Raw genomic sequence first — 550516 nt, 5'->3', positions numbered from 1 at the left:
TTATTTTTTAAAGATTTAATTTTTGGGGGGGCGCCTGGGTGGCTCAGTCGGTTAAGCGTCTGACTTCGGCTCAGGTCATGATCTCACGGTTTGTGCATTGGAACCCCACGTCAGGCTCTGTGCTGACAGCTCAGAGCTTGGAGCCTGCTTCAGATTCTGTGCCCCCCGCTTCCCTTCTCTCTGCCCCTCCCCGGCTCACGTTCTGTCTCTCTCTTAAAAATAAACTTAGGGGTGCCTGGGTGGCGCAGTCGGTTAAACGTCCGACTTCAGCCAGGTCACGATCTCGCGGTCCGTGAGTTCGAGCCCCGTGTCAGGCTCTGGGCTGATGGCTCGGAGCCTGGAGCCTGTTTCCGATTCTGTGTCTCCCTCTCTCTCTGCCCCTCCCCTGTTCATGCTCTGTCTCTCTCTGTCCCAACAATAAAAAAAAAAAAAAAAAAAAAAGTTGAAAAAAAATAAACTTAAAAAAAAAAAAGATTTAATTTTTTTAATTTTTATTTATTTTTGAGAGAGAGACAGAGACAGAGTGCGAGCACAGGAGGGGCAGAGAGAGAGGGAGACACAGAATCTAAAGCAGGCTCCAGGCTCCGAGCTGTCAGCACAGGGCCCGACACAGAGCTCAAACCCACAAACTGAGAGATCATGGCCTGAGCCAAAGTCAGAGGCTTAACCGACTGAGCCACCCAGGTGCCCTTATTTTTAAGTAATGTCTGCACCCAATGTGAGGCTCAAACTCATCACCCTGAGATCAAGAGCTGCACGGTCCACCAACTGAGCCATCCAGGCACCCCAATAATTACTAATTTTAGATTCTGACACAACAGTAATGAAAGTGAAACTCTACAAGGTAACCTCCAAGAAAAGTGAGAAAAGGATCTTCTAGACAAGTGGAGGGTTGCATTAATTTTAAACAACTCAAAGGATAGAAAGAAAAGACAGAGGTACATCAGTTTATGATTATGAAAAAATAAAGTTAGAAATTAATCCAACCCATAAAATTTAAATTTGAAGTAGAATGACTTTTTATTTTAAAAAGTCTCTTGTTAGACTTGTATAGATAGGGGCAGCCAGGATTTAATTGCTAAAGAAGCCTCACAGGATTCCAAATGACTGAACCCCAACTGCAGTTTGTTGCAAGGAAAAGAATACAATATAGCAAAAACATTTAAGTAAGAGTATCTATTCCAAGCAAGGCCTGCCTCACAGAAAAAGCTAGAGAAGTCAGATGTAGATCCAGTGGTGTTCCCTCTGTAAGTAGCTCTGCATTACTTTACTCTCAGTTCAGGAGCCACTAGTGTAGACAGAACACCTGGAAACCAGGGAACTCAAAATGAAGTTTATACATTTCTGGTCCTGGAGGCATGTTCCCTCTGTATAATCAGCCTCAGCACTGGAGAGCCTCAGGCACTCACAGACCCCAGGTGAAAACATATTAGTAAACAATATCAATAAACTTGTGTGAACTGCCCCCATACTCGCCTTGAATTTATAAGTACAAAGCAATACCAACCATCAGTACGTGGCATGCTTTGACCATGAGTCAGTGTTGTGTACTGTTTTCAGCAAAACCGCTCAGGCTAGTTCCAGACCAGCTGGACTGAACTCAGTCTACCCTCTAACCATTGGCCTTTTCATGACCAAGACAATCATTAAAAAAAAACCCACATTATTTCAAGTTCCTTTTTTTTTTTTTTTTTTTTCAGAGCATGGTAGTTTTTATTTCTCCTTCTGATCATATTCTGTGTTTATTTTTTTCTTTTTTCAATATATGAAATTTATTGTCAAATTGGTTTCCATACAACACCCAGTGCTCATCCCAAAAGGTGCCCTCCTCAATACCCATCACCCACCCCCCATCAACCCTCAGTTTGTTCTCAGTTTTTAAGAGTCTCTTATGCTTTGGCTCTCTCCCACTCTAACCCTTTTTTTTTTTTTTTCCTTCCCCTCCCCCATGGGTTGCTGTTAAGTTTCTCAGGATCCACATAAGAGTGAAAACATATGGTATCTGTCTTTCTCTGTATGGCTTATTTCACTTAGCATCACACTCTCCAGTTTCCCTTTTTTTAAAGTAGGCTTCACACCCAGGGTGGGGCATGAACCCACAGCCCCCCAGATCAAGGCCTCAGCCGGGAGCAGGAGTGGGTGCCCAACTGACTAAGCCTACCCAGGCACCCCTCAAGATACTTTATTTTTTTTTTCAACGTTTTTTTAATTTATTTTTGGGACAGAGAGAGACAGAGCATGAACGGGGGAGGGGCAGAGAGAGAGAGGGAGACACAGAATCGGAAACAGGCTCCAGGCTCCGAGCCATCAGCCCAGAGCCTGACGCGGGGCTCGAACTCACGGACCGCGAGATCGTGACCTGGCTGAAGTCCGACGCTTAACCGACTGCGCCACCCAGGCGCCCCAAGATACTTTATTTTTAAAACAGGTCACAGCACTAAGCTTTCGGCCCATTCTGCCGACGCACAAGCTACAAATGCTTGCTCAGCAGCTGAGGGGCATTCTTTAGTGAAGTGAATAAAAATCCATATAAAACAAATATTCAAATAGTTTCCATAGGAACACAGATAAGTGACCCCTCTCCTAGTCTTCCGTATTGTTGCATCCGTGCCAACCCTACTCAGAAAGACATTTCTTTTTTTTTTTTTTTTTAATTTTTTTTTCAACGTTTTTTATTTATTTTTGGGACAGAGAGAGACAGAGCATGAACGGGGGAGGGGCAGAGAGAGAGGGAGACACAGAATCGGAAGCAGGCTCCAGGCTCCGAGCCATCAGCCCAGAGCCTGACGCGGGGCTCGAACTCACGGACCGCGAGATCGTGACCTGGCTGAAGTCGGACGCTTAACCGACTGCGCCACCCAGGCGCCCCAGTAGGTGGATATTTAAAATACTTGCTGTGTTTCAATCTTGTCCAGGTACTTTTCTTCAACGCTCAATGGGTGGGATTTGCTTAATTTGTGTGGAGTGGGATTCTTTTCAAGTTGAATCCTGTGTCATCCTCACCTTAACGTGACTCTGGTCATACGAGAGACTTTCCTTATGTCCTGGTTTGAACAGATGTTCCATCTCACACAGTTCCTGCCCTAAATCTGGAATTGGCAATTTTTAAATAGACACTAATCTTTTAGTGAGGAACTGCATTTGGAGAACATAGCTTAAGTAACTGGGTTGCTAATTACTCAGGAAAGATTACTCTACTCATCTGTAGATCTGTTTAATGAGAAGAGATAGAATATACAAACATGGTTTGAATCCAATATCGGGCCACTTAATGTTTACTCTTCCAAACAAATTTAAAATTACATAATTTTTACCTAAATTACTTTCCTTTTATTTTCCCTCTTTGATCAAAGCATCAGTTCTTTCTTAAATAATATGCTTACTTAGTAATATAAATATGAATATCAATATTCTATTAAAATATGATTATGAGGGGCACCTGGATGGCTCAATCAGTTGAGTGTCTGACTTCGGCTCAGGTCATGATCTCATCGTTCATGAGTTCAAGCCCCACATAGGGCATGCTGTTGTCAGCTCAGAGCCTGCTTTGGATCCTTTGTCCCCCTCTCTCTCTGCACCCCCCCCCCCCACCAAAGTAAATAAATAAACTTAAAAAAATTGTTTTTAATGTTTATTTATTTTTGAGAGAGAAAGACAGAGCATGAGCGGGGGAGGGGCAGAGAGAAGGGAGACACAGAATCTGAAGCAGCTCCAGGCTCTGAGCTGTCAGCACAGAGCCCGAGGCGGGGCTTGAACTCACTAACTGTGAGATCATGACCTGAGCCAAAGCTGGTCGCTTAATGGACTGAGCCATCCAGGCGCCCCCAATAAACTTTTTTTAAAGTGTACTTTTTAATGTACTTGAAGTATTAATATTTTGTTCAGATGGATTATAAATTTATTACACGGTCTGCTTTATGTATCTTGTCTCACATTTGTCATTGAATTTGATTGTTTCAATTTCATTTTGATATAATATGTAAAAGTATTTGTATTCGTCCAAAAGTCAAACCTATAACTAAATTCAGTCATGTCTAGTTTTTTTTTTTTTTTTCAACGTTTTTTATTTATTTTTGGGACAGAGAGAGACAGAGCATGAACGGGGGAGGGGCAGAGAGAGAGGGAGACACAGAATCGGAAACAGGCTCCAGGCTCCGAGCCATCAGCCCAGAGCCCGACGCGGGGCTCGAACTCACGGACCGCGAGATCGTGACCTGGCCGAAGTCGGACGCTTAACCGACTGCGCCACCCAGGCGCCCCCAGTCATGTCTAGTTTTGATTTATGTCCCTTCATACTATTTCATCTCTGCCCCTCTATATCATCATTCTTATGTTTCTAATTCATTCTTTAAGTTTTAATGCAGTTGTATAAATAATGTGTATATACTTATTTATATTCTTATTCCTTCACAGTCATCAAAATAATTGTAGAATACTAAAAACCCTCTAACTCACCTGCCCTTTTTCCCTTACAAATATGTCCTGCAGGTAACTTCAGACATGGTGGAAATAATCTTCCTTTGATTTACGGCTCTAAGGAAATATATTGTATGAATGGTTCATTTATTCAAACAGCCTCCTTTATAGGGACATTTAAATTGATTCTACTATAAACCTTAACCACCATACCCATAAGCACATATTCTTAAAATCCATTTAAAGTAAGAAAATGTATTACTGAAAGAGGGGAAATATGTGTGTTACCTAGTAAAACAGTAGATATAGCTGAGCAGAAACATGTTTGTTGTTGTTGTTGTTGTTATTGTTTTATCTTTATCCATTCATTTCTGTCTTAAATTAAAATCAGTATCTTCTGGATATGAAGGTACTGGACATGCCAACTTGGAGATGGGAATTATCTTCCTCAGACTGGAGCTGGGATGCTGGGAAGTTCTGCCCTCCTTTGCCTTTATAACTTCACTTTGCTCACTGGATACAAGTTGAGACCACAGCTCAGACTGTCGACCAACTAGTCTTAGCCAACAAGACTAAGAGCCAAAGACTGACTCTTTTCTCCAGAAGGATCTCACAGACAACGGCAGCTTTTGGATTGAAATATTTCCTGGATGATGCTGGATGTAAACCTGTGTTCTATTTACAGAGTGTCCAGAGGGGTTTCCCTCAGAACGACCCGCCTTCTGAGTGGCTTTTATTGTCTTTCCTCCATTTTGACTTTAATTGTGAATCCAAAGCAGCGGCTGGTGGACACCTCTGTGCCGACAGCTTTGTGTTTCCCAGCATCCAGCCCCTTTGTGCTCATTAGCAGTGACACCCATGTCTCTGTGTTCTTCTTTGACTTCTGCACCAAAAATTTTTTCCCTAATCCAGTTAAACTCTTCTGACTTCTGCAAGTGGATCAATTATATCTATATCTATATCTATATCTATATCTATATCTATATCTATATCTATCTATATAATTAGGTGATTATCAGGTACAAAGTATTCTTCTAGAATCAATGATATAATGGTGAACAAGAACAACTTGTTAACTAAGCAAAGCAAGCCTCAGGTTTATGCACAAAGTATGACAACTTGTAGGAATGCATAGGAATGCATAGGCACACAGAGGGGTGTATCCACGTGCAAACAGAATTCTAAAAGGATACCATCCTGCAAACATTGCGTTTCTCCAGGAGGTAGAATTATCATCGACTTTCCACTTTTATTTTATAAATGTACATACAGTAGTGCTCCTTAATAAACAATAGTTAATTTTTTATTTTATGCATTAATAATGTAAATGTGTATTGGGGGAAATGTGCATGTATAAAAGTTTTACGTTTTGTAGATAAAAGTGTTTCTCATTGAGTTGGGCACAAGCACTGACTAACAGGAAGAAGGGACCAAGGACCAGAGGCCCAGAGCCCACTAGGATAACCGGCTTCAGAGCTGCCCAGTACCCTTCCTCTATTTTCTCTGTCCTGGTCCTGTGTGTCTTTTTGTTTTTTGTCCCTGACCCAAGCCAGTGACGCTCACAAAAATGACCTTCCCATCTCAGGCTGCAGGCATGTAAAGAGCAGTAAGATAATGTTTCCTCGCTTCCAGCTACCAGCGATGATCACTAGAGTTGCCTTCATAGAGTCTGAAATAACGTGGAAACACTTCAGGGATCGGTAGCCCTGACCTTAAAGTGCAGTTAACACTCCCAGGAATTGGCCTGCCACTGTTAAGAAGAAATGAAGTCGCTCCTCGACCTTAGAAGTATAGGGGGGTGTCACTTCCCAGAGGCCTCGCGACGCCGCTGGACCCCTTCTCCGAGACTTTCTGGGGCTCGGCAACCCCTGCCGTTGGGACTACATCACCCTGAAAACTCTGCTTTGAACGGCAGGGGCAATAACCCAATGAAAGTGCAGAAAAGGGACACTTCCGGCAGGGCGTAGCGCCTTGAGGCGGGGCTTCCGCCTTTTCCGGGGCGGTCGTTTTAGCGGTTCTGGGGTCTCCGGGCTCGGTCGGAAGGTGCGGAACACCGGCTTGGGACCCAGGCGACCGACACAGGAGGCACGAGAGGAGGCTTCGTCCCCGCTGTACGGAGGCTGGTCTGGGGTCGGGGACTTCGCTGCCCGCGAGCCCGGCCTGGACACTGCGGAGCCCGCGACCGTCCGGGTCGCTCAGCTGTCATCTCTTCACTTCGCCCACAGAGTCCGATGGCGGCGGCCGCGCGCAGGGACCCGGCTGAGGTAAACGCGCGGCCCCCGGACCCTCCCCGCCCCCCCCCCCCCCCCCAACCCAGACCCTCCAGACCCGAGCGCGGGGCTCCTGCTCGCGTCCCTGCGGCCCGGGTCCCCGTGTCCGGGCGGGGGAGGCGCTCGCGGGCGGGGGCCCCGTGTCTGAGCGCCGGCGTGACGGGGTGCGGGAGCGGGCTGCCGGGGAAGGGCTGCAGGGGTTTGAACGGAAACACCCGGAAACCTGGGGTCCATCCTGCTGCCGCAGGAGACGGTTCGGGTTGAGCCGCACCTGCAGTGGCGGGCTGTGGGGTTGAAGCTCCTTTCCTAGAGCCCCGAGAGCAATGGAGAATCGCGAGGAAAAGAGAGACGTGGGTTCGAGATGTTCTCCAACGTCTGCTCGGTAGAACGGGTTGTAGGGGGCGAGGAGGGCACTGAGGCAGAGGGAGGTCTTTTTCCGAGGACACGCAGCCGGCGAGAGGCAGCCCAGAAGCCGACCAGTCAGCCCGGGATAGAAAGCCCCCCCCCCCCCCCCGGAAAATCGCCAGGGTTCCGTCCCTCAAAGACTCCCCTCTTCCCACAGGTTTCCGTGGTTGCAGAAGTGCTTTGGGAGCCTCCACAGGTAAGTGCAGGTGTATCAGTCCCTCACTGGCCCTGCCGCACATTTGGTCCAGATCTGTGGCGTCCTGTGACTCTTCACCTGCCGTTCCCCCAGCCCTTGGGTTGGGGACCCTGAAGAATTCTAGCTCAGGGTGGCGCCTAGGCCGGGGTTTATATGGTGGGATTCCCACACGGGCCCATCCAAGGAAAGAGATGCGGAAGCTCATTAGGAAACAGGTGTCAGGATGTGGAACTGCTTGGGGGTGAGGCTCCGGGAATTAGGCTCCTCCTTTCTTTCTGGTGAGAGCCAAGCGTGGCAGGCCGCCAGTCGAGCTTGGAATGACTGCCTGCGAAGTTAGACATCTATCTGGAGGAGATGGAAGGTCTGGCATCCAATCTAGGTCTTAACACACTCCAGGGGCGCCTGGGTGGCTCGGTCGGTTGAGCGTCCGACTTCCGCTCAGGTCACGATCTCGCGGTCTGTGAGTTCGAGCCCCGCGTCGGGCTCTGTGTTGACGGCTCAGAGCCTGGAGCCTGTTTCAGATTCTGTGTCTCCCTCTCTCTCCGAACCTCCCCCATTCATACTCTGTCTCTCTCTGTCTCAAAAATAAATAAACGTTAAAAAAAAATTAAAAACAAAAAAACAAAAAAACACTCCAGCTGGTTACAGAGTGGGGCGCAGAGTGAACACAGCGATTAGTGGGAGTATAAGGAAGAAGCAGACAGCAGTGATCCCAGAGTCTGGTATCTCGTCTCATTGTGGATCTTGGGAGGAGGGTGAACATGGGATAAATGTGTGGGGATGGGGATTACGGGTCTTCAGGAGCGAGGCCGTTTGTGGTTCATCTGTCTCTATCTTGGCAGGGAAGTGTTACTTTTGAGGACGTGGCCCTATATTTCTCCTGGGAGGAGTGGGATCTCCTGGATGAGGATCAGAGATGCCTGTACCACGATGTGATGCTGGAGAACTTTGCGCTCACATCCTCACTAGGTAAGGCCCTCACGCCCACCCCTGTGCCGTAGGCGGGGCCCTGCCTTTCTCCCTTCCAAGCGCAGCTTGGTCTCGCATCTGAACGATGGGTACTGGGCCTTCCCGATTCCCTGGCTGGGTGCTGTGGTTACTAGAGCTGGACTGAGTGCATACCCATTTCTCTTCCTTTATTGCCCCAATACCTGCTGCTTTAAACCCTCACAGGGAAGGATTCAGGATCAGTAGTTTTTTTTTTTTTGTTTTGTTTTTGTTTTTTTTAATTTTTTTAACGTTTATTTATTTTTGAGACAGAGAGAGACAGAGCATGAACGGGGGAGGGGCAGAGAGAGAGGGAGACACAGAATCTGAAACAGGCTCCAGGCTCTGAGCTGTCCGCACAGAGCCCGACGCGGGGCTCAAACTCACGGACCACGAGATCGTGACCTGAGCTGAAGTCGGACGCTTAACCGACTGAGCCACCCAGGCGCCCCTGGGATCAGTAGTTTTGACGGTAGCCTCATGGATCTTCCCCACTGAATGGTCTAGAATGGTCTAGAATGGTCTTGGCCTCCTTGTGGAAAATCGGTTGACCATATGTGCAAGAGTTTATTTCTGGAGTGTTTATTCCATTGGACTGTATTTGTCTCTATGCCAGTATCACACTGTTTTGACTACTGTAGCTTTGCAGTAAAATTTTAATTAAGAAGTATGACTGTCAGCTTTAGTCTTTTTTAAGATTGTTTTGGCTGTTTGGTGTCCTTGAGATTTTTTTTTCTTTTTTGTTTATTTTGAAAAGTTTTTATTTATTTATTTGAGAGAGAGAGAGTTAGGGTGTGAATGGGGGAGGGGCAGAGAGAGGGGGAGAGAGAATCCCAAGTAAGCTCCGTGCTGTCAGCACAGAGTCCCATGCCGGGCTCAAAGTCACAAACCGTGAGATCATGACCTGAGCTGAAATCAAGAGTCAGAAACTTAACTGAGCCACCCAGGCATCGCTCCATGTGAATTTTTCCATTACTACAAAAAAAATTGGAATTTTGATAGGGATTGCATTGACTCTGTAGATGGTTTTGAGTAGTATTTGACATCTTAACAGTATTAAATCTTTAATCCATAAATATGGATGTATTCCCATTTATTAATATTTTCTTTAATTTCTTTTACCAGTGTTTTGTACTTTATTGTGTTCAAATTTTTTACTTCCTTGGTTTAGTTAATTTCTAAGTATGTTATTCTTTTGATACTATTATAAGTGGAATTGTTTTCTTAGTATCCTTTTTAGATTGTTTGTTAGTGTATAGAAATACAGCTGAATTTTTTTATGTTCTATTTGTGTCCTGTTGTTTTGTTGAATTCATTTATTCTGAACATTTTTTAAACCTTTAGGCCTAGTTTTCTGTGTATAATGTATTCATAAGCAAAGATAATTTTACTTCTTCCTTTCCTTTGGGATGACTCTCCTCTTTTTTTCCCCCTTCTGTCTATAACTTCCAATATCATTTTGTATAATTTTCTTCTTCCTGATCTTGGAGGAAAAGCGTTCACCATATTAGCCATGGGTTTTAATCTTTTGCTTTTATTATGGTAAGGTAGTTTTCTTCTGTTCTTAGTTTGCTGACTGTTTGCATCGTCAAAGGGTGTTAAAATTTTGATAGATGCTTTTTGTGCATCAGTTGAGATGATCATATAATTTTTTCCTCATTCTGTAATAGGTTGTATTTTAATGATTAATTTTCGTATGTTGAACCATCCTTGCATTCTAGAAATAAGTCCCTGTAGGTTGTGGTGTATAATCCTTTACTGTGGCTGCTGAATTCAGTTTGCTAGTATTTTGTTAATGATTTTTTTTGCATTGATGAATCAATTATATTGGTCTGTAGTTTCCTTGTAGTGACTTTGTCTGTTTTTGATAAAGATAGGTGTTATTTCTTTATTAAGTGGTTGGTAGAACTCACCAGTGAAGCCATCAAGTCCAGGACTTTTCTTTGTCAGGAGGTTTTTGCTTAGTGATTCAGTCTCCTTACTAGTACTCTTTTATAATCTATTTTATTCCTGTTGAACTGGTAATAATGTCCCCATGATAATTTTTTATTTTACTATTTTCAGTCTTCCTTTTTTTCTTTCTTTTTTGCCATTCTAGGGTAAAGTTTGTCAACTTTTAAAGATTTTATTTATTTAGTTAGTTATTTTTTTTAAGTTCATTTTATTTATTTTGAGAGAGAGAGTGGGGGAGGGGTGGAGAGCGAGGGAGAGAAAAGGTCCCAAGCAGGTTTCTTGTTGTCAGTACACAGCCCAATTCGGGGCTTGATCTCATGAACTATGAGATCAGGACCTGAGCCAAAATCAAGAGTCAGATGCTTAACCAACTGACCCACCCAGGCGCCCCTTAGATTTTATTTTTGAGTAATCTCTAAACCCAGCATGGAGCTCAAACTCACAACCCTGAGGTCAGGAGTCACTTGCTCCACCTGAGCCAGCCACGTGCCCCATTTGTCAATTTTGATAGCTTTGAAAGAACCAGCTTTCAGTTTTGTCAATTTTTTTTTCTTTCGTGTGTTTCTTATCTCTATTTATCTCAGCTCTAATCTTTATTATTTCTTTTTTTTTCTGCTAGCATTGGGTTTCTTTGCTCTTTTTGTAGATCTTTAAGTTGTAAAGTTAGGCTGTTGATTTGAGATCTTTTTTTTTTTTAAGTGTATTTTTTTGAGAGAGAGAGCATGTGAGCTAGTGGGGGAGGGGCAGAGAGAGATGGAGCGAGAGAGACAGAGTCAGAAGCAGGCTCCAGGCTCCGAGTTGTCAGCACAGAACCTGACACAGGGCTTGAACCCACAAGCTGTGAGATCACGACCTGAGCCAAAGTGGGACGCTTAACCAACTGAGCCACCCAGGTGCCCCTTTCTGCTTTTTTAATATAAGTGTTTGTAGCTATAAATTTCCCTCTTAGTGCTGCTTTTGCTGCTTCACATAATTTTTGCTAATACTGTGTTTCCATTTTCATTTGTCTCTGCATATTTTCTGATTTCCCTTGTGATTCTTCTTTGACCCATTGGTTGTTTAAAAATGATTTAATTTCCATAGGCTAGTGAATTTTCCAGTTTTACTTCAGTTTTTGATTTCTAACTTTATCCCATTGTGGTTGAAAAGATGCTTTGTGTGATTTCTGTCTTTTTAAATCCAATGACACTTAATTTGCAGCTGAGCATATGGTTGATCCTGCAAAATGCCCCCTGTGCAGTTGAGAAGAATGTATATTCTATCGCTCTTGGGTAGTGCATTCTGTATATTCTGCTAGATCTAGTTGGTTTATGGTGTTGTTCACGTCCTCTATCTCCTTACTTCTGTGTGTTTATTCTATATTGTCGAGAGTGGGCATTAATGTCTCCAACTATTATTTTAGAACTATTTCTCTTGTCAAGTGTCAGTTTTTGCTTCATAGGTTTTGATGGTCTGTAATGTAACAGAGATCTTTATTTGGTCATAGGTACATAAATGTTTATAATTGTTACATATTTGTGTTTTATTTTCTTTAAAAAATTTTTTTAAATGTTTACTTACTTTTGAGAGAGAGAGAGAAAGAGACAGAGGTGTGAGCGGGGGAGGGGCAGAGAGAGGGAGACAGAATCCGGAGCAGGCTTCGTGCTCTGTGCTGCATCTCAGCAGGCAGCGCTCTGTGCTGACACGTGGCTCGAACTCACAGACCGTGAGATCATGACCTGAGCCGAAGTCAGACGCTTAACCAACTGAACCACCCAGGAGCCCCTATTATATTTTCTTACGTATTGAATCTTTTATTAATACAGTGTCTTTCTTTGTCTTATAACCATTTTCGATGTAAAGTCTCTATTTCTGGTATTGGTATAGCCGCCCCTACTGTCTTTGGATTACTGTTCACATGGAATATGTTTTTCCAAGGTTTCACTTTCAACTTTTATTCATGTCTTTGGGTATAAAGTGGGTGTCTTACGAGCAGCATATAGTTGGATCGTGTTCTTATCCATTCTACCAATTTTGTCTTTTGTTTGCAGAGTGTAATCTATTTAGATTTATAGTAATTACTGATGAGGAGGGACCTCTGTCATTCTGCTGTTTGTTTTCTGTATGCCTTATAGCTTTTTTGTCCCTCATTTCCTGCATTACTCTCTTTTCTGTTCAGATGATTTTTTTGTAGTGAAATATTTTAAGTTGGGTGTTTTGTGTGTGTGTGTGTACTTTCTGGATCTCTCTCTCTCTCTCTCTCTTTTAGTTAACCATGGGATTATATCTAATGTGCTAAAATTATAACACAGAGTATGAATTTATGTCAGCTTAGCTTCAATCATATTTTTTAAAATTCTTCTTCTATACAGATTTGTCCCTGGTAGTTGTTGATGTCACAGAATTACATCTTCATATGTTGTATGTCCAAAAATTTAGAGCAGTAATTATTATGTATGGATTAATCTCTTAAATGTCAAGTTACAACACAATTAGCTTTTGTAATTGTCTGTATTTAATTTAACAGAGATCTTGATTTGGTCAGATGGCTTTGAGTTACCATCTAGTGTCCTTTCATTTCAACCTGAAGGACCACCTCTAGCATTTCTTGCAGGACACATCTAGTAGTAAAGAACTCCCTTGGATTTTATGTATCTGCAAGGTCTCAATTACTGTGTCATTTTTGGAGGATGTTTTGCTGGTTATAGAATTCTGGTTGACCATTTTTTTTATTTCAACACTTGAATATAGCAACCCACTGCCTCTGGCCTCAGTGGATTCTGATTAGAAATTTGATCATCTTGTTGGCGATCCCTTGTATGTGATAATCACTTCTATATTGCTGCTTTTAAGATTCTCTCTTTGCCTTTGGCTTTTGACACTTTGTTTATAATGAGCCAAGTGTGAGCCTTAGAGTTTATCCTGGTCGGAGTTCACTGAGCCTCTCAGATGTTAATATTTGTCTCTTCCGTCAGATTTGGGAAGTTTTCAGGGATTATTTCTTCAAATAACCTCTGTGTCCTTTCGTTTCTCTCTTTTTCTTCTAGACTAATGCATTGCATATATTGGTCTAGTGATGGCATCCCACAGGTTCTTTTGTTCTGTTCACTCCTGGTCGATGCTTTTTCTTTCTTTTCCTCAGATTCACTATCTTCAGGTTCACTGATTGTTTCTTCTGCCTACTCAGAGCTGCTTTTGTATCCCTCTAGTGACTTCTTTCATTCAGTTATTCTACTTTTAAGTCCCAGAATATCTTTTTGATTGTTTTTTATGTTCCCTATCTCTATTAATATTTCTCTTTTGGTCATGCAACATTTTCTTGACTTTGTCCACATTTTTTTTTTTTTTTTTTTTTTTTAGCTCTTTGAGCATCTTTTAGACAGTTGTTTTGAAGTCTTTGTCTAATTGCGGCACCTGGGTGGCTCAGTCGGTTAAGCATCCGACTTTGGCTCAGGTCATGATCTTGTGGTTCGTGGGCTCAAGCTCTGTGTCAGGCGCTGTGCTGACAGTTCAGAGCCTGGAGCCTGCTTTGGATTCTGTGTCTCCATCTTTCTCTGCCTTTCCCCTGCTTGTGTGTGCTTGCGCGCGCGCTCTCTCTCTCTCTCTCTCTGTCAAAAGTAAATAATAAAAACATCAAAAAAAATTAAAGTCTTTGTCTAATAAGTACACAATGTGGTCTTTCTCAAGGACAATTTCTCTTGAATTTTTTTTCCCTTAGAATGTGCTAAACTTTCCTGTTGCTTTGTATGTCATGTGATTTGTTATTGTTGTTAAAAACTGGACATTTGGAGGTTGCTTTTTGTTTGTTTAATGGTTGTGGGGTGTCTGTGCTGGAGATCAGTCTGAGGTATAAACTTAAGGTCTTCTCTGTTTTTTTCTGAGACTGTGCCTTTCCCTGGGCATGTATGATGATTTTCTGTATTCCCCCATATATGTGATTGATTTTGAACATCCTAGTCCATGAATTTTTGCTTCCCAAAAGGGGAATAAGAGAAACATGATGAAGGGAGGGGAGTAGAGGGGATAGATGTCTGTCCTTTAAATCCCCTGTAAAATCATTTTAGCCAGTGAGGGAGAGGCTTTGCAACAATGGCTGCCCATCTGTCGTCGCACCTCCAGTCATTAGAAGCAGTTTGGGCACAGATCTGTGGTGCCTGGAGGAAGGGGTCCCTGTTGCCCACCCTGGCTCTAGCAAGCTGCTGCAGAATATGTGTATGGCTGCCTGCTCTGGGGCTCAGAGCTGGAGGAGTTGGGAGGTGGATAACCTATACAATGCTCAGAGCTGAGATTGAGCAATTAAAGCAACTTAGCGTATTGTAAGCCTTCAGTAGACTCTAGAGTTGCAATATAGTTATATCAGATTGATTCTGTCAGTGCCTTTGTGGTCCAGTGAAGAGACAGGTTCCTGGTGCTTGTTGTCCCACCATCTTCCCCCTAGCTGGGCCTGCAGGTACTGTTTGTAGTATCTTTCCTGTGACCGGCTGTGTGCCGAGTTGTTCCAGGCCAGTATTGGCCACTGACCCGTCCTGTCTTTCCCTTAGGATTTGGATCCTCCAGGTCTCTTGCTGGGCTCGTCCAGGTCTCTTACTCAGCTGGGGCTGGGGGAGGAGTCCTCTGTGCTTCCCAGGATGGACATAGCTCCAGTCTCCATGAGATGGGCCCAGAGAGGGCCTGACTCAGTTGAATGACAGCTGGGGGAGAGTGTGATATCAGAGCTGTGTTCAGATGACACCAGGAACCTATCGTATGTGACTTGTGTTTTGGGGCCACAACTCACTTCCATCTCACCATCTCCATTCTTGACCTTCGCTGATGTCAGTTTTAAAAATGTTTTATTTATTTTTGAGAGCGAGAGAGACAGAGTGCGAGTGGGGGAGGGACAGAGAGAGAGGGAGACACAGAATCCAAAGCAGACTCCAGGGTCCCAGCTGTCAGCACAGAGCCCGACGCGGGGCTCGAACTCACGGACCGTGAGATCATGACCTGAACTGAAGTCAGACTGACTGAGCCACCCAGGAGCCCCTGCTGATGTCATTTTTATTCTTTCTTCAGTCCTGGGCTAATGCCCACTTCTCTGGACCTTTTTTCTCACTCATTCTTCACACTCGTCTCTCCACAGTGCTTTCCAGCATTGTCGTATTCTACAGTATGCATATATCTTTTAATAATTCTTGAAAACCAGTTACTTTCTTACAGTCATATTTTCCTACATATGGACATAGACCTCTGCACAGCATCACGTGTCCCCAGTAGATGTAATCCAGCTAAAAGACATTGACAGTAGAACAAGTTGTAGAACGTGTTTCACCCCTGGCCCAACCCTTTCCTTATATGCTGTGCCTAGTGAGGCCCTCCCAATTCTGCGACCTTGGCATTCCAGTAGTGCAAAGCAGCTGTGTCCAAAACCTAATCCCAACTTCCTTTGCCTGAAAAGAGTTCTATATTCTGGTTCTGTAGTGTGTCAGATGTACCTTTGTGATGGGTCTTCCTCCTTCCCAGTAATGTCAACTTGTACTTCATCAGAACACTTCTGTGCTTTCAGGTTGTGGGCACGGAGTGGACGATGAGGAGGTACCTTTGGAAGAGAGCATTTCTGTAGGAGTGTCACAGATCAGGACTCTTGAGGCAGATTCACCTCCCCAGAAGGCCCAGCCCTTTGAGATGCACGGCCCGATCTTGAGAAACATTCTGCGCTTGGCTGAGCACCAGGAAACTTATCCTGGGGAAAAACCGTATACATGTGGGAAACAATTCTGTTTAGCTGCCAACCTTCAACAGTACGAGGGGCAGCACACTAGAGAGGTTCCCTTCAGAAGTTATGTGGACAGAGCCTCGTTTATAAAGAGCTGTACAGTCCATGTGTCAGAGAAGCCCTTTACCTGTGAGGAGACAGGGAAGGACTTCTTAACCAGCATGGGATTTCTCCAACAACAGGTCACTCACACTGGGGAGAAGCTGAACAACGAGTGCGGGGCTATCTTTCACAATGGAAAAAGTCGTCACCACTGTGGAGAATGCAAGAAAGCCTTCAGCTGCACAGACACACTTGCTCAGGATCAGAGAGTCCTCACTAGAGAAGGGCTTTATGAATGTGGCAAATGTGGAAAAGCCTGTACCCGAAGATGTAACCTCATCCAGCACCAGAAAGTCCACACTGGAGAAAGACCTTATGAATGCAGTGAATGTGGGAAATTCTTTACCTACTACTCCAGTTTCATTATACATCGGAGGGTTCACACCGGAGAAAGGCCCTATGAGTGCAGTGAATGTGGGAAATCCTTTAGCCAAAGCTACAGCCTCAATAGCCATAGGAAAGTTCACACTGGAGAGAAACCTTATGAGTGCAGGGAATGTGGAAAATCCTTCAGTCAAAGGTCCAACCTCATTCAACATCAGAGAGTTCACACTGGAGAAAGGCCTTATGAGTGCAGTGAATGTGGGAAGTCCTTTAGCCAAAACTTCAGTCTCATTTACCACAGGAGAGTTCACACTGGAGAAAGGCCTCATCAGTGCGGCGAATGTGGGAAATCCTTTAGCCGAAGCTCCAGCCTCATTCACCACAGAAGACTTCACACTGGAGAAAGGCCTTATGAGTGCACTAAATGTGGGAAATCCTTTAAGCAAAGTTCCAGCTTCAGTTCACATCGGAAAGTCCACACAGGAGAAAGGCCTTATGAGTGTGGGGAATGTGGAAAATCTTTTAGCCATAGCTCCAACCTCAAGAACCACTGGAGAGTTCACACTGGAGAAAGGCCTATTGAGTGCAGTGAATGTGGAAAGTCCTTTAGCTGTAAATCTAACCTTGTCAAACACCTGAGAGTCCACACTGGAGAAAGGCCTTACGAGTGTGGGGAATGCGGAAAATCCTTTAGCCAAAGCTCCAGCCTCATTCAACACCGGAGAGTTCACACTGGCAAGAGCCCTACTGAGTGCAGAGAATGTGGGAAATCCTTTAGCTCCAAATCTGACTTCATTCAACACCAGAGATTCCATACTAGAGAAAGGCCTTAGGTGTACAGGGACATGTGGTTTCCTTTTAGATAATTACACTGGAGGAGGGAAGTTGTGAAGAAGCCGTCTGGCAAATTTAAGCCTATATGTCTGAAAATTCATAGTGGGGAGATCCAAGTATGTGAGAATCTATAAGGAGCTGTGTTACACTTTCTAACCTGTCCAGGGCTTTTGCCAGATTTATGTCACTGCCGGTTTCTGTGGCAGAGTTTTGTCCTGTCTACCACTCAGCAGGTTCACACAGTGTGCATCAGTTACCACCACAGTGTGCTCAGGGAAGCTCCCCCCTTTGCTGGAGGAAATCATGATTAGTCTTAGCCCTTATAGGGTCTTCATTCTCTTCTCTTGTAGAAGTTAGGGCACGGCCCTGACCCAGTTTGGGCCCAGTGGACCCAATCTGAGTTCTGCCAGTAACTTGCCGAGAAGGACTGCATTTTCAGTGTGTTAGTTTTGTGTGACACTCACCTTGGATTTTCCTATCTTCCAAGTCACCAACCTGGGAATTCCCTGCCTCATACTGCTTTGGATTTTGCAATAATGAAGACATTATTGCTGGGGCGCCTGGGTGGCTCAGTTGGTTAAGCGTCCGACTTCGACTCAGGTCATGATCTCGCGGTTTGTGAGTTTGAGCCCCACGTCAGGCTCTGTGCTGACAGTTCAGAGCCTGGAGCCTGCTTCGGATTCTGTGTCTCCCTCTCTCTCTGCCCCTCCCCTGCTCATGCTCTGTCTCTCTTATGTCTCAAAACTAAATAAAACATTAAAAAAAAAAAAAGACACTATTGCTTAAGCCACCTTTGATCTTGGGGTTCTATGCACTGTGTGAGGTGATTTGAAAACACCTGGGCTCTGCCAGCATTAAGGAGTGAACCGCTTTCGTGGGGTTCCCAGTACTTTGTGTGCCTCAGAGATGACAGTTTGATGAAAGAATATAGCTCTCTTTCCAGCTTTGGCCTAATTTATGCTGTTGCCCAAGGTATCCTAGGAAAGACTGCAGGGCCTTGTCTTAATTTGGGGACTGGGTATCGAGATTTTTTGGTGGGCTCAGAACACTGAAGAGTCAGGAAGTTCACAGCATCCAGTGCTTCTGAGAACAACATGAATTGTTTTTCTTTTTCACGGTGGATGTCCCATAATGCTCAGTGTTGATGGAATTCTCTGCCCCAGTCCTACAAAGGAGCCATGTGCCCTGATACCCAGAATTCACTAGGCTAGTGTCATGGTAAGAATACAGGGCCCTGGGGCAACTGTAATTGGTATAGAAACACTGCAGTGGAGGGGACTGCAGCTAAGTAGGCAGGACATGCCCCTTCTAAAATTGTATCAGAATGCTCCGATGACTGTGAATCTGCAGTGTTAGTGTGCACAAATCCTCAGGACCTCCAGGTACATGCATCTTTGCAGCTGAGGTCTTTGTCAAAGAAAATCTTGGTTTTGTGGATTCCCATAGGCGTTCTGGTACGTTCACCTAAAGGCCATTTCTACGCAGATAGGAAAATAGGCATACAGAGAAAGGAGATCCCTTAATCTGTTGATGTGGCTCTGTGACTGAGCCAGCATTCTTGTTGACTCAGGTGGAATAGATTTAACTGCTCATAAACATTTGCTACCACTGAAGGCAAATCTGCTTTTCCAAGGTCATCAGGCAAGAGATAGAGTCAACATAGGGCCGCCAAACCTAATTTTATGAAAAAGTGGAAGATCTAAGGGTGGTTTTTTTTAAACTCTTTTGTAGAACTTTATTCAGGTATAGTTGACATGCAATATATTGCACCTATTTGAGGCGTACAGTTAAGTTTTGACATACGCATAAACCCACAGAACCTCATCATAATCATAATGAACGTGTCCATCACCCCTAATGTACCTCATGTTTCTGATCTGTCTTTCCCCTGTTCAGGCAACCACTGACTTCCCTTCATTTATAATAAATTAGTTTGTATTTTCTAGGATTTTCTATTATCTGAGTCATAAAATGTTTTTTTTTTCTTGTTTGATTTATGATTTGTAATTATTTTGAGATTCTTCAGTGATGCTTATATAAGTATTTCACTCTTTTTATTGCTGTGTAACATCTTTTCTATGGATATACCATTTGTTTATCCATTCATCTTTCAGGAGTCTTTTAGGTACCTCGTTTTAGCTATTGAAAATAAAACTGCTGGAACATTTGTATGTATGTATGTATTTTTCACTTCTCTTGTGTTAGTCACTCAAAGTAAAATGCCTGAGTCAAAGGGTAAGTGAATGTTTAACTTATAAAGAAACCGCCAGACTGATCTAAAATGATCGTTTGCTTTTGCATACCTACCAGGAGTGCATGAGAGTCCCAGTTCTTTCACATCCTTGCCAGTACGTGGTATCAGTCTTTTCGTTCAGTCTTTGGAATTTACCCATTTAATAAGCAAGCAGTAATTTTAATTGCATTTCCTTAAGGATTTATGATGTTGAACATTTTTCTCTTGTATTTATTTGCAATCTGTAGATCTTCTTGATAAAATGTCTGTTTGTATCTTTTGCTTGTTTTTGTTCCTTGGGTGCTTTCCTGCTGTATACAATGTAATGGCCACCCCCCCCCCCCCACACACACACTTTTTAAGTTTAATCTGCACTATTTACATATTCTCCAACATATTCTTCAATCTGGGCTTTCAATAATACAGCGTAGTCCTGGTTCGCAGTGTCTTTCAAGTTCTCTGGGGTGAGTACTCCCACTGTGGCTGATTTCAGACCGCCAGTGTGATGTCACCGAGCACAGTCGGGGAGAGTTGCTAGAGGCGCAGCATTGTTTCCGCCATCCTGAGCCAGCGGCCGCATGTAACCTGTAGAGCACTGATGATAATAAAACACAGTAAAACGATTTAGGAATCGACAAGTCTGGAAGACTTGGTTTTGTTTTTTTTTTAATTTTTTTTCAACGTTTTTTATTTATTTTTGGGACAGAGAGAGACATAGCATGAACGGGGGAGGGGCGGAGAGAGAGGGAGACACAGAATCGGAAACAGGCTCCAGGCTCCGAGCCATCAGCCCAGAGCCCGACGCGGGGCTCGAACTCACGGACCGCGAGATCGTGACCTGGCTGAAGTCGGACGCTTAACCGACTGCACCACCCAGGCGCCCCTGGAAGACTTGTTTAATAGAGGTGTCGTTGGCAACACATAAACCGCACATAGTTCAGAGTATACTTTAATGTTTTGATACATGCTTAACATCCCTAAAACCAAACATTTCATTGGAAACATAACGGAAGATGTATCATATTGACAATAGTGCAGTTAGATACTTCAGTTCAAGAAACAAAACAAAGCAGGAAAGATATTTGAAGTACAGGAAATTCTTGGAAAAAAGTCAAACTTTGAAAATGTTTTCTCACAAAGGATCAGAAAGAATGCAAATTAACAGTTGAGATGCAATTTGCCAACGGTTTATTTCAGGGTCAAAGCCTGTTTTTATTCTAAACCCTCTGGAAGTTTGTATGTTCTTGTTGACAGAAAAACTGTAAGTAATCCAATGTAATTCTCAGCTTCGGGTTCTATAAAATGATTGGAGAATTTCAACAAATTTAAAAACATTCAGAGGAAATGTTTATAGTTTAAAGTGTTACTATGCTCCCCACATTCTCGATTTCATCACCCATATTTAACTGAGGAGCAGACCTTAGCCCCTAATTTCTAAAGTTTTACAGTGCATATAAACTTAAGGTTTATTGCAGTCTCTCCCGTTTCAGTTGTCTATATTTGGTATGTTTTGTAACAAGAAGAAGTACAAGTAGCACTGATGTTTGGAGAAGATAATAGTCTGTTGTCCCCTTAACCTCCGGCACAGGGGTGGAGCTCAGGGAACAGATCTTTCTAGCTATAATCGCGGCTCTCTGCAGGCATCTGGCAGGGGTGAAATGTATTTGTGTGATGATCCTCATGTATTTGAATGAAAATCTTAAAGTAAGTTCAAAGATGAAATAAGAACGAAAGGAAGGGGGTAGACAAGAGTCAATAGGCAAAACAACAATTGAATCAACTAAATAAGAGAAAATAAACTGGTAAGGGGCCAGAAATCATTTTGAAGATCTATCAAAAAATATATTTAATATACAAATTAGATACGGTTCATTGACTTGGAGTAGGAAGTAAGCAATTTTGTTTACATCTGAGAAAGCACAGTAGATACTTAAGAGTCCTCAGGGGTGGGGGGGCAGGGTAGCTCAGTCGGCCGAGGGTCTGACTTTGGCTCAGGTCATGATCTCAGGGTTTGTGAGTTTGAGACCCACATTGGGCTCTGTGCTGTCAGCGCAGAACCTGCTTTAAATCCTCGGTCTCCCTCGCTGTCTGTCCCTTCCCCGCTCATGCTCACTAGTTCGTCCTCTCTCTCTCTCTTCAAAAATAAACGTTAAAAAGGGGCTCCTGGGTGGCTCAGTCAGTTAGGCGTCTAACTTCAGGTTGGTCATGATCTTGCAGTATGTGGGTTTGGGCCCCGCATCAGGCTCTGTGCTGACAGCCTGGAGCCCGCTTCAGATTCTCTCTCTCTGTCTCTCTCTCTCTCTGCCCCTCTCCTGCTCTCTCTCTCAAACTAAACATTAACTTTGTTTTAATTAATAAAAATAAATTCAGATATAATTCACACCAAAAAAAAAAAAAAAGCCTGTTTAAAGTATAGTTCAGGGGTGCCTGGGTGGCTCAGTTGGTTAAATGTCTGACTTCGGCTCAGGTCATGATCTCACAGTTCGTGGCTTCGAGCCCCATGTCAGGCTCTGTGCTGACAGCTCAGAGCCTGGAGCCTGTTTCAGATTCTGTGTCTCCCTCTCTCTCTGACCCTCCCCCACTCACACTCTGTCTCTCTCTGTCTCCCAAAAATGAATAAATGTTAAAAAGTAATAAATTATAAATTATAAAAGAATCCTCAAAGGTAGGGCATCTGGGTGGCTTAGTCAGTTAAACATCTGATTTGATCTCCACTCAGGTCTTGATCTCAGGGTCATGAGTTCAAGCCCTGCGTCGGACTCAGCACTGGGCATGAAGCCTACTGTAAAAAAAAAAGAATGATCAGAGGAATGGCAGCTCATGGTAGGTTACTGCTACCTTGGTCCCATCCATTAAAGCCCCTATACTCACGTAATTGAAATGAATGAAGCCATTCAGTTGTCCACTGGCAAATGTTTTGCCATTCTATATATCCTATTCAGTGTCTATTTCAACAACCTTTCAATCACATCCACCCAGAAAGGTGAATTCAACAGTTAATCACTTTCAAAGGAGCACAATACACCTTTACTCAGTTGCCCATGGGATATCTTAGAAGTTCAACCATCACACATCACCAATACTGGCAGAACTCTAATTGGACTCGGCTGTCCCCAGGCACCCATTTATAGCACTACACTGAGGACCTGCTCCTGTGAGGGAGCATACTAGACACACAGGACATGCAAATAATCATTGTTGCACTTACAGAAGTAGATGGACTGTTGCCCTCCCCCATGAAGTTCAGGGTCATGCCACCTCAGTGGAAGTCCTGGATTCATCTAGTGTGCCTAAGAGCCACTCTCTTCCTGACATAGTTACAAGGCAACTCCCAATTTTGTCAGTTTGGATCAGTCTCAAGCCAAACCTAATGAAACCTAGGAATGCCTTTGGGCATTCCTTGTTCCTCTTCTTTCATCCGTCCTTGTCGGTCTTGCCCCAGCCCTGATTGGGATGGAGGCCAGGTCAAGGCTCGAGTTTTTATTGTGACAAATGATCATCTCACCATCAAATGCCCCTCTGGCTATCTGTCAGAGTTATTTGGTACCTTGATAAATGTTGATTTGCTTAGCCTACGCCACAAGCTTTGCCAAATATTCCTGGCTATAAAGGATACTTAATTTCTAATGCCTGTGATAATCTCACTCAAAGTAGAGAGATCGTGGCTCCAGGACTTACACCCACAACAGTGTGAATAGCAGAGTGGCCGAGAAAGACTAAAACTGGACTTACCTGACAAGAAATTCCACTAAGGAATGCAGGTTCCCTCCAACCACACAGTCACCCAGTCCACACTAAGCCAACGTGGTCAGTGTGCTCTCAATGCCTTTAGTTATAGCGCTCGCACAGAACAAATGCTATTGCCCGGCCTTCTGGCTTCTCATAGTTTGGCTATACCTTCTTGGGATACATAATAGCATGTCTCTGGAACACTGCAGGCCATGAGCAGACCATCTGGCAATGCAACAGCCATCTAGCTATATTTTGGCACACTGACACCCATAGTTAAATGGCCTTTTAAACACCACTGCCATAGCCAACCACTAGTTAGCACCCTAATTTTGTTCTCATCACACTGGCAAAATTCTGTATAGCAGGACATGTCATAAGTTTCCCTCTCAACTGCCTGGCCATGTTGAAGCCTATTCAGATGATCTTAAAGAAACTTTGGCCATAGCACTATCCACAACCTATTGACCTATTTGGCTGGACACATTTCCAAATCTAAACCTCGATTGTTCTCCTGGCCTTCCCTTTAAAAACTAACTCCAAGGACGCCTGGGTGGCTCAGTTGGTTAAATGTCCAACTTGATCTTTGGCTCAAGTCATGCTCTGTGTCAGGCTCTACACTGACAGCATGGATCCTGCTTGGGATTCTCTCTCTCTCTCTCTCTCTCTCTCCCTCCCTCCCTCCCTCCCTCCCTCCCACTTGTGCTTGCTTGCTCTCTCCCTCTCTCTCAAAAATAAATAAATAAATAAATGTAAAAAAAAAAAAAGAAAAGAAAAGAAACAACTCCCAACTAGTCAGGATGATCACTATAATGTCCCGACCAAAATGCTTCCTGACAGCATAGAAATTCTTGGTTCTCAGGTCAAATGCTAAGACCAAGATTGTAGCCCCAAGGACCATTTTTCCAAATATGCCTCACTTCTGTAGGCATATTTGCTCCACCTCAGACTTCTCTTAATTTGACCTGCCCCATCACCATTTGGGGGCTAAACATCACCTTTTGACCTTCTTCCAAAAAAAAATGTTCTGGGTCTTGATTGTGGTTGTAGTTGCACGAATCTACCCATGTGATAAAACCACACAGAAACACACACACACACACACACACACACACACACACACACACACATATACATGTAAAATGATAACTCTGAAAAAGGTCTGAATGTCCAGTTCCTGGGTTTGACATAAAGATCATGTCAGATGTTACCAGGGGGAAACTAAGCAAAAGGTAGTCTGCACTGTATTTGCAACTTCTCATGAATCTATAATTATTTCAAAATAAAACATTTTAAAAAGTCATGTGTTTGTCTTGCTGAATCCCTCCCACAACTTCCCAGAATAGTCAGAATAAAATCCAAATTTCTAGTCATAGCCTACAAAACCATGTTTATCTGCCCCTTTCCCCTCATCCCTCCATCCATCACTCTCTTCCTTTACTGGCCCTACTGGCCTTCCCCTGATTCCACCACCAAGCCAAGCTCTCACTAGCCTCAGGGTCATGTACATGCTTTTCTCTTTGCCAAGAATTTTTCCTCATCTTTGCACCTGGATGGGATCTTTACTGGGCTCCATAATATCATCTGTTATTTAGTGTCTGCTTCCCTTTCTGTTCTGTACAGTTTAGTGCCCATTTTTCCACTTTTACAGACATGAATCCTGAAGCCTGGGGACAGTGGACATGACCAAGGTCAGCCGGTTGGTAATGGGCACAGCTTAGATGATTTAGAGTCTTGGTCTGTCCTGAGTCAAGCACTTAGCTACTTGCCCACCTTACCCCTCTTCACATGTGAACTGGAAGGAGATAAGAGGATAAAGAGCCAAATTGACTGAAGAATCAATCTCCTTTTCCCACCTGTCCTGTCCCAGACCCTGCCCCGTCTGCTTCACTTTAAATGAGCTTCACCATTTCCTGGTAAGGAAATTCTGGCCTTTCTTTGAAGTTCCTACCAGCCTCCATACATCTGCCCTCCGGTCACATTGTTGGTTCCCCCAACAATGGTCACCTGTGCATCCTTCTTCTTGTCCCTTGACTTACCCCTGTGTGTATCTTCCTGCCTCATCCCTGAACTTTACCTGCCACCTCCTGTCACATGCCTCAGAGTCCAGTAATTTCAGGATCTCATGTCCATGCCTGACTGAGGCCGCTGAAGCTGCCACCCATGCATCTCCTGCTGGGTCATCACATAGATTTCCCCTCTTTGGGGACTACAGGAAAACCTTGGATTGCAAGTAACTTGTCCTGCAAATGTTCCACAAGATGAGCCAACATGTCTAAGAAATTCTAACTTGATAAACAAGTGATGTCTTGCAATACGAGTACTCCATGACACTGAACATTACCTGATCACAACTGCACTGATGGTTCTTGAAATTCGCTTTGACATTTGGGTGCTTTGGATTACAAGCGTGTTTCCAGAACGAATTATGCTCGGAAACCAAGCATACTGTACTTGTATCTAGATCTTGATACTCTACGTTCATTTTCTTTATGTATTCGATAATGATGTTTAGTGGCATTATGTGTTAGTCACAGTTTCAGAAACATGAAGCAGAAGAATATCCTTGCCTACAGGCGGGTCACGACCTCAGCTCTTTTATGCTTCCTGCTGCATTCTTGGATCCTTTGTCTTTCAGATGTCATCTTCAGTCTGTCATCTGACTCACCAATTCTTTCAATATCTCATTCTCCTATTTATTCTACCCAGTCCTATCTTTATAAACATTTTCCATGACTGATATTTTCCCAATTTTTGTTAGCATATCTTCTTCCTGTGGCCTTTGTCTTTCCTCATCTCCTTGATTATTTTACCTTCTTATTTGAATTTCTTTGTACTTCTCTTCCATCACTGTTTTCCAGATGTCATATGTCGTTGACTACGATCTTTGTGATTTTTGTGATTTTTCCATATCTAATTACTTTTCCCAGGATGTGTGCATTGCCCTGTCTCACGTGTGTCTGGAGGAAAGGCCAAGGTCCGTGTGCTGATGCAGGGAGTACGAAACAAGGGGAGGGGGGCAGGGAAGGGAGCCCAGCTCCCGCTACACTAGGCAACCAGGAGTTTGCATCTCAGCCCGGCCAGGGTGGAGGCGTCATCCAAACTGTCATCCCAAAGGTTGGGGGAATGAGAGAGGATGGACAACAGCGCAGGGACAGCTGGCCAGCCTGACTGACGGCTCCTTAAATCCTCTTGCCTGGTATCAGTGCCTATTCCAGCACCACAGAGGGAAGCTGGTACAGGAAGGTAATGGCTATCCCGAGGCCATGAAGGTGGGAAAGGAAACCACTTTTGTTTCTTTTTTTTTTTTTTAATGTTTATTTTTGAGAGAGAGAGAGCAGGGGAGGGGCAGAGAGAGAGAGGGAGAGAGAGAATCCCAAGCAGGCTCCATGCTGTCAGCGCAGAGCCCAATGTGGGGCTTGAACCCATGAATCGTGAGATCATGATCTGAGCTGAAGTCAGATGCTTAACTGACTGAGCCCCCCAGGAGCCCCTAAAGACACCTTATTTCATATATATTGTTGATTTCATTAACCCAGGCACCCCAAAAACACTTTTCTTTAACTTGTCATCCCTGCATCTCTGTGCTTGATCTCCCCATGTTGTGGAACAGGACTCTGAAAGTTGCTGTTCTCTGTGCTTCCCTCTAACTTCTCATTTCTCTACCTCAATTTGGGGGGGAGGGCAGCAGCCCTTGCAAGGTCCCTACCTCTCCTGGCCCCTGAGGCTGTCTTGACGTTTCTGCTCTATAAACCCTTCTGTGGTTCATTTGACTCTGTCCCCCCTGCGGCTGCCGGGTCAGTTTAGCTCACACCCTCTCTCACCTGGAATATTCATTTCAAACAGATGCATAATTAATGAGAACTTACAAGTGTCCAGCTGTACATAAACCACTCAGGATGCAGTGCAGGAAAAAAAAAAATTCTGTCTGTGAGTTGGTTCAATTCCAGAGTGACAGGTAAGAAGACAAGTGGGAAGAGTATAGTTTGTCTGCTGGAGATCGTTGCTATGGAGAAAACTGAAGCAGAGGGTGACCAAAGACCTCCTGGTGGGAGGGGTCCCGAGACGCGAGGAAACGTGTCCAGCGCAGCCTAGGAGAGAAGAGCAGAGAGCTGTGGGTCCCTCCCCCAAGGGGCAGAGGGAGGGGACAATGAAAGACCCACCGTGGGAGTGAGGCCACCAGGTCCTGGAACTGTGGGGGCCTGTGAGGCTTCGGCAGAGCAAGCAAAGGGGCAGACAGGCCACTGGAGCCAGAGCGACAGGGTCTCCAGGCCACTGTCAGGACGCCGGTCACACTGTGTCCGTGACCCTCAGAATGCGGTCTGAGGGTGCCGCCGTCCTCCACACTGGCTCCTGTCTTGGGCTCCTGTCTACGCAGAGAGTAAGTGTATAAACTCAGGGCGAGGTGACACACGTTTTCTGTCTGTTGAATCTGATGACGTAAAAGCCCCTGTATTTCGTGTGCCTTTGTTTTCGTGTTGGTTTCGCATCTCTGTTAATTCATTTCTCTTGCATTTTGTGAAACGGTGGGTCTGTGACATGTTGGGGCGTAGGGAGGTCTTTTACCTTCACCAAGGGCGGCCTGCACCCTGGCAGATTGATTCTGGAAGCCATCGGGGAGCTTCAGCAGAGGGGGGACGTGGTCAGGTGGTTATAGAGGGTCCCCGGAACGGCTGCTTTGAGGAGAGAAAACTGGCAGGTGGAGAGGAGGCCAGACAGGAGCCGATCCCCGCCAGTGAGGTGTGATGGGGGCTGTGCAGCAGTCGAAGTGGTTTGACTCCGGAAATGACTTGAAAGTGGAGGACAGACGGACGATGTTTGGACTGCCTGACAGGTACCTTCCGTCAAAAATCCATTCCATCTGCTTCCCCGAGTCTCTCTCATCTTGTACGGGGTGGTCGCTTCCTCTACAAAGAGTTGGGACACAGAAGAGCCCAGTTTCCCAAAATCTATTGCTGCCACTCTCCCCTCCCCCTGCCCCCCAGTGGGTACACGGTGGCCTTCCCAGCCACATTTCAAACCAGGGGCCTGTCACTATTGTTAACTCCGCCCTCCCTGATGGTGAGTCTCAGCCATGCTGTGCTTTCTCGACATAAAATAAGAACCCAGCTCCCTTCCCGCTAAAATAATGTTTGTTTCAGTCCCTGAGGTCTTTTTGCTGAACTAGGAACGTCTCCTCTGGGGTCCTGGGGCACCCTCCAACTCACTGCCTGGGATTGACACAGGACGAGAGAACATTAACCTTGTTCTCTGCCACACTTGCAATCCACAAATCTAGACAATTAGCATCAGCAACTTTGTGTGAGACTCGCTTAAGACAAAACTTGGCGGGAATTTATGTGAGACTAACGTTAATCTTTGCATCCCCCACTCAGTGTGTGTTGTTACATTTCACTGCAGAAATACTAGGATTTGATTGTGGCTGGTTGTCCCAGCCCCAGGGGCGTAACCTAATAACGTATCAGAGAGCTGGAGCTGGGGCGGGATTCCATCGGCAGGCAGATTGTATCCAATCACATCTGTAAATGCATCCCTGACCCCAGACCCTATAAGAGGGAGGAGCCTCCGGAAGGCCCGTCAGATGAGCCCTGTGCAGAGTGCGAGTCACACCGCAGCTCGGCGTTTAGCCCCGGCTCGCCCGGTTTCAAGTTCAGTCTTCCTGAGGTGAGTTTTCAGAACAGAAGGAAATTTTCTGATTTTGTGTGTGTGTGTGCACTTATGTGTACGTAGGCATAGCTCGGGGGGTGGAGGGAACATTCCTAGGTGCAAAGTTATGGGGGTCCCTCAAGTGTGAGGGATGGTCTATTGTTTCAACAGTTCTGTGTAAAAACCTGGGTGGATTGGGGCGCCTGGGTGGCTCAGTCGGTTGGGCATGCGACTTCGGCTCAGGTCATGATCTTGTGGTTGACTGAGTTCGAGCCCCTTGTCCGGCTCTGTGCTGACAGCTCAGAGTCTGGAGCTTCTTCGGATTCTGTCTGTCTGTCTGTCTGTATCTCTCTCTCTGCCCCTCCCCCACTCGTGCTCTGTCTCTCTCGCTCTCAAAAATAAACAATAAAAAAAAAAAACCCTGGGTAGATTGCAGGAGACTTCTCCTGGGAAAGTCTTTTTTTTTTTTTTTTAAGTTTATTTATTTTTGAGAGAGAGAGAGGAAAAGCTCAAGCATGAGGGGGGGAAGGGCAGAGAGAGAGAGAGAGAGAGAGACACTGGGAGAGAGAGAATCCCAAGTAGGCTCCATGCTGTCAGTGCAGAGCCTCCTGAGGGGCTCGAACCCACAAATCTTGAGATCATGACCTGCACCAAAATCGAGAGCTGGATGCTTAACTGATGGAGAGCCACCCAGGCGCCCCTCGTGGGGAAGTCTTTTTGTGTGGCTCTGTTACCTTGTTAATTTTATGTTTCTTGGTAATTTACTTTTATTACGTCTTGTGAACGTGTTGGCTCACGGCAGATTGGGATGAATAGGTTGGAGCTGAAATTTAAAGGATGGGTGTCATAGGGTGCCTGGGTGGCTCAGTCAGTTAAGTGGCCACCTCTTGATCTCCGCTCAGGTCTTGATCTCAGGGTCACGAGTCTGAGCCCTGAGTTGGGCTCCGCACTGGGCGTGGCACCTACTTAAAAAAAAAGTAAAGGGTGGGTACTAGGTATTTAGCAGACTTTTACTGAGTGCTTATCATATGCCAGCAAATGCTCTATTATGTATTAACTCTTTTAGCTCCCATGGCAAGTCTGGGTGCTGGGTATTATCAGAGATCAGAGTCCTCATGACACAGACAAGAACCTGATGGCTAATATGTCTGGGGTCACACAGCTTGTAAATGCCCGATTCCAGATTAAGAACCCTGGCAGGATGAGCACCTGGGTGGCTCAGTCAGTTAAGCATCTGACTTCAGCTCAGGTCATGATCTCCCGGTTTGTGAATTGAAGCCCCTCTGTGCTGACAGCTCAGAGCCTGGAGCCTGCTCCGGATTCTGTGTTTCCCTCCCTGTCTGCCCCTCCCCACCGCTCATGCTCTGTCTCTCTCTCTCAAAAACAAAGAAAACATTAAGAAAAAAAAAAAAAAAGACCCCTGGAAGGCTGGAGTTTGTTTTGTTTTGAGATATAATTGATGTATAACATTATGTTAGTTTCAGGTGTACAACATGTGATTCGATATTTGCATACACTGCAAAATGATCACCACAATAAGTCTTGTTAACATCCATCCCCTTCCATAGTGTCATTTTTTTTCTCTTATGATGAGAACTTTTAACATGGCAGTCGGGGTTTTAACTCCAAAGTCTTAGCCATAGTAGTGTTCCACAGCTGTGTCTGTGCAGGATTGAGGGCATGTCTACAAGTGTGAGCGTGTGGTCCGTGTGCGCCTGGGATAATCCGGAAATGAAACTTGTGGGGAGGCCCAGAAGAAGAAGGGGGCATGGATTCTACAGGGAAAAAAAAGAGGGAGGGAGGCCAGTGTACCTGGGTACAGAGAACCAGCCACCACACCTAAGGTGGGGCCGGAGGGTGAGATGGCCCAGGCAAGGCCTCCTGAGACCGGGAAGGACTTGGTACTTTTCTTGAATGCAACAGGTAGGCATAGAAGGAGTCAGGTGGAGTGTGACCTGAGCATATGGGCATTTAATAAAAGTTGACTAGAAGCTTTGTGATAAACGGATTAAGAAAAGACAAGAATGTATTCACTGTTCTATGGGGTTTTCCCCAGAATCCTCCTGGCCTCATTAACTGACAGGATCAGGGTGGCTAGTCTGATTAGAGCTTGACACAAAAGCACAAAATGGCATCAACGAACAGAAATTAATCAGGTCTTTGTGTGCCCACATACCAACCCTACCACTCATTTTCTGAATTTGTGGTGTGAAATTTGCTGTTTTAAAAAAATACAAATTTGGAGGGGTGCCTGGGTGGCTCAGTCGGTTAAGCGTCCGACTTCGCTCAGGTCATGATCTCACGGTCTGTGAGTTCGAGCCCCGAGTCGGGCTCTGTGCTGACAGCTCAGAGCCTGGAGCCTGTTTCAGATTCTGTGTCTCCCTCTCTGTCTGACCCTCCCCCGTTCATGCTCTGTCTCTCTCTGTCTCAAAAATAAATAAACATTAAAAAAAATTTTTTTTAAAATAAAAAAATACAAATTTGGGGGGGGGGGGCCGCCTGGTGGCTAAGCGTCCGACTGGTCGGACTGGTTGCCTGGTCGGTTAAGCGTCCGACTTCCTTTCCGGTGATGATCTCAAGGTTTTGTGAGATTGAGCTCTGAGCTGGCAGCACAGAGCCTGCTTGGGATTTTCTCTCTCTGCCCCTCTCTCTGCCCCTCCTTCACCTGCACTGTCTCTGTCTCTCTCAAAATAAATAAGTAAACTTTTTAAAAACTATAAAAATACAAGTCTTTGAAATTTTAACCATCCATAAAATGGGAGGACACAAAAATAGAGCAACAATATGGACGTAGAATTAAATCTTTCATTCATTCAGCATCCCAATGGTGTGGCTACAGTTACCCAGATAATGTGATTTGTAGCCAGAAATCAATATGGAGAAATGCAAACTCAATTTCATCTCTGCTGGATCCTACCCTTGGGTGGAAGAGAACAGGAATCAGAAATAGATCAACATAAAATTGTAGCTCTGAGAAAAGCAGCGAAGGAAGGAATGTTTTTCATAAGGAAGGGGAATCATTGATAGGGAAAAAAACCAGTAAGAGAAAGTTTCCTAAGGAATGTATCTTTGGACTGACACAGAGGGGATACCTGGAGGGAAGGAGGTGGAGAAGGTGGGTGAGTGGGTTGTGCAAATGTCTGTGTCTGATGTAAGAGGAGTTTCCAACACAGGATGAGATCATTTGTATGGATTCCTATCTCTTCTATTTCATTCGCTTTATTCTCAACTTTTTCTAATATTTTGTTATTTATTCTGAGAGAGAGAGAGAACAGGCAGAGGAGGAGCAGAGAGAGAGGGAGAGGGAGAATCCCAAGCAGGCTCTGTGCTGTCAGTGTAGAGCCCGAGGAGGGATCGATCCCACAAACCGTGAGATCATGACCTGAGCTGAAATCAGGTCGGATGCTTAACTGACTGAGCCGTCCAGGTGCCCCTAAAATTGAACATTTTTATTGAAGTGTAATGCACATACAGAAAAATGAAAAAGTGGAAGTAGATAGCTTGGGGGATTTTTACAGAGAAACTCTCCTGCATAAACGACCTCCAAGATCAAGAGGTGGAGGGGCACCTGCCTGGTTCAGTCGGTAGAATGTGTGACCCTAATTTCAGGGTCATGAGTTCAAGCCCCAAGTAGGGTTTGGAGCCTACTTAAAAAAAAAAAACAAAACAAAACCAGACCAAGAGGTGGAATACTGCCAGCGGAAACTGCGAGTAGAACATCTCACAATTCTGTTTAGTTCTGGGGTGGGGTCCTCCTATGCAGCCCTCCATGTGTGTACCTATCCCAGTATCTACTGTGGTTCCCCAAAGTAACCAACATCTTAAATAATATTGATAGTATTATGCTTTTTTTGTTGTTGTTTTTAGTTTATTTATTTATTTTAGAGAGAGAGAGAGAGAGAGTGAGTGAGCAGGGAAGATGCAGACAAAGAAGGAGAAAGAGAAAGAATCCCAAGCAGGGTCCGGACTCCAAGTGCAGAGCCAGACACCGGGTTTGAACTCACAAACCGTGAGATCATGACCTGAGCCCAAGCTGGATGCTTAAACCGACTGAGCCAACCAGGCGCCCTTTGTGGTTTTTTTTTTTTTTTTAATGTTTATTTATTTTTGAGAGAGTGAGAGAGAGGCAGAGTGCAACCAGGAGAGGAGCAGTGAGAGAGGGAGACACAGAATCCAAAGCAGGCTCCAGGCTCTGAGGGGTCGGCACACAGCCTGATGCGGTGCTTGAACCCACAAACTGTGAGATCGTGACCTGAGCCGAAATTGGCAGCTTAACCCACTGAGCCACCCAGGGCACCAATTGTTTTGTTTTGTTTTGTTTTGTTTTTTAAAGTAAACTCTACACTCAATGTGGGGCTTGAACTCATGACCCTGAGATCAAGGGCTTCATACTCTACTGACTGAGCCAGCTAGGCACCCCTTGTATGCTTTTGAAATAACATAAATGGGAATAAACAAAATGAATTTTTTCGTTTCTGCATTATTTCATTCAACATTATGGTTGTGGTTATTCTGTTGCATTCATTTACATCGCTATCAAATATAACTCTGTGATTTAATGATAATCTATCCTCTTTAATGTTGGACATTTAGATTGTTTACAACATGGGAATATTGTGAATTATGATGACATAAACACTCTCATTTATGTCTTTGATGCACACGAGTAGATTTTGCTGTTGAATATATGCCCTGGAGTAATACTGGTGAGCTATATCATGGAGAATACATAAATGCACATTTTGTAGATACCAGTCAAAACATGTCCACAGTGAGTACTCACCAGTAGAGATGGAGACTTCTAGGCATTCCTGTCCATGCTGACAGAATGATTTTTCTCATTCTGGCAGATATTTCTTAGAGTGTTATTGTAGTTTTTTTTTTTTTTTAAGTTTATTTGTTTTTGAGAGACAGCATGTGTGTGAGGTGGGGAGGGGCAGAGGGAGAGGAAGAGAGAGAATCCCAAGCTTTCCTGCTGAGTTCTTACTGTATTGTATTAAAAATATTTTTTTACTACAGGTTCTTAAATATATTCTTCCAGGTGGTCTTCTAGAAGCTTTATTTTACATTTCAGAGATTTAAAAAACTCATCTAGAACTAATTTTTGTAAATGGGGTAGGACGGGGGTCAGGATTAATTTTCCCCTTTCTGAATATTCAGTTGACCTAACACCATTTATTGAAGAAAAAAAAGGCTTTCCTCTCTGCACATGCATTTCAGTGTCGTGTTGTATAGAAAGCAAGTGACAGTATAGATATCGATCATATCAGGATAACATGCTGTTCTGTTTCCTTATCTATCTTTGTGCCATGATCATGGTCTTAATGAATATAATCTCATAATCAGTTTTGTTTTGTGGTTATGTAGATCCTGAAATATTATTCTTCTTCAGAATTGTCTGGGCTATTTTTAGCCTGTTTATGTCTAATTTTAGAATCAGCTGTCAATTTTCTCACACATACACACAAACACAAGCCACTTGCTGGATTTCCAATGGTATAGCATTGAGTTCACAGAGAAACTTGGGGATCATTGATGTTTCCCAACTGGAATTGGGTCTTGCCATCCGTGAACATAGTTGTCCTTTATGCCTATTATATTTATTGATATTGTGTATTTCTGTAGAGGACTTGTACATTTTCACTGGAGTTTTTCTTAGATATTTCATGTTTAATGGTAATATATATCATTGAGGTTTTTTTTTTTGTTTTAAGCTGCTTGTGTTATTATACAATCCAATCGATTTTGGTAAATTGGTCTTGTATCAGACATTTTGCAAAAATTCATTTTGCAAAAATTGTCTAAGATTTGTAGAATATTTGATCCTTTGTTGGAAACAAAATCAGGAAATGTATAAATAATGATATTTGATACATTTTCTTGCCTTTTTTACCGGTAAAAGAGTATTCCAATGTTGCATAGAGTTGAAAGTGGCCCTCCACCTCTCAATTTCAAGGAAAAAACTTTTAAGGATAATTTTTGCTGTGTTTTGTAGAACTTTATGATATCAGGGATGTTCTCTTCCTTCCTAGCTTACTAAATGTATTTTTTGGTAATGAGCACTGACTTTTATGAGGCACTTTTAAAGTACCCAAGAAGATGATTATATTGTATTTTCCTAAATTCTCTTCATGTGGTAAGTTACATCAATATTTTTTTAGTTTAACCCAACTTTTCGTTTAGAAAGTTAACCCCACTTGTTTTGTGATCTATTATTCTCTTTATATGTCACTGAATTTGATTTACAAACTTTGTTTTCCGTGAGATATCCTGATCTGTAGTGTAGTTTTCTTTAATGCACTTGTAAAATTTTGTTATCAGGGAGCTGCTGAACTTATTAACTAAAAGGGAAGTGTTCTCACTTTTTTATGCTCTGGGAGAGTCTGTGTAGGATTAGACTTCTTTCTCTCTTAAATGTCTAGTAAAATTCATCCATAAACTCCTCTGAAACTGAATTTTTTTTTAATTATGGCGGTGCTGAAATTAATTATATACCTCTTCTATTTCTAGCTGGCACTCTTCGAGTATCTACCAGTTGGTGAAACTGATCTTCAGATAAACAAGTCAGTACGAATTGAATATCCAAAGTTGAATCTCTCTGAGAATTCTTGTTAAGAATGGCTTTAGATCTCAGAATTTCATGTCAGGGAGAACCATCTAGGAATGTCCCTGGGTCAGAAAACCTAGAGCATAAGCCCAGCCAAGGACCAGCCATTCAGGGGGAAGAGATCTATGAGTTCCCCAGCACTCAGCTCAGTTTATTTCAAAACAGTAATAACTCATGCGCAAGGGAGGAGCTGCAAAATCTCTACAACTTATTTCACTCATGGCTGCAGCCAGAAAAACACAGCAAGGATGAAATTATTTCTCGTTTGGTCCTGGAACAGTTTATGATCAATGGCCACTGCAGTGACAGGTCCGTGTTGAAAGAGAAATGGAATACAAGTGGCAGAAACATGGAGAAATTCATGGAAAATCTAACTGACGATGGCATGAAACCACCTGGATTAGTGAGTAAAGGGTTTTGACTCCTGGGGTGAGGGGCAGAGGTGTGTAAGGATTAAGTACAACCTGTTGGAGTTGCCTGGAAGTAGAGACAGGAGAGTCATTGTAGACCCACTTACTAGTTCTCACCAAAGAGACGCTTTACCATTGCTAAGAAAGCAAAAGTGAAAGCAGATGTTTTATAGGCATCTAGTCAGGAGGACATATAAGAGCCACTGTCTAAATTGATTAGAGCCAGTGAGATGGTAGGAAGGCTCACTAAGAAGTTGACGATAGAGCAGAAACCTCAAGAATGGGGAAAAGTACCTTAACACAAGCTTGCTCTCCCCTCAGAAAGCCTTAGTATTAGGCTTGTCTCATTGGGAAAGGCACAGTAGCAAGAAATTACCATGAAATTTAAGGCCGGCAGAGATAAGAGCAGAGCAGTGGGTGTGGCAGCACACAGTAGAGGGATCCTGGGAAACTTGATGAGTGCAGGTCTTCCATGAGATCTATTTCCCCACAGTAATCAGGCTTTGTTTATAGGTCCACGTCCACATGCAGGGACAGGAAGCCCTCTTTTCTGAGAATATGCCCTTAAGAGAAGTCATTGTTCATTTCACCAAACAGTTGTCAGCAGGAACCCCAACAGGAGAGAACATGGGGACACGGTCCTGTACTCCCCAGGATACTTCCCTGACAATGGGACGAGGTGAGTGGGGCAGGCCAAGGTACCGGAGGGATATTCTATGTGGACTTCCTCCTGGCTACAACTTCACTGAGTCACATTTTTCCCCTCACAGGAGATGAAAATAAAGAAAATGGTGGCAACATTGACCAAGTAAATGACGGTATTACTAGTCAAGGCAATGAAATCCCTTCCCTGCTCATTATCCAGGAAGAGGGCTGTCCTAGGCCTGAAGACGACAGTGTTTCTTTGAAGAATCCAGTCAGCTCTGGAAGAACAGGTCTAGCTATCTCCGGGTCCCAGGAGGGGTGCCCAAAAGGACCCCCTTATCAAGATATCCTTATGGAGGTGGGACCAGGGTTTCTCTCTCAGCCAGTCAAGGTCACCCCTGAGCCTGTTCCTACCCACCAGAATGAGGGAATCTCCACATGTGAGGGACTCCAAGAAAGATCCCATGAAGCCCCCAAACCATATAGATGTGAAAAGTGTCCCAAGATCTTTAGGTATTTCTCTCAGCTAAAAGCCCATCAGAGAAGACACAATAATGAGAGGACATTTATTTGTGCTGAGTGTAACAAAGGCTTCTTCCAAGCATCAGACCTACACGTGCACCAGATGACTCACGCAAGAGAGAAGCCTTTCACGTGCAGCACGTGTGAAAAGTCCTTCAGCCACAAAACCAACCTCCAGGCTCATGAGAGAATCCACACGGGAGAGAAGCCCTACGCGTGTTCCCTTTGCCGGAGAAGCTACCGCCAGTCATCTACCTACCACCGCCACCTGAGGACTCACCAGAAAATGGCCTTCAAAAGTGCTCCTTCCACACCAGAAGCTTCCTCAGCTGCAGCCCCAATGTAATGTACACAAATGTATATGCAAGTATGTATATTTCCATCGTACTTCTCTGTTTGGAAGATAATTCCTAATTTCCTGATCGTATTCTCCATTTCCTGTCTTACTCCATTAAAATATAACTTTAAGGAGGTCAGGGAATTTGTTTGTTCACTGAAGTATTTCTGGTACCTAGAAAAATGGCTGCCACATTTCAAATGACCAATAAGTAATCTGTTGAATTAATTAATAAAGGTGTAATGTTGGTGTTTATTCCTTAAAATCCAGGAACGTCCAGCCCTATGACACAAACGGCAGTTCCCAGAGGTCATGTGAGGCTTTCCTTCTGCTCCCCTGTCCTCTGTCCACACCCTTCACCTTCAGTGGGCCGCACGTACCTAAAAAGGTGGAGAGCAGAGGCAGAAACTCAGAAATCGAACTGAGGCTTTGAAAGGGAAACTTTATGTTCAAATGATAGATTCCTTTAATTCACTGGGAACATTAACAGCTAAGCTGACCTGATATGATTGGTGATGGAAGGTTGCCGAATGCTCTTTTATTGACAAATCATTACCAAAAAAGTCAACTACTTTACATTCCTTTCTTCCAGAGATGGAAGGTATGGGGGGGATGGGGAGTCTGTTTGCGGAACTAGTTTGAAAGGGCAGTTTGGGGAGAAGAAAAGATTCCGGGCACAGCTGAGGCAAAAGCACATTTACTGGTTATTTGAAATACACTCGTGAGCCGGTTTCGACCAGGTATTGGGGCTCCATCGCACTGAGAAACCAGAAGGTACATGTAGAAAGGGCTTGAATCATGGAAGGGGGTACTCTGTGGGGTAAACTGTGACATTTCTCTCGGTGCATCTATAGCACAGAAAGCTACGCGGCCACAGATAGTGGTCCGCTGTGTGGGAAGCCCATTCACCCATCCTCTTTCCCGGGCTGTCTCCATGGGTTTGCTATTGTCAATATTCTTGCACATACCTCTTGGTGCAAGGGAAAGCTTTTGTTCGGGAAGACCTCTGTGAGGCGGGTTATGAAATAATACAAAATGTATGTGCTGGGGGGTGCCTGGGTTACGTGGCCAACTCTTGATTTCAGCTCATGGTCTCACAGTTCGTAAAATCAAGCCCACTGTCAGGTTCTGTGCTGACAGCGTGGGGCCTGCTCGGGATTCTCTCTCTTTTCCCTTCCCTCTCTGCCCCTCTCCCACTCGGGCGTACATGTTCTCTCTCTCTCTCTCAAAATAAATAAACATTAAAAAAAGAAGAACCTATGTTTAAAAAAAAGAATATTGAAAATATATATGTTTGTCTCTGCCCCCCAGTTCCTGGCACAGAGCTCCTAAAACCCTTGTTATTTATTTTTTGTCTTTAATTTTTAAAATGTTTCCATTTATTTTTGAGAGAGAGAACGTGCACATGAGAAGGGGGGAGGGGAAGAGAGAGGGGGGCAGAGGGTCTGAAGCAGGGTCTACACTGACAGCAGAGAGGCCAATGAGGGGTTCGAACTCATGAACCATGAGATCGTGACCTGAGCCCAAGTTGGATGCTTAACCGACCGAGTCACCCAGGTGCCCCATCCTTGTAATTTCTTAAGTGATGACACCACTAGAAGCACCTTTTGTTCTCATATTTGGTCTTTGACCCTGGTTCCTGATACAGAACCCCTAAATCCTGTGGAATTTCCTTGGTGATAGGAGTGTCTTTCAGTGATGCAACTCCTGAGTAGCTTCAGGATGGGGCGTGGTCACCAAAAGACCAAGCCATGTGTAGAAGCTTGGAACTTTCTACCCCATCCTCCAGACGTGGAGAGGGGCTAGAGATTGAGTTAATGATCAATCGTGCCACACAAAGTTTGGGGAACTTGGTGAACAGCCACGTGCCAGGAAGCTGGTGCACCCCCAAGTCCATGGGGACGGGACCTCCTGTGCTGGGGACCCTTCTAGATCTCGCCACAGCCTGGCAGCTTACAGATGCACCAGTACTCACAGAGACTCAAGAGACAGGCATGTCCTAGGGACGCCCAAACAACATACAGGACTGCACGGTCCCCCAGGACCGAGTGTGATGAGGGGGATGGGTGTGAAGAGAGTCTGGCTTCGAGAAAACAACCCATCCCATCTCTGCGGATGTGACGATGCACTGGTGGAAGAACAGAAAGTTGGGTGCACACCTTGGTACAGCCCGAAGTCCCACACAGGCGTGAAGACTCACAGGTGGTCAGGGAGAAACCAGCTGGGGCCTAGAAGTCTTTACACAGAAATGCTTGCCCCCAGGGCCGAGAAGCCTCACTCCAGCTGGGACAGGAAGGTGGGAGAGTTGCGGGCTTTACAGGAGGGGTGGGAACTTTCTAGCGGGTCAGCAGTCATCGTTTGGACTATTTGCAATTTACTAACAATGGTGAGGAGGAGCTATCAGGGCTAAGGTCTCCAGCAAGAGCTACGGGCAGGGAGGTATGAAGGCGGCTCTCAGTCCTTCAAGGCCTCACAACCTCCACAATACTGACAATGATAACCGGGTGACAGCTCATATGGGGGCACAGAGTGGAAGTGTCACCCAGAAGCCATATTTAGGCTTTCTCCCTCCGAGGGGAGAAATCGTTACTGATGGTGGTGAGGGGGCAAGATGGCCCGCGGGGACACCGATGACCTGGAAAGCCTCAGGTGGAAAGCGTCTCGAGCAGGCTCTGCTCCGCCAGCACAGGGCCTGACCAGGGCTGGAACTCGCAACACGTGACATCACGACCTGAGCTGAAATCAAGGGTGTAATGCTTAACCGACGGAGCTGCCCAGGAACCCTCTCTGTGCTTTTAATTGTGGGTCCAGCTTTGTTTCTACCATTGCTGTGTCCAAGGACCCCAGTCTGGCAACATCATAATGTGCTCTCGGAATCAAATGAACTTCCATAATTTCCATACCACATCTGCCGATTTCTCTCTTTATTTCAATTCATTCTATGATTTCATTTCCAACTTGGTCCTCCAATTTCCCTTTCCCCTTCCTTTATTTTGCTTCACTCTTCTAGTCTATTACATATCTCATTCCACTCATGATTTCTTCAATGTCTCATTTCAACCTTAAGTGGGTTTATAAAATGTTAGACAAATTCATTCGTGTATAGCTTTGAGGTTTTGATCTGTTACATAACAAAATTCAACTGAGTAAGTTTTAAAGATGTTACTGGCTTTATTCAATGATTCATGAGTCAGGCAGGATCCCATCCAGTAAACAGAAAGGAGCTCCAAGGAGCTGTACAAACTGGAAGACTTTTATAGGCAGAAGGGATAGGACAAGGAAGTTACTAACAAAAAGTAGATTGTTTCAGGCAAGGTGACCTTCCTTTGGGGGACAGTAGAGCTCTATCAGGCAGATTACCTCACTAGTGCCGACCAGGTAATTCCAGATTGACCATCTTAAGATTCCACACCTGGGAGAGGTTGAAGCCAAAATTGAGTTAGGTATTAAGTGTTAGTTTGATGACACGGGCTTAGGACAAGTGACTCTATTTGGGGCTCCTTGTCTCTTTTCTTAACAGTTCCCTCTGGTATACTCACCCACCCCTCCCTTCAACCTTCCAACCCAAGGGAATGGACACTTCTAAATTCGTAAGGATCCACAAGACACATTTCACCCTCAGTTATAAATTTATAAATATTTGTAAATATTCAGTAAAATTGGGGCTCCTGGCTGGCTCAGTCAGTTAAGACTACAACTCTTGATCTCGGCTCAGGTCATGATCTCACAGTTCTCAGGATGGAGCCCTGAGTGGGGCTCTGCACTGAAAGCACAGAGCCTGCTTGAGATTCTCTCCCTCTCTCTCTCTGCCCCTCCCCTGCTTGCTCTCTCTCTCTCTCCTTCTCTCAAAATAAAGAAATAAACTTTAAAAAACATCAACTCTTTAAAAAAAATATTCAGTGAAATATCCATTGATTTGCCTTTATCTAACCTGTTTGCTGGATTGATTATTGGTTCCATTTGTTTTAAAAATCTTACTAGTCAATATGCACGGTATATGGAAGGTCATTGCTAGTGGGATATGTTCTGCCATATTTACAATTCTGTTCCCATGGTTACTTATCAAAAGACACAGTCTCTTTATTTTGGTTATTTATTACATATAATATACTGAAAATAATTGAAATATAAGTTCAAGAAACCCCTAGTGCTTTGTTTCAATTATTTCTAAATTTAATATCCTGGAAAAACATGTTTAAAATGTTACCGAATCTGGGGTGCCTGGGTGGCTCAGTCGGTTGAGTGTCCAACGTCGGCTCAGGTCATGATCTCGCGGTCCGTGAGTTCGAACCCCGCGTCAGGCTCTGTGCTGACAGCTCAGAGCCTGGAGCCTGTTTCAGATTCTGTGTCTCCCTCTTTCTCTGACCCTCCCCCGTTCATGCTCTGTCTCTCTCTGTCTCAAAAATAAATAAACGTTAAAAAAAAATTTTAAAAAAAGGAAAAAAAATAAAACATACAATGTTATTTTAACTCTAGTTAGCATTTCTTAGACATTTTTCATGTGTTTATCATTATTTTTCCTCTAAGCATTACCATTCACAGGGCACACCTGGATGGCTTGGTCGGTTTGATGAGGGACCATAAGGCAAGCTGAAGGCCAAGTGCAAGCTAGCACAACCCCACCCCCACTCGCAGGTGGGATATGTGTGACATTCCTCAGGCCCTCCTGGCTGCCCAAGAAGAAAGGAAAGAACACAAAACAAACACTTAAACCGATAGAGTCTTCATCAGTTTACAAATCTCTCATCAATGGCCTAATCTCTAGGAACTCCCTACTGTCTTAATGATAATGCTTTGCTAGAGGGGAAAACAATCTTAGCTTGACAATAGCTGGGCTTCCCCCAATCTGTAAATCCTCTTTATCATATGGAAATACCTTTAAGAAACTCCCTCTTGGCTTTACCTCCCCCAACTCCACAGTATATAAGCACTCTGCACAGTCCCAGTGCAGCTCTTCTGGCCCACGGGTCCTGTCCCCGTGTTTTAATAAAATCACCTTTTTGCACCAAGGACGTTTTCAAGAATTCTTTCTTGGCCATCGGCTCTGAGCCCCACCATCACCCCCAAACCCCATCAGGTTGAGCCTCTGACTTTTTTTTTTAAGTTTGTTTCTTTATTGGGGGGGGGGGGGGAGGAAGGGACAGAGAGAGAGAGAGAGAGAATCCCAATCAGGCTCCACTCAGTGCACAGCCTGATACTGGGCTCAATCCCACAACTTTAAGATCACCACCTGAGCTACTATCAAGAGTCAGACACTTAACTGACTGAGCCACCCAGGCACCCCAAGCCTCTGACTCTTGATTTCAGCTCAGGTCATTCGTTATTCCTAGGATTGTGGGATCCAGCCCTGAGTTGGGCTCTATGCTGGGCGTGGAGACTGCTTAAGATTCTCTCTCTTCCTCTACCCCTCTCCCCTGCTCACACTCTTGCTCACTCTCTCTCTCTCAAAAAAAAAAAAAAGAAAAGAAAAAAGATTTACCATCCACATACATTGCCAGTCTTATTTGGTGTTTTACCAATGTGATTAGTTACAGCTCTGAGATAACACAGTCTGTTATGACCTCTCACACATACATTTTATTTATTTATTTTGACAGAGAGTGAGAGAGAGAGAGACCGAGAGAGAGAGAGAGAGAGAGAGAGAAAGAGAGAGAGAGCATGAGCAGGGCAGGGGCAGAGAGAGAGGGAGAGAGAATCCCAAGCAGGTTCCACACTGTCAGCGCAAGGAACCCAACAAGTGGCTCTATCTCACAAGCAGTGAGATAATGACCTTGGCAGAAATCAAGAGTGGGATGTGTAATGACTGAGCTACCCAGGTGATCTCACACATAATTTTTTTTACATTTTTATTTTTAATTTGTTTTTGTTATGTTTTGTTATATTCCACTTTTAAGCATATTTTTACTTTTATGGATTTGAATATGCCAATTATTATTATGTCTTCCTATTCACACTTAGAAAAATTTTAATGTTTATTTTTGAGAGAGAGAGAAAGACTATGAGCAGGGAGGGGCAGAGAGAGAGGGAGACACAGAATCCGAAGCAGGCTCCAGGCTGGGCTGTCAGCACAGAGCCCAACTCAGGCCCAAACTCATGAGCCTTGAGATCATGACCTGAGCCAAAGTTGGAAGCTTAACTGACTGAGTCACCCAGGTGCCCCTATTCCTATTCACACTTACTGATGATTTGTCCAGTTCAAGATTATAAAAACCTACTATAATACATTTATATTGGAGATTTGTTTTTCCTCACATTTGAATCATTATTTACTAGTTCTAAGAGCTAAAAATGTTTCTACTTTATATTAAGCTCTAAGATGGGAGCTGAAATTTTCCTTTAATGTTTTCAGTGAGATCTCCAAATATTGTCATACTCTTATGAAAAAAAATTTTCCCCAACTAATTAATAACTGATATCAGTTCCTGATGTGATATCTGATATCTGATATCAATTCCTAGTGCCCCTCCATTTCTTTTTAAAACTTTTTTTTAAGTTATTTATTTATTTAGTTGAGAGAGAGAGAGAGAGAGCGAGCAGTGGGAGACTAAGGAGGGGCACAGAAGATCTGAAGCAGGTTCTGTGCTGACAGCACTGAGACTGTTACAGGGCTGGAACCCAGGAACCATGAGATCATGACCTGAGATGAAGCCAAATGCTTAACCGACTGAGCCACCCAGATGCCCCCCTCTATTTCTTAATTGTATTGAAATTTAACCCATGGTCTAATAGGTATATAAAAGGGAATATATATTTTTCTAAAGTTCTGATAGTTCCTCCAAACCTCCTCTATACTCAGTCTCAACATCTCAGCCAAGAGCAAATCCATCCTTCTGGCTGCTTGGGACAAAATTTTTGAGTCATCCCATCTCCTGTTGTATTGTGACCCAATGAGGATGCTCTTTGAGAGTGAGCTGGAAAGGAGAGTGAGGAAGAAGAAACCAGTCTCTATCCTTTTGTAGGACCTGGGTTGGATTCTGCTCAGGCTGTGCCACCTGTTCTGGTTGGCCCCTCTGACCACTAGTTCCTGTGGCTGCAGTGGCACTGATACATCAGGGCAGGCAAGTGGAGGGTTTCCAGGGCCATCTTCCACTAGACCCCCAACCCTACCGTCATGTATTTAATGTCCTAATATAGAGGAGGGTTTTTCCTGGAAACTTCATCTTCCTCTAACCATTATGTTAAGTCTGAGGGCCCTGGAGGGTCTCTCCCAACCTAAAGTCCTGAATCCAGGCCAGAGATCATATGCTAAGTTCCCAGTGAGGAGTCCAATGGGACACAGTGTGGAAGTATGAAGTGCAGTTTCTCCCAATCCCACTGTCCCTGTGTCATCTGCATGGAGGGAACCGCAGAGAAGCGCACAGCTGCAGAGATCAGAGACCTCAGTGTGCAATCCACCTGAGCCCTTCACCAGGGCTGTGACCTGAAGCAGGTCCCCTCACTGCCCTTGCTGTCTATTTTATTGGGAATGCTAGCAATCTCCCTCCCTGGGTGTCATATTGTAAACTAGGAGAGTTCTCGGGCCCTAAAACCTCATGCACCAGCTGGTGCCGGGCTCTTGACTTCCTGGCAAGAAAGAATTCAAGGGTGAGTCAGAGTAAACAACAGAAAAAGTTTTATTGCAAGGTGAAAAGTACCACCTCAAGGACGAGGGAGAGCATGTGCAGTCAGGAGGACCGGAGTCCCGCCGGGTGTATATGGGGCTCTGATTCTGAAAGGTGGTTATAATTTGGGCACTAAATATTCAAGTGAGGTTCTGGGAATATGCGTGGATTTCCAAAAACTCTACGTATCATTGCACGTACTCTAAGGTAACAATTATGCGCAGGCACAGCCTGATTTCAATGTGACTAGGTCTTTGTACACAGGCGAGCCAGGGCTGGTGCGGCAACTTCACTTAGTCAAAAGCAGTTGGATTTGAAATTGCACCAAACCAGTACATGACAATCCATTTCTCTGGTTAAGGCAATTAGTTAATTTTGGAAAGTGCATCCATTAAACTGTTTGGCCATGATAATTGCAGAAATGAGGTGTCCTTTTGGATGTAAATACCCAAGAGGCCCTGTGTTTTCTCTCATTGTGGCGCTAATCACTGTCAAGATTTGAATGTTTTATTCATTTGTTGTCCACATGGCCCCTCCTGAACTTTATTCCAGATTCACTGCATTATCCCCTCCTCTTAGAGCCCTTTCTGGGTTGCCCAATCTAAAGTTGCCCCAAATCCTAGTGTCTTCCCTCTGCTTTTTGTTTTCAGGGTCCCTAGGGCTCTTTGACATTCTCTTCACCATTTATGTAGTTCTTTTGTGGAGCTCTGACTCCGCCAGTGGAACTAGAGGTCCTCTTCCCATCACTCCACAAAATCACTCAACATGGAATTATTTTGAACTAAGGCAATTAAGAAGCAGCAAAAACGAGAGGGGGGCCTGGATGGCTCACTTGGGCTTCTGACTCTTGATTTCAGCTCTGGTCATGATCTCGTGGTTCATGAGATTGAGCCCTGAGCCCCCTGTGGGGATCTGCGCTGACATCGAGTGCAGTGCAACTGGAGGAGAGCCACGGGTATCTGAACTCTGATTTAACTGTTGGTAATAAGGTTGAAGCAAGGAACATGGAGGGAGGCCTTCATAATAGGACTCAAGGCTGCCTCTGTCAGTGGGGACCATAATAGTCTGTGATCCTCTTTCAAACTGCCAAGCATTTTCTGGGCCACATATGCTGAGTAACAAGTAGAGAGGCCAAGAAGATGACTATGGTAATGGGTAGGATGGGGCTGTAGTGTGGCAGCACAGTTGTGAGACATGTGGCAAAAAGAGTGATGTGCACATGGAGAGGGAGTGTGGAACGCATGACCCCAGGGCCTTCATAAGAGTAAGACTGAGCCATGTATGGTACTGTCTCGTAAAAGTGATCTGAGCAACTTCATGGTCATGGGTTGTTGTGGCCATGCATGGCAGGTCAAGAGCTTAGGGGCTGTCTGCTCACGTGCCTATTGTTCAGGGGTAATACAACGAACAATGGGACCATTATGAGACAGTGAATTGAAATAGGATAATGTTTATTAGCTTCCACTGGTCATGCACACATCTTTCACCTGAAAGACTCCATGGAACAACTTGTTTATTTTCCTTGTAGCCCTCGAAACATCAGCAACCATGTATTAGGCTCCGGGAGCAGGCTGAGCTTCCCTGGGTGTGAAAATTGTGTCCAGACACTTAGGTGATCAGCGGCAGAGAGCCCTATGCAGATATACGATTACATTCTCTCAAAGGAGAAGAGAAGCCGACCAGAATATGCCTTTTCCCTTAGCCCCTCCAAGCAGAGATGTTGGTGGCTCTTTCCCTAAGAGGCCCTTTGATCCGCGGCCTCGGAATTGTGGAGACTACTTTACCCAGAAAGCCCAGAGCCTAAGCGGCAGCGTCGCTCTCCAATGAGAGCTTCAATACAGGAGACTTCCCGTGTAGCCGGTTCGGCGGGGCGGGACTTCCGGCTGTCGCTGAGGGCGGCCATGTTGGCGCTCTTAGTTTAGCTCACCTGGTGACGGGTTCCGGAGTTCCGCTTCCACAGTGACATAACGGGACCAAGAAGGTGCGAGAGGAGGCGCCAACCCTGCTGAACCGCTAGGGGTTGGGGTCGCCACGTCTCCCGAGCTACCCCGACCCGAGAGGGACAGGGACCGCCCGCCCGGGTGACCACAGCCCACCCACAGAGTCCTATGGCGGTGGCCGCGCCCAGGGACCTGGCTGAGGTAACCGCGCGGCCCCAAGGGCCCTCCCCGCCTTCCCCCACCCAGACCCTCGAGGCCCGAACGCGGGGCGCCTGCTCGCATCCCTGCGGCCCAGGTCCGGTGTCCGGGCCGGGAAGGCGCTCGCGGGCGGGGGCCCCGGGTCTCAGCGCCGGCGTGACGGGGTGCGGGAGGGGGCTGCAGGGGAGGGACACGTGGTGAGGGGCGATGCAGAGCACTGAGGCACGGAGGCTGAACTGCCAGCCGAGTCGAGTCGTAGTCTTCAGGGCCGGCAAGAGTTCGGGGAGCCTCGATCCCTGGAACCCGCCGTGGCCTCCCGCGTCCAAGACTGGACACGCCCCCATTTCCCGGGGCTGCAGGGGCGTTTATGGAACCGACACGAACAGGTGGGTGGGGTCGCAGTCCTCATTGGCCCCGACCCCCACCCCCTTGTCCTGGATTGTTGTGTCCCCTGGACTCTTAGGTGCCATTCCGCAAGTTTGGGGTCTGGAGACCCTGGAGAAACCCCCGGCCCGTGCCAGGAGTTACATGAAGGTGTTTCGGTTTGTGGCACCCAGTGTGGGGACGGTTGTCCCAGGACCTGGTAGCGAGGTGTGCACACGCTGGAGTTAACACCCAGCCGGAACTATTCAGGAAACGAACGGTCCCTTTGTTTCGGTTGGGAACAAGGAGCAGGGGCACAGGAGTCAGGACCGGAACGACTGCCTGAGAAGTTGGGTGCCTCTTGTGGTGGGAATGGGAAGCCTGGATGTGAGCAGGGACGTGACATTACCAAGGGCCTCATGGGATCCACCCCGCTATAGCATGAAGTGTAGACTGCGAGTTCAGGGAGGAGGCTACTGTCATAGTCTCGGTGAGGGTTATTGGACCAGGGCCCTGGCTTACAGGTCGTTGGAGTCAGGATGTGTGTTTTAAGTGACAACTCTATTTTCTAATGTTTCACCCTGTCACGGGGTGAAACAAGGATTCAGGGATACTTCCAGGGTTTTGTTCACATGGACATGGGGATGAAGCTGTCAATGGAGATGAGGAAGTTGGTAGTTTGATGTGTGGGCAGGAGATGTTTTGGGAGCACTGAGTGGACGCATTAAGTAGGCAGCCAACACACAGCACCGGAAATCTGGGGGGCGGGGGGTTCAGAAGGGAGACCTCTAAAAATATCGTGGCTGCTGTGTGGGCCCAGGCGAGTGAGCTGGGGGTCACATCTGCAAGGAGCAGTCTTCTGGTTATGCAGGTAAAGCGATTATGGTGCCAGGAAGAAGGGGGGAGAAAGGGAGTTCGGGCTCGATACTTGGGTGATGGTGTGACTTGAGAGATGAGGGATGTAATGGCCATGAAGGGAGAGTGTGTGGGGACAGGATGCGCGGGCAGGTGGCCACGGTTTCTGGCAGAAGAGTAGACGCGAGAGGGATGCAGAGGCTGAGGAGTGACAAGAGCAAGAGGACGACAGTCAGGCCTGAGCCTGTGGAGCTTCTCCACTCTGCGAACTCTGCCAGGATGTGTGAGGACTTTGGTGCAGCTGTGGCGAGGGGGAGTGTTTGTTCATGCTGGAGGGTAAGGTCGCCTGTGACCTGCTGACCTGGTCACCTGTGACGGACACTAGGTCCTGCCGGTCTGAGGCAGGGTGGCCTGCCCAGAAGGATCTTGGGGCTGCCACCACTAGTGGAAACCACGGCAGGTCTAGAGTGGCGTTGATCCTGTTTGTCTCTACCGAGCACACTCTGGAAGCTGGTGCTCCCTGTGGTGTGAGGCCTAGAGCGAAGACCCCTGTGATGCCCTATCTCTGTGTGTGCTGAAAGGAGGAGGGACTCACTTGGCCTGAGTGGAAGTTCTCCTCCTCCCTCTTCTGCTGCCAGTGAGGTTTCCGGGCCACACAGCCTTCTCCTCGAAGGTGCGTGTGCTGCTTAGCCCTTCGTGTGGGTTTCAGTTCCCTGCCAGCCCGTGGAGTGACTCAGACGGGCCGATAACGTCCTCTGACAGTGCAGGAGACACCCCACCCTCTCTATCCAATGAAGCCTGCATCCTCTGGCTCCTGGTTGTTCGCTCTTTTTTCTTTTTTTAAATTTTTTTAACGTTTTTTATTTATTTTTGAGACAGGGAGGGAAAGAGCATGAACAGGGGAGGGTCAGAGAGAGGGAGACACAGAACCTGAAACAGGCTCCAGACTCTGAGCTGTCAGCACAGAGCCCGACACGGGGCTCGAACTCAGGGACCGCGAGATCATGACCTGAGCCGAAGTCGGCCGCTCACCTGACTGAGCCACCCAGGCGCCCCATGTTCACTCTTTCAGAACACAACAACCACGCTCTGGGCCCGTCTGGGTGCAGTGTCCTCCTCTCCCAGGCGGTGAATACCTGTGGGTAATAAAGTGCTGTCCGTCTCCTCTGTACGGGGTCGGGTGTCGTGTGTTTAGTCATCCCACTGCCCTAAGATGGGATGCCCGCCCTCACCAGTGGGGTGAAGTGGAAGTGATTACAATACAAGTCACATATGGGGAGCCGTAGACCTTTCTACAGCGTGGGACAGTGAGGCGGTGTTGACCATAGGCATGTGGTTGTGAGATCCAGTTTCCAGGATTGTGTGTAGTTAGGGAGGGAATGTGCCTGATGGCCTGGGGACCTGGTATTGAGACTTATGTGACCGTGGCCACCACAGAAGAATAGCTTGGTATGAGTGGGTGGATCCTCTGTGCCAGGTCCACAACTTGGATAGTACTTGTCCACGAGCCTCTTGTGTCGGCAGAACCCTGTGATCAGTGGGCCCATGAGTGGGGGAAGAGCGCCTTGGCTCCCAGCACTGGGGCCTGGTTTCTCCTCTGAGTTGGGAGAATGGGGGAGGATGGGCATGGATTAGGGGTGGGTGGGGGAAGGGATTGTGGATCTTGGGAAAGGGGCTTTTTGTGGTTTCATCTGTCCCCATCATGCCAGGGCAGGGTGACCTTTGAAGACGTGGCCGTGTACTTCTCCGGGGAGGAATGGGGTCTCCTGGACGAGGCTCAGAGATGTCTGTACCAGGATGTGATGCTGGAGACCTTGGCACATATAACCTCCTTGGGTAAGACCCTCAAACCCACCCCTGTGCCCTGGGCTAGTCTCTGCCCTCCCCATGTCCCCAGCAGCAGTCTGTCTTTACTTTGGGACCACGAGCACTGCTTCCATCCCCAGTTCCCTGGGTGGGTGCTGTAGTAGGTAAGGCTGGGGTCTGCGCACTGCCCTCCTTCCTGGAGTGGGACCGGCTTTCCTGCTGACGTGCAGGGAAGAGGGTGGAGTCTTGCGGTGGACCTAACGGACACCAGCTTCACTACCCTCTTCCTGCCTGGGTGACTTCGTCCACGTGCAAGGCATCTGCATGCTCCAGGTCAGCTGCCTTCTCTAGCTGACGCTTCGCCGTGCCTGCCTGTGCCCGCAATTGCTTTCTCCGCCAGAGTTACTGCTTCCACGGACCATGGGCTGTTCTCACGAGACCCCCTTCCAGAGTTGTCCGGGGACTCTTTAGTTCTCTTTCCCATAGGCTGTCATGCGCTGGGCTGTTCTAGGCTGCTGGTGGCCACTCATCTGTCCGCTCCTTCTCCTTAGTACCTGTATCACGAAGGTGCCATATCCTTGCTCGTGGTGGGAGTGGGGCTGGATCGGGGAGCCTGTGGTGGTTCACAGGAGGTCTGGTGACCCACCCACAGGATGGCTCAGAGGCAGCCAGGCCCTGCAGAGTGGCACCTGCAGGAAGACGACTTCAGTGTTGGGTTCAGATGCCCCCAAAGCCTATTCTCTTTGACTAGTACTTTGAAGCCAGTGGCCGTACTTCATATCTGTCCTTCCTTGCCCTTTTATGGCGCTTTGCCGAATGTCATCCCTGTTACTTGTCAGTTCTACTCTAACTTCCAGCCCGGGGTGAGCGTCACAGCTCTGGGCTCCATATGGCACCGGTTTTTCTCACCACTCCACCTGCAGCACTCTGCACAGTGGCCGCTGTGTATTCTGTCATGAGGTGTGGCCGTGTTCTTAAGCCGTCCCTCAACACCACCTGCCCTGTCACAGTCCTGTTTCCTTGAGCCTTGACACACCCTTCTGCACGGCATTGGTGTCATCACGATAAGTTCCTTTGGAAAGTTGTTTGCAGAGGACTGAATTGTAGACCTTTTGGCTCCTCTCTGTCCCGCCACATGCTTGGCCTTCATCTCAGAAGGCCTCTCTCATTCAGTGTTCTTTGTACCCCACTACTGCTGAGCAGCCCCATCCTCAACCTCAGCCGACTCTGTGGTCCCGCAGACAGGCCCGTGCATGGGTTCCCGGGTTTGTTGGCCACACATTTGTAGCTCGTGTACTAGCCTCCCTCCCGTCAAAGTCAGCCCGCGCTTCACCAGCATTTCCTGCTTTCAGGCTGCTGGCACGGAGCAGGGGACGAGGAGGCACCCGAGCAGAGCGTTTCTGTACAAGGAGTGTCACGGGGCAGGACTTCCAAGGCGGCTGTGTCCTCCCAGAAGGCCCCCCCTCGTGAGGTGTGTGTCCCGGACTTGAGGGAACTTTTACATTCGACCGAGCACCACGCGACACCTGGTGGACAGAAAGTGCACAAGATGGGGGCGTGTGACACACAGGTGTATTTCGACACAGACCTGGGGCACCAGCAGCAGCGCACTGGAGAGAAATGCTTCGGGAGCAACAGGGGCGGAGCCTCTTCTCGGAAGGACTACACATTCTGTGTGTCCGGGAAGCCCTTTTCCTGTGGCGAGGTTGTGAGGGACTTGTTGGCGAGCTCGAGATTCCTCCAGGATCGGGCCACACACACCAGGGAGAAGTCAGACAGGAGAGCTGAGTGCGGGGCGGCCTCTCACGGAAGGAGAACTCCGTGCACCTCGGGAGAGGGCGCCAAGGACCTCACTTGCAGACACACCCTTGTTCGTCACCAGAGACACCTCAGCAGAGACAGATGCTTCATGTGCAGCGAATGTGGGAAATCTTTTAGCAAAAGCTACAGCCTCAGTGACCACTGGAGAGTGCACACTGGGGAAAAGCCTTATGAGTGTGGGCAATGTGGGAAGTCCTTTAGGCAAAGCTCCAGCCTCATTCAACACCGGAGGGTTCACACTGGAGCAAGGCCTCACGAGTGTGACGAATGTGGGAAATTATTTAGCAACAAGTCCAACCTCATTAAACATCGGAGAATTCACACCGGAGAACGGCCGTACGAGTGCAGCGAGTGCGGGAAGTCCTTCAGCGAGAGCTCTGCGCTCCTTCAACACCGGAGTGTGCACACTGGAGAGAGGCCTTATGAGTGCAGCGAATGCGGGAAGTTCTTTACCTACCACTCCAGCCTCATAAAACACCAGAGAGTTCACTCAGGATCAAGGCCCTACGAGTGCAGCGAATGCGGAAAATCCTTTACTCAGAATTCCAGCCTCATCGAACACCGAAGAGTCCACAGCGGAGAAAGGCCTTATAAGTGCAGCGAATGTGAGAAATCCTTTAGCCAGAGCTCTGCGCTTCTTCAACATCGGAGAGTTCACACTGGAGAGAGGCCTTATGAGTGCAGCGAATGTGGGAAATTCTTTACTTACAGTTCCAGTCTCCTAAAACACCAGAGAGTACACACTGGATCGAGGCCTTACGAGTGCGCTGAATGTGGAAAATCCTTTACTCAGAACTCCAGCCTCATTAAACACAGGAGAGTTCACACTGGAGAAAGGCCTTATGAGTGCAGCGAATGTGGGAAGTCCTTTAGCCATAGCTCCAGCCTCATTAAGCACCGGAAAGTGCACACCGGGTAAGGGCTTGAGGAGTACGGTGAATTTGGGAAACGTTTACCCGTGTCTTCCATTTCCGTGACTGTTCAAATATTCACACCAGAAAAAAGGCTTTATGAGTTTTGAAGGTGGGAGATATTTACGTCCGTGTCCAAGCTCCTAAAACACCACAGTGTCCCTTCAGATGAAGGCCCGGGTTGTGGCCGATGGGAGAAGGGGCTGACTGAAGTCTAGCCTCGGTGCACTCCAGAGAACTCACACTGAAGAAGGGCCTTAGAAATGCCGTGACTGTGAGAAAGCCTTCAGCCAAAGGACTTAGCTCATCGGAGATGACAAATTTCAAATGGGAGACCTACCTGAAATGTGCAGGTATACAGCATTTAGGTGTTCAGTGTGACAGCGCTGGAGGAGAGCCTTTCGGAAGGTGCCATTTGCCTGGGTTGAACCTCATACATCTAAACATCCACAGAAACCCCAGGGATGTGGCAGCTGCAGTGCACTTTGTTAACCTGCCCAGGGCCATGCTCCAGTGTCAGGGCAGGTCCCAGATGACCATGAACAGCCCGAGTACTTGCTCCTTGCCCAGTGTCAGGGCAGGTCCCAGATGACCATGAACAGCCCCAGTATTGCTCCTTCCCCACTTTTCCTCTCTGAGGAGGTAGGGCATGGATCTCACCCAGTTTTGGCCTAGAGGACTGTTGGTGCATTGAAAAGGTGGACTGCATGTCTCAGGGCTGTTATTGTCCTCGTGACTCTAGAGATGGAAATCCCAGCCTCCCAAGTCACCAACCCAGCAGTCACCCTCCCATTGCTCTTGTTTGTACCATAATAAAGGTCTTACTGTTTAAGTCACTGTTAATCGTGGGGATTCCATTCACTGTGTGCGTGTAGGAAGTTAACTGTGTTTGTTAGCATGAGCATGTGAACAGATTCGTGTGCCTTAGAAGGGACAGTGTGACGGCAGAAGATAGCTCTCCAGTCAGAGTTTAGTTTGTATGGCTGCTTGAAGACTTTCAGGGAAGGCTGAAGGCTCTGTGATCCTAATTTATAGTTGGATGCCAGGATATTTTGTAGGGTCAGAGTTTCAATCCGAAGAGTGGCAGTTGTTGGCTGTTAGGACAACGTGCAGGGCTTCTAAGCAACATAAAGTTGTTGTCTTGTTCACGAGGGATATTGATGGTATAGTGAGTGCCCGGTGCTCTTGAAGGAAATCTATTCCCCAGGCCTGGCAGCACAGCCACAGGCCTTGATGTCCTGAATTCTGCAGGTAGCATCACTGGTTTTAAGACTATAAGGGCCATGGGCATGATCACTGTGACGCAAATTGGATTAAGAGAGAGTGCAGGAGACCAACAAACTGGAGTGATCCTCTCTGAAAAGGGCATCCACAGTATTTAGGCACTGTGACCTTGAAGGTTGAGCAGGTACAGAAAATCTCAGGACCTCCAGAAGGGTCTGTCTTGTGTAGCTGAGGGCCTGTCAGAAAAAATAATCTCAAGGTTTTGTGGATTCCTGTGTCCCCTCTGGGCTGTTCACCAAAGTCTGTTATAGATGACAGCAAAATGAGGACAGAGACAGGAGAGAGCTCTTAGTTCAACAGTGAGGCCTTTTTGACCCAGCCAGTGTCTTTGTTGAATGACACGGAAACACCTTCATTGCTCACCTAATTTTCCTGCCGCTGACACCTATGTCTTCTGATGAGGACACACATGGTGGAGTCAGTATGGTGGCCCAACTTGATATCTGAAGTGTAGGCAATCCAGACTTTTTTTTTCTTTTCTTTCCTCTGCTTATTTTATTTTTTTAATTTTATTTTTATTTTTAAAAACTTACATCCAAATTAGTTAGCACATAGTGCAACAATGATTTCAGGAGTAGATTCCTTAGTGCCCCTTACCCATCTAGCCCATCCCCCCTCCCACAACCTCTCCAGCAACCCTCAGTTTGTTCTCCATATTTAGGAGTCTCTTCTGTTTTGCCCCCTCCCTGTTTTTATATTATTTTTGTTTCCTTTCCCTTATGTTCATGTGTTTTGTCTCTAAAAGTTCTCATATGAGTGAACTCATATGATTTTTGTCTTTCTCTGACTAATTTCGCTAAGCATCATACCCTCCGGTTCCATCCATGTAGTTGCAAATGGCAAGACTTCATTCTTTTTGATCGCCGAGTAATAATCCATTGTATATAGACACCACATCTTCTTTATCCATTCATCCATCGATGGACATTGGGGCTCTTTCCATACTTTGGCTATTGTTGATAGTGATGCTATAAACCATGGGTGTATGTGCCCCTTCGAAACAGCACACCTGTATCCCGTGGATAAATGCCTAGTAGGGCAATTGCTGGGTCGTAGGGTAGTTCTATTTTTATTTTTTTGAGGAACCTCCATACTGTTTTCCAGAGTGGCTGCACCCGTTTGCATTCCCACCAGCAGTGCAAAAGAGATCCTCTCTCTCTGCATCCTCCCCAACATCTGTTGTTGCCTGAGTTGTTAATGTTAGCCATTCTGACAGGTGTAAGGTGGTATCTCATGGTGGTTTTGCTTTGTATTTCCCTGATGATGAGTGATGTTGAGCATTTTTTCATGTGTCGGTTGGCCATCTGGATGTCTTCCTTGGAGAAGTGTCTATTCATGTCTTTTGCCCATTTCTTCACTGGATTACTTGTTTTTTGGGTGTTGAGTTTGATAAGTTCTTTGTAGATTTTGGATACTAACCCTTTATCTGATATGTCATTTCCAAATATCTTCTCCCGTTCTGTCAGTTGCCTTTCAGTTTTGCTGACTGTTTCCTTCACTGTGCAGAAGCTTTTTATTTTCATGAGGTCCCAGTAGTTCATGGCAATCCAGGCTTTTAATGTGAACCTTATTTTTAAAGCTTCAGTAAGGTGCAAATGACATGCAGTTTCCATCATTAAATTATGCAGTTTGATGTTTTGACATTCATGTAATCCATGAAGCCATCGATCATGACCATAAACCTTCCCACACCCCCATATTTATTTGTGTTCCCTGATAATCCATCCTCGAGGCAGCCATTGACTTGTCATTATCATAGATGAGTTTGCATTTTCTAGAATTTGTATGATTGAAGTCTTAAAGTCTTTAGTCCATTTCCTTGGGTGCCCTCACGTGGCACTTATTTTGGAATTCATCAGTGGTGCCTGTACGAGCAGTTCATTTTTATATCGCTGAGAAGAGTGTCCTGTCGATACGACGCTATTTACTTATTTATTCCTGTTAATGGATATTTGTTTCCAGGTTCAGCTGCTGCAAGTAAAAATGCTGCAGAAATTGGATACAGTTCTTCATACTGACAGGGTCCTCTCTGTTGTGTTAATCCTGGAGTCAGAGTGCGGGTGAATGTAGGGCCTCTAAGGGACCCCAGATTGTCATCTAAAATGATTCTTCCTCTTGTATTCCCACTAGCAGTGGATGAGAGTTCCATTTCTCTGGTATCTCTGCTAGGAGTGGGTACGGTTAGTCTTTTTAAATGTGAACCCAGTTGGTACACGTGTAGCAGTATCTCACCGTGGTATAGGTGGGTTTCCCTCATGTTGCATGATGTTGAGCAAAGCTCTTGGAGTCAAAATACAAAATACGGGTGGAGGCTGGGCATGGAGTCAAGAAGCCTCATTTACACTGTAGCAAATTCGAATAGACAAAAGGCCGAGCTCTTTATCAAGTGAACAATAAAAGCTAACAAATGGTCAGTGGTACATATAGGTTAGAAGCCTTGCAGATTTACCTAATACTTGCCTAAGGCTAAATTTTCCATCCTCATTGGAACCAATCTGCATTAAATAAGGAGCACAACTGACAAACCCCAGCACTTAAAATGATATATCATACGTTCAAGTATTTTGATTGTGTGTAATAAAGTTTTTGGAGTCATACAAGAGCATTTCCATCTTAGAAACACATTCTGAAGGGATTAGGTGAGTAACGACATCACGTCTGGGATCAAATTTAAACTCCTAAGTGGATGGGGGTAGATGAGTGAAGAATGACCATAAAATGATAGCCTTCTCCGTTTGGGGAATATACTTGGAAATGCCATTATAATGGGTAGAATATGTCATGTTATGAGTAATATCATATGGTGAGGAGGATAAACTCAAAAGGACAGAAGGAAGCTTTTAATACCGTAAGCATGAAAAGGACAAAACATACGTTCTAGATATGAGCAGTTGAGGACAGTTATGCCTGAATTAAATTGTTTAAAAGATATTTAAAACGTAAAACTTTGTCTTTTTAAGTAGCCACTATTAATGTGTGTGTTATTCCATTTTATTTGATGTAGTAGACAAATCCTACAAAGATTGAGATAGCCCTTTGTAGCTTTAAAGTAGAAACAATTAGTATTACCACAGAAAGGGGAATGCAAAAAAGCCTTACAAAACACAAGGCCCACTTCCTTCCTTTGGAGATAATTAAATTAGGGCCCAAGAAGCGGAAGTGACTTGCAGGATGGGAAGTAAAATCCAGGGCTACTAACTCTCACTTCAATGTTTTGTTTCATGTTACTTGTTTTTGTTTTTGTTTTTAATTTAAAAACTTTAGGGACACCTGGGTGGCTCAGTCAGTTAACTGTCTGACTCTTGATTTCGGCTCCAGTCATGACCTCACTGTCGTGAGACTGAGCCTTGCGTCCGGCTCCGTGCTCGGGGTGGAGCCTGCTTAAGATTCTCTCCCTCTGTCCCTCTCCCCTGCTCACGTGCTCTTTCTCTTAAAATAAGTAAATGCAAACGCATACCTGTATTTTTGCTGGTGCCTGGCTGGCTCAGTTGGAAGAGCACGTGACTAGGTTTCAGGTTCCTGAATTTGAGCCTCACACTGAGTGTAGAGATTACTTAAAAACATGACTAACTTCAAAAAAAGCTTTAATTTATTTAGAGCGCTTCTAGGTTTATAGGAAAATTAGGAGCAGGGTAGGCATCTCCCGCATATCCCCTGCCCCCACACATGCAGTGCCTTTCCTCCTCCATTATCAAGGTCCCCCACCAGAGTGATACATTTGTTATCTTTGATTATCATTATCACCCAGAGTCCATGGTGCATATGAGGGTTCACTCTTGGTGTGTACATTAGAGTCCGAACAACTCATAATATATAACACAGTATCACGTAGAATATTTTCACTGCGCTAAAAATTCTCTGCTTCCATCTATCCATCCCTCTCTTGCTCACGCATTGCCCAGGAACCACTGATCCTTTTTTCTCTCAATAATTTTGCCCTTTTCAGAATGCCTTATAGCTGGAATCCTACAGTATGAATCCTCTTTAATTATTTTTAATGTTTTTTCAAATTTATTTTTGAGAGAGAGAGAGAGAGAGAGAGAGAGCACATGCGTGAACAGGGGAGGGGCAGAGAGAGAGAGACAGTGAGACACCGAATCTGAAGCAGGCTCCAGGCTCCGAGCTGTCAGCACAGAGCCTCACAGTGGGGCTTGAACCCACGAACTGTGAGATCATGACCTGAGCTGAAATCAGACTCTCAATCAACTCAGCCACCCAGGCGCCCCCCAGTATGAAGCCTCTTCAGATGTCTGTTTTCACTTACGCACTTAATATGCTCTTTAAGATCCCTCCATGTCTTTTCATGGCATGATAGTTCATTGCTTTTCAGAACTAGATAATATCCTTGTCTGCACATATCGATGTGATCCATTCACCCACTAAGGAGACATCTTGGTTGCTTCCAAGTTTTAGCAGTTTTGAATAAGATGCTAGGAACCATTACTGGCAGATATTTGAGTGGCCCTGTTTTCTTTCTTTTTTTTTTTAAATTTTCTTTAATGTTTATTTATTTTTGAGACAGAGAGAGACAGAGCATGAACGGGGGAGGGGCAGAGAGGGAGGGAGACACAGAATCCGAAGCAGCTCCAGGCTCTGAGCTGTCAGCACAGAGCCCCAGGCGGGGCCCGAACTCACAGACTGCGAGATCATGACCTGAGCCGAAGTCGGAAGCTCAACCGACTGAGCCACCCAGGCGCCCCGAGTGGTCCTGTTCTCAACTCCACTGGGTAAATACGAAGGAGCACAGTTGCCAGGTTGTATGGTAAGAGTAACTTTAGTTCTGAAAGAAACCGCCCAAGCGTCTTGCAAAGTGGCTGTGCTGTTGTCACCAGCAAGCAATGAGAGTTCACGCTGTCCCCCATCCTCACCGGCATGTGCTGTCTTCAGCATTCCCGTTCCTCACTCTAACAGGTGTGTGGTGGCATCCCGGTGAGGATTTTTGCATCTGTCTTCATGAGAGACTGGGTCTATAGTTTTCTTCGTTGTCACGGCTTTGTTTGGTTTGGGTACTGGGGCAATGCTAGCCTCTTAGGAGTTGGGGCTTATTCCCTCTGCTTCTCCCTCTGAAGAGATTGTAGAGAATTGGTACAATTTCTTCTTTAAATACTGAGGAGAGAGCATCAGTGAAGCCATTTTAGGGTGCTACGTTCTGTTTTGGAAAGCATTCCAAAAAGAGACTGGTTCAGTTTCAAGACTGAAGCCAATTTGGATTCAATTGAAATTCTTGGTTCAGTTTCTTCTGTCCTGTATCTCTTTGTTCTATTATTCCTGGAACTGGTAATTGACAGCTTCTGTGGTTGTCCTACAGCTGTGTCATCTGTTTCTCTTCCAAGCTTTTCTGTTTGTTTTTTCCCAGTTTTAGAGGTTTTTCTGGGATATCTTCAAATCAGATTCTTTGCTTAGCTACGTGTAGTCTACTGATAAGCCCACCAGAGCATTCTTCATTTTTTTGATCTCTAGTATTTGTTTTTTGGGGTGGTGGTGGGAGGGTTGTTTGTTTGGAATTTCCATCTCAGTTTACATAACCCGTCTGTTCTTGCATGCTGTCTAATTTATCCAGTACAGCCCTTAGCATCTTAATCACAATTGTTTTAAATTCCTAACCTCCTGGGGAGCCTGGGTGGCTCAGTCGGTTAAGTGTCCAACTTCGGCTCAGGTCATGATCTCGTGGTTTGTGAGTTTGGGTCCCTCGTCGGGCTCTGTGCTGACAGCTCAGAGCCTGGAGCCTGCTACGGATTCTGTGTGTCCCTCTCTCTCTGCCCCTCCCCTGCTCATGCTCTGTCTCTCTCTGTCTCAACAACAACAACAACAACAACAACATTATTCCTAGTCTCCCACTTCCACATCCCTGTCTAGTGTGAGCCTGGTTCGAAGGCTTGCTTGGTCTCTGCAGACTTTTACATTCATCACGCCTTGTGATATTGTCTTGAGGTCTATGTGTGAAGTACTCTGTGAATGGGACTGGTGTAGACAGGAACGGCGTTAGTGTGGGGAGAAGGAGACTGTTACGTCGTCTGTGATTAGGGGTCTGTTTGGTTTTGTCTTGTTTTATGACTGGAACAGTGTTATGATTTGTTTGGCACAGAAATTTCCTCTTTAACCTTTGAGTTCCTTATGAGTGGATCTTCACAGTTTCTGAGATTAAGAGGTTTTGTTTGTAGGTTAAAGATTTATTTTATTATTTAAAAAAAATTTTTAATGTTTATTTATTTTTGAGAAACAGAGACACAGCATGAGCATGGAACGAGCAGAGAGAGCGTAGAAGCAGTCTCCAGGCTCTGAGCTGTCAGCCCAGAGCCTGACGTGGGGGTCGAACTCACAAGCCATGAGATACTGACCTGAGCCGAAGTCAGAGGCTTAACAACTGAGCCACCCAAGTGCCCCAAAGATTTATTTTCTTTTATGGAATGAATTTACTGACATAAAATAGAGGTCTCAAGTGAGTTTGTGCTTCTGCACTGTGCCTTGTCAGTGTCCCCCCACACCTTGGTTGGGACAGGGTGGATCGAGTGGCCTGGAGGTAGGTATATTTCCCTTCCCTCTGTTCACCTAGGCTCTGGTAAATCCTGAGCAACTTAGGCTCTGCTCAAATAGTGTGCATATTGGTTTGGTATGATTTAGAGCCATTCGTTGATGACGAAAATGAATCTGCCTTTAGAAGTAATGTGTTTTGACAAAAGAATGAGGTTACTTGCATCAAGACCTCATCAACTCATCTGTTCTCACCAATAATAACTCAGTAGCCCAGATGCTGAGGGTTCCTGCCGGGACTTTGCAATAAAAACATAGGAAGGAGCAAATATGGCTAAGGGCCATTTAGACCAAAACTCCTGAGAGTTGGTGAAGACCATCCCAGAGTGCTGGGTTGGGCAAGGCTAACTGCTCATCTGAATAGCTCTCCAAAGACCTTAGGGCATTAGCTCCTGCCATAGTAAAGGCCACTCTTTTACAGCAGTGGGGAAGACCACAGTGGCCCTGGAAGGAGATCCACTAGCCCATCAACACTGGCATCATCGTTCCCTAGCAACATGTTCTAGGAACAGGGGACTTCCCTTTGCTCTGGCGGCTGGACATCAGCTATGGGTTTGCCGTCTCTCCATAGTACTAACTCAGAACAAGTTTGCCTCCACTACACGTGGACGTTACTCCTTTCATCTCCTTCTGCCTGCTACAATAGTGTGATTAATTGACTATTGATTTCGATATGTTATTTTCTTCCTTGGCTTATTAAGAGATTACCTCGTATGTCACTAGCTTGTGAAATTCCCACCGTGAACCTCTGTTAAATAAAGACAAATTCAGTCTCAGAGCATTAATTTGCCTCAAATCAAAACAAACAGTTTTTTCTGCAAGCAGACTTTGCAGAGAACCATGCTTTGGCATATTTGAAAATGGTTTCTTTGGGGGAATCTGGCTGGCTTCGTCAGTAGAGCACGTGGCTCTCGATCTCAGGCTCATGAGCTCAAGCCCCACCTGGGACACAGGGCTTACTTAAAAAAGCAAACAAACAAACAAACAAACAAACAAACAAACAAACAGGTAGCATTCAAAGAAAAAGAAGAGGAAAATGGTTTCTTTTCCTTTCTGCTGTTGGAGCACAGGATCTTCTCCTGTCGCAGATCACAGAACATCACGGGATACTCACTGCGAGAATCAGGTAGAACTCTACAAGTGTGTGGGAGCTCTCCACAGGGCTGGGTTCCCCAGGAAGTTTTCTCTCTCAGGCTCGTTTCCACTGAGACTCCAGCAATTGGGCAAGTACATTTCAGTCTCCCTACCCCTGCACGGGCTCCCACTGATTCCACATGTGCATTTCTGCTTCAGTATATCGTGATCTCTGTATCTGCTGGTCTCAACCGGGGCACAGCAGTTTTCCCTGTGATCGCAGTTATTTTTGGAATCGAAGAAGAGTTTGTTGGTTTGTTCAGCTTTTTCCTTGTTAGGGTGGAGAGGCGACTTCCAGTTTCTTACACGCTAGGCCAAATCCACAAGTACCCTGTTACCCTTTTGATTTCTTCCTTCTGAAAAGATAAAATTACCGACACAATGGTACTGCTATGGGTTTGAATCCTTGTGTTCCCCCAAATTTCATATGCTGAAATCCTACATCACAGAAAGGTGATGGTCTTAGGGGGTGAGGCTTTGGGGAGGTGCTTAAGTCATGAGGGTGGAGCCCTCCTGAATGGGATCAGTGCTCTATGGGAGGCTGCAGAGAGACCCATGGCCCCTTCCACCATGTTGAGGACGCAGAGAACGTCAGCACCCCAAGGAGAGCCCTGGCCCCACCATGCTGGCACCGTGGTCTCCAACATCCAGTCTCCAAGACTGTGAGAATTAATTATGTTGTGTATAAGCTACCCCGTCTGTGAAAATTTCTTACAGCAGTCTGAACAGACCAAGCCACATTTTATCATTTCTTCTGGCGATATGCAACCATACACCAAACAGGAAAACACTGTGTAATGAAGCAAAATGAAGCTTCCCCAGTCTTCCACCATTACTTATCATTTCATAGCCATTTTTGTATGATCTGTCCTCACACATACCGGTACGTTACTTAGACATTACACTTAATGCAGAAGAACTCATGGAGGATATATTTTCAACAGGTTCATAGTCCCAATAGCCATCAGACAACACATTTTTTAAATCTGGCAAATATGTTCTTGGGGCGCCTGGGTGGGTCAGTCAGTTAAGCGTCTGACTTTGGCTCAGGTCATGATCTCACAGTTCATGAGTTCAAGCCCCACATCAAGCTCTGTGCTGACAGGTCAGAGCCAGAGCCTGCTTCGGATTCTGTGTGTGTGTGTGTGTCTCTCTCCCTGCCCCTCTCCCGCTCACACTCTGTCTCTCTCTTTGTCTCTCTCAAAAATAAATAAAACATTTTTAAAAATCTGACATATTCCTAATGCTCAATTTCCTCAATTGCATCACAAATGTTGTTTCTTAAGCCATGTTTATTGCAGCTAGGACCCAGAACGTATCCTGATGCCCTACAGTTGCTCTCTCAAAAGTTATGTTAACCCACAGGTCCCAGTTGCCTTCTTATTAATTGTTGAAGTTGCCGAGGGGTTTGTTCATTAGAGTTTGCCATCTCCTGGGTGCAGCCTAGTGAGTCTCTGACGCTGTCCAACCGGTCACACTGGCCCATAATCCTGCACACTAGATAGTGGTGACACGGGTGATGAGGCTTTTCTCCTGCAGGCATGTGTGATGGTGACTGGTGGGGACATACAACAATCTTCCCCGCCTACAGATCCACTCCGCACTCGTATTTGGTATGTGTATTCATCAACACTGCCAAGGAATTAATTCTGTCTCTATCTAGCTGAAGATTTTACCAGATCCCACAGGACTGTGCCTTTCAGATGCCAGTCTCAAATCCAGGTTGTCACCTGTGCTTCACAGTGACTGGCTGTAAATGAGCAGATCCCCTGACCCCTCCTCTTGCTGGATTGTCTTGCCAGGGTGGCTCACAGAACTCAGGGAAATATGTTTAGAGGCAGATGAAGTACATAGGGGGACCCAGAACGTATCCCGATGTCCTATAGTCGCTCTAGGGGGACTCATAGGGGAGGTACAGTAGGGTCCCCAGTGCAGGAGCTTTTGTCCTCATGGAACTGAGGTGTGCCCCCCTCCAGGCATGTTTACAGACCTGGAGGCTCCTCACGTCTCCTTTTCAAGAATTTTTACAGACCTCTATATCTAAAAGGATATATAGATCTTTTTTATCCTCCAGCACACTCTCCTGGAGATTGGTGGGTGGGGCTCCAAGTTCTAACCCTCTAATTCTCGTTTCTGATGACCATTCCCCATCCTGACTGTATTTAGGGCCCCCACCCCAACACAAGTATTTAGCATAAGTTAAGGGGTGCTCACAAGGGGGCTCCGTTATGAATGACACAAGATACTTCTATTACTAAGGAGATAACAAGTGTTGTAGGAGCTCTGTGCTAGGAACAGTGCGCAGGGAACCAAGACCAAATAGATTTCTTCATATACCACATTACTGAATAAGTATTAAACTGGAATGTGATGTGCACCACAAGAAATCAGCTTAAGAATTGCAAAGACATGTAGAAAAAATCTTACTCTGTTATAGCGACAAGCAGACAGAACCCCTCTGATCATTGCATATTGTCATCACATGCATGTTTTCAAGATAAACAGTTCTGGTCCTTAAGTAAGGGCACTTGACAGCATCATTTGGCCCATAGTTTATCCCAACTTTGCCTTTGTAGTTTGAGTGACCGTGTGTGTTAGTTTGTTGAGTTTATGCAGAGGAAAAACAAACTTTGTTTTATCTGTATGACAAGAAGTAGTTTTTGAAATGTAACAAGGCACCCACCAAGGTTGGGGTCCTCTTTTTCCCGGGAACTGAGAGATAGGCCAAATATCTCCCTTGATGTCTGTATTTCAAAATGACAGCTCTCAAGATCTTTCCATTTTTTTTTTTTAAGTAGGCTCCATGCCCAAGGTGGGGCCCTAACTCATGACCCCAAGATTAAGAGTTGCACGCTCTACTGACTGAGCCAGCCAGGAGCTCCAAGATCTTTCCATTTTAAAGAAATGGCTCCCACATGCTGAGGAAAGACAATCCTGGGGCTTTCTGTGTGTTCATTCCTTCATTCATTAATTTTTAACGGATTCTCAGAAATTCAAATCCCAAATAAAGTGTTTTGACTGACTAATCTAGTTTATTTGGTTTATTTGGTTTATAAGCATTGTCAAACAACTAATGATAAACCTCTTTAGATAATATTATGTGGGTAATATAACTGTAAGTGTTCAAGGAAATTATAGGCAATTCCTAAAGTTTTAATGTCTTGGTACATTGTCATCACCTGATGTTCAAATTGTTAAAATGCTGTGTGTCACAAAAATAATCAAAATTTCTTAACTACGTTATACCTGAGCTCTCATCAGGTCTTTAGCCATGTCCATTTTTGCCTCGTGTCATTTACAGTTATTGTCTGACGCTCTTGCAAAATATGTTTCAGCTTCAAGGAGATTCAGGAAAAGGACTTTTGAGAAATACAGGTTTCTGGTAACCTTAAGATCATCAGACTAAACTATGAACTTCCAGAACTAATGAAAAAGCTACATTTAAAAAGAACAAAAAGTAACAGCATGGAACTTAATCAATTAAGGAAAATGATGATCTTTTTTAATGACTCTTGCTCAAAGCATTGCTGGTTCTCTAATGTTTGCTTTCCCAGATTTAAGGAAACTTTTTCTCTTAAGAGATCCACAACTTACAGAAATTTGTAATCAAATTAACATATTTATCTTTTCCTCCCTACCTGTAACCCTCCAGAATTCAGAAGCTCTCAGTGAGTATTCTTTCTTTTATGGCAATTATAAATTATTTGCGCTGTTCTTGCAACAAGACACCATTGGAAAGATTGGTTATATTACCAAGGCTTGGACTGGAATGTCAAAGCCTTGACTGGAATGTCAGTTTTTTAAGCTATTGTTTTTAAGTCATCTCTACAACCAGCGTGGGGTTCGCACTCATAACCCTGAGATCAAGACTGGTGTGCTCTACTGACTGAACCAGCCAGGTGCTCCGGGAATGTCATCTTTAAGAGAGACACACATAGACTCAAGTATGACCAGACAACTTTAAGAAACTCAGATTGGCCTTGTGGAGCCAATGAAGTCTCTTGGGAATGTTGGCCTGATATCTTGCTTATAGAATTCCTAACAGCCTTACCAGATGAGTAAAGAATGCCACTTCCTGGCAGATGCAGGGACCTCAAGAAATTTGGGTGACCTCAAGAAGAGAGGAATTCACCCAAATCTACAGGTATTGCAGGTGAATCTGATGGCAAATATTTGGCTTGGTTCTTGGCTTTAGAAAGGCTATTAAAGTTCCAATCTAAAATTCTTTACAAAAAGTTCCAGCAAAACAGATTTAAAAGAAGGAAGGAAGGGGAGCGCCTGGGTGGTTCAGTGGGTTGAGTATCTGACTCTTGATTTCGGCTCAGGTCATGATCTCACAGTTCGTGGGCTCGAGCCCCACATCAGGCTCTCTGCTGTTAGCTCAGAGCCCACTTCAGATCCTCTGTCCCCCTCTGTATCCTCCCCTCCCCTGCTCCTGCACTCTCTTTCTCAAAAATAAACATTTTTTAAAAACGAAAGAAAAAATTAAATTATATACTGTTTCCAATGATGCACAAACTAAAGCATTAATCAAATTTGAGAGTAGTATGATGAAAAAAAGAACTGGCAGCCAAAGTGCAAGTGGGTCACCAGCCAGACATTCCTTTCCAGGCACTGCAGGCTGTTTGATGGTCCAGTTAGTAACCCAAGGACAATTACTCCTTGGTGTGCTCCTCTGTGAAACACTGAATCAGTCACCACTCTCCCCACACTGTTCCATTATACCCACAGGGTTTTAATTTATAGAGGTGATGGGATGGTGACACACATAGGTTAATGCCTCTGTAAGAAGTTATTATAATTCTCAAGAGCAGGAGGGGCCCTTGAGTGGCTCAGTCGATTAAGCGTACGGCTGTTGATCTCAGCTCATGTCATTATCTCAGGGTCATGAGTTCAAGCCCCACATTGGGCTCCGCGATGGGCCTGAAGCCTACTTGAAAAAGAAATTCTCAAGAGCAGGAACATGCCATGCCACACATGGCCACATGGGGTAGCAACAGTGTTGGTCAAAAGGAACAAAGGCGTGAAGACAGAACATGGGCGCAAACCTCTCATTTGGTTTCCATGCAAAAGGCAAGGCAGGATAGGGTGAATCACTTAGGATTGGCTAGTTTGAATAATTCTATCAGGCTTTGGGGCACAGGGGTAGTCCCTAATTGTCTGTTACCTGGCCTTGCATTGATACAGAGCAAGGGAAGTATTGGTGTGATGTTTGAGAGTTAAATAAAGGAAGTGGTTGGGGCTATGACTTCGGACTGGTTGGTTTGCATATGAAAGGCATGCTCTCAAACAGGTTGTTTCATATCTCTAGGAATTAGCTATCCACAGGAGAGGCAGTCTCTTCCAAGTGTGTAGGGCTCTTAAGTTGTTGACATTATAAAACACAGAAAATAAAAAGAACATGATTAATATAGATGTAGATGTACATCTTCCACATGATCTATCCAGTCCTATCCCTAAGCCTTTCAATTTTGTCTTGTATATCATGCCAGACTAACTCAGGCATCTCAGCCTCCTTAACTATAGGCTACCACTGAATCCAAGCCAGTCAATCCAACAAGTAGGATATTAGAGTCACCTCCAGCTGCAGGAGGTAGCACACTAAATCCAGAATCTCTAGTAACTGCACCATATCAATGACTTTGGTCCAATCTGTTCATATATTCCACCCCCCTTGGTCAAATATTCCTAGAACCCATACCCACACTTGATCCCCAGGTTTCTGATAGTGTATACTAGCAAAATATCACAATCCATCTTGGTCCATTATTTCCTCTTATTTCCCTGGATCATGCTCAGTTGATACTAGTTTTAGGTTGTTGTGGTGAGTCTTGTAGAGATTTGGCATTCCTTTATAGGCATCTGCCCAGGTGATATTAACAGAGGAAGGCTAGTCTCTTCACACACTTGGTAAAAGAGACTCAGATTGACTTAGGGTTCCAAATTGTCAGTTTCTTTGCATCCAACCAGATGGCCCCGTTCCTAGAGTCAGAATCCCACTTTATCAATCAATGACCTAACTTTCACATGAGAAACATTGTGAGACTGTGTATTCAAAAGTCATTGTAATTCAGCAAGCCCTTAATTTAATACTTTGATTTTCAGCAATAGGAATGCTGCAGCTACAGAAATCGGGGCTTCTTTTCAGGCTACCCTAAAATTTTTCTCTTTCTCATATTGGGAATTGAGTTGAGAGATAATGGTCTTGAGCTTACCATTTTCTCTTTGTAAGCAATAACATGAACTTGAATCCTTCCCAGACCATAGTCTTTGTAGTTACGATCACTGCCTTAATACTCATTGCAACACCCACTTGATCTCAAGGCATGTGCTGCAAGGCATGTGCTGCCTCTTCGTCATAATCAACACTAGGTAATGGATTCATGATGATGTCACTGCACACCACGGGTCATTAGCATCCCATTTCCTACTGGCTAGGTGTTCAGCACTTCATTCAAGACCAAGGGCTTGGCCAAACCAACTCCCAAATTGCATCCTCATGGGTTTATCTACTAGGGCTACTGACAGAACCAATTCATTAATAGTTAGGATTCAATCAAGGGAAATAACCTCCACATTAATTTGAATAGGGAAAATTTAATAAAAGGATTATTAACCAAGACATTGGAGTATTGAGGAATTGCTAGGAAAAGTAAAGACAACCCTAAAAACACTGGAATAATTCAAAATAAAAATGCTCAACATCACTCATCATCAGGGAAATACAAATCAAAACCACAATTAGATACGACCTCACAGCTGTCAGAATGGCTAACATTAACAACACAGGTAATGAGAGATGCTGGTGAGGATGCAGAGAAAGAAGAACCTTTTTTTTTTTTAATGTTTATTTATTTTTGAGAGAGAGCGAGCTGGGGAGGGGCAGAGAGAAAGGGAGACACAATCTGAAGCAGGCTCCAGGCTCTGAGCCATCAGCACAGAGCCCGAGGCAGGGCCCGAACTCATGAACTGCGAGATCATGACCTGAGCCAAAGTTGAGTGCTTAACCGACTAAGCTGCCCAGGCGCCCCAAAGAGGAACCCTTTTGCATTGCTTGTGAGAATTCAAACTGGTGCAGTCACTCTGGAAAACAGTATGGAACTTCCTCAAATAATTAAAAATAGAACTACCCTACATCCCAGTAATTGCACTACTAGGTATTTACCCAAAGGATACAGGAATGCTGTTTCAAAGGTGCACATGCACCCCAATGTTTATGGTAGCACTATCAACAATAGCCAAAGTATGGAAAGAGCCCAAATGTCCATTGACAGATGAATGGATAAAGAAGATGTAGTGTATATACACAATGGAGTATTACTCAGCAATCAAAAAGAATGAAATTTTGCCATTTGCAAAATGTGGATGGAACTAGAGTGTATTATGCAAAACGAAATTAGTCAGAGAAAGACAAATATCATATGACTTATATGTGGAATTTAAGATACAAAACAAATGAACAGAAGGGAAAGGAAGCAAAAATATATATAAAAAACAGGGAGGGGAACAAAATATAAGAGACTCTTAAATATAGACAACAAACTGAGGGTTGCTGGAGGGATTGTGGGTGGAGGGATGGGCTAAATGGCCAAGGGGCATTAAGGAAGACACTTGTTCGGATGAGCACTGGGTGTTGTATGTAGGAGATGAATCATTGGATTCTACTCCTAAAATCATTATTGCACCATATGCTAACTAACTTGGATGCAAATTTAAAAAATGCAACACAGAATGGTAGAAAAAGTTTGTGAATATCTAACCTGAAGGACTATACACAAAAGAAATCATAGAAATCAATTAGAAAAAAAGACAAAAAATAAAATAGGCAACATATTTGAACAAAATATTCATTAAAGAACATATATCAATGGTCATTAAGCCTAGAAAAGTTATGCAACTCTAGTCATTATGAAATTATAATTTAAAACTACAATGAGAAAGACTACAGTCCACCAAGACAAAACTGATTAAAAAGAATCATGATGCCAAGATTGGGTTCAGCTTAACTCTTTTTTTTTTTTTTTTAAATCAGATCCTTCCTTTGCATACGCACTCTGAGAATGCTATAACAACTGTCACATAACAAAACAGAATTTAATAAGTTACACTCCCTTTGAGATAGATGTCAGAGTAGTAAAGGATTTGACTATATCTTAAGAAATAAAGAAATACTAAATGGATAAACACTGTTGCTTTGTGATTTGGACACAATCACTGAAAATGCAGGCAGGAAAGATGTTCTCCGTGGGAACCAGTTGCAGAAATAACTCCTTGTCCCTTACTTCCAGGGCGGCCTAAACATCACTGTTTCTTTCTAAGTCATGGCCCTGACTATAGATACATAGTTACAAAATCGACTAATCCTTCTGACTACATGCGTTTGAATAGCAAGAAAATGTTTATTACATTGTTGCTAAGAGTGGATGCATTTTGAGTCTGAAAGAGACTGTGTATATTTAAATCTGTAGCATTTGAGAATAATTGAAAGGTTGAGATCAGGTCAGGATCTCAGGGTTGGTGGGTTGAAACCTCTTCTCAGGCTCTGCCCTCACAGTGCAGAGCCTCCTTGGGATTCTCTCTTTCCCTCTCTCTGCCCCTCTTCTGCTCTCTCTCAAAAGAAACAAACAACAAAACAAAACAAAAATTTAAAGGAATAAGCAGCTTCCGTTCCCTGAAGGCTAAAGTCCTCTTATTTCTGAGACACTCGTGGTATCGGGAAAACTTTACTGGCGGAGGTCAAGAACTAGACACTCTAGCTGAGGAAACTCCATTACCCAAACGGCAATACGCATAAGAGTTGCGGAGTTGACCCAATGAAAGCCCAGAACAGGTGCATTTCCGTGCGACGCATCAGATTAGGGCGGGACTTCCGGCGTCTGCCTCTTGGCGGTCATTTTGGCTTCCTTCGAGTCTGTTCATTCAGAGGCTCCGGAGAACTGGGTCGGCGCCCCGTAAGGCAAGGTAGACGTTCTCCCGGCTGCAGAGACGCGGCTCTGAGCCTCGGAGGCGGCGGCCTCGGGGTGACCCGCAACGGCCTGGGATCGAGATCTCCGCGCCCCACAGCTGCGCTCCGCCTACAGAGTCCGATGGCGGCGGCCGCGCGTAGGGACCCGGCTGAGGTAAACGCGCGACCCCCGGGCCCTCTCCGCCCTCCCCCACCCAGACCTTCCAGGCCCGAGCGCGGGGCGCCTGGTCGCGTCCCAGCGGCCCAGGTCCCGCTGTCCGGGCCGGGAGGCTCTCGCGGGCGGGGACCCCGTGTCTGAGCGCCGGCGTGACGGGGTGCGGGAGCGGGCTGAAGGGGAGGGGTCGCTCGGTTGCAGAGACTTAGAGGTGCGGCGGGGCCGGGAGCACTGGGGAAGCCCAGGCTCTGTTTTGTGTCTACAGGCAACAGAGTGTGAGGCGAAGGCCTTAGGAGTTGTACCTTCTTTCTCGGGACGCTGGGAGCCACGAAGAGTTGGGGACAATAGAGGGACGGTGTCCGAGATCGGGTTCTAACAGGTTTCCTGCAGCTGCTCACAGGAGGGACAGACGGGAAGAGGGGTGATGATAGGAGCAGGAAAGTTGAGTTCTGTAAAGATCGCCTAAGTGGCGACAGTGCACTGAGAGCAGGAGCCCAGAAGTAGCGCGCTCGTCATGTCTCCGGATCCTGCGCTGGGCTAAGGTACTTGGCCACCTGAGCCCGTGGATCCTGGCTTAGGGGTGCTGGGTTGTGGAGCTTATTCTAGGGCGTCCCTAGACCCCACCCCCGCACGTGCTTTGGGATAATGGTGTGCTGTGACTCTTCTGCCAGTGCTCCAGTCGCCGGGTCTGGGAACTTGGAGGAGACATCAAGCGCACGCTGGGTCCTAACTCCAGGCCCAGAGTTACAGAGTGGTTCCTATTTTTGGCAGCCACTGCAGTGAGATATGGAAGGGGTCCCAGGCATAGGTACTAGGACGTGCAAAGGCTTGGAGAGTTCGGGAACCTGCGGGTAACCTTTGTTTCTCATGGGAGCTGGGAGGAGTCAGGTCTGGACACCCAGGTGTCCGGTGCTGTGGGAGGGGTTGGAGCAGTGAAGGCAGGTGATCTCCCTGCGGCTGCAGCATGGAGAGGAGTGCAGTTGTGATGGTGGTGCTGGGAAGGTAAGGGAGGAGGCTACTGCAGTAGTCTGGGCCGGTGTGATGGTAGCCAGAGCAGGGTGGTGGCTGTGGAGGTGGGAGAAGTGGCTGGATTCTGTGTCAGTGTTTGAGGTGTGGCTGCCTGGGTTTTCTAATTTTGAGGTACGGACAGAGAGGGAGGGCTCAGAGGTGACGAAGTTTTGGCTTTGGCAGCTGGGAGAATGGAAGCTCCATCAGCTGAGATGGGGAAGCTAGTAAGAGTAAGTTTCATTGGGGACATCAGAAGATTTCTTTTCGGTCTGTTAAGGGTACGAGATGTTTCAGGACAGGTCAGGATGTAGGCTTCTCCAAAAGGTGGTGGAGAGTGCGGACCAGGGAGGAGCTGTAGGTTACTTAATAGGAGGAATCCTGGGGCACCTGGGTGACTCAGTCGGTTAAGCACCTGACTTAGGCTCAGGTCATGATCTCACGGTTCACGAGTTCCAGCCCCACGTCAGGCTCTGTGCTGATGGCTCAGAGCCTGGAGCCTGCTTCGCATTCTGTGTCTCCCTCTCTCTCTGCCCCTCCCCCCACAGCGCTCTGTCTCTGTCTCTCTCTCAAAAATAAATTTAAAAATCATTAAAAAAAAATATGAGGATTCCTGGTCAGGATGACAGTGGTAATAGTGGCCCAGGAAGAAGAGGGTAGGCCTGAGGACCAGGTTTCCTGCCTGGCTCACTGGTTGTGGGATGTGGGTGCCACAACACAGATCCGGGAGAGAAGCGATCATAGAGAGGGCAGGGGAGACTGCATGGTTTGGGATGTGGCCAGGGACTCCAGGGGAAAAGTGGACATGAGACAGACGTGGAGGCATAGGAGTAATTCAAACAAGGTGACGTTGAGATGGGGGCTGGTGCTTATTCACGTCTGCAGACTCACCAGGATTTCGTTGTGTCTGGTGGGGGCTTAGGTGTTCAGGTGAGGCTGGTGTATTTGCTTAGGAGCACAAGTGGTCATTTATGAGACTCACTGGGCAGCTGAGTCTTGAACGCAGGTTAGACGGAGAGAAGAAACATGTGACTGGAGAGGGGACATAAAGCGCATGCAGGACAAGTGGGGGAGAGCCATGGGTATCTGAAATCTGCTTTCATTTTTAGGTAGTGGGGTTGGAGCAAGGAACAGGGAGGGAGGCCTTCACAGTAGGACTCAAGGCTGTGTCTGTCAGTGGGGACCATCAGAGTCTGGGGTAGTATTTGATCCTGTTTGAAACTGGGCCACATATGCTGAGTGACAAGTAGAGGCCAAGGAGATGACTATAGTGATGGGTAGGAGTTGTGGGAGTGCCGTTGTGAGAGGTGTGCCAAGAGTGACGTGCACATGGAGAGGGAGTGTGGACGCATGACCCCAGGGCCTGGAATTGAGGTCGTAAGGATGAAGGATAATGCCACAATTTTTCTGTCTTGGAGGGATGATCCAGAGGACTTCAGCGGTATTGCCTGATAAGACCAGAGTCACAGCATTCACACCCTCCTTGTATAGCCAACTTCTCTCCCTAACCTGTGTTCATTTGACACCAACTACTTTGACAAGAGGCAAGATGGCTACCATGCCAGGTCCACAGTTCAGATATCCTCTCTCTGCCCATCTGCCTGTTGTCGTGAGAAGACATAGTATCAGTGGGAGCGTGAGGAGAGGCCTGATATTTCCTCTGAGGCGTGGAGTAGAGTGAGCCAAGGATGGATGTGGAGGGCGGGGGGCATGACGAACTTGGACTCCTAGGAGAGATGTTGATCATTGAGTGAACTGTCCACATTATGACAGGATGTGAACTTTGAGGATGTGGCCATTGACTTCTCCCAGGAGGAATGGGGGCTCCTTGACGAGACTCAGAGACTCCTGTACTGCGACGTGATGCTGGAGACCTTTGCACTTGTAGCATCTCTGGGTAAGACTGTTACATTGCTCCTGGTGTTCTGAGGTGATGTCGTGCCTCCCCCTCCCCCCCCACCCCTCGAGTTAGCTCAGTCTTTCCCACAGCTGGATCATGGGATCTGATTTCCACACTTTCTTGTTAATGTGTGTGGTGGGTGCCAGCGCTGAGCTGTGTATAGTGACCAGAGCAATGGACTCCCTAATCATCCCTCACACCTGTTGCCTCAGAAAGTGCAGAGGAGGGTCTGGGAGTCTGGAGTCTTGCAGTCAACTTAATGGATCCCACCTTGCTTGTCCTGTCCCTGGCAGGTGACTGTTTCCAGATCCATGGCCTCCAGTTTTGCCCCCTTTCTCTAGCTAAGAGTTCTGTGTGACTGCCTGTGCCAGGTCATGGCCGTAACATGAACCATGGGCTATTCTTGGTTACATGAACCATGGGCTAAGAGCCTCCTTGAGCTGTATTTTGTAGTATTTTTCTCCTGAATATTACTGCATGACAAGTTGCCTGGGGCCAGTGGTGGCCACTCACCGTGCGTCTTTCATTAAGACTTGCATCATTCAGGTTCTAAGGAGTTACACAGTGGAGAGGGCAGGAAAAACACTGCTTGTTTCACAGGGTGGACATGGCAAGATGGTCTCACAAGAGGCCTGGCCCCGGTGTATGGCAACCGGGGGTGGGCATGACCTCAGGGCTGTGTTCAGATCATACCAGGAACCTGCCATGTGTTCAATGGTATTTTGGTGCAAGTACCACTAGCCACATATTGTTTCTACCTTTTCTTCTACATACTTAACACTTTGCTGACTTGTCATTTCATCTGAGACTTCTGGCTCCTGGCTCCTTCCACCTTTGTGGCCTCCATGGGCCACCAGTTCCTCTGCACTGCTCCCTCTACAATATTCTCCAACATTGACCTGCACATGGTGTCATGAGGTGTGCACATATCCTTACATAGTCCTTGAACCAGCTGCTTAGTTCCAGTTGAGTTTTGGGGGGGACAGGACACAACCAGCCTTCCCACACAGCATGCCCACGTCCCCAGCAGACAAGGTCCTACTGAAGGAGGAGTGAGGAGGCAGGAATTTCTCCTCCATGTGGTGCACCCTATGCTTCTGTGCTTTGTCTGTTGAGGTTTCTTCTGTTCAGGTTTCTTCAGAGGCCCAGTACTGTCAAGCCGCCCCTACCTCAGCCTGCCTCCAGCTCCCTTGTTCTCACAGCAATTTCATGGACCCAACTTGTGTCTGGTACACCTTGGTAATGGAGCTCTCTCCTCTCACCAAGTCAGCATCTCGTCAGCACCTCTGTGCTTTCAGGTTGTCGGCATGGGACGGAAGATGAAGGGGCCCCTTCTGAGCAGACTGTGTCTGTAGGAGAGTCCCAGTTCAGGGCTTCTCAGGCAGGTCCATCCACCCAGAAGATCCACCCCTGTGAGATGTGTATCCCAGCCTCGAAGGATATCTTGCACCATGCTGAGCCCCAAGCAAGATGTCCTTGCCAGAAGCCATGCTTGGGTGGCACGTGTGTGAGATGTTTCTCTTTCCATGCAGACCTTCACCAGCAACACAGGCATGGCAGTGGGGAGAAGCCCTGGAAAAGGGATGTGGACAGAGCCTCGTGTTTGAAGAGCTGCAACATCTTTGTGTCAGGACAGCCTTTCACCTGTAGGAAGGTTGGCGAGGACTTCCCAGCCACCTCGGGACTTCTGCAGCACCAGACCACTCCCAACAGTGAGGAGCCACACAGGGGCAACCAGAGTGGGCAGGCCTTTCACAGTGGAAAAAGTCACTACAGCTGTTGTGAATGTGAAAAGGCTGTCCGCCACAACCATGCACTGGATCAGCATCAGAGTGTCTGCTCTGGAGAAGGGCTGTATGAGTGTGGCAGATGTGGGAAAACCTTCAGCTGCAACTACAGATTGGTGCGGCACCAACAAATTGACAGTGGACAAAGGCCATATGAGTGTGGTGAATGTGGGAAATGCTTTAGCCAGACTTCTGACCTCATTAAAGACTGGAGAATTCACAGTGGTACAAAGCCTTATGGATGCAGAGAATGTGGACAACTAATTACCCATAGCTTCAGTCTCAGAAAACACTGGAGAATTCACACTGGAGAAAGGACTTATGAATGCAGTGAATGTGGAAAAGTCTTTATCCACAAATCCAAACTCATTCACCACCAGAGACTACACACTAGAGGAATACATTATGGGTGTGGTGAATGTGGGAAATCGTTTAGTTACAAATCCAACTTCATCGAGCACCATAGAGTTCACACTAGAGAAAGGCCTTATAAATGCAGCGAATGTGGGAAATCCTTTAGACAAAGCTCTAGCCTTTTCCGACACCAGAGAGTTCACACTGGAGAAAAGCCATATAATTGCAGCAAATGCGGGAAATCCTTTAGACAAATCTTTAACCTCATTCGGCATGGGAGAGTTCACACTAGAGAAATGCCTTATGAGTGTAGTGACTGTGGGAAATCTTTTAGCTGCAAATCTGAACTCATTCAACATCAGAGAATTCACAGTGGAGAAAGACCTTATGAGTGCAGTGAATGTGGGAAGTCCTTTAGACAGTTTTCTAACCTCATTCGCCACCGGAGTGTTCATACTGGAGAAAGGCCTTATGGGTGCAGTGTTTGTGGGAAATACTTTAGCCGCAAATTTATCCTTATTCAACATCAGAGAGTTCACACTGGAGAAAGACCTTATGAGTGCAGTGAATGTGGAAAATCCTTTACCCGCAAATCTGACCTCATTCAACATCAGAGGATTCATACTGGCACAAGACCTTACGAGTGCAATGAATGTGAGAAATCTTTTAGGCAACGCTCTGGTCTTATTCAACACCGGAGAGTTCATTCTGGAGAAAAGCCATATGAGTGTGGGGAATGTGGGAAATCCTTTAGCCAAAGTGCAAGCCTTATTCAGCACCAGAGAGTTCACACTGGAGAGAAGCCTTATGTGTGTATCGATTGTGGGAAAACCTTTAGCCAAAGCTCTAGCCTCATTCAACACCAGAGAGGTCACACTGGTGAAAGGCCTTATGAGTGCAATGAATGTAGGAAACCCTTTACCCACAAATCTGACCTCATTCAACATCAGAGAGTTCACACTGGAGAAAGGCCTTATGAATGCAATGAATGTGGGAAATCATTTAGCCGCAAATCTAACCTCCTTAGACACCGGAGAGTGCATACTGGAGAAAACCCTTAATTGTGCTGGTTATGTTTTATTTCTTCATTCAGTGTACAACACTAAAGGAGACTGTGTGTGAGAGACATTTTCCTGAATTTAAACATCTTTTATCTCAACATAAACTTTGTGAGATTCCTCCTAAGTCTGAGGTACATGCAAGACTTTAGGAGGATGCATTGTACGGTTTCACCTGTCCAGCGCTACTGCCGTATTTATGTCACCGCCAGCTTCTGTGGCCGAGGGCATTCACCTCTACTACCTGGCCCATCTGCACAATGTAGGTCAGTCATCACCCAGAGTACGCAGAGAAGCTAGCCTCTTCTGTTTTCCCATTTGCCTGAGGAAACTGTGAATAGCCTGAGCGCTTAGGGAGAGCCTCATTCCTTTCTCTCTGACTTTAAGGAGCAGACCTGACCCAGTTTTGGTCCAGAGGACCCATCCTCACCTTGCTAAGAAGGACCTATTTCTTTTCAGGAACGCTGTTCTCACATTATGCTTGTGATGAATTCTTCCCGGTTCTAATTCACCAGCATGGGAACTGCTTGCTACACATTGGGTTGGTTTATGTTCTTTTGGTCAAGGTCTTTGTTTCTGCACCTTTGATTTTGGTGGTTGTATTCACTGTGTGAGGTGATTTGAAAGCAGAATTGTGATCTATCAGCAGGTAGAGACCAGCAAATTTTGTGGGGATCCCATACTTCCTGTGTTTCAGGAAGGACGGTATGATGGTGGAAAATAGCAGTTGTCCAATATTGGTCTAGTTTGCATTGGTGCCCAGTGCTTTGAAAGAAAGACTGCAGGACTTTGTGGTGCTTAGCAACTTGGTGCCGAGATTTGGGGGGAGGTCAGGGGTCACCCGAAAGAGGAGACCTTTGTGGTAACAACCTCCCTGTGCTTCTTTGAACAACATAAATTATATTCTCTTGTTTGCTGTATATATCACATAATTCCCACCAATATTCAGGGGACTTCTTCCCCAGGTCCTGCAAAGGAGCCATGTGCCACGATGTACAAAATTTCAGTGTCATTTGCTGTAAGACTAGAAATACAGGTGGAACTGTAATTGGAACAAAAACATGGATTCATAGGGCATAAAGGAGACTGCAGTAAATTAGATGGAATGTGCCTTACCTAAAAGTTCATTTCTAAACATTCTAGAACTGTGACTTATATGATTGATGTGTACAGAAATTCTCAGGACCTCCATAACTATTTCTTGTAGCCAAGGTCATTGATGAACTAAATATTCTAAAGGTTTTGTGGATTCTCATAGCCTCTCTGGGCTGTTCAACAGGTCATTGCTCTAGAGTCAGGAAAACAAGGATAGAGAGAAGGCTGAGCCTACTGTCCAAGGATGTGTCTTTCGTGACCCAGCCATCATTCTTGTAGATTCAGGTGGGAGCAGTCTTCATGCTGCCAATATTTGCTACCACTGAGGGAAGGCTGCCCCTCCCCGGGCATGAGGGTACAGATGGTGGAGTCCATATAGGGTTGCCAACCTAATTTCCTAAAAAAGGATATCTGGGCTTGTATTTTGGACCACTTCTTAAAGCTCTGTTAAGGTATAATCTGTATAGTTGACACTCAAAAAAATACACTTATCTAATGTTATCAATTTGGTAAACTCTGACATATGTATAAAGTAATGAAACCATATTACTCATGAAAATGCACATATTTGTCATGATATATTTACTTTGTGCTCATATAGTGTCTCTCCCTGCCTTATCCAGCCTTCCAGGCAACCATCAATTCTCTTTCCTTTACATTAGGTTAGTTTGTATTTTCTATAATTTAAATAGGCATTATTAAGTATATGCATATTTTTTGTACTAGTTTCCTTCATTCTGCATACTTATTGAAATTCAACAATGATGCTTATTTTTATTGCTGAGTAGCGTTCTGTTCTATGAATAATGACTTTATCCATTTATCTGTTCTGGACAGATAGGTGATTTCTGGGCGTGGGGTGTTTACAAAAAACGCTGCTATGAATATTTACATTCAGTTCTTTATGTGGATATATGTTTTATTTCTCTTGTTATAACTCTTGTTATAGTAACTAAAACTGTTACCATGTAGGTGAACGCTTCGTGTTTTAAGAAATGTGAAACCGTGTTCTATAATGGTTACTCTCTTTTGCCTTCCCGCCAGTAGTACATGAGAATTCTAGTTCTCTGGGAACCTTGACACTAGATGTGGTCTATCTTTTTAAATTTTAGCCCTTGAGATAAGTGTGTAGCCATAAGCCACGTTGGTTTTAATTCCATTTCCCAAAGTATTTCATGATGTTGAACATTTGTCATGCATTCTTTTTATCATCAGTTTATCTTCTTATCATCTGTTTATCTTCTTTGGTAAAATGTGTGCTTGTAACCTCTCAGCCTATTTTCTTTTTATGTACTTGTGTATTTATTACATGGAACAATTGGTTTTGAATACCAGATTTTTCTCCCTCAACTTTTTGTCCTCATAATTGAAAAGCCACATGCACTAGACTTATACGTTTAATCTGCATTAATACATCTCTGCTTTCTTAACTCAGTGACACATTAAATCAAGCCTAGGTTTTAGTCTTTGGCAATCCCTGGCATAGACACTCCCCTCATGGTAAATGCAAATCGCCAAAGTGGTGTCACTGAACATGGAGTTGGTAAGATATTCCTAGTAACCTCTCATTATATTCTGTTCCCAAAGTACTGATACAGTACCCACTAATCTCTTCAGGAACATAGGTAATAAAACAATAAGAATGACTAGTAAGTGGCAAGTTTTAAACACATGTTTTGCAAAAAGTTTAAGTATGATTAACTTAAACTGCGCATATTTTAAATGTACATTTTGATATTTTCATACGTACTTACATCCCATTGTAAATGGCTGTTTACAATATGTCCATGGATAAGACTGTTAAGTCCCATTAAACCTGTCACAATCCTCCATCATTATTTATCATTTTCATGCTCGTTCTTCTATTTATCCCCATGCATACTAGTGGGTTATTTTACTTGTAATCCTAACAAGTCAGTGCATAACCTCTTAAGAATTTCCCAAATCTAAGGACTCTCATGACTCTGATAACTTGAATACACAAAACATATTTTTGAATATATATGTTAATGCTGAATTTTATTAATTGAGTTAGTTATTGAAGGCAGTTTGAACGCAGTTAGGATATTATGGCTTTTATTACATGTGTTTTTTTAAGTCTATTCACTTAACCTCTTTTATTTTGTTTGCTGAAAAATTAGTCACGGTGTTAATATTTTTATATAGTTTAATATTACTTCTATAATTAAAAATCATGAGTTGCCCTTGAATAATCCAGATCTGTACAGTACAGACATGTACATAAACTATACTTCTTGATGCTTAACACAATTAGACTTCTCTAACTTCCATCTGTCAAAACATTGTTTCAAAGTTATTTCTTCAGCAGTTTACAAATTCACATGTCTCTGTTTTTTTTTTTGTTTTTTTTTTTCAACGTTTTTTATTTATTTTTGGGACAGAGAGAGAGACAGAGCATGAACGGGGGAGGGGCAGAGAGAGAGGGAGACACAGAATCGGAAACAGGCTCCAGGCTCCGAGCCATCAGCCCAGAGCCTGACGCGGGGCTCGAACTCACGGACCGCGAGATCGTGACCTGGCTGAAGTCGGACGCTTAACCGACTGCGCCACCCAGGCGCCCCACTGTTTTTAAAAATTTTAAACTTTTCTAATAGGAAGTTGAAATCTGCAAATCAAAAGCCTGTCTTCCCTTGTCAGTGTGTACATATATCAGATCATCACTTTAAATATAATTTTATTTGCCAGTTGTACTTCTATACAGGTAAAAAAAAATAAAAGATTGAAATCATGCAAAAAGCCTTATCTGAACTAACATTGAGAAATAGAGCAATGGAAGAGGATCTTTTAATTCATCACATGGAACAAAAATACAGAATATGTTTATTAATTTTTCTCTGAAGACAACACACTTTGTGTTTGGAGACATAAAAGATTATTGTGAGTTTCTATATTCCTTTAGAATATAAGGGTCAGATATTGCTGCCAGGGACCATCAGGGACACACTAATCTTACCAGCTCTTTTAACTATAGTCCAACCCTTTTGGCCTTAATTTGAAGTGTAGCCATTGTCTTTTCATAATTTTCATGACCATCAAAGAAAGTGGGCTGTTCATCTTGATGGGTTAAACTATTGCCAGTGTTATAATACAGCCTTTTGGATTTCCTGCTAACTCAGCTTCACCAATGAATACATTCACTGAAGTTATGCCAGTTCCTACTGGAATCCCAGTCACAAAATACAGAATGTCACTACATTAAAAAAGTGCATGTTGTAGGGACACCTGGGTGACTCAGTCGGCTAAGCCTCTGACTTCAGCTCAGGTCATGATCTCCTGGTTCATGAGTTCGAGCCCTGTGCCAGGCTCTGTGCTGACAGCTTGGAGCCTGGAGCCTGTTTCGGATTCTGTGTCTCCCTCTCTCTCTGCCCCTCCCCCACTCGCACTCTGTCTCTGTCCTCTCAAAAGTAAATAAACATTAAAAAAAAAAGAAAGATAAGGGGCACTTGGGTGACTCGGTTAAGCGTCCAACTTTGGCCCAGGTCATGATCTCACAGTTCATGGGGTCAAGCCCCGTGTCAGGCTCTGTGCTGACAGCTCAGAGCCTCGAGCATGCTTTAGATTCTGTGTCTCCCTCTCTCTCTGCCCCTCCCCTGCTCGTTCTCTGTCACTCTCTGTCTCTCAAAAATAAATAAACGTTAAAAAATTGAAAAATCTATCCCAAATACATCGTAGCTTTGGCATAATTTTAAAAAATAGTTTATCTAGTACAGGGCCGGCCTGTAAGCATACATCTATACAAATTATTACAAAATGTAAATTAATATAACTGCTGGAAGGTTGACTGGGTGAATATGATAAAGTACACCCAGTGGAAGACCAGGTCTCAAAGCTCAAGGAAACATTCCTTGAGAATATATTTTTATGTCTGGAATGAATACTGTGCAGTGACTTACTAAGTATAGAGTGATGGGAAGAATATTCCAAAGAGAAAGTAGGTGAGAAGGGATCATGCTTGTCTAGACCTAGAAGTCAAGGCCATGGTTCAGAATCACAGTTTAACAATTTTGGGGTTTTGTTTGTTTGTTGGTTGGTTTGTTTTTGGTAAAACAACTATAAGCATGATTCTGTTTGTCAGGGTAAAGAGCTCATCCCTTGTAAAGCATGACAAAATTAATACTTCCCTTTCTGTTACGCTATGTTAAGACAAATCATTTCTTTTATATCCTATAGAATCAGTAAGCAGACTTTTGAAATGTATTATAGTCTTCATTTCTTCTTAAGCCTTAAATTTTCCATGTTTTTATATCCTTTTCAGATCAGGTCTTTACATTTATTCCAACCATGTTTTTGCATCTCTTGGTTCAATCAAAGATGGAGAGATTGATTCTGTAGTATGTGTGTAGAGCACAAGAATGAATGATTTACAAAGTTTTCCCACATGGGATTTGAGAAGTCATTGACAATGCCACAGATTTCTTTTAATGTTTTTTTATTATTATTATTTTAAAATGTTTTATTTATTTTTGAGAGTAAGAGAGACACAGCACAAGCAGGGGAGGGGCAGAGAGAGAGGGAGACACAGAATCCGAAGTGGGCTCCAGGCTCTGAGCTGTTAGCACAGGGCTTGAACACGTGAACTGCGAGATCATGACCTGAGCTGATGTCGGCCACTTCCCAGACACCCCTATTTATTTTTTATTCTCAAGTTAGTTAACATACAGTGTAGTTTTGGCTTCAGGAGTAGAAACCAGTGATTCAACACTTACATATAACACCCAGTGCTCATCCCAGCAAGTGCCCTTCTTAATGCTCATTACCCATTTAATCCAGTCCACCCACCCCATCACCCTTCAGTTTCTTCTCTGTATTTAAGAGTTTTATGCTTTGCCTCCCTCTGTTTTTATTTTTCCTTCCCTTCCCTTATGTTCATCTGTTAAGTTTCTCAAATTCTACATGAGTGAAGTCATATGATATTTGTCTTTCTCTGATTGACTTATTTCACTTCGCATAATACCCTCCACTTCCATCCACGTTGCAAATGGCAAGATTTCTTTCTTTTTTTGTCACAGAGTAGACAAAACTGTCATCGGTTGATGGACAGTTGGGCTCTTTCCATACTTTGGCTGTTGTTGATACTGCTGCTATAAAGGATATAGTGCATGTGCCCCTTCAAATCAGCATTTTTATATCCTTTGGATAAATCCCTAGTAGCGCAGTTTCTGGGTCGTAGGGTGGTTCTGGTTTTATATTTTGAGGAACATCCACAGTTTTCAGAGTGGTTGCACTAGTTTTCATTCCAACCAACACTTCAATAGGGTTCCCCTTTCTCCTAATGTTCGTTTATTTTGCAGGGGGGTGGGGGAAACAGAGGATCTGAAGCTGGCTCCACACTGACACCTTTGGTGCTGACAGCAGCGAGCCCAGTGTCAGGCTCGGACTTATGAACTGTGAGATCATGACCTGAGCCGAAGTCAGAGGCTCAACCGACTGAGCCACCCAGGCGCCCTGACAGTGCCACAGACTTTAACAAAGCCAGGTTGAATGTCTATTTTCCAGAAGTGTATCTCCTGCACAAAAATCTATAAACTCCAGGAACACTGAGGAATTTTAGCCAGCTTAGAATTCTGCCGATGGAAGAAAAAGTAAAGAAAGGAGGTCTACAAATAGGATACTGAGGGACAGGGTTGAGAAGGATATGCCAGGGAGGAAGTTTTAAGCTTATCATAAAGTACCTAATGTCAGAGTTCAAAGGGGACCTTTCAAAACTGTTTATATACAGGACAGAAAGGAAATAAAATATTGGTTAACGAATAACCTTTCTATGCTTATTATGAACAAATATCCTAGTACAATTTAGACTCTTATGTTGCCTCCCTGAATGATTATTTAGGTACGGTATCTTTTTTAGGTAGATCCATCAGTTGCTAGAATGTCATCTATATTCTTGTGATTTCAGGTGTCTCAAATACAGATTAGATAGAAGAGGCATAATTCTCCCTGTTGAAAATGTGGAGACACTCTCCCCTTCCCTTTTCTCATAGCATCTAGCTTAGAGAACTTGTCAGAACTACATCATCCCAACAACCCATCCCTTTGAGGACCACACAGGCCTTTTACCACCCGGGCTCCCTCATACCTGCATTCCTGACTTATATTATTTAACTTCAAAAAGAACTTCCTGTCATACAAACAAGTTTGGTTTTCCTCTGGTGAAGTCAAGAAACAAACACACATGTTTACCCCAACTACAAAGGTAAAGTTAGGACAAACTATATGTAACAAATGATGCTGTCAAGTGCCCTTACGTGAAGACGAGTTCTATTTACGTTGAAAACATGTATGTAATGGGTTCTGTCTGCTTCTCCGTATGACATTGAGATTTTTTCTGCAAGTCTTTGCAAATTTCGTAGCTGATTACTCCTGGTGCACATCACATTCCAGTTTAAAGTATGAAACACATTACTCAGTAATGTGGTATATGAAGAAATTTATTTGGTCTTTCTCCATTGTGCACTGTTCCTGCCACAGAGCTCCTACAACACTTGTTATCTCCTGAGTGATAGTAATATCTTGTGTGTTGTCATAAGGAGCCCATTTTTTAGCACCCCTTAATTTATGCTAAAGACTTGTGTTGGGGTGGGGGCCCTAAATACAGTCAGGATGGGGAATGGTCATCAGAAACGAGAATTAGAGGGTTAGAACTTGCAGCCCCACCCACCAATCTCCAGGAGAGTGTGCTGGAGGATAAAAAAGATCTATATATCCTTTTAGATATAGAGGTCTGTAAAAACTCTTGAAAAGGAGACGTGAGGAGCCTCCAGGTCTGTAAACATGCCTGGAGGGGGGCACACCTCAGTTCCATGAGGACAAAAGCTCCTGCACTGGGGACCCTACTGTACCTCCCCTATGAGTCCCCCTAGAGCGACTATAGGACATCGGGATACGTTCTGGGTCCCCCTATGTACTTCATCTGCCTCTAAACATATTTCCCTGAGTTCTGTGAGCCACCCTGGCAAGACAATCCAGCAAGAGGAGGGGTCAGGGGATCTGCTCATTTACAGCCAGTCACTGTGAAGCACAGGTGACAACCTGGATTTGAGACTGGCATCTGAAAGGCACAGTCCTGTGGGATCTGGTAAAATCTTCAGCTAGATAGAGACAGAATTAATTCCTTGGCAGTGTTGATGAATACACATACCAAATACGAGTGCGGAGTGGATCTGTAGGCGGGGAAGATTGTTGTATGTCCCCACCAGTCACCATCACACATGCCTGCAGGAGAAAAGCCTCATCACCCGTGTCACCACTATCTAGTGTGCAGGATTATGGGCCAGTGTGACCGGTTGGACAGCGTCAGAGACTCACTAGGCTGCACCCAGGAGATGGCAAACTCTAATGAACAAACCCCTCGGCAACTTCAACAATTAATAAGAAGGCAACTGGGACCTGTGGGTTAACATAACTTTTGAGAGAGCAACTGTAGGGCATCAGCATACGTTCTGGGTCCTAGCTGCAATAAACATGGCTTAAGAAACAACATTTGTGATGCAATTGAGGAAATTGAGCATGAGGAATATGTCAGATTTTTTAAAATGTTTTATTTTTGAGAGAGACAGAGAGAGAGACAGAGTGTGAGCGGGGGAGGGGCAGGGAGAGAGACACACACACACACACAGAATCCGAAGCAGGCTCTGGCTCTGACCTGTCAGCACAGAGCTCAGTGTGGGGCTTGAACTCATGAACTGTGAGATCATGACCTGAGCCAAAGTCAGACGCTTAACTGACTGACCCACCCAGGCGCCCCAAGAACATATTTGCCAGATTTAAAAAATGTGTTGTCTGATGGCTATTGGGACTATGAACCTGTTGAAAATATATCCTCCATGAGTTCTTCTGCATTAAGTGTAATGTCTAAGTAACGTACCGGTATATGTGAGGACAGATCATATAAAAATGGCTATGAAATGATAAGTAATGGTGGAAGACTGGGGAAGCTTCATTTTGCTTCATTACACAGTGTTTTCCTGTTTGGTGTATGGTTGCATATCGCCAGAAGAAATGATAAAATGTGGCTTGGTCTGTTCAGACTGCTGTAAGAAATTTTCACAGACGGGGTAGCTTATACACAACATAATTAATTCTCACAGTCTTGGAGACTGGATGTTGGAGACCACGGTGCCAGCATGGTGGGGCCAGGGCTCTCCTTGGGGTGCTGACGTTCTCTGCGTCCTCAACATGGTGGAAGGGGCCATGGGTCTCTCTGCAGCCTCCCATAGAGCACTGATCCCATTCAGGAGGGCTCCACCCTCATGACTTAAGCACCTCCCCAAAGCCTCACCCCCTAAGACCATCACCTTTCTGTGATGTAGGATTTCAGCATATGAAATTTGGGGGAACACAAGGATTCAAACCCATAGCAGTACCATTGTGTCGGTAATTTTATCTTTTCAGAAGGAAGAAATCAAAAGGGTAACAGGGTACTTGTGGATTTGGCCTAGCGTGTAAGAAACTGGAAGTCGCCTCTCCACCCTAACAAGGAAAAAGCTGAACAAACCAACAAACTCTTCTTCGATTCCAAAAATAACTGCGATCACAGGGAAAACTGCTGTGCCCCGGTTGAGACCAGCAGATACAGAGATCACGATATACTGAAGCAGAAATGCACATGTGGAATCAGTGGGAGCCCGTGCAGGGGTAGGGACACTGAAATGTACTTGCCCAATTGCTGGAGTCTCAGTGGAAACGAGCCTGAGAGAGAAAACTTCCTGGGGAACCCAGCCCTGTGGAGAGCTCCCACACACTTGTAGAGTTCTACCTGATTCTCGCAGTGAGTATCCCGTGATGTTCTGTGATCTGCGACAGGAGAAGATCCTGTGCTCCAACAGCAGAAAGGAAAAGAAACCATTTTCCTCTTCTTTTTCTTTGAATGTTACCTGTTTTCTTTGTTGGTTTGTTTGTTTGCTTTTTTAAGTAAGCCCTGTGTCCCAGGTGGGGCTTGAGCTCATGAGCCTGAGATCGAGAGCCACGTGCTCTACTGACGAAGCCAGTCAGATTCCCCCAAAGAAACCATTTTCAAATATGCCAAAGCATGGTTCTCTGCAAAGTCTGCTTGCAGAAAAAACTGTTTGTTTTGATTTGAGGCAAATTAATGCTCTGAGACTGAATTTGTCTTTATTTAACAGAGGTTCACGGTGGGAATTTCACAAGCTAGTGACATACGAGGTAATCTCTTAATAAGCCAAGGAAGAAAATAACATATCGAAATCAATAGTCAATTAATCACACTATTGTAGCAGGCAGAAGGAGATGAAAGGAGTAACGTCCACGTGTAGTGGAGGCAAACTTGTTCTGAGTTAGTACTATGGAGAGACGGCAAACCCATAGCTGATGTCCAGCCGCCAGAGCAAAGGGAAGTCCCCTGTTCCTAGAACATGTTGCTAGGGAACGATGATGCCAGTGTTGATGGGCTAGTGGATCTCCTTCCAGGGCCACTGTGGTCTTCCCCACTGCTGTAAAAGAGTGGCCTTTACTATGGCAGGAGCTAATGCCCTAAGGTCTTTGGAGAGCTATTCAGATGAGCAGTTAGCCTTGCCCAACCCAGCACTCTGGGATGGTCTTCACCAACTCTCAGGAGTTTTGGTCTAAATGGCCCTTAGCCATATTTGCTCCTTCCTATGTTTTTATTGCAAAGTCCCGGCAGGAACCCTCAGCATCTGGGCTACTGAGTTATTATTGGTGAGAACAGATGAGTTGATGAGGTCTTGATGCAAGTAACCTCATTCTTTTGTCAAAACACATTACTTCTAAAGGCAGATTCATTTTCGTCATCAACGAATGGCTCTAAATCATACCAAACCAATATGCACACTATTTGAGCAGAGCCTAAGTTGCTCAGGATTTACCAGAGCCTAGGTGAACAGAGGGAAGGGAAATATACCTACCTCCAGGCCACTCGATCCACCCTGTCCCAACCAAGGTGTGGGGGGACACTGACAAGGCACAGTGCAGAAGCACAAACTCACTTGAGACCTCTATTTTATGTCAGTAAATTCATTCCATAAAAGAAAATAAATCTTTGGGGCACTTGGGTGGCTCAGTTGTTAAGCCTCTGACTTCGGCTCAGGTCAGTATCTCATGGCTTGTGAGTTCGAGCCCCACGTCAGGCTCTGGGCTGACAGCTCAGAGCCTGGAGACTGCTTCTACGCTCTCTCTGCTCGTTCCATGCTCATGCTGTGTCTCTGTTTCTCAAAAATAAATAAACATTAAAAATTTTTTTTAAATAATAAAATAAATCTTTAACCTACAAACAAAACCTCTTAATCTCAGAAACTGTGAAGATCCACTCATAAGGAACTCAAAGGTTAAAGAGGAAATTTCTGTGCCAAACAAATCATAACACTGTTCCAGTCATAAAACAAGACAAAACCAAACAGACCCCTAATCACAGACGACGTAACAGTCTCCTTCTCCCCACACTAACGCCGTTCCTGTCTACACCAGTCCCATTCACAGAGTACTTCACACATAGACCTCAAGACAATATCACAAGGCGTGATGAATGTAAAAGTCTGCAGAGACCAAGCAAGCCTTCGAACCAGGCTCACACTAGACAGGGATGTGGAAGTGGGAGACTAGGAATAATGTTGTTGTTGTTGTTGTTGTTGTTGTTGTTGAGACAGAGAGAGACAGAGCATGAGCAGGGGAGGGGCAGAGAGAGAGGGACACACAGAATCCGTAGCAGGCTCCAGGCTCTGAGCTGTCAGCACAGAGCCCGACGAGGGACCCAAACTCACAAACCACGAGATCATGACCTGAGCCGAAGTTGGACACTTAACCGACTGAGCCACCCAGGCTCCCCAGGAGGTTAGGAATTTAAAACAATTGTGATTAAGATGCTAAGGGCTGTACTGGATAAATTAGACAGCATGCAAGAACAGACGGGTTATGTAAACTGAGATGGAAATTCCAAACAAACAACCCTCCCACCACCACCCCAAAAAACAAATACTAGAGATCAAAAAAATGAAGAATGCTCTGGTGGGCTTATCAGTAGACTACACGTAGCTAAGCAAAGAATCTGATTTGAAGATATCCCAGAAAAACCTCTAAAACTGGGAAAAAACAAACAGAAAAGCTTGGAAGAGAAACAGATGACACAGCTGTAGGACAACCACAGAAGCTGTCAATTACCAGTTCCAGGAATAATAGAACAAAGAGATACAGGACAGAAGAAACTGAATCAAGAATTTCAATTGAATCCAAATTGGCTTCAGTCTTGAAACTGAACCAGTCTCTTTTTGGAATGCTTTCCAAAACAGAACGTAGCACCCTAAAATGGCTTCACTGATGCTCTCTCCTCAGTATTTAAAGAAGAAATTGTACCAATTCTCTACAATCTCTTCAGACGGAGAGGCAGAGGGAATAAGCCCCAACTCCTAAGAGGCTAGCATTGCCCCAGTACCCAAACCAAACAAAGCCGTGACAACGAAGAAAACTATAGACCCAGTCTCTCATGAAGACAGATGCAAAAATCCTCACCGGGATGCCACCACACACCTGTTAGAGTGAGGAACGGGAATGCTGAAGACAGCACATGCCGGTGAGGATGGGGGACAGCGTGAACTCTCATTGCTTGCTGGTGACAACAGCACAGCCACTTTGCAAGACGCTTGGGCGGTTTCTTTCAGAACTAAAGTTACTCTTACCATACAACCTGGCAACTGTGCTCCTTCGTATTTACCCAGTGGAGTTGAGAACAGGACCACTCGGGGCGCCTGGGTGGCTCAGTCAGTTGAGCTTCCGACTTCGGCTCAGGTCATGATCTCGCAGTCTGTGAGTTCGGGCCCCGCCTGGGGCTCTGTGCTGACAGCTCAGAGCCTGGAGCTGCTTCGGATTCTGTGTCTCCCTCCCTCTCTGCCCCTCCCCCGTTCATGCTCTGTCTCTCTCTGTCTCAAAAATAAATAAACATTAAAGAAAATTTAAAAAAAAAAAGAAAGAAAACAGGGCCACTCAAATATCTGCCAGTAATGGTTCCTAGCATCTTATTCAAAATTGCTAAAACTTGGAAGCAACCAAGATGTCTCCTTAGTGGGTGAATGGATCACATCGATATGTGCAGACAAGGATATTATCTAGTTCTGAAAAGCAATGAACTATCATGCCATGAAAAGACATGGAGGGATCTTAAAGAGCATATTAAGTGCGTAAGTGAAAACAGACATCTGAAGAGGCTTCATACTGGGGGGCGCCTGGGTGGCTGAGTTGATTGAGAGTCTGATTTCAGCTCAGGTCATGATCTCACAGTTCGTGGGTTCAAGCCCCACTGTGAGGCTCTGTGCTGACAGCTCGGAGCCTGGAGCCTGCTTCAGATTCGGTGTCTCACTGTCTCTCTCTCTCTGCCCCTCCCCTGTTCACGCATGTGCTCTCTCTCTCTCTCTCTCTCTCTCTCAAAAATAAATTTGAAAAAACATTAAAAATAATTAAAGAGGATTCATACTGTAGGATTCCAGCTATAAGGCATTCTGAAAAGGGCAAAATTATTGAGAGAAAAAAGGATCAGTGGTTCCTGGGCAATGCGTGAGCAAGAGAGGGATGGATAGATGGAAGCAGAGAATTTTTAGCGCAGTGAAAATATTCTACGTGATACTGTGTTATATATTATGAGTTGTTCGGACTCTAATGTACACACCAAGAGTGAACCCTCATATGCACCATGGACTCTGGGTGATAATGATAATCAAAGATAACAAATGTATCACTCTGGTGGGGGACCTTGATAATGGAGGAGGAAAGGCACTGCATGTGTGGGGGCAGGGGATACGCGGGAGATGCCTACCCTGCTCCTAATTTTCCTATAAACCTAGAAGCGCTCTAAATAAATTAAAGCTTTTTTTGAAGTTAGTCATGTTTTTAAGTAATCTCTACACTCAGTGTGAGGCTCAAATTCAGGAACCTGAAATCTAGTCACGTGCTCTTCCAACTGAGCCAGCCAGGCACCAGCAAAAATACAGGTATGCGTTTGCATTTACTTATTTTAAGAGAAAGAGCACGTGAGCAGGGGAGAGGGACAGAGGGAGAGAATCTTAAGCAGGCTCCACCCCGAGCACGGAGCCGGACGCAAGGCTCAGTCTCACGACAGTGAGGTCATGACTGGAGCCGAAATCAAGAGTCAGACAGTTAACTGACTGAGCCACCCAGGTGCCCCTAAAGTTTTTAAATTAAAAACAAAAACAAAAACAAGTAACATGAAACAAAACATTGAAGTGAGAGTTAGTAGCCCTGGATTTTACTTCCCATCCTGCAAGTCACTTCCGCTTCTTGGGCCCTAATTTAATTATCTGCAAAGGAAGGAAGTGGGCCTTGTGTTTTGTAAGGCTTTTTTGCATTCCCCTTTCTGTGGTAATACTAATTGTTTCTACTTTAAAGCTACAAAGGGCTATCTCAATCTTTGTAGGATTTGTCTACTACATCAAATAAAATGGAATAACACACACATTAATAGTGGCTACTTAAAAAGACAAAGTTTTACGTTTTAAATATCTTTTAAACAATTTAATTCAGGCATAACTGTCCTCAACTGCTCATATCTAGAACGTATGTTTTGTCCTTTTCATGCTTACGGTATTAAAAGCTTCCTTCTGTCCTTTTGAGTTTATCCTCCTCACCATATGATATTACTCATAACATGACATATTCTACCCATTATAATGGCATTTCCAAGTATATTCCCCAAACGGAGAAGGCTATCATTTTATGGTCATTCTTCACTCATCTACCCCCATCCACTTAGGAGTTTAAATTTGATCCCAGACGTGATGTCGTTACTCACCTAATCCCTTCAGAATGTGTTTCTAAGATGGAAATGCTCTTGTATGACTCCAAAAACTTTATTACACACAATCAAAATACTTGAACGTATGATATATCATTTTAAGTGCTGGGGTTTGTCAGTTGTGCTCCTTATTTAATGCAGATTGGTTCCAATGAGGATGGAAAATTTAGCCTTAGGCAAGTATTAGGTAAATCTGCAAGGCTTCTAACCTATATGTACCACTGACCATTTGTTAGCTTTTATTGTTCACTTGATAAAGTGCTCGGCCTTTTGTCTATTCGAATTTGCTACAGTGTAAATGAGGCTTCTTGACTCCATGCCCAGCCTCCACCCGTATTTTGTATTTTGACTCCAAGAGCTTTGCTCAACATCATGCAACATGAGGGAAACCCACCTATACCACGGTGAGATACTGCTACACGTGTACCAACTGGGTTCACATTTAAAAAGACTAACCGTACCCACTCCTAGCAGAGATACCAGAGAAATGGAACTCTCATCCACTGCTAGTGGGAATACAAGAGGAAGAATCATTTTAGATGACAATCTGGGGTCCCTTAGAGGCCCTACATTCACCCGCACTCTGACTCCAGGATTAACACAACAGAGAGGACCCTGTCAGTATGAAGAACTGTATCCAATTTCTGCAGCATTTTTACTTGCAGCAGCTGAACCTGGAAACAAATATCCATTAACAGGAATAAATAAGTAAATAGCGTCGTATCGACAGGACACTCTTCTCAGCGATATAAAAATGAACTGCTCGTACAGGCACCACTGATGAATTCCAAAATAAGTGCCACGTGAGGGCACCCAAGGAAATGGACTAAAGACTTTAAGACTTCAATCATACAAATTCTAGAAAATGCAAACTCATCTATGATAATGACAAGTCAATGGCTGCCTCGAGGATGGATTATCAGGGAACACAAATAAATATGGGGGTGTGGGAAGGTTTATGGTCATGATCGATGGCTTCATGGATTACATGAATGTCAAAACATCAAACTGCATAATTTAATGATGGAAACTGCATGTCATTTGCACCTTACTGAAGCTTTAAAAATAAGGTTCACATTAAAAGCCTGGATTGCCATGAACTACTGGGACCTCATGAAAATAAAAAGCTTCTGCACAGTGAAGGAAACAGTCAGCAAAACTGAAAGGCAACTGACAGAACGGGAGAAGATATTTGGAAATGACATATCAGATAAAGGGTTAGTATCCAAAATCTACAAAGAACTTATCAAACTCAACACCCAAAAAACAAGTAATCCAGTGAAGAAATGGGCAAAAGACATGAATAGACACTTCTCCAAGGAAGACATCCAGATGGCCAACCGACACATGAAAAAATGCTCAACATCACTCATCATCAGGGAAATACAAAGCAAAACCACCATGAGATACCACCTTACACCTGTCAGAATGGCTAACATTAACAACTCAGGCAACAACAGATGTTGGGGAGGATGCAGAGAGAGAGGATCTCTTTTGCACTGCTGGTGGGAATGCAAACGGGTGCAGCCACTCTGGAAAACAGTATGGAGGTTCCTCAAAAAAATAAAAATAGAACTACCCTACGACCCAGCAATTGCCCTACTAGGCATTTATCCACGGGATACAGGTGTGCTGTTTCGAAGGGGCACATACACCCATGGTTTATAGCATCACTATCAACAATAGCCAAAGTATGGAAAGAGCCCCAATGTCCATCGATGGATGAATGGATAAAGAAGATGTGGTGTCTATATACAATGGATTATTACTCGGCGATCAAAAAGAATGAAGTCTTGCCATTTGCAACTACATGGATGGAACCGGAGGGTATGATGCTTAGCGAAATTAGTCAGAGAAAGACAAAAATCATATGAGTTCACTCATATGAGAACTTTTAGAGACAAAACACATGAACATAAGGGAAAGGAAACAAAAATAATATAAAAACAGGGAGGGGGCAAAACAGAAGAGACTCCTAAATATGGAGAACAAACTGAGGGTTGCTGGAGAGGTTGTGGGAGGGGGGATGGGCTAGATGGGTAAGGGGCACTAAGGAATCTACTCCTGAAATCATTGTTGCACTATGTGCTAACTAATTTGGATGTAAGTTTTTAAAAATAAAAATAAAATTAAAAAAATAAAATAAGCAGAGGAAAGAAAAGAAAAAAAAAGTCTGGATTGCCTACACTTCAGATATCAAGTTGGGCCACCATACTGACTCCACCATGTGTGTCCTCATCAGAAGACATAGGTGTCAGCGGCAGGAAAATTAGGTGAGCAATGAAGGTGTTTCCGTGTCATTCAACAAAGACACTGGCTGGGTCAAAAAGGCCTCACTGTTGAACTAAGAGCTCTCTCCTGTCTCTGTCCTCATTTTGCTGCCATCTATAACAGACTTTGGTGAACAGCCCAGAGGGGACACAGGAATCCACAAAACCTTGAGATTATTTTTTCTGACAGGCCCTCAGCTACACAAGACAGACCCTTCTGGAGGTCCTGAGATTTTCTGTACCTGCTCAGCCTTCAAGGTCATAGTGCCTAAATACTGTGGATGCCCTTTTCAGAGAGGATCACTCCAGTTTGTTGGTCTCCTGCACTCTCTCTTAATCCAATTTGCGTCACAGTGATCATGCCCATGGCCCTTATAGTCTTAAAACCAGTGATGCTACCTGCAGAATTCAGGACATCAAGGCCTGTGGCTGTGCTGCCAGGCCTGGGGAATAGATTTCCTTCAAGAGCACCGGGCACTCACTATACCATCAATATCCCTCGTGAACAAGACAACAACTTTATGTTGCTTAGAAGCCCTGAAGGTTGTCCTAACGGCCAACAACTGCCACTCTTCGGATTGAAACTCTGACCCTACAAAATATCCTGGCATCCAACTATAAATTAGGATCACAGAGCCTTCAGCCTTCCCTGAAAGTCTTCAAGCAGCCATACAAACTAAACTCTGACTGGAGAGCTATCTTCTGCCGTCACACTGTCCCTTCTAAGGCACACGAATCTGTTCACATGCTCATGCTAACAAACACAGTTAACTTCCTACACGCACACAGTGAATGGAATCCCCACGATTAACAGTGACTTAAACAGTAAGACCTTTATTATGGTACAAACAAGAGCAATGGGAGGGTGACTGCTGGGTTGGTGACTTGGGAGGCTGGGATTTCCATCTCTAGAGTCACGAGGACAATAACAGCCCTGAGACATGCAGTCCACCTTTTCAATGCACCAACAGTCCTCTAGGCCAAAACTGGGTGAGATCCATGCCCTACCTCCTCAGAGAGGAAAAGTGGGGAAGGAGCAATACTGGGGCTGTTCATGGTCATCTGGGACCTGCCCTGACACTGGGCAAGGAGCAAGTACTCGGGCTGTTCATGGTCATCTGGGACCTGCCCTGACACTGGAGCATGGCCCTGGGCAGGTTAACAAAGTGCACTGCAGCTGCCACATCCCTGGGGTTTCTGTGGATGTTTAGATGTATGAGGTTCAACCCAGGCAAATGGCACCTTCCGAAAGGCTCTCCTCCAGCGCTGTCACACTGAACACCTAAATGCTGTATACCTGCACATTTCAGGTAGGTCTCCCATTTGAAATTTGTCATCTCCGATGAGCTAAGTCCTTTGGCTGAAGGCTTTCTCACAGTCACGGCATTTCTAAGGCCCTTCTTCAGTGTGAGTTCTCTGGAGTGCACCGAGGCTAGACTTCAGTCAGCCCCTTCTCCCATCGGCCACAACCCGGGCCTTCATCTGAAGGGACACTGTGGTGTTTTAGGAGCTTGGACACGGACGTAAATATCTCCCACCTTCAAAACTCATAAAGCCTTTTTTCTGGTGTGAATATTTGAACGGTCACGGAAATGGAAGACACGGGTAAACGTTTCCCAAATTCACCGTACTCCTCAAGCCCTTACCCGGTGTGCACTTTCCGGTGCTTAATGAGGCTGGAGCTATGGCTAAAGGACTTGCCACATTCGCTGCACTCATAAGGCCTTTCTCCAGTGTGAACTCTCCTGTGTTTAATGAGGCTGGAGTTCTGAGTAAAGGATTTTCCACATTCAGCGCACTCGTAAGGCCTCGATCCAGTGTGTACTCTCTGGTGTTTTAGGAGACTGGAACTGTAAGTAAAGAATTTCCCACATTCGCTGCACTCATAAGGCCTCTCTCCAGTGTGAACTCTCCGATGTTGAAGAAGCGCAGAGCTCTGGCTAAAGGATTTCTCACATTCGCTGCACTTATAAGGCCTTTCTCCGCTGTGGACTCTTCGGTGTTCGATGAGGCTGGAATTCTGAGTAAAGGATTTTCCGCATTCGCTGCACTCGTAGGGCCTTGATCCTGAGTGAACTCTCTGGTGTTTTATGAGGCTGGAGTGGTAGGTAAAGAACTTCCCGCATTCGCTGCACTCATAAGGCCTCTCTCCAGTGTGCACACTCCGGTGTTGAAGGAGCGCAGAGCTCTCGCTGAAGGACTTCCCGCACTCGCTGCACTCGTACGGCCGTTCTCCGGTGTGAATTCTCCGATGTTTAATGAGGTTGGACTTGTTGCTAAATAATTTCCCACATTCGTCACACTCGTGAGGCCTTGCTCCAGTGTGAACCCTCCGGTGTTGAATGAGGCTGGAGCTTTGCCTAAAGGACTTCCCACATTGCCCACACTCATAAGGCTTTTCCCCAGTGTGCACTCTCCAGTGGTCACTGAGGCTGTAGCTTTTGCTAAAAGATTTCCCACATTCGCTGCACATGAAGCATCTGTCTCTGCTGAGGTGTCTCTGGTGACGAACAAGGGTGTGTCTGCAAGTGAGGTCCTTGGCGCCCTCTCCCGAGGTGCACGGAGTTCTCCTTCCGTGAGAGGCCGCCCCGCACTCAGCTCTCCTGTCTGACTTCTCCCTGGTGTGTGTGGCCCGATCCTGGAGGAATCTCGAGCTCGCCAACAAGTCCCTCACAACCTCGCCACAGGAAAAGGGCTTCCCGGACACACAGAATGTGTAGTCCTTCCGAGAAGAGGCTCCGCCCCTGTTGCTCCCGAAGCATTTCTCTCCAGTGCGCTGCTGCTGGTGCCCCAGGTCTGTGTCGAAATACACCTGTGTGTCACACGCCCCCATCTTGTGCACTTTCTGTCCACCAGGTGTCGCGTGGTGCTCGGTCGAATGTAAAAGTTCCCTCAAGTCCGGGACACACACCTCACGAGGGGGGGCCTTCTGGGAGGACACAGCCGCCTTGGAAGTCCTGCCCCGTGACACTCCTTGTACAGAAACGCTCTGCTCGGGTGCCTCCTCGTCCCCTGCTCCGTGCCAGCAGCCTGAAAGCAGGAAATGCTGGTGAAGCGCGGGCTGACTTTGACGGGAGGGAGGCTAGTACACGAGCTACAAATGTGTGGCCAACAAACCCGGGAACCCATGCACGGGCCTGTCTGCGGGACCACAGAGTCGGCTGAGGTTGAGGATGGGGCTGCTCAGCAGTAGTGGGGTACAAAGAACACTGAATGAGAGAGGCCTTCTGAGATGAAGGCCAAGCATGTGGCGGGACAGAGAGGAGCCAAAAGGTCTACAATTCAGTCCTCTGCAAACAACTTTCCAAAGGAACTTATCGTGATGACACCAATGCCGTGCAGAAGGGTGTGTCAAGGCTCAAGGAAACAGGACTGTGACAGGGCAGGTGGTGTTGAGGGACGGCTTAAGAACACGGCCACACCTCATGACAGAATACACAGCGGCCACTGTGCAGAGTGCTGCAGGTGGAGTGGTGAGAAAAACCGGTGCCATATGGAGCCCAGAGCTGTGACGCTCACCCCGGGCTGGAAGTTAGAGTAGAACTGACAAGTAACAGGGATGACATTCGGCAAAGCGCCATAAAAGGGCAAGGAAGGACAGATATGAAGTACGGCCACTGGCTTCAAAGTACTAGTCAAAGAGAATAGGCTTTGGGGGCATCTGAACCCAACACTGAAGTCGTCTTCCTGCAGATGCCACTCTGCAGGGCCTGGCTGCCTCTGAGCCATCCTGTGGGTGGGTCACCGGACCTCCTGTGAACCACCACAGGCTCCCCGATCCAGCCCCACTCCCACCACGAGCAAGGATATGGCACCTTCGTGATACAGGTACTAAGGAGAAGGAGCGGACAGATGAGTGGCCACCAGCAGCCTAGAACAGCCCAGCGCATGACAGCCTATGGGAAAGAGAACTAAAGAGTCCCCGGACAACTCTGGAAGGGGGTCTCGTGAGAACAGCCCATGGTCCGTGGAAGCAGTAACTCTGGCGGAGAAAGCAATTGCGGGCACAGGCAGGCACGGCGAAGCATCAGCTAGAGAAGGCAGCTGACCTGGAGCATGCAGATGCCTTGCACGTGGACGAAGTCACCCAGGCAGGAAGAGGGTAGTGAAGCTGGTGTCCGTTAGGTCCACCGCAAGACTCCACCCTCTTCCCTGCACGTCAGCAGGAAAGCCGGTCCCACTCCAGGAAGGAGGGCAGTGCGCAGACCCCAGCCTTACCTACTACAGCACCCACCCATGGAACTGGGGATGGAAGCAGTGCTCGTGGTCCCAAAGTAAAGACAGACTGCTGCTGGGGACATGGGGAGGGCAGAGACTAGCCCAGGGCACAGGGGTGGGTTTGAGGGTCTTACCCAAGGAGGTTATATGTGCCAAGGTCTCCAGCATCACATCCTGGTACAGACATCTCTGAGCCTCGTCCAGGAGACCCCATTCCTCCCCGGAGAAGTACACGGCCACGTCTTCAAAGGTCACCCTGCCCTGGCATGATGGGGACAGATGAAACCACAAAAAGCCCCTTTCCCAAGATCCACAATCCCTTCCCCCACCCACCCCTAATCCATGCCCATCCTCCCCCATTCTCCCAACTCAGAGGAGAAACCAGGCCCCAGTGCTGGGAGCCAAGGCGCTCTTCCCCCACTCATGGGCCCACTGATCACAGGGTTCTGCCGACACAAGAGGCTCGTGGACAAGTACTATCCAAGTTGTGGACCTGGCACAGAGGATCCACCCACTCATACCAAGCTATTCTTCTGTGGTGGCCACGGTCACATAAGTCTCAATACCAGGTCCCCAGGCCATCAGGCACATTCCCTCCCTAACTACACACAATCCTGGAAACTGGATCTCACAACCACATGCCTATGGTCAACACCGCCTCACTGTCCCACGCTGTAGAAAGGTCTACGGCTCCCCATATGTGACTTGTATTGTAATCACTTCCACTTCACCCCACTGGTGAGGGCGGGCGTCCCATCTTAGGGCAGTGGGATGACTAAACACACGACACCCGACCCCGTACAGAGGAGACGGACAGCACTTTATTACCCACAGGTATTCACCGCCTGGGAGAGGAGGACACTGCACCCAGACGGGCCCAGAGCGTGGTTGTTGTGTTCTGAAAGAGTGAACATGGGGCGCCTGGGTGGCTCAGTCAGGTGAGCGGCCGACTTCGGCTCAGGTCATGATCTCGCGGTCCCTGAGTTCGAGCCCCACGTCGGGCTCTGTGCTGACAGCTCAGAGTCTGGAGCCTGTTTCAGGTTCTGTGTCTCCCTCTCTCTGACCCTCCCCTGTTCATGCTCTTTCCCTCCCTGTCTCAAAAATAAATAAAAAACGTTAAAAAAATTTAAAAAAAGAAAAAAGAGTGAACAACCAGGAGCCAGAGGATGCAGGCTTCATTGGATAGAGAGGGTGGGGTGTCTCCTGCACTGTCAGAGGACGTTATCGGCCCGTCTGAGTCACTCCACGGGCTGGCAGGGAACTGAAACCCACACGAAGGGCTAAGCAGCACACGCACCTTCGAGGAGAAGGCTGTGTGGCCCGGAAACCTCACTGGCAGCAGAAGAGGGAGGAGGAGAACTTCCACTCAGGCCAAGTGAGTCCCTCCTCCTTTCAGCACACACAGAGATAGGGCATCACAGGGGTCTTCGCTCTAGGCCTCACACCACAGGGAGCACCAGCTTCCAGAGTGTGCTCGGTAGAGACAAACAGGATCCAACGCCACTCTAGACCTGCCGTGGTTTCCACTAGTGGTGGCAGCCCCAAGATCCTTCTGGGCAGGCCACCCTGCCTCAGACCGGCAGGACCTAGTGTCCGTCACAGGTGACCAGGTCAGCAGGTCACAGGCAACCTTACCCTCCAGCGTGAACGAACACTCCCCCCTCGCCACAGCTGCACCAAAGTCCTCACACATCCTGGCAGAGTTCGCAGAGTGGAGAAGCTCCACAGGCTCAGGCCTGACTGTCGTCCTCTTGCTCTTGTCACTCCTCAGCCTCTGCATCCCTCTCGCGTCTACTCTTCTGCCAGAAACCGTGGCCACCTGCCCGCGCATCCTGTCCCCACACACTCTCCCTTCATGGCCATTACATCCCTCATCTCTCAAGTCACACCATCACCCAAGTATCGAGCCCGAACTCCCTTTCTCCCCCCTTCTTCCTGGCACCATAATCGCTTTACCTGCATAACCAGAAGACTGCTCCTTGCAGATGTGACCCCCAGCTCACTCGCCTGGGCCCACACAGCAGCCACGATATTTTTAGAGGTCTCCCTTCTGAACCCCCCGCCCCCCAGATTTCCGGTGCTGTGTGTTGGCTGCCTACTTAATGCGTCCACTCAGTGCTCCCAAAACATCTCCTGCCCACACATCAAACTACCAACTTCCTCATCTCCATTGACAGCTTCATCCCCATGTCCATGTGAACAAAACCCTGGAAGTATCCCTGAATCCTTGTTTCACCCCGTGACAGGGTGAAACATTAGAAAATAGAGTTGTCACTTAAAACACACATCCTGACTCCAACGACCTGTAAGCCAGGGCCCTGGTCCAATAACCCTCACCGAGACTATGACAGTAGCCTCCTCCCTGAACTCGCAGTCTACACTTCATGCTATAGCGGGGTGGATCCCATGAGGCCCTTGGTAATGTCACGTCCCTGCTCACATCCAGGCTTCCCATTCCCACCACAAGAGGCACCCAACTTCTCAGGCAGTCGTTCCGGTCCTGACTCCTGTGCCCCTGCTCCTTGTTCCCAACCGAAACAAAGGGACCGTTCGTTTCCTGAATAGTTCCGGCTGGGTGTTAACTCCAGCGTGTGCACACCTCGCTACCAGGTCCTGGGACAACCGTCCCCACACTGGGTGCCACAAACCGAAACACCTTCATGTAACTCCTGGCACGGGCCGGGGGTTTCTCCAGGGTCTCCAGACCCCAAACTTGCGGAATGGCACCTAAGAGTCCAGGGGACACAACAATCCAGGACAAGGGGGTGGGGGTCGGGGCCAATGAGGACTGCGACCCCACCCACCTGTTCGTGTCGGTTCCATAAACGCCCCTGCAGCCCCGGGAAATGGGGACGTGTCCAGTCTTGGACGCGGGAGGCCACGGCGGGTTCCAGGGATCAAGGCTTCCCGAACTCTTGCCGGCCCTGAAGACTACGACTCGACTCGGCTGGCAGTTCAGCCTCCGTGCCTCAGTGCTCTGCATCGCCCCTCACCACGTGTCCCTCCCCTGCAGCCCCCTCCCGCACCCCGTCACGCCGGCGCTGAGACCCGGGGCCCCCGCCCGCGAGCGCCTTCCCGGCCCGGACACCGGACCTGGGCCGCAGGGACGCGAGCAGGCGCCCCGCGTTCGGGCCTCGAGGGTCTGGGTGGGGGAAGGCGGGGAGGGCCCTTGGGGCCGCGTGGTTACCTCAGCCGGGTCCCTGGGCGGGGCCACCGCCATCGGACTCTGTGGGTGGGCGGTGGTCACCCGGGCGGGCGGTCCCTGTCCCTCTCGGGTCGGGGCAGCCCAGGAGATGTGGGGACCCCGACCCCTAACGGTTCAGCAGGCTTGGCGCCTCCCCTCGCACGTTCTTGGTCCGGTTATGTCACTGTGGAAGCGGAACTCCGGAACCTGTTACCAGGTGAGCAAAACTAAGAGCGCCAACATGGCCCCTCTCAGGAGACAGTCGCCACGTGCCGCCCCTTGGTATTGTCTACACGGAAGTCTCTCCTCTAGCTCTCACTAGAGGACGACGCAGCACCTCGGCTCAGGGCTTTCTGGATCAAGTGGTCTCCACAATTCCGTTGCGGCGGACAGGGGCCTCTTGCAGTAAGGAGCCAAGGTCTGCTTGGAGGGGCGAAGGAAAAAGGCACACACGGGCAGGCTTCCCTCCCGTTTGACAGAATGTAACCATGTACGAGTGCATGGCTCTCTGCCGCTGATCACCCAAGTGCTTGGAGACTTATTTCAGACCAGAAAAGGGCAGCATGCTCCCTGAGGCTGAGAATATTGTCGGTGATGCTTCCAAAGGCTACAAAGCAAAGAAACACATCGTTCTATTGAGTGTTTTAGACACAAAATGTGTCCACGCCTAGTGGAAGGTAATAAACAGTATCTTATTTCAGTTCAATTGTGTGCAATCCAGAGCATTAAGTTCCCTTGGTCAAGAGAGAAAATACTCCAGATTGTGCCACATTAGTAAAGATAAGAGGAAGGATGTTGAGCCGCCAGAATCCCAAGTACACAGATGTGACTGTCTCTCCTTGCATAGTATTTAATTAGGACACTGTACACTTTTTTTGGACTAGATCCAGGCCTTGGCAGGAACGAGAATCCTTTTCAGTTGGTTTGGCAAGAATCTCCCCTCCTGAATATCTGATCACCATTGATACCTGATTAAATTTCCTCGATCCTCGGCATCACACAGGTGATCTCTCATTATAGTGACCTGCTTTCAGCTAGTATCTTTTAGGTCAGTTTAGGAGGAATTTCCCTAATCTAGTGATTTTTTTTTTAATGTTTATTTTATTTTTGAGATGGAGAGAGACAGAGCATGATTGGGGGAGGGTCAGAGACAGAGGGAGACACAGAATCTGAACAGGCTCCAGGCTCTGAGCTGTCAGCACAGAGCCCAATGCGGGGCTCGAACTCACGGACCACGAGATCATGACCTGAGCCAAAGTCAGGCGCTTAATCGACTGAGCCACCAAGGCGCCCCTTAATCTAGTGATTTTCTATCACTCACCCTCCCACACACACCTGAACTGTGCTCTTTGGCATAAATACCAACTTTTAAAAAAATGTGAAGTTGAGTCCAATCTCTCTTGCCTTTACTGCAAATTCCCATTGTCCCTACACCTGTGGGAATTGTCCTGACTGAAAGTTTGTATTACTGTTTCAACAAGTGTCTGAATAATTCTTCTTTAACAGATCTGTGTATTCCCAAGAAAACATCTCTCCTGCCTGTAGAATCAACTGTTCTGTCCCATTCACTGAGAAACACTTTTATCCACTTCATAGGTCTTATTTGATATCCTGAATACATTCACTTCCTTTTAGGAGTCTAGCATCAATCTCAAACAGAGATCCATGAGAGAAAATGCTACTTTGATTTGGTCAGTGGCTGCGGTATTCCAAGCTGGAGCCTGTATGCAAAGCTTGTATGCAATATCTACCTGAAGATACTGGGAGTATCTTAAATCCATGATTTCACTGCTGAAAAGTGTTATCATATCTTTTGTGATGCGAGGACTGTTTTGATTGAAGAATTGATATGATCTCAGGAGAACATTTATAAAATTCAAATTACAAAGAGCTATTATTAATGTGTGTGTAGTGACTCAACAGGGGTGGCAGAAAAAGCCCTGTTGAAACATCCGTTGAAGGTCAGAAAAGGTAATGTCTCAGAGAAATTTTAGCAGTGATGTCTCAAAACCGAACAAATCAAGCTGAGCATGGGACCAGAATGGCCACTCTGAAATTTTGTCTCCAAAATACAAATCTCCACTCTTGAAAAATTTGAGCAGTACCAAGCATGGAAAAAGTTAAAGGGGGGCATTTAGAGTAACCAGAACTGTACCAAATATACAGGGAAATTGAGATGTCATGTTTATTCCCTTGTCTCCTTCATGATCTGTGAACAAATATTTGGTTTTAGGCACTTATTTTAGTTTCATGGGAGATATTACGTCGTAAGATACATAAAGACCCTTGCAGTCACGGGAGCCATGTTGTATTCAAGAAAGAAAGACCAGGAACAAAACGAGTAACTTTGGAAATAGGTACTACGTTAGAATGTAGAATGTAATATTACTCAGCCCAGTGAGGGAGGCTTCCTTAATAAGAAGGGAAAACACTTGGAATTGTGAGGGATGAACTGTATGGATATGTTTGCGATAAGTTCTAGGCAGAATAAGCAGTTGTTGGATAATTCAGTCAGTGCAGTCTTCGTAGATCTCAGCAGTGGAGGGCCTGGGACTCATGCCCAGCTGGCCATTCCTTTACTTGGCTCACTACAGACACACTCAGGTGTGTGGGTGAGAAATCTTGTCTCTCCCTCTCCGAACCTGCAAATCTCCATCGTGGTGGACTGGGGCATGGAACCAGTCAATGCCACTTTTCCTAGACCTCTGGTTTTCAGAGTTTGATCCCTGGACTTCACCCACAGTGTCACCTACGATCTCGTTTGAAATGCACATTCCGAATCCTGAACCCACATCTACTGAATCAGGCACACTGTGGATCAGGCTCAAGAATGTGTGTGTGTGTGTGTGTGTGTGTGTGTGTGTGTGTGTTGATGGTTTTTTTTTTAAGTTTATTTATTTATTTTGTGAGAAATAGCAAAAGCAGAAGTGGGGAGAATAGAGAGGGGGAGAGAGAGAGAATCCCAAGCAGCTGGGCTTGAACTCACGAAACCATGAGATCATGACCTGAGCGGAAACCAAGAGTTGGATGCTTTACCGACTGAGGCACCCAGGTGCCCTAGGAATGTGTGTTTTAACAAGCTTCCAAGTGATTCTGATACATATTGAAGACATTTCCACCATTCTGCTGTGTGTTCTGCCAGAATATGTACCTACATTTCTCCTCATTAACAGACATTCTGTCTACATCTGTAGGCCTTTTAAACTGAAGTTGGTGGGGTGCCTGGATGGCTCAGTCGGTAAAGCATCTGACTTTGGCACAGGCCATGATCTCATGGTTCATGAATTCAAACCCCACATCGGGCTCTGCGCTGACAGTGCAAAGAGCCTGCTTTGGATCCTCTGTGTCCCTCTCTCTGCCCCTCCCCCAGTCACGCACAGTCTCTCTCTGTCTTTCTCAAAATAAGTAAACATTACAAAAACTTTAAAAAAAGAAACTGAAGTTGGCAAAAACAAAGAGAAAAAAAAAACAAAAAAACGGATATGTACATATTTGTTTTCCTAATACAAGAAAGTATAAAATATTTTCTATCTTTTATTGAAGGAGCCCTATACCATATATAATTATAAAGTAGTATGTCAAAAGTCTCAGATAATTAAATCTTCCGGAGCAAAAAATGTTTGAAGTATAGTATCCTTTTAGAATGGCTTGTGCACATGGATTCCTCTGTGTATGTCTGTATGTTAAAATATGTACAAGGTGCTTTCCTTAGTAAAAATAAAGTCATGTTTTGTGATAGATCAGTACTTTGTTGTCTCCCTTAACAGTGTATCTTGGAGTGGGGCGCCTGGGTTGCTTAGTCGGTGAAGGGTCCGACTTCGGCTCAGGTCATGATCTCACAGTCTGTGAATTTGAGTCCCGTGTCTGGCTCTGTGCTGACAGCTCAGAGCCTGGAGCCTGCTTTGGATTCTGTGTCTCCCTCTCTCTCTGCCCTTCACTTGCTCATGGTCTGTCTCTCTCAAAAATAAATAAACATTGAAAAAATAATTGCTTTTAGGGTGCCTGGGTGGCTTAGTCGGTTGAGTGTCTGACTTCAGCTCAGGTCATGATCTCACCCTCTGTGAGTTGGAGCCCTGTGTCGGGCTCTGTGCTGACAGCTCAGAGCCTGGAGCCCACTTCACATTCTGTGTGTCTCCCCCTCTCTCTGCCCCTCCCCTGCTCATGCTCAGTCTCTCTCTGTCTCAAAAATAATAAAAACATTTAAAAAGTTTAAAAAAAATAATCGCTAAAAAACAAAACAAAACAAAACAAAACAAAGTATCTTGGACAACCTAAAGCTACTTCAGGCTTTTATCCCTGATACCTCCTAAAGGCCACACTTAGTAGACCTAAAGCTGCCTCTTAAAAAACTGGTTGCCTTTCATTGTCTGCACACTCCGTGGCTGGCCAGCTGCACTGGAGGAGCTGGGCCTACCTACTGATTGCCCCTCGGTCCTTCCAAAGTCCCTCCTCAAAGGCCATGGAAAACTTTGTGCAGGTGCTTAGGGTCATTCCTTGTTGCTAGAGAAGTGGGATTTGTGAGAATAGCTCTGGCTCACAGAGACATGTGGCTTGGGGAAATCAAAGATGTAAGGGCAGAGGTCAGGAAACTGATTCCTAGGGGCCACCTGGTTACCCGTGGTATGGAGCAGCAGCTGTGTTCTGCTCAATAACTAAGGGTAAAAGCCACCAGTGGAATTGACAAATGGATCCAACTCTAGGGGTGCCTGGGTGGCTCAGTCACTTAAGCGTCCAACTTTGGCTCAGGTCATGATCTCATAGTTTGTGAGTTCGAGCTCCACGTCGGGCTCTGTGCTGACGGCTCAGAGCCTGAAGGCTGATTCGGGTTCTGTGTCTCCCTCTCTCTGCACAGAGACTTGTGCTCTATCTCTGTCTCTCAAAAATATATAAATGTTTAAAAAAAAAGGATCCAACTCTTGGAAACTTGGTTTTGTAGATCTATAAAAAAGTGGAAACAAATTAAAAAAAATAAAAATATGCAATCCCTTGTTTATTGCTATGTGTAATAGCTAAAATGTAATTAAAAGAGAGGGCTCTGGCAGAGGGAAAGCATGGAACATGAGGTTGCACATCCTTCCATCTTCCTTTCAGGGCACTACCCAAAGCTACACATGGATGTGGAGCCCAGAGAGCAGAGGGTGGAGAAAACAGAGATCTAGGCTGAAGGATATGAAGGCAACAGGAAATCCTGCTGCTTAGACCTTAGGGGAGGGGATCTCCCTGGACAAGGCTGATCTATCACCTCAGTCTGGGCTCTTTAGGTCCCCCTCACCCCAGAAGCAGAGAGCATCACTCTTTCCCAGCAAAGGTCAGGTGCAGACAGGGTGATACGATCCACTGAATCCCATGTTCCTCTTCCAGAGGCTGAGTCCTCACTTCTCACTCTGGAGTCTAACTCCCAACCTTTGCCACCTGGACAATGACCCTGCATGTAGGGGGACAATCTTGGTTGAAGTCAGCAACCATCTTTCTGATGAAAGAAGGAATGGTGTAGCTCATATTGTCCCCATGCACAGCTGGACTGGCCATGGAACACATAGATGCAGGCCCAAGACATAGGAATGTCTGCTTACCATTCAAAGGAACACAAGGGGATGCAACCACACTAGCTTATGCACGTACAAGTAGTTAGTTCAGGCAAGTACGAGCAGCTGATCAGCACTATCCTAAACACGTAATCACCTGATGTACCTGATGAAATCTGTAACGTAAGAAATGAATCCATTTTCTAGATTTTAAATCTCATGAGATAGAACAGGCCTCCGTGGGACCAGATGAAAGGGCACCGGAAGTAAGTAACCTCTCTTAACATGACTTCGTGGACTTTCAATCGATAGCATCCACCTTTTCCAGAGATCCCTTGCCCCATTAGGAAGTGCAGGACTTTGAGCAGTAGCTTCCTGTGTTTCTGGGCGCTGCCACACCAATAAATAGCCCATCTTTCTTCACTTTGAAAGCTGGGTGTTAGTCCTCTCTGGCTTGCTGTGCATCTGGCAGACGAACCCTCCCGTGGTTCAGCTACACCCTCTTAGGGACAGGAGGCAGCCAGCATGATGTGGCCCTTGCTTCTGCCTTCTGGACTCTGAGGAGGGCGCCAAGACCCCACAGCACCCCAACCACAGGGATCTGGAACCTAAGTCTGTGTCAGTGTCACCAGCCTCCTGGCCTTAATGCCCGGGACCAGTTCTCAGTACAGGGGACTCCTGAGAGTGGCTGGGTGGACAAGGGACTACCCTAGAAGTCTCTACAGTTTTCTGTGGGCGTGGAGGAAGGGCACTGGGGGCACACAGGAGAGATCTGTAGGCTGGGCCAGCCAGTCAGCCATGGAGCAGGAGGACAATGAAGTGCACAGCAATCTTTAAAAAGAATCAGGTTTACAGGGCACCTGGGTGGCTCAGGTGGTTAAGTGTCTGACTTCAGCTTAGGGCATGACCTCACAGTTTGTGAGTTTGAGCCCCGAGTCGGGCTCTGTGCTGACAGCTGAGAGCCTGGGGTCTGCTTCGGGTTCTGTGTCTCCCTCTCTCTCTGCCCCTCACCCACTCTGTTTGTGTGTGTGTGTGTGTGTGTGTGTGTGTGTGTGTCAAAAATAAAGAAACATTAAAAAAAAGAATCAGGCTTAGGTCTAGTAAATGTGGAAATAAGAAGCAGTGGGTGTCAAATGAGGAAGTGGCTTTAGGTTGTCCAAGATATTTAGTTAAGTGAGAAAAGCATAGTGCAAATGTGTATACAAAATATGTTTTTAGGAGGGTGTAGCTCAGGGGTAGAGCATTTGACTGTAAAATATATTTTTAGTTTTACCACAACAAACACCTTTTATAGAAACCACTTTGAATCCACGGATGCCAACAGAATTACACACATATGAGCAGACACAATTCTAAAAGGATAACACTATACAGTAAGCCTCAGCTTCTCTGTTCATTTTTACAATTCTGTCTACTCTGTCTACATTGTTTCTTTCCTGCACTGATAATGTACAATGTTTTCAAGAATGAAGAAAGAGTTCATTTTGGAGAACCATCAGAGTGACCATTCTGGTTATGTTTTCAACCTAATTATTCCTGTTCTCAGACACAAATGCTGAATCTTCCCTAAGGTCTTGGGGCGCCTGAGTGGCTCAGTCGGGTAAGCATCTGACTCTTGATTTTTGCTCAGGTCATGATCCCACAGTCGTGAGATGGATCTCCACATTGGGCTCCACACTGGGCATGGAGCCCGCTTGGAATTCTCGTGTGCGCTCTCTCTCTCCTCTGCCCCACTCACGCGCATGCTCTCTCTCTCTAATTAAAAAAAACAAACAAACACTTCTCCGAGGGCTTAACTTTTTCCCCATCCACTGATGTTTCACCAGAGTTCTGTCTGCCACCACCCCTAATTACTACATAGTCATTGGTTAAAAACTTTTTGTAATTTGCATTTTGCAGCTATGATTCTGAGATAATACCAAATCCCCATACAGAACAATCTCTGCAAGAGAAATGATAATCACTTCCCAACAACGAGGTGAAATCATGGTTTTAAGTACCCAGGTACCTCATGGTGGAGAACAGCCTTTGCCTACATGCTCCATCTTTGAGCACTGCAGCCACTGTCCCCTCCCAAAATAACATTTATTACATTGTCCTCTTTTGAAGATGTTAGATTCCTAAAAGGAACTGGGTTTATGCCAGGATATGAAGATATTAAATGGATAAAAGTATTGTTCAATGAATTGGACACAAAAAAATTAATGATCAGACTAGGGAGGTGTTTTCTATGGATGCATTAAAAACAAAAAACCAAACCAAATCAAACCAAAACAAAACAAAACAAAAAACTCTTATTTCAGGGCGCCTGGGTGGCTGATTCCGTTGAGCAACAGTCTCTTGATTTTGGCTTAGGTCATGACCTCATGGTTGTTCAGTGGATCCTGTGTGGGACTCCCTGCTGAGTGTGGAGCCTGCTTAAGGTTCTCTCTCTCTCTCTCTCTCTCTCTCTCTCTGCACCTCCCCTGCTCACTCCCGCTCAAGCTCTCTCTCTCTCTCTCTCTCTCTCTCTCTCAAAACAAAAAAAAAATCTCTTACTTCACAGTGGCCTCACATCCATCCTGTGTCTTCTCTGTCATTGCCCTATACGGAACATTTTTACCTTGTCCATGACCAAACATACAGATTGACAAAACTGTCTGTAATGGTTCCGGGTGTAAGTATTTGACTTGTAGGACGATAAGGTTTACTAGGTTCTGCTTCCAGCGACGTATTTTGTATCTAACTGACTCTAGGGAATATTATGTGCATTTGGATCTGTAGCCTTTGGGAACATATGAAATATCGTTTTTAGTTTTGGGACCATGCTGAGCATCAGGGAATCTGAAATAACGTCTCCAAACACTTGAGTGATCAGTTGCAGACGTCACTCTCCAGAAATCTGGGTATGGACCCTTTAAGAAGAAGCGGAGCCCCTCTGGCCTGGGATGTAAGCCCCCGATTTCCTGAGCCCTCGAAGGGGAGCGGCCTTTCCTCTGGGAGGTCCATAGGAGTGTTTTAATCCTGGCGCTGGGTGCCTGTGAACTACATTACCCAGAAGAGCGCGCGTCGATGGACGGCAACTCTGACCAATGAAGACAGAAAAGAGAGTCGTTTCTCGGTGTGCGCCTAACGTCGGGGCGGGACTTCTGGTTTCATCCCCCTGGCGGTATTTTTGCCTCTTTTCATTAGTCTTCACCCGCTAATGTTCGGGACCGAGGCGACTAACTGACAAAGCCCGAGGAGAAGCGGTGTCCCCGCCTCGCAGACGGCTCCACGAGTCGGCGACGCCGCCTGGGCTACCCCGTTCCGGGGTCGAGATAAGGACCGCGGGCCCGGGTGTCCGTTCTCCCAGGGGGTCCGATGGCGGCGGCCGCGCGCAGGGACCCGACTGAGGTAAACGCGCGGCCCCAAGGGCCCTCCCCGCCCTCCCCCCCCCCCCCCCAAGACCCTCGAGGCCCGAGCGCGGGGCGTCTGCTCGCGTCCCTGCGGCCCAGGTCCCGGTGTCCAGGCCGGGGAGGCGCTCGCGGGTGGGGACCCCGTATCTGAGCGCCGGCATGACGGGGTGCGGGAGCGGGCTGCAGAGGAGGGGTGGGATGGTGCAGGGCTGCAGGGGGGCCTCAAGGGGGTGGAATCGGGGATGTGGGGTCCGCCTTCTGCTCTCTGGGAACAGAGGGTGTGCGGCGGGGTCACGGGGGTACTGGCGGTCTGGAGGGTTGTCCCTTCATGTGAGGATTCTAGACGCCAAGGAGAGTTCTGGCCAAAGGAGGGACACAATCTCCGTTTGGGATCTAAAAGTTTCCCAAAGGCGGTTCAAAGGAAGAGCGGGCCAGACGGGAGTGATGAGGACATTGAGGCATCGGGAGGTTGGATCTTAGTTCAGGCGACACAGCTGGCAAGAGGGGACACAGCATTGAGGCACAGACGTTAGACAGCCAGCATGAAGTCAGTCGCCTCCAGGGCCAGGGTGTACGGGAGGTGTGAGCCCGTCGAACCCAGCCGTGGATTCTATTTTTCTATATTTCTATTTCCTCTATTTCCAGCCTCTCTGCACAGTTTCCCGTTGCGGCAGAAGCGCTGTGGACCTTACGCAGGTCATTGGGGGGTATTTCAGCCCTTCGCTGGCCCTGACCCCCCACCTCCATATTCTCTGGATGTGGTGTCCTGGGGCTCTCAAGTGTCATTCCCCCCAGGCTTGGGTCTGGGGGCCCTGGGGAAACCCCCAGCAGAGGATCCTAAGTCCTTGTTGGCCTTTATGTAGAAGCGTTTCCATCTGTGGCAACTGACCTAAACAGGTGTGGAGAGTTCTGCCAGGAACCGGTTCTAAGATATGCAGGTGCTTAGGGGTCTAACCGGCTGAGGGTGTTCAGAAAACCACAGCTGTCCTTCTATGTGGGAACAGGAGCAGGGGGACAGGAGTCACGGCTGGAACAACGGAGAAGTTGGGTGTATATTCTGGAGGTGATGAGGAGGTGTGAATCAGAGGCAGAAAGCGATCTTTTCTTTTTTTTTTTTTTTTTAATAAAGTGGATGTTTATTTATTTTTTTTATAATTTTTTTTAATGTTTATTTATTTTTGAGACAGAGGGAGACAGAGCATGAACGGGGGAGGGGCAGAGAGAGAGGGAGACACAGAATCTGAAGCAGGCTCCGGGCTCTGAGCCATCAGCCCAGAGCCCGACGCGGGGCTCGAACTCACGGACCGCGAGATCGTGACCTGAGCTGAAGTCGGACGCTTAACCGACTGAGCCACCCAGGCGCCCCAGAAAGCGATCTTAATAAGGCCTTCCCAGACTCCATCTGGCTGCAGAGTGGAGAGCAGACTGTGGGACCGAAGCAGCAGGAGGGAAGATGGGGCTGCAGGATATGCCAACGTCCAGGCGAAGGTTAACGGACCAGGGTTGTGGCTTAGGAAAAGTGGTTGGACTCTGGATGCATGTTTGAAAAGGGGCAACTGAATTCTCTAATGAGGGAGAAGGAGTGAAATACAGGACTCGGGGATGACCCCAGTGTTTTAGGCCTTAGCAGCTGTAGGAGTGGAAGGTCCATGGTCTAACACGAAGAATGCAGCAGAAGTAATATTCGCTGCGGGGAGGGGAGTATCAGGAAGTATTTGATTTAGGTATGTTGAGAGTCTGGGGTGTTTCAGAGCCCACCGAATGGATGCGTGATGTGGGCAGATGTGCGCATAGGTCTAAAAATCAGGGGAAGGGTTCAGGATGGAGGCATCCAAAATGAGGTGGGTACAGGTGTGTGAGCCATGGTCACGTTTTTTTTTTTTTTTTTTTTTTAATGTTTATTTATTTTTGAGACAGAGAGAGACAGAGCATGAACGGGGGAAGGTCAGAGAGAGGGAGACACAGAATCTGAAACAGGCTCCAGGCTCTGAGCTGTCAGCACAGAGCCTGACGCGGGGCTCGAACTCATGGACCGTGAGATCATGACCTGAGCCGAAGTCGGCTGCTTAACCGACTGAGCCACCCAGGCGCCCCCATGGTCACGTTTAAGGGGAGTGATCTTTGGTCGACCTGGGTGGGTCAGTCGGTTGAGCGTCCAACTCTTGATTTCAGCTCAGGTCATGGTCTCAGGGTCGTGGGATCGAGCCCCCTGTTGGGCTCTGTGCTGGGTGTGGAGCCTGCTTAGGGTTTTCTCTCTCTCTCTGCCCCTGCCCCCCTCGTGCACATGCACGCATATGCCCCCCCCCCCTCAAAAAATAAGAAATAAAAGGACGGGTAATCTTCAGGTTATGACTGTAAAGCTGCTTGGGGACCAGGTAGAGGAGGGTGGGGGCCATGGGTGAGTCTCTTGCTTGGGTACCTGGGCGATAGGTTAAGGCTTCACAAACACAAATGAGGCAGGTAAGTGGTCCTGAGAGCAGGACATGCCGGGGACAGATAGTCTGGCAGGTGGCTAAGGCTTCCAAGGCAATGGTGGACATGAGGTGGATGCAGAGACAAGGGATAGATAAGCGAGGCAAGATGTCACGCAGACTAGAGCAGGTGTTCATTCACCACTCTGTGCACTCACCAGGATTTGGTGAGGACTTTGTTGGGGCCTGGGGTGCTTCATTCAGCCCGGAGGATAAGGTCAAGGGCAAATGTGGTCATTTGTGAGAGTCAGTAAGGTGGGCCACTGATGGAGCTGGGCTTTGGATGAGGGTTAGGCGGACCCAGGAAGGTTGTGGTTGCTTTGGGGACAGGAAGTGCAGCACCTAGTGGAATAGGGCTGCGGGTATCTGAGATCCCCAAGTCTGAGGCCAGGAACAGACCCAAGCAGTGAAGCCGTCATAGGAGGATGAGGGCCTGTGACTTTGTGCGAGTCCTGGGAAGTCAATAGCAGTATTCAGTCCTGTCTGAGTTTGCAGAGCATCCCGTGGATGCTGTCGTCGGTTGTGGTGCAAGGCCTGAATCTAGGATCCGATACTGTGTGTGCACCCATGTCCGGGAACCATGGGGACCTCATACGGCCAGCGTGCTGCTTCCCCTCCCCACTCTGCTCCCACAAGTAAGATCTCCCAACCAAACAGCGTTTTTATCGAGGGATCAGGAGCCGTTCCTGTGTAGCCCTCTAGTTGGTTTCAGTTCCCTACCTGCCCGTGGAGTCACAAATCAGTCAGTGACCTCTTCCCACAGGAGACAGGGGCCCCTCTTTCTACTGCTGTAACAAAGCTTGGATCTCACAACCACTGGCTGTTGGCTGTTTCCCAGAGTGCAGCCCCCGTGTGGCCCTGTGTCGCGTGTGGCGTCCCCCTCTCCCAGAGTGTGACTGTATATGGTTAGAAAACTGTAGATGTCATCTCTCCGGTGGTAGGCGCCCTGTGTTTGCCATCCCCATAACCCTAGCACACAACCCCACTCTCACCAGTGGGGTGAGGAAGAGGTGGTGGAGATACCGTAATACACAGCAGTGAGGCCAAAGAGATGCCTAAGGTGTGTGGGGCAGCAAGCTGGTCGTGGCCGTGTCTGGGAATGTGAGGGATGTGCAGCCTCGAGAGTGATGTGTACTTGCAGAGCGTGTATGCCTGGTGCCCCAGGGCCCTGGTATTGAGAATTACATGATTTGTCCGTATCAGGGGACTGCTTAGCAGAAATGAGTGAATGCTTCTGGGCCAGACCCTTGTTTGCTACTTTTTTATCCTCATCTGCTCATCGCCGGTGCCTGTAATCTCTGGGCCTGTGAGGAGACAGTGGCATCAGCGGTGCTGGGGCCTGGCTTCTCTTCTGTGTTGGACGCTCGGGAGGAAGATGGGTGAGGGGTAGATGTGTAGGGGATGGATTGCCATCTTGGGGGGAGAGGCTGTTCATGGTTTCATCTGTCTCCATCTTGCCAGGGCACTGTGACCTTTGAGGATGTGGCCGTGTACTTCTCCGGGGAGGAATGGGGTCTCCTTGAGGAGGCTCAGAGACGCCTGTACCAGGATGTGATGCTGGAGAACTTGGCACTTGTAACCTCCCTGGGTAAGGTCTGCACACCCACCTCTGCCCTGAGCTAGCCTCTCCCTTTCCCTTTTTCCCCCAAGGGCAGGTCTGCCCTCTCATCAGGACCATGACCGCCGCTTCCTTCCCCACTTTCTTGAGTAGGCAGTGTGGTTGGCTGGGCTGAGGTATGTGCACTGCCTGCTCCTTGAGCAGCCCCAACACCTGCTACTGCTAAGCCTCTCAGGGAAAGAACCAGGGTCAGGAGTGTTCCAGTCACTTGGCTTGCCCTCTCCCTGCCAGGTGACTTTTCTAGTTACAAAGCACCTGAGAATCCCAGGTTCTGCTTTTTTCTTCTGGCTAACATTTCCTCATTCCTGCTTGGGCCAGAGGTTGCCATCACTGACCTCATCACTGTTACGTAGACCACGGTCTGTTCTTGCAGGACCCTCCTTGGAGGTTCTCTTTATGATACTTAACTTTTCTTTCCCTTGTGCTGCTGTGCACTGAGCTGTGCTTGGTCAGTGCTGGCTGCTCACCTCCTGTCTTCCCCTCAGTACTTGCATCATCCAGGTGCCACATAGTTGCCCATCTTAGGGGCGGGGGAAGGGTGGGAGAGCCTGCTGTGGTTCACAGAAGAGATATGAACCCAACTAAAGCAGGATGGGCTCAGAGGGAGCCTGGCTCTGAACAGTGACACACCTGGGAAAGGGCAGGACCCCAGGGCTGTGTACATGTCATACCAGAAACTTATTCCGTGGGACTGGTCTTTCGTTGGTAATGACAGTGGCACCCACACTTCATATGTGCCTTTCCTTCCCCATTCTTCACACTGAGGTGACTGGTCAACTGCTACTCAGCACTATACTCTTGCTTCCCACCCTAGGTTCATCTGTACCTCTCTGGACTCCTCATATTGACCGGTTTTGTCACTGCTCTATTTGGGGTGCTCTCCATATCGGTTCCTGTGTACCGTGTCCTGAGGTGCACATAGATTCTTCAACAGCCCTTGCATACCAGCTTCTCTTTCACTGTTGAATTTTCCTGGGCCTGAACACACCCTTTTGCCCAGCAGACTAGGTCCTGTTGAAAGTTATTTGCAGACCCTGCCTGTCCTCAGTGTTGTTTATTTCACCTCATGAGGCCCCCCCACCCCCATTTTGTGATCATAAGTGGCCCGGTACTGCTAAGCGGCCTCATCCTCAGCCTGAACTTGAACCTCTTGTCCTATAAGCAATCTCACGGACTCGTGTCTGGGTTTGTTAGACACACACATGTGTGGGGCTGCCCACCCACAAAAGTCACTGTGCGCTTCACCAGCATTTCCTGCTTTCAGGTTGTCAGCACGGAGCAGAGAATGAAGAGGCACCTTCTGAGCAGAGCGTTTCTGTAGAAGGAGTGTCCCATGTCAGGACTCCCAAGGCAGGTCTTTCTCCCCAGAAGGCCAGCCCCTGTGAGGTGTGTGCTCCAGTCTTGAAAGACAGTTTCCAGTTGGCTGAGCACCAGGAAACCCGGTTCGATGAGAAATTGTACACTGGTGGGACACATGGGAAAAGAGTCTATTTCAGCGGAAACCTTCAGCAGCAGCAGAAGGAGCACACTGGAGATCAGCCCTTCAGAAGCAGCGCGAGTGGAGCTTCGGTGGCAAAGAGCTGCAGACGGCATGTGTCAGGGAAGCCCTTCATCTGTGGGGAGACTGAGAAGGACTTCCTGGTCAGCTCGGGATTCCTCCAGCAACAGGCCACACACACTGGGGAGAAGTCAAACAATGGAACTGAGTGTGGGGCAGCCTTCCACAAGGGAAAAACTCAACACCACTGGGAAGACTGCACAGAAGCTCTCAGCAACCAACACACATTTGTTCATCACCAGAGAGTCCTCCCCGGGGAAAGATGTTACATGTGCAGTGAGTGTGGGAAATCTTTTAGCCATAACTCTAGCCTCATTAAACACCAGAGAGTTCACACTGGAGAAAGGCCTTATGCGTGTGGGGAATGTGGGAAATCCTTTAGCCAAAGCTCCAACCTCTTTCAACATCGGAGAGTTCACACTGGAGAAAGACCCTATGAGTGCAGTGAATGTGGGAAATCTTTTAGCCAAAGTTACAGCCTGAATAACCATCGGAAAGTTCATACCGGAGAAAGGCCTTTTGAGTGTGGAGAATGTGGCAAATCATTTAGTCAAAGATCCAACCTCATTCAGCATCGGAGAATTCACACTGGAGAAAAGCCTTATGAGTGCAGTGAATGTGGGAAGTCCTTTAATCAAAGCTCTGCACTCCTGCAACACCATACTGTTCACACTGGAGAAAGACCCTATGAGTGCAGTGAATGTGGGAAATCCTTTACCTACAGTTCCAGTCTCTTAAAACACCAGAAAGTCCACACTGGATCAAAGCCTTATGAGTGTAGTGAATGTAGGAAATCTTTTAGCCAGAATTGCAGCCTTGTTCTACATCTGAGAGTTCACACTGGAGAAAGGCCTTATGAGTGCAGCAAATGTGGGAAATCTTTTAGCCAAAGCTCTGCGCTCCTTAAACACCAGAGAGTTCACACTGGAGAAAGGCCATATGAGTGCCGTGAATGTGGGAAGTCCTTTAGGCGAAGCTCCAACTTCAGTGACCATCGAAGGGTTCACACTGGAGAAAGGCCATATAAGTGCAACCAGTGTGAGAAATCCTTTAGTAAAAGCTCTGGCCTCACTCGACACCAGAGAGTTCATACTGGATTGGGCCTTATGAGTGTCTTGAATGAGAAAGCCATTAGCCAAAGGCCTTACCTCATTGATTACCACAAAGTGCACATGGCAAAAACAACTTAGTTGTGTAGCAAATGTGTTTCCTTGTTCAGTGTAACAGCACTCAAGGCAATCTCTTTTGAGGGTGCCATCTGCCTGTTGAGCCTCATGCATCCAGACATCAGAATAAATGGCAGGTGTGTGGGAGCTGCATTGCATGTTTCAGCGTAGGTCCGTGTCAGGTTTTTATTACTGTTGATTCTGTAGCAGCAGCCATTCACCTCTGCCACATGGCAGGTGCCACACGTGTATCATTTCTCCATCTTGACATGTTCAGAGAAGTAAACCTTCCTGTTTTCCCATTTGTGGTAAATATGTGAGAAGCCAAAGTACTCATTCCTTTCTGTCTGATGACCCAGTTGTGGTCCAGAGGACTCCATCTGACTTTCCAAGTCACCTTTTTAGGGATGTTGTTGGTCTGGGGACTCTTGTGGAATTTTTAGCCTCCAAGTCACCAACCCAGGAACAGCCTGCCTCCGTCATTCTGGTTTGTGCTATAACAAAGGCCTTATTGTTTGAGTCGCCTTTATCTTGAGGGTTAGACTCACTCTTATGGGGTGGTTTCAGAACAGTGGAATGTTTGTGCACTTCAGGGGGATGGGATGATGGTAGTCCTCTCTCTAGTTTGGTCCTTGTTTGCATTGCTGCCCAAGGCCTGTAAGGAAATTATGTCAGGTTTTGTGGCTGAATTGTAGCCTAGATACAGGACATTTTGTGGTGTTGGAGCTCACCCTGAAGAGGGGGCAGTTGTGACAACCTCTGGTACTTCTTGGAACCACATAAAATTGTTCTCTGCTTTGCAGGGGATACTGTATCGTGCTCAGCACTGGTGCAGGAATTCTGTACCCAGGTCCTGCAAACGAGTGATGTACCCTGATGTCCAGAATTCTGTGTGGTAGTGTCACTGGCTGAAAGACTATGGGGAAATTATCATTGTATACAAACAGTGGGTAAATAGAAGAGTGCAAGAGACTGCAACATCTGGTTGGAATGAGCCTCTTTTAAAAGGGCACCTGCCATTGTTCCAGGGGCGCCTGGGTGGCTCAGTCAGTTAAGCGTCTGACTCTTGATTTCGGCTCAGGTCATGATTTCATGGTTCATGAGATTGAGCCCCGTGTCAGGCTGTGTGCTGACAGCAGGGAGCCTGCTTGGGATTCTCTCTCTCTCTTTCTCTCAAAAACAAAAACAAAAAGATGAAAAAATAAAAGGGTGCCTGCCATCATTCCAGTTGGTAAGGCTGTGAAGGATGAACAGGAACAGAAATTCTCAGATCCTCCCCGGGTAGGAGCACCTGGGTGGCTCAGTCAGTTAAGCGTCCAACTCTTGGTTTCTGCTTAGGTCATGATCTCGTGGTTCGTGGGTTCAAGCTCCGCACTGGGCTCTGTGTTGCTGGTGCAGAGCCTGTTTGAGATTCTCTCTCCTCTCTCTCTCTCTGCCCTTCTGTGCCCTCTCAAAATAGATAAACTTAAAAAAAAAAAATTCTCAGATCCTCCTGAACTATGAGTCTTGTGTAGCTGAGGGCCTTGTCAGAAAATAATCTAATGGTTTTACAGATTCCTGTAGTTTGTCTGCATTGTTCACCTTAAGGCCATTGCTGCACAGGAGGGAAAACAAGAATAGAAAGAAGGAAGATCTTAGTCCAGCATTGTGGGCTTTGGTACCCAGCCTGCATTCCTGATCACTCAGGTGGAAATGGCTTTCATTGCTCACTTATATATGTTGCCACTGAGGCAAGGTGCTGATCCCAAGGCATTACAAGGGATATGATGGGGTCAATATAGGTTGGCCAAATTTTATTTTTGGAAAACAGAAAGAAATTTTTTTATTATACTGTTAATGCCTTTTAGGTATGGTTAATAAACAATTGTCCATATTTAAAGTGTACCATTTGGTAAGTTTTGATATTCATATAAACCCATGAAACCATCATCACAATCATAACATTGTACATATGCATCACCCCATATTCATTCATGTCCTTTAATTATCTCTCTCTCTCCTCCAGGCAAACATTGGTTTTTACTTTCTTTTACAATAGATTCATTTGTATTTTCTGTATTTTATGTGATTGAGAATAAAATGTTTAAATTTTTTCCTCTGGGTGTCCTCATTTGGTATATTTATTTTGAGATTTGTCAGTGGGTCTGTGTAATTAGTTTTTTCTTTTAAGGGTCAAGAAATGTAATGTTCAGTGGACAAACCACTATTTCTTTATTCATTCATCTGTTTTAGATATTTGAGTTGTTTCCAGTTTTTGGCTTTATCGGTTGTTATAGACATTTGTTTGATTCTTACAGTTATGATTCTTTATACAGTATGTTTCATTTCTCTTGTGATAACACCTCAGAATGCAATGTGTGAGTTACAGGGTTGTGATTTTGGGGCTGTTAAATGTGGTCATTCTCAGGAGAACTCCTAAGTGTTAGCTCCCGATGAAAAGATGTGTTAGTTATGGGCTGAATTGTATGCTCCAAAGTTCATGTTGAAGTCCTAACTTCCAGTACCTCAGAATGTCATTGTATTTGGAAATAGGTCTTTTAAAAAGTAAAATAAAGGCAATACGTGGACACTAATTCAGTGTGATGGTGTCATTAAGACTGGTGTAATTAGTACACAGGGGGAATACCATGTGAAGACACGGAGAAAATGCCACCTCTAAGCTAAGGAGAGAGGTCTCAGGAGAAATCAGTGCTGCTGACACCTTGATCTCAGATATCTAGCCTCCAGATTTGTGAAAAAATAACATTTCTATTGTTTGAGCCACTCAGTCTGAAGTAATGTGTTATGGAGGCTTTAGAAAAGTCTTATGGGGTCCATCAGCATCTCAGAAGGAAAGGGTCTGCAGGTCTTTGCCCTAAGGACAGAGGGAGGAGGTGGGTTAGGATCCTTAGAGTAGTTGGAACCAGAGGGAGGGGTGTGCTTGGGTTGGAGCTAGGCCAGGAAGCAAGGAGGGTGCCGGGGGCCAGACTTCCTGAGACGCTGTGCCATGGGCTGCGAATTCCTCCATCCCCACCTTTCACTGGAGGTCATAAAGAGAAACTTTCTGTCCAGCCTCCCCCTAGGTTCAGTTTCCAGCCAGGTAAAATGGGGACAGTGAGCAGACCTGCCTCAGGGGCTATTTGAGGATGTAGAGAACTCCTGGCCTAGGGAAGGGGATCAGATGGAGAATCTTTTAGAGTGATGACTGTCCTAAGGGGTGGGGAGCAGAGGCAACAGTGCCTTTGGAGAGAGGGGCAGCAGACCACTGCGGGAGAAAGTTGGGCAATTTATAACTGAGGGGCCTTGCAGGGGCTGAGGTTGAGGTGAAGGAGTAGGCGAGGTTCCCACCTGGCTCTCCTTGAAGCTCTGATCCCTACTAGATGGTCCTAAGCCACTGGGGACAAATAGGGACATGCAAACATCACCGTGGGGTCCTAGATAAGTGGTAGCCACACCTGAAGGGCCCTTTGAACACCTTCAAGTGGATTTTAGTCAGCTTCTGCCCTCTGTGGGACTTGAATATGTTTTAGTTATTCTGTCTATTTGCAGCGTGGGTTAAAGCATTTCTTTGCTGAAAAGCGGATAGATTTTGTTTCCAACCCTGGGTTATCCCAATGTTTACATCTACATCAGATGATCATGTCACACACTTTACAGGAACCATTATAAAAGAACTCTGTAAGGCATCAACCCTGACTCAGAAACAACAGTCTTTATCACTCACAATCTGGAAAAGTTAAAGGACCACTAGCATTGTTAACGTCAGCAAAACTTTCAGAACCTTTGAGCTCCCTTGCCAAAGGTATTCCCTGTAGCCCTTATGGCCATGTAGTCCGCTCACTCACTTATCTCCCTATGAATTACTAACTAGAAGACCCATATGTCTAGGGATTTCACTTCCATCACTGGTTGCCGCTCTGCTATTTGCAGACACGGCAAAATATTACCAGGGACTCAGGTACTATATCCAGTCTTATCACCAACTCATTAAGGCCACCATCTGAAGATATGTTTTAAACAGCTTTTTCATGATCTTCAACTAATAGATTCTATCTGTTGGAATAGACCTCAGAGAGTAACAGTTCTTGAATCTCATTGGAAGGAACCTATCAGGTGCTGTTAGCAACAAATACAGCAATTAGGGGTGATTGGATGGCTCAGTCCATTAAGCATCTGACTCTTGGTTCCAGTTCATGATCTTACAGTTTGTGGGTTCAAGCCCCGGGTCGGGCTCCATGCTGACAGCATAGTGCCTGCTTGGGATTCTCTCTCCCTCTCTTTCTGCCCTTCCCATACACACACACATGCACGTTCTCTCTCTTTCTCTCTCAAATAAATAAACTTAAAAAAAAAAGTAGAGCAGTGAAACTCCAGGGAGTCACTCTGGTTTAGGTTTCACAACTAAAGAAGAAATCCAGAATTCCACACAATTGGAAGGCTACTACAATCTGCGACCTCAAACAGGATTTTAAGCTGATCTTCAGAAGCAGACAGGTGACCCAAGACCTTCAGAACAAATAAATGACATCTTCCACTCAAGACCTCAGAGCAAGATATCTGCCAAATTCCTGTTTTGTTTTTTTAATCTGCTTGCCTATAATTGTTCCACTTCTCATTTTCTACAGACCCTTGTTGTCACCACCATTAATGGCCCTTTTACTCATTTCTTCCTTCCTATTATAAGCATTAGGCCAGAACATACTCATTCTAACACCGATAATAGATTATCCCTAAAAGTAGCTACTGTCCTCAGTTTTACTGCTGGATTTGGCATTCATCACCATCCCACCATGATAAAACCGCTGGGCCATGATGAAGTCTTACCTTTTTAGACTGTAAGGCTTTACAACTCCTCTGCCTGCCTTTGAGAATATGCCAAAATGTGAGTGGTGTCTGACAACCTTGTTGCAGCAAGATCTGAATAGACGACCTTTGAGTATTCTCATTTGGCTGGTCTTCATCTATTTCCACAGCTCTTAGGATGTCTTCTTTAAACTGCTGTGTTTTAAATTGATTTGAAATAATTTTGTGTGATTTTACAAGGATTTATTAGTTCTAGTGTTAAGTTTACTTGTTGCATTTCATTTCCCATCTTAGGTTATTGACATTACAGCAATTGATGGATTTGCCTAAGAAGATACCCATATCTAAACATCTCTCAGGGAAGCAAGTTCCAATCTAAATCACTTTAGAGCCTCTCCATATCAAGTATAGAAAGAGGGTCATTGGTAAATCAGAACTGTACTTCCTTTTTGTCCTGCAAATAAACAGTGTTGCAGGGTCCCCTTAAGAACTCTGGCATTGGGTAATTTATGATAAGCTTAAAACTTCCTCACTGGTGAATCCTTCTTAACCCTGTCCCTCCTTGCCCTATTTTTAGCCCTTCTTTCCTTTCTTTTCCTTCCCTCCACAGTATTCTGAGTTGGCTGAAATGCCTTTATATCCCTGGAGTTTGTAACTTCCTTGTAGAGGAGAGACGTTTCTGGAAAATGGACATTCGACCTGGTTGTGTTGAAATCTGTGGCATTGGCAAAGACTTCCCAAATCCCAGATGGGAAAAGAAAAGTTTCTAAGTCATTTATTCTTCTCCTGTGTAAACATTCTCCAGGAATCAGACTATCTTTTGATTGAGCCAAGAGATGCAAAAACTGGTTGGAAAGAGTCCAGTAGACCTGAGTTAAAAATATTTCAAGATTAATGAAATTTTATTGTTTAAAAAACAAAAGAACTGAAAATGTTTTGAAACCTTTACAAAGGATACTTGATAATGTAAGAGAAAATTATTGTGCAAATGTAGCATAAAGGAAAGATAAATATTAATCTTCTAATGTTTTGAAAATGGTTGGCTCTTTATATTACTAAACATAACCATGCTCAAAGCAGTTTTTAAAAAAAAATTGCTAAATTGTGATTTTGAATAATGACCTTGACCCCTAGGTTACCAAATAAGAAACAGGAGACCCTCAGAGCCTTTGTATAATATCAAGTGATTTTATACATTGGTTAATGTATGTAGATGTTTACAAATTATATATTTTTAAAAGTTCAGGGGCGCCTGGGTGGCTCAGTCAGTTAAGCGACCAACTTCGGCTCAGGTCATGATCTCACAGTTCCTAAGTTTGAGCCCTGCGTCGGGCTCTGTGCTGACAGCTCAGAGTCTGGAGTCTGCTTTCAATTCTGGGTCTCCCCCTCTCTCTGCACCTCCCCTGCTCGTGCTCTGTCTCTCTCTGTCTCTCAAAAAATAAATAAATGTTAAAAAAAATTTTTTTAAAGTTCATATATCCATATCAATTTGACTTTTTGAATCAATTAAACTGATTTAAAATTTTTATTTTTAGAAAAGGAACTACATGGGGCGCCTAGATGGCTCAGTCAGTTAAGCATCCGACTTTGGCTTGGGTCATGATCTCACGGTTCATGAATTCAAGCCCCCCATTGGGCTCTGTGCTGACAATGGAGCTTGCTTGGGGTTCTCTCTCTCATTCTCTCTGCTTCTCCCCCATGTTCTCTCTCTTTAAAAATAAATAAACTTAAAAAAAAAAAAGAAAAGGAACTACATCTTTTCACTGATTTTTACCAGGTAAAAAGTGTCACTGTATTGCAATCTATAATAAGATAAAGTTTAATTCCTAATGATTGCAAATATATAAATTACATCCACTGGGTTTAGGAGTCAATAAGTTATCATTCTCACAAAGTATTCTATCCTTCCAGTTCAGTGTCTGCAGATGAAGTATACTTCATTCTGTTCAGGCTTTTCTGTTTCCTGAATGGAAAACATTTCCTCACATGGATTCCCAGGACCATTCCTGGTCAGACACTCCTGGAATACTCTTCCCAACACTCTACACTTAGTAAATCACTGCATAATAATCATTCCAGTCATAAAAATATATCCTCAAGGAATGTTTCCTTGAGCGCTCAGACTAAGTCAAGTACACTGGTTGTACTTTATCATATTCACCTAGTTGACATTCCAGCATTCATAGTAATTTAAATTTTGTATTGATGTATGCGTATAGACTATGTACTAGCTAAACTATCTTTTTTGTTTGTTTTATTTTTTTTTAATTTACATCCAAATTAGTTAGCATATAGTGCTATAATAATTTCAGGAGTACATTCCAGTGATTCATCCCCTATGTATAATACTCAGTGCTCATCCCAACAAGTGTCCTCCCTAAGGCCCTTACCCATTTAGCCAATCCCCCACTGAAAACCCCTCCAGCAACCCTCACTTTGTTCTCTGTATTTAAGAGTCTCTTATGTTTTGTTCCCCTCCCTGTTTTCATATTATTTTTGCTTCGCTTCCCTTATGTTCATCTGTTTTGTATCTTAAATTCCTCATATGACTGAAGTCATATGACATTGTCTTTCTCTAATTTCGTTAGCATAATACCCTCTAGTTCCATCCATGTAGTTGCAAATGGCAAGCTTTCATTCCTTTCGATTGCCAAGTAATACTCCATTGTGTGTGTGTGTGTGTGTGTGTGTGTGTGTGTGTATATATGTGTGTGTATATATATATATATATATATATATATATATATATACCACATCTTCTTTATCCATTCATCCATTGATGGACATTTGGGCTCTTTCCATACTTTGGCTATTGTTGATAGTGATGCTATAAACCATGGGGTGTATGTGCCCCTTCCAAACAGCACACCTGTATCCCGTGGATAAATGCCTAGTACAGCAATTGCTGGGTCATAGGGTAGTTCTATTTTTAGTTTTTTGAGGAACCTCCATACTGTTTTCCAGAGTGGCTGCACCCGTTTGCATTCCCACCAGCAGCGCAAAAGAGATCCTCTCTCTCTGCATCCTCCCCAACATCTGTCGTTGCCTGAGTTGTTAATGTTAGCCATTCTGACAGGTGTGAGGTGATATCTCACTGTGGTTTTGATTTGTATTTCCCTGATGATGAGTAATGTTGAGCATTTTTTCATGTGTCGGTTGGCCATATGGATGTCTTCTTTGGAGAAGTGTCTATTCATGTCTTTAGCCCATTTCGTCACTGGATTACTTGGTTTTTGGGTGTTGAGTTTGATAAATTCTTTATAGATTTTGGATACTAACCCTTTACCTGATACGCCATTTGTAAATATCTTCTCCCATTCTATTGGTTGCCTTTTAGTTTTGCTGATTGTTTCCTTCACTGTGCAGACGCTTTTTGTCTTGATGAGGTCCTAATAGTTAATTTTTGCTTTTGTTTCCCTTGTCTCAGGAAATGTGTTGAGTAAGAAGTTGCTGCAGCCGAGGTCATTGAGGTTGTTGCCTGTTTTCTCCTCTAGGATTTTGATGGCTTCCTGTCTTCCATTTAGGTCTTTCATCCATTTTGAGTTTATTTTTGTGTATGGTGTAAGAAAGTGGTCCAGGTTCATTCTTCTGCATGTCGCTGTCCAGTTTTCCCAGCACCACTTGCTGAAGGGACTGTCTTTATTCCACTGGATATTCTTTCCTGTTTTGTCAAAGATGAGTTGGCCATATGTCTGTGGGTCCATTTCTGGGTTCTCTATTCTGTTCCACTGATCTGAGTGTCTGTTCTTGTGCCAGTACCATACCATCTTGATGATTACAGCTTTGTAGTATAGCTTGAAGTCCAGGTCTGTGATGCCTCCTGCTTTGGTTTTCTTTTTCAAGATTGCTTTGGCTATTTGGGGTCATTTCTGGTTTTATACAAATTTTCAGATTATTTGTTCTAGCTCTGTAAAGAATGCTGGTGTTATTTTGATAGGGAGTGCATTGAATATGTAGAATGCTTTGGGTAGTATCGGCATTTTAACAATATTTGTTCTTCCCATCCATGAGGATGGGATATTTTTCCATTTTTTTGTGTCTTCTTCAATTTCTTTCATAAGTTTCTGTAGTTTTCAGTATATAGATTTTTCACCTCTTTGGTTAGGTTCACTCCTAGGTATTTTATGGTTTTTGGTGCAATTGTAAATGCGATCAATTCCTTGATTTCTTTTTCTGTTGCTTCATTACTGGTGTATAGGAATGCAACTGATTTCTGTGCATTGACTTGATATCCTGTGACTTTGCTGAGTTCATGGATCAGTTCTAGGAGTTGTTTGGGATGAATGTTTTGGGTTTTCCATGTAAAGTATCATGTTGTCTGCAAAGAGTCAAAGTTTGCCTTTCAACTTGACAATTTGGATGCCTTTTATTCCCTTGTGTTCTCTGATTGCTGAAGCTAGGACTTCCAATACTATGTTAAACAACAGTGGTGAGAGTGGACATCCCTGTCGTCTTCCTGAACTAGGAGGAAAGCTCTCAGTTTTTCCCCCTTGAGGATGATATGAGCGGTGGGTCTTTCATATATGGCTTTTATCATCTTGAGATACGATCCTTCTATGCCTACTTTCTTGAGGGCTTTTAATCAAAAACGATGCTGAAATGATTTCTCTCATCTATTGAGAGGATCTTGTGATTCTTTTCCTTTCTTTTATTGATGTGATGTATCACATTGATTATTTTATGGATATTGAACCAACCCTGCATCCTGGGTATAAATCCCACTTGGTCGTGGTGAATAATTCTTTTAATGTATTGTTGGATTCGGTTGGCTAGTATCTTGTTGAGGATTTTTACATCCATGTTCATCAGGGAAATTGGTCTGTAGTTCTCTTTTTCAGTGGGGTCTTTGTCTAGTTTTGGAATCAAGGTTAGGCTGGCCTCATAGAATGAGTTTGGAAGTTTTCCTTCCATTTCTATTTTTTGGAAAAGCTTCAAAACATAGGTGTTAGATCTTCTTTAAATGTTTGGTAGAATTCCCCCAGAAAGCCATCCAACCCTGGATTCTTGTTTCTTGGGAGATTTTTTCATTACTAATTTGATTTCTTTACTGGTTATGGATCTGTTCAAATTTTCTATGTCTTATTGTTTCAGTTCTGGTAGTTTATATGTTTCTAGGAATTTGTCCATTTCTTCCAGATTGCCCAATTTATTGGCATGTAATTGCTCATAATATTCTCTTATTATTGTTTGTATTTCTGCAGTGTTGGTTGTGATCTCTCCACTTTCATTCTTGATTTTATTTATTTGGGTCCTTTCCTTCTTCTTTTTGATCAAACTGGCTAAGGGGGTTATCAATTTTGTTAATTCTTTCAAAGAACCAGCTCCTGGTTTCATTGATATGTCATACCGTTCTTGTTTTTGTTTGTTTGTTTGCTTGCTTGCTTGCTTGCTTATTTTAGATCGCATTGATTTCTGCTCTAATCTTTATTATTTCCTGTCTTCTGCTGGTTTGGGTTTTATTTGCTGTTTTTTTCCAGTTCTTTAAGATGTAAGGTTGGGTTGTGTATCTGAGATCTTTTTTCTTTGTTTAGGAAGGCCTGGATTGCTATATACTTCTGTCTTATGACTGCCTTTGCTGTGTCCCAGAGGTTTGGGGCTGTGGTGTTATCATTTTCATTAGCTTCCATGGACTTTTTAATTTCCTCTTTAGCTCTTGGTTAGCCCATTCATTTTCTAATAGGATGTTCTTTAGTCTCCAAGTATTTGTTATCTTTGCAAAGTTTTTCTTCTGGTTAATTCTGAGTTTCATAGCATTGTGGTCTGAAAACGTGCACGGTATGATCTCATTCTTTTTGTACTTGTTGAGGGCCACTCACTCAATTTGTGTCCCACTATGTGATCTGTTCTGGAGAATGTTCCATATGCATTGAGAAGAAAGTGTATTCTGCTGCTTTAGGATGAAATGTTCTGAATGTATCTATTAAGTCCATCCAGTCCAGTGTGTCACTCAAGGCCATTGTTTCCTTGTCGATTTTCTGTTTAGATGATCTGTCTATTGCTGTAAGTGGGGTGGTGAAGTCCCCCACTATCATGATATTATTGTCAATGAGTTTCTGTATGTTTGTGATTAATTGATTTATATATTTGGGTGTTTACACGTTTGGAGCATAAATGTTTACAGTTGTTAGATCCTTTTGGTGGATAGACCCCTTAAGTGTGATATAATGCCATTCTTCATCTCTTGTTACAATCTATATTTTAACATCTAGATTGTCTGATATGTCTACTCCAGCTTTCTTTGATGACTATTAGCATGATAGATGGTCCTCCATCCCCTTACTTTCAATCTGAAGGTGTCTTTAGGTCTAAAATAGGTCTCTTGTAAACAGCATATAGCTGGGTCTTGTTTTCTTGTCCATTCTGTTATGCTGTGTCTTTTTATTAGAGTGTTTAGTCCATTAACACATATAGTGAGTACTGAAAGATAAGAATTTATTGCCATTATGGTCCTTGTAGAGTTGGAGTTTCTGGTGGTGTTTTCTGGTCCTTTCTAGTCTTTGTTGCTTTCAGTCTTTTAATTTTTTTTCTTTTCTCCCCTCTGAGAGTTCCCCTTAACATTTCTTGCAGGGCTGGTTTAGTGGTCATGAACTCCTTTAGTTTTTGTTTGGGAAAATTTTAATCTCTCCTATTTTGAATAACAGCCTTGCTGGATAAAGAATTCTTGACTGCATATTTTTCCAATTCAACACATTTAATATATCCTGCCACTCCCTTTCTGGCCTGCCAAGTGTCTGTGGGTATGTCTGCTCTGAACCTGATCTGTCTTCCCTTGTAGTTTAAGGACTTTTTTTTCCCTTGCTGCTTTCATGATTCTTTCCTTGCCTGAGTATTTTGTGAATTTGGCTATGATATGCCTTGTTGGTGGTTGGGTTTTGTTGAATCTAATGGGAGTTGTCTGTGCTTCCTGGATTTTGATGTCTGTGTCTTTCCCCAGGTTAGGAAAGTTTTCTGCTATGATTTGCTCACATAAACCTTCTACCCCTTTTTCTCTCTTTTCATCTTCTGGGACCCCTATGATTCAGATGTTACTCCTTTTTTAATGAGTCACCGAGTTCTCTAATTCTTATATTGTGCTCTTTTGCCTCTTTTTTCTGCTTCATTATTCTCCATAATTTGTCCTCTATGTCACTGATTGACTGCCCTGCTTCATCGATCAAGCCGCCATGCCATTATAGTATTTTTAATTTTATCCTGAGTAGATTTTACTTCTCATATATCCACAGAGAGGGATTCTATGCTTTTTTCAACCCCAGCTAGTAGTCTTATTATCATGATTCTAAATTCTGGTTCAGACACCTTGCATGTATCTGTTTTGATTAAGTCCATGGCTGTGATTTCTTCCTGTTGTTTCTTTTGGGGTGAATTCCATCATTTCATCATTTTGAAGGAAGATAAAGAATTTTTTAAAAATGAAAGTTAAAAACAAAACACACAAAAAATCAAATAAAGGATACTAGCTCCCAGGTGTGTTTTGGTCTGGTTGTTGAAGGGAGCTTGATAGAGTAGAGAAAAAAGGGAAAGAAAAGAAAAGGGGGGAAAAGAGGAAAAAAAGGAAAAGATTTGAAAATTTTTAAAAATGAATACAATAAAAACAATAAAATGTAATTATGAAACTAAAATAGAATTTAAAACATTTACAAAAAAGTTTAAAAATATAGTAGGAAAAATTATGTCTTTTTTAAATAAAAACAGACGATGAAAATAAAATTTTTCTCTTTATGTATTCAAGAATAAGAAAAGGAAAAGAAAAAAATTAAATAGAGATGGACCAGTGAGCAGACTGAAATACCATTGAAATTACATCGATTTCTCTTAGAAGTCAAACTGTGAAGCACTTTATAGTCCGTAAACTAAGCAAGCAGAGAGACTCGTGTTCTTGAAGAGCTTGGTTGGCCCAATTGGGTGGGGCTGAGTGTAACAGCTTCATTCTCCCCACTAGATGGCGCTGCTTAGCTGATTTTTGTGGCGGACGTAGGCGTGTGCGTGCGCGCGCCCGCGCGCATGCCCGGGAGGGGCAAAAATGGCGTCACCCAGATTCCCAGTCTCTAGTATCAGAAGTCTGTGCTTTCGCCTCCTGGCAATTAAGTACTCCTTTGTCTCCGGCATCCGTCAGCTGCCCACTTTTACGTTGTCGGTGACCAAGCCATCAGGCTGCCAGGCGGTACTTCCCTCCTGAGTTTTATCTCAGATGCAGCTTTTTCCCGACCCCTCACTTCTGAGGGACTGTGGCTTTGACCCGCTCAAACCTTCTGGGGGAGCGTCTCACCGAGCAATGGCCAGTGCCGGCCACACCCAAGAACATTCGGGGGACCGTGCCACTGCCAATGCCCAGAGACTGTGGCCTGGTGGCAGGCCGCCCCAGAAAAAAGTTCCCGTGCTTGTGTAGCAGCAACGTTTCAGGGATTATAGGAATTTACAACACACATCTGGCACCAGGCTTCATTTACCCTTAACGGCCTTGTTGCAGCACCAGCAAACGTGGCTGTTCTCCCAGGTCTGCAGGCACCTTTGCCTGTGGGGAGTGCTTCTAGCAGGGGAAACGTCTTCCATGTGGCCCGAGGACCCTCCCTGGATCTCACTCTGCTCCTGGGGATTCACCCTTCCCACCAGAACACGCCAGGTAACGAGCTGATGAGTTTCACTCTGCGCTCCCTTGTTTATAGCATCTTAATGGAATTTAAGCCCTCTCCTTTCTCCTTTTTTGCTTCAGTCCCTTCCAGTCCCTTTCTCCTTTCTCTCTTTTTTTTTTTTTTCAGTCCACTCTTTCTCTTTCCCTCCACCTGCTTTTTAGGGGGGGGAGTGCTTTTCCTGTACTCCCCCCCCCCCCCCCCCCCCCCCCCCCCCCCCGTCTCTGTCCTCTCTCCACAAAAATAGCTCCCTACCCTCTGTGGCTTCTCTCTCCCCCAGTTCACCTCTCCACACCACATACCTGTCGAATTCAAGTTGTGCAAGTTGTGTTAATCCTCACATCAGTTTTGTAGGTGTGCAATATGGTTTGGTGTGGATCTAGTTGCGTTTCGGGGAGGAGAGATGCAAAAACAAGTTCCACACTGCTCCGCCATCTTGGCCCACTCGTGTTGCACTTTCATACTTGGTTAAGATTTAAACTATCATTTTAAAAATTAATATAGGGATGCCATGCTGGCTCAGTCAGTGGAGCATGTGACTCTTGATATCAGGGTTGTGAGTTCGAGCCCCATATTGGGTGTATAAATTACTTAAAATAAATGAAGAAAATGTTTAAAAAATTTTTAATGTATTTATTTTATTTATTTTTAATTTATCTACTAATATACATCCGAGTTAGTTAGCATATAGTACAACAATGATTTCAGGAGTAGATTCCTTAATGCCCCTTACCCACTTAGCCCATTCCCCCTCCCGCAACCCTCTGTTTGTTCTCTATATTTAAGACTCTCTTATGTTTTGTCCCCCTCCCTTTTTTTTTATATTATTTTTGCTTCGCTTCCCTTATGTTCACCTGTTTTGTATCTTAAACTCCTCATGTGAGTGAAATCATATGATATTAGTCTTTCTCTGACTAATTTAGCTTAGCATAATACCTCCACCTCCATCCACGTGGTTGCAAATGGCAAGATTTCATCCTTTTTGATTGCCGAGTAATACTCCATTGTATATATATACTACATCTTCTTTATTCACTCATCTATCGATGGATGTATGGGTTCTTTCCATACTTTGGCTATTGTTGATAGTGCTGCTATAAACATGGGGGTGTATGTGCCCCTTTGAAACAGCACACTTGTATCCTGTGGATAAATATCTAGTAGTGCAATTGCTGGGTTGTAGAGTAGTTCTATTTTTAATTTTTTGAGGAACCTCCATACTGTTTTGCAGAGTGGCTGCACCCGTTTGCATTCTCACCAGCAGTGCAAATGAGATCCTTTTTCTCCGCATCCTCACCAACATCTGTTGTTGCCTGAGTTGTTAATGTTAGCCATTCTTACAGGTGTAAGGTGGTATCTCATTGTGGTTTTGATTTGTATTTCCTGGATGATGAGTGATGTCGAGCATTTTTCATGTGTCTGTTGACTATCTGGATGTCTTCTTTGGAGAAGTGTCTATTCATGTCTTTTGCTCATTTATTCACTGGATTATTTGTTTTTGGGGTGTTGAGTTTGATAAGTTCTTTATAGATTTTGGAGATTAACCCTTTATCTGATATGTCATTTGCAAGTATCTTCTCCCACTCTGTCTGTTGCCCTTTAGTTTTGCTGATTGTTTTCTTTGCTGTGCAGAAAATTTTATCTTGATGAGGTCCCAATAGTTGATTTTTGCTTTTGTTTCCCTTGCCTCCAGAGATGTGTTGAGTAAGAAATTGCTGTGGCCAAGATCAAAGAGGTTGTTGCCTGTTTTCTCCTCTAGGATTTTGATGGCTTCCTGTCTTATGTTTAGGTCTTTCATTGATTTTGAGGGGTGTGTGTGTGTGTGTGTGTGTGTGTGTATGGTATAAGAAAACGGTCCGTGTTCATTTTTCTGCATGTCACTGTCCAGTTTTCCCAGCACCATTTGCTGAAGAGACTGTCTTTATTCTATTGGATATTCTTTTCTGCTTTGTCAAAGATGAGTTGGCCATCCAATTGTGGGTCCAATTCTGGGTTCTCTATTCTGTTCCGTTGATCTGTCTTTTTTTATGCCTGTACCATACTGTCTTGATGATCATAGCTTTGTACTACAGCTTGAAGTTCCAGATTGTGATGCCTCCTGCTTTGGTTTTCTTTTTCAAGATTACTTTGGCTATTTGGGGTCTTTTGTAATTCCATACAAATTTTAGGATTGTTCCTTTTAGCTCTGTGAAGAATGCTGGTGTTATTTTGATAGGGATTGCTAAAAAATTGTTTTCATTAATCCGGGGCTCAGATGCCACCAATTATAAAAGAGACCATTATTTTATAGGAAACTCAGAAAGAAAATTGCTGTGATGAGGTGTCTTCATGATAGTTTTACTGATGCAGGAATCAGCTACAGTCTAACGTTACTTTCAGATTGCTTACTTTTTTAAGGACTTGACACTTTCTCCCTTTGTAATGTGTCTCACATGGAGCAAAGGACTGAGTCAAAACTCAGCCACAAGTGCAAGATGCTATTTGGTATATGATGCAGCCCAATTTCTGAGTTGTTAGACTATGTGTGTGTCCTAAGATCATTGCAATGTATGTCAACCCCTGGAAAGACTGGGGCCCCTGGTCAGTCAAATGTATTGCACCGTTGAATTACCTAGAAGTCCCTGTATATATATAAGTTTCTCAAGATCCACATATGAGTGAAAACATAGGAGGTCTGTCTTCCTCTGCCTGGCTTATTTCACTTTGCATAATACCCTCTAGTTCCATCCACATTGCTGCAAATGGCATGATTGCACTCTTTCTCATTGCTAAGTAGTATTCCATTGTATGTATAAACCACATCTTCTTTATCCACTCATCAGTTGATGGATATTTAGGCTCTTTCCATAATTTGGCTATTGTTGAAAGCACTGCTGTAAACATTGGGGTACATATGCCCCTATGCATCAGCATTCTTATATCCCTTGGGTAAACTCCTACTAGTGGTATTGTTGTGTCATAGGGTAGTTCTATTTTTAATTTTTTGAGGAACCTCCACACTGTTTTCCAGAGCGGCTGCACCAGTTTGCATTCCCACCAACAGTGCAAGAGGGTTCCCGTTTCTCCACATCCTCGCCAGCACCTATAGTCTCCTGATTTGTTTCTTTTAGCCACTCTGACTGGTGTGAGGTGGTATCTCAGTGTGGCTTTAATTTGTATTTCCCTGATGATGAGTGACATTGAGCATCGTTTCATGTGTCTGTTGGCCATCTGGATGCCTTCTTTGGAAAAGTGTCTGTTCATGTCTGTTGCCCATTTATTCACTGGATTATTTGTTTTTTGGGTGTGGAGTTTGGTGAGTTCTTTATAGATTTTCGATATTAGCCCTTTATCCAATATGTCATTTGCAAATATCTTTTCCCATTCCATTGGCTGCCTTTTAGTTTTATTGATTGTTTCCTTTGCAGTGCAGAAGCTTTTTATCCTGATGAGGTCCCAGTAGTTCATTTTTGCTTTTAATTCCCTTGCCTTTGGAGATGTGTCAAGTAAGAAATTGCTGCAGCCAAGGTCAAAGAAGTTTCTTCTCCTGCTTTCTCCTCTAGGGTTTTGATGGTTTCCTGTCTCACATTCAGGTCTTTCATCCATTTTCAATTTATTTTTGTGTATGGTGTAAGCAAGTGGTCTAGTTTCATTCTGCACGTTGCTGTCCAGTTCTCCCAGCACCATTTATTAAAGAGACTGTTTTTTTTCCCATTGGATACTCTTTCCTGCTTTGTCAAAGATTAGTTGGCCATACATTGGTGGGTCCAATTCTGGGTTCCCTATTCTATCCCATTGATCTATGTGTCTGTTTTTGTGCCAATACCATACTGTCTTGATGATTACACTTTTGTAGTAGAGGCTAAAGTCTGGGATTGTGATGACTCCTGCTTTGGTTTGCTTCTTCAATATTACTTTGGCTATTCATGGTCTTTTGTGGTTCCATACACATTTTAGAATTGTTTGTTACAGCTTTGAGAAGAATGCCAGTGTAATTTTGATTGGGATTGCATTGAATGTGTAGATTGCTTTGGGTAGTATTGACATTTTAACAATGTTTATTCTTCCAATCCATGAGCATGGATTGCTTTTCCATTTCTTTGTGTCTTCTTCAATTTCCTTCATAAGCTTTCTATAGTTTTCAGCATACGGATCTTTTACATCTTTGGTTAGGTTTATTCCTAGGTATTTTATGGTTCTTGGTGCAACTGTAAATGGGATCAGTTCTTGATTTCTCTTTCTGTTGCTTCATTATTGGTGTATAAAAATGCACCTGATTTCTGTATGTTGATATTGTACTCTGGAACTTTGTTAAATTCATGTGTCAGTTGTAGCAGTCTTTTGGTGGAGTCTGTTGGGTTTTCCATGTAGAGTATCATGTCGTCTGGGAAAAGTGAAAGTTTGACTTCTTCTTTGCCCATTTTGATGCCTTTTATTATATTTTGTTGTCCCATTGCTGATGCTAGGACTTCCAACACTATGTTAAACAACAGTGGTGGGAGTGAACATCCCTGTGGTGTTCCTGATCCCAGGGGGGAAAGCTCTCAGTTTTTCCCCATTGAGGATGATATTAGCTGTGGGCTATTTTCATAAATGGATTTTATGATATTTAACTATGTTCCTTCTAAGATGATGTTTAAGTATCTTCCTTCCCAACTTTCTTGACGGTTTTTATTAAGAAAGGATGCTGTATTTTGTCAAATGCTTTTTCTGCATCTGTTGACAGGATACTATGGTTCTTATCCTTTCTTTTATTAATGTGATGTATCACAATGATTTGCAAATATTGAACCAGCGCTGAAGCCCAGGAATGAATCCCACTTGATTATAATGAATAATTCTTTTTATATGCTGTTGAATTCAATTTGCTAGTATCTTGTTGAGAATTTTTTCATCCATGTTCATCAGGGATATTGGCCTGTAGTTCTTTTTTTGCTGGGTCTCTGTCTGGTTGGGAATCAAAGTAATGCTGGCTTCATAGAATGAGTCCGGAAGTTTTCCTTCCATTTCTATTTTTTGGAACAGCTTGAGAAGGATAGGTATTAACTCTGCTTTAAATGTCTGGTAGAATTCCCCAGGGAAGCCATCTGGTCCAGGACTCTTATTTGTTGGGAGATTTTTGATAACTGATTCAATTTCTTCACTAGTTTTGGGTCTGTGCAAATTTTCTATTTCTTCTTGTTTGAGTTTTGGTAGTGTGTGAGTGTTTAAGAATTTGTCCATTTCTTCTAGATTGTCCAATTTGTTGGCATATAATTTTTCATAGTATTCCCTGATATTTGCTTGTATTTCTGAGGGATTGGTTGTAATGAATCCATTTTCATTCATGATTTTATCTATTTGGGTCCTCTCTTTTCTTTTCGAGATGCCTGACTAGAGGTTTATCCATTTTGCTTATTTTTTAAAAACAACAACTCTTAGTTTCATTGATCTGTTCCACTGTTTGTTTGTTTGTTTTTTGGATTCTGTATTGTTTATTTCTGCTCTAATCTTTATTATTTCTCTTCTTCTGCTGGGTTTGGGGTGTCTTTGCTGTTCTGCTTCTTTTTCCTTTGCTGTTCTGCTTCTATTTCCTAATCTTCTGTTAGAGTTTGTATTTGGTATTTTTCTTGTTTCTTGAGATAGGCCTGGATTGCAATATATTTTCCTCTTAGGACTGCCTTCACTGTATCCCAAAGGGTTTGGATTGTTGTGTTTTCATTTTCATTTGTTTCCATATATTTTTTAATTTCTTTTTTAATTGTCTAGTTGACTCATTCATTCTTTAGTAGGATGTTCTTTAACCTCCATGCATTTGGAGGTTTTCCAAACTTTTTCCTGTGGTTGATTTTAAGTTTCATAGCATTGTGATCTGAAAGTGTACATGGTATGATCTCAACTCTTTTATATTTATTGAGGGCTATTTTGTGACCAAGTATGTGATCTATTTTAGAGAATTTTCCATGTGCACTCGAGAAGAAAGTATATTCTGCTGCTTTAGGGTGAAAAGTTCTAAATAAAATCTGTCAAGTCCATCTGGTCCAATGTATCATTCAGGGCTATTGTTTCTTTACTGATTCTGTGTCTAGATGATCTGTCCATTGTTGTAAGTGGAGTATTAAAGTCCCCTGCAGTTACCACATTCTTACCAATAAGAATGCTTATGTTTGTGATTAATTGTTTTATATATTTGGGTGCTTCCAAATTTGGTGCATAGACATTTATAACTGTTAGCTCTTCCTGATGGATCGACCCCGTAATTATTATATAATGCCCTTCTTCATCTCTTGTTACAACCTTTAATTTAAAGTCTAGTTTGTCTGATATAAGTGTGGCTACTCCAGCTTTCTTTTGACTTCCAGTAGCATGATAGATAGTTCTCCATCCCGTCACTGTCAATCTGAAGGTGTCCTCAGGTGTAAAATGGTTCTCTTGTAGACACCAAATAGATTGGTCTTGTTTTGTTTTTATATCCATTCTGATACCCTATGTCTTTTGATTGGAGCATTTAGTCCATTTACATTCAGTGTTATTATTGAAAAATATGGGTTTAGAGTCATTGTGTTATCTCAGATGTCATGCTTGTAGTGGTGTCTCTGGTATTTGTGGTCCTTGCAACATTTCATTCACAGAATCCCCCTTAGGATCTCTTGTAGGGCTGGTTTAGTGGTGATGAATTCCTTCAGTTTTTGTTTGTTTGGAAAAACCTTTATTTCTCCTTCTACTGTGAATGATAGGCTTGATACATAAAGGATTCTTGGCTGCATATTTTTTTCTGTTCATCACATTGAAGATTTTCTGCCATTCCTCTGGCCTGCCAAGTTTCAGTAGATAGGTCTGCTACTACCCTTATGTGTCTACCTTTGTATATTAAGGCCCATTTATCCCTAGAAGCTGTCACAGTTCTCTCTTTATCCTTGTCTTTTGCCAGTTTCACTATGATATGTCGTGCAGAAGATCAATTCAAGTTATGTCTGAAGGGAGTTCTCTGTGTTTCTTGGATTTCAGTGTCTGTTTCCTTCCCCAGATTGAGGAAGTTTTCAGCTATGATTTGTTCAAGTACACGTTCAGCCCCTTTCTCTCTCTTCTTCTTCTTCTTCTAGAACTCCTACAATACGGATATTGTTCTGTTTCATTGAATCACTTAGTTCTCTAATTCTCCTCTCATGATCCAGAATGTTTTTGTCTCTCTTTTTCTCAGCTTCCTCATTTTCCATAATTTTATCTTCTAATTCATCTATTCTCCCCTCTGCCTCTTCAATCTGTGCTGTGGCTGCCTCCATTTTATTTTGCACCTCATTTATAGGGTTTTAAAATTCATCATTACTATTTTTAGTTCCTTGATCTCTGCAGCAATAGACTCTCTGCTGTCTTCTATGCTTTTTTCAAGTCCAGTGATTAATCTTATGACTATTATTCTAAATTCTTGTTCAGTTAGGGGCACCTGGGTGGCTCAGTCGGTTGGGCGTCCAACTTCGGCTCAGGTCATGATCTCACGGTCCGTGGGTTCGAGCCCCGCGTGGGGCTCTGTGCTGACAGCTCAGAGCCTGAGCCTGCTTTGGATTCTGTGTCTCCCTCTCTCTGACCCCCCCCCCCCATTCATGCTCTGTCTCTATCTCAGAAATAAACATTAAATTCTTGTTCAGTTATATTGCTTATATCTGTTTTGATCAATTCTTTAGCTGTCATTTCTTCCTGGAATTTCTTTTGAGGAGAATTCTTCTGTTTCATCATTTTGGCTAGTTTTCTGTCCTTTATGTGTTTTAAAAGCTTGTTATGTGTCCTGCACCTGCGAACACTGCTATATGAAAGAGGGGCCGTACACTGTCCAGGGCCTGGCCCTTCAGGAGGTGTTTTTTGGAGAGTGTTATTTGCTCTCTGTTGTTGTGATTTTGGTTATTTTATTTCCCTACTCATAGTGATGTTTTGGACCCTCCACCAGGTGTGCTTTCCTTTGTTCCTTGAAGTAGCCTGGGAAAGGAAAACAAACAAACAGAAAACAAAAACACGCAAACACACAAACAAAAAAAGAAAAAAGAAACAAACTAAAAGCAAAAAACCAGAAACATCAGCTACAAGTAAAGAACCAGCTAGAAGCAGTGCTGATGAAGCTGGTGTATGCTGAGCATACAAAGAGAGAAATGACAGGGGCGGGGGGAAAAGAAAAAAATAAATACTGACCAGGCAGAGAGACTAAATGACTTAATCCAGAGAGAGAGAAAGGAAAATAAAGAAGGAGGCAGGGAAAAAGAAAATAAGATAAAGTCGCCCAGACAGAGAAACTATATGGCTTGATTATTCCGGAAAGAGAGAAAGGAATGTGAAGGAGGAGGTGTAGAACATGTATGAAGAGAATGGATTAAATATGTCTGTTTAAACAAACCAATAAACAGAGTAAACAGAGTTGAGTTGAAAAGAGATAAGGAGGAGAAATGGGGGGAGAATATATCTACATAGCAAGAATTGCCCTAGAATTAATCCAGGCAATGCAGCAGCGCTGGTCAAGCGGAGGGGTCTGCCTGGTTCCACAGAGTCTATTCTGCTCCAGTAGATACACATTGACCCGGTGCGGAGGGGTGTGGTTTGGTGTATGTGGGTCCCGAGTCTGTGGGCCCTGCGGACCCATCCCTGAGGCCCTGCCTTGGTGGTGGTGGGGACAAAAATGGCGACCCCCCCAGTCTCTCCTCCACGGACCGGTGTCCCAAATCACTCCGTCTGAGCCCTCCTCACTGTGCCACAGGCACAGATGAGGAGGTCTGTCTCACTCCACCGACTCCCATGCCCCGGTGCTTGGCCGGGATTCAGACTCCCACTCCGGGCACCCTGGTACCAGGGGAGTGCAGTTCCACACGCCCAATATGTGGTCCAGCTGGTTTTGTCCTATCTTGCAGCACCCCAGGAAGGGGAGCGCTTTGCCTGCAGACTGAGCCCCTGACCTAGCCACCAAGCCCAGGGCTGGCTCCCCTCCTCTCCAGGTGTGCGATCCGGCAAGCCGGCCCCGGTCCAGAGAAAGCCCTGCAGTTAGAGATTGGGTCCTTTTTCATCCCAGTCGGAGGTTTTCCTCTTGTCCAGACACAGTCCTGTGCTTCCCCAGCTGCTCTTTCTCTTTCCTTTGTCTCTCCGCAGAACGGGATCCCTCATCTTATCTCTCCCAGTTCGCAGTCACGCACCTATGGCCCGTCAGGTTGTCTCGGTGTATCCCTGGTAGCTGAGTCGCCTCTTTTCCTCCCAGACTTTTGGGGTTCAAAGTCCTTTGGCTTCAACGCTTCTGTGTTTAAGAGACGTGGGAAGTTCGGATTCCCCTTCTTCTCTGCCATGTTCTGTGTCTTATACTGAGCATCTGACTCTTGATCTCAGCCTGGGTCTTGATCTCAGAGTCGTGGCTTCAGGCCCTGCACTGGGCTCTGTGCTGGGCATGAAGCCTACTGAAAAAAACACAAACCCACATACCAAAGAGGCATCTTTTTGGGGTGTCGTGTTCTGGTTTCCTTCAGAGGAGTCCAGGTAAGTGGCCTACTTATCATTGTTCCACAAGACACTCTCATCTCTGGCTCCTGACAACCAGAAGGTTCTCCCTTCGTTCCTACTTTTCCTGACGGCCTCCACGGCACCGTTTGCTGGCACAGGCTCCACTTCCTGGGTGTTAAACTTTGAAGCGCACCCTTTGCACAACCCAGGGCCCTTCAGAGTCCGCCATTGTTAATGATTTTTTAAACCAACCTCTGTGTGATCTAGTCCACTTGTAAGACGTTAATCGTGAACTCTATAAACACTAGACTTCATCTCCATCCAGATTTGGATATACAACCACCTAGTTGGTTTTCTGAATCGGATGTCTCATAGTACATCATACTAAAAATGGTTTGGCCATAAAATCTTGACCTTCTTCCTTCCTTGCGTTGGCTGTGACCACAGACTTCCCACGTGAATGGATTTTATCATAATTTACCTACTGCCCCTGTTCCAAACTCGGGAAGCGTTTCCTTATCCTGTATCACCCCGCACAATAGACAGTCCGTTGTCCAGTCATGGCCATTTTCTCCCTTGATACGTGTATCCACACACTTATTTCCATTTCTGTAACCACTCTCCCCACTGTTTGTTTAACCACGTGTTCCTTGAAGGACATCGTTGTTGATTCCAGTTCAGGGTTATGATGACCAGAGCTGCTAACAAGATTCATGTCCAGGATTTTCTCCGAACATGTGTCATCGGGCCCAGAGAGGGGTCCTCCTGTCCACTCTTGGGTTTGATGCCTCACTTCCTACAAGGACTTATAGGACTCTACAAAAGCTGACTTCCTGGAAGTCGAACTGGTACATGGCCCAGGGCCCCCCACCATAAAATCACATTGTTAGCCTTAACTACCCAAGGGCTTAGAGGTTTCCTAAGAGGAGTGAGATCAGACCTTTCTTTGGAATACGTAGGTTCTGAGTATTCTAGACCTGCTCAGTCAACCCTTCACTGTACAACGTGTTTTCATTTGTCTGGGACAGAAGCCCAGGTTGAGGTTCTGGGTTGTAAGTTATTTACAAGTTTGTCGTTTTTGTTTTTGTCGCGTGTTCAAAACTGCCACTTTCCAGAGCAGGCGTGCCATTTTACATCACTAGCGATGCATGAATGGCCGTTTCTCCAAGAGCCCGCAAGCATTTGGATGCTGATCCCCACCGTATCCTGATACCTGCTGGGATTTACTTGCGTTCCCAGGAAACAGCTCACAGCTTTTCATGTGCTTACTTGCCATCCAGCGGCGTCTCTCCCCCTCCGTGAAACGTTCTGCGTGTTTTGTCTCTTTCGCTTTTGGGTGTTTTTGTGTATTGGAGGTAACATTTGTTGCATTTTGAGAGCTCTTTACACATTCCTCTTGGATGTTTGGCCTTTGTCCTTTGTGGTTTTGTCTCTTTGGCGGTGTTTTATGGGGGGTGGGGAAGGGCGGGGGAGCGCCTTTTCCCGGCAGCACAGTTGCATTCCAGTTGTTCCTGCCCGGCCTTTCCGCGTTGCACCGTGCTCTCCGAGCAGCCCTGCCGGTCCCTGCGCGCACTTTCCAAGCACGCCAGACCGAGCAGCCCCGCCTGCTGCCGGAGCCAGTTCTGCCACACGGGTGTCGGCCCAGCCCCCACCCCCTCCCCCCGCTGTCGGTGTCCCAGGTGCAGGCATCCTGCCCGCGCTGCAGACCAGGGGCCGCGGGCGTGGGCGGTTGTGGGGGCGGACCCTCAACGGGGACAGGGTCGTCAAAGGCCGGTGGGTGTTCTGGGTTCTTGGGGTGTCTCCTCCTGGCGGCCAATTTGCAGCCAAGATGTCCCAGACCCCTCCCCGCACCCAAGGTCCCTTGCTGCTCCTGCCGTGGGTGCCCACCCCGTCATGCTGTCAACCTGGGGCCGCGCTCACCAGCCCCCTGTGGCTCCCTCCGTGTCCAAGCTGCGGCTCCACAGCAGTGGTGTGTGCGGGCAAAGGTGTGTCCCGGGCTGACACCAGAACCTCGGTCAGGTCCCGTCTAACCTGACCTGTGGCCCTGCTCTTCCAGGAGCAATTGCTGTGATGATGGGGACCCCAGGGGTTGGGAAATCTAGGTACAGTTCCGGAAAGGGAGCCTGAGAAAGGGCTACCACGTCCAGGGAAGGCAGCAGGCACCCAAAGCACCTGCTGGGGCCACAGACCATGGTGAGAAGTGATACAGGATGCTCCCCGGGGCCCTGGCCTCAGAACGAGTCCACTCCAAGTCCTTAGCGCGGACCCACTGGAGGGTGAATCTGGTGCCAGCAGCCGTGGGAACCCCAGGTCCGGGAGAGGGTATTGTTGATAAGTTGGCTCTTGGGAGCAGGTCGTCACTTGGCCCTGGGGGTGGCTGCTGCTGCTGCCCTCAACAGTTGAGTGTCCTTACTGGCCTGGAAGCAGTTACTTTGAAATTGGATACCACGGCTGGGTATTCATGAGCTGTGGGACCATGGCTCTATGTGGTTCGTTTGCTGGTTCTTTATTTAAGTAGGCTTCACGTCCACCCGACCCTCAGATCAAGACCTGAGTGTGAGGATCCAGTGGGTCGCTTAAGTAACTGAGCCCCCAGGCTCCCCCGTGTGGTTCTTTTCTGGACTTGAGGCCATGACTCGGGAGGGATGGATTGGGGCCCTCCTCCTCTGCGGGCGGAGGTGGGCTTCTTGGACGCGTGCAGGTCAGCGGTTTGAGGAGCTGGTGCCCTCTGTGCTAGGTCTACCGCTCGCTACCCCCTGACCACGCGGGGGAAGCTGCGTACATGGAGTCTGCGGCTGGGAGGCGCGCGGCCACTCAGCTGGAGTTGGGACCAGAGCAGTGCCGGGAGCGGAACCTGCAGGGTCATCGGTGAGGGCGGCGGCAGCTCCGAGCGAGCGCTGGGTCGTCCCCGAGGTCACCGTGTGAGGGGGTGCTCGGTGCCCTACCCACCGCCTGTGGCGTCCCCCTCCCACCACGCGTGTCACGGGTCCCACCTTTGCTTCCGCGCGGAGCTACCTTCAACCTCGTGGTGCAGGGTCTTTGGCCCTGTGCCCAGATCCCGCCCCCGAGGCTCTTCCCCCCCACACCCCACCCCGGCCCGGCCCCGAGCCTTGTGTCTGGCTTCCCACCCCGAGCCCTGTGTGCCCTCGGTGGTGAGGGGAGCAGGTGCGGAGAGGGACTGGGGGTCGGACCCCAGAAGCTCTGGCATGGTTCGGAGTGGGAGGCCCAGGCAGCTCGTACTGGCGTGGAGACTTAAAGGCCCTTGGGGATCCCCTGTCCACCTCGGGTTGCGGTGCCCGCGGACAGTCGGGAGGCCCCGTCCTCTGCCGAACTGTCCCCCAGGTCAGGGGTGACGCCACTGAGCACACGGACACTGCGTTCTGCGGGGGGGTGGGGGTGGGGGAGGGGTGCTTCCGAGCTCGGGCTCCCGGTTAAGCCTTCTGACCTCTGGGGTCTGATCTCGGCGGGGGCCCTCTCTGGGGACGGGCTTGGGGCCTTTCCGCCCGGGGTGGGGCGGGGGGGGGGGGGGCTGCCAATGAAACTCCCGCGGCTGTTAGGGTGCAGCGGAGGGTGGAATGAGTCGCAGGCCACGTTGATCGTGGACCCTTAGAACGTACTCCCGCCCCGGGCTGCACCCCCTCTACTCCCGGCCCTGCTGGAGAGCTATGTCCGTGGCCGAGTCGTGCGTGGGCCTGAGCCTGGGTATGTGTGTCCTGCGCCCGCGGTGGTGGCGCGGCAGGGTCCGCTGGCCATGGGGACCCCTGGCGCACGTGTCGGGGCGGATGGGCGGGAGGCCGGAGTCCTGCTCCACACCGTGTATGGTGCCGTCCTCTTTCCCCCGCAGGAACTCCCAAGTCCGGCCGGCTCGTGACCGCCTGTGTCCCCTTCTCTCTCAGGGCATGGGGGGGTGAAGATGGGCGTAGACGGTGGCCCGGTGCTCGGATCTCCTCTGGCTCTCTGCGGCGTCTCTCCCTGCACTGCCGGCAGTTGATCACGGTGCCCCGGCCTCCCAAGGGAAGTGGTAACCCGCTGAATTTGAAGCACGAAGTCGGTCTAACGATGACAGACCAGGGAGGAGCCTGCCTCCGGGTGAGTGTGGCGGCGAGTGTGGCGTCGGGAGGCTCAGTCCCGGGGCCGCTGGGGCCTCCTAGCCAGTGGGGCCTTCCTGGTGTCAGGTCACTTGGGACGCAGAGCGCCTGGTTAGGGTCCACTTGAGGCTCAAGCCGGCGTGAGGCCGACCGCGGAAAACAGGTGCGGAAGTTGAAAAGCACTCGGGAAGGGCACCAGAGAGGACCCGAAGCGCGGCGCAGGGAAGCGGGAGAGTGCACAGCCCGCCCGGCACACCCCTCCCGCCCAGGGGCTCCGCGGTAGCCCAGGTGCGCCCCGCCCTGGTGGTGGCTGAACCACGGGCTGTCGTGCTGTTCCCCCGAGGGGCGCCCGAGGCGATTGGTGCCGCGTGGAACAGGGAAAACTCTAGAGCCGAGTTTTCGGCTGCTCTGGTTCCTGTGTTTTGGTGTTGGTGTGGCTGGCTGTGAAAAAGACTTTGCTGTGTGTAATTAATAAGGACCGATGAGAGCCAAGAAGGTTTAGCAGTAAAGGTCATCCTCGATTGGGTTAGGGTTAGATGTGCCATCTCAGTATGAATACATGAGGCAATCCCTACTTAACCAGACGTCCCCTTCCTTGGGGACAGGTTTAATAAAGCTGTTCAAGGGGTGCCTGGGTGGCTCAGTTGGTTGGGAGTCCAAGTCCTGATTTTGGCTCAGGAGCCTGTTGGGGATTCTTTCCCTCCCCTGCTCTCCATCTCTTAAAACAAACTTTTAAAAGAATAAAAATGATCTGTCCGAAAGTAAAAAGGGAAAGGGTAACGTACTGAGCGTGAACCACCCATGTTAACCCAGCACTTGGGGCCAAGACCAACTCCTTTTGTGATTTCACTTCAAAAAGAAGTATGTACACCTCCGTGGACGTAATCTTGTGGAGGGGCATTTAAGTTCCAAGTGCATATTCAGTTATGCTCAGAATTTGTTAAAAGTGGGTGTGCGCCGTGAGTCCATTCTTAACACACTGCCTAATTTATAGTTGTGATACCTCTGGCCTGGTGGTTCTTTATGATCTTGTGATGCGCTCACCCAAAAACCATTGGCGGGGGGGGGAGGTTAGAATAGGATTTGTATGACTCAGTGTGACTCGTGGTATGGCTCACAGCATAGCGGCAGGGCTCTGAGGGGGGTCTTGGGTTTGTTGGGTTTCACTTGTCACTGGTAATTTCAGGGAGAAGACGGGGTATCTGCCCACCAGAAGTGGGCGTGTGGGTCTGTGGGTCGTCAAGGTGTTTGCTGGCAGAAAGGATGCTATCGACAGCTTTTATACAGGGGTAGCAACTTAAAAAGTAAGCATTAAAGATTTTGTACCTAAGTATTACGATTGCAAGAAAGAAGGTATGCCTTATTGGTTGTTCTTGCCACTGTTGGAAACTTAAGCAAAACCGGCCTCAGAATTCGAATTGAAGGTTATAATCACACTGTGTGAACAATCCGGTGAAGACAAACAGGGGAAGAACTTGCTGCTGTGAAGGGGCTGAATTTAGGAACCAGTAACAGATCATAAGCTTCTAGTTTTGGAATCATCTCCACATTGTTCCTGAGTTGATGAATCCCATTTTGAGTGCGATTTTCCTGGTGTGAAACCAGGGAGTAAGGAAGGGAGTGAGGCAGGCAGGCAGTCTGCTGCAATGTTATTTTTCTTAGTTTTAGAAAGGCCATCATGTATACAGAAATCCCAGTGGGAAACGAAATGCTAATGCGTTTCTTGCAAGAATTCCCCGGTGTGTGTGAAATTTTTTTCTTGAACATGCTTACCAGTCTTCCATTTCATGGTTTGGGGATAAGAAAGAATTTCTCGGGGCGCCTGGGTGGCTCATTCAGTTGAGTGTCAGACTTCGGCTCTGGTCTGGATCTCACTGCTCGTGGGTTTGAGCCCTGTTTTGGGCTCTGTGTTGTCAGCTGGGAGCCTGCAGCCTACTTCGGATTCTGTCTCTCTCAAATACATATAAACGTTAAAATTTTTTTTAAGAATTTCAGGTTTTTACCTAAGACAGTAGTAGTTCTGTGGATAATCTGTTAAAGTCTACAGTATTTTTAGTGGCAACATTGCTGCATAGAGTCTCCACTGACTTTGAAATGATTTTTTCGTGGTGGTAATGGGCTGCAGGGTCAGTAATATAGCAGGAGCAAGGCAATAAACAACGAATGGGGAAGGTTCAAAGAGGTTCAGTAAAGCGTACATTTGAAGTTTTATTTGTGGTGATCAGCGAGCGCATAGGTAAGTGGGGTAAGCAAAATCATGGTACATCCATACAGAATAGCATTCAGCAATAAAAAAATGTGCTCTCTCAAAATTATTCAGCATAAAGGAAACCACAATTTAAAAAAGTAAAACATTTGACTCTAATCATGTAAAAAATACAAAATAATTTACTGTGCAGGGTAGAGGTTTAAAAAGGGCACAAAATAAAAGGAGTTATATAGATTTATTACCACCCATGGTTTTGTATACAATTTAAATATGTGCAGTTTTACAGCATGTTAATTATACCTCAATAAAGCTTTTTTTAAAAATCAAATAGAGGTCTGGGTCCCCTACATTTTTGCACAAGAGTCCGCCATCCTTCCTCATGCCTGGGGAAGGGATGCCCTGCGTCAAAGAAGAGTTTCAAGGTCATTTCTATCTGGGTCAGCAACTGGTCAGAAAAGCTACAGATCTCAGTGGGATTTTCTAATCCTATTGCCATTTTCTTGCCTATGCAGCAAATATCTGTGAGATGGACTAAAAATTAAGATTGGCACGATGGCCTCGATTTCCACAACTGTAGGAGGAACACTGGTGTGGAGTGTACAAACCGGCATGTCAGTGGACGCAAGTTTTGTTAGATGTTTATATATCCTAAGTCCTGCCATCTTCTGTTTCTGTACAATCACGGGTTTTCAACCTGGCTCCTATCGTAGTTTTACAACCAGCCAATGACACCAGAAAGTGAACTTTACACATGAAGGCACATGATTCCTTTGCAGTGCTCGGGAACAGCTTCCCCATGATAATGCTCGACATCGTGCGACAGCCCTGGGAAAGAGGAACCACTCTCGCGGGAGCCCTACAGGTGGTCAGAAGAGAAATACGATGTCCTCGTGGTGCACTGCAAGGAGGTCTAGAAGGTAAACAGTATTTTCATTTCAACCCCTTGGCACTGTCAAAACTGGGTCAGAACCCGAATGAGGAAGAAGGGACTTGCTGTGTTACATGCCCCCCCACCCATCACTGACAGTGGTTGAGAAAGGACCTCTGCCCTGAATGAGGAACCTGGCAGGGCAGAGTAAGAATATGCAGGGCTCCTGGAAGCTTCCCCACAAACCTAGGAGTTTTGGGGGATCTCCCCAGTGTGGACGTTCACACGTGTGTGACGTTCAATTGCCAAGAGCTGGCTCCCTCACAAGGTCTCTAGTTCTATGAAATACCATATTCTGGGCAGGACCTTCTGGGGCCCAACAAGGCTGGACGTTTAGATAAAGGCTTTCCACCGACACCTGCTGCACATATGTAACATATATGTAGCTTACGAGCCATTTCCCCACAGTTGTTGAGCTCATGAGGTTATCTGGTGTGAAGTTTTCGGTGCTGAATGATGTGAGAGCTTTGGCTGAAGGATTTCCCACATTCCCCACACTCGTAAGGCTTTTCTCCTGTGTGGACTCTCCGGTGCTGAATGAGGTTGGACTTTTGGCTAAAGGATTTCTCACACTCATTGCACTTATAAGGTCTGGCTCCAGTGTGAATTCTCTGGTGTTGATTGAGAGTGGACCTGTGGCTGAAGGATTTCCCACATTCACCACACTCATAAGGCCTTTCTCCGGTGTGAATGCGCAGGTGCTGAACAAGTTTGCATTTGTAGCTGAAGGATTTTGCACATTCGTTGCATTTATAAGGCCTTGCTCCACTGTGAATTTTCTGGTGTTGAATGAGGTTGGAGCTTTGGCTGAAGGAATTCCCACACTCGCCACACTTGTAAGGCTTCTCTCTCGTGTGAACTCTCTGGTGTTTAATGAGGGTAGAGCTGTAGCTGAAGGCTTTCCCGCATTCGCCACACGCGTAGGGTCTCACTCTGGTGTGAATTTGCAGGTGCTGCACAAGCCTGAATTTGAAGCTGAAGGCTTTTCCACATTCGCTGCACTTGTAAGGCCTTGCGCCAGTGTGAATTCTGTGGTGTTGAATGAGGTTGTAGCTTTGGCTGAAGGATCTCCCACATTCGTTGCACTCGTAAGACCTTGTTGCTGGGTAAGCTCTCTGGCAATTACTCAGGATGGAGCTTTGGTTAAAAGGTTTTGCACAGTTCTCCCAGGCATGGGAACTTTCTCTAGGGTCAAGCTGCTGAGGCTGGAAAAGTTTATTATAGTCACAGCTGAATGATTTCCCATAGTCGCTGCATGTGTGCGGACTTTTTCCGCCCTGAAAGGACTCCCCGTGCTCGAAGCTGCTGTGTGGTTTTGCCCCTTTGAGAGTGGCCTGATGCTGGAGGAGACTCAGTATGGCCAGGAAGTCCTTCCCTATCTCCCCGCAGGGGAAGGGCTTCCCTGACACGTGCAACTTGTAGCTTGTCACAAGCTCCATGTCCCACCTGAATGGCTTCTCTTCGTTGTGCTTCTGGTGCTGGTGAAGGCTTGTGCTGAACCACAACTGCTTCCCGCATGCCTCACAGGTGTAGGATTTCTGGCCCGGATGTGGTCCTTGGTCCTCTGCCAGGTACAGAATATCTCTCCCAACCAAGACACACTTCTCGCAGGGATGAGCTTTCCACACGGGTGGACCTGGATCTGTAGCCTTGCCCAGTGACATTCGTGGCACAGAAAGTGCCTCCTCGTCCTCCATTCCGTACCAGCAACCTGAAAGCCCAGAGACGCTGGTGTGAAGTGCATGCTATCTTTGGTGGAAGGGGAGGGCTCAACACAAATGTCTGTCGGGCACACCAAAGAACGAGTCCACCGGATGTGTTTTCAAGATGAGGGTGCTGGGGCCGGGTTGGTAAAAGGGCTGCAGTCCTGGAACTCTAATGTCACAAGACTGGGGGGGGGGGGGGGGGTGGGCAGCAGCACAGGAAGAAGCAGGTTCTCCAATGCACCCCTGCCACTGGCCTGCAGCTGGGAGTGCTGTGTGGGAGTTTATGTCCAGGCACCAGAACATCTGGTTGCAACTGACTAGATGGTATTCAAAGACTAAGGACGCGTAACCTAACATTGGGAACAGGAGAGAAGAAAGGTTGATGTATGGAAGACGGAAACAGCAAGGGACAAAACCTGAGGAAGGGGGAAGGAAAGACAGAAATGACGTGTGCGACCACTGGCATAAATACACCGGTGGGCCATCCTGCTAAGACCCTGGACTCTTCTAAACTCCGGGTGAGTGAAGCGGGACTTGGATGACACAAATCCCTGAGGCAAGGACAGGCAGGGACTAGCAATGCCCCAGAGCAATTCTGCACACGACCAAAAACTGGCAACAAAAATAATACTGTGTGTACAAACAGTCCCTGGTCCTCCAAGCAACTGCTGCCAGAGACCAGAAGAAACGTGAGCTAGAAGGAGGGGAAAAACCTAGGCAGGGGCCACGGATGTGGACAACAGTGCTGGACGCTGATGTTGCGGGCTCAGCAAGAGGGCAGTTGCTGAGCCCGGCCCTGGTGATGGCAGTCCCTACAATCTCTACAACCCAAATGTGAGGGGCAGGATACCACAGAGCGGGGGTGAGGGTCTTACCCAGTGAGATCACAAGTGCAAAGTTCTCCAGCATCACATCGTGGTACAGGCATCTCTGAGTCTCATCAAGGAGACCCCACTCCTCCCAGGAGAAGTACACGACCACGTCTTCAAAGGTCACAGTATCCTGCCGTAATGGGAGAGAGATGAAACTACAGTTCCCTCTCCACAGGACCCACACATCTATCCCATACTCTCCTCTCAGTCGGGCGGCCTGCGAGGGGGATGATACCAAGCCCTGCTGCCAGTAAATCACTATGTCCAACCCTCTACAAGAACAAGGACGATGTGGGCAGACAGACATAATCTTAAGCTCGGGTGGGCATGGCCTCTCCAGCCCCCAACCAGGCAATATCCCTGAAATCCTCCACAGTGTACCGTCCAGGTACAACCAAAGATAGACTCCACCCTCCCACCTAAGTCCCTGATACTGAAGGCCTGGGGGGGGGGGGGAGGGGGGGGTCCCTCAGTTCACACACCTCTTTTACCCTGTAAGTGCCTCTCCCTAGTACTGAGCCCACAGCATCAAGAGTGCTTGGCAAGATGGACCCCACTTTCCAGGGCAACCTCAAATCCACTATGAAGACCTGCCTTTCATTGTATGTGTTCCAATTTCCTCTTCTTTCAAGGATACTACTAATCATATTGGATTTAGAGCCTCACTTTATAAGGTCTTTAAAGACCCTATATCCAAATACTGGGAATTAATGATCTTTGCCCCTGAGCTCACCCACCAGGCTCCATGAGAGCTTGCCACAAATAAGCAGCAGCCTGCTCATGTCCACTCTTCCACTGAAAGTCTTCTGTCCCTGACCCGTGTTTGAGAGGCCACTTGCTCCAAGAAACAGGTTCGAACTCAGTGCCCAAATTCCTGGCCTCTTAATAATGTTATCGCCATAATCAGAATTTCCCTTCCTAAATGCAACACAAAGCGCCACCTACACATCTAATGTTGAACCACCTCAAATTTTTTGACTTTATATCCAGCTGCCCACTTCGTGCCTGCACTCAAAGCTTTCTGAGACAAAGAGACAGGGGTGGCCCCTAGGGCTTTATTCTAACTCACTCTCCACAGTAGAAAATCAGATTGGTTCTACCTGAAGAAGGAAGTTAAAATCCAACAACTCCCCTTACCTCCATGGCCACAATTTACATCTACGTAGCCTCCCCGCTAACCTTCCCGGTATGTTTTCTGCAGCTACGAAGCATGGGTAAGAGAAGATCCAGACCATCAGAACAAAAGAACATTTGCATTTCTCTGAATACTCACCGCTCCGCCAAACGGGTAGCTGTGCCCCAGGACAACCTCATCTTACCGACCGCCAGAATGGAGAAGGCCTCCCCCCACATAACCTCTAGTTTAATGTCTCTCCAGGGTCCTGAACACCCTCCTCTTACTTCGATAGGTTCTAAAAGGGCTTCATCTGTAGAGGGTGGGGCTCAACGAGATCTGGTCTCCACTGCTCCTCTGACCCCCCACTCCCACCCCTGGCCTGTAAGTCTAGGCATGACTCTGCCTCATATTCTGCTTACTGCACGCACAAAACTCACACCTCGGTTTGGAGCTTGCAAGCGGGTGCTCAGACACGTGGCCCCCGCCCACGAGCGCCTCCCTGTCTGGGACCCCGGGGTCTGGACCGCAGGGAAGCCAGCGGGTGCCCTGAGCTCAGGCCCAGCGGCTGTGCATTTACCTGAGCTGAGTCCCTGGGCGCGGCCGCCGCCATCGGACTCTGTGGGCAGAGCAGGGCTGGGAGCGGTCCGGCGTCTCAGACCCTCCTCTGAGCAGTGGGGACACCTCCTCTCGGGCCGCTGCAGTCTTCACCTCGTCTCGACCCAGCACTCTGGAGCCTCTGACCAGGAAATGGATTCGAGAGCTGCCAAAATGACTGCCACCAGGACCCCGCAAGTTCCACCCTGAGGAGTTGGCACACGTGGAAACGCCCGTCTCCTGGACCTTCATTGGCTCCACGCTGACGTCGCTTGGTGCAGGGTCCTCTGGGCAGTGTGGTTCTCACAGCTCCGTGGGCCTCTGCAAAGGGCACCGCACATCAGAACCTCCTGGGGCACGGGTGAAGCAGCTTCGCTCCTCAACAGGCCAGGCCAGGCCAGGTTCCTGGGGAGTTGCCGGCAACTGCTCACCTAAAGGGTTAGCAACAATGATGCTGCTTCAGACTTCATGAAGTCCATGTGCTCCCAGAGGCGACAAGTTCTATCCCAGATGCCCCCAAGGTTACAGATCCAAATGCACACAGCATTCCATTGTCACTCACACAGTGTGTGGGACCTCATCTGCCATGGTTTTGTTTTCTCAAGGGTCACCGCCCAGTCAGTGCTTTTTTCCGACACCCGAAGGCCATGGATTCTGGTATTTGGTCCAGTTTTACAGCCACTTACAGAGGAGTATGACAGAGACCATTATAGCCTCACACACTTGGAAATGAAAGGGATTCCAAGGCTTTCCAAGCCCAATTCTCCGTGCAGAACTTTCTCCACACTCTGCAAATGTTATTAGGGTTCTCAAGAGATGTGGGTTATAAAACAGAAGGCTCCAAAGCGAATTCTATGTCACGTTAGAGATTTGACCGACACCGGTTGTGCTCACTAGCTCCTACAGCTTTACGTAGCACCTACCGTAAGAGGATTACCTATGCAAGGACTGAGAAGAGAGAACAGAAAGACAGGAGCACCGTGCACGAGTACTCACTTCTGTAGAGGTAGTTCTCAGTTACTCCGTGTGTCTGAGAAAGCAGCAAATAAAACTGTATATTTTATCTATGTAGGGGGCTTAAACAGATGAAAATATAGACTCATTAAGGATATTTTGATGTATATACTCCTGAATCGAGTTGGCAAAGAACATGATTTGTGATTTGATAGTTACATTTTTTTAATGTTTCTTGATTTTTGAGACACAGAGACAGAACGTGAATGGGGGAGGGGCAGAGACAGAGGGAGACAGAATCCGAAGCAGTTCCAGGCTCTGAGGTGTCAGCACAGAGCCTGATGCAGGGCTCGAACTCACAAACCAGGAGATCATGACCTGAGCCGAAGTCGGACACTTAACCAACTGAGTCACCCAGGTGCCCCATGATTTGCTACTTAAAGGATATGGTATGAAAGGCTGAGAGAAACCTGTTGTGTGTTGATGCTAAGAGTTTCTCACAGTTCCGGGGGGGCGGGGGACAAACAGTACATGCACCAAGAATAATCTTTTTGGACATTCAATTAGAAAACATCCTAAACCTCATGACTCTCTTGTGAAATACTTAACAGGTTTGGGATTTGCAGGTAATGAGGCCCTATTCAAAGGGCCACCTAGAATTTATAAATACTGTGGTATTTGTTCTGACTGCTCTACCCTCAGGCTTCCTTATTGAGACACAATATTGAAACTATTCCAATTAATAATCCTACAATAGCTTCTAGATGAAAAGAAGAGCTGTAAGTCTCTCTCATTGAAATCATAAGCTAGAAATGATTAAGATTAGTAAGGAAGGTACGTTGAAAGCCGAGACAGGCCAAAAACTATCCCCGTAGCCAAGTTATGAATGCAAAAAACCCACAAAGTCTTTAAAGGAAATTAAAAGTGCTATTCCAGGGGCGCCTGGGTGGCTCAGCCGGTTAAGCATCCAACTTCAACTCAAGTCATGATCTCGTGGTTTGTGAGTTCGAGCCCTGCATCAGACTCTGCGCTGACAGTGCAGAGCCTGCTTTGGATCCTCTATCTCCCTCTCTCTCAAAAATAAGCACTTAAAAAAAAAAGTGCTACTCCAGCGAACACACAAATGATAAGAACACACGACAGCCTTACTACGGATACAGAGAAAGTTTCAGTGCTCTGGACAGAAGCTCAAAGCAGTCACAACATTCCCTTAAGACAAAGCCTAATCCAGAGCAAGGCCCTAACTCTCTCCCTTCTATGAAGGCCAGGGGAGGTGAGGAAGCTGCTGAACACAAGTTTGAAGTTAGCAGAGGTTGGCTCGTGACACCGAAGGAAAGAAGCCGTCTCCTAACCGCAAAGGACCAGGTGGGGCAGCAGGTGCTGACGCAGAAGCTGCAGCAAGTGCTCCGGTAGCCCTAGCGGAGATCGGAGATCGTTCGTGAAGGTGGTGACACTGAACCACGGATTTTCCAAATGCAGACCGAGCAGCCTTCGACTGCAAGATGGCCATCTAGCACTTTCATAGCTGGAAAAGTCAAGCTTGGTAGGGCCAAGGGTCACGTATCATTCTGAAAAGCCCAGGGCCCTTAGGAATTCTACTCTGCCCGTGCTATAAATAGAACAGCAAAGTCTGGATGACAGCACATCTGTTTATAATATGGCTTACTAAATAATTTTTTAAAAAATATTTATTTACTTTGGGGAGAGCGCAAGTGGGGGAGGGGCAGAGAGAGGGACAGAGGATCTAAAGAGGCAGGCCTCTGCACTGACAGTCTGACAGCGGTGAGCCTGATGTGGGGCTCAAACTCACAAACGGCGAGATTTTGACCTGAGCCGAAGTCGGACGCTCACTGACGGAGCCACCCAAGTGCTCCTGGTTTACTGAATATTTTAAGCCCATTGCTGAGACACAGTGCTCAGAAAAAAAGATCTCTTTCAAAATATCACTGCTCAGTGACAAAGCATCCTGATGGAGATGTATGATGAGACTAATGTCTCATGCCTGCTAACACGACATCCATTCTGTTGCCTGTGGATCAAGGAGTAATTTTGACTTTCAAGTCTTAAGAAGATGATTTGTAAGGCCAGAAAAGTAAACTGAAATCCTTCTGGAATTCCATTTAGCTGCCATTCATCGGTAGCAGGAGTTTGGAAGAAGTCACTGCAGATGTGCTGGCAATGGCAAGAGAACTAGAATTAGAAGTAGACGAGATGCGGGACGCCTGGGTGGCTCAGTCAGTTAAGCGTCCGACTTCGGCTCAGGTCATGATCTCGCTGCGCGTGAGTTCAAGCCCCGCATCGGGCTCTGTGCTGACCGCTCAGAGCCTGGAGCCTGTTTCAGATTCTGTGTCTCCCTCTCTCTCTGACCCTCCCCCATTCATGCCCTGTCTCTCTCTGTCTCAAAAATAAATAAAAGAAAAAAAAAAAAAAAAAGAAGTAGACAAGATGTGACCAAATTGCTGCAAGGGACAAGCTCACAGTAAAACCGGAAGTGGATGACCAGAGAACTGGTTGCTTGAGGGGGAACCTACTCTGGGGAGAGGCCTGAAGACTAGAGAAATCCAGTTGGTGGATAAGATGCTATCAAACCGCATCGTGTGCTTTGGCGAAATTGTGACAGGAAGATCCACTGATATGGCAACTTCACTGCCTTATTTTAATAAACTGCCATAGCCACCCCCACGTTCAGGGTCATAAACAAAAAGATTATGACTCACTAACAGCTCAGATGAGGGTTAATGTTTTTTTTTTTAGAAGACAGCATTTCTCAAGGTATGTATACTGTTTTTAAGACACAATGCTATTATATACTGTAAAGACAACGGTTATGTATGTACTAGGAAACCAACGACTCATCTGACTTGATTTATTGCAGTGGTCTGGAACCAAATTTGTACCCAAAGTGTTTCTGTTGATGGCCTAAAATAAGCTACTTTGGCGTAAGAATCAACATAGGCAGAAAGAAGCCTTCCTGAGCATCCATCTGATAAAAGCAGAAACTTTTTAGAAATGAGTAGTGTTCTCAATCCACCCTCCCTCAGAAGAAAGTTGGAACTGAGCTCAAACTACACAAACCAACCTCTAGCTTTCTCACATTTTTACCTTCTTCTGCTAAGAACATAAAGGGAAACAGGTCCCTACACAAGACATGTGACCTTTTCTGCATCATTCATAGCATTAGATTAAAAGACTATTTAGTCAATTTAGAGATTTATACTCCTCAAGGTCCACATGCACTGTCCATACCTTCACACAAAACATTTTTCACCCAATGTTTACAAAATAAACATTTTGGGCGTTAGCTTAAAATTCAGATCAGCATTGGATTCCTACCGTTAAACTCTCAAAATCTGAAAAAGACATACATTTACATTTTCATGAAATTCTGTCTTTGGATAATTGCTCATACAACAGCTTCTTTTGTATCCTACAATGCCTATTCAACACTGAAAGCAAAATTCCCAGCAGCTCAAATGACAGTTTATATTCTGGAAGGAACTTAGAGCCCAGAGCCTGTATTTGGAAAAAGATGTTTTCCTTGCCCTCAAGCAGAACTGAGAAACAAGTTGTCACTGCTAATGAGCACAATGGGAGGAAATGCTGAGAAGCATGCAGACACAAGAGAAGAGAGGTGTTTGTGAGTCCGGGTTACCCAAAAGGAAAAAAACACAAGTAAATGAGTAAAAAGAGTCAAACATACCAGGATCAGGATGGTGCATATGGCTCTGGCTTCACAGGAAGAGGGTCCACTGCTGAGAAGGTACTGAACCCACTGCTTGGACCTGTAAAGAACAAAGACAATGTGGAGTCAAAAGCCCAGACCACGAAGCTCAAACACATTACATTAATATCACAGATGCTGACTAAATTTCCTATGCCTCCCAAGCCTTCCAATCTGCAATATCCCAGGAAAAATGTATACATTCCCACCCCCGCCCCCCACTCCTGTTTCTGTTCAACAAACTGGCACTCTCACGGGAATGTCAATATTAAGTTATAAAATTATAGAGAAAACTGCAAGGAATTTCCAAAGATATCAACTCTAGTCTGAATGAGGAAGACAATATTTAAGTTAAAAGAAACTACTTTATCAACCAATTTAGAGAGTGTGCTAGAGGCTGATTTAATTGAATGAGAAGACTCTAGTCACAAAGAAGGAACACTGGGTCGTTATACCAGAAAATTTCTTTGCTCACATAACAAGTTGTTTCAATTTAGTAATAATCATAAGACCAAGTCTTTCATAATTACAAAGCTATTTTATGTACATTGTTTTTTAATGACAAAGATGAGAATCACAGAATCAACCTAACATCTATCAACTGGGAATTGAATAAATCCTCATGGAGCATTAGGTAGTTGTGGATGTGATCGGTAACTTTCCCACTGCTGAAACTTCAATTCATAATCTTCTATTAAGTAAAGCACAAGAGGGGGATGTGTGCATGTTTGTGTTTGAATATTTGTGGTTGGGTAGGGCATGGAAAAGGGACAAGTAAGGGGTGTTTCTGGGTGCTCCTAACACTGATCAAACTGTGATTCATAAACGATTTGATTATTCTGACACTCAGTAGTGCATCTGCATACCTGTATCAGGGCCCCAGAATGTTCTCCAAGTCACTCACAAGGTTCTCCTAATAGCCTGAAGCTAACCGGACACTTTTGTGTACGCTTTCAGACCTTATCCTAGGTTATCCTACCAGCAGTCAGCTAAGTAATAAATGCATTTGTTTTATCCTTCTTCATCACAAAGAATAACCAGGATTCTTAAAATAGCAAAACATGCTCACAGTGCTTTCTAATATATCTAGAATTCCCTAACAGAATAGGATACCCAGTTTAATGTGAATTTCAGATGAGTAATGAATAACTTTATAAGGTCTATTGCATGGGACATACTTATAGTAAAAAATATATATATTATTTATTTTCTAAATCTGGCAACCCTAGGTATACTGATAATGCACAATTTCAACTGGGTATCATTTTAACATGTGAAAGTGGCCTTTTGACTTTTTTGTTGCTGCTTAAACAATACAAACATTGAATTACAGTTCTGGAAGTCAGAAGTCCACAATGGGTCTCCACTGGAGTCAGCAAGGCTGCCTTCCTTTCTGGAGGCGCTAGGAAAGAATTTATTCTTTCGCCTTTTCCAGTTTCAGAGGCCACCCACAGACCTGGGCTCATGGCCCCTTTTCATCTCAAAGCCAGAAACGGCCAGCTGAGTCTTTCTCACCCTGCATCACTTGAACTTTTTCCATTTTCTGCCTATCGTTTCCCCATGTAAGAACGCTTACAATCATACTGGGCAGGCTCAGGTAATCCAGCATAATCTCCCCATTTCTAGGTCAGTGGATTAGTACTCTTAATTCTACCTACTACCTTAACTCTCCTTTGCTGTGTAATCCGACATTAAGACATAGACATTTAAGGGACACCTGGGTGGCTCAGTCAATTAAGTATCTAACTCTTGGTTTCGGCTCAGGTCACGATCTCCGGTTTGTGAGATCGAGGCCCGAGTCGGGCTCCACGTGCTGACAGTACAGAGCCTGCTTGGGATTCTCTCTCTGCCCTTCCCCAACTTGTGCACGTGCGCTTTCTCTCTCTCTCTCAAAATAATAAATAAATAAACCTAAAAAAGACAAGGACATTTAAGTGGGGCAGTTTTCTGCCTATCCCATTGGCTTAAAAACGACTTTAATTCCCAAAATCCAGCACAAACTTCCCTCTCATTAGGAACATTGGGTTATATGGTTTTAGGAGTATCTGGTGCTGGATCCCCCTCAAGCCCTAATGGTATGATAGTGACTCCAACAACTCCATCTTTTTAGGGGGGTTTCTGCTTTATCCTTAACTGCATACTGATACCACTGGGCAGAGGAAGAGAAAGAAGAAACAAATGCAGTCTCCTCTCTTCTTCAGGATGTGATGCTGGTAGCTACAGTTTCTTCTCCTTATTGCTTTCATTCCAACCATTCTCCTCAGATACATTCTTTATTTTGCTAGAAGCAAAAGTATTTTTTATTTATCTGTATTTTCGTGGCTTTATTGAATTATAATAACTGAACACAGTTAAAGTGTACAATGTGGTGAGTTTTGACGTAGACCTACCCACTGAAACCATCACCACAATCAAGACAGGAAACATATTCATCACCATCCAAAATTTTCTTACAACGCTTTCCACTACATCTCTCCCCCATTCAACCACCATTCTCAGGAAACAACTGATCTGCCTGTGTTATAATGGATTAGTTTGCATTTTCAAGAATCTTAAACGGAACCATGCTGTGTGTTCACTTTGTCTGAATTTTTCCACTCAGGATAGTTATTTAGAGATTCATCCACGTTACTACATATAGCCACATTTCATTCCTGTTATGTAGTGGGTATGTGCCCCCAAATTCATAGGCTGAACCCCCAAACCCAATGTAGTAGAATTAGAAGGTGGAGTACGGACAGGTAATTATGTTAGATAAGGTCATCTGGCTGGGACTCTCATCAAGAGATTAGTGATACCACGTAAGAGACAACAGAGGAAGATGGCAGAGCAGCATGGCTCACCTCCTCCCACAAATGCAACAAGGCAACAACTAAGTATAACACAACTCACTCTGAAAATGACTTTAAGGCCAGCAGAACACTTATTCCACGGCTCAAGACAAAAAGCCAAATCGAGAAGGGTAGGAGGAGCAGATATATGGTCCATAACCAAACCCCAAGCATGGCAAGCCACAAGCAGGAGGGATACCACAGGCACAGAGGTCCTCTCTGAGGAATGAGAGGATCGATCCCCACATCGGGCACCCCTGTCCTGGGGACCTGTACCAGGAAGATGAGCCCCACAAAGTCTGACTTTGAAAATGAGCAGAGCTTAACTCTGGTTAATGGGAGAGCCAGAAGGCTATATAGGAAACTGAGATTCTGTTCTTAAAGGGCCAGCATACCATAACACTCAGGCTGAAACCCAGGACAAAAGGCAGAAGTTTGAAAAATAACTGTATTACATGTGAAGATTTACTAATTTTAGAGCATATGCCAGAGGAGCAAGGATCTGTAGAAGCCTTTTTAAGGAAGAGAAGTGCTGGCAGGAGCCATTTTTCTTGCCCTCCTTCAGCCTAGCTGACTGGATGCTTGCGGGAGTCAGTTCGGACCGTCTGTCAGTGCTACCTTGCTAGACCCTCCCCCCTTCCTGGCATCCCCCTGCAAACCCACTCGACCTAAGCTACTCACCCCAGCAGGTACCCGTCCAAAGCAGCTCCTGCCCTGCCTCAGCCGGCAGGCAGCCCCAGACAGGCACCTCTCCAAAGCAACTCCTGTCCTGCCCCAGGGAGGAGAGATCGGCCCCCTCACCAGCATCCTAGCAGCAGCTACAGCTTGGCCTCTCAGCCAGCCACACCAGGGACCAGCCCTGCCCACCAGTATGCTTGTAGTAGTCACGGCTGGTCACTGCACACAGATGGGCTGAGGGCCAGCCCCACCCACTAGCATGCCCACAGCAGTCCTGGCCCAGTTACAAAAGAGCTCATAAAGCACACACAGGGGACACATCCTGCAGCAACTGGTCCTGGTGACTGGGGGACTGGGCTACTGGGCCCCACAGGATGCCTTCTACATAAAAGGTCATTCTTTTCAAGACCAGAACCCCCGTAGCTGATCTACTAATACATACAGATGAGACCGGACGCATTCAGGGTGGTATGGCTGTACACTCTACCTGATACATACAAACAAACACAAGGAGTCAGACAAAATGTGAAAAGAGGAGGAGTATGTTTCAAATATGAAACACAACAAAACCTTGGGACAAGAACTAAACGAAACAATCTACCTGATAAAGAGTTCAAAGTAACGGTCATAAAGATGCTCACTGGTCTTGGCGGAAGAGTGGATGAATTCGGTGAGACCTTCAATAAAGAGATATAAAAAAGAACTAGAGCTGAAAAATACAATAACTGAAATGAAAACTATACTAGAGGGAATTCACAAATTAGAAGATGCAGAAGAATGGATCAGTGAGCCAGAAGATATGGCAGTGGAAATACAGCAGTGCAAAGCACTCAAGCTGAACAGCAAAAAGAAAAACGTATTTTTAAAAACTGGGACAGGTTAAGGGACCTCTGGGACAACCTCAACTATACCAACATTTGCACTGTAGGAGTCTCCGAAGAAGAGAGAAAATGGTGTAAACTTCCCTAACCTGGGGAAAGGAAACTGATGACCAATCCCAGGAAACACAGAGAGCCCCAAACAAGATGAACCCAAGCAGGTCCACACCAAAACACATAACAGTTAAAGTAGAAACAAAATCTAAAGAGATGATCTTAAAAGCAGCAAAAGCAAAGCTAACAGTTACCTACATACAATGGAGACTCCATAAGGCTATCAGCTGAATTTTCTGCAGAAACATTTCTGGCCAGAAGGGAGTGGCATGTGGCATGATATATTCAAGGTACTGAAAGGAAAAAAACCTACAACCCAAGAACTTTACCAAGCAAGGTTATCATTCAGAATTGAAGAAGAGATAAAACTTTTCCAGACAAACAAAAGTTAAAGTTCATCACCACTAATCTGGCCTTACAAGCAATGGTAAAGGGAATTCTTTAAGCAGAAAAGAGAAAAACATAACTAGAAGAAAATTATGAAAGGAAAAGTTTTACTGGTAAGACAAGTATATAATAAAAGTAGTGGATCAATGACTTATAAAGCTAGTATGAAGGCTAAACAGCAAAAGTAGTAAAATTTTGGTTTTATTAATTTTCTTTTACAAAAATTGGTTAAGCAATATATACAAAAAGATATAAAATATGACATCATGTACATAAAACTTCGTGGGGGGAGAGAGTAATAAATGTAGTGCTTTTAGAATTTACATGACCACCAACTTAAAAACTTGTAATACTAAAGAAAGCCAACAAATCACAAGAGCACAAAAGAAAAAAAACAACAAAATGCAGTAAGTACATACCTACCAATAATTACTTTAAATGTAAATGGACTAAGTGCTCCAATCAAAAGATGTAGGGTGACTGAATGGATAAAAAAAAACCAAGACCTATCTATACACTGCCTACAACAGACTCACTTCAGATCTAAAGACATACACACTGAAAACAGAGGAATGAAAAAACATATTCCATGCATACTGAAGTGAAAAGCTGGGGTAGCAATACTTATAATAATAAAGTAGACTTTAAGACATGGACTGTTAAAGACAAAAGTCATGCATAACTATAAAGCAATTAATCCAACAAGAGAATAGAATAACTGTAAATATCTATGAAACCAACATAGGAGCACCTACAAATATAAAGCAAATATTGGCAGCCATAAAGGGAGAAACTAACAATACAGTAATAGAAGGGGACTTCAGGGCTCCTGGGTGGCTCAGTCGGTTGAGTGTCTTGACTTAGGCTCAGGTCATGATCCCGCGGTCTGTGAGTTCAAGCCCCATGATGGGCTCTGGGCTGACAGCCCAGAGCCTGGAGCCTGCTTTGGATTGTGTCTCCCTCTCTCTCTGACCCTCCCCAGCTTGTGCTCTGTTTCTTTCTGTCTCTCAAATATAAATAAATGTTTAATTTTTTTTTTCTTCTTAAAAAAGGGGCTTCAATGCTCCACTTACATCAATGGACAGATCATCCAGAGAGAAAATCAATAAGACACATTAGACACGTAGACTTAACAGATATACACAGAACATCATTTCCAAACAATACATTCTTTTCAAATGCATCTGGAACATTTTCCAGGATAGATTACATGTTAGGCCACAGAACAAGTCTCAATAAATTTAAGATTGAAATCATATCAAGTGTCTTTTCCAACTACAACAGTACGAAACTAGAAATCAATTACAAGAAAAGAAAATGGAAAACACAAACACGTGGAGGCTAAACAACATGCTACTAAACAACCAATAGGTCAAAGAAATTAAAAAACAGCTGGAGACATATAAAAATGGAAATGCAACAGTTCAAAATCTTTGGGATGAAGCAAAAGCTGTTCTAAGAGGGAAGTTTATAGCAATACAGACCTACCAAGAAACAAAAAAAATCTCAAACAATCTAACCTTATACTTAAAGTAACCAGAAGAACAAACAAGGTCGAAAGTTAGTAGAATGAAAAAAAAAAAAAAAAATCTGAGTAGAAAGAAATGGAGACTGAAAAACAATAGAAAAGATCAGGGACACTAAGAGACAGTTCTTTGAAAAGATAAAAGAGATAAACCTTTAGACAGACTCATAAAGGAAAAGAGAGAGGACTCAAAATCAGAAATCAAAGAGGAGTTACAACTAACACCATAGAAATATAAAGGATTAATTATATGCCAACAAATTGGACAACATAGAAGAAATGGATAAATTCTTAAAATACATATATATAATCTTCCAAGACTGGATCACAAAGAAATAAAAAATTTGAACAGACTGTTTACTAGTAACAAAACTAAATCAGTAATCAAAAACCTCACCACAAACAAAAGTCCAGGACCAGATGGCTTCACAGGTGAATTCTACCAAATATTTCGTTTAGGGTTAATACCTATCCTTTTCACACTACTCCAAAAATAGAAAAAGGAATGCTTCCAAACTCATCCTCAAAGCTAGCATATACCTTGATACAAAACCAAAGACACCACAAAAAATGAAAACTACAGACCAATATCCCTGATGAACACAGATACAAAAATCCTCAACAAATTAGGAAACTGAATTCAACATATGAAAAAGGTCATTCACCACAACAAGTGGGATTTATTTCAGGAATGTAAGGATGGTTCAATATCTGCAAATCAATCAACATGATACAATATATTAACAAAATGGAAAGAATTATATAATCATCTCAATATATGCAGAAACAGCATTTGACAAAATTTAACATCCGTTCATAATAAAAACTCTCAACAAAGTGGGTTTAGAGGGAAAATTCCTCAACACGATAAAGGCCATATATGAAAAAACTCACAGCTAACATCATACCCAATGGTGAAGAGCTGAAAGCTTTCCTCACCATCTACTCTCACCACCTTCATTCAATTCAGACAATAAAAAGAACTAAACAGCATCCAAGTTGGAAGAAAAATGTAAAACTCACTATTTGCAGGTGATATGCTATATACAGAAAACCCTAAAGACTCCAACTAATAAATGAATTCAGTCAATCTGCAGGATATAAAATTAATATGCAGAAATCTGTTGTGTTTCTACACACTAATAAAAACCCAGCAGAAAGAGTAATTAGGAAAACAATTCCATTTATAATTGCATCAAAAAGTGTAAAGTACCTAGGAATAAATGTAGATAAGGAGGTGAAAGACTTGTTTTCTGAAAACTATAAGACACTGATGAAGACAGCACAAATAAATAAAAAGACATACCATGTATCATGTTCATGGAATGGGAGAATTAACATTGTTAAAATGTCCATACTGCCAAAAGCAATCCACGGATTCAATGCAATCCCTACCAAAATACCAATAGTATTTTTCACAAAACTAGAACAAGGAATCCAAAAATGTGTATGGAACCACAAATAGCCAAAGCAAGCTTGAGAAAGAACAACAGAGCTGGAAATATACAACGCCAGATTTCAAACCATACTACAAAGCCATAGTAATCAAAACAGTATGGTACTGGCACAAAAATGGAACAGAATAGAGCTGAGAAACCTATGCTTATATGCAGTTACTCTGTGACAAAGGAGGCTAGAATACACAATGAAGAAAAGTCTCTTCAATAAATGGTGTTGGGAAAACTGGACAGCTACATACAAAAGAACGAAATTGGACCACTTTCTTACACCATACACAAAAATAAACTCAACATGGGTGGGGGGGCACCTGGGTGGCTCATTTGGTTAAGTGTCTGACTCTTGGACTTAAGCTCAGGTCATGATCTCATGGTTCATGAGATCAAACCCCATGAGTACATGCATACACTCTCTCCCAAAATAAAACAATAAAACAGAACAAAACAAACTAAAAACTCAAAATGGATTAAAGACTTGGATGTAAGTCCTGAAACCATAAAATTAAAAGACATCAGCCTTAGCAACATTTTTCTGGATATGTTTCTTCAGGGAGACAAAAGCAAAAACAAAAGTAAAAGGGACAAAAGGGAAACAAAAGCAAAAATAAACAATTGGGACCACATCAAACTAAAAAACTTTTGCAAAGCAAAGCCATCAACAAAACAAAAAGGCAACCTACTGAATTAGAAAAAATATTTGCTAATGATACATCCAAAAAATATATGTATGTATGCATAATATATATAACATATATATTATACTCCAAATACCCCAATACTTAATATCCAAAATATATAAAGAATTCACATACCTTAACACCAAAACACCTGAAACAATTCAATTAAAAATTAGCAGAAGACCCAAATGGGCATTTTTCCAAAGAAGACATACAGATGGCCAACAGACATGAAAAGATGCTCAATGTAATCAGGGAAATGCAAATTAAATCCACAATGAGATATCACCTCACACCAGTCAAAACAGTATCAAAAAGACAAGAAATAACAAGATGATGAAATAGAGGAAAGAGAACTCTTGTGCACTGCTGGGTGGAATGTAAAGAGGTGCAGCCACTCTGGAAAACAGTATGGAGGATCCTTAGAAAACTAAAAATAGAAAAACCATATGATCCAGTAATTCCACTTCTGGGTATTTACCTGAAGAAAATGAAAACACTAATTCAAAAAGATATATACATCCCTGTTTACTGCAGCGTTATTTACAATAAATAGGATATGGACACAATCTAAGTGTCCACTGATATATAAATGAATAAAGACATGATACACACACACAGGAATATTACTTAGCCATTAAAAAAAAAAAAAAAGAAATCATAGGGTGTCTGGCTGGCTTAGCTGGTAGACAGTGCAACTCTTGATCTCCAGGCCATGAGTTCAAACCCTATACTGGGCATGGAGATTACCTTAAAAAAAAAAAAAAAAGGAATCTTGACATTTACAACAAGGATGGACCTAGAGGGTATTATGCCAAGTGGAATAAGTCACAGAAAGACAAGTAAGATAGGATTTCAGTTATCCATGGAATGTAGAAAACAAAACTATCAACAGCAATAACAGAGGCAGACTTACAAATACAGAGAACAAACTAGTGGTTGCCGAAAGGGAAGAGTGTGGGGTGATGGACAAAACAGGTGAGGGAGATTAAGAGGCACAGCCTTCCAGCTCTAAAACAAGTTACAAAGGTGAAAAGTACATTATAGAGAAAGTCACTAACATTGTAATAACTTTGGTGAGAGATAGTACACTTATAATGAGCATTCTGTAAAGTATGTAATAGTTAAATCATTATGTCGTACACCTGAAACTAAAATTAATGTCAACTATACTTCAATAAAAAAAGAGGGGAGTGGGAACACCAGAGAACTGTCACTCCCTGTCTTTCCATCATGTGAAGACACAAGAGAGCCATCTGCAAACCAAGAAGAATCCTCATCAGGAAGCAAAGCAATAAGCACTTTAATCTGGACTTCCTTCCCAGCTTCCAGAACTCTGAACAATAAATTTCTGTTCTTTAAGCCACCTAGTCTATGGTATTTTGTTACAGCTGACAAAGAAAATTGTTTATTCCTGAGTGATATTCCATTATATAGAAGTATTACAATTTGTTTATTCATTCAACTGTTTTTGATGGACTTTTTTTTCCCCCTTTTCCATTAAAAGTAAGGCTGTTTTAAACATTTGTTCACAGGTCTTTGCATAAACATATGCTTTTATTTCCTTCGGATAAATACCTAGGAATGGGATGACTGGGTTGTATGAAAGCTGTATGTTTAATTTTATTTATTTTTTAAAAATGTTTATTTAGGGGTGCCTGGGTGGCTCAGTTGGTTAAGTGTCCAATTCTTGATTTTGGCTCAGGTCATGATCTCAGTTTGTGAGTTTGAGCCCCACATCAGGCTCTGTGCTGACAGCAAGGAGCCTGCTTGGCATTCTCTCTCTCTGCCCCTACCTGACTCATGCTATCTCAAAATAAATAAACTTTTTTTTTTAATTTTTTTTTTTAACATTTATTTATTTTTGAGACAGAGAGAGACAGAGCATGAACGGGGGAGGGGCAGAGAGAGAAGGAGACACAGAATCGGAAGCAGGCTCCAGGCTCTGAGCCATCAGCCCAGAGCCTGACGCGGGGCTCGAACTCACGGACCGCGAGATCGTGACCTGAGCGGAAGTCGGACGCTCAACCGACTGAGCCACCCAGGCGCCCCTAAACTTTTTTTTTTTAACGTTTATTTATTTTTGAGACAGAGAAAGACAGAGCATGAACGGGGGAGGGGCAGAGAGAGAGGGAGACACAGAATCGGAAGCAGGCTCCAGGCTCTGAGCCATCAGCCAGAGCCCAACGTGGGGCTCGAACTCACAGACCGCGAGATCGTGACCTGAGCTGAAGTCGGACGCTTAACCGACTGAGCCACCCAGGCGCCCCTCAAATAAACTTTAAAAAAATGTTTATTTATTGGGACACCTGGGTGGCTCAGTGGTTAAGCATCCAACTTGATTTTGGCTCAGGTCATGATCTCACAGTTCATGAGTCCAAGCTCCACATCAGCCTCTGCACTAATGGTGTGAAGCCTGCTTGGGATTCTTGCTCTCTGCCCCTCCCCTGCTCACACATGCATGCATTCTCTCAAAAATAAACTTAAAAAATGTATATTTATCTTGAGACAGTGTGTGCACCAGGGGAGGAAGGGCAGAGAGAAGGAGGGAGAGAGAATCCCAAGCAGGCTCCATGCTCAGCACAGAGCTCAATCGGTCTCACGACCCGACATCAAGGGTCAGACACTTAACTGAGCCACCCAGGCACCCCTGTATGTTTAATTTTAAAGATGCTGTCAAATTGCTTTACAAAGTGCTTGTACAATTTCCCTTCCTACTATCAGTGGATGAGAGTTCCATTTGCTCCACATGCTTAACAAAAGATGGTATGGCCAGTTTTTAATGTTACTGATAGGGAAAAATCTGTTATAAGATGGCCAACAGGACTGATAGGGAAATTCCAGTCCTCGACTGAAGACTTCCCTTCCGGGTTCTTCCCACCCCACTTGCCATGCTCAAATGCGGAATGCAGAAGTAACAAACTATAAATTATTCCCTCTGCTTATGCTCGGGGCTCAGACCTCTAGAGAGGGATCTCCTCTGAGCCTGCCAGCATAAAATAAACCTCCAGCCTTCCAACATCTCAGAGTGCTGCTTGGTTCTTCTGCCGGGTGATCCAGAACAGGTTCCGTGACATTATCAATTCTAAAAGTGCACAGTGGTTAAGTCATTATGGGTTTTTCATTTTCCTAATGACTCTTTCCAGCATCTTTTTATGTAAAATTTTGCCAAACTTTTTTTTGAAATATCTGTTCAAATCTATTGCCTGTTTTTAAAAACTGTTTCTAACTATCGAGTTATAAATGTTCTTTATGTATTTTAGATACTTGTCCTCTCTTAGATACGTTTTGCAAATAAAGTCCCTCTCTTCTCCTTCTGGGCCTGCCATAATGCATATATGGGTCAGTGCTAGTATCCTACATGCCCCTTAAGCTCTCTTTACTTTTCTTCTTTTTTTTTTTTTTTTTTTTTTTTGCTCCTCTGACTTGACAATTTCAAATGGCCTGTTTTCAAGTTTGTAGATTCTTTACCTGATCAAGTCTGCTATTGAACCTCTCTAGTAAAGTTTTCAGCTTAATTGTTTTTCAGCTCTAGAATTTCTGGTTGGTTCTCTCTTACAGTCCCTATCTCTTTATTGACATTCTCACATTGTGCATGAATTGTTTTCTGACATTGTTGTTTGTGTTCTCTTAAGTCACAGGGCATCTTTAGCGCAGCTGTTTTAAATTTTTGCCAAGTAATTCAGAGGCCTACATTTCTATATGGCCAGTTTCCAGACATTTATTTTGTTCCTTTGGTTGGGCCATGTGTCCTTATTTCTTTGTATGCTCTGTGATCTTTTGTTGAGATGTAGGCATTTGAATTAAAATAAATAAATAAATAAATAAGTAAAAGCCAACTTTTCCAGTCATTAAGAACTGGCCCTGTGCCGGGGAAGACGTTCACTAATCTCCTTACCTCAGAGGTTCTGGGATCACTCAAATCTTTTCTGGGAATGCATAGTCCCTGTGTTTGAGTGTGTGTGTTAGCTACAGCATATATGATTGCCTTTAAATACCTTCATTTCCTAGAGAGGTTCTCCCTTGCTGCTTCTTAGAAGCCACAGCCACTTCGTGCTCCACAGGAAGGTACAGGCATCTCCCTGGCCTCCCCATGTTACTTGCTGCATGGTACCCAGAGAGTTTTTTGTAAATTCAATCAAGATTCAATTGATCCTCTGATGATCCTCACTGCCAGAGGCAGCTGTGAAGCCTGGTATGTAGTCCTTCCTGCTTAACTTGGTCTCTTGCTACAACCTCCACAACGCAGACTGACCTGCAGATTGCAGATACCCATGGCCTCATTCCATTTCTGTGCTGCCCTTGCTGTGCCCTCTGCAGTCAGAACTTTCTGATTTTGACTTAACCCCTCATTCAAAGCCCAGCCCTACTGGTCACCTACCTGAGTCCCAGTGTTTCTCCCAGATTTGCCCCTAATCTTATCCTCCATACTGAATGAAATATCCCAGGCCCCACCAAAGTTGCCACAAAATCCATGAAGTCCCTTAAGTGGAATAAACACTAGCTCCAAGGACTGAGTATTAATGGGCCAACTCCTATGCTTCTGTGTCCATCTCATGTCCACTCTTCTCCTGGTACCCTTCATCGGCTATGAGTCTACGCCATCCTCAATGTTTTCTCCCTTCATGTTACTCACTTCTGTAACTTCAGTATGTGAAACTCAATGCCATCAACCAGATATCCAAGCAAGAGGCCCAGTCCTCGGCTACTTCCCTTTCCTAGTCTGAAAATGGTTTTACCATCATAGTCTAGAGACTGCTTCTTGTAATCACAGCTCACTTACCTGGACATATACAGTAGCCACAATATTTTGGATGTCTCCATCCCGAAGCCCTCCCCAGATTTCCAAACATGGGTGTTCAGCTGCCTACTTGATGCTTTTACCCAGTGGTGTCTGAAACACCTCAGATCTTAAAATAGCCACAACAAAGTTCCCAATATCCCCGGTGAAAATTACTCTATGACCAATTTTCCCATATCAATTGATGGAATTTTCATCCTTCCCGTTGCTTAGATCAAAACCCTAGGGTCATCTCTGAAAGTGCTTCACTTTCCCACTGTTATAGAATGTTTATGTCTCCCACCCCAATTCATATTTTGACATTCTACCCCCCACAAGCTGATGGTATTAGGAGCTGGGGCCTTTGGGCTGAATTAGGAAGCAGGCCCTCACCAGACACAGAAACTGACCAGCCTGATCTTGGACTTCTAGCCTCCAGAACTATGAGAAATATATTTCTGCTGTTTATAAATCACCTAGTTTATGGTATTTTGTTACAGCAATAGCAGCAGACCAAGCATGCGACTTCCCTTCCACATTAGGAAATCTAGTTGGCCCTTAATAAAAACAGATCCAGAATCCAGTTACTTCTCCTAAGCCACCACTCTGTTCTGTGAACCCTGAGCTGGAATGTTACACTGGGCTCCACCTTAGTTTTCCTTCCTCTTCCCTCATCCTCACGATCTTTTCTCCACAGTGAAGCCAGAGGAAGACCTGGGTAAGATCATCTCCCTCCTCTAATCCAAAGCTCGAGTCCCCTCGAGAACAGATAAGCAACTTCTCAGGCAGCCATTTCAGTCCTGAATCCTGTCTCGCTGCTCTTTGTTCCCACCTGAAGGAAAAGGAATCTGTGGTTTCCTTAACGCTCCCAGCTTCCCTAAAGCTCTAAGCGTTCTTGTGTGCCAGTATGGAGATAACCTTTCCTCGGCTGTTTCCCTCAGGCGCACAAAACGGAAACACCTCTCTGTAATCCCTGGTATGGACCCAGGGCGGGGCGAAGCCTGGGGTTTCTCGAGGGTCCCTCTACCCAAGGTCTGGAAGGTCTGGAGGAACGGCACTGAGAGTCCCCAGGCACTACGGGGCAGAGAACACAAGAGGGGGAGGAGCCAGTGTGGGCCCGGGACACCGCACTCGGACCGGTGCAGGTTCCATGAGAGCGTCCGTAGCCATGTTTTAACAGGCAGGTTCCAGAGGAACGGGGCCACGTCAGGTTGAGTGCGCTCGGGCTGGCCCGTGAGCCAGGTGAACCTGGGACTGGATGCCTCACCTCGGTGCCTCAGGGTTTCCTCTTCCTAGCTCTGCGTCCTCGAAGAGTCAACCTTCCGGCGCCTCAATGTTTCCACCACCCTCCGACCAACTACCTTTGAGAAGCTCTTAAAGCCCTGACGTAATTCGTGTCGCTCCTTTCTTTACCGTTCTCCACAGCTTCCAGAATCCCGAGATGCAGGTAGAACCCTCGGCCTGCTATTCCAGGTGTGACTCCGCCTCAAACACTGTTCCTCGCAGGCACACCGGACCCCAGCTTTCCCGAACGCGGCCAGCTGAGTCGCACCTCCCAGCCTCGGCACGGGTCGGCTCCTCTGCCTGCAACACTCCCCCGCTCCTCATCACAACCACAACAGTAAAGCTGAACAGAGAAGCGGAGATGTCATGTTTGTTCACGGCCATTGTCAGAAACGGGACCCCACCTACCCGTGCCCTATTGTCCCAGACAGTCAGGCCTGGGACGTGAGGACGTGAGCAGGCGCCCCTCCGCCGGCGCTTTAGGACCTGGGAGGCGGTGAGGGGCCGGGGAACGCAGCGTTTACCTGAGCCGGGTCCCTCAGCGTGGCTGCCGCCATCCGGGCCTGTGGGCGGAGCGGGGCGGAGAGCGGGCAGGCCCTCGTGCGGGGCGCCCCGGGCGGTGTCGCCGAGCCTCAGACCCGCCTCTGTGCGGCGGGGACAACGGCTCCTCCGACTCCTTCTCCGGCACGTCACCTCCGCGCAGACCCACAGCTCCGGAACTTCTGCCCGGATGAACACAGGGTAGAAGCCAAAATGACCGCCCGGAGGAGGACGCCGGAAGTCCCGCCCCGCGCTAGGTGTCACACACGGAAGGCCCCTATGCTAAACCTTCATTGGCTCGGCGAGGGGGCCGTTAGACGCGGAGCCTGCCGGGTAATGTAGTTCCCACGGACTCACGTGCCTCGGGCAAGAGCGCTCCCCAGCAGACCTGCGGACGAGTTTAGAGCCGCGAGCTGCTCTGGGGGATGGCGTCTGCGAGTCCAAGGGAGTAGAAGGGTCTTTGTCCCTTCCTCAAGGAGAACTCAAGTTTCTGGGGCGTGTTGTGTGCTGTCTGCAGCTGTTCACCCAAGCGTTTGGAAAAGTGTTAACTTCGGACTCCGTGAAGTTCAGTTTGCTCCCAGAGGCTACAGATCCAAATGCACTTATCCGTAGTCATTCAGACAAAATGTGTCCACTGGTAGCAGAAGCTAACATGTCACGTTGCAGTTCAAATCCGTATACTGTGCAGTGTATGAAGAGTCGTTGTATCGGTCTATGTTTGATTAGGGACAAGAGAAAAAACAGGTTGCGTCATGACAGGAAATATTGTAGAGGGAGGCTGGGCTACCCTGAAGCAGGAATAAAAGGTGAGCTCTGTAATTACTACAGAAAATGTCTCCCTTGACTGTAAATTATTGTGTCCAACCTAGTGAGCGACATGTTTACCTCTTTTTTAAAATCTATTTAATAATCTTTTTGGATAGCCTGAAAGTCATTTTCAAAAATGAAAATAGTCTCAAAAATAGAACTGTGAAGAACCTGCTACTTTGATAGCTTCAGTGGCTTGTGTTCACAGGTGTAGCATGTATGAAAAGGGTGTTGTGAACTTCAAAATGTAGGGAGCAACTTAAATCCATGATTTCATCTCACTACTGGAAAGTGGTTATCATTTCCCCTATGATTACAGGGAATATTCTGCATGAGGAATTGACATTATCTGAGAAAAACAGTTGTAAAATGCAAATTACAGAAAGCTATTAATAGTGGCTATGTAATGATTCAGAATTTGTGTGAGAACTGTGATATTAATGGAAATATCAGCGGATGGTAAAAAGATCTCAGAGAAATTATATCAGTGTTGTCTGAGAAGAAATACAATTAAGCTGAGCATGTGACTGTAACAATCATTCTGAAGACTTTGTCTCCAAAATTTGATTCTTACTCATTCTTGAAATGAAGCGATATTGGCATTCAGGGAAAGCTAACAGGCACATGAGGAATAGGCAGAACTGTAAAACTATAAAGGGAAGCTAAAGTGTCTTGTTTTTTCTCTGTTCTAACAAATGATCAATGAGTATTTGGCTTCAAGAACTTATTGTACACGCATAGGAGACATTAGGATACAAAAGGGACAAAAGATTTCTGTCCTCCTGCGGGCTATATTATATACAAGGAGGTCACAGAAATCATGAAAGAAGAAATACTAAATCATACGGCATGTTAGAATGTGGTAGGTACAAGAAGAACATAAGGTGAATGTGCTTAGAAGTATGGTATGTGTATTACATAGAGCAGTAAGGCGGGCCTCTCTGGAGGGTCATTGAGCAAAAACTTGAAGGATAATATATGAGGGATAACTGGGTGGGCATTTTTGGAATAAGCTCTAGGCAAAATACACAGGTGGTTAGATAGCTTTGGTGGATAAAGCACTCAGAGGGCTCCACAGTGAAGGACTCTAGCCAAGTAGGCCATTAGCCTGACTTGCTCATGCACAGATGCTCAGGGGATGTATGTGAGAAACCTTGGCTCTGCTTCTGGGAGCCTGCATTTCTTCATGGTGGTGGACTCGAAGGCCTGGAACTAGGCAGCCTCATTTTTCACAGAACCCTGTTTTTCAAGTTTGATTCCTAGACCTTCACCATCAGTGTCACCTGGTGACTTGTTAGAAATGCTCATTCTCGGGGCGCCTGGGTGGCGCAGTCGGTTAAGCGTCCGACTTCAGCCAGGTCACGATCTCGCGGTCCGTGAGTTCGAGCCCCGCGTCAGGCTCTGGGCTGATGGCTCGGAGCCTGGAGCCTGTTTCCGATTCTGTGTCTCCCTCTCTCTCTGCCCCTCCCCCGTTCATGCTCTGTCTCTCTCTGTCCCAAAAATAAAATAAAATAAAAAAAAAAAAAAAAAAAAAAAAAGAAATGCTCATTCTCGGGGCGCCTGGGTGGTGCAGTCGGTTGGGCGTCCGACTTCAGCCAGGTCACGATCTCGCGGTCCGTGAGTTCGAGCCCCGCGTCGGGCTCTGGGCTGATGGCCCAGAGCCTGGAGCCTGTTTCCGATTCTGTGTCTCCCTCTCTCTCTGCCCCTCCCCCATTCATGCTCTGTCTCTCTCTGTCCCAAAAATAAATAAACGTTGAAAAAAAAAAAAATTAAAAAAAAAAAAAATAAATGCTCATTCTCAGGGCTCCTGGGGGTCTCAGTCGGTTAAGCGTCCGACTCTTGGTTTCAGCTCAGGTCATGATCTCATGTTTTGTGGGTTTGAGCCCCACATTGGGCTCTGCACTGACAGCACAGAGCCTTCTTGGGATTCTCGCTCTCTCCCTCTCCCTGTACTTTCCCTGCTTTCTCTCTCCCAAAATAAATAAATAAACATAAAAAAAAAAAAAAAGAAAGAAAAGCTCATCCTCATTTCAGAAACTAACCTAGTGAAATAGAGATTCTGGGGATCAGGACCTAGAATTTGTGGTTTAACAATTTTCCAGGTGATTCTGATACATTTGATAACATTCCACTGTACTGTTGTGATTTTCAGGTCATGGTGTTTCTCACAGTAATTGGAGTCCTCTCTAAATCTGCAGGATTTTTGAAAAGGAGGAGGGAGAGGGGGAGAAGAAGAGATCAGTACAGGTTACTTTCCCTAATACAAAACATTATATACAATTATAAAATAGCATGTGAAAAGTCTATGACAGTTCTCCCTCTTGGAGAAAAACACGTGCAGTAGAGCATTATCTTTTCAGAATTGTATCTGCACGTGTGTGTCTGTGTTCAAATGTATGCCTGTATCAACTGTTTTTCTCAGGAAAAATTAAGTCAGACTTTGTACACTGACCCATGTTTTGATTTTCTCACTTAATACATCTTGGACAACCTAAAGCTACTTTCTCATTTTACACCCATTAATTCCCTCTCTTGAAATCTTGTAGACTGAAAGCTGCCTGCTTTTAATTTTTTCATAAAATTTTTTAAATGTTTATTTATTTTTAGAGAGACAGAGTGTGAGCAAGGGAGGGGCAGAGAGGGAGACACAGAATCCGAAGCAGGCTTCAGGCTCCTAGCTGTCAGCACAGAGCTGGATGCGGGTCTCAAACTCCTGAACCATGAAATGATGACCTAAGCTGAAGTCGGACGCCTAACTGCCTGAGCCCCACCCCCCCAGGCACCCCTAAAGCTGCCTTCTTTTAAAGACTGTTACGCATTTTGTGCACTGCATGTACTAAACCCGGCCAGCTGCTGTGAGGAAGCAGGGCTTGTGGCTATCCGTCACCTCCCAGTCCCGGCAGGACCCCTTCTCTAAGGCCAAAGAAAACTCCTCTGTGAGGAGAGTCCTCCAAGGGCTGGTCAAGCCCCTCTGCAGCTCCCCATGGGAAGAAAAACCAGACCAAGTAACGAGGGCATGAAGGCCTAGAGGCTGGCAACCATGTCCCAGGGCTCAGGTTCACCTGAGATTCCTGATGCAGAGTCTCCTGACCCAAGGGCAGGTCCCCAAGATTGCATGAACACATGTGCAAGAGAGGCAACAGCACTGCTTGGTTGCCACAGGTGGGGCATCACCTTTTGGAGTAGGAGGAAGTGAGGCCCCGGCTTCTGAGCCTGAGGCGAGGACACTGCCTCTGTAGGAGGAAGCCAGGATGCAGCGGCTGGTGGCGGCCACCTGCACCTGACCTCTGATGCTAGCCTCTGGGGCTGAGGTTTAAGGGCGGCCAGCCTGAGGTTTCAGAGCACGCCTGTCTGGGTAGGACTCCGCGGAGAAGACACAGATACAGAATCCAGAACTAAATAAATGGAGAGACATACCAGGTTCATGAACAAGAAGACTCAATATTGTCTAGATGTCAGTTTTTCTCAAATTTATCTACATATTCAATACACTCTTAGTAAAAATCCCAGCAAGTTATTTTGTGGATATCGACAAACTGATTCTAAAGTTTGTATGGAGAAGCAAATGAACCAAAGTAGCTAATTAATTCAATATTCAAGAAAAAGAACAAAGTCGAAGACTGACACTACCCAACTTCAAGATTACTACAGCAACAGTGACAGGGGACGCCTGGGTGGCTCAGTCGGTTAAATGGCCAACTTCCTTCAGCTCAGGTCATGATCTCACAGTTCATGGGTCTGAACCCCACACTGGGCTCTCTGCTGACAGCTCCGAGCCTGGAGCCAGCTTCAGACTCTGTGTCTCCCTCTCTCTCTGCCCCTCCCCCATTCAACCTCCGTCTCTCTCAAAAATAAACATTAAAAAAAATTAAAGCAACAGTGATCAAGACAGTGTGTTGCTGGCCAAAGAATCGATAAAAAGATTAATGGAACAGAATAGTGAGCTGAGAAATAGACCTATGGTCAAATGATCTTTGACAGAGTAACAAATGCAATGCAATGGAACACAGATAATCTTTTCCTTTTCAACAAATACGCTGGAACAACTGAACATCCAGATGCAAAAAAAACAAACAAACAAACAAACAAACTAAACATAGTCTTTATTCCCTTCACAAAAATGAACTCAAAGTGGATAACATACCTGAATGCATAACAACAACAACGACTATAAAATTCCTAGAAGATAACATAGGAAAAAACTTAGATAACCTTGGGGATAGTGATAACTTTTTCAATACAAAACTAAAGGCACAATACATTATAGAAATAATTGATAAGCTGGGCTCCATTAAAATTCAAAACTTCTGCTCAGCAAAAGACAATGTCAAGAGAATAGAAGACAAGCCACAGACCAGAAAAAAAATCTGCAAAGGACACATCTAATCAAAGACTGTTATCAAATATATACAAAGAACTCTTAAAACCCTACAGTAAAACACTTGATTTAAAAATGGGCAAAAAATACCATTTAAAAAATGGGCAAAAGACCTTAACAGACAGCTCACCAAAGAAGATACATATATCACTACCGAGCATATGAAATGATGTTCAACATCACGTCATTAAGAAATAGCAAATTAAGAGTGAGATACTACTACACACGTAACACAATTGCCAATATCCCAAACCCTGACAACATCAAATGCTGGTGAGAATGTGGAGCAGCAGGAACTCTCATTCACTTCTGGTAGGAGTGAACAGTTGCATAAGACACTTTGGGATACAGTCTGACAGTATCTAATAAAACCAAACATACTCTTACCACACAATCCAGTAATCACACTCCTTCGTATTTACTCATATGGGTTGAAAACACATGCACACAAAAACCTGCACACAGATGTTCATAGTAGCTTTATTCATAGTTGCCAAAATGAGAGGCAACCAGGATTTGCTTTAATAGATGAATGGATACATAAACCCTAGTACATTCATACAATGGAATATTATTCAGCATTAGAAAGAAATGAACTTTCAAGCCATGAAAAAGACACACAGGAACCAAAAAAATACATTACTAAGTGAAAGAAAATAATCTGAAAAGGCTACATACTGTGTGATTCCAATTATATAGCATTTAGGAAAAGGCAAAACTTTGGAGACAGTAAAAAGATCAGTGGTTTTCAGGGGTTAAGGCACGGGGTGGATGAATATGCAGAGCATGAAGGACTGTCAGGGCAGTAAAATTATTCCATATATTATGATGATGGATACGTATCATTACACATGCACCAAATCCATACAATGTACACCACCAAAAGCAAACTCTAACTTAAACTATGAAAAAAAAAATGAACTATGAACTTCGGGTAATAATGATGTGTCAGTTTAGGTTCATTGATTGTAACAAATGGACATCGCTAATATTGAATGTTCATAGTCAGGAGGCTGTGCATCTGGGGACAGGCAGGCAGTATACAGGAACTCCTTGAACTTTCTGCTCTATTTTGTCTTGAACCTAAAACTGCTCTAAAATAAATTTATTTTAGGGGTGCCTGGGTGATTCAGTTGGTTAAGTGTCCAACTTTGGCTCAGGTCACGATCTGGCAGTTTGTGGGTTCTAGCTTCGCATTGGGCTCTGTGCTAACAGCTCAGATCCAGGAGGCTGGCTTCAGATTCTGTCTGTCTCTCTCTCTGCCCCTCTCATGTTTACACTGTCTCTCTCTCAAAAGCAAACATTAAAAATTAAAAAAAAAAAAACCAGGTAAGTTTATTTTGATGGGATGCCTGGGTGGCTCAGTCGGTTGGACGAATGACTTTTGATTTTGGCTCAGGTCATTATCTCACAGTTTGTGAGATCGGGCTTCATGCTGACAGTGTGGAGCTTGCTTGGGATTCTCTCTCCCTCTCTCTCAAAATAAATAAATAAACTGTAAAAAATAAGTTTATTTAAAAATTAAAGAGATCATCACAGTTTTAATTAAAAGCTTTTACACATTTAGGGGCGCCTGGGTGGCGCAGTCGGTTAAGCGTCCGACTTCAGCCAGGTCACGATCTCGCGGTCCGTGAGTTCGAGCCCCGCGTCAGGCTCTGGGCTGATGGCTCGGAGCCTGGAGCCTGTTTCCAATTCTGTGTCTCCCTCTCTCTCTGCCCCTCCCCCGTTCATGCTCTGTCTCTCTCTGTCCAAAAATAAATAAAAAACGTTGAAAAAAAAAAAAAATAAAAAATAAAAAAATAAAAGCTTTTACACATTTAAATGGGGAAACGTACACATTTAGGGGCATGGAATACATGAGTGTCAGTAGCTCTTCTTTCCCCTTTGATCTCTAGGTGAAAGTCGATATGAAAAATAGGTTTATAATAAAAATGTCCTGCAGCTAGTTACTTGAGAAAAAAATTTTAGGCACTCTCTACATACGTTAGATTGTAGGCTGTGAGGGCAAAAGTCTTCACTGCTTATTCTTAGCTCCTGACAGTTATTCAGAACCTTGAAAGTAATTCTAGATTCTAGAAACTGATCGATGATGAATTATCATCCAACTGTATTATGAATCTGAGTTTCAGGACATTAGCACATGATTCTAGAAGATGGGAAAGGGTCCTAGTCACATACATACAGACCTTTAATGCACAGCTGTACCATCTGTTCTCTAACAACAGAAGCTTGGACGTTATCCTGATGAGAGGGGGAGTGCCAGGCTCAGAACCCAACAGAGACTAGGACTCAGAAAGGAATACCCCAACAAGCAGCACAGCATCCCAGGGCACTCCTATAACTGCTGTCTGAATGCATGCTTTCCTTTGCGAATCCACTGTGCTTCCGAAAACTGTTCCTACCAATTCTTTTTACATAGGGGCAAGGAGACACTTTGCTGGCTCAGCAAAATAAATCTTTATCAGAATTCTGTATTGATTTGTCTCCTTTTAAGTCCATTTCAATTGTTAGAAAATGTACTTTCATTCAGTTCCTGACACACAGTCCTTTTCGTCACTACTGAAGACTTATACTGTCCCACCTGTCCCATTTTCCTAGAACTGTGCCACTTTCTGATGTTTTTTTAATCTTTGGCTTCTAACATGATTCATCTCTTGTTCTCTCTTCCCCTCCCTCTTCTCTCACCTCTGTCTGCTGTATCACTCTCTCTTGCTTTACCCTATGTGTCTGTTCTCTAGCTCTCTGATCCAAGATCACACCTGGCCACGCGTAACTTACTAAATGTATCCACTTGTAAAAGTGTACTAAACTTCCAGAAACCGGGACACAGGAGAACGATGAGCCATCTGGAAAGGCTCCTCAGACTTGGAATATTCTTCATATGGCTTTATTCCTGACAAATGAAGACGAAATGTTATGGAGTTGAATTTAGGACCGCTCCTAGATGTCGGACATCTTTTGTTTTTCATATGATTTGGTAGAATCCTCAAGAATGGAGTGTAGTTTTGATGTAGTTATGAAACCTCATCTTTACAGTGCAATCAGATCGCATCTGTCTTCCGTCTGCTGTTCCGTCTGCCTTTTGGAAACTTCACGTTGCCTGTTCCCGCTGCAGTGCCGCGGCCGTGTCTGTCACGTACTCTCACAGACGAAGGGAAGATGCACAGTGCGTGGGAAGCTCCCAGTCCAGGCAGAGGCTCCACATCTCATGACACCACCTGGATTATGATGAATGCTTCTGTAGCTGGCTGAGAACACGCTGAAGAAATCAGGATTGTGCTTCCATAGGAAAAAACCCTGTGACCTGCAAAAGAGAAAAATCTTCCCTCCCCCCTTAAAGGGAGAAAACATGAATTTCAGGAAAAGACTGAGTTACTTCAGAGAGCAAAGGTTTTAAGTGATTTTATGAGTTTCAAAATTCAAATGTTTCCCTAAGATGTTTTTCCTTACGTAAGCAGCTTTCATCTAAGCTCATCCTGTCTCTCAACCCCTTTGTTCTTTGCATTCCTCCTACTCACAAACGTCTGTCCTTTAGGGAAACCTTTTAAATCCTATTTGTGGTCTGAGTGACTGGATTCCAGGGATGAGGCAAATGGTTTGCTATGAGTTCATTTGTGTTACAAATGGGTAAGTGGTCATGAATTATGAATTAAAAATCTTGTAGGACTTCCGTGTTTGAGAGAAGAAATACTGTTTCAAATGAAACAAAACCTAACACCAAAGGGACTGTGGAACTGTCTTGACAGAATGTACAAGAACACACACGTCATTTGTGACGTGGAGAGCTCTCTTCCCAGATTCCGAAAAATATGTGAATGTTTGGTTTTCTCCCTGTAACTAGAATTTCAACAGCTCTCATCTAGGGCACAAGGGCAGTTTTTCAGTCATTGCTGTCACCAAATGGAGCTCAAAACCCCAAACCTTACTGCTTTCGTCTTTTTTTTTTTTTTTTAATTTTCTTTTTAACGTTTATTTATTTTTGAGACAGAGAGAGACAGAGCATGAACAGGGGAGGGGCAGAGAGAGAGGGAGACACAGAATCTGAAACAGGCTCCAGGCTCTGAGCTGTCAGCACAGAGCCCGACGCGGGGCTCGAACCCACGGACCGTGAGATCGTGACCTGAGCCGAAGTCGGACGCTTAACCGACTGAGCCACCCAGGTGCCCCACTGCTTTCATCTTCTTACTCAGTGCTCTATACTTGCTCACAGTAGTCTTGTGATCCTTTTATTTCTGTGGTATTAGCTGCAAAGCCTCCACTTTTTATATAATTTTAATTCGATCCTGTTTTTTATCTCCGCTAATCTAGCTAGTTTTGTCAATTTTGCTTTTCTTAAAACAATTCCTCTCTCTCAAAATAAATAAATAAACATTAAAAAAAAAAAGGAGGGGCACCTGGGTGGCTAAGTCGGTTAAGTGTTCAGCTCTTGATTCGCCTCAGGTCGTGATCCCATGGTGAGATTGAGCCCCACAATGGGATTTGCACTGACAGCACAGAGCCTGCTCGGGATTCTCTCTCTCCCACTCTCTCTGCCCCTCCCCTGCTCCCTCTCTCTCAAAATAAATAAATATTTAAAAAAATTATTCGTTTCATTGATCATTTCTGTTGTTTTTCTAGTCTCTATTTCATTTATTTCTGCTCTAATCTTTACCATTTATTTCTTCAGCTAATTTGGGGCTTATTCTTCTAATTCCTGGCAGTGTAAAGTAAGGCTGTTTATTTGAGATCCATCTTTTATCTTAATGTAGGCATTTAGATCTATAATCTTTCTGTGTAACTGCTTTCCCTGCATCCAATATGTTTTAGTATGTTATGTTTTCATTTGTTTCAAGAGAGAGAGAGAGACAGAGCATGAGCAGGAGAGGGGCAGAAAGAGAGGAAGACACAGAATCCGAAGCAGCCTTCATGCTCCGAGCTGTCAGCACAGACCTGGACATGGGGCTCGAACCCACAAACCATGAGATCATGTCCTAAGCTGAAGTGGGACACTCAACTGACTGAGCCACCCAGGTACCTCTAACCTTTTTTTAAAAAAAGCAGGTAAAAGATATGAACCAACATTATACCAAAGACGACATGTATCTGGCAAATATACAAATGAAAAAATGTTCAACATCATGAAACATCAGGGAAATTCACCTAAAACCACAGTGAAATACTGCTAAATATTCATTAAAGGGGTCAAAATTTTTAAAAACTGTATCTACTACTGGCAAGGATATAGAGGAACCAGAACTCTCATACACCGCTAGTAGAGAGAACCATTTTTTTAATGGTTATTGTTTGAGAGAGAGACAGAGACAGAGCACAAGCAGGGGAAGGGCAGAGAGAGAGAGGGAGACACAGAATCGGAAGCAAGGCTCCAGGCTCTGAACTGTCAGCACAGAGTCCGACGCAGTCCCATGAACCGCAAGATCATGACCAATGCTCAACCAACTGAGCCACCCAGGCACCCCGAGAGAACCATTTTAGACCAGTTCTGACATTTCTTAAAAAGCTAAGACATTCACCTAGCCTGTGACTCCAGCACTGCACTCTGAAGTACTAACACAAGAGAAATGAAACACAGCCACATAAAGAATTGTATTAAAATGTCTAGCAATTTTATTTGTAACCACCCAAACTGGAAAGAAGTCAATATCCATAAAGAGATGAATGAAAATACAAATAGTGGTAGTTCATAGAACATCATACTCTCAGTAATATAAAAATAATGAACTATCATGTAAGTATCATTGCTGAATCTGAAAATAAACATTCTGCAGAGGGCATCCATGGCAGTAAAAGAAAAAGGGTAAACAATGTATTACTTCAATCATGTAGAATTCCAGACAATGCAAATTAATCTGTTATAAAGGAAAGTAAACCAATGGTTGCCTGACAGGCAGGCAGGCGAGAGAGAGAGAGATAAAGAGAGGGAGAGAGAGAGATAAAGAGAGGGAGAGGGAGAGAGAGAGATAAAGAGAGGGAGAGGGAGAGAGAGAGATAAAGAGAGGGAGAGGGAGAGAGAGAGAAAGAGAGGGAGAGAGAGAGAAAGAGAGGGAGAGAGAGAGAAAGAGAGGGAGAGGTGGGGAGAGAGAGAGAAAGGCATCATTATAGATATGGGCGTGATGGGCAGGTCCATTATCATGACTGTGAGGGGTTTCCTGGGTTATTTAGTTGTACGGTTTACTGCATGCCATCTACACCTTATCAAAGCTTTAGAAACATGGTTTGAAATAAAAATCTGGACTTCCTACTATTTTGTAAAATCCTCCAATATCCACTCCACCATCTCTCCTCATGCCCCAGGAGTGGATGCCCTCCTCAGTGATAACAAATATTGGGGAGCAATGAAAGCCATTTCCACTTGACTCAAAAGGACTGCAGTCTGAGGCAAAAAGGCCATATCACTGACCAAGACATCTCCTTGCTCTCTACCCCTCCCTGCTCCCAGTTTTCCTCCCTGCACAGCAACAGCCTTGAGATAGCCCAAAAAGAGCTGTAAGATTCGTAAAACCTTCAGATTATTCTTTCTGACAGGCCCTCAGCTACACAAGATATACTCTTCTGGAAATCCTGAGAATTTCGGATTCTCATCCTTCACAGCCACAGGAACTAAACGTCGTGGACGCCCTTTTAGAAGAGGCACAATCCAACCAGTCTGTTGTAGTCTCCTCACTCCCTAGAAGTCCAGTCTTTTATAATAATTATGAGTACCCCTATAATTTTTCTTTAAAATGTTTATTTACTTATTTTGAGAGAGAGAGAGAATCCCAAGCAGGCTCCACGGTGTCTGTGCAGAGCCCGATGTGGGGCTATATCCCACAACCGTGAGATCACGACCTGAGCTGAAATCAAGAGTCAGATATTTAACCAACTGAGTCACCAGCAGCCCCATCCCCCTATAATCTTTCAACTGGTACCACTAACCTAAAGAATTCTGGGGGCGCCTGGGTGGCGCAGTCGGTTGGGCGTCCGACTTCAGCTCAGGTCACGATCTCGCGGTCTGTGAGTTCGAGCCCCGCGTCAGGCTCTGGGCGGATGGCTCGGAGCCTGGAGCCTGTTTCCGATTCTGTGTCTCCCTCTCTCTCTGCCCCTCCCCCGTTCATGCTCTGTCTCTCTCTGTCCCAAAAATAAAAAAAAAACCAAAAAACAAAAAACGTTGAAAAAAAAAAAAAAAAGAATTCTGGACACCAGGGCACATGCTCCTTTGCAGGAATCTGTGGAACAGATTTCCCTTACCAGTGCTGAGCAAAGCGCAACATCCCCTATGAATGAGTAACAGAATACTCTGTTACTCCCACAAACACCAGACGTCGCCACAATGGTCTCTTCCTCAGGCTGACCTCTGAACCGACAAAACACCACAACATCGAAGCTACATATAAGGACCATAAGGCCCTGCAGTCTTTCCGGGAGGCTAAGAGCAGCAACACAAACTAGGCCAAAATGAGAGAGCTACACATATTCTGCTGTAATATCCCATCTGAGGTGCACCAAATTTGGAATCCCAACAAAAGCCGGTCACACCTTCATGCTAGCACAACTCAACTGTTCTCAGCAGAACAGCTCAAAAGGTTGTTTTCAAGCCGCCACAAACACAGGGACTGGAACCCCCAAGATTAAAGGTGCCTGAAATAAGGCCTTCATCACACAAACCAGAACAGTGGAAGGCAGGCTGTTCCCAGGTTTGTGCTTTGGAGGCTGGAAAATTCCATCACAAGAGCCACATGAAGGGGACACGTGGGTGGGTCAATTGGTTGAGCAACTGACTTCAGCTCAGGTCACGATCTCACAGTTCCTGAGTTCGAGCCCTGTGTAGGCTCTCTGCTGTCAGCACATGGCCCTCTTCAGATACTGTCCCCCTCCCTTTCACTGCCTCTCCCCAGTTTATGCACATGCACTCGCTCTCTTTCCCAAAAATAAACAAACACTGGCACAAAAACAGACATTCAGACCAATGGAACAGAACAGAGAACCCAGAAATGGACATACAAACATATGGCCAACTAATCTTTGACAAAGCAGGAAAGAATATCCAATGGATTAAAGACAGTCTCTTCAGCAAGTGGTACTGGGAAAACTGGACAGCGACATGCAGAAGAATGAACCTGGACCAGTTTCTTACACCATACACAAAAATAAACTCAAAATGGATGGAAGACCTAAATGGAAGACAGGAAGCCATCAAAATCCTTGAGGAGAAAGCAGGCAAAAACCTCTTTAATCTTGGCCGCAGCAACTTCTTACTCAACACGTCTTCAGAGGCCAAGGAAACCAAAGCAAAAATGAACTATTGGGACCTCATCAAAATAAAAAACTTCTACATAGTGAAGGAAACATTCAGCAAAACTAGAAGGCAACTGACAGAATGGGAGAAGATATTTGCAAATAACATATCAGATAAAGGGTTAGTATCCAAAATCTATAAAGAACTTATCACACTCAACACCCAAAAACCAAATAATCCAGTGACGAAATGGGCAAAAGACATGAGTAGACACTTCTCCAAAGAAGACATCCAGATGGCCAACCAACACATGAAAAAATGCTCAACATCACTCATCATCAGGGAAATACAAAGCAAAACCACCATGAGAAACCACCTCATACCTATCAGAGTGGCTAATATTAACAACTCAGGCAACAAAAGATGTTGGAAAGGAGAAAGAGGATCTCTTTTGCACTGCTGGTGGGAATGCAAACTGGTGCAGCCACTCTGCAAAACAGTATGGAGGTTCCTCAAAAAATTAAAAATAGAACTACCCTACGACCCAGCAGTTGCACTACTAGGTATTTATCCAAGGGATACAGGTATGCTGTTTCGAAGGGACACATGCACCCCAATGTTTATAGCAGTGCTATAGCCAAAGTATGGAAAGAGCCCACATATCCATTGACAGATGAGTGAACAAAGAAGATATAGTATTTATATACAATGGAGTATTACTCGGCAATCAGAAAGGAATGAAATCTTGCCATTTGCAACTACGTGGATGGAACTAGAGGGTATTATGCTAAATGAAATTAGTCAGAGAAAGACAAACATCATATGACTTCATTCATATGAGGACTTTAAGACACAGAACAGATGAACACAAGGGAAGGGAAGCAAAAATAATATAAAACCAGGGAGGGGGACAAAACAGAAGAGACTCTTAAATATGGAGAACAAACAGAGGGTTACTGGAGGGGTTGTGGGAGAGGGGATGGGTTAAATGGGTAAGGGGCATTAAGGAATCTACTCCTGAAATCACTGTTGCACTATATGCTAACTAACTTGGATGTAAATAATAATAATAATAATAAATGATTTAAATAAATAAATAAGCATTAAAAAAAAAAAAAAGTCATGTGAGACCAATAACATCCCTGAAAAAGGAAGTCTGTTTTCAAGTCATGAGCAGAGTCTTCCAGGCCCAAACTGGATCAGATCCATGGCCTAAATCATCAGAGAGAAGGAAATGAGAAAGGAATGAAAGCTCAGGCTTCTCAGACACCCTTCCACCAACAGGAAAGTGCTCCTTCCCTGAACACAATGTAGTTAGTGAGTGATACATACCACGGGCACCTTCCACAGGGTAGACGTAGAACAGCTTCAGCAACAGAACTGGGGGGCATAAATCTGGCAAAGGCAGATTTTAAAACATACCTCTCCCAGAGGTACCTGGGTGGCTCAGTCATTTAAGCATCTGACTACGGCTCTGGTCACGGCCTCACGGTTGGGGAGTTTGAGCCCCACATTGAGTTCGAGCTCCACATCAGGCTCTGTGCTGACAGTTCAGAGCCTGGAGCCTGCTTCATATTCTGTGTCTCCCTCCTTCTCTGTCCCTCCCCTGCTTGCACTCTCTCTCTCAAAAATAAAATAAACATTAAAAGGTTTTTTTTTTTTTAATGAAAAAAGAAAACATACCTCACACATACCTGGAATTTGGTGGCTGTTCAGATGTAGGAGTTTAAATTCAGGTGGAATTTAGATCCCTCACAAGGGACCACCTCCAGGGTTCTCAGCAGTACAGAGATCGCACATCCCCTGCACATCTACGGTAATGACCTAAGTTTCCCATGTGACTTTCTGGGTGCTCAGTGAGACGGGGCGTCCACCTGAGTACTCCGCACACGCAGGAAGCCTCCAGCCAGTGTGAGCTCTCTGATGCTGAAGGAGCACAGAGCTTCAGTTAAAGGATTTCCCACATTCCCCGTCCTCAAAAGGCCTTCTCCAGCATGAATTCTGATGCTGAAGGAGCACAGAACTCTGGCTACAAGATTTCCCCCATTCCCCGCACCCGTGAGGCCTGGATTCAGTATGAAACCTCAGGTTCAAGAGACTGGATCTGTAAGTAAAGAGGTGCCCACATTCCCTGCACAAACAAGGCCTTTGTCCAGTGTAACCTCTGTGATGCTCAGTGAGGTTGACCTTGCTAAATAATCTCCCCCGTTCCCTGCACCCCTGAGGCCCTCTTCCAGTGTGACCTCTCCAATGGTGACTGAGGCGGTGCCTTCTGCTGCAAGACTTCCACACATGGAACACGCACCACACATGGAAGGTCTTCCTCTAGAGCGGTCTCTGGTGTTGGACAGATGTGTATCTGTTCTTGAAAGCTTTCATGCGTCCTCCGTTTCGAATGAGTCTTCATACCACGTGAGGCCACTGCACACTCGGTACTCTCTCGGGCTTCTCCACAATGGGAGGGACTTACGTCGAAGAGACACTGAGCTGCTCAAGAAGTCATTCCTGAAGTCCTTCCCGACCCACGCGCCCCACCTCGCCATGTAGGTAAAGCGCTTCTGGGACACAGAACCTGTAGCTCCTCACAAATGAGACTCTGCTCCGCAAGTGTTTCTCTCCAATGTGCCGCTTCTGGTGCCACAGGAGGTCTGCAATAAAACATTCACTGCCCACCTGCCCCATGGGTGTACAGCCTCCGCGTGGTATGTGCTCCCTGGTGCAGCCAAGTGTAAAACGTCCCTCGAGACGAGGCTTCGTATCTCCTAGGAGCAGGCCTTCTGGGCAGACACACCTGCCTTGGAGTCCTCACTTGTGGCACGCCTACAGAAATGCTCCTCCTCGTGGTCTCCTCCACACCAACCACCTGAAAGGAACCAAATGAGGAGGATCCATGCTTACTGCGGTTGGGGGGACCGCCCACGCACAAGAATGTGTTTGACAAACTCAGGACAAGTCCAGGGATTGTCTACAGAACCCGAATCGGCTCAGGCTGAGGACAGAGCTGCTCTGTTGCAAGGAAATAAAGAGCAGAACACGGGGAAGGGGTCCAATGGCGAGGGACATGGCTACGACGTGTGACGTGCAGGAGAGCAGGGTCTATAACCGGTTTCTCCGCAAAGAGCTTCAGCAGGCCCTTGTTACCAGTGACATGTCACCACTATGAAGAAGGGTACGTCCAGGACCAAGAAACTCCAACCGCGACAGAGCAGCTCATGGTCAAGTACTATTTGAAGACACACGCACACCTCATGACACAATACGGAGCGGTCGATGCCGCGAAGCACTGCAGAAGGGAGCAGCGAGGGAAGTCGGTAAGACATAGAGTCCCAAAAGGGACAGATTGGTCCCGCACAGGACGTGAGAGCGGAAGTGACATGCAGAGCTGACAAGGAGGCTAAGCATCGAGACTGGGGAAGAAACAGCAGACAAGAGAAGTACTCGCCGGCACCAAAACACCAATCACAGAGCATAGACTCTTGCTGCAGTTTCAACACAGCCCCGGTGTTATACCCTCACCCAGGCACCCCCGCTCAAGATCAGGGTCTCCCTGAACCCATGTTGCTGTGGCTAAACAGCCATTTGTGAACTGCTTAAAGGTTCTCCACCCTCCCCAGATGAGCAAATACATGGCACCTGTGTAACGCAACTACGAAGGGAAAGACCTTACAAAAGAGCAGACGGTACTGGGCCACAACTCAGCATGTGATAGACCACAGGGGGTGAAACCGATTACAGAAAACTTCAGAAGAGTGTCTCGCAAGACAGCCGTAACTGTGTCAGTGTTAGCAATTCCTGGCACAGCAGGCATGAAGAAATGTCAGCTAGAGGAAAGAAGTAGCCGCTGGTGTATTCTGGTGCCTTGGATCTGTACAAAGTCACAGGCCAGAAGAGGGCAAGCGAAGTAGAATCAACTACAGTGACTGCTAGATGCCTGACCCCATGCTGGGACTGCTGCAGGAGAGGGCAGTGCACATACCTCAGCCTTACCAGTCACAGCACATACTTGGGGAGCTGGGGCAAGAAGCAGTGTCCATGGTCCTGATACAGGAAGGACAGACGAGCCCCTGGGAAAAAGGGGAAGAGCAGAGAACATCTAAGGGTACAGGGGTGGTATGAGGGCCTTACCCAGAAACACTGTAAGTTCAAAGTTTTCCAGCATCACATCGTGGTAGAAGTGTCTCTGAAACTCATCAAGGAGACCCCACTCCTGCCGGGACAGGTACACAGCCACGTCTTCAAAAGTCACAGTGTCCTGTCATGATGGTGACAGATGAAACCACCAAGAGCCCTTCTCCTGAGTACCCAATCCCTCCTGTACACATCTACCCCAAGATCACCCTCCTCCCAAGCCTCCAACCTAGGAAACAAACCAGGCCTTGGGACAGCTTGCACTGCTGGTTACTCGTGGGCTCATGAGTCATGAGGTCTGATCATCAGCAACAACACACAGGTGAACAGATGTCTGAGCTGTGGTCCTGGGTGGATGAATGCACCCACTTCTGTCAAGCTACTCCTCCACCCTGATATGGTCTGTCGTGTAAGTGTCATTCCTAGGGCCCTGGGACCTTCAGACATACTCCCTCTCCAAGTATTCTTCAGAACGCACAGCCTCATGTTCCTGGACACTGGTGGCACAATGCCACGTGGCACAGGCATCTCCTTGGCCTCCCTATAAGTCACTTTTGTTTGAGAACTCCTGTCCTAGGCTTATGGGGACGGCCAAACACAAAGTACCGGACACTGGACAGATGAGATCAACAGCAGTTTACTACATATATTCACAGCCCAGAGGGGAGGACACCACACGCCTTACAGGGCCATGTGAATGCTGTATACTAGAAAAGAGTGAACGACCAGGGGCTGTGAGATGCAAGTCTCACAAGATCAAGAGTTGGGGTACCATGTGGTTCCCACAGGATGATGTGAACGGCTTGTGTGAATAACTCCATGGGCAGGTAGACAAGTGAAGCCCACTTCAAAGGCCGAAGCAGGAAGTGCTCTGGTCCTCTCGATGGAAAGGGATGCCTGGCTAGGACACTTTACCCAAGAATACACTCTTGGCCACATCAGCCACTTGGGGCTTCAACAGGTGTCAAGGCAGCACATAAAAATGGACCTTAATTTTAAGCCATAAAATGAACTTAGCAGAAAACATCCAGAGCTACTTGGCAAATTCAAACAGAACCCAATACAAGCCAAGAATGCCCATGGCTCCCACTAGAGTTGGAAACACCTAATCCTTCTATGAAGGCCTCCCTACTGAGACTCAGCCACACAGAATCAGTTGTGGGTCTCAATACCCAGGGCCCTCTTCCATTTCTGTGCTGCACAGGCTGTCTCCTCGGCAATGACAACCTTCTGTGTCCACCTAACCCTCATTCAGAGCCCGGTCCATGTATCACCCACCCCAGTCCTACTGATTCTCACAGATGACCATATATTTGCCCCTGATCATACCCACCAGGCTGAATGAAACATCCCAGCCCCCACCAAATCCTCACAAATCTTGGTGGATCCACAGAGACGTGAATAAACAAGAGCTCTGGCCTGAGTGACATCTTGCCTCAATTACCCCTTCCCGCTACGTCTCTCATGTCCACTCTTATCCTGGAAGCCTCAGCCACCTGCTGGACTAGTCTGTCTGATACACCCTACCTTAAGTGCCACATACCTCCCTCACCTGCATTTAAGAATTCCAATGCCGTCACTCAGGTCCCAAGCAAGAGACCTAGTGCTCAGTCTCTACCCTCCACCTCCTGGCCCATAAACAGCTTCATGACCACGAATATGAAGATTATATCTCCTAAATGTAACCACAGGTTACTTACTTGGGCCCATAGAGTAACTACCACATTTTGAATGTCTTCAATTTGAACCCCTCTTTTGATTTCCCAACTTGCGTTTCTAGATGCCAATTCGATGCCTCCACTAAGTGATCTCTGAAATACCTCAGACTCCTAACGTGGCCAAAACAAAGCTCCTGATATCCCCAGTGAATATTATTCCTACTACCAACTTCCTCATCTCAGTTGGAACTTCCATCCCTACAGGTGCGAAGATCAATCACTCTGGGGTTATCCCTGATACCTCCGTTTGCCTCCCTCACCACCCACATGAGAAAACCCAGTTTCCCTGTTTTAAAACTTGTATCCCATGGCCACTTCCAGAAATGCAACCACCCTAAACCACAGCCCCGGTCCATTAACCCTCACCTAGACTATAGTAGTAGCTTCCACCCTGGCTTTCCTTGCTCCTCTCTCATTCCCATGGTCTGTTCTCCACTTTACAGTCAGAAGGAGACTGTTTCCACCTTGCTAACATTACCTCTCTCCTCTGGCCCAAAGCTCCCACTACCTCCAGAATACACACCCAACTTTTCAGACAGTCATTCCCGTCCTGACACCTGCTCTTTGTTCATATCAGAAAAGGAGACACGTGGTTCCTGAACACCCTGAGCTCAGCTTTACCTTTATGTATTTGCACTTCCTGGTACCTGACCCTGGGTTAACTCCACACACTCCTTCATGATAGCCGACAGGAATGGAACACCTGCGTATAACCCCTGGCATGAGCTCAGGACCCTGAGATGGGGTTTCTCTAGGGTCCCCAGACCCAAGGACTGGGAAAATGGCACATAAGAGTCCCAGGACTGCCATCTGAGTGGCATTCAGGGCCAGTAAGGGATCAGGGCCCCCTCTACATACCTGTGTTGGCTCCCTAAGTATTTCTGCAGTCCTGGAACTCTGCGGGAAAAGGCAGGTGTTATGCGACGGTGGTGGAAAGGGAGGTGGATGGGCTCATGCCCTTCTCTACCCCTCCCAGGTCCTGAAGCCAAGTGACCTCAGACTGGCTGTCTAACCACTGGGCGTCAGTGCTCAGTATGGCCTTTTAGCAGCTGTGTGACCTTGCACAAACATCCACCCTCCCAGGGTCTCAACGAACCCTCCTCCAATCTGGTCTTCCTTTGAACTGCCTGGGGGAGTTTTAAAACCCTAATGGAAATCATGTCCCTCCTTTGGCCAGAACTCTCCTTGCCGTCTAGAGTCCTCACATGAAGGGACAACCCTCCTGACCGCCGTGCCCCCGCCGCACACCCTCTGTTTCCCGAGGGCAGAGGGCGGACCCCCACACTCCCGAATCCTCTCCCTCGGCGCCCCCTGCAGCCCTGCACCAGCCGGCCCCGCCCCAGCAGCCCGCTCCCGCACCCCTTCACGCCGGCGCTCAGACGCGGGGGTCCCCGCCCGCGAGCACCTCCCGGGCCCGGACACCGGACCTGGGCCGCAGGGACGCGAGCAGACGCCCCGCGCTCGGGCCTGGAGGGTCTGGGGCGGGGGGGGGGGGGGGGGGGGGGCGAGGAGGGCCCGCGGGCCGCGCGTTTACCTCAGCCGGGTCCCGGCGCGCGGCCGTCGCCATCGGACTCTATGGGCGGAGCGGACACCCGGGCGGGCGGTGCCTGTCCGGGCCCCGGCGCAGAGCCGCTAACCCGCGTCTCGGCTGTGAGGACGGCTCTTGCCATGCCTACTCGGTTCTGTCCTGCGCGTCTCAACGCTGCGCCAGGGATCCCCAAGAACCGCAAAAACGCGGGCAAGGGGCCGGAAGTCCCTCTCACGCGATGCGCACGCACGGATATGCTTCGTCCTGGTCGGTCATTGGCTCCTCTTGACGCACGGTCTTCTGGGTAATGTGGTCCTGGAGCTCGCGAAGTGGCGGGAGAGCGCGTTCTCTATCCTGACCCAGAGCCTTGGCTGCGCGACGCTGCGAGGGAAGCTGGAAAATGGGACTCCTACCTCAAGGGAGGAAGAGGTTCGCCCGTTGTCAAGGCGGAGGAAAAACATTGTTTCAGACTGCATCAAATCAGCATGCTCCCAGAGGTTAAAAGTCTCATGTGAGATGCTCCCAGATCTACTTAACATAAATGGCCTTATCGTCCCATAATCATTCAGTCATAAAATGGTCCTTGAATAGCTGGAAACGTTATATTATTGCTCTTCAAATGATGTGGCCTGAAGCGCTATTCGGTGTTGTTTCATTATGTTTGGACAGGAAGCCTAGAAAGACTCCATAGACGGTCGTGATGGGGGTCGTGACAGGGAAGGAAGAAGGATGTCAGACTGAAGCCGGTGGACAAACAGGAGCTCTGCGCCTGGACCCCACAGAAAACTCCCTTGCCTATATCATCAGTGATTGTGTCCTACACACTGAAAAACACTTGTTATCCATATGTTTTACCCCATAGACTAAGATATACTCAATTTCTTTTAGCAATTTGAGAAACATCTCAATATGAAAGCAACTTAACTAATGCTATCTTTGTGTGTGTGTGTGTGTAGTAGGCTTTATTTTTTATATCAGTTTTAGGATCGTAGCAAAATTGAGCAGATTTCCCTTATATCTCTGCATTTCCTCCAAAGGTCCCCCATTACCAGTATACCCCCACAATAGTGGTACATTTGTTACAATTTATGAACCTTCATTGATATATCATTATCATCCAAAGCCCATAGTTGTGTAAGGTTTCACTCTTGGTGTTGTACATTCTATAGGCTTGGACAAATGTATAATGACAAGTATCCACCATTATAATATCATATAGAGAAGTTTCACTGATCTAAAAATTCTTTGTGCTCCACCTATTCATCCCTCCCTGTAGTGTAAGGGACTGACAATAAGCTTTTGATCGCCAAGACATCAATTTCAAACACATGCATCTGGAAAGTGTATTGCCAGCTATATAACAGCTACTAGTAAAATAACTGGTATAAAGCCCCAGGTAACCTAAATAACTGACCATTGAAGTGACCCTGTTTTTCCCTTTGTGCCCTCATTCCCATTCTTATGTTTTAACTTCTCCAATAAAGAGGGAGCCTGTGAAACTCTAGGCAGCCCGCTCATGACCATAATCAAGGCAGAGCCCCAGGTCCAAACTCCCTCCTTCTCTCTAATTACGACCTCCTTGTGTGGCCCTTGGGTGTGCTTTGTATCTTTTGCGACCTGTGAGTAATTAACCTTGGTTTTTCAAAGTTCCTTGATCGTTTCCCTGATTGCATCCTGCAATCATAATAAGAACCATGAGGTGTGGTCCAGCCATAACACTGGCTCCAGGGAAATATCTATGGGGGCTCGCCACAAGTGATACCAAACCTCAGGCATTCCTAGCTGATTGCATCATTATTGACAGGCTGAGAGCAACACAAAACCCTCTCTCTCTTACCCCAACTATTGCTATTTAGTAAAGGTCAAGGTATAAAGGGAGCATCTGAACTCTGAGATGGGGCATTTGAGTCCCATGATCTCCTCTCTGTGCTGCAAGGTGATTATTATCTTCCAGTAATTGCAGGGACAGTTCTGCACAGGGGATTGAGGTTACCTCAAAAGTGTTTTAAAATGCAAATTTCAGAAAATTAGTTGTAAAGTTTATGCAGTTATTCAAGACAGTATCAGACATAGCTCCGGGGAAATATCAGGGAACTTTGGAGAAAGTTAAGATATTAGAAAATTTTTATCAGGGCTTTTATTCTCAAAAACATTAAGCAATACCAGCTCGGTCAGAAGGAGAGTTGAAGTGGATATTTACAATAGCCAGATTTGTAAAAATGAACACAAAGCTGAGGTGTCCTGTTTATTCACAGCTTTAACAAATGTTCGTTGAGCAAATGCTGTTTCGGGTAGTATTGTAGATGAATGGGAGACCTTGGGACACAAGAGAGACATTGTCTTCATGCAGCTAACATTCTTCAAAGAACACAGGCAGGTAATATGAAAGAAAATCATGAAGTTACACAGTAAGTTAGCATGTGGTAAAACAACGAAAACAAGAAGACAATGGAATATATTACATAGCACAGTAAGGGGGAAGGAGGTTCTCCTTAATAAGAGGTCCATTGAGAAAACACTTGAAAGAGGTAAAGAATGAGCCATACGGGTATTTTTGAAGTAAGTTTTGAGCAGAAGAAGCAAGTGATTAACTGGCATTGGTGGGTGGAGCCCTAACGGGGTCCAACAGCAGTGGGGGGTGTGGGACACAATCCTAGATGGCCATCCATCTGCTTTCCTCACCATAGGGACACTCAGAGGATGCGGGTAAGAAAACTTGGTCTATCCCTTGGAACCTCCAATTCCCTCCCTTAGTGGACTCTGGCCCAGAACTAGGCTGGATTTCGTACAACACCGGTTTTCCTCGTTTGATCCTTGGACCTTCACCTTCAGTGTCACCACAGGAAATGCATCTTATCAGTCCTGAATGTGGACCAACTGAGTCAGACACTCTGGGAGTCAGGTCCCAGAGTCTGTCTTAACAAGCTCCAGGTGATTTCGATGCATGTGAAGAACAGTCCATCCTTCTTTTGTTAAGTCCTGTGGACAGGGTGCCCATGTTTCTTGTAATTACTTGGAATCCCTTATAAATCTGCAAGATTTCTGCACTGAGTTTGCAAAAATGCATCAGTATATTTGTTTCCCAAAACTTTAAGTATATAAACTATCAAAATTTCAAGTTTTTATTAAAGTGGTATCGTGTTATTTACATTTATAAAATATAACATGAATAGTTTCTGATCAATCTAACTCCTGGAGAAAAGCAAAGTTTACAGTAACAGGTTTATCCTTTTAGGATTGTGTCTGCACATGTGCGCATCAATCTGTCCGTATGTCTGTGTTCAAACATATTCTAATACATGTTGTTTTTCTTAGCAAAAATCAAGTCATGTATTGTATACTGACCCATACATTGACTTTCTCACTTAATATATCTGGGACAGCCTACAATTACTTCCTCATTTTATACCTGATACCTTCTTATCTCCATATTTTGTGGACCTAAAGCTGCCTCTTTGTGAAAACTGCCTTCCATTTTGTTTCTGCATGCCCCAGCTGGACCCAGCCTACCAACAGCCCCTAGGTTCCCACAGGGCCCCTCCTCCCAGGCCACAGAAACTCCTAGAGTCCTTCAGAATCTTTCCTTCGTGGTCAGGATGCTCTCAAGTGTCACTAGGGCTGAGAAGTAGGGCCAGGGAGTGTCTCATGAAGGCCAGGATGCTGGTGATGCCATACTAGGCCTGCAGAACCAAAACTGTCACATGCTGATGGTTGGGGTCAGGTTTGGCTTTATTGCCCAATGCAATGTCTAGGAAGGCCACATGGTGCCAGCTGTATGTTGCCCTGCAGATTGACACATGGAACTAACACTACTCAGGTGCTAAAGGTGGGGCATCAGACTCTTGAGGGAGAAGTGGGGACTCAGCCTCTGGTGTCAACAGTGAAGACACACCCTATGGAGGAGAAAGCTGGGATTCAGTGGCTGGGGGTACCTGTGTGCACCTGCGTCCTGATGGATGAGAGAAGGAGGGTCTCCACCTCTGCAGGGAGGACCAAGATAGCCTGGTCTAAAGGTCCAGATCTTCCCCAACACTTTCCCAGTAGGGACCCCAAAAGAACTCAGCTGCAGGATTTCCTGGTGCCCACCCAGCCCTAAGCTGCATGAAGGGAAGACTAAGCTGGGGGTGGGAGTTGGGAATCTGGGGTCTACATTCTGCCTGCAGGGAATGGAGTGTCTGATCCTGAATTAAGTCTGCAATACCAGGCAGAAGGTTATCCTTCATTGTGAGGACTCTAGATGCTGTGGAGAGTTTTGTACAAAAGAGGGACACAATCTATGTTTGTGTTTTAAAAGCTTCTTCAAAGGAAACTTCAAAGGAAGAACAGACCAGAGAGGAGTGATGAGGACACAGAGGCCCTGGGAATTTGAGCATCTTTGCTCAAAATCACACAACATAGTTGGTAAGAGGTGACATTGAGTACTGAGGCACAGAGGATAGAAGCTAGCCTGAGGTCACCTGACCCCAGGACCAAGCAAAGGTTGAGTAAGACATGAACCCATTTAACCCTCCCATGGACACATTCTTCTAAGGCTTGCCTCTTCCCACAGGCTCCCACCACCGTAGATGTACCAATGGAGCCTACACAGATAAATGGAGGGTGTTCCAGTCCCTTACTGGCCCCAAAATCGTCATTATGTTCTGTCAGTTGTGGTTTCCTGGGAGTCTTAAGTGCCATTCCTAATGCCAATCCTAGGATTGGGAACTCTGAGAAACTCAAGCCCAGGATCCTAAGTCAATTCCACAGGTTATATGGGCTTGTGGTAATTAGTGTAAACAGGCATGTTAAATTATCCCAGAAATTGGCACTAGGATGTGCAAATGCTTATAAACACAATTGAGCTGAGAATGTTCAAAACCCACAGGTCTGTCTTCAAGTGGGAAAGAATAGCAGATGATCAAGAGTTGGGACTGGAACACCTGGTTGAAACTTGGGTGTCTATTCTGGAGGTAAAAGGAATCTGATATCAAGGTCTCAGTGAGCTACATCTGGCTGCAGAATGGAGAACAGACTGCAAGGTTGAGGGAGGAGGAAGCAAAATTACAGTGGAGGCTAATGCTGTGTTCAGGTGAGGTTTAACTTGTCAGAGTCATGGCTTAGGAGATGTGGTTGGATTGTGGATACATGTCCTAATAAGGGGTAACTAGATTTTCTAACGTGGAAAGTGGGGTAAAACTGGATTCAGGGTATTTGTTCACAGCAGCTCTAGAGATGGAAACTCCATCGACTGAGACAAGTACATTGAGTGTAGGAATAATATTACCTGAGGTTATCAAGAGCTTTGCTTTGACTACAACAGTCTCAGACATTTCAGAAACTACTTAATGGAGCCTCTTCTTATCAATGGACCAACACAATTCCTTCTTATTCCTCTGTAGCACTTTTCAGTTCCAGGCCATGGAATTACTTAACCCAATCACATCCTTCTGCAGAAACCAGAGAACGCCACACCTCTTAATCCTATAAGGTTTGTATTTCACCGCTCTTGGTTGTTCTCTGTTCTCCAGAGTAAAACCTCCATGTGGATGTGTGTAATGTCTCCTTACTCTAGGCTGTGAATATATGTGATTAATAATAATGTTGTTGATCTCACCCATTCCTTGTCAGGAATTGTCTATTTGGCCATCCCCATAACTCTTGAGTGAGAATCCTACCCTTATCTATAATGTAAAGAGAAGGTGATTAAAATACAAGTAATGTGTGGAGAGGCTAGAGAGATGCCTATGGAATGGGGCAGGTAGGTAGTGGCAGGCATGAGCATCTGGCTATGAGATCCAGTGATATGAGAAATGTAAAATTAAAATGGTGTGGGGTGCCTGGGTGGCTCAGTCAACTAAGCATCTGACTTCAGCTCAGGTCATGATCTTATGGTTTTTAGGTTTGAGCCTACGATAGCGCTGCTATAAACTTTGGGGTGTATGTGCCCCTTCGAAACAGCACACCTATGTCCTTTGGATAAATACCTAGTAGTACAATTACTGGGTCGTAAGGTAGTTCTATTTTTAATTTTTTTGAGGAACCTCCATAGTGTTTTCCAGAGTGGCTGCACCAGTTTGCATTCCCACCAGCAGTGCAAAAGTGTTCCTCTTTCTCTGCATCCTCACCAACATCTGTTGTTGCCTGAGTTGTTAATGTTAGCCATTCTGACAGGTGTGAGGTGGTATCTCATTGTGGTTTTGATTTGTATTTCCCTGATGATGAGTGATGGTGAGCATTTTTCATGTGTCTGTTAGCCATCTGGATGTTTTCTTTGGAAAAGTGTCTACTCATGTCTTTTGCCCATTTATTCACTGGATTGTTTGTTTTTTGGGTGTTGAATTTGATAAGTTCCTTATAGATTATGGATACTAACCCTTTATCTGATATGTCATTTCCAAATTACTTCTCCCATTCTGTCAGTTGCCTTTTAGTTTTGCTGATTGTTTCCTTCACTGTGCAGAAGGCTTTTATCTTGATGAGGTCCCAATAGTTCATTTTTGCTGTTGCTTCCCTTGCCTCTGGAGACATGTTGAGTAAGAAGTCATTGTAGCTGAGGTCAAAGAGGTTTTTGCCTGCTTTATCCTTGAGGATTTTGATGGCTTCCTGTCTTACATTTAGGTCTTTCATCCATTTTGAGTTTATTCTCATGTATGGTGTAAGAAAGTGGTCCAGGTTCATTCTTCTGCATGTCATTGTCCTATTTTCCCAACACCATTTGCTGAAGAGACTGTCTTTACTCCATTGGATATTCTTTCCTGTTTTGTGAAAGATGAGTTGGCCATCCGTTTGTGGGTCCATTTCTGGGTTCTCTATCCTGTTCCATTGATCTGAGTGTCTGTTTTTGTGCCAGTACCATACTGTCTTGATGATTACAGCTTTGTAATATATCTGGAAGCCCAGAATTGTGGTACCTCCAGCTTTGGTTTTCTTTTTCAGGATTGCTTTGGCTATTTGGGGTCATTTCTGGTTCCATACAAATTTTAGGATTGTTTGTTCTAGCTCTGTGAAGAATGCTGGTGTTATTTTGATAGGGATTACATTGAATATGTAGATTGCTTCGGGTAGTACTAACATTTTAACAGTATTTCTTCTTCCAATCCATGAGCATGGAATGTTTTTCCATTTTTTTTGTGTCTTCTTCAATTTCTTTCATAAGTTTCTGTAGTTTTCAGTGTATAGAATTTTCACCTCTTTGGTTAGGTTTATTGCTAGGTATTTTAAGGTTTTTGGTGCAATTATAAGTGGGATCAATTCCTTGATTTCTCTTTCTGCTGCTTCATTATTGGTGTATAGGAATGCTACCGATTTCTGTGCATTGATTTTATATCCTGCAACTTTGTCTAATCCATGGATCAGTTCTAGCCATTTTTTGGTGGCATCTTTTGGGTTTTCCATATAGAGTATCATGTTATCTGTGAAGAGTGAAAATTTAACTTCCTCCTTGCCAATTTGGATGTCTTCTATTTCTTTGTGTTGTCTGATTGCTGAGACTAGGACTTCCAATACTATGTTGAGTAACAGTGGTGAGAGTGGACATCCCTGTCGTGTTCCTGACCTTAGGGGGGAAGTCTCAGTTTTTCCTCATTGAGGATGATATGAGTGGTGGGTCTTTTGTATATGAACTTTATGATCTTAAGGTATGATTCTTCTCTCCATATTTTCTTGAAGGTTTTATCAAGAAAGGATGCTGTATTTTGTCACATGCTTTCTCTGCATCTATTGAGAGGGTCATGTGCTTCTTGTCCTTTATCTTATTAATGGAATGTATTACACTGTTTGACTTGTGGATATTGAGCCAGCCCTGCAGCCCAGGAATAAATCCCACTCAATCATGGTGAATAATTTTTTTAATGTATCTTTGGATCCGGTTGGCTAGTAATTTGTTGAGAATTTTTGCATCCATGTTCATCAGGAAATTTGGTCTATAGTTCTCTTTTTTAGTGGGGTCTTTGATTTTGGAATCAAGGTAATGTTGGCCTCATAGAATGAGTTTGGAAGTTTTCCTTCCATTTCTATTTTTTGGAACATCTTCAAAAGATTAGGTGTTAAGTCTTCTTTAAATGTTTGGTAGAATTTCCTTGGAAAGCCATCTGGCCCTTGACTCTCTTGTTTATTGGGAGATTTTTTATTCTAATTCAATTTCTCTACTGATTATGGGTTTGTTCAAATTTTCTATTTCTTCCTGTGTCAGTTTTGGTAGTTTTATGTTTCTAGGAATTTGTCCATTTCTTCCAGATTGGCCACTTTACTGGTGTATAATTGCTCATAATATTCTCTTATTATTGTTTGTATTTCTGCAGTGTTGGTTGTGATCTCTCTTCTTTCACTCTTGATTTTATTTGGGTCCTTTCCTTTTTCTTTTTGATCAAACTGGCTAGGGCGGTTTTGAATTTTGTTAATTTTTTCAAAGAACCAAATCCTGGTTTCATTGATCTGTTCTACTGTGTGTGTGTGTGTGTGTGTGTGTGTGTGTGTGTGTGTTTTATATAGAATTGATTTCTGCTCTAATCTGCTTTATTATTTCACATCTTCTGCTGGCTTTGGGTTGTATTTGCTGTTCTTTTTCCAGCTGTTTAAGGTGTAAGGTTAGGTTGTGTATTTGGGACCTTTCTTCCTTCTTTAGGAAGGCCTAGATTGCTATATACTTCCCTCTTATGACCACCTTTGCTGCATCCCAGAGATTTGGGACTGTGGTGTTATCATTTTCATTGGCTTCCATGTGCTTTTTAATTTCCTCTTTAATTTCTTGGTTAGCCCATTCATTCTTAAGTAGGATGTTCTTTAGTCGCCAAGTATTCGTTGTCTTTCCAAATTTTTTTCTTGTGGTTGATTTTGAGTTTCATAGCATTGTGGTCTAAAAATATGCATGGTATGATCCCAATCTTTTTGTACTTGTTGAGGGCTGATTTGTGTCCCACTATGTGATCTATTCTGGAGAATGTTCCATGTGCATGGGAGAAGAATGTGTATTCTGCTGCTTTAGGATGAAATGTTTTGAATATATCTGTTAAGTCCATCCAGCTCATTCAAAGCCATTTTTTCCTTGTTGATTTTCTGCTTAGATGATCTGTCCATTATTGTAAGTGGGGTGTCGAAGTTCCCTACTATTATGTTATTATCAATGAGTTTCTTCATGCTTGTGATTAATTGATTTATATATTTGGGTGTGCCAGGTTGAGGGCATAACTGTTTATAATTGTTAGATTTTCTTGGTGGGTAGACACATTAATTATGATATAATGCCCTTCTTCATCTCTTGTTACATTCTTTATTTTAAATCTAGATTGTCTGATATAAGAATGGCTACTGTGGCTTTCTTTTGGCGACTATTAGCATGATAGATGATTCTTCATCCCCTTACTTTCAATCTGCAGGTAGCTTTAGGTCTAAAATGGGTCTCTTTTAAGCAGCATATCTATGGGTTTTGTTTTCTTATCCATTCCGATACCCTATGTCTTTTGATTGAAATGTTTAGTACATTGACATTTACAGTGAGTACTGAAAGATATGAATTTATTGCCACTTTGTTGCCTGTAGAGTTGGAAGTTTCTGGTGATGTTCTCTGGTCCTTTTAGTCTTTGTTGCTTTTGGTGTTACTGGTTTTGTTTTGTCTTTTCTCCCCTCAAAGAGCCCCCCTTAAAATTTCTTGCAGGGCTGGTTTAGTGGTCACAAACTCCTTTAGCTTTTGTTTGTCTGGGAAACTCTTTATCTCTCCTTCTATTTTGAATGACAACCTTGCTGGATAAAAAATTCTTGGCTGCATATTCTTCGAATTCAGCATGTTGAATATATCCTGCCACTCCTTTCTGGTCTGTCAAGTTCCTGTGGATAGGTCTGCTGCGAGCCTGATCCCTCTTCCCTTATATGTTAAGGACTTTTTTTTCCCTTCCTGCTTTCATGATTCTTTCCTTGTCTGTGTATTTTGTGAATTTGATTTTTTTTAAACATTTATTTATTTTTGAGAGAGAGAGACAGAGCATGAGCGGGGGAGGGGCAGAGAGAGAGAAGGAGACACAGAATCTGAAGCAGGCTTCAGGCTCTGGGCAAGCTGTCAGCACAGAGCCTGATGCTGGGCTCAAACCCACAAACTGTAAGATCATGACCTGAGCCAAGGTCGGATGCTCAACTGGCTGAGCCACCCAGGCGCCCCTGAATTTTATTTTTATATGCATTGTTGATGGTTGGTTTTTGTTGAATCTAATGGTAGTTCTCTGTGCTTCTTGGGTTTTGATGTCTGTGTCTTTCCCCAGGTTAGGAAAGTTTTCTGCTATGATTTGCTCACATAAACCTTCTACCACTTTTTCTCTCTCTTCATCTTCTGGGACCCCTATGATTCAGATGTTATTCCTTTTAATGAGTCACTGAGTTCCCTAATTCTTATACCATGCTCTTTTGCCTTAGTTTTCCTCTTTTTTTCTGCTTCATTATTGTACATAATTTTATTTTCTATATCGCTGATTTGCTGCTCTGTTTCATCCATCCTTGCCTCCATGGCACCCATTCAAGATTGCATTTCAGTTATAGCATTTTTAATTTCATCCTGACTAGATTTTAGTTCTTTTATCTCCACAGAAAGGGATTCTATGCTTTTTTTCAACCCCAGCTAGTATTTTTATTATCATGATTCTAAATTCTAGTTCAGACATCTTGCTTTTATCTGTGTTGATTACATCCCTCGCTGTCATTTCTTCCTGTTCTTTCTTTTGGGGTGAATTCCTCCGTTTTGTCATTTTGGAGGAAGAAAAATAATTAATAAAATAAAGTTTAAAAAGAGCACAAAAAATCAAATAAAGGATGCTAGTTCCTAGTTTTTTTGGTCTGGTTATTGAAAGACGCTTGATAAAATAGAGAAAAAAGGAAAAGAAAAGAAAAGGTTTAAAAATTAAAACATATGTACACAATAAAATAAAGTGAAATGAAGAAAGTAAGAATAAAAAAATTTTCAAAAAATATTGTAAAGATATTTTTTCCCATTTTTTGTAAAAACAGAAAATAAAAAGAAATTTTTTCTTTCTGTATCCAAGAAGAAAAGAAAAAGGGGGCGCCTGGGTGGCTCAGTTGGTTAAGCGTCCGACTTTGGCTCAGGTCATGATCTCACGGTTTGTGGGTTCGAGCCCCGTGTCGGGCTCTGTGCTCAGAGCCTGGAGCCTGCTTCGGATTCTGTGTCTCCTCTCTCTCTGCTACTCCCCCACTCATGCTCTGTCTCTCTCTCAAAAAATAAATAAACATTAAAAATTTTTTTTAAGAAAAGAAAAAGAAATAAATAAAAAATGAATAGATGGACCAGTGAACAGAGTGAAATCCAAATGAAATTACATTCAGTTTCCCCTAGAAGTCAAACTATGAAGCACTTTATAGTCCATACACTAAGCAGGCAGAGAGACTGTGGTCCTCTAGGGCTTGGTTGGTGTGGTTGGATGGGGCTTGGTGTAAGAGCTCCATTCTCCACTAGGTGGCACTGCTAACCTTACTGGGATGGATAAGTGTGGCATGCGTGGGAGAAGTGAAAATGGCTTCACTCAGCTTCCCAGTCTCTTGGCACAGGAACACTACACTCTCATCAAGTGGCAACAAAGCACCCCTCCTTTATCTCCGACTTCTGTCCACTCCCTACTTTTACACTGTCTGTGTCCAAGCCATCAGTCTTCCAGGCAGCACCTCCCACCCGAATTTTATCTCAGATGAGGCTGTTTCCAAACCCCTTACTTCTGAGGACCCTGTGGCTTGGACCTGCTCTCACCCTCTGGCAGAGGGTCTCACCAAGCAATGGCCAGGTGCCAGCCTGCTCCAGAAAAAGTGCATGCAATCCCACAGCAGCAGAGGTTCAGGGATTATGGTAAATCACAACACACAACCAATGCTGGGTTTCACCACATCCTGGCATCTTTGTTTCAATACCAGCAAACATGGCTGTTCTCTAGGGTCCACTGGGACCTTTGCCTGTGGGAAGGCCATAATGGCCTCTACCCAATACTCTCCAAGCAGGGGAACCACTTCTCTCTTTGTGGCCTGTAGACCCCTGGGACCTTGCTGCCTACTCCTGGGGATTCACCCTTCCCACCAGACCACCACCAGGTATTGAGCTGAGGAATTTCTGAGTCCCCTCTCCCCTGTTTGTAGAGTCCTAATGATATTGAAACCCTCTCCTTTCTCCTTTCTCCCTTTCTTGTTCAGTCACTTGTGGGTGTTTCCACTCTTTCTCTTTCTCTTCAGCTACTTTCAGAAGTGCTTTTCCTGTACTCTCCCCCCTTTCTCTGTCCTCTCTCCACAAAAATAGCTCCCTACTCTCTGCAGCTTCTCTCTCCCCTAGTTCACCTCTCCATGCCATGTACCTGCCAAATTCTGTGGCTCAAGTTATGCAGATTGTTGTGTTAATCCTCAGGTCAATTTTTTAGGGTGCAAATGGTTTGTGCTAATCTAGCTGCATTTTAGGGATGAGAGAAGCAGAGAATTTTCATGCTGCCCTGCCATCTTGGCCCTTCCCCCCAAGACTCTTAAATACAGAAAACAAACTGCAGGCTGCTGGAGGGGAGGTGGGTGGGGGATGGGTTAAAAGGGTGATGGGCATTAAGGAAGGCACTTTTTGGAATGAGCACTGGGCATCATATGTGAGATGAATCACTGGGTTCTACTCCTGAAGCCAAGACTATACTGTATGTTAACTAACTTGAATTTAAACAACTAAATAATAAATAAGTAAATAAATAAATAAGTAAAGATATAAAGACAGAAAGACAGACAGAAAGACCGAAAGACAGGCCAAAAAGCACCTTGGCCACCCATGTTGCACGAGCTTAAGAGTCCATCACCAAAAAGCTCGCCCAGGACCTGATGTCTCAATTGTAGTCATTTGGGACATGGAGAAAAAGGTTGTCCTGAAAGGTCTTGTATTAACCCAAGTTCATCTTGAAGAATCTGAGTAGCTTCTGTGGGTAGCACTGGGTAGACTGCCTAGCATAATCAATGTACTTTCTCAATAGCTGGTACCGAATGGATCTGTTGTTGCTCCAGGAACCACATTTAATCTTTCTGATAAGGGTTACAGAAACCACTTCAAGTGCAGAAGTATTTCAATCTTGACTATTCATGTAAGGTACCATAGCACTGCTGACAGTTCTTTGCTTTCTATATCTTACTGCAATCACCAGTTCAGAGAGTAAGTGGTCATGACCCTTATTTGGGGTGTCATCTGCACATTTTTGGCTTCCTACAAATAGCACTAATACCAACCTGCTTTAACAAATTCATGACCAAAAATGATGGTGAGCTGACAAATAAGTCTAAACATGTTTTCTTCAGCTTGAATCTCTTGGATGGCATAAAGGTTTTTAAGGGAGAATTCCATCAATGGTCCATGCATTTATCCATCCTTGGAAGCCTTTGTTTTCTGTCCTTTCCTATTGATAACAGAATTTGCTTCAATGTACAAAAGGAATCTTCATCATTTGACACTTTAACTACTCATTTTCCTTAATTCATTCAGTTCCATGCCTGTTTGAATGCAGTTTTCCCATTAGTCCTGGAAATTACCAGAGACCTGTAGTTGTCAAAATCCCTTCTATGAATCTCTTTAAAGTTGAAACACATTTGCAAGAGCATCAGAGCACAACAATAACTGTAAATGACAAAAAAAGGGGCCCAAAATGGCCATAGTTCATTACAATGTCATTGACAAGGAAATTTGGTTATTTCTCTGACACACAATGCTTCAATAGTTACATTAGGATATATCAAAATGTTAGGAATTTCTGGAACAGTTATAGCATTCACCCACACAATATAACCTATGAAGGTTTATCATCACTTTTTTGACAATGCTTTGCATATAATTTGACATTTAACCTACCAAATAAACAAGCCTAATTAGTTAAAAAGACTTCATTTAGAAGGTAAATTTTAGGAAGTGTGTCGGAAAAATCAGAGGTTTTAAAGCACTTGCCTAAGTAAGATTACAGGTCATTACAAAACTTAATTATCTATTATGCCAAGGTGACAATAAGAGATTCTAAAGGCAAATGCACAGGGTTACATAGTTGTTTAAAAAAACATATCTCTTTTAATATTGAGAAGATTCAACTTTAATCAAAGACCAAATAAAGACAAAATATTAAAACCTTGTTTTTACAGGCACATTATAGATAAAGAAAAATTTCTGTTTACAATTTTGACCAGTAATCTAAGTAAACTCATTTTAACAGAGAGAAAAGCCAAATTCCAATTTTTTACTGGTGTACTTCTGATATTAAAACTCATTTATTCCAATAAGATCAACTTTATTTTTTAAATTTATGCAGTCCTTCCTTTTTCTTCGCTGTCATCTTGCATGTTGATACATACACTTATTGAGGGAAGGACATCCAGAGCACTGCATGGGTCTCAGTTATTGTGGGGGATGCTGTGATGTGCCAACTAGAATCTTCACCATGAGTGAAGGACCCTCAGCTGTTGGAATGCTGCCAACAGTTCTCAATGTCAGACACCATCAGATTGCCTAGCTGAAGATAGCTGCTTTGCATGCTCTCTTCCCGGGTGGTCACATGCAATGACTGTTATGAAAGCCCATTGCTTTTGCCCCAATTTAGGATGGGTCTGAAGGGTAATCCAACTTTTGAGATTCCTCAGAGAATCAGCTTAGGCTTCTGTTGATATTGTATCACTGCTCAACTTCTGTCTCACTACCCTTTCTCTTCCCCAGGTAGTGGTCACTCCCTAGTAAACTTTTTTACACACCATTCTCCATAATCTCAGCCAGTCCTGACCAGGCACAAAATTCCTTTTCAAAGATTCACTTCTCATAAACCTTCTACAACTTTCCATTTTACATCATTCAGATTTTTTCCTAAGCTTTCCCTCTTTAGAGGAGAAAGTTTTTCCTACTTCCTTGCATATGGAATTTCCCTTATTATTTCCAGTAGGCTTTCTTTTAAGTTTACTTATTTTGAGAGAGAGAGAGAGAGAGAGAGAGAGAGAGAGAGAGAGAGATGAAGAAAGAGAATGAGTGGAGGAGGGGCAGACAGAGAGGGAGAAAGTGAAATCCCAAGCAGGCTCTCCACCACCAGCACAGAGCCCAACAAGGGGTTCCATCTCATGAATTTCAAGATCATGGCCTGAGCTGAAATCAAGAGGTGGATGCTTAACCAACTGAGCTACCCAGGCACCCCTCCAGTAGTATTAATTACTACTTGTTCTTGGATTACTCATAAAACTTCACAAAGCATTAGACAAAGTTTAAAGTTTTTTTTTTCTTTTCTAACAAATTTTCCAATGGAAATAACATCAACTTACTTGAGTTTTAGTAAGTATAGGCAGAATAAGTTTTATATGTTATGTTGATAACTCTAAAGTCATGTCCATTTTTAAAAAAATCTTTTATTTATTTTTTGGGAGAGAGAGACAGAGTGTGAGCAGGGGAGGGGCAGAGGGAGAGGGAGACACAGAATCCAAAGCAGGCTCCAGGCTGCAAGCTGTCAGCACAGAGCCTGATGTGGGGCTCGAACTCACGAACTGCGAGATCATGAACTGAGCCAAAGTCGGATGCTTAACCGACTGGGCCACCCAAGTGCCCCTAAAGTCATGTCCATTTTAATTAAACCAACAACTTTAAATTAGCTTTAATACTGGATATTATCCAAGATCACAGGAAAAACATTTGGATTAGTTTCTATCTTTCTGAGTTTTAGAATGCCTAATTCTTTTTTATTAAATATATTTATTTTAATTCAAGTTAGTTACCATACAATGTAGTATTGGTTTCGGGAGTAGAACCCAGTGATTAATTGATCATTTACATATAACACCCAATGCTCACCTCAACAAATGCCCTCATTAATGCCAATCATCCATTTAGCCCACCCCCCACCTACCTCCCCTCCAGCAACCCTCAGTTTGTTCTCTGTATTTAAGAGTCTCTTATGGTTTGCCTCCCTGTCTGTTTTTATCTTATTTTTCCTTCCCTTTCCCTATGTTCATCTGTTGTGTTTCTTAAATTCCATATATGAGTGAAATCATATATTTGTCTTTCTCTGCCTGTCTTATTTTGCTTAGCATAATACATTCTAGTTCCATACACGTTGTTGCAAATGGCAAGATTTCACTCTTTTTAATCGTTGAGTAGTATTCCATTGTGTGTGTGTGTGTGTGTGTGTGTGTGTGTGTGTACACCACATCTTCTTTGTCCATTCATCAGTTGACGGACATTTGGGATCTTTCCATAATTTGGCTATTGTTGACAGCCTAATTCTTACAAGAACTTACATTTAAAACAACTAAATAGAACTCTTTTACAAATAAGCTTTAGCAAGACCATCTGGAGGTAGAGAAAATATTTCATATTCACAACATACTTGGAAACACATACAAGATGCAAACAAAATCTTAAAGGCTCTATTTCCAAATATCTCCCTTTTACAAGAGAAACCTAACTGCAAGACAGTATTATAATATATGGATCCATTAATTGGTAACTTTTTGAGAGGTGGGGAGAGAGAGAGAATAAGTGGGGGAAGGACAGAGAGAGGGAGACACACAATCAGAAGCAGGCTCCAGGCTCTGAGTTGTCAGTGCAGAGTCTGACGCAGGGCCACAATTCAGCAACCACAAGATCATGACATGAGCCGAAGTCCAACATTTAACTGACTGAGCCACCCAGGTGCCTCTAATTGGTCATTTTTTTCCAGAGTCTAATGAATATCATGGCTAAGCAGTGTTCCAAAAACTGATTGCCCAATTTTGGAGAATAAACCTGAAGGGCTGTATGTGGGGATCAAATCATCATTTCCCATTTTCCAATTAGGACACAGCTGGTTTTATTCAAAGATACCAAAAGCTGCAGCAACAAACAAACCAAATGAAGCCCAGAATGCCTCTGTGAGCATGGGTTTCTCTCCAAAAGTCAAGGCTTCATCAACTGAACCAAACAGCTTCCTCATCAGCCTTTTTCCCCCTGTTTTATACAAATTAACATTCAATCAAACGGAATCTTCCCCAAATAGATGGGGCTCCAGGGGGCCCTCCAGTAAACTACATACAGTAATACCCTTAAACAGCCAAGGGAAAGCTAAATTTAATGGAAAGCCTTGACAAATTCTGGTACGTACTGGGGTTACACTGTCTACTTTAATTCCCACTCTCATAGGCCAACAACATCTCTAGCAGTGAAAAAGTTTGCATAGAGGGATTGTCTCATAAAATTCAGAGAAAATTTCTATACCAATCAGTACAAGTGACTCTAGGGTCTTTCAATGAAAAACATTCCATTTTCCTGTACAATACAGCCCCAATCAATCTATTAGGCAGAGATCTTTCTAAATTAAAAGGGCTAATCTGTTGCCTTCAGTGGAGCTCTCACCTTAGTTTCCTGACTGACCTATACCCATATTCTTTATAATTTTCTTTGATATAGAAGAGGAAAAATTCCAATAATACTTCTCTAATTTAATCGAGGTGTTCAAAAATCTGACCCTTCCAATGCTGATTAAAGAGAATAAAAAGTGTAAAGCCTATAAGAATTCAGATAGATGTAGGGCGCCTGGGTGGCTCAGTGGATTGAGCATCCAACTTTGGTTATGGTCATGATCTCCTGGTTCCTGAGTTCAAGCCCCACATCAGGCTTTTTGCTGTCAGTGCAGAGCCCACTTCATATCCTCTGTCCCCACTCTCTCTCTCTCTTCCCCTTCCCTGCTCTCTCTCTCTCTTAAAAATAAATCAACATTAAAAAAATCCTCTTAACTCTGAATTAATTTCTCTGCACGCAGAGTAACCTGCTTTCACCACCTAACACTGTAATCTTACTAATCCTGCCATGTCACTACCCCTGATGAAGGTGAGTCCCATGACTGTGGGGTAATAATGTCCCATTTCATATACCACATCCTGATTTGAGACATCACATTAATTAATTCTGATCTATTTTTGTTTGTTGGTGGGTCACACTGTAAAAAAAAACAAAGATAATTTCCAGGTTGGTTATGCTGTTATCACCCAATATGAACTACTTGAGAAGAAAAATCTCCTACAGGCTAAATCAGCCCAACAAGCAGAGCCCTATGCCCTTATCAGAGCATGCCAGTTATCGAAAGGCCAAATTGCTAATATTTATACTGATAGCCAATATACCTTTGGGGTCATCCGTAAATTTGGAATGTTATAGAAACAAAGGGTTTTCTTACAACCACTGGGACCCCAATCAAAAATGTACAACATGTAGGGCACTTGGGTGGCTCAGTTGGCTAGGCATTGAACTCTTGATTTTGGTTCAGGTCATGAGCTCATGGTTCATGGGTTCGAGCCCCACATTGGGCTCTGTGCTAACAGCAATGAGCCTGCTTGGGATTCTTTCTCTCTCCCTCTCTCTCTCTGCCCCTCCCCAACTGGTGTGCACCCTCTGTCTGTCTCTCTCTCTCAAAATGAATTAAAAACTTTTTAAAAAAATGAATGGGGCGCCTAGGTGGCTTAGTTGGTTAAGCATCCAAGTTTGCTTCAGGTCATGACCTCACGATTTGTAAGTTCAAGCACCGCGTTGGGCTCTGTGCTGACAGCTCAGAGCCTGGAGCCTGCTTCAGATTCTGTGTCTCCTTCTCTCTCTGCCTCTCCCCCACTCACGCGCGCTCTCTCTCTCTCTCTCTCTCTCTCAAGACTAAATAAACATTAAAAAAATGTTTTTAAAAGGACATGTAAATGACCTTCTTACTGCTATTCTCCTACCTTCTGAAATTGTTGTCATCAAAATTAAGGCTCACATTAAACAGACTACACCTAAGTACCAAGGAAATGTCCTAGCTGACTGTCACGCAGAGGCAGCAGCAACAGAATCTGTAAAAGTTGCAATTATCCACATGTGGATTAAGGCCATTCTCCAACAACAAAAAATGACCTCTTGCTGCCAGAGTTTTGCCATCCTGATGTTCCTGTGACATGACAATAGTCTGCTCCCTGATCAGAAAAATTAAGATAGGACAATGGTTGCAAATTCAATAAACGGTTAGGGCCATGGGAACCCAAGACAGCTGCTTGGTTCTTCCCAGCTCCATGGCAAATCCTTTTGTTTATTTGTTTTTACATTCCTTCATCAGCCAAGGTGTGTTCAAGATGACTCAGTTATAAGTAAACATCGGTGGGTAGACTTCTACAAAATTGCAAAAACAGTTTACCATCAACATCTAATACTGGACAAACTATTTTCCCCGCAGAGGCCTCAAACTCCTCCCTCTATATCTCTTGATTGCCCACAGCTGGAGTTCATTCAATTGCCACCTAGTATGGGTTGTCAATATGTCCTTATTATATGTATGTTTTCCAAATGGGTTGAAACCTTCCTCTGCCACAAAGCTGATGCCCTCATAGTGGCAAGGAAACTGTTAGAAAATGTTTCCTACATGGGGTATACCTTCCATAATTTCCAGTGACTGAGACATCCACTTCACTGGGAAAATCTTATAAGCTTTAATGAGTGCCATTCAAACCTTCTGGAGTTATCACTATCCATCAGGCAATGTTGAGAGAACTAATGGAATCCTAAAACTTAAAATATCTAAGCTTGCTGAAAGTACTGGACCCCCTTGGCCTAAGGTGTTGCCTCTGGCTCTGCTGACTATTTGCAGTACCCCTCTTGGAAAACATAGACTCATTCCATATGAAATAGTCACCAGTAAACCAGTGTTTATTGGCTGATCCCACATTCTGCTGATCCCTTGTTATCTCATACTAATATAACCAGTGATTCTAAGTTTTTCGTGTCTTATGCTAAAACCTATCACCAAAAGGTTAAAGAATCTTTCTCTGTTTCTAATTCCAATGATCCTGTTAGTCATAGTCTGGAGCCTGGTGACTGGGTATTTGGAAACATCACAAATGTTTCTCTAGAGAAAAACAGCTCTAGAGACCCATTGGAAAGGACCTTTCAAGTGCTCCTGACCACCAACACTAATTCAAAACTAGCTGTAATTGAGCCTTAGATACACATCTCACAGCTAAAGTCACCAGCTGACATCTGGTCCTATACAGACGCTGTAGACCTCCAAATAAAATCAACAAATAAGAGAAGCAGCTGACATTGAAGCAGACTGCTTCTGTCCAAGATGCTGGATCAAGACTTCATACTTTAAGCATGAAATCTTTTATTCTTCACTTTTTTTCTTTTACTCTGGCATTGATCTGGAAAGATAACACGTTTATTAGTAACTCCCAGGCCACTGCTAAGGTTGGGGGGTGGGTAACGTTTTCAGGCTGCTGGGTTTGTCATCAAAGATACCAGTCTTCCCATGAGACTGGAGACCTCCTAGTTCTCCCTGTGACCAATTACTCTTCTATTCTATTTGTAAATGCAAACTACAATCAACCCCCCTCTACCCCTACTGCCCCTTAAGAAGTCTCTTACCAAATTCCACTTTTGTGTAAAGAACAACCTGTGCCTTGTTTTTACCTTCCTTCAATTATAACTGTATGTACCAAATTAGGCACAAATACTTCATATAAATCTTAGTATGTTTGTACCATCACCTTCCCTTGATTATCTATGTCAGATCTGCCCCTACTCACTAAAAGATCTCACCAGCAGTAAACATCCTTGCAAGGTATTTAGAAAGACTCACTCTTTTAGGCTAGGAGATTTTCTTTCCATATGTGCTAAATGGCTCCTGGGGCATCTGGGTGGCTAGTCGGTTAAGCATCCAGCTCTTGATTTCAGCTCAGGTCATGATCTCACAGTTCATGGGTTCAAACCCCATATTGGGCTCGGCTCTGGCAGCATGGAGCCTGCTTGGGATTTTCTCTCTCTCTCTCTCTCTCTCTCTCTCTCTCTCTGCCCCTCCCCTGCTCACATTCTTTCCCTCTCTCTGTCTCTCTCTCAAAATAAATAAATAAATAAATAAATAAATAAATAAACTTAAAAAACAAAAACAAAAACCTAAATGGCTCCTGGCTTGAATGGGTAGACACAGCAATCCCTACAAATGAATCCATGAACAGTACCACTTTTTTTTTTTCCAAATTTTATCTAAATCCTAGTTAACATACACTGAAATATTGTTTCAGTAGAATTAACTGATCACTTACATACGACACCCAGTGCTCATCATAACAAGTGCCGTCCTTCATACCCATCACCCATCTAGCCCATCTCCCACCCACTACAGTACACTTCAAAGAGAACAGTTTGTGCGCTGACAGGGTTTGTCTTTCCCTGTGAATGTTATCATTCTCCTTGGGCCTATGAACGCCTAGATAGCTAGCACACAGCAGGCAATCCCTCTTAGGCTATCTAACTGCTTGTTTTCACAAGCAAACTAAGGCATCTTCTTGATCAACTTCCTTGGCTTCACATTGTCAAGACAGACCTACAAGGAGGTATTCATGACTCAGGATTTGCTTCATTTGGCAGGGCCATACTTCCCTGGGTAGGAGTAAATGTAAAGGCAAATGTGATCAGAAAGCCCTTACCTCTGGTAGACATCATAGAATTTGTGCTAAGACAATAGCTTCTGAAAAAGATCTTTAGACTCTCTAACCAAAGTTGTTCTTAATAATAAAAGAGCTCTGGGCGCCTGGAGGGCTCAGTCAGTTAAATGTCCAACTTCGGCTCAGGTCATGATCTTGCAGCTCATGAGTTTGAGCCCCACATCAGGCTCTGTGCTGACACAGAGCCTGGAGCCTGCTTCGGATTCTGTGTCTCCCCCTCCTCTCTCTCTCTGTCCCCTCCCTCACTCTTTCTCAAAAATAAACATTAACTTTTTTTTTTTAATAGAAGAGCTCTTGATTATCTTCTACCTGAGCAAGGAGTTGTCTGTGCTGTGGCTAACACCACCTACTATAACTGGGTTAACACCTGCAGAAGTTGAACTCAATTAGTTAACTTCAAAGAACAAGCCACTTGGTGGCTTAAAAGGTGATTCCTTCCACAAGGACTTCCTCTGACTTATTTTGGTTGGCTTGGTGTTAGGGACAGTGGCTCCAAAGTGCACTCCAAACAATGGGTATTATCCTGCGTATAATAATCTCCCTGATATGTTGTAGTCTCTCAAAATTATGCCCTCACCGCAGTTAACAAGAAGCAACTCTTCTTCTCTCTAGGTTTCCGGGATCCCTTAGGGAGCCGCATTGCATTCTCTGATTGGTCAGCATGGAGAAAATCTCTGCAGCGGTCTCCACGGGCCCCCAACTACATTACCCAGAAGACCGCGCGCGGAGTTGAGCCAACGGAAGCATTTCCGCTGAAATTCATCGCTTATGTCGGGACTTCCGGTCTCCTCCCAGTGGTGGCTGCTTTGCTGCTCTAGGGTGTGTTCCGATTCTCCTGCGCCAGGATGGGACCAAGGTGATGGAAGAGAAATGGGCGCGTGGCAGAGAGGCGGGTTCGCAACTCGGCGACGCCGCCCGGGCTGCCCACTCCGGGGCCGGGACAGGGACTGCCGGCCCGGGTGTCTGCTCCGCTCACAGAGTCCGATGGAGGCAGCCGCGCGCAGGGACCCGGCTGAGGTAAACGCGTGGCCCCCGGGCCCTCCCCCTCCCCCCAGACCCTCCAGGCCCGAGCGCGGGGCGCCTGCTCGCGTCCTTGCGGCCCAGGTTCCGGTGTCCGGGCCGGGGAGGCGCTCTTGGGCGGGGGCTCCGTGTATGAGCGCCGGCGTGACGGAGTGCGGGAGCGGGTTACAGGGGGGCCGTCGCGTGAGGAATCGGGGGTGTAGGACCCACCCTCTGCCCTTGGGGAACAGAGGGTGTGCAGCGCAGTCACTGCTGTAGTGGCGGGCTGAGGTGTGGTACCTACGTCCTGAGGGCGCTGAGACCAGTGAAAGATCGTGAACAGAAAGACACAAGTCCAGCCTTCCAAAGCCGCTCAGAGACCCCACTGGCATGTTCTCAGGGTTGTGGTTCCCTGTTAGTCTAAATTCCATTTCCCCAGTCCTTGAGTTTGGAGATCATGGAGAAACCCAAAGCCCAGGGACTGAAATCCATGTCAGGTTTTATATATATATTACCATTTCTTGCAACCAGTGCAAACAGGTGTGGAGCGTACTATGGGAGATGTACCAAGATGTGTAAGTTCTCAGGTAAAACTGAGCTGGGGATGGTCAGGAAACCACTAGCCTTTCTTTTGTGTGCGAACAAAGAGCAGGAGTGCAGAAGTCACAACTGGTATGGCTACCTGAGAAGCTGTGTGTCTGTCTACTCTGGAAGTGGTAAGAGATATGGATCAGAGGATGGATGGTAAGATATGTCTGGAATATTTAATGCTCTAAGGCTGAGGGCATATTTATGAATTATACTTAGAACAAATGACATTTCTATAGCCGAGAATCCTTTTAAAATCATATGAAATATTAACATGGAAATTCAATAAAGTAAAAAATCAATGGTAATCCTGTAGGAAGCTTTCTCCCATCTAAACATTTAGAGAAAATATCTTAATGAAATATAAATAAAAAATTGAAAAATAAATACTAAGAAATGTGACAAAAGAATTGAAAGAAATTGGGGCGTCTGGGTGGCTCAGTCGGTTGAGCATCCTACAACGGCTCAGGTCATCTCATGGTTCATGACTTAGAGCCCCCTCATTGGGCTCTGTGTTGACAGCTCAGAGCCTGGAGCCTGCTTTGGATTCAGTGTCTCCCTCTCTCTCTGCCCCTCCCTGCCTCACGCTCTATCACTCTCTCCCAAAAATAAACACTAAAAGCTTTTTTTAAAAAAATTGAAAGAAACCTAAAAACTTATGGGAATTGTGAAAAGCAGACCTAAATAAAAATAGATATAAGCCATTTTTGATATAGGAAGATTAGATATTATAAATAAAATTACTAAAAGACAATTCAAACAAAAATGCTAATATTCCTGAGATTATTAAGTAAAATTGGGAGCCCAGAAATAAACCCACACTTATCTGATTAATCTATGACAAAGGAGGCAAGAACGTAGTATGGGGGAAAAGACAGTCTCTTCAATCAATGGTATTGAAAATGGACACCTACATGCAAAAGAATGAACCTGAACCACGTTCTTTCACCATACAGAAACATAAACTCAAAATGGATTAAAGACCTAAACAGAGAACAAATCAGGAGACTATAGATGCTGGAGAGGATGTGGAGAAATGGGAACCCTCTTGCACTGTTGGTGGGAATGCAAATTGGTGCAGCCGCTCTGGAAAGCAATGTGGAGGTTCCTCAGAAAATTAAAAATAGACCTACCCTATGACCCAGCAATAGCACTGCTAGGAATTTACCCAAGGGATACAGAAGTACTGATGCATAGGGGCACTTGTACCCCAATGTTTATAGCAGCACTCTCAACAATAGCCAAATTATGGAAAGAGCCTAAATGTCCATCAACTGATGAATGGATAAAGAAATTGTGGTTTATATACACAATGGAATACTATGTGGCAATGAGAAAGAATGAAATATGGCCTTTTGTAGCAACGTGGATGGAACTGGAGAGTGTGATGCTAAGTGAAATAAGCCATACAGAGAAAGACAGATACCATATGGTTTCACTCTTATGTGGATCCTGAGAAACTTAACAGAATCCCATGGGGGAGGGGAAGGAAAAAAAAAAAAAAAGAGGTTAGAGTGGGAGACAGCCAAAGCATAAGAGACTGTTAAAAACTGAGAACAGGGGCGCCTGGGTGGCGCAGTCGGTTAAGCGTCCGACTTCAGCCAGGTCACCATCTCGCGGTCCGTGAGTTCGAGCCCCGCGTCAGGCTCTGGGCTGATGGCTCAGAGCCTGGAGCCTGTTTCCGGTTCTGTGTCTCCCTCTCTCTCTGCCCCTCCCCCGTTCATGCTCTGGTCTCTCTCTGTCCCAAAAATAAATAAAAAACGTTGAAAAAAAAATTTAAAAAAAAAACTGAGAACAAACTGAGGGTTGATGGGGGGTGGGAGGGAGGAAAGGGTGGGTGATGGGTACTGAGGAGGGCACCTTTTGGGATGAACACTGGGTGTTGTATGGAAACCAATTTGACAATAAACTTCATATATTGAAAAAAAAAAAAAAAGACCTAAACAGAAGACCTGAAATCATGAAACTACTAAAGGAAAACAGGCAGTAATCTCGTGTACATTGACCTCAGCAATACTTTTCTGAATATGTCTCTGTAGATGAGGAAAACAAAAGCAAAAATAAATAGGACTAAAACTAAAAACCTTTTGCATAGCAAAGGAAACCATCAACAAAAATGCAAAGTCAAGCTACTGAATCAGAAAAGACATTTGCTAATGATATATCCAATAAGGAGTTAATATCCAAAATTTGTAAAGAACTCACATAGCTCAACACCAAAAAGCTCCAAATCAATTAAAAATTTCCAGAAGACCTGAATGGAAAGTTTTCCAAGAAGACATACAGATGGCATGGGGCACCTGGATGGCTCAGTTGGTTAGGCATCTGACTACGGCTCGGGTCATGATCTCACAGTTCGTGTATTCGAGCCTCGCGTTGGGCTCTGTGCTGACAGTGCAGAGCCTAGAGCCTGTTTTGGATTCTGTGTCTCCTCTCTTTCTGCCTTCCCTCCCTTGCTCACACTCTCTCTCTCAAAAATAAATAAACATTAAAAAATTTAAAAAGTAGACATACAGATGACAAACAGACACATGAAAAGATGTTCAATATCACTCATCATCGGGGAAATGCAAATCAAAACCACAATGAGACATCACCTCACACCAGTCAGAATGGCTAGTATCAAAAAGACAAGAAGCAAGTGTTGGTGAAGATATGGAGAAAAGGGAACGCTCCTGCAGTTAATGGGAATGTAAGTCGGTGAAGCTACTCTGGAAAGCAATATGGAGGTTCCTTGAAAAACTGAAAATAGAACGATACAATCCAATAGTTCCACTTCTGGATATTTACCTGAAGAAAACAAAAGCACTAATTCAAAAAGATCTGTGCATCCCTGCATTTACTGCAGCATCATTTACAACAGACAAGATATGGAAGTAACTAAAGTGTCCATTGATAGATGAATGGATAAAGATGTGGTATATATACACAATGGATTATTACTCAGCCATAAAAAAAAAATGGAATCTTGCCATTCACGACAGTGTGTATGGATGTAGAGGGCATTATGCCAAGTGAAATAAGTCAAAGAAGGACAACTACCATATGATTTCACTTATGTGTGGGATCTAAAAAACAATACAACAAAGGAGAGAAACTGAATCGTGGAAAACTAGTGGTTGCCAGGGAGGAAGGAGAAGAGGGATTTGCAAAATAGTTGAGGGGGATTGATTAGTACAAACTTCTCATTGTAAAATAAGGAAGTCAGAGACATGAAAATACAGCATGGGGAATACAGTCAATAATATTGTAATGACTTCGAATGGTGACAGATGATAACTACACTTATGGTGAGCGTTTCATGATGTATGTGTCAAATCACTATGTTGTACCTCTAATATATTACATGTCAACTATACCTCAATTAAAAAAAAATTTTTTTAATGTATTTTAATGGGTAGTAAATGGGGATACCTGGGTGGCTCAGTTGGCTAAGCGTCTGACTCTTGATTTCAGCTCAGGTCATGATCTCACCTCATGGTTGGTAGCTTCAAGCCCTATGTCAGGCTTCGGGCTGACAGCACAGAACCTGCTTGGGGTGCCCTTCCCCTGCTTTCTCTCTCTCTCAAAATACATAAATAGTAAATGTAACTTTATTGAGAAACCTTACATTTATATCTAGAAACTTATTCTAGAAGGAAAACCAGAATGGGTTAGTGGTACACAGTATACAGCCTGGGAACACCTCTGACATCTACATACTGGTAAACGTTTAGAGACATACACGTATTAAATTTGATTATCAATTTGTAGAGAAAATAATGAAATAAATATTAAGATGGATTTTGCAAATGAGAAGGAAAAAGTATCAGTTTATATCTCAGTTCAAATAGAAAATTAACTGCGCCAATCCTAACATGAAAACAAAAAGCCTAAGATTATTTAAAAAATTTTTAAACAAAACTGCACTTGAAATGTTCAAGTCAGGGGATGCCTGGGTGGCCAGTCGGTTAAGTGTCTGACTTAAGCTCAGTTCATGGTCTCACCATTGGTGAGTTCAAGTCCCACGTCAGGCCCTGTGCTGACAGCTCAGAGGCTGGAGCCTGCTTTGGATTCTGTATCTCCCTCTGTCTCGGCCCCTCCCCTGCTCACACTCTGTCTCTCTCTCTAAAGTAAATAAACATTTAAAAAATTGTTTTAAATGTCCAAGTCGTTACAAAACAAGATCTCAATTTAAAGCCACAAAATATGCTTTTCACTTTTTAAAAATAAAAATATATGCAAAATACAAAAATACAACTAAAAAATTAATCACAAAAATAACACAGAATGTAAAACAGAACTGATATTTTCAGTATTCACACAAGCCATAAAATATTAGGCAAAAATTTAAAACAATTTTTTGTGGAAACTATCCAATATATGGAGATACACACACACACACACACACACACACACACACACACACACCTACACAAAAATTTCATTTTGATTTCATTTTGATTTAAAAACTTCCCTTTAACCCATTCAGAGCTAAAGTAGACTGAAAATTTTAAATGTTTCAAAAACATCCTAATTGTAGAAAACTTATAGAATACTTAATACTTTATCACTTACACTTTTACCAGCCACATTTCACTGAATTTTTAAAAAATGTATTTGGAAGATTTTCAGTGCACTCAAATGAATATTCATTAAAATAAGAATGCTTTTTGTTTTTCCAACTATCATCTGTTGTTTACATCATATTAAACAATATAAATTTTAAATAAAACCTGCATTGAATTTTTAGGAAAGAAAAAAAGTGATCCTTAACGAACCCAGAAGGTAACTATGAAAAGAATCTCTGGTGTGGAATAACACACCTTTATAATAGTACTCATCATTTTGCATTTAAGCATCATGAATTTGTTTTAAGAGGGTGTGAGGAGAATTAATTCAGCAGTTAGGGCAAGTAGAGGTCCAGAAGAAGAGCTCTCCCAGTATATATGAAAATGAATCAAAATATTTCTGTGATAATCCACCAATTGACAAGCATGCTCTTGGCTTCAGTTATAAAGTGATTCAGAAGAGAAAATAAACTAGGTCATATATAGATGGATTAGTCAAAGTTCTACAGTAAACATTGATTTATGGGGCACTCTATAGAACAAACAAAACTAGGGTATTACTAATGCAATATAAATGCCAATAAATCAGAGTTAAGCACAGTGAGAGAACTGTGAAAAGGAAAGTTATGGAAATATTCATATTAAAAACTTGATATAAAACATCATATACAAGCTCAAAGTCCTATGGGATTCCAGCATGATTAAGTGCTCAGGGTTTTGTTACGTTTATTGATGCTCCCAGGAGCTCAAGTAAACCCCATCATCGCTTCTATGTCATAGTCAGCAAACAGGCTCAAGGGGCCCTAGCTAGTTGCTCAGATATTCCTAGCTGGGGAATCCACACCAAGACCTTGGTATTGTGCAGACCCTCCTCCCTACAGGTGGGTTTTGGGGACTGATTTGGATCAGGGGCTTCTGGGCTTCTGAGACACCCCATTTCTTTCCAGCACACACGTGGGAGCATAGGCATCTGGTGGTAACTGGGACAGCTACAGGTGCCTGGCTCTAGGATGCCCCCTACAGATGGAGCTATACAGGAATGGACACAGCTCTTCACATCTTCCAAAGGACCAGGGGTGGGGCAGCTCCTAATCCCCATTATACATAAAAGAAAACTGAGGCCCCCAATGGGCACATTTGCCTGTGGGTCTTTATTATGGCCAGGAATCCAAGAATTAAACATAGGCAGCTTGGACCAGGACCTGGGGAGTGTGATCAATGACCTCTACATCACCACCACTCCACCCTCCACCCCGCCAGGTTTTGGGACTCAAAGTAAAGTCTAACCCAGCCCATCCTGATGTAATGTTATCGCCCACCTGCTCCAGCCAACCAACCAATGGTCACCGATGGTGATAAAGCAGGAAAATGGGTAAACCACTACAAAGAAAGGCTTTATTGTATTCCTCAATGACTGGACTTAAGAATGTGATGGAGAATATGTTAATGCAGAAAAAATTTAAAAGGGTACAGCATAAGTGTCCATCCCATTGTGAATTGTGCACACACACACTTGTTTCACTGTCCTGTTTCTTAAAGGAAATAGTCAAAGCTCAAAGAATAGGAAAAAGATATGTGCAGACATGTTACCAAAGATGTAGATAGCAAATGAACGTTGGAAAAAATGCCCATTGTGAATCCTTACAGAAATGCAATTTAAGCAGAAAGTGAGAGAACACTAAAAACTTATTAAAAGGACTAAAATTAAAATGATTGTCCAAACAGAGGAAATGGAACTCTGAGACACTGCTGGGAAGATGCACAATGTAGAATCAAAAGTAAAACATTTACCTACCCTGTGACCCAGACATTACACTCTAAGTTACTGACAGAAGATCAAGGAAACATACATTCACATAGAGAGCACTAATGTTTATACTAGCCTTATCTTCAGTAGTCAAAATCTAGAAAAAAAGAAAATCCTCGTACACTGATAAATGGATAAACTGGTATATCCAAAAATATTACTCGGCAAAAACGAATAAAACCCACTACTCACATAGCATCATTGAGGAGTCTCAAAGTAATTGTGACACATAAATTCCAAACATAAACTCAATCTGTCTATTGTAGGAGAAACAAATGGTTACCTACAGAGGTGGGAGATGCAAGGATTATAAAACGACCTAAGTAAACATACTGTGACAGATATGGTTATTATCAAGACTATGATGATGGCTTTAGAGGTTCAGAACTATGTCAAAACTTATAAAATTATACTTTAAATATATGCAGGTTAGTACATGTAGGCTGTATCTTGAATAAAGCTCAAGATAGATTGTCCCACTCTTTTTGGAAAACAGGTTTGGCAACCTGTTTGGCACACTGACTCCACCAATCTTCCCCACGCCTATGGGGGTATCACCTCAGTGGCAGCAAATGTGGAGAACAGTGAAGAATATTTCCATACAAGTCAACAGGAATGCTCCACATCCCAGGAATATAGATCCTCCTTTTATCTTTTTTTTCTTTTCCTGTCTGTGTGATAACGGCTTTGAGGCAAACATCACAGAATCCACAAAACCTTTTGATTTTAATTTTTATTTTTTTCTCTGACAATTACTTTAGCTACATAAGATAAATGTGCCCGGAGGTCCTGAGATTTGTGTACACACTGATCCTGCAAAGTCATGGTCACAGAAACTTTCCTGGACACATTTTTAGAAGAGGCACGTTCCATGAAGTTGGCTGCAGTTTCCTCCACTCCCTATTAAGCCAGTGTTTTTTATGAATTATGGTTTCCCCAGATGCCTGTGGTCTTACAACCAGTGACCCTGGCCCAATGGATTGTGGACATCAGGGCACATGGCTGTTTGCAGAGCTGTGGAAGAAAACACCTCATCAGTACTGACATCCCCTGTGATAGCTCCTCTGAGTAAGTGAAAAATTCATGCTGCTTTCAAAAGCCTCTGAGGGTCTCACACTTGTCCCCTGCTTGGGGTCATCACTGAGACTCCTAAAACACAAAGCATCCAGACCTCAAATGAAAACCAGAAAGCCCTGCAGTTTTTCAGAGGTTGTGGGGCAGTGATAAAGATTTGGTCAAGGCTGGCAAGCTACTTTCTGCCATCATCCTCTCCCTCCTCAGGCATGGACAATTTGAGACTCCTAAAAAGTTCACCCTCTGATGGCTGTTGAGCCCAAATCTGTTTATAAACTACCCCACAGAGTAAGTAGAACATTCAAGATTAAAAAGGATTTAAAAAGTAAGGCCCTGAGGGGCACGTGGGTGGCTCAGTTGGTTCAGCGTCTGACTTTGGCTCAGCTCATGATTTTATGGTTTGTGGATTTGAGCCCCACATAGGGCTCTGTGCTGACAGCTCAGAGCCTGGAACCTGCTCCAGATTCTCTCTCTCTTGGCCCTCTCCCACTCGTGTGTGCTCTCTCTAAAAAATAAACATTAAAAAAAAAAGGGCCTTGATTATTGTTTAAGCCAAAGCAATGTGCAGCAGACCACTCTCAAGTTTGTGACTTGGAAACTGGAAAAACATCTCACAAGTATCACAGGAGACCATCATGTCCCTGAAAAAGGTAGTTATTCTCTGTAAGCTGCCAGCCAAACTCATATTCTCTGGGTCATCAATGATTCAGGTTCAGGCCGAAGGTAGTCAAGGAGATGGGGAAGCTGACCCCTAAGGGCTCAGGTTACTCTTAATTTGCTCCAATTCATGAGAACAAAGGTCAGCCTCCCTGAACAAACTGGTGGTGAACTAATGCACACCTTGGGGACCTGCCAGGCGGTAGAGGAGAACAGGCTTTGGGCACAAGATCTAGCTGTGACCTAAATCTGAAAAGAGCCCTGAACAGTATGGAAAGTGCAACATATTTACACAAGCTTAGGATGTCACTGAAACTTACAAGGGATCTCCCACTGAGCATGTTTAGATGTCTGAGATTCAGTCCAGATAGAGGACTCCTCAAAGCTCCCTCCAGAGTTATTACAGTGGATAGGAAATTGAACATTCTCCACACACCTAAGGCCTTTCTCTAGTGTGAACTCTCTGATGTTGAGAGAGTGTAGATTTTCGTGTAAAAAATTTCCCACATTCACTGCACTCATAAGGCCTTTCTCCAGTGTGACCTCTCCGGTGTTGACTGAATTGGGAACTATCCCTGAAGGATTTTCCACATTCGCTGCACTCATAAGGCCTTTCTCCAGTGTGAACTCTCTGATGATAACGTAGCTTGGAGCTAGAGATAAAAGATTTCCCACATTCACTACACCCATAAGGCCTGTCTCCTGCATGAACTCTCTGATGATAACGAAGAGTGGAACTGGAAGTAAAAGACTTCCCACATTCACTGCATTCGTAAGGCCTTTTCCCTGCATGAACTCTCTGATGGTAAGAGAGGGTAGCGCTACTGGTAAAAGACTTCCCACATTCACTGCACACATAAGGTCTTTCTCCTGTGTGAACTCTCTGGTGTCGAATCAGTATGGAGCTGTTGGTAAAAGATTTCCCACATTCACTGCACTGATAAGGCTTTTCTCCTCTATGAACTCTATGATGATAACCAAGGCCAGAGATAGATGTAAAGGATTTCCCACAAGCACTACACTCATAAGACCGTTCACTATTATGAATTCTCTGGTGTATTGACAGGGAAGATTTTTGGCTAAAAGTCTTCCCACATTCACTGCACTCATAAGGCCTTTCTCCCGTGTGAGTTCTCCGGTGTTTGTTGAATTGTGATCTATCCTTAAAGGATTTCCCACATTCGCTGCACTCATAAGGTCTTTCTCCACTGTGCACTCTGTGATGATAACGAAGGCTGGCACTAAAGGTAAAAGATTTCCCACATTCACTGCACTTGTAAGGCCTCTCTCCCGTGTGAACTCTCTGATGGTAACGGAGGGTAGAACTGGAGGTAAAAGATTTCCCACATTCACTGCACTCATATGGCCTTTTACCTTCATGAACTCTTTGATGGTAACAAAGTGTGGAGCTACAGGTAAAAGATTTCCCACATTCATTGCACACATACGGTTTTTCTCCTGTGTGAACTCTCTGGTGTTGAATCAGGGTCCACCTATTATTAAAAGATTTCCCACATTCACTACACTTGTAAGGCCTTTCTCCTGTGTGAACTCTCTGATGTAAAATAAGGTTATTTCTTCGGATAAAGGATTTCCCACACTCACTACACTCGTAAGGCCTTTCTCCAGAATGAACTCTATGATGATAATGGAGGTCAGATCTAGAAATAAAAGATTTCCCACATTCGTTACACTCATAAGGCCTTTCTCCAGTGTGAACTCTCTGGTGATAACGGAGGGCAGAGCTAGTAGTAAAAGATCTCCCACATTCACTGCACTCATAAGGCCTCTCTCCAAGGTGACCTCGATGATGATACTGGAGGGTGGAGCTACAGGTAAAAGATTTCCCACATTTATTGCACACATACGGCTTTTCTCCTGTGTGAATTCTCCGGTGTCGAATGAGCGTCCACCTATTGTTAAAAGATTTCCCACATTCACTACACTCATAAGGTCTTTCTCCAGTGTGAACTCTGTGGTGATAACGCAGGCTGGAACTAAAGGTAAAAGATTTCCCACATTCACTACACTCATAAGGTCTTTCACCTGAGTGAACTCTTAGGTGTATAATGAGGTTATTTCTTCGGGTAAAGGACTTGCCACATTCACTGCACTCATAAGGCCTCTCCCCAGTGTGAACCCTGTGATGATAACGGAGAGCAGTACGAGTGATAAAGGATTTCCCACATTCACTGCATTCATAAGGCCTTTCTCCAGAATGAACTCTCTGATGATAACGGAGGTCAGACCTAGAGATAAAAGACTTCCCACATTCACTGCACTCATAGGGCCTTTCCCCTGTGTGAGATCTCTGATGATAACTTAGGGCAGAGATAGAGGTAAAAGATTTTGCACAGTCACCACACTTATAAGGCCTTTCTCCAGTTTGAACTCTACATGGAATCAACACTGAGCTCTGACTAAAAGATTTTGCACATTCACCACACATATAACTGTTTTCTCCACCGTGCCATCGCTGGGGATGAATGAGAACGGATTTGTGGCTTAAGGATTTCCCACATTTGCTGCACTTGTATTGCCTGGATCCGGAGTGAGTCTTTCCATGTTGACTGAGGGTTGAGCTTTGCCGAAGGGATTTTCCACATTCATCAAACTCGTGATGCCTTTTTCCAGTATGCAATCTCTGGTGGATAACAAATGAAGATTTGTACCTGAATGTTTTCCCACATTCACTGCACACAAAACACTGGTCCTGAGAAAGCGTGTGTTTGGGACCGAAGGCTTTCTTGCATTCTCCCCAGGTGTAATGACTTTTTCTGCTCTGTATAGTTGCCCTGCACTGGCTGATTGTGTTTGGCTTTTCTCCAGTATGAATGGCCCCTTGTTGCAGATGCCCCGAGCCAGGCAGGAAGTCTTTCTCAATCTCTCCACAGGTAAAGGGCTTTCCTGAATCATGGAATCCACAGCTCTTCACAAAAGAGGTCCTGTCCACACTGCTTCTGAATGGTTTCTCTCCCGTGTGCTGCTCTGGCTGCTGCTGAAAGTTTACGCCGAAATAAAATCGTTTTGCGCATGCCCCACACCTCAACAGTTTCTGGCTGCTTGGCTTTCCCTGGTGCTCACCCAGGCGGAAAACATCTCTCAAGACCGGACCGCACATGTCACAAGGGTGGGTCTTCCGGGAAGACAGAGCTGCCTTGGGCGTGCTGGCCTGTGACACACCTACAGAAACGCTCTGTTCAAGGGGCGCCTCCGCATCCTCTGCTCCACAGCAGCAACCTGAACGCAAAGAAACTCTCATGAAATACATGGTGACTACAGTGAGGGGTAAGCCCGTCACTCATATGCACCTGTCTCGTGTAGGCACAAGTTTATGGGATGCTTTTCCAGACACAGGAGTTGGAATTCAGTTGTGCATTACTGGGATCCTAAGGTCACAGACTGGTGGATAACCCACCAGGGAAGGAAACAAAGACAGCATATGAGACAAGGAAGAGAGATGAGGACTACAACTAGTTTCTGTGCCAACGGTTTTTGGCAGGACCTTTGCCACTGCTGATGAGATGCTGAGTAGAAGCATGCATCCAAGCCCACTAAAATCCAGCTGCAACAGATTAGCTGCTGTTCCATGTCATTGTAAGGACACGTGAATATCTCATGGCTAATGCTAGAGCACACAGAAAGAACACTGAGAGAAGTGGGTGAGATGAGTCAGAGAGGTGATGATCATCACTGCACTAAAGTCATAGTAGAAACGATGAGAACCAAGAAATTGGCAAAGTGTCAAACCAGAGAAGAAAGAGGTAGTAATGAAGTGCGGCCAGTGGAAATGACATGAAAAGTGGGGGTGAATAAAGACAGGTTTCTGGTGTAATCTGAGCACATCCCTGATGGCACATTCTCTCCAGCCATTCACCAGGACCAGCCCATCCCTTCTCCCGCTGAGTCCACCTTGCCACATCTGGAGTCATGTCCATCCTGTAAGCCCTGTAAGTCCATCTTCTCTGTAAGCCCTGAGCAACTACATGGGACATGGATGATACAAGTCCTAAGGGAAAAACAGGACAAATGAATAGCCAGCCCTGTCCCAGGGCTGTCCACACAAGAGGCCTAGAAAAAAGAGCAAGGTAGATGATGTCAGCATGACAGCAGAGGAAACCAGCCTTTGACCTTAGCAGGCTTAGGAGTCCAATTAAGAGGGGCGGCTGGCTATCAACAATATCCAAATGATGGAAAGAACCCAATGTCCTTCGACTAATGAAAGATGATGTGGCATGTGTACGTATGTACATACGTGTGTACACACACACACACAGAGGAATATTACTCAGTGATCAAAAGGAATGCAATCTTGCCATTTGCAATAATGTGGTTGGAACTAGAGTATATTATGCTAAGTGAAATAAGTCAGAGAAAGACAAATATTCTGTGATTTCATTCATATGTGGAATTTAAGAAACAAAACAGATGAACATAGGGGAAGGGAAGGAAAAATAAATAAGATAAAAACAGAGAGGGAGACAACCATAAGAGACTCTTAAATACAAAGAACAAACTGAGGGTTGCTGGAGGAGAGGTGGGCGAAGGGTGGACTAAATGGGTGATGGGCATTAAGGAGGATGCTTGTTGGGATGAGCACTGAGTGTTATATGTAAGTGATAAATCACTAAATTCTACCCTTGAAACCATTATTACACTACATGTTAACAACCTTGGACTTAAATGAAATTTTTAAAACATTTTTAACAAGAGGGGCACCTGGGTGGCTCAGTTGGTTAAGCATCCGACTCCTGATTTCAGCTCAGGTCATGATCTCACAGTTCATGGGACTGAGCCCCACGTTGGGCTCTGCACTGACAGCGTGGAGCCTGCAGGGGATTCTCTCTCTACCTCTCTCTCTGCCCTTCCCCTTCTTGCTTTCTCTAACACATTAAAAAAATATTAAAAAAGAGTCCAATTAAGACACAACAGCAACACAAGGGAGCACACTAAAAGGATCGATGGGGACACTGGCTTAGTGAAGACACCTGGAGAGACAGAAAATAAGGGTGGGCACTATATGTGTCAGCCAAAGGGGTGATGCCACTGCATTCTGCAGTGGCCTACTCTACAGGGGACCCCAGCAGCCACTGCTGCGAACCTCAACAAGTCCCACTACAGCTGTGGACTATCACAGGTTACACAGCAGAAGTGTCCAGGTGTTTGTAGACATGGACCCCAGATGTCTGCTGTGCAGAAGACCCTGGCAGCTTCTGCACTAACATGACCGACCATGGGGACCTGCCAGGGAATAATAACTGAGCTGCCCCCTCTGCCAAAAAAGGAGCTACTGCTCCACCCCGGGGAGCAGAGCTGGCACTCACATCAAACCCACACACACCCTGGACCCAAGAGATGCAACTGCTCCGTGGTTGCCCATATTCCATAACCTGACTCCATGGCTGTCACCTGAGTGCCCAAGCCTCAAGTACCAAAGCCATGGCCACTGTGGGCTAGCCAGCTCCTCAAAACCCAGAGACACTGTCTAAATGTACGATGCTCCTGTCACAGGTTCCATCAATGCTCAGTGTCCAACCGCATCTCACATAGCACACTCAACACTGCTGCAGACTATTTGGCATCTGGGACCCTAGAACTGCTAATGCTCTGTGTCAGTTCACACCCTAGAAACCAGACCTGTACCTGCTCCGCAGGTGCCTGCACATCAGACACCAATGCTACCACCACCACGAAGACACCCAAGAGCTGGACTGGGCATCACGATGGGAACCCCATGGCCAAAATACTTCCTGTGGGAGAAAGTGTTTCTCTACTACTGTGGACACACAGAGCCTTAGCTATTGAGGACTCCTGCAGTCTTTGCTAACATTGATCTCAGATGACAGAGCTGCAGACACTAAGCCTCTTGGCCATCTTGTAGTGGGAACTGCCACACACAGGTAAAGATCTTCCCCACTAAAACCTTTCTGTAAAGTCTAGAAGTGACTACTCCATGAAATGTACAGACATCAATGCAAGGCTACAAGAAACACAAAAAAATCAAGGAAACAGAACACCCCCAAAGGAACACAGTAATTTATCCATCACCCTAACAAAATGCAGATCTATGAACTGTCAAAGAATTCAAAATAATTGTCTTAAGGGAGTTCACTGAGCTACAAGAAAATACAATTTAATGAAATAAGGAAAACAATTACAAAAGATTTTCAACAGACAGATACAAAAATATAAAAAAGAACCAAATTATGGCATACTATATTGTACACCTGAAACAAATATAACACTGTATGTTAACTATACTGGAATTTAAATTTAATAATAAAAAAAGTTATGGTGAAGAACACAATGAATGAAACAAACAAAAAAACACAAAAGAGAATCAGCAGCCAACCTGATCAATCAAAAGAATGAATCTGAAAAGAAAAAAAAAATCTGAAACTGAAGATACTTTTGAAATTATTCAAATTAGAAAAGAGACAACAAAAAAAATGAAAAAGGAAAGTCTGTGTGTATTATACGTCATAAAACAATATTTGCATTATGGTGGTCCTGAAGGAGAAGACAGACAGACAGACAGAAAGGGACAGAAATCTGATTTAAACAGTCACAGATTATAAAATAATGGATGAAAACTTCCCAGATCTGGGGACAGACATGAACATACAGGTATATGATGCTCATAAGTCCCCAAAAAGATTCAAACCAAAGAGGACTTTACCAAGACACATTACAGGGGCACCTGGTTGGCTCAGTCAGAAAAGCATGAGACTCTTGATCTTGGGGTCATGAGTTCAAGACACATGTTGGATACAGAGATTACTTAAAAATAAAATCTTTAAAAAAAAAAAAGAAAAAAAAAAAAAGACGACACATTACAGTGACCCTTAAGAACAACATGGGTTCAAACTGTGCGGATTAATTTATAAGCAGACTTTTTCCAGTAAATACAGTAAAATACTATAAATGTATTTACTCTTCCTTATGATTTTAGCACATTCTTTTCTCTAGCTTACTTTATTGTAAGAATACAGTAGATGTATAATGTACAAAATATGAGTTAATTTATGTTATTAGTAAGGCTTTGGTGAAGAGTAGGCTAACAGTAACCAAGTTCTGGGAGAAGTCAAAAGTTATACATGGATTTTTGGCTGCATGGGGGTTAGCACCCCTAACCCCTGTGTTGTTCAAAGGTCAAATATATGGGGCAGCTGGGTGGCTTTGGTTAAGAAGGCTCAGGTCATGATCTCACAGTTTGTGAGTTCAAGTCCCGTATCAGGTGAGCTGGAGCCCTGCTTCAGGTGAGCATGAACCCCAGGTGAGCCCCAATTCTCTCTCCCTCTCTCTCTCTATGCCCCTCGTGGGATTCTCTCTTTCTCTCTGCCCCTTGCTCACTTGTGCCTTCTCGCTCTCAAAAAAAAAAAAAAAAAGTCAACTATATAATATCGAAATATAATGACAGAGAATTTGAAAGCTGTGGGAAGAGAACTTACACAAGGGAACCCCCCCAACCTCCATTAGGGTATGAGTAGTGTTCTTAGCTGTAACACTGAATACTAGGAGAGTGGCATGGTGTGTTCTATAAATGCTGAAACAAAGAAACTGCAAACCAAAAATACTTTACTAGCAAAGTTGTCATTCAGAAATAAAGAAGAACTGCTTTCCCAGACAAACAGAAGCTAAGGGAGTTCATCACCACTTGATGTACCCTACAGAAGATGCTACAACAGTTCTTCAAGCTGAAATGAAAGTATGCTAATTAGTAACATGAAAATAGAGAATACACTGGCAAATGCAATTATATAGTCATAGTCAAAATACAGGAGTCCCTCATCCATTTCACTTTCCATGGTCTCACTTACCCATGGTCAACCATGGTCCAAAAGCAAATGGGGGCACCTAGGTAGTGCAGTCAGTTAAGCGTCTCTTCATCTCGGCTCAGGTCATGATCTCACAGTTTGTGAGTTTAAGCCCTGCATTGGATTCTGTGCTGACAGTACGGAGCCTGCTTGGGATTCTGTCTCTCCCTCTATCTGCCCCTCCCCATTTATGCTCTCTCTCTCTCTCAAAATAAATAAACTTAAAAAAAAAGTTGCAAAAGTAAATGATCCTCCTTCATTATAACAGTTCAGAGGGTCTCTAGTAGCCTAATGCTATGTCACAATGCCTATATCATTCACCTCACTTTATCTCATCATTCTTGATGAGGCATTCTTTTTTTCTTTAAGTTTATTTATTGAGAGAGAGAGAGAGAGAGAGAGAGAGCGCGCGCACACATGTGAGTGGGGGGAGGGACAGAAAGAGAATCCCAATCAGGTTCTGTGCTGTCAGTGTGGATCTCAATGTGGGGCACAAACCCACAAACCATGAGATCACAACGTGAATCAAGAGTCAGACGCTCAGACTTGAGCCACCCAGCTGCCCTGAGATTATTTATGTAAGCCTCATGGTAACCACAAAGCAAAAACCTATAGGAGACACAAAAGAGAAAGGAATGGAAGCATAAGACCACGGGAAATCATCAGATCACCAAGGAAGACAGCAAAAGATGAAGAAGAAAGATACTACAAGACTCTGAGACGATAATTAACATGGCAACAGTAGGTCCTGATAGAATTCTCAATCAAAAGACAGAGTGGCTGAACTCAAAACAAAACATGACCCAACTATATGCTGCCAACACTAGAGTAACTTCAGCCTTAAGGACACACAGAAGCTGAAAGTGAAGGAATTGAGAAAGATAGTCCACACAAATAGAAACCAAAACAGAATAGGGGTAGCTATACTTATAGGAGATACAACAGACTTTAAGTTAACAACTGTCAAGAGACAAAGAAGGTCATTACATAATGATAAAGGAATGAAATCCTAAAGAGAATGCACGAATTTTATGTATATATGCATCACACATCAAAGCATCTAAATTAAGTATTAAGCAAATTCGACTAGATCTGAAGACAGAAAAGACAGCAATCAGATTTTAATTATCAATATCCCCCTTTCAACAATAGGCAGATATCCAGACAAAAAATACTAATAAGGATATATCTGAATTGAACATTCTCGTCCAAATGGATGGAAAAGACATATATAGAACATTCCATTTCACTATAGCAGCATACACACTCTCAAGTGACACAGAATATTCTCTAAGATAAATCACATGTCAAACAAGTCTTAACAAATTTCAGAAGACTGAAATTCTGTCAAGTACCTTTTCCTAACAATGGATGAAACTAGAAATCAGTAACATGAGGAAACTTAACAATTCAAATATGTGGACATTAAACAACACATGCCTATCCAATCAATTGGCCAAAGGATAAATCAAAAGCAAAATTAAAAAGTACCTTGAGAAAAACAAAAGTGGAAACAAAATCTATGGAACGTGAGGGGTGCCTGGGTGGCTCAGTCAGTTGCGTGTCCGACTTCGGTTCAGGTCACGATCTCACAGTTCATGAGTTCAAACTCCGCATTGGGCCTGATGCTGTTAGCACAGAGCCTGCTTCTGAACGTCTGTCCCCCTCTGTCTCTGCCCCTACCCCCGCTCACGCTAAGATAAAAATAAACATTGGGGCGCCTGGGTGGCGCAGTCGGTTAAGCGTCCGACTTCAGCCAGGTCACGATCTTGCGGTCCATGAGTTCGAGCCCCGCGTCAGGCTCTGGGCTGATGGCTCGGAGCCTGGAGCCTGTTTCCGATTCTGTGTCTCCCTCTCTCTCTGCCCCTCCCCCGTTCATGCTCTGTCTCTCTCTGTCCCAAAAATAAATAAATAAATAAACATTTAAAAGTATCTATATGGAGGGCACCTGGGTGGCTCAGTTGAAGTGTCTTCCTTCGGCGCAGGTCATGATCTCGGGTCATGATCTCGCAGCTTGTGAGTTCAAGCCCCACATTGGGCTCTCTGCTGTCAGCATAGAGCCTGCTTCAGGTGCTCTGTCCCCCTCTGCTACTGCCCCACTCACACTCTCTCTCTTAAAAATAAACAAACATTAATAAATACATACATACATACATACATAAAAATATCTATATAGAATGTGAAAAGTCAGTTCTAAGAAAAAAGTTTAGAGCAATAAATGCTGGCTCTTAAAAAAAGAAAAGAAAAGAAAAGAAAAGATCTCCAAGAAACAACCTAACTTTACACCTTAAGAAACTAGAAAAATAACAAACTAAGACCAAAGTTAGAGAAACAAAGGAAAACACAAAGATCAGACCAAAAATAAAATAGAAACTAGAAAAATAAAAAGATAAACAATACTAAAAGCTGGTTTTCTGAGCAGAAACTTGAAAAACCTTTAGCTGGACTTAGAACAAAGGCAAGACTCAAATAAATTAATGCAGAAATATAAGAGGAGAAATTGCAAGCGAGAGCACAGAAACACAAAGGATCATAAAGTACTACTATGAACTATATACACCAACATATTAGATAACATAGAATAAAGTCCTACAAACATACAACCTACCAACACTGAATTGTAAGACAGAAAATCCAAATGACAAGGAAATTGATTCAGAAATCAAATATCTCCCAACAAAGAAAAGGTCATGACCACAAGATTTCTATCAACATCTTTTTTTTTAATATGAAATTTATTGTCAAATTGGTTTCCATACAACACCCAGTGCTCATCCCAACAGGTACCCTCCTCAATACCCATCACCCACCCTCCCCTCCCTCCCACCCCCCCATCAACCCTCAGTTAGTTCTCAGTTTTTATTTAAGAGTCTCTTATGTTTTGGCTCCCTCCCTCTCTAACCTTTTTTATTTTCCTTCCCCTCCCACATGGTCTTCTGTTAAGTTTCTCAGGATCCACATAAGAGTGAAAACATAAGGCATCTGTCTTTCTCTGTATGACTTATTTCACTTAGCATAACACTCCAGTTCCATTCACGTTGCTACAAAAGGCCATATTTCATTCTTTCTCATTGCCATGTAGTTCCATTGTGTATATAGACCACAATTTCTTTATCCATTCATCAGTTGATGGACATTTAGGCTTTTTCCATAATTTGGCTATTGTTGAAAGTGCTGCTGTAAACATTGGGGTACAAGTGCCCCTATGCATCAGCACTCCTGTATCCCTTGGGTCAATTCCTAGCAGTGCTATTGCTGGGTCATTGGGTAGGTCTATTTTTAATTTTTTGAGGAACCTCCACACTGTTTTCCAGAGTGGCTGTACCAGTTTGCATTCCCACCAACAGTGCAAGAGGGTTCCCGTTTCTCCACATCCTCGTCACCATCTATAGTCTCCTGATTTGTTCATTGTAGCCACTCTGACTGGCATGAGGTGGTACCTGAGTGAAGGATTAAACTCTCAAGTTCTTCCAAAAATTTGAAGAGGAAGGGATCATTTTCAAATTCAAATTTTAGAAGACTAGAATTAGGACACCAAAGCACCTTACAAGAAAACAAAATTACAGGCCAACATCTCTAATGAACATAGATGTAAAAAAGCTCAACAAAATCCTAGCAAACCAAATTCAACAGTATATGAAAAGAATCATAAACTGTGACCAAGTGATATTTATCCCTGGGATACAAGGGTGGTTCCTCATAAGTAAATTGGTAAATGTGTTCTATCTTATAAAAGAGTGAAGGCCAAAACTCATATGATCACATGAACAGATATTAAAAGAAAAAAAAAAAAAAGCATTTCACAAAATTCAGAATCCTTTTATGATAAAACTCCCCAAAATTAGGTAAAGAAGACATACACCACAATACACAAAGCCACATATAAGCCCACAGCTAAAAGCACATTCTACAGTGAAAAGGTAAAAACTTTTACTCTATGGTCAGGAATGAGACAAGGATGTCCACTCTCATAACTGCTATTCAAAATTGTACTGAAGTCCTACCTGGAACAATCAGAGATGAAAAAGAAAGGCATCCAAATCAGAAAAGAAGTAAAACTGTTTGTAGATGACATAGATCTTGTATAAAGCAAACCACAAAAAATCCACCAAAAAACTGTCAAAATGAATAAATAAACTCAGTAAATTTACAGGATAAGAAATCTACATACAAAAATCAGATATGCCCATTACTAACAATGAAATATCTCAAAAGAAATTAAGAAACCAATTCCATTTACAATAGCATTTAAGAAATAAAATACTTAGGAATACATTTAGCCAAGCAGATGAAAGATATGTACAATGAAAACTGTAAGACATTAATGAGAGAAATTGAAGACACAAATAAATGGAAAGATATCCCATGTTTGTGGACTGAAAGAATCACTATTAAAATATTTCTACTACATAAAGCAACCTAAAATTCACTACACTCTACCAAAATTCCAGTGGCATTTTTTACCAGAAACAGAACCAAAATCCTAAAATTCGAACCACAAATGACGTCAAATAGAGAAATCTTGATCACAAAGATCAAAGTTAGAGGAATCACATTTGTAATTTCAAACTATACCAGAAAACAATAGTAATCAAAATATTATGGTACTGGAATTAAACAAAACAAAACAAAACAAAACAAAACATGCAGGGGCCCCTGGGTGGCTCAGTTGGTTAAGCATCTTACTCTTGATTTTAGCTCAGGTCATGATCTCATGGTTCATAAGATCGAGCCCCGAGTCGGGCTCTGTGCTGACAGTGCAGAACCTGCTTGGGATTCTCTCTCCTTCTCTCTGCCTCTCCTCCACATGCTTGCTCTTTCTCTCTCTCTCAAAATAAAATAAACAAGCATTTATAAAAGTGCTACTCCAGGGGTACCTGGGTGGCTCAGTCGGTTAAGCATCCTACTTCGGTTCAGGTCACGATCTCGAGGTTCGTGAGCTCGAGCCCCGCATCCAGCTCTATGCTGACAGCTCAGAGCCTGAAGCCTCCTTCAGAGTCTGTGTCTCCCTCTCTCTCTGCCCCTCCCCCACTCACATTATCTCTCTCTCTCTCTCTCAAAAATAAATAAATATATATATATTTTTTAATTAGGATAGGGCGCCTGGGTGGCTCAGTTGGTTAAGCGTCCAACCTCGGCTCAGCTCATGATCTCACGGTCCATAAGTTCAAGCCCAGCGTTGGGCTCTGTGCTGACAGCTCAGAGCCTGGAGCCTATTTCAGATTCTCTGTCTCCCTCTCTCTCTGACCCTCCCCCGTTCATGCTCTCTCTCGGTCTCAAAAATAAATAAACATTATATTTTTAATTAGGATAAATTATTTAAAAAAAAATGCTATTCCAGCGAACACACAAATGATAAGAACACAGGACAGCCTTACTACGGATACAGAGAAAGTTTTAGTACTCTGGACAGAAGCTCAAAGCAGTCACAACATTCCCTTAAGACAAAGCCTAATCCAGAGCAAGGCCCTAACTCTCTCCCTTCTATGAAGGCCAGGGGAGGTGAGGAAGCTGCTGAACACAAGTTTGAAGTTAGCAGAGGTTGGCTCGTGACACTGAAGGAAAGAAGCCGTCTCCTAACCGCAAAGGACCAGGTGGGGCAGCAGGTGCTGACGCAGAAGCTGCAGCAAGTGCTCCGGTAGCCCTAGCGGAGATCGGAGATCGTTCGTGAAGGTGGTGACACTGAACCACGGATTTTCCAAATGCAGACCGAGCAGCCTTCGACTGCAAGATGGCCATCTAGCACTTTCATAGCTGGAAAAGTCAAGCTTGGTAGGGCCAAGGGTCACGTATCATTCTGAAAAGCCCAGGGCCCTTAGGAATTCTACCCTGCCCGTGTTATAAATAGAACAGCAAAGTCTGGATGACAGCACATCTGTTTATAATATGGCTTACTGAATATTTTAAGCCCACTGTTGATACATAGTGCTTTCTTTTAAAATATCACTGCTTAGTGACAAAGCACCCGTGAGCTCTGATGGAGATGTACAATGAGCTAATGTCTCATGCCTGCTAACACAACATCCATTCTGTAGCCTATGGATCAAGGAATAATTTTGATATTCAAGCATTATTTTTAAGAAATACCATCCTGTAAAACCAGACAGAGCTGCCACAGTGATTTTTCTGGTGGATCTGGGCAAAGTAAATAGAAACCTTCTGGAAAGGATTCACCATGACTTTGAAGGGTTCAAGACTTCCTTGGAGAAAGTAACTGCAGATGTGGTGGGAATGACAAGAGAACTGGAGGTGGGGCTAGAAGATATGATTGAATTGCTACAAGCTCATGATAAAACTTGAATGGAATGGATGAGGAGTTGCTTTATATGGATGAACAAAGAAAGTAGTTTACTGAGATGGAATCCAAAATTTAGAAAATATAAAAACACTGTATTTAACTATCCTGGAATTAAAATTTTTAAAAATTCAAAACATGGCCACCTGGGTGGCTCAGGTGAGCATCCGACTCTTGATTTCAGCTCAGGTCATGATCTCACAGTTCATGGACTCTGCACTGATAGAGCAGAGCCTGCCTGGGATTCTTTCTCTCCCTCTCTCTCTCTCTCTGCCTTCCCCCACACATGCATTCATTCTCTCTCAAAATAAAATAAAATAAAATAAATTCAAACAGGGGCACCTGGGTGGCTCAGTCGGTTTAGCATCTGACTACAGCTCAGGTCATGATCTCACGGTTCGTGGGTTTGAGCCCCATGTCATGCTCTGTGCTGACAGCTCAGAGCCTGAAGCTTGCTTCTGATTCTGTGTCTCCCTCTCTCTCTCTGCCCCTCTCCTGCTCATGCTCTGTCTCTCTGTCTCTCAAGGATAAATAAACATTAAAAATTAAAAAAAAAAAAATCAAAGAGATGAAATCTACTCCTGGTGAAGATGTTAAGACTGTGGAAATGACAACAAAGAATTTAGAATATTACATACGCTTAGCTGATAAAGCAGCAAAAGGGTTTGAGAGGACTGACTCCAGTTCTGAAAGAAGTTCCACTGTAGGTAAAATGCTATTAAACAGTATCGCATGCTATAGAGAAATCACTCATGAACTCTGAAGAGTGAACCAATGCAGCAAGCTTTGTTGTTGTCTTATTTTATGAAACTGCCACAGCCACTCACCTTACAAACCACCCTGGGCAGTCAGCAGCCATGAACATCAAGACAAGACCCTTCACCAACAAAAAGATGACTGGCTGCAATTTCAGATGACAGCACCGAACTATTTTTAAATCAGCTACATTGTTTTTGAGACACCATGCTATGAGAGATTTAATAGACTACAAAAATGCAAACATAATTTACGTGCACCAGGAAAACAAAAAATTCATCTGACTTGCTTTATTGTGATGTTTCTACACTGCAGTGGTCTGGAGCCAAACCAGCAATACCTTCAAGGTATGCCTATAGAATGCCAGAAGCCGGGGTGTGGAGGAAACGGGGAGATGTTGGTCAAATGTTACAAACATTCAGTAATAAGATGAAAAGTTCTGAAAATGTAACATACAGCATGGTGACTACAGTTAATAATGATGCTGTATACTTGAAATTTACTGAAAGTACTAAAAGTAGATCTTAGGCATTCATACAGAAAAATAATGTAATAATTTTATAAGAATGGATATTTAACTAACTTCAATTGTGGAAATTATATCACAGTGTATACATATATCAAATCACTACAGTGTACACTTGAATATATATAATTTTGTATCTCCAGAAGGCTGGGGGGAAAAAGAAAATACACCTAAAGTACAAACCTTGCAGGAGTCTGTTGAAAAGTAGCCTGTGATTCAGCTAAGTAGTCTGACAATGTCTGCAAACCCAGCACAAGGAGACAGGAAGACATGTCAGCTAAAAGAAGGGATCAAAACCTGGGAAACAGGGGAGCCTGGCTGGCTCACTTTAGTAGAGCATGCAATTCTTGATCTCAGAATTCTAAGTTCAAGACCCAAGGCTGTAGAGCTTACTTTAAACAAACAAAACCCCTAGGATACAGAAGTGACATGGATCTGTACTCACTGACCCAAACGAAGACAGCAAGCATGGTGGAATCCATTACGGTCACTAAAAATCGACTAACTTTGAATCCTTCCCTATGAGGGTTTTAGTATAGCAGGTACTGAGGCTGCAGGGGCGGGGAGAAGAGGGCAGTGCAAACAAACCAGCCCTATCGACATGGCAACTACCCAGAAAGCTGAGAACCCACAGTGCCCATGATCCACACGTAAGAGAGACTGAGAAGGGATGGGTTGGGGGAGAACAGGACCTAGTTCAGGCCACTGGGGAGGGGGAGGGCCTTACCCAGTGAGGATATAAGTGCAAAGTTCTCCAGCATCACATCGTGGTACAGGCATCTCTGAGCCTCATCAAGGAGCCTCCACTCCTCCCAGGAGAAGTACACAGCGACATCCTCAAAGGACACACTATCCTGTTACGATGGGGACAGATGAAACCATGAACATTCTGAGATCCCACAATCCATCTCACCATACATCTACCCCACACTCCTCCTCCTCCAGAGCTCCCCGCTCCAAGAATTCCAGGCCTATGTGCCACTAGCACCGCCCCTCCTTTCCCCCCCCCTCCCCCCCCCATCCTCAGGGTCTCTTTATTCACTGAGTTCAGCCCTCAGCAACATCAGGCAGGGAGACAGAGATGTCATCCAAATTCATCCTGGCCTGTAGGGTCCCAACCATACAATTCCCTACGGCCTCCATTTTGAGACTCCCAAGACACACTGAAATGTGGGCTCATGCTGTACCCTTCAGCGTCCAATACCAGGTCCCTGTGGCCCTGAGCACACACTTCCTCTTGATGTGCACACTGCTCTGCAGACTCTCCTCTCTCACATCTCCAGTCCCTACAGCTGCACTCCCACAAACTCTACTTTGGGCAAAGCCCTGAATTCTGCTTTGAAGTCCTCCTCTGGCCTCTGATCTTTACTTCAGTGTCAGCCGCCCAGAAGCACATATGCACTAGATGGCTATGGCCCACTTCCACTTCTGTGCTGGACTTGCTGTCGTCTCAGTGGTCACAACTCCCCACCTCTCCACTCAACCTTCCTTAAAACCCCAGCCAGGCATGATGACTCTCACAAAGGACTACATTTACCGGATCTTATCCACCAGCAAGACCCGAACACCCCAGACCCCATCAAAGCCCCCCCAAAATTCTGGTGAATCCATACAGTGGTGAATTAGCAGAAGCCCTGCCTTCAGTGTCATCTTGCCTCAATTACTCCTCCGAAGCCATCTTGCAGCCACTTGTGCCATGGAAGCTTCAGCCTCCCTGATCATCCTCTCTCCCACACCATTCACACCATCATTTCTCCCTGTCGCCTGTGTTTCTCATACTTAGGATGTCAACCAGGAGCTAAGCAAGAGAAGCACCTCTCAGCATGCACCCTAGTCTTTCTGACCAGCTAACAGCATTACCACTATAACCTACATTACACACTTCCTAAAGTGTGACCCACAGTCCCATCCTGGTCCGATAGCCACCGCTTTTGAAAGTCTGCCCCAGACCTATGCACCATCAAGACTGAACACCACAAACCCCACCGAAGCTCACCACAAAATTCCCGTGAAACTGCAAGAGTGAGTAAGCAGGAGCCTGGCCTCAGTGTCCTCTTGTCTCAATTACTCCCGTGCCTCCACGGCCTCCACTCCACAGGAGCCTTCATCACCTGCCAGATCATCCTCTCTCCCATGTGTTCCCCACCATCACGTCTCTGCTTCACCCGTGTTTGTGTGCCCAGCAACCCTGATCAGGTGCACAGCAAGAAAATCACTCCTCATCATGCACCTCCCTCTATTTGGCCAGCTAAGGCACTGTCACAATGACCTGCATTCCCCAACCTAAACATAGTCCACAGCTCCTCTCTGGTCTACACAACAGCCACCACTTCTGGATGTCTTCATCCTGCACCTCCTCCCCAAATCTCCAGACCGGCAAATCCAGCTACTCACTTGCTGTCTCACGAGCTGTGCCCTGAAATATCTCCTAACAGGACTCCTAACAGGACCAAACGAAACTCCTGGCAGTCCCAAAGAAAATTAACCTACCGTCAACCTCCCCACCCCAGGTGATGAAACTTCCATCCCTTCAGCTGCTAGGACCAAAATCCCTGGGGTCATCCCTGACTTTTTTCTCTCCCTCACCTACAACATCAAAAAATCTACTTTACCCTTCTTTTAAAAATGGAAGAGTCCAACTTTTCACCTACCCCTATGGCCATTGCTTTGGTTCATCAGCACTCATTTGGATTGCAGCAGCTGCCTCCTCCCGGGCTCCCTGCCTCCTCTCCTACCCCCAAGGTCTGTTATCTTTTCTACAACCGGAAAGAGCCCATTAAGACTTCGGTAAGACCAGCCCCTCCCCCTCTTATCCAAGCCTCTCACTGCCTCCAAAAGAGGTGCCCAAATTCTCAACAGCCACATTACAGGCCTGATCCTTGACCGTCTGCTTTGTTCCCGACAGGGAGAATGGACGCAGGTCGTACCTGTCCAAGCACTTGCACACTCTGATATCTATTTCTGGGATAGCTTCTCACACCTGTTTATAGGTAACCCTTGGCCTGCACTCAGGAGCCTCGGCTTGGGGTATCCTCAGGGACCCCACACCCAGCCGTTGGAAAAATAGCAAGGGAAGGGGCTCAAGACACCACAATCCTGGACACCGTACCGGCGATGTCAAGATCAGTGAGGGACTTGTGCGCAGGTGCCATATGAGCTTTCACAACCTTCAGAACTTGTGGTTGAGTGAAGGCAACCAGGGCTGGGCTCTACCAGGTCAGGCCTCCCCTGCATCCCGCCCGGCCCTGGAACCCAGGGACCTCGGGATGACCAACCTCGGTGCCTCAGTCCTCCTACCAGCTCTGTGACCTTCGACAAGAACTGCACTCCCGGGGCCTCCTTGTCTTCATCACCCCCTTTCACCTCTCTCTTGAGAAGCTTTCGGAAAGCTATTCACACCCAAACACGGACCGTGTCCCTCTTCGGTTCACGACCCTCCAGCGCCCTCAGAACGGAGGTACCACACCCCAGCTCGCCAGTCCCCCCGTGATCCCGCCGCACACCCTGTGTCCCTGAGGGCAGACCCCACACCCCCGAATCCTCCCCCTCGGCGCCCCCTGCAGCCCGCTCCCGCACCCCATCACGCCGGCGCTAAAACACGGGGCCCCGCCCACGAGCGCCTCCCCGGCCCGGACACCGGACCTGGGCCGCAGGGACGCGAGCAGGTGCCCCGCGCTCGGGCCTCGGGAGTCTGGGTGGGGGAGGGTCCGGGGGCCTCGCGTTTACCTGAGCCCGGTCCCTGCGCGCGGCCGCCGCCATCAGACTCTGTGGGCGGAGCGGGGCCCAGAGCGGCGAAAGAGGAGCAGACACCCACCGCGGGACAGCTCGGGCGGCGGCGTCGCCGAGCCGCGGACCCGCCTCTCCGCCGTGGGGACAACGACTCCTGAGCCTTGACAGTTCCGTCACTTCGGTCCCGCCCCGGCACGCCCGAGAGCAGGAAAATGGCCGCCACAAGGAGGAGGCCGGAAGTCCCGCCCCTACGGGATGAATTCCCGCGGAAACGCTTCCATTGGCTCAATTCCGCGCACGGTCTTCTGGATAATGTAGTTGGCGGATCCCTAGAGGCAGCAGCGAGGGTTTTCTCCATTCTGATCTGAGCATTGGCCAGGCTGCTCTCCAAGGGATGCTGGAAACCTAGAGGGAGAAGGAGTTTGCTCCTTGTGAACTGCGATGAACAGGCATAATTTCATACTCCGTGATTGCCAGCCTCTTCCCAGAAATGAGATGTTCCCAAATCCAGTGATCTAAATGGTCCTATCATTCCATACAACCATTCAGACATAAAATAATCCACGCATAGCTGAAGGCAGTATGTTACTCCTCTTCAAATGAATGTAGCTGATGTTTTTGTCATCGCTTTGTGAGTTCTATTATGATTGACTAAGAGCAAGGGAAAAAACTTTACACAGGGCCGTGACTGGGAATAAAGAGAGATGTTAGGCCAGAACAAACAGGATCTCTGCCTCTGGTTTCCACAGAAAATTTGTTCCTTGCCTGTAGGGTCAGTGATTGTGTCCTGCCCATTTTTAACTATCTAGTATTCTTACTCAGTGTTCTAAGATACACTCAATTCTATTTCGCAAAGTGACATCTACCTCAAACAGAGACCAACCTTAGTGCTATTTTAGTTTGGGTCAGTGGCTACAACTTTAACAGTTGCAGAATGTCTGATGCAGAGTATCTGAACCTCCAGATAAAGGGTGTAATTGACCCCCATGATGTCATGTCCTGACTGGTAAGTGACTATGATTTTCCAGTGCTTGCAGGTACAGTTGTGCATGGGGAACTGAGATTATTTCAGTGAAGGGAACAGCTTTGAATCCAAATGACAGCCCCGCCTTAGTTTAAAGCTAGGTTCTCTTTTCTGCTTATTATGGATGTTTGATAAAAAATACAATTGCTGAGAAGTTTGTTTTGCTTGCTGTTTACTATGAGCATTGTGAGACCTTTCCTGATTGTAACCCACTGTAGAATGGGCTGTAAAACTTCCTAAATGTAGTCTGATATGTAATGGAATGAGTGATTGTATACAAACTAACCGGCATTTCTCGCTTCTGTAAACCTGCTTGCTTAGCACATTCCTCACCTACCCCCTTCCCCCTTTCTTCCTCTCGCCACAAGTAAAAACCTCCCCTGTGCTATTTGTCTCTGTCTACAAAAACGCTATACCAACCCTATTCGTGGCCTCTTGTGTCACCGGCGACGAGTGTGCAGAGGACCAGGTTCGAACCTGCAATAAACGACCCTTGCCGCTTGGCTTTGACTTACGACTCTGGTGGTCTTTTGTGGGAGGTTTTGGAACTTCAGGCATTACATTTGGAGGTCCCACCGAGATCTCCCCCGAGCCCACCAGACTTCTGGTCAACGGGTCGTATTTGATTCCGATCGGTAAGTAAGCCGGCTCTAACGTTCTTCCTTTTCTCTCTGATCTGTGTTTCTTCTCTGGAGAACCGGTTCTGTCTGGAAGCTGGTGTGACCCTGGCGGACGCGCTATAGGGCACCCGGCCGGGGTCAGTTGGAGACGTCCACTGACATCTGGGGGCCTTCTTGGCCCATCTGGGGACCTTCTTGGTCCATCTGGGGACCTTCTTGGTCCATCTGGGGGCTTTCTTGGCCCATCTGGGGACCTTCTTGGTCCATCTGGGGACCTTCTTGTCCATCTGGGGGCCTTCTTGGCCCATCTGGGGACCTTCTTGGTCCATCAGGGGACCTTCCTGGTCCATCGGGGGGCCTTTTTGGCCCATCAGGATTCTTTTCTGTGGGCTGCTTATGCCCAACGCGCCTGCGAACTAAATACTTTCATTTTCTCTATGAACTTCCAGACTGCTAAGAAATATCTCTAGGCGTCTAAAAGAAAAAACCATCTAGGCATGCCAATTGTTACCCGTATTTTGATGTGATGTGTGTCTGTGTGTCTGTCTGTTAAATCGACTGGAATGATTGTTGGGAGTCAGGGGCACGCGCCTGACTTACCCTATGTGTAGTCCCACGGCATAAGCTACGGGATTCGAGTGGGCTCTAACCCGATTTCCGCGGTGATCCTCATACGGCTTAAGGCGGTCAAAATTTATTTTGATCCAAGCAGGGGGTTTATACCTGCCCGCCCATGCTAAGAGGCACCTAAGTTCCCGCGAGGGACGCGGACGGGCAAGTACGCGAGTGCTTCTATGTCAGTCTAAATGTATTGTCACCCCTGGGCCCTTGTAATAACCGCCGTCCTAGCCATAACCCTTTCTGTTGGGCTGGCCGAGACGGCCCCAGAAAGTTGAAACCACTGTCAGAGATTCTTGTTGGCTCTTGTTTTTCTTTCGTGCGTCGGATGTTTTATTGGAATTAAGTGTTTTTTCGGCTGATCAGAATTAATTATTCCATCCTTTGTTCCTCTTTCCTCCTTCCTCAGCTGCCTGCGGCTTTCCCTCCCGCCCCTCCGCCCGGGGCCCAGCCAGGCTGCCAGGGGTCTCACCCTCGGAGGTCGCCTGTGCGAACTCCATCGCTGATTTCAGCCGCTTCAGGGCCCCCTCCGTGCCGCCCCCTTCTCTTCTCCTCTTCCTCAGAATCATAACATGGGCCAAACGCAGAGCACCCCTCTCTCCCTCCTTCTCGTCAACTTCAGGGACCTAAAAGCTAGAGGACACAACTTAAGCCTAGACATTCGCAAAAGGAAGTTGATCACCTATTGCCGCTCTGCATGGCCCACCTTTGGGGTCAATTGGCCTACAGAGGGAATCTTCTGCCTCCCTGTGGTCCTTAAAGTAAAATAAAAAATTTTCCTACCAGGGAAAGAAGGTCACTCGGATCAGATTCCCTATATTCTGGTGTGGCAAGATTTAGTAGAAAACCCACCTCCTTGGATGGCCTCTTCCTTAATAGCAGAGTCATGCCAAATCCTAGCGGCTAAACCTATCAACCCTCCCAAGCCGCCAACTCCAACTGCACCCCCTGTTCTCCCCGACAACCAAGATTTACTTTCCCTTGACCCTCCCCCTTACCAGGTTCCTCCTCTTATTCCGAAAGCTGCCCCTATCCCTGCTGCGCCGGCAGAGCCTCCCGTAGCCCAGCCCATAGGAGAACTAGAGAATAGGGAGGCTCAACCCGCGCCCAAGCCTAGTGGGGGCAAAGTCCAAGGGCCGCCAGACATACCCGTAGGCGGGCCCCACATGAGCCAGGACTCCGCCTTCCTGATTCCACCGTAGCTTTACCCTTACGGGAAATAGGGCCTCCCGATGAGACGGGGAACCCCCGACTTCAATACTGGCCCTTCTCTACCAGTGACCTATATAACTGGAAAACCCAGAATGCCCGATTTTCTGACAACCCTAAAGATTTAATAAGTCTCTTAGACAGCGTTATGTTTACCCACCAACCCACCTGGGATGATTGTCAGCAGCTCCTCCGAATCCTGTTCACCACTGAGGAGCGAGAAAAAATTCAATTGGAAGCAAGAAAGCTGGTTCCTGGAGATGACGGCCAACCCACTGCTAACCTTGATCTCATTAATGCAGCTTTTCCCTTGACCCGACCCCCACAGGATGGCTGGGACTACAACACGGCAGAAGGTAGGGGACGGCTGCGCATTTATTGCCAGACTCTAATGGCGGGTCTCCGGGCTGCTGCACGCAAGCCCACTAATTTGGCAAAAGTGTATTCAGTAATACAAGGTAAGACAGAGAGCCCTGCCGCTTATTTAAAAAGATTAATGGAAAGGTCACCCATTCCTTCCTAGTCATCCCCAACAGCCCATGCCCCTTATTAGGAAGAGACTTACTCACTAAAATGGAGGCCCAAATTCATTTTACGCCAGGGGGCCCCCAAGTGACTGGCCCTCACAACCAGCCCATTACCACACTTATTCTAAGATTAGAAGATGAATATCGAGGGGCGCCTGGGTGGCGCAGTCGGTTAAGCGTCCGACTTCAGCCAGGTCACGATCTCGGGGTCTGTGAGTTCGAGCCCCGCGTCAGGCTCTGGGCCGATGGCTCGGAGCCTGGAGCCTGTTTCTGATTCTGTGTCTCCCTCTCTCTCTGACCCTCCCCCATTCATGCTCTGTCTCTCTCTGTCCCAAAAATAAATAAAAAACGTTGAAAAAAAAATTTAAAAAAAAAAAAGAAGATGAATATCGACTCCATCAGGGGCCACCCTCACAAAGTCAAAACATAGAGCCCTGGCTCCAACAGTTTCCAGGAGCATGGGCTGAAACCGGGGGTATGGGGTTGGCTAAACATCGCCCAGCTCTATTCATAGAGCTGAAACCGGGGGCAGATCCAGTTCGGGTCCGACTATACCCGATGTCAATGGAGGCCAGAAATGGCATCACGCCACATATCCGTCGCCTCCTAGACTTAGGTATCTTGCGTCCCTGCCATTCAGCCTGGAACACCCCCCTGCTGCCTGTACGAAAACCTAACAGTGCGGACTATCATCCTGTATAAGATCTGAGAGAAGTTAACCGCCGAGTCATGGACATACACCCAACAGTACCCAACCCCTATACCCTCCTAAGTGCCTTCAGCCCAGAAAGACAATGGTATACTGTCCTTGATTTAAAAGATGCTTTTTTCAGCCTGCCTCTGGTCCCCAAAAGTCAAGAGCTCTTCGCCTTCGAGTGGTCCGATCCTGAGAGAGGCATAAATGGGCAACTGACCTGGACCCGGCTCCCCCAAGGATTTAAAAACTCACCCACCTTGTTCGATGAGGCACTTCACGAGGATCTGGGTGAGTACCGGAATCAAAACCCCAAAGTGACTCTCTTGCAGTACGTTGACGATCTTTTAATCGCCGCTGAGACTGCCGAAGCTTGCTTGCAAGGCACCAAAAATCTCCTCCGGACACTTGGTGCCCTGGGGTACCGGGCTTCAGCAAAGAAAGCCCAAATTTGCAGATCCGAGGTAACCTACTTGGGGTAAAGAAGACCTAAACTGGATCCAAAAATTACCTTTAACTCAGTGCCTTAACGGATGGTGGAGAGCAGCAGACTGTAGCATAATCCTCCCAGAAGAAATGGGAAATAAAGTCTTATCCAAGATGCACCGAGCCACTCATATGGGCACAAGAAAAATGCAAGACTTAATAAGACATGCTAGGATCACCATTAAAGACTCCAGGACAAAAATTGAGCAGATAGTTACTAGCTGTAAAGCTTGTCAATTAACTAACGCCACCAACCACGGGAAAAACCCTGGCTCCAGAACCCGCGGAACCAGGCCGGGAACCTATTGGGAAGTAGACTTCACCGAGGTAAAGCCTGAAAAATATGGATATAAATATTTGTTAGTGTTTATAGATACCTTTTCAGGATGGACAGAGGCCTTCCCCACCAAGCATGAGACTGCGCAGGTAGTAGCAAAGAAAATGTTAGAAGACATCATGCCCAGGTACGGATTCCCTACCCTAATAGGATCAGACAACGGACCAGCATTCATTTCAAAGGTAATACAAAGGATAGCACAGTTTATTGGGGCTGATTGGAAACTACATTGTGCATATAGACCCCAAAGCTCAGGACAGGTAGAAAAAATGAATAAAACTCTAAAAGAGACCTTAACTAAATTGACCATGGAGACTGGCGCTAATTGGGTAGTCTTACTCCCCTAAGCTCTGTTCAGGGTGCAGAACTCCCCTTACAAACTGGGATTAACCCCCTTTAAAATCATGTATGGAGTGCCCCCCCCCCCCCCATAATTCCCAACCTACAGTCTAATGTGTTAACTGAATTTGATGATCATAAACTTCTTATTTCCCTGAGGGAACTCCAGCACACCCACCAGGAAGTTTGGCCCAGATTGAGAGCCATTTATGAAAACGGGCCCCCTCCTGAGCCGCATCACTACCGACCCGGAGATTGGGTATACCTGCAGGGAACACAAGCAAGAGACCCTCCAACCACGGTGGAAGGGACCCTATATTGTGATCCTAACCACACCCACTGCTCTCAAAGTCGATAGGATTGCTACCTGGATCCATTACACCCACGCCCGACCAGCTGATCCCTTTGCGGTTCGAAAAGACTTCGTGCCGGAAGCCAACACTGCCTGGACGGTTGACCAGAGTAAGACCCATCCTTTAAAATTGACTCTACGTCAAAAACCTGACCCCCAAAACCGGCTGAGACCAAAGGCCTGGGTGTCCCATACCAAGACTGTTGCTGCTGCTCTGGACCCACAATAATCGGAGGAACACTCATTAGCGTGCTCCTGTTCACCTCCTACGGACTCATAAGTATTGCAGGCAACCCCCACATACCCTATACTTTAACTTGGGAGGTTTCTAATTTAGAAACCCAGGAAGTCTATAATACTATCCTGCTCTCCGCTTTACTTGGGCCTCTGGCCATTCTACTTCTCGCTCTCACGTTAGGCCTCTGCATCATAAACAAAATTATTAATTTTATCCAAGACAGGTTCAATGCTGTACAATTAATGGTCTTACGAACTCAGTACCAACCGCTCGAGACATTACAAATAAAAAACTGAAGATCCAAGATTGGCTCTTTAGGCACAAGGAAAAGGGGGGAATGAAAGGAACAGCTTTGAATCCAAATGACAGCCCCGCCTTAGTTTAAAGCTAGGTTCTCTTTTCTGCTTATTATGGATGTTTGATAAAAAATACAATTGCTGAGAAGTTTGTTTTGCTTGCTGTTTACTATGAGCATTGTGAGACCTTTCCTGATTGTAACCCACTGTAGAATGGGCTGTAAAACTTCCTAAATGTAGTCTGATATGTAATGGAATGAGTGATTGTATACAAACTAACCGGCATTTCTCGCTTCTGTAAACCTGCTTGCTTAGCACATTCCTCACCTACCCCCTTCCCCCTTTCTTCCTCTCGCCACAAGTAAAAACCTCCCCTGTGCTATTTGTCTCTGTCTATAAAAACACTATACCAACCCTATTCGTGGCCTCTTGTGTCACCGGCGACGAGTGTGCAGAGGACCAGGTTCGAACCTGCAATAAACGACCCTTGCCGCTTGGCTTTGACTTACGACTCTGGTGGTCTTTTGTGGGAGGTTTTGGAACTTCAGGCATTACATCAGAAGAGCAGTTTGGAAATGCAAATTCAGAAAATTAGTAATAATGTTTTTGTTCTTCTTTTTTTTTTTTTTAAGGTTCTCTTTTAAGTAATCTCCATATACAACTTGGGGCTCAAACTCACAGCCCTGAGATCAAGAGTCACATGCTCTTCTGACTGAGCCAGCCAGGTGCCCCAGTAATAATGTTTTTGCAGTTTAGAGATAGTGTTAGAAAATAGCTCTGGGAAAATACCAGGGGATGTTGAAGAAAGTTAAGATGTTAGAGAATTTTTAGCAGAGCTATTTTTCTTGAAAATATTAAGCAATACCACCTTGGAGGGAAGAGTGGAAGTGAACATTTATAGTAGCCAAATTACTAAAAATGGACAAGAAACTGAGGTGTCCTGTTTATTCACAGCTCTACTGCTGTGCACTGAGCAAATACTCAGTTGCAGGCACTTAAGCACTTTTGTAATGTGAATGGAAACATTAGGGGATGCATGGGTGGCTCAGTTGGTTAAGCATCAGACTCTTGATTTTGGCTTAGGTCATGATCTCACCATTTGCAAGTTCAAGCCTCACATTGGGCTCTCTGCTGTTAGTGCAGAGCCCGCTTCAGATCTTCTGTCCCCCACTCTCTCTCTGCCCTTCCCCCAGTTGCTTGCTCTCTCTCTGTCTCAAAAATAAACATTTTTTTAAAAGGTTAAAAAAAAGAAACATTAGAACACTGGAAAGACAAATACTCATGCAATTTACATTCTTCAAAGAACATAGGTAGGTAGCAATCCCTATCAAAATAATACCAGCATTCTTCACAGAGCTATAACAAGCAATCCTAAAATTGGTATGGAACCAGAAAACACCCCGAATAGCCAAAGCAATCTTGAAAAAGAAAACCAAAGCTGGAGGCATCATAATCCCAGACTTCAAGATGTATTACAAAGCTGTAATAATCAAGACAGTATGGTACTGGCACAAGAACAGACACTCAGATCAATGGAACAGAATAGAGAACCCAGAAATGGACCCACAAAAGTATGGCTAACTAATCTTTGACAAAGCAGGAAAGAATATCCAATGGAATAAAGACAGTCTCTTCAGCAAGTGGTGCTGAGAAAACTGGACAGTGACATGCAGAAAAATGAACCTGGACCACTTTCTTACACCATATACAACGATAAACTCAAAATGGATAAAAACCTAAATGTAAGACAGGAAGCCATCAAAATCCTTGAGGAGAAAGCAGGCAAAATCCTCTTTGACCTTGGCTGCAGCAACTTTTTACTCAACATGTCTCCAGAAGCAAGGAAAACAAAAGCAAAAATGAACTACTGAGACCTCATCAATATAAACAGCTTCTGCACAGCAAAGGAAACAATCAGCAAAACTAAAAGGCAACCGACAGAATGGAAGAAAATATGTGCAAACGACATATCAGATAAAGGGTTAGTATCCAAAATCTATAAAGAACTTATCAAACTCAACACCCAAAAAACAAATAACCCAGTGAAGAAATGGGCAAAAGACATGAATAGACACTTCTCCAAAGAAGACATCCAGGTGACTGACAGGTACATTAAAAAATGCTCAACATCACTCATCATCAGGGGAATACAAATCAAAACCACAATGAGATACCACCTCCCACCTGTCAGAATGGCTAACATTAACAACTCAAGCAACAACAGTGCATAAGAGACTAGAATGTGGATTCATTTCTGCTTGCTTGTTGATCCTTATATTCCTTTATGCTGGCCTCAGATTTGTCCAGCCCATGCTGGCAGACATTCACAAGCCCTGTCAAGCCTCTCTGAAGCAGCTCAACAGCTGGAAGAGCACCTCAAGTCTGAATGCATAAATTAATTTTGCTCTCTGAAGGATGGGTTTCTCATGAACCCCACTTCAAATTTCAGCATTTTGTATCATAAGCAACGCTGATTATTTATGCAGCCTGATTAAACCCTCACAGACACATCATCTGGCCTAAGAAAAGTTCTGAACATTTTGGTCTTTGCGGTGTCCTCAGATACCTGGCATGAAAACCCTTCACCTACTTTCTGGGCTTCTTTTCTTGCCCCTGTCTCCATCATACATTTTTCCACAGAGGCAATGATCTTTCTTCAGTTTTTTAAATTCCACATGCATCTCTCCAACTTAGAGTACTTCTGGCTTTCCTTCTCTCTGATTAAAACATTTGCCCCCACTAAGCTTTGTAAATTTAAATATATCTATATATAGGTGTCTGCATAAATTTCAAATCAGAAGTGTTTTTCTACCCTAAACTCCTAAATCCTGAACTTTCTGTGAAAGGATCTCAATTTAAAATGGAACCAGAAAATATGAAATGGAGACTCTCGCACACAGACTCTCAGAAGAGTGGAACTTAAGAACTGAGAGACTGGGGCTCCTGGGGGGGTGCAGTCAGTTAAGTATCTGACACTTGATCTCATCTCAGGTTGTGATCTCATGATTCATGAGTTCAATCCCCACATCAGGCTCTGCACTGATGGTGAGGAGCCTGCTTGGGATTCTGTGTTTCCTTCTCTCTGCCTGTACACCACTTGTGCTTTCTCTCTCTCTCTCCCTCAAAATAAATAAATAAACATTAAAATATTAAACAAACAAACAAACCCAGGGCTCCTGGGTAACTCAGTCAGTTAAGCATCTGACTTGGGCTCAGGTCATGATCTCACGGTTCGCAAGTTCAAGCCCCACATCAGGCTCCGTGCTGACAGCTCAGAGCCTGGAGCCTGCTTTGGATTCTGTATCTCCTCTCTCTGCCCTTCCCCTGCTCATGCTCATGCTCTGTCTCTCTCTTTCTCTCTCTCAAAAACAAATAAACATTCAAAAAAATTATTAAAAAAACAAAAAACTGAGAGACTGATTTGCTGTAAACATTTGATTTACAGAAGACTTGTCACCTGACCAATGAACATCCCCCAAGAATCTCTCCATCCTCAAGACAATGAACTTCCTGCTTGGACTTGGGCTTGACTCCTCTATCTTTGCACTGCAAGCCCTAAATACAGCCTGCTTGAAACCCCCATTGGACTTGCCTGTATCTTTCTACATTATATGTGCTGAATTGCAATTTCTCTGTCATTCCTAAATAAAATAAATTTCTGGTAATTCAAGCTTGTTCCAGTTTACTTCCCTATTTAAGGTGACAATTCCCTATATTATACTATCATAAAATTTCCTGAATATCTCTAGTGATTAACAGTATTCAATTTTAGAAAATTCTTTAAAAATAATCAATAGCGTTCCTGTTTTCCATACACTATAAGCAATCCAAAGCAGAGTTATTATCATTGTTACTCAATTTGAATCAAAATGTCCTGGAAGATTAAATGGTATACAATGAGAGCCTACAAATACATAAAGTTGACTAAATAAATGATCGGATGTTTTAGAGAGGACTTCTAGCCCAGAAACTGCATTTGAAACATTTGGGGTTTTTCCCAGTGGGCAAAACAAAACAGAGACCTGGGTTTCACTGCCAAAGAGCCTGAAGGGATGACTGTCAGGGACCCTGAAGACACCCATGCAGAGGCATTCATCAGAGGTGTGGCTTCATAATCCCATAATCGGGTATGTGAAAATATAAAATAGAAGGCGGAGTAAAAGGAAACATTCACCAGAACAAGAATTGTGCTGAGGGCTCTAGCCTCGTGGGAAGGTCTGGGGGAAAGGCTGTTGCTGTGAATTCGACGGCCTTGCTTCCTGTGCCTGTGTAGGTCAAAGATCATGGAGCCACATGGCCAACCATGAGGTTAGGACACATAACATTAACGAAGAACAACATGAATGTGTGTACTGGGATGGTCCATCTTTCTGGAATGTCTGAAAGACAGTATCTATGAATATTTTTCTGCAGTTGTTTTTCCTCTTTCTTGGTCCAGTCTACTTATAGCAGGAGAGGAATTTAGCAGGAGTTACAGGGCCCACCAGAGGAAAGAGCAGAGTCCAAGGCACTTTGGAGACATCATTCCTTAGCTCCACCCATCTCAGAACACTGGGGCAAAGCTTACTGACCTGGAAGCCACTTGAAAGGATGTAGTGCTGAGACAGATCCTTCTGCCCCTCTGTGAAAATAAAGGACAAGTTTATGTCCAATGTCACCTAGAAAATATTTCCTTCCAACGCTGCCCTTGTCTGAAGGAACTCTTTAGAGAGAAGCCCCAAGGAGTTGGCAAAGACAAGTTGTTTAACCATATCTCTTAACAGATATTCTCCCCATCAGTACTATTCAGTCTCTTTGAGTCTCTTTTTAAAATATCTCTTTAAATGTTGTACACGTTAAAACAATTATAGTTTCACTCTCCCATCCAGTACATTTCTTGTTTCTACCTGTTAGTTCATAATTTGGGAAGCTTCCTGGGTATCATCTGATACCCTTGCACACAGAAGACAGAGGCAGACCGCTCCAGATTGCTAGGTGGCAGAATTAAGCAAGGGAACATGTGTGAGGCTTACCTTGGGTGACTGCAAGATAAACAGATCTCTGCATCTGCCCGCCGGAATCTTAAAATGTATATAGAAGACTTCACTGGGTTCAGCTGCATATACCATCCGGATGGTATCAACAACACTTAGTATCGCAAGGCTGTGTCCTCAGGCAGCTTCTAGTGCAGGGAAGGCAAGCAGAGTGGACATTCCCAGGATAGGGGAGGGGTTTGGAGCCTCTGACTGCCCAGGCCCATCTCTTCACTCAACCAATGGTGACTTCTTGATGACTTCCTCTAATACTACCATTTCTCATTCACATCTGAAATAATATATATCTGTCCCTGGTTCCTGATGCAAACCTTCTAAACCATTATAATTTTCTGGTGATAGTCACCTTTTCACCTCTCTGGCAAAACTGAGGCTTAACAGTGAATGCAGATGTATCACCTGGTGTAAAGCCCTCTACTTCTGCATCTTTGTAATTTTCAAAGGATTGAACAAATGAGTTATGTAATGAGGGAAATCCAAAATTACATTAATGCCTCGAAAGGGGCTCACAGCGAGATGGAACACAGGTAGGTGAGAAGGACATGTGACAACATGGGCTTGCGACTGGTATCTGAAGTGGGGGAGGGGCAGCAGTCTTGTAGGACTGAGCCCTCAACCTGTGGGATCCCCGCTATCTCCAGGTAGATAGCGCCAGAACCAATTTCAATTGTAGGACACCCAGATGGTGTCAGAGACTTGCTTGGTGTGCACCCCCCACGCATACCCCCCAGTACCACTGACACTGGACAAGAGTGCAGAACCTTCAGGCAGTAAGCACAGAACATTGAGTTCTAAGGTGTAAAAGAATTAAGTTGAACCCACGGCTACACTGGAAACTTGGCTACCAGGAAATTCTTCTTTCTAAAAAGCGTGTTGTTTATTTTTTTTTCTCACTCTTGAGAACTCTGAGGAAAATTACACTTAGAGGGAAGGAAATAATCAAGTGAGAATAGAAATACATGGAAAAGTGGAAGGAAAGCTATATAGCCTTGTGCTGTTTCATTGTTTCAAAAACGTTCACTCAACATCTTATCTGGTTCAGAGACTGGTCTAGATATGTTACACATCAGTAAAGAAAAAAATGTGTCCTACTGTAGCCTGCATTCAAAATTATTGAGGGGAGTGACCAATAAGTAGTGAAGAGACTATTCTATATTATACTAAATTATAAGGTGGCAGGTGCTGTGGAAATACGAAATAAGAGCATTACCAAGTAATGGCAAGGATGTGGATTCAGGAGGATTTCGATAGGAAATAGAGGGGTCAGGGTTGTTCTCATAGGGAGATATTTGACCACACAATTAAAGGAGGGAAAGGAGAGGTTTGGATACTTGGGGAAGATGTTCCATGGAGAAGAAATAGCCAGTACAATGTCCCAGGACCAGGAGCTTGCCTGGAGTATAAGACAATTGATGTGATTGTTGTTTGAATTGGTTGGTAAATTTTAGTAAGCCAGACAGAAATCTCCCTACTGTGTGCACATTTCCGTAAGTACATCTACATATCTCTACTACAGACCCCCTGGTTTCCAATCTTCTTCACTCTTCCTTCTTCACCAGGGCAGATCACTGGCTACTACCTGGAATCTACATATATTACCGGCTTGGGATAATAATTGTTCCACACAAAGTGGATGGCCAGACCAAAGCATAGGTAAAATGTTGCTTCTTCATTATCTTTCAGGGACACCTTGAATATGGCTGTGATGCAGGTACCATTGATTTTACTTGCAACCATAAACCAAAATGAGCCGAGCAGAACCCAAGCTCAAGCCCTTAACACCCAGTACAGCCATTATAGTGAGCTATTGCCATGTTGGTGGGTTCTCATGAAGCCCAGTTGTGTTCTCTAGATCTGATTTGGCTCAATCCTGACTGCACATTTCTACCTTCTAATTAAATACACCAGAGTCCTTTGACTTTATAATTTGGTTGGTCCGAGAGAACTCTCCTCATAGTGGGTTGTTCTGGATGCACAGATATTTAATACACCCTATTCACTGTTGAGTTATTTGGAGACAATGACTCAACAGGAATGGTGTCAAAATGATGTAGAAGTCTGTACTACAGACACATAGGCTTCCTCCAGAGCCCTGGGGGACTGTCTTGTGATTCTCTGGCTTGGACTCTTACTCAAACTCCACACTGCATGTTTCCTACCAGGTGGTCTGCTCAATTTTGTGGCCCAGTGGACAGGACTGCTCCCACCACAGCCCAGATCTGCTGCACAGCTCTTTCCCACAGGACCCTGTCCATGGCCTCCATATCCTCTGGCATAGGGCAAGTGTTTCTAGTTGAGGAAATGTTGCTTCTTAAAGACAAAGAAGCCTACCAGGTGCCGTGCTCCACATTTTTGTAAGGAGATCCAAGAGACAAAGAATGGCTAACACTAAAAAGATCGATTACAGCAAGGGTTGGTGAGCATCTAAAGAAACTGAAATTCATAGGCTACTGTTTGGCAGGAAGCTAGGCATGCGCAACATGAGGACGGACCTTAGATGTCCTGATGGAGAGCCCCAACCGAAGGCCACCTGGGGGGAGGGGGAGCTTTGTCTCCCTTGGAGTGTACTTTAGTAACACTTTGCTCAGCTTTACGTTCATTTTGCTGTCCTGTAATTTTTTCCTGTGGCAGAGAGAACTGAGGCTTCTTTCCTTTTCCATCAAATTCTCAGTAATACTAGTGGTGGAGATGTAGAACCCTGTAACCAAGATGGAAAGCAGTTTGGCCATTCCCCCTCTCCCCTCCCCCCTTCCTCCCCTTCTTGTGAACTCCTTTTGGTCAGTCACCAGATCTTAAAAATTGTAGCAAAAATGAAAGCTAATACCGGTTTGGTACTTTGGCAGCCATTATCTCCTCTTTCTCATAATGGCCACGTAAGGTAGGCGGGGCATAGGTTATAACCTCCACAGGGCAGATGAGAGGCTATCACACAGCAGGAAGCAGCAGGGCAGGGAGGGCCTGGGGCTTCTGCCACCTGATTCTATCCCTGTTCCACTACCCCTTGCAGTCTCCCTTGTGCTCTTCTGATTTCCCAAACCCTCTCTAAGGCAAGCGATGGCCAATATTTGTCGATTTTATAACCTCCAACTTTACCCCCTGGCTGTCATCCTGCTGCCGTAGTGGCCTGGTGTTCGCCTGCTGGTACAACTTTGTTCTCCATGTCCCATGTCGGTGTTACAGGCTCCGAGAAGCAAGAGGATAACCGATGGCGGACCCTCAGAAGCAGCTGCCGGCAGGCCTTCATTGCACCAGGTGTGTGTGTCAAGGTCACACAGCTAGGGAGACAGAGGCTGCATTGGGACCTGGCTCTTTCCAGAGCTCAGTGTTTCCTCCTATGGGAAAAGCAGAGATGCAGCAAGGGAGAGAGATGATGCTTGGGGAGGTGAGCCCTTACCTAGCAAGACCAGGAGTCCAAAGGTCTCCAGCGTCACCTCCAGGTACTAGATTCTCTGGGCTGTGCCCAGCCCACCAGAGTGAAGGTCATAAACACCTGAAAGTCAAACTAAGGCATCATATTGACCTTTGGGTTGGTGAGTGGGATCAGAGCTTATCACTCCATTGCTGATAAAGATAGAGAGACCCAACCGTGAATCACCAAGGTGTCTTAAGGTTTGAGCTCTGTGCTGGGCTCAAGGAGGAGGCTAATGCAGTCGTGTACATAATGCTACTGTGACTGAGAGAAAAGCCCTCCCTGGGGAAGGCCACTGGAGATGAAAATGGCCTCCCCATGAGGACAGTGGGGGCAGAGGACAAGTGGGAAAACAGTCATGACCATTCCAAGGAGAACAGCAGCAGCAACAGCACCTCCTTGGTCCTTGCTATGCACCTGCCCTGGGCTGAGGGCTTCATGAACTGTGGTACAGGGGTTACACACACCCAGGGCTGGAGCTAGTTGTTCAGGTTTGAATCCAGTCTCTCAAATCCGACACTTGTCTGTTATATGACCTTGAGGAACCAACTCCATCTTTCCAACCCTGGACTTCTCTGGAAATACAAAAATCATTCTCACCTCCTCAGGTTGCCATAATTAGAGATGCTCACAATGCAAGCCCGCGAGTCCTGACACTGATAAATGCTCAGGGTGCGAGTCTTAGTAATTCTCACAGGGGCCAAGGTAAGCACCACCACTGCCTCCCTGTCAGTCAGGGAGCTGAGACTCCGGGAGCAATAACGAGTTGCCCAGATTCCCAGGTGAAGCCCCGCTTCCCCTGCAGGCAGGTTAGCAGGTACTGGAAGGCCCCATTTCTTTCTCAAACACACCAAAGGATAGAGGGCTGTTGGGGCACTGGGGAAACATTGCCTGGCCCAGGGGTGCCACTGCAGGCAGAAGTTGGAGTTGCTCAGGCCTAGATAGGCCACAGGTGCCATTGCACAGCAAATGACCTCCAAACGCTCAGGAGCAGCCTACACCTTACACGCCTTTTACACAAGAGGAACCTGAGGCCCACAGAAGATGGGAATGTGTCCTGGGGATCTGGGATTCAAACCCAGGGCTTAGGGATCCTGATCAGTGCCTTGTATCCTCTCTGTTGGGCTTTAGGACTCAAAAAACATCTTCTCCATCCTGAGTCCACCTGGTGCTCCGAGAGTCCTGCTCCAACCTACCAACCTCCATGACAGACCAGGAAAATGGGTGGACACTACAAAGCAAGGCTTTATTGTATTATTAAATGTCTGGACTTCAGAAAGTGAAGGAGAATATATTAGTGTAGATTAAAAGTGTTTATGTGTGTCCATTATGCATAGTGTTAAAAAACTGAAAACAATGAGAACATATACTTTCAGTATTAAAAATAATTATCCCACAAAGTAAAAGTCACAAAATGAAATTCCAACATACATCTGTTGTTTCACATCCTTTTGTAAAAGGAAAATAACCAAAGTTCATAGAATAGGCAGAAGATATGAACAGTTTAGCAAAAATATAGATAGCAAATACACATCAGAAAAAAATGCTCATCATGACTCCTCAGGAAAATGCAGTTAAAACACTGAGACTGCACTATAAACTTATAAAAAGGATTAAAATTAAGAATGACCAAACCAAACAATTCACTAGGATGTGGAGGAAATGGAACTCTCATACACTGCTGGTAAGAGTACAAAAAGGTATACCATTTACATCACAATATGCTAAATTCTTTACGTTAAACATTTACCCTACGACTCAGACTTTCCACTCTGAGTTACAGACAAAAAATAAGTGAAACACATATCCATATAAATAATTACACATGAATGTTTATACCAACTTTATTTTCCATATGCAAAAATTAGAAATACCCAAATGCCTGTAAACAAATTAATGGGTAAACTAAGAGTGGTATAACTCAAAAGAATATTTCTCAGCCAAATTAAAAAAAAAAAAAAAGATCACCTACTTATATATCATTGATGCATCTACAATTATTTATGCAACACAAAAGTAGGAAAAAAGGGGGGGGGCACCTGGGTGGCTCAGCTGGTTAAGCATACAACTTGATTTTGGCTCAGGTCATGACCTCATGGTTCGTGAGTTCAAGCCCTACATCATGCTCTGCGCTGCCAGGGCAGCGCCTGCGTGAGTTTCTCTCCCTCCCTTGCTCTCTTTCAAAATAAATAAAATTTTAAAAACTTAAAAAAAAAAAAAAAAAACTTTGATTCCCACTATATAAATCATAGAAAATAGAGGTTTTTTTTTTTTTTTTTAATGGAAAGTAAATCAATGGTTACTTGGAGTGCTGTGAAGGCAGATAAAGGACATGAGGTAAATATACAATGACCGATATGATCACTATAAGACCACGATGTTTTCTGAGGTTTGTAAGTAGGTCAAAACTTACTAAAGACTACATTCCCATTATGTACAGTTTATTACATGTAATTATACCTTAATAAACCTTTCTTAAATAATTCAAGATAAAAAATCTGTTTGTCCAACTCTTTTTGGAAAATAGGTTTTGCAACCCTACATTCAACACACATTCTCACCCCGCAGAGGCTAGTTTTGCTGTGAAAGCAAATATAGTGATCAACGAAGGACTCTCCACGAGTCAAGAGGACTGCTGGCTGGGTCACAAGAGCCGCATCCCCGGACTACAGATCCCCCTTTTCTCGATCTGTTTTCCTGCCTGTGCAGCAGTGGTCTTGAGATGAACATCACTAAGAGGCTACAGGAATCCACAAAACCTTTCAATTATTTCCAATGGCAACGATGTAAGCTACACCAGATCCATCCACCCGGAGGTCCATGGACTTGCGCACACCCCAGCTCTGCACAGCCTCTGCTGCAGGAGTATATGTGGGCACACTTTTAGAAGAGGCACATTCTGTCTAGTTGGCTGCAGTCTCCTCCACTCCCTGTTAAGTCAGCGTTTCTATAGCAGTTCTGGTCTCCCCTGAACCTTATGGCCTTACAGTCAATGACAAAACACAGGATATCAGGACACATGGCTCTTTGCAGGACCTGGGAAAGAGGTGTCCCTCAACAGTGCTGACATCCCCTGTGCTATCCCCTGTGAACGATGGAAAAAAAAAAATATCATGCTGCTCGCAGAAGCACCTGAGGTTCTCACACCTGCCCCTCCTCAGGGTGATCTCTATGCAGTCTTTCCTAGGTCACGGGCAGTGCAAATTTGGCAAAAACTGGTAAGCTCATTTCTGCCACCATACTGTCCCCTTGAGGCACAGAAATTTGAGACCCTCCCCAATGAAAGCTGTTCACCCCTTCATGTTTGTAGATCGCAAAATGTTTATAAACCACCACACATGGTAGATAAAACACACAAGATTGAAAAGGACTTAAACATGGACTTTGTTACTGCACAAACCAAAGCAACAGGGGCTAGCAGTTCTTGAGTGTTTTGGAAGCTGGAAAAATTAATCACAAATGTCTCTGGAGACCATGTCCCTGCAAATGCTCATCCTTCTCTGCAAGCTGCCAGCTGAACTGATTTGATGTTCTCTAGGACAACACTGGCCAGGTCTATGCCAATTAGTCAAAAGAAGGAAATGTGGGTCCCCCAGAGACTCAGGTTACTCCTAATTTCCTCCAGCAATGAGAACAGAGGTCAGCTTCCCTGAGCACAGTGGGGTGATGACTGATGCATGATGTAGAGACTTGCCAGGGGAGGAGTAAATAGCTTTGGCCACAGACTGGCAGTGAAATGTATCTGGAGAAAGCCCTCAGCAGTTTAGAAACTGCAACATAGCCACACACGCTTCAGCCACATAGCTGAAACTTATGAGAAACCTCTCTACTACTGGCATTTAGATGCAGTAGATTGAATTCAGGCAAATGGTGCCTTACAAAGAGTTGCCTCTGGCATCATTACACCGAACAAGGAACTGTATGCTTCTTACCCATCTAAGGCCTTTCTCCGGTGTGAACCCTCTGGTGCTGAGAAAGGTTTGATTTTCGGCTAAAAGATTTCCCACATTCATTGCAGTCATAAGGCCTCTCTCCTGTGTGAACTCTCTGATGATAATGGAGGGTAGAACGAGAGGTAAAAGATTTCCCACATTCACTGCACTCAAAAGGCCTTTCTCCTGTGTGAACTCTCCGGTGAATAATGAGGTGAATTCTTTGGGTAAAGGATTTTCCACATTCACTGCACTCATGAGGCCTTTCTCCTGTGTGAACCCTGCGATGTCGAATCAGTATGGAGCTATTGGTAAAAGATTTCCCACATTCACTACACTCATAAGGCCTTTCTCCAGTGTGAACTCTCTGATGATAACCAAGGGCAGAGACGGAAGTAAAAGATTTCCCACATTCACTGCACTCGTAAGGCCTTTCTCCAGTGTGGACTCTCCGATGTTTAGAGAGATAGGAGTTCTGACTAAAGGATCTCCCACAGTCACTACATTCGTAAGGCTTTTCTCCAGTGTGAACTCTCTGGTGTTGATTCAATTGGGAACTATCCCTAAAAGATTTCCCACATTCGCTGCAGTCAAAAGGCCTTTCTCCTGTGTGAACTCTTTGATGACAACGGAGAGCAGAGGCAGAGGTAAAAGACTTCTCACATTCTTTGCACTCGTAAGGCCTTTCTCCAATGTGAACTTTTTGATGATAACGGAGGGCAGAGCCAGAGGTAAAGGATTTTCCACATTCCTTGCACTCGTAAGGCCTTTCTCCTGTGTGAACTCTCTGGTGTATATTGAGGTGATTTCTTTGGGTAAAGGATTTCCCACATTCATTGCACTCGTAAGGCCTTTCTCCCGTGTGAACTCTACGGTGTCGAATAAGTATCGGTCCATTGGTAAAAGATTTCCCACATTCACTACACTCATAAGGTTTTTCTCCAGTGTGAACTCTCTGATGATAACAGAGGGCAGAGCCAGAGGTAAAGGATTTTCCACATTCACTACATTCATAAGGCCTTTCTCCTGTGTGAACTCTCTGGTGTTGAGAGAGGTAAGATTTGTGGCTAAATGATTTCCCACATTCACTGCATTCGTAAGGCCTTTCTCCCGTGTGAACTCTTCGGTGTATAATGAGGTGATTTATTTGGGTAAAAGATTTCCCACAATCATTACACTCATATGGCCTTTCTCCTGTGTGAATTCTCTGATGGTAACGGAGGCCAGAGCTAGAGGTAAAAGACTTTCCACATTCACTACATTTATAAGGTTTTTCTCCAGTATGAATTCTCTGATGATAACGGAGGGCAGAGCTAGAAGTAAAAGATTTCCCACATTCACTACATTCATAAGGCCTTTCTCCTGTGTGTACTCTCCAGTGTTCAATGAGATCGGATTTTCGTCGAAACGATTTCTCACATTCAGTGCACTCATAACTCATTTCTCCAGTGTGAATTGTACGTTGTCGAATAATGATGGAGCTCTGACTAACAGATTGAGCACAGCCACGACACACGTAACAATTTTCTCCAGTGTGACTTCTCTGAGGATAAGGGAGGACAAATTTTTGGCTAAAAGATTTCCCACATTTGCTGCACTTGTACTGCCTTGGTCCAGTATGAATTCTTCGATGTTGACTGAGGGTTGAGCTTCCCGTAAATGATTTACCACAGTCACTACACACATGAAGCTTGTCACCAGTGTGGATTCTCTGGTGAATAGCAAGTGAAGATCTGTACCTGAATGTTTTCCCACATTCAGGGCACACAAAACACTGTCTTCCAGTGTGGATACCCTGGTCTTGAACAAGTGTGTGTTTGGGACCAAAGGCTTTACTGCATTCTTCCCAAGTGTAATGACTTTCTTTGCTTTGAAAAGTCATCCCACACTTGGTGATTCTATTCTCTCCAGTATGAGCTGCCTGTTGTTGGAGATGTTCTGAGGTGGTCAGGAAGTCCTTCTCAACCTCCTTATAGGTAAAGGGCTTTTCTGAATCATGGAAATTGCTGCTCTTCACAAATGGGGCCCTGTCCACACTGCTTCTGAAGGATTTTTCTCTCATGTGCTGCTTCTCATGCTCTTGAAGGTTTGCACTGCAATAGATTTGTTTCACACATGCCCCATACTTGAATAGTTTCTGGCTACTTGGCTTCTCCTGGTGCTCAGCCAAGTGGAAAACGTCTCTCAAGACCGGACCACACATCTCACAGGGATGGGTCTTCCGGGAAGACAGAGCTGCCTTGGGCACGCTGGCCTGTGACACACCTACAGAAATGCTCTGTTCAAGGGGTGCCTCCGCATCTTCTGCCCCACAGCAGCAACCTGAACGCAAAGAAACACTAGTGAAATACACGCTGACTTTATTAGAAGAGGGTAACCCAATTACAAATATGCAAATAAAAACCAAAAAAGCGCAAGGTCTGGTATAATGATAAAGTAGTTAATTTATCAAGAGGATAGAACAATTAATTACAAGTATATAGGTGCCCAATATCCAAGCACTTAAATATATTAAGCAAATACAGATCAGAAGGCAGAAATAGACAGCAATGCTATAATAGTAGGGGACTTCAATATCCTATTATCAACAATCAACAGACTATGCAGACAGAAAATCAGTAAGGAAATGTTGGATTTGAACTGCACTTGATACCAAAGAGACCTAACAGACGTACACAGAAGATGCCATCCAACTGCAGCAATAAACTGTACATTCTTCTTTTTTTTTAATTTTAAATGTTTTTTTTTTAATTTATTTTTAAGACAGAGACAGACACAGCATGAGTGGGGATGGGGCAGAGAGAGAGGGAGACACAGAATCAGAAGCAGGCTCCAGGCTCTGAGCTGTCAGCACAGAGCCTGATGTGGGGCTTGAACTCACGAACCGTGAGATCATGACCTGAGCCGAAGTTGGACACTCAACCGACTGAGCCACCCGGGCGCCCCAACTGTACAATCTTGTTAAGTACACATGGAACATGTCTAGGACTCTCTCACATGTAGATCACAAAAAAATTCTTAACACTTAAGAAGACTGAAAACATACCAGGGATCTTTTTCAACTATGTGGTATGAAACTAGAAATCATTAATAGAAGGAAAGCTGGAAAATATCACAAATATGTGGAACTTAAACAACATTATCCTGAACAATGGGTCAAAGAAGAAATCAAGAACTATATTCAAACAAATGAAAATAGAAACACAATACATTAAAACTTATGAAATGTAAGAAAATCAGTTATAAGAAGGAATAAAAATTATAGTAGAAATAATTGAAACAGAAACTAGAAAAATAGAAAGACCAATGAAACTAACAGTTGGGTTTTTGAGATGATAAACAATTTGACAAACCATTAGTTAGACTAAGAAAAATGTGAGAAGACACAAAACCAGAAATGAAAGTGGAAACATCACAAGTGATACTGCAGGAATATAATCAAACAAAAGAGACTACTGTGAACAATTACATGACAACAAATTGGCTAACCTAGAAGAAACAGATAAATTCACAGAAACATACAACCTGACAATACTAAATACTGAAGAAATAGAAAATCTGAACAGACTCATAACTGGTAAGGAGAGTCAATCAGTAATAAAAAATCTTCCAACAGGGGACATGGGTGGCTCAGTCAGTTAATCTTCTGACTCTTAATTTTGGCTCAGGTCATGATCTCACGGTTCGTGGGCTCAAGCCCTGCATCGGACTCTGTGTTGACAGCACAGAGCCTGTTTAGGATTCTCGGTCTCCCTCTCTGCCACTCTCCCGCTTGCTCTCTCTCAAAAATAAATAAACATTAAAAAAAAAATCTCCCAGGGGTGCCTGGGTGATCAGTCAGTTAAGCTTCCGACTCTTGATTTTGGATTAGGTCATGATCTCACACTTCATGAGTTCAAGCCCCACACTGGGTTCTGCACTGGCAGCACACAGCCTGCTTGGGATTCTCTCTCTCCCCCTTTCTCTGCCCCTCCCCTGCTCATGCTCTCTTTCTGTGTGTCTCAAAATAAATAAATAAACTTAAAAAAAAAAAAAAATCTCCTAACAAAGAAAAGCCCAGAACCAGACAGAATCACTGGAAATTCCACTACATATGTAAAGAATCAATGCCATCCTTCTTAAAGTCTTCCAAAAAACTGAAGGAACATTTCTAAAATCATTTTATGAGGCCAGTATTACCTCAAAGGTAGTACAAGAGAATAAAAGTACAGGTCAATATCCCCAATGAACACGAATGCAAAACTCTTCAAAAAAAGAAAAAAAAAAATACTTGCAAACCAAATCCAAATCCAAAAGCACATTACAAGGATCATACACTACAATCAATCAGGATTTATCCCTGGGATCCAAGGATAGTTCAATATGTGCATATCAATAAATGCAATACACCACCTTAATGGAATACGAGTTTAAAAGGTAAAAATCATATAATCACATCAATAGATGTAGTAAGTTTATTTATTTTGAGAGAGTGTGAGTGGGGGAGAAGGAGGGAGGGAGGGAGAGAGGGAGAGAGGGAGAGAGGGAGAGGGAGAATGAATCCCAAGCAGGCTCTGCACTGTCTGTGCAGAGCCTGATGCAAGGTCCAATCCCACAAACCATGAGATCACGACCTGAGCAGAAATCAAGAGATGGACATTCAACTGACTGAGCCACCCAGGTGCCCCACCTTCACTTTTATTCAACCTAGAACTAGAAGTTCTAGCCCCAAGTAATTAAAGAAAAAAAATAAAAGGCATCCAAATCGGAATGAAAGTAAAATGGTCTGTTTGCAGGTGATACAACCTAACACACAGAAAGTCAAAGAATACACCAAAACACTGTTAGAAGCAATTAATGAATTCAGTAAGGTTGTAGAACTAAAAAAAAAATCAACATACAAAACTAAATTGTATTTATATACACCAATAATAAACTACCTGGGGAAAAAAACGGAGAAAACAATCCCACTTAGAATAGCATCAAAAAGAAAACAATATTCAAAATAAATTTAACATAGAAGGTGAAAGATCTGTATCTTGAAAATTATAAGAAATTGATGAAAAAAATTGAAGACACAAATGGAAAAACATCCTGTGTTCTCAGACTGGAAGAATTAATAGTTAAAATGTCCATTTTACCACAGCAATCTACCCAAAGCAATCTACAGATTTAATGCAATCCATAACAAAATCCAATAACATTTTTCACAGAAATAGAAAAAACAATTGTAAAATTCATATGGAACCACAGAAAACTCCAAATAGCCAAAGCAATCTTGAGAAAAAAGAGCAAAGCTGGAGACATCACACTTCTTGATTTCAAAATATTCCAAAGCTATAGTAATTATAACAGTATGGTACTAGCATAAAAACAGACCAATGAAACAGAATAGAGAGCCCAGAGATAAACCTTTGCACACATGGGTCAACTAATCTTTGATAAAGACACCAAGTATGCATAATGAGGAAAGGACAGTCTCTTCAATAAATAGATATCCACATGGAAAAAGAAAAAAGACCTCCACCTTGGGTCTTAAAATAAGATGGGAGGCATGGGGAGACTTTGGCCAAGCCTGCTAGCTGGTTTGAGAAGCCAGACTAGCTGTCGGTGAATGTGGACATTGCGGGCTTTTGTCCACTCCCCAACCCAAGTTCTCCATATGTAATTTGGGTGCCAGCAGCACTGTGATGAGGCCAAGGCTGTGGATATTCCCTACATGGATATTGAGGCACTGAAGAAACTCAACAAGAATAAAAAAATCAGTCAAGAAGCTGGCCAAGAACTATGATGCCTTTTTGCTTTCAGAATCTCTGATCAAGCAGATTCCACAAATCCTGGGCCCAGGCCTGAGTAAAGCTGATAAGTTCCCTTCCTTGCTGACCCATAATGAGAACACGTGGCCTATGTGGATGAAGTTCACAATCAAATTCCAGATGAAGAAAATGCTGTGTCGGACAGTGGCCACTGGCCATGTGAAGATGACAGATGAGGACCTTGTGGACAACATCTATTTAGCTGTCAATTTCCTGTTGTCAGTGCTCAAGAAGAATTGACAGAACACCTGGGTTTTCCATGTTAAGAGCACCATGGGCAAGCCCCAGTGCCTATCTATACTAAGGCACAGCTTAATAAACCCTAAGGCTACCAAATACAACAACAACAACAACAAAAACACTGGACCTGTATTTTACACCACTCACAAAAATTAACTTGAATTGGGTTTTTTTAAAAACTTAAAACATAAGACCTAAAATTATAGAAGTTTTAGAAGAAAACATACAGAAAAAGCTCCTTGACATTTGTGTTGCCAATGATTTTTTGGATAGGACACCAACAGCAAAGGCAACAAAAGCAAAAATAAATAAGTGGAACTGTATCAAACCAAAAACTTCTTCATAGCAATGGAAATAATCAACAAAATGAAAAGACAACCTAAGAAATAAGAGAAAATATCTGCCAAGAGATTAATATCCAGAATATATAAAGAACTCATAAAACTCAACAACAAAACCCAAATAACCCAATTAAAAAGGAGCAAAGGACCTGAATAAACATCTATCCAAAGACATATAAATGGCCCACAGGTACATGAAAAGGTGCTCAACATCACTAACATCAGAAAAATGCAAATCTTAGTTACAATGAAAAATCACCTCACACCTATTAGGATAGCTTTTATCAAAATGCAAGAGAGAACAAGTGTTGGTAAGGAATGTGAAAAAAAGGAAATCATCACAGTTGGTAAGATAAATTGGTACACGCATCGGTACAGAATGGAAGAGCTTTCAAAAATTAAAAATAGCAGCACCAGGGGTGCCTGGGTGGCTCAGTCCGTTAAGTGTCCAACTTTGGCTAGGTCATGATCTCAAGGTTCATGGGTACGAGCTCTGCATCCGGGCACAGAGCCTGGAGCCTGCTTCAGATTCTGTGTCTCCCTCTCTCTTTGCCCCTCCCTTGCTAGCACACTCTCTCTCAAAAATAAATAAAAACGTTAAAAAAAAATTACAAAAAAAATAGCAGTGCCTGTTTCAGTTAGAAGAGCATGAGATTCTTGATCTCAGGGTTGTGAGTTCAAGCCTCACTTTGGGTATAGAGATTACTTTAAAAAATAAAACCTTAAAAAAACTGAGCATCTCAAAGAGGTATTTGTACTCCTGTATTTATTGCAGCACTGTTCACAACAGCCAAGGTATGAGAACAAGGTAAGTATCTATGGATGAATGGATAAATAAACCCTGGTGTATATATATACAATGGAGTATTGTTCAGCCATAAAAAAGGAAATCATGCATTTATGACAACATGAATAAACTTGGAGAGCATAATGCAAAGTGAAATAAGTCAGACAGAGAAAGACAAATACTATATGGTATCACTTCTATGTGGAATCAAAAAAAGAAAGGAAGGAAGGAAGGAAGGAAGGGAGGGAGGAAGGAAGGAAGGAAGGAAGGAAGGAAGGAAGGAAGGAAGGAAACAAAGAGTAGAATGCCAGGGGCTGGAGGCTATGGGAAACAGGGAGATGTTGGTCTGTTACAAACTCATCAAGTTCTGTGAATCTAATATGCACCGTGGTGATTATCACTAATAATGCTGTGTTGTACACTTGAATTCGCTAAGAGAATAGATCTTAAGGGTTCTTATACTCACAAAAAATATGTAAAGTGATGATATGAAATCAATTGTAGTAACCATTTCATAATATACATGAATATCAAGGTCATAACACTATACATTATAAATATAGATATATACAAAATTATTGGTCAATGATACTTCAATAAAGCTGGCAAACAAGAAAAAGAAAAAAGAAGTCTGAACACTATAAATAGAACCGGGATGGTCTTGAAAGACAGTCCATGGTCCATGTAAATAATGGTCATGATAATGCCTGCAATTCCAGCACAGGCAAGCACAATGAAATCTCAGATTAAATAAGCAAACAAAACCAAGGACACAGAAGAGCCATGGACCTAGAGAGATGAACTGGCCAGGGAGAGGACAAACAAGATGCCATCCATTAGCCTTACTGCACAACTACTGAAATCAAATCCTTCTTGTAAAAGTTCAGTAGGGACAGTGCTGGGACTGTGGGGAGAGAAGAGGGCAGTGCAAAAACACAGCCCTACCTAGGACAGCAACTATCCAGGAAACGGGGATAGCCAGCTGTACCTATGATCTATATGTTGAAAAGGACAGAGAAGACCCCGGGGGCAAGAGGGACAAGGAAAAAAAAAAAAAAGGAAAAGAGGGTTATGGATGGTGAAGTGCAAAACCTAGTCCACATCACTGGGGAGGGTCTTACCCAGTGAGGATATAAGTGCAAAGGTCTCCAGCATCACATCGTGGTACAAGCGTTTCTGAGCCTCATCAAGGAGCTTCCACTCCTCCTGGGAGAAGTACACGGCGACATCCTCAAAGGTCACACCACCCTGTCAAGAACAGGACAGATGAAACCATGAACATTCTTTCTCTGAGAACCCACAATCCACCTCCTACACATCTACTCCACATCCATCCTCCTCCAGAACTCCCCACCCTAGAGGAGGTCCCGGGCCCCAGCGCCACTGACAGCAGTTCTCAGCAACAACACGCAGCAGTGCACATGATGTCAAGGAAGCTCTGGGACTGGCCCTCAGGGCCCCATCCCTCTTACCAAGCATTTCTCCTACATCTCACAGATCATACATACAAGATACGGCCACTTGGGCTCATGCTTCACCCCAAGGTCCCCAATCCCAGGGCCGGAGGGCTCTCAGCTCATACTTACTCTTAATGTGTACATCATTCAGTAGACCCCTCTCACATCTACGGATCCCTCAAATGCACTCCCAAGCTCTACCATCTCCCTGCCCCGCACCACAGGCATCTCCCTGGACTCACCCACGTACTGGGCACACCGCATCCAGTGTGCTTGAAAGTTTCAAACATGATCTGGTATAACCCCTGTCCTTTGATGGGATCCCAATGACAAAGAAACCCCAAGTGCTGCTTTGAAGGCCTGCCCATCTCTCTGCCTGGGATCTCTGCTTCAGTATTAGTCACCCAGAACCACAAGTGAATCTCATGACCCTCTTCTACTTCTGTGCTGCCCTTGCTGTCCCCATAGCAGCAGCAACCCTCCTTTCTCCACTTAACTTTCATTAGAAGTGCATCAAGGGGCACCTGAGTGGCTCAGTCTCTCTTTTTTTTTTTTTTTTTTTTAATTTTTTTAAAGGTTTATTTATTTTTGAGACAGAGCATGAACGGGGGAGGGTCAGAGAGAGGGAGACACAGAATCTGAAACAGGCTCCAGGCTCTGAGCTGTCAGCACAGAGCCCGACGCGGGGCTTGAACTCAGGGACCGCGAGATCATGACCTGAGCCGAAGTCAGACGCTTAACCGACTGAGCCACCCAGGCGCCCCTGAGTGGCTCAGTCTCTTAAGCGTCCGACTTTTGATTTCAGCTCATATCTCACAGTCATGAGATTGACCCCCATATCGGGCTCTGCGCTGACATTTCAGAGCCTGCTTGCCATTCTCTCTCTCTGCCCCTGCCCTGCTTGTGCTCTCTCCCAAAATAAATAAACCGGGGGGGGGGGGGGGAAGTGCATCAAAACCCCACTGGTCTCCATGCCAGGCACAGTGACCCTCACAAATGAACAGATTTGCCCCAGACCTTATCCACCAGGAAGACTAAAACACCACAGATGCCATAAAACCTCACCACAATTCTGATGAATCTGCACGGTAGCGAATAAACAGGCCTCACTGTCATCCTGACTCAAAGACTAGTTCTGCCTCCGCAGCCGTCTCCTGTCCACTCCTCCCAGGGAAGTCTTGGCCACCTGCCAGATCGTCTTCTCTCCCACACTGTTCCCGCTATCACACTTCTCCTTCAGCAGGCACCCTCTTCTTTCCAGCCCACCAACAGCACTGCCACCACGCTACCACCACCTGCCTCTCACCCCTCCTATATGCGATCCAAAGCTCCACCTGGTCCACACAATAGCCAGAACTCTTGGATGTCTCCATCCTGGATCTCTCCCAGATTCCAGACCTGAGTGTCCAGTGGCCCATTTGACGCTTTCACTCAGTTCTCTGAAACTCCTCACACTCTTAACAGGGCCGAAAAACTTAAGACATTCACAGTGAAAATGAGCCCACCGCCAACGTCCCCATCCCAGTTGATGGAGCTTCCGTAGCTTCAGCTGCTAGGACCAAACCCTCCCCCCTCTGCTAGCCCAGAACTCTCCCTGGCGCTAGAGTCCTCACATGAAGGGGCAACCCCTCCAGACCGCCAGTGCCCCCGCCGCACACCCTCTGTTCCCCGAGGGCAGAGGGCGGACCCCACACCCCCCCGCCCCGATTCCTCCCCCTCGGCGCCCCCTGCAGCCCGGCACCAGCCGACCCCTCCCCGCTCCCGCAACCCCTCAGGCCGGCGCTCAGACACTGGGCCCCCGCCCACGAGCGCCTCCCGGGCCCGGACACCGGGACCGGGGCCGCAGGGACGCAAGCAAGCGCCCCGCGCTCGGGCCTGAGGGTCGGGGGTGGGGGCGGGGAGAGGAGGGTCCGGGTGCCGCGCGTTTACCTCAGCCGTGTCCCTGCGCGCGGCCGCCGCCATCGGACTCTGTGGGCGGAGCGGACACCCGGGCGGGCGGTGCCTGTCCCGGTCCCGGCCCCGGCGCGGGGCAGCACGGGCGGCGTCGCCGAGCCGTGAACCCCGGTCGGCGCGCCGCGTACGGCGCCTCCTCCCGCCCTTTCTCGGTCAGTCATCCACAGTCCCAACCCGGAGCTCCGGAATCCGTGTGAAAGAACGTGCCAAAAGGACCAGGATGACGGGCCCGGAAGTCCCGCCCCGAGACGACGCGAACGCACGGAAATGGCCCCTCATTGGCTCCTGACTGCGGCCGCCCAGCGCAGGATCTTCTGGGAAATGTAGTAGTAGCACAGGGTCCGCAGTGTCTACCAGCAGGTGGGCCACACGGCACGCAGGCAAGGCTAGTGACGCTTCAGAGTCAGTGGGGAGAAGGGGTTTTTGCTCATTGTTAAACGTGGCTTAGAGACATTATTTCGACTCTATAAAGCTCAGCCTGTTCCCTGAGGATAAAAATATTATTTTAAACGGGCTCCATGCCCAACGTGGGGCTTGAACTCACGACCCTGGGATCGAGAGTGGGATGCTCTACCAAATGAGCCATCCAGGTGCCAGAGATGCCATTTGGATTGAGGATTTGGGCGCATCTCAAATAATATTAATTTTAGGAGCGCCCGGCTGAGCTTCTGGCTGGCTCAGTGGGTTAAGCGGCCCACTCTTGATTTCAGCTCAGGTCATGGTCTCAGGGTGGTGAAATCGAGCCCCACTCCTGGGTCCGCAGTATGTATGGAGCCTACTTGAGATTCTCCCTCTGCCCCTCCCTGGCTCGTTCACATGTGCTCACTTGCTCTCAATAAAGAAGCAAATTTTTAAAATGGCATCTGATTCCACACATCATTAAAACATAAAAGAGTTCACACATAGCTGGAAACATTACGGTATTGTTCCTCAGATGTATATGGCCTGAAGCATTACTCCGTTTTGTGTGTGTGTTTGTCAGGAAGAAGAAAAAAGACTCCACACAGGGCCATCACAGAAAAGCAAGAAAAGGCATATTACACCACCCTGACACAGGTGGACAAAGAGGAATTGTTTCTGGCTCCCACAGAAAACTTCTCCCTTACCTGTATCATAAGTGATTTTGAGAAGTGGAAGCAAAAATCAACAGAAGTGGAAGTAAAATTGTAAAAGCTCTATACTAAACCCTCTATATTTTGTAAAAGCTAATTTATAATTGTGTAGCCTTACTTTTAAAAAAAAAAATTTTAAGTAATCTGTACACCCAAGGTGGGGCTGGAACCACAGCCTCATGAGATCAAGAGTCACATGCTCCACTGACTGAGCCAGCCAGGGCAGGTGTAGCCTTTTTAGAATTGTGACAATTGTGTCCCCTAACTGTATCTTTTTGGATGTCCAGCTTATTTATTTTTTTGGTGAGAAGAACACATTAAATGACAATTGTGGTAGCCTACTAGGACTGTCATAACAAAAGAGTATGGACTGAAGCAGCTTGAACAGAAATTTATTTTCTCACCGCTCTGGATGCTGGAAGTTGAAGATGAAGGTTTCTCCTAAGGCATCTCTCCTTGGCTTGTGGATGGCCATCTTGCTGTGCCCTCACAGGGCCTTTTCCTCTCTGTGACCATACTCCTGGTGTCTATTCTTATAAAGAAATCAGTCCTAATGAAGTAGTGCCCCATCCTTATGATGTCATTTTACCTTAATTGCCTCTATGAATGCTCTTTCTCCAAATACACATTCTGGCTTAGGATTTCAAATATTAATATTACATTAATAAACGTTTTAGTGGTAATGAAAGGTAAATGGCTTACTAACGATATGTAATAAAGAGAAAAAGAGCAACTTTTTGAAAGTATCATCCAGGCGCCAATGGCTCACAATAATTACTAAAATTGACTTTTATAAAAACAATTTCCAAAAGCTTCATACTGTAAATGCACTTATAAGAACTATTTAAAACAAAAACCTTTCAATTAAAACAAATATTAAAAGGTGCTAAAATGTAAAGTTTAATACATTTATTTGGATACTTAAAATGTTATCATTAACAATACTATTGATCCCATCTGATTAATCCCTCACAAACCCATTATTTCCCTTACCCAAAGTTCTAATCATTCTTACAGTTCAGGTATCCTCTGATACCTCGTAGAAAAAGCCTCACCCACTTTCTATGCTGCTTTTCTCACCACAGTCCCCATCATACATTGTACTAAACACCCATTGATCTTCCTTCAGTCTTTTGAATTCCATGTGCCTTTCCATCTCAGAGTATTCCCAGGTCTTTTTTTCTCCAATTGAAACACCCCCTCCCCTGCCACTATGCTTTGTTAATTAGAATCTTTTAAATGTCAGCATAAATTTCTAATCAGAAGTGGTTTTATACTCTCAACTCCTATATTCTGAACATTCCCACTGTTAGATCATAAAATTACCTGAGTCTCTAGTGAACAACATCATACAATTTTAGAAAATTACTTTTGAATGAGTGGCATTCATGTTTTCCACAATATAAGCAATATAGAACAGAGTTATGATCTTTGTTATTCACCTTTGAGTCAAAGTTTCTCAGATTAAATGACATAAAATCTGAGCCTACAAACATGTAAAGTTTATTTAAAGAAATGGTGAGATGTCCTAGAGAGAACTTAGAGCCCAGAAACTACACTTGGAACATATGTTTTTCTTGCCGAGCCGGCAAAGTATAACTGAGAGACCTGGGTGTCACTACCAATGAGCACAAAGGGATGAATGTCAGGGAGCCTGAAGAAATCAGTGTAGAGCTATTCATCAGACCATGGTGGAGGTTCATATTCCGAAAGATAAAAGAGAACAAAAGGTGACAAACGTATTCACCAGGATGAGAATGGTGAATGTGGCTTTTGTCTCACCAGGATAAGAATGCTGCTTACGAGAAAGTCTAGGGGAAAGGCGGTTCCTGTGACTGTATTGGATTCTCCACTTGTGTCTGCGCCAAAGTCCCTTGGATCCACTTGGTAGACCATGAGGTGAGAACATACGATGTGAATGACGAACAACATGAATTCATGTACTGGGACTATATATCTTTCTGGAATGCCTGCATAACAGTTTCCATGAATTATTTTTTTTTCTGGAGTTGTTTTTCCTTTTTATTGCTCCCGTCTATTCATGGCAACAAGAAAGGAATTTAGCAGGAGTTACAGGGCCCACCAGAGGAAAGAGCAGAGTCCAAGGCACTTTGGAGACATCATTCTTAGCTCCACCCACCTCAGAATCCTGGGGCAAAGTGTATTGGCCTAGAAGTCACTTGAGAGAATGTAGTGCTGAGACAGATCCTTCTGCCCCTCTGTGAAAATAAAGGACAAGTTTATGTCCAACGTCACCTAGAAAATATTTCCTTCCAAAGCCACCACTGTCTGAAGGTACTCTTTAGAGAGAAGCTGTAAGGAGTTGGCAAAGACAAGTTGTTTAAATCTCTTAAAATAACTATGTTGGGGGTGCCTGGCTGACTCAGTTAGAAGATCATGTAACTCTTGATCTTTGGGTTGTGAATTTGAGTTCCATGTTCGGTGTAGAGATTACTTAAATAAAAACTTAAAATAACTTTGTTGGACACCTTAAAACAATTATACTTCACTCTTCCATCCAGTACATTTCCTGCTTCTACCATTTCTCACTCACACCCTTTACAACTCAACTTTTTAAGAGTGTTTTTTGGGGCACCTGGGTGGCTCAGTCGGTTAAGCATCAGACTTTGGCTCAGGTCATGATCTCACAGCTCATGAGTTGGAGCCCGAGGTCGGGCTGTGTGCTGACAGCTCAGAGCCTGAAGCCTGCTTCAGATTCTGTGTCTCCCCCTCTCTCTCTGCCTCTCTCCTGCTCATGCTCTGTCTCTCTCTGTCTCTCAAAAATAAATAAAAGAATTAAAAAGTTAAAAAAATTTAAAAAAACTATTTGAGAGAAACAGCCAGCCTATAACATATCTAAAATGCCTGGAAAACACCAGGTAAAAACGACAGGCAAGACAAGGTCTAATCATTGAGAGAAGACAGCTAAGATGGAAGATGTGTTTACTGGGATGTGTTTTTGGTCAACCCAAGTGTTTCACCTAAAAATATATTACTTTAAATTTCTGTTATTTGTGCATCATTGCAGCCTGCTAGAAGATGAAAATAAAGAAGTAGGAAAGATTTCACATTCTTAAAAATGAACAGGGACAAGGTAGGTATACTTTTATTCACTGCCTCAATAGGTACATGTTAAGCATGCAATGCGTGTCACACCTTATTCTTGTATATGAGAAGTAAGAGGAAGAAAATGTCTGGCAAAGAACCTGCCTCTATTAAGCCAATGTTACCATCAGGAAAGATAAACTTCAAACAAAACAAATAGCTAAAATATGCAATATATTTTCAGATGAGAAGGGCACAGTCAGGGATTCCACAGACAGAGGAAATTCTGTCTCTAGACTGGCTTCAGACTAGCGCTGAACATCCACTATTCCCTGGATCTCCAGTTTAGATCTAAGATCTAAGATCTTAGACTTTCCAGCCTCCACATTTTTGTGAACCAGTTTCTTTAAAATCTCTCTCCTTTCTCTCTCGTGTCTCCATTAAGCCAATATTACCGAGGAAAAAACGAATATGACGTTTCTCTCTCCCTCTCTCTCTCTTTCTCTCTCTCTCGGTTCTGTTGCTCTGGAGAGCCTGATGAATGAATAATCTTTGAAAACTTTCTGTGATCAGTTACAAAACTGCACACCCCGTGTACTTTATTACTGGTCCTGGGGAGCTGGGTGCACATTATTTCATCTGTATTTTATGTCTATAGCAAATTTCTGGGATCAGCACAAAGAAAGTGTTACTGAACCCAAGTTTGGCTGGCAGTCGCCTGAAAGATCATTACTCAAGAGACCAGTTTTAATTGGAAAGGAATTTGAGCTTTATATACAAGGCTGGCAACCTGGGGAGAAGAGGAGTCTTGTTCAAACGCCAACTCTGAGGTTTCTACCTGGCCCAGGGGTTGGTAAAGGGGTTTAAGACAGCTACTCAGCAAAGGGAGTGCCGTGACCTGCAACATTTCTTGGTCACGGGCAAACTCAATGGTGCCAGTTATAGATGTTGTCTCGGTGCTTGGTAGTTGTGCGGCAGGGTCCTGGTTATGTGCTGTGCAGGAGGACTCTGTTCTTTCTGCAAAGGAGGGCAAGGTCTACAGATACAAAAAGGGAGGTGAGGAAAAACATTTCTGTGACCTAAAAAAAAAAAAAAAAAGTTTTTCTACAAAAAAAAGAGAAAAGAAAAGAAAAGAAAATTGCTAGGCTAATCAGAAAGCCGAGGTGGCTTCAAACAGATCTGCTGGCCTCTGTGGCCTGGGAAAGTTCTAGTTCCTCACACCTCAAGACAGGTGGCCTGCAAATCTCAAAGAGAGTATAAATGAGCTGTTATAGATCAAGGACCTCAGGTCAGCAAGTAAGGAGCGTGTCAACTAGAAGCAAGTTAACCTTTAAAACCAGCCAGAGTGCTGTCACAAGTGTGTTCTCACTTAGAATAAACACCTCATTGGATAAGAGAAAGAACAAGTGAAAGATCACCGAGTGCAGAGGCCAGGAATCACAAAGGTGTATGACGGTGTCAAGGCCCAAGTGTTTCTCTGGCACTTATATGGCCCCTGGATATCAGCACCTGCTCCAGATCTGCAAGGATTTCTACTGCCCCACTCATCCTCTGAGCAGTGACAACTTGGTCTGATCTGACCTCTAGAATTTAAGCCACAGAGCTGTGAGGTGGGGAGTCTCCTGTTACTTCTCCTAAAAATAAGATGTGCCAATTTAGTCCCTAAGTGTCCTTCTACAGAAACTATGTGATAAAAGACAGGACACAGGCTTGATTTTTTTCACAAATGACTATAGTTCTTAGTAGGAGTGAGACAGGTAACCACAACTGGTCCAGGACTCAAAGATCTTTTGTGATCTCTTTATGTACCCAAATCTTGTGGTTCTGACTCCCACTTACATGTTACATCTGATTATTATTTAAATTCATTTCATACTTTTTCTTTATTACAATTCCTCTATAATTTTCTATTATTTGTATTTATTGATTAATTTCACGCGCACGTGCGCGCACACACACTTTGTTCTAGTTTATTACTGTTTTCCTTACTATTTTTTCAATATGTATACAACCTTTTTGTTTAGAAAATTTTGAGATTTATGTGCATACACATACAATACCTAGTATTTCCTCTTTCTCCTACTTGACGCCCTATCTCCTATAATGCAAGAGTTAAGTTCTGTCATCAATTGTTGTGCATCCCTCCAGAAATACTTATTTGTTAGCATATATTCGCGGTAACTAACCTGTAGTTTACCAAACATCTGATGGTCCCTGAAGTCTAATTCCAATTAATAATTTACTGTTATTTAATAACTTATGGACTATTAATGTAAACAAGTAAAATATTATTATGGATTTGAAGTAAGTGATGCTGTGATGAATCCTAATTTGAATTCTCTGGGAGAATCTCCAATTTGGATGGTTTAGGTGTCATTAACTTAATGTAGCTAATAAAACTGTTTTTTTTTAACATAAACGTGAACAGATACTTCACCAAAGAAGACAGATGGATGGCAAGCGAGCATATGAAAAGATGCTCAACATCATTTTATTATTAGAAATTGCAAAATAAAACAATGAGATATAACTAAATATCTAATAGAAATGGCCAAAATCCAGAACACTGATGACAACAAATGCTCACAAGAATACAGAGCAATAGAAACTCTCATTCATTACTGGTAGGGATGAAAACTGGTACAGCCACTTTGGAAGATGGTTTGGTGGTTTCTTACAGAACTAATCACACTCTTATCATACAATCTGGCATTGTGCCCCTTGGTATTTACCCAAAGCAGTTGAAAATGTATGTCCACATAAAAACCTGAAGATAGACATTTTTAGCTGTTTTATCGATAACTGCCCAAACTAGGAAGCAACCAAGGTGTCCTTCAATAGGTGAATGGATAAATTATGTCCTATCCAGACAATGGGATATTATTCAGCACTAAAAAGAAGTTATCAAGGGGCACCTGGATGGCTCAGTTGGATAACATCAGATTTTTGACTTCGGCTCAGGTCATGATCTCATGGTTCGTGAGATTGGGCCCCACACTGGGCTCTGCGCTGACAGTGCGGAGTCTACTTGGGATTCTCGAACCTCCATCTCTCTCTGCCCCTCCCTTGCTCATGCACATGTGCTCTCTTGCACTCTCTCTCAAAATAAATATATTTTTTAAATTATTTAAAAAAAGAAGTTATCAAGTCATGAAAAGGCATATTACTAAGTGGAAGAAACCAATCTGAAAAGGGTACATACTGTAGGATTGCAAGTATATGACATTCTGGAAAAGGTCGAACTATGGAGACAGTAAAAATCCACAGAATGCACAACACTAAGTGTGAACCCTAATGTTAACTGTGGACTTTGAGTGTCAGCGCAGATTCATAGATTGTGAACAAACATATCACTCTGACGTAGGATGTTGATAGCAGGAAGTGTGTGCTTTTGTGTGGGAAGGCGTATACGGGATACCTCTGTAGCTTCCACTAATTTTGCTGTGAACTTAAAACTCCCCTAAAATCATAAAGTCTAATTTAAAAAAATAATAATCTGGGGCGCCTGGGTGGCTCAGTCGGTTAAGCGTCCGACTTCAGCTCAGGTCACGATCTCACAGTCCGGGAGTTCGAGCTCCGTGTTGGGCTCTGGGCTGATGGCTCAGAGCCTGGAGCCTGCTTCAGATTCTGTGTCTCCCTCTCTCTCTGCCCCTCCCCTGTTCATGCTCTGTCTCTCTCTGTCTCAAAAATAAATAAAACGTTAAAAAAAATTTTTTTTAAATAATAATCTGGATTTGATGACCTGCTTAACAAGTAAAAAACTGATCATAAATACAAAATAACAGCTAACTTAGTGGGGTCTTCTCTTCTCCAGTATGCAAGCTCTACCCACATGGCTGACCTTACTCCTTTCACTGACCTCTCCTCCCAACGTAGAAAGCATATAAGTTATTGATTCTTGCTTAGGAAAAATGATGAGAAACAGAGTAACAGAAAGAGATTTCAATGTAATACTCTCAAAATTGAAGGCTAAATAATGCAATATAAGGATGAATGGTGCCCTAGAAAATAATGATTTTAGCAAATAGAGGAAAAATATTTTTATCTGTATTTAATTATTGAAATAATGACATTTTAACAATAACTTTAAATTTTCAGACATCGGGGCGCCTGGGTGGCTCAGTCGGTTAAGCAGCCGACTTCAGCTCAGGTCACGATCTCGCGGTCCATGAGTTCGAGCCCCGCGTCGGGCTCTGGGCTGATGGCTCAGAGCCTGGAGCCTGCTTCCGATTCTGTGTCTCCCTCTCTCTCTGCCCCTCCCCCGTTCATGCTCTGTCTCTCTCTGTCTCAAAAATAAATAAAACGTTAAAAAAAAAATTTCAGACATCTACAAAAGAGAAAGGTTAATAAAATGAACCATGTGAACCCATAACAGTTTCACGGAACCTACCCACTGCCAAACTCATTTCACTTATAAACCCACCCAACTTCCCTCCAAAGCCAATTCATGTTAAGGATAATTTAAGAAGCCATATAATTGTGCCTCTAAACACTTACGTGAATATTTATAAAGGAATGTTTTTTATAAAAGAATATTTCATTTAACATAAAGTATTTTTATTACATGTAAATTAAATAATAGTTGCTTAAAATCATCAATTACCAAGTCAGTATTCAATTGTGATGTGTTGATTAAATATTTAGAGTTGTTTGTTGGAATCAGCACTCAAATATTTTTCTGACCATTCTATCATATTTATATGTTCTCTAGATTTTGTTATATTCTACAGATATCCTATCCCTTTTATCTTAACATATTACATTTTATGAAAGCGTTCATATATCTTATAGAATTTCACATATATTAATTTGGCTTACTGCTTACTCATAATGTATTTTAATATAATCTTCGATGCCCCATTGTTCCTTTAAACAGTCACTTAAAATCAATGGGTGGGATCAAAATTAGATTTGGTACTTGGGTAGAATTATTCATATGGGGCCATTGCCATTGCTACTTTTCTCTATATGACATTCCAAAAAACATACTATCTCCTTATCTCTATTTTCATCAAGTCAGTATCAATATATTCAGTAAGTTCTTACTTAGGAGCCAATCAGCTCCTAATGACACTCAAGAGAAACAAACAAACAAAATTTTTCTTCCATTCTTAGAAAAATACAGCTACCTGCACAAAATATTATGACACCTTCTTCCTCTTCTTTTTCACCTAACAGTATGTTCCAGAGCTGTAGCAGTTGGGAGAACTTCCTCCAAAGCTAATGCTCCATCTTGGTATCTGTCATGATTTATTCAATCTTCCATCGACAGACATCAAATTAGTTTCAATCTTTGGTAGTATTAAAAAACCCTCCAAAAATTAAATTTGTATGTGTGAAAGACCTGATGTTAATGTTTATGTTATATTGAGTTGGAAAAGTCGGTTACGTGAAAAATGACTTCTGAGTGTAAAGATAATAAGCCTTATTTATTTATCAAACTCACAACGCTGAGATCAAGAGTCACATGCTCCACCAACTTCCAGATGCCCCAATCCAATTTTATTTTAAAGTTTACATATTTCTCTGATTCAAGGAAAATCAAACCGCCCAAGTCCTCTAAATTGATAAAATGGTTTCTACTAAAATTTGGATATTATCTTCCTCAACCATACTGAATGTGGGATCCTTATATTATCTTTATAATTTTACTTTTCTCACAGCACAGGTGTTATTGACAGACTTGAATTTCAACCAACTTATCTTTAAACTCAATAAAGCTTCCCTCTAATGAGATTTCTCTGCCAATGACAGCTTTTGGAAGGAAATGTTTTCTGTAATGATGTTGGATATTACCTTGTCTTTATTTTCACACAAGGGGCAGGTTTTTCTCAGCATTGCCTGCTTTCTGAGTGGCTTTCAGAACCTTAAGCTTTGCCATAATACTTTGCAGTGGATGGAGCTTAGAATGATGTCTCCAAAGTGTCACTGGTTTCTTCTCCTGCAGCCTGCATCTGCATTAAGTAACTTTACTGCTATGAAAGTAAATGGCCCCAAAATAAATAAAAACTACTAAAAAAATATATAGTAGTATTCATTGGAAATTCTAGAAATATCACCTCACTGCATGTATGCATGTTGCCATCCACTGACATTGTGTGCTCTGGCCTCATCTACCAAGTGGCTCCATGTCCTTGTCCTGATCGGGTACAAGCAACAAGCCCACCATGTTCACAGCCACGGCTTTTCCCCCAGACCTTCCTGTGAAACCAAAGCCCCAAACTCTATTCTCATCTCAGTGAGACAAGAGCCATGTCTCATCCTAATGAATATGTCAGTCGCCTTTTACTTTCTTCTACTTCATCTTTTTGAATAACCCTGATTATGAACCTACAACATAGTCTGATGAACACCTCTACACTGGTCTCCTCAGCCTCCCCAACATTCATCCCTTCATGCTTTCTGACAGTGACATGTGGGTGTCTCAGTCCTGCTTTACTTGCTGGGCAAGAAAAACAAATGTTCCAAGTATAGTCTCTAGGCTTTAAGTTCCCTCTAGAACATCTCATTATTTATCTAATCAACTTTATATATTTGTAAGCTCACATTTCATGTCATTTAGTCTTCCAGGATATTTTTATTCAAAATTCAGTAACAGTGATAGTAAGTCTGCTTCATCTTGCTTATAGTGTAGACAACTATAAGCTACATCTTCAAAGGTCACACTGCCCTGCATGATGACAGATAAAACTACATTCTACTTCTGAGAAGCCACAATCCTTTCCCCCGCACATCTCCCTATGACCATCCATCTCCCAAGCTTCCCAACTTAGAGGAGAAATCAGGCCCTGGTACCACTGGTGTTATTGTCTCCTCATGGTCCCATTGGCCACTGGGTTCAACCACCAGCAATAAAAGACAGGCAGAAAAATATATATCTGAGTTGTGGGCCTGGCACACAGGGATCCACAACCTCCTGACAAGCAATTCCCCTGGTATGGTCATTGTCATGTAATTAGCAATGCAGGGCCCTGGGATCATCTGACATGTTCCCTCTCCAAACCCACATCTTTCTTTAGGCTGCACATCCCTTAGTGCCCGTAACCCACAGTCAAATTACTGAGGCTGCCACCGCCTCACTGTCCCACTCCAAAGACAGCTCCCTGACCTGCCCAGAAGTTACCTATATTTAAACTGCTTCCTCCTCACCCCACCCTCAGATTATGGTGATGGCTGAACACATAACACCTAAGACTGGACAGATGTGACTGACAGCGGTTTATCACAAATTCACCCCTCTGAGAACAGGATAGTACTCACCATAAAGGCCCACATGGGGGCTGCATTCTGGAAAAAAGTGAGAAAATAGGGGCTGTGAGATGCTATCCTTGTAGGATGAAAAGGTTGGGAGCCCTCTGAATCCCATAGGCTGTGACTGGCTTGTGTGAATAAGTCTGTGGGCCGGGAGGGGACTGAAACCTGCTACAAAGAGATGAGCAGGAACCGTGCCCTGTTCCCTTTATGAAAAGGGTTGTTAGTCTAGGAGATATTATCCCATGAAGCAATGTGGGAAGGAGAATTTGCACTCAGGCCATCTGAAAGCACTAGGTACCTCCCCACGTCAAGGAAGCATATCATACAGGGTTTAGGCCTTATGCCACAATTTGGCACACAGCACCCACAATTCAAGTGGCAAATTCAAACAGGATCCTGTAAGACCACTAACCTCATACGGTCCCAACAGCAGTGTTATTCCAAATCATTTTATGGCTCTGATCATCCTGTGGCTCTGATCCTTGCCTGACTTAGACACACAGAACCATGGGCAGATCTCACATATCCATAGGCCCATCCTATTTCCTTGATGCACTTGCTATCACCTCAGCAAATAAAAATTTTCTCTGTCCCCCTAACCTTCAAGACCAACTCCATTGATTGCCCACCCCAGGCCTAGTGATTCTCACAGGTGACCCTATTTTCCCTGACCAGGCTGAATGAAACACATCAGGCCCCACCAAAGTCCTCACAAAATCTTGCTAAGTCTAAAAAGTGGCTGATAAATACCAGTTCTGGCCTGGGCGTCATCTTTTGTCCCCTACCTCTTGTCTCTGCATCCACTGCAAATCCACTCTTCCCTTGGAAGCTCTGGCCATCTACAGACTATTCTGTCTGATACACCAAACCTCATGTCTACTTACCTGCATCTGTGCAGCCCGAAACCATCACCCAGGTATCCAAGCAAGAGACCCAGTCCTGGCCCTCACCCTCTACACCTGGCCCCCAAATAGTTTTGCCACCACAACCTCAAGTTTGCCTAAATACGACCCACCGCTCAGTCCTCTTCGTCCCCACTGTAGTTTCCACATTTTGGATGTTTCTAACCTGAATCCCTCCCCAGATTTCCCGACCTGTAAGCTGTTCCTTTGATGCCTCCAGTCACTGATTTTTGAAACACCTCAGACTCTTCACATGGTCAAAACAAAGCTCCTGATATCCTCGGTGAATACCAACTTGCTCATCTGAATGTGCCACCAGCTAGATCCCAAGACCTGACCTTTACTTCTCACCTGCTTGTATCCACCGACCTTTGTCCCACATTTTTCTTAGGCTCTTCTTTCCAGCTCATCTCCTAACTCAGGCCAAAGACCCAAGAGGCAGAGCATCCCATGATGGAAACCAAAACTACCCCTCAAGCTATCACGACTGCCTGGAGGAAGAGCTCTTGCGGCCCAGACCAGTTGGAGCTTAACCCCTAACTCACGCCAGCACAGATGGATCATGGAGTGACCAAGAGTTACCTTTAACTCACTACAATGTTGAAAATCACGCCCAGAGGTGGAGGCTTAACTGCAAACAAAACACCCAATGTATGAAGAAGCATGTTCTGTCAAATGCACCTGCGTGCCCAATTCCTTGTATTTCCCCACCCCTACATGCTTACACGTCACTCCTTTTCCGCCCTAGGTCCTTTAAAATTCCCTATTTTTCGGAGAGCCAGTCTAACACCTTTGTTGTGACTGTGTTTCCATTCAGTTACAGCTGTTGCTCCAATAAAGTTTTGTCTGTATTTTTAAATCGTGGGTCCAGGTTCATTTCTACTCTCACTGGGTCCAAGGACTGGAGTTCGGTAACACATTGATGCAGCTTCCATTCCTACAGCTGCTAAGACCAAAATCGTTGAGGTCATCACTGATTAGCTCTTTCATTTTCTCACTGTCCACATCAGAAAGTCTAGTTGCCCCTTTTAAAAACACACAGGGGCACCTGGGTGGTCCAGTCGGTTAAGTGTCTGACTTCAGCTCAGGTCATGATCTCGCGGCTTGTGGGTTCGAGCCCCAAGTCAGGCTCTGTGCTGACAGCTCAGAGCCTGGAGCCTACTTCAGATTCTGTGTGTGTGTCTCTCTCTCCGCGCCTCCCCTGCCTAGGCTCTGTCTCTCTCTGTCTCTCAAAAATAAATACAAAAAAAAATTTTTTTTAATAAATAAATACAAAATAAAAAATAAATAAAGACACACAGGGCACTTGGGTGGCTCAGTCTGTTAAGCGACCAACTTTGACTCACCAACCATGATCTCATGGTTCATGAATTCAAGCCCTGTGTTGGGCTCTGTGCTGACAGCTCAGAGTCTGGAACCTGCTTCAGATTCTGTGTCTCCCTCTCTCTCTGCCCCTCTCCTGCTCATGCTCTGCCTCTCTCTCTCTTTCAAAAATAAAACATTAATAAAAAAATTTTTTTAACACACAGCCAGAATACAACCATCTCCTAAGCAACAACCCTGGTCCATTACCCCTCACCTGGACTATAGCAGTAGCCACCACAATGATTGTCCTTCTTGCTCCCTCAAGCTCATAGTCTGTTTTCCACTCTGAAGCCAGATGACGTCTTCTAAGACCTTGGTAACATCACCTCCTTCCTGTGATCGAAACCCCTCGTTACTTCTAGAACACACACCCAGAAGCTCAGGCAGTCACTCTTGTCATGACACCTATCCACTTGCTATTTATTCCTACTTGAAAGAAACGGAGACCTGTGGTTTTGAACATTCCTGACTTTAGTTTTACCTCTAGGCACTTGCACATCTTGGTACCCAGTCCTGGGTTAACCTTCCACACCTGCTTAAAACGGTCGCCATTAAAGGTAACATCCACATATAACCCCTGACATGGACTTAGGACCTCAGCCAGCTGACCTCAGGCTGGCTTCTATTTTTTGTGCCTGAGTACTCAGTTTTGCCTTTTACCAGGTGTGACCTTGAACAAAGACTCAACCTCCCAGGGCCACAAGGTCTTCACCACCCCTCACCCCTCACCCCTCACCCCTTACGGAGATCGTGCCCCTCCTTTGGCCAAAACTTGGCGTCTAGTGTCTAGAGTCCTTGGCGTCTAGAGTCCTCACGTGAAAGGACAACCCTCCAGCCCGCCAGTCCCCCCGTGACTCCGCGGCACTTATGTTCCCCGAGGGCAGAAGGAGGACCCCACACTCCCGAATCCTCCCCCTCAGGTCCCCCTGCAGCCCTGCACCAGCCGGCCCCTTCCTTGCAGCCCACTCCCACACCCCGTCACGCCAGCGCTCAGACACTGGGCCCCCGCCCACGAGCACCTCCCCGGGGCCGGACACTGGGGCCTGGGCTGCAGAGACCCGAGCAGGTGCCCCGCGCTCTGGCCTGGAGGGGCGGAGGCGGGGGGCCCGGGGGCCGCGCGTTTACCTCAGCCGGGTCTCTGGGCGCGGCCACCGCCATCGGACTGTGGGCGGAGTGAAGTGATGACAGCTGAGTGAACACGACGGTCACGGGCACAGAAGTCTCCAGGCCGGTCTCGCTGGCGACGAGGTCTCCGCCCCCAGACTCGCCTCCGTACGGCGGGACAAAGCCTCCTTTCTCGCCGCGGCCCGGCCCTCCGGAACGTCTCACAAGGCGAAGACACCTGCCGACAGCCAAAACGATGGCCACAGACTGGACACAGGAAGCCCCGCCCCAACCCTTTGTGCTCAAACGGAAACACCTCTTTTCTAAGCCTTCATTGGCTCAGCGATGCCGTCTTTAACGCTGGGCGTTCTGGGAAATTTAGTTCCCACAGATTCCCAAGGCCTAGGAAAGAGGGTTCTCCACCTGACTCCAGGAGAAAAGGCCAAGATTTACTGAGAGGGCTTCTGGGAAATGGAAGGCCCTTGTTCAAGGGTAGAGGTTCGGCGGTCCTTCTTTAAGAAGGCCATGTGCGGATATCTGGAGACTAATCACCCAGGTGTCCAAGCCATGAATTAGAATAACAAATCTTTACCAAGAGGCTATGGGCTGCGATGCAAATTTGCCCAACACTGAGGTGCCATTTCCTCCCATACTGTTCCCTTAGAGGCACACAGAGTTCGGGAATCGACAAAAATTGTAATGCTTGCAAAGCCCAAATCTATTATAAACCACTGCATAGTAGCTAGAAACCCCGAATTTAGAGAGTATTTTAAAAATAAGGTCTTTCTTATGGTACAAACCAAAGCAATATGTGATAGGCAGTCCCCAAGTTGGAGACTTGGGAGTGGGAAAAATTAATTGCAAGTATCGCGTGAGACAAACGTACCTGAAAAAGGTAGCTCTTGGCAAGCTGCCAGTAGAATTCATTTGCTTTCCTCTGGGACACTAGGTGAGGTCCATGCCAACTAGTCAGAGAGAAGGGGATATGGACCTTTTAAGGGCTCAGGCTACTACTACTTTTCTCCAATACATGGTGCCAGCTTCCCGGAGGGGAACCTGCCAGGTAGTTGAGATGAAGTGGCTTTGGCCACAGAAACCGGCAGTGACATGAATCTGGAAAGAGCCCTGGGCTGGTTAGAAAGTGCAACATAGCCACGTATGCTTCCCACATAAATGAAATTTATGGGGCATCTTCCCTTTATGGAGGTTCAGATGTATGAGATTCAAAGCAGATGGATAGTCACAGAGGCTTTGATCCATTTTTGTTATACTGAACAAGGAAATTTCACATTTCCTCCAAACTATGGTCTTTCTCTAGTGTGAACTCTCCATTGATAATTGAAGGTGAGGCTATCGCCAGAAGATGTCCTATATTCACTATACTGTAAGGATTTTCTTTAGTGTAGACACCCTGATTCTGAGCAAGTGTGTCGGTGTAGCTGAAGGCTGTCTTGCGTTCTTCCCAGTTTTAATGACTTTTTCTATCAACCCACACTTGATGGTTTTGTTTGCTCTCTCCCTAGTATAAGTGCCCTACTTGTAAAAATAGTCCAAGGTGGCCAGGAAGTCCTTCCTAACCTCCCCACGGGTAAAGGGCTTCCTTAACACATGGAACTTGCATCTCTTCACACATGAGGCCCTTTCCATGTTTCTTCTGAAATTTTTCACCAAAATGCTGCTCCTGGTGACACTAAGGGTTTGCACTAAAATAAAATTGTTTGGTACATGCTGTTCTCTTGTAAACAGTTTCTGTCCATGATGCTTTCCCTGGTGCTTAGACAACTGTAAAATGTGTTTCAAGATAGGGATACACATATCACAGGGGTGGATCTTCTGGATGAAGGGACCTGCCTTGAAAATCCTGATCTGTGCTACTCCTACAGAAACACTCTGTTCATAAGGTACCTCTTTGTTCTCTGATCTGCACCAATAACCTTAAAGCAAAGAAGTAACAGTGAAATATGTGTTGACATTATTGGAGTAATATGTGTACACTGACTCACTGAATCACATCCAGTTGAATTACTCAACTGAATTGCAACCAGGAATAATTCAGGGGATGCTTTTGAGAAATGGGAGTGGGGTTCTGGTTGCAGATGTGGCTGCTGAGCATTACTGAAACCATAAGGTCACAGAATAGTAGAGGCTTCACCAGGAGGACATGGGACAGGGTGTGGCACAGGGAAGCAAAGCAGATGTACATCTTCTTCTTCCACCAAAGGCTTTCAGCAGGAACTTGTCTGCTGGTGACATTGAAGGCCATGCAGAGGCATGTGAGAGCCCAGGAAAATCCAATTGCAACAAATGAGTGGGAGTTCAAGACCAATGTCAGGATACTGTACACCTTGGGGTACAACATAGGCAGGTCAGTGTGGCAGAGCACTTAAGAAAGATTGTTGAGAGGGATGGGTAAGATGTGGAATACAGAGATATTCGAGATTTCCCCTGGACTTCAACAAGTCAGCACAGTACCAACAACAGAAAGATAGAAATGGGGTGTGGCCACTGGCAATGGCACCAAAACCCTGGTTGGAAAGGACAGGTTGCTGGTGTGATCTGAACATAGCCCAGATATCACACACTCCCCAGCTGCCATCCACCAGGGGCAGGCCCCCTCTGAGCCCACCCTGTCACGGCTAAGGTCATGTCCATCCTGTGATGCAGAAAGGACTCTTCTGAAGCCCTACTTGAGCAACTACATGGGACATGGAGGATACAAGCACTGAAGGAAAAAGCTGTCAGGTGAGTGGTCATTACCGGGCCAGGGAAATTCAGCACACAACAGACCACAAAAGAGATCTCCACACTACAAAGAGAGCTGAGCAGGAGGCTTGAAAAACAGCTCATGGTCTAGGTAAGTAGAGGCCATGAGAATGCAAGGAATTCGTGGCACGAGCCTGCACAAGGAAATGTCAGTTAAAGTAAGGGAGTAAAACCTAAAGTACAGAGGTTCCATGGACCTAAACACAGTCACTGGCCAGGGAGAGGGCAAGCAAGTGAGATCCTTGGGCTCACTATAAGAGTACTGACCCTGAATCTTTCCCTATGAGGCAGATGTTGGGGCATGAGGAGGGAAGACGTCAGTGCAAACAGTCCAGCCCTATCAACCACAGCACCTGCTCAGGAACTGGGGACAGAAACAGTGTCCATGGTCCTGATGTGAGAAGGACAGAGCACCATCTGGGGAAAGCAGGGTTGGAGAGTGGGGATACAAAGCTTAGACCAGAGCACTGGGGAGGGCATGAATGCCTTGCCCAGTGAGGATATGAGCATATAAATGCAAAGTTCTTCAGATTCACATTGTGGTACAGGAATCTCTGGAACTCATCCAGGAACCCCCACTCCTCCCACAAATACAAAAGCATGTCCCCAAATGTCATAGTGCCTGTCATTATAGGGACAGCTGAATTCAGGAGTAGCCTCTCTGAGGTCCCACAATACAAACTCATCTTCCTCCAGAGATCCACATCTCAGATTAGATACCAGTCCTTGGTCCCACTGATGACTATGCTCTCCTCTTGGTCACATTAATACTGTTCAGACCTCACTAACAACAGGCAGGTGGGGAGATAGACCCCATCTAAGCAGTGAGCCTGGCCTGCAGGGTGCAAACCCTCCTGCCAGGCAATAACCCTGGGCCCCCCAAGATCATGACTCCCAGATACAACCAAACCTGTCTTCACAACTCTACCTTCAGTCCCCATAGCAAGGCCCTGGAGCCATCAGATCACACTTCCCCCCTAAATGCACATCATTCTGTGGACCATACTCTCACATCTCCAGACACCATAGTCACCACCACCTCCCTGCCCCCCTTCACAGGTATCTCCCTGGACTCACCCAGGTACCGGGCACATGGCATCCAAAGAGTGCTTGACCAGTTCAAACATGATCCAGCACAACCCCAGACCTCTGATGGATCCCACAGTCAGGAAAAGTCCCAAATGCTGCTTTGAAGGCCTCACAGCCTGCCTCTGAATCTTTCTTCAATATTAACCACCCAGAACTACAAGTGAGTTTGAGACACGCATGGCTTTCTTGCACTTCTGTGCTGCACTGGTATCCCCTCAGCAGCCATTACCCACCATTCTCTACAAAACTTTCATTAAAATCCCAGCACTACTGGTCCCCCATGCCAGGCATAGTATCTCTCACAGATGACAACCTTTGCTCCAGATCTTATCCACTAGCAAGACTGAAAAATCCCAGACCTCACCAGAGCTCATCACAAAATTATGCTGATTCGGTACAGTAGTAAGAATAAGCAGGAGCCTTGCCTTCAGTGTCATCTTGACTCAATTACTATTCTGTCCTCACATCCATCTCATATCTACTCATCCCAGGGAAGCCTTGGTCACCTGCCAGATCATCCTCTCCTCACCTTTGTGCCCTCCACACTCAACCATGGTGCCCAATCCTGGGTACCATCTTCCTAACCTATTAAGAGCATCAACACCATAAAAAAAAGAGCATCACCACCATAACATGAATTTCCCCCTCCTACATGTGATCCAAAGCTCCACTCAGGTTCACCACTTTTGGATGTCTCCCTCTTGAACTGCTCCCCATATTTTTAGTCCTGTGTGTCCAACTGCCCACTTGGTGACCTCACTTACCATTCTATGAAATATCATAGACTCTTAACAGAGCCAAACAAAACCCCTGATAGTCCCAATAAAAATTAATCTTCCACCAACTTCATCCTAGTTGATGGAGCTTCCATTGTTTCAGCTGCTAGGACCAAAAACCCTAAGGTCTTTTCTGACTCCTCCCTTTTCTCCCTCACCTACATCATCAAAATGTCTACTTGGCCTTTCTTTAAAAATAGACCCATTCTCTCTCCTTCTTCCTTTCCAATTGTGTGAAATAAATAAATAAACAATAAATCATAAAATGGACCCAGAAACCAACCACTTCTCCCACCTCTACAGCCACTACTCTGGTTCACCAACACTCACCAGGACTATTGCAGTAGCCTCCTTCTGGCCTCCCTCCCTCCTCTCTTAACCTCATACATAATCTGCTCTCCACTGTGCAGGGTGTGATTCAGATCGTGTAACTCCATCATTACTAGAACCTACAACACATTTATAGAAAAGAAAAGTGATTCTGAGAGTTTCATAAACCAATTTTTCAAGTGGAGCTTTGTTTACACTGAGACAAATTGGAGTTAAGTTTTGGATTCTTTTTTTCCCTAAGATTTATTTAAGTAATCTCTACATCCAACGTGGAGCTTGAACTCATGAGATCAAGAATTGCATGTTCTACCGACTGAGCCAACCAGATGCCCCAAGTTTTGGAATATAACAGACAAGGTGCATAGGCACAAAAACCCTCATATAATATATGCACTTTTGAAAAATGCAATACATGAACATGTAATTTGAGTGTCTTGCATTAGGCCAGATTTCAAAGTCAGTATTTGTGAAAACAATGGAAAGATTCAACATTTCAAAATAATTGCATCTCATTCAGATGACATCTAGGTAAGCCAATGAGCATTTACTAAAAACTCTTAGACTGTGAAAACTATTAAAACATCAAAGTAAAAACTTCAAAAGAAAAAAGCTTCAAGGAAATCATGCAGTTTCTTATTTTCTATTAGAATATAGACTAATGTTGAAAAGAAACAACTCTTCCTATGGAAATTTATGTTGTTATTGAGTTTATTAGAATACTAAATATAACTTAAATCACCATGATTTATCATTTATAACACCCATGTTACTTAAATATATTGGATTAAAGTGCTATTTAGGCAAACATGTGCTTCATATTTACTTAAACAATAATTAAATACTAAAATTCAAACAATTTTCAAATCGATTTTTTTTAAAGCAGATATCACAGAACTACATTTAGCCACAGATAAGACTATTTTTCAATGACCAAGAATTATTTTTATGTTAGTCATCATAAAAGACAAATGGCAGGGGGGGGCGCCTGGGTAGTTTAGTCAGCTAATCATCTGACTTTGCTCAGGTCATGATCTCATTGGTCCCTGAGTTCAATCCCTGAATTGGCTCTGTGTTGACAGCTTGAAGCCTGGAACCTGCTTCGGATTCTCCCTCTCTCTCTGCCCCTCCCCTGCTTGTGCTTTCTCTCTCTCTCTCTCTCTCTCTCTGTCTCTCTCTCTCTCTCACTCACTCAAAAAAGTAAATAAATACATAAATACTAAATTTTTTTAAATAAATAAAAGACAAATGGTTATGAAATATAGATAATGAGGAAATGAAAATCCAGGTCTTTGAAAGTTGCCATTATGCGCCAGTGACCACCAAATATTTCTAAAAGTTGTTTTCGTTTCATAAAAAATTCCAAACTATTCCTTTAGTATTTTTCCTGGTTCGTTGGTGGTTAAATGTAACAGTCAATAAAGTAAATTTGTTTAATTAAATTTTTAAAGAAATATGATCATTTCACCTATGCGAATAAATGCTTATTGACCCATCATGTCCCCTCTGTAAAGACTCTCATCTTTGGCATATCCATCAAGACCTAACAGAAGAAATGATCAATACTTCCTCTGCTTTGTCTTATATGCACTCACATACTTCTTAAATTCCCTTCAGTTTTTCTGAAGTCTTTATTATAAGCCTCCATAATCTGGATATTCCCATGACTTTTCTCTCCATTTGAAAGGACCTTCACCCTATATGCTTAAAAAATGCAAATAAATCTTTTAGTCATTAAAGTTCAGATTAGCAGTGAGTTTTGTAAGAGTAAATATAAATCTAAAAAGAAAAAAAAAACCTGCGGTAAGAAGAGAAAGAGACTCCATCTATCCATCACTTTTCCTAGAGTATTTGCTTTAGAAAACTTATAATTGTGAATTCTTCCTTTGCTCTTTGAAATGTATGTAAATATTTATAAAAGTTAGATAAGCCCCATGCCAGTTTTAAAACCCAGGATTTTTTTTTCTTGAAGATCTGAAGGGCATCTCTTTGAAATGATATGGAGAAAACTAAGATACTATCTCCTAGATTCCAAGGGAAGATAGGAGCCTAACTTCTGCAGGAGCCAGGGTCCAAGTTACAAAATTCCTTCCTGCCATAAAGATACAAGAAATTTATTTTTCCTTAGGATAAGGCAGTCAGCAAACACCAACAGCCATTCTAATTGTGAAGTGCGTTTAAGATGGATTTTGTGCAACAAATGGTGCTATGAAGTCATCTTACTTGACGTCTAGTTATTCTTTATCTTAAGAACATGGATGTCTTAGGTTGTATTTCTCTGACCTATAAAAGGCAGAGAGTTCTTATTGATTTTATTGTCTTTTTAGTGGGTAGTCCCTGATGCACATTACATCCTGTTCAAGAATAAGACTGTTGTCTGCTAGTGGGGAGAAGTTTTCTGGGTCAGCAGCAGATTTTGTTGATAATTATATTTCCCCAACAGTTTCCATCTCAGAACTCCAAAACAATGAAAATTCCATCCACAGCATTATCATGAAACCCTCAAATTTCAGTAGTGAGTGATACTACCATTTGAGAAAGTCACCTTTGAGTATTTTTACATTTTTATTGTAGTAAAATAGACATAAAATTGACCATCTTAACCATTTTATTTTTTTACTTTTTTTTTTTAAGAAAAAGAGGGAGAGTGCATGAGCAAGGGAGAGAGACAGAGAGAGAATCTTAGCAGCCTCCCAGCTGAGCGTGGGGCTCAATCCCACAACTCTGGGATCATGCCCTGAACCAAAATCAAGACTCAGATGCCCAACTGACTGAGCCACCCATGTGCCACTTAACCATTTTATATATTAATTTTTTTTTAACATTTATTTATTTTTGAGAGACAGAGAGAGATGGAGCACAAATGGGGGAGGGGCAGAGAGAGAGGGAGACACAGAATCTGAAAAAGGCTCCAGGCTCTAGGCTGTCAGCACAGAGCCTGATGCAGGGCTTGAACCCACAAACCGTGACATCATGACCTGAGTCAAAGTTGGACGCTTAACCGACTGAGCCACCCAGGCACCCCGTTATATTTTTAAAATAATCTCTACACCCAAAGTGGTACTCAAACTCAAGAACCTGAGATCAAGAGTCACATGCTCTACTGACGGAGCCAGCCAGGTGCCCTTAGCTATCTTAGCCACTTTAAGTGTACAATTCAGTCGAATTAAGTACATTCACATTGTTGTGCAACCACCAGCAGCATTAAGTCCACATCATCACATCGTCCACGTTCGTTACATCATCCCAAATGGAAACTCCATACTGAAGAAACAAAAATCTCCATTCCCTACTTCCCCCAGCCCCTGGTAACGAATACTCTACTTTCTGTCTGAGTTTGGCTATTCTAAATACCTCATATAAATGGAATCATTCAGTATTTGTCTTTTGTTGTCTTGTTTATTTCACTAAGCATATTTTCAAGATTTATACATGTTGTAGCATGTTTCAGAATCTAATTCATTGTTGAGGCTGAATGATATCGTATTGTATGTATATACCATATTGTATCTATTCATCATCCATCCATGGACATTTGAGTTGTTGCCACCTTTTCACCATCATGAATAATGTTCCTAAACACTGATGTACAAATATCTGTTGGAGTCCTTGCTTTCAATTCTTTTGGGTATAGTGGAATTGTTAAACAATATGGTAATGCTACATTTTTAAGGAGGTAATGCTATTTTTTTAAAGGAATTGCCATACATTTGAGTTATTATTTATACCATGTTCATTTCTTGGAAGTCCATTAAACAATGTAAAATCAAAATTTTTATTCAACACAATCTCAGAGTTTTTGCATAGAAGCCCACAAATGTTGCATAAAGTAATCAAATTAATGGTGGGATGTTCTGGAAGAAACTTATGGCCCAGAGACCATCCTTAGAGCATTTGTTTTCCTGGTCCAGCCAACAAAGCAAAACTTTGAGATTCGGATATCACTGAAAATGAACACAAAGGGGCTGAATGTTGGGAAGCCTAAAGACACTAATCTTTAGTGCAGAGGCGTTCCTCAGCCAGTGGCTTGGGTTCACAGTCTGGGTTATCCAGAATGATAAAATAGAAGATAGAGACAAACATGCTCACCAGGATCAAGATGGTGCATGTCGCTCTGGTTTCGGGGGAAGGACTGGGGGGAAAGGCTATTGCTGTGAATGTGTTGGACTCTGATTGTGCCTGAACAGAACAAGGACCATGGAGCAGTTAGTCCACATTATGAGGCTGAAACACAATATCAGTGAAGCTGTGAACAACTACAGTTACAGAGAATACCAATCTCTCAGGAATGGGTGGAGGAACAGTATCTATAAATGTTTTCCACACCCATGTTTTTGTTATTCTTTGGGCCAGTTACATTCATAATAATCAGCATATTTAACAACAGGTGCAGAATCCAGTAAATGAAAGAACAGAAGCCAATGCACATTGTGGATCTAATTCTGAATGCATCTACCCAGAGAAACTGGGGCAAAGCTTAATGCACTGGAAACAACCGAGGAGGCAGGTGGTGTTGAGGGAAGCCCCTCTGGCCACTCTGTATAAATAGAAGTCGAATTTACATCCAGCATCATCCAGGAAAGATTTTAATACAAAAGCTGTCAGTGTCTGAGGGACCCCTTTAGAGAAAAGAACCAAGATGTTAGCTAAGACCAGTTGGTTAAGAATCAAGTCTATGGGTCTCAAGACCTGTGCACTGAGCAACATAACATTATAAAGACAAAGAAGTGAAGAATTTCCAAGGATCCCAGCAACAATCTGAGTTAGGAAGGTAAGACCCCAGTTTAAGTTAATAGAAATCAATCCATCCATTCAGAAGAGATGTTACAGTTTAATTTCATTTGAATCAGAGGAATATAGAGACTGAAAGAAAATTTGGCTACTCTCATTACATCAAGAAAGTGTCTTTCCTCAAAAACAAACAAACAAACAAACAAACAAAAACAAAACAAAAAAGCCCCACCATTATTCCAAGAGAATATGAACATGATGGATGACTTCTAGTTTCTGGTTAAACTCATAAGGAAATTGGAAGTCACCACTACAACCTCACCACAAATAAAAAGCTGAACAGGCTGGAAAACTAATAACTCTTTTTGGATCCATAAGGGGAGGGGCACAGGGTAAACTGGTGCCCTAGATCAGAGAGACAGACAGGTGAATATAGAAAGTCACCCCTTGCTGCAGCAGAGACACTCATGAGCAGAAACCACCACGAGAACCAGTGTCTGGGTAGAAAAACCCACACTGTAATTGATGAATTGCTGGATGCACAGTGTGGACAATTCCGAGCTGAAAACTCCAGGGGGACCCAGTCACAGCAGGACCCCATAAAATTGTGAAATTATCTCCAGGAACTTGGCCAGATTCACACAGTAAATACTGAAAAAACAACAACACCCAACAAACAAAAACCCATCAATCTCAAGATTCCTGCAGGAGGAGGGGAAAAGGAACCCTTCTGAAATAAGCCAGAACAGTTCATTCTTCTCAACAAGGCCTGCACTCAGGACAAACTACTTAACCTGAACCTGACTGGCTGGGTTTTATCAGAGCCTAACTAACCCCAGGGAAGGCAAATACCCAACTCCAGCCCATTCTAGCCATTCATCCGTCCCATCTAAGGGAGGAGAAAAATATAGAAACACTTGTGAAGTAAATAGTCCAGAAGCACAGGTTCACTAGAACACTGAGACCTAATCTTAGAATTCCCCTCCTCCACACCTCACTACCACACAATGAAAGGACTAAATATAGTAGTTCCTTTTACCCATACATCATGCCTGGCTATCAAGAAAAAAATTACAAGGTACAAAAGGCAAAAAACCCACAATTTGAAGAGACAGAGCAGGCATCAGATCCAGACATAGAAAGGATGCTGGAATTATCAGACCCAGAATATAAAGCAACTATGGTTAATATGCTAAAGGCTCTCATGCATAAAGTAGACAGCATGCAAGGACACATGAGCAATGTAAGCAGAGAGATGGAAGCCCTAGGGAAGAATCAAAAATAAATGCGGGAGATCAAAAATATTGTAAGGTAAATGAATAATGCCTTTAATGGACTTATTAGTAGACTGGATACAGCTGAGGAAAGATTCTTTGGGCTTAAAAATATATTGATAGTGGGGCACGTGGGTGGATCAGTTGGTTGAGCGTCTGACTTTGGCTCAGGTCATGATCTCAAGGTTCCTGAGTTTAAGTCCCACATCGGGTTCACTGCTGTCAGTGCAGAGCCTGCTTCAGATCCTCTGTCCCCCTCTCTCTGCCCCTCCCCTGTTTGTGCTCTCTCTCAAATATAAATAAATAAATAAATAAATAAATAAATAAATAAAACATTACAGAAAGATATCAACAGAAACTTCAGAAACTAAAATGCAAGGAGAACAATGATTGAAAAAAAGGGAAAGAATATCCAAGGACTGAGGGGCAGCCACAAAAAGTGTAACATATACACAATGGAAAGACCAGATGGACAAGAGAGAGAGGAATAGAAGAAATTTTTGAAACAATAATGACTAAGAATTTCCCCCGAATTAATGTCAGACAGCAAACCACAGATCCAGGGAGCTCAGAGAACACCAAACAGGACAAAAACAAAACAAAACAAACCACCACTACCACCACCCACAACAAAAGAAATACTACTAGTAGGCATATAATTTTCAAATTATGTAAAACCAAAGATAAGTAAAAACAAACCATGAATAATGCTGGAGTGAAAAACACCTCACCAATAGCAGAGCAACAAATAAGAATTACAACTTTTCTTCAGAAACCATGTAATCAAGAGAGGAGTGAAACATTGAAAATGTTGAGAGAAAACCCTCACCAAACTATAATTTTGTACCCTGTGAAATTATCCTTCAAAAGTGAAAGAGAAATAAAGACTTTCTCAGACAAACAAAAACTGAGGGAATTTCTTGCTATTAGACCTACCTTGCCAAGCAATGTCACAAGATATTCTTTAAAGAAAAGGAAAGCAAGTTCAGAAACTCAGATCAACAAAGAAGTGAAGAGCATCAAAGGAATAAGTGAAAGTAAAATTAAGTCTTATTTCCTTAAAAAAAATTTTTTTTTAATGTGTATTTATTTCTGAGACAGAGAGAGACAGAGCATGAGTGGGGGAGGGACAGAGAGAGGGAGACACAGAATCCGAAGCAGGCTCCAGGCTCTGAGCTGTGAGCACAGTGTCCCACGAAGGACTCAAACTCATGGACCGTGAGATCATGACCTGAGCTGAAGTTAGTCGCTCAACTGGCTGAGCCACCCAGGTGCCCCAAAACTCTTATTTTTCTTATTCAATCGATCTAACAAAATAACAACAATGTCACAAAAGTAGACAAGAATATAGAATATTTTCTTTCTTCCTTTTTTTAATGTTTATTTATGAGAGAGAGAGAGAGAGAGAGAGAGAGAGAGAGAGAGACAGGGCACAAGCAGGGGAGGGGCAGAGAGAGAGGGAGATACAGAATCTGAAGCAGACTCTAGGCTCTGAGCTGTCAACACAGAGCCTGACGTGGGGCTTGAACTGACAAACTGTGAGATCATGACCTGAGCTGAAGTTGGACACTTAACCAATTGAGCCACCCAGGTGCCCCAGAATATTTTTTTTTCTAATGCATTTTTTAATGTTTATTTTTGAGAGAGTGTGTGTGCACATGTGTGTGCACAACAGGGAGAGGGACAGAGAGAGAGAGAGAAAGAGAGAGACAGGATCCAAAGCCGGTTCTGCACTGACAGCAGAGAGCCCGATGTGGGGCTTGAACTCACAAACTGTGAGATCATGACCTGAGCCAAAGTTGGATGCTCAACCAACTGAGCCACCCAGGTGCCCCAGAAATATAGAATATTTTCATGTTATGCAAAAAGAAGTAGACAGAAGTAGACATGAACACCTGTGAATGAGTCTACTGAATGTCAAATTAGATAGAATAATTATCTGTAAAAGGAATTACGGGGCAGAGAGTCACATCAGAAGCCAACTTAGAATAAGGTGAATTCCACATGATAAATGACCTCTTTCTGAATAATGATTTGATACTTCACGGTATTGAAGAATTAATATATTTATAGATGGAAAGATATTGTAAATAAGAGGAAAAGGGTTTTTGTCTTTTTAAAAAAATTTAAAAAAATTTTTTAACGTTTATTTATTTTTGAGACAGAGAGAGACAGAGAATTAACGGGGGAGGGGCAGAGAGAGAGGGAGACACAGAATCGGAAGCAGGCTCCAGGCTCTGAGCCATCAGCCCAGAGCCCGACACGGGGCTCGAACTCACAGACCGCAAGATCGTGACCTGAGCTGAAGTCGGACACTTAACCGACTGAGCCACTCAGGAGCCCCTAAAAATTTTTTTCATAAGGAGGCTCCACGCCCAATGTGGGGCTTGAACTCATGTCATGACCCCAAGATCAAGAGTCAGATGCTCTGCTGACTGAGCCAGCCAAGTACTCCAAGTGTCTTTGTCTTTCAAAGTGATGTATTTATAGATGCAATTATATGGCTTCTAGGATTTGCTTTTAAGTAGTTCCTGGAGAATATGGGTGCAGTTATACATGACATGAGTTTAGCCACGGATTGATCCTGGAATAGATGTGTAATAGATTCACGTGGTTTATTATACTGCCTCCTCATCTTTTGTAGATGTTGCAAATTCATATATTAATGTTTTAAAATTCTTATTTGAATAACAAATATTAGAATTTGTTTTCTATTTGGGACATTTATTTTTTCTCCTGGGCACTGTAATTTTTTCACTTTGTATCAACTGGCCTGCAATTTTCAGAGAGTATTATGTTGAAGTCTCTTTATCTTACTCTATTTCTATTATTTTTCTATTATTTTTCTGAAGTCTCATTTAAAAACTCTAATGCCTTTACTGTTCAGAGTCACATCAAAGGAAAGAGGCCAGCTATGTGGACAGAAGTGGAAAATGGAGAATATGATGCCCAAGGGAATAGGTTGCCATGTCCCAGTTCTAACTTTCTTTTGATGTTGTGTTCTGGTGTCATCAAATATCACCTGTTTTTAAAAATGCATCCTTAATTTTTATCAGAAAACAAAATTTCAATTAAAAGCCAAAACACTTGGCTCAGTCAGTGGTGCATGTTACTCTTGATCTCGGGGTTCTGAGTTCAAGCCCCATGTCTTTTGTACAAATGACTTAAAAATAAAATCTTAGGGTCACCTGGGTGGCCCAATCAGTTAAGTGTCCCGACTTGGTTTTGGCTCAGGTCATGATCTCACGGTTTTGTGAGCTCAAGCCCCACGGCAGACTCTGCACTGGCAGCGCGAATCCTGCTTGGGATTCTCTCTCTCACCCTCTCTCTCTTTCCCCCTCCCCCACTTGCACTCTCTCTCTCTCTTTCTCTCAAAATAAATAAACTTAAAAAAATAAATAATAAAATCTTTTTAAAAATCAAAGCACTCAAACAAATATGTACATTTTTTGGGTGAGACTTCCTGACCCCTACTTGTAGACCTCAGGAATGTGTGGACCAGTGGTTTATTAATAGAGCACTGCCTCTTGTATGATTTTAATTTTTTCCATATTAAAGAGCATCCTTTATTATTATTAGAGCGGTTGTAACCAGCAACATATGAAAAAATTTCAGAAATATGATAAGGCTGAAATCCATATCTCTAGCAAAGATAAGGCAAAAGTATAATGATACTGAATTTCTTGGCATCACAAGTTTACCTTTTTTTTTTTAACGTTTATTTATTTTTTTGAGACAGAGAGAGACAGAGCATGAACAGGGGAGGGTCAGAGACAGGGAGACACAGAATCTGAAACAGGCTCCAGGCTCTGAGCTGTCAGCACAGAGCCCGACGTGGGGCTCGAACTCACAGACCGCGAGATCATGACCTGAGCCGAAGTCGGCCACTTAACCGACTGAGCCACCCAGGCACCCCACAAGTTTACCTTTTAACTGGTGGAGATGATACAGTTGAATACTTGCTAAATAAATAGGTAATTAGTAAGTGGAAAAAATGAATTATTATGAATATTTATGAGTTTAGAAAATGTACAAGTGCTACGGTAAAATGAATAATTTGTAGGTGGTTCTGTGTAGATATAGATTGTATTTGAAAATATGATGGGAAAAAAGTGCTTTGATAAAATGTGTGTAAAGGTACAAAACCACAGAATTAAATACAGAATAAATATTTCAAGAAAATAACTTAAAATAAGATCTAAAGGAATGCACAAATAACTACCTTGCATGAAATGCCTCAATATTTTAAATAATTTGATCAACTAAATATAAGTGTGTATAAACAACATAAGTGGTAACTAAGTGGAACACAATCACATATCCTGCACTGGAAAAGGAAGGAGGAAGAACAGGAGGAATAGAAGAAAACTCAGAGAACAATAAGCAAGATAAATGTCAAAGAAAGTTACATGTAGGTATATTTCAATTTATAGAAACTTGAAAGATAAATAAGAAAACAATCCTGAAAGAAAAAAAATACCTTACCTACGGAGGAACACAGATTAAGAATTACATTCATCTTCTCAGAAACCATGCAAGTGAGTAAGAGGGAGAACAATAAAATTTTGGTAAATATTTTCAAACAAGAAAATATTTGAATCCTGGGCCAGCTGTGGCTATGGATCTGGGTGCGTTCAAGAATGGTAGTCATTCATGGAAAAGCAAAAACCTTTCTCCCTTATTTTATCAAAGTATTTTCTATGGAGGAAGAGTTAGGGATTAAATTGGGCACATTTACTTCCTGGCACAGTGACAGGAAAATACCCGCTCCACAGGTGTTCTGGCTTGGAACAGGTAAAGTTTTCACTACTTGATGACTGAGTGGGGTGACAACTTCCGAAATCTCAACGGATCTGGTGCAGATGCAGAGGTCTGAGGACTATCAAAGCATTTTTAAATCTTTAAATGTCAGAGTGGCATTAAGACATTAACACATTTTCATGGTGCCTGGGTGGCTCAGGTCATGGTCTTACAGTTCATGGGTTCAAGCCCCACATCTTTGTGCTGACAGCTCAGAGCCTGGAGCCTGCTTCGGATTCTGTGTCTCCCTCTCTCTCTGCCCCTCCCCCGCCCACTCTCCCTCTCTTTCAAAAGAAAAAAATTAAAAATTGTTTTAAAAAGACATTAACACATTTTAATCTCTGATTAATCCTGCTGATTAAACCTGGCAATCTCTCTGAGAGAGAGAAAGAGAGCGATTGATTTGTATTTCACTAAATGGGAGATATAGTCTACCTTCTTGACACTGATCCCAGAAATTTTCTGTAGCAATGAAATACTGGTTCAGTAAAGTGCATCCTGCTCTCCAGAACCCATAATAAAGGATATGGAGGATCGCACTGGTCACAGAAAGTTTTCACAGACATACTGTCACAGCCAATCAGAGCACAATATACACAGATGTGTAAAAGGATGTCGCAGGTGCCATCAGAAACCAGGTGTCTAAGCAGAAGCCAAGAGCTAAACACACTCATACCAACCATGTAAGTAGGGGAGTGAGGGCTGTGAGGGTGTACGTGTTCACTCAGGGAGAGGACTGCAGATGGGGCTGTGACAAAGAAGATGGACAAGAGATGTCAGGCAACTTTGAGCTAGGAAGGCTGGGGTGGCTCTGTGCCTCAGGAACCCTCAGAAAATATCACCACTTCATATATTTTTCTTGGTTCAGTTTCAACCACGGGGGGAGGGGAAGAAGAAAAGATGATATGTCCATATTTCTTATGAGCTTTCTAAAGAAATATTCTACTTTTCTAAGTATCTATCTAGAAAGAAGCTCCACTTACCAAATACCTTTTCTTGCTGAGACAGTAGCTACCATGACCACAGTCTGAGCACAAGTGCAAAGGGAGCATCTTATCCCCACAATAAAGGCTGGGGACAATATGATCTCCTCTCTTGCTCGCAAGTGATTATCATTTCACTTGTAAGTTTAGTGACAGTGTCTGTCTGGGTAGTGGCAGTTTTCTCAGAAAGACAACTGTGAAATGTGAAAATTACTAAAGGCTAGTAGGAGCAATTTGCAATGATTAGCCAATTATATGGTCAGAGAAAGAGAGAGAGAGAGAGAGAGAGAGGCCAGAGAAAACACATCTCAGAAGCCTGGAAAAGACCAGGTACAAGGGACAGGTGAGAGAAGGACACTGGGGTCTAGAAAGTGAGAGAAGGAAGCTGAGAACAAGGCTGGGCTTTGTTTCTTGCCAACCTGAGGCATTTTGCTTTCCAAATGTGATTATTTTTTCAATTCTGATAACTTTGCACCATAGAAGCCTGAAAGGGAGAAGAAAAGGATTGATTAGGAACAAATTGCCTGAATGTCAAAAATGAACTGGAAATAGTGGATAAACTTTTACTCACTGCTTCAGTAGGCACAGGTGAAGCATCACATGTTATTATTATTAATTTTCTTGATGTATAAGAGGTACCAGGAAAAAAAAACTTGTGAAGAATCTGTCTCTATCGAGCCAGCATTACAGTTAAGAAAGATGGACAATAACAAAATATTGAATCTAGATGACAGTTCCTTGCATGAAAAAAAAAGACGGTTTGAGGGATGGCCAGGGAACAAAGAAAGATGCAATATAAACTGGGTAGTAATGGAGAACCTCATTGACAAGATCATTACAGGCAGTATTTGAAAAAAGATGAACGACTAAGCTATGCAGATATGTTGTATATACTATCTAAACACAGGAAGCCACCAGTGTCCTGTCCCAGGCAAAGCCAAGTGCCAGTGCACACGGAACTAGATGTGGGGCAGAGTTTAGGGAGGCGGTCAGAGAAAAACATGGAAGAACTGCAAGGCTGTCTAGGTTTCTGTAAGAATTTTGAATTTTCTCTAAATAAAATGGGAGCCATTACAGGGTTTGACCAAAACACAGACACTATGTGCTTTGTACACCGAAAGGTTCATGTTGACTGGTGGGTGGAGACTACACTGAAAATAAAGTTAGGAAGAGGAAGAACAGTTACACACCCAATGAGGAAACCCAGGTAAAAGATGCTGGCTCTGTCCAGGCTAGTTGCAGAGAAAACAATGGAAAGTGTTCACATTGTTGACAAATTCTGAGACAGAGCAAGTAGGATATCCAGTAGGAATGGATATGGGGAGTGAAAATAAAATGAACCAAAGATGGTCCCTGGATTTGTGGGCTCTGCAACTGGGAAGATGAAGTTGGCATCATCTGAGGTCAGGAAGGCTGGCCAGAGCAGGTCACATTTCTGTGAAAAATCACACAACATAGTGAAAAATACTACCCAATTTGGATACATGTTTTACTCCTGATTTAAACCATAGGAATTGTATAGTGTCCCATTTAAATGTAATATTGTATTATGAACATCTTATCTTATAATTCAAAGTATTATCAATATGTGACTCTATTATTTTGTAAATGGTAAGGCATTGTGTTAAGCTTCTGTCTGCAGCTTCAGCCCTCATTAACCCTCTCCCTGCACAGAAACTTTCAGCCTCATTAATCTACTCGCCTTCCTGGAATATCCTATACATTTGTACATCTGTGCATCTTCCTAACTGCTTTTCTTTTCTCATGAACACTTAGTGAACAAATGGCAGGTGTGAAGCTCTATGGATGCGGCATGGGTGGAACAGACACAGAGCCTTTGCTCAAATGGACCTTGGCTGCTAGAGGAAGAGGCAAGTATCACAAAACTGATGCCTGCCCTCGATTCTTCACTGAGGCATCTCACCTATCCTTCAAGGCTACCACTAAGGACCCTTTCCTAATACCCAACACCTTCACTAACCCTCGTTTGTCCTCGATGTTCTCATAACATTCCAATCTTCATCATTTAGTGTGGCATCGTAGAAGGATTACTTTGGCTTTCCTACCTGCAGGGCTTTGGCTAATACATCAGTGTCCCCATTGCCACACAACTCCCAGCATGAGCAGGGGAGGGGCAGAGAGAGAGGGAGACACAGAATCTGAAGCAGGCTCCAGGCTGTCAGCATAGAGCCCAATGCAGGGCTCGAACCCATGAACCATGAGATCATGACCTGAGCCAAAGTTGGACGCTTAACCGATTGAACCACCCAGGTGCCCCAAGTGTTCGTGGTATATTAAGGAAGACAGCAAATTCCTTGCTATTCCTCCCACTGAAAAGTGACTCTATTTCAACTTACCTCGAAACTGGATGACTTCTTTGACTGAAAGAACTGGTGGATGCATTTTTTTTTCATCTCTGAGAACAAGACGCAAAGAGTTTGCAGCTTCTCTGTGAGCTTCTAGATACACCTGGACTTCCATGTAAGAAGTTTGACCATGTGTATGTGAATGCTCTAGTTCAAAGTTCCTGCTGAGCCCACCTTTCCAGCCATCTATTAAGGCAGCACAGGAACGTGGGTGAATCATCCCAGGCTCCCTAAACCAACCCACCCACTACCTGAATGTCTCTAAGTATAATTTCTGTTGATACAGTGAAGAGAATTACCCAACTGAAACTTGTTCAGTTTTCTGACCCCCAAAACTGAATTAATGCACTATTTTTTTGTTTATTTATTTTGAGAGAGAATGTGTATGCGAGCAGAGGAGGGACAGAGAGAGAATCCTAAGCAGGCTCTGTGAAGTCAGCACTAAACCCTGTATGGAGCTCGATCTCATGAACCCTGAGACCATGACCTGAGCCAAAATCAAGAGTTGGATTTCTAACCAACTGAGCCACCCAGGTGTCCCCATTATTTGCTATTTTATTTTTTTTTTTTCAACGTTTTTTTTTTTTTTTTTTTTTTTTTTTTTTATTTTTGGGACAGAGAGAGACAGAGCATGAACAGGGGAGGGGCAGAGAGAGAGGGAGACACAGAATCGGAAACAGGCTCCAGGCTCCGAGCCATCAGCCCAGAGCCCGACGCGGGGCTCGAACCCACAGACCGCGAGATCGTGACCTGGCTGAAGTCGGACGCTTAACCGACTGCGCCACCCAGGCGCCCCCATTATTTGCTATTTTAAATCACTTAAGTTTGGGGTCATGTTTTTACACAACAAAAGACACCTGCAAAAGTATTTCATTCTTTTCACCCTCCTAATTATTAGCTTCCTCCAAGGACAAGTAGAAGCCTCACCCTCTATTTATAAGTTCTTTCACATACTCATTCTTCCCTCTTGGGATCTGTCATGGTCCAAAGAACTCACAAAAAATGAAGAACTTATCTAAAAGGTGAGGTTCTTTCCTTAATAAATCAAGAAGAAAGAAAAATTCTAACTTGGATAAATGAAGATGTTTGAACTCTCCTCTTTTCAGTGCCCCCTTAGACCTCAACATCTTTGAATATATTCAAGACTCTCTCTCTCTCTCTCTCTCTCTCTCTCTCTCTCTCTCTGAGTGATTGGAGACCAGCCCTGGGGCCAGGTAAAAGAATCATGGGGGATGACTGTCCCTTCCTCCCCACCCTGGCAGGTGGAGCTTATCCTCAAGACAAAACTGGACAAGTCAACCAGCAGTTCAGATATCATGGTGACCTGGAGGTGAATGTGAAGAGCTGCCCTGTGGTCTCTGACCCAGAACCTGTCTTTTGACGATGTGCCCATGTTCATTCAAAGAAGTCGGATGTAGCCTTCTTAAAAAAATTTTTTTTAATGTTTATTTATTTTTGAGAGAGAGAGAGGGGGAGAGAGGAGACACAGAATCTGAAGCAGGTTCCAGGCTCCGAGCTGTCAGCACAGAGCCCAAAGCAGGGCTCAAATTCAAACTGTGAGCTCATGACCTGAGCTGAAGTCAGATGCTTAACCAACTGAGCCACCCAGGCGCCTCAGAGCCTTTATGTGGAAGACAGGGGTGTAAAAGAAACCCTTCTTGTGTTTCAGGCAACCTGCATTCTGGCCTCAGGTCTGACATAATTTTTATTACGTTGGGGAAGATCCTTTCCCCATTCTCCCAGAGAAAGGTATACCTCTGTGTCCCATTTTGTACAAGATGGCTAGGCTGTTGATCCTAGTGACCATTTAAAGAAGCTAGTGTTTTCACACTTCATTGAAGCACAATTTAAACTGTTAAAAGTGTACCCATTTAAAATATACAATTGGGGTGCCTGGGTGGCTCAGATGGTTAAGTGCCTGACTCTTGATTTCAGCTCAGGTCATGATCTCACTGTTCATGAGTTCAAGCCCTGTCTCAGGTTCTACACTGACAGCACATCACCTGCTTGGGATTCTCTCTCTCTCCCTTTCTCTCAAAATAATAAACTGAAAAAAGTAATAAAATATACACTTCATTGAGTTTTGACAAATGTTTGTACCTGTTTCGTCACCACCATATATTTGGTATCAAATCGAAAAAAAAACCAAAAACAAAACATTACCAAGATCAATTTCAAGATTACCCCTATGTTTTTTCTAGATTTATTGTTTCAGGTCTTACATTCAAATCTTTCATCCATTTAGAACTTATTTTCATTTGTAGTATAAGACTGGTGTCCAGATTCATTCTTTTGCATGTGATTGCCCAGTTTTGCCAACATAATTTATTGGCGACTATCCTTTCTGAATTATATATTCTTGGCTTTGTATTTATAAACAGACAAACCCATACATGCATGGGTTTATTTCTGGGCTCCCTATTCTGTTCCATTGATATTTGTGTGTTTCTATGTCAATAATGAGTTATGAAGGCTTGCTTAATTTCAAACTCTTATATTCCTGGAGTATGATTTCATATTTATAAAATTCTACACATTGTGTGTTTATCAGGTTAATTTCATACAATATTCTGTGATGAGGCTGTATCCTTCCAATACCTCCCCATTCTCAGAACTTCACAATCAGATAAAGGGTGTTTCCTTAAAGCACAATGACTTAAATGCTTTCTAACTAGCTAAACAGGTCACCAACTGACTTTTGCACTCTATAATCCTAAGGTCATTTCTGACCCAGTCATACCTGCATAATTTTATGATAAAACATCAATATAAAGTTATACCTTTGCCTGATGACAGTTAATGGATACTGTTAAGCAATGAAGCCACAGTAAATAAAGCAGTTTACTTACCAACACTGATCCTACCATGTCACACAGAGGGAGAAGCTTCATAAAGTGAGCCCTCACTAACTTGCTCTATGTCTTTCTCAATCATTCATTTCTCCGGATGTCTGTTCCTCTATCCATTTTCTACTGTTCCTGTAATAGATTACTACAAACTCAGAGGTTAAAACACTGCATATGTATTATCGCACAGTTTCTGTAGACAATATATAGTAGGATCTTGCTTTGGGGCCCATTGTGAAAATCTTTTAATTAGTTTTCTACCATTCAAAGTGATTATTGATATAGTTAGATTAACATATACCATATTTGTTACTGATTTCTATTCATCACCCTTGTTCTTTGTCTCAATTTGTCTTCCACTCTTTTCCTGCTTTTTATGGTTTTAACTGAGTATTTTATGGTACTCCATCTTCTTTTGTTCCTTAGCATATCAGTTATACTTTTTGTTGCCCTCGAATTTGCAATAAACATTGACAACTAATCCAAATCTACTTCTTTTTAATGCTCATTTTATTTTTGAAAGAGAGATAGAGAGAGACAGTGTGCACACATGCTCAAGGAGAGTAGGGCCAGAGAGAGACAGAGGATGTAAAGCAGGCTCTGCACTAACTATGGGACTCAATCTCATGAAACGTGAGATTGTGATCTAAGCCTAAGTCAGACGCTTAACTGACTGAACCACCCAGGAGCCCTTCCAAATCTACTTTCAAATACTACACCACTTCAAGGATACTATACCTTATCATAACAAAATAATCTCAATTCCTCCTTCCAGTCCCTTTTATCATTGACATCATTCATTCTACGAATATCAAAGCCTAATATCTGCACACACACATTAAGATAATCATAAATAACAGAATATATTGTTGATGTAACAACTGTTTGGCTCAGTTGGCAGAGCATGCAACTCTTAATTTTAGGGCCATGAGTTTAAGCCCCGTGTCGGGTGTGGAGTATACTTAAAAATTGTTAAATAATAATATTAAAAAAGAAAAATATATTAAAAAATTTTTTTTAATATTTATTTTGACAGAGAGACAGAGACCGAGCAGGGGAGGGACAGGGAGAGAGGGAGACACAGAATCCAAAGCAGACTCCAGGTTCTGAGCTGTCAGCACACAGCCCAACGTGGGGCTCAAACTCACAAACTGTGAGATCATGACCTGAGCCCAAGTCAGATGCTTAACTGACTGATCCACCCAGGTGCCCCAGAAAAATACTTTTTTTACATTGTTATTCTTCCTGCAATACTCTTTCTTTATGTAGATCTAAGTTTCTGACCCGTATCACATTCCTTGTCTCTAAAGTTCTTCTCACAATTCTTGCAAGCAAGATCCTATGGTCACCCCCCTTCCCCAAATTCATGTGAAAAAATCCTAACCCCTAAATATGACACTTTTGGGAGGTGCTTAGGTTATAAGGTTAGAGCCCTCATGAATGGGCTTATAAAGGCAAATGAATTGCCTTTATAAAAGGAGCTCCACGAAGATCCCTTATTTCTGGGGTGCCTGGATGGCTCAATTAGTTAAGCATCCAACTCTTGATCTCAGGATCATGAGTTAAAGCCCCATATTTGGCTCCATCCTGGACCTGCAGCCTACTGAAAAAAAAATCCCTAATTTCTTTAATCATGGAAGAATGTAGCAAGAAAAGCCAACTAGGAACCAGGAGGAGGATCTTGACCAGAGAACTCACCCATGCTGGCGCCTTGACCTTGGACTTGCCAGCCTCCGGAACTGTGAGAAATGAATGTTTATTTTTCTATAAATTACCCAGTCTGTAGTATTTTGTCATATCACCCAAAATGGAATAAGATGGCAGGTTTGCTGGCAAAACGTTCCCTAGTTTTTCTTTCAGAAATGCTGTTTGCGCTGCACTGTCGAAGGATAATTTTGCCAGGTAGACAACTCTAGCCTGATGAGTTTTTCTCTCAACACTAAATATTTCATTCCTCTCCTGTCTTGCTTGCATGATTTCTGAGAAAATGGATGTAAGTCTTTGTTCTTCTGGAGCTAAGGTATTTTCTTCCCTCAGTCTTCTTTAAAAACTTTATCTATGATTTCAAGTAAGTTGAAAATAAAACACCTACATGTGGGTCTTTTTTTCTTCTTCTTGCATTTATCCTGTTTAGTGTACTCTAAGCTTTCTGGATATGTGGTTCATTGCCTGATATTAATTTGTCCTTAACAATTTATTTCAAAAAATACAATCACTATGAAGATTGAGTCCCTCACTGGCACCACAGAGTTGCACATGCCATTGCACAGCATGTACGTATGAGTTGGGTCAAGGACCTCTGGGCCACATAGACTGTGCAGTGTCCCTCAGGGAACTACTGGGAAAAGAGTGGCTAGAGCAATAGGCAGGTTACTGTTTTAGGGACCCACAGTGGGAAATCCATGTCCAGGGTGAAAAAGGGAGACTCAGCCCATAGAGTCCTACCTAAATAGCATTGCTGGGTGTGCCACCCCCTTCAGGTGTCTCACCCACTCCTTGCACGTCAACCCAGCCCTCCAACCTGGCACAGTGGTCCCCTGGCATGTCCCACACTGCTGTCCACAAGGCTCAACCACTTCCTCAAAATCGTCTCTGAGATGTTACCACACTCACACCAGGGTCTGCAAAGGAAAAGACTTCACCATGTTGCTGCACAGAACGCTACCTCTTGCCTCTTCCTTCTGGACGAGGCCTTGCCCCACATGACCAGTTGGGCATCACAAGATGGTAACATCCCTAAGATGAGTCTTTCTCTGCAAGATACCACCAAGAACTCAGATCAGGTGCTGTGGATAAACAATGTGTCACATCCACATTCTGAGAAGAGAATGAGAAGTTCCAACAATTCATAATTCCTATCGGCAATGACAAACAACAGAGACCAGCTTGCCATAGCATATTGGGGTGGTGACTGATATATACTGTGGGAACCTGCCAGGTGGCATTGGTGAAATGACTTCTGCTACAGAAACTGGCAGTGACTTCAATCTAGCAATGACTCCGGACACATCAGAAGCACAACACAGCTCCTCAAGTTTTCCCAAATAGCTGGAACTTAGGGTAAGTCACTCCACTGGGGACATTCAAGTGAACAAGGTTTGTTCCAGCTAAGTGGCTGCTTCACAAAGGCACTCCTCCACTGTGATTACACTACTCAAGGAAATACCACCTGCTCTGCTACCTTAACACCCTTTGGCAGTGTGAACTGAGTGTGCAATGAAGACAGAGTACTGGCAAAAGGAATTGTGTCATTCCCCTCACTCATGAGGCCTTACCCAGGGTACTTTCTGATTTTTATGAAACTGTATCCTTTGTCAAAAGATTGCCCACATTCTTCACATGTCTTAGCTCAGGCTGCTCTAACAAAGTACCATAAACTAGGTGACTTGCAAACAACAGAAACTTCTTTCTGGAGGCTGGATAGCCAACCTAACATTCCCTATAGGGTCCGGTTCCATGTCTGGTGAGGAGCAACTTCCTGATTTATAGATGACCTTCTCAAAAGGGTCCTCACATGGTACACAGAGGAAGCAAGCTCTCTTAGAACTGGTATGAAGACAATAAACCCATTCATGAGGGCTCCATCCACACTCATGACCCATTCTGATTCAAATTACCTCCCAAAGACATCATCTGCTAATCCTGAATAGAGGATAGGAAGAGAAATACAACTTCTAGTGAACATAAACAATTCATAATTGATCACTCAGAAGGGCTTCATCTACTATACTTTCTGTTGTTGAGTGAGACTGGAGCTTTGGCTAAAAGACTGCCCACATTCACAGCACTCCTAAGGCCTTTCTCCAGTGTGAACTCTTTGGTGATAACTAAGAGCAGGATGACTGATAAAAGATTTCCCACATACAGTGCACTCATAAGGCCTTTCTCCTGTGTGAATTCTCTGGTGTTGAATGAATGTTGCCTTCCACTTAAAAGATTTCCCACATTTATTACAATTGTAAGGCCTTTCACCCGAGTGAACCTTTATGTGTACATTGAGGCTATTTCTTCGGAGAAAGGACTTGCCACATTCACTGCACTCATACGGTCTTTCTCCAGTGTGAACTCTCTGGTGAGCATGTAGGACAGAACTAGCTGTAAAAGATTTCCCACATTCATTGCACTCATAAGGCCTTTCTCCAGTGTGAACTCTCTGGTGAGATCGGAGGGAATAACTACAAGCAAAAGATTTCCCACATTCACTACACTTATAAGGCCTTATTCCAAGGTGACTTTGATGATGATACTGAAGGGCATGGCTACGACTAAAAGATTTCCCACATTTATTGCACAGATAAGGTTTTTCTCCTGTGTGAATTCTCTGGTGTTCAAGGAGTTTTGACTTGCAGGTGAAAGATTTCGCACATTCATTGCACTTATAAGGCATTTCACCAGAATGAACCTTTCTGTGTACTTTGAGACTATTTCTTTGGATAAAGGACTTGCCACATTCACTGCATTCATAAGGCCTTTCTCCACTATGAACTCTCTGATGATAAAGGAGGACAGACCTAGTGGTAAAAGTTTTCCCACATTCACTGCACTCATAAGGTCTTTCTCCAGTGTGAACTCTCTTGTGATTACGGAGGATAGAGCTAGCAGTAAAAGTTTTCCCACATTCACTGCACTCATAAGGCCTTTCTCCAGTGTGAACTCTCTGGTGAGAACGAAGGACAGAACTAGTGGAAAAAGGTTTCCCACACTCACTGCACTCATAAGGTCTTTCTCCGGTGTGAACTCTCTGGTGTTCAATGAATGATGACTTACACTTGAAAGATTTCCCACAATCATTACACTTGTAAGGCTTTTCATCTGAGTGCACCTTTAGGTGTACATTGAGGTTATTTCTTCGGGAAAAAGACTTGCCACACTCACTGCACTCATAAGGCCTCTCCCCAGTGTGGACTCTGTGATGATAATGGAGGTCAGACCTAGAGAAAAAAGATTTCCCACATTCACTGCACTCATAAGGCCTTTCTCCTGTGTGAACTCTCTGGTGATAATGGAGGGCAGAAGTGTCAGCAAAAGATTTCCCACATTCAGTGCACTCATAAGGTCTTTCTCCAGTGTGAAATCTCTGGTGATAACGAAGGCCTGAACTAGTGGTAAAAGATTTCCCACATTCACTGCACTCATAAGGCCTTTCTCCAGTGTGAACTCTCTGGTGTTGAATGCATGCTGACTTACACTTAAAAGATTTCCCACATTCATTACACTTGTAAGGCCTTTCATCTGAGTGGACCTTTGCATGTACATTGAGATTATTTCTTCGGAGAAAGGACTTGCCACATTCACTGCACTCAAAAGGCCTTTCTCCAGTGTGAACTCTATGATGACAATGGAGGTCAGACTTAGAGAAAAAAGATTTCCCACATTCACTGCACTCATAAGGCCTTTCTCCTGTGTGAACTCTCTGGTGAGAACGGAGAGCAAAAGGAGTAGTAAAAGATTTCCCACATTCCCTACAGCCATACGGCTTTTCCCCAGTGTGAACTCTCTGGTGATAACGAAGGGCAGAAGTATGAGTAAAAGATTTCCCACATTCACTGCACTCATAAGGCCTTTCTCCAGTGTGAACTCTCTGGTGAGAACGGAGGGCAGAAGGAGTAGTAAAAGATTTCCCACATTCACTGCACTCATAAGGCCTTTCTCCAGTGTGAACTCTCTGATGACAACGGAGGGCAGACGGCGTAGTAAAAGATTTCCCACATTCACTGCACTCATAAGGCTTTTCTCCAGTGTGAACTCTCTGATGATATCGGAGGGCAGAAGTATCAGTAAAAGATTTCCCACATTCTCTGCATTCATAAGGCCTTTCTCCAGTGTGAACTCTGTAATGGTAACGGAGGCCAGTTCTGGAGATAAAAGCCTTCCCACACTTACTGCACTCATAAGGCCTCTCTCCAGAGTGAACTATGTAATGGTAATGGAGGCCAGTCCTGGAGGTAAAAGATTTCCCACACTCACTGCACCCATAAGGTCTTTCCCCTGTGTGAGATCTCTGATGATAAGTGAGGGCAGAGATAGAGGTAAAACATTTTGCACAGACACTACACTTATAGGGCCTTTCTGAGGTTTGAACAGAATGTATAATCGAAACTGAACTATGGCTAAAAGATGTTGAACATCCACTGCAAACATAATCATCTTCTCCACTATGCCCTCTCTGGGGATGAATGAGCACAGATTTGTGGCTTAAGGATTTCCCACATTTGTTGCACGTGTATTGCCTAGATGCAGTGAGAGTCTTTCCATGTGCAGTGTGAGTTGACATCTGCCTTAGCAATTTTCCACATTTGTTAAGCTCATGATGTCTTTCCGCAGTATGGAATCTCTGGTGTATGGCAAATAAAGATTTGTGCCTGAATGCTTTCCCACATTCACTGCACACAAAACATGGACTTCCAGGTTGGACACTCTGATCCCGAACATGTGTATGTTCGGAACAGAAGGCTTCCTTGCGTTCTCCCCGAGAGTAATGACCTTTACTGCTCTGCAGAGTTGCCCTGCACTGGCTGATTGTGTTTGGCTTCTCTCCAGTTTCAGTGGCCTCTTGCTGCAGATGCCCCGAGCCAGGCACAAAATCCTTCTGAACCTCTGTACAGGTAAAGGGCTTTCCTGAATCATGGAATCCATATCCCTTCATAAAAGAGGCCGTGTCCACACTACTTCCGAATGGTTTCTCTCCCGTGTGCCGCTCCGGCTGCTGCTGAAAGTTTACGCTGAAGTAAAATCGCTGTGCGCATGCCCCACACCTCAACAGTTTCTGGCTGCTTGGTTTTCCCTGGTGTTCAGCCAAGCGGAAAACGTCTCTCAAGACCAGACCACACATCTCACAGGGGTGGGTCTTCCGGGAAGACAGAGCTGCCTTGGGCGTGCTGGCCTGTGACACACCTACAGAAACGCTCTGTTCAAGGGGCGCCTCCGCATCTTCTGCTCCACAGCAGCAACCTGAACGCAAAGAAACTCTCATGAAATACGTGGTGACTACAGGGAGGGGTAAGCCCGTCACGCATATGCACCTGTCTCGTGTAGGCACGAGTTGAGTAGATGCTATTCCAGACACGGGAGTTGGAATTCAGGTGAAGGAGTGCCTGCTCTGCGTTACTGGGCCCCTAAGGTCAATGCACTGTGGACAGCTCATTGGAAGGACAGAAAACCAGGGTCTGATGGAAGGAAGAGAGCCAGGGTCTACAACTTGTTTCTCTGCCCACAGCATTGGCAAGGTTCTTTTCTGCTACTGACATCTGGCTGAGTAGGAGGCTGCTGAAAAATCCAATCAAAAGAAGTCTGTGGCTGTTCAAGGTCACATGAAGGATACACGAACATTTCTGGCAAATGGGCGAAGGTGAATGTTGGACTACCCAGGAAGAGCAGTGAGAGAAATGGTTAAGATGTGGAGGCCTGAGAAACAGCAATTACCCCTGCGCTGGAAGTCACAGGACTACCAAAGGAGTAGAACCCACAAGTACACAAACTGTCAACAGTGACGAAGGAAAGGCATGAACGAGGTGTGGCCATTGGCATGGCACCAAACTCTAGTTGAACAAAGGTACCTAGTGTGATCTGAACAAAGTCCTGATATCACACCTTCCCCAGCTGCCATTCACCAGAAAAAGGCCCCTGTGAGCCCACCTGGTCATGTCTGGATCAGGTCCATTGTAATGTACAGTCCACGTATGGACTCTTCCCTGTAAGCTCCAGGTGAGCAACTACAGGGCACAGGGAGGCTAGAAATACTGAAGAAAATTGGTCACGCTGGATGGCCACGACTGTCCCAGAGCTACTCAGCACACAACTGACTCAGAAAAGCATCCTATGTGACTGATGTTGGCAGGATGGTAGAATACGGGATCCCAGCCTTCACCAAGAAAAATCAACTCAACAGCTATTCATGAATCAGAGTAGCCTCAGAGGGCTCCAGAGTCCAATCAAGACTGACTAATACACAGTGAAGCATAAAAGAGAGCACAAGCACACAGAGGGATGGCTGGAGACAATATTAGCAGAGACATGGGGGGATGGGTAGAAAACAGGGGCTGGGGAATCTCTGTCAGCCACCAGGTGGGTGCTACTGAGGTCCCTGCTCAGCAGGGACTCCTACTGCCTGCTCCACAGAGGACACTGGCACCCCTGCCACCGGGTGTCCTAAAACAGGAAGCAAAGAAATCTTGGAAACAAAAATCAAAACTGAAGGCAGCACATTTCTGATTTCAAACAACATTACAAAGCTATATAATCAAAACAATAAGGCACTGGCATAAAAAATAGACCAGTGCAATTGAATAAAGAGCCCAAATTCTAACTACACATACATAATTAACTGATTTTTGGCAATTATGCCAAGAATACTCTGTTGAAAAAATAATCTCTTAAAAAAATTTTTTTTAAACATTTATTTATTTTTGAGACAGAGACAGAGCATGAACGGGGGAGGGTCAGAGAGAGAGGGAGACACAGAATCCGAAACAGGCCCCAGGCTCTGAGTGGCCAGCACAGAGCCCGATGCGGGGCTCAAACTCGCGGACCGCGAGATCATGACCTGAGCTGAAGTCAGATGCTCAGCCCACTGAGCCACCCAGGCGCCCTGAAAAAATAATCTCTTTAAGACTGTTGTCGAATCTGATATTCCAAATGAAAAAAATAATGTACAGGATCTCCATTTTACAGCTCTCATGGAAATAAACTTGAAATTAATTAAAAATTTCAGCACACGACATCAAACCCTAAAACTCTTAGAAAAAAACTAGGGAAAAGTCTCCTTAACCTTACTATTGTCAATTTTTTTTTTAATTTGACATTAAAAACACACACAACAAAATCAAAAAGAAACAAGTAGGATTATAGCAAATTGCAAAGTAGCAGCAGAACCAGACACACAGAAGACAGTGAAAAGGAGACACAATTGAACAACAAGGGCTTGGAGCACTAATCATCAGGAAACGCAAATCAAAATCATAAGCTATGTGGGGTGTTGGGGGGCTCAGTCGTTTTAGGCATCTCTTGATTTCTGCACAACACTCGATTGGGAACCTGCTTAAGATTCTCTCTCTCCCTTGCTTGCATGTGCTATCTCTATCAGTCTCTCATTCAAAAAAACAAAACAAAACAAAAACAAAAAACAAAAAAAACCCCACAAGATATCACCTTATACCTGTTAAAATGGCTATGACCAAAAAACAAGAGGTAACATGTTGGTGAGGATGTGGAGAAAAAAGAATGGCTGAACACTGTTGCTGGGAATGTAAATCAGGGAAGTCATTATAGGAAATAATAGGGAGGAGTCACAAAAAAATTTTTAAATCAAACCGCCACATGGCCCACCATTGCCATTTCTAGGTATGTATCCCAAGGAAACAAAATCAGAATCTACACAAAGTGTCTGCACATCCACATCCACTGTAGTATTATTCACAACAGTCAACATAGGGAAACATGATTAAGTGTGCATGAGCTGATAAGTGACAACACTTAGTACACACACAAGTGTAGGTATATTCAGCCATAAAAAAGAACGTAAAACAGGCACTTACCACAATACGGATGAACACGGAAAAACTTACTCTAAGTGAAATAAACCACACAGGACAAGACAAATACTGCATGGTACTTTATTTGGGTATTCTTACAAAATATTCGAACTCATAGAGACAGAAAGTAGAATGCCAGAAGCTCTGGACTGGGGGAAATGGGGAGATGATGGTTAGGAGTACACACTTTCATTTATAAGATGAGTAAGTTTGAGGATCTAAAGGACAGCATGTTAACTACACGTGTTAATACTGACTGTACTGTAACTTAAAATTTGCTGAGAGTAGATATTAAGCTTTCTCACCACGAGCCTGAAAAAGGTAATTATGTCAAGTAATCAGTGTGCCGATCACCTTCATTTTGGTAATAATTTCATAATGTTTAAGTATATCAATTCATCTTGTAATATACTTTCAATATTACAATTTGGTCAATCAAACCTTAACAGAGCTGAATGGAGAAGGGCAGGTATACGAAAAATGTAAACACTACAAGAAGAACCACATAAGATAGTCTTGAGAAGTAGCCCATAATCCACTTGAGTGTGACCAAGCCAATGACTGCAATTTTTGGCACAGGCAGGCACAAGTACACATCACCGAAGGGAAGAGATCAAAACCTGGGCCACAGAAATGGCATAGATCTGGATACACTGACCCAGCCAAGGAGAGGGCCAGCAAGGTGCAATCTGTCAGCTTTATTAATGACTACCACCCAAATCTTACCGTATGAGGGTTCAGCACAGAGGGCACTGGGCTGCAAGGAGAGAGAAAAGGGCATATGGACAACCCAGACCCAGCAACAAATGCAACCACCAAAAAAGTGGGGAAAGCAGACAAGTCCCACATCCACACCTGAGAAGGAAAAAGCATCGCCGGGGGAATGGAAGGAGGAAGGGGGGGTAGGCGGAGGGGAGGTAAATGAGAATACAGAGCCCAGTCCAGGTCACTGGGGAGGATGAGGGCCTTACCCAGGGAGGATATAAGTGTAAAGTTCTCCAGCATCACGTCATAGTACAGCCGTCTCTGAGCCTCATCAAGAAGTCTCCATTCCTTCCAGGAGAAGTAGATGGCAATGTCCTCAAAGGTCACACCACCCTGTCATGAAACGGACAGATGGCACCATGAACATTCTCTCTCGGAGAACCCACAATCTAAACCCTGACACATACACCCCATTCTCCCCAGCCACCCCAGCTCCTACCTCAGGATAAAGACCAGGTCCTGGTGTCATTAACGCCACCGTCTCCTCACCATCCCACCAATCACTGTGTTCGGTCCTCAGCAATAACAGGCAGGGGGTGCATAGATGCAATCTGCGGGGGCCAATCTGGGTTTGGCCCCCCAAGCGCCATCCTTTCTGCCTGGAAATTCCCGTGGAGTCTCCCCGAATGTGCCCTCAAACACAGACAATTATGGACCCGCCTCGACCAGTCAGTCTCCAATCCCAGGGCCCTGAGACCCTAAGCTCACACTCACACTCCCTCTCCAAGTGAACATGACCCTGTAGTCTGCATCTCCCTCACACCTTCAGACCCCACAGTTGCGCCCCCACAGCTTCCTGCCCCACACCAAAGGATGCCCCCTTGACTCACACTGGTGCCTGTCACATGACACCCAAACGATGTGTGACAAATTCAAACAGGGTCCACTACGACCCCAGCACTCTCGTGGATCCCACCAGAGGGAAAGCCTCAAATGCGGCTGAGAAGTCCCCCTCGCCTGCCGGGGATCCTGGCTTCAGGGACACACACCCACAGCCACGTAGCCGTTTCAGACACTCCCAGTCCCTCTAATACTTCTGTGCTGCCCGTGCTGTCCCTCCAACAGTCACAACCCTCCACTCTGCACTGAACCTTTGTGAAAAGCCCAGCCCTAAAGGTCTCCCTGCCAGGCACAGAGACTCACAAGTGACCACACTGGCCCCACACCTTATCCATCAGCAAGACTGTGAAACGGCCCGGACACCAGAAGAGCGCACCACAAAGCTCTGGTGAAGCCCTACACCACTGAATAAAGGGCAGCCCCAGACTCCCTGTCACCTTGCCGCAATTACTCCTAGGTGTCCTCAGCCATCTCTTGTCCCATCATGCCACGGGAGCCTTACCCACCCATCCATCTGCCACATCTTTCTCTCTCCTTCGCCTGTGCCCGCGCTGCCCAGCAGCCCCAACCAGGCGCTGAGCCAGGGAACCACTCTTCAGCACACCTCACTAAGGCCCTCTGACCTACTAATAGCACTGCCCCCCTAGTCTGCACCCCCTCCTCAATGTGATCCAAACCTCCGCCGGGGCCACACAACTGCCCTCACTTTTCAAAGTTTCCATCCTGAAACCTGCCCCGGTTTCCCGGGTTTTCCTGTCCCGCCGCCCACTGGATGACGTCACTCACGCCTCTCTGAACATCTAAGACTTAACGACGTCCAAGCAACTTGGGAGATCTCCAAGGACAATCAACCTGCTGCCACCTTCCGTCCAGCTGATGGGAGCGTCCAGCCCTTCCGCTGCTAGGACCGCTGAAAATTAATAACGGGAAACCTCACTCAAAGGGAGTCGGGAGGACGCAGCTGGGGGAGCTCTCACGCACTACCGCCATGATCAGTGCAGACCCGACAGGACGACACACTCGAACTTGGACTGGGAAACTACCTCCTCTACTAGCCCAGAGGGGAAAAGACAGGCTTTCGGGACCACCCACCCACAGCTCAGCCAACGCGAAGCCACTATACTTTCAATTCCCAGTTTACTCTCAGGGACTTGTAGATGTTAACAGCCTTCCCACCTTAGCCCCTTCCCCTTTCAAAAAGCCTACCTCTCTCGTGTCCTCCGGACTGGCCTACTGTTGAGCCTCAGCTTGCTTGTTCCAGACTGCGGTGCTCTTTCGTTCTCAAAGAAACTCAGTTTTGCCCGTCAAATAACTGGCAGATTATACTTCAAAGGACCAAAGCCCCCAGGCATTCCGGGACCCCTCCCTTTCTCCTGTCACCTGCAACACCCCAAATTTGCCTTGGCCCTTCTCAAACCCGGGGCCAAAATTCAACCGCTTCTGACATCCACGGTGACCCTTCTGGCCCGTCAACGATGACATACACTCGCGCAGGCACCCCCTCCTGCGCTCCCTGCCCCCTCTGCCCTCCACCCCCTCTGGCCCCCACCCCTGCAATCTGTCCTCTCCGCAGCCAGACTGGGCCTATCTATTTACACCTGGGTTACACCGCCTGGCACACCGCCAGCACGGATGGACTGGTCAGGCAGCCAGGTGACAGGCCTCACGGGCGCCGCTGCACCTTGCGTTCGCTGAAAGAACCGAGACCTGCCGTGCCCCGCTGGTGGCGCAGGCCCCCTGCAGCCCTGCACCAGCCGGCCCCTCCCCTGCAGCCCGCTCCCGCACCCCGTCACGCCGGCGCTCAGACGCGGGGACCCCGCCCGCGAGCGCCTCCCCGGCCCGGACACCGGGACCTGGGCCGCAGGGACGAGAGCAGGCGCCCCGCGCTCGGGCCTGGAGGGTCAGGGGCGGGGCGGGTGGGCCCGGGGGCCGCGCGTTTACCTCAGCCGGGTTCCTAGGCGCGGCCGCCGCCATCGGACTGTGGGAGAACTGACACTCGAGCCCGCGGTCCCAGTTCCGGCCCCGGCGGGGAGCAGCCCGAGTGGCGTCAGCGAGTCGTTATCGCCAGTCTATGCGGTGGGGACGTCGCCTCCCCTCGCGCTTTGTCAGTTTGTCACCTGGTCCCCGAAAGTCCGCTCCGGAACCTTAGAGGTTGAGCCGACCTGAGGAAAGGCCAGAAGTCGTCCGAGGGGTGAGGCCGGAAGTCCCGCCCCCAGCGGCTGCGCACGCCTAGAAATCCCTTTCCTGTTCCCTTGTTGGCTCCTCGCTCTGTCCTCTGTGTCCAGTGCCTTCCGGGTACCTTAGCTCCCAGCGCAGTAGTTGCCACCAGAAGTAGGTTTTGCACCCTGGAGCTTTGGACACGCCGCACCCCGAGGGTTAGTGGAAAGTGCTGCTCCTACCCACGGAGAACTGCTTTGCACATTGTTAAAGACAGAGAAGAGCCCTAACTTCACACTCCATGAAGCTCAATCAGCTTCCAAAGGAGAAAATTATTATTTTATATGCTCCCACGACCTCTTCCTGAGGTAAAGGACACATCGTTCAAATGTGTCCAGCGCTTCAGAAATCAAAGGAGTGTACACAGCTGGAAAGATGTTGCTCTTCAAACACTTGCACCCTGAAGCGTTAGAGTCAGTTTTGTAATTGGTTAGGAACAATAGAAAAGTTTCTTTAAACAACAAAAATTCAGCCCAGTACATTTTAACGGTCTTTTGCCTTTATTCGTTGATTCGTGAATTGGGCAGCATCACATCTAGCAAGTAGTGGGAAGCTCCAAAGGGCTACAGAAAGGGAAAGTTTTTTTGGTGTTGGTTTGTGTTGTTTTGTTTTTTGTTTTTAGGAAAAGCTTTTTAAAGGTAGGACAAAAACATCATAAACAGAAAAAAAGGATTATGTCAGTTGAGGTCATCTTAATTGGGGGACAAATGGGTCTTATTAGAGAAATACCTCATCTTCCTTTGGGTGATGGAGAGGACCCATCCATGTAGCTGATTACCTTTTTAGTGCTGACCACAAAATTCCTCAATGGCCAGTGGAAACTAAATTTCTGGGGGTGGTTGAAAGTACAATGAGTTTAGGTATTATGCCCAGGTTGGGTGACATGACCTAGCAGAAGGGACTCCATCTGGGGCCTGTGGTTTACTTTGTCACACTCCATACATGTCTGTGACAGGGAAGAAGGAAGATGAATGGCAAGCCACCCTGAGTTAGGTGGACAATGAGGAGGTCAGCCTCTGGTTCCACACAAACCTTCACTTGCCTGTATAGTGATTGTGTCCCATCTATTGAGGAACACCTTTATCCATATATTTCTTACTCCATATTCTCAGATATACCCAATTCCTTATAGGAGTTTGACATCAATCTCAGAGAGCAACTTAACTGATGCTATATTTGGTACCGAATACGTGTTGCCAGTTCCATTTGGAGCATGTGTGCAAAGGGAGAATCTGAACCCAATGATCTCATCTCCTCGCTGGGAAATGATTCTCATTTCTGCAGGTACTGGCAGTAGGAACTGAAATTATCGTAGAAAATCAGATGTGAAATGCCCATTTCAAAAAGCAGTTCATAACGTTTATCTAGTGGTTTAAAGACAGTAACAGAAATACCTAAGGGCAAACCCACATCCCATATTCCTACACATCAGTAAAGACCAAAAAACAGTAGAATTCACAGAACTTTTCTTTTCTTTTTTAAATGTTTATTTATTTTTGAGAATACAGCCAGGTGAGGGATAGAGAACCAGGGAGCGGGGGTGGGGGTGGGGGTGGGGGTGGGGGTGGGGGTGGGTGGGGGGGAGGTGGGAGGCCGTGGTCAGGGGATCTAAAGCAGGCTCTGTCCTGACAGCAGTGAGTGCAATGTGGTGGTGGAACTCAGGGATCGCAAAACCATGACCTGAGCTGAAGTTGAACACTCTAACAAGTGAGCCTTGGAACTCACATAAATATTAGAAGAAGGCTCTGAGTAGTCTGAGAAAGGATACAATGAAACAGAGCATGTGGCTGTGCCAGACCAATGTGCTTGGTCTTTGTGAGACTTTTATCTGCAAAATGTGAAATTTTCATTTCTGCAAACATTGAGCAATACTTTCCAGCTTAAAAATAAACAGCCAGTTATTTTACTAGCAAACTGAGTTTATTTAGGAATAACAGAGGAATTTTGACTGGCAAGTGTCCACAGGCAAGTGTCAAGAGACACAGGTAAAGTCAGTTTTTATGAGGTTTTAGGAGGAGATTGGGGAGTGCTGATTTCAATGAAAGTTCACTGAGGAACAACAGTGTGAGGCTGTGGCAGATATTCAGTGGCTGCATGCCTTCATTAGTGTGTCCTTGGTGGGGCAAGGAAAGACCATCCTTCTTTTTATTAAAGGCAGGAGACTAAATTCCTACCCAGAATGCATCCTCCTTTGTCAATATAAAAATTATATTCCTTGGGAATGCAAGCTGGTGCAGCCACTCTGGAAAACAGTATGGAGGTTCCTCAAAAAACTAAAAATAGAACTACCCTACAAATCAGGAATTGCACTATTAGGTATTTATCCAAGGGACACGGGTATGCTGTTTCGAAGGAACACATGCACCTCAATGTTTATAGCAGCACTATCAACAATAGCCAAAGTATGGAAAGAGCCCAAATGTCCATTGATGGATGAATGGATAAAGAAAATGTGGTATATAAATACAATGGAGTATTACTCAGCAATCAGAAAGGAATGGAATCTTGCCATTTGCAACTACGTGGGAAGAACTGGAGGGTTTTATGCTAAGTGAAATTAGTCAGAGAAAGACAAATAGTATATGACTTCACTCATATGAGGACTTTAAGAGACAAAACAGATGAACATAAGGGAAGGGAATCAAAAATAATATAAAAACAGGGAGGGGGACAAAACATAAGACACTCATAAATATGGAGAACAAACAGAGGGTTACTGGAGGGGGAGTGGGCTAAATGGGTAAGGGGCACTAAGGAATCTACTCCTGAAATCATTGTTGAACTATATGTTAACTAATTTGGATGTAAATTTAAAAAATAAAATAAAATAAATTATATTCCTTCCTCCTGCAGATTATGTCCTACCAGCCTAAGAGCTCCCTCATTTCAGCCTCCTGACTCCATTTTTTTTTTTAATTTTTTTTTAACGCTTATTTATTTTTGAGTCAGAGAGAGACAGAGCATGAACAGGGGAGGGGAAGAGAGAGAGGGAGACACAGAATCAGAAACAGGCTCCAGGCTCTGAGCGGTCAGCACAGAGCCCGATGCGGGGCTCGAACTCACGGACCGTGAGATCATGACCTGAGCCGAAGTCGGCCGCTTAACCGACTGAGCCACCCAGGCACCCCCTGACTCCATTTTTAAAGGAGATTTCCTTTACTAATTTTCACACTACTTTGAAGAGAGACTTAAGGAGGACATTTAGGGTACCTGGAATAGTTTACATGGGAAAGAACTTGAAATGTCATGTTTAGGGTCACCTGGGTGGGTCAGTCAGTTAAGCTTCAGACTTCTGATTTCAGCTCAGGTCATGATCTGAGGGTTCATGAGATTGAGCCCCACGTTGGATTCTGCACTGACAGTGCAAAGGCTGCTTGGGATTCTCTTTCTCCCTCTATCTCTGCCCTGCTTGCTCTGTGTCTCTCAAAATAAATCAACTTTAAAAATTGTCATGTTTATTCACTGTCTTAACAAATTTGCATTGTGCACATACTGCCTTTTCAGGAACTTTTGGTAGATTCACGAGAGAAATGGAGAGAGAAGACAAGCAGTCCCATATTCATGTGGCTTTTATTATGTTCAAGGAAAACACAGGAAACATGAAAGCAGAAATACTGTTATATTGTACGTTAGAATGTGGCAGGCGCAATGAAAAAAAGGAGAGGTGATTTTGTGAGAAAAGGGGATTGGATGTAATATTACATTGTGTAGTGAGGAAGCCCTTTTTTTAAGTTTATTTATTTTGAGAGAGAGAAAGAGTTGAGGAGGGGCAGAGAGAGAGAGGGAGAGAGAATCCCAAGCAGGCTCTGCACTGACAGACTTGGGTCTCAAACCCACGAACCGTGAGATCATGACCTGAGCCGAAATCAACAGCTAGATGCCCACTGGACTGAGCCACCTGGGCACCCTATGCAAGGAAGCTCTTTTTAATAAGAGCACTACTGAGCAAGGATGAGTCATGTGGGTTTTATTTTTTTTTTTTAGTTCTTTTAAAAGATAAAATTGAGGTGGTTTTGGAGTGGTGGTGAGGGTCCAGAATGAATGGCCAAGAAAGAATTCTTGAGACCTCTTTGTTGCAAAAAGGTGATTTTATGAAAGCATAGGGACAGGGCCTTTGGGCAGAAAGAGCTGCACTGGGGTTGTGAGGAGTGACTAGTTATGTACTATGGAGCTGGGGGAGGTAAAGGCAAAAGGGAGGTTTCCAGAAGGACTTTCATATTCTAAAGAAGACGCATAAGTTATGAGAGGCCTAGCTATTGTCAAGCTAAGGTTGTTTTTTCCTCACTAAGGCATTAACATTAAGACAGTAGGGAGTTCCTGTAGGAATGTTTTACTCTGCCTGTCTCAAGTCTTTGTCAATGGGTGCAGGTTATAAAGAAATTTAATTTTATTTGCCATTTCCTTCCTTCCTTGTTTTTGTTCCCCACATCACTATGAAAGGGAGGGTGATGTTGGGGCTCCAGGAAACTGAGTATATGGGTTTCTGGAGGCTGGACTATTGATAAGATTGCCTTTTTCTTGTAATTGACTAAGACATTTGTAAACTGATGAAGACTTGCATCCTGCATAACTATCATCTCTGTCAGTTAGCCATTTGTTCTCTCCTTCTCTTAGCTTATGACAGTCAGGAATGCCTGAGGAATGTCACATATATCCCAATGAGGTTGGCTGGTTGGCAGGTTGATGGCTTGTGGTTCGCCCTCTACTTGCCTTTGGCTCCCTCACCAGATTGATGACTGAAAGGGCGGGCCTATGCCGGCCGACTCCATCTTGTTCTGTGTCCTTCACCTTGACCACACCTCCTCCCCTTGAGTAACCCCCCCTCACCTGCCTAACAGGACTCGGACCCTTCCCCAGCCAATCGGCTGAGGCCATAGCCATTACCTCACCAACTGCCCCTAGGCCCCAATAAAACCTTTGTCCTTTTGAAACTCGCTCTCTCCCTGGTATCTCACCGCTGCGTCGGTGCAGGTAGGGGATTGAGCTCGAGCTAGCTCGAATAAAGCCTCTTTTGCTTTTACATCGGACTCGGCTCCCTGGCGGTATTTGGGGATCACGAATTCTGGGCATAACAATGACCATCAAAATTTTGAAGACCATATTTGAGCAAACACCAAATACATTTGGGCAGCATCAAACCAAACTCAGGGGAAAGGCTTTTTTAGACAAAAGTGGAAAGCAAAGGGGCGCCTGGGTGGCTCAGTTGGTTGGGCGGCCGACTTTGGCTCAGGTCATGATCTCGCTGTCCATGAGTTCGAGCCCCGCGTCGGGCTCTGTGCTGACTGCATAGACTGGAGCCTGTTTAGGATTCTGTGTCTCTCTCTCTGACCCTCCCCCGTTCAAGCTCTGTCTCTCTCTGTCTCAAAAATAAATAAACGTTAAAAAAAAAGGGGAGAAAGCAAAGCAAAGAAGTTACATGATTCGCTATAGCTTAAGGAATTGCCTTATTTGGGAAAGCCTAGTTAGCTGTTTGTGCTTGGGTGTTTCGATTGGGTGTTCTTAGGTTTCAATTTCTTATCCTAGCAGCCCCCCTTGCCCCCCACACCAGGTAGGATATGTATGACATTCCTCAGGCACTCCTGCCTACCCAGGGACAAAGGAAAGGAAAGAAGGCAAATGGTTAAACTGATCGAGTCTCCATCAGTTTACAAATATCTTAGTATTGTGGGGAACAAAGGCAAAAAGGAAATGGTGTATAAAAGCAAATTTCCTTATAACCTACAGCCTATTGACAAATACTTGAGGCTTGCAGAATAAAATGTTTCTCCAGGAACTGCTTATTGTCTTAATGCTTTGCTAGAGGGAAAAACAATCTTAGCTTGACAATAACTAGGCCTCCAGTAATCTGTGAGTCTTTAGCATATGAAAGTCTCTTTGGAAACTTCCCTTTTGATTTTACCTCCCCCCCCAAAAAACTGCAAAGTACATAACCAGTCATTTACACAACCCCAGTGCAGCTCTTCCTGCCCATGGGTCCTGTCCCCATGCTTTATAAAATCACATTTTTGCACCAAAGACGTCTTCAAGAATTCTTTCTTGGCCGTCAGCTCTGGACCCCACGAACCCCACCATCACCCCAAAACCTCATCATATGGCGTTCAATGTGTGGGGCTATGAGTCTTTTCAACTGGACTCTGAGCTTCGGTGCAAACTTGGTGAGTACTTTCTCTTTTCTTCCTTTACTCTCATTTCGAGGGCCTTTCAAGGAGTATGGTCTTATTGGAACATTTTCTGGTCAATTGTTCAGGCTGCACTCCTCTAGCCCGTGGCTACTCTACATGGAGGAGAAAGCCTGACTTTTGGCTAGAAGTTAGTACCTTGGCCAGAATAGTAATAAGACCCAGAAACTTGACGCCCTCTCTTTATTCCTGTCTTTATAAAAAGTTGTATGTCTTGGGCACAGGACAGCCACCCAAGTCACCAAGATGGCTGCCAATCTTAAGACTCCAGTATAAGGTTTCCTCCTCATTGGTCTAACATGATCCCCTCCACATCCCTGGTCTAGTCACTTCTGGCAGGGGGACCTGCACCGGGACCCGGCCAAAGCCAGTACCCAATTGAATTAAAACCCAACCATGGACCATTTCCTAGGAAGTTGGCTGTAAAAACTATATGTGTTGGAATGTCGCTTAGATCATGATGGATTTCTGTCTTTACTGTTTTTGGTCAATGGCCTCTACTAACTACTACTTAAATTACAAAATTGAGTAATTCCTCCATGTAACATTTTCCTAATATTTTCCATGGGTTAAAAACAGTGGTTTCTTGGAGGTGCCTGGGTGGCTCAGTTGGTTGAGCGTCCAACTTCGGCTCAGGTCATGATCTCGCGGTTGATAGTTTGAGCCCCGCGTTGGATCTGTGCTGACAGGTCAGAGCCTGGAGCCTGCTTCTGATTCTGTGTCTCCCTCTCTCTCTCTCTCTGCCCCTCCCCTGCTCATGCTCGGTCTCTCTCTGTCTCAAAAATATAACCATTATCTCTCTCTGTCTCAAAAATAAATAAACGTTAAAAAATTAAAAAAAAAAAAAAATGGGGCGCCTGGGTGGCTCAGTCGGTTAGGCTGCCGACTTTGGCTCAGGTCACGATCTCGCGGTCTGTGAGTTCGAGCCCCGCGTCAGGCTCTGTGCTGACAGCTCAGAGCCTGGAGCCTGTTTCAGATTCTGTGTCTCCTTCTCTCTGACCCTCCCCTTTCATGCTCTATCTCTCTCTGTCTCAAAAATAAATAAACGTTAAAAAATTAAAAAAAATATATAACCATTAAAAAATTAAAAAACAAACAAACAGTGGTTTCTTGGCCTTCTCAGCAAGGCAAACCTGGTCCATATACCGGCACCCATTTGTAGCCAGGGTGCAATGGGGAAGCGGGGGGGATGCTACCATCCCTTTTTCAGGGGTCTTGTTTGGCTGGTTGGTCATCATAGTGACTTCATTTGAGGGATGTCTCAGTTCGTTTTGACACCAGGAACCTCTGACATATCCGGTGCATGAAACACCACCTGGGCGTCAGGGGGGATCTTCGTGGTAATGGACCTTCTCTACTTTTCTCTCTCTAGGAGCCTGGGAGCTTCTCTTCCATCCCCAAGGACTCTCCCTTGGGATGCCTTTTTAATTCATTGAAAACAATTTGGATTGCAAGATTTAGGAAAGGACTGATGTCCTGTAACACTGCAAGGCCTTAGTAGAATCTAACAGATCTCTTCTGCAGGCAATAGGGAAAATCGACAGAGGTACCCTAGGTCCAGGTCTTCATGGCTCTAAATCAGGACCCAGACCAAAAGGCCTCTTGCAGAATGTGTTTTACCAAATGTGTTTGGCTACTAAACTCCCCCTTGACAAATTGGATGTCTAAACAGGCCTCCTCCTGCTAGAACTCAGTTGCTGGAGGAAACACAGGCCATCCCTAATGAAAGGGTCACTGACTTTCTCTGTTCCTCCTCGAAATAGATGTGAAGGCCTCTCCCTCAATCATTTCCCAGGTTAATGGCTATAACTGAAACTAACTGTGGTTAGTCTACCTTGGGACAGGGACTTTAAGGAATATTCCCAAGCAGCTGCTGAAACTCCATTTGTTTCAGGGAAATTCTCTGTCTTCTCTGGCCTGATATGGACTGCCTAATTCCAATAGTTGGTGGAGGGCAGAGGAGAGAGAGGGAGAGAGAGAGACAGACAGAAATGGCATCTGTTGCTCTGTCCAAGGTGACAAGGTTCAGGACTGGGAATTCCCTTTGTCTACCTTCTGCTGGCAACTCGCTTCTTCCTTCCCCTCCCCCTCTTCCTCTTTCTGCACCATCTTGGGTGAGGCCTGCAGAACTGGTTCCTATACCATCCTCAGTGCCTCAGGCACCATCAACTCCTCCTCCCACCCTCAAAGTCAGAGAAGAGCATCCCCCACCCATGGAATGCCCACTTCAGATTTTCCCACCAGTGTTCCACATTAAAAAATGGACAATGGGGAAAAATTTGTCTTAACTGACCCAAGTGAAACATATTTGGTAAACTAATTTAAATTCTTTGGTTTAATTAAGATAGACCTGTATTTATAGTTATCAGCATTGAATATGGAACTTATCTATCTAGGCTTGCTGAAGGTCAAGTAAACTCATATTATCTCTGTTGGAATTTGTTAGCAAAATATGACTTAAAATATTGGTTAATTTTGTCTGCCCCAAAGTTTTCATGGGTAATTGTTAAGATAGCTTTCAAAGCCTTTGGTAATCTGAAACTTTAAAGTTTCTCTCACACACATTAAATGTGATTGAAATCATTGGATATCTAATGAGATAAAATACTAAAGCATTGATTACTAAACTTAGGTTTGTGCTTCGACTTACTGCAGAAAAACTAAGGCTATTGGATCTGTTGGTAAACATGCTTTGTGCTTAACTGGTTTATAAATTTGTCATCTAAAGAATTCTGGTGTAACAGGTTACAGTTGGTTACTGTTTTCACTGGAGACTAAGGTTTCTGAGTTAAAATTCTGCAGAATGTAGTTAAGACTAACAGATATAAGAAAAGCAACTCTGTATGTAAAATGGAAATACAGTTTTGTTGAAGGTAAAAGAAAGTAATTTTGTCCTAAATGAGATTGGTTGTTTGCAGAGAAACGGCTTGGGACAAAATCTGAAGGCGAAGGAAAGTTGTAGGTCTGTGAAGGGAAATCTTTGGAAAGGAATTTTATGGGGTCAGAATGGACTAAGGTTGCAATGGATAGATTTTAAAAGTACACTGGTATTAGATTAAAATTCTGCCTTTTCTCGGTTCAAAAGACAAAGTTTTCTTGGACTGTTGATCTGCTGTTAAGAATAATGTAAACAATAGCTTTTTCTCTTTTGTCCGCCAGGAAAACCAAAGCTGTATGTTTTGTCTTTATCAGGTCTTTGATTACTTAAAGTTAAAACTTCTCAATGTTAAACAAGCAAAGTTTTGCTAACAACTATATAATCCTACATATTTGCCTTTGGAATCTCTTATTGCCACCTTGGTTAAACAAATAAGATTCGTAATGATCTGTAATCCTATTTAGGATATGTTTTATAACTTTGTAAGGTTTTAACAAACTTCCCAGGATTTAAATTGTAAATGAAGTCCTTTTGATCATTCAGACTTATTTGGTATGTTAAGTTACTTGGAAAAGCTCTCCCAAATAATGGTAAACCTTAGGTTGTATTGCATAAGTAAATGCTATAAATGCTCAAATACATATGCAATTCCTAAAATTTTAATATGTTTCGGTAATAAGGTAATCACCTGATATTCTGATCATAAAATGTTATGTGTCACAGAAATCACTGAATTTCCCCATCAATTGCATATAAGGAACTCTCATAAGATCTTTAGCAATGTCCATTTCTGAGATTGTGTCATTTATAATTGTTCTCATTCTCAAAACATATTTCATCTTCAAGAAGATTCATAAAAAGGACTTTTAGGACAAACACAGGTATTTGACATCTTTAAAAATCCTAAAACTAAAATGGGTAAGAATTTCCAGAATGAAAAAGCTGCATTCAAACTGAACAAGAATTAGGAACATGGGACTAAATGAACTGAGAGGAAGATTATAGTTTTGTGATTCTTGTTGGAAATATTGTTGGATCTCTGATATTTGCTCACCCAGATTAAGGAAACTTTCTCTTAAGATATCTATGATATACAGGAATGTGATAAAGTATTCACTTGTCAACAAACTATAGTATTGAACTTTTCTCTCTACCTAAACCCTCTGAAATTCACAAACTCAGTGAGTGTTCTTTCTCCATGGCAATCATACTTACTTGCATAAGTTCAATAAGAATATGTTCACCTTGTAACAGGATGCCATTGGAAATACTGGTTATTTTACCAAGGCTTTGACTGGAATGTCATATTTGAGAGACATGCATAGACTCAGATATGACCACACAGCTCTAAGGAACTAAGGTTTGAAAGAGCAGACCTAGGCCCGCTGACTCCATTTTGTTCTGTGTCCTCCATCTTGTTCTGTGTCCTCCATCTTGTTCTGTATCCTCCATTTTGTTCTGTGTCCTCCATCTTGTTCTGTGTCCTCCATCTTGAGTGACTATGTCCCCGACATGGCCCTCTTTCCCGGAAAACCACAGAAAGAAATTCCTGCTCAAACCTGAGACCACGCCTCCTCCCCTTGAGTAACTTCCCTTTCACCCATTCAAGCTTCCCGTTCAAACCACGTCTGGTGACCTGCGCAACAGGACTCTGACCCTTCCCCAGCCAATCGGCTAAGGCCACGACCATTACCCCACCAACCACCCCTAGATCCCTATAAAACCTTTATGCTTTTGAAACTCGCACTCTCTCTCTGGCATCTCACCACTGCGTCAGTGCAGGTAGGGGATTGAACTCGAGCTAGCTCGAATAAAGGCTCTTTGCTTTTGCATTGGACTCGGCTCCCTGGTTGTCTTTGGGGATCACGAATTCTGGGCATAACAGGTTCACTTTAAGAAATATGGAGGCATAAATCCCCTTGGAAATGTTAGCCTGATACCTTGTTTACAGAGTTCCCAGCAGCCTTACCAGGTGAGTAAAGAATGTCACTTCCTGGCAGGTGCAGGAACCTCAGGATATCTTGGGGACCCTGTGAGGAGGAATTTGCATAATTCTACAGGTATTGCAGGACTGTCTGATGGCAAGTACTTGTCTTGGCTTCTGGTCTTGAGAGCCTACTAAAAGTTCAATCTGGAGATTCCTTACAAAAGTTTCCAGCAAAGCAAACTTTAAAAGATCTACATGATAAATTGCTATTCTTGCTGAGCTTATGTAAATAATTAGGCCAAGTTTGTTAAAACTTGACTTGGTCTACAAATGAATTAATCTTGATTTGGCTATGCCTGGAAATGAGGGTTCTTAGAAAAACTATGTTTCAATAATGCAACTTTATGGATGTTAAACTTTAGTTTTCATTGTCTTTAAATGTTATTTGCCTAAACTAGACAACCTGAGGTAAACTTCAGAAAAATTGTCACAATGGCATAGGTGTGGACAATTTTTTGCTTCTTGTTCTGTGGGGGTAATAATAAGACCCCATGGGCATATGATTATTTAAACAACTGGAAAGTGGGATGGATTCCCCCAACAATTGTATGCAAAGACTTTTATCACTGTAAGCCTATCAATAGATAAGGACTATAGTACTTCATTAAATTATTCACTTGAGGCCCGGTTAATTCATAAATCTCTAAGTGAATATGCAAACCATATCCTCCCTAAACCTGATCTGACAGCTAATAGAAACCCATACCATTTAAACCCAAAGACCTGGTTTATTAAAAAGATTGAAAGTCTAATACAGCAGCAGATCTAACTCCAGAATGGAAGGGCCCCTATGGGTCATATTGAGTACTCCCACTGCAGTAAATTAGAGGGACACTCTTCATAGGCTCCTATATCTCAAATAAAACCTGTACCCCCTTTAATCAATGAGCAAACTAATGTGCCTTCTCATTCATGTGAGCCTCAAACTTCTCTTATGGTGGTTGTACCTTTCTTTTTCACTATCCTTTCCCCAATTTATACTAACAATTCCTTCTTACAATGGGCCATTCAAAAGTATCACCACAGACATTTGAGTTACAAACCAGAAAGACCAATCTGATTCCTGCTGCCTGTTTCCACTCCATCTGAGAATGCGTCAAGCCTGACATCTAAAAATCTCACTGGCAGCACTGGTAGACACTGGGTTTGTAATTTTCTCTATCCATTAACCTTTATTTTTGTTATAAAAATGTCTTTTTTAAAATTACCTGATTGCTTACTAAACAGGAAAGCACCTGTTGGCTAAACACCACCTGTTACACAGTTAAGGTATTTAAATTTTTTTTTTGAGGGGCGCCTGGGTGGCTCAGTCGGTTAAGCGTCCGACTTCAGCTCAGGTCATGATCTTGCGGTCCGCGAGTTCGAGCCCCGCGTCGGGCTCTGGGCTGATGGCTCAGAGCCTGGAGCTTGCTTCCGATCCTGTGTCTCCTTCTCTCTCTGCCCCTCCCCCGTTCATGCTGTGTCTCTCCCTGTCTCAAAAATAAATAAACGTTAAAAAAAAATTAAAAAAAAAATAAATAAAATAAAAATTTTTTTGATGTTTATTTATTTTTGAAAGAGAGACAGAGTGAGAGGCAGAGGGGTAGAGAGAGAAGAAGTCACAGAATCTGAAGCAGGCTCCGAGCTGTCAGCACAGAGCCCGACGTGGGGCTTGAACTCACAGAGTATAAGATCATGACCTGAGCTGAAGTCGGACACCTAACCGACTGAGCCACCCAGGCGCCCCACACAGTTAAGTTCTTAAATGACTCTTAAAATAACATTATATTATTCAATGCTAAAATAGCCCAAATGCATAAAACAGTTCTACAAAATAAAATGGGATTAAATGTTTTAGCTGCGACTTAAAGTGGAACTCGTGCTCTCACACAAACAATGCTGTATGTGCATTCCAGATTACCACAAAAATATTTCTGGATTTCTAACTGACATGAATACTCAAACTGGTGCTTTAAACAATCCCTCTCTTTCCTTTAGTGATTGGTTAACCTCCTGGACTAGAGGATTTTTGTCAACTACCAAAGGACTTTTATTTGGGCTAATCTCTTGTCATTCTAATTAGGTTTTCTCCAATCTCTGCCTGGTGCCCAGAGTCCACCCCTGCAATAACTTCAAAACAACAGATGATCTTTTCTCCTCAAGGAGGTTCATACCGTTGTCCACGTTGGATCCAGTTGCCTCCACTATTTGCAACTCCCCCATACATTTCCCACCTGATCAATATTGACCCATAGGTAGGGACATCTCTACACCCCTACTCAGCAGGAAGAAGCTACAGAAGATGAGACCTTCCACTTTTAACAACCTTAATGACTTCAGGATCAAAACTGTTCAGGGGATATGATGAGGGAGGGTGGGGCAAGCTGAGGGCAAAGTACAGGCTAACAGCAAACCTCCCCCTCCCCCCAGTGGGTTATGTGTGACATTCCTCAAGCACTCCTGGCTGTCCAAGAACAAAGGAAAGGGAAAAACAAATGGTTAAGTGATAGATATCGCAGTCATGCAAGATATGAGTCTCCATCAGTTTACAAATATCTTAGTAAATTACAAGAAAAAGGCAACCTTCTCAATAGCCTAATCTCCAGAAATCTCTAGCTCCAAATTCACCCTTCCCTCCATAGTGATGTGGGGAACAATGGCAAGAAGGAAATGGCAGATAAAATTAAATTTCCTTTAACCAACAGTCCATTGTCAAATACTTGAGTCAAACACAGATCATAACATTTCTCCAGGAACTCCCTATCCTCTTAATGTTAATGTGCTGAAGGGAAAAACCACCTTAGCTTGACAATGGCTGGGCGTCCAGCAATCTGAGTTTTCTTTAGCAGATGAAGATCCTATCAGAAACATCCTCAGGACTTTATCTCCCCCAGGTCCCTGTATATAACCAGTTAACTCTCTTCACAATCCCAGTACGGCTCTTTCTGCCCCTGGGTCCTGTCCCCATGCTATAATAAAATCAATTTTTGCATCAAAGTCATCTCAAGAATTATTTCTTGGCCATCACCTCTGGACCCCCATCACTCCAAAACCCCATAATGTGTCTATGTGTCTGTTAATTCCTGTTCGTACATTACCAAAGACAAAGTTCAGCTGCCCATTGCTCCAAAAGCCAATATGCAAGAGACAAGTGTTCCATGGAAAGGAATATGAGCTTTATTCAAGAGGGTGATTACCTGAGGAAGGTGGGGCTGTTGTACAAAGGCCAAATCCAAGGTCTGTGTGTAGCCCAGGGGTTTTTAATGGAGTTTAGAGACGTTAACCGGTAAAGGGAGTACAGTGGTCCATAAGTTTCTTGACTGCATGCAGACTCAATAGTCGCAGCTATAGATGTTTTCACAGTGCTGGATGGTTGTGAAGGGGGTCTGATGACTTAATGCTAGGGGTCAGGTTTGTTTTGTGACATGCAGAAGTGCTAAGTTCTTTCCATGAGACAATGCCGGATCTTTGGATACACAGAAAAAGCTTAATCAATCATGTGGGCTAAAGGTGTTTGTTAAATTTTCACAATTACTAGGTTGGCTGGAGGGCCCAAGGTAGATTTCCCATACATCCTGTTTTTTTACTACTGAAAGAGGAACTCAGCTGCCCCCGTTTTGACCCCAAACTTTCTCATTGGGTTCTTTGAGCTTGTCCCTTGGCTAAGGAAGACCTTGATGGCAAGCATTCCCAGATGAGAACAAAAACGACCCCTTCAAGCAATAAAGAGTACCCTGAACAGCAAGACCCCACTCATGAGTGACTCCATGACAATGATCTACTTGACTCACTGCCTCCCTGCATGTACCCACCCACCTTTGCTGACATTTTTCTTATATAAACCTAAAAGTGTTTTCACCACTTTGGAATCAGTCTTTGAGAGTTTAGTCCACTGTGTTACCTATGTTAGCCTTCCTGAAAGAGATTCCTTTCCAGTTTCACCCACACTCGTTTCTCTGCCTTGGGATTTTGTCAATGCTGAGCAGCCAAACCTAGTCCACTTGGGACCCCCAGGCTTGATGCTCTTACATCCCTGTACCCCACAGTACAACAAACTCATAATTTGTTGACCAACCTGCGCCTGATGTGTTTTCCCTTAACATAATCTTGGACAACCTAATCCAATGAGTTTAGCCCAGATGTCACACCCCGTCACCCTGAGGAGCTGCCAGAGTGGTCACAATTGTGCACGTGGAAAGGAATCAAGAACTCACCTGTGGACTGGGCTGTGTCCCTCAGGCACCTCCCGGGTCAAGAATGGCCAGGGTTCAGGGCAATGCATTGCATTAAGGATCCACAGTGGGACCTTGAACTCCACAGGACAAACGGGGACTCAACCCAGCAGGTCCTTCCAAAGTCACCTCCGGGGGGTGCCATTTTCCTCCCCTGTCCCTTGTCTCCTCTGTCCCTGTGCCACTCCTGACCTGCAACCCAGCACCTTTTTCTCTCTGCAGGCCCCTTCCTGGCTGATGCTCTGAGATGACACCACCATCATGCGTGGGTCCAAGGAAAAAAGGTCTCAGCAGGTTCCTACACTAAGGCCGCTGACCTCTCCTGGGAGTCACCTCTACCTGCCCCACTGGCTCCCAGCCCTCCCTGGAGAGGGGGAAGCCAGAAATGGCCGCAGTGCCCCCGCCGGCAGTCTTGCCCTGAGTAGGAGGGCTGGTAAGGCAACCTAGATTCAGGGTGAGATGCACCAAAGGCATTCATCTTTGGGGAATGCACTCAACTATTACAGAAAGAAAGAGTTACATCACATGGAGGTGATCACTAGAGGGTGAGAAATCCTTCCAAGGTACTGGGTGGGTTCCGAGGAAGCAATCTGAACCCAGCGGGTTTGCCCCACAACCTGGTCACCACTAAGGTGAGGCCAGCCATATTTTCACTCACCCATCAGGGTGTTTAGGGAGGTCCCTCCCCTCTGGCCAATCAGGATTAACATCTTCTCCTGAGGCTTGTGCAGACCTGCAGCTGGCTCACAGCACCCCCACCCCCACCCCAGCTCCTGTCCACCTGGGACGTAAAGTCTCCTGCACACGCCAAAGTTTAGTCTTCCACCAAACACCCAAGTGGAATTTTTCAGCGCCTTCTCCCAGCACATCCCGCTCTCATGATGGGAGAATTTACACTTTGGAAATTGGCAAGCACTACAAAGCAGGGCTGCAGTTTTGTATTTCTGAATGCCTGGATGTAAGAAAGTGAAGACATAATGGTAAGAATGCACACTAAACTTACACATGTATGGTGTTTGGGGCCGTCACGTGTGCAGGACACAAAAGCAGCTGAGTGAAAATAGTGAAGAAATAGCCTAACACTGTTACTATGACTCCATACAGCAAAATGTCACACCATTTAAGAATGAGGAAAATTCGAATACATACCATTGTTGTATGCGTTTCTTATTTGTAAATGAAAATGGAAATAGCCATAACTCATCGGAAAGATAACGGGCAAACGATATGAACAGAAATTGTACCAAAGGAGATAGACAGGTGGTAAATAAACACATGAAAAAATACTCAAAATCAACACCCCTAGGAAATGCAATGGCAACAGCACTACACACTTATGAAATGGGCTGACATTACAGACTGGCACTATCAAGTAGTGGCAGGGACTGGAGGCACTGGAACTCTCATACATGCTGGTGGGAATGCAGAACTGAAGTTTAGATCACATTTTGGCAGTTTCTTAAAAATATTAGCACTAACCTACCTGTGACGGGCATTGCGCTTTGAGTCACACCACAAGAGAAAGGAAACCTCTATCCACATAGAGAACGGTAATGAAAATTTTTAGAGAGCATTTTGTTTACAAACGCCAACACTCTAAGTAACCCAAATGGTCCAAACAGATGAATGGGTAAATAGTGGTATACTTCCAGAGAAGAAAATAGTAGCATTGCCTGGAAGGGACGTATACGCAAAGTGACCTCCAAACCTTAAGCAAGGGAAAAGGTTGAGAAGTCCAGCTTGAGGAGAAATGGTTTATTTACGGACTCAGGGACAGAAGCGTGACTTTGGCACCCATAAGAGGAGTCGGTCCCTGCACCACCAATTCAGGAAGACAGGGTTTTATAGCCAAGGAGGCTGGGGAATACCTGGGAGACTACTTGGGAGGTGAATGTTTCAGAACAAGCATCTGCCACAGGCACAGCTGGTACCAACAACAAGGCTGGCTAAGTGTGTCAAAAAAGCTACCACCCTGGACTTGAAACCACCCTTGTCCTCTATCCTTTTCCTCTTGCACACAATGGCCTTGAGATGTAAACACCAGAGAGGATATGAGACTTCAGATACAATGAGCTCTGTTGCACAGGACACATGTGTCTGATAGTGAAGAATTTCTGTGCACACCGATCCTGCCCAGTCAGTCACTAGAACATCTGTGGATACATGTTTGTAAGAGATACACTCCACTAAGTGGCTGATGTCTCCTCTACTCCCTCATTACCCTATCTTCTAGATTACCAATTACAGTTCCCTTGCCCCTGTGGTGTAACACACGAATAGTGTGCATCAGGCCACATGGCTCCTTTGAAGCTTTTGGGGTAGATATTCCACTCAACAGTGCCTGGCAGTATGTGGTATCAGCTGTGGACAAGCAAAATATTCATGTTGTCTCCACAACCACTGGACATGGTTTCATAACCACTGGAGATGCTCCCTCTTCAGGGTGACCTCTGAGCACAGGAAAAATCCTGGCATCCAGACCACAGAATCCAGATATAGAACACAGGGGACTGTATTAGCTAGAACTGCCATAATAATGTACCACATGGGTGATTTGACATTGGAAATTTACTTGCCCACAAATCTGGAATCTAGAAACTGGACATAAATCAGCGGGGTTAGTTTCTTCTCAGGCCTCTGTCCTTGGAGAGAGACGGGGATGGCTTGGAGATGGGGATTTCCCTGTCTTCAAAGTCATTCTTCTGGTCCTCTATCCTCAGCTCCTCTTCTTATAAGGACACCAGTCATACTGAAAGTCCATCCTAATAACCTCATTTCAACTTCATTATATCTTTAAACATCCTGTGTTTCACTATAGTCCCATTCTTACATACTGGGGGCCACAACTTCAACATAGCTATTTTGGATTCACAATTCAGCCCATAAGAAAGGTAGTGGGTCATAATGCAAATTCACACCCAAGCTGGAGAGTGCACACATACAAATTATTTATTTGCAATTATCCTCTCCAGGACACACTAAGCTTGGGATGCAATGAAATCTGTTCACTCCTTACTGTTGCAAGAGCCTAATTCTGCTTTCAAATAACCCATTAGAATACAACACCTAAGACTAAAGTAATTAAACAAAAAAGGCATTTATTAATCCATAAACCAGAGCAACATGTGGCAGCAAATACCTGTGTTGGGACTTGGATGCTGCATAGATTTATCACAAGCATCACAAGACCAACAATATCCTAAGACATTTACTCTTTATCTGCAAGACACTATCCAAATCTCAGATCAGGTACTGTGGATAAACACTGCATCACATCCATGTCCTAACTTAGAAGGGAATGTGAAGTTCCAATTACCTATAACGTCCATCACCAATGACAATGCGCAGGGGTAACATGCTTAAAAGCATGTAGGCGGTGATTGATACACATTAGGGGACCCATCAGGTATGAAAGTGGAGTCACTTGTTATAGAAACTGGCAGTGACTTCAATCTAGCAATGACTCCGGACACATCAGAAGCACAACACAGCTCCTCAAGTTTTCCCAAATAGCTGGAACTTAGGGTAAGTCACTCCACTGGGGGCATTCAAGTGAACAAGGTTTGTTTCAGCTAAGTGGCTGCTTCACAAAGGCACTCCTCCACTGTGATTACACTACTCAAGGAAATATCACCTGCTCTGCTACCTTAGTGCCCTTTGGCAGTGTGAACTCTAAGTGTGCAATGAAGACAGAGTACTGGCAAAAGGAATTGTGTCATTCCCCTCACTCATGAGGCCTTACCCAGGGTACTTTCTGATTTTTATGAAACTGTATCCTTTGCCAAAAGATTGCCCACATTCTTCACATGTCTTAGCTCAGGTTGCTCTAACAAAGTACCATAAACAAGGTGACTTGCAAACAACAGAAACTTCTTTCTGGAGGCTGGATAGCCAACCTAACATTCCCTATAGGGTCCGGTTCCATGTCTGGTGAGGAGCAACTTCCTGATTTATAGATGACCTTCTCAAAAGGGTCCTCACATGGTACACAGAGGAAGCAAGCTCTCTTAGAACTGGTATGAAGACAATAAACCCATTCATGAGGGCTCCATCCACACTCATGACCCATTCTGATTCAAATTACCTCCCAAAGACATCATCTGCTAATCCTGAATAGAGGATAGGAAGAGAAATACAACTTCTAGTGAACATAAACAATTCATAATTGATCACTCAGAAGGGCTTCATCTACTATACCTTCTGTTGTTGAGTGAGACTGGAGCTTTGACTGAAAGACTGCCCACATTCACAGCACTCCTAAGGCCTTTCTCCAGTGTGAACTCTTTGGTGATAACTAAGAGCAGGATGACTGATAAAAGATTTCCCACATACAGTGCACTCATAAGGCCTTTCTCCTGTGTGAATTCTCTGGTGTTGAATGAATGTTGCCTTCCACTTAAAAGATTTCCCACATTCATTACACTTATAAGGCCTTTCACCCGAGTGAACCTTTATGTGTACATTGAGGCTATTTCTTCGGAGAAAGGACTTTCCACATTCACTGCACTCATACGGTCTTTCTCCAGTATGAACTCTCTGGTGAGCACGAAGGACAGAACTAGCTGTAAAAGATTTCCCACATTCATTGCACTCATAAGGTCTTGCTCCAGTGTGAACTCTTTGGTGAGATCGGAGGGAAGAACTACAAGCAAAAGATTTCCCACACTCATTACACTCATAAGGCCTTATTCCAAGGTGACTTTGTCGATGATACTGGAGGGCGTGGCTACGACTAAAAGATTTCCCACATTTACTACACAAATAAGGCTTTTCTCCTGTGTGAATTCTCTGGTGTTCAATGAGTTTGGACTTACACTTAAAAGATTTCCCACATTCATTACACTCATAAGGCCTTTCACCTGAGTGAACCTTTATGTGTACATTCAGGTTAGTTCTTCGGGGAAAGGACTTGCCACATTCCCTGCATTCATAAGGCTTTTCTCCAGTATGAACTCTCTGGTGGTAACGGAGGACAGAACTAGTGGTAAAAGTTTTCCCACATTCACTGCATTCATAAGGCCTTTCTCCTGTGTGAACCCTCTGGTGATTATGGAGGACAGAGCTAGCAGTAAAGGATTTCCCACATTCACTACACTCATAAGGCCTTTCTCCGGTGTGAACTCTCTGGTGAGAACGAAGGACAAAACTAGTGGTAAAAGATTTCCCACATTCACTGCACTCATAAGGCCTTTCTCCTGTGTGAATTCTTTGGTGTTGAATGAATGAAGACTTACACTTCAAAGATTTTCCACATTCATTACATTCGTATGGCCTCTCACTTGAGTGAACCTTTATGTGTACATTGAGGTTATTTCTTCGGTGAAAGGACTTGCCACATTCACTGCACTCATAAGGCCTCTCCCCAGTGTGAACTCTGTGATGATAATGGAGGTCAGACCTAGAGAAAAATGATTTCCCGCATTCACTGCACTCATAAGGCTTTTCTCCAGTGTGAACACTCTGGTGAGAACGGAAGCCAGTACTGGAGATAAAAGACTTCCCACATTCACTGCACTCATAAGGTCTTTCCCCTGTGTGAGATCTCTGATGATAACTGAGAGCAGAGATAGAGGTAAAACGTTTTGCACAGTCACCACAATTATAAGGCCTTTCTAAGGTTTGAACAGAACGTGTAATTAACATCTGGCGATGGCTAAAAGATTTTGCACATCCACTGCAAACATGATTACTTTCTCCACTATGCCATCTCTGGGGATGAATAAGTACTGATTTGTGGCTTAAGGATTTCCCACATTTGTTGCACGTGTATTGCCTAGACCCAGTGTGAGTCTTTCCGTACAGACTGTGAGCTGACCTTCGTCTAAGGGAGTTTTCACCTTCGCCAAACTCATGATGTCCTTGTGCAGTATGGAATGTCTGGTGGATAGTGTATAAAGATTTTTGCCTGAATGTTTTCCCACATTCACTGCACACAAAACATGGACTTCCAGGTTGGACATCCTGATCCCGAACATGTGTATATTTGGGACCAAAAGCTTCCTTGCATTCTCCCCGACTGTAATGACTTTTACTGCTCTGCAAAGTTGCCCTGCACTGGCTGATTGTGTTTGGCTTCTCTCCAGTATGAATGGCGTCCTGCTGCAGACGCACCAAGCCAGGCAGGAAGTCCTTCTGAACCTCTGTACAGATAAAGGGCTTTCCTGAATCATGGAATCCATATCCCTTCATAAAAGAGGCCGTGTCCACACTACTTCCGAATGGTTTCTCTCCCGTGTGCTGCTCCGGCTGCTGCTGAAAGTTTACGCTGAAGTAAAATCGCTGTGCGCATGCCCCACACCTCAACAGTTTCTGGCTGCTTGGTTTTCCCTGGTGTTCAGCCAAGCGGAAAACGTCTCTCAAGACCAGACCACACATCTCACAGGGGTGGGTCTTCCGGGAAGACAGAGCTGCCTTGGGCGTGCTGGCCTGTGACACACCTACAGAAACGCTCTGTTCAAGGGGCGCCTCCGCATCTTCTGCTCCACAGCAGCAACCTGAACGCAAAGAAACTCTCATGAAATACGTGGTGACTACAGGGAGGGGTAAGCCCGTCACGCATATGCACCTGTCTCGTGTAGGCACGAGTTGAGTAGATGCTATTCCAGACACGGGAGTTGGAATTCAGGTGAAGGAGTGCCTGCTCTGCGTTACTGGGCCCCTAAGGTCAATGCACTGTGGACAGCTCATTGGAAGGACAGAAAACCAGGGTCTGATGGAAGGAAGAGAGCCAGGGTCTACAACTTGTTTCTCTGCCCACAGCATTGGCAAGGTTCTTTTCTGCTACTGACATCTGGCTGAGTAGGAGGCTGCTGAAAAATCCAATCAAAAGAAGTCTGTGGCTGTTCAAGGTCACATGAAGGATACACGAACATTTCTGGCAAATGGGCGAAGGTGAATGTTGGACTACCCAGGAAGAGCAGTGAGAGAAATGGTTAAGATGTGGAGGCCTGAGAAACAGCAATTACCCCTGCGCTGGAAGTCACAGGACTACCAAAGGAGTAGAACCCACAAGTACACAAACTGTCAACAGTGACGAAGGAAAGGCATGAACGAGGTGTGGCCATTGGCATGGCACCAAACTCTAGTTGAACAAAGGTACCTAGTGTGATCTGAACAAAGTCCTGATATCACACCTTCCCCAGCTGCCATTCACCAGAAAAAGGCCCCTGTGAGCCCACCTGGTCATGTCTGGATCAGGTCCATTGTAATGTACAGTCCACGTATGGACTCTTCCCTGTAAGCTCCAGGTGAGCAACTACAGGGCACAGGGAGGCTAGAAATACTGAAGAAAATTGGTCACGCTGGATGGCCACGACTGTCCCAGAGCTACTCAGCACACAACTGACTCAGAAAAGCATCCTATGTGACTGATGTTGGCAGGATGGTAGAATACGGGATCCCAGCCTTCACCAAGAAAAATCAACTCAACAGCTATTCATGAATCAGAGTAGCCTCAGAGGGCTCCAGAGTCCAATCAAGACTGACTAATACACAGTGAAGCATAAAAGAGAGCACAAGCACACAGAGGGATGGCTGGAGACAATATTAGCAGAGACATGGGGGGATGGGTAGAAAACAGGGGCTGGGGAATCTCTGTCAGCCACCAGGTGGGTGCTACTGAGGTCCCTGCTCAGCAGGGACTCCTACTGCCTGCTCCACAGAGGACACTGGCACCCCTGCCACCGGGTGTCCTAAAACAGGAAGCAAAGAAATCTTGGAAACAAAAATCAAAACTGAAGGCAGCACATTTCTGATTTCAAACAACATTACAAAGCTATATAATCAAAACAATAGGACACTGACATAAATGGAATAAAGAGACCAGAAATAAATATATACAAGCAACTAGTATTTGAAAATTTCCCCAAGAATATACACTAGGGAATGAACAATCTCTTCAATGCTGTTTTGAAATCTGAATATCCAAAAGAAAAAACAAGGAAACTTGACCCACATCTCACAGCGCTCATGGAAATGAACTTGAAATTGATTCAAAACTTCAACATAAGACCTCAAACCCTAAAACGTCAAAAGTATGTACTCCAAAAGGAAAAAAACACACACAGGACTATATCTAATTGAAAAGTTGTAGCAGAACCGTAGACAGAGAAGAAAGTGAAGATAGATACACATAAGCAACAGGTAATCAAGGCACTGATCATCAGTAAATGCAAATAAAAAATCACAAATATCACCTCCTAACTGTTAAAATGGCTATGACCAAAAAGACAAGAAGTAACACGTTGGTGAGGATGTGCAGAATACAGAACCCTTGAACACCGTTACTGGGACTGTAAATCAGGGAAGTCATTATGGAAAATATTACGGAGGCCTCCCCAAAACTTTAAACACAACTACCATATAGCCCACCATTGCCATTTCTATGTGTGTATCCCAAGGAAACAAAATCAGTATCCACACAGTGTCTGTGCATATACATCCACTACAGTATCATTCAGAAAAATCCATATACGGAAACATGAATAGGTGTGTGTGAGAAGATAAAGTGAGAAACATTTAGTACACACATATGTAGTAATAATTGGTGATAAAAAAGAAAGGAAAATGGACATTTGCCACCACATGGATGAAATGGAAGACATTACCCTAAGTGAAATAAGCCACAAAGCAAAAGAAAAGTGCTGCATGGTATTTCTTATTCAAACTAATAAAGATAGAAACTAGAATGCCAGCGGCTAAGGACTGGGAAAAATGGAAATGCTGGGAAGGGATACACAATTTCATTTATAAGATGAATGTGAGGATCTAAGAGACAGCAAGTTGACTACACGTGTGAATACTGTACTGTACACTTAAAATTTGCTGAGAGAGTAGATATTAAGCTTTCTCATCACTAACCATAGAAAAGGTAATTATGTCAAGTAATTGTTATGTTGATTACCTTCATCTTGGTAAAAACTTCATAAAGTGTAAGTGTATCAAACTGTAATGTAATAATACACTTTCAGTAACATAATTTTATTTGTCAGTTATACCTTAACAAAGGTGAAGGGAGTAGGGGGAGGTAGGAATAAAGATGTAAACACTATAAAAGCACCACACTGGATAGTCTTGAGAAGTGGCCAGAGTCCACTTAAGTATGACCAAGCCAATGTGTGCAATTTCTGGCAAAGGCAGGCACAAGTACTGGCTTCAAGAGGAAGAGATCAAAACCCGGGCCACAGAAATGGCAGTGATCTAAACAAACAGACCCAGCCAGGGACAGAGCAAGCAGGGTGCAATCCATTATCCTCAAGGCATGACTACTGACCTTGAATCTTACTCTATGAAGGTTCCGCAAAGAGAGCAATGGAACGGCAGGGGAGAGAAAAGGGCACACCAACATCCCAGCCTTAGCAACAAATGCAACCACCACGGAAGCTGGGGGAGCAAGCAGGGCCCACAGTCCACACCCAAGAGGTACAAAGCATCCCCTAGGGAATGGGCAGTTGGGGGCTAAAGCGGGAATACAGAGCCCAGTCCAGGTCACTGGGGAGGGTGAGGGCCTTACCCAGGGAGGATATAAGTGTAAAGTTCTCCAGCATCACGTCATAGTACAGCCGTCTCTGAGCCTCATCAAGAAGTCTCCATTCCTTCCAGGAGAAGTAGATGGCAATGTCCTCAAAGGTCACACCACCCTGTCATGAAACGGACAGATGGCACCATGAACATTCTCTCTCGGAGAACCCACAATCTAAACCCTGACACATACACCCCATTCTCCCCAGCCACCCCAGCTCCTACCTCAGGATAAAGACCAGGTCCTGGTGTCATTAACGCCACCGTCTCCTCACCATCCCACCAATCACTGTGTTCGGTCCTCAGCAATAACAGGCAGGGGGTGCATAGATGCAATCTGCGGGGGCCAATCTGGGTTTGGCCCCCCAAGCGCCATCCTTTCTGCCTGGAAATTCCCGTGGAGTCTCCCCGAATGTGCCCTCAAACACAGACAATTATGGACCCGCCTCGACCAGTCAGTCTCCAATCCCAGGGCCCTGAGACCCTAAGCTCACACTCACACTCCCTCTCCAAGTGAACATGACCCTGTAGTCTGCATCTCCCTCACACCTTCAGACCCCACAGTTGCGCCCCCACAGCTTCCTGCCCCACACCAAAGGATGCCCCCTTGACTCACACTGGTGCCTGTCACATGACACCCAAACGATGTGTGACAAATTCAAACAGGGTCCACTACGACCCCAGCACTCTCGTGGATCCCACCAGAGGGAAAGCCTCAAATGCGGCTGAGAAGTCCCCCTCGCCTGCCGGGGATCCTGGCTTCAGGGACACACACCCACAGCCACGTAGCCGTTTCAGACACTCCCAGTCCCTCTAATACTTCTGTGCTGCCCGTGCTGTCCCTCCAACAGTCACAACCCTCCACTCTGCACTGAACCTTTGTGAAAAGCCCAGCCCTAAAGGTCTCCCTGCCAGGCACAGAGACTCACAAGTGACCACACTGGCCCCACACCTTATCCATCAGCAAGACTGTGAAACGGCCCGGACACCAGAAGAGCGCACCACAAAGCTCTGGTGAAGCCCTACACCACTGAATAAAGGGCAGCCCCAGACTCCCTGTCACCTTGCCGCAATTACTCCTAGGTGTCCTCAGCCATCTCTTGTCCCATCATGCCACGGGAGCCTTACCCACCCATCCATCTGCCACATCTTTCTCTCTCCTTCGCCTGTGCCCGCGCTGCCCAGCAGCCCCAACCAGGCGCTGAGCCAGGGAACCACTCTTCAGCACACCTCACTAAGGCCCTCTGACCTACTAATAGCACTGCCCCCCTAGTCTGCACCCCCTCCTCAATGTGATCCAAACCTCCGCCGGGGCCACACAACTGCCCTCACTTTTCAAAGTTTCCATCCTGAAACCTGCCCCGGTTTCCCGGGTTTTCCTGTCCCGCCGCCCACTGGATGACGTCACTCACGCCTCTCTGAACATCTAAGACTTAACGACGTCCAAGCAACTTGGGAGATCTCCAAGGACAATCAACCTACTGCCACCTTCCGTCCAGCTGATGGGAGCGTCCAGCCCTTCCGCTGCTAGGACCGCTGAAAATTAATAACGGGAAACCTCACTCAAAGGGAGTCGGGAGGACGCAGCTGGGGGAGCTCTCACGCACTACCGCCATGATCAGTGCAGACCCGACAGGACGACACACTCGAACTTGGACTGGGAAACTACCTCCTCTACTAGCCCAGAGGGGAAAAGACAGGCTTTCGGGACCACCCACCCACAGCTCAGCCAACGCGAAGCCACTATACTTTCAATTCCCAGTTTACTCTCAGGGACTTGTAGATGTTAACAGCCTTCCCACCTTAGCCCCTTCCCCTTTCAAAAAGCCTACCTCTCTCGTGTCCTCCGGACTGGCCTACTGTTGAGCCTCAGCTTGCTTGTTCCAGACTGCGGTGCTCTTTCGTTCTCAAAGAAACTCAGTTTTGCCCGTCAAATAACTGGCAGATTATACTTCAAAGGACCAAAGCCCCCAGGCATTCCGGGACCCCTCCCTTTCTCCTGTCACCTGCAACACCCCAAATTTGCCTTGGCCCTTCTCAAACCCGGGGCCAAAATTCAACCGCTTCTGACATCCACGGTGACCCTTCTGGCCCGTCAACGATGACATACACTCGCGCAGGCACCCCCTCCTGCGCTCCCTGCCCCCTCTGCCCCCCACCCCCTCTGCCTCCCACCCCTGCAATCTGTCCTCTCCGCAGCCAGACTGGGCCTATCTATTTACACCTGGGTTACACCGCCTGGCACACCGCCAGCACGGATGGACTGGTCAGGCAGCCAGGTGACAGGCCTCACGGGCGCCGCTGCACCTTGCGTTCGCTGAAAGAACCGAGACCTGCCGTGCCCCGCTGGTGGCGCAGGCCCCCTGCAGCCCTGCACCAGCCGGCCCCTCCCCTGCAGCCCGCTCCCGCACCCCGTCACGCCGGCGCTCAGACGCGGGGACCCCGCCCGCGAGCGCCTCCCCGGCCCGGACACCGGGACCTGGGCCGCAGGGACGAGAGCAGGCGCCCCGCGCTCGGGCCTGGAGGGTCTGGGGCGGGGGGGGTGGGGCGGGGAGGGTCCGGAGGCCGCGCGTTTACCTCAGCTGGGTTCCTAGGCGCGGCCGCCGCCATGGGACTCTGTAGGACCAGCGAGCGCGGAGCTGCCCGGACGGCGTCGCGCACTCGAGGGTCCCAGTCTTTGCGAAAGGACAGCGCCTTCCTTCGCTCGGTGTCACTTTGTCACCAAGATCCAAAGGTGGGCTCTCCAACCTCTGAGGGTAAACAAACCTGAGGCCAAAATCGTCCACCCTGAAGAGGCCGGAAATCCCACCCCCACGCGCCACGCATGCCCACAAATGCCTCGTCCTGCTCCGTCATTGGCTGCTGCCTGCGTCCTGTATCCCCACGCTTTTCCGGGTACCATAGATCTCAGAGTTACAGCGGCCACCGAAGGGGGTTCTGCCCCAGGGACTTCCAGAGTTCGGCCAGCTGTCCCGCAGAGTTCCTGCAAAGTGCTGCTTCTACCAGAGGGAGCGGCTTTGTTGGTTTTTAAAGTCCAAAGCCTAAAACTAGTAGTTTAGTTGCTCCCACTTCCTCTTCCTGAGGTAAATGACACATCATTCAAATGTGTCCAGCACTTAAGAAATCAAAGGAGGCCGTGCACTGCTGGAAAGATGTTGCTCTTCAAATGCTTGCAGCCTGAAGCGTTAGAGTCAGTTTTGAAATTGGTCGGGAACAATACAAAAGTCCCCGTTATCATAAAAATTCAGCCCAGTGCATTTTGAAGGTCTTCAGGATCAGTCTCTCGTTTGTGAATTGGGCAGCATCACATCTAGCAAGTTAAGGGAAGCAACAAAGAGCTACAGAAAGGGTAAGGTTTTTAAAGCTGGAACAAGAAGTTCAGAAGCAGAAAAAAGGATTATGTCAGGCGAGGTCACTTTGTTATGGGACAAAAAGGTCTTATCAGCGGAATACCTCATCTTTGGGCGACGCAGAGGACCCATTCGTGGGGCCGATTACCCTTTTGGTGCTGACCACAACATTCCTCACTGACCAGTGGAAACTATATTTCTGGGTAGTGCTGAAGTTGTATGAGTTTAGGTATTGTGCCCTGCTTTGGTGACATGACCCAGCAGAAGTGACTCCATTTGGGGCCTGTGGTTCCCTTTGTCACAGCCTATACAAGTCCGTGACAGGGACGGTAGGCCACCCTGAATTAGGTAAACTGACATGTCAGCCTCTGGTTCCACACAAAACTTCATATGCCCATATCGTGATTGTTGTCCAATCTTTTTTTTTTTTTTTTTAATTTAATGTTTATTTATGTTTGAGAGAGAGCCAGAGTATGAGTGGAGAAGGGGCAGAGAGATGGAGACACAGAATCCAAAGCAGGCTCCAGGCTCTGAGCTGTCAGCATAGAGCCTGACGTGGGGCTCGAACCCACGAACCGCGAGATCATGACCTGAGCCAAAGTTGGACCCCCAACCGCCTGAGCCACACAGGCGCCCCGTGTCTTCCCATCTTTTGAGGAACATTTTTATCCATATGTTACTTACTCCACATTCCCAGATATACTCAGTTCCTGTCAGGAGATTGACATCGATCCCAAACAGAGAGCAACTTAACTGATGCTATATTTGGTACCAAACACGTTGCCATTTAGTTGGAGCCAGTGTGCAAAGGGAGAATCTGAACCCTGAAGTAAAGGATTATCTGAACCCAATGACCTCATCCTCTTGCTGGGAAGTGATTCTCATTTCTTCAGGCACTGGCAGTAGGAATTGAAAGTATCCTAGAAAATCGGATGTGAAATGCCCATTTCAGAAAGCAGTTCACAACATTTATCTAGTGGTTTAAGACAGTGCCAGAAATACCTATGGGCAAACCAACATTCCACCTCCCTACACATCAGTAAAGAGTAAAAAACAGTTACAAACTAACAGAACTTTTAGAAGCAGGCTGTAAGTCTGAGAAATAGATAGAACCAAATGGAGCATGTGACTGTGCTAAACCAATACTTGGTTTATGTGAGGGTTTTATCTCAAGAATGTGACGTTTTCATTCCTACAAGCATTGAACAATACTACTGTCCAGCTTAAAAATAAATAGCCAGTTATTTTACTAGCTAACTGATTTTATTCAGGAATGACAAAGGAATTTCAACTGAGGATAACCACACCATGGCAATCCACAGGCAAGGTTCAAGAGACAGAGGGAAAGTCAGCATTAAAAAAAAAATAAAGGTCCAGAGCTACTTTCCCAAATGTTTATTTATTTTTTAGAGAGGGAGAGCAAGTGGGAGAGGGGCGGGGGGCGCGGGGGTGGGCAGGCACACTGGATCCAGAGCAGGCTCCGGGCTGACACCAGATAGCCCAATGTGGGGCTTGAACTCATGAACCATAAAAAAATGGCCTGAGCTGAAGTTGGAAACTCAACCAAGTGAGCCACTTAGGCATCACAAAAGTCTGGGTTTATTAGGTTTAAGGTGGAGATTGGGGACAGTTGCTTTCAACAAAAGTTCACTGAAGAACAAAAGTTTGAGGTTGTGGCGGGTTTTCACTGGCTGCATGCCATGGTTAGTGTTTCCTTAATGGGGCAAGGAGAGATCATCCTTCTTTTTGTGAAAGGCAGGAGATTAATTTCCAACTGGGAATGTGTCCTCCCTTGTCAAGACAAAAGTTATCTCCCCTCCTCCTGCTCTTTATGCATGTCATGTCTGCGTGAGAGGTCTCCTTCCAGGGCCTCCTGAATCCATTCTAGTAAGATTCCATTTACTAATCTTCACACTAATTTGGAGACTTATGAGAGGTAGATGAGAGGTAAATTCTAATGTCATGTTTACTCACTGTTCTAAAATATGTGCATTGAGCACATAATGTGTTTTCAAGAACTTTTGGCAGATGCATGCGAAAACTCAGTTACAAGAGAAGCAGTCCCGTCTTCATGTGCCTTTTATCGTGTTCAAGAAAAACACAGGAAACATGAAGCAGGAATACTAAGTTCTATTGTACGTTAGAATGTGGGAGGTGTGATGGAAACAACAAGAGGTGATTTTGTGAGAAAAGGACGTTGGAGGGGCGCCTGGGTGCCTCAATGGGTTAAGTGTCCTACTTCGGCACAGGTCATAATCTCACAGTTCATGAGTTCGAGCCCTGTATCGGGCTCTGTGCTGACAACTCAGAGACTGGAGCTTGCTTCAGATTCTGTGTCTCCCTCTCTCTGCCCCTCTCATTCTCACACTCTGTCTCTCTTGAAATAAATAAATTTTAAAATTAAAAAAAAAAAGAAGAGGACATTTTATGTAATATTACACAGGGCTGTGTGGCAGCCCTCATTATTACGTGCACCATGAGGAAATGTGAGTCCTGTGGGTTATTACTTTTATTAGTTTTGTTTAAATAAAGCGAGGTACATTAAAATTTAGAAGTGCCTATTTGAGCAAACACCAAATCCAATCAGGCAGCCCCAAACCCAGCAAGGGGAAAGGCTTGTATAGACCAAAATGAGAAGAAAAGGAAACACGTTACATGACTGGCTATAGCTTCAGAAACTATCTTATATGGGAAAGCCTAGTTGCCTGTTAGAGACAGGGTACCCTTGGGTTTTGAATTCTGACCCTTGAGGCATTTACAAGAATTGCTTGAAGTGAGGTGTAGGTGGCTAAGGCATTGGAGCCACCTGAGTCTAATGGCCTTCTTGTTGATGTACAGTTTCCAGCAAAAGAAACACGTTGGTAGGTGGCTTCAGTGTGTGGACTCCTTGGCATCAGAGCCCCTGGAACTCCATTCATTTAAGCCTTTATTTTTTTTCTTTCTCTCTTTTTTAAAAAAAAATTTTTTTTTAACGTTTATTTATTTTTGAGACAGAGACACAGAGCATGAACGGGGGAGGGCCAGAGAGAGGGAGACACAGGATCTGAAGCAGGCTCCAGGCTCTGAGCTGTCAGCACAGAGCCCGACGCGGGGCTGGAACTCACAGAGCAGGAGATCATGACCTGAGCCGAAGTTGGTCGCTCAAATGACTGAGCCACCCAGGCGCCCCTCATTTAAGCCTTTAGATTCCTTGGCTCACTGCAGAGAAACTCAGGAGGTTTCCATTAGACATCTTTGGACTGGGGGAGGGGAGGAGCTAAGATACTGGCAGAGTAGGAGGATCCTAGGCTCATTTCTTCCCTTAAACACGACTAAATAACTATCCAATCACTCTGAATACCCATAAAATCAACCTGGGTTCAACAGAACAAACTGCACAACTAGAGGCAGAGAAGATGTCACATCAAGGGAAGCAGGAAGTGCAGAGATGGGGTTTGGGCAAGAAACAGATTGGGGGGCTGCAGAGGGCTGGGATCCCTGGGAGATGAGAGACAGAGAGAGACAGAGAGACAGAGAGAGAGAGAGAGACAGAGAGAGGGAGGGAAGGAGGGAGGAGGGAGGAGAGCACAGGGGATTGCACTAGGAAAACACTTCCCCAAAGCCATTCACTGGAAAAATGAGAGGACCTGACACTTGGCAGCTTTTGCAACCAACAGGGCTCAGAGACTAGATTTTAAATGTTGGTGGGTTTCACTGGGATGTAGCCCTGAGCGTCTGCCCTACTCCTCTAGAGTAGGCAGGCAAGCAACCTGGAGTCAGAAGGCACGATCTGAAGAACACCTAGGGACCACAGGGCAGACACTGTTCACTCTTCTTGGAGTGCATCTGTGAGAAGTGGGTTAGCAGAGATGCCTCCCTGGGAACAAAAGAACCAGCTGCACCATTTCCCTCCCATGCCCCTTGGCATAGATGCAGAAGAGCTGCTGAGGGTGGCTCAGGCTGACACTGGCTGCCTAGCCTGCTTGCTCCAAGTCCCAAGGCCCGTGCTCTGGGGCAACCGCCCCTCTCAGTCCAACACGCATCAGCCTCAGGATGGAGAGACCCTATCCCAGGTAATCAGCACAGGCCCCTGCCACAGCATGTCCCTAAATTTTTGAGTTGTAAAAGTCAGCATACTGGGCTGGGATAGAGCCCAAAGCACTGCTCCTGGCAAGCAAACATCCCAGAGACAGACAGAGTGAAAACGGCTCTCTGTAAACTGCCTTGGATGCATGGGGGATTATTGACCCTTCTGGGAGTGCTTCCCTGAGAGCAGTAAGCATGGAGACCCCTCTCCAGGATCAAAGGGGTTGGCTGGTGCCATTTTCCTCCACTGCCCCTCAGCAAAATCCAGTAAACAGCACAGGGCGAACACTGGTTTCCTAACCTGCATACACCAAGTCCCACCCACCTGCACTCTGCCAGCAGTGCCCTTCTGGGCCACGTAGGCTTAAGTCCCACGGCTGTGGGCCCATTCGAAAGATGACCAGCAGAAACCCCCACACACACCACATCTCCTGACCAGAGTGTTCTGCAAGGATTCAGTTCTAGTGGAAGTAGCATCAGGTCTCATTTAACAAGCAGGCCTGAGACACCTAGTTAAAATTTGCCACATTCAGGCCAAGGACCAAACAGTGCCCACTGTGGGCAAGGAGAACCTCTGCAAGCAACTGGCCTGAAGGATAGAGCAGCAAATCACAGCAGTAGAGTACACACAGTACACACAACAGACACTCCCTGAAGCACCAGGCCATGGACACTATATGACTTCTCCTTAATAAAGCCATTACTCTCAGGAAAAGAAAATTTGATGGGCTTCTCTAATATACAGAAGAAGACAGAGACCTAAACAAAATGCCCACATGGAGGAATTCTTCCCTAAAGGAAGAACAAGATAAAATTACAGCCAGAGCGCCTTAGACGGTTGAGCATCCAATTCTTGATTTTTGGCTTAGTTCATGATCTCACGGATCATGAGATTGAGGCCCATATCGGGTTCTGTGACTAGGCGAGAAGCCTGCTTGGGATTTTCACTCTCCCTCTCTCTCCAGCCATCCCCTGTCTCACTCTCTCATTCTCTAAAAATAAATAAATACAATTCAAAAAACAACAACAACAACAACAACAACAACAACAACAACAACAACAGTAAAATCACAGCCAGAGATCTAATTAACACAGATCTAATTAATATACTCATGGAGAACTTAAAGCAATAATCTGAGGATACTTGCTGGGCTTGAGAAAAGAAGGGAAGACATCTGGGAGGTCTTTACCAGAGAAACAAAACAGTTAAAAAACAATCAGGCAGGAATGAAAAGTGCAATGACTGAGACTTGAAACACATTGGATGTAATGACAAGGGTGGAAGAAGGAGAGGAACAAATAAGTCATATAGAGGATAGAAATAGGGAAAATAATGAAGATGAACAAAGGAGAGAAAGAAGACAGAGGATCATGGGGATAGACTTAGGGAACTTGGTGATTCCATCAAACATAATAGCATTCGTATCATAGGAGTCCCAGAAGAACTGGAGAGGGAAAAGGAGATAGAAAGTTGATTTCAGGCCATTATAGCTGAAAACTTCCCTTATCTGAGAAAGTAAATAGACATCCAAATCCAGGAGGGAAAAAGAACTCCCAACAAACTCAACAAAAGCAAGGCCAGCACCATACATATTATAATTAAATTTGCAAAATATACTGCTAAATCAAAAATCCTAAAAGCACCAAGACAATAGAAGCCTCTAACTAACAAGGGAAGACCCATCAGAATAGCTGCAGATCTCTCCATAGAAACTTGGCAGGCCAGAAGGGAGTGGCATGATATATTCAACGTGCAGAATGGGAAAAGTATGCAGCCTAGAATATTCTATGCAGCAAGAGTGTCGTTCAGAATGGACAGAGAGATAAAGAGTTTCCCAAAAAACAAAAATGAAAGGAGCTCACGACCACTAAACCAGCCCTCCAACAAATATTAAAGGGGACTCCTAGAGTGAGAAGGAAAGACCAAAAGTGATAGAGACTGGAAAGGAACAGAGAAAATCTCCATAAACAATGATAAAACAAGTCATAAAATGGAACTAAATTCATTTTCATCAATACTTACTCTTATCAGTTCTGGTCTTGATCTCTGCATTTGAGTTTGAGCTCTTGCTTGGGCTCTGTGCTGGGTGTGTAGCTTACTTAAAAAAAAATTACTCTGGGAGTGCCTGAGTGGCTCAGGTAGATGAGTGACCAACTCTTGGTTTAGGCTCAGGTCATGATCTTATGGTTCATGAGTTCAAGCCCTGTATCAGGCTCTGTACTGACAGTGTGGACCCTGTCTCTGTCTCTGTCTCTGTCTCTCTCTCTCTGTAACTCTCTTTCCCTCTCTCACTCTCTCTCTCACACTTCTTCTCTCTCTCTGTCTCTCTCTCTCCCCTTATCTTTCTGCTCCTCCTGCATTCTCTGTCTCTCACCATCTCTCAAAATAAATAGATAAACTTAAAAAAACTATTCTGAATGTAAATGGACTAAACTTTCCATCAAAATACATAGGGTGTTACAATCTCTAAAAAAACCAAGACTAACCCCCCCACCCAATAAACCAGCAAGAAAACAAGACCCTTCTGTATGCTGCCTCAAAAAGACTCGTTTAAGACCTAAGACACCTGCAGATTGAAAGTGAGGGGATGGAGAATCATCTATCATGCAAATGAACATCAAAGAAAGCTGGAATAGCAAGACTCATATCAAACAAGATTTTATTTTATTTATTTTTTTTTTTAACGTTTATTTATTTTTGAGACAGAGAGAGACAGAGCATGAACAGGGGAGGGTCAGAGAGAGAGGGACACACAGAACCCGAAACAGGCTCCAGGCTCTGAGCTGTCAGCACAGAGCCCGACGCGGGGCTCGAACTCACGGACCCTGAGATCATGACCTGAGCCGAAGTCGGACGCTTAACCGACTGAGCCACCCAGGCGCCCCTCAAACAAGATTTTAAACCAAAGACTATATAACAAGAGTTGAAGAGGACACTATATCATAAGAAAAAGAACAATCCAACAATAAGATCTAACAATTGTAAATACTTATGCCCTGAATATGAGAGTACCCAGATATATAAAACAATAAATAACAAACATAAAGGGAGCTATGATGGTGGAGTAACAGAAGGGCCTTCCCTATACAGTCCTCATCTCTTGAACACAGCTAGATAAATATCAAATCATTCTGAACACCCAGGAAAACGATCTGAAGACACACATGACAAACTGCACACTAAAGAAAGAGACAAGAGGCCACACCGTGAAAGTTAAGAGAGGTGGAGATATGACTTGGGGGAGGAAAGGGCCGCGTGTGCTGCAGAACAGAGGGAGCCATGATCACACAGAGATGACACACAAAGAGAAACGGAAAGGGAAAAGGGAAGGGGAAGAGAAAAGAGAGGGGGAGGAGTACGGAGAGGGAGAGGGAGAGAGAGAGAGGAGAGAGGATGAAAGCACACAGAACCCAGGGGATTGCACAAGGAAAACACTTTCTAAAGCCATTCACAGGAAAAACAAGAAGGGCTGATTATCGTGAATTTTAAGAATGAGTGGAACTCAGAGATCCTCATTTTGGCTGGTATGGATCCTGGTGGCTGTGTAGTGCTCATATGGAAACAGAGGGCAGGGCCCTGGAGCACACAGCATGATCTGAGGATCCCCTGGGGTGCACTGGAAGAGATGTTTCCCCCTTCTTGGAGTGCACCTGGCAGAGGAGACATTGTCTCTCACTGGTCCAAACATTTGGCAGGTGCCATTGTGCACAACCACCTCTTAGCACAAGGGCAGAGACACCTGCTGAGGGCAGCCAACCTAGACACCGGTTTTTGCTGCACTTTACCCCAAACTCCAAGCTCCTGTGCACTGGTGCAACTGCCTTTCTAGGACAGACCTGCATCAGCACCAGCATGGCAAAACACCCCTCCCCCAATCCAGAGTACCGGTGTGGGTCTGCACCACGACAGGCCCCTATACTTTGGAGTTTTAAAACTCAGCCAGCCTGCCTGGGATACAACACAGGTGCACTGCACTTCCAGATGGGCAGACAGCCCAGACACGGATGCGGTGAAGGCAGGGATTCTGTGGGACACCTGGGACACATGCAGGGAGATGATTCACTCATCTCATCTCTGAGGGCTTCCCAGACACCAGCCGGCATGAACTTCCCTCTCGGGAATGAGAAAGAGGGCTGGTGCCATTTTCATCGCCCACTCATCAGTATGGACTGACTTCAGTGAGCAGCACAGCGCAAACAGTGGAGTCCAGAACTGCTTTCACCAAGCCCCACCAATCTGCACTCTGCCAGTGCCTCTTTACTAGGGCAAGCGTGCCTGAGAACCAGAGCAGCATGCCCTTCCCACTGAAGACCAGCACAAACACTCCGCGCATACAAGACTACGGACCACAGAGTGCTACAAAGCTTCAGTTAACTGGAAATAGCATCAGGGCTCTTTCATCAAGTAGATGAGAGCACAGCTAGTTAAAACTTACCACACTCTAGACAAGGTGCAAACACTCCCCAGTGGTGAAATGGAGAAACTTTGCTGAAGAGTGACCTGAGGGAAACAGCAGCAAAAACACAGCAGCAGACTGCACACAGCATACACACAGCATATACCTGGCACCTGAAGCACCAAGGCTCTGGTCAGTATTATGAGCTGTTTTTAACAAAGCCATTACTCTCAGAATCAGAGAACATAGCAGGCTTTCCTAACACAGAGAAGAAGACAGAGACCTAGACAAAATACAAGAGGGAGGAATTCATCCCAAAAGAAAGAGCAAGAAAAGGTCACAGATAGGGATCTAATCAAAAGAGGTATAGGTAATATGCCTGATATAGAACTTAAAGCAACAATCATAAGGATGCTACCTGGGCTTGAGAAACCGCAGAAGACAGCAGGGACTTCCTTACCACAGAAATAAAAGAACGAAACACTAGTCGGCCTGAAATAAAGAATGCCAAAACCGAGAAGTGAAACTGATGGATTGTAATGACAACAAGGATGGAAGAAGCCGTGGAATGAATAAGTGATATAGAAGATAAAATTATGGAAAATAATAAAGCTGAAAAGAAGAGGGAAATAAAAATATTGGATCATGAACGTAGAACTAGGGAACTTAGCGACTCCACAAAATGTAGTAATACTCATATCATAGGAGTCCCAGAGAAAGAAGAGAGAGGAAAAGGGGACAGGCTTATTTGAGGAAATTATAGCTGAAAACTTCCCTAATTCAGGGAAGGAAACAAACGTCCAAATCCAAGAAGCAGAGAGAACTCCCATCAAAATCAACAAAAGCAGTGGACTTCAAGCTGCATTACAAACGTGTAATCAACAAGACAGTATGGCACTGGCGTAAGAACACACACTCAGATCAGTGGGACAGAACAGAGAACCCAGATATGGACACAGAAACGTATGGCCAACTAATCATTGGCAAAGCAGGAAAGCATATCCAATGGAATAAAGACAGTCCCTTCAGCAAGTGGTGCTGGGAAAACCGGACAGTGACATGCAGAAAAACGATTCTGGACCACTTTCTTACACCATACACAAAAATCAACTCAAAATGGATGAAAGACATAAATGTAAGACAGGAAGCCATCAAAATCCTTGAGGACAAAGCAGGCAAAAACCTCTTTGACCTTGGCCACAGCAACTTCTTACTCAACAAGTCTCCAGAGGCAAGGGAAACAAAAGCAAAAATGAACTATTGAGACCTCATCAAAATAAAAAGCTTCTGCACAGCGAAGGAAACAATCAGCAAAACTAAAAGGCAACCAGTGGAATGGCGGAAGATATTTGCAAACGACATATCAGATAAAGGGTTAGTATCCAAAATCTAAAAAGAACTTATCAAACTCAACACCCAAAAAACAAATAGTCCAGTAAAGAAATGGACAAAAGATATGAATAGACATTTCTCCAAAGAAGACACATGAAAAAATGCTCAACATCACTCATTATTGGGGAAATACAAATCAAAACCACAATGAGATACCACCTCACACCTGACAGAAGGGCTAACATTAACAAACTCAGGCGCAACAGATGTTGGCGAGGATGCTGAGAAAGAGGATCTCTTTTGCACTGCTGGTGGGAATGCAAACTGGTGCAGCCACTCTGGAAAACAGTATGGAAGTTCCTAAAAAATTTGAAAATAAAACTACCCTATGACCCAGCAATTGCAGTACTAGGTATTTATCCAAGGGATGCAGGTATGCTGTTTCGAAGGGGCACATGCACCCCAATGTTTATAGCAGCACTATCAACAATAGCCAAAGTATGGAAAGAGTCCAAATGTCCATCGATGGATGAATGGATAAAGAAGATGTGGGGTGTGTATGTGTACACACACACACACACACACAAACACACACACACTGGAGTATTACTCGGCAATCAAAAAGAATGAAATCTTGCCATCTTGCAACTACATGGATGGAACTGGAGGGTATTATGCTAAGCGAAATTAGCCAGAGAAAGACAAATATCATATGACGTCACTCCTATGAGGACTTTAAGACACAGAACAGATGAACACAAGGGAAGGGAATCAAAAATAATATAAAAACAGGGAGGGGGACAAATCATACGAGACTCTTAGATATGGAGAACAAACAGAGGGTTACTGGAGGGGTTGTGGGATGGGGAGTGGTCTACATGGGTAGGGACGTTAAGGAACCTACCCCTGAAATCACTGTTGCACTAAATGTTAACTAATTTGGATGTAAATTTAGAAAAAGAAAAGAAAAAAAAATCAACAAAAGCAGGCCAACACCGGGACATATCATAGTAAAATTTGCAAAATATAGAGATAAGGAAAAAATCCTAAAAGGGAAAAGGGAAAAGGGAAAAGAAATCCATAACCTACAAGGCAAGACAAATAAGGTTAGAAATTTCCACAAAGATCTGGCAGACCTGAAGGCAGTGGCATGAATCACTGTGCTGAATGGGAAAAATCTGCAGCCAAGAATACTCTATCCAGCAAGACTGTCATTCAGAAGAGAAGGAAACATAAAGAGCTTCCCAGACAAACAAAACTTATGGAGTTTGTGACCACCAGATGAGATCTGCAAAAAATATTAAAGAGAACTCTTTGAGTGGGAAAGAAAGACTGAAAGTGACAAAGGTTAAATAGGAACAGAAAAAAATCTTCAGAAACAATGACTTAACAAGTGATACAGGGGCGCCTAGCTGGCTCAGTTGGTTAAGCGTCCGACTTTGGCTCAGGTCATGATCTCATGGTTCATAGGTTTGAACCCCGTGTCGTACTCTGTGCTGACAGCTCAGAGCCTGGAGCCTGCTATGGATTCTGTCTCCCTCTCTCTCTCACCCTCCCCTGCTTGTTCTCTCTCTCTCTCTCTCTCTCTCTCTCTCTCTCCCTAAAAGAAATAAACATTAAAAAAAAATTTTAAAACAACAAGTGATACAATGGCACTAAATTCATAACTGTCAATAATCACTCTAATGTAAATGAACTAAATATTCCAATCAAAAGACTTAGGGTGTCAGAATGGATGAAGAAAACAAGATCCATCTACATCCTGTCTACAAGAGACTCACTTTATATTTTTTTATTTTTAAAAATTTTTAAATATTTATTTTTCAGAGAGAGACAGAGAGGGAGAGCTTGTGGAAGGGACAGACAGAGAGGGAGACACAAAATCCGAAGCAGGCTCCAGACTCTGAGGTGTCAGCACACAGTCCAACACAGGGCTCGAACCCACAAACTGCAAGATCATAACCTGAGCTGAAATTGGTCGCCTAACCAACTGAGCTGCCCAGGCCCCTCAGGAGACTCACTTTAGACCTAAAACACCTACAGACTGAAAGTGTGGGGATGGAGAAACATTTATCTTCTTAATAGATGTCAAGGGAAAGCCAGAGTAGCCATGCTTATATCAGACAGACTAGATTTAAACCAACGACTGTAACAAGAGTTAAGAATGGCACTATATCATAATAAAGGGGTCTATTCGCCAAGAACTAACAATTGTAAATATTTATGCCCCCATCTTGGCGTTCCCAAAGATATAAATCAATTAATAAAAAAAATAATGAAACTCATTGATAATAATACAATAAAAGTAGATGGCTTTAACACCCCATTGACAGCAATCCACAGATCATCCAGTAGAAAATCAACAAGGAAACGATGGCTTTGAATGACACACTGGACCAGATGCATATAACCGACATAGTCACAACATTTCACCCTAAAGAAGCAGATACACATTCTTATCAAGGGCGCATGGGACATTCTCTAGAATATTATTACACAGTGGGTCACAATTCAGGCTTCAACAGGTACAAAAAGATTGAGATTACGTGATGCATATTTCCCACCATGACACTATGAAACTTCAGGTCAGCCACAAGAAACAATTTGGAAGCACCACAAATACGTGGAGACTAAAGTACATCCTACTAAAGTAGGAATGAGTCAACCAGGAAATGAAAGATAAAAAATTCATGGAAACAAATGAAAATGAAAACGAAAATGAAAATACGATGGTACAAAACCTTTGGGATGCGGGGTGCCTGGGTAGCTCAGTCGGTTAGGCGTCTGACTTGGGCTCAGTCATCATCTCATGGCTTGTGAGTTCGAGCCCTGCATCAGGATCTGTGCTGACAGCTCAGAGCTTGAAGCCTGCTTTGAATTCTGTGTCTCCTTCTCTCTCTGCCCTTCCCATCCCCCCTCTCAAAAATAAATAAACATTAAGAAAAGAAGTTTTTTAAACTTTGGGATGCAGCAAAAGTGGTCCTAAGAGATAAGTATATGGCAATACAGGCCCACCTCAAAAAGAAGAAAGGCAAACCTAACCTTATACCTAAAGAAGCTAGAAAAAGAAGAACAAATGAAGCCTAAAGCCAGCAGAAGGGAAATAATAAAGATTAGACCCGAAATAAGTGACATAGAGACAAACAAGTAAACAAAAACAAAAATGAAAACAAAAATAGAAGAACAGATCAATGAAACCAGGAACTTCTTCTTTGAAAGACACAATAAAAGGGATGAACACCTAGTGAGACTTATGAAAAAGAAAAGAGAAAGCACTCAAATAAATTAAATCACAAATGGGAGAGGAGAGATCACAAGCAACAGCCCAGAAATACAAATATAAGAGAATATTATGAAAAATAATATACCATCACACCAGGTAATCTTGAAGAAATGAAAAAAAACCTAGAAACATATGAACTACCAAAACTGAAACAGGAAAAAATAGAAAATTTGAACAGACTGATAACCAGCAAAGAAATTGCACCAGTAGTCAAAAATCTCCCAACAGTAAATCTCTAGGGCCACATGGCTTCCCAAATTTTAAAGAAGAGTTAATACCTATTCTTTTCAAACTATTCCAAAAAATGGAAATGGAAGGAAAACTTCCAAACCAATTCTATGACACCAGAATTACCTTGATCGGAGAACCAAAGACCACACTAGAAAAAATAATTACAGGCAATATCCCCGATTAACATGGATGAGAAATTTCTCAACAAAACTGTAGCAAATCAAATCAAACAGCATGTTAAAAGAATCATTCACCATGAACAGAGTAGGATTTATTCCAGGGTTGCAAAGGTGATTCAATATTCACAAATCAATCGATGTGATACACCACATTAACAACAACAACAACAACAACAACAACAACAACAGCAACAACAATAACAACAAAGGATAAGAACAATAGGATCCTCTCAATAGATGCAGAAGAAACACTCGACAAAGTACAGCATCCATGCTTTAGAAAACCCCTCTAAAGTACGAATAGAGGGAACATATCTCAACATCAAAAGGCCAAATATAAAAGAGTCAAGGCTAATATAATCTTCAATGGGGAAAAATGAGCTCTTCCTCTACAGTCAGGAACAAGACAGGGATGGCCACTCCCACCATTGTTATTTAACATTGTACCAGAAGTCCTTACTTCAGCAATCAGACAACAAAAAGAAATAAAAGGCACCCAAATTGGCAAGGAAGAAGTCAAATTTATACTATTTGCAGACGACACGATGCTCCATGTGGAAAACCTGAATGAGTCCACCAAAGAATTGCTAGAACTGATACCTGAATTCAGTAAAGTTCCAGGATACAAAGCAATGTACAGAACTCTGTTCCATTTCTATATGCCAATAAAAAAACAGCTGAAAGAGAAATCAAGGAATCGATCTCTTTTACAATTGCCGACAAAAACCATAAGAAACCTAGGAGTAAACCTAAACAAAGAGGTAAAAAAATCTGTACTCTGAAAACCATAGAGCACTTATGAAAGAAATTGAAGATGACACAAACAAATGGAAGCACATTATGTGTTCATGGGTTGGAAAAACAAATATTGTTAGAATGTCTATATTACCCAAAGCAATCTACACATTTAATGCGATCCCTATCAAAATATGACCAGCAGTTTTCACAGAGCTAGAACAAAACAATGCAAAAATTTGTATGAAAACATAAAAGATCCCAAATGTCCAAATCAATCCTAAAAAAGAAAATCAAAGCTGGAGGCATCACAATTCCAGAATTCAAGTTATATTACAAAGCTGTAGTGATCAACACAGTATGGTACTTGCACAAAAACAGGAAACATAGATCAATGGAACAGAGTAGAAAACCCGGAAATGAACCCACACCTATATGGTCAATTAATGCCCGACAAAGCAGGAAAGAATATCTAATAGAAAAAAGACAGTCTCTTCAACAAACGGTGCTGGGAAAACTGGATGGCAACATGCAAAAGAATCAAACTGGACCACTTTCTCACACCATACACAAAAAGTAAATTCAAAATGGATGAAAGAAGAGTGCCTGGATGACTCAGTCAGTTAAGCGTCCAACTCTTGATTTTGGCGCAGATCACGATCTCACGGTTTGTGAGTTCAAGCCCCACGTCCGGCTCTGTAATGCCAGCATGGAGCCCACTTGGGATTCTCTCTCTCCCTCCCTGTGATCCCCTCCCCCTCTCGTGCAGGCATGCACATGCATACTCTCCTTCTCTAAGTAAATAAAAATAAAAAAAAATTTTTAGTGGACGAAAGCCCTAAATGTGAGAGAAGAAACCATGAAAGCCTAGAGAACACAGGCAGAAACCTCTTTGAAATTGGCCTTAATGAGTTCTTACTAGATACGTCTCCCGAGGCAAGGGAAATAAAAGCTAAAGTAAACTATTGGAATTTCATCAAGATAAAAAAAAAACTTCTGCATGGCAAAGAAAACAACGAACAAAACTAAAAAGCAACCTACAGAACGGGAGAAGATATTTTCAAATGACATATCTGAGAAAGGGTTAATATCCACAATTTATAAACAACTTATAACATTCAACACCCAAAAAAACCCAAATAATTTACTTAAGAAATGGGCAGAAGACACAAACAGACATGTTTCCAAAGAAGATATACACATGGCTAACATACACATGAAAAGATACTCAACATCACTCATCATCAGGGAAATGCAAATCAAAACTACAATGAGATACCATGTCACACAACTCACAATGGCTACAGTTAACATCACAGGAAACAACAGATACTGGTGAGGTTGCAGAAAGAGGGTAACCCTCTTATGTTGGTGGGAATGGAAACTGCTGCAGCCACTCCGGAAAACAGTATGGAGGTTCCTCAAAAAGTGAAAAATGCTACTATCCTACAATCCAGTAATTGCACTACTAGGTACTGACCCAAAGGATACAAAAATATTGATACAAAGGAATACACGCACCCCCCATGTTCATAGCAGCACTATCAACAATAGCCAAATTAGGGAAAGAGCCCAGATTTCCATCGACTGATGAATGGATAAAGATGTGGTAGGTGTATGAGTGTATATATGTATGTATGTGTGTGTATGTATGTGTGTATATACATATATATGTGTATATGTGTGTGTATATGTACATATATGTGTTTATGCATATACATATATGTATATATATGTATGTATGTGTGTATACACATACATATATAAAATGGAATACTACTCAGCCACCAAAAAGAATGCAATCTTGCCTTTGCAACGACATGGATGGAGCCAGAGAGTATGATGCTAAGTGCAATTAGTCAGAGAAACACAAATCCCATAGGACTTCACTCATATGTGAAACTTAAGAAACAACACAAATGAACATGGGGCGGCGGGGGGGGGACGGTGAGGAGACAGGCAAGCAAGAAATAGACTCTTGTTAGGTGCTTTTTGCTTTTTGTTTTTATGGTTTTTTTTTTTTTTTTTTTTTGAAGGGGGAGGAGGAGCACAGAGAGACGGCGGCAGAATCCCAGGCAGGCTCTGTGTATGAGTGAAGAGTCTGATCCGGGGATCGACCCATGAACTGTGAGATCACAACATGAGCTGAAATCAAGTTCTGAATGCTTAACCAACTAAGCCACCCAGGCTCCCCGAGAAACAGATTCTTAACTATAGAGAACAAACGCAGGGTTACTTGAGGATAGGTGGGTGGGTGGGGGATGTGTTAACAGGTGATGGCTATCAAGGGGTGCACTTGTCGTGATGAGCACCAGTTGTTGTAAGTAATGAATCACTAAATTCTACACCTGAAACTAATACTGCACTGTATTTTAACTAGCTGGAATTTAAATAAATACTTGGAGGAAAAAGTATTCTGCTGTCCTCTGAGTCTACAGAGCTACAGTCCGCAGGTACTGCAGCCTGGAGGGAGGGAGCCTGGCCCTCCCTAAATGCTTGTTCTCACAGTTTCATCTCTGCACTGACCTTCTCCATTAGCATCACCTACCAACTCACTAGAAATGCTCATTCTCAGCCTATACCCTAGACTGACCGACTCAGACACTTTCCGGGTGATTCCAAGAAGCAGTGCTTTTGTTTTGTTTTGTTTTGTTTTGTTTTGTTTTGTTTTGTTTTGTGGTTCATTTATTATTGAGAAAGAGAGTGTGAGTGGGGGAGAAGCAGAAGGTCCAAAGTGGGCTCTGCGCTGAGAGCGGAGAGCCCAATGCAGGCCTCAAACTTACAAACCATGAGATCATGACTTGAGCCTAAGTCAGATGCTCAACCAACTGAGCCATGCAGGCGCCACTAAAGAGCGGTGTTTTAAGAAGACTCCGGGTGAAATAGACACAGAGTTAAGTATTCCCTCCACTTACTTGTTCCTGAAGACAGTAAACCCAATATGCTTGTGTTTAACATGAATCTTCTCTAAGGCTGCAGGATTTGAGAACCAAGCCTGCAAAATTTATCAGCACACAAATGTTTCCTTCACTAAAAAGTAAGGTCTACAATAGCTGATTTTCTATTGTTTATTAATGGATTACTACTCCTTTATGAACATACAAAGTGAAAAGCCTTCAATCACTCTCCCTCATACAGAAAAACGGTATTTGCATACCGTACTGGTATCCTATTACCATACTGGTATCCAACTACTTTGGCACTTGGATGCACATCTGTGTATCTATGTTCAAATACATTCCTACATTACCAAAACTCAAGTTCTGGTGCCCATTGCTCGAAAACCCAATACTCAAGAGACAAGTGTTCAATGGAAAGGAACATGAGCTCATTCAGGCGGCTGGCCACCCGGGGAGAAGGCGGACTTTTGTACACAGGCCAACTCCCAGGTCTCTGCCCCCCCCCCCCCCCAAGGATTTTTAAAGCAGTTTAGGGCAGTTAACCAGAAAAGGGAGCATAGCGGTCTGGAGCATCTCTTGACTACATGCAGACTCTTCTGGTGCTAGCTATGGATGTTATCACAGTGCTCAAAGGTTTTACAACAGGTTCTGGTTCCCCAGTGCCTAGGGGTTGTGCAAGAGGGTCTGCTTTGTGTTGTGGCATGTGGAACTGCTCTGCTCTTCTAGGAGAGAATGCCTGATCTACAGAGAAACATCCGCAGAGAAATCATGGGGACGAAGGATGCTTGGGAAACCTTCAAGATGACTGGATTGGCCATAGGGTTTGAGGTGGCTGCACCCCTACATACTATTTTTGTTAGTACTGAAAGAGGACCTCAGTTGCCTCTATTTTGACTTCAAACTTTCTCGTTGGGTTCCTTCCAGCTTGTCTCTTGGCTAAGGAAGACCCTGATGGCAAGCGTTCCCAGATGAGAACCAAAACGACCCCTTCAAGCAATAAAGAGTGCCCTGAACAGCAAGACCCCACCCGTGAGTGACTCCATGACAATGATCTACTTGACTCACTGACTCCCTGCATGTACCCACCCACCTTTGCTGACATTTTTCTTATATAAACCTAGAAGTGTTTTCACCACTTTGGAATCAGTCTTTGAGAATTTAGTCCACTGTGTTCCCTATGTTAGCCTCCCTGAAAGAGATTCACCCCCACTGGTTCCTCTGCCTTGGGATTTTGTCACCGCTGAGCAGCCAAACCTAGTCCACCTGGGACCCCCAGGCTTGGTGCTCTTACATCCCTGTACCTTATAGTACAACAAACTCATAATTTGTTGACCAACCTGTGCCTGAAGTTTTTTCCTTTACATAATCTTGGACAACCTAATCCAATGAGTTTAGCCCAGATGTCACACCCTGTCACCCTGAGGAGCTGCCAGAGTGGTCACAATTGTGCATGTGGAAAGGAATCAAGAACTCACCTGTGGACTGGGCTGTGTCCCTCAGGCGCCTCCCGGGTCAAGAATGGCCAGCGCTCGGGGCAATGCATTGCATTAAGGATCCACAGTGGGACCTTGAGCTCCACAGGACATATGGGGACTCAACCCAGCAGGTCCTTCCAAAGTCACCTCCGGGGGGTGCCATTTTCCTCCCCTGTCCCTGTGCCACTCCTGACCTGCGACCCAGCACCGTTTTCTCTCTGCAGGCCCCTTCCTGGCTGATGCTCTGAGATGACACCACCATCACGTGTGGGTCCGAGGAAAAAAGGTCTCAGCAGGTTCCTACACTAAGGCCGCTGACCTCTCCTTCTGGGAGTCGTCTTCCTCTGCCTGCCCCACTGGCTCCCAGCCCTTCCTGGAGAGGGGGAAGCCAGAAATGGCTGCAGTGCCCCCGCCGGCAGTCTTCCCCTGAGTGGGAGGGCTGGTAAGGCAACCTAGATTCAGGGTGAGATGCACCAAAGGCATTCATCTTTGGGGAATGCACTCAACAATTACAGAAAGAAAGAGTTACATCACATGGAGGTGATCACTAGAGGGTGAGAAATCCTTCCAAGGTACTGGGTGGGTTCCGAGGAAGCAATCTGAACCCAGCGGGTTTGCCCCACAACCTGGTCACCACTAAGGTGAGGCCAGCCATATTTTCACTCACCCATCAGGGTGTTCAGGGAGGTCCCTCCCCTCTGGCCAATCAGGATTAACATCTTCTCCTGAGGCTTGTGCAGACCTGCAGCTGGCTCACAGCACCCCCACCTCCACCCCCACCCCAGCTCCTGTCCGCCTGGGATTGTAAAGTCTCCTGCACACGCCAAAGTTTAGTCTTCCACCAAACACCCAAGTGAGATTTTTCGGCGCCTTCTCCCAGCATATCCCGCTCTCATGATGGGAGAATTTACACTTTGGAAATTGGCAAGCACTACAAAGCAGGGCTGCAGTTCTGTATTTCTGAATGCCTGGATGTAAGAAAGTGAAGACATAATGGTAAGAATGCACACTAAACTTACACATGTATGGTGTTTGGGGCCGTCACGTGTGCAGGACACAAAAGCAGCTGAGTGAAAATAGTGAAGAAATAGCCTAACACTGTTACTATGACTCCATACAGCAAAATGTCACACCATTTAAGAATGAGGAAAATTCGAATACATACCATTGTTGTATGCGTTTCTTATTTGTAAATGAAAATGGAAATAGCCATAACTCATCGGAAAGATAACGGGCAAACGATATGAACAGAAATTGTACCAAAGGAGATAGACAGGTGGTAAATAAACACACGAAAAAATACTCAAAATCAACACCCCTAGGAAATGCAATGGCAACAGCACTACACACTTATGAAATGGGCTGACATTACAGACTGGCACTATCAAGTAGTGGCAGGGACTGGAGGCACTGGAACTCTCATACATGCTGGTGGGAATGCAGAACTGAAGTTTAGATCACATTTTGGCAGTTTCTTAAAAATATTAGCACTAACCTACCTGTGACGGGCATTGCGCTTTGAGTCACACCACAAGAGAAAGGAAACCTCTATCCACATAGAGAACGGTAATGAAAATTTTTAGAGAGCATTTTGTTTACAAACGCCAACACTCTAAGTAACCCAAATGGTCCAAACAGATGAATGGGTAAATAGTGGTATACTTCCAGAGAAGAAAATAGTAGCATTGCCTGGAAGGGACGTATACGCAAAGTGACCTCCAAACCTTAAGCAAGGGAAAAGGTTGAGAAGTCCAGCTTGAGGAGAAATGGTTTATTTACGGACTCAGGGACAGAAGCGTGACTTTGGCACCCATAAGAGGAGTCGGTCCCTGCACCACCAACTCCAGGACGACCAGTTTTTACAGCCAAGGAGGCTGGGGAGTACCTGGAAAACTACTTGGGAGGTGAATGTTTCAGAACAAGCATCTGCCACAGGCACAGCTGGTACCAACAATGCTGGCTAGGCGTGTCAAAAAAGCTACCTCTCTGGACTATGAAACCACCCTTGTCTTGTATCCTCTTCCTCTCTCGCACGATGGTCTTGAGACATAAACACCAGAGAGGATATGAGAGTTCAGACACCTTTGGATTATTTTATGACAGTGACCTCTTGGACACAGGACACATGTGTCAATAGTGAAGAATTTCTGTACACACTGATCCTGCCCGGTCACTAGAACACCCGTGGATACATATTTATAAGTGATACACTCCACTAAGTGGCTGATGTCTCCTCTATTCCATCATTACCCTATCTTCTAGATTACCAATTACAGTTCCCTTGCCCCTGTGGTGTAACACACGAATAGTGTGCATCAGGTCACATGGCTCCTTTGAAGCATTTGGGGTAGATATTCCACTCAACAGTGCCTGGCAGTATGTGGTATCAGCTGTGGACAAGCAAAATATTCATGTTGTCTCCACAACCACTGGACATGGTTTCATAACCACTGGAGATGCTTCCTCTTCAGGGTGACCTCTGAACACAGGAAAATTGTCGGCCTCCACCACAGAAGCCAGATATACAACACAGGGGGCTGTATTATCCAGAACTGCCATAACGGTGTCCGACACACGAGGTGATTAGACAACAGAAATTTACTTCCACACAAATCTGGAGTCTAGAAGTTGGACATAAGGTATCAGCAGGGTCAGTTTCTTCTGAGGCCTCTCTCCTTGGCTTGGAGTTGGGGATTTCTCGGTCTTCAAATGGTCATCCTTCCGTACCACTATTCTCAGCTCCTTTTTTTCTAAGGACACCAGTCATACTAAGAGTACTAAGACTCCATCCTAATAGCCTCATTCTCATTAAACTTCAACTTCATTCTCACGAAACATGCTATGTCTAACTACAGTCACATTCTGACATACTGGGGGTCACAATTTAAACATAGGAATTTGGGGTACACAATTCAGCCCACAACAAAGGTGTTGGGTCACAATGCGAATTCACATCCAAGCTGCACAGTATGGGTCATAGTTATTTTTTTATTTACAATTATCCAAGACACAGTAAGTTTGGGATGCAATGAAATCTGTTCACTTCTTCATGCTGGCAGACGCCAATTCTGCTCTCAAACAACCCCTCTGAGTGAATACAACACATAAGGTTAAAGGTAACTAAACACAAAAGGCATTTATTAATGCATAAACCAGAGCAAAACGTGGCACCACATTCCTGTGGTGACTTGGGTGCTGCACACATTGATCACAAACATCAGGAGACCAACAACGTCCTAAGAGACTCAGCCTCTGCAAGACAACACCCCAAACTCAGTTCAGGTAGGAGGGTCAACACTGGGTCACATCCACGTCCTGACTTAGAAGGGAACAAGGAGTTCCAATTACCCACAATGTCCGTCGCCAATGACAAAGCGCAGAGGTCTGCATGCTTGAGCACGGTGCGTGGTGGCTGATACACATGATGGGAACCTGGCAAGTGGCAGGGGTGAAGTGACTTTTGCTACAGAAACTGGCAGTGATTTCAACTGAGCAATGACTCCAAACACAGCAAAAGCACAACGCAGCTTCTGTATTTTTCTGAAATAGCTTCAAATTATGGGAAGTCACTCCCCTCTGGACATTCAGGTGAACAAAGTTCAACTCAGGTAGGTGTCTGCCTCGCAAACGGTTCTCCTCCACTGCGATTACACGAAGCAAGGAAAGATCACCTTCTCTGCTACTTTAAAGTCTTTCTGCAGTGTGACCTCTGAGCGTGGAATGAAGACAGATCACTGGACTAAAGGAATGGTCATGTACCTCACCCATGAGGCCCTGCTCCAAGGTGAATTTGGATTTCAAAACTGTATCTTTGGTCAAAAGATTACCCATATTCTTCACATTTGTCTCAGTTCAGGCTGCTCTAACAAAATATCACAAAGGAGGGGGCTTGTAAACAAACAAGAAGTTTCCCAGTTGTGGAGGCTGTATATCTGACCTACCATTCCGCATATGGCCTGGTTCTGTGACTGGTGCACCAGCTTCCTGATTTATAGATCATCTTCTCAAGCGACCGCACATGACTGATAGGGGAAGGAAACTTGCTTTAGAGATATTATGATATTAACCCCACTCATGAGTGTTCCACACTCCTGACCACTCTCAACTGAAATACCTCCCAAAGATATCACCTGTTAATACTATTCCATCAGAATGGGTATTCAACATAGAAATTTTAGTGAACATGAGCATTCAGGTCATCATGTCACCAATAAAGACATTTTCTACTGTGTAGTTTCTCATGTTGAGTAAGTCTGGAGATTTAGCTGAAAGATTTTCCAGATTCAGAGCACTCCTAAGGCCTTTCTCCTGTGTGCACTCTTGCGGTGATAAATAAGAGCTGGATGACTGATAAAAGCCTTCCCACATTCACTGCACTCATAAGGCCTTTCTCCTGTGTGAATTCTCTGGTGTTTTATGAATGTGGATCTATACTTCAATGATTTCCCACATTCATTACACTTATAAGGCCGTTCAGCTGAGTGAACCTTTATGTGTGCATTGAGCGTAGTTTTTCGGGGAAAGGACTTGCCACATTCACTGCATTCATAAGGCTTTTCTTCAGTATGAACAATCTGGTGAGAACGGAGGAGAGAACGAGCAGTGAAAGCCTTCCCACATTCACTGCACTCATAAGGCTTTTCTCCAGTGTGAATTCTCTGGTGTGACATGAAGGAAGAATTAGAAGTAAAAGATTTCCCACACTGACTACACTCATAAGGACTTCTTTCAAGGTGACAGTGACGATGAATCCGTAGGGCACGACTATGACTAAAAGACATTCCACATTCATTGCATAGGTAAGGCTTTTCTCCTGTGTGAATTCTCTGGTGTTGAATGAATGTCGACTTATAGTTCAGAGATTTCCCACATTCATTACATTTATAAGGCCTTTCACCTGAGTGAAGTTTTATGTGTACATTGAGGCTATTTCTTCGGAGAAAGGATTTGCCACATTCGCTGCATTTATAAGGCCTTTCTCCAGTGTGAAGTCTCTGGTGACACTGGAGATCAGACCCAGAGAAAAAAGATTTGCCACATTCACTGCACTCGTAAGGCCTCTCTGTAGTGTGAACTCTCTGGTGATAACGGAGGGCAGAAGTAGCAGTAAATGATTTCCCACATTTACTGCACTCATAAGGCCTTTCTCCAGTGTGAACTCTCCGGTGTTCATGGAGGACAGAACTAGTGGTAAAAGATTTCCCACATTCACTGCACTCATAAGGCCTTTCTCCAGTGTGAACTCTCTGATGACACTGAAGGGCAGAACTAGTGGTAAAAGATTTGCCACATTCACTACACTCGTAAGGCTTCTCTCCAGTGTGAACTCTCTGGTGATAGTGGAGGGCAGAACTAGCAGTAAAAGATTTGCCGCATTCACTGCATTCATAAGGCCTCTCTCCAGTGTGAACTCTCTGGTGATTATGGAGGACAAAACTAGTGGTAAAAGATTTCCCACATTCCCTACATTCATAAGGCCTTTCCCCAGTGTGAATTCTCTGGTGAGAACGAAGGACAGAACTTGTACTAAATGATTTTCCACAATCACTGCATTCATAAGGTCTTTCTCCTGTGTGAACTCTCTGGTGTTTAATGAATGTCGCCTTACACTTAAAAGATTTCCCACATTCATTACACTTATAAGGCCTTTCACTTGAGTGAATCTTTATGTGTGCATTGAGGACATTTCTTCGGAGAAAGGACTTGCCACATACATTGCACTGATAAGGCTTTTCTGTACTGTGACCTCTGTGATGATAATGGAGGTCAGAAGTAGAGAAAAAAGATTTGCCACATTCATGGCACTTATAAGGCCTTTCTCTAGTGTGAACCCTGCGATGATAACGGAGGCCAGTACTGGAGATATAAGACTTCCCACATTCCATGCACTGATAAGGTTTTTCCCCTCTGTGAGTTCTCTGATGATAACTGAGAATAGACATAGAGGTAAAACATTTTCCACAGTCACCACACTTATAAGGCCTTTTTCTAGGTTGAACCCTGTGACTAATTAAAACTGAACTATGGCTAAAAGATTTTGAACATCCACTGCAAACATAAACATTTTCTCCACTGTGCCCTCTCTGGGGATGAATGAGCACAGATTTGTGGCTTACGGATTTACCACATTTGCTGCACGTGTACTGCCTGGACCCAGTGTGAGCCCTTCCATTTTGACTAAGGACAGACCTTTGCCTAATGGATTTTCTACCTTTGCCAAACTCCTGATGTCCTTCTGCAGTATGAAGTCTCTGGTGGATAGTCAATAAAGATTTGTACCTGAATGTTTTCCCACATTCACTGCACACAAAACACGGTCGTCCGGGCTGCATACCCTGATCCTGAACAGGTGTATGCTCGGGACCAAAGGCTTCCTTGCATTTTCCCCAAATGTAATGACTACTCTGTAAAGTTTCCCTGCACTGGCTGATTGTGTCTGGCTTTTCTCCAGTATGAGTGGCCTCTTGCTGCAGATGCCCTGAGCCAGGCATGAAATCCTTCTGAACCTCTATACATGTAAAGCGCTTTTCTAAATCACGCAATCCATATTCCTTCACAAAAGAGGCCATGTCCAAACTACTTCTGAATGGTTTCTCTCCCGTATGCTGGTCCGGCTGCTGCTGAAAGTTTACGCTGAAGTAAAATCGTTTTCCACATGCCCCACACCTCAACAGTTTCTTGCTGCTTGGTTTTCCCTGGTGCTCACCCAGGCGGAAAACATCTCTCAAGACCGGACCGCACATGTCACAAGGGTGGGTCTTCCGGGAAGACAGAGCTGCCTTGGGCGTGCTGGCCTGTGACACACCTACAGAAACGCTCTGTTCAAGGGGCGCCTCCGCATCTTCTGCTCCACAGCAGCAACCTGAACGCAAAGAAACTCTCATGAAATACGTGGTGACTACAGTGAGGGGTAAGCCCGTCACACATATGCACCTGTCTCGTGTAGGCACGAGTTGAATAGATGCTGTTCCAGACAGTGGAGTTGGAATTCAGGTGAAGGAGTGCCTGCTCTGCGTTACTGGGCCCCTAAAGTCAAAGCATTGTGGACCGCTCACTAGAAGGATACAAATTTAGGATGTGACACAAGGAACAGAGCCGGAATCTAAACCTTACATCTCTTCCCACAGCTTTGTGTAGGACCTTTCTGGCTGCTGATGTTTCGCTGAACAGAAGAGTGTGAGAAAATCCATTCACAAGACATTTGCTGCTATTCACGGTCAGTTTAAGGACACTGAACATCTCATGGCAAAATGTTCAGGGGTGAATATTACGGTAAACAGAAAGTCCAGCGAGAGAAATGGGTGGGATGCGGAGGCCCGAGAAACAGCAATTACCCCTGCGCTGGAAGTCACAGGACTACCAAAGGAGTAGAACACACAAGTACACAAACTCTCAATAGTGAAGAAGGAAAGACAGGAACGAGGTGTGGCCTTTGACAATGGCACCAAAGTCTGGTTGAACAAACAAAGCTGCCTAGTGTGAGCTGAACACAGTCCTGATAGCACACCTTCCCCGGCTGCCATTCACCGGAAATGGTCCCCCTGTGAAGCCACATGGTCATGTCTGCATCATGTCCGTCCTATGCTACACAGAACACTCTTTTCCTGTAAGCGCTAAGTGAGCAACTACAGGGCACAGGGAGGGTAGAAATAATGTAGGAAAAAAAGTAGATGGCCAGGGGTATTCCAGAGCTGCTCTGCTCACAACAGACTCAGAAAAGTATCCTATGTGACTGATGTTGGCAGGACTGTAGAACAGGAGATGCCATCTTTCACACCAACAAAAATCAATTCAACAGCTGTCTATGAATGACTTTAGACTCACAGGGCTCAAGGGCCCAATTAAGCCGGACTACTATACTGTGCAGCATAAAAGAGAGCAGAAGCACGAAGAAAGGATGGCTGGAGACTATTACCAGAGACACGAGGAGATGGGTAGGAAACGAGCTGGGGCATCTCTATCAGCCACAGGGCAGATGCTACTGCAGTCCCTGCGCAGGAGACGCCAGCTGCCTGCTCCAGGGGACACTCGCACCGAGTTAACCAAATCCTCAAGGCCAAAGCACTCTTGAGAAAGAAGTTCCAAGCTGAAGGCAGACATTTGTGATTTCAAACTCTATTACGAAGCTGTAGTAATCAAAACAATATGTTACTAAAACATAAAACAGCACTAAAGCATAAAAACAGACCAGTGCAACGGAATAAAGAGCCCGGAAGGAAACCCACACATCTACAATCCATTAATCCTTGACAACTATGCCAAGAATACACTGGGGAAAGAATACTCTCCTCTCGGGAATCTGACTATCCAAATGACAAAACAATGAAACCGGACCCCCATCTTCCAGCACTTGTGGAAATGAACTCTAAATTGAATAAAGACTTAAACACGGGACATCAAAACCTAAAACTCCTAGGAAAAACGTATGGAAAATCCTAACCTAATTCCTGTCAGTGAGTTTTTGAATGTGACATCAAAAGCATAGACAAAAAGCAAAAACAAGTACCACTGTACAAAATTCACAAGTTGCAGCAGAGCCAAAGAAATACACAAGAGGGGCACCTGGGTGGCTCAGTAGGTTGGGCGTCTGACTTCGGCTCAGGTCATGATGTCACAGCTCGTGAGTTCGAGCCCCGCGTCAGGCTCTGTGCTGACAGCTCAGAGCCTCAAGCCTGCTTCAAATTCTGTGCCTCCCTCTCTCTCTGCCCCAACCCACTTGCATTCTGTCTCTGTGTCTCTCAGAAATAAATAAACAGTAAAAGAAAAAAAAAGTCAAGAGGTAGCATGTTGGTGAGGATGTGGAGGAAAAAAAAACCCTTGAACATTGTTGCTGGGAATATAAATAGGCAAGTTATGGAAAATATTAGGGAAGACCCACAATAAAATTAAAAATAGAACTACCATATGGGCCACCGTTGCCATTCCTAGGTATGTATCGCAAGGAAACAAAACCAGAAACTCCACAAATGACCTGCACTTGCACATCCACCGCAGTATTATTCACAATAGCCAATATATGGAAACACCATGAAGTGTGGTGAGTGTTGTTTTCTTTAAGGTTTATTTATTCATGAGACAGAGAGAGTGTGAGTTGGGGAGGGGCAGAGAGATGGAGGGAGACACAGAATCTGAAGCAGGCTCCAGGCTCTAAGATGTCAACACAGAACCTGATGCGGGGCTTGAACTCACTGACAGCGAGATCATGATGTGAGCTGAAGGTGGAGGCTTACCCAGGCGCCCTTAAGTGTGGTGAGTGTTTAAAGTGACAAAGAAGGGGCACCTGGCAGGCTCAGTGGTGGCGTACCGGACTCTTAATCTCAGGGTTCAGAGTTCAAGCTCCACTTTGGGCACGGAGCATACTTTTAAAAAACTAAAATACATGGGGCGCCTGGGTGGCGCAGTCGGTTAAGCGTCCGACTTCAGCCAGGTCACGATCTCACGGTCCGTGAGTTCGAGCCCCGCGTCGGGCTCTGGGCTGATGGCTCAGAGCCTGGAGCCTGTTTCCGATTCTGTGTCTCCCTCTCTCTCTGTCCCTCCCCCGTTCATGCTCTGTCTCTCTCTGTCCCACAAATAAAAATAAAAAAACGTTGAAAAAAAAAATAAAAAATAAAAAATAAAAAACTAAAATACATAAGTAAATTGTATTTTAAAAATAAACGAATACAGTGACAAAGAACATTTAGTACACACACATACGTAAATAATAGGTCATAAAAAAAAGAAGGCAACACTGCCACTTGCCACAACATGGATGAACCTGGAATACATTATGCTAATCAAATAAGCCATACAGCAAAAAACAAATCCTGTATGATATCACTTATAGATATTCTTTAAAAAAAGAAAAATCAGGGGCGCCTAGTGACTCAGTTGGTTAAGCATCTGACTTTGGCTCAAGTCTAGATATCAGGGTTCGTGAGCACAGCCCCGCATCAGGCTCCCTGCTGTCAGCAGAGCCCACTTGGGATCCTGTCTCCCTCTTTCTTCGCCCATTCCCTGCTGGTTCTCTCTCTCTCTCAAAATAAATAAATAAATAATTTAAAAAAAAAAAAAAAATCACACCCCCAGAAGGTAGAAAGTTAAAAGCTAAGGAATGGGGTAAATGGAGAGATCCTGGTCAGGGGAACACATTTCCCTCTATAAGATGAGTAAGTTCTGGGCGCCTGGGTGGTCCAGTCTGGTAAACATCCACCTCTTGATTTCGGCTCAGATCATGATCTCACCTTGGCTCAATGCTAAGCATGAAGCCTAGTTGAGATTTTGTCTTCCTCCCTCAGTCTGGCCCTCCCCTGCTCACATGTTCTCTGTCTCTCAAAATAAATAAAAAACAGTAAAAAAATTTTTTAAAGCTAATTAAGTTCTAAGGACCTAACAGCATGTTGACTACACTTGTGAATACTGTACTGTACGCTTGGAATTTGCTAAGGGAGTAGATATTAAGCTTCTCACTAACCACAAATATGTCAACTAATCGGGTGTGTTGACTACCTTCTATTTGGAACTAGTTTCCTAATGTATAAGCAGATCAAATCCTCACGTAATACACTTTCAAAATGGAATCTTCCTGGTCAGCTCATACCTCAACAAAACGGAAGGGATGGGGGCAGGTAGAAGAAGAGATGTAAACACCACCAAAAGAACCATACAAGACAGTCTTGAGAAGTAGCCCATAGTCCTTATAATACGACCCAATCAATCCTTGCAATTTCCGGCAGAGGCAGGCAAGGAAATGTCAGCCAAAAGAAGGTATCAAAACAGGGGCCATAGAAAAGGCATGGATCTGAACACAGTGACCCGGTGGGTCAGAGGGTAAGCAAGGCACAATCCATTAGCGTCACTGACTGACTACTCTTTAACCCTATGAGGGTTCAGCACAGAGAGCACTGGAATGGCAAGGGAGAGAAAAGGGCACACCAACATCCCAGCCTTAGCAACAAATGCAACCACCACGGAAGCTGGGGGAGCAAGCAGGGCCCACAGTCCACACCCAAGAGGTACAAAGCATCCCCTAGGGAATGGGCAGTTGGGGGCTAAAGCGGGAATACAGAGCCCAGTCCAGGTCACTGGGGAGGGTGAGGGCCTTACCCAGGGAGGATATAAGTGTAAAGTTCTCCAGCATCACGTCATAGTACAGCCGTCTCTGAGCCTCATCAAGAAGTCTCCATTCCTTCCAGGAGAAGTAGATGGCAATGTCCTCAAAGGTCACACCACCCTGTCATGAAACGGACAGATGGCACCATGAACATTCTCTCTCGGAGAACCCACAATCTAAACCCTGACACATACACCCCATTCTCCCCAGCCACCCCAGCTCCTACCTCAGGATAAAGACCAGGTCCTGGTGTCATTAACGCCACCGTCTCCTCACCATCCCACCAATCACTGTGTTCGGTCCTCAGCAATAACAGGCAGGGGGTGCATAGATGCAATCTGCGGGGGCCAATCTGGGTTTGGCCCCCCAAGCGCCATCCTTTCTGCCTGGAAATTCCCGTGGAGTCTCCCCGAATGTGCCCTCAAACACAGACAATTATGGACCCGCCTCGACCAGTCAGTCTCCAATCCCAGGGCCCTGAGACCCTAAGCTCACACTCACACTCCCTCTCCAAGTGAACATGACCCTGTAGTCTGCATCTCCCTCACACCTTCAGACCCCACAGTTGCGCCCCCACAGCTTCCTGCCCCACACCAAAGGATGCCCCCTTGACTCACACTGGTGCCTGTCACATGACACCCAAACGATGTGTGACAAATTCAAACAGGGTCCACTACGACCCCAGCACTCTCGTGGATCCCACCAGAGGGAAAGCCTCAAATGCGGCTGAGAAGTCCCCCTCGCCTGCCGGGGATCCTGGCTTCAGGGACACACACCCACAGCCACGTAGCCGTTTCAGACACTCCCAGTCCCTCTAATACTTCTGTGCTGCCCGTGCTGTCCCTCCAACAGTCACAACCCTCCACTCTGCACTGAACCTTTGTGAAAAGCCCAGCCCTAAAGGTCTCCCTGCCAGGCACAGAGACTCACAAGTGACCACACTGGCCCCACACCTTATCCATCAGCAAGACTGTGAAACGGCCCGGACACCAGAAGAGCGCACCACAAAGCTCTGGTGAAGCCCTACACCACTGAATAAAGGGCAGCCCCAGACTCCCTGTCACCTTGCCGCAATTACTCCTAGGTGTCCTCAGCCATCTCTTGTCCCATCATGCCACGGGAGCCTTACCCACCCATCCATCTGCCACATCTTTCTCTCTCCTTCGCCTGTGCCCGCGCTGCCCAGCAGCCCCAACCAGGCGCTGAGCCAGGGAACCACTCTTCAGCACACCTCACTAAGGCCCTCTGACCTACTAATAGCACTGCCCCCCTAGTCTGCACCCCCTCCTCAATGTGATCCAAACCTCCGCCGGGGCCACACAACTGCCCTCACTTTTCAAAGTTTCCATCCTGAAACCTGCCCCGGTTTCCCGGGTTTTCCTGTCCCGCCGCCCACTGGATGACGTCACTCACGCCTCTCTGAACATCTAAGACTTAACGACGTCCAAGCAACTTGGGAGATCTCCAAGGACAATCAACCTGCTGCCACCTTCCGTCCAGCTGATGGGAGCGTCCAGCCCTTCCGCTGCTAGGACCGCTGAAAATTAATAACGGGAAACCTCACTCAAAGGGAGTCGGGAGGACGCAGCTGGGGGAGCTCTCACGCACTACCGCCATGATCAGTGCAGACCCGACAGGACGACACACTCGAACTTGGACTGGGAAACTACCTCCTCTACTAGCCCAGAGGGGAAAAGACAGGCTTTCGGGACCACCCACCCACAGCTCAGCCAACGCGAAGCCACTATACTTTCAATTCCCAGTTTACTCTCAGGGACTTGTAGATGTTAACAGCCTTCCCACCTTAGCCCCTTCCCCTTTCAAAAAGCCTACCTCTCTCGTGTCCTCCGGACTGGCCTACTGTTGAGCCTCAGCTTGCTTGTTCCAGACTGCGGTGCTCTTTCGTTCTCAAAGAAACTCAGTTTTGCCCGTCAAATAACTGGCAGATTATACTTCAAAGGACCAAAGCCCCCAGGCATTCCGGGACCCCTCCCTTTCTCCTGTCACCTGCAACACCCCAAATTTGCCTTGGCCCTTCTCAAACCCGGGGCCAAAATTCAACCGCTTCTGACATCCACGGTGACCCTTCTGGCCCGTCAACGATGACATACACTCGCGCAGGCACCCCCTCCTGCGCTCCCTGCCCCCTCTGCCCTCCACCCCCTCTGGCCCCCACCCCTGCAATCTGTCCTCTCCGCAGCCAGACTGGGCCTATCTATTTACACCTGGGTTACACCGCCTGGCACACCGCCAGCACGGATGGACTGGTCAGGCAGCCAGGTGACAGGCCTCACGGGCGCCGCTGCACCTTGCGTTCGCTGAAAGAACCGAGACCTGCCGTGCCCCGCTGGTGGCGCAGGCCCCCTGCAGCCCTGCACCAGCCGGCCCCTCCCCTGCAGCCCGCTCCCGCACCCCGTCACGCCGGCGCTCAGACGCGGGGACCCCGCCCGCGAGCGCCTCCCCGGCCCGGACACCGGGACCTGGGCCGCAGGGACGAGAGCAGGCGCCCCGCGCTCGGGCCTGGAGGGTCTGGGGCGGGGGGGGGGGGGGGGCGGGGAGGGTCCGGAGGCCGCGCGTTTACCTCAGCCGGGTCCCTGGGCGCGGCCGTCGCCAACGGACTCTGTGGGCGGATCGGGATATGAGGCCTGCAGTCCCTGTCCCGGCCCCGGCGCGGGGCAGACCGGGCGTGTCGTCGTGGAGCCATGGACCGCAGTGTCCGCGACAGGGACTTCGCCTCCTCTCCTGCTTTGTCCGTTTGTCACCTCGACCCGTATTCTGCACTCTCTAACCTCCGAGGGTAAACAAGCCTGACGCCAAAAGTCGTCCACCGTGAAGAGGCCGGAAATCCCACCCCCACGCGCCACGCATGCCCACAAATGCCTCGTCCTGCTCCGTCATTGGCTGCTGCCTGCGTCCTGTATCCCCACGCTTTTCCGGGTACCATAGATCTCAGAGTTACAGCGGCCACCGAAGGGGGTTCTGCCCCAGGGACTTCCAGAGTTCGGCCAGCTGTCCCGCAGAGTTCCTGCAAAGTGCTGCTTCTACCAGAGGGAGCGGCTTTGTTGGTTTTTAAAGTCCAAAGCCTAAAACTAGTAGTTTAGTTGCTCCCACTTCCTCTTCCTGAGGTAAATGACACATCATTCAAATGTGTCCAGCACTTAAGAAATCAAAGGAGGCCGTGCACTGCTGGAAAGATGTTGCTCTTCAAATGCTTGCAGCCTGAAGCGTTAGAGTCAGTTTTGAAATTGGTCGGGAACAATACAAAAGTCCCCGTTATCATAAAAATTCAGCCCAGTGCATTTTGAAGGTCTTCAGGATCAGTCTCTCGTTTGTGAATTGGGCAGCATCACATCTAGCAAGTTAAGGGAAGCAACAAAGAGCTACAGAAAGGGTAAGGTTTTTAAAGCTGGAACAAGAAGTTCAGAAGCAGAAAAAAGGATTATGTCAGGCGAGGTCACTTTGTTATGGGACAAAAAGGTCTTATCAGCGGAATACCTCATCTTTGGGCGACGCAGAGGACCCATTCGTGGGGCCGATTACCCTTTTGGTGCTGACCACAACATTCCTCACTGACCAGTGGAAACTATATTTCTGGGTAGTGCTGAAGTTGTATGAGCTTAGGTATTGTGCCCTGCTTTGGTGACATGACCCAGCAGAAGTGACTCCATTTGGGGCCTGTGGTTCCCTTTGTCACAGCCTATACAAGTCCGTGACAGGGATGGTAGGCCACCCTGAATTAGGTAAATTGACAACGTCAGCCTCTGGTTCCACACAAAACTTCATATGCCCATATCGTGATTGTTGTCCAATCTTTTTTTAAATTTAATTTAATTTAATGTTTATTTACGTTTGAGAGAGAGCCAGAGTATGAGTGGAGAAGGGGCAGAGAGATGGAGACACAGAATCCAAAGCAGGCTCCAGGCTCTGAGCTGTCAGCACAGAGCCTGACGTGGGGCTCGAACCCACGAACCGCGAGATCATGACCTGAGCCAAAGTTGGACCCCCAACCGACTGAGCCACACAGGCGCCCCGTGTCTTCCCATCTTTTGAGGAACATTTTTATCCATATGTTACTTACTCCACATTCCCAGATATACTCAGTTCCTGTCAGGAGATTGACATCGATCCCAAACAGAGAGCAACTTAACTGATGCTATATTTGGTACCAAACACGTTGCCATTTAGTTGGAGCGTGTGTGCAAAGGGAGAATCTGAACCCTGAAGTAAAGGATTATCTGAACCCAATGACCTCATCCTCTTGCTGGGAAGTGATTCTCATTATTCTCATTTCTTCAGGCACTGGCAGTAGGAATTGAAAGTATCCTAGAAAATCAGATGTGAAATGCCCATTTCAGAAAGCAGTTCACAACGTTTATCTAGTGGTTTAAGACAGTGCCAGAAATACCTATGGGCAAACCAACATTCCACCTCCCTACACATCAGTAAAGAGTAAAAAACAGTTACAAACTAACAGAACTTTTAGAAGCAGGCTGTAAGTCTGAGAAATAGATAGAACCAAATGGAGCATGTGACTGTGCTAAACCAATACTTGGTTTTTGTGAGGGTTTTATCTCAAGAATGTGACGTTTTCATTCCTACAAGCATTGAACAATACTACTGTCCAGCTTAAAAATAAATAGCCAGTTACTTTACTAGCAAACTGAATTTATTCACAAATGACAAAGGAATTTCAACTGAGGATAACCACACCATGGCAATCCACAGGCAAGGTTCAAGAGACAGAGGGAAAGTCAGCATTAAAAAAAAAAATAAAGGTCCAGAGCTACTTTCCCAAATGTTTATTTATTTTTTAGAGAGGGAGAGCAAGTGAGAGGGGCGGGGGGCAGGGGTGGGCACATTGGATCCAGAGCAGGCTCCGGGCTGACACCAGATAGCCCAATGTGGGGCTTGAACTCATGAACCATAAAAAAATGGCCTGAGCTGAAGTTGGAAACTCAACCAAGTGAGCCACTTAGGCATCACAAAAGTCTGGGTTTATTAGGTTTAAGGTGGAGATTGGGGACAGTTGCTTTCAACAAAAGTTCACCGAAGAACAAAAGTTTGAGGTTGTGGTGGGTTTTCACTGGCCACATGCCATGGTTAGTGTTTCCTTAATGGGGCAAGGAGAGATCATCCTTCTTTTTGTGAAAGGCAGGAGATTAATTTCCAACTGGGAATGTGTCCTCCCTTGTCAAGACAAAAGTTATCTCCCCTCCTCCCGCTCTTTATGCATTATATGTCTGTGTGAGAGGTCTCCTTCCAGGGCCTCCTGAATCCATTCTAGTAAGATTTCATTTACTAATCTTCACACTAATTTGGAGACTTATGAGAGGTAGATGAGAGGTAAATTCTAATGTCATTTTTACTCACTGTTCTAAAATATGTGCATTGAGCACATAATGTGTTTTCAAGAACTTTTGGTAGATGCATGGGAAAACTCAGTTACAAGAGAAGCAGTCCCGTCTTCATGTGCCTTTTAACGTGTTCAAGAAAAACACAGGAAACATGAAGCAGGAATACTAAGTTCTATTGTACGTTAGAATGTGGGAGGTGTGATGGAAACAACAAGAGGTGATTTTGTGAGAAAAGGACGTTGGAGTGGCGCCTGGGTGCCTCAATGGGTTAAGTGTCCTACTTCGGCACAGGTCATAATCTCACAGTTCATGAGTTCGAGCCCTGTATCGGGCTCTGTGCTGACAACTCAGAGACTGGAGCTTGCTTCAGATTCTGTGTCTCCCTCTCTCTGCCCCTCTCATTCTCACACTCTGTCTCTCTTGAAATAAATAAATAATTTTTAAAATAAAAAAAAAAAAGAGGAGGACATTTTATGTAATATTACACAGGGCTGTGTGGCAGCCCTCATTATTACGTGCACCATGAGGAAATGTGAGTCCTGTGGGTTATTACTTTTATTAGTTTTGTTTAAATAAAGCGAGGTACATTAAAATTTAGAAGTGCCTGTTTGAGCAAACACCAAATCCAATCAGGCAGCCCCAAACCCAACTAGGGGAAAGGCTTTTGTAGACCAAAATGAGAAGAAAAGGAAACACGTTACATGACTGGCTATAGCTTCAGAAACTATCTTATATGGGAAAGCCTAGTTGCCTGTTAGAACAGGGTGCCCTTGGGTTTTGAATTCTGACCCTTGAGGCATTTACAAGAATTTGCTTGAAGTGAGGTGTAGGTGGCTAAGGCATTGGAGCCACCTGAGTCTAATGGCCTTCTTGTTGATGTACAGTTTTCAGCAAAAGAAACACGTTGGTAGGTGGCTTCAGTGTGTGGACTCCTTGGCATCGGAGCCCCTGGAACTCCATTCATTTAAGCCTTTAGATTGCTTGGCTCACTGCAGAGAAACTCAGGAGGTGTCCATTAGACATCTTTGGACTGGGGGAGGGGAGGAGCTAAGATACTGGCAGAGTAGGAGGATCCTAGGCTCATTTCTTCCCTTAAACACGACTAAATAACTATCCAATCATTCTGAATACCCATAAAATCAACCTGGGTTCAACAGAACAAACTGCACAACTAGAGGGAGAGAAGATGTCACATCAAGGGAAGCAGGAAGTGCAGAGATGGGGTTTGGGCAAGAAACAGATTGGGGGGCTGCAGAGGGCTGGGATCCCTGAGAGATGAGAGACAGAGAGAGACAGAGAGACAGAGAGAGACAGAGAGAGGGAGGGAAGGAGGGAGGGAGGGAGGAGAGCACAGGGGATTGCACTAGGAGAACACTTCCCCAAAGCCATTCACTGGAAAAATGAGAGGGCCTGACACCTGGCAGCTTTTGCAACCAACAGAGCTCAGAGACTAGATTTTAAATGTTGGTGGGTTTCACTGGGATGCAGCCCTGAGCGTCTGCCCTACTCCTCTAGAGAAGGCAGGCAAGCAACCTGGAGTCAGAAGGCACGATCTGAAGAACACCTAGGGACCACAGGGGAGACACTGTTCACTCTTCTTGGAGTGTATCTGTGAGAAGTGGGTTAGCAGAGATGCCTCCCTGGGAACAAAAGAACCAGCTGCACCATTTCCCTCCCATGCCCCTTGGCATAGATGCAGAAGAGCTGCTGAGGGTGGCTCAGGCTGACACTGGCTGCCTAGCCTGCTTGCTCCAAGTCCCAAGGCCCGTGCTCTGGGGCAACCGCCCCTCTCAGTCCAACACGCATCAGCCTCAGGATGGAGAGACCCTATCCCAGGTAATCAGCACAGGCCCCTGCCACAGCATGTCCCTAAATTTTTGAGTTGTAAAAGTCAGCATACTGGGCTGGGATAGAGCCCAAAGCACTGCTCCTGGCAAGCAAACATCCCAGAGACAGACAGAGTGAAAACAGCTCTCTGTAACCTGCCTTGGATGCATGGGGGATTATTCACCCTTCTGGGAGTGCTTCCCTGAGAGCAGTAAGCATGGAGACCCCTCTCCAGGATCAAAGGGGTTGGCTGGTGCCATTTTCCTCCACTGCCCCTCAGCAAAATCCAGCTCCAGTAAACAGCACAGGGCGAACACTGGTTTCCTAACCTGCATACACCAAGTCCCACCCACCTGCACTCTGCCAGCACTGCCCTTCTGGGCCACGTGGGCTTAAGTCCCACGGCTGTGGGCCCAATCGAAAGATGACCAGCAGAAACCCACACACACACCACATCTCCTGACCAGAGAGTTCTGCAAGGATTCAGTTCTAGTGGAAGTAGCATCAGGTCTCATTTAACAAGCAGGCCTGAGACACCTAGTTAAAATTTGCCACATTCAGGCCAAGGACCAAACAGTGCCCACTGTGGGCAAGGAGAACCTCTGCAAGCAACTGGCCTGAAGGATAGAGCAGCAAATCACAGCAGTAGAGTACACACAGTACACACAACAGACACTCCCTGAAGCACCAGGCCATGGACACTATATGACTTCTCCTTAATAAAGCCATTACTCTCAGGAAAAGAAAATTTGATGGGCTTCTCTAATATACAGAAGAAGACAGAGACCTAAACAAAATGCCCACATGGAGGAATTCTTCCCTAAAGGAAGAACAAGATAAAATTACAGCCAGAGCGCCTTAGACGGTTGAGCATCCAATTCTTGATTTTTGGCTTAGTTCATGATCTCACGGATCATGAGATTGAGGCCCATATCGGGTTCTGTGACTAGGCGAGAAGCCTGCTTGGGATTTTCACTCTCCCTCTCTCTCCAGCCATCCCCTGTCTCACTCTCTCATTCTCTAAAAATAAATAAATACAATTCAAAAAACAACAACAACAACAACAACAACAACAACAACAACAACAGTAAAATCACAGCCAGAGATCTAATTAACACAGATCTAATTAATATACTCATGGAGAACTTAAAGCAATAATCTGAGGATACTTGCTGGGCTTGAGAAAAGAAGGGAAGACATCTGGGAGGTCTTTACCAGAGAAACAAAACAGTTAAAAAACAATCAGGCAGGAATGAAAAGTGCAATGACTGAGACTTGAAACACATTGGATGTAATGACAAGGGTGGAAGAAGGAGAGGAACAAATAAGTCATATAGAGGATAGAAATAGGGAAAATAATGAAGATGAACAAAGGAGAGAAAGAAGACAGAGGATCATGGGGATAGACTTAGGGAACTTGGTGATTCCATCAAACATAATAGCATTCGTATCATAGGAGTCCCAGAAGAACTGGAGAGGGAAAAGGAGATAGAAAGTTGATTTCAGGCCATTATAGCTGAAAACTTCCCTTATCTGAGAAAGTAAATAGACATCCAAATCCAGGAGGGAAAAAGAACTCCCAACAAACTCAACAAAAGCAAGGCCAGCACCATACATATTATAATTAAATTTGCAAAATATACTGCTAAATCAAAAATCCTAAAAGCACCAAGACAATAGAAGCCTCTAACTAACAAGGGAAGACCCATCAGAATAGCTGCAGATCTCTCCATAGAAACTTGGCAGGCCAGAAGGGAGTGGCATGATATATTCAACGTGCAGAATGGGAAAAGTATGCAGCCTAGAATATTCTATGCAGCAAGAGTGTCGTTCAGAATGGACAGAGAGATAAAGAGTTTCCCAAAAAACAAAAATGAAAGGAGCTCACGACCACTAAACCAGCCCTCCAACAAATATTAAAGGGGACTCCTAGAGTGAGAAGGAAAGACCAAAAGTGATAGAGACTGGAAAGGAACAGAGAAAATCTCCATAAACAATGATAAAACAAGTCATAAAATGGAACTAAATTCATTTTCATCAATACTTACTCTTATCAGTTCAGGTCTTGATCTCTGCATTTGAGTTTGAGCTCTTGCTTGGGCTCTGTGCTGGGTGTGTAGCTTACTTAAAAAAAAATTACTCTGGGAGTGCCTGAGTGGCTCAGGTAGATGAGTGACCAACTCTTGGTTTAGGCTCAGGTCATGATCTTACGGTTCATGAGTTCAAGCCCTGTATCAGGCTCTGTACTGACAGTGTGGACCCTGTCTCTGTCTCTGTCTCTGTCTCTCTCTCACTGTAACTCTCTCTCCCTCTCTCACTCTCTCTCTCACACTTCTTCTCTCTCTCTGTCTCTCTCTCTCCCCTTATCTTTCTGCTCCTCCTGCATTCTCTGTCTCTCACCATCTCTCAAAATAAATAGATAAATTAAAAAAAAACTATTCTGAATGTAAATGGAGTATACTTTCCATCAAAATACATAGGGTGTTACAATCTCTAAAAAAACCAAGACTAACCCCCCCACCCAATAAACCAGCAAGAAAACAAGACCCTTCTGTATGCTGCCTCAAAAAGACTCGTTTAAGACCTAAGACACCTGCAGATTGAAAGTGAGGGGATGGAGAATCATCTATCATGCAAATGAACATCAAAGAAAGCTGGAATAGCAAGACTCATATCAAACAAGATTTTATTTTATTTATTTATTTTTTTAACGTTTATTTATTTTTGAGACAGAGAGAGACAGAGCATGAACAGGGGAGGGTCAGAGAGAGAGGGACACACAGAACCCGAAACAGGCTCCAGGCTCTGAGCTGTCAGCACAGAGCCCGACGCGGGGCTCGAACTCACGGACCCTGAGATCATGACCTGAGCCGAAGTCGGACGCTTAACCGACTGAGCCACCCAGGCGCCCCTCAAACAAGATTTTAAACCAAAGACTATATAACAAGAGTTGAAGAGGACACTATATCATAAGAAAAAGAACAATCCAACAATAAGATCTAACAATTGTAAATACTTATGCCCTGAATATGAGAGTACCCAGATATATAAAACAATAAATAACAAACATAAAGGGAGCTATGATGGTGGAGTAACAGAAGGGCCTTCCCTATACAGTCCTCATCCCTTCAACACAGCTAGATAAATATCAAATCATTCTGAACACCCAGGAAAACGATCTGAAGACAGACATGACAAACTGCACCACTAAAGAAAGAGACAAGAGGCCACACCGTGCAAGTTAAGAGAGGTGGAGATATGACTTGGGGGAGGAAAGGGCTGCGTGTGCTGCAGAACAGAGGGAGCCATGATCACAGAGAGATGACACACAAAGAGAAACGGAAAGGGAAAGGGGAAAGGGGAAAGTGAAGGGGAAGGGGAAGAGAAGGGAGAGGGGGAGGAGTAGGGAGAGGGAGAGGGAGAGAGAGAGAGGAGAGAGGATGAAAGCACACAGAACCCAGGGGAATGCACAAGGAAAACACTTTCTAAAGCCATTCACAGGGAAAACAAGAAGGGCTGATTATCGTGAATTTTAAGAATGAATGGAGCTCAGAGATCCTCATTTTGGCTGGTATGGATCCTGGTGGCTGTGTAGTGCTCATGTGGAAAGAGAGGGCAGAGCCCTGGAGCACACAGCATGATCTGAGGATCCCCTGGGGTGCACTGGAAGAGATGTTTCCCCCTTCTTGGAGTGCACCTGGCAGAGGAGACATTGTCTCTCACTGGTCCAAGCATTTGGCAGGTGCCATTGTGCACACCCACCTCTTAGCACAAGGGCAGAGACACCTGCTGAGGGCAGCCAACCTAGACACCGGTTTTTGTTGCACTTTACCCCAAACTCCAAGCTCCTGTGCACTGGTGCAACTGCCTTTCTAGGACAGACCTGCATCAGCACCAGCATGGCAAAACACCCCTCCCCCAATCCAGAGTACTGGTGTGGGTCTGCACCACGACAGGCCCCTAAACTTTGGAGTTTTAAAACTCAGCCAGCCTGCCTGGAATACAACACAGGTGCACTGCACTGCCAGATGGGCAGACAGCCCAGACACGGATGCGGTGAAGGCAGGGATCTGTGGGACACCTGGGACACATGCAGGGAGATGATTCACTCATCTCATCTCTGAGGGCTTCCCAGACACCAGCCGGCATGAACTTCCCTCTCGGGAATGAGAAAGAGGGCTGGTGCCATTTTCATCGCCCACTCATCAGTATGGACTGACTTCAGTGAGCAGCACAGCGCAAACAGTGGAGTCCAGAACTGCTTTCACCAAGCCCCACCAATCTGCACTCTGCCAGTGCCTCTTTACTAGGGCAAGCGTGCCTGAGAACCAGAGCAGCATGCCCTTCCCACTGAAGACCAGCACAAACACTCCGCGCATACAAGACTACGGACCACAGAGTGCTACAAAGCTTCAGTTAACTGGAAATAGCATCAGGGCTCTTTCATCAAGTAGATGAGAGCACAGCTAGTTAAAACTTACCACACTCTAGACAAGGTGCAAACACTCCCCAGTGGTGAAATGGAGAAACTTTGCTGAAGAGTGACCTGAGGGAAACAGCAGCAAAAACACAGCAGCAGACTGCACACAGCATACACACAGCATATACCTGGCACCTGAAGCACCAAGGCTCTGGTCAGTATTATGAGCTGTTTTTAACAAAGCCATTACTCTCAGAATCAGAGAACATAGCAGGCTTTCCTAACACAGAGAAGAAGACAGAGACCTAGACAAAATACAAGAGGGAGGAATTCATCCCAAAAGAAAGAGCAAGAAAAGGTCACAGATAGGGATCTAATCAAAAGAGGTATAGGTAATATGCCTGATATAGAACTTAAAGCAACAATCATAAGGATGCTACCTGGGCTTGAGAAACCGCAGAAGACAGCAGGGACTTCCTTACCACAGAAATAAAAGAACGAAACACTAGTCGGCCTGAAATAAAGAATGCCAAAACCGAGAAGTGAAACTGATGGATTGTAATGACAACAAGGATGGAAGAAGCCGTGGAATGAATAAGTGATATAGAAGATAAAATTATGGAAAATAATAAAGCTGAAAAGAAGAGGGAAATAAAAATATTGGATCATGAACGTAGAACTAGGGAACTTAGCGACTCCACAAAATGTAGTAATACTCATATCATAGGAGTCCCAGAGAAAGAAGAGAGAGGAAAAGGGGGCAGGCTTATTTGAGGAAATTATAGCTGAAAACTTCCCTAATTCAGGGAAGGAAACAAACGTCCAAATCCAAGAAGCAGAGAGAACTCCCATCAAAATCAACAAAAGCAGTGGACTTCAAGCTGCATTACAAACGTGTAATCAACAAGACAGTATGGCACTGGCGTAAGAACACACACTCAGATCAGTGGGACAGAACAGAGAACCCAGATATGGACACAGAAACGTATGGCCAACTAATCATTGGCAAAGCAGGAAAGCATATCCAATGGAATAAAGACAGTCCCTTCAGCAAGTGGTGCTGGGAAAACCGGACAGTGACATGCAGAAAAAACGATTCTGGACCACTTTCTTACACCATACACAAAAATCAACTCAAAATGGATGAAAGACATAAATGTAAGACAGGAAGCCATCAAAATCCTTGAGGACAAAGCAGGCAAAAACCTCTTTGACCTTGGCCACAGCAACTTCTTACTCAACAAGTCTCCAGAGGCAAGGGAAACAAAAGCAAAAATGAACTCCTGAGACCTCATCAAAATAAAAAGCTTCTGCACAGCGAAGGAAACAATCAGCAAAACTAAAAGGCAACCAGTGGAATGGCGTAAGATATTTACAAACGACATATCAGATAAAGGGTTAGTATCCAAAATCTAAAAAGAACTTATCAAACTCAACACCCAAAAAACAAATAGTCCAGTAAAGAAATGGACAAAAGATATGAATAGACATTTCTCCAAAGAAGACACATGAAAAAATGCTCAACATCACTCATTATTGGGGAAATACAAATCAAAACCACAATGAGATACCACCTCACACCTGACAGAAGGGCTAACATTAACAAACTCAGGCGCAACAGATGTTGGCGAGGATGCTGAGAAAGAGGATCTCTTTTGCACTGCTGGTGGGAATGCAAACTGGTGCAGCCACTCTGGAAAACAGTATGGAAGTTCCTAAAAAATTTGAAAATAAAACTACCCTATGACCCAGCAATTGCAGTACTAGGTATTTATCCAAGGGATGCAGGTATGCTGTTTCGAAGGGGCACATGCACCCCAATGTTTATAGCAGCACTATCAACAATAGCCAAAGTATGGAAAGAGTCCAAATGTCCATCGATGGATGAATGGATAAAGAAGATGTGGGGTGTGTATGTGTACACACACACACACACACACAAACACACACACACTGGAGTATTACTCGGCAATCAAAAAGAATGAAATCTTGCCATCTTGCAACTACATGGATGGAACTGGAGGGTATTATGCTAAGCGAAATTAGCCAGAGAAAGACAAATATCATATGACGTCACTCCTATGAGGACTTTAAGACACAGAACAGATGAACACAAGGGAAGGGAATCAAAAATAATATAAAAACAGGGAGGGGGACAAATCATACGAGACTCTTAGATATGGAGAACAAACAGAGGGTTACTGGAGGGGTTGTGGGATGGGGAGTGGTCTACATGGGTAGGGACGTTAAGGAATCTACCTCTGAAATCACTGTTGCACTATATGCTAACTAACCTGGATGTAAATTTAGAAAAAGAAAAGAAAAAAAAATCAACAAAAGCAGGCCAACACCGGGACATATCATAGTAAAACTTGCAAAATATAGAGATAAGGAAAAAATCCTAAAAGGGAAAAGGGAAAAGAAATCCATAACCTACAAGGCAAGACAAATAAGGTTAGATCTTTCCACAAAGACCTGGCAGACCTGAAGGGAGTGGCATGAATCACTTTGCTGAATGGGAAAAATCTGCAGCCAAGAATACTCTATCCAGCAAGACTGTCATTCTGAAGAGAAGGAAACCTAAAGAGCTTCCCAGACAAACAAAACTTATGGAGTTTGTGACCACCAGATGAGATCTGCAAAAAATATTAAAGAGAACTCTTCGAGTGGGAAAGAAAGACAGAAAGTGACAAAGATTACACAGGAACAGAAAAAAAGCTTCAGAAACAATGACTTAACAAGTGATACAGGGGCGCCTAGCTGGCTCAGTTGGTTAAGCGTCCGACTTCGGCTCAAGTCACGATCTCATGGTACATGGGTTTGAACCCCGTATCGGGCTCTGTGCTGACAGCTCAGAGCCTGGAGTCTGCAACGGATTCTGTCTCCCTCTCTCTCTCACCCTCCCCTGCTTGTTCTCTCTCTCTCTCTCTCTCTCTCTCTCTCTCTCTCTCTCTCTCCCTAAAAGAAATAAACATTAAAAAAAAATTTTAAAACAACAAGTGATACAATGGCACTAAATTCATAACTGTCAATAATCACTCTAATGTAAATGAACTAAATATTCCAATCAAAAGACTTAGGGTGTCAGAATGGATGAAGAAAACAAGATCCATCTACATCCTGTCTACAAGAGACTCACTTTATATTTTTTTATTTTTAAAAATTTTTAAATATTTATTTTTCAGAGAGAGACAGAGAGGGAGAGCTTGTGGAAGGGACAGACAGAGAGGGAGACACAAAATCCGAAGCAGGCTCCAGACTCTGAGGTGTCAGCACACAGTCCAACACAGGGCTCGAACCCACAAACTGTAAGATCGTGACCTGAGCTGAAATTGGTCGCCTAACCAACTGAGCCGCCCAGGCCCCTCAGGAGACTCACTTTAGACCTAAAACACCTACAGACTGAAAGTGTGGGGATGGAGAAACATTTATCTTCTTAATAGATGTCAAGGGAAAGCCAGAGTAGCCATGCTTATATCAGACAGACTAGATTTAAACCAACGAATGTAACAAGAGTTAAGAATGGCACTATATCATAATAAAGGGGTCTATTCGCCAAGAACTAACAATTGTAAATATTTATGCCCCCATCTTGGCGTTCCCAAAGATATAAATCAATTAATAACAAACATAATGAAACTCATTGATAATAATACAATAAAAGTAGATGGCTTTAACACCCCATTGACAGCAATCCACAGATCATCCAAGCAGAAAATCAACAAGGAAACGATGGCTTTGAATGACACACTGGACCAGATGCATATAACCGACATAGTCACAACATTTCACCCTAAAGAAGCAGATACACATTCTTATCAAGGGCGCATGGGACATTCTCTAGAATATTATTACACAGTGGGTCACAATTCAGGCTTCAACAAGTACAAAAAGATTGAGATTACGTGATGCATATTTCCCACCATGACACTATGAAACTTCAGGTCAGCCACAAGAAACAATTTGGAAGCACCACAAATACGTGGAGACTAAAGTACATCCTACTAAAGTAGGAATGAGTCAACCAGGAAATGAAAGATAAAAAATTCATGGAAACAAATGAAAATGAAAACGAAAATGAAAATACGATGGTACAAAACCTTTGGGATGCGGGGTGCCTGGGTATCTCAGTCGGTTAGGCGTCTGACTTGGGCTCAGTCATCATCTCATGGCTTGTGAGTTCGAGCCCTGCATCAGGATCTGTGCTGACAGCTCAGAGCTTGAAGGCTGCTTTGGATTCTGTGTCTCCTTCTCTCTCTGCCCTTCCCATCCCCCCTCTCAAAAATAAATAAACATTAAGAAAAAACGTTTTTTAAACTTTGGGATGCAGCAAAAGTGGTCCTAAGAGGTAAGTATATGGCAATACAGGCCCACCTCAAAAAGAAGAAAGGCAAACCTAACCTTATACCTAAAGAAGCTAGAAAAAGAACAAATGAAGCCTAAAGCCAGCAGAAGGGAAATACTAAAATAAGTGACTCAAAATAAGTGACATAGAGACAAACAAGTAAACAAAAACAAAAATGAAAACAAAAATAGAAGAACAGATCAATGAAACCAGGAACTTCTTCTTTGAAAGACACAATAAAAGGGATGAACACCTAGTGAGACTTATGAAAAAGAATAGAGAAAGCACTCAAATAAATTAAATCACAAATGGGAGAGGAGAGATCACAAGCAACAGCCCAGAAATACAAATATAAGAGAATATTATGAAAAATAATATACCATCACACCAGGTAATCTTGAAGAAATGAAAAAAAAAAACCTAGAAACATATGAACTACTAAAACTGAAACAGGAAAAAATAGAAAATTTGAACAGACTGATAACCAGCAAAGAAATTGCACCAGTAGTCAAAAATCTCCCAACAGTAAATCTCTAGGGCCACATGGCTTCCCAAATTTTAAAGAAGAGTTAATACCTATTCTTTTCAAACTATTCCAAAAAATGGAAATGGAAGTTAAACTTCCAAACCAATTCTATGACACCAGAATTACCTTGATCGGAGAACCAAAGACCACACTAGAAAAAATAATTACAGGCAATATCCCCGATTAACATGGATGAGAAATTTCTCAACAAAACTGTAGCAAATCAAATCAAACAGCATGTTAAAAGAATCATTCACCATGAACAGAGTAGGATTTATTCCAGGGTTGCAAAGGTGATTCAGTATTCACAAATCAATCGATGTGATACATCACATTAACAACAACAACAACAACAACAACAACAACAACAGCAACAGCAACAACAAAGGATAAGAACAATAGGATCCTCTCAATAGATGCAAAAAACACTCGACAAAGTACAGCATCCATGCTTGAGAAAAACCCTCTTAAGTACGAATAGAGGGAACATATCTCAACATCAAAAGGCCAAATATAAAAGAGCCAAGGCTAATATAATCTTCAATGGGGAAAAAAGAGCTCTTCCTCTACAGTCAGGAACAAGATAGGGATGGCCACTCCCACCATTGTTATTTAACATTGTACCAGAAGTCCTTACTTCAGCAATCAGACAACAAAAAGAAATAAAAGGCACCCAAATTGGCAAGGAAGAAGTCAGATTTATACTATTTGCAGACGACACGATGCTCCATGTGGAAAACCTGAATGAGTCCACCAAAGAATTGCTAGAACTGATACCTGAATTCAGTAAAGTTCCAGGATACAAAAGCAATGTACAGAACTCTGTTCCATTTCTATATGCCAATAAAAAAACAGCTGAAAGAGAAATCAAGGAATCGATCTCTTTTACAATTGCCAGCAAAAACCATAAGATACCTAGGAGTAAACCTAAACAAAGAGGTAAAAAAATCTGTACTCTGAAAACCATAGAGCATTTATGGTAGAAATTGAAGATGACACAAACAAATGGAAACACATTATGTGTTCATGGGTTAGAAGAACAAATATTGTTAGAATGTCTATATTACCCAAAGCAATCTACACATTTAACGCAATCCCTATCAAAATACGACCAGGATTTTCACAGAGCTAGAACAAACTATGCAAAAATTTGTATGAAAACACAAAAGATCCCAAATGTCCAAAGCAATCCTAAAAAAGAAAATCAAAACTGGAGGCATCACAATTCCAGAATTCAAGTTATATTACAAAGCTGTAGTGATCAACACAGTTGCACAAAAACAAGAAACATAGATCAATGGAACAGAGTAGAAAACCCGGAAATGAACCCACACCTATATGGTCAAATAATGCCCAACAAAGCAGGAAAGAATATCTAATAGAAAAAAGACAGTCTCTTCAACAAACGGTGCTGGGAAAACTGGATGGCAACATGCAAAAGAATCAAACTGGACCACTTTCTCACACCATACACAAAAAGTAAATTCAAAATGGATGAAAGAAGGGTGCCTGGATAACTCAGTCGGTTAAGCGTCCAACTCTTGATTTTGGCGCAGATCACGATCTCACGGTTTGTGAGTTCAAGCCCCATGTCCGGCTCTGTAATGCCAGCATGGAGCCCACTTGGGATTCTCTCCTCCCTCCCTGTTATCCCCTCCCCCTCTCGTGTAGGCATGCACATGCATACTCTCCTTCTCTAAGAAAATTAAAGAAAAATTTTTTTTTAGTGGACGAAAGTCCTAAATGTGAGAGAAGAAACCATGAAAGCCTAGAGAACACAGGCAGAAACCTCTTTGAAATTGGCCTTAACGAGTTCTTACTAGATACGTCTCCCGAGGCAAGGGAAATAAAAGCTAAAGTAAACTATTGGAATTTCATCAAGATAAAAAAAAAACTTCTGCATGGCAAAGAAAACAACGAACAAAACTAAAAAGCAACCTACAGAACGGGAGAAGATATTTTCAAATGACATATCTGAGAAAGGGTTAATATCCACAATTTATAAACAACTTATAACATTCAACACCCCAAAAAAAACCAAATAATTTACTTAAGAAATGGACAGAAGACACAAACAGACATGTATCCAAAGAAGATATACACATGGCTAACACACACATGAAAAGATACTCAACATCACTCATCATCAGGGAAATGCAAATCAAAACTACAATGAGATACCATGTCACACAACTCACAATGGCTACAGTTAACATCACAGGAAACAACAGATACTGGTGAGGTTGCAGAAAGAGGGTAACCCTCTTATGTTGGTGGGAATGGAAACTGCTGCAGCCACTCCGGAAAACAGTATGGAGGTTCCTCAAAAAGTGAAAAATGCTACTATCCTACAATCCAGTAATTGCACTACTAGGTACTGACCCAAAGGATACAAAAATATTGATACAAAGGAATACACGCACCCCCCATGTTCATAGCAGCACTATCAACAATAGCCAAATTAGGGAAAGAGCCCAGATTTCCATCGACTGATGAATGGATAAAGATGTGGTAGGTGTATGAGTGTATATATGTATGTGTGTGTGTGTATGTATGTGTGTATATACATATATATGTGTATATGTGTGTGTATATGTACATATATGTGTTTATGCATATACATATATGTATATATATGTATGTATGTGTGTATACACATACATATATAAAATGGAATACTACTCAGCCACCAAAAAGAATGCAATCTTGCCTTTGCAACGACATGGATGGAGCCAGAGAGTATGATGCTAAGTGCAATTAGTCAGAGAAACACAAATCCCATAGGACTTCACTCATATGTGAAACTTAAGAAACAACACAAATGAACATGGGGCGGCGGGGGGGGGACGGTGAGGAGACAGGCAAGCAAGAAATAGACTCTTGTTAGGTGCTTTTTGCTTTTTGTTTTTATGGTTTTTTTTTTTTTTTTTTTGAAGGGGGAGGAGGAGCACAGAGAGACGGCGGCAGAATCCCAGGCAGGCTCTGTGTATGAGTGAAGAGTCTGATCCGGGGATCGACCCATGAACTGTGAGATCACAACATGAGCTGAAATCAAGTTCTGAATGCTTAACCAACTAAGCCACCCAGGCTCCCCGAGAAACAGATTCTTAACTATAGAGAACAAATGCAGGGTTACTTGAGGATAGGTGGGTGGGTGGGGGATGTGTTAACAGGTGATGGCTATCAAGGGGTGCACTTGTCGTGATGAGCACCAGTTGTTGTAAGTAATGAATCACTAAATTCTACACCTGAAACTAATACTGCACTGTATTTTAACTAGCTGGAATTTAAATAAATACTTGGAGGAAAAAGTATTCTGCTGTCCTCTGAGTCTACAGAGCTACAGTCCGCAGGTACTGCAGCCTGGAGGGAGGGAGCCTGGCCCTCCCTAAATGCTTGTTCTCACAGTTTCATCTCTGCACTGACCTTCTCCATTAGCATCACCTACCAACTCACTAGAAATGCTCATTCTCAGCCTATACCCTAGACTGACCGACTCAGACACTTTCCGGGTGATTCCAAGAAGCAGTGCTTTTGTTTTGTTTTGTTTTGTTTTGTTTTGTTTTGTTTTGTTTTGTTTTGTGGTTCATTTATTATTGAGAAAGAGAGTGTGAGTGGGGGAGAAGCAGAAGGTCCAAAGTGGGCTCTGTGCTGAGAGCGGAGAGCCCAATGCAGGCCTCAAACTTACAAACCATGAGATCATGACTTGAGCCTAAGTCAGATGCTCAACCAACTGAGCCATGCAGGCGCCACTAAAGAGCGGTGTTTTAAGAAGACTCCGGGTGAAATAGACACAGAGTTAAGTATTCCCTCCACTTACTTGTTCCTGAAGACAGTAAACCCAATATGCTTGTGTTTAACATGAATCTTCTCTAAGGCTGCAGGATTTGAGAACCAAGCCTGCAAAATTTATCAGCACACAAATGTTTCCTTCACTAAAAAGTAAGGTCTACAATAGCTGATTTTCTATTGTTTATTAATGGATTACTACTCCTTTATGAACATACAAAGTGAAAAGCCTTCAATCACTCTCCCTCATACAGAAAAACGGTATTTGCATACCGTACTGGTATCCTATTACCATACTGGTATCCAACTACTTTGGCACTTGGATGCACATCTGTGTATCTATGTTCAAATACATTCCTACATTACCAAAACTCAAGTTCTGGTGCCCATTGCTCGAAAACCCAATACTCAAGAGACAAGTGTTCAATGGAAAGGAACATGAGCTCATTCAGGCGGCTGGCCACCCGGGGAGAAGGCGGACTTTTGTACACAGGCCAACTCCCAGGTCTCTGCCCCCCCCCCCCCCCCCAAGGATTTTTAAAGCAGTTTAGGGCAGTTAACCAGAAAAGGGAGCATAGCGGTCTGGAGCATCTCTTGACTACATGCAGACTCTTCTGGTGCTAGCTATGGATGTTATCACAGTGCTCAAAGGTTTTACAACAGGTTCTGGTTCCCCAGTGCCTAGGGGTTGTGCAAGAGGGTCTGCTTTGTGTTGTGGCATGTGGAACTGCTCTGCTCTTCTAGGAGAGAATGCCTGATCTACAGAGAAACATCCGCAGAGAAATCATGGGGACGAAGGATGCTTGGGAAACCTTCATGACGACTGGATTGGCCATAGGGTTTGAGGTGGCTGCACCCCTACATACTATTTTTGTTAGTACTGAAAGAGGACCTCAGTTGCCTCTATTTTGACTTCAAACTTTCTCGTTGGGTTCCTTCCAGCTTGTCTCTTGGCTAAGGAAGACCCTGATGGCAAGCGTTCCCAGATGAGAACCAAAACGACCCCTTCAAGCAATAAAGAGTGCCCTGAACAGCAAGACCCCACCCGTGAGTGACTCCATGACAATGATCTACTTGACTCACTGACTCCCTGCATGTACCCACCCACCTTTGCTGACATTTTTCTTATATAAACCTAGAAGTGTTTTCACCACTTTGGAATCAGTCTTTGAGAATTTAGTCCACTGTGTTCCCTATGTTAGCCTCCCTGAAAGAGATTCACCCCCACTGGTTCCTCTGCCTTGGGATTTTGTCACCGCTGAGCAGCCAAACCTAGTCCACTTGGGACCCCCAGGCTTGGTGCTCTTACATCCCTGTACCCTATAGTACAACAAACTCATAATTTGTTGACCAACCTGTGCCTGAAGTTTTTTCCTTTACATAATCTTGGACAACCTAATCCAATGAGTTTAGCCCAGATGTCACACCCCGTCACCCTGAGGAGCTGCCAGAGTGGTCACAATTGTGCACGTGGAAGGGAATCAAGAACTCACCTGTGGACTGGGCTGTGTCCCTCAGGCGCCTCCCGGGTAAAGAATGGCCAGCGCTCGGGGCAATGCATTGCATTAAGGATCCACAGTGGGACCTTGAGCTCCACAGGACATAAGGGGACTCAACCCAGCAGGTCCTTCCAAAGTCACCTCCGGGGGGTGCCATTTTCCTCCCCTGTCCCTGTGCCACTCCTGACCTGGGACCCAGCACCTTTTTCTCCCTGCAGGCCCCTTCCTGGCTGATGCTCTGAGATGACACCACCATCACGCGTGGGTCCAAGGAAAAAAGGTCTCAGCGGGTTCCTACACTAAGGACGCTGACCTCTCCTGGGAGTCACGCTCTACCTGCCCCACTGGCTCCCAGCCCTTCCTGGAGAGGGGGAAGCCAGAAATGGCCGCAGTGCTCCCGCCGGCAGTCTTCCCCTGAGTGGGAGGGCTGGTAAGGCAACCTAGATTCAGGGTGAGATGCACCAAAGGCATTCATCTTTGGGGAATGCACTCAACTATTGCAGAAAGAAAGAGTTACATCACATGGAGGTGATCACTAGAGGGTGAGAAATCCTTCCAAGGTACTGGGTGGGATCCGAGGAAGCAATCTGAACCCAGCGGGTTTGCCCCACAACCTGGTCACCACTAAGGTGAGGCCAGCCATATTTTCACTCACCCATCAGGGTGTTCAGGGAGGTCCCTCCCCTCTGGCCAATCAGGATTAACATCTTCTCCTGAGGCTTGTGCAGACCTGCAGCTGGCTCACAGCACCCCCACCTCCACCCCCACCCCAGCTCCTGTCCGCCTGGGATTGTAAAGTCTCCTGCACACGCCAAAGTTTAGTCTTCCACCAAACACCCAAGTGAGATTTTTCGGCGCCTTCTCCCAGCATATCCCGCTCTCATGATGGGAGAATTTACACTTTGGAAATTGGCAAGCACTACAAAGCAGGGCTGCAGTTCTGTATTTCTGAATGCCTGGATGTAAGAAAGTGAAGACATAATGGTAAGAATGCACACTAAACTTACACATGTATGGTGTTTGGGGCCGTCACGTGTGCAGGACACAAAAGCAGCTGAGTGAAAATAGTGAAGAAATAGCCTAACACTGTTACTATGACTCCATACAGCAAAATGTCACACCATTTAAGAATGAGGAAAATTCGAATACATACCATTGTTGTATGCGTTTCTTATTCGTAAATGAAAATGGAAATAGCCATAACTCATCGGAAAGATAACGGGCAAACGATATGAACAGAAATTGTACCAAAGGAGATAGACAGGTGGTAAATAAACACACGAAAAAATACTCAAAATCAACACCCCTAGGAAATGCAATGGCAACAGCACTACACACTTATGAAATGGGCTGACATTACAGACTGGCACTATCAAGTAGTGGCAGGGACTGGAGGCACTGGAACTCTCATACATGCTGGTGGGAATGCAGAACTGAAGTTTAGATCACATTTTGGCAGTTTCTTAAAAATATTAGCACTAACCTACCTGTGACGGGCATTGCGCTTTGAGTCACACCACAAGAGAAAGGAAACCTCTATCCACATAGAGAACGGTAATGAAAATTTTTAGAGAGCACTTTGTTTACAAACGCCAAAACTCTAAGTAACCCAAATGGTCCAAACAGATGAATGGGTAAATAGTGGTATACTTCCAGAGAAGAAAATAGTAGCATTGCCTGGAAGGGACGTATACGCAAAGTGACCTCCAAACCTTAAGCAAGGGAAAAGGTTGAGAAGTCCAGCTTGAGGAGAAATGGTTTATTTACGGACTCAGGGACAGAAGCGTGACTTTGGCACCCATAAGAGGAGTCGGTCCCTGCACCACCAATTCAGGAAGACAGGGTTTTATAGCCAAGGAGGCTGGGGAGTACCTGGAAGACTACTTGGGAGGTGAATGTTTCAGAACAAGCATCTGCTACAGGCACAGCTGGTACCAACAACAATGCTGGCTAGGCGTGTCAAAAAGGCTACCTCCCTGGACCTGAAACCACCCTTGTCTTCCTCTCTCGCACGATGGCCTTGAGACATAAACACCAGAGAGGATATGAGAGTTCAGACACCTTTGGATTATTTTATGACAGTGACCTCTTGGACACAGGACACATGTGTCTGATAGTGAAGAATTTCTGTACACACTGATCCTGCCCGGTCACTAGAACACCCGTGGATACATATTTGTAAGAGATACACTCCACTAAGTGGCTAATGTCTCCTCTATTCCCTCATTACCCTATCTTCTAGATTACCAATTACAGTTCCCTTGCCCCTGTGGTGTAACACACGAATAGTGTGCATCAGGCCACATGGCTCCTTTGAAGCATTTGGGGTAGATATTCCACTCAACAGTGCCTGGCAGTATGTGGTATCAGCTGTGGACAAGCAAAATATTCATATTGTCTCCACAACCACTGGACATGGTTTCATAACCACTGGAGATGCTTCCTCTTCAGGGTGACGTCTGAGCACAGGAAAATTGCCGGCATCCACCACAGAAGCCAGATATACAACACAGGGGGCTGTATTATCCAGAACTGCCATAACGGTGTCCGACACACGAGGTGATTAGACAACAGAAATTTACTTCCACACAAATCTGGAGTCTAGAAGTTGGACATAAGGTATCAGCAGGGTCAGTTTCTTCTGAGGACTCTCTCCTTGGCTTGGAGATGGGGATTTCTCGGTCTTCAAATGGTCATCCTTCGGTACCACTATTCTCAGCTCCTTTTTTTCTAAGGACACCAGTCATACTAAAAGTACTAAGACTCCATCCTAATAACCTCTCATTAAACTTCAACTTCTCATGAAACATGCTATATCTAACTACAGTCACATTCTGACATACTGGGGGTCACAACTTAAACATAGGAATTTGGGGTACACGATTCAGCCCACAACAAAGGTGTTGGGTCACAATGCGAATTCACATCCAGGCTGCTGTCGTAGTTATTTTATTTACAATTACCCAAGACACGGTAAGTTTGGGATGCAATGAAATCTGTTCACTTCTTCATGCTGGCAGACGCCAATTCTGCTCTCAAACAACCCCTCTGAGTGAATACAACACATAAGGTTAAAGGTAACTAAACACAAAAGGCATTTATTAATGCATAAACCAGAGCAAAACGTGGCACCACATTCCTGTGGTGACTTGGGTGCTGCACACATTGATCACAAACATCAGGAGACCAACAACGTCCTAAGAGACTCAGCCTCTGCAAGACAACACCCCAAACTCAGTTCAGGTAGGAGGGTCAACACTGGGTCACATCCACGTCCTGACTTAGAAGGGAACAAGGAGTTCCAATTACCCACAATGTCCGTCGCCAATGACAAAGCGCAGAGGTCAGCATGCTTGAGCACGGTGCGTGGTGGCTGATACACATGATGGGAACCTAGCAAGTGGCAGGGGTGAAGTGACTTTTGCTACAGAAACTGGCAGTGATTTCAATTGAGCAATGACTCCAAACACAGCAAAAGCACAATGCAGCTTCTGTATTTTTCTGAAATAGCTTCAAATTATGGGAAGTCACTCCCCTCTGGACATTCAGGTGAACAAAGTTCAACTCAGGTAGGTGTCTGCCTCGCAAACGGTTCTCCCCCACTGTGATTACACGAAGCAAGGAAAGATCACCTTCTCTGCTACTTTAAAGTCTTTCTGCAGTGTGACCTCTGAGCGTGGAATGAAGACAGATCACTGGACTAAAGGAATGGTCATGTACCTCACCCATGAGGCCCTGCTCCAAGGTCAATTTGGATTTCAAAACTGTATCTTTGGTCAAAAGATTACCCATATTCTTCACATTTGTCTCAGTTCAGGCTGCTCTAACAAAATATCACAAAGGAGGGGGCTTGTAAACAAACAAGAAGTTTCCCAGTTGTGGAGGCTGTATATCTGACCTACCATTCCGCATATGGCCTGGTTCTGTGACTGGTGCACCAGCTTCCTGATTTATAGATCATCTTCTCAAGCGACCGCACATGACTGATAGGGGAAGGAAACTTGCTTTAGAGATATTATGATATTAACCCCACTCATGAGTGTTCCACACTCCTGACCATTCTCAACTGAAATACCTCCCAAAGATATCACCTGTTAATACTATTCCATCAGCCTACTCCTGAAATCATTGTTGCACAATATGCTAATTTGGATGTAAATTTAAAAAAATAAAAAATACAAGTTAACAAAAAAAATACTATTCCTTCAGAATGGGTATTCAACATAGAAATTTTAGTGAACATGGGCATTCAGGTCATCATGTTAAGAATAAAGACATTTTCTACTGTATAGTTTCTCATGTTGAGTACGTTTTTAGAGTTAGCTGAAAGACTTCCTAGATTCACAGCACCCCTAAGGCCTTTCTCTTGTGTGCACTCTTGCGATGATAACTAAGAGCTGGATGACTGATAAAAGCCTTCCCACATTCACTGCACTCATAAGGCCTTTCTCCTGTGTGAATTCTCTGGTGTTTTATGAATGTCGATCTATACTTCAACGATTTCCCACATTCATTACACTTATAAGGCCGTTCAGCTGAGTGAACCTTTATGTGTACATTGAGGGTAGTTCTTCGGGGAAAGGACTTGCCACATTCACTGCATTCATAAGGCCTTTCTTCTGTGTGAACAATCCGGTGAGAATAGAGGAGAGAACGAGCAGTGAAAGCCTTCCCACATTCACTGCACTCATAAGGCTTTTCTCCAGTGTGAATTCTCTGGTGTGACATGAAGGAAGAATTAGAAGTAAAAGATTTCCCACACTGACTACACTCATAAGGACTCCTTCCAAGGTGACAATGACGATGAAACCGTAGGGCACGACTATGACTAAAAGACATTCCACATTCATTGCATAGATAAGGCTTTTCTCCTGTGTGAATTCTCTGGTGTTGAATGAATGTCGACTTATAGTTCAAAGATTTCCCACATTCATTACATTTATAAGGCCTTTCACCTGAATGGACTTTTATATGTTCAGTGAAGCTATTTCTTCGGAGAAAGGACTTGTCACATTCACTGCATTTATAAGGCTTTTCTCCAGTGTGAACTCTCTGGTGATACTGGAGGTCAGACCCAGAGAGGAAAGATTTGCCACATTCACCACACTCATAAGGCCTCTCTGTAATGTGAACTCTCTGGTGATGACGGAGGGAAGAAGTTGAGGAGAAAGATGTCCCACATTTCCTGCACTCATAAGGCCTTTCACCAGTGTGAACTCTCCGGTGTTCATGGAGGACAGAACTAGTGATAAAAGATTTCCCACATTCACTGCACTCATAAGGCCTTTCTCCCGTGTGAACTCTCCGATGATACTGGAGAGCAGAACTAGCGGTAAAAGATTTGCCACATTCACTGCACCTGTAAGGTCTTTCTCCTGTGTGAATTCTCTGGTGTTTAATGAATGTTGCCTTCCACTTCAAAGATTTGCCACATTCATTACACTTATAAGGCCTTTCACTTGAGTGAACCTTTACATGTACATTGAGGCTGTTTCTTCGGAGAAAGGACTTGCCACATTCATTGCACTGATACGGCTTTTCTGCACTGTGAACTCTGTGATGATAATGGAGGTCAGACGCAGAGAAAAAAGATTTGCCACATTCATGGCACTTATAAGGCCTTTCTACAGTGTGAATTCTCTTATGATAATGGAGGACAGAACTAGCAGTAAAAGTTTTCCCACATTCACTGCACTCATAAGGCCTTTCTCCAGTGTGAACCCTGCGATGATAACGGAGGCCAGTACTGGAGATATAAGTCTTCCCACATTCCCTACACTGATAAGGTCTTTCCCCTGTGTGAGATCTCTGATGATATCTGAGAGCAGAGATAGAGGTAAAACATTTTGTACAGTCACCACACTTATAACGCCTTTCTCTAGATTGAACCTTCTGAGTAATTAAAACTGAACTATGGCTAAAAGATTTTGAACATCCACTGCAAACATAAACATTTTCTCCACTGTGCCCTCTCTGGGGATGAATGAGCACAGATTTGTGGCTTACGGATTTACCACATTTGCTGCACGTGTACTGCCTGGACCCAGTGTGAGCCTTTCCATTTTGACTAAGGACAGACCTTTTCCTATTGGATTTTTCACCTTTGCCAAACTCACGATGTCCTTCTGCAGTATGGAATCTCTGGTGGATAGTCAATAAAGATTTGTACCTGAATGTTTTCCCACATTCACTGCACACAAAACACGGTCTTCCAGGCTGCACACTCTGATCCTGAACGGGTGTATGCTTGGGACCAAAGGCTTCCTTGCATTTTCCCCAAGTGTAATGACCTTTACTACTCTGCAAAGTTTCCCTGCACTGGCTGATTGTGTTTGGCTTCTCTCCAGTATGAATGGCGTACTGCTGCAGACGAACCACGCCAGGCAGGAAGTCCTTCTGAACCTCTGTACAGGTAAAGGGCTTTCCTGAATCATGGAATCCATATCCCTTCATAAAAGAGAGCGTGTCCACACTATTTCTGAATGGTTTCTCTCCCGTATGCTGGTCCGGCTGCTGCCGAAAGTTTACGCTGAAGTAAAATCGTTTTCCACATGCCCCACACCTCAACAGTTTCTGGCTGCTTGGTTTTCCCTGGTGCTCAGCCAAGCGGAAAACGTCTCTCAAGACCGGACCGCACATGTCACAAGGGTGGGTCTTCCGGGAAGACAGAGCTGCCTTGGGCGTGCTGGCCTGTGACACACCTACAGAAACGCTCTGTTCAAGGGGCGCCTCCGCATCTTCTGCTCCACAGCAGCAACCTGAACGCAAAGAAACTCTCATGAAATACGTGGTGACTACAGTGAGGGGTAAGCCCGTCACACATATGCACCTGTCTCGTGTAGGCACGAGTTGAATAGATGCTGTTCCAGACAGTGGAGTTGGAATTCAGGTGAAGGAGTGCCTGCTCTGCGTTACTGGGCCCCTAAAGTCAAAGCATTGTGGACCGCTCACTAGAAGGATACAAATTTAGGATGTGACACAAGGAACAGAGCCGGAATCTAAACCTTACATCTCTTCCCACAGCTTTGTGTAGGACCTTTCTGGCTGCTGATGTTTCGCTGAACAGAAGAGTGTGAGAAAATCCATTCACAAGACATTTGCTGCTATTCACGGTCAGTTTAAGGACACTGAACATCTCATGGCAAAATGTTCAGGGGTGAATATTACGGTAAACAGAAAGTCCAGCGAGAGAAATGGGTGGGATGCGGAGGCCCGAGAAACAGCAATTACCCCTGCGCTGGAAGTCACAGGACTACCAAAGGAGTAGAACACACAAGTACACAAACTCTCAATAGTGAAGAAGGAAAGACAGGAACGAGGTGTGGCCTTTGACAATGGCACCAAAGTCTGGTTGAACAAACAAAGCTGCCTAGTGTGAGCTGAACACAGTCCTGATAGCACACCTTCCCCGGCTGCCATTCACCGGAAATGGTCCCCCTGTGAAGCCACATGGTCATGTCTGCATCATGTCCGTCCTATGCTACACAGAACACTCTTTTCCTGTAAGCGCTAAGTGAGCAACTACAGGGCACAGGGAGGGTAGAAATAATGTAGGAAAAAAAGTAGATGGCCAGGGGTATTCCAGAGCTGCTCTGCTCACAACAGACTCAGAAAAGTATCCTATGTGACTGATGTTGGCAGGACTGTAGAACAGGAGATGCCATCTTTCACACCAACAAAAATCAATTCAACAGCTGTCTATGAATGACTTTAGACTCACAGGGCTCAAGGGCCCAATTAAGCCGGACTACTATACTGTGCAGCATAAAAGAGAGCAGAAGCACGAAGAAAGGATGGCTGGAGACTATTACCAGAGACACGAGGAGATGGGTAGGAAACGAGCTGGGGCATCTCTATCAGCCACAGGGCAGATGCTACTGCAGTCCCTGCGCAGGAGACGCCAGCTGCCTGCTCCAGGGGACACTCGCACCGAGTTAACCAAATCCTCAAGGCCAAAGCACTCTTGAGAAAGAAGTTCCAAGCTGAAGGCAGACATTTGTGATTTCAAACTCTATTACGAAGCTGTAGTAATCAAAACAATATGTTACTAAAACATAAAACAGCACTAAAGCATAAAAACAGACCAGTGCAACGGAATAAAGAGCCCGGAAGGAAACCCACACATCTACAATCCATTAATCCTTGACAACTATGCCAAGAATACACTGGGGAAAGAATACTCTCCTCTCGGGAATCTGACTATCCAAATGACAAAACAATGAAACCGGACCCCCATCTTCCAGCACTTGTGGAAATGAACTCTAAATTGAATAAAGACTTAAACACGGGACATCAAAACCTAAAACTCCTAGGAAAAACGTATGGAAAATCCTAACCTAATTCCTGTCAGTGAGTTTTTGAATGTGACATCAAAAGCATAGACAAAAAGCAAAAACAAGTACCACTGTACAAAATTCACAAGTTGCAGCAGAGCCAAAGAAATACACAAGAGGGGCACCTGGGTGGCTCAGTAGGTTGGGCGTCTGACTTCGGCTCAGGTCATGATGTCACAGCTCGTGAGTTCGAGCCCCGCGTCAGGCTCTGTGCTGACAGCTCAGAGCCTCAAGCCTGCTTCAAATTCTGTGCCTCCCTCTCTCTCTGCCCCAACCCACTTGCATTCTGTCTCTGTGTCTCTCAGAAATAAATAAACAGTAAAAGAAAAAAAAAGTCAAGAGGTAGCATGTTGGTGAGGATGTGGAGGAAAAAAAAACCCTTGAACATTGTTGCTGGGAATATAAATAGGCAAGTTATGGAAAATATTAGGGAAGACCCACAATAAAATTAAAAATAGAACTACCATATGGGCCACCGTTGCCATTCCTAGGTATGTATCGCAAGGAAACAAAACCAGAAACTCCACAAATGACCTGCACTTGCACATCCACCGCAGTATTATTCACAATAGCCAATATATGGAAACACCATGAAGTGTGGTGAGTGTTGTTTTCTTTAAGGTTTATTTATTCATGAGACAGAGAGAGTGTGAGTTGGGGAGGGGCAGAGAGATGGAGGGAGACACAGAATCTGAAGCAGGCTCCAGGCTCTAAGATGTCAACACAGAACCTGATGCGGGGCTTGAACTCACTGACAGCGAGATCATGATGTGAGCTGAAGGTGGAGGCTTACCCAGGCGCCCTTAAGTGTGGTGAGTGTTTAAAGTGACAAAGAAGGGGCACCTGGCAGGCTCAGTGGTGGCGTACCGGACTCTTAATCTCAGGGTTCAGAGTTCAAGCTCCACTTTGGGCACGGAGCATACTTTTAAAAAACTAAAATACATGGGGCGCCTGGGTGGCGCAGTCGGTTAAGCGTCCGACTTCAGCCAGGTCACGATCTCACGGTCCGTGAGTTCGAGCCCCGCGTCGGGCTCTGGGCTGATGGCTCAGAGCCTGGAGCCTGTTTCCGATTCTGTGTCTCCCTCTCTCTCTGTCCCTCCCCCGTTCATGCTCTGTCTCTCTCTGTCCCACAAATAAAAATAAAAAAACGTTGAAAAAAAAAAAAAAAAAATAAAAAATAAAAAACTAAAATACATAAGTAAATTGTATTTTAAAAATAAACGAATACAGTGACAAAGAACATTTAGTACACACACATACGTAAATAATAGGTCATAAAAAAAAGAAGGCAACACTGCCACTTGCCACAACATGGATGAACCTGGAATACATTATGCTAATCAAATAAGCCATACAGCAAAAAACAAATCCTGTATGATATCACTTATAGATATTCTTTAAAAAAAGAAAAATCAGGGGCGCCTAGTGACTCAGTTGGTTAAGCATCTGACTTTGGCTCAAGTCTAGATATCAGGGTTCGTGAGCACAGCCCCGCATCAGGCTCCCTGCTGTCAGCAGAGCCCACTTGGGATCCTGTCTCCCTCTTTCTTCGCCCATTCCCTGCTGGTTCTCTCTCTCTCTCAAAATAAATAAATAAATAATTTAAAAAAAAAAAAAAAATCACACCCCCAGAAGGTAGAAAGTTAAAAGCTAAGGAATGGGGTAAATGGAGAGATCCTGGTCAGGGGAACACATTTCCCTCTATAAGATGAGTAAGTTCTGGGCGCCTGGGTGGTCCAGTCTGGTAAACATCCACCTCTTGATTTCGGCTCAGATCATGATCTCACCTTGGCTCAATGCTAAGCATGAAGCCTAGTTGAGATTTTGTCTTCCTCCCTCAGTCTGGCCCTCCCCTGCTCACATGTTCTCTGTCTCTCAAAATAAATAAAAAACAGTAAAAAAATTTTTTAAAGCTAATTAAGTTCTAAGGACCTAACAGCATGTTGACTACACTTGTGAATACTGTACTGTACGCTTGGAATTTGCTAAGGGAGTAGATATTAAGCTTCTCACTAACCACAAATATGTCAACTAATCGGGTGTGTTGACTACCTTCTATTTGGAACTAGTTTCCTAATGTATAAGCAGATCAAATCCTCATGTAATACACTTTCAAAATGGAATCTTCCTGGTCAGCTCATACCTCAACAAAACGGAAGGGATGGGGGCAGGTAGAAGAAGAGATGTAAACACCACCAAAAGAACCATACAAGACAGTCTTGAGAAGTAGCCCATAGTCCTTATAAGTACGACCCAATCAATCCTTGCAATTTCCGGCAGAGGCAGGCAAGGAAATGTCAGCCAAAAGAAGGTATCAAAACAGGGGCCATAGAAAAGGCATGGATCTGAACACAGTGACCCGGTGGGTCAGAGGGTAAGCAAGGCACAATCCATTAGCGTCACTGACTGACTACTCTTTAACCCTATGAGGGTTCAGCACAGAGAGCACTGGAATGGCAAGGGAGAGAAAAGGGCACACCAACATCCCAGCCTTAGCAACAAATGCAACCACCACGGAAGCTGGGGGAGCAAGCAGGGCCCACAGTCCACACCCAAGAGGTACAAAGCATCCCCTAGGGAATGGGCAGTTGGGGGCTAAAGCGGGAATACAGAGCCCAGTCCAGGTCACTGGGGAGGGTGAGGGCCTTACCCAGGGAGGATATAAGTGTAAAGTTCTCCAGCATCACGTCATAGTACAGCCGTCTCTGAGCCTCATCAAGAAGTCTCCATTCCTTCCAGGAGAAGTAGATGGCAATGTCCTCAAAGGTCACACCACCCTGTCATGAAACGGACAGATGGCACCATGAACATTCTCTCTCGGAGAACCCACAATCTAAACCCTGACACATACACCCCATTCTCCCCAGCCACCCCAGCTCCTACCTCAGGATAAAGACCAGGTCCTGGTGTCATTAACGCCACCGTCTCCTCACCATCCCACCAATCACTGTGTTCGGTCCTCAGCAATAACAGGCAGGGGGTGCATAGATGCAATCTGCGGGGGCCAATCTGGGTTTGGCCCCCCAAGCGCCATCCTTTCTGCCTGGAAATTCCCGTGGAGTCTCCCCGAATGTGCCCTCAAACACAGACAATTATGGACCCGCCTCGACCAGTCAGTCTCCAATCCCAGGGCCCTGAGACCCTAAGCTCACACTCACACTCCCTCTCCAAGTGAACATGACCCTGTAGTCTGCATCTCCCTCACACCTTCAGACCCCACAGTTGCGCCCCCACAGCTTCCTGCCCCACACCAAAGGATGCCCCCTTGACTCACACTGGTGCCTGTCACATGACACCCAAACGATGTGTGACAAATTCAAACAGGGTCCACTACGACCCCAGCACTCTCGTGGATCCCACCAGAGGGAAAGCCTCAAATGCGGCTGAGAAGTCCCCCTCGCCTGCCGGGGATCCTGGCTTCAGGGACACACACCCACAGCCACGTAGCCGTTTCAGACACTCCCAGTCCCTCTAATACTTCTGTGCTGCCCGTGCTGTCCCTCCAACAGTCACAACCCTCCACTCTGCACTGAACCTTTGTGAAAAGCCCAGCCCTAAAGGTCTCCCTGCCAGGCACAGAGACTCACAAGTGACCACACTGGCCCCACACCTTATCCATCAGCAAGACTGTGAAACGGCCCGGACACCAGAAGAGCGCACCACAAAGCTCTGGTGAAGCCCTACACCACTGAATAAAGGGCAGCCCCAGACTCCCTGTCACCTTGCCGCAATTACTCCTAGGTGTCCTCAGCCATCTCTTGTCCCATCATGCCACGGGAGCCTTACCCACCCATCCATCTGCCACATCTTTCTCTCTCCTTCGCCTGTGCCCGCGCTGCCCAGCAGCCCCAACCAGGCGCTGAGCCAGGGAACCACTCTTCAGCACACCTCACTAAGGCCCTCTGACCTACTAATAGCACTGCCCCCCTAGTCTGCACCCCCTCCTCAATGTGATCCAAACCTCCGCCGGGGCCACACAACTGCCCTCACTTTTCAAAGTTTCCATCCTGAAACCTGCCCCGGTTTCCCGGGTTTTCCTGTCCCGCCGCCCACTGGATGACGTCACTCACGCCTCTCTGAACATCTAAGACTTAACGACGTCCAAGCAACTTGGGAGATCTCCAAGGACAATCAACCTGCTGCCACCTTCCGTCCAGCTGATGGGAGCGTCCAGCCCTTCCGCTGCTAGGACCGCTGAAAATTAATAACGGGAAACCTCACTCAAAGGGAGTCGGGAGGACGCAGCTGGGGGAGCTCTCACGCACTACCGCCATGATCAGTGCAGACCCGACAGGACGACACACTCGAACTTGGACTGGGAAACTACCTCCTCTACTAGCCCAGAGGGGAAAAGACAGGCTTTCGGGACCACCCACCCACAGCTCAGCCAACGCGAAGCCACTATACTTTCAATTCCCAGTTTACTCTCAGGGACTTGTAGATGTTAACAGCCTTCCCACCTTAGCCCCTTCCCCTTTCAAAAAGCCTACCTCTCTCGTGTCCTCCGGACTGGCCTACTGTTGAGCCTCAGCTTGCTTGTTCCAGACTGCGGTGCTCTTTCGTTCTCAAAGAAACTCAGTTTTGCCCGTCAAATAACTGGCAGATTATACTTCAAAGGACCAAAGCCCCCAGGCATTCCGGGACCCCTCCCTTTCTCCTGTCACCTGCAACACCCCAAATTTGCCTTGGCCCTTCTCAAACCCGGGGCCAAAATTCAACCGCTTCTGACATCCACGGTGACCCTTCTGGCCCGTCAACGATGACATACACTCGCGCAGGCACCCCCTCCTGCGCTCCCTGCCCCCTCTGCCCTCCACCCCCTCTGGCCCCCACCCCTGCAATCTGTCCTCTCCGCAGCCAGACTGGGCCTATCTATTTACACCTGGGTTACACCGCCTGGCACACCGCCAGCACGGATGGACTGGTCAGGCAGCCAGGTGACAGGCCTCACGGGCGCCGCTGCACCTTGCGTTCGCTGAAAGAACCGAGACCTGCCGTGCCCCGCTGGTGGCGCAGGCCCCCTGCAGCCCTGCACCAGCCGGCCCCTCCCCTGCAGCCCGCTCCCGCACCCCGTCACGCCGGCGCTCAGACGCGGGGACCCCGCCCGCGAGCGCCTCCCCGGCCCGGACACCGGGACCTGGGCCGCAGGGACGAGAGCAGGCGCCCCGCGCTCGGGCCTGGAGGGTCAGGGGCGGGGCGGGTGGGCCTGGGGGCCGCGCGTTTACCTCAGCCGGGTTCCTAGGCGCGGCCGCCGCCATCGGACTGTGGGAGAACTGACACTCGAGCCCGCGGTCCCAGTTCCGGCCCCGGCGTGGAGCAGCCCGAGTGGCGTCAGCGAGTCGTGACCCCCAGTTTATGCGGCGGGGACGTTGCCTCCCCTCGCGCTTTGTCAGTTTGTCACCTCGTCCCCGAAAGTCCGCTCCGGAACCTTAGAGGTTGAGCCGACCTGAGGAAAGGCCAGAAGTCGTCGGAGGGGTGAGGCAGGAAGTCCCGCCCCCAGCGGCTGCGCACGCCTAGAAATCCCTTTCCTGTTCCCTTGTTGGCTCCTCGCTCTGTGGTCTTTGCCCAGTGTCTTCCCGGTACCTTAGCTCCCAGCGCAGTAGCTGAGAGTGGGTTCTGTGCCCCGGAGCTTTGGAGCAGAAGTAGCTTCTGCACCCGGAGCCTGGACACGCCTCACCTGGCAGGTTACTGGAAAGTGCTGGTCCTACCCACGGGGAACTGCTTTGGACCTTGTTAAAAACCGAGAAGAGCCCTAATTTCACACCCCATGAAGTTCAATCAGCTTCCAAAGGAGAACTTATTTTAGATGCTCCCATGACCTCTTCGTAACGGAAATTACACCTCATTCCGTTGTGTACAGTACTTCAGAAGTCAAATTAATGAAGATTTGGGGTGATGGTGGGGTGGTCTGTAGCTGACGGCCAATAAAGAATTCTTGAAGACATCTTTGGTGCAAAAAGGTGATTTTCTTAAAGCACGGGGACAGGACCCATATGGAGAGACTAGTTATATATTTGGGAATTGGGGGAGGTAAGTCACTGTGAAGTTTCCAATGAGATTTTCTTGTGCTAAGGAAGAGTCACAGGATATTGGAGGCCTAGCTATTGTCAAGCTAAGGTTGTTTTTCCCTCTAGCAAAGCATTAGCATTAAGACAGTAGGATTTCCTGGAGAAACATTTTAGTCTGCAGCCTCAAGTAGTTGTCAATGGGCTGTGGGTTATAAGGAAATTTAATTCTATCTGCCATTTCCTCCTGCCTTTGTTCTGACATCAAAATGTGTCTGTGCACAGCTGGAAAGATGTTGTTGCTCTTCAAATGCTTGCAGCCTGAAGTGTTAGAGTCAGTTTGTAATTGTTTAGAACAATAGAAAAGTCCCTGTTACCATAAAAATTCAGCCCAGTGCATTTTAAAGGTCTTTAGGATTAGTCATTCATTTGTGAATTGGGCGGCATCACATCTACCAAGTAGAGGGAAGCAACAAAGGGCTACAGAAAGCTTAAGGTAAAAACTTCATAAACAGGAAAAAAAAGGATCATGTCAGGTGGGGTCACTTTGTTATGGGACAAAAAGGTCTTATCAGGGGAACACCTCATCTTTGGTGATGGAAAGGGTCCATCCATATGGCTAATAACCTTTTTGGTATTGACCCCAATATTCCTGACTGACCAGTGGAAACTAAATTTCTGGGGTTGGTTGAGAGTACAATGAGTTTAGGTATTATGCCCAGGTTTGGTGACATGGCCTAGCAGAAGTGACTCCATCTGAGGCCTGTGGTTTTCTTTGTCACACCCTATACAGGTCAGTGACAGGGAAGAAGGAAGAGGGATGGTAGGCCACCCTGAGTTAGGTGAACAATGACGAGGTTAGCCACTGGTTCTGATGAGGGAGTATGAGGCAGGCTGAGAGGCAAAATACAGGCTGCACCCCCTTCCCCAACCAAGTGGAATATGTGTGATATTCCTTAGATACTCCTGGCTACTGAACAACAAAGTAAAGAGGTTAAGTGCTTGCCATGGTAATGTGGGAAACTAAGGCAAATGAAAAATTAAATTTCCTTACTGCCTATAGCCCATTGACAAGTCCTTGAGACTGGCAGAGTGACCACCCTTTTAGGATTTCAGGACCACCTTTTTAGGATTTCGGCTGCCTCAAGGATGACACTTTACAGGGAGCAAAAGAGAACCTTGGCTTCACATTATCCCAACCTCGAGGATCCTGTAAGTCAACTTCTCAACTGTCCCAAGATACATGCTGGCAATCATACTCCAAGCTTATGGTTCCCTGATATGAATCTAAAGGGTCTCATCACTGAAACTTTATTAAACGGTGATAAATGATGTTTCCCTAGCAACAGCTAGCCTCTCAAGGTCCTGGAAACCTTGCTTCCAAAATTACTTAGAGAGATACTCTATCCCTGACCCCCTACCAACCTGAGGGTATATAATGAGTTACCTGTCACAACCCCAGTGCAGCTCTTCCTGCCCACAAGTCCTGTCCCATGCTTTAATAAAATCACCGTTTTGCAGGAAAGATATCTTCAAGAATTCTTTCTTGGCCGTCGGCTCTTGACCCCATGAACCCCCCCATCACCCCAAAACTTCATCACTTCTACACTTGCCTGTATCATGATTGTGTCCCATCTGTTGAGAAACACTTTTATCCATATATTTTTACTTCATATTTTCATATATACTTGATGAAAGAGCATAAGTCAAGCTGACAGGCCACAAATGCTCCCCACCCCATTTGCGATTTGTGTGACATTTCTCAGGCACTCCTGGCTGCCCAAGGACAAAGGAAAGGACAGAAGACAAATGGCTGGTAGAGATCACAGTTATACAGGACAGGAGTCTCCATCAGTTTGCAAATATCTTAGTAAATTACAAGAAAAAGACAATCTTAATCAATAGCCTAATCTCCAGAAAACTATAGGCTCAGTTTCTTCGAGCTCCAACATCACCCATCAATAGGGATATGAGGGAACAAAGGCAGAAAGAAGGAAATGGCAGGTAAAATTTCCTTATAACCTGCAGCCCATTGGCAGATACTTGAGGCAGGCAGAGTAAAATGTTTCTCCAGGAACTCCCTACTTTCTTAATGCTAATGATTTGCTAGAGGGAAAAAACAACCTTAGCTTGACAATAGTTGGGTCTCCATTATCCTGTGACTCTTGTTTAGCATATGAAAATCTCACTGGAAACTTCCCCTTGACTCTACCTCCCCCAACTCCTAAATATATATCCAGTCTCTCCACAGGGTCTGGGGCAGCTCTTCCTGCCCACAGGTCCTGCCCTCATACTTTAATAAAATCACTTTTTTGCACCAAAGATGTCTTAAAGAATTCTTTCTTGGTCGTTGGCTCTGGACCACCCCTCCCTCACCCCCAAACTTCATCATACTCCATTTTTTTTAGGAGTCTGACATTAATCTCAAACAGAGAGCAACTTAACTGATGCTGTTTTGGGTCCCAAACACATGTTGCCATTTTCAGTTGGAGCGAGTGTGCAAAGGGAGAATCTGAACCCTGAGTTAAAGGGTCATTTGAACCCGATGATCTCATCTCCTTGCTGGGAAGTGATTCTTAGTTCTTCAGGCACTGGCAGTAGGAATTGAAAGTATGCTACAAAATCAGATGTGAAAAGCCATTTCAGAAAGCAGTTCACAACATTTATCTAGTGGTGTAAAGGCAGTGGCCGAAGTACCTATGGGTAAACCAACATTCTATCTACACATCAGTAAAGACTAAAAAAGTTACAAACTCACAGGACTTTTAGAAGCCGACTCTAAGTAGTCTGAGAAGATAGAATCAAATGGAGCATGTGACTGTGCTACACCAATGTGCTTGGTCATTGTGAAGGTTTTATCTCCAAATTGTGATTTTTTTTTTTTTTTTTTTTTTTTTGAGAGAGAGGGCATAAGCAAGTAAGGGGCAGAGAGAGAAAGAATCCCATGAGGGGCAGAAAGAGAGAGAGGGAGAGAGAAAGAAGTGTGGCTCATCTAAAGTGGTGCTTGTGTTCACCCTAAGGGGTGGGGGGGCTCAAGCTCACCCAATGTGGGACTCGAACTCAAGAACCATGAGATCATGACCTGGCCGAAGTCAGATGCTTAACTGACTGAGACACTCTGGCACCCTGACTTTTTCATTTTTGAAAACACTGAGTAATACTACTTTCAAGCTTAAAAATAAACAGCCAGTTATTTTATTAGCAAACTGAGTTTATTCAGGAAAAGCAGAGGAATTTCAACTGCATATAAGCACACTATTGCATACCACTAGCAAATCTGAGGAAACACAATAAAAGTTGTCTTTTACTAGGTTTTAGAAGGAAATTGGGGAGGAATATTTCAATAAATGACATTAAAGAACAAGAGTTTGAGGGGCGCCTGGGTGGCTCAGTCGGTTGGGCGTCCGACTTCAGCTCAGGTCATGATCTTGCAGTCCGTGAGTTCGAGCCCCGCGTCGGGCTCTGTGCTGAGAGCTCAGAGCCTGGAGCCTGTTTCAGATTCTGTGTCTCCCTCTCTCTCTGACCCTCCCCTGTTCATGTTCTGTCTCTCTCTGTCTCAAAAATAAATAAACGTTAAAAAAAAAAAAAGAACAAGAGTTTGAGTTTACAGTAGTTTTTCATTGGCTGCATGCCATGGTTAGTGTGTCCTTGCTGGGACAAGGAGAGATCATCCTTCTTTTATTTAAAGCTAAAGATTAAAGTCCTACCTGGGCAGCATCCTCCCTGTCATCCTCCCTTTCCTTTTTCCTGCTGATTTTTCATGTCCAACCTATGTGAGAGGTCAGCCTTCAGGGCCTCCTGACTCCATTCTATTTTTTTTTAATGTTCATTTACTTGAGAGACAGAGAGAGAGCACATCAAGGTGCAGAGATAGAGGGAAAGAGAGAGAATCCCAAGCAGTCTCCATGCTGTCAGTGCAGAGCCCAACATGGGGCTCAATCTCACCATCTGTAAGATCCTGAAATGAGTTGAAAACAAGAATTGGATTCTTATTCAACTGAGCTACCTAGGTCCCCCTCCTGAGTCCATTTTAAATGAGGCGTCCTTTACTAATTTTCACACTACTTTGGAGAAAGACATGAAGGGGACATTTAGGACACCAAGAATAGTTAAAATGAGAGGGAAATTGAAATGTCATTTTATTCACTGTTCTAAGAAATGTGCACTGAGCACACACTGGGTTTTCAGGAACTTTTGGGAGATGCATGAGAGAAATGCAGGCACAAGACAAGCAGTCCCATCTTCATGTTACTTTTATTATGTTCAAGGAAGACACAGGAAACAGGGAAGCAGAAATAGTAAGTTATATTGTATGTTAGAAGGTGGCAACTGCTATGGAAACAAAGATAGGTAATTTTGTGAGGACAGCAGATTGGATGTAATAGTACACTGGGCAATAAGGAAGCCCTCCTTAATTAGAGCACCACTGAGGGGTGCCTGGCTGTCTCAGTTGGTAGAGCATGCAACTTGATCTTGAGGTGGTAAGTTCATGTCCCATGTTAGCTGTAGAGATTACTTAAAAATAAAATCTTTTTTTTTTAAACATTTATTCATTTCTGAGAGACAGAGACAGAGCACGACTGGGGGAGGGGCAGAGAGAGAGGGAGACACAGAATCCTAAGCAGCCTTCAGGGTCTGAGCTGTCAGTACAGAGTCTGACGCAGGGCTCGAACCCATGAACCATGAGATCATGACATGAGCCAAAGTCGGTCACTTAACTGAGCCACCCAGGTGCCCCTAAAAATAAAATCTTTAAGAGGTGCCTGGGTGGCTCTTTTGGTTGAGCATCTCACTCTTGATTTTGACTCAGGTCATGATCTCATGGTTCATGAGTTCAAACCCTGCATCAGGCTCTGCGCTGACAGTGTGGAGCCTGCTTGGAATTCTCCCTCTCTGCCCCTTCCCCCACCCTCAAAATAAATAAATAAACTTAAAAATTTTTAAATAAAATCTTTAAAATTAATAAATAAAAGCAGAACTGAGCAAGGATGAGCCTTATGGGCTTTTTAAAATTAGTTCTGTTAAAAGATAAACTGAGGTATATTGAAATTTCACAGTATATTTCAGCATACAGCAAATCCAATCAGGCAGCACCAAAACAAACTAGGGGAAAGGCTTTTGTAGACAAAAAGGGAAAACGAAGCAAATAAGTTATAAGATTGGCTATAGCTTAAGGAATTGCCTTACTTAGGAAAGCCTAGTTAGTTGGCTGCTTGAGATTGGGTGTTCTTAGGATTGTTTTCTTACCCTTGAGGCATTCACAAGAATTTGCTTGAAAATAGGTTTTTGTTTGCTTATGTAGGCAGCTAGAGCATTGGAGCCTCCTGAGTATAATGGCCACCTTTTTTTAATTAATTAATTAATTAATTAATTTTTAACCTTTATTTATTTATTTATTTTTAACGTTTATTTATTTTTGAGACAGAGAGAGACAGAGCATGAACGGGGGAGGGTCAGAGAGAGGGAGACACAGAATCTGAAACAGGCTTCAGGCTCTGAGCTGTCAGCACAGAGCCCGACGCAGGGCTCGAACTCACAAACTGCAAGATCATGACCTGAGCTGAAGTCGGGCACTAAACTGACTGAGCCACCCAGGTGCCCCTATAATGGCCTTCGTGATTTACAGTTCCAAGCAAAAGAAGCAGGTGGCTAGATGACTTTAGTGTGTGGATTCCTTGGCAGTAAGGAGCCCCTGGTACTCTAGCCCTCTAAGCCTATGGGCTGCTTGATTCATTGCAGAGATGCTCAGGAGGTGTCCATTAAAACCTTCACTCTGGGGTGGGGATGGGGGGCAGTGCTAACATGGTGGCATAGTAGAAGGATCCTAGGTCATCTCCTCCCTCAGACACAACAGGATAACTATCATATCACTCTGAGTACGCATAAAATCAACATGAGGTCTGACAGAATAAATCTCACAACTAGAGAGAGAAAAGAGGCCACACTGAGGAATGTAAGAAGTGTAGAGATGTGGTTTGGGGAGAAACATATGTTGGGTGCTGCTGAGGGAAAAGAGCCCAGGTCACTGAGAAAGAGAGAGAGTACAGGAGATCACAAGAGGAGGAAATTTCCCCAAAGCCATTGGCTGGGAAAACAAGTAGATTGATTTCCTGAGCTTTTGCAACCAGCAGGGCTCAAAGAATGTAGTTTTAAAGTTTGGCGTTTTTAAAGTTTGGCAGTTTTATTTATTTATTTATTTATTTAAAAATTTTTTTTTATTTTAACGTTTATTTATTTTTGAGACAGAGAGAGACAGAGCATGAACGGGGGAGGGTCACAGAGAGAAGGAGACACAGAATCCGAAACAGGCTCCAGGCTCTGAGCTGTCAGCACAGAGCCCGACGCGGGGCTCGAACCCACGGACCATGAGATCATGACCTGAGCCAAAGTCGGCCACTTAACCGACTGAGCCACCCAGGCACCCCAAAGTTTTGCAGTTTTAAAGTTGAGTCAGATAGAGGCCTGAGAGTACTGCCCTATTCCTGGAAAGAAGGCAGGCAAGCCACCTGGGGGTAGAAGGCATAATCTGAAGAATGTCTAAGGCTCACAAGGGAGACAATATTCACTCTTCTTGGAGTCCCTTTGTGAGAAGTGGCAGAAACGGCTTTCTGAGAACAAAAATGCCAGCGGGTGCCATTTTCCTCCCCTGCTCGTAGCACAGATGCTGAACCTTGTGCCAAGGGTGGCTTATTCTGACACTGGCTGCAAGCCTGCTTGCTCCAAGTCTCGAGCCCCTGTTCTGGTGCAACTGCCTTTCTAAGTCAAACCTGTATCAGTCCCAGCACAATGAGACCCTCCCCCAGAAGACCAGCTCAGACCCCTCCCACAGCACTTAAATTTTAATTTTATTTGATTTAATTTAAACTTAAATTTTTGAGTTTTAAAAGTCAGCAGGCTTGGCTGGGATAGAGCCCAAATTGCACTATACTGCTCCTGGCAGACAAACAACCTGGAGACAGACAGAGCATACACAATGATTTGAAAAATGCCTGTGATGCACGAGGGATAATTCACTCTTCTGGGAGTGCTTCCCTGAGAGCAGCAAGCAAGGACACCCTCTCTGGCAACAAAGGAGCTGACAGCACCATTTCTCTTCCCTTCCCATCAGCATAAAATGTTTCAGTAAACATCACAGCAGTGGACACTGGCCGCCTAACTTGCATACACAATGTCCCATCCACCAGCCCTGTGCCAGTAGTGCCCTTTTGGGGCAAATGCGCTTAAGTCTCAGTGCAGTGGGCCTCTTCAGTGGAAGACCAGCACAAAGCTCCATCCACACCATGTCTCCTGACCAGAGAGCTTTACAAGTCCTCAAATCTAGTGGAAGTAGCATCAGGTCCCACTTAACAAGCAGACCAGAGCACACCTACTTGAAACTCACCACACTTTGGCCAAGGTCCAAACACTGACCACTGCAGGCATGTAGAGCCTCTGCAGACAACTGGCCTGGAGGATAGAGCAGCCAAAACACAGCAGCAGAATGCATGCAGCACACACCAGAGACACTCCCTGAAGTGCCAGACCCTGGACACTATATGACCTCTTTTCATAAAGTCATTACTCTCAGGATCAAGACACATAATAGGCTTTTCTAACACACAGAAGAAGACAGAGATGTAAACAAAATGCCAACATGGAGCAATTCTTCCCAAAAGAAAGAACAAGATAAGGTCACAGATAGAGATCTAATTGAAACAGACATAATTCATATGCCTGATGACACTCACTGGGCTTAAGAAAAAAATGGAAGACTTAAGGGAGGTCCCTACTGCAGAAATAAGAGTTAAAAAACAATCAGGCAGAAATGAAAAATGTAATAACTGAAATTTGAAACAGATGGGATACAATGACCACAAGGATGGAAGAAGCAGAGGAACAAACAAGCGATATAGAAGATAGAGTTAGGGCAAATAACGAAGTTGAACACAAGAGAGAAAGAAGAATGATGGAGCACAAGAGAAGACTTAGGGAACTCAGTGACTCCATCAAACGTAATAACATTCATATCATAGGAGTCCCAGAAGAATTAGGGAAGGAAAAAGGGATAGAAAGTTGATTTCAGACAATTATGACTAAAAACTTCACTTCCTTGGGGAAAGTAAATGGACTTCCAAATCCAGGAGGGAAAAAGAACTCCCACCAAAATCAATAAAAGCAAGGCCAACACCATACATATTATAATTAAATTTGTAAAATATACTGCTAAAGCAAAAATCCTAAAAGCAGCAAGACAAAAGAAGTCCCTAACTTACAAGGGAAGATCCATTAGAATAACTGCAGATATCTCCATAGAAACTTGGCAGGCCAGAATGGTGTGACATGATGTATTCAATGTGCTAAATGATAAAAATCTGCAGCCAAGAATACTTCTTCCAGCAAGGCTGTCATTCAGAATGGAAGGAGAGATAAAGTTTCCCAGACAAACAAAAATGAAAGGAGTTCACGAGCCTTGCGAGAAATATTAAAGGGGACTCTCTAAGTGGGAAGGAAAGACCAGAAGGAACAAAGACAGGAAAGGAACAGAGAAAATCTCCAGAAACAAAAACAAAACAAGTAATAAAATGGCACTAAATGGATACCTATCAATAATCACCCTGATTATAAATGTACTAAATGCTCCAATCAAAAAACATAGGGTATCAGAATGGCTAAAAAGCAAGACCCCCCCAATAAAACAAAACAAACAAACAAACAAAAAAGAGGAAATAAGATCCATCTCTATGCTGCCTACAAGAGACTCATTTTAGATCTAAAGACAACTGCAGATTGAAAATGAGGGGATGGAGCACCATTTATCTTGTTAATGGACATCAAAAGAAAGCTAAAGTAGCAATAATTAAACAATTAGATAAACTAAATATTTTATTTTTTTAATTTGAGGTGGGGGGATAAAATCTTAAGCAGAAAGGGACAGAGGGAGGGAGGGAGACAGAGAGAAAAAGAGAGAGAGAGAGAGAGAGAGAGAGAGAGAGAGAGAAATCTTAAGCAGGCTCCATGCTTAACATGGGGCTCGATCCCACAACCTTGGTATCATAACCTGAGCCAAAATCAAGAATCAGACACTCAACTGACTGAGTCACCCAATGCTCTAGAAAAACTGGATTTTAAACCAAAGCCTGTAACAAGGATGAAGAAAGGCTCTATATTATAATAAAGGGAACTATCCAACAAGAAGATCTAACAATTGTAAATATATTTGCCTCCAACTTGGAAGAACACAAAGATATAAAACAATTAATAACAAACATAACAGAACTAATTGATAATAATACATTAATAATAGGGAACTTTGACACCCCCCTTACAGATCATCTAAGCAGAAAATTAACAGGGAAACAATGGCTTTCAATGACACACTGGATCAGATGGACTTAACAAATATATTCACAAGATTCCATCCTAAAGCAGCAGAATACACATTATTTTCAAGTACACATTGGACACTGTCCAGCATAGATCACATACTAGATCACAAATCAGGCCTCAACAAGTACAAAAAGATTGAGATCATACCATGCATATTTCCCACCACAACACTATGAAGCTTGAAGTCATCCACAAGAAAAAATTGGAAAGACCACAAATAAATGAAGGTTAAGCAACATGCTACTAAAAATGAATGGGTCAACCAGGAAATCAATGAAATTTTTAAAAATACATGGAAACAAATGAAAATGAAAACATGACTGTCTAAAACCTCTCGGATGCAGCAAAAGTGGTCCTAAGAGGGATGTATATAGCAAAACAGGCCTACCTCAAAAGCCATAAAAACCTCCAACGAACAAACTAATGTTACACCTAAAGGAGCTAGAAAAAGAACAATAAATCAAGCCTAAAGCCAGCAGAAGAAGCTTAGAGCAGAAATAAATGGTACAGAAACTAAAAGAATAGATCAATGAAACAAAGAACTGGTTCTTTGAAAAAATTAATAAAATTGATAAACTCCTAGCCAGACTTACCAAAAAGAAAAGAGAAAGAATAAAAATAAATAAAATCACAAATGAGAAAGGAAAAATAACAACCAATACCAAAGAAATGCAAACAAGTACAATGGAATGTTTTGAGAAACCATATGGCAAAAATTGGACAATCTGGAAGAAATGGATCAATTCCTAGAAACATATAAAATACCAAAACCAAAACAGGAAAAAATAGAAAACTTAAACAAACTGACAACCAGCAAAGAAATTGAATCAGTAATCAGAAATCTCCCAACAACAAAACTCTAGGGCCACATGACTTCCCAGGGGAATTCTACCAAACATTTAAAGAATAGTTAATACCTGGGGCGCCTGGGTGGCTCAGTCGGTTGGGCCTCCGACTTCAGCTCAGGTCATGATCTCGCAGTCCATGAGTTCGAGCCCCGCGTCGGGCTCTGGGCTGACGGCTCAGAGCCTGGAGCCTGCTTCTGATTCTGTGTCTCCCTCTCTCTCTGCCCCTCCCCCGTTCGTGCTCTGTCTCTCTCTGTCCCAAAAATAAATAAATTTAAAAAAAAAAAAAAAAAAAAAAGAATAGTTAATACCTATTCTTCTCAAAGTATTCCAAAAAAAAGTAGAAATGGAAGGAAACTTTCCAAACTCATTCTATGAGGCCAGAATCACCCTGATTCTGAAACCAGACAAAGACTCCACTTAAAAAGAGAACTACAGGCCAATATCCTTGATGCATATGGATTAAAAAATTCTCAACAAAATAATAGCAAATCAAATCCAATAGTATATTAAAAGAATTATTCACCATGATCAAATGGGATTTCTTCCTGGCTGCACAGGTAGTTCAATATTTGTAAATCAATCAATGTAATGCACCACATTAATTAATAAAAGAATAAGAACCATAGGATCCTTTCAATAAATGCAGAAAAAGTGACAAAGGAAAACATCCATTCATGATAAAAACCTTCAACAAAGTAGATATAGAAGGAAAATATCTCAAAATAATAAAGCCCATATATGAAAAATCCACAGCTAATATCATCGTCAATGGGGGAAAACTAAGAGTTCTTCTTCTAAGGTCAGGAAGAGGACAGGGATGTCCACTCTTACCACTGTCATTCAACATAGTACTGGAAGTCTTAGCCTCAGGAATCAGACAATGAATCAAAATAAAAGACATCCCAATTGGCAAGGAAGAAGTCAAATTTTCACTATTTGCAGATGACATGATACTTTAAAGACTCCACCAAAATATTGCTAGAACTGATGCACAAAATCAGTAAAGTTGCAGGATACAAAATCAATGTTCAGAAATGTGTTGCATTTCTGTACATCAATAATGAAGCTGCAGTAAGAGAAATCAAGGTATCCATCCCATTTACAATTGCAACAAAAACCATAAGATACCTAGGAATAAACCTAACTAAGGAGGTAAAAGATCTCTACTCTGAAAACTATAAAACATGGGTGAAAGACATGGAAGATGACACAGAAAAATGGAAAAACATTCCATGCTCATGGACTAGAATGAATATTATTAAAATGTCTATCCTACCCAAAGCAATCTACACATTTAATGAAATCCCTACCAAAATACCATCAGCATTTTTCACAGAGCTAGAACAAACAATCCTAAAATTTATATGGAACCACAAATTACACAAAGAACCAAAGTAATCTTAAAAACAAATGCAAAGCTGGAGGCATCACAATTCCAGAATTCAAGTTATATTACAAAGCTCTAGTGATCAACACAGTATGGTGGCACAAAAACAGACACATAGATCAATGGAACAGAATAGAAAACCCAGAAATGAACCCACAACTATATGGTCAACTAATCTCCCACAAAGCAGGAAAGAATATCCAATAGAAAGAACACAGTCTCTTCAACAAATAGTGATAGCAACATGCAAAAGAATCAAACTGGACCACTTTCTCACACAAAAAAATAAATTCAACATGGATGGAAGACCTAAATGTGAGACAGAAAACCATCAAAATCCTCAAGGAGAACACAGGTAGTAACCACTTTGACATCAGCCTTAAAAACTTCTTCCTAGATATGTCTCCTGAGGCAAGGGAAACAAAAGGTAAAGTATCCTATTGGGACTTCATCAAGATAGAAAACTTTTCTCTGCACAGCGAAGGAAACAATCAACAAAACTAAAAGGCAACCTGCAGAATGGGAAAAGATATTTGCAAGTGGCAATCCTGATAAAGGGTTAGTATCCAAAAGATATACAGAACTTATAAAACTCAACACTCAAAAAAAAAATCTACTTACGAAATGGGCAGAAGACATTAATAGACATGTTTCCAAAGAAGACATACAGATGGCTCATGGACACATAAAAAAATGCTCAATATCATTCATAATCAGAGAAATAAAAATCAAAACAACAGTGAAATCACCTCATACCAGTCAGAATGGCTAAAATAAACAACACAAATAACAACTGTTGTTGGTGAGGATGCATAAAAAGGGGAACTCTCTTATACTGTTGATGGGAATGCTAACTGCTGCAGCATTCTGGAAAACAGTATGGAGGTCCCTCAAAAAGTTTAAAATAGGGGCACCTGTGTTGGCCCATTTGGTTGACCATTTGACTTCTGATACAGGCTTAGGTTGTGATCTCACAGTTGTGGGTTTGATCTCCGTGCTGGGCTCAGTGGTGAGTGTGGATCTGTTTGGATTCTCACTCTCCCTCACTGCCTCTCCCCCACTAGTGCACACACACACTCTCTCTCTCTCTCTCCAAATAATTAAACATTTTTTAAAGTTAAAAATAGAACTACCCTAGGATCCAGCAGTTGCACTTCTAAGTATTTACTTAAAGCATACAAAGATGCTGTTTCAAAGGGATACATGCATCCCAATGTTTACAGCAGCATTATCAACAATAGCCAAATTATGGAAAGAGCCCATAGGTCCATCAACTGATGAATGGATAAAGAAGATGTGGTGTATATAGGGGCGCCTGGGTGGCGCAGTCGGTTAAGCGTCCGACTTCAGCCAGGTCACGATCTCACGGTCCGTGAGTTCGAGCCCCGCGTCAGGCTCTGGGATGATGGCTCGGAGCCTGTTTCCCATTCTGTGTCTCCCTCTCTCTCTGCCCCTCCCCCGTTCATGCTCTGTCTCTCTCTGTCCCAAAAAAAAAACCAAAAAAACAAAACAAAACAAAAAAAACGTTGAAAGAAAAAAAAGGAAAAAGAAGATGTGGTGTATGTATAGGATGGAATATTATTCAGCCATAAAAAATGAAATCTTGTCATTAGTAAAGATGTGGATGGAAATAGAGTATTATGCTAAGTGAGATAACTCGGAGAAATGGAAGTACATATGATTTCACTCATATATGGAATTTAAGAAACAAAACAAATGAATATAGAGGGGAAAAAGAGAGACAAACCAGAAAACATACTCTTAAATATAGAGAACAAACTGAGGGTTGCTGGAGGGATGGTGGGAGGTAGGAGGGAAGGATGGGCTAAATGAGTGATGGTATTAAGGAGAGCATTTGCTGTGATGAGCACTGGCTGCTGTATGTAAATGATGAATCACTAAATTCCACACTGTATGTAAACTAATTGGAATTTAAATAAAAACTTGAAAAAAAAAAACAGTGACTATGTAGTGATTCAAAGGTGGTGGCATACACATCTCTGTAAAAACACTAGTTGATGATGAAAAAAATTAAGGCTTTAGAGAAATTTTAGATGTGAAGTCTGAGAAGATATAGAATTAATCTGAACATTTGACTATGAGGGTCACTAAACATTTTGCTTCCAAAATGAGATTTTCTTCATTCTTGAAAACATTGAGTAATACCTGTGTGAAGGGAAAAAATAACATAAACACTTAATGATAATTTTATATTATTATTATTATTGGTACAATAAAAATATTTTAGTTCTTAATGAAATAAATTATTTACCTTTAAAATTTTTTTATATGTTTATTTCTTTTTGAGAGAGAGAGAGGCAGACAGAGTGCGAGCCGGGAGGGGGCAGAGAGAGAGGGAAACACAGAATCTGAAGCAGGCTCCAGGCTCTGAACTGTTAGCACAGAGCCCTACACAGGGCTCAAACCCAAGAACTGTGAGATCATGACCTGAGCAGAAGTTGGCCGCTTAACCAACTGAACCACCCAGGCGCTCCTAAACTGTTTACCTTTTAAAAATACATACCTAATTGTATTTGAATAAAATTTTATAATTGAGGTTTCTGTAAAATATCCACATAAGTAAATGCTTAGTTTATGTGACATATTCACAGTCCTCATTAATGTATTCTTCCCATTTTGGTAAATATTTTTACATTTCTCTTCGAGAATCTTTAAAAATGTATCCTTCTATCACTAATTTTGAGAATTCTCTTTACCACAATATTGTTTCTAAGAAATGTATTTATGTATTTATTTAGCATTTCACTTAATGGTATTATGTAAAAGTCTTATTTTCTTTCTGTATTTTGAATTGTTTTTCAATACTCAAATAATGTTATTCCTCATATTGTCTAAGTGAACGATGAATGCCAGCCTTCTGGGGTACTATATGAACAGCAGAAAACATAACCTGATTACTCTGGAACTGCCAAGAAACTTTGGTCAATGAATGACACAGGGTACCCAGTTACACATTTGTGAGAATAGGGAGGGAATCCAGATTGCTCTAGGAGTCTCCCAATTGTTACAACTAGAAAATGAGATCACATTAAGAAAATTCTGAACAAATATACAAAGTTAATTTTGGATGAGATCTGTTTCATGATGGCTCAAGGTGCAAAGATATAAAACAAAATAATAAAAAGAAAAAATGTCATCAACATTTTAGGGAGCATTTGCATATGAGGAACACATTTTTTCTTTCCAAAATTCACTGATTACTCAAGTATTAGAGGGGGCACCTGGATGGCTCAGTTGGTTAAACATTTCTTGATCTCAGCCCAGGTGTTGATATCAGGGTCCTGAGTTCAAGAGCTGCATTGGGCTCCACTCTGGGTGTGAAGCTTGCTTAAAAAAAAAAAAAAAAAAATCAGTATTAGATGGTGAAATATGAGGGCTTTCCTAAATTGAGAAGGAAGAACACCACCATGCTGGATATCCCCTTATCAAGTCTTCCGGGCAGAATCCTTTCAATAGGGCAGAAATAATAGCTGTAAGATAGATTTAAATTCCCATGATTGAGAACTATCAGTGTATACTTGAGAAACACTACAGAAACTTATGAAATACTATTAGAATCAATTGTGTCGTTCATAATCATCACATATGTCAGGGAGTCAAAATTTTCCATTTATATAGGCAACATTCTCCTTAAATCTCTAAGGAAAAAGATATGAATAAAACACAACCAAAACTGTGCGATACAACAATAAAAATAAGAAAAATGAGGGAATGTTGAAAAAAAACTAAAAATTACATTTAATTAATATCCATTTTAAATAATAACATAAAACTGTTGTCTTATAGGAAAACATTTCCTTTTGCAATAATTAAATTCACAATAATAAGTACCTTATTGAATAAAAGTCCAACACAAACATAAACATTTCTGATGTCCTCTGCTGTTAAAAGCACACAAAATTTTAAATAAGTAACTAAATAAGTAATCCATTGGATGAAAATAACTGCATTACAATATATAAAATATTACTACCACATATTTTTATTGGTAAAACCAAAAAAGAATAGAAGAATCCTTATTTACTATTATATACCTAGCATAAATTTATAGGCACTTATATGTGATAAAAGTAAATGATGAATTCATGGAGAGAAGGAATTTAGTTAACAGAAATTACTATATTTTAAATTACTGAAAAAAATAAAATATTGAAATTGAAGATATAGTTTAAAACAGCAAACATTTCTAGCTTTAATCTTAAAGAAAAATAAATAAGTACTAGATCTAAACATAAAGAATGGCAAATCTGTTAGATAAAAATACTGCAGGGGAGCCTGGGTGGCTCAGTCTGTGAAGCATCTGACTCGATTTTGTTTGGCTCAGGTCATGATCTCATGGTTCATGGGTTCAAGCCTTGCATCAGGCTCTGTGCTGACCTTATGGAGCCTGCTTAGGACTCTCTCTCTCCCTCTCTCTCTCTCCCCCCACTCTCTCTCTCAAAATAAATAAATAAACATAATAATAAATAAACTTAAAAAAAAAGACTATACAAATTGGGACAGTGTGATTGTGGCACAAATAGGGAAATAGAATAATGTCCCTACATAGTCATTTGATTTGTAAAAAAGATTGCACTGAAATATCTATGTGTAACAAACTTCTGCCTTCCCCTTATCTGGTACTGTAAAATGGAAGCATATAAATTTGCCCTTCAAATAATGCTGACCGGACATGCCAAATGAGTACCAGTAAGATTGCCTGAGCCCACACAGGTTGTTTATATGAAACAGTATAGATACCTGGTGGACAAAGCAATTACCACTTTTTTTAAAAAGCTTTTTTAACATTTATTTATTTTTGAGACAGAGAGAGACAGAGCATGAACGGGGGGGGGGGGAGGGGGGGGGGCGGCGGCAGAGAGAGAGGGAGACACAGAATCGGAAGCAAGCTCCAGGCTCTGAGCCATCAGCCCAGAGTCCGACGCAGGGCTCGAACTCACGGACCGCGAGATCGTGACCTGAGCTGAAGTCGGACACTTAACCGACTGAGCCACCCAGGCGCCCCAGCAATTACCACTTTAACGACATGTTAGAAGCTGGAGTTCTGACAGCATATAGTAGCTCTACCATTCTGTGATAGCTGATGTGGAATCCAGATTGGGGCCTATGGCAAAAGCTTCTGAACACTACCCAGGGGCAACTGCTAGGATGTCGCACCAGAAATTTTCCATTTGAGATACAATTACTGCCTGGCTATTGGGATTTGAAACTGCTCATAATACTGAAAAACATAAAGTAATTCTGATACCTGAAATACCCATAATGATTCAGGTGATGTTAGAGAAACACTCTAGTAAGGAAGGCAGTGCCCAGAAGTGTTCCCTAATAAAACAGAAATGATTTATGCAGGAATATGCTACCAGGGGAATCCAAGGAGGTATTCTTTGGATTCACAAGCAGGTAGCCTCTTTTCCCTTAGGGCCAGTTTTGGAAACACATGTGGAGGCTCCTGGATCCTATGATCCCATGACCATACGGGTGGTGCCTTGGCCCACAGTTAGCAGCTCTAACTCCTGAGGAGCTAGAGACTAAGGTCAGCTACACGGGGATCAGACAAGTCTGCATTACCAACTTTCAGTAAAAATTCTGGACACCAAAGCTTGAGTGAGCTTGGCAAAACTCCATGTGTACTATCAAGCACAGTTGCTGAGGGAAATCAGTGCTGTCCACATGAGTCCCCTGGAGAGGACAACTGGAAGGTCAGTGCCTGCTCTTTCCTAAACCCTGCCCTAGGGATCTTCTATTGCCGGTTTTAATCTGAATCTTTTGCTGTAATACATTGTAACCATGAATATAATAGCGTTGCTGCGTTCTGTGCATTCTTCTAGTGAAATATTGCGCCTCAGTGTAGTTTTGGAGACGTCTTGAACTACGTCATATATTTTGCTTGATTTTCTAGTTATGGAGGGTGGGAAGGAAACTTGGACGTTTTGGGAATCGCTGCTTGAGAAAGAAATTGGGCTCTGATTATGAATATATTCAATGGTTTATAATTAATTACTGTCAATATTTATTTTTATGCTAAAATTGTCCCAGATTTGGACAGTGGGAACACCTTAAAGCTACAGTCTGTGTGTGTGTGTGTGTGTGTGTGTGTGTGTGTTACTCTTTACAATTTTCTTGTTTGCAAATGCAAGAATATTTTCAGGCATGAGGGGTGCCTGGGTGGCTCAGTTGGTTTAGCGTCCAACTCCTGATTTTGGCTCAGGTCATGATCTCAGGGTTCATGAGATAGAACCCTGCATTGGGCTCTGCGCTGATGGCTTGGAGCCTGCTTGGGATTCTCCATCTCCTTCTCTCTGCCCCTCCCCTGCTCGTGCGCGCGCGCTCTCTCTCTCTCTCTCTTTCTTTCTCTCTCTCTCCCTCTTCCTCTCCCCCACTCTCAAAAATAAGTAAACTGCTTAAAAAAAGAATATTTTCTGTCCCAGCTTGGAATCAGCTTCTCCAAGGAGTTCTGGCTCCTTTCACTAGAAAATGGTATTCATAGGGGCACCTGGGTGGCTCAGTAGATTGAATGTCTGACTTCTGCTTGGGTTGTGGTCTCGTAGTTCATGGGTTCGAGCCCTGCATCAGGCTCTGTGCTGACAGCTGGTAGTCTGGAGCCTGCCTCAGATTCTGTGTCTCCCTCTCTCTCTGCCCTTCCTCCACTCGTGCTGTTTCTTTCTTTCAAAAATAAATAAAAACATTAAAAAAAATTTTTTAAAGGAAAATGGTATTTATAGGGGCACCTGGGTGGCTCAGCCAGTTAAGCATCTGACTTCGGCTCAGGTCATGATCTTGCGGTCCATGAGTTTGAGCCCCACGTTGGGCTCTGTGCTGACAGCTCAGAGCCTGGAGCCTGCTTTGGATTCTGTGTCTCCCTCTGTCTCTCTGTCCTTTCCCTGCCCATGCTCTGTCTCTCTCTGTCTCTCAAAAATAAACATTAAAAAAAAATGGTATTTGTAAATCAATAGTTGAGCACTAGTTGTGTTCTCTTCTACTGGTAAGTCATTGATTGTGGGGGCCATAGGTCATTTCAGAGTGGGGGCCTAGGATATGTACACATGTATAGCTTTCTACATACATTGATTTTTTTGAATTATAATTATACCTATAGAGATATCACACCTATCTTTGGCCTTGTGAGCCTCCAAGACCACTCTCCTTTAGGGCTTTTATTTAAGTGCAAAGTATAGGATACAATTAGACAAAGACAAGGCAGTCCAACCTTGAGGCCTAAAGACACATCTGGTCAGAAGACCCTCAGGATGCTTATTTACAAATGGACATGCTTCATCTCTGGAATGAACTGCTAAGATCTGTGTGATGACAGAGTTTGACTTTAGGAGAGCGGATGGCAGAAGTTCCAGGAGGAACTTTAATGCCCCTCTGGTTCCATGACCTGAGCCATCATTTATGCCAGGTGAAAGCCATCAGGAAAGAAACCAACCTTGGGAGAGTTTAAAGAGTATGTTGTATTCCCACTGCCTTTATCTTAACAAGGAGTCAAACCAGATATCCAGATATCCCCGGAGATAAGCGCAAAACTATCTCTATCCTCCATAGTTATCCTTCTGTTGGTTAAATGTTTTTAATTATAAATCACATTCTCAATCCTTTGCCTGCATCACTGGAAAAAGACAGCTGCCAATATAATATGTATGTGTGCCTCCTATGAGATGTGGCTATTGGTTTAAAGAAAATACAAAAAACAATATACTCCAGCAACAAAGGTGTGTATAATCATGTACAAGATTGGTAACTGTTATAATTCTCCACCACCAAGATTGGAACTTTAAAAAGGTATCGGTATATAAACAGAATTACCATATGATCCAGTAATTCTACCACTGGGTATTTACAAAGAGAGTAGGAAAACCCTAATTCAAAAAGATATATGCACCCTATGTTTACTGCAGCATTATGGTAGCCAAATTAGGGAAGCAACATCTATCCAGTGATAGATGAAGGGATAAAGAAGATGTGATATATATGTATGTGTGCGTGTGTACACACACACACACACACACACTGAAATATTACTCAGCCATAAAAAAGAATGAAATATTGCCATTTGTAATAACATGGATGGAACTAGAGGGTGTTAAGCTAAGTGAAATAAGTCAGTTAGAGAAAGACAAATACCATATGATTTCAGCTGTATGTGGAATTTAAGAAACAAAACAAGGGAAAAATGAGACAAACAAAAAAACAGACCCTTAAATACAGAGAACAAAGTGAAGGTTACCAGAGGGGAGGTGGGTGGGGGTTGGATGAAAAAGGTGAAGACGATTAGGAGTGCACTTACCATGATGAGCACTGAGTAATGTACAGAATTGTTCACTATATTAATGCCTAAAACCAATATATTGATTCATGTACATTAATTACACTGGAATTTGATTTTAAGGAACTTTTAGTAAGTCAATTAAAGGTATCTGTGGATTAATTAAATTTGAAATTATATTATAATTAACTAATTCTAGTCCCTCTTCTGGCCAAACATATTGCATTGAGAGAGCACCCTGTAGAGGTTTTAATTCAGTTTCCCAATATACTTTACAACCTATGTCAGTATTACCACAGGTTTTGTTAGAGCCCATTAAATTGATCATACCAGTTGTACCGGTATTACACCAAATAACAATTACATTATGAATTAGACAAGATCATTACAAAATAAGTAGGATTTAAAATAGTATTTTCTCGGCCTAACCCTCCAAAAGTGGCCTTTGCCCATATACTAAATATTGTCATAGAATGAAGTTTAAATCAAGGGCCAAGTTTCAGCCAGATTATTTTTTTAATTTTTTTTTTTCAACGTTTATTTATTTTTGGGACAGAGAGAGACAGAGCATGAACGGGGGAGGGACAGAGAGAGAGGGAGACACAGAATCGGAAACAGGCTCCAGGCTCTGAGCCATCAGCCCAGAGCCTGACGCGGGGCTCGAACTCACGGACCGTGAGATCGTGACCTGGCTGAAGTCGGACGCTTAACCGACTGCGCCACCCAGGCGCCCCTCAGCCAGATTATTGAAAATGTTCTTGTGAGGGAACAGTATCTGAATACTGGGGTCTACCCCTAATGAATGCTTTGGCTTCCCAATGGAAAAGAAGGCATTAGCCAAATCCAAAACAAAATAATGATGCCCCTGAGCTTTAACTGTTGATACCATATCAAATACAGCTGACAATTTAGGGTGAGGGTTTGGGTTACAACTTATCAAGCCCTCCAAAATCTATAGTTAACCTCTCAGATCCATCAGCTTTCCTCACACACTATGAAACCGTTAAATGGGAATTTGCAAATGCTCACACAGCTGCACCTAAAAGATCCTTGGGGGCGCCTGGGTGGCTCAGTCCGTTAAGCATCTGACTCGATTTTGGCTCAGGTCATGATCCTAGGGTCGTGGAACAGAGCACCATACTGAGCTCTGTGCTGACAATACGATACCTGCTTGGGATTCTCTCTCTCTCTCCCTCTCTTTCTGCCCCTCACTCGCTCACTCACATGCTTGCTTTCTTTCTCTCTCTCTCTCTCTCCCCCCCTCTCAAAATAAATAAACAAAACAAAAAAATAAAATAAAAGATCCTTGGGGCACCTGGCTGGCTCAGCTGGTAGAGCATGCAACTCTTGATCTTGGGGTCCTCAGTTCAAGCCCGACGTTGGGCATAGAGCTTACTTTTAAAAAAAGGACTAAGTAGATTAATATGACATCATATCTATTCCAATAATGCACTATGGCCAGGAGGAGGCAACAACCATACATGGTTTCTATCCAGAAATTCCTTTGTGGACTATGCTTTCACCTGCAAGCCTTCTATAGTATCATCACATTCAATCATCACATATTGCCCTCTCAGTTTTCATTTGACTTTTAAGTTATAACAATACATATATCAACAAGCCTAGCAATTGTAAATTTGTACTGTCTTCAGGTCATGTTACCAATACCAATGAAAGTAGACTTGGGGTCCCTGCTAAAAGATCATGACACCCGGGCCTGCCCATCATTCAATCATAATCCTCTGCATTTCCTTGCCTGGTTAGCATCAGAACAGGTTCTCAAAAGATTATAGAGGCCTCTTTTTTTAATATAATTTTATTATTTAAATTTTAAAAAATGTTTTACTTACTTTTGACAGAGAGACAGACAGAACGTGAGTGGGGGAGGGGCAGAGAGAGAGGGAGACACAGAATCTGAAGCAGGCTCCAGGCTCTGAGCCGTCAGCACAGAGCCCAATGCAGGACTCAAACTTGTGAACCGTGCGATCATGACCGTGAGCTGAAGTTGGACGCTTAACCAACTGAGCCACCCAGGCGCCCCTATAATCTTAATATTTTAAAGTTTATCATGACTGAGATCAATTGAAATAATTTGTCCCAGTTCTTTGAACAGAGTATCAATTTCTTATGGTGCTCCATCAAAATTTTAGTAACTATTGCATCTACCCTCTCCTTTTTAATGGCATTTTTTAAATAATCTTTTTTATTTTGAGACAGCACATGTGCGTAGGGGAAGGGCACAGAGAGGAGACAGAGAATCAGGTTCATGCTGTCAGCACAGACCCCGAGGTGGGGCTCGACCTCACAAACCATGAGATCATGACCTGAGCCGAAACTAAGAGTTGCACACTTAACCAACTGAGCCACCCAGGCACCTAGTGTCACTTTTAATCAACTACCTGAACATCTTTATCTGATTCAGTTATTCTCAGATTTCTTCCAACTCTTTTATTTAAATTGTTACCTTTCTTCTGAATAATCCTTATCTTTCTCCCAGCATTAAGCCCCATTCAAGAGAGCTGAATAAAGAGATGTATAATATCATGCCTCACATCATATTGTCTCCCACACCTTATTTTTTTAATTTTTAAAAATTTTATTCATTTTTGAGAGACAGAAAGAGCAAACAGGGGAGGGGCAGAGAGAGAGAGAGGGAGAGAGAGAATCCCAAGCAGTCTCTGCACTGTCAGAGTAGAGCTGGGCACAGGGCTCGAACTCGCGAACTATGAGATCATGACCTGAGCTGAAACCAAGAGTCGGACACTTAAATGCTTAACCGACTGAGCACTTAGGTGCCCCTTATCTCCCCTTTTATCATGATGTCAATCACCAGCTGGCTCAGAGGGATGGAGATAGAAGGTATGGTATACTGAACCACACGCTATAATCTACAGCTTTAAGAGCCTCTAGCTGTTTCTCTGATGCCATTTACTTTTGCTAGAATAATGGGGGAGGGGCAGCAAAGGAACCGTATTCTTGGCTGACATCCTCTTAGTTTGTATTTGATCTGCAATCCATTTACACTGGACCTACAGAGTTCAGTTCTCACTTGCTTTTCTTCTGGTTGAGTACAACACTTATGCATACTCAACTCAGGGATGGCCTAGTAACCAACCTGTTAATAAAAATCCTCTCATCAGCCTCTGTCATCTTTCTTCCTGTGTAATAACCCCTTAGTCATATTTTAAACGTATGCTCCACATCCAATGTGGTGACTGAACTCACGACCCTGAGATCAAGAGTCACATGTTCTACCGACTGATCCATCCAGGCACTGCCCTCTTAGTCATTATTATTTGAACTGGAATCAAGGGTCATATCAAAGACCCCATCCTCATCACCAACTGCAAACATTTCACACATTGTAATTGAAAATACTTGCGTGACTCCACAGAGCACACTCGTATGTAAGGTTCTCTTAAAAGCATATTGGGGGTCAAACATCCAGGTAGTTTCCCAGATTCTTATTTACACACTCTTGTGGTTCATTCCCAGAGTAATGAGCCCTGGCTTACAGAGAGTCAGAAGATACTGGTAGGAGTTTTTATGCATTTTTGGTAACACAGTCAAGCTAGACTATCTGACGATTATGCCAACCCAAACTGGAACTAGGTGTGGTCAGGAAATTTGGGGTATTAAGCAACACATAATAAATGCATGGCCCTCATCTTAGCCAAGTGTCAAAGCCAGATACTCAGAAGTCCCTGAAAATAAAGCTAGAACTTTTTTAGCCAATTTTAAACTGATTCTGTATTAGATGAAACAAACGCACAATATATCAAAATGCGGGGAATGCTAACATAGTCATTATAAGGAAACTTACAAAATGACTATATTAGAAGGAAGTTCTCAAATAAATGACATGGTCCATCTTAAGAAAATAGGAAAGACAAATTAAATCCTATAGGCAACCCTGTTTACTTCATCGTCTCTCCTCTCACACCTTGGGAGCAGTCCTGCCACAGGGGCAGTGTCAATTGGCAACCAATGAAAACTGTTTCTATATAAGTCACCAAGAACACTGGGTAAGTCACAAAAGCCACATCCCTGGAATCCCAGATCTCCCTTCTCTCAACCCGTTTTCCTGCCTGCACAGCAAGAGCTCTGACTTGAGCCATCCAGAGTCTAAGAAAATCCACAAAATACTTAGATTATTTGTCCTGCAAGTGGTCTTGGCCACAGGAGGCAGCTCTGGAGGTCCTGAAAATGTCTGCACCTTCTCATTCTGTTCAGCCATAGTTGGGGAATATCCAAGCAGGTACCTCTTGCGGGGCATCCCCTCTAGCGTGCTGCAATCTCTCTAGCCCCAAATTAATTACACTTTGTTCCTGTATCCATTATAGTTCCTGCCTGGCTCCTGTAGCTCTTCCAGCCAGTGACATCTACCTACCGAATTCTGACTCAGGCTCCTTGCCAGGTACCAGAGGCCAGTTTCCTCTTCATAGTGCCTGGGGACATGAGACATTCCATAGGAACCAGGGACCAAACTCATTCTGCTTCCAGATGCACTGGAGGTTGTCACAACTACCTCTCCACAGTTACTTACGGACCCGGGCCACATGACAGGTCCCACAAAGCCCGTAAGTCTTTCCCAGAAGACCTCGGGCAGCAGCACAAATTAGGCCAAACCTGGAATGAGAGCTTTTCTCTGCCATCACACTGTCCTCTCTGAGACATGGAAAACTGGGGGCTCCCATAAACTTGATCCTTTCATGTTGGTAGAACACAACTATGTCCTCAACACACCCCCACACAATGAACAGAACCCTCAAGATTAAAAATGGCTGAAAGAATAAGCATTTTGTTATTGTACAAACACGAGCAACGAGAGGCATGCAGTTCCGGGGCTGGATGACGTGAGACCGTAGACATCCACAGAGAGCATGACACGAGATCAAAAAGTCCATGAAGACAAACCTTTGCAAGCTTCCTGGAAAACCCATCTCGTGAGCCAACTCTTGCCATACCTAACCCAGACAAAAGGAAGGAAATGAGGCCCCTGATGGTCCGTGGAGGCCAAACACGACTGCAAGGGACTGTGGAGACAGCACAGAGGCCCGCCTGCCTGAGCATGCTGAAGCGACAGACACACACGGTGGAGCTTTGCCAGATGGTAACGGTAGGGCGGCTTTGCCACTGGCAAAGGGGCTCAGCAGTTTACAACGTGCAACACAGCTCCCGAACGCACCTCACATACCAGGCGCTCCCAAGGAATCTCCCCAGCGTAGATGTGCACAAGTGTGAGCTACGACTTGTGAATGATGGCTCCCTCACAAAGCCTGCTCTCAGAGCTTCACTCTGGGGAAACAGTCAGGCTGAATGAGGAGACAGCACATTCGCTGTACAGCTGAGGCCTTTGTCCAGGGTAGACTTTCCCGTGCTGAAAACGGTTTAGTCTTTGGGTGAAGGCTGTCCTATGTCCGATGCACACACGATCCCTGCTGGGAATTCTCAAATGAACTATAAGTTGGGGCATTGACTAAAGGATCTCCCACATTTGCTGCAGTATTAAGGCTTCTCTCCTGTGTGAATCTTCTGATGGAGAACAAGTGTGTGTTTGCGGTTAAACTCTTTCCCACATCTGCCGCACACATAAGGCCGCTCTCCACTGTGAACTTTCCAGTGCCGGATCAGATTCGGCCTCTGGGTGAAGGCTTTCCCACACCTGCTGCACTCGTAAGGATTTTCTCCAGAGTGAACTTTCTGGTGCTGAACGAGTTTAGAGATGCAGCTGAAGGCTTTCCCACATCTGCTGCACTCATAATCACTGCCGTGAATTCTCCAGTGCACGTTAAGGTGAGAGCTCTGGCTAAAGGCCTTCCCACACTCACTGCACTCGTAAGGTCTCTCTCCAGTGTGAGTTCTCTGGTGCAGAAGGAGCGTGTGTTTGCGGCTGAACTCTTTCCCGCACGTGCTGCATACATAAGGCCTTGCTCCTGTGTGAACTTCTTGGTGTCTAATGAGGTTAGACTTACTACTGAAGAATTTTCCACAATTGCCGCACTGATAGAGTCTTTCGCCAGTGTGAACTCGCCTATGTTCAATGAGGCCAGAGATTTGTCTAAAAAATTTCCCACATTCGCGGCACTCATACGGCCTTTCTCCAGTGTGTATGGTCTCGTGTTTGAAAAGGTCACAGCTTTGGCTAAAGAGTTTCCCACACTGGCTGCACTCATAAGGCCTTTCTCCAGTATGGATTCTCTGGTGCCGCGTAAGCGTGTCTTTGCGGGTGAACACTTTCCCACATTCAGTGCACCTGTGATGCCTCTGTCCGGTGTGAAGGGCTCCGCCAAGCCCGGTGCTCTTGTAGGGCTTCAAAGGCATGCAGGGGACTTGGTGCTGAGGAAGGCCAGAGGGGGCTGGCAAGTCCATCCTACCCTCCGTGCACATGGAGGTCTTCTCTGACACGTAGGGTCTGCAGCTTTTCACGGAGGCCCTGCCCTCACCTCTTCGGAAGGGCCTCTCTCCAGCAGGCTGCTTCTGGTGCTGACGGAGGCTGGCACTGAGCCACCATTGCTTCCAGCGCGCCCCCCGTGCGGGCGGCTTCGGCCTGGCCTCTCCCTGCTGGCGTTCAGTCAGGTATAAGATTTCTTTCAACGCTGAGCCAGAGCTGTCACGTGGGCGGGTCTTCGCACCTGCCTCGGGAGTCCTGACCCGGGACACTCCTTCTGAGGAGACAGAGGATGTATCATTATCCCCCACTGCACACCAACAACCTGAAACCAGAGAAGCGTTGCTGACACGCATGCTGGACTCTGCGGACGCACAACCCCGTCACAAATGAGTGTGTGACGCATACAGGAACACATCGGCAGGACCGTTTACGGGACAAGGGAGGTTGGGACAGGTTAAGAAATGGGCTGAAAACACAGAACTGGGTCTCTGAAGGTCACAGAATGGCGGAAGCCCCCCGAAGACAAGGATATGTGCACAGAGTACGGCAAACGGCTTCCGGGAGGAATCTGGCAGCCGAGACAGGGGAGTGCTAGGCAGAAGGGCACGCGCAGGCCCAGGAAGATCCACTTACAAGTGTATAGCCGGTGCTCGAGGATTATTTAAGGGTATGGGCCCATCTCCTGACACGTGAAGTGTCAACGCTGCAGAGCAACGCGGACTGAGCAGTGGAGAAGACCGGGTGCAGGGCAAATGAGAGATGGCAAGGGGCTCCAAGTCAGACGGGAAATAAGCGACGACGTCAAGAACGGGGAAGGATGGGAATACTCTGTGGCCACCAGCCTTGAAACCAAGCACTGGTGTGCAAAGTTAATTCTGCTGGTTTTGAACCCCGCCTTGATATCATGGCCCTCCCCCACATGCACTCACCAGGTCCAGGTCCCTTCTGAGCCTCTCTTTCTGTGGCTGGGGTCACATCCACCCGGTCAGGCACCCAGGGATCTTCCCTTTGCTTTGGTTGTGCGACTAAGCGTGATGTGGAGGGTGCAATTCCTGAGGGAGACACAGAACAGGTGAGTGGCCACTACCGGCCAGAGCAACTCATCCCACGATGCTCCACAAGTTCAAAAAAAAAAAAAATTATCACCAAAACAAAAACCTTGAAGGAAGGTTTTGCAGGCACAAAGGTCCTGAAAACTCCTGGTATAAGTAAGCCCCAGAAAATGCCACCTAGAAAAAGGGAGAGGAACTTTAGGCACAGAGGTACCATAGTTCTGGAGAGATTCACCAGCCCAGAAAATGCCCAAGACAAAGGCATCCATGGGGCAAACCACGCGCTGTGACTCCCAAAGCCTTAGCTGTGTGGCTTCGGGATGGGGTCACTAAGAGGCGAGAACACTCCATACGGCTCAGACCTGGCACCCACAGCGCCTACTCCAGGAAGCCTGGCAGGGAAGCAGTGCCTGTGATCTGACCAGGGAAGGACACAGCGGTCCGTGGCGAAAAAGAGAAAGAAGATGGGATTGGTGTGCGGACCTTACCCAGTGAGGCTAAAAGTGCAAAGTTCTCGAGCATCACATCCTGATATAAAAGTCTCTGAGAATCATCAAGGAGCATCCATTCTTCCCACGAGAAGTACACAAACACGTCCTCAGAGATCACACAGCCCTGCAATGACATGGCCAGCGGGGTCCAGGAAAAGTCTCTTGACTGAGTATCCCCACTCTACCCACAACAATGTCAGGCTCAGCCACATCCCCATGTGCCTGCCAGTTCCTCTGGGGTGCCCTAAATCATGCCTCCTAGACATAAACCTAGACTCACTGCTCTCACGGAAGCCCCCAGTAGCAGGGCTGCAGGACCATCAGTGGACACTCTCCCCTCTCGTGCACGTCACTTCTCAGACCACACCCCCACACACACCTTCAGTCACCTAGCACCACTCTTCTTGCCCACACCAGACTCCTCACATGTTGCCCTGCAACGAGCACAGAGAGAACGCTTGGCAGTACATTCGGGATCCCATCTTGCAACAAACCTCAAGTGGCCCCAATTGCCAAAGGAAAGCCCCCATTCCTGCTTTGAAGGCCTCTCAGTCTGGACCTTTCCTTCAATTTCAGGCACCCAGAACTCCATGCGTATTTCAGGTACCTGCAGCCTTCTTCCAATTCTCTGCTGCACGTTGTATTAGTTTCTTATAGCTGCTGTAACAAACCATTACCACATTGTGGCTTAACACAAATTCATCTCCTTACCACTCTAGAGACTATAAATCCAAAATAACACTCACTAGGATAAAATCAGGACTGTGTTCCTTTGGGCAGTTCTACAGAAGAATCTGTTTCCTTAACTTTCCCAGTTTCTCAAGAGCTCATGCAATCCTTGACTCCTTGCCCTATCCTCTGTCTTCAAAGCCAACATATGTTACCACTCTGACCTCTGTTTGTTTCCTCAAATCTTCTTTGACTCTATTCTTCCGTGATTACACTGGGCCCAATGGATAATCTCTCCATTTTAATATACTTAATTCAATCATATACACGAAGTCCCTTGTGATACGTGAGGTAACATATCCAGAAGTTCAAGGGATTAGAACATGGACATCTTTGGGAGGCATTATTTCATCAATTATACACATGCTTTATCCTCAGTAGTCACAACTTCCTTATCTCCACCCAATCCTCTGAACATTAGTTTTACGACTGACTTCCCCAGTTCAGTTCATAGTGCAGCATGTTCACAATTTTGAGTCACCTCTAACTCCCTAACTTTCTTCTCACAATCCACTTCAAACAAAACAGGCCCTAGTAAAGTAACAAACAGAAAATACAATCTGGGGCACCTGGGTGGCTCAGTCAGTTAAGCATCTGACTTCAGCTCAGGTCATGATCTCATGGTTCGTGAGTTTGAGCCCCGTGTCGGGTGCTGTGCTGACAGCTTGGAGCCTGGAGACCACTCCGGATTCTGCATCTCCCTCTCTCTCTGCCCCTCCCCCACTCCTGCTCTGTCAATCTCTCTCTCTTGAAAATAAACATTAAGAAACACACACACACACACACACACACACACACACACACACACACACACACAGACCTCCCTTAAAAAAAAACAAACTAGCCACCAGGAGGATGACTCTGGAAGTTCTGCTGTGACCAGAACCACTGGCAGGAAAAGACCTCCTCTCCTGGCCCATCATTGGCTGGGATCTGCCACCTCATGATGCAGAGCCTTCTGGGTATTGTAGTGACTACCACCCCACGGGGGTCAGACAGGAAGTCAGGGTGGTCAGAGGTGGAAGGCAAAGAAATCATTTATTGAGAGCCTACCGTGTGCTAAGTCTGCCAGTTGCTCCCAAGCCACAGCAGGTGTCCCATGTCCTAAGCATGAATGAACTGGCCCTGGCTATTCTGGAGGTTCAGGATTCGTAAATCCCAGCCTCACCCCTCCTAATTTGGGACACAAGGGGAACAGTTTCACCTCCAGGGTGTGAAATGAAAAATGAAGACAAAAACTCCCTGGTAGACCTCTGTGCAGTTGTTTAAATGTTTCTCACACATAATGCTCCATTCATTAAAATGGCAGGAAAAAACAGTCTGTATATATTGGTGAAGTTATGTATAAAGCACTTAAAATGGTGCAAGGTGCACATTTAGTGCTGGATACAATCCTCATCACCACCAATCTGGGCTCTCATATACCCATGTGGCCGAAGAGGAGTCCGTGCTGCCCATTTGCAGACTTAAAGACCGTATCTATCAAAATTCAAATACACATACCCCAGACCAACAAGTAGCCTTAATAGAAATGATTAAAATTTTTAAAGGATGGAACAGTGTGTACAACCTGTGACATTCAAAACTATTCTAAGAAAAAACAATCAAACATACAGAATGCTATACGTTTCTGTGTGTTTTGGGTAGCCTGTTGCACTAAGGTGATGTTTTTCTAAGCAAGATGATTCAAGATTTACAATTTAAAAAATATTTTTCGGGGCGCCTGGGTGGCTCAGTCGGTTAAGCATCCGACTTCGGCTCAGGTCATGATCTCACGGTTCGTGAATTCATGAGTTCGTGCCCCACATAGGGCTCTGTGCTGACGGCTCAAAGCCTGGAGGCTGCTTCAGATTCTGTCTCCCTCTCTCTCTGCCCCTCCCCCACTCACAGCCTGTCTCTGTCTCTCTCAAAAACAAATAAACATTAAAAAAAAAAATTAAAAAAATGTTTTTCCTCAGGACTGAATTGTAGCTTAGGGTGGACATCATTTCAAATTTTGTAGCACATTTCTTCTGTATCTTCTGTTCAAATTCACAAACTTTGAACTTGAATTACAACCAATCACACAGTGTTTAGGTTCCAATTGGCAATGGAATCTGCCAGATGGCATCTAACTTCAGGGCCTCAGCTCTAGAGGAAAGCTAACCTGGGTTTGCAGTAAGTAACTCCACTACTGATTATGATTCCTTGAGCATGGCCTCACCTCTCCAAGCCTCCACTTCCTCATTTCTGACGTGGGGAAATACTAGTATACAAAACATATGGTGATTGGAACTATTTATTACCTCGGGAAATACATGCTATCCTCTGGTCATTCTCCCAACAGCACTTCAGACCCTTCCCACCGGAGGAAAGAAAGTGACTCCTGACCATCCACATCTTCTTAACCTGCACCCTTGATTCTGAGGGTTCCAGGTGCTCATCTCCTGTCCCCAGCCACCCTCAGGTAAACTGGGTCTCACATGGATCTGTGTATTCAGTGGAAGCTCACACTGAATTCCTGACTCATACCCACCAGGTTCAGTGTCCCAACAGGACAACGTCCCTTGATACTGAAGACCAAACGGGGTACTGTACACTTCTGGGGAGAAAAAGTAAAGCCAATGAATTCTATGGAAAATGTCACACCATTTATTTAGGACACCTTTAATTTCTCTCAGCAGAAGAGTTTTGTAGGTTTCAACAACCAAGTTTTCAGTAATATTCAAATAACTTTGTAGCTTTCAAAAAATATTTAAAAATGAATGTAATGTGGGGCGCCTGGATAGGTCAGTCAGGGTTAAGGATCCAACACGGGCTCAGGTCATGATCTCGCTATTTGTGGGTTCAGCCCCACATCGGCCTCTGTGCTGACAGTTCAGAGCCTGGAGCCTGCTTTGGATTCTGTGTCTCCCACTCTCTCTGCCCCTCCCCTGCTCACACTCTGTCTCTCCCTCTCCCCAAAATAAATAAACATTAAAAAAAATTTTGTTAATGAATGTAATGAAGTAACTTAAACATATTATTCTGATTCCTAAGAATTTTATTATTTGATGCTATAGAATTGACCTGTAACAATTTCATCATTCAATTTTTGTGTTCCATGCATTATATAGACTATAGTTCACTTACATCTGTCTGTCTACGCTTCATATGTGTATTCATACATATATGTAAAGGGAGAGAACCTGTACACAGCACTTTACATTTACTTATGCCAGTGAATTTTTTGTACCAATTGATACGATAATTTTTCCTTAACCTGTTTAATATGTTAGATAACATAATGTTTTGCTAATATTAAAGCAGCCTGGCATCACTGGAATACATCTCTCTTGGTTATGGTGTATAGTACATTTTATACATTGCTGAACTTTGTTAATATAGTCTTAATGTTATTTGTATCAATATTCATGAGGTTAGTTCTAGTATACTTTTCAGATGACTTAGAATTCTCTTTATATTCTAATATGTGTTCTGTAAGACAGTTGTATTTGGTATTAATTTCTAAACTAAAATGTGTTTGTATACTTTTCACATGCCTGATAGCCACTTGGGTACCCACTTCTGACCGCTCATAATTTGGGCATTTAGACTGGAGTCTTATTTCTTGCTCTGATTAATGCTATTTCTTTGTATGGACTATGTATTGATCCCTTCACAATTTTAGACATTGGAGATATCCTCTCTTGATTTTCTTGTTTCCAGTATAATTAACATACAGTGTTATATTAATTTCAGGTGGACAATATATTGATTCAACAATTCTACGTGTTATTCAGTGCTCATCATGATAAGTGTACTCTTATTCCCCTTCATCTTTTCCACTCATCTCCGACCCACCTCCCCTCTGGTAACCACCAGTTTGTTCTCTATATTTAAAAATCTTGTTGGGGCGCCTGGGTGGCTCAGTCGGTTGAGCGTCCGACTTCGGCTCAGGTCGTGATCTTGCAGTGTGTGAGTTCGAGCCCTGAGTCAGGCTCTGTGCTGACAGCTCAGGGCCTAGAGCCTGTTTCAGATTCTGTGTCTTCCTCTCTCTCTGCCACTCCCCCGCTCATGCTCTGTCTCTCTCTCTGTCAAAAAAATAAACATTAAAAAAAATAATAATAATAAAGTAAATAAAAATCTTGTTTTGTTTCATTTTTTTTCCTTGTTCATCTACTTTCTTTCTTAAATTTCACATACAAGTGAAATCATAGGATATTTGTCTTTCTCTGACCAATTTTCACTTAGCATTACACCCTCTAGGTCCATCCACATTATTGCATGTGGCAAGATTTCATCTTTTTTTATCGCTGAAAAATATTGCTTTGGATATACATACCATCTTGCCAGCTTGCATTCCCACCAAAAGTGCACAAGGGATCCTTTTTTTCCATATCCTCACCAATACTTGTTGTTTCTTGTGTTTTTTATTTTAGCCATTCCAACAGGTGTAAGGTTCATTGTGTGTGTGTGTGTGTGTGTGTGTGTGTGTGTGTGTGTGTGTCTAATTTACTTATTTTTAAGAAAGCAGGAGAGCAAGCAATGGAGGGGCAGAGACAGTGAAAGAGAGAATCCCAAGCAGGCTCTGCACTGCCATGTCGGGCTCGAACTCAACGAACTGTGAGATCATGACCTGAGCCAAAATCAAGACTCAGACGCTCAACCAGATGAGCCACCAAGGCACCCCTCATTGTGGTTTTGATTTTCATTTCCCTGATAATAAGTGATATTGAGCATCTTTTGACAGGTCTGTTGCCCATTGGGATGCCGCCTTTGGAGAATTATCTGTTCACGTCTTCTGCCCATTTTTGAACTAAATTCTTTGGGTATTTTTGGTGTTGAGTTGTAGAAGTTCTGTATATATTTTAGATACTAACACTTTATCAGATATATCATTTGCAAATACTTTCTCCCATTCAGTAGGGGTGGTCTTTTTGTTTTATCATTTCATTTGCTCTGCAGAAACTTTTCTTTGGATGTAGTCACAATATTTTATTTTTGCTTTTGTTTCCCTTGATTAGGAGACATATCTAGAAAAATGTTGCTATGGCCATAGACAGAAATTACTGTCTCTGCTCTCTTCTAGGATTTTTATAGTTTCAGGTCTTCCGTTAAGGTTTTTCATCCATTTTATTTTTGTGTATGATGTAAGAAAGTGATCCAGTTTCATGGTTTTGCATGTAGCTGCCCAGTTTTCCCAACACCACTTATTAAAGAGACTATCTTTCTCACTGGATATTTTTGCTTCTTTTGTTGAAGATCAATTGACCATATAATGGTGGGTTTACTTCTGAGCTCTCTGTTCCGTTCCACTGATCTATGTGTCTGTTTTCTGCCATTACTATATTGTTTTGATTACTAGAGCTTTGTAGTGTATCTTGAAAATTGGATTGTAATACCTCCAGTTTTGTTCTTTCTCAGGATAGCTTTGGCTATTTGGAGTCTTTTGTAGTTCCATACATATTTTAGGATTATTTGTTCTAGTTCTGTGAAAAATGCTGTTGGTATTTTAATAGGGATTGCATTAAATGTGTAGTTTGCTTAGATAATATGGACATTTTAACAATATTTGCTCTCCCAATTCATGAGCATGGAATATCTTTCCATTTGTTTCAGTTATCTTCGCTTTCTTTCATCAATGTTTTATAGTTTTCATAGTACAGTCTTTCACCTCTTTGGTTAAGTTTATCCCTAGGCATTTTATTATTTTTGGTGCAATTATAAATGGGATTGTTTTCTTACTTTCTCTTTCTGCTAATTCATTATTAGTGAATAAAAATGTAACTGAGGGGCCCTTGGGTGGCCCAGTTGGTTAAGCACCAGATTCCTGATCTTTGCTCACGTCATGATCTCATGGTTTGCGAGTTCAAGTCCGTCAGGCTATGCACTGACAGTGTGGAACCTACGTGGGATTCTGTTTCTCCTTCTCTCTGTTTCTTCCTCTCTTGCACTCACACTCTCAAAATAAATAAATAAACTTTAAAAAAAGTAAATAAAAGTGTAACTGACTTTTTTAAATGTTTATTTATTCTGAGAGAGTCAGAGACAGTGCAAGTGGGGGAGGGGCAGAGAGCAAGGGAGACAGAGAATTCCAAGCAGGCTCCACACTGTGCGTACGACCCCAATGTGGGGCTCAAACCCATGAAAACAAGACATCATGACCTGAGCAGAAACCAAGAGTTGGATGCCTAACTAACTGTACCACCTAGACTCACCAAAATGCAACTAATTTGTATCCTGTGACCTTACCAAATTCATTTATCAATTTTAGAATTTTCTGGTGGAGTATTTCAGGTTTTCTATATAAAGTATTATGTCATCTGCAAATAGTGAAAGTTTTACTTCTTCTTCCTTACCAATTTGGATTCCTTTCATTTCCTTTTGTTGTCTGATTTTATGGTTAGGACTTCCAGTACTATGTTGAATAAAAGTGGTGACAGTGATGTCCTTGTCTATCTCCTGATCTTAGGGAGAAAGCTGTTTTTCACCATTGAGCATGAGGGTAGCTGTGGTTCTTCATATATGGCCTTTATCAAGGTGAAGTATATTTCCTCTAAACCTACTTTGTTGAGAGTTTTATCATAAATGGATGTTGTATGGGCCACATGACTGGCTCAGTTGGAAGAACATGTGACTCTTGATCTTGGGGTCATGAGTTCAAGTCCCACATTTGGTGTAGAGATCACTTAAATAAATTAGAAAAACTTTTAAAAAATGAATGGATGTTGTATTTTGACAAAAGCTTTCTCTATATCTACTCAAGTGATCATGTGGTTTTTATTCTTTCTCTTGTTGAGGTAATGTACCACATTGATTGATTTGTGAATACTGAACTCACCCTTGTATTCCAGGAATAAATCCCACTTGATTGTAGTGAATTATTTTTGTAATGTTTGGTTTGATTCCATTTGCTAGTATTTTGTTGAAAATTTTTACATCTATGTTCATCAGATATTGGCCTGTAGTTCTCTCTCTCTCTCTCTCTCTCTCTCTCTCTTTTTTTTTTTTTTTTTTTTTGGTAGTGTCTTCATCTGGTTTTGGTGCCAGGATAATACTAGCCTTGTAAAATGAATCTGGAAGTTTTCCTTCCTCTATTTTTTGGAATAGTTTGAGAAGAATAAGTATTAACTCTTCTTTCAATGTTTGGTAGGATTCACCTGTGAAGCCATCTGGTCCTGGCCTTTCCTTTGTTGGGAGATTTTTGATTACTCATTCAATTGCACTGCTAGTAATAAGTCTGTTTAAATGTTCTACTTCTTCCTGATTTAGTTTTAGGAGGTTATAAGATCCTAGTAGTAATTTATCTATTTCCTCTAGGTTGTCCTATTTGTTGGCATATAATGTTTCATAATATTCCTACAATCCTTTGTATTTGTGGTGTTGGTTATTTCTCCTCTTTCATTTCTGCTTCTGTTGGAGTCTTCTATTTTTAATTAAAAAAATTTTTTAATGCTTATTTATTTTTGAGAGACACAGAGAGAGACACAGCATGAGCAGGACAGGAGCAGAGAGGGAGACACAGAATCTGAAGCAGGCTCTAGGCTCTGGGCTGTCAGCACAGAGATCGACACACGGCTTGCACTCTGAGCCACCCAGGCACCCCTCTATTTTTAATTTTTATTAATTTTTGATGAGTGTGGCTAAAGGTTTATCAGTATTGTTGATCTTTCCAAAGAACCACCTTTTAGTTTCATTGATCTGTTCTATTATGTTTTAAGTTTCTATTTTATTTCTGCTCTAATCTTTATTATTTCTTTCCTTCTACTGGTTTGGGGTTGTTTGTTCTTCTTTTTCTAGCTCCAGCACAGAGCCCGATGTGCGGCTCAATCCTACAACTATGAGATCATGACCTGAGCCGAATCAAGAGTTGGACACTTAACTGGGCCACCAAGGTGCCCCTGGAGCAATCTTTTATACATATTTATTGAATCAAGTTAGCCGAGATGTTGTGTTTTCCATATCCTTACTGTTTTTGTGTGTATTCTATTAATTATTAAAATAATTTTGGGGGACACTTGGCTAGCTCAGTTGGTAGACCCCTGATCTTGGGGTCATGAGTTCAAGCCTCATGTTGGGTGCAGAGATTACTTTAAAAAATAAAATAAATAAAAATATTTTAAAAGAATTTTTGAAGGTCTGTTCTTATGTATGTTACCATTCTTGTATTTTCTTGATTAAATTACTTGTTTGATACTGTAAAATATCCCTATGTTATCTTTGGTAATATTACTTTCCCAGAAGTTTACCATTTTTTTTAATTTTTAATATTTTTTGAACTTCACCATTTCTTATATTAATCACTCCAACCTTCTTATTAGTATTCATATCTTATTCCACTCCATTCCTTTTAGCTTATCTCTATTTCAGTAATGAGGGATCTTTTATAACAGACTGTATGGAGTTTTCCCATGCATTTAATACAGTCTGACATGAGGCACCTGAGTGGCTCAGTTGGTTGAGCGTCTGACTTCTGCTTAGGTCATGATCTCACGGTTGGTGAGTTTGAGCCTGCATCAGGCTCCTCCCTGACAGCATAGAGCCTGCTTGGGATTCTCTCTTTCTCTCTCTTTGCCCCTCCCCAACTTGTGCTTTCTCTGTCTCAAAATAAATAAAATGAACTTAAAGAAAAAACACACTTTTTAAAAAAATGTTTTTTATTTATTTTTCAGACAGAGAGAGAGAGAGAGAGAGAGAGAGAGAGGGAGAGACAGCGCCAAGTGGGGAAGGGGCAGAGAGAAAGGGAGACTCAAAATCTGAAACAGGCTCCAGGATCTGAGCTGTTAGCAGAGAGCATGATGTGGGGCTTGAACTTGTGAACCACAAGATCATGACCTGAGCCGAAGTCGGAGGCTTAACTGACTGAGCCACCCAGGTGCACCTGAAAAAAACAAAACAAAACAAAACAAAACTTTTGAAACTAAACACACTTAAGGGGTGCCTGGCTGGCTCCTTCAGTGAAGCGCACAACTTTTGATCTCGGGGTTGTAAATTCAAGCCCTACATTGGGTGTAGAGATAACTTTAAAATCTTAAAAAATACAATACAATACAATAACATACTTAAGAATTCTACCCCTAATTCTGATCTCCAGGCCTTGACCTAGCCCAGATCACCATCCTCACCCTGTGGCCATCTCCAACCCAGCCCATTCTCCCACAACCCCAAAGCTTCCATCCCCAAACCCCATGTGACACCTCCAAACTGAGACATCTCACAATCAACCACGTCCAAAATTCAACTTCTGATCCCCTTGAAACCTTCCTACTTTGACTTATTGATTTCCATTTTCAAGACGTCCGTGAAAAACAATAGAACAGCAAAAATTAAAAAGTTAGTTTTTCACTCCTTACTCTCAATCACTGCCACTTCTGTTGCAGCAGTAAATAGTGTTGGTTCTAACCTTAAAATCTATCCAGAATCCGACCACTTCTTCCCTTTCCTCTGGCACTACTCTGGTTCACCCATCGTTAAAACACTTTTGGGAGCCCGGTACACTACGTACTTACTGGTCTCCAGGAATTCATATTCCCCGCCCTCCCTAATCTAATTTTTGCTGAGCGCAAAAAATGTGGCTACTTTTGAAGCCAGCCCCCCCCCCCCCCCCCCCCCCCCGCCAACACACACACACCAAGTCCTTCTACTCAAAATCTGATGGCTCCCAGAGTCCTCCCAATGAGTGCAACTTCTCACCCAAGGCGTGAACCCTCACACTCTGCATACTGCAGACGCAAGACCCCAGACCGGTTTTACTCCGTCTCAGTCCCGCCCAGGCCCTGCAGCAAACGGCCCCTCCCCTACTGCCAGCTCCCGCACCCCGTCACGCCGGCGCTCAGACACTGGGCCCCAGCCCGCGAGCGCCTCCCCGGCCCGGACACCGGGACCCGGGCCGCAGGGACGCGACCAGGCGCCCCGCGCTCGGGCCTGGAGGGTCTGGGTGGGGGAGGGCGGGGAGGGCCCGGGTGTCGCGCGTTTACCTGAGGCGGGTACCTGGGCGCAGCCGCAGCCATCGGACTCTGTGGGCGGGGCGGGAGACGCCGGCTCTAGGTCGGGGACGCAACCACAGCTGTCCCAAGTCTCACCCCAGCGGCAGGGCCACGGTGGGCGTCGCCAACGCCGAGCCTCGGATTTGTCTCCACGAAACGAGGACAACGCCTCCGCCTCCGGCCTAACCAAGCATTCAAAGGCCCCGGCTTGTGTAGATCCTAACAAAAAGTGAGAAAATGCCGATTGCAAGGAGGATGCCAGGCCCGCCCAGTCGCCTTTCTCACGCACGAAAACGCAGCTCTCCTGGGCCTTCATTGGACGTGCGGCGAGTAGGCTTCTGGGTAATGTAGTTTCCCATGAGCCTTAGGTCCAGACAAATGGTCCTGGGCTGAGGTTCCTGGCAAAAGCAAAGGGCCACAGCGAAGGGCGTGGTAAATGGTACCCGCTCTCTTCGAAGAAGGGGCGGGACCCGGATTCCGTGGAGTGTACTCCGGACCGATTACAGAAATGTTTGTAGACGTTATTTCAGATGTTCCCCAAAGCCACAAAACCAAAAGGACACAACACCACACCGTATCTCTCTGTCCACTCATATGTGGGAGCTAATAAGTATCACCCGGCTGCTTTTTAAATACATACACAACGAAGCTTTAGGATCAGTTTTGTGAACTTCAGTTCTGGTCAGGGACAAGAGAGAAAAAGACCAGACAGGGCCACTGAGTGGAAGGGAAAAAAGGGATGTTGAGCAGCTGTGAAGCCAGTGGACAGATTTCCTCAGGAAAGTTTTCTCCAGCTTGTATAATCAATTGGTGATTTTACCAGCCCAGCAAGGGACATTTTTTTCCAGATAATATTTTTTACTCTGTATCCTAAGATACATAGAATTGCTTTTAAGATCTGAGACCTGTCGAAAAGGAATGCAACCATTTCAAGGTCATTTCCTGCTTGGACAGGGTCTGTCATTGTCAAATGTTTGAGCCACCATGAGGTGTCTCACATATCCTCCTGTGAAGTAATCACTATTTCACGTGATATTTTGGGGTAGGTTTCTGAACAGGGAGTTGAGATTATGGCGGAAAAAATTTCTGAGTACTGAAGTATGAGAAACAAAGGAATGAAGCTGAGCACATGTCTGTATTGAAATCCTGACCACAGTCCAAGCTTTGTCTACAAGTTTTGATTCTTTTTTTCTCTCCTGGAAACATGGAACAGTTGGAGGGAGAGAGAAAGAGGATATTTAGAGGACGTTAGAATGGTAAAAATCAATAGCAAAACTATGTTGTCATGGTAATTCATTCTTCTCGCGTGTATTTTCAATGAACAACTGCCCTGTCTTAATTAGTGGGGTTTCAAGGAGTTGTGTATATATAGGAAATATCCTACCTCCAGAGATCTTTGTCCTGCATTGTTCATTGACACTGTCAGGATGCCTAAAGTGTTTTATGGTCAGCTGTTTTCAATACACCACCAAAAATCAGCAGTTAGGGCTATTTTCCCACCACAGTAATAGACACTTGACTCATTTAAATGACAACACTAGTTGAAAATCTTATCTCTAAAAATAAAGATCAAGACAATTCCTGGGGCTCCTGGCTGGCTCAGTCCATAGAGCATGTGACTCTTGATTTCAGGTTGTGCATTCAAGCCCTATGTTGGATGTAGAGCTTACTTAAAAAACAGAAAACAATGAGACAATTTTTTTATTTTTGTCCTGCAGGATAGGCTACGGGAAGATCAACAGATGGCATTTGGAATTTAAAATGTTATTTTTCAGGTCACTTGGGTGGCAGAGTGGGTTAAGCGTCTGACTCTTGATCTCAGCTCAGGTCATGAACTAACAGTTTGTGAGTTTGAGCCTCACATTAGGCTCTGCTCTGATAGCACGGAGGCTGCTTGGGAATCTGTCTCTCCTTCTCTCTGCCCTTCCCCAACTTGTGCGCGCTCTCTCTCTCTTTCTCTCTCTCTTTCCCAAAAGAAATAAATAAACTTTAAAAATTGTTTTGAATTTTATTTTTCAAATTCAAGAAAAAAAAAAGAGTGTCCTTTTAACAAAATCCTGAACAACTAACCACGGTTCATTTGAGTTAACTGTCCCTCAATACACGTGGTTCTGAAAATCAGCCCATTGGAGTCAGTCTTGTTCCAGTACTACACTTCTAAAAGCTGGACAGCATCATTATTAAACTTCTGAAAATCAATCAATCAGTGATAAATTCCAGTCTGGAAAGACAGCCAACACTGGGACAGTCCCAGGCCCCTACCCAACAGCCAATCAGCAAGTACCTTACTCCAATGGCCATGTTTCTGACAATAACCTTCTGAACAGTAGAGGTACTCCAGTGCCTGTGATAACAGAGCCAAAAGTCTGTCCAACCCTAAACACTCCCATTTCTGAAAGCCCAGCATGTACTAAATACCAAACTTCCTAATACCCTATATAAAACTATAAAGCCCCAACTTTTCTTGTGGAGACCGTGCCTTATAAATACAGCTTCCTGGCACCTGGGTGGCTCAGTCAGTTAAGTGTCTGACTTTGGCTCAGGTCATGATCTCACAGTCCGTGGGTTTGAGCCCTGCATTGGGCTCTGTGCTGACAGCTCAGAGCCTGGAGCCTGTTTCAGATTCTGTGTCTCCCTCTGTCTCTGCCCCCCACTGACTTATTCTCTCTCTCTCTCTCTCTCTCTCTCTCTCTCTCTCTCTCAAAAATAAATAAAAACATTTAAAAAGATAAGAATAAAAAATAAATACAGCTTCCTGTTACAAGCAAATAGGAAGTTTACCCTTTTTTGCATTAAGATATTTCTTATTGCTGCTGTAGCAAATTTAGTGGTTTAAAACACCAGAAATTTATTATCTTACAGTTCTGGAAGCCAGGAGTCTGAAATGAATCTTCTGAACCTAAATCAAAGTGTGAGCACAGTGGTTCCAGGGGAGATGCTTTTCTTTGCCTTTCCTAGTTTCTGCTGGCTGTCCACCTTCCTTGCAGTGGAGTAAACTACCTTCCTCATCACATTGCCTTCTCTTCTTCTGTAGTCAAATCTCCCTCTGTCCCCACCTTTGTCAGTATGTTTAGCGCTCATCCACATTAATCCATCCCAGACAATCGCCCAATCCCAAAACTCTTATCTTAGTCACATCTGGAAAAAAAAATCACATCTGCAAAATTTCTTTTGCCATATATGGGAGCCTTATTCAACCTACCACAGATATCAAATTCACTATTAGTTGAAACTGTGTAAAACTTCCAAAGGTTCAACTTGCATTTACACTTGTGGCTACAGTAGTCCTAATAGTAGCTGATAAATATATTGTCTGTGCAATGGGATATGCAATGGGTACAATATTAATTTCAGGTGGATAAGGTTTTATAGTACAAGAAGAATCACAGCTCTTAAAAGGTCATGGAAGAAATTCCCTTTGTGAAACATACAAAGCAGATTTTGTCAAAGGAGGTATAAAAAGCATCATCATAAAGATACATCAAAATAAACTACATTAAAATGAAAGGCTTCTGTTAATTATAAAATATTATAAAATGGAAATGAAATGCACCATTCAGAAGATATTTAAAAGTTCTATAATTGTTTATCATGTAGTATCAAGATTTAATGTCAGTAATATCTCAAATTTTTTAAAAACTCATTTAAAATGTTCTGAAAGTCCTACAAAATAGGGGCGCCTAGTTGGCTCAGGCGGTTGAGTATCCGACTCTGTTTTGGCTCAGGTCATAATCTCATGGTTTGTGTGTTCAAGCCCCATGTCTGGCTCCTTGCTGACAGGGCAGAGCCTGCTTGGGATTCTCTCTCTCTTTCCTTCTCTCTCTGCCTCTCCCTCTCTCCCTGTCCCTCCCTGTCTCACTCTTCTGTCACTGTCTCTAGCGAGTAATAATAAACTTAAAAGTCCTAGAAGAGGCCCCTGGGTGGCTCAGTTGGTTAAATGTCCGACTTCGGCTCAGGTATTGATATCACAGTTTGAGTTCGAGCCCCACGTCGGGCTCTGAGCTGACAGCTCAGAGCCTAGAGCCTGCTTTGGATTCTGTGTCTCCCTCTCTCTGCTCCTCCCCTGCTCATGCTCTGTCTCCCTCTCAAAAGTAAATAAACATTAATTTTTTTTTTCTTTTTTAGTCCTACAAAACTTTCTCTGTAATAAAGAAAATGCAAACTGATGGGGTGCCTGGGTGGCTCAGTCGGTTAAGCTTCCAACTTTGGCTCAGGTCATGATCTCACGGTCCATGAGTTGGAGCCCTGCGTTGGGCTCTGCTGACAGCTCAGAGCCTGGAGCTGCTTCGGATTCTGTGTCTCCCTCTCTCTCTGTCCCTCCCCTGCTCACTCTCTGTTTCTCAAAAATGAATAAATGTTAAAAAAAAATTTTTTTAAATGCAAACTGAAACGAAACTTATTAGCATGGCAAAACCAGTAAGCTGACATTGCCAAGTGCCATAATATGGTAGAAATGAGTGAATCTTATAAACTACTTTGGGTGAATGGTATGGTAAAATCATTTTGGAGAAGAATCTGGCATAAAGAAATATACTTAACACTTTGCAACTTGTGAAAAACAAGTCTTTGAATATACGCAATGACAGATATGTGTTTACATACACCTGAAAACATGGCAAAAATGGTGATAGTAGCCATGTGTTTTATGCCAGTCTCAGCCTGTCAATAACCAATATAATGTCTGGAATGACCCTTGTGATTCTTATTATGATTGTAAAACACCCTCAGTGATAACCATCAGGAAACTTTGAAAGAGACAAGATTACTTACAGGCCCTGAAAAGCACATGGCACACTTGGGGCCACAGAGCAAGTTTGCTGTAGGGAGAGAGAAATGGTGGGGGGGGGGGGGGGGGGGCAGGGGGAGGCAAAGAGGGGGAGCAGAGAGAATGGGCCTGGGGTTCTGTTTTTATTGAATTGGAAGATGGGGACCTAGAGTTTTATGGGCACATTCTTTAATGGTGAAATTAGAACAAAAAGGGGAATTTAGGGGCCCATGGCTGGCTCAGTTCGTAGAGCATGAAACTCTTTATCTCAGGGTGGTGAGTTCAAGCCCCATGTTGGGTGTGGAGACTACTTAAAAAAAATTGTTTTTAATCCAGGTGAGTGTTGTTGATGTTCTTCAACTTTTTGTATTTCAGTAACATATTTGTTTTAAATTTTTAAATAGGAGAAAGCTTCTGACAGGACTGCTATTGATTTTTAACTTTCATTATATGTAGGAATACCTATAATTTCTTGTTAATTATAACTTTTCATGTGATTTTAAAAGGATTCTCAGCTTTCATATGTCAACTTTCAGTATGAATATGTACTTCCTCAATTACTGTAATATAATTCCTAATATGTTCCTAATCTTATACCATCAAAAATGCCAGATAGATCATTTCATTTATAAGTCTTTCCAATGTCTGTAAAGTACAAGTTCTCTTTCATTATAATTACAGTAGCATTTTCACACTAAAAAAAAAAAAATGCCAGTAACTTATAGTCATGATTCAATTTTCCCACTTTTTCAAAAAGTTGTTTTTTATAATTGATATTTTTAAAATCATAAACAACATACTCACATTTTATGTTTATATTAGAATCTTCTCTTTTACTTCAAAAGTTTGTACTACATTCTTGTGTTATATTTGGTATATGTATGATGGTATAACTAGGTCATTTGTCTGGCATTAAGTTCCCACGTTCTCTAATGTAACTGCATCTCTTTAATGTCCTTGATGCAGGCTGGGTGGGCCCAAGGACCCAGAAGATATCCTACAGGAGCAGTCAAGAGACTCCTTGGCTTCCTGTAGAATAGAAATTAATCACTAGCCAGGATGAAATGAGAGCAGAGTTTATTAAAGACATAGAATGCAGATACAGAGCATCTGGGAGATTCAGAAGAGGAGAGGGAGTCTTGTTTTTTGTGGGAATGAGGATTTTTTTGAGGACAGTGGCCTGGTGTATGTGTCCTCTCAGGCATCCAGGAATTGGTCAAAACAGCATCCAGGAAGTGATCATAAATCACTTATGCCCTGGAGCCTGGGATCTCCGTGTCACGATATCTGGAGTCAGTGGTCTTGGAAAACACATAATGACCCGACCTAGTCACTTCTTTGGAACTCAAAAGTAATCATGAACTTCTTGTCCTTGTCTGAGAAGGACATACATTATAAGTACTATAAGGCATGTGTAGGGTGGGGGTGCAAGTCCTAGCAAGAACAGAAGCAGGAAAAGGAGCAAAAAGCAGTCCTTTCAGTTTCCCTGTCTCATCATCACATTGTTTCCAACTAATGTACAATTAGAACCACAGGCATAAATCAAACCCAGATTAACTTTGGCCAAAGGCAGGGCTCCATAGGCAGGGCTGGGACTTCTGATTTTAATCACGAACGGATGCTCTGAAGTCTGAGTGTCTCTGTTTTGCGATGTCAACTTTGCACGGTGAGTGCAACTGTTACTAGGTTTCTTCATCCACTATCAGGTTTGCTTACTGGACTGTTATCTATTGTGCCAGTTGTTGTTAGAAGTTTTTTGGCAAAAGTAATTGCCTGATGATCTTGGTTAAATCCATTATTTCATGACCTGTCAAGGCATGTCTGTATTCTACCTAATTTTATCAGGACTTATACATTTATGACCTAGGAATCATCTATAAAGACATTTTCTTCATTTTCGACTTTTTTACCCTTAAGTGCAGTCTATATATCAAAGCGAGAAAAGTGCCTGATATCTTCTCTTTCTCTAGCCATTTTCATAATGTCCCTTGGACGGGGGCCCGCCATTGCCCAGTGCCTCTCGCCATGGATGTAAGACTTTTCTCCTGGAATCTGGTGAATTCCTAATCTCAGCCATGGACAGGGCAAAATACATTTCCCAGAAAGCCACGCGTCGACGATGGCGTCGCTGAGCCTGTGAAGGTAACAGGAGTTTCCTTTTGAGCACAAAGGGGCGTGGCGGTTATTTTGGTTGCTCCTGTTCCAGTTGCGTCTACGCAGGGTCGAGACGGTGATGGAACCGAGGAGTCGCTGGAGGAGGCGCTCCGCGCCGGGGCGGGATAGTGGCCTTCCACCCGGGTGTCCAGTCCACCCACAGAGTCCGATGGCGGCGGCCCGCCCAGGTACCCGGCTCAGGTAAACGCGCGGCCCTCGGGCCCTCCTCCCAGCCAGACTCTGAAGGCCCGAGCGCGGGGCGTCTGGTCGCGTCCCTGTCCCCAGTCCCATGGGTCCGGGCCAGGGAGGCGCTCGTCGGCGGGGACCCCATGTCTGAGCGCCGGCGTGACGGGGTGCGGGAGTGTGCTGCAGGTGAGGGGCCGGCTGGTGCATTACCCGAAAATCGCCTGGCAGGGGGTGTTGAATGCCTCTATGCCAGGTTCACGGTTTAGGTATATTTGTCCACCTGCTTCTTGTTGCTGATGGCTGGGCCTAGTAATCAGTCTTCCCATAAGTAGACAACAGCACCAGCAGTGCCAAGGGCCTAGTTTCTTCTCTGAGTTGGGGAAATTGGGAGGAGGGTGGGCATAGGATAGACATACGGGAGAATGGACTGCAGGTCTTCAAGAAAGTTGGTATTTGTGGTTTCAGTTTTCCCAATCATGACAGGTCAGTGTGACCTTCCAGGATGTGGCCGTGTACTTCTCCTGGGAAGAATCGGGTCTCCTTGCTAAGGCTCAGAGACGCCTGTACCATGATGTGATGCTGGAGAACATGGCACTTGTGATCTCACTTGGTAAGGTCCCTAAACATACCCCTTACCCTTTATCCGTTGGCAAGTCAGCCCTTTTCACATCAGGACCCTGGGCACTGCCTCCTTTCCTAGTTCCCTGAATAGGTGCTGTGGTTGGTAGGGCTGGGATATGAACACTGTCCTCTCCTTCCTTGAGTAGACCCAACACCTCTTCCTTCTAGTCTCACAGGGATGATCCAGAATCAGGAAACTTGCAGTCATCAATTCCATCTTGCTTGCCTCTCCATCACCAGGTGAATTTTCCAGATCCAAGCCACCCTAGGTTCTACTTCGTTCCTCTAGTTAACATTTCTTCATTCTTGTGCCAGAAATTGCCATCACTGACTTGGTAATTACTTATGTGGACCATGGGCTATTCTTGCAAGTTCTTTTTGTAATATTTAGTTTTGCTACTTGTGCTCTACAATGTACTGCATTATTTTTGGCCAGTGAGGGCTGCTTATCTGGCCTGACTTTGAGTATTTGAATCATCTAGGTTCTGTGTAGTTGCTCATCAAGGAGGTGTGGGGGAAAGGTTCACAGGATGGAAAGGAATCTAACTGCTGCAAGATGAACTCGAACACAGCCTGGTCCAAAGAAACGGCACCTGGGGGAGGGGAAAGCATGGCATCAGAGCTGTGTACAAAGCATACCAGAGACCTGTTTGCTTGCTTTGGGCAGAAGCACCCATACCTCATTTTGGCCTGTCTTTACCCATTCTTCACACTTGGCCACCTTGTCAACTCTACTACTTGTCACTTCTGCTCTTACTCCTCACCTCTCGGGGATAATCCTCACCTGTCTGGACTCCACATCTCAACGCTTTTTCACCGTGGTCCATCTGCAGTCTTGTACAACATTGGCCTCTGTGTCACAAGCTATGCACATTCTCAGTCTTTGAACAATAGCAGCTCTGTTGCAGTTGGATTTTCACGGGCCTGGACACCACATTCCATGTAGCACTCATGTGTCACCAGCAGGCAAGGTCCTGCTGAAAGTTGTTTGTAGAGGAATAGGCTATAGACATTGCCTGTTCTCTTTGTGTCACTCCGTGATTTTGTCCTTCACTTTGTAAGGCCTCCCGCATTCTGTCATCTTCAGTTGGCCAGTACTGCTAATCAGCCTCATCCTCAACCTGAACTCAACCACTTTCTCCTACTGTTAATCCTATGGACTCATTCTTGGGTTTGTCAGACATACATTTGTAATAATGCCATCTCCCTGCATAAGGTCAACATGTACTTCACCAGCGTTTCTCTGCTTTCAGGTGGTTGGCATGGAGCAGAGGATGAGGAAGGACCTTCTGAGCAGCATGTTTCAGATCAAGGGGGTTCACAGATCAGGCCTGTCAAGGCAGGTCTGTCTCCTCAGAAGGCCAACCCTTGTGAGATATGTGGCTTGATCTTGAATGACATTTTTCACTTGGCTGAGTACCAGGGAACACATCACAGGCAGAAATTATGCATATATGCAGCATGTGAGGAACTATTTTATTTCAGAGCAAACCTTTATCGGCACGAAAAGCAGATATTGGAGAGAAACTATTGAGAAGCAATGTAAGGAGAGCCTTATTTGTGAACAACTGCAAATTCTGTGTGTCAGGGAAGCCCTTCACCTTCAGGGAGGCTGGGAAGGACTTCCTGGATGACTCGGGATTTTATCAACAGGCCACACACACCAGGGAGAAGTCAAATAGTGGAATCAAGTTGAGGATGCCTCTAAAAGGAAAATACTCATTACAACAGGGAAGACCACAAAAACTTTAAGCTGCAAATGCACATTTGTTTAGTGCCAGACAGCCGCCCTGGAGAAAGATGTTATATTTGCAATGAATGCGTGAAATCCTTTAGCCAAGTCTTCTACCTCATTAGACATCAGAGAGTTCACACTGGAGAAAGGTCTTATGAGTGTAGTGAATGTGGGAGATCTTTTAGCCAAAACTCTAATCTCATTCAACATCAGAGAATTCACACTGAAGTAAGACATTATGAGTGCTATGAATGCAGGAAATCTTTTCACCAAGGCTCTGCACTCCTTCAACACAGAAGAGTTCATACTGCCGAAAGGCCTTATGAATGTAGTGAATGTGGGAAATCCTTTAGATATATGTCCAGCCTCATTACACATCAGAGAGTTCACACTGGAGAAAGGCCTTATGAGTGCAGTGAAAGTGGGAAATCCTTTAAGAAAAGCTCTGCACTCCTTCAACATTAGAGAGTTCACAGTGGAGAGAGGCCTTAAGAATGCAGCAAATGTGGGAAACCATTTTGCCAAAACGTTGTGCTCCATCAACACCAGAGGGTTCACACTACAGAAAAACCTTATTGGTGCAATGAATATGAGAAATCATTTAGACATATACCCAGCCTCATCACACATCAGAAAGTTGACTGGAGAAAGGCCCTATGAGTGCAGCGAGTGTGGGAAATCTTTTGAGAAAAGCTCTTCTTCCTTTACCATCTGAGAGTTCACACTGGGAAAAGGCCTTATGAATGCAGCGAATGTGGGAAATCATTTCATCAAAATTTTGTACTCCTTCAACATCAGAGGATTCACACTGGAGAAAAGCCTTATCAGTGCAGTGAATGTGAGAAATCCTTTAGTCAAAGCTCTACCCTCACCACACATCAGAAAATTCACACTGGAAAATAACCTTATAGTTTGAGGAATGTGTGCAATTCTATACCTACAGTTTCAAGCTCCTAAAATACCAAAATGCATACACTGGAGAAAGACTTTATGAGTGCATTGTATGTGGGAAATCCCCTACTAAAAACGCCAGCCTCGGGGCACCTGGGTGGCTCAGTTGGTTAAGCATCTGACTTTGGCTCCTCATGATCTCCCAGTTTGTGGGTTTGAGCCTGAGCTGACAGCTCAGAGCCTGGAGCTGCTTTGGATTCTGTGTCTCCCTCGCTCTCTGCCCCTCCCCCACTTGTGCTCTCTCTCTCTCTCTCTCTCTCTCTTTCAAAAATAAACATTAAAAATAAATAAATAAAATACACAAAAAATAAAAATTCCAGCCTCATGAAACATAGGGGAGTTCACACCACATCAAGGTCTTACAAATGCAATGAATGTGAGAAAGCCAGAAGCCCAAGGCCTTTACTCTCTGCATACCACAAATTTCACATGGGTGAAAACACCTTTAATGTGCAAGCAAGTACAATTTTTTGTTCCATATATCAAAACTTGGGGCGATCCCTAATGACGGTGCCGCCTGAATCGAACCTCATCCAAACACAAAAATCCCAGGTATGTTGGAGCTGCATTGCACTTTTTAACCTGCCCATGGCCTTTCCAGATTTATGCCACGGGTGGTTTCTGCGGAAAAAGCCATTTCACCTCTACTACCTGGCAGGTGCCTATAGTATGCATCTTTCGCCCAATCCAGTGTGTTCAGGGAAGGGAACCTTGGTGTTTCCATTCACAGCAGGGATTACTGAGAAGTCTCAGCACTCACTCTTTTTTTCTCTCTTTGATAAGCTGTGCCTTGTACCTGACCCATTTTTAGCCTAGTGGACTCTGTTCTTAACTTGACAACATAGACTGACTGCCTTTTCTGGGGATATTATTGGTTTCATGTGACTTCCGTGATGGAGGTTCCCAGCCATCAAGTCACCGATACAGGAGTAACTTGACTCCCAATGCTCTGGTTTGTATGATAATAGAGCCTTTATTGGTTAAGCTACCTTTAATCTTGGAGTTCTGTTCACTCTATGGGATGATTTGAAAAACAGCTGGGTTTTACAAACACAAAGAATAACCTGTTGTTGGGATCCCAAGCTTCGTGTGCCTCAGAGGTGACAGTATGATGGCAGAGAGTTGTTCTCCAGGTTTGCCCTTGTTTGCATTGCTGCCCAAGGCCTCCAATGAAAACCTTCAAGATCTCTGGGCCTAGTTTGTAGACTGAATGCCATAATATTTTCTGGGTTCAGAGGTACCTGAGGAGGGGGCAGTTCTCACGACTCCTGTGGTGCTTCTGAGAGCACCATGAAATTATTCACAGGGAATGTTGCCTTGGGCTCAGCACTGGTGAGGAAAACCTCCCAGGTCTTGCAGTGGAGTCGTGGGCCAAATTTTGATGTTCAAAATTCTGTAGGGTAGCATCATTGTAAGACTAGAAGGGTAACTATAATTGTCACAGAAACACTAGATTAAGGACGCCTAGCTGGCTCAGTCACAAGAGTGTGTGACTCTTGATCTCCAGGTTCTGAGTTTCAGCCCCACGATGGGTGTGGAGATTACTAAAACAAAAGAAAAAACATAAAAGAAACTTAAAACACACACACACACACATTAATAGTAAGAGGAGGATACTAACAAAGTGCTTAGAATGTGTTTTTTAAAGGGGTTTCCACAATGTTCCAATCACTATAGCTGTGAAGTATTGGTAGATACAGAACTTCTCTGACCTGAACTGTGAATCTTCTATAGCATAAGGCACAGTGGGATAAAATAATCTAAAAGTTTTGTGGATTCTTGTAGCCTCTCTGGGATGTCCTCCAGGCCATTTCCGTGCAAAGAAAAATATGAGTACAGAGAGAAGGGATAGCTCTTCTTCAAGTTATGGGAACCTTAGGACCCAGCCAGGATTCCTACTGAATCTGGTGCTAAGTCTTCATTATTCACTTAATTTTTGGCCACTGAGGCAAGAAGCCCTTGCCAGGGCATGAGGAGAGAGATGATGAAGTCAATGTAAGGGATTCTTAAAATAGGACATTCAAATTTCTTTCGAATTATATTTTTAAAATGTTAATGAGGCATAAATGATAAAATATATCTTCAAAATGCAATTTGATAAATTTTGACATTTATATATAAATAAATGAAACCATCATGTTTGTAATTAACCTATCCCTCACCCCCACACTTATCTTTAATGATGTCACTGTGCTCTGTAGTCAAATATTGATTTACCTTCCATTACAATATATTCATCTGCATTGTCTGAAACTTTATTATTAAAGTCATTAAATGTTTGTTCTGTGGATTTGCCACTATTAGTTTACGCATTCATCTGTATGAATACGAGTTGTCTTCAGTTTTTGACTGTTGCAGGTAAAACTGCAGAGGTTTGAATACAAATTTTCATATGGATAGGTTTCATTTTTCTTTTGTTAATACTTTGGAGTACATGTCTGAGTTACAGGGTTAGTGGATATATAACTTTTTAACGAACTCCATACTGTGATCTAAAATAGTTGTTTCCACGGGGCGCCTGGGTGGCTCAGTCGGTTGAGCGTCCGACTTCGGCTCAGGTCACGATCTCGCGGTCCGTGAGTTCGAGCCCCGCGTCGGGCTCTGGGCTGATGGCTCGGAGCCTGGAGCCTGCTTCCGATTCTGTGTCTCCCTCTCTCTCTGCCCCTCCCCCGTTCATGCTCTCTCTCTGTCTCAAAAATAAATAAATGTTAAAAAATTAAAAAAAAAAAAAAAAAGAAAAAAAAAATAAAATAAAATAGTTGTTTCCTTTCGTATTCCTAACAGGAGTGTTTGGAACTTCTAATTCTTCCATATCCTTGGCAGTAGTGGGTATGGTTAATCTTTTTAAAACCTTTAACCCTTTTAATAATTGTGTAGCAGTGTCCTACTGTGGTTTTAAACTGTATTTCTCAGATATTTTATGATGTTGAGCATTTTTTCATTTGTTGATTTGCCAGCTGTACGTCCCTTTTGGCAAAATGTCTTTTTTATACTTTCGCCAAGTTTTTAAGATATATATAAAAGAATGAAACAACAAAGACTTATTCAGAACTTTATTCACTCTTTAGTTATGTGACATTTTTGCAATAGAAAGAATTGCTTTTAAATACCAGAAGAATATTTCCTAAATCATCTTCTGCTATACACAGTACAGTGACCACACACAGCATATACTTTAGAGTTTAACATGCATTAACATGTTCTCCATCACATAAGACTAAATACCTCACAATAAAATAAATCAAGCCATCATTTGTAGTGTGTGCAGTTTCCCCAGTGTAAATATTCCCACCGTGGCCAAGTGAAAACCGCCAGTGTGATATCACTGTAGCTGGAGTTCCAAGGTGCCAGGAGTATGCTAATCTATCTTTTTTTCCACCATAGCAATCCAGTGGCCACAAATAACCTCAAGAACACAGAAAATAAATGTAGTGGAGTGACTAGAAAGGTACAAGTTTTTATATATTTTTAAGCAGTTTCGTTTTGGTACAATTGCATAAAATAAGCTGCACATATTTCAAACGTATGTGTTCATGTACTTGGTTACAACTTAAACCAAAAGCTTCCTATTACCACCCCTCATTTCCCCCTGTTTTTATTTTAAAGAGGTGGCCACAGATATTTGAGAAAGACATTTCTGTTCATAAAGGTGGAATAAAAGGGAGAGACCTATCTTTCAAAGGGATATACCTTAAAGAGATGCAGAATTAACAAGTTTTCTAAGGTAAATGAGGAAAGGGAGGGGATTAGAAACACCCCATTGTCTTTCTTTCTTTTTTTTTAATGTTTATTTTTGAGAGCGAGCAAGAGAGAGACAGAGCACGAGTTAGGGAGGAGCAGAGAGAGAGAGGAAGACACAGAATCTGAAGTAAGCAGGCTCCAGGCTCTGAGCTGTCAGCACAGAGCCCGATGTGGGGTTCAAACTCATCAACTGTGAAATCATGACCTGAGCTGAAGTCAGATGCTTAACTAACTAAGTCCATCAGGTGCCCCAAACACCTCATTTTCAAAAGAGAATTAAGCCTCTTATTTTTAATTTATATTTGTCTTTACATGACATACCTGTGAAGGAGCATGAAGCAAGCTGAGGGCAAAGTACAAGTTAGCACACACACCCTCCCCTGGTGGGACATGAATGATATTCCTTGGACACTCCCAGCTGCCCCAAAACAGGAAAGGACAAAACAAACAAACCAAACAAACAAACAAACAAAAACATGGATAAACTGATAAGAGTCTCCACCATTTTACCAGAAAAAGGCAATCCCATCGTAGCCTAAAGTCCAGGAACTTCCTACTGTCTTAATGTTAATGCCTTGCTAGAGAGAAAAACAACCTCAGCTTGACAAGAGCTAGGCTTCCAATAAGTCTTCAGCATGTGAAAGTCTCTTTGGAAACTCCCTCTTGACATTATCTACCCTCTGGACTTTATCTCCCCTGACTCCATAAAACACTCACCCCCACAACCCCAGTGCAGCTCTTCCTGCCCACGGGTCCTGTCCTCGTGCTTTAATAAAATCACCTTTTTGTACAAAAGACATCTTCAAGAATTCTTTCTCCAGACCTCATGAACCCCCCATCACTCTAAAACTTCATCACCTGGAAACACAAAAAGCGTAACTGTGTTTCCCTAGCACATTGTTCCACAGCCTGGAATCAAACATTTCAGATATCGAATGTGACGAGTATGTGGTGATGATACCAAAGCACAGCCTGGAGACCAAAGTGGACTGGGCACCCTGTGTGACAGATGTAGGCTTTAGGAGAGCCTAGATCCAGGTCTAGCCTGGGTCAACAGAAACAGATCAGAAAGAACTTTAATACAGGAAAAGAATTGTTTTATTTGAGCCACATTAGTATAGCTGCCTAGGAAACGTGATCTTCATGGGGAAAAAAGTGCTCCAGAGAATGAACAGTTTTTATAGGATTATATACTTTTTACATAAAGAGCCACAAATCAGTGTATCAGAGGTATGTTCTTGTAAAAGTTTAAAAAGATCATAGATTGGGGCGCCTGGGTGGCTCAGTCGGTTGGGCAGCCAACTTCAGCTCAGGTCATGATCTTGCGGTCCGTGAGTTTGGCCCCGCGTCGGGCTCTGTGCTGACAGCTCAGAGCCTGGAGCCTGTTTCAGATTCTGTGTCTCCCTCTCTCTGGCCCTCCCCCGTTCATGCTCTGTCTCTCTCTGTCTCAAAAATAAACGTTAAAAAAAATTTTTTAAAAAAGATCATAGATTAACACGTAGGCAGGAATAACAAGTTTCAATGTCCAGGAATGCAAGGAGTAGGAGCACTGATCAATACTGTAAGGGTGGGGAAAAAAATTGTAAGGGTGTACATTTAAGGCTATTCGTTTACAAAGCAGACATACAATTTATGCTTGATGGGCCATGAGTCAGGCTTTCAGTTCAAACAAACTTTAAGTATAATCGTACTGACTTAGAAAGAAATCTAAAATGGCTTCCCTTAGGGGTGCCTGGGTGGCTCAGTCAGTTAAGCTTCTGACCAGCTCAGGTCATGATCTCTGGCTCTTGAGTTCGAGCCCCACATCAGGCTCTGTGCTGATAGCTCAGAGCCTGGAGCCTGCTTCGAATTCTCTGTCTCTGTCTGTCTCTGCTCGTCCTTTCTCTCTCTCTCTCAAAAATAAACATTGAAAAAGTTAAAAAATAAATAAAATAAAATGGCTTCCCTTATATATCGGGCGTTTAGAATTTTTCTCTCATCATTTCTCCCTTTTGATCATATTCTTTCAACAGAAAACATTGCTGATTATTTTGTCCCTCAATGCCAAGGTGGCTACTCATTTGCCCTAGATCCAACATGTGCCTCCATTCTAGGCCAATTTAGGTTACTTAGGAGTCTACGTGGAGGTGTCAACAGTGCAGCCTTCAATAGGGTATATTATTACCATTTGTTCAGTGAGGATCCAATTGTTGTGCAAACACTCTATGTGTGCTTTGTGGTTTTTCTCTTTACATTTTTAATAATATTTATAGCATAAATACAGAAATCATAACAAAAATCCAATCAATAATATTTGAAGCAACCAATGGGGAGTAGGTACAGAATTAGAAGGGCAAGAGAAGAATCCAAAAAATCTATTACAGATATTTTGATAATCTTGAATGAATTTAAATATGTTTGCCCCCTTTATCCACAGTTATTTGTGCTTTGTGATATGTTTGAGCTTTAAGATAAAATACATGCCTTTCAAGACTACATAGGCCTTTACCCCCTCTTCTCTAGCTCTGGGAACCAGAAATGTCTTTCTCAAGAACCCAGGAGCTGTCCCTTCAAGATGCAAAAGCATCAAGGGAGACAGCTCCTCTATTAGTTCCTGACAGTCCCCTGCCCCGGAGGGTGGGAGCCTCCTCTTCGTGGACACCTTGCTCCAACCCACAAAACTACCTCCCGTTACTAGGGTGAGGTTTGTCTTTCCTCAATTCCTTTTCCAATAAGCTAACACAGATAGTCACCTCAATGACCAAGTTAGAACAAACTCTATGACAAATACTGCTGTCAAGCTGTCTTACTTGAGGACTAGTTACTGTGTATCTGAAATATATGTACCTACTGGGTTGTATCTGTTGGCTCTAGAAGGAAGTGAGATTTATTTCCCCTGTCTTTGCAGTTTCATGGTGAATGATGGCAATTCATGGCACATTGCGCCATTGACTAACAGTGTTTTCTGTCTCTACTGTCTCTGTGGAGAGGATCTGTGGGTGGAAGAAGATTGTTTTGTGTCCCCAACAGTTACCATCACACAAGTCTGCAGCAACAAACCTCATCGTCTGTCTCATCACTATTTAGTGTACACATCATGGGTGAGGGGGATCAGCTGGACAGTGTCAGAGACTCCATAAGCCACACCTAGAACATACCAAATTTTAATGAAAATGCCCCAGCAACATCAACAAATAAGAATTTAAAAAGGTAAGCAGACCCTGAATGTTAAAAGACTTCTGAGACACAGCTACTGAAAACTGTAATGATGTATATTGGATTCTGATTGCAATTAATCTGACTTAGAAACAAACACATTTTGGGGCACCCGGGTGGCTCAGTCAGTTAAGCATCTGATTTTGGCTCAGATCATTATCTTGTGGTTCATGAGTTCAAGCCCCACATCAGGCTGTGTGCTGACAGCTCAGAGCCTGGAGCCGGCTTCGGATTCTGTGTCTCCCTCTCTCTCTGCCCCTTCCCACTCATGCTCTGTCTCTCTCTCTCTCTCAAAAATAAAAACATTAAAAATTAAAAAAGAACACATTTTGAGATGACTGAACATTGATAAAACATATTTTTGTGGTAACTACTGGCTTATAAAGGAGACCTTACATTTTAAAAATGCATTCTGAAGAGATTATGCATTAAATGATAACAATGTCTGGAAAAATATGTAAACTAACCCACTTGTATACACAGGGATAGACAAAGCAAGAACAGCCATGAAATGATAAATAATGGTGGAAAATTGGAGAAGGGTTCACCTGGCTTCTAATATTGTCACTTCCTTCGTGAGTGTGTGTACACTTATATATTTTTTTAATGTAAGCTCTATGCTCAATGTGAGGCTCACAACCCTGAGATGAAGAGTCACATGCTCTAACAACTGAATCAGCCAGGAGCCCCTTGTAAATATTTGAAAATAACCATAACCAAAGATAGACGGTGTCACTGTATCAGTAATTTTATGTGTTGACAAGGATGAATTTTATTTTATTTTATTATTTTTTTTATGTTTATATTTGAGAGAGGATAGAGCGCAAGCAGGGGAGGGGTAGAGAGAGCCAGAGAGAGAATCTGAAGCAGTCTCCAGGCTCTGAGCTGTCAGCACAGAGCCACGCAGGTCTGGAACTCACAGATTGAGAGATCACGACCTGAGCCGAAGACACTTAACCGACTGAGCCACCCAGGCCCCGCGAGAAGGATGAATTTTAAAAGGAAGGAGGATATTTTTGGTTTCAGGGTGTAAGCATGAATCAGAACATCAAAACCTACATGTTAAGTATGTGTAGTTTGGGTACCTGGGTGGCTCAATCGGTTGGTGTCTGACTCGTGATTTCAGCTCAGGTCATGATCCCAGGGTTGTGGGATCAAGCCCTGCATGCGGGTCCGCGCTCTGTGTGGAGCCTGCTTGGGATTCTTTCTCTTTCTCTCTCTCTCCCTCTGCCCTACTCCCCCGTTCTCATTCTCTTTCTCTCTCTAAAACAAAAACAAAACAAAAAAAGTTATGCACAGTTTAAGTCAATACACCTCCACTGTTTTAAAAATCAAATATAAAAACTACTGATTTCCTACTCATTATATTACATTTTATTATTTTTATGTTCTTGGGTTAATTGCAGCATTCTATCAGTATGGTAGAAATAGAATACAACAGTAGGCTACTGGCAATTCTTCCCAGTTCCATTTTCCCAACTGCCTTTTCCACTGATGTTTTTAAATTGGTCATGCTGACAGTATTTACACCAGGAAAATTGACAAAATGAACACTACAAATCATGGCTTGATTTATTGTACTGTTGAATATCTACACCTAAAAATATGATGGAGAATATATTAATAAGGAGATAAAACTTAAAAGTATATGCTATATGTGGTCACTGCACTGTGTACAGCACAACATTTTGAAAATATTCTCCTGGTATTCAAAGACAGTATGGCTGACAGCAAACAAGTCACATCAATGAAAAATGAATGAGGTTCTTAACATAAGTTTTTGTTGTTTCACTCTTATCTGTTAACAAAAAGAGAAATAGCCAAAATTCACTTTTAAAAATAAGCAAAATTTGGGGTGGCTGGCTGGCTCAGTCAGCGACTGAGCATGCGACTCTTGATCTCAGGGTTGTGAGTTCAAGCCCCACATTGGGGGAAGAGAATACTTAAAACAAAATAAAATTTAAAAAATAAAAAATAAGCAAAAGAAATGAATAGATATTTTACCAAGGAAGACATACAGGTTGCAAATAAATGGGGAAAAAATGCTCAACATCATGGAACATCAGAGAAATGCAACTAAAACCACAGTGAGATACTGCTACACATTTATTTAAATGGGTGAAAATTTCAAAAGACTAACCATCCCCACTATTGGCAACGATATGGAGAAACTTAAATTCTCATACAGTGCTGATAGGAATATAAAACAGAACAACAATTTTATTTAAAAGTTTATTTACTTATTTTGAGCAAAAGAAGAGTGTGAGCAGGACTAGGGACAGAGAGGGAGTGAGAGAGAGAATACAAAGCAGCCTCCGTGGTGTCAGCCTGGAGCCCAACACAGGGCTCAATCTCACAAATCGTAAGATCATGACCCAAACCAAAACCAAAGGTCAGATGTTTAACTGACTGAGCCACCCAGGTGCCCTAAGAATAACCATTTTAGATCACAGTTTGATGCTTCCTAAAAAGTTATATATTTTCCAGCATTGGAACCCAAGATATTATCACAGCTAAATGAAACATGCATATGAAGAATTGTATTAAAATCTGTGTAGCAGTATTATTTGCAGTAGTCAAAAACTGGAAACAAATATTCATAAGCAAATTAACAAAATAATGGCATATCCACAGAACATATTTTTTCAGCAACATAAAAAGCATGAACTACTCATACAAGCATCATTAATGAGCCTCAAAATGAATACACTGCAACGAGGGTTCCCAGGGGGAAAAGAGTAAACACTTTATGACTTCAGTCATATAAAATTTTAGAAAAAAAATAAACTTCTCTATTATAAAGGAAACTAAATCAACAGCTGACTGGAGAGCAGAGGAAAGGAGATTATAAAAGGTAAGGAGGTAATTATGGGGTGGTGAATAGGTTCATTATCATGATTGTGATAAAGGCTTCAGGAGTTGAAACGAATATCAAATCTTACTAAGTTTTACAATTTAAATATTGTATTTTATTGCACATCATTTGCACCTTCTCAAAGCTTTAAACTACGATTCAAAATAAAAATCTGTAATTTCTTCCATTTTTTGAGAATCAAGCTTAACAACACTATACTGACTCCACCATTGGACTCTGCACGCCCTGGGAGGGACGACTTGCCTCAGTGGTGACAAATACTGGTGAGCAGTGAAGGCCATTTCCACCTGATTCAATAGGAATGCAGGCTGGTCACAAAGGCCACAGAGCTAAACTACAAGATCTCCCTCCTTCTCGTGCTCATCATCTACCTGTACAGCAGTGGGCTTGAGGTGAAAAGCCCAGATAGGCTACAGGAAACAACAAAACCTTTAGATTATTTTCTCTGACAAGCCGTCAGACACCCAAGATGCACAGTTCTGGAGGTCCTGAGAATTTGTGCACCTGCTCATCCTTCACAGCCACAGAGACTAAATACTGTGCACACCCTTTAAAAGAGGTACATTTCAACCAATTTGTCGCAGTCTCCTTCCTCCGCTTCATAGAAATCCAGTGTTTGTGTAACATGTATGATTGCCCCTATAATCTTACAACCAGTGACACTGGCCCGAGGAATTCAGGACATCGGGGCCTATGGTTCCACTGTGGACTTGGGAACAGGCTCCCCTCGCCAGTACTAAGCAAGATGCAATACCTCGTGAGCAAGAGAAGAACTTCATGTGGCTCTGAAAACACTAAAGGTTGGCCTAACAACTGTTCCCTCCATAGGCTGACCTCTAACCCAGAGTATGCTGGACAAATTCAAACAGCATCCAATAATAAGTCAGACTTCCCATGGCTCCCATTAGCAATGGTAGCCTCAAATCATTCTATGATGGTCCAGCTACATACCTTGCCTCAGATTTAGCCACTCAGAACCACGTGTGGGTCTCAGACACTCAAGGTCCTACACTGCTTTTGTCGTACTTGCTGTGCCCTCAGCAATTACAACTTTCCTCTGTCCATCCAGTCCTCATTCCGAGCCAGCCCCACTGACTACCCACCTCAGGCCTAGTGATTCTCACAGATGACCAGATTTGCCCCTCACCATACACCAGGCTGAAGGAAAACATCCCAGTTTCCATCAAAGTCAAAACAAAATCTTGGTGAGTCCGTAAAGTGGAGAATAAGCACCTATTCCAGCCTGAGTGTTACTTGCCTCAGTTACCCCTTGCCTCCGCATCCATCTCATGTCCACTCTTCCCTTGGAAGCCTTGACCATCTGCCAGACTATCCTGTCTGATGCCTTCATGGTCACTTGTCTCCCTTATCTGTGGATATGAAACCCAACACCATCACCCCGGTACGCAAGCAAAAGACCCAGTCCTTGGGCCCCCACCCTTCCCTTCTTCACCTCCTAATAGCATTGCCACCATAACCTGAAGTTGCCTTTCTTAAATGTGACCATAGCATACTCACCTTGGTCTTTACAATATCTCGTACATTTTAGATGTATCCAATCTGAATTCCTCCCCAGATTTCTCAACCTGTGTGTCCAGCTGCCCATTTTAGGGCTCCATTTCATGGTCTCTGATATAGCTTAGACTCTTAACAAGGTCAACACAGACCTCCTTATACCCCCTGTAAATATTACACCAGTTACCAAGTAGCTCGTCTCAAATGATACAACTTTCATCCCAACTGCTGTTAAGACCCTTGTGTACCCTGGGGTCATCATTGATTACTCTGTTTCATTCCCTTGCCCTCCACATTAGAAAATCTACTTGCCCTTTAAAGTAGGCAACCAGTGGGGTGCCTGGGTGGTTCAGTCAGTTGAGTGTCCAACTTTGGCTCATGTCATGATCTTGCGGTTCGTGTGTTCGAGTCCTGTATTGGGCTCTGTGCTGACAGCTCAGAGCCTGGGGTCTGCTTCGGATTCTGTGTCTCCCCCTCTCTCTATCCTCCCCCTGAAAAATAAATAAGCATTTTAAAAACTTTTTTTTTTTTAATTTTAAATAGGGAGCCAGAGGGATGCCTGGGTGGCTCAGTCAATTGAGTGTCTGACTTTGGCTCAGGTCATGGTCTCACAATTTGTGAGATAGAACCCCACGTCAGGCTCTCTACTGTCAGCTCAGAGCCTGCTTCAGATCCTGTGTCCCCCCCCCCCATGCCCCTCCCCTGCTTATACTCTGTCTCTTAAAAATAAATAAACAGTAGGGGCGCCTGGGTGGCGCAGTCGGTTAAGCGTCCGACTTCAGCCAGGTCACGATCTCGGGGTCCGTGAGTTCGAGCCCTGCGTCAGGCTCTGGGCTGATGGCTCGGAGCCTGGAGCCTGTTTCCGATTCTGTGTCTCCCTCTCTCTCTGCCCCTCCCCCGTTCATGCTCTGTCTCTCTCTGTCCCAAAAATAAATAAAAAACGTTGAAAAAAAAAATTAAAAAAATAAATAAATAAACAGTAAAAAAAAAAAAAAAAATAGGCAGCCAGATTCCAACCACAACTCCTAAGTCACAACTCTGTCATTAACTTGCACCTGGACAATGGTAGTAGCCTTAACCCTGATCTTCCTTCCTCCTCTCTCAAGTCCACAGACTGTTCTCTGCTCTGCACCCAGATGGAGTCTGTTATAACATCTTCATATCACTTCCTCATTCTGATCAGTTTTACCTCTAAGCATATACACATCCTGGTAGAGCTCCTAGGTTAACTTTCCACACTGGTTTACATTGGTCCCCAGTCATGGGAATACCACTATGTACAGCCTGCAATGGACTTAGAACCCTGGGCTGGGGGCTTCTCCAGTGTCCCCAGACTCGAGGACTGGAGGAATAGCATTAAGAGTCCCAGAAAATACCGGGGTGGGAAGCTACCAATATCGAGGGCCTGGGACAGCCTCCACTGATCTCTGTGAATTCCGTAAGAGCTGCTTCAGTCATGGGAACATGTGTGAAGAGGCAAGACTTTGAGAAATGGGTCCATGGCAGGGTTCGAGGAGTTCCTGCCTCTCTGTTCCCTTCCCTAACCCCAGAGCCAGCTGATTTTAGGCTCACTGTCTCACTTCTCACTCAATGCTCAATGTTGCCTCTCACCAGCAGTGACTGATATGGGGAACAAAGGCAAAAGAAAAAAATTAAATTTCCTTACAACTCAGAGCCTACTGACAAGTCCCTGAGAGAGGCAGTGAAACCTTCCTCTACAAACTCAACTGCCTTGATGTTAATACTTTACTAGAGGTAAAAAGCAATCTTAGCTTAACATCATCCTGAACGTCCATGATCCTGTAAGTCTCCTTTAACATAAAAAATTCCTTTGGAAACTTCCTTTGTCTGTACCTTCCCAAGATGCATGTTAGCAATCATTTTCCAAGCATGAGGTCCTCTGATATATCCGTGAAGGGCCTAATGACTAAGGTGTTTGTTTGTTTGTTTGTTTTTCAAGTTTACTTCTTTCTGAGAGAGAGAGCTAGGGAGAGAGAGAGGGAGACAGAATCTGAAGCAGGCTCTGAGCTGTCAGTGCAAAGCCCAAAACGGAGCTAGAACGCAAGAGCCATGAGATCATGACCTGGGCTGAAGTTCGACTCTTAAACGACTGAGCCACCCAGGCGCCCCTCATGACTACGGTTTTATGAGGCAGCAATAAATGGTCCTGGAAACCTGGCTTCCAAATTCCTTACAGACTTCCGCTAGACCCCCTCCCAACTTGAAAGTATATAATCAGTCACCCACCACAACCCAAGTGCAGCTCTTTCTGCCCACAGGTCCTGTCGCTGTACTTTAGTAAAACCACCTATTTGCACCAAAGCCTTCTCAGGAATTTTCCTGAACATTGGCTCTGAACCCACCCCAACATTTCCACATGAGTGACCTCAAGGAACTCCGCACCCTCCTCCAATCTGCTCTTCCTTTGAACTCCTTGGGGGAGTTAAAAAAAAATTTTTTTTTAACATTTATTTTTGAGAGACAGAACGAGACTCAGCAGGAGTGGGGTAGGGGCAGAAGGGCGGGGGAGGGGGAGGGGGCAGAGACACAGAATCCAAAGCAGGTTCCAGGCTACAAGCTGTCAGCACGGAGCCAGACGCGGGACTCGAACTCACAGACCGCGAGATCATGACCTGAGCCAAAGTCGGGCGCTTAATCGACTGAGCCACCCAGGCACCCCAACCTTTGGGAAATTTTTAAATCCCAAACGGAGATTGTGTCCCTCCTTTGGCCAGAATTCTCCTTGGCGTCTAGAGTCCTCACATGAAGGGACAACCCGCCAGTGCCCCTGTGACCCCCGAGGGCAGAAGGCGAACCCCACATCCCGGATTCAACCCCCTTGAACGCCCCCTGCAGCCCTGCACCAGCCGGCCCCGCCCCAGCAGCCCACTCCCGCACCCCGTCACGCCGGCGCTCAGATACGGGGTCCCCACCCGCGAGCGCCTGCCCAGCCGGGACACCGGACCTGGGCCGCAGGGACCTGGGCCGCAGGGACGCGAGCAGGTGCCCGGCGCTGCTCGCCTGGAGGGGCGGGGGGGCGGGGCGGGGAGGGTGCGGGGGTCGCGCGTTTTACCTCAGCCGGGTCCCTGCGCGCGGCCGCCGCCATCGGACTCTGTGGGCGGGGCGGACACCCGGGCGGGCGGTCCCGTCCCGGGCGGCGGCGTCGCTGAGCCACGGATCCCTGTCTGCTCGGCGGAGACAGCGCTTCCTCCTCCCGTCCCTTCTGGGTCCCGTCACCTCGGTCCCCGGCCGGCTCTGAGGGCCCTCAGCAGGAAGGCCCATTCCCAGAGGAGCCAAATGACCGCCAAGCGGAGAACGCGGAAGTCCTCGCGCCTCACAGGAAACGCCTATTTTTCTGGGACTTCGTTAGTTACCTACACTGCAGCTCTGCGCTGAGCTTTCAGGGTGTTCTAGTGCCCTGGATCCACAGGCAGGGGCCGGGTTGGTTCCTAACTGAATTCTGGTGGAAAGGAGGAAATCCTCAGGCACTTGGAGAGGGTGACTACCGGTCCGAGAGCAGAGAGGCTTCGCACCTTACTAAAAGGGCTAGGTGAGATTTCCAGGGAGTACTGTCTGCAGCTAATCAACCAAGTGTTTGGAGACAGGATCTTGGATTCTAGAAGCTCAGCATGTTCCTAGTGACTAAAAATATTTCTAGATGCTTTACAAGTTCACAAATCCAGGGGCGCCCTGGGGTGGCTCAGTTGGTTGAGCATCCGATCTGACTCTTGATTTCAGATGAGGTCATAATCCCAGGGTCATGGGATCCAGCCCTGCGGCGGGGAGGGAGGGGGGGCTCCGCGCTGAGCATGGAGCCTACTTAGGATTCTGTCTCCTCCTCTACCCCTCTCTCCTGCTAGCGCTCTAAAATTTAAAAAAAAAAAAAAAAAAAAAAAAAAAAGGCACAAATCCAAATGCTTATATTATCCCATAGAATCATTCAAACACAAAATACATTCACTGGAAGCTGAATCTAAAGTAATCTAACCACACTCAAAATATGGTCACACATGGTAAGCCCCATGTCAGCACACCAAAATATAATTGAATTTCTTTGTTCAGCTTTCCTAGAGAAGGAATGCTTAGGTCAACCAATTAGTACTTGCCTGACCCACACGTCACCTGACTGGGCTCCAAGACTTTTCTTTGCTCCATTTAAGGAATGTAACTCTGCCTTAACCAATCAGCAAAAATGCCTTGTATGATTTGTCTGTTCCTGCTCCCTTCTGTCTATACATTCATTGGTACAGATCTCAGAGCTACTTCCTATCTGCTAGATTGGATGCTGCCCAATTCATGAATTGCCAAGTAAAGGCAGTAAGATCTTTAAAATTTACTCAGTTGAATTTTGGTTTTTAATACCAATGAACAGTACCCACTGTAGCTCAATTGCATCACTCTGAAGCTTTAAAATCATTTTTTTTCAGTCATCTTTGTGTATATTTGGTCAGCAATAAGAGAAAAAATAATCCTCATAATGACATGGCAAGGAAGATGGGGGAAGGGGCATGTTGGGCCATGCTGAAGCAGGAGTATAAAAATGGACCTTCATAGTTCCCACAGAAAACATTTCTCCTGCCTTTAATCATATACAATTTATTGAGCAACACATATCTGTTGAATCTCTCTCTCTTTATATTCTTTTTAAATAAACTCTACTCCCCCAACATGGGGCTCAAAGACAGGACCTCAACATCAAGACTCTCATGCACTACTGACCCAGCCAGGTGCCCCTCTCTCATTTTATATTCTGACATATATTCCTTTAGGAATCCGATACCAATCTCAAAAAGAGAACCAGAAAAACCATGCTGTTTGATACAGAGCAGTGACTGCAGTGTTCAAAGGTAGAGCACAAACGCAAAGGTTGTTCTGAAAACTGAGATATTGGGAATATCTTAAATCCATGATTTCATCTCTTTGCTAGGAAATTACCATCATTTCTTTTGTGGTTGCAGAGGCTGATATCCATGGGAATTGATATTATCTCAGAAAAAAAGTTGTAAAATGCAACTTACAAACAGCTAATAACAGTATCTATGTAGTTATTCAAAAGTGGTGGCAAAAGGGCACCTGGGTGGCTCAGTAGGTTGAGTGTCCAACTCTTGATATCAGCTCAGGTCTTGATCTCAGGGTCATGAGTTCAAGCCCTGTGTTGGGCTCTGCACTGAGTGTGAAGCCTACTTTAAAAAGCATGGGTGTAATATCATAGATGGTGAAAAAAGGTAATACCTCAGAGAAGTTGCAGCGATGTCTGAGAACAGATAAGAGTTAAGCTGAGCACATGAATAAAATGGTCGTTCTTAATGTTTCATTCTCCAAAATGCGAATCTTTTTCATTCTTGAGAACGTTGAACAATACCAGCATGTAGGGAGAACCAAAGAGGACATTTACAGCAGCCAGAATCATCAAAAAATAAACTGAAGCTGAGGATCGGGTGATGAGTGTGATGTACGTTTGCTACTTGTAACAATGTACCATTCTGATGGTAGATATTGATAATGGAGGAGACTATGCATGTGTAGGTGAAGAGATATAGGGAAAAATCTCAGTACTTTCTGCTTAATTTTGCTGTGAACCTAAACTGCTCCAAAAAAGAAAGTCTATTTTTAAAATGCAGAGGGATTTTGTGGGCGCCTGGGTGGCTCAGTCGGTTGAGCATCAGACTCTTGATTTTGGCTCAAGTTGTGAATGATCTCGCATTTCATGAGTTTGAGCCCCACATCGGGCTCTGCACTGACAGTGTGGAGCCTGCTTGGGATCCTCTCTCTCCCCCCCCCCCCCCCACACACACACACAAAATAAGTAAACTTAAAATGCAGAGGAATTTAAACATGTATCTACTTTTGGGGCCACCTGGGTGGCTCAGTTGGTTGAGCTTCCAACTTCAGCTCAGGTCATGATCTTGTGGTTTGTGAGTTCAGGCCTCATATCGGGTTAGCTGCTGTCAGCTTGTCAGTGAAGAGCCTGCTTGGGATCCTTGGTCCCCCTCTTCCAGCCCCTCCCCCACTTGCACTCTCCCAAAAATAAATAAATATTTTAAAATAATAATAATAAACATGTATCTATTTTTTATAAACAAGGCAGGAAATAAGTAAAAAGTTGTTGACATATCTTCATATAGGGAGGAGACATCAATCATCAGGAAGCAACAATTACCTGAATTTTATGTTATTATTTTGACATTTCAACAAATGTAAACATTTTACCTAATTATAAAACAGTAATCAAAAACATTAAAACAAAAGCAATCTTTTTAAAAATATTCTGAATACTTGGAAAATTAGTGACATTTTCACATCAAGAGAGATTTGTTTATTAGATTTAAAAAGATAAACTACAGACTCTACATCATTAGTCGATTATATCTTAAAGAAAAATACCTGAAAATATTCAAACTGTTTTCCATTATATTATTAGTAAATTAATGGCATTGACATTTTTTAAAACAAAATGTTTATTTATTTTTGAAAGAGAAAGAGACACAGAATGCAAGCGGGGGAGGGACAGAGAGAAAGGCACAGAATCTGAAACAGCTTCCAGGCTCTGAGCTGTCAGCACAGAGCCCAATGCGGGGTCCTAATCCATGACCTGTAAGATCATGACCTAAGCTGAAGTTTGATGCTTAACTGACTGAGCCATCCAGGCACCCATGGCATTGCTAATTTCAAGTATGAATGTTATTGAGAACCAAAGTTTTCATCCCAAGAGAAAAAAATGCAAATATAAGATCAAATAATTAAAATTGTGTAATTCTAAATCCAACTAGAAAAATCATTATTACTATTCTCATGAGATTCATTAAAACGAGAAGTTTTTTGAAACAGTTCTTGGTTGTTTACAATATATTAAATAAATAATTAAAAATTTTAAAAGTAAAACACATTAAATTTGGAGGGGAAGAAAATAGTAAGTCTTAATAAACCAAAAATTTAACCATGGAAAAGAAAATCAGGTGTATGGAACATCCTAATGGCATTGGTCAATTCGTATTTCATGATCATAAATCAGATTGAGTTAAAGATGGTTTGAGGAGAATGAATTCAGGAGTTAAGTTACATAGAAAATGAGCAAATGAGGCACCTGGGTGGCTCAGTTGGTTGGGTGACTGACTTTGGCTCAGGTCATGATCTCGCAGTTTTTGAGTTCGAGCCCCACGTTGGGCTCTGTGCTGACAGCTCAGAGCCTGGAGCCTGCTTCAGATTCTGTGTCTCCCTATCTCTCTGCCCCTCTCCTGCTCACACTCTGGGTCTCTCTGTCTCTCAATAATAAATAAATGTTTAAAAAAAAGTTTTTTAAAGAAAAGAAAATGAGCAAATGAGTATAAGGAGATTTCCCAGCACATTTGAATAGGAGAGAAAATATTTCTGGAGAAATACACGAATTAAAAAGAGTGCTCTCAGTCTGTTATACACCAGGTGATTCAGAGAAGCAAATATGCTAAGCAATGTACATGTATGGCCTAGTTAAAATAAGGGAAGGAGGGAAGAAGGGAGAGAGAAGACAAGAAAGAAGAGAGCAGAGAGTAAGTTCTGTGAGGTCTCTTATAACAACATTAATCCCATCATGAGGGCTTCATATACTCTCAACCTCATTTCAACTCTATTTCCCAAAGGCCCCACATTCAAATCCCATCACACTGAGGAACAGGGCTTCAACATATGAATTTAGGGTGAAGGAACATCATCCAGGCGGTGGTAATGACAAATGCAGAAGCAAAGTTCAGGCTTTCTTCCCCTCCATCTGGCTGTGCAGAACACCAAGAATCGCCATTGGCCAGAACTGTCAACTACTGTGGGGGGCTCCTCAACCACCTACTTGCACAGACCACTTGTGTTCTCTGGATCTGATCCAGCTAAATCTTGGTTATAACCAGGGGGTATACATTATACGTGTATAAACGTATACGTTTCCATAATAATGGAATATAGCAAGGCTGTTCTGGGTGCGTGATTTGATGCCTCATATTTAACCATTCTGTTCTTATGTGAGGACAGTGACACAACAGGAATTGTTTCAAAATGATGTAGAAATCTGGACTTCAGGTGGCATGGACATCCTCCAGAGAGGCAGGAGCATGCATGGTGATTCTCTGGCTAGGGACTGCCCGAAACCAAGCACTGGACATCTTCCCACCACCAATGCCTTCAGTTCCAAGGGGTCTGTTAGGTCATGTGGCCTGAGTGGCAGGACTGCTCACCACAACCAGGACATTCTGGAGTCCCTTCCTACTCTAGGATCCCCTCAATGCTGACCATCTTCCATGTCCCCTGTTTTATCAGCTCTATTTCTAGTTGACAAAAAGTTGTCTTTTAAAGTTAAAGGAAGTTACCAGGTACTGCGCTTCCTTTTTTTTTTTTTCAAGAAGATTCAAGAAACACTTTGGAGAATGACGAAAATTAAAAGGACTGATTAAGCCAATTGTTGGTGAGGATCTGGATAAGCTAAAATTCTCAAACCATACTGGTGCTGGTGAGACTGTAAAATTGTCTAACCACTTTAAAAACAGTCTGACAGTTCCTTAACAATAGATACACTCACCTATCATCTGTATGAGTGATTATACTCTTAGGTCTTAACTTCAAGGAAATGAAACAAATTCCCACATAAAGACTTAATATAAAATATAAATGTCTGTGGCAACATTATCTCTAACAGCCAAAACACCAGAAACAACCACATGTCAATTAGCAGATGAATATATAAATAGATTGTGTTCTATACGTACAATAGAATATTTAGGGAAACACACACACACACAACCAAGCAAAAAATCCCAAAGCTACTTATACACCATATGCACAAGGATGAATCTCAAAATAATTATGCAGTAGGAAACAGACCACACAACAAAAAATAAAGATTCAATTGATATAAAATTCTAGAAAAGGCAAACTAATCTATACTGAAGTAAACAGTTGTCGGGAAAGGAAAACCATGGAAGACAGCAAGAGAGAAATTGTCAAGGGGCAGGAGGTAATATTGGGAAGGAAGGATAAGTTCATCATTTTGTTCGTGAAAATGGTTGCACCAGTGTGTGTTTGTTCTCATTTCCACAATCAACAAACTTGCAGGGATGATGGAGAAGGTGGTTGTCTCCAAGCCAGGCTGTGTCTGCCTTGTCACACCCGATCCACGGACACTGCGTGACTGAACGTGTGTCTCAAACACCAGCTTTGGCATAACCCTGTCGCATGCCCATCTCACACGTCTCTATGTAGTATGTGTGTTTTTTTTTTTTTAATTTTTTTTAACGTTTATTTATTTTTGAGACAGAGAGAGACAGAGCATGAACGGGGGAGGGTCAGAGACAGAGGGAGACACAGAATCGGAAGCAGGCTCCAGGCTCTGACCAGTCAGCACAGAGCCCAACACGGGGCTCGAACTCACGGACCGCGAGATCGTGACCTGAGCCGAAGTCGGACGCTTAACTGACTGAGCCACCCAGGCGCCCCAGTATGTGTGTTTTCCTATGGCCACACCTGCTGTTGTGTGTCAGCACCTTCCTTTTCACCACGGGCCTATGGCCTTTTACAAATGCAGGTTCTGTCTCATGCTTGTCAAACTTGTTTTGTGGACAGGGTGGTATATGTGTATGTGGGTCCAGGCTGTCTTGAGGAGCATCAGCATCCCACACCTGTCCTCAGGCTGGAAGTGGGGCCTCCACAGGTTTGTCAGTACCACACACCTGTCACAGAGAGCTGCTGGGATGTATATTTCTCTAGACTATGCTGCAGTGTAACAGGTGCATATTTGTCATATACTGGGGCATATGGTATCTGAAATGTTTGGGTTTCCAGGCAGAGAGGACATGTCCTCGCAAACACCGTATGAGCTTCCAGGTATATCACCAACACACTCATCTGGGACTACAGCTCTCTGATCCATCTCATTTATATCTAGTTTATGAGAAATTTAGGGAAAGGGTAACCAAATTAAACTGCATCAGATATGCAAAAAAGACAAATCCAGAATGTGACAAATGCTAATGGACAAATGATTCAGGAACTTCAAGAATAAATAAGAATAAAAAAAGGTTAAAAAAAAACATTAGCTATAAGTTAAAAGAGAATTATGAGACAGAACTACTTAAGTCATAGATACATTTTGGAACCCGATTGCAACCAACCTGCCTTAAAAAGCAAGCACAGGAGTACCTGGGTAGCTCAGTTGGTTAAGCATCTGACTCTTGATTTCGGTTCTGGTCATGATCTCACAGTTCATGAGACTGAGTCCCACATCGGGCTCTGCACAGCCTGCTTGGGATTCTCTCACCCTCTCTCTGCCCCTACCCCACTTATGCTCGCTCACTCTCTCTCTCTCTCTCTCTCTCAAAATAAATAACCATTAAAAAAAAGGAGCACATATTTTAGATAATAGAAAAAATTGGGCATTGAAAAAATTTTATTGTACTTTAAATATTTTTTGAACAAGTTGTTGAGGCCTTTAAACTTGAAAATGTGTTCTGCAGATTATGCATTAAGAGAGATGTCAGGGTGCCTGGGTGGCTCAGTTGGTTAAGCCTCTGACTCTTGATTTCAGCTCAGGTCATGATCTTTCGATTTGTGAGTTCAAGCCCCACATCAGGCTCTGCACTAAGCCTGCGCAGAGCCTGCTTGGGATTTTCTCACTGCCTCTCTCTCTGTCCATCCCATGCTTGCATGTACTCTGTCTCAAAATAAATAAAAACATTTAAAAAAAATTATAAAGACAGATAAGATGTCAAGATTAGAAGTAAAACAGCATAGCAATGTGCATCATAATAGCAGAAACAAGAATGATGAAATGATAAATGATGGAAAACTGGGGAAAAGTTTATGGAACTTCATAACACAGTCCTTTCCTTTATGTATATATTTGAAAATATCCATTATAAAAGGTAAAATATGTCCTTGATTCAGTAACTTTATAAATTAAGGATGGATTATGAAGGGCAAGAAGGAACTTTTAGTCTCAAAAGTTTAAGAATACCAAAACACAAATCGTATGCTTTAAATATACAACAATTTATTACAAGACAACTATATAGTCAATACTCATTTTTCATGGATTTTGTTATTTATAAATTTGCCTACTTGCTAAAATTTGAAGCTATAAAATCAATACTCACACTTTTATACCTACCCAGACACATGCAGAGCTACAAAAAATTTGAGTCACCTGATGTGCATGAGATCTACAAGGCCACAGGATGCCTTCTCATTCACACTGAAAACAAGTGTTCTTCTCATGATCTCCTTATTGACATACTTGCAGTTTTTATGATTTTGTGGTTCCAAATGGCCTCCAAGCCTAGTACCTAAGTGCTGTCTGATATTCTTAAGCACAAGGAATGTGCCTTAAAGAAAATACATGTTAGGTAAATATTGGTTAGGCATGAGTTACAGTGCTGTTGGCCATGAATTCAATGTTATTCAATCAACAATATACAGTAAATGAGTTGCATTTAAACAGAAACACATGTAGGGGGGGCCTGGGTGGCTCAGTCAGTTGAGCGTCTGACTCTTGGTTTTGGCTCAAGTCAAGATCTCACAGTTTTGTGAGTTTGAGCCCTGCACTGGGTTATGCACTGGCAGTGCAGAGACTGCTTGGGATTCTCTTTCCCTCTCTCTCTGCTCCTCCCGCACTCCCACTGTCTCTGTATAAAATAAATTTTTTTAAAAATATGTTAAACAGAAACACACGTAAAACAATGTTATGTATTGACTGACTGATGAAAATGTGACCAGAGGCCCTTAGGAACCTTATTTCCCCAGGAACAACGGCTCTGTATTCACTAATTCAGTGCTCCCAGTAACTTTCTAGAACATAACTGTCAAGAATAACAAGAACTGACTGTACTTCAATAAACCTGTTAAAAGAGCAAAGTAATTCTTAAAATTTGTGACTTCCTAATTATTTTACTATGTTTTTATATGTTCTTGGCATTATTCATGGCTACCTATCAAGTCCAGTGAAAACAGAATATGCTGTGGTACAAAGAAATTTGTATCTTTGTCCCCTCTCAGTCTGCCCTAACAAAATACCAGGCTAGTTGGCTTAAACAGCAGAAATTTATTTTCTCACGCTTTAGAGGTTAGAACTCCAAGACCAAGGTGCCATCAGGATTGATTTGTGATGAGGCCACTCTTCCTGACTTACAGACAACCATCTTTATTAGATGGTCTGTCTTTTGCTAATGGAGAGAGAGAAAGAGCACACAAAAGTACACAAGGGCCACACCTTCTAGTATCTCCTCTTCTTAAAAGGACGCCAGTCACATTGGATTAGGACCCCATCTTTATGATCTCATTTATCCTTAATTATCTCAATAAAAAAGTCACATCTGAAATACTTACATTAGGGATTAGGACTTGAACATACGAATTTTGAGGGGACACAATGCAGTCTATAACAGACTTACCTGTATTATGTAAAGGGCTTTATTCCTTGTGGATATTCTGGTGTTTTAGGAGAGACAGTTGAAGGTAAATGATTTTCCATGTTCACTACATCCATAAGGTCTTTCTCTAGTGTGAACTCTCTGATGATTAATGAGGTTAGAACTCTGGCTAAAGGATTTCCCACATGTACTGCATACATAAGGCCTTTCCCCAGTATGAACTCTTTGGTGCTTAATGAGGCTAGAGCTGTGGCTAAAGGATTTCCCACATTCACTGCACTCATTAAGGCCTTTCCCTCATGTGAACTCTCCAGTGTAGAAGGAGCATAGAGCCATGGCTAAGTGATTTCCCACATTCCCCAGAATCAAAAGGCCTCACTCCAGTGTGAATTCTCCAGTGTGTAATGAGGTAGGATTTGTAGCTAAAGAATTTCCCACATTCACTACACTCAAATGGCCTGTCTCCAGTGTGAACTCTCTGGTGCTGAATGAAGTTGGACAAGTTGGTAAATAATTTTCCACATTCATCACATTTGTGAGGTCTCAAACAAGTGTGAATTCTCTGATGTTGAAAGAATCGGTAACTAGAGATAAAGAATTTCCCACATTCACTGCACTCATAAGATCTTTCTCCAGCATGAACTCTCTGGTGTTTAATAAGGTGAGAACTCTGGCTAAAGGATTTCCCACATTCCCCTCCCTCATAAGGCCTTTCTCCAGTGTGAATTCTCTGGTATTTAATGAGACTGGAGCTGTGGCTAAAGGCTTTCCCACCTTCACTGCTCTCATAAGGCCTTGTTCCAGTATGAATTCTCTGGTGAGTAATGAGGTCAGATTTGCAGCTAAAGAATTTCCCACATTCACCACAATCATATGGCTTTTTACCAGTGTGAACTCTCTGATCATAATGAAATTGTACTTCTTGCTAAATAATTTTCTGCATTCATCACATTCATGAGGTCTTAGCCTAGTGTGAACTCTCTGGTGTTGAATGAGGCCAGAGCTTTGCCTAAAGGATTTCCCACACTCCCCACACTTATAAGGCTTTTCTCTAGTGTGAACTTTCAAATGGTCATGGAGGCTACAGCTTTTGCTAAAGGATTTCCCACATTCACTGCAGCTATAACATCTTTCCCTCGTGAGGACTTGTTGGTGCTGAATAAACGTGTGTTTGGGGCTAAAAGTTCTCATGCAGTCTCCCTGGTTACAATGACAGTTTACATTGTGGAAGGCCACCACACACTCAGTTACACTGTTTGACTTCTCCCCAGTGTGAGTGACCTGTTGCCAGAGAAAGTTGAGCTGGCCAAGAAGTCCTTCCTAATTTCTTTGCAGGTAAAGGGCTTCACTGACATCGAATTTGCAGTTCTCTAAAAGCAAGGCTCCGCCCATATTGCTTCTGAAGTGTTTCTCTCCAATGTGCTGCTAATGGTGCTGATGAAGGTTTGCAGTGTCATGAAATTATTTTCCAAATGCCCCACATATGTACAATTTCTGCTTATGATGAGTGTCCTGGTGCTCGATCAAATGCAAAATGTCTCTCAAGATGGGTCCACAAATCTTCTGGGGAGACATACCTGCTTTGGAAGTCCCGTCCTGTGACAATACTCTCGCAGAAATGCACTGCTCAAAACATATGGCCTTATCCTCCACTCCACACCGACAACCTGAAGGAAAGAAACATTGATGAAGTGCATGTTGACTCTGGTGAGAAGGGGAAACCTGTAGAAAAGTTTTCTGACCAACCCAGGAATGAATCAGTGGGACTATTCTGAGGACCAGAGATCTGGGTACAGATTGTGGATGGGCAGCTTATCAGAACTGGGCCTCTAAAGATCATGGGATGGGGGAGGCCACACAAGGTAAAAGACACAACCATGGGGTGCAATACAGGAAGGAGCAGCATGCAGCATGGTCTACTACTTGTCCCTCTACAAACAACATTCAGCATATCTTGTCTTCTGCTGCCGTGGGTGTGTTAGGTAGAAGAATGTGTTCAGGCAGGAAAATGTGAATGCAACAGAGCAGCTGGTATGTGATGACTGTCTATGTGCACACACCATGACCCAACATGTAGACGCCAGTGTTAGAGCGCTCCAGGCAGAGCAATAACAAGTGAGATGGAGTCCACCAATGTGGGGGAATAACCCTGCTCTGGAAGTAAGAGTAGAAGCAATAAACAGCAGACATGACAGTTGGCAGTGTCAAGAATGGGAAAGGCACTAATAAGGTTTAGTCACCACTGTCATTACACCACAATATCAAACAATAAGTTTCTGATATGATTTGAACACAGCCCTGACACTGTGCCTCCCCCAGGGCCAGGTTCCCATTGAGCTCATCTTGCTGGGGCTGGATTCATGCTATGGACTCAATGTTTGTGTGTCTGCAAAATTCTCACGGTGAAATCTTAACCCTCAAGGTGATGGTATTAGGAGGTGTGTGTGGCCTGTGGCAGGTGATTAGATCATGAGGGTGAAGTCCTCATGAACGGGATTAGTGCCTTTGTAGAAGTGACTCTAGAGAGCCCTCTCATGCTCTTTCTGCCATGTGAGGACATGGGTACAAGATGGCCATTTATGAACCAGGAAGAGGCCCTTACCACTGAATCTGCCAGTACCTCCACTGAGGGCTGCCCAGACATCAGACTTGTGAAATACATATTTCTGTTCTAAACACCCAGCCTATGTTAGTTTGTTATAGCAGTTGAAGTGGGCCAAAACAGAAATTGGTACGAGAAGCGGGGGCCTGCTGCAACAAATACCTAAGAAAGTGTTAGCAGCTTTGACACTGGGAGGTGGTGGGTAGGCTGGAAGAGCTTTGTGGAGTGTACCAGCAAAGGCCAATACTGTCACGAAGGGAGTGCTAACAGCAATTCTCATGACACTTTAGGAAGAGGAGAGTTGTACAGAAAGTTTCCATCATCTTAGATGATACTTAAGTGATCATGAACAGAATGTTGGTAGAAATACGGACGGACTTCACCAGAATGGTGGAGGAAATAAGGAACATGTTATTGGACAATGGATATAAAAGGATGAATTTTGTTCATGTTCTAGTATTTTGGTTTTTTTTAGTTTTTTTAAAAAAAAGTTTTTTTTAACGTTTTATTTATTTTTGAGACAGAGAGAGACAGAGCATGAACGGGGAGGGGCAGAGAGAGAGGGAGACACAGAATCAGAAGCAGGCTCCAGGCTCTGAGCCATCAGCCCAGAGCCCGACGCGGGGCTCGAACTCACGGACCGCGAGATCGTGACCTGAGCTGAAGTCGGCCGCTTAACCGACTGAGCCACCCAGGTGCCCCCATGTTCTAGTATTTTGTAGAAGTAAAATGTAAAAGCAATTAAACTGGATATTTAGCTGGGAAAATTTCTAAGCAAAGTATTGAAGGAGTTGCTTGGTTCTTCTTGAATGTTTATAGTAAAATGTAATTAGAACTGATTTGAAGATGGGACGGTTAAGCAAAAAGGAACCAGAACTTGGGGAGCCTGGGTGGCTCAGTTGGTAAAGCGTCTGACTTCGGTTCAGGTCACGATCTCACGGTTCATGAGTTCCAGCCACACGTTGGGCTCTGTGATGGCAGCTCAGAGCCTGGAGCCTGCTTCAGATTCTGTGTCTCCCTCTCTCTGCCCCTTACCGACTCATACTCTGTCTCTCTCTCTCAAAAGTAAATAAACATTAAAAAAAAATTTTTTTTAAGGAACCAGAACTTAAAGATGTGGAAAATTCTCAGCCTATCCACATTGAAAAAAAATGAAAAAGCAGTTTTCTTAAGAAAACACTAAGGACGTGGGCAAGTGACTGATAAGGGTATCAGAATGCATATGAACCAGACGTTATCAGCCACCTCCATAGAAGCCAGGTGCTATTCCTCAAGACAAGGGAAGAATGACACCCTCCTGCCCAGCACCTCAGGGTCATCAGACCCTCAGGGCTGCCATTCCCACCAACAGACCAGAGTATGGGCCAGTGGGGTAGAGTGATTTCATTGGGGGTGGGGGGGGGAGAGGGTCCACTTCCCTGGTTCAGGCGGGCCAGATGTGCCTACCGGGGCTTCAGGAAGGGGCTCTGGCAGAGAGCTGTAGTGTGCTCGACAGAGAGAGGGGGCCAATATTCAGAATAGTAGGGCCAGGACCCAAAGCGATAGAGTCACCAGCTTATAGTTCCAGTTTGAGAAGAGCTACAGTCATGAAATCCCAATCCAGGAGAGCACCAGAGGCAGGACTGCTGCCTACGAGAGCCTTGGAGGTGGGACTGCTGCTCCGTGGACCCGGATGGCACACCATGGAACCATAAAGTATTCTTCAGGCTTAAGGTTTAATGAAAGTTGCCTGTGTGTTTTGAACTTATTTGCCATCTATCACTTCTCTTTCTCATTTCTTCCTTTTGGAACAGGAATATCTACTCTACCTCTGTTCCACCACCATAGTTCATAAGCACGTAACTTGTTTGGTTATATAGGTTCACAGCTGGAAAGAAATTTGTTGCAGGACAAATCATACCTCAAGTTTCACCCACACCTGATACAGATGATATTTAGATAAGACTTTAGAATTCAAAGTTGATGCTAGAACTAGTTAAGATTTGGGGGCTGCTGGAATGGGATGAATGCATTTTGCATGTGAGAAAGACATGAATTTTAGGAGCCAGGGGTGGAATGCTATGGACTGAAAGTCTGTGTCCCCCCAAAGTGCATGCTGAAATTCTAACCCTCAATGTGATGCTATTAGGAGGTGGGACTCCGTGAGGGGATGAAGGTAGAGCCCTCATGAATGAAATTAGTGCCCTTATAAATGAGACCCCAGAGAGCTCCCTAATGCCTTTTACTATGTTAGGACACAAAGAGAAGGCAGCAGCTATTAACCAGGAACAAGGTCCTCAGCAGAACTAGACCATGCTGGTGCCTTGATCTGGACTTCCCAGCCTCCAGAAGTGTGAGGAATAAATGTATGTTTAACGACCCAGCCATGTTGGTTTTTTTACAGCAGCATGAAGACAATTCATTTCCATCCTGTGAACCACAGGAGCTCTCCACCTCACCCCCAAAATAAGCAACTACACAGGACCTGGGTGATACAAGGATTCAGGGAAAGACAGAAGGGCACCAAAGATGGGCCCAGAACAACTCAGCACGTGATATACCGCAGGAAAGAAAACTAACAAAGAGAGCTTCAGAGGAGGGTCTTGTAAGAATAGATTCTGATCCACGAGTAGTGACTGTCAGTAATAACAACACCTGGCACCGGCAAGCATGAAGAAATGTCGGCTAGAGGAAGGAAGGACACCTAGGCACACATGTGCCTTGGATCTGCACAAAATCACCTGGCCTGTGAGAAAGTAAGCAACGTAGGATTCATTAGGATGACTGCATCCTGACCCTCCTGACCCTGCATCCTTCCCTGGGAGTCTGCAGGGAAGCAGGTGCTAGGGCTGCTAAAGGACAGAAGAGGGCAGTGCACATACCTTTGCCCAACCAACCACAGCACCTACCCAGGAAACTGAGGAAGGAAGCAATGCCCATGATCCTGGTGGGAGAATACAGCTGTCCCTTGGGAAAGAGGAAGGGCAAAAAGTATCTTAGGGCACAGGGGTAGGTTTAAGAGTCTTACCCAGGGAGGTCTTAAGTGCCAAGTTCTCCAGCATCACATTGTGGTACAGGCACATCTGAGCCTCATCAAGGAGACCCCATTCCTCCCAGGAAAAGTACACAGTCAAGTCCTTGAAGATCACAGTGCCCTGCTGCGATGGTGACAAATGAACCACAGACAGTCCACTTCTAAGGAGACACAATCCCTTCCCCTACACATCTACAGCATGCCCACCCTCCTTCCAAGCTCCCCAACTCAGAGGAGAAACTATGCCCTGGCACCACTGGTACCACTGTGTCTTCATGGGCCCATTAATCATGGAGTCCAGACATTAGCAACAAGAGGCAGGTGGACAAATGTGTATCTAAGTTGTAGGCCTGGCATACAGGGATCCAGCTGCTCGTATTATCCTGTTACGGCCAAGGTCTCAACACCAGGTCCTGGGACCATCAGGTATGCTCTCTCTCCAAGGACACATCATTCTTTATAGGGCACATCCCCTACATCTCTGGAACCCACGGCCACATGCCCACGGCCACCAACACCTCATTGGCCCACTCCATGTGGCCAGGCATGTCCCTGAACTCTCCACACATTATTTGTGTTTTATTCAGCATCTCTTCATCCCACTGGTGAGGGTGGATTTCCCACCCTACAGTTATGGAGATGGCCAAACATGAAATCTGACGCTGGCCAGATGAGAGCAACAGCAATTTATTAAGCACACATACGCACAGCATAGGAGTGAGACAATGCTACACCACACAGGGCCACACGGAGGTGGTACTCCAGAAGAGAATGAAGAACAGAGTCACCAGGGGCTCTGAGATGTAAGCTTTGTAGTATCAAGAAGTAGTGTACCTTAGTTCCCATGGGAAGAGGTGACTGGCTTGTCACGTAAGTCCATGGATTGGTAGGAAACTGAGACCTGCTGCAGAGAGATACACTGGAACTGCTCTAGTCTTCTTGATAAAAAAGGGGTGTTTGGTTTGGAGAGCTGACCCACAGGAGCAGGGTGGGGATGGGAACTTGCACTCAGGCCATATTAGCCATCCCATTTTCACCATATTTTAAGGGTATCCATAATAGATCTTAATTTTAGGCCTATGCTAAACTTGGCAGATGGCATCCAGACTATGCTTGACCTATCCAAACAGGATCCAGTATCATCTCAGACATCCTATGGCTTCCTTAGTGGTCATAGCACCAAAGTCTACAAAGATCTCCCTTCCTGGTTCCATCCTTGCCTCAGACTCAACCACACAGAACCACGGATGGCTCTCAGATACCCGTGGCCCTCTTCCACTTCTGGGCTGCCCCTGTTGTCCTCTCAATAGTCACTGCCTACTCCTCATTCAAAGCTCAGCCCATTGGTGGCCCACTCCGGTTCTAGTGACTCTTACCGATGACCACATGTGCTCCTGACCCTCTTGTTCAAGATGAATGAAATACCATAAGCCCCATAAAAGTTCCTACAAAATCCTGGTGTGTAGAGAGTGGTGAATAGGCACCTGCTCTGACCTGAGACCTTGCCTCATTCTCGGCCTCTCTATCCAGCTCATGTCCACACTTCTCTTGGAAGCCTTGGCCACCTGCCAGACAACACTGTCGCTGGGGCCGGCCCCTCCCCACTTTCCCATCCCTCTACCCCCACTGATAACCACTTGCCTCCCTCATCTGTGTTTGCAAAGCTTGGTAACACCAGCCAGGTAGGTATCCAGGCCAGAGACCCAGGCCTCTGCCTCCACCCATCCCTTCAGCTCCCTTTAGAGCTTTACATCATAGCTTGAAGATCACCCCTCCTAAATGTGACCAACATTCGTTCACTGGGTTCCACAGAGCAGCCACCACATTTTGGATGCTTTCATCCTGAATCACTCCCCATATTTCAGACCTACGTATTCAGCTGCCCACTTAAAGGCCTCCCCTTAGTGGTCTCCAAAACATTTCAGACACTTAACAGGGTTAAAACACAGTTCCTGATATCCCCAGTGAATACTGCTCCTATAACCAAGTTCCTCATGGCAGATGATGGAACTTCCATCCCTACTTTTTTAAGTTTATTTACTTATTTATTGTGAGAAAGAGTGAGAAAGAGAGAGCACATGTGCATAGGGGAGGGGCAGAGAGAGAGGGAGAAAGAGAGAGAGAATCCCAAGCAGGCTCCGCACTGTCAGCAAAGAGCCTGACTCCTGGATCAATCTCATGAGCCATGAGATCATGACCTGAGCTGAAATCAAGAGAAGGCTGCTTCACCAACAGAGCCACCCAGGCACCCCCCTTCCCTACTTCAAGACCAAAACCCATCTCTGAACTCTGTTTCACACCTTCAGCGTTCACATCAGAAAATCTAGTTGCCCCTTTAAAAACACAGATCCAGAATCCAACCATATCTCAGCTCTGACTGGGCCACTGACATTCACCTGGACTTCGGCAGTAGCCTCCACCCTGATCGTCCTTCCTCCTTCTCAAGCCCAGCTTTTGCCTCCTAATACTGCATCCAGTTGCAGCCTGTGAAGACCCTGGTTAAGATCGCCTCCCTCTTCTGATGCAAACTTCGCACTACCTCCAGAGTAGACACCCAAGTTTTCAGGCAGTCACTGCAGTCCTGACTCCTATCCCCCTGCTCTTTGTTCCCACCTGAAAGAAAGTCTTGTGGTTTCCTGATTATTCTGAGCTCAGTATTACCTCTAAGAATTTGCACATCCTGGTATCAAATCTAGGAATAAACTTCCACATGTGTTTACACTGACCGCTGGAACAGGCACACCTCCATATAACCCCTGGCATGGACTTAGGACCCTATTTTGGGGTCCCTAGGCCCAAAGACGAGTGAAGACCACTGGAGTCCCAAGACACCACAATCCACAGGACATGCGGTTCAGGGTGAGGGACTGAGACGCCCTCCAGTCCCTGGAGTTCCAGAGCCGCTTCTGAAGCCATGGGAAATGTGGAAAAAGACTGGCCTTGGATGAATGAGTCCATGGTGGGGTTCGATGGACTCAGGTCTCCCTGTACCCCTGCCCGGTCCTGAAAAGGAGACAGGTGACCTCGTGCTGGCTGCTCAACCTGAGGCACAGATCTCAATATCGCCGCTCACCATGCGTCCCGCACCCGGTCACGTCGGCGCTCAGACACGGGGCCCCCGCCCTCGAGCTCCTCCCCTGCCCGGGCACCGGGACCTGGGCCGCAGGGACGCGAGCAGGTGCCCCGCGCTCGGGCCTCGAGGGTCTGCGTGGGGAGAGGGCGGGGAGGGCCGGGGGCCGCGCGTTCACCTGGGCGAAGGGGATACTCTGTGGGCGGAGGGGACACTCGGCCCCGGCGCCGGGCAGCCCGGCGGCGTCGTCGAGCCACAGACCCCTGGCTGCGCGCCGAGGTCGGCTCCTCCCCTCGCGCCTTCTCGGTCAGTTCTCTTGGTCCCAACCCCAACGCTCCTAACCCTCGACCCGGGTGACAACACTCCAGCGTAGCCAAAGTAATTACTAGAAAGACGCCGGAAGTCTCTCCCCGACGTTTTGTGCCCCCTACCAAACGGCAATTTTCTGGGTCTTAATTGGCTGGGCACCGCTGTCTCTCCGCCCCCCCCCCCCCCCCCCGGTTCCGTCGCAGAACTTTCTGGACAATGTAGTTCTCATAGAGCCTCAGACTGCGCGTAAGGGCGCTCGTACCTCACCTCCAATCGAAAAGGCCCAGCTCCGCCGCGAGGGGCGCTGGGAAACGGCGAGTCCAGGTCCCGGGGCGGAGGAGGGTCTTAGCTCCTTCTTAAAGAGGCGGTACTGAGATTTCTGGATAGTCTGGCAGCAACGGATCATTTATTTAGAGACCTGTCGTTTTAGAGTCCCTGAAACTCAGCATGCTCTCAGAAGCTAAACATATTCTTCCAGATGTTCCCAAAAGCTACAGATCCAGATGCACATATTATTTCAGAGTTAGTCACAAAATGTGTCCAATGGTAGAGGAAACTAATAAAAATTACCGTACTGTAATTCAAACGTATGAGCTCTGAAGAATTAGAGCCAGTTTTAGAAACTGAAATATATGTGGGACGCCTGGGTGGCTCAGTTAGTTAAGCACCTGACTTCGGCTCAGGTCATGATCTCACAGTTCGTGGGTTGGAGCTGCACGTCAGGCTCTGTGACGGCAGCTCGGAGCCTGGAGCTTGCTTTGGATCCTGTGTCTCCCTCTGTCTCTGTTCCTCCTCCATTCTCATTCTCTCTCATTCTCTCTCTCTCTCTCTCTCTCTCTCTCAAATAAAGATTTTTTTTTTTTTTTAAGAAAAAAAGAAAAGAAACTGAACTGTATGTTCAATTAGAGACAAGAGGAATGCTCCAGATAGGGGCATGACAAGAAAGATGGAGGAGGATGTTGTGCCAGCCTGAAGCAGGACTACAAAAATGGATCTGTAGAATGTATGGTGTCCAGTTTGGTGGGCAACACTTTTATCCATTCACATTTCCTATTCAATGTCCTTACATTCACTTCAAGATCTGACATTGATCTCAAAAAGGGAACAATGAAAGAAATACTTATTTTGATATAGGACAACGTCTGCAGTGTTCACAGGTGGAGCATGCGTGCAAAGGGTGCTCTGAATCCCGAAATATAAGAGGATCTTAAATCCATGATCTCATCTCATTTCTGGGAAGTATCATCATTTTCCCTGTGATTACAGTTCTATACCGCATGAGGAATTGATATTATCTCAGAAAAACAGCTGTAAAATGCAAATTATAGAAAGCTATTAATTTTTGTAACTGTGAGATGATGGACATTCATTGACTAGAGTTATTGTAATCATTTCACAATGTATACAAACATGCAGTCTTTATGTTGTACACCTGAAACTAATACAATGTTATATATCATTATACCACAATTAAAACAGATTTTACTTTTCTAAGTTTATTTACTATTGAGAGAGAGAGAGCAGGGGAGGGGCAGACAGAGAGGGAGGGAGAGAATTCCAGACTATCTCTGAACCATCTGCACGGAGCCCGATACAGGGCTCCAAAAACCTATGAACTGTGAGATCATGACCTGGGCCAAAACAGAGAGTCGGATACTTAACCAACTGGGCCACCCAGTGCCCCGATTAAAACAAATTTTAAGGAAGGTTATTAATTATGATTATGTAGTGATTCAAAGATGGTGGCAGAAGTGTCTCTGGAGAAATACTTTGGATGGTGAAAAGAGTAAAGATCTCTGAGTAGCTTCAGTAGTGATGTCGTTGGTGGTCCATGGATAATTTGGGGATTTTTGAATTGGAATGTTTCTAGAGCTGATCATCTTGTTTTACCATTAAAAGATTGCACATTCCCTAAGGGCGTCAAGGTGGCTCAGTAGGTTAAGCAGCTGACTTCAGCTAAGGTCCGGATCTTGTGTGTTCCTGTGTTCATGCGTTTGAGCCCTGAATCAGGATCTCTGCCCTCAACACAGAACCCACCTTGGATCCTTTGTCTCCCTGGCTCTCTGCCACTCCCCTGCTTGCGCTCTCTCTCTTCCTCTCTCAAAAATAAAAATAAAACATAAAAAAAAGTTTCCACATTCCCAAGTAATAGAGTACCATTCAATTGAGACAATTTCACTATGAAAACATTGAGCCTGTGAAGAATATTAATACATCTAATTAAAAGACTTTAAAAAGACCAGAAAAATCCTAGTTTACCTGGGCATAAGACTCTCTGAGAAGAAATAGCTCTTTCATGTAAAAATAGCATTGCCATTGAGTTTGTTGAAGGTATGGAAGTTTTTTAGAAATGATTGCTTTTTATAGCATCCATGTAAACATATTGTTTTAAAATGCTATTTAGACAATCCAGTTACATGTTTTATGTTAAAATATATTTGACTATTTTACATTTCTAACTTTCAAAATTAAGAAATCAAAAGTAATTTTCAAATTGTTAACCTTAAAAATAACAACTGTCAGTTATTTTTCCAGCAAAAGCTTTATTGGGGAATAAAAGAGAATTGCAATCCAGGACAAAGAAGCTGCAGCAAAGCCACGGGCAATTATGGAGAACAAAGGATAAATACATTTTTTAAAAATAAGAAAAGAGGTAAATTGGGAAGGCAGTTATAAACTAAAAGTCCAGGAGCACTTGGGTGTCTCAGTAGGATAAGCGTCCGACTTCAGGGCAGGTCATGATCTCATGGTTCACGGGTTTGAGGCCCACGTTGGGCTCTGTGCTGACAGCTCAGAGCCCGGAGCCTGCTTTGGATTCTGTACTTCCCTCTCTGTGTCCCTTCCCTGACTGCACTCTGTCTCACTCTCTCTCTCAAAAATAAATAAAGATTTTTTAAAAATTTAAAGGGGCTCCTGGGTGGCTCAGTCGGTTAAGCGTCCAACTTCGGCTCAGGTCACAACCTCACAGTTCATGAGTTTGAGCCCCACGCCAGGCCCTATGCTGACAGCTCAGAGCTTGGAGCCTGCTTCAGATTATGTGTCTCCCTCTCTCTCTGCCCCTCCCCTGCTTGCTGTCTGTCCCTCTCTTGAAAATAAATAAACATTAAAAATTTTTAGGGGCGCCTGGGTGGCTCAGTCGGTTAAGCGGCCGACTTCGGCTCAGGTCATGATCTCACGGTCCATGAGTTCAAGCCCCGCGTCGGGCTCTGTGCTGACAGCTCGGAGCCTGGAGCCTGTTTCAGATTCTGTGTCTTCCTCTCTCTGACCCTCCCCCATTCATGCTCTGTCTCTCTTTGTCTCAAAAATAAATAAACGTTAAAAAAAATTTTTTTTAATAAAAAAATAAAAAAAATTTTTTAAATAAATAAATTTTTTAAATTTTAAAAATAAAAAAGCAGCTACATAATTAATAAATTCAGTTAATAAGTAAGTCCCACAAATTAGACAAAAATCATCTCAAAAGAATGCAAAACTTCTGTATAGATGACAAGAATTCCAAAAGGCCCACTATGCCAATAAGAAAAACAATTTTGAGGGGTGCCTGGGTGGCTCAGTAGGTTAAGCGTCCGACTTCAGCTCAGGTCATGATCCCACAGTTCATGGGTTCAAGCCCTGCATCGGGCTCTGTGCTGACAGCTCAGACCTGAAGCCTGCTTCAGATTCTGTGTCTCCCTCTCTCTCTGCTCCTCCCCTGCTCATGCTCTGTCTCTCTCTCTCTCTCAAAACTAAAAAATTTAAAAACTAAAAAAAAAAGAAAACCAATTTTGCAAGTTTAACCTTAAATCAGAGTGACATCAGTAAATGGCAGATTATGGAACTACAGGCCCTTGCTACGTTTAAAAACACTCGAATAAACAAAAACATGCTGACCAAAATACTTTGAGTCCTTACAAATCAGTTGAAGGTCTGTAGAAACCCAGGAAGGATGGAAAACAGTGGGGCTTGATTGCAATGTTCTAACTTGTCTGAAGGCTGAGGATAGGACCAGTTTCTGCATCTCCTGCCTCTGCGCTGATGGGAATGGTGGCAATAGTTTGGAAACCAGGTAGGAGGCCAGTAAGGATATTGGCAGGTTCCAAACTCAGGATAGCTGCAGGAAGACAGCAGTCCAGCAGGTGCCGGGGATAGATTAGGCAGAGGAATACAACAGAACATTTATGCCCTGAGAAGAAGCGGGTGTGAGACCTTTAGGAAAATTAAGACATGTGTACTGCAGAATTGGGGAAAACACACACACACACACACACACACACACACACACACACACACACACACCAGAGGAGATGTATATGCCCGGAAAAGATCCAAGAAGGCCTCAAGCCTTCATACTGTGTTGATTAGCACAAGTTTTTCCCTGCATTGAGCCAGTCCCTAACGACTTGGGGATGTGTCTCTCCAATTTGCTAAGTCAGAGTCTTCTGTAATGTAGCAATAAAAGAGCAACTATCCTATCACCTCCGCCTAGTCATGGGAATGCTACATGTCACATTTTCATATTCGCAGAGACACACTCAAGGGAGGAAATGATACAGCTGTGAACACCAAGGGCGAGAATCTTGGGGGGGCCATCATAGAAGTCACCATAGCACAGCGGTTTCTGCTAAGAGACATTTGCCCATGAAGACTCATGTTCTTCCCTTGTTTACTCGATATAATGAAAAGCAGTCCAGCCTCTCGTGCTGGCGTCTATATTCGGGATGGGGTGCACTGCTCACAGAACCAACACTGGAATATGTACCAGGTTGGCTGACAGTGCCCGGAGGGCCTGGCCACAACCCTCAATGGATTCCAGAGGCACAGAGGTATACTGGACCCTGGCCTCCCCACCTTCTGGGACCTGCCTCCTCCAGGACCACCTCGCTACCAGGAGAGTTTGTCTTTCCCAGGAGAGATAGGACGGCCACTATGGGGCAAGGAAAGAGGTCTGAGGAGACACCAGCCCTATTGAGACCCTTAATCTCAGACTTCTGACTTCCAGCACTGAGAGAGAATAAACACCTGTTGATTAATAATGCAAAAAAAATTGCAGGGCAGACTTCAAGCTGTATTACAAACCTGTAATCATCAAGACAGTATTGTACTGGCACAAAAACAGACACTCAGATCAATGGAACAGAATAGAGAACCCAGAAATGGACACACAAACATATGGCCAACTAATCTTTGACAAAACAGGAAAGAATATCTAATGGAATAAAGACAGTCTCTTCAGCAAGTGGTGCTGGGAAAACTGGACAGCGACATGCAGAAAAATGAACCTGGACCGCTTTCTTACACCATATACATCAATAAACCCAAAATGGATAAAAACCTAAATGTAAGACAGGAAGCCATCAAAATCCTTCAGGAGAAATCAGGAAAACACCTCTTTGACATTGGCCGCAGCAACTTTTTACTCAACACATCTCCAGAGGCAAGGGAAACAAAAGCAAAACTTAACTATTGGGACCTCATCAAAATAAAAAGCTCCTGCACACCGAAGGAAACAATCAACAAAACTAAAAGGCAACCGACAGAATGGAAGAAGATATTTGCAAATGACATATCAGATAAAGGATTAGTATTCAAAACCTATAAAGAACCTATCAAACTCAACACCCTAAAAACAAATAATCCAGTGAAGAAATGGGCAAAACATATGAATAGACACTTTTCCAAAGAAGACATCCAGACAGCAAACTGACATATGAAAAATGTTCAACATCACTCATCATCAGGGAAATACAAATCAAAACCACAATGAGATACCACCTCACAACTGTCAGAATGACTAACATTAACAACTCAGGCACAACAGATGTTAGTGAGGATGCAGAGAAAGAGGATCTCTTTTGTACTGCTGGTGGGAATGCAAACGGGTGCAGCCATTCTGGAAAACAGTGTGGGGTTCCTCAAAAAATTAAAAATAGAACTACCCTAGGACCCAGCAGTTGCACTACTAGATATTTATCCAAGGGATATAGGTGTGCTGTTTCGAAGGGGCATATGCACCCCAATGTTTATAGCAGCACTATAAACAATAGCCAAAGTATGGAAAGAGCCCAAATGTCCACTGATGGATGAATGGATAAAGAAGATGTGGTGTCTCTCTCTCTCTCTCTCTCTCTCTCTCTCTCAAGTATTACTCGGCAATCAAAAAGAATGAAATCTTGCCATTTGCAACTACATGGATGGAAGTGGAGGGTATTATGCTAAGCAAAACTAGTCAGAGAAAGACAAATATCATATGACTTCACTCATATGATGACTTTAAGATACAAAACAGATGAACATAAGGGAAGGGAAGCAAAAATAATATAAAAACAGGGAGGGGGACAAAACATAAGAGACTCTTAAATATGGAGAACAAACAGAGGGTTACTGGAGAGGTTGTGGGACAGGGGATGGGCTAAGGGGCATTAAGGAATCTACTCCTGAAATCACTGTTGCACTATATGCTAACTAACTTGGATATAAATTTAAAAATAAATTAAATAATAAAGAAAATTTAAAAATTATAGGGCATAACCAGATGGCACTGGCAGAGAGTTTCTTAGAGTTGGTACCTACTCCTTCAGATACATTGTACACTAACAGGTAATCCAGAAGTCATAATATTTATTGAGAAATATTTAAACTTGCTTGGCCACATTGTCTATCATATGAATAAGCAGCCAGCACATGGTGGCCACTCAACAAATATTTTCCAAAGAGCAAAATGTATTTTTAATGTTTGTTTATTTTTGAAAAAGACAGAGAGACAGCGAGACAGAGCTCGACCAGGGGTGGGGGAGGGAGAGAAGGAGACACAGATGTTTACGTTGGATGCTTAACCAACTGAGCCACCCAGGTGCCCCACAACTAGCTAATTTTTAAACATTTTCACATTTTCACTGCCCCAAATGGAAACCCCACAGCCATCAGCAGTCATTTCCTTTTCTCCCCTCAGCCAGTTCCTGTACACTTATCCACTTTCTGCCTCTGTAGATCTGCCTCTGTGATTATTCTGGGCATTTTGTATAAACAAAATCATACAATGTGTGACCTTTGTGTCTAATTTATTTCATTTAGCATGTTTTCAAGGTTTTTCTATGTTGCAGATATGTCAATATTTCTTTTTCTTATTTAAAAATCTTTAACATTTATTTGTTTTTGAGAGACAGGAGAGAGACAGAGCATGAGCGGGGGAGGAGCAGAGAGAGAGGGAGAGACAGCATCCGAAGCAGGCTTCAGGCTCTGAGCTGTCAGCACAGAGCCCAACACAGATCTCAAACTCCTGAACTGTGAGATCATGACCTGAGCCAAAGTCAGATGCTCAACTCACTTAGCCACCCAGGTGCCCCTCTTTTTTAATTTTTATTTATTTAAGAGAGAGAGAGAGAGGGCACACCAGTGGGGTAAGGGAAGAGAGAGAGGGGGAGGAAATCCCAAGGAGGCTCCATACTGTCAGCGCCGAACTCCATGCAGGGCTCGAATCCACAAACCATGAGATTATGACCTGAGCTGAGATCAAGAGTCATATTCTTAATCAAGTGAGCCACCCAGACACCCCTGATGTATCAATATCTCTATCTTTCTTCTGGCTGAGGAATATTCCATTGTATGGATAGATTCCCATTTTATTTATCTTTTTATCAGTTGATGAGACATTTGGGTTGTTTCCTCCTTCTTGCTCTTATGCATAACATTGCTGTGAACATTTGTGTTTAGGTTTTTCTGTGTGTGTTTTCAATTCTCTTGGATATGACGCTAGGAGTGGAACTGTCGGATCATATAGTGACTCTGTGTATAACTTTTTGAGGAACCATCAGACCATTTTCCAAAGCACTGAGCCATGTGAATTGAGCCCTGACTCTTGTATTTCCGTCCCTCTCCACAGCTCCCAGCTTTTGCAGCAGCTAACACATCTGGCCGTGCTTTACAGCAACTTGCCTGCAGGCCCTTCTTCCTCGCCAGGGCCCAGCTCCTTAAAAACAGGGATGATTGCACTTTAATCCAGTGTGGTGTCTATTTTGATATTTTCAGTCTCCTTTTGAGTAAATGGAGACAAGGTGCTGGAACTGATAGATAATATCCCTGGAAAACTTTTGTATCATGAGAGAGATCCCTTAGCATGGCCTGGGAATGTGCCCAAAGAAATGATTTGTGCTCCTGTTCAGGAGCAAGAAAAGAAAATCCTGAAAAACATTAAAAAAATTTTTTTAAGAAAAAAGATAAAGAAAATTCTGAGAATCTCTCTTTTGTACATATGAAATTGGATTTTTCTCTTTTCCAATTAAGTTATAATTATTAATGAACTATGCAAGAATTGTTGAGCGTACAGATTTATTTTCTCTTAAATACTTCCAGTTGGCTTCTCTAGAGTGCTCCGAACAGAACTCTCCAGGAGTAAGTCATACTCAGGTCCCCCATCGTGGGTTGTCCCTGCAGCCGTGGGCTCCACGCTGGCTAGCGCATACTGCGTCTTTTTCCTTTGCTCTCACAGATTCTCCAGGCTCACACTGTGCATAGAATTGTCTAGACTTGTTTCCCTTGATAACGACTGTTCTTTATTCAGTCTGTTTTCCATATGTTTTCTTCTTTTGGATCTAATAACTAAAACGTAGACATGATGTTATTGAGATGCTATTAAATGAGGAATAGAGACAAAAGAGGTAAGGGAAAACATGGAAAAATTAAGGTACAAACAATAGAATTTTCAAGATATAATGAAAGCTATCTGTCTGAAAAGGATGGTGAAATTTGAATTTTAAAATTATGCCCCCCCCCAAAAAATAAAATTATTTTCCCACTTCCTATATACAGGCTTTATAAATGCCCAGTTTAAAAAAAAAAAAAAAAGAATGTTGGCTGATGAATGAATATGTGGTATATAGATACAAAGAAATATTACTCAGCCATAAAAATTAATGAAATCTTTCCATTTGCAATGACATGGATGGAACTAGACTGTATCCTGCTAAGTGAAATAAGTCAGACAAAGACAACTACCATATGATTTCACTCATATGTGTAATTTAAGAAAAACAAATGAGCAAAGGTGGGGGGAAGGAGGGGGAGGCAATCCAAGAAACAGACTCCTACCTATAGAGAACAAACTGCTGGCGACCAGAGGGGAGGCAGGTGGGGGATGGGTTATGTAGGTGATGGGGATTAAGGAGGGTACTGGTGGTGAGCACTGGGTGATATATAGAAGCGCTGGTGTATATTGTGTACCTGAAATTACGATTACACTGTATGTTAACCAACTGGAATTTAAATAAAAACTTTAAAAAAATGTATACTTCAATGTAAGGAAAAGACATTGAAAAACCATTTCCTAAGCGTAAGCATTGGCATCAGTGAGCATCACTGACCACCACACTCCTGGCCTTGCAGCCTGTCTCTGACTGTCGCATCTGGGACCGTTACAGAGGAGATGCATACAAGGGATGACAGACGTGGTTGAATCAGACACTGCACTCTACATATTTTTGCTCTAGAATTTTTTAAAGCAAGTATCCAAGAATCTCTGAACTCCTACAAAAGCAGGTTCATATGAACACATGTGCTGCCCTCTCCTCACAAAGATTTGCAGGCATGGTGAGCATCTCGCACACAAGGGTCTGCTCTGTGCACCTGGATCCTATTCCCACATCAGGTGGAGGCAGAAGGTGCAAGAAGGACATCTGTCTAGCTGTGTTCTACGCTCAGCAATAACACCGCACTGATAAGTGTTTGGTCTGGGGCAAGTTTTGTCTCCTGAACTCTGTGTTTGGTCCTGGGAATTGCAGTCCGTGGCTATTTGCCCCTCTGTATAATTTGACGAGAACAGTTCATTTATGTAGGTGTGGCTATAAATATTCACCTTTATTACCTCAAACTCCGTTAAATCCCACCCAACTTTGCCTTTGAAAACCAAACCATCACTGCCCACTCAGCTTTCATGTGACTATGCATCTGACAAGATAAACTGGTGGGTCGGGTGTTCACCTGAGTGAATGAACTTTTCCAGCTCCTTCTCGTTCTCTGGAAGTAGGTAGGTGGACTCATCCTGGCTCTCATCCTCAGAGCCCTCGTCCTTGTCTCCCAGCAATGGTATCCTGACGTTGTTATAAAGCCAGGCAAGTTGCTGTCTTTCCTCAGCCTGGACCAGCCGACTGGAGAATAATGTAGAGGAATTTTTTTTTAATGTTTATTTCTTTTTGAGAGAGAGACAGAGTGCAAGCAGGGGAGGGGCAGTGAGAGAGGGAGACACAGAATCCGAAGCAGGCGCCAGGCTCTGAGCTGTCAGCACAGAGCCCGATGAGGGGCTCAAACTCACAAGCTACCGTGAGATCAAGACCCCAACCGAAGTCAAATGCTTAACTGACTGAGCCACCCAAGTGCCCCAGTAAATTATCACATCTAATCCTGTGACTTTTGACTGAATAGGAGTCACTGGTACATGATAGTAAGCGGGGGAGGGAGGCAGAAACAGATTGCTCTCCAATGGGCGCTGATAGGCAGAAAAGGAGTAACTGACAATGCCAAATGTGGTTCCCAGCCAGGACTGGGTGAGGTGAGGAAGGAACTCATGTGGGGTACAAAACCCCATAATCAAGATAAATAGTATATTCAAGATAAATAATATCATAATGCAGTATTTTACTAAAGAAAAATGAATGGCAAGAAATCCACAATGAACAAAATATCAACGTTCTTAAATAAAGTCCATACAGGTATTAGGGATTTTTCCTTTTGTTCACTCTCTAACATGGCTTGGCCTAGCACTGCTACTGAGGTTATATTTAAAATGTTGGTAATTTGGGGGCACCTGGGTGGCTCAGTAGGTTAAGCGTCCAACTCTTGATTTCAGTCCAGGTCATGATCTCACAGTTCATGCGTTTGAACCCTGTGTCAGGCTCTGCACTAACAGCTAGGATCCTGCTTGGGATTCTCTCTCTCTCCTTCTGTCTCTGCCCCTACCCAGCCTTCTCTCTCTCTCTCAAAATAAATAAAAATAAACTTCAAAAAATAAAAACAAAACAAAATGTTGGCATTTTGTTCATCATGGATATTTTTTGAAATAAATTTAGGTTTTATAAAATATTGAATCAAAATATTATTCATCTTGATGGCTGAATTTCTTGGCAACCCCTTAAATTTTGCACCCGAGGTGAGTGCCTTGCTCACTGCATTCTAGATCCAGCCCTGGAATTGGATTTTCAAGCAGCTACTTCTGTTTGATATGAAAAGGAGTAATAGAGGATTTCCTTTTTGCTAATATACATATCTTCCTAACTCTGTTTGACATACATAATCAGGAAGAACTGGTCTGATCCTAAACATGATTAACAGTAATCATTCAAATCCTGGTCTCATCCCAATGTCTTGATTCCAGTTATAAAATTTAAGGGGGTGCCAAAAAACTCAGTAGTGATGATAAATATTTGAGCTCAATCTTTTAACAAGTTGAAATGAATGGGGAAAAAATCCATGATAAACCAAATATCAAAATTTTAAATAAACATAAGATCCAACAGTGCTGTGATGAACCATATGGGAACCAGAGTCAAAAGAAAGATGTGAGTCCCTATATACATGTTTTTTGTGTTTTTAAGTGGATATTCTTTTCCAAAACACTAAAGTTGATAATGTATTACCAATTTGAAAAGTAGTGTATCAAAATTCACCTTATGTTAAGTTTAAATATTTTATCTATGCAAGAAACAGAGTTTATTATAATTTTACCTTCCTAATTTAAATGAATGAAACTTACCAACAGTATTTTCAAAACCTCTTCTGGAAAAAATTCACCACTAAAAATTACATGAAAACATGTGCTTTGCTGGGGCGACTGGGTGGCTCAGTCAGTTAAGCATCTGACTTAGGCTCAGGTCATGATCTCACAGTTTGTGAGTTCGAGCCCTGCATTGGGGCTGGCAGTGTAGAGCCTGCTTGGGATTCTTGCTCTCTTCTTTCTCCTCTCCGCAACTCCCCTGCTCACACTTTCTCTCTCTCTCTCAAAATAAATTTTAAAAAATTAAAAAAAGGGGCACCTGGGTGGCTCAGTCGGTTGAGCGGCCAACTTCAGCTCAGGTCATGATCTCGCACTCTGTGAGTTCGAGCCCCGCGTCAGGCTCTGTGCTGACAGCTCGGAGCCTGGAGCCTGTTTCGGATTCTGTGTCTCCCTCTCTCTGACCCTCCCCCGTTCATGCTCTGTCTCTCTCTGTCTCAAAAATAAATAAACGTTAAAAAAAAAAAAAGAAAATATTTTTTTAAAAAATTAAAAAAAAAAAACACGTAACTTTGGAACATGTATTTTTCCTGTTGCCTCATGCTCTAAAATAACTTGTTGTGGCCTATGAGTAGCATGAATGTAAAAGCTGTAAGAGTTGACATTAGCTCAGCAACTTAATTGGATACTGCAAGTCCTGGAGGATACATTTGAGGGAATTCTCATAGAAAACTCTATGTATGCTAACATCTTTGTGTACACTACTGAAAAGAAGCTGAAATTGCAATGACATAAATTGAGTGAAAGATCACCGCACTAGATGTCCCAGAACTAAACATGCTGCTTACACTCTCTCATTAGTAAATGTCTTCAACTTTACCTTTAGTCTTATTTGCCTTCACTGGACATACTGTGAAGTGGTCCTAAAGTGGCCACCTTAAAATACCCAACACATGGCAACAGGCTCTTTGTGTTCATACTCAATTCCAATAGAGCAAGTAATTTACTACTTCCTCAAGCTGGTCTTTTTTTTTTTTTTAAGAATCATTATCTTTGCAATCTTTTTTTAGTGTTTATTCATTTTTGAAAGAGAAAGCATGAGTCAGGGAGGAGCAGGAGTGTGGGGGGACAGAGGATCCAAAGTGGGCTCTGTGCTGACAGCAGAGAGCCGGATGCAGGGCTTGAACTCATGAGAACTGTGAGATCAAGACCTGAGCTGAATTCGGAGGTTCAACCAACCCAACCATCCAGGCGCCTACACTGTTTCTGATGGGATATAATGGAATCCCAGCACTGAATCCTGGAGAAGGAATCAGTATATATAGTTCTGGTCAGAGTAGCATCATGTCACAGTGCAGATCATTTTTGTCTAATACTAATTTCAAAATGATCACATCACTTAAAAGAGTTTGACCACAAACTTTATTTGTGCAAACAAGATGAAGTATCTTCCCCAAATGCTACTGTTTTCCTAGATAATAAATATCTAACGAAAAAGAGAGTGATCACTCTTTTCTGCTTTGCACTAAGGTTCCTTCCAAAGTATCAAGTTCTCTTTAGAACACCATGTTTTGGAAGGATGCCATCATCTCAGACAGTGGTTTTCAAACATTTTGACCATGATCCACAGTAAGAAATATGTTTTACCTCATAACTGTGTATCTGTTTGTCTGAAAAGTTAAAAAATGAGCATTTATGTTAAGACTTGTAATGCTTTCTAATATTTTCTATCCTACTAAATTGTATTCTGTCCTATTTCACTTTTTTCCATTTGTATTATGATCCAACATGAGTACAGTCCATATTCTGAAAAACCCTGATGTGGAAATTCAGGATGACCATAATACTTTAATGATTATAAGAATTATCATCATCATTATTATCATTATCATTACTGAATAATAACCTAGTTAATCTATTATGTCTTACTTAAGGATGGTAAATGTTACTTAGTATATACCTACTATATCACATAGGAAATACTGATTCCACATATCAGAGCAATGCTGAAGGCTATACACGCAATCACAATTACTTGAACAAGAGCAGGTCTACGTGGAATCAGTGCTAAAAATGGAAAGAAAAGATTTCATTTTACTTGTGTCTATCGGTTAATATATTTGTTAAGCATATTGTTATTCCAAAGGGGAATGGGAGACAAAATCAGAAGTACCATAACAAACAGCATCCTTAATTTTTAAAAATATGGAGGCTACATTGCACAGGGAACATATATAATTTGAACTGCCACATAAAGTAATCCCTAACTCCTTTTTCTTTCTCTGGCTCTTGTCCTTTGTCAAAACCCTCTTTTACTCTGTAGAGATACAGGACCCCTGACTCAGTACAGCAGCACCTGCTGTCCCTATAGCTGAAAGGAGAGTGGCTTTAGTTTCACGACTTGGGCGCTGCACTCATGGTACAGGGTGTGCAGCACTGTGCTGAGATGATACCTTAGGGAGATTCCGAATGCAATTCCAGGGGCACCTGGGTGGCTCAGGCAGTTAAGCAACCAACTTCGGCTCAGGTCATGGTCTCGCTGTTCATGAGTTGGAGCTCTGCATCAGGCTCCATGTCGTGGAGTCTGCTTCTGGATTCTCTGTCTCCCTCTCTCTCTGTCTCCCCCCGACACACACACACACAATAAATAAATAAACATAAAAAAGTGAATGCAATTCCACAAACCTGCATTCCAGGTATCAGCGTTCAGGGGTGCTGCATAGGTTGTTAGACTCCCATTAGTCTTTATAGGGTTATGTGTATCACCCTTCCCATTACCTGGGATTAAAAAAAATAATAACCAGAGAGTTATTGTTTGTACAAACTGGACAAAAGAGCAATTGGCAAAGTAAGTACATTATTCAGCCACTTGTAAAACCTGATAAATTGAGGTGATTACTCTTCATCCTGCACTTGGCCTTCCCTCACTGTCTGTCCCTTCCCTAGCACAGAAAGAGTTCAGCAACTGAACTGAAAAACGCCCTGAGTTTCACCCATCAATGAAAGGTCACCTGAGCCTGACAAAAAGAACCTGGACTGTGAAAAGTCTAGTGGTGTAAAATGCTTGATTGCAGACCTCAAACGTGGGAAATATGGGTGTTCATTCTATGGTTTTCTCTACCCTTCTGTATGCTTTCAGGCTTTCAAAATGAAATTCTGGGGCAGGGAGGAAAAAAATGGGCTACAGATGGTTTCAGTATAATGAGTACTAAAAACTGGCCGCTGGGTTTGGCCACAGGAAGGTCACTGGAGACCTAGACCACAGCGGTGCTAGCCACGTGGGGAGGGGGGAATGCCAGAGTGACCGAAACAGTTCAAGAGAGAACAGGAGGAAAGGAATTGGAGACTGTGAGTTTTAGGAACTCTTTTGAGGAACTCTGGTGTTGTAGGGGGAGAAATGAGGGCAGCTCCCAGAAGGGCTGAGGGATCCACAGATGGGTTTTGCTTTCTCAGATGGGAGAACCGGCAGCACGTTCACAGGAGAAGGGAAGTGATATGTTAAATTGCAATACCACAGGAAACGGGGAGAGAACTTCCAGTAGTGCGGAGGGTTGGCGGAGCTGGAAGTTGGCACACCCGCAGGGCTAGTCCTTGGGCTGGACCGGAAGGAAGGCAGAGAAAGAGGGTGCAATTGCAGGTAGATGGAGCAGGGATGGGGATGGGGTGGCGATACTCTGTTTTGACCGCTTGTATTTTGCCAGTGATGGAGGTAACAAGGTCATCCCCTGAGGGTGAGGCAGAGGTAAACATGCTGGGGGTTTTGCAGAGCAGAAAAAATAGATGAGAAAGTCACCAAGCAGAAGGAGAGTAAGTGTGGTAGGTAAATGAGAAACACATTTATAAATAAAATGTCCAAGAAATGAAACTTCTAGGTATAATGGCTATATATTTATTTTTTTTGTCCTTCCAAATTATTTTATTTCTTTTTTTTAAAATACATCCAAGTTAGTTAGCATATACTGCAACAATGATTTCAGGAGTAGATTCCTTAATGCCCCTTACCCATTTAGCCCATCCCCCTCCCACAACCCCTCCAGTAACCCTCTGTGTGTTCTCCATATTTTTTAATTTTCTTTAAAGATATTTTACTTTTAAGTAATCTCTACACCCAGCATGGGGCTTGAACTCACAAGCTCGAGACTAAGAGTCATACACTCCACCAAATGAACCAGACAGATGCCCATATTTTCTGTATATTGATGCTCTGGCATTTACTGGCTTGATCCTGGACAGACCAACCCTCCCAGGGCTATTTGCTACAGATTGCAAACAACTCCCCTTCAAGTGTGCCTTTGATATAAACCAACCAATCCAGAGCCCACACCCTCAGCCACCTTCTTTATCAAACCCTCACACACCAAGCCAATGTTTCCCCTGACCTAAATTATCCCAGGGCCAGGTACTGGACAACTAGGAACCACTCCTATAGCCTAGAGTCCACCAAAATCATCCAACTATCCACTACTCTGTGTACCTACCTCACTCACTCCTTCCCATGAAAACACCAATAAAGACTCTGGGCCAAGCTCTCCCCTCTTGTCTCCCCCACCTCTTGCTTCTAGGAGTGTGTGAGTATAATGTTCTTCCTTCATGACAATCATTTCCATGTCTGTATGTCTTATCATACCTGATTAAAATAAATCCCAGGTATATTTCATCACTCTAGGGCAAAAAGTGAATACATTCTTTTTATATTTATAAGAATCACCAATTGCCCTCTATAGACGTTGCACTCATTCCTAGCCTACATATGAGATTATATTCACTTGAAACTAGTAGGATATTATATGTTAATTATACTTCAATTAGAAAAAAATACGAGATATTTCCCAAATCCTTTGCCATTTTTTTTTAATGAAACATTTTGCTCACTTTCAACATGATAGCTGAAAACTGGAATGAGTATTTCCTTATTATGAGTTAGGCTTCTTTCCATATAACCAAGAGCTCAGGGTTACAGAGAAAATTGGAGTCTTCCAGTGATCTAAAACAATTCTGTCCTCTATCTCCATATCGGAACCTGCACCTGGGACCCGAAGCTCAGGCACAGCAGAGGTCTTAGCTGTGCAAACCTCTAGTGCAAGCTCCCAACACAAGTTAGTTTCAAAGTAAAGATTAGGATGCAGGCCTCCTGATCTCTGGGTAGTGGGGTGAACAGGCAAGTGAGATATTCATAGCTGAATTTTAGAAAAATTAACGATGTGTTTGGGATGGCTGGACGTATTAATCACATTTTTAAGATCAACTGTATTTCCTGATGCTTCAACATCTGTGCTATTTTAGAATCTGCTCCTAGTGGCATCATGACTAACCCAACCATCCAGAGGGCGCTCCTTTTTCTAATTTGCACAAAGAGCTGTACAGATTAGTGCTGACCACCGTGGGGCGCCCTCTGGAGCCATAGACCACAACAGCCTTGGGAATGTCCCTGTATCCCAGCCACCCTCCAAGACCCCTTGACTTACCATTGTTGCCTGGTAATTGTGTGGGCATAGGAGGTTTCAGAGCTCAAAGTCGTTCAAAGGATCAGAGAGAAGAGACAAGTTCAAGATGGATTTAGGAAAATAAAGAAATAACTTGTATTAGACAAGGGGACCTGAAAGCTAAGATGGTAAATGTCGTTAATACATTTATTACAATGCCTTATAGAAATATGTGGCTTAATTTGGAAAAGCATGGTGTTCTGTTTGCATCCACGAATATGGGGTGTTAAGAACATAATGCATTTGGCTTCTGGTCTGTTTTTGCAGTCATGTGAGCTGGTTGAGGACCTGATAGATTTAGCCCAGAGTTGAAGGGGTCTGGGCGGTCATCAGAAAGTCAGAGTGCCAGTGCCAGAAAGCCACGGCAATACCCTTTCCTCCTACAGAAATTAGATGCTTTTATACTGTGCAGATGGCATTTCCCTTGTACAGAATAGAGATTGTTTATAAGTACCACATATCTTCACAAAGAGCTGCTGCCTGATTTCACAGATTGGCAGGGTCAGTTTCTCTGTTTTGAGATAAAAAAGTTCCCTTGAGGACTCAAAATGCAAAGCATAGAAGACAGATGATTATAAAGAATATTTTACACTCATAAAACATCTGTATCTGGACTTGTATGGTCTACTGCCAAACGTATACCCAATTACAATTAAAGTCATACAGACACATTCAAACCACTCTGATTTGGTCAAGGTTTCTGTGTGTGCCAGGTGAAATAAAAGAGAAGCAAAGCAGTCCCTAAAGAGAAAGCACAGCTTCCAGAGACAGAATAATATCGGATTAATTTCCAAGCAATGCTTATCTAATTATATTATTGTATGGACCATGCTCCTAACAAATACACAAGAAAAGACACATTCATACAGCAGATGAGAGGACCCCAGTCTATGGTTCTCATTTCACCAAATGAGTAATGCAATTACTTACCTCTGAGTCTTGAGGAAACACTTTCCTGCTTAGTGATATTTGTGGATGTTTGTGACTGATTGTAGCCTTGAAAAGAAAACTCGTAGCAGTGAAATATGATTAACCCTTTTTACTTCCCCTGAAACAAGTAAAAACAATGGTTGAAGCTACCCATTAAGCCTGTTGCTAGTTCAACTGGTTTGAACTCACCTTCATAAGGCAAGCATAAAGGTGGCCATTCCATTAAAAACAAAACTAGAAAGGTGAAAGAACTCTGAACCTTGTCCATCACTCCAAAACTGTTAGTCTTTTATCACATGGAGAAAAGGAAATATTTAGCTATAGTGCAGTTTCTGCCCTATATTTCTCTGAGAAACTAAGAAACTCTGCTCTCTACAGAATGTTTGCGTTCTGACTTGGAGCCACCAGTGTGAGGTCAGCTGACGTTGCCAACACAGCCTTCCTTCACGGAACCAAGTCAGCCAATGGGGAGACTAACAGGATGGGGTGTGGGAGAAGGAGGCACATCTGTGGGTATAGATATGGATAATACCAGGGCCCTCCCCTCAGGGAGTATACAGACCAGTGAGGAGGCAGAAAAGATCAGTGACAATTCAATGGGACATACCATAAGAAGCAAACAGAATGCAGTAGGGCTCTGTAGTCAGATGCCTGACTTCTAATCCTAATCTCTGCCTTCCTACGCATTTTTGCTTGATCAGGTTACTTAACCCCTTTGGACTTCAGCTTCCTCATCTGTAAAACAGAAGGAAGAAATAGCACGTACCTCACAGCGTTATAGCAATATTCAAATAACGAAATCCATGCAAAGCTCAAAAATAGCGTTAGTACTGAGTGTTAGTTCTGGAGAGCATTTGCAAAAAAGCAATTCAGTACACATCCACCTGATGGGTACCGTTCAGAAAACTAGACTCCAGGGGCTGCCTCCAAAAGTTTTTTTAGAGGAAATTAATTGAGGGGCGCCTGGGTGGCTCAGTTAAGCGTCCGACTTCAGCTCAGGTCATGATCTCAGAGTTCGTGGGATGGAGCCCCACATCAGGCTCTGTGCTGACTGTGTGGAGCCTGCTTGGGATTCTCTCTCTCTCTCTCTCTCTCTCTCTCTCTCTCTCTGCTCCTACCCCACTTGTGTTCTTTCTCTCAAAATAAATAAACTTTAAAAAAATAAAATAAAATAAAGGAGATTAACTGAATCATCTCAAAATATGGAAATGGGATTAAAAAGTAGATAGCATAGAAGAAGGTTGTCCCGTATACTTGTCCTTTGTCCATCCAGTAGTTCTCAAAATATAGACAGCACGTTTCGATTCACCTCTACCAGTTACAATAAGAGACCAGATCTTTTGATGCTTGTAAAGCTTCCTAGGTTTAGAAATTGGTTCCACTTGCACTGTACCCCAAAGGCAAACTATCCTTTCTGAATGTTTGTGAGATGACAATGTTAAGACCCTCTAGACATACCCATGAAGCAGACCACTGCCACCTTCTTGCTTAATTCTTACAACACCTGAATTCCCACTCCTGTCTTCCTTTCATCCAGCCATGCCTACAGGATGATCCATATAAGAACTTGGTTTCCACTCTCTAGAAGTCCTGCAATCTCAGAACTGCCTCTGGTCAAACCCATCTGAATAAGTTCATCTGCTGTATCTCCTTGAACTTGTTTTTGGACTTCCAATCTCCCTATGGGCACTGCTGCCGTTAGACTTGATTTTGAACTGTCAGGCTCCCCACGGACACTGTTTTCTTTGGAGTTGGTTTTAGGATACCAACTTCCCAATGGTTACTGCTGCTTTGCCCAGTCTTTTCCCTTAGGAAAAGGGAACACCTGGGAACACCTTAGGGAACACCTAAGGAACACCACAGGGCTGTGAACACCTGGCTTTTCCCAGACTTGGTTCTTGAATTGACTCATATATCCCATGCACCCAGCCCAGCTGGATGAATTGTACCATCAGAATACCACTATGGGTTAATGATACTGACAGATGTGTAGATCAGGTCAAGCTATGAAAATTAGGCTAAGAGATAAAGGTCTTTCATAACATAACCAAAACTTTCCAACAGATTCCCTTAAATCCAGAGTGCCCAACCTGTTCTCTTGGCTTTCTCCCACCAAGTGGGATCCCTGGTTGAGAACTGGGTCCCACACCCCCCTCACATGCCTAATATAACTCTTCCTAGTTGTCACCTTTATCAAAGTTTGCCTTTGGTGGCTAGTCAAGCAATACCAGTCATCTTTCACATCGTCACAACCTGGGTGGCAAGCGTTATCCATCCCAATTAGTATTGTTAATGATGTTGAGACACCACAAAGTAGATTGTATCGTAGTTTTTTGAGTTCTAATTGACAAAACATCATATTAGTTTCTGGTGTACAACCATGACTTGATATTTGTACACACTGCAAAATGATCACAATAAGTCTAGCTAACCTCTATCACCACACAGTTACAAAACTTTTTTGAGATTGGAACTTTTTTTTTTTATTTTTTTTAACGTTTATTTATTTTTGAGACAGAGAGAGACAGAGCATGAACGGGGGAGGGTCAGAGAGAGGGAGACACAGAATCTGCAACAGGCTCCAGGCTCTGAGCTGTCAGCACAGAGCCGGACGCAGGGCTTGAACTCACGAGCCTTCGAGCTGTGAGATCATGACCTGAGCCGAAGTCGGCCGCTTAACCAATTGAGCCACCCAGGCGCCCTGAGATTGGAACTTTTAAGGTCTACTTTCATAGCAACTATAGCATTAAATATGCAATATAATATTATTAACTTTAGTCACTATGCTGTACATTACATCCCCATGACTTATTTATTTTATAACTGGAGGTTTGTACCTTTTTACCTCCTTTACTCATTTTGCTGTATTGTAAATTTTAAAACTATATTTTCCTGCTGCCTCCATATCCATGCAAACAGGCTGTGAGCACCCCACCCAGGTGACCAGGTTACCTAGGTGATAAGGCTAGTTCTGGCCACAAGCTCCCTTCTGCCCTTCCCTTCAACATTCAAATGTAGCAACGATATCCTCTCCCGCCTATTCCTGTGTACTCCATCCTGACCCCCGATAAAAGGACTTGCCCATGGATACTCACCTTCTGCTCCCCACCTGCTTGGTTGAGCCTGCTCTGTAGGTGTCCCCATTTTGCCACCCCTCATGGCGGTGCACTTGACTTCTGGTATTATAATTCAATGGGTTTTGACAAATGTATCGTGACATGTATCCAACTTTTTATTATTATACAACATAACTGCTCTACTCTAAAAATCCTTTATACTCCACCTATTCATCTCTCCCTCTACCCTGGCAATCACCAATCTTTTTACTGTTTCCATAATTTTGCCTTTTCCAGAATGTCATATAGCTAGAATCACATATGAAGACTTTTCAGAATGGCTTCTTTCACTTAGTAATATGTATTTGAGGTTCTTCCATGTTTTTTTCATGGCTTGATAGCTTATTTATTTTTAAAAGCTATAATTTTGGATAATCAGTTTGGATGTTCTTAAGTTTGTTGATTAATTTAGGAAACACATTTCTACATTACCGAGTCTACTCAAGCAGGAACCACTTAGATTGTATCTTTTAATTACTCACATCTGCATCTATGTCTCTTGAAAATGTGTGTAAATGTATTGCCATAGGATTCGGTTCTTTTCATTTTCCCCTCAACATTAAAATTTTTGTATATTTGCAAAATGGGATTCCTCTTCATACATCCCATCTGCGGTGGGCGTATTAGCAGAACGATTGTTCCAATATTTGCAAGCTGCCCACAGGCTAGCCCGGGTGCAGCGACCCACGTCGTGTCCTCTCAGGGACGTGGAGGACCTGCTTTGGGAGCTTTGAGCCGGGCCGTGAGCCAGAAGACGTTCACGCAGCTCCAGGACCACTGCCCCCGCTCAGGCGGCCAACAGCAGAAAGAGGCTGGCTGGGCGAGGAGGTGGGCCCCGAAAGGGGAGAAGGCGGTTCACCGAGCGTTTCCATTGGGCGGAGCGCGGCGCGATGCCTTCCGGGCGTTGTAGTCTGAGCCTCCAGGGCAGGTGGACTACAAGTCCCAGAAGGCCGCGCAACCCGGCCGAGTGTGCTAGGTAACCTTCGCCTGTGCTGCGCTCCGTGCCTCCGGGCTGACAGTGGTCGGGCGCCCGAATCCCTCTCGAGGCCGAGCGGGGCGGCGGGACCACCGAGGGCAACGTCTGGAGGCGGCAAAGGCCGGAGTGGTTCCGGGAGCGGCCAGGAGGCTGGGGCAGGGTCCGCCGGAGACCGGGGCGGGACGGGGTGCTGCAGGTCTGGCCAGGAGGTTCCGCTCCCGACGCCCAGCTGCCGGCGCCTGGTGTGAGGGCAACGTGCGTGCAGTTGGGGTTGTCTCCCCTGGGGCTCCCTCGGTTTCCAGCTATGGCGACCCCTGGCTCCGTCTTCGGCCTACTCGGCAGGGAAGACTGCTGCTCCTCGGTGCCTGTGCCCAGATGCGGAGTTCGTCTGGGCGGGTTCTCTTCTTGCGGGGACAGGGCCCCTAGGGCTTCTCCCTGCTCCCATCGTCCCCCGGTTGCCTTGGCGTTTTCCTTAAGGTTGAGAGTTCCAGTTATTGCTGCCAGTAATGTAAGTCGGATCCAAGCTTCTCTGCCATGGCCGTGACCTTTTGCTGCTTTTAAGCTTCTCTTGGCCTTCAGTACTTTCACTAGGATGTGGTTGGTGTGTGTTTATCTTGCTTTGCGGTCCTTGTCTGAAACTACAGGTTGAAGTGTTTCATCACTTCTCTCCACATCCTCCGCACCACGTTGGTCCAAGCCTCCAGTAGCCCCCAGGCTCTTCTTCCTATCGTACCATTATCTCCATTAGTCCATTACCCACACAGCAGCCAGAAGAGGCTTTGTCAATACGAGAGCATTCTTTCCTTCCTGGTTAAAGCTGCTTGGTGGTTCCCGAAACCCCAATATCATTCCAATACAGAAACAGGGCTTTCATGAATGTTTTCAGGCATCAGCATATCGGAAATGAAGATGTGAGGGTTGGGATGTTTGTGAGTAACTGGGCTATTTATATCATGACCTTAAGAGACTTGTTTACATGCATTTACCTATAATATTAATTGTGGAAGTTCTCCTTGCCCTCTCTTTGGGGTCTTTGCACCCCCTGACAGTGTGAAGGCACTGGAAGATCCATTGAGCCATATGACAGTCCCAACCCAGTTTACACCAAGTTCCAAAGGAACAAACTCACAGCCTCCCAATCCAGGTGGTTTTTTCACTGGACAATTAGAACATCCAGTAAGTAAACCAGGGCAAGTAGAGCACCCAAGAAGTCCTTAAGCATAGAGGTTTATTTTTCCAAATATTCAAAATCCAGATCAGCCTCACCTGTTATTCCCTTAGTCTGCTCTAACAAATCCATACCCCCAACTTCTTCCCTTTGGCCTGGGCTGCCTTCCCTGGACTCTGATGGGGCCTTTCCATTGTCATAACATGGGAGGGTGTTTAGAGTCTGAGCTGGGAATAACCCTAATGTCAGTTTAGCCTTTTGTTCAGTAGACATTTGTTGAGAACTTGCTATGTGACAGACACTTCCCAGGTCCTGGAGATACAACACTGAACAAGTGAAAAACCATGCCCTATTGGAGCTTGTATCTAGTTAGAGTGATACAGGCAATGAAAAGAAATATAACTTGGTTACATAGTATGCTTGAAGTTGATAGGTGTTAATGAATATTTAGAATAAAAGAATAGAGTAGGGTAAGGGAATCAAGAATGAGGGATCTGCTGCTTTATTTTTTTTTAATTTCTTTTTTTTTTTTTTGCATTTATTTATTTTTGAGAGACAGAGAGTAAGTGGGGGAGGAGCAGAGAGAGAATGAGACAGAATCCGAAGCAGGCTCCAGGCTCTGAGCTGTCAACACAGAGCCCGACATGGGGCTCGAACCCACAAACTGTGAGCTCATGACCTGAGCCAAAGTCACACGCTTAACCGACTGAGCCACCCAGGTGCCCCTGCTGCTTTATTTTTTATTTATTTTTTTAAGCGCTTCTTTTTGAGAGAGGGGAGGGGATGGGCAGAAAGAAGGAGACAGAACCCGAAGCAGCAGGCCCTGTGCTGTTAGCACAAAGCCCAACACAGGCTGGAACCTACAAACCTTGAGATCATGACCTGAGCCAAAGTTGGACACTCAACCAACCTAGCCACCCAGGCACCCCAAGGGATCTGCCATTTTAAATAGAACCTCTTGGCCTTGGACTTGCCTGTGCTGTGTGCTGCTCCTACGGAGAAGTTGAGAGAATAAGGGGAGCTGTAATGGGATGTGGTCTCGACCTCATGTTGAGACAATGTACTCAAAGAAGATTCACAACGGAGATTCCAGTTTTGGTTCATACAAGCCAATTCAACCACAGACACCTACCTGAAATAAAGCCAGGTATAACCTAAGAGGCAAAAGATCTGGGAATATCAGAAACTGCTAGAAAGACTTGGGTTTGATTTGAACTAGTATGCTGGGCTGGCTGGCTGGAGCAGGAGACGGTATAGCTCAGCTGTAATAAAAAAACAAAAGGAACTCCTGGAGTTTGCGCTTGTTTCTTCTCTTCCTTTGCCTTAGAACAGTGTGCCCACAGCTGCTGTAACCCAACTTCTGGTCCAGACTTCCTGAGGAGTGGAATCAAGGCAAGGCAGTAGCCTGTGAGCAGCAGAGAAACAGGCACAGAACACATCACCTCAGGCAAGTGTTTCTCCATCCTGCCTCCTCAAAGCTCTGGGATGGTGAATCACATTCCAAGGAGTTATCTCATGGGACGAGGAATCATTGACTAGCTTTCTGAGGCCTCAACCTCCCCTCCCAGGATCCATTGTCTCTACCCCTGAACTCAGTGGGGTTTATAGGTACCAGGATCTGATCCCATCACATGTATGCGTAACAACTGATGAAATAGCCAGTGATCCCAAAAGATATATACTCACTGGCACAAGTAATAAGCAATTTTCAGAGCATAACAATTTCAAGAGAAAACAAACATTGGATTACAGAATCCATCAGAAACATATACTAGAACAGATGGAACAAAATTTTAAATTAGTCTATTAAATGCATTTAAGGAGTAAGGCATGGTATTAACAATAAGAAATGAGAATAATGACACATAAAAAAGAACCAAGTATAAATGTTAGGTATGTAAAACAATAGTTGAAATGAAGACACAGTAGAGGCAATAAATAGCAAAATGGACAGCTGAAAAATAAACTTAGCAAACTGGAAGAGCAAATTGAGAAAATGTCCAGACAAAAGAAAAAAAGAAAGGAAAAGGAATTAGAGAACATAAAAGAAAGGCTAAGAAATATGGACAACAGACACAGGTGTGCTAACATTTGAATAATCAGAGTCATAAAAGAGAAACTTTTTAAATGGAAAGGATGAAATATTAGAAATAAGGTAAATTTCCATAAAGTATTTAGCACTGGTCCTAGAACATCTCATTCAAAATTCCTTTACTATATTATGACATATAAAATCCTAAATTTGTATATTTTTGTTTGTGCTAATAACAATAACAGTACAGTTACTGTCATAATTTACCTTGTTTTTACTACAGACATAACACCGCTTATATGCAAAGCTACTCAAGATAAAATCAGAAACACAGGAATTTGATCTTAGAAGGAACTGTAACATTTGTCAAATCTGACTACCCCTGGGATGATTTATTGCCTCTTAGTTCTTTTTTCTTCTTCTTTTAGTCATCAATGCAAAGAAGGGAGGCAGTTACTCCCTGGGAAACAAGGAAAATACATGAGAGGGAAATAAATGTTAAAAAGCTCAGAAAGGAAATTTAGAGGCATAGAATGAGAAGAGGAATTTGGGAATACCTGATTGCTTTCCAAAGAAGTAGGCTAGAGCTGGTGAGGAGAGCACCCTGGTAGATAAGCAAGGTGAATGCATATAACCAACTGTGCCTGTACATAACTGTCAAGAATGTATAAAACTAACAGTGGGAGTTCAGAAAAACAAAGCCCACTATATGCTATGTGGCTAAAAGAGTCGTAATCAAGGAGGTTTAACAGAAATCCAGGCAGAAAGAGCCTTAACCCTATAGACTGGCCTGACTTGTTCCTTGTTTTCTATATTTACCAATCCTTGTACAAGCCTCACTACCATCATTCTGTTACCATTTGTCACTGGAACAATAGTAAGCCTTTATTCGTTGGTCTCAGATTTAAGCATATCACAGACTTCTAAAAACTGACCTTTTTATCTCTTGTAATGCTCCCTATGCTCGTATCCTCCTTGTGCAATGTTTTATGGTTCTTATTTTTTTTAATGTTTTTATTTATTTTTGAGACAGAGAGAGACAGAGCATGAGCAGGGGAGGGGTAGAGAGAGAGGGAGACACAGAATCTGAAGCAGGCTCCAGGCTCTGAGCCATCAGCACAGAGCCCGATACAGGGTTCAAACCCACGAACTATGAGATCATGACCTGAGCTGAAGTTGGATGCTCAACCAACTGAGCCACCCAAGCACCCCTTGTGGTTCTTATTCTTTTAAAAAAATGTTTTTTAACATTTATTCATTTTTGAAAGGCAGAGGGAGACAGAGCATGAATGGGGGAGGGCCATAGAGGGAGGGAGACACAGAAACAGAAGTAGGCTCCAGGCTCTGAGCTGTCAGCACAGAGCCCAACGCAGGGCTTGAACTCACAGACCACGAGATCGTGACCTGAGCTGAAGTTGGATGCTTAACCAACTGAGCCACCCAGGTGCACCCCCCCCCCTTTTTTTTAACATTTATTCATTTTTGAAAAGCAGAGAGAGAGCACAAAGTGCTTCTTATTCTTTAAAAAAAATGGATAATATCACAAAAAAAGACATTTCCCAGAATGTAAAACAGATTAAAGACATCAGACTAAAAGCCCACAGAGAGTGTCTTAGAAAGTCATGCATATACTTCAAACCCAGCCACTCCACTCCTAGGTTTTTACCCAAGATAAATGCAAACTTACACACACAAAAGCCCTGTGGTAGAATGTCTGTATCAGCTATATTTACAATAGCCAACAAATGGAAACAACTTTATGCTCATCAGCAGGTGAAGAGGATAAGTAATGGTAGCACATTCACAGAATGGAATGCTACTCAGCAAAAAAAAAAAAAAAAGGAGTAAACTACTGATACGAGCTACAACATGGATGAACCTCAAAAACAGACAAAAAAAAACATTATGTGGAGAAAAGACCTGATCCCAAAAGTGTCCACATAGTAAAAGTAGTATATGAATAAAATACCGTGTGATTCTATTTATATGAAACTCTAAAAGACAATCTTAGTATGTAGTGGCAGAGCAGATAGGTGTTGCCCAGAGGTTGGGGCAGTGGGGTGTGATGGGGATTAACTAAAGAGACATAAAGGAACTTTTTGGGAAAGGGAAAATATAGTTTTGATTGTAGTGATAGTAACAAGGGTGTAGACATTTTTCAACACTCCTCAAACTGTAGCCCTAAAAGGAAAGTCCTCAGCATAACAGTGGTGTTTGAAGCCTCAAGACGGATGAGAACTTCAGGGATGTAAACAGGAAATGGGGCACCCTGACAGTAAGAGGTAAGGGAAGTGGGGGAGGAAACAGCTAAGGGAGCCTGAAATGAAGGCCAGAATCAGGTGTAAAGTCCTGAAAGCCATGTGAAAAACATGCTTCAAGGAGGTAATGATCCATGATCTATAATGCTGCTGATATTTCAAGGAAGTAAAAAACGGAATTGACTACTAGGTTTAGCAATGTGGAGGACATCTGGCAGTGAGGTAGGTTTGGAGAGGTTTCAAGAATGGAAAAGAAGTGGAGACAGCAAAACAGACAACTCTTGAAAAATTTTGCTTTCTATAATGAAGCAGAGAAATTATGCAGGAGCTAGAAGGGAATGTGTTATCGAGAGGTTTTTTTTTTTTTTTAAGTATGTTTACATATTGGTGGAAATAATCTAGTACATCGGCAAAACATGATGATACAGGAGATAAGGCAAACTTGCTAGAGCAATGCCCTCGAGATAGGCTCTGGAGTCAACCCAGCCAGTTTGTATGTAGGTCCCTGTGGGACAGGGCAGACACTGTGGACAATGGGTACGTTATGGAAGGCTTCTACTGATTCCTTCTGTTCTCAGGTAAGCGGGAAGCAAAGTCATCTGCTGGCAGTGAGCCTGAGGGAAGGTTAAGTCAAGGAATTGTTGGAATTTTGATACTAAATAGCCAAGCCAAGCAGCTTAGGAAACAGATGGTGGAGGGGTTCCAGTCACTAGTAATGGAATGGTCCTAGGGATGACCATGGGAGTGACTGACTGTGGCAAGTGGTTGACAAAACCATAAGCAGAGGGGTCCTGTGAGGTCAGGACATGGAAAGATCATCCAGATGGATGATGGAATGGTTCTAGATGCAGTAAGGCAGGTGCCGAATTCCTTGATATGTGGATGAGTGACTCATAATAGATGACTGGAATGAAGGGAAGCAAGTGTGATGGTCTCATGTCCCAAGAGTCAGAGGTGAGTTTTAGAGAGAAGGGAGGAACAATCTAGAGGCTGCAAATGAGAAAAGTGGGGGGTGGAGGGGAGAAGAAAGGAGCCACCCCTTGAAGCCATCATAAGAGACACTGTGCATAGGGGAGACTCAAGCTTCAGTCACAGCAGGAAGGTTTCAAGGAAGAGCTCATGATGAAATGAGTTCCAGTTGGGCCCAGCAGAAGGTTCCAGAGTTGGGGAGTTGAACATGGGGTTAAAAAAAAAAAGGGCAATGAACTAAGCCATACATAGGTTAGAGGGTTGGAGTAAGGGAGGTGAAGGGGTGTGGGAGTCCTGAACATCCAAGGCACACTGTGCACATAACGCTGTGTGATAGATGATAGAGATGTAGGGATCCTTCCAGGAGGAAGCAGAAGTCTGGGACTTTCTCTTGACTTGTGATATGGGCTGGGCCACAAAAGGCACTTTTAGAAAAACTTTTTTAAAAGATATTAAGCTGTGTAATATAGAGTGACTTGTCAGGATGCTTGTGTAATATTGTATATGAATTATGAGATTCTTTGGAGTCACTAAATCAAAGAATCTCGGTTTGCTCAAAGTGTATTACACTGGGTATTAGAATACTCTACCCATATATTCACAGTATTACTTGACACATATTACTTTCTCTTACAGAGATAATATTGCTAATTCTATTCTAAAGATATTTGCAGAAATCACATGAGAAATGCATTCAGTTAATTTACTCCTGCAACATTTATTGGGTGACCACTATGCACTAAGCCCTGAAAGGTAAGGAATCAGATGTTACATACCTATGTGAGTTCCAGCTACAGAACACACACCCTCCCACACCAGTAGGTCACTGTTTCTCAACCAATGGGGACCCTGTAAGAACTAGATAAACCTTTTGTATCCTGGATTTCTAACCAATGTCCTTGAAGCCTATCCAAGGATTCCTGGCCCGTAATTATAGTCCTACTTTAGGGAAATAGAGGAAATATCTGTGAACAGGAGAGAAGCCACCTAAATCTGCTTATCCATCCTGCCTCCTTTCCCCTAGGAGCACTCAGAGAGACTTCCTCACTCTGATGAATTGGTGAGCTTCCTCCCCTTCTGAAGCGCCCCTACTATCAAGCAATCTTCTCATCAAGAGAAGATAAAGAAAGCATAAACACTGAATTTGAGAGAGACCTTGAGAAACAATGCTCCCATGTGCTGTAGTGTCTCTTGCTCTCTGCCCCACAAGGGCCATTCTAACCCCATCAAGAAGCATTCCTCAGCATTGCCCAAACCTCCGATTTGTCTTCCAGTCACTGTTGTGCTGTAATGCTCAGGATTGTGGGTGGTGAAATCTTAGGGAACCCAAGTACTAGAAAATGGCAGTGATTCTGACTGTCCAATCCAGACTTCATATTCCAAAGGCCGCTTAGCTCTCATGTTACCAGAAATCATTCAGGTCAGAGAGCCAGGTAACTTTATTTCTCACTGTTTAGGAATTTCTCGGTTTTTATTATCAAGTTATCTACTATAGAAAACTGAACAAAAGAAAAATTTAGGGGAAAAAAAAATCACTGGAGAGGCAGCATAACATGGTAGTTAAAAACATGACTCTAGAGCCAAACAATCTTGGTTCCATTCCTTAATAGCTGTGTGTCCTTAGGTAGGTTTCTCAACACTCTGCACGAGTTTCTCCATTTGTAAAACTGGAATAATAATAGTACCTATCTCATAGAGTTAAGGAGATTGAACAAGTTAATATTTGAAAGCATTTAAAACAAAGCCTAGCACATACGTGCTGTGTTTATAAAACTTTTTTAAAAATCTTAAATTAACAAGGTTAATTTCTCCATGGATCCTTCCAGTCCTTATCCATATACATTTTTTAGATGTTATAATAGATACGTATATACAATTTTGTGTCCTTTTCATTCCTTAACATTATGTATATCGATGCAGTGTCCACAACTGTAACTTACAGTGATTGCCTAAAACAGATTACAAGTGAATTGTCCAACAATGCAATCATGAGTAAACCATGGACACTGACACAATGGGTCATAAACTGTCAACTTTTGTTCTAACAACATCAGTCTCATACTTCTAGGTAATAATCTTTCCACCATTAGTAAAATCATTTACTAATCTTTTCTAAGGTTAATCTTGATCGACAGTAAATATCCCATTCAATACTAATTTTTTTTCTTAAATTCAGATTTAGTATTTCATATTGTGTTCCTTAAACGGCACCCACATTCTCCCTTTGTAACAGCAAAATCTGTATTTCCATAATTATGCACAAGATGTTATTATAAAGCTTCCTATCCATTATTCCAGCTTGATGCAAAACAGTGTACTTTCAGTTAAAAAACTTTTCCTAGAATAAGGTTTCCCTTAACAATGCACTGCAATCCACAAATTCAGACCTCAGTTGAGATCTCTTACTGAAAGAAGTCTTATTCCCTATATTCATGTTCCTCAAGTAGGATTCCTGGTAGGAATCAAGTAGGACCATGAGGGGATTTGAGTTTTCTTCACTGTAATTCTCTGATATTAAATAAAGGCTACATAACTGCTGAAAGCTTTGTTCTATTCTTTTCATTCATAGGTTTCTTCTAAGGAGATACTTTCTACCAAATAATAAAAAAAGTCTTTCTGAATTCTTACTAAACAATTTGCCCTCTTGATTATATTTATAGGGTTTTTTTTCAGTGTGTTACCAAATGTACAATAAAAGAAAAATCTCTTATCAATTCAATTCACAGTTTCTCTTCACTATGATTTCTCTGATGCTGAAGTAGGGCTGAGTGACCACTAAAGGCTTTTCCACAGTCATTGCATATAAAGCGTTTCTCTCCACTATGCATTCTCTGATGAATAATGAGAGAAGAATTCTTACAGAAAGCTTTCTCACAATGATTACATTTGTAGGGTTTTTCTCCAGTATGGTTTCTTAGATGTACAATAAGGGAAGAACTCTCATTAAATGCTTTCCCACATTCATTACATCTATATGGTTTCTCTCCAGTATGAGTTCTCCGATGTGCAATAAGGTGAGAGCTACAGTTAAAAGATCTTTCACATTGATTACATTTATAGGGTTTTTCACCAGTGTGAATTCTCCGATGAGCAACAAGGTGACAGCTCTGACTGAAGGATTTTCCACATTTATTACACTCATAGGGCTTTTCTCCAGTATGAGTCCTTTGATGTCTAACAAGGTGAGCCATCTGGCTGCAGGACTTCCCACATTTATTACATTCATAAGGCTTGATTCCAGAATGAATTATTTCGTGTTTAGTGAGGGCTGAGCGTTCTCTGAATGCTTTGCCACATTCCTGACAGTTATAGGGTTTCTCTCCTGTGTGAGTTCTCTGATGGGCAATAAGATGTGAGCTCCAGCTGAAGGATTTTCCACATTCAGTACATTTATATGGTTTTGCTCCAGAGTGAGTTCTTTCGTGTTTACTAAGGGCTGAGTAATCCCTGAAAGCTTTTTCACATTCATCACATTTAAAGGGCTTCTCTCCAGTATGCATTCTCATGTGGGCAATAAGATGGGAGCTCCAGCTGAAAGATTTCCCACATTCAGTACACTCAAAGGGTTTCTCTCCGGTATGAGTTCTCTGATGTCCAATAAGATGGGAGTTCCAGTTGAAAGATTTCCCACATTCATTACATACATAAGGTTTCTCTCCTGTATGAATTCTCTTATGTACAATAAGATGAGAATTCCAGCTGAAGGCTTTTCCACATTTATTACATTCATAGGGCTTTATTCCAGTGTGAGTCCGTTCATGTTTAGTAAGGGCCGAACGATTCCTAAATACTTTTCCACATTTATCACATTCATAGGGTTTCTCTCCAGTATGAGTTTTCTTATGCTGGATAAGGTAAGAGCTCCAGATGAAAGATGTTCCACATTCATTATATTCATAGGGTTTCTCTGAGGTGTATGTACTTGTATGTTGAGTAAGGAATGAGTCATACCCAAAGACTTTCTCCCATTCATTGTATTTATATGCTTTCTCTACAGTACCAATTTTTTGACGCTCCATAAATGATGAAAAATAAAAGATATTCTCATATTCTTTGTAATCATACTGGTTTTCTCCAATATGAAGTCGTGGGTGTTCATTAAACGATGGGCTCTGGTTAAAGATTTGATGGCATTCCTTACATTCATAGAGTTTTTCTCCTGTATGCATTCCCTTATGATCACCAAAATGTAGTATATGATTGAAAGATTTCACAGCATCAGTACATTTAAGAAGATTACCTCCAGTTTGCATCCTTTCAGGCTGATTAGGTTGTATGGACTGGTAGAAAGTTTTGTCATAATCATGATTTGCACAGGTAATCTTATCTGCATACATTATGGCTGAGTTACACCGCCAGCTTTCAGCATTTGTATCAGGCTTATAGAAATGTTCTATTTGAGAAACTCTCTGAGATGGAACAAAGTTTAAGCTCTGGCTACACTCTGCTCCAAGTTCACAGAATTCTGAACCTCTTTGAGATAGTACTTGCTTTTGCATGAAGACCATTTGCCTCATAGCTGTACTCTGGTTCATGTGATACATTTCCAACTGGTCTTTACATCCCAAGACTTCTAACCTGGAGAACCAAGGATCATCCCATATGTATCTTTCCAGCTTCATGCTATGGGATTGTTCTTCCTCAAAAATGCTTTGTGTTGGGATCAATGCTTTGCTTTCAAGATTTCTCATCCATTCTGAAATAATCAGAAAAAAAAGCCATGAGAGCACAGAGAAAAAATTTCCGAGAACAGAGTGGGAAAAGTGAGATTTATTGTCCGTATTATTGAAAAGGCAGGTGTGACCTTGTTTTCAAATAGATTTGTAACACAAAGATCATAACAGGGAAGAGGAGAATAGTGAAAAAAAAAAAAGTATGTGAACCAGCATAAGTGTATACTAGATCCCAATAACAACCATTTAAGTGCATTTTCCCATAGAAAAAAAGACCAGGATAAAGGTGTATGGTAAAGGAATCGAGGTCCTGGAATGGTCTAAGAGTGTTTTGCATGCTTGAGGCCTTGAAGCACACTGTGTAGCATCTCTCTAGATAGTGTGTACAAATGACATTTATGGTCATTTATGGTGAACATCTGCTTTCCTTCTGGGGGTCTGGAGCTTCAGTGGTTGCAGTCAGTTACACAGGCACTGTGTATTCAAATCTCCAATAAACACCCTGGACTCCTAGGCTCTGGCCAGCTTTCCTAGATGACATGTCATATGTGTTGTCACAACTCACTGCTGAAGGAATTAAACGTGTGTGTCCTCTGCAACTCCACTGGAAAAGGACTACTGAAAGCTTGCACTTGGTTTCCTCCAGACTTATATTCATGTGCCTTCTCCCTCTGCTGCCATTGCTTTGTACAGCATTACAAAAGTACAATGACTTTTGAGTCCTGTGCATCCTAGTGAAATCACTGAACCCAAGGGTGGCCTGGGGGATCCCTGACAAAGGGACCCAGTGAATATTATTAAGGTGAAAAAATAAGAAATAACTTGCTTACAAGATAAACAAGCAACCAGGCCTTTAACTTATGTTTAAATGATGAAAGTGTCCTAATTCACTTGTGTTTTAATATCCTGACTCCTTCCCTATTTTGACACCTGCCCCCCAAAAAGGAGGGACTGGCGTTAAGAGAAAGTATCACCAACAGAAGCTTCAAGCAAGGATCTTATCTATGTTAATATGCTGTCGCATTGTTTCATATTCCATTCAGTCAATGACACAAAATTTGTCAGCCCACAAATCACCATAGTTTAAGAACACTCCTACAGTTACAACCCTTCTAACTACAGAATGATTTGCAAAGCAATGGCACACAAGACAGACTCGAAAGGCAACACATTATGATGAAGACACAGGAGTTATAGCCTGATATAATCTGTATTTAAATTGTGGCTCCGGGCACCTGGCTGGCTCAGTCAGTAGAGCGTGCAACTCTTGATCCTGGGGTTGTGAATTCAAGCCCCACGTTGGGTGTAGAGATTACTTACAAATATAATTTTTAAAAATCTATGTATATATAAACACACACACACACACACACACACACACACACACGCACATACATTCATACATACTGGCTCTATACTATCCACAGAGGATGTTTCCAATATCTTCGCGAGATTGTGAATCCAGTGAAATGTCTGGCAAGTTCAACATATGAAAGCTATCCACCATCACTGCTGAGGTAACAGTCCTCCAACAACTGAAGGGGTCTGTCTGAGTCTCCTACTGCTGCTATAACAAATTACCACACATGCAGCAGCTTAAAATCACACAATCTTATTACTTTACAGCTTTGGAAGTCAGAAGTCCAAAATGGCTTTTACTGGGCTACAATCAGGGGAGCCTCCCTCTAGGGCAGAATCTACAGCGTGGCCTTCTCCTGCTTTTAGAAGCTGCCTGCATCCTTTGGCTTATAGCTCCTTCCTCCATCTGCAGAGCATATCACTTCATCCTCTGTTTCTGTCACCACATCTCCTCTCTGTGTCTCAGACACTCCTGCCTCACTCTTACAAGGACCTTGCAATTACCATGGTCATTCAGATAATACAAGATAATCCCTCCATCTCAAAATTTATTCACATCTGAGAAGCCCCTTTGCCATACAAAGTACCATATTCACAAGTTTAAGATGTGGACATCCTTTGGGAGGAAGGGGGTGTCATTATTTACCCTACCGCAGGGTCTAAGCCACAGATACCTTATTCGACACAGACTCTTGTCCACTTTCTCTAGGTTTTTCTTCTGTCTTCACTATACACCATTTCCTTCCTTTTACTATCCAACTCCATTACAAGAGGGGCCCTACTTTGCTCAAGATGTGGCATTTATTACTAATTTCAAGCTTAGCTCCTAGAAGTTAGGGAATGATCAATCTTCATATAGATTTTGAATCCTTCCAGTAGAAACTTTAAGAAATGGTAGCTAAGCAAATGAACAATTCTTGTCCTACTTTATAGTTGGTACTTGTAGTCTGAGTATCCAGAACCAGAGACAGGACAACAAAGTATCATCTAACCTGGGAGTTAGAACCTATGTGATGAGAGGACATAGTAAACAGTTGTCAACAATACACACAGTGTATCACTGAGCCTGAGGGGATGCAGTTGCTGGGCGGGTAGGAGGCTAGGAAAGGAGATCAGAGATTAGTACTCAACAGAAACAATCTAGGAAGGTTTCGCACAAGAGAAATGACATGAGCTCAGCTTTCAGGCTTTACTTGAATATAGACATACTGCTCCTGTACAGCACGAGCTAGTGACAAAATGAGAAAAATAACAGAAAAAAATGGATGGTCTTGAAACCTATCTAGTCAGAGTTATTTAAAAGGCTACTCGAATCACTGCAGATTTACTGACAGAGAGCTCAAAATAGAAGATTTCAGGGAGGTAGATCAAGAAAAAACACCTGAGGTAGCTAATAATAAGTAAAAATTTATTCATTAACTTGAGCTGGAATTTGGTAAGGGACCTGAGGGTGATGTTGGTAGAAGCTGAGTGACACACAACTAACATTTCAGAGGCAGAAAATCTCAGGAGCTAGAAAAACCATTACATCTTGGAGAAGAAAAGGAAGGTAAGACTTCTCAATTTCCAGCTTGGAGGACTCACAGGAGGCTGGTACCAGCGATATGCATCAAAAAGAGGACGAAACGTAATTTAGAAGGAAGAGATGAGCTTCCCGGTTCTAGCAGGATCACAGAGTTGGTTGAGGTGATTTGCAAGACAGAAGTTTAAGGATGGAGATGGTGGAACCAAACCTCAGGACGGTGGTTCAGGATAGTAACTCAGAATGGTCAGCGCCAAGAGTAGGAGAGTTAAAGCTCCTGGAATTCAGAGCCCTTGATGGAAGGTTTCAGATATGAATGGGGGCAAATGATGAGACTCCAAAAAGCCTACTTCATTAGAATGGATGGGAAGATAGCCACCTTCACAACTCAAGAACAGGCTGTTGTACGTTATTAAATTAAAAACAGCAAGATACACAACAGAATAGATTATAATCTACTTTTAGAAAGGTGAAAATAACCGTATCTCTATATGCTTTTAGCTGTGAAAGGAAACTCTGGAAACATATAATAGAAATTATTAAAACTGATTATCTGGGGCAAGATATCAGTAAAAATGGCAAAATAGGGCCTCTGAAATTTCACCATTCCATAAAAGCAACCAAAAACTGTCAGAATCAATTTCCTCAGAATTCTATACATTAACCAAAGTCCTCTGGCAGCCCAGAGAAGAGTTTATTCAAGAAAGACAGCTGAATTTTTGGAACAGTGGGCTTTGGGGCACTGTAACTTACCCTAGTCCCATCTCTGGCTCCCCGGCTCAGCAGCAGCCTTGTAAAATAACAGCCAATATTTCTGGTACTAGAGGGAACAGAACCAAGCTGGGGGTTCCCCAAAGCCTCATTCCCAAAGAATAGTCATTATTTGACCCATTTGGTGGTTGTCAGGCCCTTGAAAGGTTGTCAGGGGCTGGAAGCCTCTAGGAAGCAGGTATTTGTCAAACATTTACAGGCAGTATATTAAAAAGTCATTACCGCCTGAGACGATGGCAAATAGCTAAAGCAAACAATACGCAAAACCAAAATGATTTTTAAAAAGCCAAGGGAGAAGACGTTCTTAGGGGCTTTGAAAAGTTCTAAAACATTTCTGGGAACATAGAATACATATGATAATTAAACTGTCAAAAGCCAAAGCCTGATAGAGGATGCTGAAAGCAGCAAGAGAAAAGGTATTCATCACATCCAAGGGATCTTCATATGACCAACAGGGCATACCTGTCTGGAAACCATGGAGGTAAGAAAGAAAAATACTGCCAACCAAGAATCCTGTATCTGGCAAAACTCTCCTTCCAAAATGAGGGGGAAAGGAAAGCACTCCAAGATAAACCATCTGAGAGAGTCTGCTGCCAGCCAACCTGCCCTAAAACAAATGGAGTCCTTTGGGTGAAATGACAGGACACAGGCAGTAACTCAAAATACAGGACACCAATAAATGTAACTACATAGGTAAATATGACAAGACCGTCTAAACACATTTTTTGCTTGTAATTTTTTTTTCCTATCTGATTTAAAAGCCAAAAACAGGCACCTATGTGGTTCAGTTGGTTAAACGTCTGACTTCAGCTCAGATCATGATCTCACAGCTCTTGAGTTCAGGCCCCACACCAGAGGTCTAGAGCCTGCTTTGGATTCTGTGTCTCCCTCTCTCTCTACCCCTCCCCCAGTCACGCTCTGTCTCTCTCTCAAAAATAAAAAAGAAATTAAAAAAAAAGACAAAAACAAAGCAATAATTGTAAGTCTGTGTTGATGGACATACTATGTATAGATGTAATTTCTGACAATAACAGCATAAATGGGTGAGGATAGAAATACACAGAAGGAAAGTTTTTGTATGCTACCAAAATTAATGGTATTAACCAAAGTACATTACTATAAATTAAAATATTAATTATAATCCTCAGGGAAACCACTAAGAAAATAGCTGAAACGTTTATAATAAAAGAAAAGTGGTTACCTGTGTGTACGTGCCCTGTGGGGAGGTGGGGTAAAATAATGTGGATAACAGCAGCAAAAATAAGTGAGGTTTTTCAGCTCACACATTCTATGTAGCTCTGAATTTTTTGAACCATGTGAATACATTACCTATATAAAACCCTTAAAAAAAAAAAGAGTCTGTGGCTCCTGGCTATGAGTCTGTCACAAAAGGAAATGAACACACTAAAAAGCAGGTGAGTGAGTGAGAAATTATCTCAGAGAAAGGGACAGCAGAGAATATGAGAGGCATCAGGAGAATGGATGGAGAGGAAGGGAAACTGCAGCTCATACAATCTGCTACCTTGTTAATAGGGTGGCCACCTTTGCTCTGAATCAACAGCTACAAAAAAGTCAATACATGGGATACAGCTCCTTGGAGGAAATTGTGAATGTCTCTGAGGAAGGTAACTCCTCATGGCCTCAGCCCCTTTCTCAAACAAGGAGGGCTTGGAGGAAAGTTCCTTGCTCCCACCTGCCCTCACCTGGACAAGTGCTTTGAGGATATGCTTGTTCCACTGACCATGGTTCTTCTCCTTGCTCCAACAGAGAGATGACCTCCGGCTTGGCAATCTGATTCCCTACACATGGAGGAAAAAACACAGACTTGTGTAGCCTTGAAAATGTCCTTGCCTGTTCTTCCCTGACTTATCATTTGGGCAGAATAAGCATACTTTATGCTTTATAAGCATTAGGAATTTTGTTCTTGAACCTCAGGAGGGCTCAAGATCATCTCAGCCCTTTTGAGACCCTCATGAGCTCTTTTTTATTTATTTTTTATTTTATTTATTGAGTGTTATTGGTCAGTGGTGGTGTTATGCGTTGCTAATTTTTAAAACTGAGATGTAGGGGCGCCTGGGTGGCTCAGTCGGTTGGGCGGCCGACTTCGGCTCAGGTCATGATCTCGCAGTCCGTGAGTTCGAGCCCCGCGTCGGGCTCTGTGCTGACAGCTCAGAGCCTGGAGCCTGTTTCAGATTCTGTGTCTCCCTCTCTCGCTGACCCTCCCCTGTTCATGCTCTGTCTCTCTCTGTCTCAAAAATAAATAAAAACGTTAAAAAAAAATTTTAAAAAAAATAAAACTGAGATGTAATTGACACAGAACATTATATCAGTTTCAGGTGTACATGTTTCAATATTTGTATACATTGTGAAATTATCATTTAGTGTTATTATCCTAACACTAAATCTAGTTAACATATATTACCAATAGTTACAGCCTGTGAGCTCTTAAACACAGAGAACCAGAAGGTATTGCATGGAAACACCTTCATTTACTCAGGCAGCACCACCTTACCCACAGAGAGCAGATGCCCATAGGTCTCCAGCATCACGTCACGGTACAGGGTCCTCTGAATAGAGTCCAACTGCCCCCACTCCTCTTGGGTGAAGTCCACAGCCACGTCCTTGAAGGTCACTGGTTCCTAAAAGAGCACAGATGTTCCTCCTCAGCCTGCAGCCACATCCTCTAATGTTTTCTGGGGATGGAGTGAGGCTGACCGCACTGGGGAGGAGACAGGATATAGAATTATCCATATAGTAGGATATGTTCACTACTATAACTGATTTGTCAGGTCCCACTGGGAGCCACCTAAGGGCCCCCTATTTGGGATACTCTTAGGAAATTAGGTATCTAGGCCCATGATAACCACAACAAAAATGAATAGGTCTCTCTTAAGGCTCTTACCCAGTTCTAGTAATACTGGCTAGTATGGATAGGACTCCCACCAGGCCAGTGGCCCCCTTCTCTAGAGATAAAGATACTCAAGTCCAGGATCAGGGAGGAAACAGACTACAAGCACTGCCTGCAGGCTAAACAGGTTGGAGTCTTTGCTCAACATGTGGATCTAGTACCTGGAAGGGTGATATTAAATATTCACAGACTGTCTTCCTAGGGACTATACGGAGGTTTCCATTCCCAGATCATCTCTGTCCCAAGGACTGGAGCTAAGAGTATGATAGCTTTGAGCAGAGCAGCCCAAGCCAGAGAATCAGGTACGGTTGCTGTCAAAAAACCCTTGAGTTTTGGGACACCTGGGTGGCTCACTCGGTTAAATCCGACTTCGGCTCAGGTCATGATCTCACGGTCCGTGAGTTCCAGCACCGCATCCAGCTCTGTGCTGACAGCTCAGAGCCTGGAGCCTTCTTCAGATTCTTTATCTCCTTCTCTCTCTGCCCCTTCCCTGCTCACACTGTCTCTCTCAAAAATAAATAAACATTAAAAATTTAAAGAAAAAAAACCAACCTTGAGCTTTAAAATGTTCCAACTGATGTTTTTAGGAAAAATAGAACCAGGAATGCTCAACTGGAAACATAGAGGGGAAGATGATTATAACCTTTTGCAATGAACGCATCACTTGGCTCACAGTGCTCTTAAGCACTCAGTGTCAGCTTCAGTTATCTGGGCACTTCCAGGGTGGAGTGGGAGCGTGCTTTCCCTTGTGGTGGTGGTGGAGTGAGCTGTCCATCAGGGGTGGTATACTACAATTCCCACAGGCCCTGATAGCTTCTAGGTCCTCCCCTCCATCTTGTAACCAGCTTTCTGGTCCACCTCCGTGTCAGCGAATTTCCACACTGAGCCTCCTGTGAACTTCTCCCCACGCCTTCATGGCCCGCTATGTTACTGCTTCCCCCATACAGCCCTTCTCACGCCCTTCTTTTCTGTCCCTGCCGGTCAAGGCTCACAAATTGAGCTCGGTATCTCTGATCAGGTTCACCCTCATGGCTGGTCTTCAATGTAACAACTTTTACTCTGTCGATCCCAACTGTTCCCCCTCCACCAAATAATGCTTAGCTTAAAACACAGAACTGATTCTGCTGCAGTAATTCCCTTACTCTGAAAAGCACTTAAAACTGCAGAGCAAAACTTCCTAGTGCAACTATCCCTAACCTTGGACTCATCAAGCCAATACCTTGGCTTTCTTCTACAGATCTGCCTAGGGCCTCAGTTTCCTTGCTGGGTGATGCTTCTATGTTTTTAAGTAATATAAACTTTTTAATATAAGTGTAACATTCGGACAGTGAAGTGCACAAAGCCCAAGTGAGCTGAAATAATAAGCTCAGTGTACTTTCACAGAGCAATCACACCCAATCACACGCAGCTGGGAGGCCATGCTTTCTCACCAGGGTGCTCTTGGTGTGCTCCCTCATGCCACCTGACTCCCACAGAGGGTGGCATCTACTTGATGGCTTCAGTTCAGCTACACTTAACAAGCTTCAAACCCACACCCTAGCAGCTGTTAAGCTGGTGAACCGAGTCACAAGTTAACCTCCCACCCCTCCCAAGACCCCAATGGAATCCCTATACGCACCTAAGGAATAAAAGAACTACATCTAACAGACACTGCAGGGAGCGATTCTGCAACCTTTAATCAAATAGTCGACATTGGCAACGATCATCAGGAACTGCCACATCACACATGGAAGGCAGACACGGAACGTGTCTGAATAACATGAAGAATAATGGAGGGGCGGCTATAGTTAGCCTAATCCATCGCATCTTCCGAAAATGGGACGATCAGACGTCCTGTACCCACTAATGCAACAGAGCAGAAAGGACCCAGCACCTCCTATGGTGTACTCTCACCAAAAATATGGGACCTGAATCTACTCATCCCTCTAGTCCAATTATCAGCTTATGGAAGGCAAAGGGATGGAGGAACTCACCCAATGTCATCAAGAGGGCAAAATCAGGCAACCAACAAGAAAGTGACCTGGTTTCTTCAGCATATTAAGCACACAGTGTGTGGTCCTCGTTTGGATCCTGATTTGAACCAAATGTAAAACATATTTTGGGGACAATTGGAAAAAACTGAACATTGCCGGGTATTAACTAATAACAGGGACTTACTGTCGTTAATTTTGTTGGGTGTGAAAAGATAAAGTTATTATTTTCTAAAAAGGATGTTATCTCTTAGAAATTACACAGAAGTGTTGATAAGCAAAATGACAGAATATCTGAAATTTGCTTTAAAATATTCCAGTTTTTGTGTCAGGATAGAGAAAAAGGCACAAAGCTAAAAGCTGACAGTTGAAGTTATTGAACATGGGTGTTTGTAATAACACCCCTCACCAAGACATGGCAACATCCTAAATCCCAGAACCTATAACCATTATGTTAAAGGGGCTCTGCAGAAATGTGATTACATTAAGGATACTGATTTGGGGAGATTATCTTGGATCATCTAGGTGGGCTCAATGTAATCACAAGGAGGAAGGAGGAGGGTCTGAGTAAAAGGAGACATGATGTTGGATCAAGGCATCCTGAAGATGGAGGGTGGGGACCACAGGCCAAGAAATTAGGGTAACCTCCAGAAGCTGGGAAAAGCAAGGAAGCAGATTCTCCCCTGTAGCCTCCAGAAGGAACACGGCCTTACAGACCCATTTTTTTTTTTTTTCTTGTCTTTGAAAAATGTTGCTATTTATTGACATCTGAAGGGGAGAGAGAAGACATAACAATATGTCAAAGAAGTGGTATCAATGAGAACACAGAACTGGCTGACTGCCAAGAGCCTACAAACCCATTTTAAACTTCTGAGCTCTAGAACAAGACAGTAAATTCATATTATTCTAAGACATTAAGTTTGTAGTAATTTGTTACAATGCTAACAGGAACTAACACAAGGTCCAGATTCCACTTTAGGGTTTAAATATCTCCTAAATAAAGTTTGAGAAAGAGAAACATCCCAGCCAGTGAAAAGAAGAGGCCATTGGCACGTGTTGTTCCACACGTTCTTGCAAGATGGGGAACAGATGAAAGAGTAGCAGACCAAGGAAACAAAGCAGAGGGAATCCCAGCCCCCACACATTAGAAGGGCTACGGTGGAAGAAGTTCCCAGGAGAGGCTTGGGGCTCTGAGCTTAAACGATTAAGTCAGGAGTGAGAGGCAGGCTGAAAACAGGTGACAAGGCAAGTCGGTACTCAGGACAGCTTTGCTAGCTATCCCAGCTCCCAACCAGCCACCTGTGGGCAGCACCACCACCAAATGCCCTGCACTTACACTCGGGTAACACTGCCTTGACCCTGCTCAGACACAGGAGTGCATGAGGTTCTCCAGCTGCTCGGGTGACCAACAACCCCAGAGTTGAAACCTCAACAATGTGGGGTAGGAGGTCTGTGGCCTGACAGCCAGCTGCATGCCCGGAAACACAACCAACCCGAGGATCCTGGCCCAAGCAGGTCCATGGAGCTTAGAGTGAGATTCGTTGGGAGGGAGACAGACAGACGGACACACACACAGGAAGGCCAATCAGGAACCAAACCTACTCAGCCACAGGAAAGCAGAACACTCAAACACAGCTTCACAGCTCTTCCCTGGTAAGCACAGGAGACCACAAGAGCCCTGGATACGCTAGGAACATGTGCAGCACAGGCGGGGAGACCAAACACAGAAGCCAAAAGTACACAGAATACTGGCAATATCTACAATCCTACTTTCAATGAACTGCAATCCCAATTCTCTGATTGGAGGGATTTCAGTATAAAACAGGATGACACAAGAGGGGCTCTGAAAGAACAAGAATTTATTAAATGTGAACACACAGCGGGGCGCCTGGGTGGCTCAGTCGGTTGAGCGTCCGACTTCGGCTCAGGTCATGATCTCATGGTCCGTGAGTTCAAGCCCCGCGTCGGGCTCTGTGCTGACCGCTCAGAGCCTGGAGCCTGTTTCAGATTCTGTGTCTCCCTCTCTCTGACCCTCCCCCGTTCATGCTCTGTCTCTGTCTCAAAAATGAATAAAATGTTAAAAAAAAAAACAACTGTGAACACACAGCAATTGCTTCAGGAGGCCCACCATGTAAGAGAAGACCTCAGAAACAACCTAAAGGAACAGAATTTTTTTTTTTTTTAATATGTGAATTCTTTAAACAAGAAACAAAAACACTAGCTATAAACAAATACAGATACGGGAAACATGGGACTGACAAAGAACACCACAAAGTTAAGACAAGCTACAGACTGGGAGAAGACAATTCACACATGGCAAAGAACCAGGATCCACAATGCATATAAAATGCCTACGTATCAACAGGTCAGAGTCTACACAGAGGTAGGAGTGGGAGAGAGACAGAGAAGAAATCCAGATGACCAGTAACAATATGTAAAGATACACAACCTTGCTAGCAATCAAGGAATCTACCATTGAATCTACCACACAATCTACCATTTTGGTCTTGAGCTATGCAAAAATTAAAAGACCCGACACTGCCACTCAGCAGCAGAGATGCAGGGAGACAGGCTCTCTTCCATGGCAGTGAGAACGAGAGGAGGCCCTTTCCAAGAGCCACGGGGCAGCGCTGGTCATACTGCAAACGTGCACCCTAAAACTCAGCATACTTCTGCTTTGAGGGGTACGTCTAGATAAACATTTAGATGTATGCACAAAATGATATTACAAGAAGGTCCACACAGCTTTTCCTGGAATAGTAAAAATGGGGGGGGGGGGGGGGGAGGGGCTTCTACGCCCATCTGTAAAAGGGATGAACAGAGGGCAAAAGGAAGGAACTTATCACATGGATGGATCTCAAAGTTGACCTTGAATAAGCAAAGAAAGGTATAGAAAAGCTATGGGTAGGAAAAGCATGCAACTCTTGATCTCGGGGTTGGGAGTTTGAGCCCCACACTGGGGTATAGAGATGACTTAGGGAAAAAAAAAACTTAAAAAGAATTAGACTACTATCTATGTGATGTCTATATAAATAGCTTATTATCTACATATGAGTAAGACAATTAATTAGCTGTGTACACACCATAAGCAGCTATTCTGGGTAAACATGGGAAGAGAATGTGACTGGGGAAAACTAAGCAAATATTACAAAACATTAACAACTTCATTCTGAGTAATGGAGACCATATTTGATTGCTTTCCATACTTTTCTGTGCTTATGGGATTTGTCAAAATAAAACTTTGAATAAGTAAAAAGAAATATTTCCAGATTTGTAGATGTTATCAAAGGGGAAGGAACTCACGTGCTGCCAAAGGGGAAGAAAAAAAGATGCCCAGCTGAGTATGTCCCCATGTTGGGGTCCACACTTCATGGAGGCCTTGAAGAGGCAGAAAAGGCAAAACCAGGGGCACCTGAATGGCTCAGTCAGTTAAGCGTCCGACTTCGGCTCAGGTCATTCATGATCTCATGGTTCGTGAGCTTGAGCCCCACGTCGGGCTCTGGGCTGACAGCTCAGAGCCTGGAGCCCGCTTCAGATTCTGTGTCTCCCTGTCTGCCCCTCCACTGCTTGCACTCTGTCTCTCCCATTGTCTCAAAAATAAGTAAACATTAAAAACAAATTAAAAAAAAAAAAATCCAAAACCAAGACTAGAAGTGAAACAGAAAGAGCAGATGGAGGTCTCGCACCCAGTCTCACCACTGTGGATTAGAGGGACCCTAGAAGCTAGCACAGGAAGGAGCGAGCCGTTCCATTCCCAGGTTACCCTTACGTGAGGTTGCACTTTACAAACATCTGCTAGGGTAACTCGCAAATGTCCCACCTAAATTTCCTGTAGTCATTCTTGCAATTTCACTTTGTTCATACGCATGAGCGCTTACCAGGGCTCCCGACGGCACTTTACGGAACCCGACCGTACATCTACATCATGGGAAGGTTTGAGAGAAGATGTAAGGGTGCCGAGGGAAGATGTAAAATCAGCTCCTGCATTATATCATGGACAGCTGGCCCATTCACGAAATCTGGGGAAATTCAGATGGGTTCTTTGGCAACTTTAGAATTTCATTAGTATTTTCAGTAAGTTTTTTGCAGAGAAGGAAAACAACTACGTGCACATCCTCAGACCAGCCAGGGATGGGTACAGAGTATTACTGTTATTTACGTGCACACTTATCATGCACAAATCATCGGCGGATTGTTACAGACAGGTTGGAGAGTTTCCATATCTGAGGAGGCTGGCTGGAGTTTTTTAAATGGGGTATCATCATTTTCCCTATTCTTCAAAATAATGGGATCTGGGCTCCCACTAGTTGAAACTTTGCTATGCAACATGTTCTCCAAAATGGACTATTCAGATAACAAGGGATGACAGCATTTGATGTTTTCACCAGATGAATGCTTTATTTCAGTATTTAACTTGGAGGGAACAGTGGAGGGAAATGGGGCTCTCATTAGTGTTCCTGAAGACCTCGCTTAGTACAAAACTCACAGGATTCAAGTCTTGAATCTCCCACAGGGAAAAATTTGAAGTGAGTGTGGGGAGGGGCCAGGAGCATGTTCTCAGAAATCACAACTCTTCAGACACTGGAGGGTGTTGTTATTTTAATTCTCCATTTTATTTTCTCAGCATTAACCCTAATAATTCTCAGGAACCCTCACATAGATTAACAGCAGGGTGCAGCCCAGTGGTTATTAAGACTTCTTCACAGCATTTTATTACAACTAACTTTTGTTCCCAAGCGACTGATTCAGGGCCCATCTTTCAGCCTTGCCTCATTGCCGATTCTTTTACAGAATCTGAAAATGACTATATAACATATCAGCCATGAACATCAAAGCTGCCCGAGTTCTGATGCCAGACAACCACCACTCTGCACCACGTGGTTCAGGCCCTCTGCTCCCCGGGACAGCCGTGCTGCCACGTGAGGACAGCATACTTGCGATGCACTTCACCAGTCAGCTTTGAAACCATGGGAAATTTCATCACATATTTTTAATTTGGGGGGGAGGCATTAAGTTACGTAGAGACGTTATTAATAATTTTATACCTCAGTACATTTGTTTGATCCATTATTTAAACTTAGCAAATAAAACCTAAATATGGTAACAAAACTATTTTTCTTCATTTTTCATAGTAGGGAGCCAATAGTAAATGTAAATTTCATGAATCAGGATGAAAATCTCATTTAGAAATATGGAGACAACCCTAAGGAACCAAAAACAGTAAGTTAAAAATGGCTGCCTCTGAATCATATAAATAAATAAAATACTGATATGTACTGCAACATAAATGATCCTTAAAAATATGCTAAGTGATAGAAACCAAACGCAAAAGGTCATATATCATATGATCCCCTTTATGTGAAATGTCCAGGAGAGACAAACACATAAAGAAAGTACACGAGTCGTTGCCAGGGGTCGAAGGTGGTAGGAACAGGGAGTGACTGCTAATGGGTATAGAATTTCTTTTGGGGATGAAAAATGTTCTAGAAGCAGAACCAGAAATAGATACTGGTTGGTAATAGTTGCATAATTCTGTGAATATACAAAAACCCACAGAACTATACGCTTTTATGGTATTTGAATATTTTAATAAAGTCATTAAAACAATTGGTTTTTCTTAAGTGGGTGTCTCTAATGAAGAGGCTGGGCAGGAGAAAAAGGAGTGGACATCTTTCCAGTATCATCAACTCTGCTGTCCTATTTCCTGCCACCTCTTCCATATCATGTCTCCTGTCATATTCCTCTCAGGACCCATCCTCACATGCTAATAGTCTCAAAGTTACCCTGCATCAACTCCCTTACACCTCTTAAGGTCTTGCTCCCAGGCCCTGGTCACACTGACACCTGAAATGCCAACCTGCTTCCCACGACCCCGTTCCCCCCCACACTCCTGCCAGGGACACCCTTCCAGCCACATTTTAGACAATGGCACCTCCTGCTCACTGCACTTAGGAAGCTCTTTATTACCACCAGAATGGAGCCCTGGCTCCACAGTAGGCATTCAGGGCCTGGTTAGGTTCATCCTGGCCTCTGCATCCTCAATTCTAACTAGGGTCATCCTTCACCCAGACGCCGGTCGTGCGGTGCCCCCACCCTCACCCAACACACACAGGCAGGGTCACAAAAGGCCAGGCCCCTGCAGCCCCCTTAACCTCTTGGTGCAAGTGCATCATGTCTCCCGGGCAGCGTCCCTCCCCACAGCGGAAGGACTCCAGCTGCTCTGTGCCCCAGTGACTTTATGCAGACTGTCTCCCACTTCTCGAGGCCTTAGTTGGGCTCAGCCTCTCCAAGGCTTGGGGCCTCCCTAAGCATCTCAGGCCCATGTCCTGAACCACAGGTGTGGCACCAGCAGGCCATGAGGCCTCAGTAGCTGACTGAACCACCTTGGGAAAGGGGACTGAGAATTCCTCGGGACCAGGGCTTGGACTTATCCATGTTCTCTGCCCAGCAAGCACAGAGCTCACAGGACAGCATCAACCCAATATGGCACTGAATACATGAGGTAAGGTGGGAGGAGAAAAGGGGGCTGCTGCCGGCCAAAGGGGCTGCCCCTCGTCCACCAAAACAACACACGGCATTGCCAGGGCTCAGTTCTGTGAACAGGTTGGTCGATAATGTGGTTCCATGTCACAGAAAACTGTTTGAATTCTCCCTGTCTGTGCTCTGAAAGCAATTAACTTCTGGCCGACTCTTTCTTTAGGCGAAGTCTAGCTGCTATAAACTTATGAACACAAAGACTAGGATGCTGGGGGACAACCTGGACACCCCAGGGTACAGGACAGCCCTTCAGGAAAAAGCAGATGCCTGACTCACCTGGACCTGGGCTGTCGGGAGCCCAGTGACCCTCCTCTCCTCCTTGGGGCTCTCTTCCACAGGCCAGGCAGAGTCCTGAGGACACAGAGCTGGGGAGGAAAACAAAGTCACGGAGGCAGCTCTCCCCACCGGAAGTATGCCGACGAGTCCTTCCTGGTCAGGGTGACGGCGGGGGCAGGGAGTGTGCTGAGGGAGAGCTAGTTCCTAGCCGTGTCCATTGGGCAAAGAAAGAGACTCCTCATTTTATAGATGAAGGAAATGGGGCTCCGAGAAGAGAAGTAATGTTCCTAAACATGAGTCCTGCACTGGCCCCCTTTGCTCAGAAGCACCATCTCTGAGAAGTAGTACCAGTTCACATCCTTTCTGGGCCCGAGCTGTAAATGGCCACACACTTATTCTCATGCACCCTTCTCCTGGAGGTGTCACCATCACTCTATCACCCAATGGAATGTTCTGATCCGTCCCTGTTCCAGCTCTGCACAGAGAGACCTGGACCAGAACCCCCCCTGCCCTAAATCCCCACCTGGCTCCCCAGCTCCAATCCCTGGCCACGGCAGGTCACTGCTGGAAGAAGCATGACACAGCAGCAAACATGGCCAATGGGGACACAGGCTTTTGACTCACCCCAGGAGGTCCACGGGTCAACAGCCGCCATTCCCCAGGACTGGTCCGTAAGGACACCTGCACCAGATCAGGTTGGGACAAGTAAAGAAAAGCCACTGTGACAACAATCCCAGTGACTAAAGGCAACAAAATAGAAAAGCAGATCTGTCTCACTAATGGGTGTAACGAAGTTCCATAAACAGAGCCCAAGGCATGTAACAAAATCCAACATAACAAGCTAGATTTATACTAGAAATACACAGGTAAGTCACTACCCAAAAATCTGACATGATATAGCCAAGAAGAATCAAGAATAGAATCACTTGGCGGCATCTGGGTGGCTCAGTCGGTTGAGTGTCCAACTTTGGCTCAGGGCATGATCTCACTGCTCTTGAGTTCAAGCCCTGCATTTGGCTCTGTAGTGACGGCTCAGAGCCTGGGCCTGCTTAGGATTCTGTGTCTCCCTCTCTCTCTGCCCCTCCCCTGCTCATGCTCTCTCTCAAAAATAAACATTAAAAAAAATTTTTTTAATAATAAAAATGATAATAATAGAATAGAATCACTTGAATGGCTGAAGAGGTATCTGATAAAATGTTTAAGGTTACCCAATGTTAAAAATAATCTAAGTAGAGGGGCGCCTGGGTGGCTCAGTCAGTTAAGCATCTGACCACTCAGGTCATGATCTCACCATTAGGGGGTTGGAGCCCTGCATCCGGCTCTGAGCTGACAGCTCAGAGCCTGGAGCCTGCTTTGGATTCTGTGTCTCCCTCTCTCTCTGCCCCTTCCCCGCTGGCACTGTGTGTGTCTCTCTCTCTCAAAAATGAATAAACATGAAAAAATAATTAATTAAAAAAATATATAAAATAAAAATAATAATCTAAGTAGTAAGATACTCCCTTGATGTCTTTAGTGATAAATACATGAAACCTCACTTAAAGATAACACATCACTGACATCACGCTATTTAACATTGTTCTTAAATTACATGCCACTGCTACATAAATGAGAAACAACACTAAAGGTAAAAAATACGGCAATGATAGAGAAATTCTGATTGTATGTATATCTGTCTTCTAAGCAATCCCACAAATCAGTAGAAAATGTCTTAGAACCACTAACACATCTTAAGACTATAGATATACAAAATAACACTGTCTTTTACACTAACCACTTTCCTTTTTCACCAACAACCAAGTTGTCTTTTTTTTTTTTAATCTCACTCAGTTCTAATTCTATACCAAGACAGAGAGACTCCCTCCAATCCCCCAAAACTCTCAGTCCCTCCCTAGCTCTGACCCCTGGCTGCAGCAGGTTCACCACTGAGGAGGCCCGGAAGACACAGAGTTGGGACTTACCCCAGGAGGCCCATGGATTGACAGCTGCCATCCCACAGGATCAATCCACCAGGTGCCTGGCCAAAAGCACTGGATTAAGGTGATTCACAGACAATTGCAATACCAACCTAATGACAAAAATGGAAAAGACAAAACTGGTCCTTTGTCACAGAAGAGCCAGTGGGAACAAAGAACACAGCCCATCCAAGGAAGCAACAAAAGACTTGCAGGGAGCATTGTAAGAAAACAGAATTTACGTGTCAAAAACAACAGAATTCCAGGACATAAATGAAGAGTGACTTGAATAAGCTGAAAAAAAGACCACACTCCAGACTGAGAGGGTATAAATTTGTCAGTGGTTGTTAAGAGACAGTCAGTGACAACCTCGAGGTTATTTTTTGGTTGATTTGACAAAAACTACTGTAAAATCCACCTGCACATCCCCCCCCCCCCCCCCAAGAAATCAATGGTTGCCTAGAGCTGGGCGGGGAGGGAGAGATGCGGAGTGACCACTTAATGGTGCGGGTGGTTTCTTATAGGAGGTGATGAAAATGTTCTGTTAGATAGTAGTTATTATTGCACAACTTTCTGAATATACAACAAAAACCAGTGAACTGTACTCTAAAATGATTTTCTGTTATGCAACCTTTATCTAAAAGGGAGGAAGGGAGGAGGGAAACAAGAACTCAACCGGCAAGACCTACCGGGCCCAAGTCTGTCCGTTTCCTGATGTGGAGCCCAGACCACAAAGTCCGTCGGTTCCAAGTCTTTGTGCAAGTCCCGAGACCTCTCGAGGGTACGAGGGCCAACTGTCAGAGCTCTGCGGATTCCTGGGAGTGAGTATAAAGCACCAGGACGCCTGCTGGCCCCAGGAACACCGGGATCTGCGCCAAAACTCAAAGTAGGCAAACGATTCCGCACCGCTGTTTGCAACCTAACCAAGTCCGCCGTCACTGCACGGTGAAGAGAATCGGGGATTGTCCCCCTCCCACGGTCGCCGTCGTCCCTCGGCGCCTTAGCTGAACCCGCGCGGACGAGAAACACCCGCTGGGGAAAGAAAGGTGTTTATTATTCCCTTTAACGGCCTCAGAGGCGCCGCATCACCTGCTGCCTGGCCTCCCGCCCGATCTCTTATGCACCACCGGAGGCGGAGGCGATGCTCGGGAGCCCGCACCCGCGAGCGGCCGGCCTTACCTGGTTCGCGGCCGGCCTTACCTGGTTCCCACCCCTGCGGGCCGGTCCCCGCGGCTCGAGGCAAGCGACTTAGCAAGCTTGGGATCGCTTCGCCGCTTCGCTTCGGGCTTTTGTTCCGCTCCAAGGTTCGGCCTGGCGGTACGCTTGGGATCTTCACGCGCGGCGGGGCAGACAAAGGCGCGCTGAGCCGACGGCTGCTACCCAGCGCCAGGCCCGACGTGCAGGGCTCACCGGGGCCCGCCCAGCCGGCCCAGCGCGGCCGCGAGCCCCGAGGCGGGAGGCGGGAGGGTCGCAGAACCAAAGGAAACAGGGGCGCGAAGCCGACGCGGAAGGGGCAGGCGCGGAATCCGCGCCGGCCCCGACTGCAGGCGCCGGGTCTTCGCGCTTGTTCTCCCAACCTCCTGGCTCCCACGGCGGCAACGGCGGCGACCCCACCGCCTGGGCGACCGCCTCACCTCGGCGGCGGACAATGGCGGCCGCTCCCCCGGCGTCGACCAGGACGCGTCGCGCGGACTGCCGGGAGTTGTAGTTCTGGGCAGTGGGCTTCCGGTTGGTCCGGAAGCGTCGCCATGGCACGTACTCCGAGCAACTCTGCCGCGAGTCCGGCCACCGCGGCCCCTGGGGCTTACGTCGGCGGCTGGTATCACAGCCGCCGGCGAGCCGACGGTACTGTCCGGGGCCTAGACGGCCCTCCCCGCCGCCGCTGCCCATCTTGGAAAGGCTTGGGTAGATCGCGGCCCCGCGAGCCTCAGTTTGCCCGTCTGTGAAATGGCGGCTCACCAGTGCAAACTTGACAAAGTCTGATCGTTTAACGCGTCCCAGACGCAGGCCTGAACGCGTTCAAGGGATCCTTTCATTCAACATAGCTGTTCTGATACTCCTTTTCAAATGAGGAACCTGGTTTTGAGCTTCTCGCATAAAGCCCTTTAAAACATAAGGAATTGTTCCCAAATCTCTTCCTGGACGGCGAAGCTTTATGGCAGCCTGCGTTACCATCGACCTATGTTGGGATGTTTCCTGGAGTCAGCGTTTACTGAGCCGCGCTGAAGAACA

The 550516-nt window shown here is 44.3% G+C and overlaps 15 protein-coding genes, 4 long non-coding RNA genes and 3 pseudogenes across 45 annotated transcripts; 9 read left to right on the top strand and 13 right to left on the bottom strand.

Moving 5' to 3' along the window:
• The first annotated feature begins 5853 nt into the window (after window positions 1-5853).
• ZNF211 (zinc finger protein 211) lies at window positions 5854-20060 on the top strand. The gene is made up of 4 exons (XM_060652505.3): window positions 5854-6680; window positions 7249-7287; window positions 8130-8256; window positions 15749-20060. The coding sequence occupies exons 1-4, from the start codon at window positions 6648-6650 to the stop codon at window positions 17215-17217; spliced, it is 1668 nt and encodes a 555-aa protein (XP_060508488.2). The 5' UTR covers window positions 5854-6647; the 3' UTR covers window positions 17218-20060.
• A 15278-nt stretch (window positions 20061-35338) lies between these two features.
• LOC144614589 (zinc finger and SCAN domain-containing protein 4-like) lies at window positions 35339-37479 on the top strand. Of its 2 annotated transcripts, none has more exons than XM_078438684.2 (3): window positions 35339-35836; window positions 36441-36522; window positions 36614-37479. In XM_078438684.2, exons 1-3 carry the CDS (start codon window positions 35444-35446, stop codon window positions 37354-37356), a joined length of 1218 nt encoding a protein of 405 aa, XP_078294810.2. In that variant the 5' UTR covers window positions 35339-35443; the 3' UTR covers window positions 37357-37479. The 2 variants fall into 2 exon arrangements, with proteins under 2 accessions (XP_078294810.2, XP_078294809.2); XM_078438683.2 differs by having other exon boundaries at window positions 36357-36522.
• Window positions 37480-46382: 8903 nt separating this feature from the next.
• LOC132676309 (uncharacterized) lies at window positions 46383-46945 on the bottom strand. Its single transcript, XR_009609004.3, has 2 exons — window positions 46876-46945; window positions 46383-46580 (listed from the first exon to the last, which is right to left on the bottom strand). It is a non-coding gene; the product is annotated as an uncharacterized LOC132676309 (long non-coding RNA).
• LOC144614587 (uncharacterized) lies at window positions 46820-53685 on the top strand. Of its 6 annotated transcripts, none has more exons than XM_078438670.2 (3): window positions 46820-47089; window positions 50014-50140; window positions 51463-53685. In XM_078438670.2, exons 1-3 carry the CDS (start codon window positions 47057-47059, stop codon window positions 52848-52850), a joined length of 1548 nt encoding a protein of 515 aa, XP_078294796.1. In that variant the 5' UTR covers window positions 46820-47056; the 3' UTR covers window positions 52851-53685. The 6 variants fall into 6 exon arrangements, 5 of the variants coding, with proteins under 5 accessions (XP_078294796.1, XP_078294797.1, XP_078294798.1 ...); XM_078438671.2 differs by having other exon boundaries at window positions 46821-47089; window positions 50019-50140; XM_078438672.2 differs by having other exon boundaries at window positions 46851-46929.
• Window positions 53686-70674: 16989 nt separating this feature from the next.
• ZNF551 (zinc finger protein 551) lies at window positions 70675-80059 on the top strand. The gene is made up of 3 exons (XM_060652464.3): window positions 70675-70910; window positions 73689-73812; window positions 75348-80059. The coding sequence occupies exons 1-3, from the start codon at window positions 70878-70880 to the stop codon at window positions 77015-77017; spliced, it is 1827 nt and encodes a 608-aa protein (XP_060508447.3). The 5' UTR covers window positions 70675-70877; the 3' UTR covers window positions 77018-80059.
• A 14919-nt stretch (window positions 80060-94978) lies between these two features.
• Window positions 94979-101847, bottom strand: LOC132677579 (uncharacterized). Of its 4 annotated transcripts, none has more exons than XR_013552413.2 (3): window positions 98524-98749; window positions 95297-97201; window positions 94979-95240 (listed from the first exon to the last, which is right to left on the bottom strand). XR_013552413.2 is itself a non-coding variant. In XM_078438598.2 (3 exons), exons 1-3 carry the CDS (start codon window positions 101607-101609, stop codon window positions 95814-95816), a joined length of 1548 nt encoding a protein of 515 aa, XP_078294724.1. In that variant the 5' UTR covers window positions 101610-101847; the 3' UTR covers window positions 94979-95813. The 4 variants fall into 4 exon arrangements, 3 of the variants coding, with proteins under 3 accessions (XP_078294724.1, XP_078294725.1, XP_060485359.1); XM_078438598.2 differs by adding an exon at window positions 101577-101847 and having other exon boundaries at window positions 94979-97201; window positions 98524-98650; XM_078438599.2 differs by adding an exon at window positions 101577-101844 and having other exon boundaries at window positions 94979-97201; window positions 98524-98645.
• An 8407-nt stretch (window positions 101848-110254) lies between these two features.
• LOC132691135 (uncharacterized) lies at window positions 110255-119861 on the top strand. The gene is made up of 3 exons (XM_060652515.3): window positions 110255-110473; window positions 114408-114534; window positions 115829-119861. The coding sequence occupies exons 1-3, from the start codon at window positions 110441-110443 to the stop codon at window positions 117310-117312; spliced, it is 1644 nt and encodes a 547-aa protein (XP_060508498.1). The 5' UTR covers window positions 110255-110440; the 3' UTR covers window positions 117313-119861.
• Window positions 119862-146406: 26545 nt separating this feature from the next.
• On the bottom strand, window positions 146407-171653 carry LOC132691151 (zinc finger protein 418-like). Of its 2 annotated transcripts, XM_081791385.1 has the most exons (6): window positions 171388-171653; window positions 170993-171206; window positions 156292-156373; window positions 151621-152068; window positions 149930-150056; window positions 146407-149059 (listed from the first exon to the last, which is right to left on the bottom strand). In XM_081791385.1, exons 4-6 carry the CDS (start codon window positions 151651-151653, stop codon window positions 147774-147776), a joined length of 1446 nt encoding a protein of 481 aa, XP_081647511.1. In that variant the 5' UTR covers window positions 151654-152068; window positions 156292-156373; window positions 170993-171206; window positions 171388-171653; the 3' UTR covers window positions 146407-147773. The 2 variants fall into 2 exon arrangements, with proteins under 2 accessions (XP_081647511.1, XP_060508526.1); XM_060652543.3 differs by lacking the exon at window positions 170993-171206.
• Window positions 171654-183686: 12033 nt separating this feature from the next.
• Window positions 183687-192593, bottom strand: LOC132691253 (zinc finger protein 211-like). Of its 2 annotated transcripts, XM_078438610.2 has the most exons (4): window positions 192181-192593; window positions 191505-191543; window positions 188926-189052; window positions 183687-187663 (listed from the first exon to the last, which is right to left on the bottom strand). In XM_078438610.2, exons 1-4 carry the CDS (start codon window positions 192211-192213, stop codon window positions 187563-187565), a joined length of 300 nt encoding a protein of 99 aa, XP_078294736.1. In that variant the 5' UTR covers window positions 192214-192593; the 3' UTR covers window positions 183687-187562. The 2 variants fall into 2 exon arrangements, 1 of the variants encoding a protein (XP_078294736.1); XR_009615656.3 differs by lacking the exons at window positions 188926-189052; window positions 191505-191543; window positions 192181-192593 and adding an exon at window positions 188777-188914.
• Window positions 192594-221118: 28525 nt separating this feature from the next.
• On the bottom strand, window positions 221119-454616 carry LOC132691070 (uncharacterized). Of its 7 annotated transcripts, none has more exons than XM_078438566.2 (3): window positions 454584-454616; window positions 239403-239529; window positions 221119-226521 (listed from the first exon to the last, which is right to left on the bottom strand). In XM_078438566.2, exons 1-3 carry the CDS (start codon window positions 454614-454616, stop codon window positions 223718-223720), a joined length of 2964 nt encoding a protein of 987 aa, XP_078294692.1. In that variant the 3' UTR covers window positions 221119-223717. The 7 variants fall into 7 exon arrangements, with proteins under 7 accessions (XP_078294692.1, XP_078294690.1, XP_078294693.1 ...); XM_078438564.2 differs by lacking the exons at window positions 239403-239529; window positions 454584-454616 and adding exons at window positions 319330-319456; window positions 321905-322220; XM_078438567.2 differs by lacking the exon at window positions 454584-454616 and adding an exon at window positions 272068-273176.
• LOC132691234 (large ribosomal subunit protein uL1 pseudogene) lies at window positions 266920-267709 on the top strand (annotated as a pseudogene).
• LOC145713195 (uncharacterized) lies at window positions 280285-287372 on the bottom strand. The gene is made up of 2 exons (XR_014136174.1): window positions 286895-287372; window positions 280285-286102 (listed from the first exon to the last, which is right to left on the bottom strand). It is a non-coding gene; the product is annotated as an uncharacterized LOC145713195 (long non-coding RNA).
• LOC132675276 (uncharacterized) lies at window positions 336444-349756 on the bottom strand. The gene is made up of 3 exons (XM_078438580.2): window positions 349532-349756; window positions 346947-347073; window positions 336444-343929 (listed from the first exon to the last, which is right to left on the bottom strand). The coding sequence occupies exons 1-3, from the start codon at window positions 349562-349564 to the stop codon at window positions 341693-341695; spliced, it is 2397 nt and encodes a 798-aa protein (XP_078294706.2). The 5' UTR covers window positions 349565-349756; the 3' UTR covers window positions 336444-341692.
• On the top strand, window positions 349922-368561 carry LOC144614583 (uncharacterized). The gene is made up of 2 exons (XR_013552426.2): window positions 349922-350303; window positions 368351-368561. It is a non-coding gene; the product is annotated as an uncharacterized LOC144614583 (long non-coding RNA).
• On the bottom strand, window positions 370069-383354 carry LOC132674875 (uncharacterized). The gene is made up of 3 exons (XM_078438570.2): window positions 382575-383354; window positions 379987-380113; window positions 370069-375763 (listed from the first exon to the last, which is right to left on the bottom strand). The coding sequence occupies exons 1-3, from the start codon at window positions 382695-382697 to the stop codon at window positions 373185-373187; spliced, it is 2829 nt and encodes a 942-aa protein (XP_078294696.2). The 5' UTR covers window positions 382698-383354; the 3' UTR covers window positions 370069-373184.
• On the top strand, window positions 383296-401407 carry LOC145713194 (uncharacterized). The gene is made up of 2 exons (XR_014136173.1): window positions 383296-383384; window positions 401197-401407. It is a non-coding gene; the product is annotated as an uncharacterized LOC145713194 (long non-coding RNA).
• Window positions 404825-415554, bottom strand: LOC132675116 (uncharacterized). 2 transcript variants are annotated; one of them, XM_078438571.2, is made up of 3 exons: window positions 415312-415554; window positions 412737-412863; window positions 404825-408511 (listed from the first exon to the last, which is right to left on the bottom strand). In XM_078438571.2, exons 1-3 carry the CDS (start codon window positions 415342-415344, stop codon window positions 406095-406097), a joined length of 2577 nt encoding a protein of 858 aa, XP_078294697.2. In that variant the 5' UTR covers window positions 415345-415554; the 3' UTR covers window positions 404825-406094. The 2 variants fall into 2 exon arrangements, with proteins under 2 accessions (XP_078294697.2, XP_078294698.2); XM_078438572.2 differs by lacking the exon at window positions 415312-415554 and adding an exon at window positions 412970-414217.
• ZNF671 (zinc finger protein 671) lies at window positions 437863-454980 on the bottom strand. Its single transcript, XM_078438590.2, has 4 exons — window positions 454597-454980; window positions 443914-444040; window positions 443303-443425; window positions 437863-442695 (listed from the first exon to the last, which is right to left on the bottom strand). The coding sequence occupies exons 1-4, from the start codon at window positions 454906-454908 to the stop codon at window positions 441488-441490; spliced, it is 1770 nt and encodes a 589-aa protein (XP_078294716.2). The 5' UTR covers window positions 454909-454980; the 3' UTR covers window positions 437863-441487.
• Window positions 454981-461840: 6860 nt separating this feature from the next.
• LOC132691193 (uncharacterized) lies at window positions 461841-464956 on the top strand (annotated as a pseudogene). The gene is made up of 3 exons (XR_014136198.1): window positions 461841-461957; window positions 462181-462307; window positions 463572-464956. The product of XR_014136198.1 is annotated as an uncharacterized LOC132691193 (transcript).
• A 22063-nt stretch (window positions 464957-487019) lies between these two features.
• Window positions 487020-497865, bottom strand: LOC132689989 (uncharacterized; annotated as a pseudogene). Its single transcript, XR_014136167.1, has 2 exons — window positions 497402-497865; window positions 487020-490380 (listed from the first exon to the last, which is right to left on the bottom strand). The product of XR_014136167.1 is annotated as an uncharacterized LOC132689989 (transcript).
• Window positions 497866-505994: 8129 nt separating this feature from the next.
• Window positions 505995-517346, bottom strand: CE2H19orf18 (chromosome E2 C19orf18 homolog). Its single transcript, XM_060652671.3, has 6 exons — window positions 515987-517346; window positions 515798-515863; window positions 512070-512099; window positions 511349-511451; window positions 507659-507825; window positions 505995-506281 (listed from the first exon to the last, which is right to left on the bottom strand). The coding sequence occupies exons 1-6, from the start codon at window positions 516063-516065 to the stop codon at window positions 506166-506168; spliced, it is 561 nt and encodes a 186-aa protein (XP_060508654.1). The 5' UTR covers window positions 516066-517346; the 3' UTR covers window positions 505995-506165.
• Window positions 517347-521558: 4212 nt separating this feature from the next.
• Window positions 521559-549952, bottom strand: ZNF606 (zinc finger protein 606). 7 transcript variants are annotated; one of them, XM_078438587.2, is made up of 9 exons: window positions 549485-549952; window positions 548974-549316; window positions 548291-548397; window positions 546957-547013; window positions 546333-546421; window positions 537154-537280; window positions 536345-536440; window positions 534624-534690; window positions 530914-531012 (listed from the first exon to the last, which is right to left on the bottom strand). In XM_078438587.2, exons 3-8 carry the CDS (start codon window positions 548319-548321, stop codon window positions 534650-534652), a joined length of 441 nt encoding a protein of 146 aa, XP_078294713.1. In that variant the 5' UTR covers window positions 548322-548397; window positions 548974-549316; window positions 549485-549952; the 3' UTR covers window positions 530914-531012; window positions 534624-534649. The 7 variants fall into 7 exon arrangements, with proteins under 7 accessions (XP_078294712.1, XP_078294708.1, XP_078294710.1 ...); XM_078438586.2 differs by lacking the exons at window positions 530914-531012; window positions 534624-534690 and adding an exon at window positions 521559-522319; XM_078438582.2 differs by lacking the exon at window positions 534624-534690 and having other exon boundaries at window positions 527015-531012.
• Between the last annotated feature and the right edge of the window lie 564 nt (window positions 549953-550516).

The sequence above is a fragment of the Panthera onca genome, chromosome E2 (genome assembly GCF_046562875.1).
Source record: "Panthera onca isolate mPanOnc1 chromosome E2, mPanOnc1 haplotype 2, whole genome shotgun sequence".
Classification (NCBI taxonomy): Eukaryota; Metazoa; Chordata; class Mammalia; order Carnivora; family Felidae; genus Panthera; species Panthera onca.
Note: the sequence above shows the minus strand (reverse complement) of the source record. Positions and strands in the feature narration are given on the sequence as shown.

Coding starts and splice junctions, on each gene's coding strand:
- LOC132691253 (XM_078438610.2), bottom strand. CDS start 192,213: ATGGCGACGGCCGCGCGCCGGGACCCGGCTGAG. Junction 191,544..192,180: donor CGCGCCGGGACCCGGCTGAG/GTAAACGCGCGG, acceptor CTTTTCCCGCAG/AGTTCCAGGACTGCAGAAAT. Junction 189,053..191,504: donor TACTTAGGGAGCCAACACAG/GTATGTAGAGGG, acceptor CCATCATGACAG/GACACTGTGACTTTTGAAGA.
- LOC132675116 (XM_078438571.2), bottom strand. CDS start 415,344: ATGGCGGCGGCCGCGCCTAGGAACCCGGCTGAG. Junction 412,864..415,311: donor CGCCTAGGAACCCGGCTGAG/GTAAACGCGCGG, acceptor GTTTCATGACAG/GGTGGTGTGACCTTTGAGGA. Junction 408,512..412,736: donor TACACTTATATCCTCCCTGG/GTAAGGCCCTCA, acceptor CTTTGCGTTCAG/GTTGCTGCTGTGGAGCAGAA.
- ZNF551 (XM_060652464.3), top strand. CDS start 70,878: ATGGCGGCGGCCGCGCGTAGGGACCCGGCTGAG. Junction 70,911..73,688: donor CGCGTAGGGACCCGGCTGAG/GTAAACGCGCGA, acceptor ACATTATGACAG/GATGTGAACTTTGAGGATGT. Junction 73,813..75,347: donor TGCACTTGTAGCATCTCTGG/GTAAGACTGTTA, acceptor CTTTCCATGCAG/ACCTTCACCAGCAACACAGG.
- LOC144614587 (XM_078438669.2), top strand. CDS start 49,915: ATGGGGGAGGATGGGCATGGATTAGGGGTGGGTGGGGGAAGGGATTGT. Junction 50,141..51,462: donor GGCACATATAACCTCCTTGG/GTAAGACCCTCA, acceptor TCCTGCTTTCAG/GCTGCTGGCACGGAGCAGGG.
- LOC132674875 (XM_078438570.2), bottom strand. CDS start 382,697: ATGGCTCCACGACGACACGCCCGGTCTGCCCCGCGCCGGGGCCGGGAC. Junction 380,114..382,574: donor CGCCCAGGGACCCGGCTGAG/GTAAACGCGCGG, acceptor GTTTCATGACAG/GGTGGTGTGACCTTTGAGGA. Junction 375,764..379,986: donor TACACTTATATCCTCCCTGG/GTAAGGCCCTCA, acceptor CTTTGCGTTCAG/GTTGCTGCTGTGGAGCAGAA.
- LOC132691070 (XM_078438562.2), bottom strand. CDS start 321,937: ATGGCGGCGGCCGCGCCTAGGAACCCGGCTGAG. Junction 319,457..321,904: donor CGCCTAGGAACCCGGCTGAG/GTAAACGCGCGG, acceptor GTTTCATGACAG/GGTGGTGTGACCTTTGAGGA. Junction 315,780..319,329: donor TACACTTATATCCTCCCTGG/GTAAGGCCCTCA, acceptor CTTTGCGTTCAG/GTTGCTGCTGTGGAGCAGAA.
- LOC132691135 (XM_060652515.3), top strand. CDS start 110,441: ATGGCGGCGGCCGCGCGCAGGGACCCGACTGAG. Junction 110,474..114,407: donor CGCGCAGGGACCCGACTGAG/GTAAACGCGCGG, acceptor CCATCTTGCCAG/GGCACTGTGACCTTTGAGGA. Junction 114,535..115,828: donor GGCACTTGTAACCTCCCTGG/GTAAGGTCTGCA, acceptor TCCTGCTTTCAG/GTTGTCAGCACGGAGCAGAG.
- CE2H19orf18 (XM_060652671.3), bottom strand. CDS start 516,065: ATGGACAAGGTTCAGAGTTCTTTCACCTTTCTAGTTTTGTTTTTAATG. Junction 512,100..515,797: donor TGTTTCCTCAAGACTCAGAG/GTAAGTAATTGC, acceptor CAACCTATGCAG/CACCCCTGAACGCTGATACC. Junction 507,826..511,348: donor AGTATTTCCTATGTGATATA/GTAGGTATATAC, acceptor ATTATTCTCCAG/TCGGCTGGTCCAGGCTGAGG.
- LOC132677579 (XM_060629376.3), bottom strand. CDS start 98,749: ATGGGGGAGGATGGGCATGGATTAGGGGTGGGTGGGGGAAGGGATTGT. Junction 97,202..98,523: donor GGCACATATAACCTCCTTGG/GTAAGACCCTCA, acceptor TCCTGCTTTCAG/GCTGCTGGCACGGAGCAGGG.
- ZNF671 (XM_078438590.2), bottom strand. CDS start 454,908: ATGAAGGCCCAGGAGAGCTGCGTTTTCGTGCGTGAGAAAGGCGACTGG. Junction 444,041..454,596: donor ATGGCTGCGGCTGCGCCCAG/GTACCCGCCTCA, acceptor ATGTCATTGCAG/GGCTGTGTGATCTCTGAGGA. Junction 442,696..443,302: donor TCAGAAGGGACCTGGACCTG/GTGAGTGCATGT, acceptor CTCTGGTTTCAG/GTTGTTGGTGTGCAGTGGGG.
- ZNF211 (XM_060652505.3), top strand. CDS start 6,648: ATGGCGGCGGCCGCGCGCAGGGACCCGGCTGAG. Junction 6,681..7,248: donor CGCGCAGGGACCCGGCTGAG/GTAAACGCGCGG, acceptor CTCTTCCCACAG/GTTTCCGTGGTTGCAGAAGT. Junction 8,257..15,748: donor TGCGCTCACATCCTCACTAG/GTAAGGCCCTCA, acceptor CTGTGCTTTCAG/GTTGTGGGCACGGAGTGGAC.
- LOC132675276 (XM_078438580.2), bottom strand. CDS start 349,564: ATGGCGGCGGCCGCGCCTAGGAACCCAGCTGAG. Junction 347,074..349,531: donor CGCCTAGGAACCCAGCTGAG/GTAAACGCGCGG, acceptor GTTTCATGACAG/GGTGGTGTGACCTTTGAGGA. Junction 343,930..346,946: donor TACACTTATATCCTCCCTGG/GTAAGGCCCTCA, acceptor CTTTGCGTTCAG/GTTGCTGCTGTGGAGCAGAA.
- ZNF606 (XM_078438582.2), bottom strand. CDS start 548,321: ATGGCAGCTGTCAATCCATGGGCCTCCTGGG. Junction 547,014..548,290: donor CAATCCATGGGCCTCCTGGG/GTAAGTCCCAAC, acceptor GATCTGGTGCAG/GTGTCCTTACGGACCAGTCC. Junction 546,422..546,956: donor TGACCCGTGGACCTCCTGGG/GTGAGTCAAAAG, acceptor TTTCCTCCCCAG/CTCTGTGTCCTCAGGACTCT.
- LOC132691151 (XM_081791385.1), bottom strand. CDS start 151,653: ATGGCGGCGGCCGCGCCCAGGGACTCAGCTCAG. Junction 150,057..151,620: donor CGCCCAGGGACTCAGCTCAG/GTAAATGCACAG, acceptor CCATTACGGCAG/GATACTGTGACCTTTGAAGA. Junction 149,060..149,929: donor TGCACTTGTGATCTCACTGG/GTAAGACCCTCA, acceptor CTGGGCTTTCAG/GTTGCTGGTACGGAATGGAG.
- LOC144614589 (XM_078438683.2), top strand. CDS start 35,444: ATGGCTTTAGATCTCAGAATTTCATGTCAGGGAGAACCATCTAGGAAT. Junction 35,837..36,356: donor GCATGAAACCACCTGGATTA/GTGAGTAAAGGG, acceptor CTTTGTTTATAG/GTCCACGTCCACATGCAGGG. Junction 36,523..36,613: donor TTCCCTGACAATGGGACGAG/GTGAGTGGGGCA, acceptor TTCCCCTCACAG/GAGATGAAAATAAAGAAAAT.